At 39.2% G+C, this 470,929-nt stretch overlaps 11 protein-coding genes and 2 pseudogenes across 33 annotated transcripts; 9 read left to right on the forward strand and 4 right to left on the reverse strand.

The window, feature by feature from the left end:
* The first annotated feature begins 6,989 nt into the window (after positions 1–6,989).
* Positions 6,990–7,955, forward strand: LOC112667948 (olfactory receptor 2D3-like). Its single transcript, XM_025460007.1, has one exon. The coding sequence runs from the start codon at positions 7,011–7,013 to the stop codon at positions 7,953–7,955; it is 945 nt and encodes a 314-aa protein (XP_025315792.1). The 5' UTR covers positions 6,990–7,010.
* A 7,097-nt stretch (positions 7,956–15,052) lies between these two features.
* ZNF215 (zinc finger protein 215) lies at positions 15,053–234,815 on the forward strand. 20 transcript variants are annotated; one of them, XM_049098676.1, is made up of 7 exons: positions 15,053–15,223; positions 205,679–206,039; positions 214,819–215,392; positions 220,700–220,785; positions 222,390–222,522; positions 222,844–222,939; positions 233,222–234,815. In XM_049098676.1, exons 3-7 carry the CDS (start codon positions 214,993–214,995, stop codon positions 234,136–234,138), a joined length of 1,632 nt encoding a protein of 543 aa, XP_048954633.1. In that variant the 5' UTR covers positions 15,053–15,223; positions 205,679–206,039; positions 214,819–214,992; the 3' UTR covers positions 234,139–234,815. The 20 variants fall into 20 exon arrangements, with proteins under 20 accessions (XP_048954633.1, XP_048954635.1, XP_048954641.1 ...); XM_049098674.1 differs by lacking the exons at positions 15,053–15,223; positions 205,679–206,039 and adding exons at positions 70,112–70,291; positions 70,783–71,147; XM_049098675.1 differs by lacking the exon at positions 15,053–15,223 and adding an exon at positions 70,112–70,291.
* LOC125753262 (olfactory receptor 2D3-like) lies at positions 41,344–42,288 on the forward strand. Its single transcript, XM_049098965.1, has one exon. It carries the CDS (start codon positions 41,344–41,346, stop codon positions 42,286–42,288), a length of 945 nt encoding a protein of 314 aa, XP_048954922.1.
* LOC125753263 (olfactory receptor 2D3-like) lies at positions 62,154–63,099 on the forward strand. The gene is given in 2 exon segments (XM_049098966.1): positions 62,154–62,207; positions 62,209–63,099. Coding segments are annotated over 2 exon segments (945 nt in total).
* Positions 68,869–69,654, reverse strand: LOC125753264 (olfactory receptor 10A4). The gene is given in 6 exon segments (XM_049098967.1): positions 68,869–69,203; positions 69,206–69,367; positions 69,370–69,423; positions 69,426–69,467; positions 69,470–69,543; positions 69,545–69,654. Coding segments are annotated over 6 exon segments (777 nt in total).
* Positions 72,508–75,665, forward strand: LOC112663856 (nucleoplasmin-2-like; annotated as a pseudogene).
* LOC125752111 (olfactory receptor 2D2-like) lies at positions 104,135–161,921 on the reverse strand. Its single transcript, XM_049098687.1, has 3 exons — positions 161,853–161,921; positions 160,769–160,823; positions 104,135–105,608 (listed from the first exon to the last, which is right to left on the reverse strand). Exon 3 carries the CDS (start codon positions 105,365–105,367, stop codon positions 104,420–104,422), a length of 948 nt encoding a protein of 315 aa, XP_048954644.1. The 5' UTR covers positions 105,368–105,608; positions 160,769–160,823; positions 161,853–161,921; the 3' UTR covers positions 104,135–104,419.
* Positions 122,733–123,828, forward strand: LOC125753220 (nucleoplasmin-2-like; annotated as a pseudogene).
* LOC112667949 (olfactory receptor 2D2) lies at positions 155,528–161,921 on the reverse strand. Its single transcript, XM_025460008.3, has 3 exons — positions 161,853–161,921; positions 160,769–160,823; positions 155,528–157,454 (listed from the first exon to the last, which is right to left on the reverse strand). The coding sequence occupies exon 3, from the start codon at positions 157,211–157,213 to the stop codon at positions 156,266–156,268; it is 948 nt and encodes a 315-aa protein (XP_025315793.1). The 5' UTR covers positions 157,214–157,454; positions 160,769–160,823; positions 161,853–161,921; the 3' UTR covers positions 155,528–156,265.
* On the forward strand, positions 193,793–194,758 carry LOC112667951 (olfactory receptor 2D3). Its single transcript, XM_025460010.3, has one exon. The coding sequence runs from the start codon at positions 193,814–193,816 to the stop codon at positions 194,756–194,758; it is 945 nt and encodes a 314-aa protein (XP_025315795.1). The 5' UTR covers positions 193,793–193,813.
* A 3,392-nt stretch (positions 234,816–238,207) lies between the features above and the next one.
* Positions 238,208–261,555, reverse strand: ZNF214 (zinc finger protein 214). Of its 4 annotated transcripts, XR_004807715.2 has the most exons (7): positions 261,305–261,555; positions 260,866–260,924; positions 260,171–260,259; positions 250,141–250,302; positions 246,802–248,355; positions 239,176–239,714; positions 238,208–238,844 (listed from the first exon to the last, which is right to left on the reverse strand). XR_004807715.2 is itself a non-coding variant. In XM_025459339.3 (5 exons), exons 4-5 carry the CDS (start codon positions 250,265–250,267, stop codon positions 246,659–246,661), a joined length of 1,824 nt encoding a protein of 607 aa, XP_025315124.3. In that variant the 5' UTR covers positions 250,268–250,302; positions 260,171–260,254; positions 260,866–260,924; positions 261,305–261,555; the 3' UTR covers positions 246,259–246,658. The 4 variants fall into 4 exon arrangements, 3 of the variants coding, with proteins under 3 accessions (XP_025315124.3, XP_025315122.3, XP_025315123.3); XM_025459339.3 differs by lacking the exons at positions 238,208–238,844; positions 239,176–239,714 and having other exon boundaries at positions 246,259–248,355; positions 260,171–260,254; XM_025459337.3 differs by lacking the exons at positions 238,208–238,844; positions 239,176–239,714 and having other exon boundaries at positions 246,259–248,355.
* Positions 261,556–268,074: 6,519 nt separating this feature from the next.
* On the forward strand, positions 268,075–310,024 carry NLRP14 (NLR family pyrin domain containing 14). The gene is given in 14 exon segments (XM_025459341.3): positions 268,075–268,354; positions 277,186–277,501; positions 278,283–278,354; positions 283,144–284,737; positions 287,806–287,976; positions 290,534–290,701; positions 297,848–298,018; positions 298,620–298,671; positions 298,673–298,711; positions 298,713–298,792; positions 300,170–300,340; positions 302,903–303,073; positions 308,376–308,546; positions 309,682–310,024. Coding segments are annotated over 13 exon segments (3,285 nt in total). The 5' UTR covers positions 268,075–268,354; positions 277,186–277,209; the 3' UTR covers positions 309,815–310,024.
* A 23,569-nt stretch (positions 310,025–333,593) lies between these two features.
* On the forward strand, positions 333,594–335,231 carry RBMXL2 (RBMX like 2). Its single transcript, XM_025459342.3, has one exon. The coding sequence runs from the start codon at positions 333,769–333,771 to the stop codon at positions 334,942–334,944; it is 1,176 nt and encodes a 391-aa protein (XP_025315127.1). The 5' UTR covers positions 333,594–333,768; the 3' UTR covers positions 334,945–335,231.
* The last annotated feature ends 135,698 nt before the right edge of the window (positions 335,232–470,929 follow it).

Consider the following 470,929-nt stretch of genomic DNA (forward strand, 5'->3'; position numbering starts at 1 on the left):
TTAGCATTATTTTAATCAGTTCTGTGAAAAAAGATGTTGTTATAAAGATCGTGTTTAATCTGTAGATTGCTTTGGTTAGTACGGATATTTTAAGGATTTGTTCTTCCAATCCATGAGCATAGAATATTTTTCCGTTTGTGTTATCTTCACTTTTTTTCACCAATGTTTTACAGTTTTCAGAGTACAGGTCTTTCACCCCCTTGGTCAACTTAATTACTTGGGTCCTTATCTTATTCTAAATGGGATTGTTTCCAAATTTCTCTTTCTGCTACTTCAATTATTAGTGTATAGAAATGCAACAGAACTATGTATTGATTTTGTATCCTGTGACTTTTCTGAATTCATTCATCAGTTCTAGCAGTTTTTAGGTGGAGGCTTTATGGTTTACTACACATGGTATCATGTCATCAGCAAATAGTGAAAGTTTTACTACTTCCTTACCGGTTTGGGTGCCTTTAATTTCTTTTTTTGGATTACTGTAAGGCTAGGACTTCCAGTATCATGTCGAATAAAAGTGGTGAGTAATATCTGTTTTGCTTAGTCTTTTGCTGTGATTTAGTCCTGCTGTCTCATTCAGTATATATTCCTTTGTGTCTTCATTTTGAATGTCAGCTACACCTCCTGCTCCTAAAAGTAATGGCTTTATGGGGCACCTAGGTGGCTCAGCTCATTAAACGTCAGTCTCCAGCTCTAGTCATTCACCCTGGGGTTCTGGGATCAAGCCCTGCATTGGGCTCCTTGCTCAATGGGGAGTTCGCTTCTTTCTCTCTTTGCCTGGCACTCTGCCTGCTTGTGCCCTCCCTCTCTGTCTCTCTATCTGTCAAATAAATAAATAAAATCTTTTTAAAAAGATTTGGAAATAGAAGAAGAGGCCCTATATGTCCTGCAGTGCAGTGTTTCTTGTTCTCCAGGACCTGGTGCCTCAGGAAGTATCCTTTATCTGTTTTGCTTATGCCCTACAGTTGAGTTGTGGCCACTTTTCCCCTTCAGTCTGGTAGTCTGCAGAGGCTCTCTTTGCCTTGTGTGGGCAGTGTTTAGTCTCCAGACATTGGAGCACATTTTAACAGGGTGTGCACTGGTCTGCTTGTGAAATGAGACCTGCTGGTGCTGCTGCCAGAACTGAGGTCCTACAAAATGTGTGGGTCAGGAAATGAGGTGTTGGTGGGCTTTGTGCTGATCTTCTGGGGAGCGATCCCATGGAGCCAAGACTGAGGAAAGTGTGACTGTGAAGGAGGAACTGCCAAAATGTGGGTGTAAGCAAGTTAGGTAGTGAGTGTCAGCACTGTGCTATTTCCCACCAGTGGCCCTGTGTTTATGCTGAGTAGTGAGAAAGGAAAATAGTACCTGCCAGTTCCTTTGTTCTTAAAGGGAACCTCCCTGTGATCCCTGCCTTTCTGTGGCATGCTCTGAGATAAGTAATCACTCCACCTCCTCTCTGGCCCCAGTGTTTTTCAAACTATTATTTCCATGCTATATCTTCCCTGGCTGTTTGTTGTGCTCTTTAAGTGGTTGGGACACTGCTTCCTAACCCCACCTGGGCTCTTTTAGAGCCCAGTCTGCCAATTTTTTTTAAATTCTAGGCTGTAAGTCACACTGGTTGGGAGAACTCACAAGGTTTGGTCCCTCTCACTTTCAAGGCCAAATGTTATGTGCTTTTGTCTTTCCAGAACAAGCTCTCTGGTGTGACAGTCTGTTTTTTGCCTTTCTCTGCATCACTGGTTGCCTCCCCACTGTGGACTGCCATGGTCCATTTCATTCCCAACTGGTGTGTTCACCCTTCTTACCTCTCTCAGTGTGGCCTCTTTTCTACATGTAGTTGTGGAGTTTGTTCTGTGGTTCTTCAGGTCATTTTCTGGGTTATTTAAGGTTGTAAGTGTTGCCTAGTTGTATCCATGGGACAAGGCAAGCTTAGAATCCTCTTACTTCACCATTTAATTAGAATGTTTTATCCATTTAGTTTTAATGGAATTATGAATAAAATTGGGTTTAAGTCTACCAATTTGTTATTTGCTTTCTATTTTTCCCATGTATTCTTTGCTTTTTACCTCTTTTTGCCTTCCGTTTGAGTACTTTTATTATTCCATTTTATATATTCTATTTGATTTTTTGCCATACCTATTGTTTTATATATATATTGAAGTTTACAGCATTCATCACAGTTTTATTCTTAAAATCTGTCCTCAGAGAGGTAGCAACTCATTGCCAGGAGTTTTCAGTGAAGCTCCTCCATTCTGGATGCCTGGAATTCCCAAATCTTGCTGCTTTACGTGGCCTCCCTAAAATTGCTTTTTGGGGGGTTTGTCCTATCTTATTCCATGCCTGCCTGGCTTAATGACAGCCAAAACTTGTTCAGATTTCTAAAGCCCCTTTTCTATGCAACTGCTTATTTTTTGATGCTCTCTTTCACACTTCTAAATACTTTGGCACTATCAGTTATAGATCTTTGTCTCCTCAGCTCAGTGATGCCATCATGCTCTGCTTAGGCTCCAGTCTATGGACCATGGTTCTCAGAATGTCTCTACACATAACGTTAGTGGGACCCTGGAAACTCACCTTGTTTATATCCTGGCTGTTCAGGATTACTTTATGAACTAGCTTTAGTCCAGTCACTGAATATAGTAGTTCCATCATTTGTTTTATATTTCTTCTAGCAAGAGGGCTGGTCCTATAGAAGTTACTTTATGTCCACAATAGCCAAACTGTGGAAGGAGCCTCCGTGTCCATCGAAAGATGAATGGATAAATAAGATGTGGTTTATGTATACAATGGAATATTACTCAACCATTAGAAATGACAAATACCCACCATTTGCTTCAACATGGATGGAACTGGAGGGTATTATGCTGAGTGAAATAAGTCAATCGGAGATGGACAAACATTATATGGTCTCATTCATTTGGGGAACATAAATAATAATGAAAGGGAATAGAAGGGAAGGGAGAAGAAATGGGTAGGAAATATCAGAAAGGGAGACGGAACATAAAGACTCCTAACTCTGTGAAACGAACTAGGGGTGGTGGAAGGGGAGGAGGGCGGGGGGTGGGGGTGAATGGGTGAGGGGGCCACTTGACGGGATGAGCACTGGGTGTTATTCTGTATGTTGGCAAATTGAACACCAATAAAAAATAAATTTATTATTAAAAAAATAAAATAAAACTGAAAGCAGATGCAATAACATGACTTTATTTTAGGGCATCCTCAACTAAGTGCTGTTTAGATTTTCCCATGTTTATATTTTTCCTATATTGGCAATACATGATGACCTATTAAAGAACAAAAACGTTAAAAAGGAAATAAATAACCCACACATAATTCCAATACCCAGAGTTAAACACTCTGAACATATTGGAAATAGTTTTCTTTCAGTCTTTTCTGTGCATTTTGAAAACATATATTAACATTGGCCCCTAAGGCATTAGCAAAACCACTTTTGGTAAATACCAGTGTAAGATGATTGTTATCATTATTATTAATTATATTAATCATTATCTTTAGGTTTTAGAGGAAACAATAATGCTCAGATAACAGGTAAACAATAAATAAGGGGAAAATTAAGTTACAAACATTACATTACTGACAGTGCTGAGAGTAGTTATTACCTGTGGAATTTCAGAAATAATTGTGAGAGAGGAAGCAGTTATTTGTTGAGCTATAGGCACTGCAATACAGCTCTAGGAATTATTCATTTTACATAACTGAAACTTAGTATCCTTTGACTAATACCTAATTTGACTGATAATCACTTCCTTCCCCTAGCCCCTGAAACGACTATACATTCTCTGCTTCCAGGAGTTTGACTATTTTACATAAGTGATATATGTAGTATTTGTCATTTTGTGTGTGTGTGTGTGCATTTGCACTTCTGTATCTGGCTTAGTTCATTTAGCACAACGTCCTGCAGGTCCATCGATGTTGTCACAAATGGCAGAATTTCCTTCTTTTCTAAGGTGAGCAATATTCTATTGTGTGTATATTAAACATTTTCTTGATCCATTTTTAAATGGACATTTAAATTGCTTCAGTGTCTTGGCTATTATGAATAATGCTGCTATGAACATGGGAGTCCACATATTTCTTCCAGATCTTGATTTCAATTCCTTTGGATATATATCCAGAGGTGAAATTGCTGGAACATATATAGCTGTATCCTATATTTTTTGAGAACCTCGAAACTGTTTTTCCAGTAGTAGCCGCACCAATTTACATTTCCTCCTGCAATGTACAGGGTTTCCTATTCTCCACATCCTTGCCAACATTAGTTATCTTAGTGGTTTTTTAAAAAAACTTTTTGTAGTAACCATCCTAACAGGGTTAATGTAATATTTCATTGTTTTGATTTATACTTCCAGGATGATTAGTGATGATGCACAACTTTTCATGTACCTGTTGGCCATCTGCATATCTTCTTTGGAGAAAAGTTTATTTAGTTTTCTTGTCCATTTAAACACTGGATTATTTACTTTTTTTCAGTTGAGTTGTATGAGTTCCTCATATATTTCAGGTATTGACCTTTCATCAGATATATGGTTCGCAAATATATTCTCCTAATTCCTAGGTTGCTCATTTTGTTGATTGTTTCCTTTGCTATGCAGTAGCTTTTTAGTTAGGTGTTCGTTTGTTTATAAATCTCATATACCTTTTTTTTTTTTTTTTGCTTTTTTGGCTTGTGCTTTAAGTGTCAAATCCAAAATCCTTGCCAGGTCTAATGCCCAGAAGTTTTTCTCTTTTCCTCATTGAATTTCATAGTTTCAGGTCCTATGTTAAGTCTTTAATCCATTTGGGATTGATTTTTGTATATGATTTGAGATAAGGGTCCAATTTCATTCTTTTGCAAGTGGATATCCAGTTTTCCCAACACCAGTTTTGGAGAGGCTATCATTTCCTCATTGTATATTCTTGACACCCTTGTCAAAAATCTGCTAACTGTATATGTGTGGCTTACTTCTGGGTTCTTTATTATATTCTATTTGTCTGTATATATGTTTTTAACCATTCTTACATAACATGATAAATAAATTTTCTTGTGAATGTTTTTCTGCAGTTTATTTATTTTGAATAGATTCCTAACATTGGATTTAGAAATTGACATAATATTTTAGGATATTATATGATATTAGGCCTAGGGACTCAGAAACTCCTAATATTCTAGTCCTGGTCATTCCTCTCCTTAGAGTCCTACAAAAGAAACAAGAAATATTAAAAAATAACAGACTGCTTTTTATTAATTGCACTAGTCCTTAATGTCACTCAAGTTCAGAAACTTTGATAAGCCTGGGGTGGGGTGCTTGGTCTAGTCTAAAGTCTTTCAAAATCTCCAACCTCCCATTGCATCTTGAGTGGGGCTTTCTCTAATTTATCAGTCCAGTTTCATGAAGAAGTGAGGAAATAGAACAAGCATGACCTTTCAAAGCACAATAACCCTAGCCAGTAGTAAATAGAGTACCAAGCAACATCCTAGAATGTCACAAATAAGATTCCTCCTCATGGGCAAGAAAGGACCAATAAAAAGGAGCTCTCTCCCTCACCCATATTGCTGAGAACTGGGTCAAAGTATACAACTATTTGAATTTTAAAATATACTTGACAAATTTATTTTCCAGACAGACTGAACTAATTTTCCTACCCATTTGCATTGTACAAAAATGTTTTTTCTGCACCATCATTTTACAATTAATGAATTCTGCCTTTTATTAATTGTGTAATTTGGAGGAGGTAGCTGAACTTTTCTGTGCTTCAGTTTTTTCGTCTATAGAGTAAGAGCAATAATGTCTGCCATATAATGCTATTGGGACAATGTACTTATATGAAACGCTTCATGCCTGTCATGAGTTAAATTTCCAATCAAATACAAGTTGCTAATTTGTGATGTGGTTGTTTTGTTAAAATCCTAGCTAATTTCCCAGGTGAAAGATGTATCTCTCAGTGTTGTGTTGTAATTATTCAGTTATAATAATTGTATTTTTCCTTTATTTAATAGCTATTTGCATTTCTTCTTTGTAAATAGTCTTTGGTCCATTATTTCATGGCCTCAACAATTTTTATAGTGTTTTATATGTAATCTTAATGTAAGAAAGCCATTAACTTATTTAAATTTAAATTCAATTAGCCAACATATAATTCACCATTAGTGTCAGATGTAGTGTTCAATAATTCATCACTGGCGTATACCACCCAGTGCTCATCACATCACATGCTCTCCTTAATGTCTATCACTCAATTACTCCATTAACTTGTGTGAGATCTCCTTCAAACATTTCCTCAGTTTGTAGTTTATCTTTTAATTTTATTCATGATATCATCTCACCGAAGCCTTTCAATTAATGTTGTAAATTCTACATGTTTTCCTTCATGGTTTCTTAGACAGATTTTGTATCAACTGATCCTATCCAGATAGCGCTAGAATTTTAACTTATTTTTCCTGTTTTTATTGTTTTACTTTCAGTATTTTACTCTTTAATCCAAATAGAATAGTAGTCTATTAAATACTAAGGCTTTATTTTTAAAAGAAGAAAATGTATTCCTTTTAAGAGGTCTAATTAAGTTTGGTGCCTGAAAGTAGTTTCATATTTTTCAAGCATATGTTATAATTGAATATGTAGTATTTTGAATGGTTAGTGGTGCTGGTTTATACATGGTAATAGTGCTAACAGTATACACAGTCATTTTGTAACAATATGTGTACAGCCATTTAGTAAAATCCACAGAAATTCCAATATCCTCATAGCAGAACTAGCCAGGAAGACTTTAACAATGTCATAATCTATAAGTGGCACTGGAAAGAAGAGGTTTGGGAAAAAGTGAAGTGGATTGAAATTACAACCAAGTAATAAGAATTAATATATTCTATTTAGTATTAATTAGAATGACTTAGATAGCAAAAAGCTAGAAATATCCAATCTGGTTATAAGCTGAGCTTTATTTAAAACTCGACTCTTTTACAAGACTCGATGATACAAACCCAAAGGTTGTTCTTTTTATTTGTGCAAACAGGTAAACAGGCATAAATCTCAATGGGAAAGGAAAACCAAACCTTTGTGACTGAATTTATTTTACTGGGCCTTTCACAAGACTTGCAGACCCAGATCCTGCTGTTTGTTCTTTTCCTCATCATTTATCTTTTGACTGTGCTTGGGAACCTGCTCATCATCATTCTCATCTTCATGGACTCTCGACTTCACACTCCCATGTACTTTTTTCTTAGAAACCTCTCTTTCGCAGATCTCTGTTTCTCTACTAGCATCGTCCCTCAAGTGTTGTTCCATTTCCTGGTAAAGAGGAAAACAATTTCTTTTCTTGGGTGTATGACGCAGATTGTTGTCTTCCTTCTGGCTGGATGTACAGAGTGTGCACTGCTGGCGGTGATGTCTTATGACCGGTACGTGGCTGTCTGCAAGCCCCTGCACTACTCTAGCATCATGACCCAAAAGGTGTGTCTTCAGTTGGCCATAGGATCCTGGGCCAGTGGAGCACTCGTGTCTCTGGTGGATAACACCTTTACTTTCCAACTACCCTATCAAGGACAGAACATTATTAATCACTACTTTTGTGAACTTCCTGCCCTTCTGAAGGTGGCTTCAGCAGATACTTACAGCACAGAAATGGCCATCTTTGCAATGGGTGTAGTCATGCTCTTAGTTCCTGTCTGCCTGATTCTGGTCTCCTACTGGAATATTATCTCCACTGTGATCCAGATGCAGTCTGGGGAAGGGAGGCTAAAGGCCTTCTCTACCTGTGGCTCCCATCTCATTGTTGTTGTCCTCTTCTATGGCTCAGGAATATTCGACTACATGAGGCCAAACTCCAAGACCACAAAAGAGCAGGATAAAATGGTATCTGTGTTCTATACAGTGGTGACTCCAATGTTGAACCCCATAATATATAGCCTGAGAAACAAGGATGTTAAAGGGGCTCTCAGAAAACTAGCTGGAAGAAAGTCCTTTTCTCAGAGGCAGTGATCTCTGGGTTTAACTTTTAATTTAGTTTAGTTTTAGTTTTAGTTTTAGTTTTAGTTTTAGCTTTTAGGAGAGAGCGCATGCACATGAGGGGGTGCAGAGGGAGAGAAGGAATCCTAAGCAGGCTCCACGCCCAGTCCAGAACTGATTCAGGGCTCCAACTTACGACCCTGAAATCAGGACCTAGCCTAAATCAAGAGTTGGATGCTCAACTGATGAACCACCCAGACACTTCTCTGGGTCTTGCTTTTAGAACTATGGTAACATGCTTAAAGGGGGTACAGTATTTTAGTAGACAGTTATGAATTAGGTCAAGAAGCATAAAAGTAAAGGACATGTTCTAAAAACCATGAATCCTCACATGAGCTAGGACACAGAGGAGAAATAAAAGGATGCAAAATTAGATTTTCTTGATCATGTAGTACATCAAATGCCATTTTAGAGTTTGTGGTTAATTCAGCTAATGCAGGTATATTTTAAGCATGATCACAACTGAATCTAAGGTTTAAACTGGATTATTTTGAAATAACATCAATATGAGTTGCTTACATGATTCTAACATCAAAGACATTTCAGGTCTAGATGTCCTACTCATACAGATATAGGAGTAGGCTCTGATAGAAACAACGTATGTGGAAGAGTCTTTAATACTGAGATCGTTCATGGCTCAGAACATTTCAGCTTGTAAAATGGTACCAAAAGCAAAATATTTCCAAGTTCATGATATGCTCTCCTGAAAGCTTCCAAAAAATGAGTTTTTTATCTTATTATCTCAAATTTCAAGTAAGCATAGACTATAAAAGTAAAAAGGAACTTAACAGTCATTTAATTGAAACATAGATCTAAGGCTTTAACCAGTCCATTTTTTTTCTATTGAGTAATTATCAAGCATTTACCTAAAGAAGACTATATGCCTCCCGACTCTCTTGAATCACGACCTTTCATTTATACAGTTGACCCTTGAACAACATGTGCCAACCTCCACATATTAGAAAATCCATATATAACTTTGGACTCCTTCAAAACTATCTTCTTCTAGTAGCCCTCTGTTGACAGGAACCTTCCCAATAACAAAACAATCGATTAATGCATATTTTGTACATTATATGTATCATATACTGTATTCTTACAATAGAGTAAGCTAGAAAAGAAAATTTTATTAAGAAAATCACAAAAGAAAATACATTTACAGGACCATACTATGTTGAAAAAAATCCACATATAAATGCACTCATGCAATTAAAATCTACATTGTTCAAGGGTCAACTATAGATAGTTCTTTGCTATTACAATGATCTTCCTTATGATAAGTCAAAATCAATGTTCCTGTATCTTGGCCACTTTCTACAGTTTTAGTTTTAGAACAATTTTCATTTTCCTATACCACAGCCTACTGAAGAAATTTTCCGTATTGGCCGAAATTCAATTCTCACAGCCAACCATCTACTTGTTTCTTTAAAGTTCCTTTATCTAACATGTTTTGGCACCCTGTATTCATTCTGGTCATCCTTATTTGAACAAGCCCACTTTACCCAATGAATACCTCTTCCAAAAGCAAAAGAAAAATTAGAAATTTAGAAATGCAGTTTACTAATCTGAGGCTGATCCCTCCATAGGCTTAGATGCCTGTAACCACATCTCACTATGACTCAACTTCTCAAGAATGGCCAATTCTGGAGTCCACTTCAGGTTTCATAGATCCTTAATCAAAACAATCTAGTTGACAGCTTATTTTACCCAAACTTGAAATCAAGCACTTGTTTAGAGGAGATTTAAAGATAACCATCCTACAGTTGCCATGGATGAGTCAGGAACTACTGACTCTGCTATAGACCTCTCCAGTGAAGTAATATCTATTAGGTAAATTTCTTCTTTCTTTCACTCATGCATCCATGCTATCATTTTAAAACTATTTATTGAGTACTTATTTCATTTCATTTTATCTGATCTGACTCTAATAGCATTCAATATACCCAGAGCAGTGACTAATGCATAATGTGTTTCAATACACAATCTTGCATTTGTTACTATCTATTTTTAAAGATTATATTTATTTACTCGAGAGAGTGAGAGAGAGAGAAGGAGCAGGGGGAAGGTGCAGAAGGAGAGGAATAAGCAGATTCCTCACTTAGTCAGGAGCCTAATTAAGGGTTTTATGCCAGGACCCAGGGGTCATGACCTGAGCCTAAGGAGGACACTTAACCAACTGTTCCATCCAGGTCCCCTTGATGCTGTCCTTTGAAATTGCTGGAGCTGCACTACAATAGACAAACTCTAATCTGGGGTGTGAGGATCAGAGAAAACTCACATATAAACATGTGTTAATTGAAATGATATAGACAAGGACAAAACACTAATAGGTGAAGTTGGTGATTTGGCTGCCCATGATGATCTAAATGAGATCTATTTCACTAATGGGAGGAAAAATAAGAAAATGTAAACAGAAAATTTTGACACTAATTTAGAGAAGTCTTATCATGAAGAAGAAAGAAGATATGGATGAGAAAGTGGGATAGTGAACTTTATAAAAAATTTTACATTCCTAGGTCACTTCCCTCTTTACTTTGAAGACTTTAACCCCTGGGTAACTGCCCACACTACTTTCCACAACACACTACTCCTGTTATAGTTCTTAGGTTTTCTAATTTTCACATAAAATGAAATACTAAACTATTCTGCATTCTCAGAATTCCTCCCACGATCTCAGCCATCCATGCCATGGTCGTGTCTTTAAATATTGCCTTTACCAGTAGTTGCCATCCCCACTCCAAATTCTGAAACCATAGATCCTGGGCAAAATAAAATGGTTACAGTTTTTAGGCACTAAGTTCTGAGGTGGTTTATTATACAGCAGTGGATAACCGAAATGCTGAGAGAATTATGCTCCCATTCATTCCATCAAAATAGATATCGATGGGGTTTTTTCACTCTATGAATAAAAGCTTCCATCTCTCTCAAAACAAAACAAGACTTCCCCCCCAAAAAAAAAATCCCCAACACATGCTCTCTCCTGCTATGGAAGGAGAGAGGGAATAAACTGCCAGAAAGCTTCCAAAGAAAACATTTCCTGTATACACCCAAAAATAATAATAAAGATAACATATAGATAAAGGTTCTTAGTTGCAAGTAAGAGAGATTGACTATGTATGATTTAAGATAGAAGGAAAATTATTGAAAGAATGGTAATTCTGGTCCCGCAGCCAGAACCACAGACCAAAATCAGATAGAATGGGTGTGATGACAACGTCGCTACCACTCAGCACTAGATGGTGCACGTCACTCTGCCAACACCATCAGCCCAGGCCCTGCTGCTGGAGCTGCTGCTTCACTGAGGCTGGAAATTGGGCTGTTGGTGCTTCCTCTGCCCCTAAAAGAAAAAGACAAAGGAAATTGTGTGCTGACCAACACTAAGTCAGTCAGGTGATCCAGGTGAACAGCAATAGTGATCACCTGAGTAGTATGTGCCCTCGAGATGATGTGATGGAGATAGCACTTTATCTTTGTGACCTCCCTCCCCTAAACCCATAACCTCAGTCTAATTCGAGAAGAACACCAGACAAATTCTAATAGGTCATCTTCCTATAAAATATGTGACCAGTACTCTTTAAATCTGGAAAGGTCAGCAAAACACAAGTCTGAGAACCTGTCACAGCCAAGAGGATCTTAAGGAGAGATGCTCAGTAAATGTAATATGGCATCCTGTGTGGGATCCTGGATCAGAAAAGGGATATAAGGGAAAAGAAAAGAAAAGAAAGAAAAAAGAAAAGAAAAGAAAAGAAAAGAAAAGAAAAGAAAAAAAGAAAAGAAAAGAAAAGAAAAGAAAAAAAGAAAAGAAAAGAAAAGAAAAGAAAAGAAAAGAAAAGAAAAGAAAAGAAAAGAAAAGAAAAGAAAAGAAAAGAAAAGAAAAGAACGGGGGCACCTGAGTGGCTCAGTCAGTTAAGCATCCGCCTTTGGCTCAGGTCATGATCTCGGGGTCTGGGACCAAACCCCATGTGGGCCTCCCTGCTCAGTGGGGTGTCTGCTTCTTCCTCTACCCCTCCTGCTACACTCGTGCTGTCTCTCTCAAATGAATACATCAACTCTTTAAAGGAAAGAAAGGAATCCAAATGAAGTATGAATTTTGGTTAAGGGAGACAGAACGTAAAGACTGCTAACTCTGGGAAACGAACTAAGGGTGGTAGAAGGGGAGGAGGGCGGGGGGTGGGAGTGAATGGGTGACGGGCACTGGGGGTTATTCTGTATGTTAGTAAATTGAACACCAATAAAAAATAAATTAAAAAAAAAAGAAAAAGCAAAAAAAAAAAACATTAAAAAAATACTGTATCAGTAGGCGGCTTGGTGGCTTAGTCGTTTGGGTGTCTGACTCTTGGTTTCAGCTCAGGTCATGATCTTGGGATTTTGGAGTGGTGTGATTATTCCCCATTTGGGGCTCCACACTCAGCGTGGAGGATACTTGGGATTCTCTCTCTCCCTCCCTCTCTGCCCCTCCCCTTGCTCTCTCTTTCTCTCTCACTCTCAAATAAATAAATAAATAAAAACTTAAAATCATGAGGTACCAATGTTGGTTTCTTAAAAGTAACAAATGCCATAATAATAATAATGTAAGATGTCAGTAATAAGGGAAAGTGGGTATATGTGGACTCAGGGTACTTCTCAGTTTTTCTGTAAGCCTAAAACTGATCTAAAAAAAAGTCAATTTTTTAAAAAAGAAAAGAAACGACTTGCTGTCCTTGCTTTATCATATCACTGGAGTTTAATTCAGAGTGTAGACTGGGAATATCTGACTGACTCCACCTTACAAGCTATACCATAGCTATGGTGATGACAAGAAACTGAATTTCAGGTGTATCCAGCTTCTGTGGAGGGAGACAGGCTCTAAGTAGCCCAAGACTCACCGAAGACAATAAATGTGAAAGGGAACTCAAATGACCAGAAGCCAAAAACATGTACATATTGCATGTGTAATATGTCCATTACACATGGCCTGTGAAACCAAATCACCCTCACTAATGTGATTCCAGCCTGACCAGTGTAATTCATAATCTACACAACACAATATTCTAAGGACTTGTAGAACACAGAATGTTGAATGAAGAGATACAATAGCTTAGCATAAGGACTGCTTCTGTTAGACATTAAGATAGTCCTCATCTGATTATGTTTCCTTATATGTTACCTATTGCTAGTACAACATCTGCCACATATTAGATTCTCAATAAAAATCTGCTGAATTAATATGTGGTCTAGGAAAACTATTGGCTTAAGTCAAGTTTTCTCTTTATTTTTCTCTTAAATAAATACAGATAGGTTCTAATTCAGAAGATCTGGATTTCATGATGCTAAAAGGAAAGGGGAGTTTGTAGTAAACGATAGCATGATGTCAAGGATCAAGTCCCAGAGAGCTTCAGAGTCCTTTACCTTTACTATGAATGTCATATATTGAGAAAAACTTTACAAGATTATTGAACTAAAAATCTGGACGTTTAGTAAAGTGACCACAACCAGAAGGTTGCCCTATTTAATTAGACAGCAGCCTCAGGGATTCAGGGGGCCTTTGATGGCACATGGTCAGAAATCTCCTATCTATGAGAGTTAGGAGAGAAGGTCTGTCCTACTTTGTGCCTTTTCCATTGCACTGATCTTTAACCAGGTATAGATCATGTCTGAGCCTCTTTACTGGCAATATTACAAGATAAAATTTTAATTTTTGTCTGGCTACATTATTAAGACTTTATTAAGGCCAGCCTCATCACAAACAATTCATAGCATACACCATACCCCCAATCTTGAAAAATATCATTGAGTGAACAGCAGTGATCTGAGTAAGAAGTGATCTGAGGGATCCCTGGGTGGCACAGCAGTTTGGCGCCTGCCTTTGGCCCAGGGCACAATCCTGGAGACCCGGGATCGAATCCCACGTCGGGCTCCCAGTGCATGGAGCCTGCTTCTCCCTCTGCCTGTGTCTCTGCCCCTCTCTCTCTCTCTGTGACTATCATAAAAAAAAAAAAAAAAAAAAAAAAAAAAGAAGTGATCTGAGCTTGGAGCTTAGCTTTGCCAGATTTTAGCTACAACAAATTGGGGATGCTAATCTCTAGCTTACCTTAAGGTGTTTTGTGGTGATGAGTGAGATGCTATGTATAATGTGCTTAAGACAGTAGTGAGCACAGAGGAGGTTAGAAAAAGCTCCTAGTAACCTTTTTGTTTTACGTTGGTGAACTCATGGTCTAGATTTAAAGCTCCCTCCCTGGAGGCTCTCTGTGACTGATTCTGTGGAGTCTTCCCCTGGGCCTCAAGCCAGGACCTTCTCCTTTGAGTGTTTTCTCTTTTTCTCTTCCTTTCTGCAATGTCATTCTCCCCCATAGCCTCAACTATTATCCACCCAGAACAGACACAAAGTGTACACCTCTGGCCTCAGACCCCAATAAGCTGTGGACCCTCCCCATCCATCTGTCTATTTGATAATGCTTCTTGGATCACCCAGAATTATCTCGTACTTAACAAGCCCAAACTGAACTCATGACCTTCCGCGAGACTTTTTATTTAGATGGAAAACAGAATGAATGAATGAATGAATGAATGAATCAATCAATCAATCAATGACCACCATGTTATATACAAAGCAGCATGTTTTCAAAATTTAGCTTTGTTTGTTGGTTCCACGCAAATGAGTTGGGGGTGACATGAGGAGATGAAGAGGATTTTGGCCAGTTATCACGGATGGGATGGGGGAACCTAAGAATGTATGATACACCACTCTCCCTGCACCTCACCCTCGCCTCCACCCTCACTGTGGCCTGCTGCCGCCCACTCCCAGCCCCCTGGTTGGACAGCCTTCTACGGGTGGGTGGGGCCTAGGGAAAGGCTGGCCTGGAGATGGGGAGGGGGCGGGGCCTGGGGATAGGAGTGGGCGGGGCCTGAGACGAGGAGGGGCGTGGCCTGTTGCTTGGGGGCGGGACCTGGAGCTGGGGAGGGGCGGGGTCTTCTCAGGTGGCCTGGGGCCGCGGGGGCCGCTGGGGGCTCCTTAGCATGGTGCGCGTGCGCGCGCCCGGGGGCGGGGTCGGGGGGGCGCCTGGGCTTCTGGGACTCGCAGGACCCGGGCGGCGCGGAAGGGCGGGCTGTGCCCTGCTGCTTGGCTCGGGCGTCAGTGCCCACGCCGGCTGCCCCCGCCCGGAGCCGCACGGCCTCCGCGGCTGCCGTCGCCCCTGGCGCCCGGGCGGACGGAACGGAGCCCCTGCCGGGAGCCGCGCCCAGGGACCACCGGCTCGGTGGCGGTGAGGACGCGCTGTGCGGCGCGGGGAGCCCCGCTGCGGCGCGTCCGCGGGTTGGGGCGCGCGCCCCGCAGTGTGTGCGGGACCCCGGGGGGCGCGGGCGGCGGGGAGGCGCGGGCTGCAGGAGGAGGGGTGCGCGCCGGAGCCCGGGGAGCCGCGTGCGGCGCCGCCTCTCCGCCCTGCTGCGGGGGCGGCCTGCGGGCCTCGGGCGGCTGGAGGGGGTGCTTGGGGGCCGGGGTGACGGGGCTGGCTGCGTCGACTGCAGACGCGGTGGGAAGTCTGCATCCCACTGGCCTTCTTCCCAGTCATCCCTGACCTCCCGCCAGTGCGGACGCTTCGAGGCGTCTTTCTCGGTTTCAGACGCTCCGTGTGCACCGGGCCCTCTGCGCCCCTCTCCCTGCGCCAGGCGCGAAGGGGTTTTACCTAGGCCACTGCCTATCAGCTCTTTAGTTGACATGTAAACTTGCTCTACGAAACAACCCTCTTCACCCACAGAAAGTACCTTGCTTCTCAGAGGGAATCATGTGTGCTGCCAAACTTCTCTCTCATTATTCTGCCTTTTCAAGAGACTGAACGTCAACTTTAAGTTCATTTCTCTAATAATGACATTTATGACGAATGAAACAAGATGATCGGTTTATGGAGCCATGCATTGTCTCTTCTGACATTTCTTTTAGGAAGAAGATTCTGAGGGAGTCCATCGGAATCAAGAGAAAATACTAAATTTCAGTTCTGATTATAAAGTCTTTTGTGCTCAAAATCACGTACTCCCTATCCTCCATACCGACTTACTGTCTTCCAAGCCCAGCTCAGCAAGGCATATACATCCCCACATGGAGAATCAATATGGACTCCATGGAAGTTCTACTTATGTCCTCTCTACGTGGGGACCAAGATTCTTCTTCACAAGGAATTTGACATTGTAGTTGTTTGTTAAAGTAGATCCACTGTGGAAAACACCTTGGCTAGATCGATTAGAGAGATTTACCCCTAAGGATCTGATTGTTTGAACCAAATTAGTTGAATTTTAAAGGCCAAATTTTAGTTCACTCCCAATATATGCCAGGTTATTAGCTTTCACATTGTGCCTTCTCTTTTGATACCTTTATTTTTTTAAAACTTTTTTTTTAAAAAAAGATTTTATTTATTTATTCATGAGAGACACAGAGAGAGATAGAGAGGCAGAGACATAGCCAGAGGGAGAAGCAGGCTCCATGCAAGGAGCTCAATGTGGGATTCAGTCCCTGGACTTGATCACTCCCTGAGCTGAAGGCAGATATTCAACCACTTAGTCACTCAGACACCCATCTTTCCATCCCTTTAATAATATTACAACCATTTTTTCATCTGAGGAATGAAAAAACCATCAAATTAGCATGTTAGTGGGCAGAGGGGAGAATGCAAAAGTGTGAGCATCTTGGTATAAGTCATCTGAGTCAACCAGTTCCATAAAATCTCTGAAGCCAAGATCAAAGACAAGCCAGAAAGGGGAATCCCCACAACTCTGTTGTCCTGTTGCCTCCAAAGGTGTTATTGACGTCAAGGCATACTGTGCAACAATAGTTCCATTTAAACGAGGTCACCAGAAGGATACTTGGAGCAGTCTCTGCAGTGGGTGAAGTGCTCAGGAGAATTCTGAATCATTAGGGTGGATCTTCAGCTCTGTTTCTTCTCATAGGTTCCCAAAGGGTTATAAGTAGAATAAAAAATAGCATGCAGTTAGCACTCACATCTCCATTTATGGGCCCCATTTTCAGTTCTGCTTACTTGTCCTCTTTTTTGCGAAGTGTTGTATTGTTGGAATTAAGTACTGGGTTTCTAGGTTCTAGGTTGCAACCCCGTTGTATTACATATTCTACATACGATTATTAAGAACTTCATCATGTGTAGAATGTGAATATGATGTGCCCTAGATAATAATAGATTCTTCAATTATTAACATTTAACCCTATTTTCTTTGTCTCTCCTAATACCCATAGTTATTTTAATAACTTGATGCTAACTTGTGGACTTACTGCCCAGAATATATAAGGAACTCCTACAGGTAGGAAAAGTCAGAAAATTCCAGTTTATAAAATGGGCAAAAGACTAGAACAAGTCTTTACAGCATAGGGAACACAAATAGCTAATAAGCATATAAAAAGTTACACAACAAAATTACCAACTAGAATACATACATTAAAAGTACAGTGAAATACCACTAAGCCTCATAAGGATGGATTTAAATGTCTGAGGATTTTTAACACTTTACATTGTTGATGGGGGATTAGCTTGGCACAGTCAATTCAGAAGGTCCATTTGGCAGCATCTTTAAAACATAACCTTAAATATATGCCTTCTCTCCTGTAACCAGTGGTTTCACTCCTCTGTGGTATACATGCCTTGTGGATACAAGTGCTTATATCCACCATAACTATGTTGAGATTTTTTATTACCACCTTATTTATAATAGCTGGATTTGGAAACAGTATAAATTTCACAGATAATAGAAAGGATAATTTGTGATACAATCATGCAGTGCAAAACTATTAAAATATTTTTGAAAGAACTACTACTACATGCATCAGGTAGATGGAAAGATGTGTAGTATAAGCAGCAGACATTACAAAGTACATTCAGTTTTAAAATTTTTTATTTATTTATTTTAGAGAGAGAGAGAACATAAGCAGAGGAAGGGGCAGTGGTAGAGGGAGAAGCAGACTCCTCAATGAGCAGGAAGCCTGATGTGGGACTATATCCCAGGACCCTGGGATCATGACCTGAGCAGAAGGCAGACACTTAACTGACTCTGCCACCCAGGTGCCCCTAAAAATTATATTCTATCAGATTCCACTTCTTTGAAGTTCAGGAAGAAGAAAATTAATTTATATTTTTAGAATTCCAAGTAATGGTTACCTTTGAGAGACTTTTGATTTGGAGTTGACTGAGACCCTTTTGATGGCTGTGAGGGTCCTACATTCTGATCTATATAATAGTTATACAAATACGTACGTAAGATTTTCTTGAGCTGTATGCAGATTGGTACACATTCTATATATAAGTAATAACTCATTTAGAGAGAGGGAGAGAGAGAAGAGAAAAAATGAGACTAAGCATTTAATTGAAACTGCTGGGACAGGAGTAGAAATATCAGGGTCAATCCAAAGGCAAAAATAAATAAATAATAAAGATAAAAGAAGAAATCAATGAAATCGAAAATAAAGTATTAATATGATATATTAACAAAATCCCAAATATTTCTTTAAATGATTACAACATAGCCAAAACTCTATAAAAAAATATTTATGGGGGTCCCTGGGTGGCTCAGCGGTTTAGCGCCTGCTTCAGGCCAGGGCATGATCCTGGAGACTCGAGATCAAGTCCCGCATTGGGCTCCCTGCAGAGTCTGCTTCTCCCTCTGCCTGTGTCTTTGCCTCTCTCTCTCTCTCTTTCTCTCTCTCTCTGCATCTCTCATGAATAAATAAATAAAATCTTTTAAAAAATTTATGAGAGACAGTACTAAAGTAAATATACTAAGGGGAAGTTGGCCCTCCCTCCAAAAAAAATGCAAAAACATAACAAATACTGTCAGAATTAACTTTATCTGGTTTCTGGAAAATAGAAGTTTACAGCAGCCAATTGAATGTTTAATCAAGAAAAACACTACTGAAACCATGTTTGAGTTGTTTACCTTAGTCTCCCCATGAAAGTGAAATGACATCTCATAGAATGGGAGAAAAAGGGAACCCTGGGTGGCGCAGCGGTTTAGCGCCTGCCTTTGGCCCAGGGCGCGATCCTGGAGACCCGGGATCGAATCCCACGTCGGGCTCCCGGTGCATGGAGCCTGCTTCTCCCTCTGCCTATGTCTCTCTGCCTCTCTCTCTCTCTGTGTGTGACTATCATAAATAAATAAAAAATTACGACAAAATTAAAAAAAAAAGAATGGGAGAAAATACTTGCAAATCATATATCTGAGAAGGATCTAGTATCCAGAATATATAAAGAATTCCTGAAACTCAAAAACGAGAAAAGGAAACAACACAATTTAAAAATGGACAAAGGGCTTCAAAAGGTATGTCTCCAAGGAAAGTATACAAATGGCTGACAGGAACAGGAAAGGATGTTGCACATCATTAGATGTTTTGGAATTGCAAATTAAAACCACAGTTAGAAATAGAACCTCTCCTTTCCTCTATAATCCCTTTCACTATTTTTTATATTCCCTGTATGAGTGAAACCATATGATAAATGAGTGGGAAAAATCAGAGAGGGTGATAAAACATTAAAGACTCATAACTCTGGAAATCGAACAAGGGGTAGTGGAAAGGGAGGTGGGCAGGGGTATGGGGTGACTGGGTGATGGGCTCTGAGTGGGGCACTTGTCAGGATGAGCACTGGGTGTTATATGTTGGCAAATCGAACTCCAATAAAAAATATACATATTAAAAGAAAAAAAATAGAACTTCTTTCTTTTCTATTGGCAATATTGCTAAGTCACAAAGTAAAAGCCAAGTGGCACTGGTGGGAAAAAAAAGAGTGATAAGTGGAACAGAATTCAGAGTTCGTAGATAGACATATATGATTTTAATGTCTGACAAAGTTAATTCCAAAAATCCTTAGGAAGAGGACAAATAGTGAAGTATAAAGCATCACTAAATACTAGTTTACTACCTAGAGAAAAATAAAACTGGATTTCTACATAATATGACACAAGAAGGTAGACTCTAAATAGATTAAATAAAAGTTAAAATAAAACAATGACATTATGCAAGAAAACATAAGGGAACATCTATCTTTCTGACCTAGCGGACAGAACCTCCAAAGCACAGACCATAATGAAACAGTTGATGAATTTGATTTCCTCAACATCTGAGATTTGTCTTCAATGAAAAACATTTTATACAAGTAATTTATGAATAGGGGGCAAGATGGAGGAAGAGTAGGGTCCCCAAGTCACCTGTCCCCACCAAATTACCTAGATAACCTTGAAATCATGTGAGAATCTACGAATTTGGCCTGAGATTTATTTTATTTTATTTTATTTTATTTTATTTTATTTTATTTTATTTTATTTTATTTTTTTATTTTTTTATTTTATTTTCGGCCTGAGATTTAAAGAGAGAACAGCAGCTGGAATGCTACAGTGAGAAGAGTTCAGGCTTCTATCAAGGTAGGAAGACGGGGGAAAAAAGAAATAAAGAAACAAAAGACATCCAAGGTTGACGGGCCACGCGAGGAGCCGGGCTAAGGCAGGGCCGAGTGTCCCCAGGACAGGAAAGCTCCCTCCAGGAAAGGCAGGAGCTGCACCAATCTTCCGGGCGGAAAGGGGCTCGCAGGGAGTTAGAGCAGGACCCCAGGAGGGGAGGGGATGCCCTCGGGCTCCCTGGGACACTAACAGACACCTGTGCTCCAGGGAGAGTGCGCGAGCTCCCTAAAGGGCTGCAGCACGCAGGGCTGGACCCGGAGCAGCTCGGAGGGGCTCGAGCAGCGGCTCCACGGGGAGAGGGCTTCCCGGTGGGGAGCGCGAATCCAACAGCGCAGGCCCCACAAGCCCCGGAGCACAGGGCGCCGGGGACACAGCCCAGGATCCGGCCTCCCCCTGGGACAGGCAGAGGCCAGGAGGGCCCAGGACAGCAAGGACGCTCCTGCCGGGAGCTGAGCGGATCAGTGGCCCCGCCCAGAGCCTCCAGGCCCTGCAGACAGAGAGCTCTGTAGTTACTGTGGGAGCTGACTCCAGGGCTCCAGAGCTGGCCGCCTCCACTGGGGTTGTTCCTCCTGGGGCCTCACAAAGTAAACAACCGCCGCTGAACCTCAAAGTGGCACCACCAGATAAAGAGGATAAACATTACTCACTGAGCCCTACAGCAGGCAAGGGGGAGAGCAGCTCTCCCAAGTGCTAACACCTGAAAATCAGCACAGCGGACCCCTCCACCAGAAGACCAGGTAGACGGACAAGTTCCAGGGGAAGTCAAGGGACTTAAGTATACAGAATCAAAAGATACTCCCCCATGTTTTTGTTTTTGTTTTTGTTTTTGTTTTGTTTTGTTTTGTTTTCTTTTTTATTTATTTTCTTTTTTTTTATTGTTCAATTTACTAACATACAGAATAACACCCAGTGCCCGTCACCCATTCACTCCCACCCCCCGCCCTCCTCCCCTTCTACCACCCCTAGTTCGTTTCCCAGAGTTAGCAGTCTTTACGTTCTGTCTCCCTTTCTGATATTTCCCACCCATTTCTTCTCCCTTCCCTTATTTTCCCTTTCACTATTATTTATATTCCCCAAATGAATGAGAACATATAATGTTTGTCCTTCTCCGACTGACTTACTTCACTCAGCATAATACCCTCCAGTTCCATCCACGTTGAAGCAAATGGTGGGTATTTGTCATTTCTAATAGCTGAGTAATATTCCATTGTATACATAAACCACATCTTCTTTATCCATTCATCTTTCGTTGGACACCGAGGCTCCTTCCACAGTTTGGCTATAGTGGCCATTGCTGCTAGAAACATCGGGGTGCAGGTGTCCCGGCGTTTCATTGCATTTGTATCTTTGGGGTAAATCCCCAACAGTGCAATTGCTGGGTCGTAGGGCAGGTATATTTTTAACTGTTTGAGGAACCTCCACACAGTTTTCCAGAGTGGCTGCACCAGTTCACATTCCCACCAACAGTGTAAGAGGGTTTTGCTTTTTGATTTGTTTGCTTCCCCGACCCTTTTTTTTCCTTTCTTTCTCTTTCTCTTTTTCTTCTATTTTTTTCCTTTTTTCTTCTTTTTTTCTTTTTTATTTTTCTCTTTTCTTTCCTTCTTTCTCTCCTCTCTTTTTCTCCTTTTCCCAGTACAACTTGCTTTTGGCCCTCTGCACTGAGCAAAATGACTAGAAGGAAAACTTCACCTCAAAAGAAAGAATCAGAAACAGTCCTCTCTCCCACAGAGTTACAAAATCTGGATTACAATTCAATGTCAGAAAGCCAATTCAGAAGCACTATTATACAGCTACTGGTGGCTCTAGAAAAAAGCATAAAGGACTCAAGAGACTTCATGACTGCAGAATTTAGATCTAATCAGGAAGAAATTAAAAATCAATTAAATGAGATGCAATCCAATCTAGAGGTCCTACGGATGAGGATTAACAAGGTGGAAGAACGAGTGAGTAACATAGAAGACAAGTTGATGGCAAAGAGGGAAACTGAGGAAAAAAGAGACAAACAATTAAAAGACCATGAGGATAGATTAAGGGAAATAAATGACACCCTGAGGAAGAAAAACCTACGTTTAATTGGGGTTCCCAAGGGCGCCAAAAGGGCCAGAGGGCCAGAATATGTATTTGAACAAATCATAGCTGAAAACTTTCCTAATCTGGGAAGGGAAACAGGCATTCAGATCCAGGAAATAGAGAGATCCCCCTCTAAAATAAAAAACCGTTCAACACCTTGACATTTAATAGTTAAGCTTGCAAATTCCAAAGATAAAGAGAATATCCTTAAAGCAGCAAGAGACAAGAAATCCCTAACTTCTATGGGGAGAGATATCAGATTAACAGCAGACCTCTCCACAGAGAACTGGCAGGCCAGAAAGAGCTGGCAGGATATATTCAGGGTCCTAAATAGGAAAAACATGCAGCCAAGAATACTTTATCCTGCAAGGCTCTCATTCAGAATGGAAGGAGAGATAAATAGCTTCCAAGACAGGCAGGAACTGAAAGAATATGTGACCTCCAAACCAGCTTTGCAAGAAATTTTAAGGGGGACTCTTAAAATTCCCCTTTAAGAAGAATTCCAATGGAACAATCCACAAAAACAGGGACTGAGTAGGGATCATGATGACACTAAACTCATATCTTTCAATAGTAACTCTGAACATGAATGGGCTTAATGACCCCATCAAAAGTCCCAAAGCGTCAGACTGGATAAAAAAGCAGGACCCATCTATCTGCTGTCTACAAGAGACTCATTTTAGACGTAAGGACACCTACAGCCTGAAAATAAAAGGTTGGAGGACAATTTACCATTCAAATGGTCCTCAAAAGAAAGCAGGGGTAGCCATCCTCATATCAGATAAACTAAAATTTACCCCGAAGACTGTAGTGAGAATGGAGAGGGACACTATATCATCCTTAATGGATCTATCCAACAAGAGGACTTAACAATCCTCAATATATATGCCCCCAATGTGGGAGCTGCCAAATATATCCATGAGTTAATAACCAAAGTTAAGACATACTTAGATAATAATACACATATACTTGGTGACTTCAATCTAGCACTTTCTACACTCGATAGGTCCTCTAAGCACAACATCTCCAAAGAAACAAGAGCTTTAAATGATGCACTGGACCAGATGGATTTCACAGATATCTACAGAACTTTACGTCAAAATGCAACTGAATACACTTTCTTCTCGGGTGCACCTGGAACTTTCTCCAGAATAGACCACATACTGGGTCACAAATCAGGTCTTAACGGATACCAAAAGACTGGGATCGTCCCCTGTGTATTCTCAGACCATAATGCCTGGAAATTAGAACTAAATCACAACAAGAAGTTTGGAAGGACTTCAAACACATGGAGGTTAAGGACCATCTTGCTAAAAATGAAAGGGTCAACCAGGAAATTAAGGAAGAATTAAAACCTATCATGGAAACTAATGAGAATGAAGATACAAGGGTTCAAAATTTTGGGATACAGCAAAAGCAGTCCTGAGGGGGAAATACATCGCAATACAAGCATCCATCCAAAAAATGGAAAGAACTCAAATACAAAAGCTAACCTTACACCTAAAGGAGCTAGAGAAAAAACAGCAAATAGATCCTACACCCAGCAGAAGAAGAGAGTAAATAAAGATTCGAGCAGAACTCAACGAAATCGAGACCAGAAGAACTGTGGAACAGATCAACAAAACCAGGAGTTGGTTCTTTGAAAGAATTAATAAGATAGATAAACCATGAGCCAGCCTTATTAAAAAGAAGACAGAGAAGACTCAAATTAATAAAATCATGAATGAGAAGGGAGAGATCACTACCAACACCAAGGAAATACAAACGATTTTAAAAACGTATTATGCCAATAAATTGGGCAATCTAGAAGAAATGGACGCATTTCTGGAAAACCACAAACTACCAAAACTAGAACTGGAAGAAATGGAAAGCCTGAACAAGCCAATAACCAGGGAGGAAATTGAAGCAGTCATCAAAAACCTCCCAGGACACAAAAGTCCAGGGCCAGATGGCTTCCCAGGGGAATTCTATCAAACGTTTAAAGAAGAAACCATACTTATTCTACTAGGGCTGTTTGGAAAGATAGCAAGAGTGGAGTACTTCGAAACTCGTTCTATGAGGCCAGCATCACCTTAATTCCAAAACAGACAAAGACCCCACCAAAAAGGAGAATTACAGACCAATATCCCTGATTAACACAGATGCAAACATTCTCAACAAGATATTAGCCAAGAGGATCCAACAATACATTAAGAAGATTATTCACCATGACCAAGTAGGATTTATCCCTGAGATGCAAGGCTTGTTCAACACTCATAAACCAATCAATGTGATTCATCATATCAGCAAGAGAAAAAACAAGAACCACATGATCCTTTCAATGTATGCAGGGACAGCATTTGACAAAATACAGCATCCATTCCTCATCAAAACTCTTCAGAGTGTAGGGATAGAGGGAACATTCCTCAACATCTTAACAGCCATCTACAAAAATCCCACAGCAAATATCATTCTCAATGGGGAAGCACTGGGAGCCTTTCCCCTAACATCAGGAACAAGACAGGGATGTCCACTCTCACCACTGTTATTCAACATAGTACTGGAAGTCCTAGCCTCAGCAATCAGACAACAAAAAGACATTAAAGGCATTCAAATTGGCAAAGAAGAAGTCAAACTCTCCCTCTTCGCCAATGACATGATACTCTACATAGAAAACCCAAAAGCCTCCACCCCAAGATTGCTAGAACTCATACAGCAATTTGGTAGCGTGGCAGGATACAAAATCAATGCCCAGAAATCAATGGCATTTCTATACACTAACAATGGGACTGAAGAAAGAGAAAATAAGGAGTCGATCCCATTGACAATTGCACCCAAAAGCCTGAGATACCTAGGAATAAACCTAACCAAAGAGGTAAAGGATCTATACCCTCAAAACTATAGAACACTTCTGAAAGAAATTGAGGAAGACACAAAGAGATGGAAAAATATTCCATGCTTATGGATTGGCAGAATTAATATTGTGAAAATGTCAATGTTACCTAGGGCAATTTACATGTTTAATGCAATCCCTATCAAAATACCATGGACTTTCTTCAGAGAGTTAGAACAAATTATTTTAAGATTTGTGTGGAATCAGAATAGACCCCAAATAGTCAAGGGAATTTTAAAAAAGAAAACCATAGCTGGGGGCATCACAATGCCAGATTTCAGGTTGTACTACAAAGCTGTGGTAATCAAGACAGTGTGCTACTGGCACAAAAACAGACACATAGATCAATGGAGCCGAATAGAGAACCCAGAAGTGGACCCTGAACTTTATGGTCAATTAATATTAGATAAAGGAGGAAAGACTATCCACTGGAAGAAAGGCAGTCTCTTCAATAAATGGTGCTGGGAAAATTGGACATCCACATGCAGAAGAATGAAACTAGACCACTCTCTTGCACCATATACAAAGATAAACTCAAAATGGATGAAAGATCCAAATGTGAGACAAGATTCCATCAAAATCCTAGAGGAGAACACAGGCCACACCCTTTTTGAACTTGGCCACAGTAACTTCTTGCAAGATACATCCACGAAGGCAAAAGAAACAAAAGCAAAAATGAATTATTGGGACTTCATCAAGATAAGAAGCTTTTTCACAGCAAAGGATACAGTCAACAAAACTAAAAGGCAACCTACAGAATGGGAGAAGATATTTGCAAATGACATATCAGATAAAGGGATAGTTTCCAAGATCTATAAAGAACTTATTAAACTCAACACCAAAGAAACAACAATCCAATCATAAAATGGGCAAAAGACATGAACAGAAATCTCACAGAGGTAGACATAGGCATGGCCAACAAGCACATTCAGGAAGAAAAGGAAGAAATCTCCAATAGAAAACGTAAGTAAACAACCAGAGGATATACAAGGGAATTTACAAAAATTAACCAAAAGTCCTTCAAGAATAGAAAGCAAAACTGAAAATCATTAGTATTAATGGTCTACAAATGGAAACAAGAAAGAGATATATATTTACCTCTATTAGACAGGCAGAAATTAGAAAGTCAGATACTGTAAATTGTTGGCAAAAAGCAGAAGAGAGAGGAACACACATTTACATTTGGGAAAATGAGAGGTACAGCCATTCTGGGAAGGAAATCAGTGTTACTTGGTCACCTTATGCCTGTGTATACAGTATGATATAACAATCATTGCTAAATAGAGAGCCACATAATTTCTCACACAGAATATGATACGGTCATACGGTATATTTCTGAGATATATCTGCTGATGCTATCTGGAATGCTATTGGTGTAAGGTTTGAATGAAGGGTGCTAGTATGAGTTAGAGACTTCAACCTGTGACCTCAAATAGAACACCAAGTGCCCTAGGATGTCTCAGAGGATGGAAAGGTAATCAGGTTGAGGGCTTTTCAAGCTCCAGGGAATGCCCTGTTTACATACTCTCAGGACCTCAGCTTTAAATAGATCCTTGAAGGAAAAATGCTCTCTGTTCAGGAGTGGGACGTAGGAGAATTGGAGTTTGTACCTGGAATTCAGTAAGGCAGAAAGGCTTGGGGTGGAGTCAGACTCCTAGGATGACTGGAGTGCAGCCCCGAGAGGCATTGCTTAGGAGCCAACCCACAACCGGTGCTGTCCTTCCAGACTGGATCTGGAGGCTGCAGACATCATTCCCTCCCACACTTGATCCTTGATCCTTCACCAGGGACCCTGCAGCCCAGTTTCTGCCTCCTCTCTGCCCCCAGGTGAGAGTGGACAAGCTGGTGATGGGCCTCCGGCTGTAGGAATCTTAGTACCCGTTGGGGGTTGGGAGGTTTGCATGGCATTGGGAAAGGTAAATTTTGTCATTTACTTTCTTGCACATCAATGTTGTTCCTTGAGGATGAACATTCTTTACAGAGTCAGTCTTGGGGCATTTGCATTTCTTCTTTGAATTGTGTGTTTAACATCCTATTTGCATTATTTTCATCGGTATTCTTTTTATTCTTTTTAGAAGCTCTTTGATGTCCTAGTTTCCTATTTGTTGTTTATATGTTAAATACATATGTTCTTTATTTAACTGCTCACTTTTACATTGTTTTTTAATAGGCTATACCCACCTTAACTTAAGGATTAAGTTAAGTGCCCCCCTCAGTTTTCATGTCATCCTTAGGAGGTCCTTTCCCACAGAAAGATCACAGAAAGTATTCACTTACATTTTCTACTAGTAATAGTATGACGTCTTTGGTTTTGTTTTGTCTTACACTGAGATATTTAATCCATCTGGATTTGGGGAGGGATTAAGAATTGTTGTGAGAGTGTTTTGTTTCCAAACAGATAGCCAGATATCCTAACACCAATTTTAAGTAATACACCTGTCCCTATTAAGGTAGATGACACTTGTATCATTCATTTCCTTAAATTCTTGATTTTGATTCTTGTCTACATTATTTCATTGACATTTTGGTTTTTGAGCTAATACAATACATATAAATTAATCAGATTTAACTGTATATCTTAATGTCAAGTAGGTTAAATTTCCCACCCTCACCCTTACCACAGTGCTTTTCAGTTTCAGTTTTTCAAATATTTACTGTGAATAGTTTCACAAGTATTCTTCTGGATAAACTTCAGAATTATCTTGTTAAACTTCCCATCAGAAATGCATATGGATTTTGATTATAATTGCACTTGATTTTAGCATGTTTCTGGGGAGCGCTTCTCAAAATATGGTCCATGAAATAACCACATCAAAATCATCAAGAATACTTGTTAGAAAGGCAGATTTCTTTGTTCCACCCCCAACCTGTTGAAAATCTCCAGAGCCCAGAAACATTTATTTTTGACAAACTCTCACAGAGAGAATTAATTAGAACACTTACTTATATGTGAGAATCAAGGATTTAGGGATCCCTGGGTGGCGCAGCGGTTTGGCGCCTGCCTTTGGCCGGGGCGCGATCCTGGAGACCCAGGATCAAATCCCAAGTCGGGCTCCCTGCTTGGAGCCTGCTTCTCCCTCTGCCTGTGTCTCTGTCTCTCTCTGTGTGCCTATCATGAATAAATAGATAAAATCTTTTTAAAATCTTTTGTTATTAGTTTATTTTTGCTTTTGTTACACTCAAAAGACATTTCTAGAAAGATACTGCTATTTTTCATCATATTAACTTATGATTATTTGTATTTCTTTGGTGCTGTTTGTTATTTCTCCTCTCTCAGCTATAATTTTATTTATTTGGGTCCCTTCTATTTCCCTTTTCGTAAGTCTGGCTAGGGGTTCATCAATTTTACAATTTTTTTCAAAGAACCAGCTCCTGGGTCATTGATCTGTTCTATTGTCTTTTTAGTTTCTCTATCATTTATTTTCATACTAATCTTTATTATTTCCCTTCTTAAGCTGGCTTTAACCATAAAATGACGTGCCTGTTCTAGCTCCATAATTTGTAAGGTTAGGTTGTTTATTGGTATCTTTCTTGCTTCTTGAGGTAGGGCTATATTGCTATAAACTTCCCTCTTAGAAAAGCTTTTGCTGCATGCCAAATATTTATGACCATTGTGTTTTTATTTTTGATGATCTCCATGTGTTCTTTATTTCCTCTCTGAGGAAATTTTTTCTTTTTTTTTTTGTATTGGTTGTTTTTTTTAATAATAAATTTATTTTGTATTGGTGCGAGGGGAGGGAAGAGCCAACATACACAATAACACCCAGTGCTCATCCCGTCAAGTGCCCGCCTCAGTGCCCCCCTCAGTGCCCGTCACCCATTCACCCCCACCCCGGCCCTTCTCCCTTTCCACCACCCCTAGTTCAATTCCCAGAGTTAGGAGTCTTCATGTTCCATCTCCCTTTCTGATATTTCCTACCCATTTCTTCTCCTTTCCCTTCTATTCCCTTTCACTATTATTTATATTCCTCAAATGAATGAGACCATATAATGTTTGCCCTTCTCCGATTGACTTATTTCACTCAGCGTAATATCCTCCAGTTCCATCCACGTTGAAGCAAATGGTGAGTATTTATCATTTCTAATGGCTGAGTAATATTCCATTGTATACATAAACCACATCTTTATCCATTCATCTTTCAATGGAAACCGAGGCTCCTTCCACAGTGTGGCTATTGTGGACATTGCTGCTATAAACATCAGGGTGCAGGTGTCCCAGCGTTTCATTGCATCTGCATCTTTGGGGTAAATCCCCAACAGTGCAATTGCTGGGTTGTAGGGCAGGTCTATTTTTAACTCTTTGAGGAACCTCCACACAGTTTTCCAGAGTGGCTACAACAGTTCACATTCCCACCAACAGTGCAAGAGGGTTCCCTTTTCTCCGCATCCTATCCAACATTTGTGGTTTCCTGCCTTGTTATTTTCCCCCATTCTCACTGGTGTGAGGTGGTATCACATTGTGGTTTTGATTTGTATTTCCCTGAAGGCAAGTGATGCAGAGCATTTTCTCATGTGCGTGTTGGCCATATCTATGTCTTCCTCTGTGAGATCTCTGTTCCTGTCTTTTGCCCATTTCAAGACTGGATTGTTTGTTTCTTTGGTGTTGAGCTTAATAAGTTCTTTATAGATCTTGGAAACTAGCCCTTTATCTGATATGTCATTTGCAAATATCTTCTCCCATTCTGTAGGTTGTCTTTGAGTTTTGTTGATTGTATCCTTTGCTGTGCAAAAGCTTCTTATCTTGATGAAGTCCCAATAGTTCATTTTTGCTTTTGTTTCTTTTGCCTTCGTGGATGTATCTTGCAAGAAGTTACTGTGGCCGAGTTCAAAAAGGGTGTTGCCTGTGTTCTCCTCTAGGATTTTGATGGAATCTTGTCTCACATTTGGATCTTTCATCCATTTTGAGTTTACCTTTGTATATGGTGCAAGAGAGTGGTCTAGTTTCATTCTTCTGCATGTGGATGTCCAATTTTTCCAGCACCATTTATTGAAGAGACTGTCCTTCTTCCAATGGATGGTCTTTCCTCCTTTATCGAATATTAGTTGACCATAAAGTTCAGGGTCCACTTCTGGGTTCTCTATTCTGTTCCATTGATCTATGTGTCTGTATTTGTGCCAGTAGCACACTGTCTTGATTACCACAGCTTTGTAGTACAACCTGAAATCTGGCATTGTGATGCCCCCAGCTTTTGTTTTCTTTTTTAAAATTCTCTAGGCTATTCGGGATCTTTTCTGATTCCACACAAGTCTTCAAATAATTGGTTCTAACTCTCTGAAGAAAGTCCATGGTATTTTGATAGGGATTGCCTTAAACGTGTAAATTGCCCTGGGTAACATTGACATTTTCACAATATTAATTCTGCCAATCCATGAGCATGGAATATTTTTCCATCTCTTTGTGTCTTCCTCAATTTCTTTAAGAAGTGTTCTATAGTTTTGAGGGTATAGATCCTTTACATCTTTGGTTAGGTTTATTCCTAGGTATCTTATGCTTTTGGGTGCAATTGTACATGGGATTGACTCCTTATTTTCTCTTTCTTCAGTCTCATTGTTAGTGTATAGAAATGCCATTGATTTCTGGGCATTAATTTTGTATCCTGCCATGCTACCAAATTGCTGTATGAGTTCTAGCAATCTTGGGGTGGAGGCTTTTGGGTTTTCTATGTAGAGTATCATGTCATCGGCGAAGAGGGAGAGTTTGACTTCTTCTTTGCCAATTTGAATGCCTTTAATGTCTTTTTGTCGCCTGATTGCTGAGGCTAGGACTTCCAGTACTATGTTGAATAGCAGTGGTGAGAGTGGACAACCCTGTCTTGATCCTGATCTTAGGGGAAAGGCTCTCAGTGCTTCCCCATTGAGAATGATATTTGCTGTGGGCTTTTTGTAGATGGCTGTTAAGATGCTGAGGAATGTTCCCTCTATCCCTACGCTCTGAAGAGTTTTGATCAGGAATGGCTGCTGTATTTTGTCAAATGCTTTCTCTGCATCTAATGAGAGGATCATATGGTTCTTGGTTTTTCTCTTGCTGATATGATGAATCACATTGATTGTTTTACGAGTATTGAACCAGCCTTGTGTCCCGGGGATAAATCCTACTTGGTCATGGTGCATAATTTTCCTAATGTACTATTGGATCCTATTGGCTAGTATCTTGTTGAGAATGTTTGCATCCATGTTAATCAGGGATATTGGTCTATAATTCTCCTTTTTGGTGGGGTCTTTGTCTGTTTTGGAATGAAGTTGATGCTGGCCTCATAGAATGAATTTGGAAGTATTCCATCTCTTTCGATCTTTCCAAACAGCTTTAGTAGAATAGGTATGGTTTCTTTTTTAAACGTTTGATAGAACTCCCCAGGGAGCCATCTGGCCCTGGACTTTTGCGTCTTGGGAGGTTTTTGATGACTGCTTCAATTTCCTCCCTGGTTATTGGCCTATTCAGGTTTTCTATTTCTTCCTGTTCCATTTTGGTAATTTGTGGTTTTCCAGAAATGCGTCCATTTCTTCTAGATTGCCTAATTTATTGGTGTATAGCTGTTCATAATATGTTTTTAAATCATTTGTATTTCCTTGGTGTTGGTAGTGATCTCTCCCTTCTCATTCATGATTTTATTAATTTGAGTCTTCTCTGTCTTCTTTTTAATAAGGCTGGCTCATGGTTTATCTATTTTATTAATTCTTTCAAAGAACCAACTCCTGGTTTTGTTGATCTGTTCCACAGTTCTTCTGGTCTCGATTTCGTTGAGTTCTGCTCGAATCTTTATTAACTCTCTTCTTCTGCTGGGTGTAGGATCTATTTGCTGTTTTTTCTCTAGCTCCTTTAGGTATAAGGTTAGCTTTTGTATTTGAGTTCTTTCCATTTTTTGGATGGATGCTTGTATTGTGATGTATTTCCCCCTCAGGACTGCTTTTGCTGTATCCCAAAACTTTGAACCCTTGTATCTTCATTCTCATTATTTTCCATGAAACTTTTTAATTCTTCCTTAATTTCCTGGTTGACCCTTTCATTTTTAGCAAGATGGTCCTTAACCTCCATGTGTTTGAAGTCCTTCCAAACTTCTTGTTGTGATTTAGTTCTAATTTCCAGGCATTATGGTCTGAGAATACACAGGGGACGATCTCAGTCTTTTGGTATCCGTTAAGACCTGATTTGTGACCCAGTATGTGGTATATTCTGGAGTAAGTTCCATGTGCACTTGAGAAGAATGTTTTCATATTCTATCTGTTCTTTCTTTCTTTCTTTCTTTCTTTCTTTCTTTCATTCATTCATTCTTTCTTCTTTCGAGATCATGCACACAACTAGTTGGGGAGGGCAATTAGAGGGAGAGGAAGCGAGTCTTAAGCTGTCTCCATGCTCAGATGGAGCCCAATGTGGAGCTCAATCATGACCCTAGATCATGACCTGGGCTGAAATCAAGAGTCAGATGTTCAACTGACTGAGGTACCCAGAGCCTCCATTTCTAATTTGATTTCTTTATTCACCCAATCATTGTGTAATAGCATGATATTTAGCTTCCATGTTTTGTCCTCTTTCCAGATATCTTCTTTTGTTTGCTTTTTAGTCATCATAGTCATCATATTGTCCTCTTTCCAGATATCTTCTTTTGTTTGCTTTTTAGTCATCATATTGTGGATAGAAACATGTATGTTATGACTTCACTATTTTTTAATTTCATAAGACTTATTTTGTGGACTAATGTGTTATCTATACTGGAGATTGTTTAATGTGCACTTGAAAAGAATGTGTATTCTTCTGTTTTAGAATGGTTTGTTCTGAATATATCAGATCTATCTGGCCCAATTTGTCACTGAAAAGCACTGATTCCTTGTTGATTTTATGTTTGGATGATATATCCAAAGATCTATCATTCTTGGTCTCTTGTTTTTAAGTCTATTTTGTCTGATAGAAGTATTCCTACCATGGCTCTCTTACACTTCCAATTGTATGATAAATGTTTTCCTATCTATTCGCTTTCAATCTAATCTTCATGTATCTTTAGGTCTGAACTGAGTCTCTTGTAGGCAGCATATAGATGGGCCTAGTTTTTTTTTAATCCATTCTGTCCCCTGTGTCTTTTCATTGGAGTAATTAGTCCATTCACATTCAAAGTAGTTATTGATAGATACGTATTTATGACCATTTTGTGGTTGTTTTTGTAGTTTTTCTCTGATCTTTCTTCTATTGCCCTCTTTCATGGTTTCTTGGCTTTCTTTAGTGACACACTCAGATTCTTTCTGTTTATTCTTTGCATATCTTATTACTGGTTTTTGATTTGTGGTTACCATTTCATTTGTATGTAGCATCTCCTGCAAATAGCAGTTTATATTAAGTTGATAGTTGCTTCTGCTTGGACTAATTCTTTATTTCAATCGGTGCCCCACATGTACACACACGTTTTAGTTACATGGTATCATATTTTACAGCCTTTCATTTTGTGAATCCCTTCAATAATTTTTACAGATTTTAAAATTTGTACTGGTTTTCTGTTTCCTATTCCTTGTATTCTCACTTATGGTCTTTACTTTCCACTCAAGCAGTCTCGGTTAATGTTTCTTGTAGAGGTGGTTCAGTGATCCTGAACTCTTTCAGTTTCTATTTGTGTGAGAAACTCTTATCTCCTATTCTGAATGATAACCTTGCTGGATAGAGTATTCTTAGCTGCAGATTTTTCCCTTTCAGTACTTTGAATTTATCAGTCACTACCTCATTGCCTACAAAGTTTCTGCTGATATGCTGAAACGTTATGGGATATTCCCTGTAACTGTCTTCTTTTGTCTTACTGTTTTTTCTTTCCTTTTGCCATTTTAATTACTATGTATCTTGTTATGGAGCTCCTTCAGTTGACTTTATTGGAGGATGTCTGTGTCTCCTGAATCTAGATTTCTGTTTCTTTCCCAAGATATTGTAAGTTTTCAGCTATTACTTCTTCAGTAAATGTTCTGCCCCCTTTTCTCTCTCTTCTCCTTCTAGAATTCCAGAGTGCAACTCTTATAGGCTCAATGGAGTCACCAAGTTCTCCATGTCTATTCCTTTTTGATAATTTTTTTTTCACATTTTCTCATCTTGATTAATTTCCATTACTCTCTCTTATTGCTGATTAATTCATTCCTCTCTTCTTCTAGCCTACTATTTATTCCATCAAGTGTATTTTTATTTTCATTTATTGTATTCTTTGTCTCTGATAGATATTTTTTTTATCTCTTTCTTAAGCTTCTCACTGATGTTCTCCATTCTTTTCTCAAGTTCAGTGTCTTTATGATCATTAGTTTAATTCTCGGTGTCTATCAGATAAGTAGTACCTGTTTTGCTTAGATCTCTTGCTGTTGTTTTGTCCTGTTCTTTCACTTGGGACCTATTCCTCTATGTTTTCAGTTTGGCTTACTCTCTGTGTCTGTTTTGTGTTTTAGAAATGTAGCTGTATCTTTATATCTTTTGAAGGTAGTGACTTTATGAAGCCTGCAGTGCAGTGTCTGTCCTGCAGTTCAGTGTCTCCAGTTCTTCAGGACCTGGTGCTTCATAAAGTTCCTTTATCTGTGTTGTTTATGCCCTGCTGTTAGTCCTGGCCAATTTTCCCCTCAGTCCAGTAGTCGGCAGAGGCCTCTCTTTGGGTGTTGTGTGCAGTATTTAGTCCCCAGTCAAGTGGGGAACATTTTAACAAAGTGATATGCTGGTCTCCTTGTGAAATGAGATCTCCAGCTGCCAAAACTGAGGTCCTACAAAATGTGTGGGTCAGGAGATGAGGTGTTGGTGGGGTTCAGGTTACTCTTGGGGAGGCCTCCCATGGAGCCAAGACTGAGGCAGGTGTGACCCTAAGGATCACACTGCCACATGTGGGTGTAAGTGTCAGCACTGTGCAGGTTCCTGCAGGTGGCCTGTGTTTTTGGTGGAAGTGAGAGGGAAAATGGTACCTGTCAGCTCCTGTGTACCTAGTGGGGTCTCCCTGTGAGCCTGTCTATCTGTGGCATGCATTGAGATGAATAAATAACTCTCCAACCTGCCTGCCCCCATAGTTTTTCAAACTACTGGATACAACATACATGCTGTATCTTCCCTGGCTGTTTGTTGTGCTATCTCTTCAAAGGTGGACACTCTGCTTCTTAACCCTGCCTGGTTTATCCTAGAGCCAAGTTTGCCAATTTTATTAAATTCTAGGCTGTCGTTGGAATTTAATGGTTCTGAGAACTCAAAAGATTGGCTCCCCCCTCCTTTCAAAGCCAAATGGTACGTGGCTTCATCTTTTCCAAGTAAGCTCCCTGGTGTGACTGTTTTTTGCCCTTCTCTGCACCTCCTCACTCCCACAGTCCATTTCAAAGTGTGTCTTCACCCTTCCTACCTCCTTCAGTGTGGTTTCTTTTATACATGAGGTTTGGAATTTGTTCTGCAATCTTCAGGTCATTTTCTGGGTTATTAAATGATGTAAGTGTTATCTAGTTGTCTCCATGGGATAAGGAGAGTTTAAGGTCTCTTACTTTTAATTAGAATCTTTTATCCATTTACTTTTAATGGAATTATGAATACAATTGGGTTTAAGTCTACCATCTTATTATTCGCTTTCCATTTTTTCCCATGTATTCCTTGTTCTTTTCCTCTCTCTTGCCTTCTGTTTGAGTACTTTTTATTATTCCATTTTATATGTGCTATTTGATTTTTTGCTATACATATTTTTTTATATATTGAAGTTTAGAGTATTCATCATAATTTTATTCCTAAGACCTGTCCTCTGAGAGGTAGCAACCCATTGCCAGGTGTTTTCAATGAACCTCTTCCACTCTAGATGGCTGAAATTCCAAAATCTTGCTGCCTTACCTGGGCTTCCTAATAATTGCTTTTTGAGGGGCATACCCTGTCTTAACCTCTGCCTGCCTGTCTTAATGAACAGCAAAAACTTGTTCAGATTCCTAAAGCTCCTTTACTGTTCATTTCCTTCCTTTCTGATGCTCTCTTTCACCGTTTCCAAATGTTTTGGCCCTCATCAGTATGCATCTCTTTCTCCTCAGCTCGGGGAGGCCATTTTGCTCTGCTTAGTTTTCAGCTCCATGGACCATGGTTCTGAGAATGCCTCTAGGCATAAAGTTAGTAGGACCATGGAACTCAGCTGATTTATTGCCTTGCTGCACAGGAAATCTTTCTGAATTAGCTTTTACCCAATGTCTGAATATAGTTGTTCCATATTTCGTTTTATATTTGCTTCTAACAAGAGGCCTGGTCCTATAGCAGTTACTTTATAAAGACTGAAATCAGATGTATTGATGTAACTTTCGTTTAGGGCATCCTCAACTAAGTTTTGTGTAGAATTTTCATGTTTATATTTTTCCAATAATGACAGTGGATTGTGATCTATTAAAGAACACCATTTAAAAAAAAAAACATTAAAAAAGAAAAAAATAACCCACCCATAATTCCAATACCCCCAATCGATCACTCCCAACATTTTAGAAATTATTTTTTCAGGTCCTCTGTACATTCTGAAAACATATTAACATTGGTCCCTAAACATAGCAAAATCACGTTTGGTAAGTACCAATGGAAGTTGATTGTCATTATTGTTATTAACCATATTGATTTTATCTGTAGGATATAGAGGAAATAGTAATGCTCAGGTAACAGCTAGATGATCAAATGAGGGGAAAAAGAAGGTGACAAACATTACATTACTGACAGTGCTGAGAACAGTTGTTACCTGTGGAATTTCAGAAATAATTGTGGGATGGGTGCCTAGGTGGCTCAATTGGTTAAGTGTGTTCCTTTGACTCAGGTCATGATCCCGAGTCCTGGGATAGATCCTGGTTTTTGGCTCCTTGCTCAATAGGTAATCTGATTCTCCCTCTCTATCTCCCCCCTTCCCTTGTTCATGCTCTCTCTCCCTCCTTGTCACAAATAAATAAATAAATAAAATCTTTTTTTTTAATTTCTTTTTCCTTTTTTTAAAAATAAATTTATTTTTTATTAGTTTTCAATCTGTCAACATACAGAATAACACCCAGTGCTCATCCCATCAAGTGCCCACCTCAGTGCGCCTACCCAGTCACCCCCACCCCCGCCCACCTCCCCTTCCACCACTCCTAGTTGGTTTCCCAGAGTTAGGAGTCTTTCATGTTCTGTCTCCCTTTCTGATATTTCCCACTTATTTTTCTCCTTTCCCCTTTATTCCCTTTCACTATTTTTTATATTCCCCAAATGAATGAGATCATATAATTTTTGTCCTTCTGTGGTTGACTTATTTCACTCAGCATAATACCCTCCAGTTCCATCCACATCGAAGCAAATGGTGGGTATTTGTCATTTCTAATGGCTGAGTAATATTAATTGTGAAAGTGGCATGGTTCTTTGAATAGCTATATGCACTATGCTATACAGTACCTCTCTAGGACTTATTCATTTTACATAATTGAAACATAGTATCCTTTTACTAATACCTAATTTGATTAATAATTGCCTCCTTCTCCAAGCCCTTGGCAATGACTCTACTGTTATCTGCTTCTAGGAAATTGACTATTTTGCATAGGTGATATAATGTACTATTTTTCCTTCTGTGTCTGGCTTATTTCACTTAGCTAATGTCTCCAGGTTCATCCATGTTGTCACAAGTGGAAAAATTTCTTTCCTTTATTAAATGTGAATAATATTCTATTGTGTGTACAGTCAACATTTTCTTTTTTATTAATAATAAATTAATTTTTATTGGTGTTCAGTTTACCAACATACAGAATAACACCCAGTGCTCATCCTGTCACGTGCCCCCCTCAGTGTCCATCACCCGTTCACCCCCACCCCCCACCCACCTCCCCTTCCACCACCCCTAGTTCGTTTCCCAGAGTTAGGAATCTTTACGTTCTGTCTCCCTTTCTGGTATTTCCCACACATTTCTTCTCCCTTCCCTTATATTCCCTTTCACTATTATTTATATTCCCCAAATGAATGAGAACATACACTGTTTGTCCTTCTTCGATTGACTTACTTCACTCAGCATAATACCCTCCAGTTCCATCCACGTTGAAGCAAATGGTGGGCATTTTTTGTTTCTAATGGCTGACTAATATTCCATTGTATACATAGACCACATCTTCTTTATCCATTCATCTTTCGATGGACACCGAGGCTCCTTCCACGGTTTCTTGATCCATTTGTCAATGCACATTTAAATTGCTCCTGTGTCTTGATTGTTATGAATCATGCTGCACTGAACATGGGCGTTCAGATATTTCTTTGAGACCCTGATTTCACTTCTCTTGAATATGTACTTAGAAGTGAGATTATTATATTATGTGATAGGTCTATGCTTAATTATTGAGAAACCTCCAAATCATTTTCTGCAGTAGCTGTACCAATATACATTTCCACCAAAGATGTATGAGGGTTTCCTTGTCTCCACTTTCTTCCCAACACTAGTCACCTTCTGGGTTTTTTAAAAGACATTTTTATAATAACCATTTTAACAGGGGTAATGTAATATATGTCATTGTGGTTTTAATTTCACTTCCATGATGATTAGTGATGATGCACAACTTTTCATGTACCTGTTGGCCATCTATATGTCATCTCTAAAAAAATGATTATTCATGCATCTTGTCCATTTAAAGCATTGGATTATTTGCTCTTCTTTGTCATTGAGGTATATATGAGTACTTTTGTATATTTCAGATATTAGCTATCTATCAGATATATGGTTGGTAATAATTTACTCCTATTTCATAGCCTGCCTTTTTATTTTGTTGATTGTTTCCATTGCAGAAGGAACTAAAGCAGAAGATTTTTATTTAGTTTTTTTAATCTCACTTTTCTATTTTTTGCTTTTGTTGCGGGTACTTTAAGTGTCAAAACCAAAATTACTGCCAAATCTAGGGCCCAGAAGTATTCCCTATGTTGCCTTCATGGAGTTATACTTTCAGGTATTATGTTAAGTCTTTCATCCATTTTGGGATTGATTCTTGTATAGGATGTGAGATAAGGGTCGAATTTCATTGTTTTGCATGTGGATATCCAGTTTTCCCAACACCATTTATTGGAGAGACTGCCATTTCCTCATTGTGTATTCTTGGCACCCTCACCACAGAAACCCAGCCTTGTGTAAGTTTATTTCTGAGTTCTTTATTATATTCCTTTGGTCTATCCATTTTTAACCATTATTATATAATATGACAAATATATTTTCTTGCGAATATTTTTCTGCAATTTAAAGTACTTATCTAGAATAGATTCCTATAATTAGATTTATAAATTGGGATAATATTTGAGAATATTATATGATATTGGGCCTAGGGACTCAGAAACTCCTAATATTCTAGTCCTGGTCATTTCTCTCCTTAGAGTCCTACAAAAGAAACAAGACATATGAAAAATAACAGACTGCTTTTTATTAATGGCATTGGTCCCTATTGTCACTGAAGTTCAGAACTCTGATAAGCCTCAGTCAGGGTGGTCTACTATAAAGTCTTTCAAAATCTTCAACCTCCCTTACAGCTTGAGTGGAACATGGCTCAATGTATCAGTCCAGTTCCATGAAGAAGTGAGCAACTAGAACACGCATGACCTTTTAAAGCCCAGTAACCCTAGCCAGTAGTAAATAGGGACCAACCTACATCCTAAAATGTCACAAATCAGATTTTTCCTCATAGGGAAGAAAGGATAAGTAAAAAAGAAATCTTTTGCTCCATACTATTTAGAAAAATTGAGAACAAAATATACAAATATTTAAAGTTTAAGATATATTTGACAAGGTTATTTTCCAGACAGGTTGGACTAATTTTCCTACCCACTTGCATTGTACAAAAATGTCTTTTTTTCTGATCCTTCATTTTAAAGTTAATTCTGACATTTATTAATTGTATGATTGGGGGAAGGTAACAGAACTTTTCTGTGCCTCAAATTTTTTTTGTCTGCAGAGTGAGATTAATAATGTCTAACTTATAATGTCATTGGAACAATGTAATTATATAAAAACTTCATGCCTGGCATGTGTTAAATTTTCAATAAAATACAAGGTTACTATTTTGTGATGTGATTGTTTTGTTAAAATCCTAGTTAATTTCCCAGGGGGAAAATGTGTCTTTCATTGCTGTAGTTGTCCTTAATTAGTTATAATAATATCAAATATTCCTCTTCTATTTAGTAGCTATTCATAGTTCCTATTTGTAAGTAGTTCGTGTTTTTAGCCCATTATTTTTTGGGCTCAACAATTTTTTGGTGTCTTATATGTAATATTAATGTAATAAAGACATTAACTTTGGTCTGACATCTCAAATATTTTCCTCAATTTGTAGTTTATCTTAATTTTATTCGTGATATTATTATTTCACAAAAGCTTTTCATTTTATGATGTAAATTCTACATTTTCTTTCATAGTCTCTTTTGTTACTGACAGCTTTTGTGTCAGTCTGATCCTGTCCACATAGAACAAGAATTTTGACTTGTTTTTCCTGGGTTTTTATTGTTTTACTTTTACCATTTTACTCTTTAATCAAAACGGAACAATACTTGGCATATTAAGTGATAGGCCACTATTTCTAAGCCAAGAAAAAAATAGCTGTTTTTTAAGAGGTCAAATTAAGTTTGATGCCTGTTTCACATATTCAAGCATATGTTATAATTAAATATGTAGTATTTTGAACAGTTAGTGGTGCAGGTTTATACAAGGTAATAGTGCTAACAGTACACACAGTCATTTTGTAACAATATGTGTACAGCTATTTAGTAAAATCCACACAAATTCCAATATCCTCATAGCAGAACTAGCCCAGAAGGCTTTAACAATGTCATAATCTATAAATGGCACTGGAAAGAGGAGATTTTGAAAAAAAAAAGGAGTTGATTGAAATTACAACCACTAATAAGAATGAAGATATACTATTTAGTATTAATTAGAATGACTTGGATAGCAAAAGCTAGAAATACCCAATTTGATTATAAGCTGAGCTTTAAATGAGACTCTTCTACAAGATGTTACAAACCCAAAGGTTGGTCTTTTTATTTGTGCAAACAGGTAAACAGGCATAATCTCAATGGGAGAGGAAAACCAAACCTCTGTGGCTGAGTTTATTTTCCTGGGTCTTTCCCAGGATTTGCAGACCCAGATCCTGATGTTTGTTCTTTTTCTCATCATTTATCTTTTGACTGTACTTGGGAATCTGCTCATCATCATTCTCATCTTCATGGACTCTCGACTTCACACTCCCATGTACTTTTTTCTTAGAAACCTCTCTTTCGCAGATCTCTGTCTTTCTAGCAGCATCGTCCCTCAAGTGTTGTTCCATTTCCTGGCAAAGAGGAAAGCTATTTCTTTTCTTGGGTGTATGACACAGATAGTTGTCTCCCTTATGATTGGGTGTGCAGAGTGTGCACTGCTGGCGGTGATGTCTTATGACCGGTACGTGGCTGTCTGCAAGCCCCTGCACTACTCTAGCATCATGACCCAAAAGGTGTGTCTCCAGTTGGCCATAGGATCCTGGGCCAGTGGAGCACTCATGTCTCTGGTGGATACCACCTTTACTTTCCAACTACCCTACCAAGGACAGAAGATTATTAATCACTACTTTTGTGAACTTCCTGCCCTTCTGAAGGTGGCTTCAGGAGATACTTACAGCACAGAAATGGCCGTCTTTGCAGTGGGTGTGGTCATGCTCTTAGTTCCTGTCTGCCTGATTCTGGTCTCCTACTGGAATATTATCTCCACTGTGATCCAGATGCAGTCTGGGGAGGGGAGGCTCAAGGCTTTCTCTACCTGTGGTTCCCATCTCATTGTTGTTGTCCTCTTCTATGGATCAGCGATATTCAACTACATGAAGCCAAACTCCAAAATAGTCAATGAAAGTGATAAAGTGATCTCTACATTCTATGCAGTGGTGACTCCAATATTGAACCCCATAATTTATAGCCTGAGAAATAAGGATGTTAAAGATGGTTTCAGAAAACTAGCTGGAAGAAAGCTCTTTTCTGAGAGATGGTGACCTCAAGGTCTAACTTTTATTTTACTTTATTTTAATTTTTTGAGAGTATTGCATGTGTGCTTGCTCTAGCAGATTAGGGGAAGGGCAGAAGGAGAATTAGAGAGATAGAATCATAAGTAGTCTCCACACCCAGGCCAGAGCTGACTCAGGGCTTGATCTCACAACCCTGACATCATGACCTGAGTCAAAATCAAGAGTGATGCTCTATTGCCTGAGCCACCCAAGCACCTCTGTGGGTCTGATTTTTAGAACTATTGTAATATTCTTAAAAGATGCACAGGATTGGGGAACTGGGGTGGCTCAATAACTGAGCCACACAGGTATCTCTGGAAGAGTCTTTAGTACTTGGATCACTCATGGCTCAAAGCATTTCACCTTGTATAATAGCACAAAAGCCAAATACTTACTAGTGCATGATGTTTTCTCCTGAAAGCTTCAATAAAATGAATTTATTTTATCTTGATATCCCCAATTTCATGTAAGCATGAAGTAGCAGAGCAAAAAGGAAATTTAACAGTCATGTACACAAACATAGTTCTGAATCTTAAACTACTCTGTATCTTTCTACTGAATGATTATCCAGCATTTGCCTAAAGAAGAATATATTCCTCCATAATGCCTTGAATCATGAGATGAATGAAAGATCTACTTTCATTTATACAGCTGACCAATAAACAGCATGTGCCAACCACCACATATTTGAAAAACCTCATACCACTTTTAACTCCCCCAAAACTTAACTTCTAATAGCCTTTTGCCTGGAAACCTTACCGATAACATGAGCAGTAGTCAACTAACATGTATTTTGTATACATATTACACACTGTATTCTTACAACAAATAAGCAAGAGGAAAAAATGTTATTAAGAAGATCATAGGAAGTTTGCCTGGGTGGCTCAGTGGTTTAGCGCCGGCTTCAGCCCAGGGTGTGACCCTGGAATTCAGGATCCAGTCCCACGTCGGGCTCCTTGCATGGAACCTGCTTCTCCCTCTGCCTGTATCTGCCTCTCTCTCTCTTTCTCTGTCTCTCATGAATAAGTAAATAAAATCTTAAAAAAAAGATCATAGGAGAAAGTACATTCACAGTACTGTACTGTACCAAAAAAAATCCATGTATAAGTGGACCTATGCAGTCCAAACCTGCATTGTTCAAGGGTCAAGTATAGATAGTTTTTTGCTTTTACAAAGATCTTCCATATGGTAAGTCAAAATCAATGTTCTGGTACCTTGAACCAACCTTCTCTAGTTTTAGTCCTAGAGAAATTTCATTTTCCTCTACTATAGCCCTCTGAAGTCAGTTTCTGTATTGGCCCAAATTCAATTCTCACAGCCAATCACTCACTTGATTCTTTAAAGTTCCTAGATCTAACATGCACTGGCATCCTGTATTCATTCTGGTCATCCTCCTTTGAATGAGCTCATTTTATCCATAAATACCTCTTCCATAAGCAAAAGAGAATTTTGGATTTTAGAAATTGGAATTTGTGAACGTGAAGCTGACCCCTACTTGGGCTTAGATGCCTATAACCACATCTTACTGTGACTCAACTTCTCAAAAATTGTCGCTTCTGGGCTCCCCTTCAGGTTTCATGAACCCTTAGGACACACAATCTGCCTGACAGCCACCTATTTTATCCAAGCTTTTAATCAGTCACATGTTTAAAGGCGATTCAATGACAACTGTAAAACTTTTCTACACTTACCATGGATATGAGTCCAGGAACAACTGACGTCAGGAGTCAGGAACTACTGATTCTACTGTAGAAGACCTCCCCAGTGAAGTAACGTCTAATAGCTAAATTTCTTCTTTCTTTCATTCATGCATCCATGCATTCATTTTAAAACCATTATTGAGCTCTTTTTATATTTTCGCCTATCTGACTTAGTTGTTTCCAATATACCCAGAACAGACACCGATGTATTATGTATTTCAATACAAATTTTTGCAATCATTACTGTCCTTTTAAAATTACTGGAGCTGGACCACAATAGACAGATGCTAGTCTGGGGTGTGAGGATCAGAGCAAACTTTTATAGAAACTGCATCTGATACTTAAAGTGACATAGACAGGAGAAAGCACTAATAGGTGAAGTTGCTGATCTGGCTGCCCATGATGATCTAAATGAGATCTATTTCACTAATGGGAGGGAAAATAAGGAAATGTAAACAGAAAATTTCAACACTAATTTAGAGAATTCTTGCCATGAAGAAGAAAGAAGAAGGTATGGCTGAGAAAGTGGGATTATGAGTTTATAAAATTTTTAAATTCCTAGGTCACTTCCCTCTTTACTTTGAAGACTTTTTTTTAATTTTTATTTATTTATGATAGTCACAGAGAGAGAGAGAGAGAGAGGCGCAGAGACACAGGCAGAGGGAGAAGCAGGCTCCATGCACCGGGAGCCCGACGTGGGATTCGATCCCGGGTCTCCAGGATCGCGCCCTGGGCCAAAGGCAGGCGCCAAACCACTGCGCCACCCAGGGATCCCTACATGAGAATAAATTCTAATGAAAACAAACAATCCATTTAAAAAGTAGGGAAAAGATTTGACCAGATATTTCACGAAGGATATACAGATAGCAAATAAGCACATGGAATAATGCTCAACATCATTAATCATGAGGGAAGTGCAAATTAAAATTATATAGTTATTAAATTGGTTAAAATTAAAAGGGCTGATGATACCAAGTGTTGAGGAGGATGTAGAGAAACTGGAACATTCATACACTGCTGGCAGGAATACAAAATAGTACAACCACTTCAGAAAAGAGATAATTTTCTAAAAAGTCAAGACTGACCTACTATATGATCCAGATTCTTAGGAATTTACTCTAGAGAAATGAAAGCATATGTCCATACAAAGATTTGTACATAAATGTTTACAACAGTTTTATGTGTGATAGCCAAAAAACAAGAAACAACCCAAGTTTCCCTCAACAGATGAATGAACAAATCATGGTATGCTCATATAATGGAACACTACTCAGCAATTAAAAGGAACGAACTATTGCATAGATGAATCAAAATAATTATGCCGTGTGGAAGAAGCTAGCAAAAAAGGAGTGCATACTGTGTGAATTCCTTTATATAAAATTCTAGGAAATTCAAACTAATGTACAGCAACTGAAAGTAGATCAGTTGTTGCCCAAGGAGGCTGGAGGGGAGGTTGGAAAGGGTGGGGGTTAAGGGCCATAAAGGGGCACAAGGAAGCTTTTGGGGCAATGGTATGTTCATTATCTCGATTGTGGTAATGGTTTCATGTGTAAATATGTCAAAATTTTGCAAATGGTACACTTGAAGTGTGTCTGTTATATTATCATATGTAAATTATACCTCAATAAAGCAGAAAATACAAAAGCAGGCAAATAAAACATTTTGTCATGGGGAAAAAAAGAATAAATTCTAGACGTATCATGATGTAAATGAAGCTGAACATGTAAGCAAAACTATGGAAATCTTAGAAGACAAATAGGATGATTTTTTTTAAAAAAGATTTAATTTATTTACTCATGAGAAGAGAGAGAGAGAGGCATAGACACAGGCAGAGGGAGAAGCAGGCTCCATGCAGGGTGCCCGATGTGAGACTTGATCCCCAGACTCCAGGATCACACCCTGAGCTGAAGGCAGACACCCGACTGCTGAGCCACCCAGGTGTCCCACGGGATAATTTTTAAAAAGCATAACTTTTTATCAACAGAGACATTTCAAATTTTAACACAAAATCAAGTCATAAGGGAAAAGACTGATTAAATTATAAATGTATGATACAAAACTCCATAAATTCAGGTCACCTGAGTAGCTCAGCAGTTGAGGGCCTGCCTTTGACTCAGGTCATGATCCCAGGGGTCCTAGGATCAATTCCCACATCAGGCTTCTCACAGGGAGCCTGCTTCCTCCTCTTTTATGTCTCTGCCTCTCCTTGTGCCTCTCATGAAAAAATAAATTAAATATTTAAAGAAAACAAACCCATAAATTCAACTGGCAAAGTAGAAAAAGACTTGTTTTTTGGGATGCCTGTGTAGCTCAGCAGTTCAGCGTCCCATGTTGGGCTCCCTGCATGGAGCCAGTTTCTCCCTCTGCCTATGTCTCTGCCTCTCACTCTCTATGCTCTCATGAATAAATAAATAAAATCTTTAAAAAGAAAGACTTATTTTTTTTTATTTTTATTTATTTATGATAGTCACAGAGAGAGAGAGAGAGAGAGGCAGAGACACAGGCAGAGGGAGAAGCAGGCTCCATGCACCGGGAGCCTGATGTGGGATTCGATCCCGGGTCTCCAGGATCGCGCCCTGGGCCAAAGGCAGGCGCCAAACCACTGCGCCACCCAGGGATCCCAAGAAAGACTTATTTTTAAGACAAAATCAAACAACCCATTTTTCATAATATACATGGATTTTACACGGCAGTAACAGAAATTTGAATGGCCTAATAAAAGAAAAATAACAAAGGAAATACACAGTCATGTCACAGAACAAATAGGAAATGAAAATGATCAATAAGCATATAAAACTATGCTCATCCTCAACTGTAATTAAAGTATCATATAATAAGTTAACAGGGAGATACCATTTTTTTGACCTATGGATTAACAAAATTGAAGAGTTTCACACTATCAAATGGTAGTAAAGTTGCAACTAAATAGAAACTTTAATGCAATGTTGATGAGTGTATCATGTTGATATTAAGACCTTGCTAAACAAATAAAACTCTACCAAATAAAGGTAATCATATGGCATCAAAACAGATATAAACCAAAATGAAAGCACTAGCCCTGCAATTAAGTTTATAGGACTCAGCTAAGCATCCAAACAATCGAATACATGTTTATTTTTATTTCTATTTAATTGCCATATATGTGAAAACACAAGTTTGATGACCTGAGAACCCCGAGATATATCTGCTGATGCTATCTGGAATGCTATTGGTGTAAGGCTTGAACAAAGGGTGCTAATATGAGATAGAGACTTCGGTCTGTGACCTCAAATAAAACACCGATATCTCAGAGGATGGAAAGGTAATCAGGTTGAGGGCTTCTCAAGCTCCAGGGAATGCCCTATTTAAATATTCTCAGGACCTCAGCTTTAAATAGATCCTTGAAGGAAAAATGCTCTCTGTTCAGGAGTGGGACCTAGGAGAATTGGAGTTTGTACCTGGAATTCAGTAAGGCAGAAAGGCTTGGGGTGGAGTCAGACTCCTAGGATGACTGGAGTGCAGCTCCGGGAGGCATTGATTAGGAGCAAACCCACAACAGTGCTGTCCTTCCAGACTGGATCTGGAGGCTGCAGACATCATTCCCTCCCCCACTTGATTTTTGATCCTTCACCAGGGACCTGCAGCCCAGTTTCTGCCTCCTCTCTGCCCTCAGGTGAGAGTGGACAAGCTGGTGATGGGCCTCAGGCCGAAGGAATCTTGGTACCCGTTGGGGGTTGTGAGGTGGGCATGGCATTGGGAAAGGTAAATTTTGTCATTTGCTTTCTTGCACATCAATGTTGTTCCTTGCTAGCCACCCGGAGACAATTCTATTCCCACTCTTCTCCAGGACCCCAGCCCAAAAATGCTTTCCCAGACTTTCTTCTTCAGGGATGAGGCTCCTTCCAGAGAGATCACAGAGGATGTGCTTCTAGCTGTTGAAAAGCAACTGCCTGATTCTCCCTTTGCCTCCTTGGTCAGGCCTTCAGCATCATGTTTGCCTCAGCTTGCATTTGTCCCACCCTCTCCCATTGAACAAGCAACGGGCTAGAAGGAAACAGGAACCTTGCTTCAAGGAATCCGGTCAAGAGCTCCTTGCTCTTGCGTCTTCTCCGGGTCTAGGAGATGTGAAGGAATCAGGACTGCGTGGTACAGCCTTCTAGGAAGGCCAGCACTGCTGCCTCCAAGCCCATGGTGAGTTAGGGCAGACAGTGGTGTGAGTCCAGTTACAGGCAGTGCTGGCCTTCTAGCCCTGAAGAGGATACTAGCGCCCACTACAGGTGCCCTCCCGCAAACATCCCATAGTGTGGTATCCTTCACATAAGGTCAGGCATGTGGGTTCCCACAACACCCAGCCTTGGTCAATATCCAGTTGGCTCAGTACCCACTCTGGGACATCTTTGGGTGTTGTGAAAGATATGGTGGCCATGAGGGTATGCAAATTAGAGTATGAAATACTTCATGAGTATATCTGTGGTGATGGATGTCTGTGTGTTTATATAAGATATTGTGAAGCTGAGAGTAAGTATATGCAACATGTGGTGTGCATACGTATATGACAAGGAATAATGCCGTGTACATAATGTGAGTGTGTGAGACACAGTCCCTAAGAGAAGATGTCTGGAAAGGCCATATTAGCGACAATATTGCTAGGGCCTCAGAGGATGGAAGATGCATTCCCTTTTCCTTCGATTTGGGGGCACAGCTATACTTTCAAATCTCTTCCTGTATTTCTTCCTTCTGCTTTTTCTCCACATCTCTAGATTTCTGTCCTCTCAGCTTAGCTTCTGTTCCCTGAATTCTTCTAATTTCTATTCTCTTTATTGTTTTTCCCACTCTGATTTTTTCTTCTTCCCTTTTTCTCTAAATTCAATAACATAACATCATTGTTTAATTAATTAGTAAAGCTGACAAAGTTAAATGGATTCTTTAAGACTGTAAAACAGTAATAGTCCCTGGCCTTCTTTGGAAAGTAAAAGATACTATATTTCATCTTATTTACCTCCTTTTCCATTGATTTTTATTACGCCTCTGTTTCAAGTTTTCGCAATCCACATATATACATATTTATGTAAATGTACAAGTCCTACCTTAAGGGAGAGAGAATCATTCTTCAAATGTATTGTGCAGTCTCTACATGATGCTAAATTTTTTGGTGTGGTTAAGGGTTTATTCATTTGGTAAGGATATTCTTTAATGGAATTATCTTCAGAGGGACAAAAAGATATACAGCCCGCACATGCGCGCACGCACACACACACACACACACACAACCCCATATGTTGTTCATACCCAAACATTATTTTGCAACCCATTTTTTTAACTCAACAATCTGAACAACATCTTTCTATGGAAAATATAGATCTACTTACTTTTAATGACTTAAGGTTAGTGTATCGTGATCACAGCAGCCATTTCTTTCAATGTAGTTGTCAGGCATTGTGCGAACTAGTTTCCATTAAGTGCTAAATTTAATCTGTACATCCATACTATGAATTTGTGGTGTTATATCCATTTAACACTAGGAAATGAGAGGCATAAAGGAGCTAAATCAACTGGCCAAGGCCAAAGAGCTAAGAGATAGAGGGACATTCAAACTATGTCTGTAAAATTCACACATCTGTACTGTTACCCTTTTCTCTATATGGTATAGAGTATATTGTATAGGAAAATTATTTATTTAGCGCACCTACTGTTAGATTGTAAATTGTTTTATCCTGGTAACAATCCTATACATGAGTATCCTTTGAAGCAAAGTTTTATGCATACTTATTTTGAAAATGTAAAATACTAAAAACAGCATCGTTCAGAAACAAAAGGCAAGTCCATTTTGTAAATTTTTACTACTTTCAGATTGCCTTCCAAAGAGATTTTATGAATGATTTATTTGCCCTATTCTCAAAAATACAGTGGATGATTTCAATCTATTTCACCTTTGCAAATCTAATGTGAGAGATACAACAGCTATTATCTTATTTTTTGTTTCTCTAAGTGAAGATGAACATTCTTTACAGAGTCAGTCTTGGGGCATTTGCATTTCTTCTTTGAATTGTGTGTTTAACATCCTGTTTGCATCATTTTCATCGCTATTCTTTTTATTCTTTTTAGAAGCTCTTTGATGTCCTAGTTTCCTATTTGTTGTTTATATGTTAAATACATATGTTCTTTACTTAACTGCTCTTTTTTACATTGTTTTTTAATAGACTATACCCACCTTAACTTAAGGGTTATGGTTTTCATGTCATCCTTAGAAGGTCCTTTCCCACAGAAAGATCACAGAAAGTATTCACTTACATTTTCTACTAGTAATAGTATGACGTCTTTGGTTTTGTTTTGTCTTACACTGAGATATTTAATCCATCTGGATTTGGGGAGGGATTAAGAATTGTTGCGAGAGTGTTTTGCCAGATATCCTAACACCAATTTTAAGTAATACACCTGTCTCTATTAAGGTAGATGACACTTGTATTATTCATTTCCTTAAATTCTTGATTTTGATTCTTGTCTACATTATTTCATGGACATTTTGGTTTTTGAGTGAATACAATACATATAAATTAATCAGATTTAACCATATATCTTAATGTCAGGTAGGTTAAATTTCCCACCCTCACCCCTACCACAGTGGGTTTTTCAAATATTTACTGTTTCAGTTTTTCAAATATTTACTGTGAAGAGTTTCACAAGTATTTCTGGATAAATTTCAGAATTATTTTGTTAAATTTCCCATCAGAAATGCGTATGGATTTTGATTATAATTGCACTTGATTTCAGCATGTTTCTGAGGAGTGCTTCTCAAAATATGGTCCATGAAATAATCACATCAAAATTATCAAGAATACTTGTTAGAAAGGCAGATTTCTTTGTTCCACCACCAACCTGTTGAAAATCTCCAGAGCCCAGGAATATTTATTTTTGACAAACTCTCACAGAGAGAATTAGTGAGAACACTTGTATATGAGAATCAAGGATTTAGGAAGCATTGATAATATTTCAATTTCCCATCTGGGAATTAGGTGTCTTTCTCCATGTATTTACGTTGATGTCTATGATCCTCATTGGAGTATAATTTTCCCTTTGCTTTGATCTTGACCATGTTCTGTTAACATGACAACTGAACATTTGAAAGAGGGTGCTGTTATGAACTGGAGCTACATTTAATAAATTCTCTGATAGTTCTCATTAATATATAAAAAAGCATACATAATACTAGTTTGTTTATAGATTTCTTATTGTTTCCAGTTTTCACTATTTTATTAAGATTTCCAGGCAAAATAATATTCACTTACAAATAATGATGTTACCATTCCTTTCCAGTCCTTGCACCTCGTAATTCTAGTTTCTACTTCTAATTTCTATTGCATTAATTAACTCTTTGCAAACAGATATCTTTTCTGAACCCAGAATTTAATGTGAATATTTTAACATTTCACCATTGAGCATGATGCTAGTTTTTGTTTTCAAATAATATGTAACATCATAAAAGGCAGTATATTCAAATTCCTTTTAAAATGAGGCATACTGGGGAGCCTGTGCGGCTCAGTCGTTTGAGCATCTACCTTTGGCTCAGATCATGATCTTGGGGTCTTGGGATCTGGCCCCAAGTCAGACTCCTTGCTCCATGGGAGCTTGCTTCTCCCTTTCCCTCATCTGCTCACCCTCAATTTGCTTGTTTGAGCTCTCTCTCTCTCTTTCAAATAAATAAGTAAAATCTTTAAAAAAATAAAATGATATACACCTAAGTTCCTATTTTACTTAAAATGCTCCTTAATAATGAAAGTAAACTTTATTAAATGCCTTTTACAGCATCTACTGAGATTACTTTATCCTCATTTTGACCTGTTAATAGGAAGAAATGCTTAAATAAACTTCCTAACAATCAGTTCATCTGTGCATTCATGGGAAAAATTCAATAGATAGTGATGCATAAATAAATAAAGAATAAAGTCTTTTGGAATACTGTGGTACCCTATAGGCTTTTATTTATTTTTAATTTTAATTCAGGTATAATTAACATACAATGCTACATTAGTTTCAAGAGTGAAATATAGTGATTCAAATTTCTGTATATTACTCAGTGTTCATCATGATAAGGATACTCTTAATCGCCTTCACCTACTTCCCTCCTCCCCCCGCTCACCCCCCTTTTGTAACCATTAGTTCTCTATAATTGAATCCATTTTTTGGTCTCTTTTTCTTTATTTTTTCTGTTGATAGGCATTTGGCCTGCTTCCATAATTTGAGTACTGTAAATAATGCTGCAGTAAACACACTGGTGTATATATCTATTCAAATTAGTGTTTTTGCATTCTTTGGGTAAATATCGTGTTATGGAATTACTGGATCATATGATAATACCGGTTTTAGTTTTTGAGTCACCTCCATACTGTTTTTCACAAGTGGCTGCACAATTTGCATTCCCACCAACAGTGTATGAGGGGTTCTTTTGTTATTAGTTTATTTTTGCTTTTGCTACACTCAAGAGACATTTCTAGAAAGATACTGCTATTTTTCATCATATTAACTTATGATTATTTGTATTTCTTTGGTGCTGTTTGTTATTTCTCCTCTCTCAACTCTAATGTTATTTATTTGGGTCCTTTCTATTTTCCTTTTCATAAGTCTGGCTAGGGGTTCATCAATTTTACAAATTTTTTCAAAGAACCAGCTCCTGGGTTCATTGATCTGTTCCATTGTTTTTTTAGTTTCTCTATCATTTATTTTCATTCTAATCTTTATTATTTACCTTCTTAAGCTGGCTTTAACCTTAAAATGATGTTCCTGTTCTAGCTCCATTAGGTGTAAGGTTAGGTTGTTTATTGGTATTTTTCTTACTTCTTGAGGTAGGACTATATTGCTATAAACTTCCCTCTTAGAAAAGCTTTTGCTACATTCCAAATATTTTTGACCATTGTGTTTTTATTTTTGATGGTCTCCATGTGTTCTTTATTTCTTCTTTGAGGAAATGTTTTCATATTCTATCTGTTCTTTCTTTCTTTCTTTCTTTCTTTCTTTCTTTCTTTCTTTCATTCATTCTTCTAGATCATGCACACAACTAGCTGGGGAGGGCAGAATAGAGGGAGAGAAAGCGAGTCTTAAGCCGGCTCCATGTTCAGATGGAGCCCAATGTGGGGCTCAATCATGACCCTAGATCATGACCTGGGCTGAAATCAAAGGCAGATGTTCAACTGACTGAGGTACCCAGAGCTTCCATTTCTAATTTGATTTCTTGATTCACCCATTCATTGTGTAATAGCATGATATTTAGCTTCCATATTTTGTCCTCTTTCCAGATATCTTCTTTTGTTTGCTTTTTAGTCATTGTATTGTGGATGGAAATATGCATGTTATGACTTCACTGTTTTTTAACTTCATAACACTTATTTTGTGGGCTAATGTGTGATCTATACTGGAGATTGTTTAATGTGCACTTGAAAACAATGTGTATTCTTCTGTTTTAGGATGGTTTGTTCTGAATATATAAGTTAGATCTATCTGGTCCAATCTGTCATTGAAAAGCACTGATTCCTTGTTGATTTATATTTGGATGATCTATCCAAAGGTCTATCATTCTTGGTCTCTTGTTTTTAAGTCTATTTTGTCTGATATAAGTATTCCTACCATGGCTCTCTTAAACTTGAAATTGCATGATAAATGTTTTCCTATCTATTCATTTTCTTTTTTTAAATAAATTTATTTTTTATTAGTGTTCAATTTGTCAACATACAGAATAACACCCAGTGCTCATCCAGTCAAGTGCCCACCTCAGTGCCCACCACTGAGTCATCCCTACCCCCTGTCCACCTCCCCTCCACCACACCTAGTTCATTTCCCAGAGTTAGGAGAAAAGGGGGAAATATCAGAAAGGGAGACAGAACATGAAAGAATATCTATTCACTTTCAATCTAACCTGCATGTATCTTTAGGTCTGAAATAAGTCTCTTGTAGGCAGCACATAGATGGGTCTAGTTTTTTTTTTTATCCATTCTGTCCCCTGTGTCTTTTCATTGGAGCAATTAGTCCATTCACATTCAAAGTAGTTATTAATATATATGTATTTATGGCCATTTTGTGGTTGTTTTTGTAGTTTTTCTCTGATCCTTTCTTCTCTTGCTCTCTTTCACGGTTCATTCGCTTTCTTTAGTGATACACTCAGATTCTTTTCTCTTATTCTTTGAATATCTTATTAATGGTCTTTGATTTGTGGTTACCATTTCATTTGTATGTAGCATCTCCTGCAAATACCAGTTTATGTTAAGTTGATAGTTGCTTCTGCTTGGACCCATTCTTTATACCAATCGGCCTCACACATGTAGACACACGTTTTAGTTATGTGGTGTCATATTTTACAGCCTTTCATTTTATGAATCCTTTCACTGATTTTTACAGATTTTTAAATTTTTACTGGCATTCTGTTTCCTATTCCTTGTATTCTCACTTATGGTCTTTACTTTCAACTCAAGCAGTCTCGGTTAATGTTTCTTTTTTTTTATAGAAATATTTGAAATGCATTTATTGTAAAATTTTGTTTCTTATAACAATTTATAAAAACTTATGTTCATCTTGCTCTAAGAGTTTAAGTATATATATATATTTTTTAATTTATTTTTTATTGGTGTTCAATTTACTAACATACAGAATAACCCCCAGTGCCCGTCACCCATTCACTCCCACCCCCCGCCCTCCTCCCCTTCTACCACCCCTAGTTCGTTTCCCAGAGTTAGCAGTCTTTACGTTCTGCCTCCCTTTCTGATATTTCCCACACATTTCTTCTCCCTTCCCTTATATTCCCTTTCACTATTATTTATATTCCCCAAATGAGTGAGAACATATAATGTTTGTCCTCCGATTGACTTACTTCACTCAGCATAATACCCTCCAGTTCCATCCACATCTAAGCAAATGGTGGGTATTTGTCGTTTCTAATGGCTCAGTAATATTCCATTGTATACATAAACCACAGCTTCTTTATCCATTCATCTTTCGATGGACACCGAGGCTCCTTCCACAGTTTGACTATCGTGGCCATTGCTGCTATAAACATTGGGGTGCAGGTGTCCTGGCGTTTCATTGCATTTGTATCTTTGGGGTAAATCCCCAACAGTGCAATTGCTGGGTCGTAGGGCAGGTCTATTTTTACCTCTTTGAGGAACCTCCACACAGTTTTCCAGAGTGGCTGCACCAGTTCACATTCCCACCAACAGTGTAAGAGGGTTCCCTTTTCTCCGCATCCTCTCCAACATTTGTGGTTTCCTGCCTTGTTAATTTTCCCCATTCTCACTGGTGTGAGGTGGTATCTCATTGTGGTTTTGATTTGTATTTCCCTGATGGCAAGTGATGCAGAGCATTTTCTCATATGCATGTTGGCCGGTTAATGTTTCTTATAGAGGTGGTTCAGTGATCCTGAACTCTTTCAGTTTCTGTTTGTGTGAGAAACTCTTTATCTCCTATTCTGAATGATAACCTTGCTGGATAGAGTATTCTTAGCTGCAGATTTTTCCCTTTCAGCACTTTGAATTTATCAGTCTCTACCTCATGGCCTGCAAAGTTTCTGATGATATACTGATAACCTTACAGGATATCCCCTGTAACTGTCTTCTTTTCTCTTGATGTTTTTATCTTTCTTTTTGCCATTTTAATCACTATGTGTCTTGTCATGGAGCTCCTTCAGTTGACTTTATTGGGGGATGTCTGTGTCTCCTGAATTTAATTCTGTTTCTTTCCCAAGATATTGTAAGTTTTCAGCTATTACTTCTTCAGTAAATGTTCTGCCCCTTTTTCTCTCTCTTCTCCTTCTGGAATTCCAGAATGTAACTGTTATTAGGCTCAATGGAGTCACTAAGTTCTCCATGTCTATTCCTTTGTTTGCTAATCTTTTTCTCCCATTTGATCATTTTGATTAATTTCCATTGCTCTGTTTTATTGCTGATTAATTCATTCCTCTCCTCTTCTAGCCTGCTATTTATTCCATCAAATGTATTTTTATTTTCATTTTTTGTATTCTTTGTCTCTGATGGGTTTTTTCTTAAGCTTCTCGCTGATGTTCTCTATTCTTTTCTCAAGTTCAGTGAGTGTCTTTATGATCATTAGTTTAATTCTCGGTGTCTATCAGATAAGTAGTATCTGTTTTGCTTAGATCTCTTGCTGTTGTTTTGTCCTGTTCTTTCACTTGGGACCTATTCCTCTGTGTTTGCAGTTTGGCTTACTCTCTGTGTCTGTTTTGTGTTTTAGAAATGTCAGCTGTATCTCTATATCTTTTGAAGGTAGTGACTTTATGAAGCCTGCAGTGCAGTGTCTGTCCTGCAGTTCAGTGTCTCCAGTTCTTCAGGACCTGGTGCTTCATAAAGTTCCTTTATCTGTGTTGTTTATGCCCTGCTGTTAGTCCTGGCCATTTTCCCCCTCAGTCCAGTAGTCGGCAGAGGCCTCTCTTTGGGTGTTGTGTGCAGTCTTTAGTCCCCAGTCAAGTGGGGAACATTATAATGACGTGATATGCTGGTTTCCTTGTGAAATGAGACCTGCAGCTGCCAAAACTGAGATCCTACAAAATGTGTGGGTCAGGAGATGAGGTGTTGGTGGGGTTCAGGTTACTCTTGGGGAGGCCTCCCATGGAGCCAAGACTGAGGCAGGTGTGACCCTACGGATCACACTGCCAATGTGTGGGTATAAGTGTCAGCACTGTGCAGGTTCCTGCAGGTGACCAGTGTTTATGGTGGAAGTGAGAGAGAAAATGGTACCTGTCAGCTCCTGTGTCCCTAGAGGGGTCTCCCAGTGAGCCTGTCTATCTGTGGCATGCCTTGAAATGAATAAATAACTCTCCAACCTCCTGCCCCAATAGTTTTTCAAACTACTGGATACAACATACACACTGTATCTTCCCTGGCTGTTTGTTGTGCTATCTCTTCAAGGGCTTCCTGGTCTCTCCTAGAGCCAAGTTTGCCAATTTATTAAATTCTAGGCTGTAGTTGGAATTTAATAGTTTTGAGAACTCAAAAGATTGGCTCCCACCTCCTTTCAAAGCCAAATGACAAGTGGCTTCATCTTTCCAAAGCAAGCTCCCTGGTGTGACTGTTTTTTGCCCTTGTCTGCACCAGTGGCTACCTCCTCACTTCCACAGTCCATTTCATTCCCAAAGTATGTCTTCACCCTTCCTACCTCCTTCAGTGTGGCTCTTTTATACATGATGTTTGGAGTTTGTTCTCAATCTTCAGGTCATTTTCTGGGTTATTAAATGATGTAAGTGTTATCTAGTTGTATCCATGGGATAAGGAGAGTTTAAGGTCTCCTCCTCCTTTAATTAGAATCTTTTATCCATTTACTTTTAATGGAATTATAAATACAATTAGGTTTAATTCTACCATCTTGTTATTCACTTTCCACTTTTTCCCATGTATTCCTTGTTCTTTTCGTCTCTCTTGCCTTCTGTTTGAGTACTTTTTATTATTCCATTTTACATGTGCTATTTATTTTTTTCTATTCCTATCATTTATATATGGAGAGTTAGAATATTTATCACAGTTTTTTTCCTAAGACCTGTCCTCTGAGAGGTAGCAACTCATTGCCAGGAGTTTTCAATGAAGCCCTTCCACTCTAGATGGCTAATATTCCAAAATCTTGTAGCCTTACCTGGGCTTCCTAATAATTGCTTTTTGAGGGGCATGTCCTGTCTTACCCTCTGCCTGGCTATCTTAATGAACAGCGAAAATCTGTTCAGATTCCTAAAGCCCCTTTACTGTTCATTTCGTTCCTTTCTTATACTCTCTTTCACTGTTTCCAAATGTTTTGGCACTCATCAGTTATGGATCTCTTTCCTCTCAGCTCCACGAGGCCATCATGCTCTGCTTAGGTTTCAGCTCCATGGACCATGGTTCTGAGAATGCCTCTAGGCATAAAGTTAGTAGGACCATGGAATTCAGCTTATTTATTGCCTTGCTGTACTGGATTACTTTCTGAATTAGCTTTTGCCCAATGTCTGAATATAGTTGTTCCATATTTTGTTTTATATTTGCTTTTAGCGAGAGGCCTGGTCCTATAGCAGTTACTTTATAAAGACTGAAATCAGATGCAATAATGTACCTTTAGTTTAGGGCATCCTCAACTAAGTGCTGTTTAGATTTTTCATGTTTATATTTTTCCATATTGACAATAGATTGTGGTCTATTTTTTAAGATTTATTTATTTATTTATGATAGACATAGAGTGAGAGAGAGAGAGGCAGAGTATGTCACAGGCAGAGGGAGAAGCAGGCTCCATGCCGGGAGCCCGATGTGGGACTCGATCCCGGGACTCCAGGATCGCGCCCTGGGCCAAAGGCAGGCACTAAGCCTGCTGAGCCACCCATGGATCCCCTAGATTATTATCTATTAAAGAACAACATTAAAAAACAAAAACATTAAAAAAAGAAATAAAATAACCCACTCATAATTCCAATATCCAGAATCGATCACTCCCAACATTTTGGAAATTAATTTTTCAGTCCTTTCTGTACATTCTGAAACATATTAACATTGGTCCCTAAGGCATAGCAAAATCACGTTTGGTAAGTGCCAGTGGAAGGTGATTGTCATTATTGTTATTAACCATATTGATTTTATCTGTAGGATATAGAGGAAATAGTAATGCTCAGGTAACAGCTAGATGATCAAATGAGGGGAAAAAGAAGGTGACAAACATTACATTACTGACAGTGCTGAGAACAGTTGTTACCTGAGGAATTTCAGAAATAATTGTGGGATGGGTGCTTAGGTGGCGCAATTGGTTAAGTGTGTGCCTTTGACTCAGGCCATGATCCCGAGTCCTGGGATAGAGCCTGGTTTTCAGCTCCTTGCTCAGTTCATCTGGTTCTCCCTCTCCATCTCCCCCTCTTCATTGCTCATGCTCTCTCTCACTCTCTGTCACAAATAAATAAGTAAAATCTTTTTTAAAAAATTTATTGTGAAAGTGGACATGGTTCTTCTGTATAGAATATGCACTATGCTATACAGTACCTCTAGGACTTATTCATTTTACATAACTGAAACATAGCATCCTTTTACTAATACCTAATTTGATTAATAATTGCCTCCTTCTCCAAGCCCCTGGCTATGACTGTACTGTTATCTGCTTCTAGGAATTTGACTATTTTGCATAAGTGATATCATGTAGTTTTTTCCTTCTGTGTCTGGCTTATTTCACTTAGCTAATGTCTCCAGGTTCATCCATGTTGTCACAAGTGGAAGAATTTCCTTCTTTTTATTAAAGGTGAATAATATTCTATTGTGTGTACAGTCAACATTTTCTTGATCCATTTGTCAATGGACATTTAAATTGCTCCTATGTCCTGATTGTTATGAATCATGCTGCACTGAACATGGGTGTTCAGATATTTCTTTGAGACCCTGATTTCAGTTCCCTTGAATATCTACCTAGAAGTGAGATTATTATATTATGTGATAGGTCTATTCTTAACTTTTGAGAAACCTCCATATCATTTTCCGTAGTAGCTGTACCAATATACATTTCCACCAATGATGTATGAGGGTTTCCTTGTCTCCACTTTCTTCCCAACACTAGTCACCTTCTGAGTTTTTAAAAAGACTTTTTTTTTATTGTAACCATTTTAACAGGGGTAATGTAATATATGTCATTGTGGTTTTTATTACACTTCCATGATAATTAGTGATGATGCACAACTTTTCATGTACCTGTTGGCCATTTGTATGTATTCTTTAAAAAAATGGTTATTCATTTATCTTGTCAATTTAAAGCATTGGATTATCTGCCCTTTGTCATAGAGGTGTATGAGTACCTTGTATATTTCAGATTTAGTTCTCTATGAGATATATGGTTGGTAATATTACTTCTATTTCATGGTTTGCCTTTTTATTTTGTTGATTGTTTCCTTTGCAGAAGGAACTAAAAGCAGAAGATTTTTAGTTAGTTTTTTTTTAATCTCACTTTTCTAGTTTTTGCTCTTGTTGTGGGTGCTTTAAGTGTCAAAACCAAAATTACTGCCAAATCTAGGGCCCAGAAGTATTCCCTATGTTGCCTTTATGGAGTCATACTTCAGGTATTATGTTAAGTCTTTCATCCATTTGGGGTTGATTTTTGTTATGATGTGAGAAAGGGTCCAATTTCATTGTTTTGCATGTGGATATCCAGTTTTCCTGACACCATTTATTGGAGAGACTGCCATTTCCTCATTGTGTATTATTGGCACCCTCGCCACAGAAACCCAGCCTTGTGTAGGTTTATTTCTGAGTTCTTTATTATATTCCATTTGTCTATCCATTTTTAACCATTATTACTGTAATATGACAAACATATTTTCTTGCAAATATTTTTCTGCAATTTAAAGTACTTATTTAGAATAGATTCCTATAATTAGATTTCTAAATTGGGATAATATTTGAGAATATTATATGAAAAAGAATTTTAAAAACAGAATATTATATGATACTAGGCCTAGAGACTCAGAAACTCCTAATATTCTAGTCCTGGTCATCCTCTCCTTCGAGTCCTATAAAAGAAAGAAGACATATAAAAAATAACAGACTGCTTTTTATTAATGGCACTGGTCCCTATTGTCACTGAAGTTCAGAACTCTGATAAGCCTCAGTTGAGGTGACCTACTATAAAGTCTTTCAAAATCTTCAACCTCCCTTGCAGCTTGAGTGGGATGTGGTCCAATGTATCTGTCCAGTTCCATGATGATGTGAGGAAATAGAACATGCATGACCTTTTAAAGCCCAGTAACCCTAGCCAGTAGTAAATAGGGACCAACCTACATCCTAAAATGTCACAAATCAGATTTTTCCTCATGGAGAAGAAAGGAACAGTAAAAAGGGAATCTTTCCCGCTCCGTACTATTTAGAAAAATTGAGAACAAAATATACAAATACTTAAAGTTTAAGATACATTTGACAAGGTTATTTTCCAGACAGGCTGGACTAATTTTACTACCCACTTGCACTGTACAAAAATGTGTTTTTTTCTGATCCTTCATTTTAAAGTTAATGAATTCTGACATTTATTAATTGTATTATTGGAGGAAGGAAACTGAACTTTTCTGTGCCACAATTTTTTTTGTCTGCAGAGTGAGATTAATAATGTCTAATTTACAATGTCATTGTAACAATGTAATTATATAAAAGCATCATGCCTGGCATGTGTTAAATTTTCAGTAAAATACAAGGTTACTATTTTGTGATGTGATTGTTTTGTTAAAATCCTAGCTAATTTTCCAGGAGGAAAACCATCTTTCATGTTGTAGTTGTCCTTAATTAGTTACAATAATATCAAGTATTCTTCTTCTATTTAGTAGCTATTCATAATTCCTCTTTGTAAGTAGTCAGTTCATATTCTTAGCCCATTATTTTTGGGGCTCAACAATTTTTGTGGTGTCTTATATGTAATCTTAATGTAAAAAGGACATTAACTTTGGTCTGACATTTCAAATAATTTCCTCAGTTTGTAGTTTATCTCAATTTTATTCGTGATATTATTTCACAAAAGCTTTTCATTCAATGATGTAAATTCTACCTGTTTTCTTTCATAGTCTATTACCTTCTATGTCAGTATGATCCTGTCCAGATAGCACAAGAATTTTGACTTGTGTTACCTGGTTTTTTTTTATTGTTTTACTTTTACCATTTTACTCTTTAATCAAAAAGGAACAATACTTGGTATATTAAGTGATAAGCCTCTATTTCTAAGCCAAGAAAAAATAGCAGTTTTTTAATGGGACAATTAACTTTGACCCTGTTTCATATTTTCAAGCATATGTTATAATTAAATATGTAGCATTTTGAACAGTTAGTGGTGCAGGTTTATACATGGTAATAGTGCTAACAGTACACACAGTCATTTTGTAACAATATGTGTACAGCTATTTAGTAAAATCCACACAAATTCTGATACCCTCATCGCAGAACTAGCCCGGCAGGCTTTAACAATGTCATTATCTATAAGTGGCAGTGGAAAGAGGAGATTTGGAAAAAAATTAAGTCTATTGAAATTACAACCACTATTAAGAATTAAGATATTCTATTTAGTATTAATTAGAATGACTTGGATAGCAAAAAGCTAGAAATACCCAATTTGGTTATAAGCTGAGCTTTAAATAAGACTCTTCTACAAGATGTTACAAACCGAAAGGTTGTTCTTTTTATTTGTGCAAACAGGTAAACAGGCATAATCTCAATGGAAGAGGAAAACCAAACCACTGTGGCTGAGTTTATTTTCCTGGGCCTTTCAGCAGGACTTGCAGACTCAGATCCTGCTGTTTGTTCTTTTTCTCATCATTTATCTTTTGACTGTGCTTGGGAACCTGCTCATCATCATTCTCATCTTCATGGACTCTCGACTTCACACTCCCATGTACTTTTTTCTTAGAAACCTCTCTTTTGCAGATCTCTGTTTCTCTACCAGCATCGTCCCTCAAGTCTTGGTCCATTTCCTGGCAAAGAAGAAAATGATTTCTTTTCTTGGGTGTATGGCACAGATAGTTGTCTCCCTTCTGATTGGGTGTACAGAGTGTGCACTGCTGGCGGTGATGTCTTATGACCGGTACGTGGCTGTCTGCAAGCCCCTGCACTACTCTAGCATCATGACCCAAAAGGTGTGTCTCCAGTTGGCCATAGGATCCTGGGCCAGTGGAGCACTCGTGTCTCTGGTGGATACCACCTTTACTTTCCAACTACCCTATCAAGGGCAGAACATTATTAATCACTACTTTTGTGAACTTCCTGCCCTTCTGAAGGTGGCTTCAGCAGATACTTACAGCACAGAAATGGCCATCTTTGCAATGGGTGTGGTCATCCTCTTAGCTCCTGTCTGCCTGATTCTGGTCTCCTACTGGAATATTATCTCCACCGTGATCCCGATGCAGTCTGGGGAGGGGAGGCTCAAAGCTTTCTCTACCTGTGGCTCCCATCTCATTGTTGTTGTCCTCTTCTATGGATCAGCAATATTCAACTACATGAAGCCAAACTCCAAAATAATGAATGAAAGGGATAAAGTAGTCTCTGTGTTCTATGCAGTGGTGACTCCAATGTTGAACCCCATAATTTATAGCCTGAGAAATAAAGATGTTAAAGAGGGTCTCAGAAAACTAGCTGGAAGAAAGCCCTTTTCTCAGAGATGGTGATCTCAGGGTCTGACTTTTATTTTACTTTAAGTTTTTTTAATAAATTATTTTTTATTGGTGTTCAATTTGTCAACATACAGAATAACACCCAGTGCTCATCACATCAAGCGCCCACCTAGGTGCCTGCCACCCAGTCACCACCAACCCCCGCCCTCCTCCCCTTCCACCATCCCTAGTTCGTTTCCCAGTGTTAGGAGTCTTTAATGTTCTGTCTCCCTTTCTGATATTACCCACTCATTTTCTCTCCTTTCCCCTATAATCACTTTCACTATTTTTTATATTCTCAGAATGAATGAGACCATATAACGTTTGTCCTTCTCCGATTGGCTTACTTCACTCAGCATAATACCCTCTAGTTCCATTCACGTTGAAGCAAATGGTGGGTATTTGTCATTTCTAATGGCTGAGTAATATTCCATTGTATACATAGACCACATCTTCTTTATCCATTCATCTTTCGATGGACACCAAGGCTCCTTCCACAGTTTGGCTATTGTGGACATTGCTGCTATAAACATCGGGGTGCAGGTGTCCCGGCGTTTCATTGCATCTGAATCTTTGGGGTAAATCCCCAGCAGTGCAATTGCTGGTCGTAGGGCAGGTCTATTTTGAACTCTTTGAGGAACCTCCACACAGTTTTCCAGAGTGGTTGCACCAGTTCACATTCCCACCAACAGTGCAAGAGGGTTCCCTTTTCTCCACATCCTCTCCAACATTTGTGGTTTCCTGCCTTGTTAATTTTCCCCATTCTCACTGGTGTGAGGTGGTATCTCATTGTGGTTTTGATTTGTATTTCCCTGATGGCAAGTGATGCAGAGCATTTTCTCGTGTGCACGTTGGCCATGTCTATGTCTTCCTCTGTGAGATTTCTCTTCATGTCTTTTGCCCATTTCATGATTGGATTGTTTGTTTCTTTGGTGTTGAGTTTAATAAGTTCTTTATAGATCTTGGAAACTATCCCTTTATCTGATACGTCATTTGCAAATATCTTCTCCCATTCTGTAGGTTGTCTTTTAGTTTTGTTTACTGTATCCTTTGCTGTGCAAAAGCTTCTTATCTTGATGAAATCCCAATAGTTCATTTTTGCTTTTGTTTCTTTTCCCTTCGTGGATGTATCTTGCAAGAAGTTACTGTGGCCGAGTCCAAAAAGGGTGTTGCCTGTGTTCTCCTCTAGATTATTGATGGAATCTTCTCTCACATTTAGATCTTTCATCCATTTTGAGTTTATCATTTTTGAGAGAGTATTGCATGTGTGCTTGCTTTAGCAGGTTAGGGGAAGGGCAGAAGGAGAATTAGAGAGATTGAATCATAACCGGCTCCGCACCCAGGCCAGAGCTGACTCAGGGCTTGATCTCACAACCCTGACATCATGACCTGAGTCAAAATCAAGAGTCGGATGCTCTATTGCCCGAGCCACCCAATCACCTCTGTGGGTATGATTTTTAGAACTATTGTAATATTCTTAAAAGATGCATAGGATTGGGGACCCGGGGTGGCTCAATACCTGGGCCATCAAGGTATCCTTGGAAGAGTCTTTAATACTTGGATCACTCATGGCTCAAAGCATTTCACCTTGTATAATAGCACAAAAGCCAAATACTTACTAGTGCACAATTGTTTCTCTTAAAAGCTTCAAAAAAATGAATTTATTTTCACTTGATATCCCCAATTTTATGTAAACATAAAATAGCAGAGTAATAAGGAAATTTAAGTCAGGTACACAAATATAGTTCTGAGTCTTAAACTACTCTGTATATATCTACTGAGTGATTATCCAGCATTTGCCTAAAGAAGAATATATTCCTCCGTAACGTCTTGGATCATGAGATGAATGGTCTACTTTCATTTATACAGATGACCAATGAACAGCATATGCCAACCACCTCATATTTGAAAATCCTCATACCACTTTTGACTCCCCCAAAACTTAACTTCTAATAACCTTGTTGCCTGGAAACCTTACCAATAACATGAGCAGCATTCAACTAACATGTATTTTGTATACATATTACACACTGTATTCTTACAACAAATAAGCAAGAGAAAAAAATGTTATTAAGATCATAGGAGGGAAGCCCTGGTGGCTCAGCAGTTTAGCGCTGGCTTCAGCCCAGGGTGTGATCCTGGAATTCTGGGATCCAGTCCCACATCGGGCTCCTTGCATGGAGCCTGTTTCTCCTTCTCCCTGTGTCTCTGCCTCTCTCTCTCTCTCTGTGTCTCTCATGAATAAGTAAATAAAATCTTTAAAACAAAAAAAAGATCATAGGAGAAAATACATTCACAGTACTGTACCGTATCAAAAAAAAAAAATCCATGTATTAGTGGACCCATGCAGTCCAAACCTGCATTGTTCAAGGGTCAACTATAGATAGTTTTTTGCTTTTACAAAGATCTTCCATATCATAAGTCAAAATCAATGTTCTGGTACCTTGAACCAAACTTCTCTAGTTCTAGTCCTAGAGAAATTTCATTTTCCTCTACCATAGCCCTCTGAAGTCAGTTCCTGTATTGGCCCAAATTCAATTCTCAGAACCAATCACTCACTTGATTCTTTAAAGTTCCTAGATCTAACATGCTCAGGCACCCTGTATTCATTCTGGTCATCCTCCTTTGAATGAGCTCATTTTATCCATAAATACCTTTTCCATAAGCAAAAGAGAATTTAGGATTTTAGAAATTGGAATTTGTGAACCTGAAGCGGACCCATCCATGGGCTTAGATGCCTAGAACCACATCTTACTGTGACTCAACTTCTCAAAAATAGTTGCTTCTGGGCTCCCCTTCAGGTTTCATGAACCCTTAGGACACACAATCTGCCTGACAGCCACCTGTCTATTTTACCCAAGCTTTTAATCAATCACTTGTTTAGAGGGGATTCAATGACAACTGTAAAACTTTTCTACAGTTACCATGGATATGAGTCCAGGAACAACAGACGTCAGGAGTCAGGAACTACTGACTCCACTATAGAACACCTTCCCAGTGAAGAAATATCTAGTAGCTAAATTTCTTCTTTCTTTCATTCATGCATCCGTGCATTCACTTTAAAACCATTATTGAGCTCTTTTTATATTTTCGCTTATCTGACTCTATCTGTATCCAATATATCCAGAACAGACACAGATGTATTATGTATTTCAATACAAATTTTTGCAATCATTACTGCCCTTTTAAAATTACTGGAGCTGGACCACAATAGACAGATGCTAGTCTGGGGTGTGAGGATCAGAGAAAACTTTTATAGTAACAGCATCTGATACTTAAAGTGACATAGACAGGAGAAAGCACTAATAGGTGAATTTGCTGATCTGGCTGCCCATGATGATCTAAATGAGATCTATTTCACTAATGGGAGGGAAAATAAGGAAATGTAAACAGAAAATTTCAACACTAATTTAGAGAATTCTTGCCATGAAGAAGAAAGAAGGTATGGCTGAGAAAGTGGGATTATGAGTTTATAAAATTTTTAAATTCCTAGGTCACTTCCTTCTTTACTTTGAAGACTTTAACCCTTGGGTCACTGTCATCCCATGGCACACTCCTCCTTTTATAGATCTTGGGTTTTCTAGTCTTCACATAAAATGAAATATTTAATTATTCTGCCTTCTCAGAATTCCTTGGATGATCTCAGCCATCCATGCCTTGGTCCTATCTTTCATATTACCATTACCAAGAGTTGCCATCGCCACCTCAAATTCTGAAACCACAGAATCCTGAGCAAAATAAAATGGTTACAGTTTTCAGGCACTAATTTCCGAGACAGTTTATTATACAGCAGGGGATAACCGAAATGCTGAGAGAATTATACTCCCATTCATTCCATCAAAATAGATACTGGTGGGGTTTTTCACACTACTAATTAAAGCTGCCATCTCTCTCAAAACAAAACGAGACAAAACAAAACAAGCTCCCCAACGCATGCTCTCTCTCCTGCTATGGAAGGAGAGAGGGAATAAACTGCCAGAAAGCTTCTAAAGAAAACATTTCCTGTATACACCAAAAAATAATAATAGAGATAATGTATAGATAAGGGTTCTTAGTTGTGGGCATTATGAAAGTCCTCATCTGAGGGTTTTGAGGGGCTCGGTTGCTTAAGCATGTGCCTTCAACTCAGATTATGATCTGTAGGACTTTGGATGGAGCCTGGTGTGCACGGAGTCCGCTTCTCCTCTCCTTCTGCTCTCCTCTCTTTCCATCCCTGCCCTTCCCCCATTTCATGCTTTCTCTCTCTCAAACAAAAAATAAAATAAAATCTTAAAAATGTAGTGTCCTCTTCTGATTGTGTTTACTAATATAATCCAACTGCTAGTACACTATCTGCCACAAATTAGATTCATAATAAGAATTTGCTGAAAGAATATGAGTGTAGGAAACCTATTGGCTCAAGTCCAGTTTTTTCTGCATTTTAAAATGATTTTATTAATTTATTTTACATAGTGGCCAGAAGCAGGGGGACTGGCAGAGAGAGAGAGGGAAGAGGCTCCCCACCCCTAGGATCCCAGCCAAAGCCTAAGAAAGATACTAAATCAAGTGAGCGACCCAGGTACCCCTGTACTTTTTATTAAATATTAACAGATGGGTTCATATCAGAAGATCTGTTTTTCATGATGCTAGAAAGAAATAGAGTTTGTAGCAATCAATTGCATGCAACTCAAGGTCATGTCCCATAGACCTTCAAAGCCCTTTACCCTAACAATGAACGTCATATATTGAGGGAAACCTTACAAGATTGTTCATTTAAAAAAAATCTGGACCTTTAGTGAAGTGACTGCAACCAAAACTTATCTTGTTCTATTAGATAGCAGACTCAGGGCTTCAGGGGACCTCTGAGGGTACGTGGTCAGAAACCTCGCATCTATGATTGAGTTGGATCTATGAGAGGTAAGAGAGAAGGTCTGGGAGTTCTCCGTCTTGCTTTGTGCCTTTTCCATCTCCCTCGTCTCACTGGGTTTTGAGCCTGTTTCCTGGCAATACTTACAGGTTAAAATTTAAATTTTGCCGGGCTACGTTATTATGACTTTCATAAAGGTCAGCCTCATTACAAAGAATTCATAGCACACATTCTACCCACATCTTGAAAAATATCATTGAGTGAACAGCAGTGATCTGAGTATAAGTGATCTGAGCTTGGAGCTTAGCTTTGCCAGATTTTAGTTGCAAAAAATTGGGGATGCTAATCTCTACCTTACAGTGTTTTGTGGTGATGAGTGAGATGCTATGTATAATGTGCTTAAGACAGTAGTGAGCACAGAGGAGGTTAGAAAAAGCTCCTAGTAACCTTTTTGTTTTATGTTGGTGAACTCATGGTCTAGATTTAAAGCTCCCTCCCTGGAGGCTCTCTGTGACTGATTCTGTGGAGTCTTCCCCTGGGCCTCAAGCCAGGACCTTCTTTTAGTGTTTTCTCGTTTTCTCTTCCTTTCTGCAATGTCATCCTCCCCCATAGCCTCAAGGATCATCCACCCAGAATGGACACAAACTGTACACCTCTGGCCTCAGACACCAATAAACTGCGGACCCCCGGTCCATCTGCCTATTTGATAATGCTTCTTGGATGACCCAGAGTTATCTTGTACTTAACAAGCCCAAACTGGATTCACGAGACTTCCGTCAGACTTTTTACTTGGATGGAAACCAGAATGAATGATGAGTGAATCGATTAATCAGGGACCACCATGTTTTATACATCCCAGTATATTTTCGAAATTCTGCCCTGTTTTTTGGTCCCAGGCTAATGGGGTGGTGGTGACGTGGAGAAGTGTTAGTGTTAGGCTATCTCAGGAGAGGTGGTGGATTGAAGTACGTGAGGATGGCGGTGCTGTAGAAGAGGGAGACAACAAGGAGGTGGGAGGAATAGGTGGAAAAGGCCTTAGGTTTCCCCTCAGCTGAGGGCATCCTGAAGATAGTAGAGAGGATGTGGACATAGGACCCTAGGATCAGCAGGAAAGGGAAGAGGATAAATAAGACAGTGGCTGTCAGAGCCTCCAGTTCAAACAGAGAGGTATCAGCACAGACCAGTGCAATGACAGGGGGGCTGTCACAGAAAAAGTGGTTCACTCTGTTGGGGTCACAAAAAGGGAAGTGGAAAATCCATGTGGTTTGCACAGGGCCACAGGAAACTCTGAGAACCAAGATGTACCTGCTAGCTGGGCACAGGCTCTGCAGTTCATAATGACTGGGTAACGCAAAGGGTCACAGTTGGCCACACAGCGGTCATATGTCATTGTGGCCAGGAGGCAGCACTCAGCAGCCCCAAAGAAGAAGAAATACACTGAGTGGCATAGCCATGGAAGGAGTTGGTTGTATCTTGGATGATCAGAGTCGCTGCATCTAGGGCACAATAATCAAGTTAAAACCTACCTCCAGGTGGTAAAAAATTCCTGGGGAAGAAGCAGGTAAGACTTTGTAGAGCAGAGCAGGATGATAAGAACATTGCCCACTACGGTGCCAGTAAATAGTCCAAAAAAGGAGAAAGAGTAGAGCTTGGAGCTCAGAGGACAAGGCTGAAAAGTTCACAGAAACAAATTCACTGTCAACTGTCCAGTTTTCCCATGTCATTTTTCTGCTCAGGAATTCCCCAGGCATCATGATCCAAGAAGCAAGGTGAGGATTTGGGGCAGTTAACATGGGTGGGATGGGGGAAGCTAAGAATATATGACAGGCCTCTCCCTGCACCTCACCCTCGCCTCCACCCTCACTGTGGCCTGCTGCCGCCCACTCCCAGCCCCCTGGTTGGACAGCCTTCTACGGGTGGGTGGGGCCTAGGGAAAGGCTGGCCTGGAGATGGGGAGGGGCCTGGGGATAGGAGTGGGCGGGGCTTTATGTGGGGCGGGGCCTGAGACGAGGAGGGGCGGGGCCTGCTGTTTGGGGGCGGGACCTGGAGCTGGGGAGGGGCGGGGTCTTCTCAGGTGGCCTGGGGCCGCGGGGGCCGCTGGGGGCTCCTTCCAGGGCTGGTGCGCGTGCGCGCGCCCGGGGGCGGGGTCGGGGGGGCGCCTGGGCTTCTGGGACTCGCAGGACCCGGGCGGCGCGGAAGGGCGGGCTGTGCCCTGCTGCTTGGCTCGGGCGTCAGTGCCCACGCCGGCTGCCCCCGCCCGGAGCCGCACGGCCTCCGCGGCTGCCGTCGCCCCTGGCGCCCGGGCGGACGGAACGGAGCCCCTGCCGGGAGCCGCGCCCAGGGACCACCGGCTCGGTGGCGGTGAGGACGCGCTGTGCGGCGCGGGGAGCCCCGCTGCGGCGCGTCCGCGGGTTGGGGCGCGCGCCCCGCAGTGTGTGCGGGACCCCGGGGGGCGCGGGCGGCGGGGAGGCGCGGGCTGCAGGAGGAGGGGTGCGCGCCGGAGCCCGGGGAGCCGCGTGCGGCGCCGCCTCTCCGCCCTGCTGCGGGGGCGGCCTGCGGGCCTCGGGCGGCTGGCGGGGGTGCTTGGGGGCCGGGGTGACGGGGCTGGCTGCGTCGACTGCAGACGCGGTGGGAAGTCTGCATCCCACTGGCCTTCTTCCCAGTCATCCCTGACCTCCCGCCAGTGCGGACGCTTCGAGGCGTCTTTCTCGGTTTCAGACGCTCCGTGTGCACCGGGCCCTCTGCGCCCCTCTCCCTGCGCCAGGCGCGAAGGGGTTTTACCTAGGCCACTGCCTATCAGCTCTTTAGTTGACATGTAAACTTGCTCTACGAAACAACCTCTTCACCCACAGAAAGTACCTTGCGCATGATTGGCACCTGTTGAGTCCTCGGTGCTAGAAAATCCCTTGAACATCCCTGTGGCCCCTGGTTCAGTGCCCTGGATTCCCGCCGCCTGCGCCTGTCGCGCCCTCCGTGTCCGTGGGCCTGGCTCGCACTCGAAGCTCCCTCGCTCCTGCCACCGCCGTCCTGAGAGGCGGCCGTTCACTGCAGAGGTTAAACTCCGACCCTTCTTGGCTTTGCTCGCCCCAGTGTTCATCGCTTACACAGCGCGAGGCTGCTCGCAGTCTCAGCCGTACGCTGACCTTCTGTCGTCCAGCGGCTCCTTTTCTGGACTCTTCACTGCAAGCAGGTCCTCCTGAACGTCTCCGACCTTCAGGTTCCTTAATTATTGATACCGACTGAGTTATTAATTTATATTTTCAGCCTATCCATTCCCACTATATTCTGTTGCTTTTTCTCACTCTGAATTGGCTATTTAGCTCATCTCATTATTGCTTAATTACATATAAACGTCTTTGACATTGCCTAACAGTGGAACATGAGCTGTGCTGTATAGATGTTTCTGTGCAATGTTTTTATGGTGTTGGATTTGAGTTGTAGAGCAAAGTTTAAATTTCAAATTAGTTGAGAGTGTATCTTCTCTTTGTGTTAAATTGTAGTTTTCATTCTGATAAGTGTGGTCTCTACACAGGTAGGTGCTTTTTATTTGAGGAGGTTTTTGTGTAACCTAATATAGTAGCTTTTGGAAACCTTTTCATAAGTGCATGAGTAGAAATTATGTTTTGTCTGGTTTTCTAAATCACACTAAGCACATTTTCATCTCTATTATTACTTAAGTTATTTTCTCTGTTAAGGATTGGGACTTCACCTGAGCCAGAATACCGGAAGACCAATCTAAGTCAGGATGAGTGTGACTTGTGACCTGTCAGATGTAGGAGCTCTCACCAACTCTGGCACAATAGTAGAAGAATACACCCCTGGACTTTCCTGATTTGTTTTTAAAACCATATTATTCTCTAATGCAAATGTAGAGGAGAAAATGTTCCCCTAGGTGACCATGAACCTGCCCCCAGAGTCAGGAAGCTCCTCAAAGGGAATCGTGTGTGCTGCCAACCTTTCTCATTATTCTGCCTTTTCAAGAGATTGAATGTCAACTTTAAGTTCATTTCTCTAATAATGACATTTATGACGAATGAAACAAGATGATCAGTTCATGGAGCCATGCATTGTCTCATCTGACATTCCTTTTAGGAAGAAGATTCTGAGGGAGTCCATTGGAATCGAGAGAAAATACTAAATTTCAGTTCTGATTCCAAAATCTTTTGTGCTCAAAATCACGTACTCCCTATCCTCCATACCGACTTACTGTCTTCCAAGCCCAGCTCAGCAAGGCATATACATCCCCACATAGAGAATCAATATGGACTCCATGGAAGTTCTACTTATGCCCTCTCTATGTGGGGACCATGATTTTTTTCACAAGGAGTTTGACATTGTAGTTGTTTGTTAAAGTAGATCCACTGTGGAAAACACCTTGGCTAGATCTATTAGATTTACCCCTAAGGATCTGATTGTTTGGACCAAATTAGTTGAATTTATAGGCCAAATTCTAGTTCACTCCCAATATATGCCAAGTTATTACCTTTGTCACATTGTGCCTTCTCTTTTGATACCTTTATTTTTTTAATCTTTTTTTAAAAAAAAGATTTTATTTTATTCATGAGAGACACGGGGGGGGGGGGGGCAGAGACATAGGCAGAGGGAGAAGCAGGCTCCATGCAAGGAGCTCAATGTGGGATTCAATCCCTGGACTTCAGGATCACTCCCTGAGCTGAAGGCAGATATTCAACACTTAGTCACCCAGACTCCCATCTTTCCATCCCTTTGATAATATTACAACCATTTTTCCATCTGAGGAATGAAAAAAAACATCAAATTAGCATGTTAGTGGGCAGAGGGGAGAATGCAAAAGTGTGAGCATCTTGGTATAAGTCATCTGAGTCAACCAGTTCCATAAAATCTCTGAAGCCAAGATCAAAGACAAGGCAGAAAGGGGAATCCCCACAACTCTGTTGTCCTGTTGCCTCCAAAGGTGTTATTGACGTCAAGGCATACTGTGCAACAATAGTTCCATTTAAACGAGGTCACCAGAAGGATACTTGGAGCAATCTCTGCAGTGGGTGAAGTGCTCAGGAGAATTCTGAATCATTAGGGTGGATCTTCAGCTCTGTTTCTTCTCATAGGTTCCCAAATGGTTATAAGTATAATAAAAAATAGCATGCAGTTAGCACTCACATCTCCATTTATGGGCCCCATTTTCAGTTCTGCTTACCTGTCCTCTTCTTTGTGAAGTGTTGTATTGTTGGAATTTCTAGGTTCTAGGTTGCAACCCCGTTGTATTACATATTCTACATATGATTATTAAGAACTTCATCACGTGTAGAATGTGAATATGATGTGTGATAGATTCTTTAATTATTAACATTTAACCCTATTTTCTTTGTCTCTCCTAATACCCATAGTTATTTTAATAACTTGATGCTAACTTGTGGACTTACTGCCCAGAATATATAAGGAACTCCTACAGGTAGGAAAAGTCAGAAAATTCCAGTTTATAAAATGGACAAAAGACTAAAACAAGTCTTTACAGCATAGGGAACACAAATAGCTATAAGCATATAAAAAGTGGCACAACAGAATTAGCGACCAGAATACATAAATTAAAAGTACAGTGAAATACCACTAAGCCTCATAAGGATGGGTTTAAATGTCTGAGAATGTATAACACTTTACATTGCTGATGGAAGATTAGCTTGGCACAGTCAATTCAGAAGGTCCATTTGGCAGCATCTTTTAAACCTAACTTTAAATATATGCCTTCTCTCCTACAACCAGTGGTTTCCCTCCTCTGTCCTCCCGCACAGCCGCTGCGCCCCCCGCGCCCCCTGCGCGCCCCGGGGCATGAACCTCAGCAGCAGCAGCAGCGCTGCCGAGAAGGCGCGGCAGCCGTGCTCTGGGACTGTGAGCTAAACCAGGAAAAGCGGACCTGGACGGTCAAACCCCAGAAGGAGGGCAAGCAGGACTCGAAGCTGTTGCTCAGTACGATTTGCTTGGGGGAGAAAGCCAAAGAAGAGATGAACCTGGTGGAAATCCTGCCCCCCGGCCAGCCCGGAGGACAAACAGGCCAAGCCCATCACCATCGCCTCGCTCCAGGCCTCCGTGCTACCCATGGTTGTCGTGATGGGATTGGAGCTTTCTCCTCCAGTTACTTTCCAGCTCCGGGCTGGCTCTGGACCTGTGTTCCTCGGTGGCCAGGAATGTTACATAGACACTGCAGACGTATCCTGGGAGGAGGAGGAGGATCCCGAGGAGGAGGAGGAAGAGGAGGAGGAAAGTCACAGTGATGAGGTTGATGATGACGACGATGATTAGATGTGTCCCTAGAGGAGACCCCTGTTAAACAAGTCAAGAGGCTGGCGTCCCAGAAGCAGACAAGTGTTGCCAAGAAAAAAAGGATGGAAAAAGAAGAGGCAGTGAGACCCAGGCTTAAAGACCAGAGTCCTGTGAAAAAGGCCAAACCCACACTCAAACCTAAAAAGCCAGGATCCAAGAAATGAGCCAGGAGTGGCCTGGCTGCAGCGACCGAGGGAGAGCTGGCTAGCTGTGACCCCAGGTCTCCCCCACCCAGCCTCTCTCCACCTGAGTCTGAATGGGATGGAGCTGCTGAGGCCAACACGAGAGGCCCTCGCCCCAACTCTCAAGTGTTCAGCGGGACCTGGAGCTCCAACCTCAGGGCCATTAATAAAGTTTGCTTTGCCAGGAAAAAAAAACCAAAAACCATTCATTCTCTAATTTCTCCAAATTTGCTGAAATAGTCTCTAAGGCTATCTGGTGAGGTCTGCCAGCTTAGTCCACCAATAAACATTTTACCGGGGTCGTGCTGGGAGTTGTTGGCGCTGCCTGAGGTGCCTTGGCTCCCATTTGCCTCCATATCTGAGCCCCCCCCCACCCCCCCACCCCCGGGAAACCGAGCCCCACAGCGAGCGGAGCGGAGCGGCGGCCGGCTCCGAGCCCCGATTCTCCCGCTCCCGCTTCTTTATAATGATTACAACATTGCCAAAACTCTATTAAAAAATATTTATGGGGGTCCCTGGGTGGCTCAGCGGTTTAGCGCCTGCTTCAGGCCAGGGCATGATCCTGGAGACTCGAGATCAAGTCCCGCATTGGGCTCCCTGCATGGAGCCTGCTTCTCCCTCTGCCTGTGTCTTTGCCTCTTTCTTTCTTCTCATTCTCTCTCTGTGTGTCTCTCATGAATAAATAAATCTTTTTTAAAAATTATGAGAGACAATACTAAAGTAAATAAATTAAGGGGCAGTTGGCCCTCCCTCCAAAGAAATGCAAAAACATAACAAATACTGTCAGAATTAACTTTATCTGGTTTCTGGAAAATAGAAGTTTACAGCAGCCAATTGAATGTTTAATCAAGAAAAACACTACTGAAACCATGTTTGAGTTGTTTACCTTAGTCTCCCCATGAAAGTGAAATGACATCTCATAGAATGGGAGAAAATACTTGCAAATCATATATCTGAGAAGGATCTAGTATCCAGAATATATAAAGAATTCCTGAAACTCAAAAACGAGAAAGGGAAACAACACAATTTAAAAATGGACAAAAGGCTTCTAAAGGTATGTCTCCAAGTAAAGTATGCAAATGGCTGACAGGAACAGGAAAGGATGTTGCACATCATTAGATTTTTGGAATTGCAAATTAAAACCACAGAAATAGAACCTCTCCTTTCTTCTATAATCCCTTTTACTATTTTTTGTATTCCCCATATGAGTGAAACCATATAATAAATGAGTGGGAAAAATCAGGGTGACAAAACATGAGAGACTCATAACTCTGGGAAACGAACAAGGGGTAATGGAAGGGGAGGTGGGCAGGGGCATGGGATGACTGGGTGTTGGGCACTGGGGGGGGGGGCACTTGCCGGGATGAGCACTGGGTGTTATATGTTGGCAAATCAAACTCCAATAAAAAATATACATATTAAAAGAAAAAAGAAATAGAACCTCTTTCTTTTCTATTGGCAATATTGCTAAGTCACAAAGTAAAAGCCAGGTGGCACTGGTGGGAAAAAAGAGTGATAAGTGGAACGGAATGGAGAGTTCGTAGATAGACATATATGATTTTAATGTCTGACAAAGTTAATTCCAAAAATCCTTAGGAAGAGGACAAATAGTGAAGTATAAAGCATCACTAAATACTAGTTTACTACCTAGAGAAAAATAAAACTGGATTTCTACCTAACATGACACAAGAAGGTAGACTCTAAATAGATTAAATAACTAAAAGTTAAAATAAAACAATGACATTATGCAAGAAAACATAAGGGAACATCTATCTTTCTGACCTAGAGGACAGAACCTCCAAAGCACAGACCATAATGAAACAGTTGATGAATTTGATTTCCTCAACATCTGAGATTTGTCTTCAGTGAAAAACATTTTAAACAAAGAATTTATGAATAAAAAAGGTAAATGAAGGAGATATTCACAGTATGTAGGACAAATAAGAAATAAGAAGTTCATATCAGGAATTGATAATGAATTCTAAAATTCAGGAAGAAAAGGAAGAAACCTCCAATAGAAAACATAAACAACCAGATGATATACAAGGGAATTTACAAAAATTAACCAAAAGTCCTCCAAGAATAGAAAGCAAAACTGAAATTCATTAGTATTAATGGTCTACAAATGGAAACAAGAAAGAGATATCTATTTACCTCTATTAGGCCGGCAGAAATTAGAAAGTCATATACTGTAAATTGTCGGCAAAAGCAGAAGAGAGAGGAACACGCATTTACATTTGGGAAAAAGGAGGTAGAGCCATTCTGGGAGGGAAATTGGTATCACTTGGTCACCTTATGCCTGTGCATACACTATGATATAACAATCATGCTAAATGATTGCTTTTCTATTGGCAATATAGGCAAATAGAGAGCCACATAATTTCTCACACAGAATATGGTACGGTCATATGGTATATTTCTGTAATGTGTGTGGTTCTGTACTTTGTGTTGGCAACACGTTGTGTGATTTGGATATCCTTCACTGGAGAAGAGATATGGCTAGCTGTGACCATGAAATGAAAATGCAAGAGATGTGCACCAAGGATATTGCACAGCAGTAGGGAGAAGGATTAGATGAACCCCTGGCATTGTAAATGATCTTAAAGACTCAGGGAAGTGAAAAGGTAAACAAAGAGGCATATAACACAGTATCATATATGTAGAGTGCTCATCCTGTCAAGTGCCCACCTCAGTGAAATTTACCTTTTAAAAAATGTTTTCATTAGCTTGGGCTATAGGAGTATTTCCCTATAGCCCTTTCATTAGAGGGCTATAGGAATAATTCCATTTTTATGTGGCCAAAGTCTTAACTTAATAGTTTAAAAGTCTCATCCTTTAAGACTGTCCTTTGTGAATTATTCCCACAAAAGGAAAGCTTTGACTTTATGTCCAGTAAATTAACAATTTTAATAGAAGAGCCCACCCAGACCCCTACTATCATGTTGATATTAAGACCCTGCTAACCAAATGAACTACACCGTCGAAGGTGAACATAGGGCATTAAAACAACCAAAATGAAACTATGAGCCCTGCAATTAAGCTTGTAGTACTCAGAAAGTTGGCATCCAGACACTCCAATATGTATTTCTTTTCATTTCTTGTCATTGCCATATATGTGAAAACACAAGTTTGATGACTTGCGAACCCCTGAGATATATCTGCTGATGCTATCTGGAATACCACTGGTGTAAGGTTTGAATGAAGGGTGCTAGCATGAGTTAGAGACTTCAGTCTGTGACCTCAAATAGAACACCGAGTGCCCTAGGATGTCTCAGAGGATGGAAAGGTAATCAGGTTGAGGGCTTCTCAAGCTCCAGGGAATGCCCTGTTTACATACTCTCAGGACCTCAGCTTTAAATAGATCCTTGAAGGAAAAATGCTCTCTGTTCAGGAGTGGGACCTAGGAGAATTGGAGTTTGTACCTGGAATTCAGTAAGGCAGAAAGGCTTGGGGTGGAGTCAGACTCCTAGGATGACTGGAGTGCAGCCCCGAGAGGCATTGCTTAGGAGCCAACCCACAACCCGTGCTGTCCTTCCAGACTGGATCTGGAGGCTGCAGACATCATTCCCTCCCACACTTGATCCTTGATCCTTCACCAGGGACCTGGCAGCACAGTTTCTGCCTCCTCTCTGCCCTCAGGTGAGAGTGGACAAGCTGGTGATGGGCCTCAGGCTGAAGGAATCTTGGTACCCGTTGGGGGTTGTGAGGTGGGCATGGCATTGGGAAAGGTAAATTTTGTCATTTGCTTTCTTGCACATCAATGTTGTTCCTTGCTAGCCACCCTGAGACAATTCTATTCCCACTCTTCTCCAGGACCCCAGCCCAAAAATGCTTTCCCAGACTTTCTTCTTCAGGGATGAGGCTCCTTCCAGAGAGATCACAGAGGTTGTGCTTCTTGCTGTTGAAAAGCAACTGCCTGATTCTTTCTTTGCCTCCTTGGTCAGGCCTTCAGCAGCATTGCTTGCCTCAGCTTGCATTTGTCCCACCCTCTCCCATTGAACAAGCAAGGGGCTAGAAGGAAACAGGAATCTTGCTTCAAGGAATTCCATCAAGAGCTCCTTGCTCTTGCGTCTTCTCCGGGTCTAGGAGATGTGAAGGAATCAGGACTGCGTGGTACAGCCTTCTAGGAAGGCAGCACTGCTGCCTCCAAGCCCCTGGTGAGTTAGGGCAGACAGTGGTGTGAGTCCAGTTACAGGCAGTGCTGGCCTTCTAGCCCTGAAGAGGATACTAGCGCCCACTACAGGTGCCCTCGGGCAAACATCCCATAGTGTGGTATCCTTCACATAAGGTCCCTTCACATGTGGGTTCCTACAACACCCAGCCTTGGTGAGTATCCAGTTGGCTCAGGATCCACTCTGGGACATTTTTGGGTGTTTTGAAAGAGATAGTGGCCATGAGGGTATGCAAATTAGAGTATGAAATACTTCAGTGAGTATATCTGTGGTGATGGATGTCTGTGTGTTTATATAAGATATTGTGAAGCTGAAAGTAAGTATATGTAACATGTGGTGTGCATATATGACAAGGAATAATGCCGTGTACATAATGTGAGTGTGTGAGACACAGTCCCTAAGAGAAGATGTCTGGAAAGGCCATACTAGTGACAATATTACTAGGGCCTCAGAGGATGAAAGATGCATTCCCTGTTCCTTCGATTTGAGGGCACAGCTATACTTTCAAATCTCTTCCTGTATTTCTTCCTTCTGCTTTTTCTCCACATCTCTAGATTTCTGTCCTCTCAGCTTAGCTTCTGTTCCCTGAATTCTTCTAATTTCTATTCTCTCTATTGTTTTTCCCACTCTGATTTTTTTCTTCTTCCTTTTTTCTCTAAATTCAATAACATAGCATCATTGTTTAATGAATTAGTAAAGTTGACAAATTTAAATGAATTCTTTAAGACTATGAAACAGTAATAGTCCCTGGCCTTCTTTGGAATGTAAGATACTACGTTTCATTTTATTTACCTCCTTTTCCATTGATTTTTATACTGCTCTGTTTCAAGGTTTTCCCAATCCACATATACACATATTTATGTAAATGTACATGTCCTACTTTTAAGGGACAGAGAATCATTCTTCAAATGTATTGTACAGTCTCTACATGATGCTAAATTTTTGTTGTGGTTAAGGGTTTATTCATTTGGTAAGGATATTCTTTTTTTTCATTGAAGTTCAATTTGCCAACATATAGCATAACACCAGTGCTCATCCCATCAAGTGCTCCCCTCAGTGCCTGTCACCCAGTCACCCCCACCCCCTGCCCACCTCCCTATCCACCACCCCTTCTTCATTTCCCAGAGTTAGGAGTCTCTTACGTTCAGTCTCCCTCTCTGATATTTCCCACTCATTTTTTTCTTTGTCCTTTATTCTCTTTCACTATTTTTTATATTCCCCAAATGAATGAGACCATATAATGTTTGTCCTTCTCCGATTGACTTATTTCACTCAGCATAATACCCTCCAGTTCCATCCACATTGAAGCAAATGGTGAATATTTGTCGTTTCCAATGGCTGAGTAATATTCCATTGTAAGGATATTCTTTAATGGAATTATCTCCAGAGGGACCAAAAGATACACAGCCCGCACATGCGCGCGCGCACACACACACACACACACACACACACACACACACAAAACCCCATATGTTGTTCATACCCAAACATGTTATTTTGCAACCCATTTTTTTAACTCAACAATCTGAACAACATCTTTCTATGGAAAATATAGATCTACTTACTTTTAATGACTTAAGGTTAGTGTATCATGATCACAGCAGCCATTTCTTTCAATGTAGTTGTCAGGCATTGTGCGAGCTAGTTTCCATTAAGTGCTTAATTTAATCTGTACATCCATACTATGAATTTGTGGTGTTATATCCATTTAACACTAGGAAACAGGAGGCATACAGGAGCTAAATCAACTGGCCAAGGCCAAAGAGCTAAGAAATAGAGGGAAAGAATTCAACCTATGTCTGTAAAATTCACACATCTCTACTGTTACCCATTTCTCTATATGGTATAGTATATTGTATAGGAAAATAATTTATTTTGTGCACCTACTGTTAGACTGTAAATTGTTTTATCCTGGTAACAATCCTATACATGAATATCCTTTGAAGCAAAGTTTTATGCATACTTATTTTGAAAATGTAAAATACTAAATATAGCATTGTTCAGAAACAAAAGGCAAATCCATTTTGTAAATTTTTACTACTTTCAGATTGCCTTCCAAAGAGATTTTATAAATGATACAGGCCTACATTTTCCATATCTGCCCTATTCTCAAAAATACAGTGGGTGATTTCAATCTATTTCACCTTTGCTAATCTAATGTGAGAGATACAATAGCTATTTTATTTTTGTTTCTCTATGTGAGGATGAACATTCTTTACAGAGTCAGTCTTGGGGCATTTGCATTTCTTCTTTGAATTGTGTGTTTAACATCCTGTTTGCATCATTTTCATCGCTATTCTTTTTATTCTTTTTAGAAGCTCTTTGATGTCCTAGTTTCCTATTTGTTGTTTATATGTTAAATATACATGTTCTTTATTTAACTGCTCATTTTACATTGTTTTTTAATAGACTATACCCACCTTAACTTAAGGGTTATGGTTTTCATGTCATCCTTAGAAGGTCCTTTCCCACAGAAAGATCACAGAAAGTATTCACTTACATTTTCTACTAGTAATAGTATGACGTCTTTGCTTTTGTTTTGTCTTACACTGAGATATTTAATCCATCTGGATTTGGGGAGAGATTAAGAATTGTTGCAAGAGTGTTTTGTTTCCAAACAGATAGCCAGATATCCTAACACCATTTTTAAGTAATACACCTGTCTCTATTAAGGTAGATGACACTTGTATCATTCATTTCCTTATATTCTTGATTTTGATTCTTGTCTACATTATTTCATTGACATTTTGGTTTTTGAGTGAATACAATACATATAAATTAATCAGATTTAACCATATATCTTAATGTGTCAGGTAGGTTAAATTTCCCACCCTCACCCCTACCACAGTGCTTTTCATTTCATTTTTTTCAAATATTTACTGTGAACAGTTTCACATGTATTCTTCTGGATAAACTTCAGAATTATCTTGTTAAATTTCCCATCAGAAATGTGTATGGATTTTGATTATAATTGCACTTGATTTTAGCGTGTTTCTGGGGAGTGCTTCTCAAAATATGGTCCATGAAATAATCACATCAAAATCATCAAGAATACTTGTTAGAAAGGCAGATTTCTTTGTTCCACCACCAACCTATTGAAAATCTCCAGAGCCCAGAAATATTTATTCTTGACAAACTCTCATGTGTATTTTCTGGTTTAGGATGGTTTGTTCTGAATATATCAGTGAGATCTGTCTGGTTCAATCTGTCATTGAAAAGCACTGATTCTTTGCTGATTTTTTGTTTGGGTGATCTATCCAAAGATCTATCATTCTTGGTCTCTTGTTTTTAAGACTATTTTATCTGATAGAAGTATTGCTACCATGGCTCTCTTAAACTTCCAATTGCATGATTAATGTTTTCCTATCTATTCACTTTCAATCTAATCTTCATGTATCTTTAGGTCTGAAATGAGTCTCTTGTAGGCAGCATATAGATGGGTCTAGTTGTTTTTTTTTTAATCCATTCTGTCCCCTGTGTCTTTTCATTAGAGTAATTAGTCCATTCACACTCAACGTACTTTTTGATAAATATGTATTTATGGCCGCTTTGTGGTTGTTTTGTAGTTTTTCTCTGATCCTTTCTTCTCTTTCCGTCTTTCATGGTTTGTTGGCCTTCTTTAGTGACACACTCAGATTCTTTTCTCTTTATTCTTTGCATATCTTATTACTGGTTTTTTGATTTGTGGTAACCATTTCATTTGTATGTAGCATCTCCTGCAAATACCAGTTTATATTAAGTTGACAGTTTTTTCTGCGTGGACCCATTCTTTATTCCAATCGGCCCCCCACGTGTACACACACGTCTCAGCTATATGGCATCATATTTTACAGCCTTTCATTTTGTGAGTCCCTTCACAATGATTTTTACAGATTTTTAAATTTGTGCTAGTTTTCTGTTTCCTATTCCTTGTATTCTCACTTATGGTCTTTACTTTCCACTCAAGCAGTCTCGGTTAATGTTTCTTGTAGAAGTGGTTCAGTGATCCTGAACTCTTTCAGTTTCTGTTTGTGTGAGAAACTCTTTATCTCCTATTCTGAATGATAACCTTGCTGGATATAGTATTCTTAGCTGCAGATTTTTCCCTTTCAGTACTTTGAATTTATCAGTCACTACCTCATGACCTGCAAAGTTTCTGCTGATATGCTGATAACCTTATGGGATATTCCCTGTAACCCTCTTCTTTTCTTTTGCTGTTTTTTCTTTCCTTTTGCCATTTTAATTACTATGTCTCTTGTCGTGGAGCTCCTTCAGTTGACTTTATTGGGGGATGTCTGTGTCTCCTGAATCTAGATTTCTGTTTCTTTCCCATAATATTGTAAGTTTTCAGCTATCACTTCTTCAGTAAATGCTCTGCCCTCTTTTCTCTCTCTTCCCCTTCTGGAATTCCAGAGTGCAACTGTTATTAGGCTCAATGGAGTCACTAAGTTCTCCATGTCTATTCCACTTTTTGATAATTTTTTTTACCACTTTCTCATCTTGATTAATTGCCATTACTCTGTTTTATTGCTGATTAATTCATTCCTCTCTCTTCTAGCCTGCTATTTATTCCATCAAATGTATTTTTATTTTCATTTTTTGTATTCTTTGTCTCTGATGGGTTTTTTCTTAAGCTTCTCGCTGATGTTCTCTATTCTTTTCTCAAGTTCAGTGAGTGTCTTTATGATCATTAGTTTAATTCTCAGTATCTATCAGATAAGTAGTATCTGTTTTGCTTAGATCTCTTGCTGTTGTTTGTCCTGTTCTTTCACTTGGGACCTATTCCTCTGTGTTTTCAGTTTGGCTTACTCTCTGTGTCTGTTTTGTGTTTTAGAAATGTAGCTGTATCTCTATATCTTTTGAAGGTAGTGACTTTATGAAGCCTGCAGTGCAGTGTCTGCCCTGCAGTTCAGTGTCTCCAGTTCTTCAGGACCTGGTGCTTCAGAAAGTGTCCTTTATCTGTGTTGTGTATGCCCTGCTGTTAGTCCTGGCCACTTCTCCCCTCAGTCCAGTAGTCTGCAGAGGCCTCTCTTTGGGTGTTGTGTGCAGTCTTTAGTCCCCAGTCAAGTGGGAACATTATAACAAAGTGATATGCTGGTCTCCTTGTGAAATGAGACCTGCAGCTGCCAAAACTGAGGTCCTACAAAATGTGGGGGTCAGGAGATGTGGTGTTGGTGGGGTTCGGGCTACTCTGGGGGAGGCTTCCCATGGAGCCAAGACTGAGGCAGGTGTGACTCTAATGATCACACTGCCATGTGTGAGTGTAAGTGTCAGCACTGTGCAGGTTCCTGCAGGTGACCTGTGTTTATGGTGGAAGTGAGAGGAAAAATGGTACCTGTCAGCTGCTGTGTTCCTAGAGGGGTCTCCCTGGGAGACTGTCTGTCTGTGGCATGCTTTGAGATGAATAAATAACTCTCCAACCTGCCTGCCCCAACACTTTTTCAAACAACTGGATACAACATACATGCTGTATCTTCCCTGGCTGTTTGTTGTGCTATCTCTTCAAGGGCTTCCTGGTCTCTCCTAGAGCCAAGTTTGCCAATATATTAAATTCTAGGCTGTCGTTGGAATTTAATGGTTCTGAGAACTCAAAAGATTGGATCCCCACTCCTTTCAAATCCAAATGACAATTGGCTTCATCTTTCCCAAGGAAGCTCCCTGGTGTGACTGTTTTTTGCCCTTCTCTGTACCAGTGGCTACCTCCTCACTTCCACAGTCCATTTCATTCCCAAAGTATGTCTTCACCCTTCCTATCTACTTCAGTGTGGCTTCTTTTATACATGAGGTTTGGAGTCTGTTCTGCAATCTTCAGGTCATTTTCTGGGTTATTAAATGATGTAAGTGTTATCTAGTTGTATCCATGGGATAAGGAGAGTTTAAGGTCTCTTCCTTTTCATTAGAATCTTTTATCCATTTACTTTTAATGGAATTATGAATACAATTGTGTTTAAGTCTACCATCTTGTTATTTGCTTTCCATTTTCTCCCATGTATTCCTTGTTCTTTTCGTCTCTCTTGCCTTCTGTTTGAGTACTTTTTATTATTCATTTTACATGTGCCATTTATTTTTTTCTATTCCTATCGTTTTATATACAGAGGGTTAGAATATTCATCACAGTTTTATTCCTAAGAACTGTCCTCTGAGAGGTAGCAACTCATTGCCAGGAGTTTTCAATGAAGCCCTTCCACTCTAGATGGCTGAAATTCCAAAATCTTGCTGCCTTACCTGGGCTTCCTAATAATTGCTTTTTGAGTGGCATGCCCTGTCTTACCCTCAGCCTGCCTGTCTTAATGAACAGCGAAAACCTGTTCAGATTCCTAAAGCCCCTTTACTGTTCATTTTCTTCCTTTCTGATGCTCTCTTTCACCGTTTCCAAATGTTTTGCCACTCATCAGTATGGATCTCTTTCTTCTCAGCTCAGCGAAGCCATCATGCTCTCCTTAAGTTTCAGCTCCATGGACCGTGATTCTGAGAATGCCTCTAGGCATAAAGTTAGTAGGACCATGGAACTCAGCTTATGTATTGCCTTGCTGTACAGGAAATCTTTCTGAATTAGCTTTTACGCAATGTCGGAATATACTTGTTCCATATTTTGTTTTATATTTGCTTTTAGCGAGAGGCCTGGTCCTATAGCAGTTACTTTATAAAGACTGAAATCAGATGCAATAATGTAACTTTAGTTTAGAGCATCCTCAACTAAGTGCTGTTTAGATTTTTCATGTTTATATTTTTCCATATTGACAATAGAGTGTGATTTATTAAAGAACAATATTAAAAAAACAAAAACATTAAAAAAGAAGAAAATAACCCACTCATATTCAAATACCCAGAATTGATCACTCCCAACATTTTGGAAATTATTTTTTCAGTCCTTTCTGTACATTCTGAAACATATTAACATTGGTCCCTAAGGCATAACAAAATCACGTGTGGTAAGTACCAGTAGAAGGTGATTGTCATGATTGTTATTAACGATATTGATTTTATCTGTAGGATATAGAGGAAATAGTAACGCTCAGGTAACAGCTAGATGATCAAATGAGGGGAAAAAGAAGGTGACAAACATTACATTACTGACAGTGCTGAGAACAGTTGTTACCTGTGGAATTTCAGAAATAATTGTGGGAAGGGTGCCTAGGTGGCTCAATTGGTTAAGTGTGTGACTTTGACTCAGGTCATGATCCTGAGTCCTGGGATAGAGCCTGGTTTTCAGCTCCTTGCTCTGTAGGTAATTTGGTTCTCCCTCTCCATCTCCCCCACTTCCTTGCTCATGCTCTCTCTCACTCTCTGTCACAAATACATAAATAAAATCTTTTTTAAAAAAATAATTGTGAAAGTGGACATGGTTCTTTGAATAGCTATATGCACTATGCTATACAGTACCTCTAGGACTTATTCGTTTTACATAACTGAAACATAGTATCCTTTTACTAATACCTAATTTGATTAATAATTGCCTCGTTCTCCAAGTCCCTGGCTATGACTGTACTGTTATCTTGCTTCTAGGAATTTGACTATTTTGCATAAGTGATATCATGTAGTATTTTTCCTTCTGTGTCTGGCTTATTTCACTTAGCTAAAGTCTCCAGGTTCATCCATGTTGTCACAAGTGGAAGAATTTCCTTCTTTTTATTAAAGGTGAATAATATTCTATTATGTGTACAGTCAACATTTTCTTGATCCATTTGTCAATGGACATTTAAATTGTTCCTATGTCTTGATTGTTATGAATCATGCTGCACTGAACATGGGCGTTCACATATTTCTCTGAGACCCTGATTTCAGTTCCCTTGAATATCTACCTAGAAGTGAGATTATTATATTATGTGATAGGTCTAGTCTTAATTTTTAAGAAACCTCCAAATCATTTTCCGTCGTAGCTATACCAATATACATTTCCACCAATGATGTATGAGGGTTTCCTTGTCTCCACTTTCTTTTTTTTTTAATTTATTTTTTATTGGTGTTCAATTTACCAACATACAGAATAAACCCCAGTGCCCGTCACCCATTCACTCCCACCCCCGCCCTCCTCCCCTTCTCTCACCCCTAGTTCGTTTCCCAGAGTTAGCAGTCTTTACGTTCTGTCTCCCTTTCTGATATTTCCCACACATTTCTTCTCCCTTCCCTTATATTCCCTTTCACTATTATTTATATTCCCCACATGAATGAGAACATATAATGTTTGTCCTTCTCCGACTGACTTACTTCACTCAGCATAATACCCTCCAGTTCCATCCACGTTGAAGCAAATGGTGGGTATTTGTCATTTCTAATGGCTGAGTAATATTCCATTGTATACATAAACCACATCTTCTGTATCCATTCATCTTTCGATGGACACCGAGGCTCCTTACACAGTTTGGCTATTGTGGACATTGCTGCTAGAAACATCGGGGTGCAGGTGTCCCGGCGTTTCATTGCATCTGAATCTTTGGGGTAAATCCCCAACAGTGCAATTGCTGGGTCGTAGGGCAGGTCTATTTTAACTCTTGAGGAACCTCCACACAGTTTTCCAGAGTGGCTGCACCAGTTCACATTCCCACCAACAGTGTAAGAGGGTTCCCTTTTCTCTGCATCCTCTCCAACATTTGTTGATTCCTGCCTTGTTAATTTGCCCCATTCTCACTGGTGTGAGGTGGTATCTCATTGTGGTTTTGGTTTGTATTTCCCTGATGGCAAGTGATGCAGAGCATTTTCTCATGTGCGTGTTGGCCATGTCTATGTCTTCGTCTGTGAGATTTCTGTTCATGTCTTTTGCCCATTTCATGATTGGATTGCACCAAAGAAACAAACAATCCAATCATGAAATGGGCAAAAGACATGAACAGAATTCCACTTTCTCCCAACACTAGTTACCTTTTGGGTTTTTGAAAAGACTTTTTTATAATAGCCATTTTAACGGGGTAATATAATATATTTCATTGTGGTTTTAATTTCACTTCCACAATGATTAGTGATGATGCACAACTTTTCATGTACCTATTGGCAATTTTATGTCTTCTCTTAAAAAAAAGGTTATTCATTTATCTTGTCAATTTAAAACATTGGATTATTTGCCCTTTGTCATTGAGGTGTATGAGTACCTTGTATATTTCAGATGTTAGCTCTCTATCAGATATGTGGTTGGTAATAATATGCTCCTATTTCATAGTTTGCCTTTTTATTTTGTTGATTATTTCCTTTGCAGAAGGAACTAAAAGCAGAATATTTTTAGTTAGTTTTTTTTTTAATCTCACTTTTCTAGTTTTTGCTTTTCTTGCGGGTGCTTTAAGTGTCAAAACCAAAATTACCACCAAATCTAGGGCCCAGATGTATTTCCTATGTTGCCTTCATGGAGTCATACTTCAGGTATTATGTTAAGTCTTTCATCCGGGGTTGATAGTTGTATATGACGTGAGATACAGGTCCAATTTCATTGTTTTCAATGTGGATATCCAGTTTTCCTGACACCATTTATTGGAGAGACTGCCATTTCCTCATTGTGTATTATTGGCACCCTCGCCACAGAAACCCAGCCTTGTGTAGGTTTATTTCTGATTCTTTATTATATTCCATTTGTCTATCAATTTTTAACCATTATTATTTAACATGATGAACATATTCTCTTGCAAATATTTTTCTGCAATTTAAAGTAGTTATCTAGAATAGATTCCTGTAATTAGATTTCTAAATTGGGATAATATTTGAGAATATTATATGAAAAAAATTTTTTAAAAGAGAATATTATATGATACTAGGCCTAGGGACTCAGAAACTCCTAATATTCTAGTCCTGGTCATTCCTCTCCTTAGAGTCCTACAAAAGAAACAAGAAATATGAAAAATAACAGACTGCTTTTTATTAATGGCACTGGTCCCTATTGTCACTGAAGTTCAGAACTCTGATAAGCCTCAGTTGAGGTGGTCTACTATAAAGTCTTTCAAAATCTTCAACCTCCCTTGCAGCTTGAGTGGGACATGGTCCAATGTATCAGTCTAGTTCCATGAAGAAGTGAGGAAATAGAACATGCAGGACCTTTTAAAGCCCAGTAACCCTAGTCAGTAGTAAATAGGGACCAACCTACATCCTAAAATGTCACAGATCAGATTTTTCCTCATGGGGAAGAAAAGATTAGTAAAAAAGGGAATCTTTCCCTCTCCATACTATTTAGAAAAATTGAGAACAAAATATACAAATATTTAAAGTTTAAGATATATTTGACAAGGTTATTTTCCAGACAGGTTAGACTGATTTTCCTACCCACTTGCATTGTACAAAACTGTCTTTTTTTCTGATACTTCATTTTAAAGTAAATTCTGACATTTATTATTTGTATGATTGGGGGAAGGTAACAGAACTTTTCTGTGCCTCAATTTTTTTTTGTCTGCAGAGTGAGATTAATAATGTCTAACTTATAATGTCATTGGAACAATGTAATTATATAAAAGCTTCATGCCTGGCATGTGTTAAATTTTCAATAAAATACAAGGTTACTATTTTGTGATGTGATTGTTTTGTTAAAATCCTAGTTAATTTCCCAGGGGGAAAATGTGTCTTTCATTGTTGTAGTTGTCCTTAATTAGTTATAATAATATCAAATATTCTTCTTATATTTAGCAGCTATTCACAGTTCCTCTGTGTGAGTAGTTCATGCTTTTAGCCCATTATTTTTTGGGCTCAACAATCTTTGTGGGGTCTTATATGTAATAATAATGTAATAAAGACATTAACTTTGGTCTGACATCTCAAATATTTTCCTCAGTTTGTAGTTTATCTTAATTTTATTCGTGATATATTATTTCACAAAAGCTTTTCATTTGATAATGTAAATTCTACCTGTTTTCTTTCATTTCTTTCATAGTCTCTTAGCTATTATGTCGTCTGACCCTGTCCAGATAGCACAGGAATTTTGACTTGTTTTTCCTTTTTTTTGGTGTTTTACTTTTACAATTTTACTCTTTAATCAAAATGGAACAATAATTAGTATATTAAGTGATGTCTCTATTTCTAAGCAAAGAAAAAATAGCTGTATTTTAAGAGGTCAAATTAAGTTTGAGGCCGGTTTCAAGAGGTCAAATTAAGTTTGAGGCCGGTTTCACATATTGAAGCATATGTTATAATTAAATATGTAGTATTTTGAACAGTTAGTGGTTCAGGTTTATACCTGGTAATAGTGGTAACAGTATGCACAGTCATTTTGTAACAATATGTGTACAGCTATTTAGTAAAATCCACACAAATTCCAATATCCTCATAGCAGAACTAGCCCAGAAGGCTTTAACAATGTCATAATCTATAAATGGCACTGGGAAGGGGAGATTTTGAAAAACAAAAATGAAGTTGACGAGCTCCCTGAAGGGCTGCAGCGCGCAGGGCTGGACCCAGAGCAGTTCGGAGGGGCTCAGGCGGCGGCTCCGTGGAGGGGGCTGCGGGGCGGGAGCACGAATCCAACAGCACAGAGCGGGAGCACAGGGCGCCGGGACACAGCCCAAGATCCGGCCTCCCCACGGGACAGGCAAAGGCCAGGAGGGCCCAGGACAGCAATGACGCTCCTGCCCTGAGCTGAGCAGATCAGCGGCCCCGCCCCAGAGCCTCCAGACCCTGCAGATGGAGAGCTCCGGAGTTACTGCGGGAGCTGACTCCAGGGCTCCAGAGCTGGCCCCGCCACTGCGGTTGTTCCTCCTGGGGCCTCACCGGGTAAACAACCCCCACTGAGCCCTGCACCAGGCAGCGGGCAGAGCAGCTCCCCCAAGCGCTAACACCTGAAAATCAGCACAGCAGGCCCCTCCCCCAGAAGACCAGCTAGACCGACAAGTTCCAGGGGAAGTCAGGGGACTTAAAGTATGCAAAAGCAAAAGATACACCCCCGTGGTTTTTTTTTTGTTTTGTTTTGTTTTGTTTGTTTTGCTTTTTGATTTCTGTTTGCTTCCCCCACCCTTTTTTCTTTCTCTTTCTCTTCTCTTTTTTTTCTTCCTTTTTTCTTTTTTCTTTTTCTCTTTTCTTTTTACTCTTTTCTTTCCTTCTTTCTCTCCTCTCTTATTCACCTTTTCCCAATACAACCTATTTTTGGCCACTCTGCACTGAGCAAAATGACTAGAAGGAAAACCTCACCTCAAAAGAAAGAATCAGAAACAGTCCTCTCTCCCACAGAGTTACAAAATCTGGATTACAATTCAATGTCAGAAAGCCAATTCAGAAGCACTATTATACAGCTACTGGTGGCTCTAGAAAAAAGCATAAAGGAATCAAGAGACTTCATGACTGCAGAATTTAGATCCAATCAGGCAGAAATTAAAAATCAATTGAATGAGATGCAATCCAAACTAGAAGTCCTAACGACGAGGGTTAACGAGGTGTAAGAACGACTGAGTGACATAGAAGACAAGTTGATAGCAAAGAGGGAAACTGAGGAAAAAAGAGACAAACAATTATGACCATGAAGATAGATTAAGGGAAATAAACGAAAGCCTGAGGAAGAAAAATCTACGTTTAATTGGGGTTCCCGAGGGCGCCGAACGGGACATAAATCCAGAATATGTATTTGAACAAATCATAGCTGAAAACTTTCCTAATCTGGAAAGGGAAACAGGCATTCAGATCCAGGAAATAGAGAGATCCCCCCCTCAAAATCAATAAAAACCGTTCAACGCCTCGATATTTAATAGTTAAGTTTGCAAATTCCAAAGATAAAGAGAAGATCCTTAAAGCAGCAAGAGACAAGAAATCCCTGACTTTTATGGGGAGGAGTGTTAGGGTAACAGCAGACCTCTCCACAGAGACCTGGCAGGCCAGAAAGGGCTGGCAGGATATATTCAGGGCCCTAAATGAGAAGAACATGCAACCAAGAATACTTTATCCAGCAAGGCTCTCATTCAAAATGGAAGGAGAGATAAAGAGCTTCCAAGACAGGCAGGAACTGAAAGAATATGTGACCTCCAAACCAGCTCTGCAAGAAATTTTAAGGGGGACTCTTAAAATTCCCCTTTAAGAAGAAGTTCAGTGGAACAATCCACAAAAACAAGGACTGAATAGTTATCATGATGACACTAAACTCATATCTGTCAATAGTAACTCTGAACGTGAACAGGCTTAATGACCCCATCAAAAGGCGCAGCGGTTTCAGACTGGATAAGAAAGCAGGACCCATCTATTTGCTGTCTACAAGAGACTCATTTTAGACAGAAGGACACCTACAGCCTGAAAATAAAAGGTTGGAGAACCATTTACCATTCTAATGGTCCTCAAAAGAAAGCAGGGGTAGCCATCCTTATATCAGATAAACTAAAATTTAACCCAAAGACTGTAGTGAGAGATGAAGAGGGACATTATCTCATACTTAAAGGATCTATCCAACAAGAGGACTTAACAATCCTCAATATATATGCCCCCAATGTGGGAGCCACCAAATATATCAATCACTTAATAACCAAAGTGAAGAAATACTTAGAAAATAATACACTTATACTTGGTGACTTCAATCTAACTCTTTCTATACTCGACAGGTCTTCTAAGCACAACATCTCCAAAGAAACAAGAGCTTTAAAATATACACTGGACCAGATGGATTTCACAGATATCTACAGAACTTTACATCCAAACTCAACTGAATACACATTCTTCTCAAGTGCACATGGAACTTTCTCCGGAATAGACCACATACTGGGTCACAAATCGGGTCTGAACCGATACCAAAAGATTGGGATCATCCATCCCTGCATATTCTCAGACCATAATGCCTTGAAATTAGAACTAAATCACAACAAGAAGTTTGGAAGGACCTCAAACACGTGGAGCTTAAGGACCATCCTGCTAAAAGATGAAAGGGTCAACCAGGAAATTAAGGAAGAATTAAAAAGATTCATGGAAACTAATGAGAATGAAGATAACTGTTCAAAATCTTTGGGATGCAGCAAAAGCAGTCCTAAGGGGGAAATACTTCGCAATACAAGCATCCATTCAAAAACTGGAAAGAACTCAAATACAAAAGCTAACCTTACACATAAAGGAGCTAGAGAAAAAACAGCAAATAGATCCTACACCCAGGAGAAGAAGGGAGTTATAAAGATTCGAGCAGAACTCAACGAAATCGAGACCAGAAGAACTGTGGAACAGATCAACAGAACCAGGAGTTGGTTCTTTGAAAGAATTAATAAGATAGATAAACCATTAGCCAGCCTTATTAAAAAGAAGAGAGAGAAGACTCAAATTAATAAAATCATGAATGAGAAAGGAGAGATCACTACCAACACCAAGGAAATACAAACGATTTTAAAAACAAACTATGAACAGCTATACGCCAATAAATTAGGCAATCTAGAAGAAATGGACGCATTCCTGGAAAGCCACAAACTACTAAAACTGAAACAGGAAGAAATAGAAAACCTGAACAGGCCAATAAGCAGGGAGGAAATTGAAGCAGTCATCAAAAACCTCCCAAGACACAAGAGTCCAGGGCCAGATGGCTTCCCAGAGGAATTTTATCAAACGTTTAAAGAAGAAACCATACCTATTCTCCTAAAGCTGTTTGGAAAGATAGAAAGAGATGGAGTACTTCCAAATTCAGTCTATGAGGCCAGCATCACCTTAATTCCAAAACCAGACAAAGACCCCACCAAAAAGGAGAATTACAGATCAATATCCCTGATGAACATGGATGCAAAAATTCTCAACAAGATACTTGCCAATAGGATCCAACAGTACATTAAGAAAATTAGTCACCATGACCAAGTAGGATTTATCCCGGGACACAAGGCTGGTTCAACACCCGTAAAACAATCAATGTGATTCATCATATCAGCAAGAGAAAAACCAAGAACCATAGGATCCTCTCATTAGATGCAGAGAAAGCATTTGACAAAATACAGCATCCATTCCTGATCAAAACTCTTCAGAGTGTAGGGATAGAGGGAACATTCCTCAACATCTTAAAAGCCATCTAGGAAAAGCCCACAGCAAATATCATTCTCTATGCGGAAGCACTGGTAGACTTTCCCCTAAGATCAGGAACAAGACAGGGATGTCCACTCTCACCACTGCTATTCACCATAGTACTGGAAGTCCTAGCCTCAGCAATCAGACAACAAAAAGACATTAAAGGCATTCAAATTGGCAAAGAAGAAGTCAAACTCTCCCTCTTCGCCGATGACATGATACTCTACATAGAAAACTCAAAAGTCTCCACCCCAAGGTTGCTAGAACTCATACAGCAATTCGGTAGTATGGCAGGATACAAAAATCAATGCCCAGAAATCAGTGGCATTTCTATACACTAACAATGAGACTGAAGAAAGAGAAATGAAGGAATCAATCCCATGTACAATTGCACCCAAAAGCATAAGATACCTAGGAATAAACCTAACCAAAGTTGTAAAGGATCTATACCCTCAAAACTATTGAACACTTCTGAAAGAAATTGAGGAAGACACAAAGAGATGGAAAAATATGCCATGCTCATGGATTGGCAGAATTAATATTGTGAAAATGTCAATGTTACCCAGGGCAATTTACACGTTTAAGGCAATCCCTATCAAAATACCATGGACTTTCTTCAGAGAGTTAGAACAAATTTTTTTAAGATTTGTGTGGAATCAGAAAAGACCCCGAATAGCCAGGGGAATTTTATAAAAGAAAACCATATCTGGGGGCATGACAATGCCAGATTTCAGGTTGTACTACAAAGCTGTGGTAACCAAGACAGTGTGCTACTGGCACAAAAACAGACACATAGATCAGTGGAACAGAATAGAGAACCCAGAAGTGGACCCTGAACTTTATGGTCAACTAATATTCGATAAAGGAGGAAAGACTATCCATTCTAAGAAAGACAGTCTCTTCAATAAATGGTGCTGAGAAAATTGGACATCCACATGCAGAAGAATGAAACTAGACCACTCTCTTTCACCATACACAAAGATAAACTCAAAATGGATGAAAGATCTAAATGTGAGACAAGATTCCATCAAAATCCTAGGGAAGAACACAGGCAACACCATTTAGAACTCAGGCACAGTAACTTCTTGCAAGATACATCCACGAAGGCAAAAGAAACAAAAGCAAAAATGAACTATTGGGACTTCATCAAGATAAGAAGCTTTTGCACAGCAAAGGATACAGTCAACAAAACTAAAAGACAACCTACAGAATGGGAGAAGAGATTTGCAAATGACGTATCAGATAAAGGGCTAGTTTCCAAGATCTATAAAGAACTTCTTAAGCTCAGCACCAAAGAAACAAACAATCCAATCATGAAATGGGCAAAAGACATGAACAGAAATCTCACAGACGAAGACATAGACATGGCCAACATACATATGAGAAAATGCTCTGCATCACTTGCCATCAGGGAAATACAAATCAAAACCACAATGAGATACCACCTCACACCAGTGAGAATGGGGAAAATTAACAAGGCAGGAAACCACAAATGTTGGAGAGGATGCGGAGAAAAAGGAACCCTCTTACACTGTTGGTGGGAATGTGAACTGGTGCAGCCACTGTGGAAAACTGTGGAGGTTCCTCAAAGAATTAAAAATATACCTGCCCTATGACCCAGCAATTGCACTGTTGGGGATTTACCCCAAAGATTCAGATGCAATGAAACGCCGGGACACCTGCACCCCAATGTTTATAGCAGCAATGGCCACAATAGCCAAACTGTGGAAGGAGCCTCGGTGTCCAACGAAAGATAAATGGATACAGAAGATGTGGTTTATGTATACAATGGAATATTACTCAGCCATTAGAAATGACAAATACCCACCATTTGCTTCAACGTGGATGGAACTGGAGAGTATTATGCTGAGTGAAGTAAGTCAGTCAGAGAAGGACAAACATTATATGTTCTCATTCATGTGGGGAATATAAATAATAGTGAAAGGGAATATAAGGGAAGGGAGAAGAAATGTGTGGGAAATATCAGAAAGGGAGACAGAACGAAACTCTGGGAAACGAACTAGGGGTGGTAGAAGGGGAGGAGGGCGGGGGGTGGGAGTGAATGGGTGACGGGCACTGGGGGTTATTCTGTATGTTAGTAAATTGAACACCAATAAAAAATAAATTAAAAAAATACAAAAATGAACAATAAAAAAAATTATGAACAGTTATACACCAATAAATTAGGCAATCTAGAAGAAATGGACTGCATTCCTGGAAAGCCACAAACTACCAAAACTGGAACAGGAAGAAATAGAAAACCTGAACAGGCCAATAAGCAGGGTGGAAATTGAAGCAGTCATCAAAAACCTCCCAAGACACAAAAGTCCAGGGCCAGATGGCTTCCCAGAGGAATTCTATCAAACGTTTAAAGAAGAAACCATACCTATTCTCCTAAAGCTGTTTGGAAAGATCGAAAGAGATGGAGTACTTCCAAATTCGTTCTATGAGGCCAGCATCACCTTAATTCCAAAACCAGACAAAGACCCCACCAAAAAGGAGAATTATAGACCAATATCCCTGATGAACATGGATGCAAAAATTCTCAACAAGATACTAGCCAATAGGATCCAACAGTACATTAAGAAAATTATTCACCATGACCAAGTAGGATTTATCCCGGGACACAAGGCTGGTTCAACACTCGTAAAACAATCAATGTGATTCATCATATCAGCAAGAGAAAAACCAAGAACCATAGGATCCTCTCATTAGATGCAGAGAAAGCATTTGACAAAATACAGCATCCATTCCTGATCAAAACTCTTCAGAGTGTAGGGATAGAGGGAACATTCCTCAGCATCTTAAAAGCCATCTAGGAAAAGCCCACAGCAAATATCATTCTCTCATGGGGAAGCACTGGTAGACTTTCCCCTAAGATCAGGAACAAGACAGGGATGTCCACTCTCACCACTGCTATTCACCATAGTACTGGAAGTCCTAGCCTCAGCAATCAGACAACAAAAAGACATTAAAGGCATTCAAATTGGCAAAGAAGAAGTCAAACTCTCCCTCTTCACCGATGCCATGATACTCTATATAGAAAACCCAAATGTCTCCACCCCAAGATTGCTAGAACTCATACAGCAATTTGGTAGCATGGCAGGATACAAAATCAATGCCCAGAAATCAATGGCATTTCTATACACTAACAATGAGACTGAAGAAAGAGAAATGAAGGAATCAATCCCATGTACAATTGCACCCAAAAGCATAAGATACCTAGGAATAAACCTAACCAAAGAGGTAAAGGATCTATACCCTCAAAACTATTAAACACTTGTGAAAGAAATTGAGGAAGACACAAAGAAATGGAAAAATATTCCATGCTCATGGATTGGCAGAATTAATATTGTGAAAATGTCAATGTTACCCAGGGCAATTTACATGTTTAATGCAATCCCTATCAAAATACCATGGACTTTCTTCAGAGAGAACAAATTATTTTAAGATTTGTGTGGAATCAGAAAAGACCTCGAATAGCCAGGGGAATTTTATAAAAGAAAACCATATCTGGGGGCATCACAATGCCAGATTTCAGGTTGTACTACAAAGCTGTGGTCATCAAGACAGTGTGGAACTGGCACAAAAACAGACACATAGATCAATGGAACAGAAAAGAGAACCCAGAAGTGGACCCTGAACTTTATGGTCAACTAATATTTGATAAAGGAGGAAAGACTATCCACTGGAAGAAAGACAGTCTCTTCAATAAATGGTGCTGGGAAAATTGGACATCCACATGCAGAAGAATGAAACTAGACCACTCTCTTTCACCATACACAAAGATAAACTCAAAATGGATGAAAGATCTAAATGTGAGACAAGATTCCATCAAAATCCTAGAGGAGAACTCGGCCACAGTAACTTCTTGCAAGATACATACATGAAGGCAAAAGAAACAAAAACAAACATGAACTATTGGGACTTAATCAAGATAAAAAGCTTTTGCACAGCAAAGGATACAGTCAACAAAACTAAAAGACAACCTACAGAATGGGAGAAGAGATTTGCAAATGACGTATCAGATAAAGGGCTAGTTTCCAAGATCTATAAGAACTTCTTAAACTCAACACCAAAGAAACAAACAATCCAATCATGAAATGGGCAAAAGACATGAAGAGAAATCTCACAGAGGAAGACATAGACATGGCCAACATGCACATGAGAAAATGCTCTGCATCACTGGCCACCAGGGAAATACAAACCAAAACCACAATGAGATACCACCTCACACCAGTGAGAATGGGGAAAATTATCAAGACAGGAAACCACAAATGTTGGAGAGGATGTGGAGAAAAGGGAACCCTCTTACACTGTTGGTGGGAATGTGAACTGGTGCAGCCACTCTGGAAAACTGTGTGGAGGTTCCTCAAAGAGTTAAAAATAGACCTGCCCTACGACCCAGCAATTGCACTGCTGGGGATTTACCCCAAAGATTCAGATGCAATGAAACGCCAGGACACCTGCACCCCGATGTTTATAGCAGCAATGTCCACAATAGCCAAACTGTGGAAGGGGCCTCGGTGTCCATCGAAAGATGAATTGATAAAGAAGCTGTGGTCTATGTATACAATGGAATATTACTGAGCCATTAGAAACGACAAATACCCACCATTTGCTTCAACGTGGATGGAACTGGAGGGTATTATGCTGAGTGAAGTAATCAATCGGAGTAGGACAAACATTTTATGTTCTCATTCATGTGGGGAATATAAATAATAGTGAAAGGGAATAGAAGGGAAGGGAGAAGAAATGGGTAGGAAATATCAGAAAGGGAGACAGAACATAAAGACTCCTAACTCTGTGAAACGAACTAGGGGTGGTGGAAGGGGAGGAGGGCGGGGGGTGGGGGTGAGTGGGTGACGGGCACTGAGGGGGGCACTTCACGGGATGAGCACTGGGTGTTATTCTGTATGTTGGCAAATTGAACACCAATAAAAAATAAGTTTATTATAAAAAAATTTTAAAAAAGGAAAAGGAGAAAGAGAAAGAAGGAAAGAAAAAAAGAAAAAAGGAAGCAGAAAGAGAAAAAAGAAAAAAGGGGGAGGCATACAAATCAAAAAGAAAAAGAGTAAATAAGCACACAAGGAGAGTATCTTCTGATTCTGTATACTTTAAGTCCCTTGACTTCCCTGGAACTTGTCTGTCTAGCTGGTCTTCTGGGGGAGGGGCCTGTTGTGCTGATTTTCAGGTGTTAGCACTTGAGGGAGCTGCTGTGCCCCTGCCTGGTGCAGGGCTCAGTGGGGGCTGTTTACCCCGTGAGGCCCCAGGAGGAACAACCGCAGTGGCGGGGCCAGCTCTGGAGCCCTGGAGTCAGCCCCCGCAGTAACTCTAGAGCTCTCCGTCTGCAGGGCCTGGAGGCTCCGGGGCGGGGCCGCTGATCTGCTCAGCTGGGGCAGGAGCGTCCTCGCTGTCCTGGGCCCTCCCGGCCTCTGCCTGTCCCGGGGGAGGCCAGATCCTGGGCTGTGTCCCGGCGCCCTGTGCTCCGGGTCTGCGCTGTTGGATTTGCGCTCCTGCCCCGCAGCCCCCTCCGCAGAGCCGCGGCCCGAGCCCCTCCGAGCTGCTCCGGGTCCAGCCTGCGCGCTGCAGCCCTTTAGGGAGCTCGGCGCACTCTCCCGGGGCGCAGGTGTCTGTTATTGTCCCAGGGAGCCCGAGGGCATCCCCGCCCTCCTGGGGTCCTGCTCTAACTCCCTGCAAGAGCCTTTCCACACGGGAAGGTTGGTGCAGCTCCTGCTTCTCCGGGACGGGGCTTTCCTGTCCTGGGGACACTGCCCAGCCTCAGCCCGGCTCCTCGCGGGGGTCCTCCCCCTTGGAGGCCTTTTGTTTCCTTATTTCTCCCCCCCCACCCCACCCCCGGCTTCCTACCTTGGTAGAAGTGTGAACTCTTCTCACTGTAGCATTCCAGCTGTTCTCTCTTTAAATCTCAGGCCGAAAAAAATAAAACAAAATAAATCTCAGACCGAATTCGTAGATTTTCAGGATGATTTGAAGGTTATCTAGATAATTTGGTGGGGACAGGTGACGTGGGGACCCTACTCTTCCTCCATCTTGCCCATGCATTCATTTTAAAACCATTATTGAGCTCTTTTTATATTTTCTCTTATCTGACTCTATTTGTATCCAATATACCCAGAACAGACACCGATGTGTTATGTATTTCAATACAAATTTTTGCAATCACTACTGCCCTTTTAAAATTACTGGAGCTGGACCACAATAGACAGATGCTAGTCTGGGGTGTGAGGATCAGAGAAAACTTTTATAGTAACAGCATCTGATACTTGAAGTGACATAGACAGGAGAAAGCACTAATAGGTGAAGTTGCTGATCTGGCTGCCCATGATGATCTAAATGAGATCTATTTCACTAATGGGAGGGAAAATAAGGAAATGTAAACAGAAAATTTCAACACTAATTTAGAGAATTCTTGCCATGAAGAAGAAAGAAGGTATGGCTGAGAAAGTGGGATTATGAGTTTATAAAATTTTTAAATTCCTAGGTCACTTCCCTCTTTACTTTGAAGACTTTAACCCTTGGGTCACTGTCATCCCATGGCACACTACTATTTATAGATCTTAAGTTTTCTAGTCTTCACATAAAATGAAATATTCTATTATTCTGCCTTCTCAGAATTCCTCGGATGATCTCAGCCATCCATGCCATGGTCGTATCTTTCATATTGCCATTACCAAGAGTTGCCATCGCCACCTCAAATTCTGAAACCACAGAATCCTGAGCAAAATAAAATGGTTACAGTTTTCAGGCACTAATTTCCGAGACGGTTTATTATACAGTAGGGGATAACCGAAATGCTGAGAGTTATGCTCCCATTCATTCCATCAAAATAGATACCGGTGGGGCTTTTCACACTACTAATTAAAGCTACCATCTCTCTCAAAACAAAACAAGACAAAACAAAACAAGCTCCCCAACGCATGCTCCCTCTCCTGCTATGGAAGGAGAGAGGGAATAAACTGCCAGAAAGCTTCTAAAGAAAACATTTCCTGTATACACCAAAAAAATAATAATAAAGATAACGTATAGAGAAGGGTTCTTAGTTGTAAGCAAGAGATATTGACTATGTTTGATTTAAGCTAAAAGGAAAAATGTTGAAAGTGGTCATTCTGGTCCTGCAGCCAGAACCACAGGCCACAATCAGATAGAATGGGTGTGATGACAGCATCGCTGCCACTCAGCACTAGATGGCGCACATCGCTCTGCCAACACCATCAGCCCAGGCCCTGCTGCTGGAGCCGCTGCTTCACTGAGGCTGGAAATTGGGCTGTTGGTGCTTCCTCTGCCCCTGAAAGAAAAAGACTAAGAAAAGTGTATGCTGACCAACAGTAGGTCAGTCAGGTGATCCAGGTGAACAGCAGTAGTGATCATGTGGGTAGTATGTGCCCTTGAGATGATGTGATGGAGATAATACTTTATCTTTGTGACCTCCCTCTCCTAAACCCATAACCTCAGTCTAATTCGAGAAAAACACCAGACAAATTCTAACAGGTCATCTTCCTATAAAATATGTGACCAGTGATCCTTAAAACTGGAACAGTCAACAAAACAGAAGTCTGAGAACCTGTCACAACCAAGAGGAGCTTAAGGAGACATGACCAGTAAATGTAATATGGCATCCTGTGTGGGATCCTGGATCAGAAAAGGCATATAAGGGAAAAGAGGAGAAAAGAAAAGAACGGGGGCACCTGAGTGGCTCAGTCAGTTAAGCATCTGCCTTTGGCTCAGGTCATGATCTCGGGGTCTGAGACCAAACCTCACGTGGGTCTCCCTACTCAGGGGGGAGTCTGCTTCTCCCTCTACCCCTCCCCCCACTCCTGTAATCTCTCTCAAATGAATAGATCAACTCTTTAAAGGAAAGAAAGAAATCCAAATGAAGTATGAATTTTGGTTAATACTGTATCAGTATGGGAGAGGGCTTGGTGGCTTAGTCATTTGGGTGTCTTCCTCTTGGTTTCAGCTCAGGTCGTGATTTTGAGATGTTGGGGAGGTAGGATTATTCCCACATTTGGGGCTCCATACTCAGCATGAAGGATACTTGGGATTCTCTCTCTCCCTCCCCCTAGGCACTTCCCCCTGCTGTCTCTCTCTCAAATAAATAAATAAATAAATAAATAAATAAATAAATAAATAAATAAATCTTAAAATCATGGGATATCAATGTTGATTTTCTTAATTGTGACAAATACTATAATAATAATAATGTAAGATGTCAGTAATAAAGGAAAGTGGCATATGAACACTCAGGGTACTTCTCAGTTTTTCTATAAGCCTAAACCTGATCTAAAAAAATACATTTATTTTTAAAAAACAAAAGAAACAGCTTGTTTTCCTTGCTTTTTCATGTCACTAGAGCTTAATTCAGAATATACACTGGGAATTTCTGAATGACTCCACCTTGCTAGCTAACTACTGCCGCAGTGAAGACAAGAAACTGAATTTCAGGTGTATTCAGCTTCTAAGGAGGGAGACAGGCTCTAACTAGCCCAAGACACACAAAAGACCATAAATGTGGAAAGGCAACTCAAATGACCAGAAGCCAAAAACTGACATATGGCCATTACACATGGCCTGTGAAACCAAATCCCCTCGCTAATGTCTTGACTACCGATAGATTTCAGCCTGACCAGTGTAATTCATAATCTGCATAACACCATATTCTAAGTAGTTGTAGAGCACAGAATGTTGAGTTCAGACATACAATAGCTTAGCATATGGACTGCTTCTGTGGGCATTATGTCAGTCCTCATCTGAGGGTCTTGAGGGGCTCAGTTGGTTAAGCGTGTGCCATCAGCTCAGATCATGATCTGGGGGTCTTTGGATGGAGCCTGGTGTCAGGCTCCCTGGTCAGCAGGGAGTGCGCTTCTTCTCCGCTCTGCTCTCCTCTCTCTCCATCCTTGCCCTCTCCCCTGTTTCATGCTTTCTCTCTCTCTCAAACAAACAAACAAACAAACAATAAATAAATAAATAAAATCTTAAAAAATATAGTGTCCTATTCTGATTGTGTTTACTAATATAATCCAACTGCTAGTACACTATCTGCCGCAAATTAGATTCTCAATAAGTATTTCCTGAAAGAATATGAGTGTAGGAAACGTATTGGCTCAAGTCCAGTCTCTTTACATTTTTAAATGATTTTATTAATTTATTTTACATAGAGGCCAGAATCAGGGAGAGCGGCAGTTAGAGAGAGGGGGAAGAGGCTCCCCACCCCTAGGATTGCAGCCTGAGCCTAAGAAAGATACTAAATCAACTGAGCCACCCAGGTGCCCCTGTACTTTTTATTAAATAATAACAGATGGGTTCATATCAGAAGATCTGTTTTCATGATGCTAGAAAGAAATGGAGTTTGTAGCAATCAATTGCTTGCAAATCAAGGTCATGTCCCATAGAGCTTCAGAGTCCTTTACCTTAAAATGAACGTCATGTATTGAAAGAAACCTTACAAGATTGTTCCATTAAAAACTCTGGACCTTTATAGTGAAGTGACTGCAACCAAAACTTACCTTGTTCAATTAGATAGCAGGCTCAGGGCTTCAGGGGACTTTGAAGGCACATGGTCAGAAACCTCGCATCTATGAGAGGTAGGAGAGAAGGTCTGGGCATTCTCTGTCTTGCTTTGTGCCTTTTCCATCTCCCTCGTCTCACTGGGTTTTGAGCCTGTTTCCTGGCAATACTTACAAGTTAAAATTTAAATTTTGTCTGGCTGCATTATTATGACTTTCATAAAGGTCAGCCTCATCACAAACAATTCATAGCACACACCTACCACCCCCCTAATCTTGAAAAATACCATTGAGTGAATAGCAGTGATCTGAGTAAGAATTTGCACATTAAAAGGTAGATTATGGGGTTCTGTTTGGATGATAGCAATCAGACAACTAATTGTATTGGCACCATTATACATTTAAATCTCTGATTTTAGCCAAACTTTAATCATGCCTTCACATTCATTTTACTCGTCCTTATGTGGTAAGCAGAATAATGGTCCCCCAAAGATGTCCATGTCCTAATCCTCAGGAACTCTAAATATGTTACCTTACACCAGAATAGGACTTTATGCTTAGAATTAAAATAAATATCTTCAAATGGGAGGTTATCCTTGATTATTTATTTATTTATTTATTTTTGGAATATGGTAACAGGAAATCAGAAGATAGGTAGAGAATGAGCTTGAAAAAATTATTCCTGTGTCTTTCTCACTGCCATACAACTAAGTCCACAACTCCTGTCTCATGGCATTCTATATTCAGGTATCCTGTTCAAGTCCTAGTTGTCTTTCAGGCCCAGAGTGGTACCAACTGCTTTCTCACTTGGTAGCCCTGGGATGCCACTATGTGTTGTTAGTTTCCAAAATCCTGTCTTTACCTTTATCTGATAGATAAAATCTCCACGTACCTCATAAGAATGTGAGAAGGACAGCAGAAACCATATATACGTTTTCTTTGTAATCATGCTCTTCACTACCCACTTCAAACACACATGCATGCACATGTGCAGGGACACATACATGTGGCACCTTGCTTATAGTAAGTGATTAAGTACTGATTGTTTATTTATTGGTTATTTGATGAAATAAATTCAGAAATATCTAAAAATAAGAGTTGGAGCATGATCTGGGATAGATTCATAATAATATACCATGTATGATTTTAAACAGATGGATTTCACTGGTCCCAGGATTTATAAAATGTGCATGTTTCTTATAAGATTTCCTAACTCTTAGGAGCCAAAAGACCAACCAGAAGGAAGCAGACCCTCCTTCTGTGGGTCCATGAATTATTGTCCTTCTTCTACAAAGGAAGTACTGGATGAAGGATGGAGGGTAGGTCGACAGCAAGGTCTCAGGATGAGGATCTGACCAAATTCCAAGCTTGCTGAGGAAATTACTCAGTAGTTTGTATAGGTAAGGAGCTAAAAGGGTCTCACAGTCAGTGGCAGATTTCAAGCCTGCATGGGAAATTCCTTGTGGCCACTTTCCTCAGAGCTCCCTTCACATCCTTGTTCCTCAAGCTATAGATGAGGGGATTGAGCATGGGTGTCACCATTGCATAGAACACAGACACAAGTTTTTTCTGTTCTTTGGAAGACTTTGGTGTCATGTAAGTGACAATTCCTGACCCATAAAAGAGGATGACCACCATGAGGTGGGAACCACAGGTAGAGAATGCCTTGAGCCTCCTCACAGATGACTTCATCCTGACCACAGTCACTATGATGTGGCCATAGGATACTAGAATTAGGGAGACAGGTATGAGGAGAATTATGACACCCATGAGGAAAATGGCCATCTCTGAAGTGTGGGTGTCTGTGGATGCCAGGATCAAGAGTGCAGGGGCCTCACAAAAGAAATGAGCAATACTATTGCTCTCTCGGTAAGGCAGCCTTAGTATAAAAGTGGTATCTACCACAGACACCAGAATGCCGCTGGTCCATGATCCCGCAGCCAGCTGAACACACACCCTCCAAGTCATAATGCTAGGGTAATGCAAAGGGTTGCAGATGGCCACGTATCGATCATAGGACATCACTGCCAGCAAGGCACACTGTGTACCCCCAAAAATGAGGAAGAGTAAAAGCTGAGCTGCACAACGTGTGAATGAAATGATCTTTTTCCTGGATAGCAGATGAACCAGCGCCTGAGGAACAATGTTGGTAGAAAAACAGAGGTCAGCCAAAGATAAGTTGCAGAGGAAAAAATACATGGGTGTGTGAAGCCGAGAGTCAGCCTGAACAAGGCGCATGAGAAGCAGATTTGCAAGCACAGTAACCAGGTAGACACCCAGGAATAAAATAAATAGGAGCTTCTGAGTGTGGGGGTCATCAGAGAGTCCCAGGAGGAGGAACTCTGTCACCCGCGTCTGATTTGCTGCTCTCATACTTTGTTGTTTCAGGAAGAAGTCTACATGCTAAACATAGGTCCATAGAACCTCAGATTTGGAGGCCGTTCGAATTGCTCTCAATCACTATCAACCATTCCAAAACTCCCCTTGTTATAAAAATGATCATGCTGCTTTAGTTGGAGCATTTTCAGTGTTGTAAAACTTCGTACTTTTAAGCTGGCGCCTTCATTCTTAGTAAGTGTAGAGTAGATCAAAAGAATCTTCTTATTCTGAATATCTAATAATTAAAGAGATTTGATTAATCTGTAAGTTATGGCATAGAATTTCACTTTATTATCAACTAGAAATTTGAGTCCTATGCTGCTATTGCCACCCCTTCTCCATTTTATGCTGGCATAGATTTTTTATTTATTCTTTGGGCATATGACTGTTGTCTCTTCCCTAAAAAGACAGTCACTAAGATATAAAAAATGAAAAAGGGCCAAAGTATCTTAAAGAACTGACATTTTCTTGGACAAAATAACTTGTTTTGAAAGAGCTGGCATTTCAAGAAGTAATGGGCTAGTATGCCATCATCTCTTTGGTAATCGCACCCACGGCTTCGGATGGAACTCCCAAATATCAATCTTAACCATAGAAAACTTCCAAAATGGCAGACACACCATCACAGCATTTCCACTTGAGGCCACCAGGTTAACTAATTTTCTGTGTGCAGACTACACAGCACTAATTCACCACCTCTAGCCCATCAGCTCTCATTGCTTTGCATTATGTGTGTCTTCTTCCCAGAAAATAAAAACTCCTCTTAAAACTAAATCTTTAGGATTTTTGTGACCTTTTATAGACATGATGTGGTGATTTATTTGATCAATTATCATTAATTAATTAAATTTAAAAATTGACCTTATGGTTTAGTAGAGTTGCTTAAGAAGCCTGTCAGATTTCTGGGTCTAAGGCGGAAACATTGGTTGTTCCTGACTTTGTTCCCTCTCACAGGAAAAAGAAACAACAACTATTCCAGAATAAAACACCACGAAGAAGCAACCTGCACCACAGAGACCAAGAGAGATGGCATTAGAAAGGTAAAAGAAGCAACTACACGTTGAATGCATTGTCCTTCACCCAGGCCGGTGCAACATCATGTGGACAGGCCTCCCCTGAGCTTTCTAGTTCTCTAAATAAGAAAAGAAAACCCAGGGGAGATGATCTGCGCTGCCCCAGCATTGTGAGTGCTTTGCAGGAGCCCCTGCTCTGACCCCAAACTATAGGGACTGCAGGGGAGTCAATTGGGCTCTACCACTGGAATCTGATTGTGATAGAGAGGGGAGAGAGGCTTGCAACAATCAGCATACAGATCTTGGCAGAACAAAATTCATACCTGCTGTGCCCAAGGACTAATCCCAACCTGTAGCTTTGCTCATATGCAGGACTAGCTCAGATATGTACTCTGGCCAAGGCACAAGGTGGGGTGCAGAGCTGCTTGATTCAGATCCTCAAAGGAGTTTTGCTAACCTCAGAGACTGGTTTCCCAGATGCAGACAGGGAGCTGAATCACAACCCTGCCTGCTGTGAAGAGTGTCTGCTGGCCTCATCTGACCAGAAGGGCTGAGGATAACTCCTGAAGCAGTACAGCCGAGCAGAGCTCTAGCTGAGAGGTCAGTGGGAAGAGCTGATTGCACCCAGAGAAAAGCCAGTACCAGAGGAACATTCCTGTGCTACACACAGGCAAAGGCATTAATTCACAGCCTAGACTGAAGGTAAATCCCAGCCCCTCCTAACTGGAGAACCTGCCTGGGAAACTGAGAGTAGCCTGAAATGACTCAACTCCCACCTAGGCAAGGAAACTAGGGCATCGCCCCACCCACTGTCAAGAGGGTCTCCTGGCCTCATCTGATTGGAAAGACTGGTGGCAGCTCCTAGGGCAGTGCATCCCAGGGACATTCAAGCTAAGAGGCAGGTGCACAGAACTGAGAGTTTGCAGAGCAAAGCCAGTGGCTCTGTTCCATCAGGAAACTTAGGGTGGGTCAGGACAAGAGAACAGAGATTAGCCAGCTTTAGAGCTGCTTTCCCACTGTGCTCAGGCAAGAAATCTTGTGTAGCTCTACTCATCCATGAATACAGCCTTCAGCTTGTGCAACCACAGAACCTCACCACAGCACATTGAAACTGCCTAGCCCATCCAACGGCCCTATATACAGTGGCACTAGAGCAGAGAGCACAACTGTAGCTTCCCTCATCTGTAGAGCAAAACTGATAACATCACTTGGCCAGGGAATTCAGTAAACCTTCTGAAGGATGGATTGGGGTCCTTAAATAAGAGCTGTACAGGCTTTGGGTTCTGTCTTGCTGCCCTGCCAGAGCAGGGAGGCTCTTTCATATATTATTACTAAATATAGTACCCAGTCTTCATCCTCTAAAAAGCCTGACCAGAGAATCCAGGCAGCCACGGAGCCCATCCTACAACCTCACTTCAGTAGGGAACTAAGACAGAAGTCCTAACCCAACTGTTTTTGGCTGGTGGCACACCTCCCATCACATTAATAGAATGAAAGAAAAGAATCATATGATCATCTCAATAGGCACAGAAAAAAAAGATTTGACCAAATTCAACACCCATTTGTGATGAAAACTCAACATATCATTCATAGAAGGAACATAGTATAATAAAGGCCATGATTTGACAGCCCACAATTATTGTCATAGTTGGTGGTGAACAATTGAAAAGCTTTTCCTCTAGGATCAGGAACAAGACAAAGTTGCCCACTTTCACTACTCTAGTCAACATAATACTAGAGGTCCTGGCCAGAGCAATCAGGGAAGAAAAGTAAAAGTTATAACAATTGAAACTGTCTGTATTTGCAAATGATAAAATTTGACATGCAGAAAATCCTAAAGACTCAATCAAAAGAAGAAAACCTGTTAGATCTAATTAATGAATTCAGTAAAGTTGCAGGATCCAAAATCAACAAAATCAGTAGCATTTCTATACACCATCAACACAGTTTCTAAAAAACAAATCAATCCCATTTGTAGTATCATCAAAAACAATAAAATAATTTGGAATAAATGTAAGGAGATGTAAGTTCTCTACAATGAAAACTACAAGACATTGATGAAAGAAATCCAAGACACAAAGAAATGGAAAGCTATCTCATGTTCATATTTAGAAGAATTAACAAATGTCAGTACCACCAAAACCTAGCTATAGATTCAATGCTGTCCTTATCAAGAGTCCAATGGCAATTTACAGAAGTAAATGAAACACTCCTCAAGTTTATATGGAACCACGAAAAACTGCAAATCGCCAAAGCAATCTGAGAAAGAAGAACAAAGCAGGAGGCATCACACTTCCTGATTTCTAGCTATATTATAAACCTATCATCATCAAAACATTATGGCATTGGCATAAATACAAACAAATAAACCAATGGAACATAATGGAGAATACGTAAATAAGCTCAAACATATGGAGACAAATAACACTGGACAGGGGAACAAAGAATGCTCAATGAAGGAAAGATAGTCTGTTTGATAAATGGTGTTGGCATAATTGGATAGTCACATGCAATAGATTGAAACCAGACTCACCTCTTATACCACTCTCAAAAATTCATTTCCAATGGATTAGACTTAAGTGTAGGTCCTGAAAGAAAACAAATAAAAAAACAAAAATAGTAGAAAAGGTGATCAGACTTGTTACCAGAGGCAGAGGATATGGGGAGGACATTTTGGAGGAGGGGGACCAAAAGCTACAACTTCTAGTTATAAGATAGATGTATACTAGGGAAAGAATGTAGACCATGACGGCTACAGCTAAGACTACTTTATAGTATATTAGAAAGTTGTTAAGAGAGTACTTCTAAGTTCTCATCAGAAGAATATTTATCCTTTTCCTTTTTTTTTCTTTTCTTTTTTTCTTGTTTCTCTATAAGAGAAGATGGATATGAGTTGAACCTACTATGGTAATGGTAATCATATCACAATATATGTAAATCAGGCCATCATGCTATATTCCTTGAACTTACACAGTGATGTATGTCAATTATTTCTCAATAAAACTGAGAGGGTGGAGGGTGGATGACTGTCATTATGTGTAGAGAGATTTGCAAGACTTGGGGAGTAATAATAAAATTTCATGAAATGGTTCAAAAAGAAGGGCGAACAATCTAAAGTCTAAAGATTAAGGCCCTATACAAAGTTTAAGCTTTTGGCCCTTTATCTACTTGGTAAAGGTGTCTCAAAATAATGGTTCAAATGCATCACATAAAATGTATAGGGTTGCCAAGAAGACCAGTAATATTCACATAGAGTTTATTACAATAGTTTTAGGAAGCAAATATATAATATAATGATACATGTGCTTCTTTATTAATGAATTAAATATCAAAGTATTGTGGCAGGTCTAATAACGATCTTAATCAGAAAATTAATGAGCATAAAGGATATTTGTAGGTATCTTCAACAACTACAACATGATATAAAAATACCTGTGATTTCTGTTGGTGATAAAGTCATGGATACTGCTAATGATAGTTTGGCTTAGATACCAACATTCAAACAAGCAGGACATTTTGAATTCCAGTTAGAGTAAAGAAGAAATAAAGAAATAGCATTCACATCTTAATTGAAGAGCACTCTAAAGTTCAACTTAAGAAGTCCTAGGCTAGGGGTACCTCGGTGGTTCAGTCAGGGAAGCATCTGCCTTCAGCTCAGGTCATGATCCAGGGTCATGGGATCCAGCCCCACGTTGGACTCCCTGCTCTGCATGGAGCCTGCTTCTCTTCCCTGCCCCTGCTTTCGCTCTCGCTCTCTGTCTAGTCAAATAAATAAATAAAATCTTAAAAAAGTGTTTCCTAGGCTAAAGAAATGCCCCGTTTTCTCAAAAAGACATTATCACATTCTATGTTATCTGATAATGGGGTCTTAGGCATCTGGATAGATCTATGAGTCAAAGTGATGAAGGGTTCCAATTCATCATTGTAAGAAAGCATGAATCAATAAAACATTAATATAAGCAACCACATCTCTAGCTGACATTCTTTGAGGGTTCCCTTATCTAACCCTAGGCCACCTTTCCAGCCATTTTCCCTGCCACATAGTTAGGACAAATTGAATTTTTTTCCTCACTGATTTTTGCTGGGCATAATCCCTTTATTCAGAGGTATGCCCACTACTAGGTTTACTATCACTTTCTTGAACATTCAAGATACTTTGAATATTCAGTCAACTTCTTTGTAGATCAAAAGACATTGGCCAAGCACATTATTGGTACTGGGGATACAGAAAAAAGAACCAGGCCCTGAAGTCAAAGAACCTCAGATACAAATACCCAAACTATAGTCATATTTCATCCTCAGTATCAGTGTGGTCCCAGAAATATCATAGATTCATGGCAAATAATAGCTTAATGAATGAATATACTGGGTTAAGTGAGTCTGTATGACCTAACAGTTACTTAAATCAAACTTAAAAAGAACAGCTTATAAAGAAAAATGTAGTCTATTGCTGAAGTAGCTGACATAAAAATACATTTTGAGACCACATCCTGTTTTAAGAACGGTACTTTGGGAATTTCCTTTCATCTGGTGGAAGGTATTACTTGATTAGTTCTTAGAGTCTCCCCAAATGCTTTAGACTTTGTTACTCTCTCCACCACAGTTCATACCCGTCCCAGAGTAGAAATTATTGCATGTCTCTAATCTCAGGGAAAATTAAAGGACAAGCAAATATTCTCAGTTTTGATGAATAGAGATACCATAAAACTGAACACTTTTCCCAAAGTTTTAAGTGATGCTTATAATCAGTGGTTAACCTAACAGACGGGAAGCTGCAGGATTTTGCTGATTTCTATACCTTCATCCAACTAATAACTATAGGTTTTTAATGATTCCATTTAGGAAGCATATTACTCAGGAACACTTTTCTTTCTGACCCACACATGTTTCCCATCCCCCACTCCCACTCACTCCCAATACATGTAGACATATACAAGTCAACACATCTAGTCTAGAGACTAGATACATTAGTGTACCTTGAGCCTCGTGTACTTTTATCATGGCTGATAACTTTACATTGGATTTATTTTCTTTCTCTGTGAGTGTAATAAGTGCAAGGACCGCATCTGACTCAACTTTTTTCACAGCATAGAATAAATTGGTCCAGAATAAGTGTACAACACACGTTTTCTGAGCTGATTTCACCTGAGCCAGAATATCAGAAGACAGAGATCTATCTGAGTCAGGGATGAGTGTGACTTGTGATCTGTCAGATGTAGGAGCTCTCACCAACTCTGGCACAATAGTAGAAGACTACACCCCTGTCATGTCCAAATTTGCTTTTAAAACCATATTATTCTCTAATGCAAATGTGGAGGAGAAAATGTTCCCCCAAGTGACTGTGAACCTGCCCCCAGAGTCAGGAAGCTTCTGAAAGGAAATCATGTGTGCTGTCAACCTTTCTCTCACATCATTCTGCCTTTTCAAGAGATTGAATGTCAACTTTAAGTTCATTTCTCTAATAATGACATTTATGAGAAATCAAACAAGATGATAGGGTCACGGAGCCATGCATTTTCTCATCTGATGTTTTGTTTAAGAAGAAGATTCTGAGGGAGTCCATAGGAACCAAGAGAAAATACTAAATTTCAGTTTTGATTACAAAATCTTGTGTGCTAAAAATCACCTAGTCTCTATAATACATACTCACTTCCTGTCTTCCAAGCCCAGCTCAACAAGGCATAAACATCCCCACTCAGAGGACAAGTACTGATTCCATGGAAATTCTACTTAAGTCCTCTCTAGGTGAGGACTATGATTCTTCTTCACAAGGAATTTGGCATTGCAATTATGGTTTGATAAGGTAGACCCACTGTGGAAAACACCTTGGCTAGATCTATAAGAGAGTTCTACCCCTAAGGATCTGATTGTTTCAACAAAATTAGTTGAATTTTAAAAGCCAAATTTATGAAAAGATTGACACCAATTCTCTCACAATGTATGCCAGATTATTACCTTTGTTCACCATGTGCCTTCTCTTTCCATCTCTCTAATAATCTTACCCCCATTTTCTCATCCGAGGAAGGAAAAAAGATCACATTAGCATGTTAGTGGTCAGAGTGGAGAGCGAAAAAGAGTGTGAGCATCTAGTCATAAGTTATCTGAGTCAAAGAGTTCCATAAAATCTCTGAAGCCAAGATCAAAGACAAGGCAGAAAGGGGAATCCCCACAACTCTGCTGTCCTTCTGTTGCCACCAAATGTGTTATTGACATCAAGGCATACTGTGCAACTATAGTTCCATTTAAATGAGGTCACCAGAAGGATACTTGGAGCAGTCTCTGCAGTGGGTGAAGTCTCAGGAGAATTCTGAATCATTAGGGTGGATCTTGAGCTCTGTTTCTTTTAGAGGTTCCCAAATGATTATAAGGAAGACAGAAAATAACATGCAGTTAGCACTCACATCTCCATTTATGGGCCCCATTATTAGTTCTGCTTACCTGCCTTCTTTTTTGGGAAGCGTTGTATTGTTGCAATGAAGTAATGGGTTTCTAGGTTCTAGGTTGCAACCCCGTTGTATTATGTATTATATATATGATTTTTAAGAACTTCATAATTTGTACAATGTGAATATGATGTGCCCCAGATAATAAAAGATTCTACGATTATTAACATTTTAACCCTATTTTCTTGGTTTCTCCTTATACACATAGTTATTTTTTAGAATGGCTATTATTTTTTTATTGGAATTCAATTTGCCACAGTGCTCATCCCATTAAGTGCCCCCCTCAGTGCCCGTCACCCAGTGACCCCCATCCCCGGCCCACCTCCCTTTCCACCACCCCATAGTTATTTTAATAGCTTGATGCTAAATCATGGACATACTGCCCAGAATACATAAGGAACTCCTACAGGTAGGAAATGTCAGAAAATTCCAGTTTTTAAAATGGGGAAAAGACTAGACAAGTCTTTACAGCATAGGAAATACAAATTACTAAGAAGTATATGAAAAGGTACACAATGGAATTAGCCATGAGAACACATAAATTAAAAGCATAGTGAAATCCATTAAGGCTCAAAAGAATGGATTAAAATGTTTGAGGATGTGGAGTACTTCACATTGCTGATGGGAGTTTAACTTGGCACAATCAATTCAAAAAGCCATTTGGAAGCGTCTCTGAAAACTTACTTTAAATATATGCCCTCCCTCCTACAACCAGTAGTTTTACTCCTCTGTGGTATCCATACTTTGTGGATAGGAGTGTTTAAATCCACCATAAATATGAACGATGATTTTTATAAAAGCCTTACTTTTAATAGCTCGATGTGGAAACAATATAAATTTCATGGATAGTAGAAAGGATAAATTGTAATACAGTCATGCAGTGCAATACTTTGATATTTTTGAAAGAATAAACTACTACTACATGAAACCAGGTAGACAGAAAGATGTTTAGTAGAAGAAGCCAGACATTAGGAAATATATTCTTTTTATAAAAAGATTTTATTTATTTATTTGAGAGAGAGAATAAGCAAGAGAAGGAGCAGAGGGAGAGGGTCATATCCAAAATATATAAAGAACTACTGCAACTCAAAACTAAAAAGATAAACAACACAATTTAAAAATGGACAAAGGACTTGTCTGTAGGATAGATACACAAATAGCTGACAAGAACAGGAAAGGATGCTGCACAACATTAGGCATTTGGTAATTACTAATTAAAACCCAGTTAGAAATAGAACCTCCTCCTTTTCTATTTGCAATATTGCCAAGCCTCTAAAAGAAAAGAGTGGTGGCATTGGTGAAAAAAAAAAAAAAGGACTAATAAGTGCAACAGAATTCAGAGCTCATAGACAGACTAATGTGAAATTTAATGTTCAACAAAGATATTTCCAAAAATCCTTGAAAGAAGGCAAATAGTGTATTACAACGTATTGCTAAATACTAGTTTACTACCTAGAGAAAAATAAAACTGCATTTCTACCTACACGACACAGAAGGTAGACTCTAAATGGATTAAGTAACTAATAGTTAAAATAGAACAATGACATTATATAAGAAAACATAAGGGAACATCTATCTTTCTGACCTAGAAGACGGAATCTCCAAAGCACAGACCATAATGAAACAGTTGATGAATTTGATTTCCTCAATATCTGAGATTTGTCTTCAATGAAGAACATTATGAAGAAAGTTTAAAAGGGGAAAAAATGGATGATATATTTGTGTTATGTGAAACAAATAGAAAATAACTTCATATCAGGAATTCTTAATAAATTCTAAAATCCAGGAAGAAAATGAAGAAATGTCTAACAGGAAAAACACAAGCATACACACACACACGCACGTGCATACACACACACACACACACACACACACACACACCAGAGGATATACAAGGGAATTCACAAAAATTACCTTCAAAGGCTTACAAGAATAGAAAACAATACTGAAATTCATTAGAATTGAAAGGTCTACAAATTGAAACAACAAAGAAGCCTCTATTTTCTCCTATGAGGCATGCAGAAATTTGTCAGATACTGTAAAGTGTGGGCAAAAGGTAGAAGAGAGAAGAAAACTCATTTACATTTGGGAAAATGTAGAGAGGTGCAGCCATTCTGGGAATGAATCTGGTGTTACTGGGTCACCTTATGCCTGTGCATATTCTATGATACAAGAATTATTGCTAAATAGGGAGCCAAAGATTTTCTCACACAGAAAATTGTACCGTCATATGGTATATTCCTGTAATCTTTGTGGTTCTGTTATTTGTGTTGGAACCGTGTTGTGTGATGTGGATATCCTTCACTGGGAGAAGAGAGAAATGAAAATGCAAGAGATGTGCAGCAAGGATATTGCACAGCAGTAGGGAGAAGGATTAGATGAACACCTGGCATTGTAAATGATCTTAAAGACTCAGTTAAGTGAAAAAGGTAAACAAAGAGGCATATAACACAATATCATTTATGTAAAGTAAAAATATGTCCACAAACAAAACATTTTTTGGAAATGTGAGGAAAATAAGAGCATCACATGCATTAAACGGTTACAAAGTCAGTGGGAATGAAGTATGGGTGTATATTATGCAGACAAATTCATAATAAACAAGAAAGGGGCTTTAAAATCACTAATCATGCAAAGTATCGTATACTGAGGAATATAATTAACTCCATTCTCCACACCGGAGAACACACACCCAAAAACCAGGAGAAATAAAATTGCATGGTACTTGTACAGAAATACGAAGTCAGGAAAGGAACCATCTACAGAGTGCTAAAATAGATCAAATTTAGCAAGAGTTTAATTTCTCTAATAAAAGACACTTAACATTGATGAGAATTTTCCAGTAAATGGTGTTAAATGACCATTGAGAGGAAAAAGCTCGGATCTCTAAAGCACTCCTTACATCAGAATAAATTCTAGATATATCATGATGTAAATTAAGCTGTACATGTAAGCAAAACTATGAAAATCTTAGAAGACAAACAGGATTTTTTTTAAAGATTTATTTATTCATGAGAGACACAGAGAGAGAGAGAGAAGAGAGAGAGAGAGGCAAAGACACAGGCAGAGGGAGAAGCAGGCTCCATGCAGGGAGCCCGATGGGGGACTCGATCCCCAGACTCCAGGATCACACCCTGAGCTGAAGGCATATGCCCAACTCCTGAGGCACCCAGATGTCCCACAGAATGATTTTTAAAAAGCATAACTTGTTATCAACAGAGACATTTCAATTTTTTTTTTTTTATGATAGTCACAGAGAGAGAGAGAGAGGCAGAGACACAGGCAGAGGGAGAAGCAGGCTCCATGCCGGGAGCCCGATGTGGGATTCGATCCCGGGTCTCCAGGATCGCGCCCTGGGCCAAAGGCAGGCGCCAAACCGCTGCGCCACCCAGGGATCCCAGACATTTCAAATTTTAGCACAAAATCAAGTCATAAGGAAAACGACTGATTAAATTATAAATGTATGATACAAAAGTCCCTAAAAGCAGGTCACCTGGGTAGTTCAGTGGTTGAGGGCCTGCCTTTGACTCAGGTCATGATCCCAGGGGTCCTGGGATCAATTCCCATATCAGGCTTCTCACAGGGAACCTGTTCCCCCTCTTTTATGTCTCTGCCTCTCTTTGTGCCTCTCATGAATAAATAAATTAAATCTTTAAAGAAAAAAACTCCATAAAGTCAACTGGCAAAGTAGAAAAAGACTTGTTTTTTGGGATGCCTGTGTAGCTCAGCGGTTAAGCATCTGCCTTCAGCTCACGGTGTGATCCCAGGGTCCCGGGATCAAGTCCCACATCAGGGAGCCTGCATGGAGCCTGTTTCTCCCTCTGCCTATGTCTCTGCCTCTCTCTCTCTATGCTCTCATGAATAAATAAATAAAATCTTTAAAAATAAAGACTTGTGTTTAACACAAAATCAAACAACCCATTTTTCATAATATACAAGGATTTTACACAGCAGTAACAAAAATTTGAATGGCCTAATAAAAGAAAAGTAACAAAGGAAATACACAGTCATTTCACAGAATAAATAGAAAATGAAAATCATCAATAAGCATATAAAACTATGCTCATCCTCAACTGTAATTAAAGTATCATATAATAAATTAAGAGAGACATACCATTTTTTGACCTAATGGATTAACAAAATTGAAGAGTTTCACACTACCAAATGGTAGTAAAGTTGTAACTAAATAGAAACTTTTATGCAATGTTGATGAGTGTATCATGTTGATATTAAGACCTTGCTAAACAAATTGAACTCTACCACATAAGGTAATCATATGACATCAAAACAGATATAAACCAAAATGAAAGCACTAGCCCTACAATTAAGCTTGTAGTACTTGGCAGCCCCGGTGGTGCAGCGGTTTGGCGCCACCTGCAGCCCGGGGTGTGATCCTGGAGACCGGGGATTGAGTCCCGCGTGGGGCTCCCTGCAGTCTGCTTTTCCCTCTGCCCTTCTCATGAATAAATAAAATCTTAAAAAAAAAAAAGTTGTAGTACTCAGCTAGCATCCAAACAATTCAATATCTGTTTATTTTCATTTCTATTTAATTACCATATATGTGAAAACACAAGTTTGATGACTTGCGAACCCCTGAGATATATCTGCTGATGCTATCTGGAATACCACTGGTGTAAGGTTTGAACGAAGGGTGCTAGTATGAGTTAGAGACTTCAGTCTGTGACCTCAAATAGAACACCGAGTGCCCTAGGATGTCTCAGAGGATGGAAAGGTAATCAGGTTGAGGGCTTTTCAAGCTCCAGGGAATGCCCTATTTACATACTCTCAGGACCTCAGCTTTAAATAGATCCTTGAAGGAAAAATGCTCTCTGTTCAGGAGTGGGACCTAGGAGAATTGGAGTTTGTACCTGGAATTCAGTAAGGCAGAAAGGCTTGGGGTGGAGTCAGACTCCTAGGATGACTGGAGTGCAGCCCCGAGAGGCATTGCTTAGGGGCCAACCCACAACCGGTGCTGTCCTTCCAGACTGGATCTGGAGGCTGCAGACATCATTCCCTCCCACACTTGATCCTTGATCCTTCACCAGGGACCTGGCAGCACAGTTTCTGCCTCCTCTCTGCCTCCAGGTGAGAGTAGACAAGCTGGTGATGGGCCTCAGGCCATAGGAATCTTAGTACCCATTGGGGGTTGTGAGGTGGGCATGGCATTGGGAAAGGTAAGTTTTGTCATTTGCTTTCTTGCACATCAATGTTGCTCCTTGCTAGCCACCCAGAGACTATTGTATTCCCACTCTTCTCCAGGATCCCAGCCCAAAAATGCTTTCCCAGACTTTCTTCTTCAGGGATGAGGCTCCTTCCAGAGATCACAGAGGTTGTGCCTCTTACTGTTGAAAAGCAACTGCCTGATTCTTTCTTTGCCTCCTTGGTCAGGCCTTCAGCATCATGTTTGCCTCAGCTTGCATTTGTCCCACCCTCTCCCATTGAACAAGCAAGGGGCTAGAAGGAAACAGGAATCTTGCTTCAAGGAATCCGGTCAAGAGCTCCTTGCTCTTGCGTCTTCTCCGGGTCTAGGAGATGTGAAGGAATCAGGACTGCGTGGTACAGCCTTCTAGGAAGGCAGCACTGCTGCCTCCAAGCCCCTGGTGAGTTAGGGCAGACAGTGGTGTGAGTCCAGTTACAGGCAGTGCTGGCCTTCTAGCCCTGAAGAGGATACTAGCGCCCACTGCAGGTGCCCTCGCGCAAACATCCCATAGTGTGGTATCCTTCACATAAGGTCAGGCATGTGGGTTCCCACAACACCCAGCCTTGGTCAGTATCCAGTTGGCTCAGTACCCACTCTGGGACATCTTTGGTTGTTGTGAAAGATATGGTGGCCATGAGGGTATGCAAATTAGAGTATGAAATACTTCAGTGAGTATCTGTGGTGATGGATGTCTGTGTGTTTATAGAAGCTGAGAGTGAGTATACTAACATGTGATGTGTGTATATGACAAGGAACAATGCCATGTATGCAATGTGACTGTGTGAGACACAGTGACTAAGAGAAAATTTCTGGAAAGGCCATATTAGAAATAATGTTATTATGGCCTCAGATGATGAAAGATGCATTCCCTATCCTTTCGATTTGGGGACAGAGCCATACTTTCAAATCTCTTCCTGTATTTCTTCCTTCTGTTTTTTCTCCACATCTCCAGATTCTATCCTCTAAGTTAAGCTTCTGTTCCCTGATTTCATCTAACTTCTATTCTCTTCATTGTATTTTCCCACTCCGATTCTTTCCTCCTCATTTTTCCTACAAATTCAATAACATAACATCATTATTTAATTAATTAGCAAATTGAACAAAGTTAGATGAAATCTTTAGACTATGGAAAAATAATTATCCTTGGCTGCCTTTAGAATACAAAAGATACTACATTTCATCTTATTCACTTCCTTTTCCCCAAGTTTTATTACTCTCATGTTTGGACAGCTTCCCTATCCACCTGTACACATATGTATGTCAATCTAAAAATCCTACCTTTAAGGGATAGAGGATCAGTCTTCAAATATGCTGTACAGTGTTTACCCTGGATGCTAAGTTTTTGTTGTGGGTTAAGAGTTTATCACTGAGGGGCACCTGGGTAGCTCAGTGGTTGAGTGTATGCCTCCGCCTAGGATGTGATCATGGAGTCCCGGGATCGAGTCCCTGTGAGGGCTCCCTGTGAGGAGCCTGCTTCTCCCTCTGCCTATGTCTCTGCCCCTCTCCCTGTGTCTCTCATGAATAAATAAATAAAATCTTTTTTTAAAAGTTTATCACTGAGGTAGTAAGGGTATTATTTAATGGAATTCTCTTTAGAGGGACAGAAACATACACAACCTGCATATGCACATACACATGCAGATATACACACCACATATGTATGGTTTATACCCATACATGTTATTTTCACAACCTACTTTTTATTTTTTTAAGATTCTATTTATTTTTTCATGAAAGACACAGAGTGAGAGAGAGAGAGAGACAGAGACACAGGCAGAGGGAGAAGCAGGCTCCATGCTGGGAGCGTGACATGGGACTCGATCCCAGGACTCCAGGATCATGCCCTGGACCGAAGGCAGGCACTAAACCGCTGAGCCACCCAGGGATCCACAACCTACTTCTTAAACTCAACAGTGTGAGCAACATCTTTCTAAAGAAAATATAGGTCTACTTATGTGTTAGTAGACATAGGTCTACTAACCTTAATGGCTTAAGGTTAGTGCATCATGATCACAGCAGCCATTTCTTTCAATGTAGCTGTCAGACGTTGTGCAAACTACTTTCCATTAGGTTCTCAACTTAATCTGTACATCCATGTTATAAATTTGTGGTGTTATACCCAATTCTTTGTGGTGTTATGTCCAATTCACACTAAGCAACAGGCATAAAGGAGCTAAATCAACTGGCCAAAGCCACAGAGCTAAGAAACAGGGGAAAGGATTCAACCTGTGTCTGTAGGATGACACATCTGTACTGTTACCCATTTCTCTATAAGGTATAGATTATATTATATAGGAAAACAAGAATTTATTCAGCACATCACTTACTGCTAGACTGTAAATTGTTTTATTCTGGAAATAATCCTATATGTGAATATCCTTTGAAGCAAAGTTTCATACATACCTATAATTATTTCCAAAATGTAAGGTCCCAAAAATAGCATTGTTCAGAAACAAAAGGCAGTTCCATTTTGTAAATTTTTAATATTTTCAAATCACCTTCCAGAGAGATTTTATAAATGCTACATGTGTACATTTTTCATATCTGCTTGCCCCATTCTCAATGTACAGTGAATGATTTCAATCTATTTCACCTTTGCTAACCTACTGTGAAAGGAACAGTATTATTTATTTTCTGTTTCTCTAAGTGAAGATGAACATTCTTTACACAGGTTGGGCATTTGTATTTCTTCACTTGTAAATTGGCTGTGTAACATCCTGTTTGCATCATTTTCATTGGTATTCTTTTTACTCTTTTTAAAAGCTTAAAAGCTCTTTGATATCCTAGTTTCCTACTTGGTGTTTATATGTTAACTGTGTATGTTCTTTACTTAACCACTTATTTTTACCTTGTTTTATAATAGACTATACCCTCCCCCTAACTTAATGGTTATGGTTTTCATGGCATCCTTAGTAGGTCTTTTCCCACAGAAAGTACTCAGTTACATTTTCTACTGGTAATAGTATGGTGTCTTTGGTTTTGTTTTTTCTTACACTGAGATATTTAATCCGTGTGTATTTGGGGGAAAAATAAGAATTGTTGTGAGAGTGTTTTGTTTCCAAACCGATACCCAGATAACCTAACACCATTTTTAAGTAATACGTACACCTTTCCCTGTTAATTTAGATGACGCTTGTATCATTCATGTCCTTGTATTCTTTTTTTATATATAAATTTGTTTTTTATTGGTGTTCAATTTGCCAACATCTAGAATAACACCAGTGCTCATCCCATCAAGTGCTCCCCTCAGTGCCCGTCACCCAGTCACCCCCACCCCCCACCCACCTCCCCTTCCACCACTCCTAGTTCATTTCCCAGAGTTAGGAGCCTTTCATGTTCTGTCTCCCTTTCTGATATTTCGCACTCCTTTTTTCTCCTTTCCCCTTTATTCCCTTTCACTATTTTTTATATTCCCAAATGAATGAGACCAAATGCTGAGTAAAATAAGTCAATCGGAGAAGGACAAAGATGTCCGTATATTCTTGATTTTGATTCTTCACTAACACAGAGGCAGAGACACAGGCAGAGGGAGAAGCAGGCTCCATGCAAGGAGCTCAATGTGGGATTCCATCCCTGGACTTCAGGATCACTCCCTGAGCTGAAAGCAGATATTCAACACTTAGTCACCTAGACTCCCATCTTTCCATTCCTTTGATAATATTACAACCATTTTTCCATCTGAGGAATGAAAAAAAACATCAAATTAGCATGTTAGTGGGCAGAGGGGAGAATGCAAAAGTGTGAGCATCTTGGTATAAGTCATCTGAGTCAACCAGTTCCATAAAATCTCTGAAGCCAAGATCAAAGACAAGGCAGAAAGGGGAATCCCCACAACTCTGTTGTCCTGTTGCCTCCAAAGGTGTTATTGACGTCAAGGCATACTGTGCAACAATAGTTCCATTTAAACGAGGTCACCAGAAGGATACTTGGAGCAGTCTCTGCAGTGGGTGAAGTGCTCAGGAGAATTCTGAATCATTAGGGTGGATCTTCAGCTCTGTTTCTTCTCATAGGTTCCCAAATGGTTATAAGTAGAATAAAAAATAGCATGCAGTTAGCACTCACATCTCCATTTATGGGCCCCATTTTCAGTTCTGCTTACCTGTCCTCTTTTTTGTGAAGTGTTGTATTGTTGGAATTTCTAGGTTCTAGGTTGCAACCCCGTTGTATTACATATTCTACATATGATTATTAAGAACTTCATCATGTGTAGAATGTGAATATGATGTGTGATAGATTCTTTAATTATTAACATTTAACCCTATTTTCTGTGTCTCTCCTAATACCTATAGTTATTTTAATAACTTGATGCTAACTTGTGGACTTACTGCCCAGAATATATAAGGAACTCCTACAGGTAGGAAAAGTCAGAAAATTCCAGTTTATAAAATGGACAAAAGACTAGAACAAGTCTTTACAGCATAGGGAACACAAATAGCTATAAGCATATAAAAAGTGGCACAACAGAATTAGCGACCAGAATACATAAATTAAAAGTACAGTGAAATACCACTAAGCCTCATAAGGATGGGTTTAAATGTCTGAGAATGTATAACACTTTGCATTGCTGATGGAAGATTAGCTTGGCACAGTCAATTCAGAAGGTCCATTTGGCAGCATCTTTTAAACCTAACTTTAAATATATGCCTTCTCTCCTACAACCAGTGGTTTCCCTCCTCTGTCCTCCCGCTTCGTCCCCCGCGCCCCGCGCGCCCCGCGGCATGAACCTCAGCAGCAGCAGCAGCAGCACTGCCGAGAAGACGCGGCAGCCGTGCTCTGGGACTGTGAGCTAAACCAGGAGAAGCGGACCTGGACGGTCAAACCCCAGAAGGAGGGCAAGCAGGACTCGAAGCTGTTGCTCAGTACGATTTGCTTGGGGGAGAAAGCCAAAGAAGAGATGAACCTGGTGGAAATCCTGCCCCCGGCCAGCCCGGAGGACAAACAGGCCAAGCCCATCACCATCGCCTCGCTCCAGGCCTCCGTGCTACCCATGGTTGTCGTGATGGGATTGGAGCTTTCTCCTCCAGTTACTTTCCAGCTCCGGGCTGGCTCTGGACCTGTGTTCCTCGGTGGCCAGGAATGTTACATAGACACTGCAGACGTATCCTGGGAGGAAGAGGAGGAGGATCCCGAGGAGGAGGAGGAAGAGGAGGAGGAAAGTCACAGTGATGAGGTTGATGATGACGACGATGACGACGATGATTAGATGTGTCCCTAGAGGAGACCCCTGTTAAACAAGTCAAGAGGCTGGCGTCCCAGAAGCAGACAAGTGTTGCCAAGAAAAAAAGGATGGAAAAAGAAGAGGAGGCAGTGAGACCCAGGCTTAAAGACCAGAGTCCTGTGAAAAAGGCCAAACCCACACTCAAACCTAAAAAGCCAGGATCCAAGAAATGAGGAGCCAGGAGTGGCCTGGCTGCAGCGACCGAGGGAGAGCTGGCTAGCTGTGACCCCAGGTCTCCCCCACCCAGCCTCTCTCCACCTGAGTCTGAATGGGATGGAGCTGCTGAGGCCAACACGAGAGGCCCTCGCCCCAACTCTCAAGTGTTCAGCGGGACCTGGAGCTCCAACCTCAGGGCCATTAATAAAGTTTGCTTTGCCAGGAAAAAAAAACCAAAAACCATTCATTCTCTAATTTCTCCAAATTTGCTGAAATAGTCTCTAAGGCTATCTGGTGAGGTCTGCCAGCTTAGTCCACCAATAAACATTTTACCGGGGTCGTGCTGGGAGTTGTTGGCGCTGCCTGAGGTGCCTTGGCTCCCATTTGCCTCCATATCTGAGCCCCCCCCCCCCCCAACCCCCGGGAAACCGAGCCCCACAGCGAGCGGAGCGGAGCGGCGGCCGGCTCCGAGCCCCGATTCTCCCGCTCCCGCTTCTTTATAATGATTACAACATTGCCAAAACTCTATTATAAAATATTTATGGGGGTCCCTGGGTGGCTCAGCGGTTTAGCGCCTGCTTCAGGCCAGGGCATGATCCTGGAGACTCGAGATCAAGTCCCGCATTGGGCTCCCTGCATGGAGCCTGCTTCTCCCTCTGCCTGTGTCTTTGCCTCTTTCTTTCTTCTCATTCTCTCTCTGTGTGTCTCTCATGAATAAATAAATCTTTTTTAAAAATTATGAGAGACAATACTAAAGTAAATAAATTAAGGGGCAGTTGGCCCTCCCTCCAAAGAAATGCAAAAACATAACAAATACTGTCAGAATTAACTTTATCTGGTTTCTGGAAAATAGAAGTTTACAGCAGCCAATTGAATGTTTAATCAAGAAAAACACTACTGAAACCATGTTTGAGTTGTTTACCTTAGTCTCCCCATGAAAGTGAAATGACATCTCATAGAATGGGAGAAAATACTTGCAAATCATATATCTGAGAAGGATCTAGTATCCAGAATATATAAAGAATTCCTGAAACTCAAAAACGAGAAAGGGAAACAACACAATTTAAAAATGGACAAAAGGCTTCTAAAGGTATGTCTCCAAGTAAAGTATGCAAATGGCTGACAGGAACAGGAAAGGATGTTGCACATCATTAGATTTTTGGAATTGCAAATTAAAACCACAGAAATAGAACCTCTCCTTTCTTCTATAATCCCTTTTACTATTTTTTGTATTCCCCATATGAGTGAAACCATATAATAAATGAGTGGGAAAAATCAGAGAGGGTGACAAAACATGAGAGACTCATAACTCTGGGAAACGAACAAGGGGTAATGGAAGGGGAGGTGGGCAGGGGCATGGGATGACTGGGTGTTGGGCACTGGGGGGGGGGGCACTTGCCGGGATGAGCACTGGGTGTTATATGTTGGCAAATCAAACTCCAATAAAAAATATACATATTAAAAGAAAAAAGAAATAGAACCTCTTTCTTTTCTATTGGCAATATTGCTAAGTCACAAAGTAAAAGCCAGGTGGCACTGGTGGGAAAAAAGAGTGATAAGTGGAACGGAATGGAGAGTTCGTAGATAGACATATATGATTTTAATGTCTGACAAAGTTAATTCCAAAAATCCTTAGGAAGAGGACAAATAGTGAAGTATAAAGCATCACTAAATACTAGTTTACTACCTAGAGAAAAATAAAACTGGATTTCTACCTAACATGACACAAGAAGGTAGACTCTAAATAGATTAAATAACTAAAAGTTAAAATAAAACAATGACATTATGCAAGAAAACATAAGGGAACATCTATCTTTCTGACCTAGAGGACAGAACCTCCAAAGCACAGACCATAATGAAACAGTTGATGAATTTGATTTCCTCAACATCTGAGATTTGTCTTCAGTGAAAAACATTTTAAACAAAGAATTTATGAATAAAAAAGGTAAATGAAGGAGATATTCACAGTATGTAGGACAAATAAGAAATAAGAAGTTCATATCAGGAATTGATAATGAATTCTAAAATTCAGGAAGAAAAGGAAGAAACCTCCAATAGAAAACATAAACAACCAGATGATATACAAGGGAATTTACAAAAATTAACCAAAAGTCCTCCAAGAATAGAAAGCAAAACTGAAATTCATTAGTATTAATGGTCTACAAATGGAAACAAGAAAGAGATATCTATTTACCTCTATTAGGCCGGCAGAAATTAGAAAGTCAGATACTGTAAATTGTCGGCAAAAGCAGAAGAGAGAGGAACACGCATTTACATTTGGGAAAAAGGAGGTAGAGCCATTCTGGAAGGGAAATTGGTATCACTTGGTCACCTTATGCCTGTGCATACACTATGATATAACAATCATGCTAAATGATTGCTTTTCTATTGGCAATATAGGCAAATAGAGAGCCACATAATTTCTCACACAGAATATGGTACGGTCATATGGTATATTTCTGTAATGTGTGTGGTTCTGTACTTTGTGTTGGCAACACGTTGTGTGATTTGGATATCCTTCACTGGAGAAGAGATATGGCTAGCTGTGACCATGAAATGAAAATGCAAGAGATGTGCACCAAGGATATTGCACAGCAGTAGGGAGAAGGATTAGATGAACCCCTGGCATTGTAAATGATCTTAAAGACTCAGGGAAGTGAAAAGGTAAACAAAGAGGCATATAACACAGTATCATATATGTAGAGTGCTCATCCTGTCAAGTGCCCACCTCAGTGAAATTTACCTTTTAAAAAATGTTTTCATTAGCTTGGGCTATAGGAGTATTTCCCTATAGCCCTTTCATTAGAGGGCTATAGGAATAATTCCATTTTTATGTGGCCAAAGTCTTAACTTAATAGTTTAAAAGTCTCATCCTTTAAGACTGTCCTTTGTGAATTATTCCCACAAAAGGAAAGCTTTGACTTTATGTCCAGTAAATTAACAATTTTAATAGAAGAGCCCACCCAGACCCCTACTATCATGTTGATATTAAGACCCTGCTAACCAAATGAACTACACCGTCGAAGGTGAACATAGGGCATTAAAACAACCAAAATGAAACTATGAGCCCTGCAATTAAGCTTGTAGTACTCAGAAAGTTGGCATCCAGACACTCCAATATGTATTTCTTTTCATTTCTTGTCATTGCCATATATGTGAAAACACAAGTTTGATGACTTGCGAACCCCTGAGATATATCTGCTGATGCTATCTGGAATACCACTGGTGTAAGGTTTGAATGAAGGGTGCTAGCATGAGTTAGAGACTTCAGTCTGTGACCTCAAATAGAACACCGAGTGCCCTAGGATGTCTCAGAGGATGGAAAGGTAATCAGGTTGAGGGCTTCTCAAGCTCCAGGGAATGCCCTGTTTACATACTCTCAGGACCTCAGCTTTAAATAGATCCTTGAAGGAAAAATGCTCTCTGTTCAGGAGTGGGACCTAGGAGAATTGGAGTTTGTACCTGGAATTCAGTAAGGCAGAAAGGCTTGGGGTGGAGTCAGACTCCTAGGATGACTGGAGTGCAGCCCCGAGAGGCATTGCTTAGGAGCCAACCCACAACCCGTGCTGTCCTTCCAGACTGGATCTGGAGGCTGCAGACATCATTCCCTCCCACACTTGATCCTTGATCCTTCACCAGGGACCTGGCAGCACAGTTTCTGCCTCCTCTCTGCCCTCAGGTGAGAGTGGACAAGCTGGTGATGGGCCTCAGGCTGAAGGAATCTTGGTACCCGTTGGGGGTTGTGAGGTGGGCATGGCATTGGGAAAGGTAAATTTTGTCATTTGCTTTCTTGCACATCAATGTTGTTCCTTGCTAGCCACCCTGAGACAATTCTATTCCCACTCTTCTCCAGGACCCCAGCCCAAAAATGCTTTCCCAGACTTTCTTCTTCAGGGATGAGGCTCCTTCCAGAGAGATCACAGAGGTTGTGCTTCTTGCTGTTGAAAAGCAACTGCCTGATTCTTTCTTTGCCTCCTTGGTCAGGCCTTCAGCAGCATTGCTTGCCTCAGCTTGCATTTGTCCCACCCTCTCCCATTGAACAAGCAAGGGGCTAGAAGGAAACAGGAATCTTGCTTCAAGGAATTCCATCAAGAGCTCCTTGCTCTTGCGTCTTCTCCGGGTCTAGGAGATGTGAAGGAATCAGGACTGCGTGGTACAGCCTTCTAGGAAGGCAGCACTGCTGCCTCCAAGCCCCTGGTGAGTTAGGGCAGACAGTGGTGTGAGTCCAGTTACAGGCAGTGCTGGCCTTCTAGCCCTGAAGAGGATACTAGCGCCCACTACAGGTGCCCTCGGGCAAACATCCCATAGTGTGGTATCCTTCACATAAGGTCCCTTCACATGTGGGTTCCTACAACACCCAGCCTTGGTGAGTATCCAGTTGGCTCAGGATCCACTCTGGGACATTTTTGGGTGTTTTGAAAGAGATAGTGGCCATGAGGGTATGCAAATTAGAGTATGAAATACTTCAGTGAGTATATCTGTGGTGATGGATGTCTGTGTGTTTATATAAGATATTGTGAAGCTGAAAGTAAGTATATGTAACATGTGGTGTGCATATATGACAAGGAATAATGCCGTGTACATAATGTGAGTGTGTGAGACACAGTCCCTAAGAGAAGATGTCTGGAAAGGCCATACTAGTGACAATATTACTAGGGCCTCAGAGGATGAAAGATGCATTCCCTGTTCCTTCGATTTGAGGGCACAGCTATACTTTCAAATCTCTTCCTGTATTTCTTCCTTCTGCTTTTTCTCCACATCTCTAGATTTCTGTCCTCTCAGCTTAGCTTCTGTTCCCTGAATTCTTCTAATTTCTATTCTCTCTATTGTTTTTCCCACTCTGATTTTTTTCTTCTTCCTTTTTTTCTCTAAATTCAATAACATAGCATCATTGTTTAATGAATTAGTAAAGTTGACAAATTTAAATGAATTCTTTAAGACTATGAAACAGTAATAGTCCCTGGCCTTCTTTGGAATGTAAGATACTACGTTTCATTTTATTTACCTCCTTTTCCATTGATTTTTATACTGCTCTGTTTCAAGGTTTTCCCAATCCACATATACACATATTTATGTAAATGTACATGTCCTACTTTTAAGGGACAGAGAATCATTCTTCAAATGTATTGTACAGTCTCTACATGATGCTAAATTTTTGTTGTGGTTAAGGGTTTATTCATTTGGTAAGGATATTCTTTTTTTTCATTGAAGTTCAATTTGCCAACATATAGCATAACACCAGTGCTCATCCCATCAAGTGCTCCCCTCAGTGCCTGTCACCCAGTCACCCCCACCCCCTGCCCACCTCCCTATCCACCACCCCTTCTTCATTTCCCAGAGTTAGGAGTCTCTTACGTTCAGTCTCCCTCTCTGATATTTCCCACTCATTTTTTTCTTTGTCCTTTATTCTCTTTCACTATTTTTTATATTCCCCAAATGAATGAGACCATATAATGTTTGTCCTTCTCCGATTGACTTATTTCACTCAGCATAATACCCTCCAGTTCCATCCACATTGAAGCAAATGGTGAATATTTGTCGTTTCCAATGGCTGAGTAATATTCCATTGTAAGGATATTCTTTAATGGAATTATCTCCAGAGGGACCAAAAGATACACAGCCCGCACATGCGCGCGCGCACACACACACACACACACACACACACACACACAAAACCCCATATGTTGTTCATACCCAAACATGTTATTTTGCAACCCATTTTTTTAACTCAACAATCTGAACAACATCTTTCTATGGAAAATATAGATCTACTTACTTTTAATGACTTAAGGTTAGTGTATCATGATCACAGCAGCCATTTCTTTCAATGTAGTTGTCAGGCATTGTGCGAGCTAGTTTCCATTAAGTGCTTAATTTAATCTGTACATCCATACTATGAATTTGTGGTGTTATATCCATTTAACACTAGGAAACAGGAGGCATACAGGAGCTAAATCAACTGGCCAAGGCCAAAGAGCTAAGAAATAGAGGGAAAGAATTCAACCTATGTCTGTAAAATTCACACATCTCTACTGTTACCCATTTCTCTATATGGTATAGTATATTGTATAGGAAAATAATTTATTTTGTGCACCTACTGTTAGACTGTAAATTGTTTTATCCTGGTAACAATCCTATACATGAATATCCTTTGAAGCAAAGTTTTATGCATACTTATTTTGAAAATGTAAAATACTAAATATAGCATTGTTCAGAAACAAAAGGCAAATCCATTTTGTAAATTTTTACTACTTTCAGATTGCCTTCCAAAGAGATTTTATAAATGATACAGGCCTACATTTTCCATATCTGCCCTATTCTCAAAAATACAGTGGGTGATTTCAATCTATTTCACCTTTGCTAATCTAATGTGAGAGATACAATAGCTATTTTATTTTTGTTTCTCTATGTGAGGATGAACATTCTTTACAGAGTCAGTCTTGGGGCATTTGCATTTCTTCTTTGAATTGTGTGTTTAACATCCTGTTTGCATCATTTTCATCGCTATTCTTTTTATTCTTTTTAGAAGCTCTTTGATGTCCTAGTTTCCTATTTGTTGTTTATATGTTAAATATACATGTTCTTTATTTAACTGCTCATTTTACATTGTTTTTTAATAGACTATACCCACCTTAACTTAAGGGTTATGGTTTTCATGTCATCCTTAGAAGGTCCTTTCCCACAGAAAGATCACAGAAAGTATTCACTTACATTTTCTACTAGTAATAGTATGACGTCTTTGCTTTTGTTTTGTCTTACACTGAGATATTTAATCCATCTGGATTTGGGGAGAGATTAAGAATTGTTGCAAGAGTGTTTTGTTTCCAAACAGATAGCCAGATATCCTAACACCATTTTTAAGTAATACACCTGTCTCTATTAAGGTAGATGACACTTGTATCATTCATTTCCTTATATTCTTGATTTTGATTCTTGTCTACATTATTTCATTGACATTTTGGTTTTTGAGTGAATACAATACATATAAATTAATCAGATTTAACCATATATCTTAATGTGTCAGGTAGGTTAAATTTCCCACCCTCACCCCTACCACAGTGCTTTTCATTTCATTTTTTTCAAATATTTACTGTGAACAGTTTCACATGTATTCTTCTGGATAAACTTCAGAATTATCTTGTTAAATTTCCCATCAGAAATGTGTATGGATTTTGATTATAATTGCACTTGATTTTAGCGTGTTTCTGGGGAGTGCTTCTCAAAATATGGTCCATGAAATAATCACATCAAAATCATCAAGAATACTTGTTAGAAAGGCAGATTTCTTTGTTCCACCACCAACCTATTGAAAATCTCCAGAGCCCAGAAATATTTATTCTTGACAAACTCTCATGTGTATTTTTCTGGTTTAGGATGGTTTGTTCTGAATATATCAGTGAGATCTGTCTGGTTCAATCTGTCATTGAAAAGCACTGATTCTTTGCTGATTTTTTGTTTGGGTGATCTATCCAAAGATCTATCATTCTTGGTCTCTTGTTTTTAAGACTATTTTATCTGATAGAAGTATTGCTACCATGGCTCTCTTAAACTTCCAATTGCATGATTAATGTTTTCCTATCTATTCACTTTCAATCTAATCTTCATGTATCTTTAGGTCTGAAATGAGTCTCTTGTAGTCAGCATATAGATGGGTCTAGTTGTTTTTTTTTTAATCCATTCTGTCCCCTGTGTCTTTTCATTAGAGTAATTAGTCCATTCACACTCAACGTAGTTTTTGATAAATATGTATTTATGGCCGCTTTGTGGTTGTTTTGTAGTTTTTCTCTGATCCTTTCTTCTCTTTCCGTCTTTCATGGTTTGTTGGCCTTCTTTAGTGACACACTCAGATTCTTTTCTCTTTATTCTTTGCATATCTTATTACTGGTTTTTGATTTGTGGTAACCATTTCATTTGTATGTAGCATCTCCTGCAAATACCAGTTTATATTAAGTTGACAGTTTTTTCTGCGTGGACCCATTCTTTATTCCAGTCGGCCCCCCACGTGTACACACACGTCTCAGCTATATGGCATCATATTTTACAGCCTTTCATTTTGTGAGTCCCTTCACAATGATTTTTACAGATTTTTAAATTTGTGCTAGTTTTCTGTTTCCTATTCCTTGTATTCTCACTTATGGTCTTTACTTTCCACTCAAGCAGTCTTGGTTAATGTTTCTTGTAGAAGTGGTTCAGTGATCCTGAACTCTTTCAGTTTCTGTTGTGTGAGAAACTCTTTATCTCCTATTCTGAATGATAACCTTGCTGGATATAGTATTCTTAGCTGCAGATTTTTCCCTTTCAGTACTTTGAATTTATCAGTCACTACCTCATGACCTGCAAAGTTTCTGCTGATATGCTGATAACCTTATGGGATATTCCCTGTAACCCTCTTCTTTTCTTTTGCTGTTTTTTCTTTCCTTTTGCCATTTTAATTACTATGTCTCTTGTCGTGGAGCTCCTTCAGTTGACTTTATTGGGGGATGTCTGTGTCTCCTGAATCTAGATTTCTGTTTCTTTCCCATAATATTGTAAGTTTTCAGCTATCACTTCTTCAGTAAATGCTCTGCCCTCTTTTCTCTCTCTTCCCCTTCTGGAATTCCAGAGTGCAACTGTTATTAGGCTCAATGGAGTCACTAAGTTCTCCATGTCTATTCCACTTTTTGATAATTTTTTTTACCACTTTCTCATCTTGATTAATTGCCATTACTCTGTTTTATTGCTGATTAATTCATTCCTCTCTCTTCTAGCCTGCTATTTATTCCATCAAATGTATTTTTATTTTCATTTTTTGTATTCTTTGTCTCTGATGGGTTTTTTCTTAAGCTTCTCGCTGATGTTCTCTATTCTTTTCTCAAGTTCAGTGAGTGTCTTTATGATCATTAGTTTAATTCTCAGTATCTATCAGATAAGTAGTATCTGTTTTGCTTAGATCTCTTGCTGTTGTTTTGTCCTGTTCTTTCACTTGGGACCTATTCCTCTGTGTTTTCAGTTTGGCTTACTCTCTGTGTCTGTTTTGTGTTTTAGAAATGTAGCTGTATCTCTATATCTTTTGAAGGTAGTGACTTTATGAAGCCTGCAGTGCAGTGTCTGCCCTGCAGTTCAGTGTCTCCAGTTCTTCAGGACCTGGTGCTTCAGAAAGTGTCCTTTATCTGTGTTGTGTATGCCCTGCTGTTAGTCCTGGCCACTTCTCCCCTCAGTCCAGTAGTCTGCAGAGGCCTCTCTTTGGGTGTTGTGTGCAGTCTTTAGTCCCCAGTCAAGTGGGAACATTATAACAAAGTGATATGCTGGTCTCCTTGTGAAATGAGACCTGCAGCTGCCAAAACTGAGGTCCTACAAAATGTGGGGGTCAGGAGATGTGGTGTTGGTGGGGTTCGGGCTACTCTGGGGGAGGCTTCCCATGGAGCCAAGACTGAGGCAGGTGTGACTCTAATGATCACACTGCCATGTGTGAGTGTAAGTGTCAGCACTGTGCAGGTTCCTGCAGGTGACCTGTGTTTATGGTGGAAGTGAGAGGAAAAATGGTACCTGTCAGCTGCTGTGTTCCTAGAGGGGTCTCCCTGGGAGACTGTCTGTCTGTGGCATGCTTTGAGATGAATAAATAACTCTCCAACCTGCCTGCCCCAACACTTTTTCAAACAACTGGATACAACATACATGCTGTATCTTCCCTGGCTGTTTGTTGTGCTATCTCTTCAAGGGCTTCCTGGTCTCTCCTAGAGCCAAGTTTGCCAATATATTAAATTCTAGGCTGTCGTTGGAATTTAATGGTTCTGAGAACTCAAAAGATTGGATCCCCACTCCTTTCAAATCCAAATGACAATTGGCTTCATCTTTCCCAAGGAAGCTCCCTGGTGTGACTGTTTTTTGCCCTTCTCTGTACCAGTGGCTACCTCCTCACTTCCACAGTCCATTTCATTCCCAAAGTATGTCTTCACCCTTCCTATCTACTTCAGTGTGGCTTCTTTTATACATGAGGTTTGGAGTCTGTTCTGCAATCTTCAGGTCATTTTCTGGGTTATTAAATGATGTAAGTGTTATCTAGTTGTATCCATGGGATAAGGAGAGTTTAAGGTCTCTTCCTTTTCATTAGAATCTTTTATCCATTTACTTTTAATGGAATTATGAATACAATTGTGTTTAAGTCTACCATCTTGTTATTTGCTTTCCATTTTCTCCCATGTATTCCTTGTTCTTTTCGTCTCTCTTGCCTTCTGTTTGAGTACTTTTTATTATTCATTTTACATGTGCCATTTATTTTTTTCTATTCCTATCGTTTTATATACAGAGGGTTAGAATATTCATCACAGTTTTATTCCTAAGAACTGTCCTCTGAGAGGTAGCAACTCATTGCCAGGAGTTTTCAATGAAGCCCTTCCACTCTAGATGGCTGAAATTCCAAAATCTTGCTGCCTTACCTGGGCTTCCTAATAATTGCTTTTTGAGTGGCATGCCCTGTCTTACCCTCAGCCTGCCTGTCTTAATGAACAGCGAAAACCTGTTCAGATTCCTAAAGCCCCTTTACTGTTCATTTTCTTCCTTTCTGATGCTCTCTTTCACCGTTTCCAAATGTTTTGCCACTCATCAGTATGGATCTCTTTCTTCTCAGCTCAGCGAAGCCATCATGCTCTCCTTAAGTTTCAGCTCCATGGACCGTGATTCTGAGAATGCCTCTAGGCATAAAGTTAGTAGGACCATGGAACTCAGCTTATGTATTGCCTTGCTGTACAGGAAATCTTTCTGAATTAGCTTTTACGCAATGTCGGAATATACTTGTTCCATATTTTGTTTTATATTTGCTTTTAGCGAGAGGCCTGGTCCTATAGCAGTTACTTTATAAAGACTGAAATCAGATGCAATAATGTAACTTTAGTTTAGAGCATCCTCAACTAAGTGCTGTTTAGATTTTTCATGTTTATATTTTTCCATATTGACAATAGAGTGTGATTTATTAAAGAACAATATTAAAAAAACAAAAACATTAAAAAAGAAGAAAATAACCCACTCATATTCAAATACCCAGAATTGATCACTCCCAACATTTTGGAAATTATTTTTTCAGTCCTTTCTGTACATTCTGAAACATATTAACATTGGTCCCTAAGGCATAACAAAATCACGTGTGGTAAGTACCAGTAGAAGGTGATTGTCATGATTGTTATTAACGATATTGATTTTATCTGTAGGATATAGAGGAAATAGTAATGCTCAGGTAACAGCTAGATGATCAAATGAGGGGAAAAAGAAGGTAACAAACATTACATTACTGACAGTGCTGAGAACAGTTGTTACCTGTGGAATTTCAGAAATAATTGTGGGAAGGGTGCCTAGGTGGCTCAATTGGTTAAGTGTGTGACTTTGACTCAGGTCATGATCCTGAGTCCTGGGATAGAGCCTGGTTTTCAGCTCCTTGCTCTGTAGGTAATTTGGTTCTCCCTCTCCATCTCCCCCACTTCCTTGCTCATGCTCTCTCTCACTCTCTGTCACAAATACATAAATAAAATCTTTTTTAAAAAAATATTTGTGAAAGTGGACATGGTTCTTTGAATAGCTATATGCACTATGCTATACAGTACCTCTAGGACTTATTCGTTTTACATAACTGAAACATAGTATCCTTTTACTAATACCTAATTTGATTAATAATTGCCTCGTTCTCCAAGTCCCTGGCTATGACTGTACTGTTATCTTGCTTCTAGGAATTTGACTATTTTGCATAAGTGATATCATGTAGTATTTTTCCTTCTGTGTCTGGCTTATTTCACTTAGCTAAAGTCTCCAGGTTCATCCATGTTGTCACAAGTGGAAGAATTTCCTTCTTTTATTAAAGGTGAATAATATTCTATTATGTGTACAGTCAACATTTTCTTGATCCATTTGTCAATGGACATTTAAATTGTTCCTATGTCTTGATTGTTATGAATCATGCTGCACTGAACATGGGCGTTCACATATTTCTCTGAGACCCTGATTTCAGTTCCCTTGAATATCTACCTAGAAGTGAGATTATTATATTATGTGATAGGTCTAGTCTTAATTTTTAAGAAACCTCCAAATCATTTTCCGTCGTAGCTATACCAATATACATTTCCACCAATGATGTATGAGGGTTTCCTTGTCTCCACTTTCTTTTTTTTTTAATTTATTTTTTATTGGTGTTCAATTTACCAACATACAGAATAAACCCCAGTGCCCGTCACCCATTCACTCCCACCCCCGCCCTCCTCCCCTTCTCTCACCCCTAGTTCGTTTCCCAGAGTTAGCAGTCTTTACGTTCTGTCTCCCTTTCTGATATTTCCCACACATTTCTTCTCCCTTCCCTTATATTCCCTTTCACTATTATTTATATTCCCCACATGAATGAGAACATATAATGTTTGTCCTTCTCCGACTGACTTACTTCACTCAGCATAATACCCTCCAGTTCCATCCACGTTGAAGCAAATGGTGGGTATTTGTCATTTCTAATGGCTGAGTAATATTCCATTGTATACATAAACCACATCTTCTGTATCCATTCATCTTTCGATGGACACCGAGGCTCCTTACACAGTTTGGCTATTGTGGACATTGCTGCTAGAAACATCGGGGTGCAGGTGTCCCGGCGTTTCATTGCATCTGAATCTTTGGGGTAAATCCCCAACAGTGCAATTGCTGGGTCGTAGGGCAGGTCTATTTTTAACTCTTTGAGGAACCTCCACACAGTTTTCCAGAGTGGCTGCACCAGTTCACATTCCCACCAACAGTGTAAGAGGGTTCCCTTTTCTCTGCATCCTCTCCAACATTTGTTGATTCCTGCCTTGTTAATTTGCCCCATTCTCACTGGTGTGAGGTGGTATCTCATTGTGGTTTTGGTTTGTATTTCCCTGATGGCAAGTGATGCAGAGCATTTTCTCATGTGCGTGTTGGCCATGTCTATGTCTTCGTCTGTGAGATTTCTGTTCATGTCTTTTGCCCATTTCATGATTGGATTGCACCAAAGAAACAAACAATCCAATCATGAAATGGGCAAAAGACATGAACAGAATTCCACTTTCTCCCAACACTAGTTACCTTTTGGGTTTTTGAAAAGACTTTTTTATAATAGCCATTTTAACGGGGGTAATATAATATATTTCATTGTGGTTTTAATTTCACTTCCACAATGATTAGTGATGATGCACAACTTTTCATGTACCTATTGGCAATTTTATGTCTTCTCTTAAAAAAAAGGTTATTCATTTATCTTGTCAATTTAAAACATTGGATTATTTGCCCTTTGTCATTGAGGTGTATGAGTACCTTGTATATTTCAGATGTTAGCTCTCTATCAGATATGTGGTTGGTAATAATATGCTCCTATTTCATAGTTTGCCTTTTTATTTTGTTGATTATTTCCTTTGCAGAAGGAACTAAAAGCAGAATATTTTTAGTTAGTTTTTTTTTTAATCTCACTTTTCTAGTTTTTGCTTTTCTTGCGGGTGCTTTAAGTGTCAAAACCAAAATTACCGCCAAATCTAGGGCCCAGATGTATTTCCTATGTTGCCTTCATGGAGTCATACTTCAGGTATTATGTTAAGTCTTTCATCCGGGGTTGATAGTTGTATATGACGTGAGATACAGGTCCAATTTCATTGTTTTCAATGTGGATATCCAGTTTTCCTGACACCATTTATTGGAGAGACTGCCATTTCCTCATTGTGTATTATTGGCACCCTCGCCACAGAAACCCAGCCTTGTGTAGGTTTATTTCTGATTCTTTATTATATTCCATTTGTCTATCAATTTTTAACCATTATTATTTAACATGATGAACATATTCTCTTGCAAATATTTTTCTGCAATTTAAAGTAGTTATCTAGAATAGATTCCTGTAATTAGATTTCTAAATTGGGATAATATTTGAGAATATTATATGAAAAAAATTTTTTAAAAGAGAATATTATATGATACTAGGCCTAGGGACTCAGAAACTCCTAATATTCTAGTCCTGGTCATTCCTCTCCTTAGAGTCCTACAAAAGAAACAAGAAATATGAAAAATAACAGACTGCTTTTTATTAATGGCACTGGTCCCTATTGTCACTGAAGTTCAGAACTCTGATAAGCCTCAGTTGAGGTGGTCTACTATAAAGTCTTTCAAAATCTTCAACCTCCCTTGCAGCTTGAGTGGGACATGGTCCAATGTATCAGTCTAGTTCCATGAAGAAGTGAGGAAATAGAACATGCAGGACCTTTTAAAGCCCAGTAACCCTAGTCAGTAGTAAATAGGGACCAACCTACATCCTAAAATGTCACAGATCAGATTTTTCCTCATGGGGAAGAAAAGATTAGTAAAAAAGGGAATCTTTCCCTCTCCATACTATTTAGAAAAATTGAGAACAAAATATACAAATATTTAAAGTTTAAGATATATTTGACAAGGTTATTTTCCAGACAGGTTAGACTGATTTTCCTACCCACTTGCATTGTACAAAACTGTCTTTTTTTCTGATACTTCATTTTAAAGTAAATTCTGACATTTATTATTTGTATGATTGGGGGAAGGTAACAGAACTTTTCTGTGCCTCAATTTTTTTTTGTCTGCAGAGTGAGATTAATAATGTCTAACTTATAATGTCATTGGAACAATGTAATTATATAAAAGCTTCATGCCTGGCATGTGTTAAATTTTCAATAAAATACAAGGTTACTATTTTGTGATGTGATTGTTTTGTTAAAATCCTAGTTAATTTCCCAGGGGGAAAATGTGTCTTTCATTGTTGTAGTTGTCCTTAATTAGTTATAATAATATCAAATATTCTTCTTATATTTAGCAGCTATTCACAGTTCCTCTGTGTGAGTAGTTCATGCTTTTAGCCCATTATTTTTTGGGCTCAACAATCTTTGTGGGGTCTTATATGTAATAATAATGTAATAAAGACATTAACTTTGGTCTGACATCTCAAATATTTTCCTCAGTTTGTAGTTTATCTTAATTTTATTCGTGATATTATTATTTCACAAAAGCTTTTCATTTGATAATGTAAATTCTACCTGTTTTCTTTCATTTCTTTCATAGTCTCTTAGCTATTATGTCGTCTGACCCTGTCCAGATAGCACAGGAATTTTGACTTGTTTTTCCTTTTTTTTTGGTGTTTTACTTTTACAATTTTACTCTTTAATCAAAATGGAACAATAATTAGTATATTAAGTGATGTCTCTATTTCTAAGCAAAGAAAAAATAGCTGTATTTTAAGAGGTCAAATTAAGTTTGAGGCCGGTTTCAAGAGGTCAAATTAAGTTTGAGGCCGGTTTCACATATTGAAGCATATGTTATAATTAAATATGTAGTATTTTGAACAGTTAGTGGTTCAGGTTTATACCTGGTAATAGTGGTAACAGTATGCACAGTCATTTTGTAACAATATGTGTACAGCTATTTAGTAAAATCCACACAAATTCCAATATCCTCATAGCAGAACTAGCCCAGAAGGCTTTAACAATGTCATAATCTATAAATGGCACTGGGAAGGGGAGATTTTGAAAAACAAAAATGAAGTTGACGAGCTCCCTGAAGGGCTGCAGCGCGCAGGGCTGGACCCAGAGCAGTTCGGAGGGGCTCAGGCGGCGGCTCCGTGGAGGGGGCTGCGGGGCGGGAGCACGAATCCAACAGCACAGAGCGGGAGCACAGGGCGCCGGGACACAGCCCAGGATCCGGCCTCCCCACGGGCCAGGCAAAGGCCAGGAGGGCCCAGGACAGCAATGACGCTCCTGCCCTGAGCTGAGCAGATCAGCGGCCCCGCCCCAGAGCCTCCAGACCCTGCAGATGGAGAGCTCCGGAGTTACTGCGGGAGCTGACTCCAGGGCTCCAGAGCTGGCCCCGCCACTGCGGTTGTTCCTCCTGGGGCCTCACCGGGTAAACAACCCCCACTGAGCCCTGCACCAGGCAGGGGCACAGCAGCTCCCCCAAGCGCTAACACCTGAAAATCAGCACAGCAGGCCCCTCCCCCAGAAGACCAGCTAGACCGACAAGTTCCAGGGGAAGTCAGGGGACTTAAAGTATGCAAAAGCAAAAGATACTCCCCCGTGGTTTTTTTTTGTTTTGTTTTGTTTTGTTTGTTTTGCTTTTTGATTTCTGTTTGCATCCCCCACCCTTTTTTCTTTCTCTCTTCTCTTTTTTTTCTTCCTTTTTTCTTTTTTCTTTTTCTCTTTTCTTTTTACTCTTTTCTTTCCTTCTTTCTCTCCTCTCTTATTCACCTTTTCCCAATACAACCTGTTTTTGGCCACTCTGCACTGAGCAAAATGACTAGAAGGAAAACCTCACCTCAAAAGAAAGAATCAGAAACAGTCCTCTCTCCCACAGAGTTACAAAATCTGGATTACAATTCAATGTCAGAAAGCCAATTCAGAAGCACTATTATACAGCTACTGGTGGCTCTAGAAAAAAGCATAAAGGAATCAAGAGACTTCATGACTGCAGAATTTAGATCCAATCAGGCAGAAATTAAAAATCAATTGAATGAGATGCAATCCAAACTAGAAGTCCTAACAACGAGGGTTAACGAGGTGTAAGAACGACTGAGTGACATAGAAGACAAGTTGATAGCAAAGAGGGAAACTGAGGAAAAAAGAGACAAACAATTATGACCATGAAGATAGATTAAGGGAAATAAACGAAAGCCTGAGGAAGAAAAATCTACGTTTAATTGGGGTTCCCGAGGGCGCCGAACGGGACATAAATCCAGAATATGTATTTGAACAAATCATAGCTGAAAACTTTCCTAATCTGGGAAGGGAAACAGGCATTCAGATCCAGGAAATAGAGAGATCCCCCCCTCAAAATCAATAAAAACCGTTCAACGCCTCGATATTTAATAGTTAAGTTTGCAAATTCCAAAGATAAAGAGAAGATCCTTAAAGCAGCAAGAGACAAGAAATCCCTGACTTTTATGGGGAGGAGTGTTAGGGTAACAGCAGACCTCTCCACAGAGACCTGGCAGGCCAGAAAGGGCTGGCAGGATATATTCAGGATCCTAAATGAGAAGAACATGCAACCAAGAATACTTTATCCAGCAAGGCTCTCATTCAAAATGGAAGGAGAGATAAAGAGCTTCCAAGACAGGCAGGAACTGAAAGAATATGTGACCTCCAAACCAGCTCTGCAAGAAATTTTAAGGGGGACTCTTAAAATTCCCCTTTAAGAAGAAGTTCAGTGGAACAATCCACAAAAACAAGGACTGAATAGTTATCATGATGACACTAAACTCATATCTGTCAATAGTAACTCTGAACGTGAACAGGCTTAATGACCCCATCAAAAGGCGCAGCGGTTTCAGACTGGATAAGAAAGCAGGACCCATCTATTTGCTGTCTACAAGAGACTCATTTTAGACAGAAGGACACCTACAGCCTGAAAATAAAAGGTTGGAGAACCATTTACCATTCTAATGGTCCTCAAAAGAAAGCAGGGGTAGCCATCCTTATATCAGATAAACTAAAATTTAACCCAAAGACTGTAGTGAGAGATGAAGAGGGACATTATCTCATACTTAAAGGATCTATCCAACAAGAGGACTTAACAATCCTCAATATATATGCCCCCAATGTGGGAGCCACCAAATATATCAATCACTTAATAACCAAAGTGAAGAAATACTTAGAAAATAATACACTTATACTTGGTGACTTCAATCTAACTCTTTCTATACTCGACAGGTCTTCTAAGCACAACATCTCCAAAGAAACAAGAGCTTTAAAATATACACTGGACCAGATGGATTTCACAGATATCTACAGAACTTTACATCCAAACTCAACTGAATACACATTCTTCTCAAGTGCACATGGAACTTTCTCCGGAATAGACCACATACTGGGTCACAAATCGGGTCTGAACCGATACCAAAAGATTGGGATCATCGATCCCCTGCATATTCTCAGACCATAATGCCTTGAAATTAGAACTAAATCACAACAAGAAGTTTGGAAGGACCTCAAACACGTGGAGCTTAAGGACCATCCTGCTAAAAGATGAAAGGGTCAACCAGGAAATTAAGGAAGAATTAAAAAGATTCATGGAAACTAATGAGAATGAAGATAACTGTTCAAAATCTTTGGGATGCAGCAAAAGCAGTCCTAAGGGGGAAATACTTCGCAATACAAGCATCCATTCAAAAACTGGAAAGAACTCAAATACAAAAGCTAACCTTACACATAAAGGAGCTAGAGAAAAAACAGCAAATAGATCCTACACCCAGGAGAAGAAGGGAGTTATAAAGATTCGAGCAGAACTCAACGAAATCGAGACCAGAAGAACTGTGGAACAGATCAACAGAACCAGGAGTTGGTTCTTTGAAAGAATTAATAAGATAGATAAACCATTAGCCAGCCTTATTAAAAAGAAGAGAGAGAAGACTCAAATTAATAAAATCATGAATGAGAAAGGAGAGATCACTACCAACACCAAGGAAATACAAACGATTTTAAAAACAAACTATGAACAGCTATACGCCAATAAATTAGGCAATCTAGAAGAAATGGACGCATTCCTGGAAAGCCACAAACTACTAAAACTGAAACAGGAAGAAATAGAAAACCTGAACAGGCCAATAAGCAGGGAGGAAATTGAAGCAGTCATCAAAAACCTCCCAAGACACAAGAGTCCAGGGCCAGATGGCTTCCCAGAGGAATTTTATCAAACGTTTAAAGAAGAAACCATACCTATTCTCCTAAAGCTGTTTGGAAAGATAGAAAGAGATGGAGTACTTCCAAATTCATTCTATGAGGCCAGCATCACCTTAATTCCAAAACCAGACAAAGACCCCACCAAAAAGGAGAATTACAGATCAATATCCCTGATGAACATGGATGCAAAAATTCTCAACAAGATACTGGCCAATAGGATCCAACAGTACATTAAGAAAATTATTCACCATGACCAAGTAGGATTTATCCCGGGACACAAGGCTGGTTCAACACCCGTAAAACAATCAATGTGATTCATCATATCAGCAAGAGAAAAACCAAGAACCATAGGATCCTCTCATTAGATGCAGAGAAAGCATTTGACAAAATACAGCATCCATTCCTGATCAAAACTCTTCAGAGTGTAGGGATAGAGGGAACATTCCTCGACATCTTAAAAGCCATCTAGGAAAAGCCCACAGCAAATATCATTCTCTATGGGGAAGCACTGGTAGACTTTCCCCTAAGATCAGGAACAAGACAGGGATGTCCACTCTCACCACTGCTATTCACCATAGTACTGGAAGTCCTAGCCTCAGCAATCAGACAACAAAAAGACATTAAAGGCATTCAAATTGGCAAAGAAGAAGTCAAACTCTCCCTCTTCGCCGATGACATGATACTCTACATAGAAAACTCAAAAGTCTCCACCCCAAGGTTGCTAGAACTCATACAGCAATTCGGTAGTATGGCAGGATACAAAAATCAATGCCCAGAAATCAGTGGCATTTCTATACACTAACAATGAGACTGAAGAAAGAGAAATGAAGGAATCAATCCCATGTACAATTGCACCCAAAAGCATAAGATACCTAGGAATAAACCTAACCAAAGTTGTAAAGGATCTATACCCTCAAAACTATTGAACACTTCTGAAAGAAATTGAGGAAGACACAAAGAGATGGAAAAATATGCCATGCTCATGGATTGGCAAAATTAATATTGTGAAAATGTCAATGTTACCCAGGGCAATTTACACGTTTAAGGCAATCCCTATCAAAATACCATGGACTTTCTTCAGAGAGTTAGAACAAATTTTTTTAAGATTTGTGTGGAATCAGAAAAGACCCCGAATAGCCAGGGGAATTTTATAAAAGAAAACCATATCTGGGGGCATGACAATGCCAGATTTCAGGTTGTACTACAAAGCTGTGGTAACCAAGACAGTGTGCTACTGGCACAAAAACAGACACATAGATCAGTGGAACAGAATAGAGAACCCAGAAGTGGACCCTGAACTTTATGGTCAACTAATATTCGATAAAGGAGGAAAGACTATCCATTCTAAGAAAGACAGTCTCTTCAATAAATGGTGCTGAGAAAATTGGACATCCACATGCAGAAGAATGAAACTAGACCACTCTCTTTCACCATACACAAAGATAAACTCAAAATGGATGAAAGATCTAAATGTGAGACAAGATTCCATCAAAATCCTAGGGAAGAACACAGGCAACACCATTTAGAACTCAGGCACAGTAACTTCTTGCAAGATACATCCACGAAGGCAAAAGAAACAAAAGCAAAAATGAACTATTGGGACTTCATCAAGATAAGAAGCTTTTGCACAGCAAAGGATACAGTCAACAAAACTAAAAGACAACCTACAGAATGGGAGAAGAGATTTGCAAATGACGTATCAGATAAAGGGCTAGTTTCCAAGATCTATAAAGAACTTCTTAAGCTCAACACCAAAGAAACAAACAATCCAATCATGAAATGGGCAAAAGACATGAACAGAAATCTCACAGACGAAGACATAGACATGGCCAACATACATATGAGAAAATGCTCTGCATCACTTGCCATCAGGGAAATACAAATCAAAACCACAATGAGATACCACCTCACACCAGTGAGAATGGGGAAAATTAACAAGGCAGGAAACCACAAATGTTGGAGAGGATGCGGAGAAAAAGGAACCCTCTTACACTGTTGGTGGGAATGTGAACTGGTGCAGCCACTGTGGAAAACTGTGGAGGTTCCTCAAAGAATTAAAAATATACCTGCCCTATGACCCAGCAATTGCACTGTTGGGGATTTACCCCAAAGATTCAGATGCAATGAAACGCCGGGACACCTGCACCCCAATGTTTATAGCAGCAATGGCCACAATAGCCAAACTGTGGAAGGAGCCTCGGTGTCCATCGAAAGATGAATGGATACAGAAGATGTGGTTTATGTATACAATGGAATATTACTCAGCCATTAGAAATGACAAATACCCACCATTTGCTTCAACGTGGATGGAACTGGAGAGTATTATGCTGAGTGAAGTAAGTCAGTCAGAGAAGGACAAACATTATATGTTCTCATTCATGTGGGGAATATAAATAATAGTGAAAGGGAATATAAGGGAAGGGAGAAGAAATGTGTGGGAAATATCAGAAAGGGAGACAGAACGAAAAGACTGCTAACTCTGGGAAACGAACTAGGGGTGGTAGAAGGGGAGGAGGGCGGGGGGTGGGAGTGAATGGGTGACGGGCACTGGGGGTTATTCTGTATGTTAGTAAATTGAACACCAATAAAAAATAAATTAAAAAATACAAAAATGAACAATAAAAAATTATGAACAGTTATACACCAATAAATTAGGCAATCTAGAAGAAATGGACGCATTCCTGGAAAGCCACAAACTACCAAAACTGGAACAGGAAGAAATAGAAAACCTGAACAGGCCAATAAGCAGGGTGGAAATTGAAGCAGTCATCAAAAACCTCCCAAGACACAAAAGTCCAGGGCCAGATGGCTTCCCAGAGGAATTCTATCAAACGTTTAAAGAAGAAACCATACCTATTCTCCTAAACCTGTTTGGAAAGATCGAAAGAGATGGAGTACTTCCAAATTCGTTCTATGAGGCCAGCATCACCTTAATTCCAAAACCAGACAAAGACCCCACCAAAAAGGAGAATTATAGACCAATATCCCTGATGAACATGGATGCAAAAATTCTCAACAAGATACTAGCCAATAGGATCCAACAGTACATTAAGAAAATTATTCACCATGACCAAGTAGGATTTATCCCGGGACACAAGGCTGGTTCAACACTCGTAAAACAATCAATGTGATTCATCATATCAGCAAGAGAAAAACCAAGAACCATAGGATCCTCTCATTAGATGCAGAGAAAGCATTTGACAAAATACAGCATCCATTCCTGATCAAAACTCTTCAGAGTGTAGGGATAGAGGGAACATTCCTCAGCATCTTAAAAGCCATCTAGGAAAAGCCCACAGCAAATATCATTCTCTATGGGGAAGCACTGGTAGACTTTCCCCTAAGATCAGGAACAAGACAGGGATGTCCACTCTCACCACTGCTATTCACCATAGTACTGGAAGTCCTAGCCTCAGCAATCAGACAACAAAAAGACATTAAAGGCATTCAAATTGGCAAAGAAGAAGTCAAACTCTCCCTCTTCGCCGATGACATGATACTCTACATAGAAAACTCAAAAGTCTCCACCCCAAGGTTGCTAGAACTCATACAGCAATTCGGTAGTATGGCAGGATACAAAAATCAATGCCCAGAAATCAGTGGCATTTCTATACACTAACAATGAGACTGAAGAAAGAGAAATGAAGGAATCAATCCCATGTACAATTGCACCCAAAAGCATAAGATACCTAGGAATAAACCTAACCAAAGTTGTAAAGGATCTATACCCTCAAAACTATTGAACACTTCTGAAAGAAATTGAGGAAGACACAAAGAGATGGAAAAATATGCCATGCTCATGGATTGGCAAAATTAATATTGTGAAAATGTCAATGTTACCCAGGGCAATTTACACGTTTAAGGCAATCCCTATCAAAATACCATGGACTTTCTTCAGAGAGTTAGAACAAATTTTTTTAAGATTTGTGTGGAATCAGAAAAGACCCCGAATAGCCAGGGGAATTTTATAAAAGAAAACCATATCTGGGGGCATGACAATGCCAGATTTCAGGTTGTACTACAAAGCTGTGGTAACCAAGACAGTGTGCTACTGGCACAAAAACAGACACATAGATCAGTGGAACAGAATAGAGAACCCAGAAGTGGACCCTGAACTTTATGGTCAACTAATATTCGATAAAGGAGGAAAGACTATCCATTCTAAGAAAGACAGTCTCTTCAATAAATGGTGCTGAGAAAATTGGACATCCACATGCAGAAGAATGAAACTAGACCACTCTCTTTCACCATACACAAAGATAAACTCAAAATGGATGAAAGATCTAAATGTGAGACAAGATTCCATCAAAATCCTAGGGAAGAACACAGGCAACACCATTTAGAACTCAGGCACAGTAACTTCTTGCAAGATACATCCACGAAGGCAAAAGAAACAAAAGCAAAAATGAACTATTGGGACTTCATCAAGATAAGAAGCTTTTGCACAGCAAAGGATACAGTCAACAAAACTAAAAGACAACCTACAGAATGGGAGAAGAGATTTGCAAATGACATATCAGATAAAGGGCTAGTTTCCAAGATCTATAAAGAACTTCTTAAGCTTAACACCAAAGAAACAAACAATCCAATCATGAAATGGGCAAAAGACATGAACAGAAATCTCACAGACGAAGACATAGACATGGCCAACATACATATGAGAAAATGCTCTGCATCACTTGCCATCAGGGAAATACAAATCAAAACCACAATGAGATACCACCTCACACCAGTGAGAATGGGGAAAATTAACAAGGCAGGAAACCACAAATGTTGGAGAGGATGCGGAGAAAAAGGAACCCTCTTACACTGTTGGTGGGAATGTGAACTGGTGCAGCCACTGTGGAAAACTGTGGAGGTTCCTCAAAGAATTAAAAATATACCTGCCCTATGACCCAGCAATTGCACTGTTGGGGATTTACCCCAAAGATTCAGATGCAATGAAACGCCGGGACACCTGCACCCCAATGTTTATAGCAGCAATGGCCACAATAGCCAAACTGTGGAAGGAGCCTCGGTGTCCAACGAAAGATGAATGGATACAGAAGATGTGGTTTATGTATACAATGGAATATTACTCAGCCATTAGAAATGACAAATACCCACCATTTGCTTCAACGTGGATGGAACTGGAGAGTATTATGCTGAGTGAAGTAAGTCAGTCAGAGAAGGACAAACATTATATGTTCTCATTCATGTGGGGAATATAAATAATAGTGAAAGGGAATATAAGGGAAGGGAGAAGAAATGTGTGGGAAATATCAGAAAGGGAGACAGAACGAAAAGACTGCTAACTCTGGGAAACGAACTAGGGGTGGTAGAAGGGGAGGAGGGCGGGGGGTGGGAGTGAATGGGTGACGGGCACTGGGGGTTATTCTGTATGTTAGTAAATTGAACACCAATAAAAAATAAATTAAAAAATACAAAAATGAACAATAAAAAAATTATGAACAGTTATACACCAATAAATTAGGCAATCTAGAAGAAATGGACGCATTCCTGGAAAGCCACAAACTACCAAAACTGGAACAGGAAGAAATAGAAAACCTGAACAGGCCAATAAGCAGGGTGGAAATTGAAGCAGTCATCAAAAACCTCCCAAGACACAAAAGTCCAGGGCCAGATGGCTTCCCAGAGGAATTCTATCAAACGTTTAAAGAAGAAACCATACCTATTCTCCTAAAGCTGTTTGGAAAGATCGAAAGAGATGGAGTACTTCCAAATTCGTTCTATGAGGCCAGCATCACCTTAATTCCAAAACCAGACAAAGACCCCACCAAAAAGGAGAATTATAGACCAATATCCCTGATGAACATGGATGCAAAAATTCTCAACAAGATACTAGCCAATAGGATCCAACAGTACATTAAGAAAATTATTCACCATGACCAAGTAGGATTTATCCCGGGACACAAGGCTGGTTCAACACTCGTAAAACAATCAATGTGATTCATCATATCAGCAAGAGAAAAACCAAGAACCATAGGATCCTCTCATTGGATGCAGAGAAAGCATTTGACAAAATACAGCATCCATTCCTGATCAAAACTCTTCAGAGTGTAGGGATAGAGGGAACATTCCTCAGCATCTTAAAAGCCATCTAGGAAAAGCCCACAGCAAATATCATTCTCCATGGGGAAGCACTGGTAGACTTTCCCCTAAGATCAGGAACAAGACAGGGATGTCCACTCTCACCACTGCTATTCACCATAGTACTGGAAGTCCTAGCCTCAGCAATCAGACAACAAAAAGACATTAAAGGCATTCAAATTGGCAAAGAAGAAGTCAAACTCTCCCTCTTCACCGATGCCATGATACTCTATATAGAAAACCCAAATGTCTCCACCCCAAGATTGCTAGAACTCATACAGCAATTTGGTAGCATGGCAGGATACAAAATCAATGCCCAGAAATCAATGGCATTTCTATACACTAACAATGAGACTGAAGAAAGAGAAATGAAGGAATCAATCCCATGTACAATTGCACCCAAAAGCATAAGATACCTAGGAATAAACCTAACCAAAGAGGTAAAGGATCTATACCCTCAAAACTATTGAACACTTGTGAAAGAAATTGAGGAAGACACAAAGAGATGGAAAAATATGCCATGCTCATGGATTGGCAAAATTAATATTGTGAAAATGTCAATGTTACCCAGGGCAATTTACATGTTTAATGCAATCCCTATCAAAATACCATGGACTTTCTTCAGAGAGAACAAATTATTTTAAGATTTGTGTGGAATCAGAAAAGACCTCGAATAGCCAGGGGAATTTTATAAAAGAAAACCATATCTGGGGGCATCACAATGCCAGATTTCAGGTTGTACTACAAAGCTGTGGTCATCAAGACAGTGTGGAACTGGCACAAAAACAGACACATAGATCAATGGAACAGAAAAGAGAACCCAGAAGTGGACCCTGAACTTTATGGTCAACTAATATTTGATAAAGGAGGAAAGACTATCCACTGGAAGAAAGACAGTCTCTTCAATAAATGGTGCTGGGAAAATTGGACATCCACATGCAGAAGAATGAAACTAGACCACTCTCTTTCACCATACACAAAGATAAACTCAAAATGGATGAAAGATCTAAATGTGAGACAAGATTCCATCAAAATCCTAGAGGAGAACTCGGCCACAGTAACTTCTTGCAAGATACATACATGAAGGCAAAAGAAACAAAAACAAACATGAACTATTGGGACTTCATCAAGATAAAAAGCTTTTGCACAGCAAAGGATACAGTCAACAAAACTAAAAGACAACCTACAGAATGGGAGAAGAGATTTGCAAATGACGTATCAGATAAAGGGCTAGTTTCCAAGATCTATAAGAACTTCTTAAACTCAACACCAAAGAAACAAACAATCCAATCATGAAATGGGCAAAAGACATGAAGAGAAATCTCACAGAGGAAGACATAGACATGGCCAACATGCACATGAGAAAATGCTCTGCATCACTGGCCACCAGGGAAATACAAACCAAAACCACAATGAGATACCACCTCACACCAGTGAGAATGGGGAAAATTATCAAGACAGGAAACCACAAATGTTGGAGAGGATGTGGAGAAAAGGGAACCCTCTTACACTGTTGGTGGGAATGTGAACTGGTGCAGCCACTCTGGAAAACTGTGTGGAGGTTCCTCAAAGAGTTAAAAATAGACCTGCCCTACGACCCAGCAATTGCACTGCTGGGGATTTACCCCAAAGATTCAGATGCAATGAAACGCCAGGACACCTGCACCCCGATGTTTATAGCAGCAATGTCCACAATAGCCAAACTGTGGAAGGGGCCTCGGTGTCCATCGAAAGATGAATGGATAAAGAAGCTGTGGTCTATGTATACAATGGAATATTACTGAGCCATTAGAAACGACAAATACCCACCATTTGCTTCAACGTGGATGGAACTGGAGGGTATTATGCTGAGTGAAGTAATCAATCGGAGTAGGACAAACATTTTATGTTCTCATTCATGTGGGGAATATAAATAATAGTGAAAGGGAATAGAAGGGAAGGGAGAAGAAATGGGTAGGAAATATCAGAAAGGGAGACAGAACATAAAGACTCCTAACTCTGTGAAACGAACTAGGGGTGGTGGAAGGGGAGGAGGGCGGGGGGTGGGGGTGAGTGGGTGACGGGCACTGAGGGGGGCACTTCACGGGATGAGCACTGGGTGTTATTCTGTATGTTGGCAAATTGAACACCAATAAAAAATAAGTTTATTATAAAAAAATTTTAAAAAAGGAAAAGGAGAAAGAGAAAGAAGGAAAGAAAAAAAGAAAAAAGGAAGCAGAAAGAGAAAAAAGAAAAAAGGGGGAGGCATACAAATCAAAAAGAAAAAGAGTAAATAAGCACACAAGGAGAGTATCTTCTGATTCTGTATACTTTAAGTCCCTTGACTTCCCTGGAACTTGTCTGTCTAGCTGGTCTTCTGGGGGAGGGGCCTGTTGTGCTGATTTTCAGGTGTTAGCACTTGAGGGAGCTGCTGTGCCCCTGCCTGGTGCAGGGCTCAGTGGGGGCTGTTTACCCCGTGAGGCCCCAGGAGGAACAACCGCAGTGGCGGGGCCAGCTCTGGAGCCCTGGAGTCAGCCCCCGCAGTAACTCTAGAGCTCTCCGTCTGCAGGGCCTGGAGGCTCCGGGGCGGGGCCGCTGATCTGCTCAGCTGGGGCAGGAGCGTCCTCGCTGTCCTGGGCCCTCCCGGCCTCTGCCTGTCCCGGGGGAGGCCAGATCCTGGGCTGTGTCCCGGCGCCCTGTGCTCCGGGTCTGCGCTGTTGGATTTGCGCTCCTGCCCCGCAGCCCCCTCCGCAGAGCCGCGGCCCGAGCCCCTCCGAGCTGCTCCGGGTCCAGCCTGCGCGCTGCAGCCCTTTAGGGAGCTCGGCGCACTCTCCCGGGGCGCAGGTGTCTGTTAGTGTCCCAGGGAGCCCGAGGGCATCCCCGCCCTCCTGGGGTCCTGCTCTAACTCCCTGCAAGAGCCTTTCCACACGGGAAGGTTGGTGCAGCTCCTGCTTCTCCGGGACGGGGCTTTCCTGTCCTGGGGACACTGCCCAGCCTCAGCCCGGCTCCTCGCGGGGGTCCTCCCCCTTGGAGGCCTTTTGTTTCCTTATTTCTTCCCCCCCACCCCCACCCCCGGCTTCCTACCTTGGTAGAAGTGTGAACTCTTCTCACTGTAACATTCCAGCTGTTCTCTCTTTAAATCTCAGGCCGAAAAAAAATAAAACAAAATAAATCTCAGACCGAATTCGTAGATTTTCAGGATGATTTGAAGGTTATCTAGATAATTTGGTGGGGACAGGTGACGTGGGGACCCTACTCTTCCTCCATCTTGCCCATGCATTCATTTTAAAACCATTATTGAGCTCTTTTTATATTTTCTCTTATCTGACTCTATTTGTATCCAATATACCCAGAACAGACACCGATGTGTTATGTATTTCAATACAAATTTTTGCAATCATTACTGCCCTTTTAAAATTACTGGAGCTGGACCACAATAGACAGATGCTAGTCTCGGGTGTGAGGATCAGAGAAAACTTTTATAGTAACAGCATCTGATACTTGAAGTGACATAGACAGGAGAAAGCACTAATAGGTGAAGTTGCTGATCTGGCTGCCCATGATGATCTAAATGAGATCTATTTCACTAATGGGAGGGAAAATAAGGAAATGTAAACAGAAAATTTCAACACTAATTTAGAGAATTCTTGCCATGAAGAAGAAAGAAGGTATGGCTGAGAAAGTGGGATTATGAGTTTATAAAATTTTTAAATTCCTAGGTCACTTCCCTCTTTACTTTGAAGACTTTAACCCTTGGGTCACTGTCATCCCATGGCACACTACTATTTATAGATCTTAAGTTTTCTAGTCTTCACATAAAATGAAATATTCTATTATTCTGCCTTCTCAGAATTCCTCGGATGATCTCAGCCATCCATGCCATGGTCCTATCTTTCATATTGCCATTACCAAGAGTTGCCATCGCCACCTCAAATTCTGAAACCACAGAATCCTGAGCAAAATAAAATGGTTACAGTTTTCAGGCACTAATTTCCGAGACGGTTTATTATACAGTAGGGGATAACCGAAATGCTGAGAGTTATGCTCCCATTCATTCCATCAAAATAGATACCGGTGGGGCTTTTCACACTACTAATTAAAGCTACCATCTCTCTCAAAACAAAACAAGACAAAACAAAACAAGCTCCCCAACGCATGCTCCCTCTCCTGCTATGGAAGGAGAGAGGGAATAAACTGCCAGAAAGCTTCTAAAGAAAACATTTCCTGTATACACCAAAAAAATAATAATAAAGATAACGTATAGAGAAGGGTTCTTAGTTGTAAGCAAGAGATATTGACTATGTTTGATTTAAGCTAAAAGGAAAAATGTTGAAAGTGGTCATTCTGGTCCTGCAGCCAGAACCACAGGCCACAATCAGATAGAATGGGTGTGATGACAGCATCGCTGCCACTCAGCACTAGATGGCGCACGTCGCTCTGCCAACACCATCAGCCCAGGCCCTGCTGCTGGAGCCGCTGCTTCACTGAGGCTGGAAATTGGGCTGTTGGTGCTTCCTCTGCCCCTGAAAGAAAAAGACTGAGAAAAGTGTATGCTGACCAACAGTAGGTCAGTCAGGTGATCCAGGTGAACAGCAGTAGTGATCATGTGGGTAGTATGTGCCCTTGAGATGATGTGATGGAGATAATACTTTATCTTTGTGACCTCCCTCTCCTAAACCCATAACCTCAGTCTAATTCGAGAAAAACACCAGACAAATTCTAACAGGTCATCTTCCTATAAAATATGTGACCAGTGATCCTTAAAACTGGAACAGTCAACAAAACAGAAGTCTGAGAACCTGTCACAACCAAGAGGAGCTTAAGGAGACATGACCAGTAAATGTAATATGGCATCCTGTGTGGGATCCTGGATCAGAAAAGGCATATAAGGGAAAAGAGAAGAAAAGAAAAGAACGGGGGCACCTGAGTGGCTCAGTCAGTTAAGCATCTGCCTTTGGCTCAGGTCATGATCTCGGGGTCTGAGACCAAACCTCACGTGGGTCTCCCTACTCAGGGGGGAGTCTGCTTCTCCCTCTACCCCTACCCCCACTCCTGTAATCTCTCTCAAATGAATAGATCAACTCCTTAAAGGAAAGAAAGAAATCCAAATGAAGTATGAATTTTGGTTAATACTGTATCAGTATGGGAGAGAGCTTGGTGGCTTAGTCATTTGGGTGTCTTCCTCTTGGTTTCAGCTCAGGTCGTGATTTTGAGATGTTGGGGAGGTAGGATTATTCCCACATTTGGGGCTCCATACTCAGCATGAAGGATACTTGGGATTCTCTCTCTCCCTCCCCCTAGGCACTTCCCCCTGCTGTCTCTCTCTCAAATAAATAAATAAATAAATAAATAAATAAATAAATAAATAAATCTTAAAATCATGGGATATCAATGTTGATTTTCTTAATTGTGACAAATACTATAATAATAATAATGTAAGATGTCAGTAATAAAGGAAAGTGGCATATGAACACTCAGGGTACTTCTCAGTTTTTCTATAAGCCTAAACCTGATCTAAAAAAATACATTTATTTTTAAAAAACAAAAGAAACAGCTTGTTTTCCTTGCTTTTTCATGTCACTAGAGCTTAATTCAGAATATACACTGGGAATTTCTGAATGACTCCACCTTGCTAGCTAACTACTGCCGCAGTGAAGACAAGAAACTGAATTTCAGGTGTATTCAGCTTCTAAGGAAGGAGACAGGCTCTAACTAGCCCAAGACACACAAAAGACCATAAATGTGGAAAGGCAACTCAAATGACCAGAAGCCAAAAACTGACATATGGCCATTACACATGGCCTGTGAAACCAAATCCCCTCGCTAATGTCTTGACTACCGATAGATTTCAGCCTGACCAGTGTAATTCATAATCTGCATAACACCATATTCTAAGTAGTTGTAGAGCACAGAATGTTGAGTTCAGACATACAATAGCTTAGCATATGGACTGCTTCTGTGGGCATTATGTCAGTCCTCATCTGAGGGTCTTGAGGGGCTCAGTTGGTTAAGCGTGTGCCATCAGCTCAGATCATGATCTGGGGGTCTTTGGATGGAGCCTGGTGTCAGGCTCCCTGGTCAGCAGGGAGTGCGCTTCTTCTCCGCTCTGCTCTCCTCTCTCTCCATCCTTGCCCCCTCCCCTGTTTCATGCTTTCTCTCTCTCTCAAACAAACAAACAAACAATAAATAAATAAATAAAATCTTAAAAAATATAGTGTCCTATTCTGATTGTGTTTACTAATATAATCCAACTGCTAGTACACTATCTGCCACAAATTAGATTCTCAATAAGTATTTCCTGAAAGAATATGAGTGTAGGAAACGTATTGGCTCAAGTCCAGTCTCTTTACATTTTTAAATGATTTTATTAATTTATTTTACATAGAGGCCAGAATCAGGGAGAGCGGCAGTTAGAGAGAGGGGGAAGAGGCTCCCCACCCCTAGGATTGCAGCCTGAGCCTAAGAAAGATACTAAATCAACTGAGCCACCCAGGTGCCCCTGTACTTTTTATTAAATAATAACAGATGGGTTCATATCAGAAGATCTGTTTTCATGATGCTAGAAAGAAATGGAGTTTGTAGCAATCAATTGCTTGCAAGTCAAGGTCATGTCCCATAGAGCTTCAGAGTCCTTTACCTTACAATGAACGTCATGTATTGAAAGAAACCTTACAAGATTGTTCCATTAAAAACTCTGGACCTTTAGTGAAGTGACTGCAACCAAAACTTATCTTGTTCAATTAGATAGTAGGCTCAGGGCTTCAGGGGACCTTTGAAGGCACATGGTCAGAAACCTCGCATCTATGAGAGGTAGGAGAGAAGATCTCGGCATTCTCTGTCTTGCTTTGTGCCTTTTCCATCTCCCTGGTCTCACTGGGTTTTGAGCCTGTTTCCTGGCAATACTTACAAGTGAAAATTTAAATTTTGTCTGGCTGCATTATTATGACTTTCATAAAGGTCAGCCTCATCACAAACAATTCATAGCACACACCTACCACCCCCTCAATCTTGAAAAATACCATTGAGTGAATAGCAGTGATCTGAGTAAGAATTTGCACATTAAAAGGTAGATTATGGGGTTCTGTTTGGATGATAGCAATCAGACAACTAATTGTATTGGCACCATTATACATTTAAATCTCTGATTTTAGCCAAACTTTAATCATGCCTTCACATTCATTTTACTCGTCCTTATGTGGTAAGCAGAATAATGGTCCCCCAAAGATGTCCATGTCCAAATCCCCAGGAACTCTAAATATGTTACCTTACACCAGAATAGGACTTTATGCTTAGAATTAAAATAAATATCTTCAAGTGGGAGGTTATCCTTGATTATTTATTTATTTATTTTTGGAATACGGTAACAGGAAATCAGAAGATAGGTAGAGAATGAGCTTGAAAAAATTATTCCTGTGTCTTTCTCACTGCCATATAACTAAGTCCACAACTCCTGTCTCATGGCATTCTATATTCAGGTATCCTGTTCAAGTCCTAGTTGTCTTTCAGGCCCAGAGTGGTACCAACTGCTTTCTCACTTGGTAGCCCTGGGATGCCACTATGTGTTGTTAGTTTCCAAAATCCTGTCTTTACCTTTATCTGATAGATAAAATCTCCACGTACCTCATAAGAATGTGAGAAGGACAGCAGAAACCATATATACGTCTTCTTTGTACTCATGCTCTTCACTACCCACTTCAAACACACATGCATGCACATGTGCAGGAACACATACATGTGGCACCTTGCTTATAGTAAGTGATTAGGTACTGATTGTTTATTTATTGGTTATTTGATGAAATAAATTCAGAAATATCTAAAAATAAGAGTTGGAGCATGATCTGGGATAGATTCATAATAATATACCATGTATGATTTTAAACAGATGGATTTCACTGGTCCCAGGATTTATAAAATGTGCATGTTTCTTATAAGATTTCCTAACTCTTAGGAGCCAAAAGACCAACCAGAAGGAAGCAGACCCTCCTTCTGTGGGTCCATGAATTATTGTCCTTCTTCTACAAAGGAAGTACTGGATGAAGGATGGAGGGTAGGTCGACAGCAAGGTCCCAGGATGAGGATCTAACCAAATTCCAAGATTGCTGAGGAAATTACTCAGTAGTTTGTATAGGTAGGGAGTTAAAGGGTCTCACGTTCAGTGGGAGATTTCAAGCCTGCATGGGAAATTCCTTGTGGCCACTTTCCTCAGAGCTCCCTTCACATCCTTGTTCCTCAAGCTATAGATGAGGGGATTGAGCATGGGTGTCACCATCGCATAGAACACAGACACCAGTTTTTTCTGTTCTTTGGAAGACTTAGGTGTCATGTAAGTGACAATTCCTGACCCATAAAAGAGGATGACCACCATGAGGTGGGAACCACAGGTAGAGAATGCCTTGAGCCTCCTCACAGATGACTTCATCCTGACCACAGTCACTATGATGTGGCCATAGGATACTAGAGTTAGGGAGACAGGTATGAGGAGAATTATGACACCCATGAGGAAAATGGCCATCTCTGAAGTGTGGGTGTCTGTGGATGCCAGGATCAAGAGTGCAGGGGCCTCACAAAAAAAATGAGCAATACTATTGCTGCCTCGGTAGGGTAGCCTTAGTATAAAAGTGGTATCTACCACAGACACCAGAATGCCACTGGTCCATGATCCCGCAGCCAGCTGAACACACACCCTCCAAGTCATAATGCTAGGGTAATGCAAAGGGTTGCAGATGGCCACGTATCGATCATAGGACATCACTGCCAGCAAGGCACACTGTGTACCCCCAAAAATGAGGAAGAGTAAAAGCTGAGCTGCACAACGTGTGAATGAAATGATCTTTTTCCTGGATAGCAGATGAACCAGGGCCTGAGGAACAATGTTGGTAGAAAAACAGAGGTCAGCCAAAGATAAGTTGCAGAGGAAAAAATACATAGGTGTGTGAAGCCGAGAGTCAGCCTGAACAAGGTGCATGAGAAGCAGATTTGCAAGCACAGTAACCAGGTAGACACCCAGGAATAAAATAAATAGGAGCTTCTGAGTGTGGGGGTCATCAGAGAGTCCCAGGAGGAGGAACTCTGTCACCTGCGTCTGATTTGCTGCTCTCATACTTTGTTGTTTCAGGAAGAAGTCTACATGCTAAACATAGGTCCATAGAACCTCAGATTTGGAGGCCGTTTGAATTGCTCTCAATCACTATCAACCATTCCAAAACTCCCCTTGTTATAAAAATGATCATGCTGCTTTAGTTGGAACATTTTCAGTGTTGTAAAACTTCGTACTTTTAAGCTGGCGCCTTCATTCTTAGTAAGTGTAGAGTAGATCAAAAGAATCTTCTTATTCTGAATATCTAATAATTAAAGAGATTTGATTAATCTGTAAGTTATGGCATAGAATTTCACTTTATTATCAACTAGAAATTTGAGTCCTATGCTGTTATTGCCACACCTCCCCCATTTTATGCTGGCATAGATTTTTTATTTATTCTTTGGGCATATGACTGTTGTCTCTTCCCTGAAAAGACAGTCACTAAGATATAAAAAATGAAAAAGGGCCAAAGTATCTTAAAGAACTGACATTTTCTTGGACAAAATAACTTGTTTTGAAAGAGCTGGCAAATCAAGAAGTAATGGGCTAGTATGCCATCATCTCTTTGGTAATCGCACCCACGGCTTCGGATGGAACTCCCAAATATCAATCTTAACCATCAAAAACTTCCAAAATGGCAGACACACTATGACAGCATTTCCACTTGAAGCCACCAGGTTGACTAATTTTCTGTGTGCAGACTACACAGCACTAATGCACCACCTCTAGCCCATCAGCTCTCATTGCCTTGCATTACGTGTCTCTTCTTCCCAGAAAATAAAAACTCCTCTTAAAACTAAATCTTTAGCATTTTTGTGACCTTTTATAGACATGATGTGGTGATTTATTTGATCAATTATCATTAATTAATTAAATTTAAAACTTGACCTTATGGTTTAGTAGAGTTGCTTAAGAAGCCTGTCAGATTCTCTGTGTCTAAGGCGGAAACATTGGTTGTTCCTGACTTTGTTCCCTCTCACAGGAAAAAGAAACAACAACTATTCCAGAATAAAACACCACTAAGAAGCAACCTGCACCACAGAGACCAAGAGAGATGGCATTAGAAAGGTAAAAGAAGCAACTACACGTTGAATGCATTGTCCTTCACCCAGGCCGGTGCAACATCATGTGGACAGGCCTCCACTGAGCTTTCTAGTTCTCTAAATAAGAAAAGAAAACCCAGGGGAGATGATCTGCGCTGCCCCAGCATTGTGAGTGCTTTGCAGGAGGCCCTGCTCTGACCCCAAACTATAGGGACTGCAGGGGAGTCAATGGGGCTCTACCACTGGAATCTGATTGTGATAGAGAAGGGAGAGAGGCTTGCAACAATCAGCATACAGATCTTGGCAGAACAAAATTCATACCTGCTGTGCCCAAGGACTAATCCCAACCTGTAGCTTTGCTCATATGCAGGACTAGCTCAGATATGTACTCTGGCCAAGGAACAAGGTGGGGTGCAGAGCTGCTTGATTCAGATCCTCAAAGGAGTTTTACTAACCTCAGAGACTGGTTTCCCAGATGCAGACAGTGAGCTGAATCACAACCCTGCCTGCTGTGAAGAGTGTCTGCTGGCCTCATCTGACCAGAAGGGCTGAGGATAACTCCTGAAGCAGTACAGCCGAGCAGAGCTCTAGCTGAGAGGTCAGTGGGAAGAGCTGATTACACCCAGAGAAAAGCCAGTACCAGAGGAACATTCCTGTGCTACATACAGGCAGAGGCATTAATTCATAGCCTAGACTGAAGGTAAATCCCAGCCCCTCCTAACTGGAGAACCTGCCTGGGAAACTGAGAGTAGCCTGAAATGACTCAACTCCCACCTAGGCAAGGAAACTAGGGCATCGCCCCACTCACTGTCAAGAGGATCTCCTGGCTTCATCTGATTGGAAGGACTGGTGACAGCTCCTAGGGCAGTGCATCCCAGGGACATTCAAGCTAAGAGGCAGGTGCACAGAACTGAGAGTTTGCAGAGCAAAGCCAGTGGCTCTGTTCCATCAGGAAGCTTAGGGTGGGTCAAGACAAGAGAACAGAAATTAGCCAGCTTTAGAGCTGCTTTCCCACTGTGCTCAGGCAAGAAATCTTGTGTAGCTCTACTCATCACTGAATACAGCCTTCAGCTTGTGCAACCACAGAACCTCACCACAGCACATTGAAACTGCCTAGCCCATCCAACGGCCCTATATACAGTGGCACTAGAGAAGAGAGCACAACTGTAGCTTCCCTCATCTGTAGAGCAAAACTGATAACATCACTTGGCCAGGGAATTCAGTAAACCTTCTGAAGGACGGATTGGGGTCCTTAAATAAGAGCTGTACAGGCTTTGGGTTCTGTCTTGCTGCCCTGCCAGAGCAGGGAGGCTCTTTCATATATTATTACTAAATATAGTACCCAGTCTTCATCCTCTAAAAAGCCTGACCAGAGAATCCAGGCAGCCACGGGGCCCATCCTACAACCTCACTTCGGTAGGGAACTAAGACAGAAGTCCTAACCCAACTGTTTTTGGCCGGTGGCACACCTCCCATCACATTAATAGAATGAAAGAAAAGAATCATATGATCATCTCAATAGGCACAGAAAAAAAAGATTTGACCAAATTCAACACCCATTTGTGATGAAAACTCAACATATCATTCATAGAAGGAACATATCTCAGTATAATAAAGGCCATGATTTGACAGCCCACAATTATTGTCATAGTTGATGGTGAACAATTGAAAAGCTTTTCCTCTAGGATCAGGAACAAGACAAAGTTGCCCACTTTCACTACTCTAGTCAACATAATACTAGAGGTCCTGGCCAGAGCAATCAGGGAAGAAAAGTAAAAGGTATAACAATCGAAACTGTCTGTATTTGCAAATGATAAAATTTGACATGCAGAAAATCCTAAAGACTCAATCAAAAGAAGAAAACCTGTTAGATCTAATTAATGAATTCAGTAAAGTTGCAGGATCCAAAATCAACAAAATCAGTAGCATTTCTATACACCATCAACACAGTTTCTAAAAAACAAATCAATCCCATTTGTAGTATCATCAAAAACAATAAAATAATTTGGAATAAATGTAAGGAGATGTAAGTGCTCTATGATGAAAACTACAAGACATTGATGAAAGAAATCCAAGACAAAAAGAAATGGAAAGCTATCTCATGTTCATGTTTAGAAGAATTAACAAATGTCAGTACCACCAAAACCTAGCTATAGATTCAATGCTGTCCTTATCAAGAGTCCAATGGCAATTTACAGAAGTAAATGAAACACTCCTCAAGTTTATATGGAACCACGAAAAACTGCAAATCGCCAAAGAAATCTGAGAAAGAAGAACAAAGCAGGAGGCATCACACTTCCTGATTTCTAGCTATATTATAAACCTATCATCAAAACATTATGGCATTGGCATAAATACAAACAAATAAACCAATGGAACATAATGGAGAATACGTAAATAAACTCAAACATATGGAGACAAATAACACTGGACAGGGGAACAAAGAATGCTCAATGAAGGAATGATAGTCTGTTTGATAAATGGTGTTGGCGTAATTGGATAGTCACATGCAATAGATTGAAACCAGACTCACCTCTTATACCACTCTCAAAAATTAATTTCCAATGGATTAGACTTAAGTGTAGGTCCTGAAAGAAAACAAATAAAAAACAAAAATAGTAGAAAAGGTGATCAGACTTGTTACCAGAGGCAGAGGGTATGGGGAGGACATTTTGGAGGAGGGGGACCAAAAACTACAACTTCTAGTTATAAGATAGATATATACTAGGGAAAGAATGTAGACCATGACGGCTACAGCTAAGACTACTTTATAGTATATTAGAAAGTTGTTAAGAGAGTACTTCTAAGTTCTCATCAGAAGAATATTTTTCCTTTTCCTTTTTTTTTCTTTTCTTTTTTTCTTGTTTCTCTATAAGAGAAGATGGATATGAGTTGAACCTACTATGGTAATGGTAATCATATCACAATATATGTAAATCAGGCCATCATGCTATATTCCTTGAACTTACACAGTGATGTATGTCAATTATTTCTCAATAAAACTGAGAGGGTGGAGGGTGGAAGACTTTCATTATGTGTAGAGAGATTTGCAAGACTTGGGGAGTAATAATAAAATTTCATGAAATGGTTCAAAAAGAAGGGAGAACAATCTAAAGTCTAAAGATTAAGGCCCTATACAAAGTTTAAGCTTTTGGCCCTTTATCTACTTGGTAAAGGTGTCTCAAAATAATGGTTCAAATGCATCACATAAAATGTATAGGGTTGCCAAGAAGACCAGTAATATTCACATAGAGTTTATTACAATAGTTTTAGGAAGCAAATATATAATATAATGATACATGTGCTTCTTTATTAATGAATTAAATATCAAAGTATTGTGGCAGGTCTAATAATGATCTTAATTAGAAAATTAATGAGCATAAAGGATATTTGTAGGTATCTTCAACAACTACAACGTGATATAAAAATACCTGTGATTTCTGTTGGTGATGAAGTCATGGATACTGCTAATGATAGTTTGGCTTAGATACCAACATTCAAACAAGCAGGACATTTTGAATTCCAGTTAGAGTAAAGAAGAAATAAAGAAATAGCATTCACATCTTAATTGAAGAGCACTCTAAAGTTCAACTTAAGAAGTCCTAGGCTAGGGGTACCTCGGTGGTTCAGTCAGGGAAGCATCTGCCTTCAGCTCAGGTCATGATCCAGGGTCATGGGATCCAGCCCCACGTTGGACTCCCTGCTCTGCATGGAGCCTGCTTCTCTTCCCTGCCCCTGCTTTCGCTCTCGCTTTCTGTCTAGTCAAATAAATAAATAAAATCTTAAAAAAGCGTTTCCTAGGCTAAAGAAATGCCCCGTTTTCTCAAAAAGACATTATCACATTCTATGTTATCTGATAATGGGGTCTTAGGCATCTGGATAGATCTATGAGTCAAAGCGATGAAGGGTTCCAATTCATCATTGTAAGAAAGCATGAATCAATAAAACATTAATATAAGCAACCACATCTCTAGCTGACATTCTTTGAGGGTTCCCTTATCTAACCCTAGGCCACCTTTCCAGCCATTTTCCCTGCCACATAGTTAGGACGCATTGAATTTTTTTCCTCACTGATTTTTGCTGGGCATAATCCCTTTATTCAGAGGTATGCCCACTACTAGGTTTACTATCACTTTCTTGAACATTCATGATACTTTGAATATTCAGTCAGCTTCTTTGTAGATCAAAAGACATTGGCCAAGCACATTATTGGTACTGGGGATACAGAAAAAAGAACCAGGCCCTGAAGTCAAAGAACCTCAGATACAAATACCCAAACTATAGTCATATTTCATCCTCAGTAGCAGTGTGGTCCCAGAAATATCATAGATTCGTGGCAAATAATAGCTTAATGAATGAATATACTGGGTCAAGTGAGTCTGTATGACCTAACAGTTACTTAAATCAAACTTAAAAAGAACAGCTTCTAAAGAAAAATGTAGTCTATTGCTGAAGTAGCTGACATAAAAATACATTTTGAGACCACACCCTGTTTTAAGAACGGTACTTTGGGAATTTCCTTTCATCTGATGGAAGGTATTACTTGGTTAGTTCTTAGAGTCTCCCCAAATGCTTTAGACTTTGTTACTCTCTCCACCACAGTTCACACCCGTCCCAGAGTAGAAATTATTGCATGTCTCTAATCTCAGGGAAAATTAAAGGACAAGCAAATATTCTCAGTTTTGATGAATAGAGATACCATAAAACTGAACACTTTTCCCAAAGTTTTAAGTGATGCTTATAATCAGTGGTTAACCTAACAGACGGGCAGCTGCAGGATTTTGCTGATTTCTATACCTTCATCCAACTAATAACTATAGGTTTTTAATGATTCCATTTAGGAAGCATATTACTCAGGAACACCTTTCTTTCTGACCCACACATGTTTCCCATCCCCCACTCCCACTCACTCCCAATACATGTAGACATATACAAGTCAACACATCTAGTCTAGAGACTAGATACATTAGTGTACCTTGAGCCTCGTGTACTTTTATCATGGCTGATAACTTTACATTGGATTTATTTTCTTTCTCTGTGAGTGTAATAAGTGCAAGGACCGCATCTGACTCAACTTTTTTCACAGCATAGAATAAATTGGTCCAGAATAAGTGTACAACACACATTTTCTGAGCTGATTTCACCTGAGCCAGAATATCAGAAGACAGAGATCTATCTGAGTCAGGGATGAGTGTGACTTGTGATCTGTCAGATGTAGGAGCTCTCACCAACTCTGGCACAATAGTAGAAGACTACACCCCTGTCAAGTCCAAATTTGCTTTTAAAACCATATTATTCTCTAATGCAAATGTGGAGGAGAAAATGTTCCCCCAAGTGACTGTGAACCTGCCCCCAGAGTCAGGAAGCTTCTGAAAGGAAATCATGTGTGCTGTCAACCTTTCTCTCACATCATTCTGCCTTTTCAAGAGATTGAATGTCAACTTTAAGTTCATTTCTCTAATAATGACATTTATGAGAAATCAAACAAGATGATAGGGTCACGGAGCCATGCATTTTCTCATCTGATGTTTTGTTTAGGAAGAAGATTCTGAGGGAGTCCATAGGAACCAAGAGAAAATACTAAATTTCAGTTCTGATTACAAAATCTTGTGTGCTAAAAATCACCTAGTCTCTATAATACATACCCACTTCCTGTCTTCCAAGCCCAGCTCAACAAGGCATAAACATCCCCACTCAGAGGACAAGTACTGATTCCATGGAAGTTCTACTTAAGTCCTCTCTAGGTGAGGACTATGATTCTTCTTCACAAGGAATTTGGCATTGCAATTATGGTTTGATAAGGTAGACCCACTATGGAAAACACCTTGGCTAGATCTATAAGAGAGTTCTACCCCTAAGGATCAGATTGTTTCAACAAAATTAGTTGAATTTTAAAAGCCAAATTTATGAAAAGATTGATACCAATTCTCTCACAATGTATGCCATATTATTACCTTTGTTCACCATGTGCCTTCTCTTTCCATCTCTCTAATAATCTTACCCCCATTTTCTCATCTGAGGAAGGAAAAAAGATCACATTAGCATGTTAGTGGGCAGAGTGGAGAGCAAAAAAGAGTGTGAGCATCTAGTCATAAGTTATCTGGGTCAAAGAGTTCCATAAAATCTCTGAAGCCAAGATCAAAGACAAGGCAGAAAGGGGAATCCCCACAACTCTGCTGTCCTTCTGTTGCCACCAAATGTGTTATTGACATCAAGGCATGCTGTGCAACTATAGTTCCATTTAAATGAGGTCACCAGAAGGATACTTGGAGCAGTCTCTGCAGTGGGTGAAGTCTCAGGAGAATTCTGAATCATTAGGGTGGATCTTGAGTTCTGTTTCTTTTAGAGGTTCCCAAATGATTATAAGGAAGACAGAAAATAACATGCAGTTAGCACTCACATCTCCATTTATGGACCCCATTATTAGTTCTGCTTACCTGCCTTCTTTTTTGGGAAGTGTTGTATTGTTGCAATGAAGTAATGGGTTTCTAGGTTCTAGGTTGCAACCCCGTTGTATTATGTATTATATATATGATTTTTAAGAACTTCATAATTTGAACAATGTGAATATGATGTGCCCCAGATAATAAAAGATTCTACGATTATTAACATTTTAACCCTATTTTCTTGGTTTCTCCTTATACACATAGTTATTTTTTAGAATGGCTATTATTTTTTTATTGGAATTCAATTTGCCAACATATAGCATAACACCCAGTGCTCATCCCATCAAGTGCCCCCCTCAGTGCCCGTCACCCAGTGACCCCCATCCCCGGCTCACCTCCCTTTCCACCACCCCATAGTTATTTTAATAGCTTGATGCTAAATCATGGACGTACTGCCCAGAATACATAAGGAACTCCTACAGGTAGGAAAAGTCAGAAAATTCCAGTTTTTAAAATGGGGAAAAGACTAGACAAGTCTTTACAGCATAGGAAATACAAATTACTAAGAAGTATATGAAAAGGTACACAGTGGAATTAGCCACGAGAACACATAAATTAAAAGCATAGTGAAATCCATTAAGGCTCAAAAGAATGGATTAAAATGTTTGAGGATGTGGAGTACTTCACATTGCTGATGGGAGTTTAACTTGGCACAATCAATTCAAAAAGTCCATTTGGAAGCGTCTCTGAAAACTTACCTTAAATATATGCCCTCCCTCCTACAACCAGTAGTTTTACTCCTCTGTGGTATCCATACTTTGTGGATAGGAGTGTTTAAATCCACCATAAATATGAACGATGATTTTTATAAAAGCCTTACTTTTAATAGCTCGATGTGGAAACAATATAAATTTCATGGATAGTAGAAAGGATAAATTGTAATACAGTCATGCAGTGCAATACTTTGATATTTTTGAAAGAATAAACTACTACTACATGAAACCAGGTAGACAGAAAGATGTTTAGTAGAAGAAGCCAGACATTAGGAAATGTATTCTTTTATAAAAAGATTTTATTTATTTATTTGAGAGAGAGAATAAGCAAAAGAAGGAGCAGAGGGAGAGGGTCATATCCAAAATATATAAAGAACTACTGCAACTCAAAACTAAAAAAGATAAACAACACAATTTAAAAATGGACAAAGGACTTGTCTGTAGGATAGATACACAAATAGCTGACAAGAACAGGAAAGGATGCTGCACAACATTAGGCATTTGGTAATTACTAATTAAAACCCAGTTAGAAATAGAACCTCCTCCTTTTCTATTTGCAATATTGCCAAGCCTCTAAAAGAAAAGAGTGGTGGCATTGGTGAAAAAAAAAAAAAAGGACTAATAAGTGCAACAGAATTCAGAGCTCATAGACAGACTAATGTGAAATTTAATGTTCAACAAAGATATTTCCAAAAATCCTTGAAAGAAGGCAAATAGTGTATTACAACGTATTGCTAAATACTAGTTTACTACCTAGAGAAAAATAAAACTGCATTTCTACCTACACGACACAGAAGGTAGACTCTAAATGGATTAAGTAACTAATAGTTAAAATAGAACAATGACATTATATAAGAAAACATAAGGGAACATCTATCTTTCTGACCTAGAAGACGGAATCTCCAAAGCACAGACCATAATGAAACAGTTGATGAATTTGATTTCCTCAATATCTGAGATTTGTCTTCAATGAAGAACATTATGAAGAAAGTTTAAAAGGGGAAAAAATGGATGATATATTTGTGTTATGTAAAACAAATAGAAAATAACTTCATATCAGGAATTCTTAATAAATTCTAAAATGCAGGAAGAAAATGAAGAAATGTCTAACAGGAAAAACACAAGCATACACACACACACGCACGTGCATACACACACACACACACACACACACATACACACACCAGAGGATATATAAGGGAATTCACAAAAATTACCTTCAAAGGCTTACAAGAATAGAAAACAATACTGAAATTCATTAGAATTGAAAGGTCTACAAATTGAAACAACAAAGAAGCCTCTATTTTCTCCTATGAGGCATGCAGAAATTTGTCAGATACTGTAAAGTGTGGGCAAAAGGTAGAAGAGAGAAGAAAACTCATTTACATTTGGGAAAATGTAGAGAGGTGCAGCCATTCTGGGAATGAATCTGGTGTTACTGGGTCACCTTATGCCTGTGCATATTCTATGATACAAGAATTATTGCTAAATAGGGAGCCAAAGATTTTCTCACACAGAAAATTGTACCGTCATATGGTATATTCCTGTAATCTTTGTGGTTCTGTTATTTGTGTTGGAACCGTGTTGTGTGATGTGGATATCCTTCACTGGGAGAAGAGAGAAATGAAAATGCAAGAGATGTGCAGCAAGGATATTGCACAGCAGTAGGGAGAAGGATTAGATGAACACCTGGCATTGTAAATGATCTTAAAGACTCAATTAAGTGAAAAAGGTAAACAAAGAGGCATATAACACAATATCATTTATGTAAAGTAAAAATATGTCCACAAACAAAACATTTTTTGGAAATGTGAGGAAAATAAGAGCATCACATGCATTAAACGGTTACAAAGTCAGTGGGAATGAAGTATGGGTATATATTATGCAGACAAATTCATAATAAACAAGAAAGGGGCTTTAAAATCACTAATCATGCAAAGTATCGTATACTGAGGAATATAATTAACTCCATTCTCCACACCGGAGAACACACACCCAAAAACCAGGAGAAATAAAATTGCATGGTACTTGTACAGAAATACGAAGTCAGGAAAGGAACCATCTACAGAGTGCTAAAATAGATCAAATTTAGCAAGAGTTTAATTTCTCTAATAAAAGACACTTAACATTGATGAGAATTTTCCAGTAAATGGTGTTAAATGACCATTAAGAGGAAAAAGCTCGGATCTCTAAAGCACTCCTTACATCAGAATAAATTCTAGATATATCATGATGTAAATTAAGCTGTACATGTAAGCAAAACTATGAAAATCTTAGAAGACAAACGGGATGTTTTTTTTTTTAAAGATTTATTTATTCATGAGAGACACACAGAGAGAGAGAGAGAGGAGAGAGAGAGAGAGGCAAAGACACAGGCAGAGGGAGAAGCAGGCTCCATGCAGGGAGCCCGATGGGGGACTCGATCCCCAGACTCCAGGATCACACCCTGAGCTGAAGGCATACGCCCAACTCCTGAGGCACCCAGATGTCCCACAGAATGATTTTTAAAAAGCATAACTTGTTATCAACAGAGACATTTCAAATTTTAGCACAAAATCAAGTCATAAGGAAAACGACTGATTAAATTATAAATGTATGATACAAAAGTCCCTAAAAGCAGGTCACCTGGGTAGTTCAGTGGTTGAGGGCCTGCCTTTGACTCAGGTCATGATCCCAGGGGTCCTGGGATCAATTCCCATATCAGGCTTCTCACAGGGAACCTGTTCCCCCTCTTTTATGTCTCTGCCTCTCTTTGTGCCTCTCATGAATAAATAAATTAAATCTTTAAAGAAAAAAACTCCATAAAGTCAACTGGCAAAGTAGAAAAAGACTTGTTTTTCGGGATGCCTGTGTAGCTCAGCGGTTAAGCATCTGCCTTCAGCTCACGGTGTGATCCCAGGGTCCCGGGATCAAGTCCCACATCGGGGAGCCTGCATGGAGCCTGTTTCTCCCTCTGCCTGTGTCTCTGCCTCTCTCTCTCTATGCTCTCATGAATAAATAAATAAAATCTTTAAAAATAAAGACTTGTGTTTAACACAAAATCAAACAACCCATTTTTCATAATATACAAGGATTTTACACAGCAGTAACAAAAATTTGAATGGCCTAATAAAAGAAAAGTAACAAAGGAAATACACAGTCATTTCACAGAATAAATAGAAAATGAAAATCATCAATAAGCATATAAAACTATGCTCATCCTCAACTGTAATTAAAGTATCATATAATAAGCTAAGAGGGACATACCATTTTTTGACCTAATGGATTAACAAAATTGAAGAGTTTCACACTACCAAATGGTAGTAAAGTTGTAACTAAATAGAAACTTTTATGCAATGTTGATGAGTGTATCATGTTGATATTAAGACCTTGCTAAACAAATTGAACTCTACCACATAAGGTAATCATATGACATCAAAACAGATATAAACCAAAATGAAAGCACTAGCCCTACAATTAAGCTTGTAGTACTTGGCAGCCCCGGTGGTGCAGCGGTTTGGCGCCACCTGCAGCCCGGGGTGTGATCCTGGAGACCGGGGATTGAGTCCCGCGTGGGGCTCCCTGCAGTCTGCTTTTCCCTCTGCCCTTCTCATGAATAAATAAAATCTTAAAAAAAAAAAAGTTGTAGTACTCAGCTAGCATCCAAACAATTCAATATCTGTTTATTTTCATTTCTATTTAATTACCATATATGTGAAAACACAAGTTTGATGACTTGCGAACCCCTGAGATATATCTGCTGATGCTATCTGGAGTACCACTGGTGTAAGGTTTGAACGAAGGGTGCTAGTATGAGTTAGAGACTTCAGCCTGTGACCTCAAATAGAACACCGAGTGCCCTAGGATGTCTCAGAGGATGGAAAGGTAATCAGGTTGAGGGCTTCTCAAGCTCCAGGGAATGCCCTATTTACATACTCTCAGGACCTCAGCTTTAAATAGATCCTTGAAGGAAAAATGCTCTCTGTTCAGGAGTGGGACCTAGGAGAATTGGAGTTTGTACCTGGAATTCAGTAAGGCAGAAAGGCTTGGGGTGGAGTCAGACTCCTAGGATGACTGGAGTGCAGCCCCGAGAGGCATTGCTTAGGAGCCAACCCACAACCGGTGCTGTCCTTCCAGACTGGATCTGGAGGCTGCAGACATCATTCCCTCCCACACTTGATCCTTGATCCTTCACCAGGGACCTGGCAGCACAGTTTCTGCCTCCTCTCTGCCTCCAGGTGAGAGTGGACAAGCTGGTGATGGGCCTCAGGCCATAGGAATCTTAGTACCCATTGGGGGTTGTGAGGTGGGCATGGCATTGGGAAAGGTAAGTTTTGTCATTTGCTTTCTTGCACATCAATGTTGCTGCTTGTTAGCCACCCAGAGACTATTGTATTCCCACTCTTCTCCAGGACCCCAGCCCAAAAATGCTTTCCCAGACTTTCTTCTTCAGGGATGAGGCTCCTTCCAGAGAGATCACAGAGGTTGTGCCTCTTACTGTTGAAAAGCAACTGCCTGATTCTTTCTTTGCCTCCTTGGTCAGGCCTTCAGCAGCATTGCTTGCCTCAGCTTGCATTTGTCCCACCCTCTCCCATTGAACAAGCAAGGGGCTAGAAGGAAACAGGAATCTTGCTTCAAGGAATCCGGTCAAGAGCTCCTTGCTCTTGCGTCTTCTCCGGGTCTAGGAGATGTGAAGGAATCAGGACTGCGTGGTACAGCCTTCTAGGAAGGCAGCACTGCTGCCTCCAAGCCCCTGGTGAGTTAGGGCAGACAGTGGTGTGAGTCCAGTTACAGGCAGTGCTGGCCTTCTAGCCCTGAAGAGGATACTAGCGCCCACTACAGGTGCCCTCGCGCAAACATCCCATAGTGTGGTATCCTTCACATAAGGTCAGGCATGTGGGTTCCCACAACACCCAGCCTTGGTCAGTATCCAGTTGGCTCAGTACCCACTCTGGGACATCTTTGGTTGTTGTGAAAGATATGGTGGCCATGAGGGTATGCAAATTAGAGTATGAAATACTTCAGTGAGTATCTGTGGTGATGGATGTCTGTGTGTTTATATAAGATATTGTGAAGCTGAGAGTGAGTATACTAACATGTGATGTGTGTATATGACAAGGAACAATGCCATGTATGCAATGTGACTGTGTGAGACACAGTGACTAAGAGAAAATTTCTGGAAAGGCCATATTAGAAATAATGTTATTATGGCCTCAGATGATGAAAGATGCATTCCCTATCCTTTCGATTTGGGGACAGAGCCATACTTTCAAATCTCTTCCTGTATTTCTTCCTTCTGTTTTTTCTCCACATCTCCAGATTCTATCCTCTAAGTTAAGCTTCTGTTCCCTGATTTCATCTAACTTCTATTCTCTTCATTGTATTTTCCCATCTCCGATTCTTTCCTCCTCATTTTTCCTACAAATTCAATAACATAACATCATTATTTAATTAATTAGCAAATTGAACAAAGTTAGATGAAATCTTTAGACTATGGAAAAATAATTATCCTTGGCTGCCTTTAGAATACAAAAGATACTACATTTCATCTTATTCACTTCCTTTTCCCCAAGTTTTATTACTCTCATGTTTGGACAGCTTCCCTATCCACCTGTACACATATGTATGTCAATCTAAAAATCCTACCTTTAAGGGATAGAGGATCAGTCTTCAAATATGCTGTACAGTGTTTACCTGGATGCTAAGTTTTTGTTGTGGGTTAAGAGTTTATCACTGAGGGGCACCTGGGTAGCTCAGTGGTTGAGTGTATGCCTCCGCCTAGGATGTGATCATGGAGTCCCGGGATCGAGTCCCTGTGAGGGCTCCCTGTGAGGAGCCTGCTTCTCCCTCTGCCTATGTCTCTGCCCCTCTCCCTGTGTCTCTCATGAATAAATAAATAAAATCTTTTTTTAAAAGTTTATCACTGAGGTAGTAAGGGTATTATTTAATGGAATTCTCTTTAGAGGGACAGAAACATACACAACCTGCATATGCACATACACATGCAGATATACACACCACATATGTATGGTTTATACCCATACATGTTATTTTCACAACCTACTTTTTATTTTTTTAAGATTCTATTATTTTTTCTTTTTTTTTTTTTTTTTTTTTTTTTTTTTTTTTTTTAATTTTTATTTATTTATGATAGTCACAGAGAGAGAGAGAGAGAGAGGCAGAGACACAGGCAGAGGGAGAAGCAGGCTCCATGCTGGGAGCGTGACATGGGACTCGATCCCAGCACTCCAGGATCATGCCCTGGACCGAAGGCAGGCACTAAACCGCTGAGCCACCCAGGGATCCACAACCTACTTCTTAAACTCAACAGTGTGAGCAACATCTTTCTAAGGAAAATATAGGTCTACTTATGTGTTAGTAGACATAGGTCTACTAACCTTAATGGCTTAAGGTTAGTGCATCATGATCACAGCAGCCATTTCTTTCAATGTAGCTGTCAGACGTTGTGCAAACTACTTTCCATTAGGTTCTCAACTTAATCTGTACATCCATGTTATAAATTTGTGGTGTTATACCCAATTCTTTGTGGTGTTATGTCCAATTCACACTAAGCAACAGGCATAAAGGAGCTAAATCAACTGGCCAAAGCCACAGAGCTAAGAAACAGGGGGAAAGGATTCAACCTGTGTCTGTAGGATGACACATCTGTACTGTTACCCATTTCTCTATAAGGTATAGATTATATTATATAGGAAAACAAGAATTTATTCAGCACATCACTTACTGCTAGACTGTAAATTGTTTTATTCTGGAAATAATCCTATATGTGAATATCCTTTGAAGCAAAGTTTCATACATACCTATAATTATTTCCAAAATGTAAGGTCCCAAAAATAGCATTGTTCAGAAACAAAAGGCAGTTCCATTTTGTAAATTTTTAATATTTTCAAATCACCTTCCAGAGAGATTTTATAAATGCTACATGTGTACATTTTTCATATCTGCTTGCCCCATTCTCAAATGTACAGTGAATGATTTCAATCTATTTCACCTTTGCTAACCTACTGTGAAAGGAACAGTATTATTTATTTTCTGTTTCTCTAAGTGAAGATGAACATTCTTTACACAGGTTGGGCATTTGTATTTCTTCACTTGTAAATTGGCTGTGTAACATCCTGTTTGCATCATTTTCATTGGTATTCTTTTTACTCTTTTTAAAAGCTTAAAAGCTCTTTGATATCCTAGTTTCCTACTTGGTGTTTATATGTTAACTGTGTATGTTCTTTACTTAACCACTTATTTTTACCTTGTTTTATAATAGACTATACCCTCCCCCTAACTTAATGGTTATGGTTTTCATGGCATCCTTAGTAGGTCTTTTCCCACAGAAAGTACTCAGTTACATTTTCTACTGGTAATAGTATGGTGTCTTCGGTTTTATTTTTTCTTACACTGAGATATTTAATCCGTGTGTATTTGGGGGAAAAATAAGAATTGTTGTGAGAGTGTTTTGTTTCCAAACAGATACCCAGATATCCTAACACCATTTTTAAGTAATACGTACACCTTTCTCTGTTAATTTAGATGACGCTTGTATCATTCATGTCCTTGTATTCTTTTTATATATATATAAATTTGTTTTTTATTGGTGTTCAATTTGCCAACATCTAGAATAACACCCAGTGCTCATCCCATCAAGTGCTCCCCTCAGTGCCCGTCACCCAGTCACCCCCACCCCCCACCCACCTCCCCTTCCACCACTCCTAGTTCATTTCCCAGAGTTAGGAGCCTTTCATGTTCTGTCTCCCTTTCTGATATTTCGCACTCCTTTTTTCTCCTTTCCCCTTTATTCCCTTTCACTATTTTTTATATTCCCCAAATGAATGAGACCAAATGCTGAGTAAAATAAGTCAATCGGAGAAGGACAAAGATGTCCGTATATTCTTGATTTTGATTCTTCACTACTTTATTTCATTGAGATGTTTGTGCTTGGGCTAATACAATACATATAAATTAATCAGATTTAATTGTCTATCTTAGTATCAGGTAGGTTAAATCTTCTAACCTCACCCTACCACAGTGCTTTTCAGTTTCATTTTTTCAGATATTTACTGTGAATATTTTCACATGTATTCTTCTGGATAAACTTCAGAATTATCTTAATTTCCCATCAGGATGCTTATGGATTTTGATTATAATTGCATTTGATTTTAGCATGTTTCTGGGGAGTGTTTCTCAACATATGGTGCATGAAATAATCACATCAAAATCACAAAAAATACTTGTTAGAAAGGGGGGGTTTTTTTGTTCCACCACCAACCTACCGAAAATCTTCAGAGCCCAGAAATATTTATTTTTGACAAACTCTCACAGAGAGAATTATGAAGAACACTAATGTGTGAGAATCAAGGAAGGAAGAACTGATATCTTTATAATATTTTAATTTCCCATCTGGGAATTAGGTGTATTTCTCCTTGTATTCATGTTGATGTCTATGATTCTCACTGGAGTATAATATTCCCCTTGCATTGGTTTCGATCATATTCTGTTAACATCACAACTGAACATTTGAGAGAGCGCACTGTTATGAACTTTAAGTGCATTTATTTTTTTATGACTTTATTTACTCATAAGAGACACACAGAGAGAGGCAGAGATATAGACAGAGGGAGAAGCATGCTCCCTGTAGGGACCCCAAATGTGGTACTTGATCCCAGGACCTGGGATCATACCCTGAGCCAAAGGCAGATGCACAACCGCTGAGCCACCCAGGTGTCCCAACTATAACCACATTTAATAAATTCTCTAATTAGTTCTCAGTATATAGAAAAAGTGCATATAACACTCATTTGTTTACAGATTTCTTATTGCTTTTAATCACTTTTCAGTAGATTTAAGTTTTCCAGACAAAAAATAATATTCATTTACAAATAATAAAGTTACCATTTCCTTTCCGATAATTAGGTCTCTTCATTCTAGTTTCTATTTCTAATTTCTATTGCATTAACTAACTCTTTGCAAACAGATATCTTTTCTGAACTCAGAATGTAATGTAAATGTTTCTAATATTTCACTGTTGAGTATGATTGAGCCTTTGATTTCAAATAATGTGTAATACCATAAAAGGATATATATTCAAATTCCTTCTAAAATGAAGTATACCAGGGAGCTGTGTGGCTCAGTTGTTTGAGCATCTGCATTTGGCTCAGGTCATGATCTTGGGGTCATGGGATATGGCCCAAGTCATGCTCCACTCCATGGGGAGCCTCCTCCTCCCTCTCTCTCATCCACTCCCCCTCCTTATGCTTGTGCACATTCTCTGTCAAATAGATAAATAAAATCTTTATTTTTAAAAAGATTTTATTTATTCATTCCTGAGAGACACAGAGAAGTAGAGACAGAAAGAGGGAGAAGCAGGCTCCATGCAAGGAGCCCAATGCGGAACTCGATCCCAGGTCCCGGGATCATGCCCTGAGCCAAAGGCAGATGCTCAACCACTGATCCACCCAGGTGTCCCAATAAATAAAATCTTTAAATAACATAAAATAAAATGATATACACCTAAGCTCATTTTTTACATAGAATGTTCATTACTAATGAAAGTAAACTTTATTCAATGCCTTTTACAGCATCTACTGACATTATTTTATCCTCATTTTGATCTGTTAATATGAAGAAATGTTTTAATCAAGTTCCTAATAATCAGTTCATCTGTGCATTCATGGGAAAAATTCACTTGATCATGAAGCTTTATTCTTTTGGAATACTGTGATATCCTATAGGCTTTTATTTATTCTTAATTTTAATTCCAGTATAATTAACATGCAGTGTTATATTAGTTTCAAGTATAAAATATAGTGACTTGGGATGCATGGGTGGCTCAGTGGTTGAGCATCTTCCTTTAGCTCAGGGTGTGATCCCAGGATCCGGGTTCAAGTCCCATGTCCAGCTCCCTGCGTGGAGCCTGTTTCCCCTCTGCCTATGTCTCTGCCTTTCTCTGTGTGTCTCTCATGAATAAATAAGTAAAATCTTTTAAAAATATATAGTGATTCAACAATTCTGTTTATTACTCAGTGTTCATCATGATAAGGGTATTCTTAATCCCCTTCACTACTTCCTCCATCCCCCCACTTACCCTCCTTTTGTAACCACTAGTTCTCTATAATTGAGTCTATTTTTTGTTTATTTTTTCTTTGTGTAGTTTTTCTTAAATTCCACATATGAGCAAAATTATATGCTATTTGTCTTTCTCTGAATTATTTCACTTAGTGTTATACTCTCTAGATCCATCCATGTTGTTGCAAATGGCAAGATCATTCTTTTGTATGACTAATATTCCACTCTGTATATATGCCACTTCCTATTTTCCATTTATCTCTTGATGGGCATTTGGGCTGCTTCCATAACTTGACTATTGTAAATAATGCTGCAATAAACATAGGGGTGCATGTATCTTTTCAAATTAGTGTTTTTGCATTCTTTGGGTAAATACTTTGTAGTGGAATTATTGAATTATATGAGAATTCTAATTTTAATTTTTTGAATCACCTCCATACTATTTTCCACAGTGGCTGCACAAGTTTGCATTCCTAGAGTAGAGGACGCACGACGGATTCTTTTTCTCCACATCCTCCCCAACACTTGTTTTTTCTTGTGATTTTTATTTTAGCCTTTCTGACAGGTGTGAGGGGATATCTCATTGTGGGTTTGCTTGTATTCCCCTGATGAGTAGTGACATTGAGCATCTTTTCATGTGTCTGTCCGCCATCTGTATGTCTTCTTTGGGGGAATGTCTGTCCATGTCTTCTGCTCATTTTTTTATTGGAGTATTTGTGTTTATGGTGTTTAGTTGTACAAATTCTTTATATATTTGGATATGAACTCTTTATTGGATGTGTCATTTGCAAATATCTTCTTCCATTCGGTAGGTTTTCTTTTAGCTTTGTTGATTGTTTCCTTTGCTGTGCAGAAGATTTTTATTTTGAAGTCATGCCAATAGTTTGTTGCTTTTCTTTCCCTTGCCTCAGGAGACATTTCTAGAAAGATGTTGCTATAGTCAAAGACAGAGAAATCACTGCCTGTGCTCTCTTCTAGGATTTTTATGATTTCAGGTCTCACATTTATATCCTTAACTCATTTTGAGTTTCTTTTTGCATATGGTATAAGAAAGTGGTCTGGTTTCATTCTTTTGCATGTAGCTGTCCAATTTTCCCAGCATATTTGTGAAAAGACTGTCTGTTTCTCATTGCATGTTTTTGCCTCTTTGGTCAAAGATTAATCCACCATATAATGATTGGTTTATGTCTGGGCTCTCTGTTCTACTCTCTACATCTCTGTGTCTGTTGTTGTGCCAATGCTATATTGTTTTGATTACTAGACCTTTGCAGTGTATCGAGAAATCTGGGACTGTGGACCTGCAGTTTTTCTTCTTTCTCAGGATTGCTTTGGCTCTTCAGGTTCTTGTCTTGTCCCATAGAGATTTTTAGCATTATTTGAATCAGTTCTCTGGAAAATGCTGTTGTTATAAGGATTGTGTTTAATCTGTAGGTTGTTTTGGGTAGTGTGGATATTTTAAGGATTTGTTATTGCAATCCATGAGCATGGAATATTTTTCCATTTGTGTCATATGCACTTTCTTTCCTCAATGTTTTATAGTTTTCTGAGTACAGGTCTTTCACCCCCTTGGTTAATTCCTAGTTATCTTGTTCTTCTTGGTGAAGTTGTAAATAGGATTGTTTTCTTAATTTCTCTTTCTGCTGCTTCAATTATTACGTGTAGAAATTCAACAGAATTCTGTAGATTGGCTTTATATCCTGTTACCTTTCTACATTCGTTCATCAGTTCTAGCAGTGTTTGGGTGGAGTGTAAAGGGTAATCTATATGTGGTATTGTGTCGTCTGCAAATAGTGAAAGTTTTACTACTTCCTTACCAATTTGAGTGCCCTTTATTTCTTTTCTTGTCTGATTTCTGTAGGGCTAGGACTTCCAGTATTATGTTGAATAAAAGTGGTAAGAATGGACATACTTGTCTTGTTCCTGATCTTCGGGGGAAATCTGTCAGTTTTTGACCATCGAGTATGATGTTAGCTGTGAGTTTTTCATGTGGGGCCCTTATGATATGGATATATTCCCTCCACACCTACTTTGTTGAGGGCTTTTATTTTGAATGGTTGTTGTATTTTGTCAAATGCTTTTTTCTGCAACATTTGATTGTTGAAGATTGAAACAATCTTAGGGTTTTATTCTTTCTTGTGTTGATGTTATGTATCATGTTGATTGATCATAGTGAAAGATTTTTAAATATATTGTTGGATTCAGTTTGCTAGTATTTTATTGAGGATTTGTGCATCGATGTTCATCGGAGAGATACTGCCCTGTAGTTCCCCCTCCCTTCCTCTGTCTCTCTGTCTCTCTCTGTCTCTCTGTCTCTCTGTCTCTCTCTCTTTATAGTGTCTTTATCTGTACTGGTGGCCTCATAGAATCAATTTGGATGCTTTTCTTCCTCTTCTATTTTTTGCAATACTTTGAGAATAGAATAGAGAATATTAACTCTTCTTTAAATGTTTAATTGCATTCACCTATGAAACCATCTGGTCCTGGACTTTTGTTGTTGGGAGCTTTTTGATTTTGATTCCAACGTTATTGCTGGTAAGCAATCTGTTCACATTTTCAATTAATTCCTGCTTCAGTTTTAGGAGTTTATATGTATCGAGGAAGTTTTCCATTTCTTTGAGGTTGTGGAACTTGTTGGGTATGATTATTTGTATTTCTGTGGTGCTATTTGTTATTTCTCCTCTCTCAGTTGTAATTCTATTTATTTGGGTCTTTTCTCCTTTCCTTTTCCTAAGTCTGGCTAGGGGTCATCAATTTTAAATTTTTTTCAAAGAACCAGCTCCTGGTTTCATTGATCTGTTCTATTGGTTTTTTTAGTTTCTCTGTCATTTATTTCCATTCTAATATTTATTATTTCCCTTCTTCAGCTGGCTTTAAACTTCATTTGATGTTCTTCTTCTAGCTCCATTAGGTGTAAGATTAGGTTGTTTATTGATATTTTTCTTGCTTCTTGAGGTAGGACTATATTGCTATAAACGTTCCTCTTGGAAAAGCTTTTGCTGCATCCCAAATATTTATGACCATTGTGTTTTCATTTTCGATGGTCTCCATGTGTTTTTGTATTTCCTCTTTGAGGAAATATTTTCATATTCTATTCTTTTTTCTTTCTTTCTTTCTTTCTTTCTTTCTTTCTTTCTTTCTTTCTTTCTTTCAGGATCATGCACACAAATGAGCTGGGGAGGGTAGGGCAGAGGTAGAGGAAGGGAATCTTAAGCCAGCTCCATGCTCACATGGAGCCCAACGTGGGGCTCAATCACTACCCTAGATCATGACCTGGACTGAAATCAAGAGTCAGATGTTCAACTGACTGAGGTACCCAGAACCTCTATTTCCAATCTGATTTCTTGATTCACCCATTCATTGTTTAATAGCATGGTATTTAGCTTCCATGTATTTGTGCTCTTTCCAGATATCTTCTTTTGTTTGATTTCCAGTCATAGTATTGTGGATGGAAACATGCATGGTGTGACTTCACTGTTTGTTTGTTTTTTTAATTTCTTAAGACTTATTTTGTGGCCTCATGTGTGATCTCTTCTGGAGATTGTTTCATCTGCACTTGAAAAGAATGTGTATTTTTCTGTGTTAGGATGGATTCTGAATATATCAGTTAGATCTATCTGGTTCAATATGTCATTGAAAGGCACTGTTTCCTTGTTGATTTTGTGTTTGGATGATCTATCCAATGATCTATCTATCCTTCTTGGTCTCTTGTTGCACTCTTTGTTTTTAAGTCCATTTTGTCTGATAGAAGTATTGCTTCTGGCTTGCTTTGCACTTCTATCTGCATGATAGATGTTTTTCTTTTTTTAATTTTTAAAAAGTTTTTATTTATTTATTCACAAGAGACACACAGAGAGAGAGAGAGGCAGAGACATAGGCAGAGGGAGAAGGAGGCTCCATGCAGGGAGCCGGATGTGGGTCTGGATCCCAGAACTCCAGGATCAAGCCCTGGGCCAAAGCAGGTGCTCAACTGCTGAACCACCCAGGCGTCCTGATAAATTTTTGCTATCAGTTCACTTTCAATCTGCATGTGTCTTTAGGTCTGAAGTGAGTCTCTAGTAGGAAGCATATAGATGGGTCTTGTTTTTTATCCATTCTGTCACCCTGTGTCTTTTCACTGGAGCATTTCTCCACTTACATTCAAAGTAGTTATTGACAGATATGTATTTATGGCCATTTTGTTACTTGTTTTGTGGGTTTTGTAGTTTTTCTCTGATCCTTTCTTCTCTTGCTCTCTTTCAAAGAGAGAAGGTTTATTGGCTATCTTTAGTGATATACTCAGATTCCTTTCTCTTTAATCTTTGCATATCTATTACTGGTTTTTGATTTGTGGTCACCATTTCATTTGTAAATAGCATCTTCTGCATAAAGAGGCCTATATTAAGTTGATGGTCGCTTCAGCTTGGACCCATTTCTTTACTCCAATACCCCCAAACATATGTAAACATATGCTTTAGTTATATAGTGTCATATCTTACATCCTTTTAAGCAATTTTGGGTTGATTTTTGTATATGATGTGAGATAAGGGCCTAATTCCATTGTTTTGCATGTGGATATCCAGTTTTCCCAACACTATTTATTGGAGAGACCGTCTTTTCCTCATTGTGTATCCTTGGCATCCTTGTCACAGAAACCCAACCTTGTAAGGGTTATTTCTGAGTTCTTTATTATATTCCATTTGTGTATCTGTCCATTTTTAACCATTATTATGTAACAAGATAAACATATTTTCTTGTGAATATTTTTCTGGAGTTTATTTATTTTGAATAGATTCCTAGAATGGATTAGAAATTGGCATAATATTTGAGGATATTATATGATATTAGGCCTAGGGACTCAAAAACTCCTAATATTCTAGTCCTGGTCATTCCTCTCCTTAGAGTCCTACAAAAGAAACAAGAAATATGAAAAATAACAGACTGCTTTTTATTAGTTGTGCTAGTCCCGAATGTCACTCTAGTTCAGAACTCTGATAAGCCTGGGTTGGGGCACTTGGTCTAAAGTCTTTCAAAATCTTCAACCTTTCTTACAGTTTAGTGGGACTTGTTCCAATTTATTAGTCCAGTTCCATGAAGAAGTGAGGAAATAGAACATGCATGACCTTTTAAAGCACAGTAACCCTAGCCAGTAGTAAATAGGGACCAAGCAACATCCTAGAATGTCACAAATCAGATTCTTCTTCATGGGGAAGAAAAGACCAGTAAAAAGGAAATCTTTCCCTCCCCCCCTATTGAGAAGTCGGTCAAGGTATACAAATATTTAAAGTTTTTAGTATATTTGACAAAATTATTTTCCAGACAGATTGGACTACTTTTCCTACCCTCTTGCATTGTACACAAAAGTCTTTTTTTGTAAAACTTCACTTTACACTTAATGAATCCTGCTGTTTATTAATTGTGTAATTTGGGGAAAGTAGCTAAACTTTTCTATGCCTCAGTTTTTTCATCTGCAAACTAAGATTAATAACGTCTACCTTATAATGTCATTGAGACAATGTACTTTTAAAACCCTTCATGCTTGTCATGTGTTAAGTTTTAAATAAAATCCAAGTTACTATTTTGTGATGTGGTTGTTCTGTTAAAATCTTAGCTAATTTCCAAGGTGAAAAATGTATCCTTCATTGTTGTACTTAATTACTTGTAATAATATCAAGTATTCTTATATTTAGTAACTAATTGTATTGCATCTTTTTTTGTTGTTGTTTTTTAATTTAAATTCAATTTGCCAACATACGCTGTAACACCCAGTGGTCATCCCATCAAGTGCCCTCCTCAGTGCCCATCATCCAACTACCCCATCCCCCCATCCACCTCCCCTTAAGCACCCCTTTGTTTTCCAGAATTAGGAGTCTCTCATGTTTTGTCTCCCTTTCTAATATTTTCCACTCAGTTCCCCTTCTTCCTGCATTTCATCTTGTAAGTAGTCTGTTCATGTTCTTAGCTCATTATTTTTTGGACTCAACAATTTTCATGGTGTTTTATATGTAATCTTAGTGTATTAAAGACATTACCTCTGATCTGACATCTTTAAGTATTTTTGTCAGTATGTCTATAACTTGACTATTGTAAATAATGCTGCAAAAACATAGGGGTGCATGTATCTTTTCAAATTAGTGTTTTTGCATTCTTGGGTAAATACTTTGTAGTGGAATTATTGATTATAGAGAATTCTAATTTTAATTTTTTGAATCACCTCCATACTATTTTCCACAGTGGCTGCACAAGTTTGCATTCCTATAGAGGACGCACGACGGATTCTTTTTCCCACATCCTCCCCAACACTTGTTTTTCTTGTGATTTTTATTAGCTCTTCTGACAGGTGTGAGGGGATATCTCATAGGGTTTGCTTGATTCCCCTGATGAGTCGACATTGAGCATCTTTTCATGTGTCTGTCCGCCATCTGTATGTCTTCTTTGGGGGAATGCTGTCCATGTCTTCTGCTCATTTTTTATTGGAGATTTGTGTTTATGGTGTTTATAAATTCTTTATATATTTGAAGAACTCTTTATTGGATGTGTCATTTGCAAATATCTTCTTCCATTCGGTAGGTTTTCTTTTAGCTTTGTTGATTGTTTCTTGCTGTGCGAAGATTTTTATTTTGAAGTCATGCCAATAGTTGTGTTTTTTCTTTCCTTGCCTCAGGAGACATTTCTAGAAAGATGTTGCTATAGTCAAAGAGAGAAATCATGCCTGTGCTCTCTTCTAGGATTTTTATGATTTCAGGTCTCAATTTATATCCTTAACTCATTTTGAGTTTCTTTTTGATATGGTATAAGAAAGTGGTCTGGTTTCATTCTTGTAGCTGTCCAATTTTCCCAGCATATTTGTGAAAAGACTGTCTGTTTCTCATTGCATGTTTTTGCCCTCTTTGGTCAAAGATTAATCCACCATATAATGATTGGTTTATGTCTGGGCTCTGTTTCTACTCTCTACATCTCTGTGTCTGTTGTTGTGCCAATGCTATATGTTTTGATTACTAGAACTTTGCAGTGATCGAGAAATCTGGGACGTGGTACCTGCAGTTTTTCTTCTTTCTCAGGATTGCTTTGGCTCTTCAGGTTCTTGTCTTGTCCCATAGAGATTTTTAGATTATTTGAATCAGTTCTCTGGAAAATGTGTTGTTATAGATTGTGTTTAATCTGTAGGTTGTTTTGGGTAGTGTGGATATTTTAAGGATTTGTTATTGCAATCCATGAGCATGGAATATTTTTCCATTTGTGCTATATGCACTTTCTTTCCTCAATGTTTTATAGTTTTCTGAGTACAGGTCTTTCACCCCCTTGGTTAATTCCTAGTTATCTTGTTCTTCTTGGTGAAGTGTAAATAGGATTGTTTAATTTCTCTTTCTGCTGCTTCAATTATTACTGTAGAAATTCAACAGAATTCTGTAGATTGGCTTTAATCTGTTACCTTTCTAATCTTCACAGTTCTAGCAGTGTTTGGGTGGAGTGTAAAGGGTAATCTATATGTGGTATTGTGTCGTCTGCAAATGAAAGTTTTACTACTTCCTTACCAATTTGAGTGCCCTTTATTTCTTTTCTTGTCTGATTTCTGTAGGGCTAGGACTTCCAGTATTATGTTGAATAAAAGTGGTAAGAATGGACATACTTGCTTTTCTGATCTTCGGGGAAATCTGTCAGTTTTTGACCATCGAGTATGATGTTAGCTGTGAGTTTTTCATGTGGGGCCCTTATGATATGGATATATTCCCTCCACACCTACTTTGTTGAGGGCTTTTATTTTGAATGGTTGTTGTATTTTGTCAAATGTTTTTTTCTGCATTGAAACAATCTTAGGGTTTTATTCTTTCTTGTGTTGATGTTATGTATCATGTGATTGATCTAGTGAAAGATTTTTAAATATATTGTTGGATTCATTTGCTAGTATTTTATTGAGGATTTGTGCATCGATGTTCATCGGAGAGAACTGCCCTGTAGTTCCCCTCCCTTCCTCTGTCTCTCTGTCTCTCTCTGTCTCTCTGTCTCTCTCTGTCTCTCTCTCTTTATAGTGTCTTTATCTGTACTGGTGGCCTCATAGAATCAATTTGGATGCTTTTCTTCCTCTTCTATTTTTTGCAATACTTTGAGAATAGAATAGAGAATATTAACTCTTCTTTAAATGTTTAATTGCATTCACCTATGAAACCATCTGGTCCTGGACTTTTGTTGTTGGGAGTTTTTGATTTTGATTCCAACGTTATTGCTGGTAAGCAATCTGTTCACATTTTCAATTAATTCCTGCTTCAGTTTTAGGAGTTTATATGTATCGAGGAAGTTTCCATTTCTTTGAGGTTGTGGAACTTGTTGGGTATGATTATTTGTATTTCTGTGGTGCTATTTGTTATTTCTCCTCTCTCAGTTGTAATTCTATTTATTTGGGTCTTTTCTCCTTTCCTTTTCCTAAGTCTATCAAATTTAAATTTTTTTCAAAGAACCAGCTCCTGGTTTCATTGATCTGTTCTATTGGTTTTTTTAGTTTCTCTGTCATTTATTTCCATTCTAATATTTATTATTTCCCTTCTTCAGCTGGCTTTAAACTTCATTTGATGTTCTTCTTCTATCCATTAGGTGTAAGATTAGGTTGTTTATTGATATTTTTCTTGCTTCTTGAGGTAGGACTATATTGCTATAAACGTTCCTCTTGGAAAAGCTTTTTGCATCCCAAATATTTATGACCATTGTGTTTTCATCGGTCTCCATGTGTTTTTGTATTTCCTCTTTGAGGAAATATTTTCATATTTCTATTTTTTTCTTTCTTTCTTTCTTTCTTTCTTTCTTTCTTTCTTTCTTTCTTTCAGGATCATGCACACAAATGAGCGGGGAGGGTAGGGCAGAGGTAGAGGAAGGGATCTAAGCCAGCTCCATGCTCACATGGAGCCCAACGTGGTCCAATCACTACCCTAGACTTGACCTGGATAAATCAAGAGTCAGATGTTCAACTGACTGAGGTACCCAGAACCTCTATTTCCAATCGATTTCATTCACCCATTCATTGTTTATAGCATGGTATTTAGCTTCCATGTATTTGTGCTCTTTCCAGATATCTTCTTTTGTTTGATTTCCAGTCATAGTATTGTGGATGGAAACATGCATGTGTGACTTCACTGTTGTTTGTTTTTTTAATTTCTTAAGACTTATTTGTGGCCTCATGTGTAGTAAAATAAGTCAATCGGAGAAGGACAAAGATGTCCGTATATTCTTGATTTTGATTCTTCACTACTTTATTTCATTGAGATGTTTGTGCTTGGGCTAATACAATACATATAAATTAATCAGATTTAATTGTCTATCTTAGTATCAGGTAGGTTAAATCTTCTAACCTCACCCTACCACAGTGCTTTTCAGTTTCATTTTTCAGATATTTACTGTGAATATTTTCACATGTATTCTTCTGGATAAACTTCAGAATTATCTTAATTTCCCATCAGGATGCTTATGGATTTTGATTATAATTGCATTTGATTTTAGCATGTTTCTGGGGAGTGTTTCTCAACATATGGTGCATGAAATAATCACATCAAAATCACAAAAAAATACTTGTTAGAAAGGGGGGGTTTTTTTGTTCCACCACCAACCTACCGAAAATCTTCAGAGCCCAGAAATATTTATTTTTGACAAACTCTCACAGAGAGAATTATGAAGAACACTAATGTGTGAGAATCAAGGAAGGAAGAACTGATATCTTTATAATATTTTAATTTCCCATCTGGGAATTAGGTGTATTTCTCCTTGTATTCATGTTGATGTCTATGATTCTCACTGGAGTATAATATTCCCCTTGCATTGGTTTCTTTTTTTTTTTTCTTGCATTGGTTTCGATCATATTCTGTTAACATCACAACTGAACATTTGAGAGAGCGCACTGTTATGAACTTTAAGTGCATTTATTTTTTATGACTTTATTTACTCATAAGAGACACACAGAGAGAGGCAGAGATATAGACAGAGGGAGAAGCATGCTCCCTGTAGGGACCCCAAATGTGGTACTTGATCCCAGGACCTGGGATCATACCCTGAGCCAAAGGCAGATGCACAACCGCTGAGCCACCCAGGTGTCCCAACTATAACCACATTTAATAAATTCTCTAATTAGTTCTCAGTATATAGAAAAAGTGCATATAACACTCATTTGTTTACAGATTTCTTATTGCTTTTAATCACTTTTCAGTAGATTTAAGTTTTCCAGACAAAAAATAATATTCATTTACAAATAATAAAGTTACCATTTCCTTTCCGATAATTAGATCTCTTCATTCTAGTTTCTATTTCTAATTTCTATTGCATTAACTAACTCTTTGCAAACAGATACCTTTTCTGAACTCAGAATGTAATGTAAATGTTTCTAATATTTCACTGTTGAGTATGATTGAGCCTTTGATTTCAAATAATGTGTAATACCATAAAAGGATATATATTCAAATTCCTTCTAAAATGAAATATACCAGGGAGCTGTGTGGCTCAGTTGTTTGAGCATCTGCATTTGGCTCAGGTCATGATCTTGGGGTCATGGGATATGGCCCAAGTCATGCTCCACTCCATGGGGAGCCTCCTCCTCCCTCTCTCTCATCCACTCCCCCTCATGCTTGTGCACATTCTCTGTCAAATAGATAAATAAAATCTTTATTTTTTAAAAGATTTTATTTATTCATTCATGAGAGACACTGAGAAGTAGAGACAGAAAGAGGGAGAAGCAGGCTCCATGCAAGGAGCCCAATCGGAACTCGATCCCAGGTCCCGGGATCATGCCCTGAGCCAAAGGCAGATGCTCAACCACTGATCCACCCAGGTGTCCCAATAAATAAAATCTTTAAATAACATAAAATAAAATGATATACACCTAAGCTCATTTTTTACATAGAATGTTCATTACTAATGAAAGTAAACTTTATTCAATGCCCTTTACAGCATCTACTGACATTATTTTATCCTCATTTTGATCTGTTAATATGAAGAAATGTTTTAATCAAGTTCCTAATAATCAGTTCAACTGTGCATTCATGGGAAAAATTCACTTGATCATGAAGCTTTATTCTTTTGGAATACTGTGATATCCTATAGGCTTTTATTTATTCTTAATTTTAATTCCAGTATAATTAACATGCAGTGTTATATTAGTTTCAAGTATAAAATATAGTGACTTGGGATGCATGGGAGGCTCAGTGGTTGAGCACCTTCCTTTAGCTCAGGGTGTGATCCCAGGATCCGGGTTCAAGTCCCATGTCCAGCTCCCTGCGTGGAGCCTGTTTCCCCTCTGCCTATGTCTCTGCCTTTCTCTGTGTGTCTCTCATGAATAAATAAGTAAAATCTTTTAAAAATATATAGTGATTCAACAATTCTGTTTATTACTCAGTGTTCATCATGATAAGGGTATTCTTAATCCCCTTCACTACTTCCTCCATCCCCCCACTTACCCTCCTTTTGTAACCACTAGTTCTCTATGATTGAGTCTATTTTTTGTTTATTTTTTCTTTGTGTAGTTTTTCTTAAATTCCACATATGAGCAAAATTATATGCTATTTGTCTTTCTCTGAATTATTTCACTTAGTGTTATACTCTCTAGATCCATCCATGTTGTTGCAAATGGCAAGATCATTCTTTTGTATGACTAATATTCCACTCTGTATATATGCCACTTCCTATTTTCCATTTATCTCTTGATGGGCATTTGGGCTGCTTCCATAACTTGACTATTGTAAATAATGCTGCAATAAACATAGGGGTGCATGTATCTTTTCAAATTAGTGTTTTTGCATTCTTTGGGTAAATACTTTGTAGTGGAATTATTGGATTATATGAGAATTCTAATTTTAATTTTTTGAATCACCTCCATACTATTTTCCACAGTGGCTGCACAAGTTTGCATTCCTAGAGTAGAGCACGCACGACGGATTCTTTTTCCCCACATCCTCCCCAACACTTGTTTTTTCTTGTGATTTTTATTTTAGCCTTTCTGACAGGTGTGAGGGGATATCTCATTGTGGGTTTGCTTGTATTCCCCTGATGAGTAGCGACATTGAGCATCTTTTCATGTGTCTGTCCGCCATCTGTATGTCTTCTTTGGGGGAATGTCTGTCCATGTCTTCTGCTCATTTTTTATTGGAGTATTTGTGTTTATGGTGTTTAGTTGTACAAATTCTTTATATATTTGGATACGAACTCTTTATTGGATGTGTCATTTGCAAATATCTTCTTCCATTCGGTAGGTTTTCTTTTAGCTTTGTTGATTGTTTCCTTTGCTGTGCAGAAGATTTTTATTTTGAAGTCATGCCAATAGTTTGTTGCTTTTCTTTCCCTTGCCTCAGGAGACATTTCTAGAAAGATGTTGCTATAGTCAAAGACAGAGAAATCACTGCCTGTGCTCTCTTCTAGGATTTTTATGATTTCAGGTCTCACATTTATATCCTTAACTCATTTTGAGTTTCTTTTTGTATATGGTATAAGAAAGTGGTCTGGTTTCATTCTTTTGCATGTAGCTGTCCAATTTTCCCAGCATATTTGTGAAAAGACTGTCTGTTTCTCATTGCATGTTTTTGCCTCTTTGGTCAAAGATTAATCCACCATATAATGATTGGTTTATGTCTGGGCTCTCTGTTCTACTCTCTACATCTCTGTGTCTGTTGTTGTGCCAATGCTATATTGTTTTGATTACTAGAACTTTGCAGTGTATCGAGAAATCTGGGACTGTGGTACCTGCAGTTTTTCTTCTTTCTCAGGATTGCTTTGGCTCTTCAGGTTCTTGTCTTGTCCCATAGAGATTTTTAGCATTATTTGAATCAGTTCTCTGGAAAATGCTGTTGTTATAAGGATTGTGTTTAATCTGTAGGTTGTTTTGGGTAGTGTGGATATTTTAAGGATTTGTTATTGCAATCCATGAGCATGGAATATTTTTCCATTTGTGTCATATGCACTTTCTTTCCTCAATGTTTTATAGTTTTCTGAGTACAGGTCTTTCACCCCCTTGGTTAATTCCTAGTTATCTTGTTCTTCTTGGTGAAGTTGTAAATAGGATTGTTTTCTTAATTTCTCTTTCTGCTGCTTCAATTATTACGTGTAGAAATTCAACAGAATTCTGTAGATTGGCTTTATATCCTGTTACCTTTCTACATTCGTTCATCAGTTCTAGCAGTGTTTGGGTGGAGTGTAAAGGGTAATCTATATGTGGTATTGTGTCGTCTGCAAATAGTGAAAGTTTTACTACTTCCTTACCAATTTGAGTGCCCTTTATTTCTTTTCTTGTCTGATTTCTGTAGGGCTAGGACTTCCAGTATTATGTTGAATAAAAGTGGTAAGAATGGACATACTTGTCTTGTTCCTGATCTTCGGGGGAAATCTGTCAGTTTTTGACCATCGAGTATGATGTTAGCTGTGAGTTTTTCATGTGGGGCCCTTATGATATGGATATATTCCCTCCACACCTACTTTGTTGAGGGCTTTTATTTTGAATGGTTGTTGTATTTTGTCAAATGCTTTTTTCTGCAACATTTGATTGTTGAAGATTGAAACAATCTTAGGGTTTTATTCTTTCTTGTGTTGATGTTATGTATCATGTTGATTGATCATAGTGAAAGATTTTTAAATATATTGTTGGATTCAGTTTGCTAGTATTTTATTGAGGATTTGTGCATCGATGTTCATCGGAGAGATACTGCCCTGTAGTTCCCCCTCCCTTCCTCTGTCTCTCTGTCTCTCTCTGTCTCTCTGTCTCTCTGTCTCTCTCTCTCTTTATAGTGTCTTTATCTGTACTGGTGGCCTCATAGAATCAATTTGGATGCTTTTCTTCCTCTTCTATTTTTTGCAATACTTTGAGAATAGAATAGAGAATATTAACTCTTCTTTAAATGTTTAATTGCATTCACCTATGAAACCATCTGGTCCTGGACTTTTGTTGTTGGGAGCTTTTTGATTTTGATTCCAACGTTATTGCTGGTAAGCAATCTGTTCACATTTTCAATTAATTCCTGCTTCAGTTTTAGGAGTTTATATGTATCGAGGAAGTTTTCCATTTCTTTGAGGTTGTGGAACTTGTTGGGTATGATTATTTGTATTTCTGTGGTGCTATTTGTTATTTCTCCTCTCTCAGTTGTAATTCTATTTATTTGGGTCTTTTCTCCTTTCCTTTTCCTAAGTCTGGCTAGGGGTCATCAATTTTAAATTTTTTTCAAAGAACCAGCTCCTGGTTTCATTGATCTGTTCTATTGGTTTTTTTAGTTTCTCTGTCATTTATTTCCATTCTAATATTTATTATTTCCCTTCTTCAGCTGGCTTTAAACTTCATTTGATGTTCTTCTTCTAGCTCCATTAGGTGTAAGATTAGGTTGTTTATTGATATTTTTCTTGCTTCTTGAGGTAGGACTATATTGCTATAAACGTTCCTCTTGGAAAAGCTTTTGCTGCATCCCAAATATTTATGACCATTGTGTTTTCATTTTCGATGGTCTCCATGTGTTTTTGTATTTCCTCTTTGAGGAAATATTTTCATATTCTATTCTTTTTTCTTTCTTTCTTTCTTTCTTTCTTTCTTTCTTTCTTTCTTTCTTTCTTTCAGGATCATGCACACAAATGAGCTGGGGAGGGTAGGGCAGAGGTAGAGGAAGGGAATCTTAAGCCAGCTCCATGCTCACATGGAGCCCAACGTGGGGCTCAATCACTACCCTAGATCATGACCTGGACTGAAATCAAGAGTCAGATGTTCAACTGACTGAGGTACCCAGAACCTCTATTTCCAATCTGATTTCTTGATTCACCCATTCATTGTTTAATAGCATGGTATTTAGCTTCCATGTATTTGTGCTCTTTCCAGATATCTTCTTTTGTTTGATTTCCAGTCATAGTATTGTGGATGGAAACATGCATGGTGTGACTTCACTGTTTGTTTGTTTTTTTAATTTCTTAAGACTTATTTTGTGGCCTCATGTGTGATCTCTTCTGGAGATTGTTTCATCTGCACTTGAAAAGAATGTGTATTTTTCTGTGTTAGGATGGATTCTGAATATATCAGTTAGATCTATCTGGTTCAATATGTCATTGAAAGGCACTGTTTCCTTGTTGATTTTGTGTTTGGATGATCTATCCAATGATCTATCTATCCTTCTTGGTCTCTTGTTGCACTCTTTGTTTTTAAGTCCATTTTGTCTGATAGAAGTATTGCTTCTGGCTTGCTTTGCACTTCTATCTGCATGATAGATGTTTTTCTTTTTTTTAATTTTTAAAAAGTTTTTATTTATTTATTCACAAGAGACACACAGAGAGAGAGAGAGGCAGAGACATAGGCAGAGGGAGAAGGAGGCTCCATGCAGGGAGCCGGATGTGGGTCTGGATCCCAGAACTCCAGGATCAAGCCCTGGGCCAAAGCAGGTGCTCAACTGCTGAACCACCCAGGCGTCCTGATAAATTTTTGCTATCAGTTCACTTTCAATCTGCATGTGTCTTTAGGTCTGAAGTGAGTCTCTAGTAGGAAGCATATAGATGGGTCTTGTTTTTTATCCATTCTGTCACCCTGTGTCTTTTCACTGGAGCATTTCTCCACTTACATTCAAAGTAGTTATTGACAGATATGTATTTATGGCCATTTTGTTACTTGTTTTGTGGGTTTTGTAGTTTTTCTCTGATCCTTTCTTCTCTTGCTCTCTTTCAAAGAGAGAAGGTTTATTGGCTATCTTTAGTGATATACTCAGATTCCTTTCTCTTTAATCTTTGCATATCTATTACTGGTTTTTGATTTGTGGTCACCATTTCATTTGTAAATAGCATCTTCTGCATAAAGAGGCCTATATTAAGTTGATGGTCGCTTCAGCTTGGACCCATTTCTTTACTCCAATACCCCCAAACATATGTAAACATATGCTTTAGTTATATGGTGTCATATCTTACATCCTTTTAAGGATGGGTTGATTTTTGTATATGATGTGAGATAAGGGCCTAATTCCATTGTTTTGCATGTGGATATCCAGTTTTCCCAACACTATTTATTGGAGAGACCGTCTTTTCCTCATTGTGTATCCTTGGCATCCTTGTCACAGAAACCCAACCTTGTAAGGGTTATTTCTGAGTTCTTTATTATATTCCATTTGTGTATCTGTCCATTTTTAACCATTATTATGTAACAAGATAAACATATTTTCTTGTGAATATTTTTCTGGAGTTTATTTATTTTGAATAGATTCCTAGAATTGGATTTAGAAATTGGCATAATATTTGAGGATATTATATGATATTAGGCCTAGGGACTCAAAAACTCCTAATATTCTAGTCCTGGTCATTCCTCTCCTTAGAGTCCTACAAAAGAAACAAGAAATATGAAAAATAACAGACTGCTTTTTATTAGTTGTGCTAGTCCCGAATGTCACTCTAGTTCAGAACTCTGATAAGCCTGGGTTGGGGCACTTGGTCTAAAGTCTTTCAAAATCTTCAACCTTTCTTACAGTTTAGTGGGACTTGTTCCAATTTATTAGTCCAGTTCCATGAAGAAGTGAGGAAATAGAACATGCATGACCTTTTAAAGCACAGTAACCCTAGCCAGTAGTAAATAGGGACCAAGCAACATCCTAGAATGTCACAAATCAGATTCTTCTTCATGGGGAAGAAAAGACCAGTAAAAAGGAAATCTTTCCCTCCCCCCCTATTGAGAAGTCGGTCAAGGTATACAAATATTTAAAGTTTTTAGTATATTTGACAAAATTATTTTCCAGACAGATTGGACTACTTTTCCTACCCTCTTGCATTGTACACAAAAGTCTTTTTTTGTAAAACTTCACTTTACACTTAATGAATCCTGCTGTTTATTAATTGTGTAATTTGGGGAAAGTAGCTAAACTTTTCTATGCCTCAGTTTTTTCATCTGCAAACAGATTAATAACGTCTACCTTATAATGTCATTGAGACAATGTACTTTTAAAACCCTTCATGCTTGTCATGTGTTAAGTTTTAAATAAAATCCAAGTTACTATTTTGTGATGTGGTTGTTCTGTTAAAATCTTAGCTAATTTCCAAGGTGAAAAATGTATCCTTCATTGTTGTACTTAATTACTTGTAATAATATCAAGTATTCTTATATTTAGTAACTAATTGTATTGCATCTTTTTTTGTTGTTGTTTTTTAATTTAAATTCAATTTGCCAACATACGCTGTAACACCCAGTGGTCATCCCATCAAGTGCCCTCCTCAGTGCCCATCATCCAACTACCCCATCCCCCCATCCACCTCCCCTTAAGCACCCCTTTGTTTTCCAGAATTAGGAGTCTCTCATGTTTTGTCTCCCTTTCTAATATTTTCCACTCAGTTCCCCTTCTTCCTGCATTTCATCTTTGTAAGTAGTCTGTTCATGTTCTTAGCTCATTATTTTTTGGACTCAACAATTTTCATGGTGTTTTATATGTAATCTTAGTGTATTAAAGACATTACCTCTGATCTGACATCTTTAAGTATTTTTGTCAGTATGTAGTTCAACTTAAATTTATTCATGATATTATTATCGCACAAAAGCCTTTCATTTTATGTTATAACTTCTGCATGTTTTCCTCATGGTCTCTTGGCTTTTGTGTCAGTCTGATCCTGTCCAGATATCACAAGAATTTTGACTTGTTTTTCCTGGTTTTTTACTTTTACTTTTAGCATTTTATTCTTTAATCCAAAAAGAACAATACTTGGTATATTAAGTGATAAGCCTCTATTTCTTTTTTTTAAGATTTTATTTTTTTATTCATGAGAGACACACACAGAGAGAGAAGCAGAGACACTGGCAGAGGGAGAAGCAGGCTCCATGCAGGAAGCCTGACATGGGACTCGATCCCGGGTCCCCAGAATCACACCCTGGGCTGAGGCAGCACTAAACCGCTGAGCCATTTGGGCTGCCCAAGCTTCTATTTCTAAGCCAAGAAAAAATTGCTGTTTTTTTTAAGAAGTCAAATTAAGTTTGATGCCTGAAAGCTGTTTCACATTTTCAAGCATATGTTATAATTAAATGTGTAGTATTTTGAATAGTTAGTGGTGCAGGATTGTACATGGCAATAGTGCCAACAGTAAACAGTAATTTTGTAGGAATATGTGTATAGCCATTTAAGAAAATCCATTCAAATCCCAAATCCTCATATGAGAACTAGCCAGGAAGGCTTTAACGATGTCATAATATAGATAAATGGCACTGGGAAGAGGATATTTGGAAAAAAATTGAAATGGGTTGAAATTACAACCAAGCAATCAGAATTAATATTTAGTATTAATTAGAATGACTTGGGTAGCAAAAAGCTAGAAATATCCAATTTGGTTATAATATGAGCTTTAAATAAGACTCTTCTACAAGACTTGATGTTACAAACCAAAAGGTTGTTCTTTTTATTTGTGCAAACAGGTAAACAGGCATAAATCTCAATGGGAGAGGAAAACCAAACCTCTGTGGCTGAGTTTATTTTCCTGGGCCTTTCACAGGACTTGCAGACCCAGATCCTGCTGTTTGTTCTTTTTCTCCTCATTTATCTTTTGACTGTGCTTGGGAACCTGCTCATCATCATTCTCATCTTCATGGACTCTCGACTTCACACTCCCATGTACTTTTTTCTTAGAAACCTCTCTTTCGCAGATCTCTGTTTCTCTACTAGCATCGTCCCTCAGGTGTTGGTCCATTTCCTGGTAAAAAGGAAAACGATTTCTTTTCTTGGGTGTATGGCACAAATAGTTGTCTTCCTTCTGGCTGGGTGTACAGAGTGTGCACTGCTGGCAGTGATGTCTTATGACCGGTACGTGGCTGTCTGCAAGCCCCTGCACTACTCTAGCATCATGACCCAGCAGGTGTGTCTCCAGTTGGCCATTGGATCCTGGGCCAGTGGAGCACTCGTGTCTCTGGTGGATACCACCTTTACTTTTCAACTACCCTATCAAGGACAGAAGATTATTAATCACTACTTTTGTGAACCTCCTGCCCTCCTGAAGCTGGCTTCAGCAGATACCTACAGCACAGAAATGGCCATCTTTGCAATGGGCGTGGTCATCCTCTTAGCTCCTGTCTGCCTGATTCTGGTCTCCTACTGGAATATTATCTCCACTGTGATCCAGATGCAGTCTGGGGAGGGGAGGCTCAAGGCTTTCTCTACCTGTGGCTCCCATCTCATTGTTGTTGTCCTGTTCTATGGCTCAGGCATATTCGCCTACATGCGGCCAAACTCCAAGACCACAAAAGAGCAGGATAAAATGATCTCTGTGTTCTATACAGTGGTGACTCCAATGTTGAACCCCATAATTTATAGCCTGAGAAACAAGGATGTTAAAGGGGCTTTCAGAAAACTAGCTGGAAGAAAGTCCTTTTCTCAACAGCGGTGATCTAGGGTTTGACTTTTATATTTGTTTAGCTTAGTTTAGTATTAGTTTTTGAGAGAGAACGAGAGTAGGAGCTGGTGGATTGGCAGTAGGAGAGGGAGAGGGACAAGCAGACACCCTGCTCAGTGGATAGCCCAGGAGGGGTACCATCCCAAGATCCTGAGATCATGATCTGAGCTGAAGTCAGCTGTTGAACCGATTGAGTCACTGAGGAGGCCCTATTTAATTAATTAATTAAATGGAGAGTGTGGATGAACAGGTAGCACAAGGCGAAGAGGGAGAGAGAAAGAGAATGTTTAAGCAGGCTCCATCCCTAGCATCGAGCTGATTGAAGGCTCCATCTCATGACACTGAAATCACGACCTGAACCAAAATCAAGAATCAGATGCTTGGGATCCCTGGGTGGCTCAGTGGTTTAGCGTCTGCCTTTGGCCCAGGGAGTGATCCTGGAGTCCTGGGATCGAGTCCCACATCAGGCTCCCTGCATGGAGCCTGCTTCTCCCTCTGCCTGTGTATCTGCCTCTCTGTCTCTCTGCCTCTCATGAATAAATAAATAAAACCTTAAAAAAAAAAAGAATCAGATGCTCAACTGGTGAGCCACTATGTTACTCTGGTAACATTCTTATAAGAGGTACAGGATTTTAGTAGACAGTTATGAATTAATTCAAGAAGCATAAAAGTGAAGACATGTTCTAAAAACCATGAATATGCACACTGAGCTAGAACACAGAGGAGAGAAATAAAAGGATAAAAAGTTTATGTTTTCCTGATTATAAAACACAAGTGCTATTTTGGAATTTGTGGGTTAATTCCGCTAATGTGGATATTTTTTCAACATGATACAACTGAATCTAAGGCTTAAACTGAATTATTTTGATAAACATCTAATATGACTGGCATACATGATTCTAACACCAAAGACATTTCCGGTTTAGATGTCCCACTCATACAAATCTAGGATTAGGCTCTGATAGAAACAACCAATATATCTGGAAGAGTCTTTAATATGGGATCATTCATGACTCAAAGCATTTCATCTTGTAAAATGCCACCAAGGGCAAAATACTTCCCAGTTCATGATATTTTCTCCTGAAAACTTCAAAAACAACAAATTTTTTTATCTTGATATCCCAAATTTCATGCAAACACAAACTATAGGGTAAAAAGGATATTTAACATTTAACTGAAACAAAGTTCTGAGGCTTAAACCAGTCCATAATATTTCTATTGAGTGATTATCCAGCATTTGCTTAAGATTATATACCTCTCAAAAAAAAAAAGATTATATACCTCTCTACTATCTTGGATCATCCCTTTTCATTTATACAGCTGATAATCAAACAACATGTGCCAACCACTGCATATTGGAAAATCCATGTAACAACTTTTGAATCCCCTAAAACTTAACTGCTAATAGCATTGTTCACTGGAAACCTTACCAATAAAATGAGCAGTCGATTAACACATATTTTGTATGTGTATTATATACTGTATTCATACAATAAAGTAAGCTAGAGAAAAGAAAATGTTATAAAGAAGATCATAGGAGAAAATACATTCACAGTACTGTACTGTATAAAAAAATGTATAAGTGGACCCATGCAGTCCAAATCTGCATTGTTCAAGGGTCAACTATCGATACTTTTTTGCTTTTACAAAGATCTTCCTACGGTAAGTCAAAATCAATGTTCCTGTATCTTGAACTCACGTTCTCTAGTTTGAGTCCTTTAGTCCTATAGGAAAATTTCATTTTCCTATTCCATGACCCTCTGAAGTCAGTTTCTGTATTGGCCCAAATTCAATTCTCACAGCCAACCACTCACTTGTTTCTTTAAAGTTCCTATATCTAACATGCTCAGGCACCCTGTATTCATTCTGGTCATCCTCCTTTGAATGAGCTCATTTTATCCATTGAATCCCCTCTTCCAAAAGCAAAAGAAAATTTAGGGTTTTGGAAATTGGAATTTGCAAACCTGAGGCTGACCCCTCCATGGGCTTAGATGCCTAGAACCACATCTTAGTGTAACTCAACTTCTTTAGCATGGTCCTTCTGCATTTCACTTTAGGTTTGATGAATGCTTAGTACAAGCAATCTGCCTGACAGCCACCTGCTTATTTTCCCCAAGCTTTTAATCAGTCACATGTTTAGATGGAATTAATGTAACTGTTAATTTTTTCTACACTTACCATGGATATGAGTCCAGGAACAACAGATGTCAGGAGTCAGGAACTACTGACTCTACTGTAGTAGACCTCCCCAGTGAAGTAATATCTAGTAGCTAAATTTCTTCTTTCTTTCATTCATGCATCCATGTATTTATTTAAAAACCGTTATGAGTTCTTCTTTGCCAATTTGAATGCCTTTAATGTCTTTTTGTTGTCTGATTGCTGAGGCTAGGACTTCCAGTACTATGTTGAATAGCAGTGGAGAGAGTGGACACCCCTGTCTTGTTCCTGATCTTAGGGGAAAGGCTACCAGTGCTTCCCCATTGAGAATGATATTTGCTGTGGGCTTTTCGTAGATCGCTTTTAAGATGTCGAGGAAAGTTCCCTCTATCCCTACACCCTGAAGAGTTTTGATCAGGAATGGATGCTGTATTTTGTCAAATGCTTTCTCTGCATCTAATGAGAGGATCATATGGTTCTTGGTTTTTCTCTTGCTGATATGATGAATCACATTGATTGTTTTACGAGTATTGAACCAGCCTGGTGACCCGGGGATAAATCCTACTTGGTCATGGTGAATAATTTTCGTTTTTTTTTAATGATTTTATTTATTTATTCATGATAGTCACAGAGAGAGAGAGAGAGAGAGAGGCAGAGACACAGGCAGAGGGAGAAGCAGGCTCCATGCACCGGGAGCCCGACGTGGGATTCGATCCCGGGTCTCCAGGATCGTGCCCTGGGCCAAAGGCAGGCACCAAACCGCTGTGCCACCCAGGGATCCCCAATTTTCTTAATGTGCTGTTGGATCCTATTGGCTAGTATCTTGATGAGAATTTTTGCATCCATGTTCATCAGGGATATTGGTCTATAATTCTCCTTTTTGGTGGGGTCTTTGTCTGGTTTTGGAATTAAGGTGATGCTGGCCTCATAGAACGAATTTGGAAGTACTCCATCTCTTTCTATCTTTCCAAACAGCTTTAGTAGTATAGGTATGATTTCTTCTTTAAACGTTTGATAGAATTCCTCTGGGAAGCCATCTGGCCCTGGACACTTGTGTCTTGGGAGGTTTTTGATGACTGCTTCAATTTCCTCCCTGGTTATTGGCCTGTTCAGGTTTTCTATTTCTTCCTGTTCCAGTTTTGGTAGTTTGTGGCTTTCCAGGAATGCGTCCATTTCTTCTAGATTGCCTAATTTATTGGCGTATAGCTGTTCATAATATGTTTTTAAAATCGTTTGTATTTCCTTGCTGTTGGTAGTGATCTCTCCTTTCTCATTCATGATTTTGTTAATTGAAGTCAAACTCTCCCTCTTCGCCGATGACATGATACTCTACATAGAAAACCCAAAAGCCTCCACCCCAAGATTGCTAGAACTCATACAGCATTTTGGTAGCGTGGCAGAATACAAAATCAATGCCCAGAAATCAATGGCATTTCTATACACTAACATTGAGACTGAAGAAAGAGAAATAAAGGAGTCAATCCCATTTACAATTGCACCAAAAAGCATAAGATACCTAGGAATAAACCTAACCAAAGAGGTAAAGGATCTATACCCTCAAAACTATAGAACATTTCTGAAAGAAATTGAGGAAGACACAAAGAGATGGAAAAATATTCCATGCTCATGGATTGGCAGAATTAATATTGTGAAAATGTCCATGTTACCCAGGGCAATTTACACGTTTAAGGCAATCCCTATCAAAATACCATGGATTTTCTTCAGAGAGTTAGAACAAATTATTTGAAGATTTGTATGGAATCAGAAAAGACCCCGAATAGCCAGGGGAATTTTAAAAAAGAAAACCATAGCTGGGGGCATCACAATGCCAGATTTCAGGTTGTACTACAAAACTGTGGTCATCAAGACAGTGTGATACTGGCACAAGAACAGACACATAGATCAATGGAACAGAATAGAGAACCCAGAAGTGGATCCTGAACTTTATGGTCAACTAATATTCGATAAAGGAGGAAAGACTATTCATTGGAAGAAAGACAGTCTCTTCAATAAATGGTGCTGGGAAAATTGGACATCCACATGCAGAAGAATGAAACTAGACCACTCTCTTGCACCATACACAAAGATAAACTCAAAATGGATGAAAGATCTAAATGTGAGACAAGATTCCATCAAAATCCTAGAGGAGAACACAGGCAACACCCTTTTTGAACTTGGCCACAGTAACTTCTCGCAAGATACATACATGAAGGCAAAAGAAACAAAAGCAAAAATGAACTATTGGGAGTTGATCAAGATAAGAAACTTTTGCACAGCAAAGGATACAGTCAACAAAACTCAAAGACAACCTACAGAATGGGAGAAGATATTTGCAAATGACGTATCAGATAAAGGGATAGTTTCCAAGATCTATAAAGAACTTATTAAGCTCAACACCAAAGAAACAAACAATCCAATCATGAAATGGGCAAAAGACATGAACAGAAATCTCACAGACGAAGACATAGACATGGCCAACATGCATATGAGAAAATGCTCTGCATCACTTGCCATCAGGGAAATACAAATCAAAACCACAATGAGATACCACCTCACACCAGTGAGAATGGGGAAAATTAACAAGGCAGGAAACCACAAATGTTGGAGAGGATGTGGAGAAAAGGGAACCCTCTTACACTGTTGGTGGGAATGTGAACTGGTGCAGCCACTCTGGAAAACTGTGTGGAGGTTCCTCAAAGAGTTAAAAATAGACCTGCCCTACGACCCAGCAATTGCACTGTTGGGGATTTACCCCAAAGATACAGGTGCAATGAAACACCGGGACACCTGCACCCCGATGTTTATAGCAGCAATGTCCACAATAGCCAAACTGTGGAAGGAGCCTCGGTGTCCATCGAAAGATGAATGGATACAGAAGATGTGGTCTCTGTATACAATGGAATATTACTCAGCCATTAGAAATGACAAATACCCACCATTTGCTTCAACGTGGATGGAACTGGAGGGTATTATGCTGAGTGAAGTAAGTCAATTGGAGAAAGACAAACAGTGTATGTTTTCACTCATTTGGGGAATATAAATAATAGTGAATGGGAATATAAGGGAAGGGAGAAGAAATGTGTGGGAAATATCAGAAAGGGATAAAGAACATAAAGACTCCTAACTCTGGGAAAGGAACTAGGGGTGGTGGAAGGGGAGGAGGGCGGGGGGGTGGTGGTGAGTGGGTGACGGGCACTGAGGGGGACACTTGATGGGACGAGAACTGGGTGTTATCCTGTATGTTGGTAAATTGAACACCAATAAAAAATTAATTTATTAAAAAAAACCGTTATGAGCTCTTTTTCATTTTCTCTCATCTGACTCTAATTGTATCCAATATACCCCGAGCAATAGCTGACACATTATGTGTTTCAATACACATTTTTGCATTTGTTACTATTTTTAAATTTACTGGAGCTGGACCACAATAGACAAATTCTAATCTGGGGTGTGAAGATCAGAGAAAACTTTGATATAAGCAGCATGTGCTACTTGTGTTATAGACAAGGACAAAACACTAATAGGTGAAAATGCTGATTAGGCTGCCCATGATGATCTAAATGATACTGTTTAAGCAACAGGAAGAAAAATAAGGAAATGTAAACTGAAAATTTGGACATTAACTTAGAGAAGTCTGGCCATGAAGAAGAAAGAAGAAAGAAGGTATGGCTGAGAAAGTTGAATTGTGAACTTTATAAAAAATTTTAGATTCCTTGGTCATTTTCCCCTTTTCGTTGAAGATTTAACCCCGTAGGTCACTGTCACTTCCCCAACACACTACTCCTGTTATAGATCTTAGGTTTTCTAATTTTCACATAAAAAAATATTCAATGATTCTGCATTCACAGAATTCCTTGATCTTCATTCTTCCAATGAACTCAGCCATCCACACCATGGTCATATTTTTAATATTGCTATTACCAATAGTTGCCATCCCCACTCCAAATTCTGAAACCACAGAATCCTGAGCAAAATAAAATGGGTACAGTTTTCAGGCACTAAGTTCTGAGATGGTTTTATTATACAGCAGTGGATAACCAAAATGCTGAGAGAATTATGCTCCCATTCATTCCATCAAAATAGATGGTGTTGGGACTTTTTCACACTACTAATAAAATCTATGACCTCTCTCAAAACAAACCAAAACAAAACCCTCAACACATGTTATCTCTCTTGCTATGGAGGGAGACAAGAAATAATCTGCCAGAAAGCTTCTAAAGAAAATATTTCCTATATACACCCCAAAATAATAATAAAATAATATGTAGATAAGGGTTCTAGATTGCAAGTAGGAAAGACCCACTATGAGTGATTTAAGTTAAAAGGAAAAATATTGAAAGAATGGTAATTCTGGTCCTGCAGCCAAAACCACAGGCCAAAATCAGATAGAATGGGTGTGATGACAACGTCGCTACCACTCAGCACTAGATGGCGCACGTCGCTCTGCCAACACCATCAGCCCAGGCTCCGCTGCTGGAGCTGCTGCTTCACTGAGGCTGGAAATTGGGCTGTTGGTGCTTCCTCTGCCCCTGAAAGAAAAAGACAAAGGAAATTGTGTGCTGACCAACACTAGGTCAGTCAGGTGATCCAGGAGAACAGCAATAGTGATCACGTGGGTAGTATGTGCCCTCGAGATGATGTGATGGAGATAATACTTTATCTTTGTGACCTCCCTCTCCTAAACCCATAAACTCAGTCGAATCATGAGAACACCAGACAAATCTAATAGGTCGGCTTCCTATAAAATATGTGACCAGTACTCTTTAAATCTAGAATGGTCAGCAAAACACAAGTCTGAGAACCTGTCACAGCCAAGAGGATCTTAAGGAGAGATGCCCAGTAAATGTAATATGGCATCCTGTGTGGGATCCTGGATCAGAAAAGGGATATAAGGGAAAAGAGAAGAAAAAAAAAAAGATTGGGGACACCTGAGTGGCCCTGTCAGTTAAGCGTCTGCCTTTGGCTCAGGTCATTATCTCGGGGTCTGGGACCAAGCCCCATGTGGGCCTCCCTGCTCAGGGGGGAGTCTGCTTCTCCCTCTACCCCTCCCCCCCACACTCCTGCTGTCTCTCTCAAATGAATACATCAACTCTTTAAAGGAAAGAAAGAAATCCAAATGAAGTATGAATTTTGGTTAATACTGTATCAGTAGGGGGCTTGGTGGCTAAGTCACTTGGGTGTTTGACTCTTGGATTCAGCCCAGGTCATGATTTCAATATGTTCAGGTGGTGGGATTATTCCCCATTTGGGGTTCCACACTCAGCCAGGAGGATGCTTGGTATTTTCTCTCTCCCTCCCCCTAGGCACTTTCCCCTGCTGTCTCTCAAATAAATAAATAAATAAATAAATAAATAAATAAATAAATCTTAAAATCATGGGATATCAATGTTGATTTTCTTTTTTTTCTTTAAGATTTAATTCATTTATTCATGAGAGTGACACAGAGAGAGAGAGAGAGGCAGGGACACAGGCAGAGGGAGAAGCAGGCTCCATGGAGGGAGCCAGATGTGGGACTCCATCCCGGGTCTCCAGGATCAGGCCCTGGACTGAAGGCGGTACCAAACCATTGAGCCACCTGGGCTGCCCTCAATGTTGATTTCCTTAATTGTAACAAATACAATAATAATAATGTAAGATGTCAGTAATAAGGGAAAGTGTCATATGAACACTCAGGGTGTTCTCAGTTTCTATACGCCTAAAACTGATCTAAAAAAATAAAGTTTATTTTTAAAAAACAACAGAGACGGCTTGTTCTTGCTTTTTCATGTCACTAGAGCTACTTCAGAATGTAGACTGCGTGACTCCACCTTGCAAGCTAACCATAGCCGCAGTGAAGACAAGAAACTGAATTTCAGATGTATTCAGCTTGTAAGATGGGAGACAGGCTCCAACTAGCCCAAGACACACAGAAGACCATAAATGTGGAAAGGCAACCCAAATGACCAGAAGCCAAAAACTGACATATGGCCATTACACATGGCCTGTGAAACCAAATACCGCTTCTCCTCTCCCTCTTCTCTCCTCTCACTCCAACCTTGCCCCTCTCGTTTCATGCTTTCTCTCTCAAACAAAAAAATAAAATCTTATAAAATATAGTGTCCTCTTCTGATTGTGTTTACTAATATAATGCAACTGCTAGTACAGTATCTGCCACAAATTAGATTCTCAATAAGAATTTGCTGAAAGAATATTAGTGTAGGAAACGTATTGTCTCAAGTCTAGCTTTCTCACCATTTTTAAAAAGTTATATTAATTTATTTTACATAGAGGCCAGAAGCAGGGGGAGTGGCAGTCAGAGAGGGAAGAGGCTCTCCACCCCTAGGATCACAGCCAGAGCCCAAGAAAGATACTAATTTATTTTACATAGAGGCCAGAAGCAGGGGGAGTGGCAGTCAGAGAGGGAAGAGGCTCTCCACCCCTAGGATCACAGCCAGAGCCCAAGAAAGATACTAAATCAACTGAGCCACCCAGGTGCCCCTGTACTTTTTATTAAATAAATGCAGATGGGTCCATATTGGAAGATCTGGTTTTCATGATGCTAGAAGGAAATGGAGTTTGTAGCAATCAATTGCATGCATCTCAAGGATCAAGTCCCAGAGAGCTTGAGAGTCCTTTACCTGAACAATGAACGTCATATATTGAGGGAAACCTTACAAGATTGTTCCATTAAAAAAATCTGGACCTTTAGTGAAGTGACTGAAACCAAAAATTATCTTGTTCAATTAGATAGCGGACTCAGGGCTTCAGGGGACCTTTGAGGGCACATGGTCAGAAACCTCATATCTATGAGAAGTTGGAGAGAAGGTCTGGGTGTTCTCTGTCCTCCTTTGTGCCTCTTCCATTTCCCTGTTCTCACTGGGTTTTGAGCCTGTTTCCTGGCAATACTTACAAGTTAAAATATAAATTTTGCCTGGCTACATTATTATGACTTTCATAAAGGTCAGCCTCATTACAAACAATTCATAGCACACACCCTACCCCCAATCTTGGAAAATATCATTGAGTGAACAGCAGTGATCTGAGTAAGAAGTGATCTGAGCTTGGAGCTTAACTTTGCCAGATTTTAGTTGCAACAAATTGGGGATGCTAATCTCCACCTTACAGTGTTTTGTGGTGATGAGTGAGATGCTACGTATAATGTGCTTAAGACAGTAGTGAGCACAGAGGAGGTTAGCAAAAAGCTCCTAGTTCCCCTTTTGTTTTACCTTGATGAATTCATGGTCTAGATTTAAACTCTGTGACTGATTCTGTGGAGTCTTCCTCTGGGCCTCAAGCCAGGACCTTCTCTTTGAGTGTTTTCTCGTTTTCTCTTCCTTTCTGCAATGTCATTCTCCCCCATAGCCTCAACTATCATCCACCCAGAACAGACACAAAGTGTACACCTCTGGCCTCAGACACCAATAAGCTGCGGACCCTCCCCATCCATCTGTCTATTTGATAATGCTTCTTGGATCACCCAGAATTATCTCGTACTTAACAAGCCCAAACTGAACTCATGACCTTCCGCGAGACTTTTTATTTAGATGGAAAACAGAATGAATGAATGAATGAATGAATCAATCAATCAATCAATGACCACCATGTTATATACAAAGCAGCATGTTTCAAAATTTAGCTTTGTTTGTTGGTTCCACGCAAATGAGTTGGGGGTGACATGAGGAGATGAAGAGGATTTTGGCCAGTTATCACGGATGGGATGGGGGAACCTAAGAATGTATGATACACCACTCTCCCTGCACCTCACCCTCGCCTCCACCCTCACTGTGGCCTGCTGCCGCCCACTCCCAGCCCCCTGGTTGGACAGCCTTCTACGGGTGGGTGGGGCCTAGGGAAAGGCTGGCCTGGAGATGGGGAGGGGGCGGGGCCTGGGGATAGGAGTGGGCGGGGCTTTATGTGGGGCGGGGCCTGAGACGAGGAGGGGCGGGGCCTGTTGCTTGGGGGCGGGACCTGGAGCTGGGGAGGAGCGGGGTCTTCTCAGGTGGCCTGGGGCCGCGGGGGCCGCTGGGGGCTCCTTCCAGGGCTGGTGCGCGTGCGCGCGCCCGGGGGCGGGGTCGCGGGGGGCGCCTGGGCTTCTGGGACTCGCAGGACCCGGGCGGCGCGGAAGGGCGGGCTGTGCCCTGCTGCTTGGCTCGGGCGTCAGTGCCCACGCCGGCTGCCCCCGCCCGGAGCCGCACGGCCTCCGCGGCTGCCGTCGCCCCTGGCGCCCGGGCGGACGGAACGGAGCCCTGCCGGGAGCCGCGCCCAGGGACCACCGGCTCGGTGGCGGTGAGGACGCGCTGTGCGGCGCGGGGAGCCCCGCTGCGGCGCGTCCGCGGGTTGGGGCGCGCGCCCCGCAGTGTGTGCGGGACCCCGGGGGGCGCGGGCGGCGGGGAGGCGCGGGCTGCAGGAGGAGGGGTGCGCGCCGGAGCCCGGGGAGCCGCGTGCGGCGCCGCCTCTCCGCCCTGCTGCGGGGGCGGCCTGCGGGCCTCGGGCGGCTGGCGGGGGTGCTTGGGGGCCGGGGTGACGGGGCTGGGTGCGTCGACTGCAGACGCGGTGGGAAGTCTGCATCCCACTGGCCTTCTTCCCAGTCATCCCTGACCTCCCGCCAGTGCGGACGCTTCGAGGCGTCTTTCTCGGTTTCAGACGCTCCGTGTGCACCGGGCCCTCTGCGCCCCTCTCCCTGCGCCAGGCGCGAAGGGGTTTTACCTAGGCCACTGCCTATCAGCTCTTTAGTTGACATGTAAACTTGCTCTACGAAACAACCCTCTTCACCCACAGAAAGTACCTTGCGCATGATTGGCACCTGTTGAGTCCTCGGTGCTAGAAAATCCCTTGAACCTGTGGCCCCTGGTTCAGTGCCCTGGATTCCCGCCGCCTGCGCCTGTCGCGCCCTCCGTGTCCGTGGGCCTGGCTCGCACTCGAAGCTCCCTCGCTCCTGCCACCGCCGTCCTGAGAGGCGGCCGTTCACTGCAGAGGTTAAACTCCGACCCTTCTTGGCTTTGCTCGCCCCAGTGTTCATCGCTTACACAGCGCGAGGCTGCTCGCAGTCTCAGCCGTACGCTGACCTTCTGTCGTCCAGCGGCTCCTTTTCTGGACTCTTCACTGCAAGCAGGTCCTCCTGAACGTCTCCGACCTTCAGGTTCCTTAATTATTGATACCGACTGAGTTATTAATTTATATTTTCAGCCTATCCATTCCCACTATATTCTGTTGCTTTTTCTCACTTGCAGTTTTCTCACTTGCACTTGCAGTTGACTCATTCTTGTTTAGGAACTTAAACAAGTACGTATGTAAGGCTTTGACATCGCCTAACAGTGGAACTTGATCTGTTCTCTATAGATTCTGATGTGTGATTTTTTTTTTAAGATTTTATTTATTTATTCGTGAGAGGCAGAGAGAGAGGCAGAAGGAGAAGCAGGCTCCATGCAGGGAGCCCGACATGGGACTCATTCCCGGACTCCAGGATCACGTCCTGGGCCAAAGGCAGGAGCTAAACTGCCGAGCCATCCAGGGATTCCCCCCAATTATTTTTTTTTTTATTGGTGTTCAGTTTGCCAACGTATAGCATAACACCCAGTGCTCAGCCCATCAAGTGCCCCCCTCAGTGCCCATTACCCAGTCACCCCCACCCCCCACCCACCTCCTTTTCCACCACCCCTTGTTCATCTCCCAGAGTTAGGAGTCTCTCATGTTCTGTCTCCCTCTCTGATGTTTCCCTCTCATTTTCTCTCCTTTTCCCTTTATTACCTTTCACTATTTTATATTCCCTAAATGAATGAGACCATATGTTTCTCCTTCTCCGATTGACTTACTTCACTCATGATGTGTGATGTTTTTATTGTTTTGAATTTGAGTGGTATTTTAGAAGCAAAGTTTAAATTTCAAATTAGTTGAGAATGTTTTTTCTGTTTCTGTTAAATTCTAGTTTTCATTCTAATAATAAAGGTGGTCTCTACAACTGGTAGATACTTTTTATTTGAGGATTTTTGTAACTTAAAATATAGTAGCCTGGAGGGTATTATGCTGAGTGAAGTAAGTCAGTCGGAGAAGGACAAACATTATATGTTCTCATTCATTTGGGGAATATAAATAATAGTGAAAGGGAATATAAGGGAAGGGAGAAGAAATGTGTGGGAAATATCAGAAAGGGAGACAGAACGTAAAGACTGCTAACTCTGGGAAACAAACTAGGGGTGAGAGAAGGGGAGGAGGGTGGGGGGTGGGAGTGAATGGGTGACGGGCACTGGGGGTTATTCTGTATGTTAGTAAATTGAACACCAATAAAAAATAAATTAAAAAAATATATAGTAGCTTTTGTAAACATTTTCAAAAGTGCTTGAGTAGAACTTACATTGTAGGGCCGCTTGGGTGGCTCAGTTGGTTAAGTGCCTGCCTTAAGCTCAGGTCATGATCCCAGGGTCCTGGGATGGAGCCCCATATGTGTTTCATTGCTTTGCAGGTAGCCTCCTTCTCCCTCTCCCTCTCTGCTACTCTTTCTGCTTGTTTTTTTTTTTTTTTTAAAGATTTTATTTATTCATTAGAGACACACACACACACACACACACACACACACACAGAGGCAGAGACACAGGCAGAGGGAGAAGCAGGCTTCATGCAGGGAACCTGATGTGGGACTCAATCCTGGGTCTCCAGGATCAGGCCCTGGGCTGAAGACAGTGCTAAACCGCTGAGCCACCAGGGCTGCCCGGTGCTCTTTCTGCTTGTTCTCTTTGTCAAATAATTTAAAAAAAGAATCTTATTTTAAAAAGTGCTATCTCGTTTTATATATCACACTTAAATACATTTTGCATATCTACTATATTGTTACTTAATTTTAGTTTATCTTGCTAAGGATTTAGAAAGTTGCCATAATCTCTACTGTTTCTAGCATCTCATTGTTGATTTCATCTTTCGTTTTCTGAGGAATATGTGATAAATATATTCCAATTATGTCATTTGGCACATTTAGGAAGCCATATTTCAGCATAATTTGGTCATTTAATGTTTTATTTTTGTCTGGTATAATGCATTTGTGCTTTTTAATTCATTGTATTTCTGTGCATTGTTTATACTTGGCCTTTGGAAGATCTCCCAGAGTAGATGCCCATTAGGAAACCAATCTACTGATACAACAGAAGTAGAAATTGGTATGACCCTCTGGAATAGTCACCCTAATGCTTAAGTATGAACAGAAAACTAAGAAAACTAAACTACTTATTTATAAATAAATAAAATCTTTAAAAAATAAATATAATTAAATAAAACTCACCTCTCTGTAGTAAACCTGGGCATAGAAATGAGAGTGGGGTGGAACACTTGATTTTCATCATAAAAGTTCTCATATGCTTTTGATCATTTTTCTTTTTGCCATATGCATGGATCACTTTGAGTTGAAAAAATTTCTCTATAATTTTAATTTGCTTTATACCATAAAATGTTGTTCTCCCTTTACCTCAGCATTTCGGGAGAGACTGTTAGGTTTGTCTGTCATATCATTGGTTCAGTGAAGTGTCCCTTTTGTTCTTTACTCCTTCCAATCAAGGTTGTCAGTCTCTTAATCCATTTTGATATTTATCTTAATCTCCTCTTGTTTTACCAAATGACTCCCTAATTCTGTTCTACAAATTTACCATGCATCCTTTTGAATATGAATACATCAGGCAAGTGTCTTTAATATCTTAAATAAAATTTTTATTTTATCATTTCAGATTTACAGAAAAATTGAGAATATAGTGCAAAGGATTCCCACATACCCCACACTCATTTCCCCTATTAGTAACAAATTAGTACGGTACATTTGTTGCAGTCAGTGAAATAATATAGACATGTTAACTGAAGTCCATACTTTAATCATACTTCTTTGATTTTTACCTAATGACCTTTATCTGATCCAGGATCCCACCCAGGATGCCACATTACATTAAGTTGTCATATGTCCTTAGGCTCCTCTTGGCTGTGACAGTTTCTGAGACTTGCTTTTAATGACCTTCACAGTTTTGAGGAGTACTAGTCAGGTATAGTATGGGAAGCCCATCTATTAGCATTTGTCTGTTAGAATTTTTCTCATAATTAGACTGGGGTTATGGGTCTGGGAGAGGAAAATCACAGAGATAAAGTGCTGTTTCTACCACATCATCTCAAAGGTACATACTGCCAGCGTGACCTGTCATTATTAATATTAACTTTGATCACATGGCTGATATATATTTTTCAGCTTTCTCCACTATAAATTTACTCTTTTCCCCTCCTCCATATATACTCTTCCAAAGGGATTCACTATGCAGAGCCCAAACTCAAGGGACAGAGTTATGCTCCACTTCCTGGAAGGCTGAGTATCTACATAAATATTTGGAATTCTTCTGCATGAGAGATTGGTCTATTCTTCCCTATTTATTGATTGATTCAGTCAGTCATATATATCTATATTGCTTATGAGTATTAATTTTATGATTTAGGTTATTGCTCATATTGTTTCAGCTTTGGCCCCTGGGAGTTCTCTCACTTGACTCCTGGACGTATATGACATGATCCAGTACATGTGTTTTTGTTTTTGAGCTCTTATTTAGTTTTTTTTTTTTTTTTTAAGATTTTATTTATTTATTCATGAGAGAGAGAGAGAGAGAGAGGCAGAGACACAGGTAGAGGGAGAAGCAGGCTCCATGCAGGGAGTCTGACGTGGGACTTGATCCTGGGTCTCCAGGACCAGGCCCTGGGCTGAAGGCAGTGCTAAACTGCTGAGCCACCCGGGCTGCCCTCTTATTTAGTTTCTAATACTTCAAGATGCTCCAGCGTATATCTTTTGCTCCAGTTCTAGAATAAGCCGTTTCTCTATAGAGCCTTGGTTCCTTGTATTACATTAAAAAACGAAATCTGGGAACTAAGTGTTGTTGCTTCTGGGATGTTCTTGCTTCTAGGTCCACTCAGCTGACAGAGCAAGGAAATATATGTGTGTATACCAACCCCTGTATATACAAATATCTATAAGTACTTCTGTATGTAACCACTTTTACCTGTATTAAGCTAAATATAGGTTCATATTGATATTTCCAACTCTAATTCATTACTGCCTGGGTCATTCTTATTTCCTTCCCTTGATTATCTGTAAACTACTGAAACATGGAGAAACCTGCCTCTCATCATCTGCGATCCACTTATTGTTCAGTATAGCAGTATCAGAATTGTTAACCTATACCTCCATAGGAATTAACTTTATCAACAGAGTACAGTGCTACTGTATATTTTCCTCTGCCTTTAGTCTTACAGATTCCACTCATTTCCATACTTCTATTTTTTTCTTCAGAAAGTTGCATTCTAAAATGTTTTTTTCTGGAGATCCCTGGGTGGCGCAGCGGTTTGGCACCTGCCTTTGGCCCAGAGCGCGATCCTAGAGACACGGGATCGAATCCCATGTCGGGCTCCCGGTGCATGGAGCCTGCTTCTCCCTCTACCTATGTCTCTGCCCCCCCCCCCCCCTCTCTCTCTCTCTCTCTCTGTGTGTGACTATCATAAATAAATAAAAAATAAAATAAATATATAAAAATAAAATAAAATGTTTTTTTCCTTTGACTTTTTTGAGCATTGTGCATTTTTCCTTCTATACTGTCTTTTCATAGGTCTCCATATATTGTTCTCTCCCTCTGTCTACTAATCCATATTTGAATGTTGAGTGGTCTTTTAAGTAGACATTGCCAACAGATGAGGTCAGGAAATACTTTTGTGAACAAACTTTTGGCCAATCTGTAAGATCTGCTAATAAGCAGACCTATACATGTATAGATAATAGTCTATTGAGTGCTGTGTCTGGGTTTTTAATGGTTGTTATATGATTCCAATAAAACACAATGGAAAGTATTGAAAATTGATACTTTGCCCATTGCTTCAGGCTTTTTTTTTTCCTAAACCTTTGACGCCTTTACCCATTTCTCCACCTGCCACCCTTCTCCAGCAAGCACCAATTTGTTTTTTGAGCTTGTCTTTTTGTTTGTTTTGTAAGATTACACATATAGGAGAGATCATACAGTATTTTTTTTCTCTGACTTTAGTTCACTTATCATAATGACCTCAAAGTTCATCCATGTTGTTGCCAGTGGTAGGATTTTATTCTTTTTATGGCTGAATAATATTTCTGTGAGTGTGTGTGTGTGTGTGTGTGTGTGTAGATAAACATCTTTATCCATTCATCTCTTGATGGACACTTAGGTTGTTTTTATATCTTGGCTATTATAAATGTGCAATGAACATGAGGGTGCATATATCTTTCCCCATTAGTGTTTCCATTTTCTTTGGATAGATGCCTAGAAGTGGAGTTGCTGGATCATAGGGTAGTTCTATTTTAATTTTTTAAGGATCCTCCATTCTGTTTTCCACAGTGATTGCACCAAGTGACACCACCATCAACAGAGCACAAGGGTTCTCTTTTCTCCACACCCTCAGCAACACTTGTTATGTCTTGTCTTTTTCATAATAATCATTCTAACAGTTATGGGGTGATACCTTATTGTGGTTTGATTTGCATATGCTTGATGATTATTGATGTTGAACATCTTTTTATATATCTGTTGGCCATCTGCATATCTTCTTTGGAAAAACATTCAAATCTCTTCTCTGGAAAAATAGTCAAATCTTATGTCTTTAAAACATTGTTTTTTGTTATTGTGTGAGTTCTTTATATATTTTGGGTATTAATCTCTTATCAGATATATGATTTGCAAATATATCTGCAAATCAATCATGTGATATACCACATTAAGAAAATGAAAAAAATCCTGTCATTTCAATAGATGCAGAAAAAGCACTTGACAAAATTCAACATCCACTTATAATGATAAACTCTCAACAAAATGGATATTGAGTGCTTATTATCTGCCAAGAAGTGAATGGGTGTTCTTTTAATCCCTATAATTCAGTCAGATGGGTATTGTTATATCCACGTTACGGTTGAGAAAACTCAAGGTTTGGTAAAATAATTTGTTTAAGTTTATACATGTAGTAACTAGTACAGCTGGGATTTAACCTCAGGTCAGTAGGACTCTAAAGTATGTACTCTTAGTCACTGTATATTCTCTATAGCAGGGTTTCTTTCTTTGGAATTACTGACACTTTGGACTGGATAAGTCTATGTTTAGAGCATTGTCTTGTGTATTTTAGGATGTTTAGCAGGATTCCTGGGCTTCTCTCACTAGATGCATGTAATAGCCCCCCAGCCGTGACAGCCAAAACTGTCTCCAGACATTGTCAGATTTCCCCTGGTACCAAATGTCCCCGGAAAACCACTGGCTTAGAGATGGGTAATAAAAGTGAACCCTGAAAGTTGAATTACATCCAGACTGGGAGAATTGTAAATTGGATAGAAAGCTGTATCTGAACTTCTCTGAATGTAATGACTCTCATAATTGGGCAAGCTTTTGGGGGAATGCTGAGTACTCTGCTCTTAAAGTTTTTAAAAGATACTGGCTCTTATGGGAAGGCTTTTCAGTCAGTATGCTTTCTGCACAAGATGTGGATCTCTTCATTTGGCTATACTCTATGAGGACTCCCACAGAAGAACAGTGCTAGTTACTCTGCTAGTAAGCTGTGTTTTCTGTCCAGTGGCCTTCTGAACAAACTAGTGCCAAATACAGCCCATGTAGTCTTGTGTGTCTACATGTTTAGTTGAGCCTATAACCTCCCTGGTGGACATTGCAGATTGGCCCATAGTGAGTCCTAACAAATGAAAACTCCTAATCATTATAGTCTGGGAATGCACTTTTTTTTTAATTGAGGTAAAATTAATATACAGTATTAGTTTTAGTATTCAACATATTGATTCTACAGTTCTATACAGTACTTAAAATGACCACCATGATAAGTGTAGTCGATTGTACATATATTGTACACAAGTGACAATAACATCTGTCACCATGTGTTATTATGATATTATTACCTATATTCCCTATGCTGTACTTTTCATCTCTGTGACTTATTTTATAACTGAAGTTTTTTCACATCCCCCCACCCACCTGTACTCTGGCAGTACCAATTCTCTATAGTTGAGTCTATTTGGTTTGTTTGTTTGCTCATTTATTTTAGTTTTTAGATACCACATGTAAATGAAATTTTGTTTTTTTTTCTGTCTTATTTTCACTTAGCATAATACCCTCCAGATCCATCCATGTTGTTGCAAATACAAGATCTCATTGTTTTTTATGACTAATATTCAATTGTACATGTATACTACCTCTCCTTTATACATTCATCTTGTGTTATTTCCGTATCTTAGCTATTGTGAATAATTCAATAAACATAGGGGTACATATATCTTTTCAAATTAGTGTCTTCATTTTCTTTGGCTAAATACCCAATGGTGAAATTACTGGGTCATATGGTATTTCTATTTTTAATTTTTTGACAGACCTCCATACTGTTTTCCATAGTGGTTGCACCAGCTGACATTCCCACCAATAGTACACAAGATTCCCTTTTCTCTACATTCTTAACAACACTTGTTATTTCTTGCCTTTTTTATACTAACCATTTTCTGACAGGTATGAAATGATAGCTCATTGTGGTTTTATTTTGCATTTCCTGACGATTAGTGATGTTGAGCATCTTTTCATGTACCTGTTTGCCATCTGTATATATTTGGGAAAATGTCTATTCAGTTCCTTTTCCCATTTTTTAAAAATATTCTGTTTATTTATTCATGAAAGACACAGAGATAGAGGCAGAGACACAGGCAGAGGGAGAAACAGGCTCCATGCAGGGAGCCCAATGTGGGACTCAATCCTTGCACTCCAGGATCATGCCCTGAGCTGAAGGCAGACAGACGCTCAACCACTGAGCCACCTAGGCGTCCCTCTTCTTCCCATTTTTTAATTGAAGTGTGATGTGATATGCGTGTGTGTGTGTGTGTTGAGTTGTATAAGTTCCTTATATATTTTGGATATTAAATACTTATCAGATACGTCATTTTCAAAAATATTCTCCCATTCAGTAGGTTGCCTTTTTGTTTTGTTGATGCTTTCCTTCACTGTGCAAAAGGTCTTTATTTTGATGTAGTCCCAGTAGTTTATTTTTGCTTTTGTTTCTCTTGTCTGAGAAGATATATCCATAAATATGTTGCTAAGGTTGATGTCGAGGGATTACTGCCTATATTTCTTTTAGGAGTTTTATGGCTTCAGGTCTCATATTTAGATCTTTAAATCCATTTTGAGTTTATTTTTGTATATGGTATAAGAAAGTGGCCCATTTGCATTATTTTGCATGTAGCTGTCCAATTTTCCAGCACCATTTATTGAAAAGACTGTCCTTTCTTCATTGTGTATTCTTACCTCCTTTGTCATAGATTAATTGATCATATAGATATGGGTTTCTTCCTGGCCTATCTATCTATGTATCTATTTTTGTGTCATTGGAATATATTTTTTATTTATCCCTGACAATGAAATGATTCATATTTATTCTCTTATTTTTTAAACAATTGTTTCTTAATTTCTAGGAGTGTTTGCAATTATACTCATTTTATATAACCTTATTGATATTTTAGTGAGAATTTAGAAAGATATTTTTAGGCATCACTAGTGTAAAGCCTTAATAACTTGAGTATCTTTCTGAAGATGTATTTTGCTTAGTTTTAATGCAAAAATGTATTGTCGCCTGATGCAGGAGAAATCTAATTGTAATTATGAGGTTTGTTTTAAAAGGATTGTCACTTTTTGTGTGTTGTCTGTGTTTTCTGTCTTTTTGGTGGGTGATTAAGGGGAAGAGACAGCATATTTTCTTGTTATAAAAAAAGAAACAAGAATGGAAGGATAATCCATAATATTTATCTTATTAGACAATTTTAAGAATATTATTTGTATTATTTTATCTTTTAACACTGCTAAAACATGTTCATTATATATAGGTCATATTGGTGTCTTTTTTTTTCATTGTCTCAGGTACCTGACTGTTGACTTTGTGTCTGAAGCTCCTGGAAGTTTTCTCTTTTTGAGGTAGAACTTGGCTGAAATCACACTGCACACATATTGTATACAAGTGCTTAGCCCATGCCCAAGAATTACTATCCTCTAGTAAGACAAATTTGAACTACAGTGGGAGTTCTGTATAGGAAGATGCAGCCTCTGATCAAGTTGATGGCTATCTCAAAACCTCAAAACCTGATTCTAAATGAACAAAGTGAGGCCCTGAGATCAGATGTATCTTGGCAACAGGAATCCATCCCAGTCGTGGAAACATATGACTCTGAGGCCTCTCGTCAAAAGTTCAGACATTTCCAGTATTTGGAAGTGTCTGGGCCTCATGAAGCCCTGTGCCAACTCTGGGAGCTCTGTCTTCAGTGGCTGAGACCAGAGGTTCATACAAAGCAGCAGATTCTAGAGCTGTTAGTGCTAGAGCAATTTCTGACAATTCTCCCTGAAGACATCAGGACTTGGGTGAATTTACAACATCCAAAGAACAGCAAAGAAGTGGTGACCCTCATAGAGGATGTGATTGAAATGCTTAACGATAAAGGTGAGAATGTAGAACATTGTCAATAGAATTGTTGACCTTTATGTGGAATCTTGAAAAAAAAAGAAAAATGAGCTCATAGGTACAGAGAACAGATTGGTAGTTGCCAGAGGTGGGGATGGAGGGTGGGCAAAATGAGTGGAGGGTCACAAGGTATAGAAACTTCCAGGTATAAAGTAAATAAGTCGTGGGGATGTAATGTATAGGGTAGTGACAGTTGATAATACTGTATTTCATATTTGAAAGTAGTTAATACATTAAATCATAAGAGCTCTCATTACAAGAAAAAAAGTTTTGTAGCTATATATGGTGACAGATGTTAACTAGACTTATTGTGATGATCATTTTGCATTGTACATAAATGTTGAAGCATTACATTGTACACCTGAAGCTAATACAGTTGACCCCTGAACAACATGGGTTTGAACTGTGTATCCAATTATACGTGGGGTTTTTTTTCCCAATAAATACAGCACCGCACTGTAAGTGTATTTTCTCTTATGATTATCTTAACATTTTCTTTTCTCTAGCTCACTTTATTGTAAGAATATAATATGTAATACATTTATAAAATGTGCATTAGACTGCTTATGTTATTGGTATGGCTTCTAGGCAGTGGTAGACTATGAGTAGTTAAGTTTTTGGAGAGTCAAAAGTTATATGCAGATTTCCAACTGCTCAGGAGGTTAGTGCCTCTGACACCCGTGTTGTTCAAGGGTCAGCTGTATGATATTATGTGTGAATTATACCTCATGTAAAAAGGCAAAAAGAGCATTAAAAAAAAGTCATTGACTCTTCCCATATGAAAATAAATTATCTCTTTCTGAAGCTAGAAGATGTCAAGTCCAGATCCTGAAGGACTTTCCTATATCAGGAAGCATGGATTTTATTCTGTAGGAAATAGAAATAGAGAATGAGATCTCACAGAATGGGTAGGGGAGTAAAATTATATGATTTGCCTTTTAAAATGTCATTTTGATAACATTAGAGAGTAGTGGTTGGCAAACTATGGCCCAAAGGCCAAATATTTTTGGAAATAGTGTTTTTGGAACACAGCACATCCACTGATTTACATTTAGTCTACAGTTACTTTCATGCTATGACTGGAGTCGATTAGTTATAGCAGAGACTGTATTGCCTGCAAAACCCAAAATATTTACTATCTGAATCTTTGCAGAAGAAGTTTATCAACATCTTGTTTAAAAGATAGACCTGAGGGCTCTGAAAACAGGAAAAACAGTTAAGATAGATGAGGTGTTAAAGAATGAGGGAGTAGGGATGCCTGGGTGGCTCAGTGGTTGAGTGTCTGCCTTTGACTCAGGGCATGATCCTGTAGTTCAAGGATTGAATCCTACAGTGGGGTTCCTGCGTGGACCCTGCTTCTCCCTCTGCCTATGTCTCTGCTACTCTCTCTGTGTCTCTCATGAATAAATAAATAAATAATTTTTAAAAAGGATGAGGGAGTATTGGGAAAACAGAGGAGTTTGAGCCTGAAGGAATTATGGGCTGCATATAAGGTGTGAGTGGGATAAGATTGATGCAAATGTGCATGTTCTTGCTTTATAAGAATGGGGCATAAGTAGCAGATTTTATGGGAAGGGATTTATACAGTAATTATGTGGCTTGTTTAATTTGAGGTCTCTGTGGGTTTGGAAACTTATAGGTACGAACAGAAGTAGGAAAAAAATATATCCTCAGGGAGCATCAATATTTAAGGGCAATTGCAGATATAACTACTCATTACAGGAAATACAGAAGATGGGGGAACATGTTAAATTATACCAAGGGAATGCCATTAGTAAAATTTAAACTCTGAGAAACTACAGGACAGTCTAGTTTCTAAGACAAAATAATTTTGTTTCTGTTTTTTTTTTTTTTTTTTTAAAGATTTTACTTACTTAGAGCAAGCACATGTGCACAAGCAGGGAGGGAGGGAGAGATGGGGAGAGAGAACCTCCAGTACTCTGCACTGAGTGTGGAGCCCAGCATACAGCTTCATCCCATGACCCTATAATCTATGAGCTGAGCCAAAATCAAGAGTTGGACATTTAACCGACTGAGCCACCTAGGCACCTCTCTGAAACAAAATAATTTTAAAGGAGAAGTAGGGGTATGGAAGAGGGATTTAGAAATTAATGTAAAAGATGTATGATCAATCACATAAATGTGTGAACCTTATAAGTCATGAGGCAATTAATTGGATATTTGACAAGGAATTATTGACTGGGAACAGTGATATTGTTATTGTTCCTATGTTTAGTCCTTATTTGAAAAAGAAATAAAGGACTAAACAGAAGAAGAGAAGCTAGTTAAGCAGGCTAGAAAACTGTGACCTAGGACATCAGAGAACCAAGAAGCGTTAGTATCTTGAGCTAAGAAAGAAATCTTCAAGAAGGGAGTGTTCAAAAATGGTGTGACAAAAAGGTTTTCCTCTTAAGTATTGAAAGTAATTTCCTGAAATTGTTGATTATGAAGTAATTGTTAAACTCTGGAAAAGTTTCAGAGATTGAGTTGAAGTGGTGCTTATTTGTAGTTATATTTAGTTTTCTGTTACTGTTATAACAAATGACCACAAAGTTAGTGGCTGAAAAGAATGTGAATGTATTTTACTACACATTTGTAGATCAGTAGTCCAACATGGGTCTCCCTGGACAAAAATCAAGGCCTCGGTAGGACTGCATTCCTTTCTGAGCCTCATGATTCCCTTCGCCCATCTTCAAAGCTGGCAATGACGAGCCATGTCTTTTCCACGCTGCTTTCTCTTCTGCTCCATTCTTTGGTCACAGTACATGTACTTGCTCAGTTGAGCATGTTTGCTCTCTCTGTGTCTCTCTCTCTCCCTCTCACTATCTCTCACTGTCTCTCACTTTCACTGACCACAGCTAGGAAACTTCAGTTATTTAGAATTCATGTGATTAGATTGTGACCACCCAAATAATCCAGGGTAATTCCTCATTTCAAGGTCCTTAACTTTAATCGTTCCTGCTGAGTCCCTTTTGCCAGTATATCCAAGGATTAAGGGTGTTGGTATCTCTGGGGTCTATTATTCTCCCTATCACATTCCCCCGCCCCCCCCCCAAAAAAAAAAAAAACAGATGGATGAGGTATGAATGTGATAATGATTATAGACTATTGAAGTTCGGTTTAGGAGGAAAGGAGAGGTTGCTAGGTAATAGAGGAGGAGAAAGGTTTTTAGTTTCTTTTAATCTGTCTTGGCTCTCTGAAGAACCCACCCCAAGGACTTGCTCTTATTTTATCTGACTCAGAACTCTCCCAGGACAGAGGTAAGCCACCTACAGGGCAGGGCATTTGTCAAAGCATTTAATGGGAAATGTGTTAGCCTCTGCCACCTAAGACAGTGAATAACTGTTGAGGCAAACACAAAAAGATTGGGAGGAAAGGTTGGGGTATGAGATGCTTTGGGAATAAGGGATTTGAAAAGTTCATATGTATTCCTAGAGATCTAGAAGGCTGGGCACATGTTCAGAAAGATGTGATAAGGCCTTAACTGTCACTTTTGGCTGACCTTCAGACTTTTCATAAACAGGAACTAAAGATTAAGGTAAAATTGAAAAATTATCTAGCTAAGTGTTGAAGGCCAGCTTCAACACACACAGCCCATCTGCAGATTAGGAAATGGGTGTGTGTGTGTGTGTGTGTGTGTGTGTGTGTGTGTGGTTTTTTGGTTTCAGGTATCTAAGGAAATCTCTGTGGAATCATGAGCTGACCACTAAGCTAAGGGAACAGACTTAAGTGGACACATACAACAAAGAATATAGACTTTGCAAATCAGTTCAGAAAAGTAATTGAGCAAGAATTGGAACAATCAGGCCCCCAAAAATATGAAGCAGAAAACTGACAGAAATGAAGGGAGAAAGAGGTCAAGTTTAATAGTTGGAGACTTCACTTTAGAGGATTATACACCATGATCAAAAGGGATTTATCCCAGGAATACAGGATGGTTCAACATATGAAAGTCAACATTATATACCATACTAATATAATTAAGGGGAAAATCTCAAGGACCTCGATGCAGAAAAGCATTTGGCAAAATCCAATGCCCTTTCATGATAAAAGCACTCAACATGCTAGGGATAGAAGGGAATTTCTTCTTTCTGATAAAGGGCATCTGTGAAAAACTTACAGCAAACAACATACTTAATGGTTAAAGACTGAAAGCTTTGCCCTTAGGCTAAGGAACAAGATAAGGATGCCTACTCTCACCACTTCTGTTCAACATTATACTGCAGGTACTAGCCAGTGCAACTAAACAAGAAAAAGAAGTAAAAGGCATCCTAATTGGAAAGGAAGCAGTAAAGCTGTCTTTACTGTCATTTGATTTGTTGTTATGCAGCTCACCCTTAAACAACATGGGTTTGAACTGCGTAGGTCCATCTTTATGTGACTTTTTGTTGTTGTTTTTTAAGATTTGATGGCAAAAGCCACAGGCATTTATTTACAACTGCCCACTCATCTCCACAAGTCAAATGGAAGACAACTGGTTTAAAGGTCATAGCTACTGCCCCTGAGTACCCAGAGAGGCCTGCAGAGCCTGTCAGCAGCCCTTGGGATCCCTGAGACTGGATTACCTATCAATTTTTTTCATCAAAAAATGATTTTAGGGTGGCCCCAGTGGCTTAGCGGTTTAGCGCCGTCTTCAGCCCTGGGTGTAGTCCTGGAGACCCGGGATCCAGTCCCATGTCGAGTCCCACGTCCCACGTCGAGTCCCTGCATGGAGCCTGCTTCTCCCTCTGCCTCTCTCTCTGTGTCTCTCATGAATAAATAAATAAAATCTTTAAAAATAATAATTTTAAAAAGACAGCCTGTATTCATGTATTGGATGACTTAATATTGAGGTGATAATGCTCTCTAAAGCATCTGCAGTTGAATGAAATTTGTATCAAAATTCAGCTACCTTTTTTTGCAGAAATAGACAAGCTACTCCTAAAATTCATATGGAATTACAAAGGACTCCAAATGCTCAAAACAGCCTTGATGAAGTACAAACTTTGAGAATGCATATTTTCAATTTCAAAATTTACCTCAAAGCAATGACTTTAGTTAGGACATAATTCTAATTATCCCTAATCCCTAATCCCTCTTCTCCCTAATCAGAATCACTATTAGAGCTTTTAAAGACTATAGCGTTTGAGCTCTCAACCTTTGGAGATTCTGTTTGCTGGTAGGGGCTGACATGGCTTTTTTTCCAAAATTCTAAAGATGATTCCTATGTGCTTAAACTACTATAATCATTAAATGTTTCTCCAGGGTAAACCTTATCTCCCTAATGTTTTCCTTCATCTTCCTCAGAGATACCCTGCAAGGATTCTGTCCTGCTCCAGAAGGAGAGCATTAAGGAGAAAATGGATGCTGACTCACTAAACGTCAATTCCCAGGTGAATTAGGATCTTTACTGGAATGACCTTTTTCTTTTTGGCTTTTGAACTTTTTCTAAACATAGGTCCATCTAAGGACATAAGACTGTTACTTCTCCCATAAGACATTGGATCCATTTTGTTTTAGTTGGTGATGAACTCTCTGGAAAATATTTAATCTTTCTATTTTTCTGTGCATCTTTTCCCTCAGGTTTATAGATGATAAAGCTATAGAAATAGAGCCCACCAGAGAATGTTTAGAAGTAAAAGTGAAAGGGGATACCTGGGTGGCTCAGCGGTTGAGCATTTGCCTTTGACCCAAGGCATGATCCTGGATTCCCTGGATAGAGTCCCATGTCAGGCTTCTTGCATGGAGCCTGCTTCTCCCTCTGTCTGTGTCTCTGCCTCTCTCTTTCTCTCTGTGTCTCTCATGAATAAATAGATAAAATCTTAAAAAAAAAAATTAAAAGTGAAGGGAGCCAAGGACAGTATCCTGAGTAAGGTCATTGATTAGGCAGGAGCAGAGGAAACCTCAAATACTGAAATGAAAGCATCAAAGTGGTAGAGAAAAACCAAGAAGATAGGATGTCACCAAAAGCCAAAGATGAGAAGATTTCAAGGATAAATCCTTTAAAAATTCAGGAAAATTTAGCCTGAAGAGTACCTATTTCCTAAGCATTGTGGAGATACTGTCATACATGGGAATAAAAGCCAGGTTGCAGAGGACTGAGGAAGACAGTGAGGAGGAAGTAGGCAAAACTAATGTAGATGATTTACTCATAAAGTCATGTGATGTCTTAGAGTCATCTGGCTCTGAGGTAGAGTGAGGAAAGAGATTCGTGTATTTCATTGTGATCGAAGGTGCCCATTATGACAAGGTTGAGAATCCTGGGGAGAGAAGTGCAACAATTGCTGGTGTGAAGGCCTTCATAAGAAATATTTGTGTAGTTCCCAATATGCCACTTGTCTAAGGACTGGGAATATGATGATAAACAAAAGGAAACCCCCTGCCTTTGTGGAAATGTCAGTAGAAGTAGATAGGTGCACACATGCAAATAAGATAATTGCAGATAGTAATAATTATTACAAAGAAAAGAAATAAACATAATACAGTAGAGACCAATGAGGAGGGTGGCTACTTGGTTTGGGTAATCAGGAAAGGACTGCATGATGAGATGTCCCTGGGCCGGAAGCCCTGAATAGGAAGGAGTTAGCAGACTGCATTTCTCAATTAGAGAAAATACCCTACCTCTTCTGCTAGCAGAAGCTCCATCTTCATTACAAAGTCCCATCAAATCTACCTGAAACTCCTTCTGTTCTGAATTCCTTTTATGTCAAGTATTTTTACTCTATAGTAATGTTTTATTCCACAATTATTCCAACTGTATTTTTCTCAACCAAAATGAAAATTTGGGATTAGGACTACACTTGATTTTCCTTTTGCAGCCCTCACAAGAGTACCAGGTTGATAGACCTCTAATATAACTTCGATTTTCATCACTTAGAACCCCAAATGTTTGTCTGTTTCTTACATATTCTGGGCAGCCTATCCTTTCCAAATTCATTTCTCCTCTATTAATATTTTCGGGAGTTCCCTTTGATTAAAAAGGAATTTAATGTTTTAGGAACCAGTAACATTCAAAGATGTGATTGTGGAATTCAGCGAGGAAGAGTGGGGACAACTGGACCCTGCTGTAAAGAACCTGTACAGGGATGTGATGCTGGAGAACTATAAGAACCTGAATTCATTGCATCAAGGTGGCTTCTGTGTATTTCCCCCATCTGCCCATCAGTAGTCTCTTCATCTGCTGCTAAAAACTATAGGACTACTATGGTGGTTAAGGGCACTTGGGTTTGGGTTCAGGTTTCTTAATATCCTTTGGGCACAATAGCAGATTTTCCTGCTGTATCTGAGGGGAAGTCCTTTCTGTGGAAGAGCTAGAAATACCCAGGTCTGTGGTGACCCCTGGCCTTATATTTCAGCAGCTCTTTGACTACTACATAAGGATGCAATCTTTTCCCTGTAAAAATATCTGAAGTGTCTGCCTGTTGTTGTTTTTTCATTTTCCCCATGAATAGAACCTCTGCTTTCCAAACCAGCTGAGATTTCCAATTTGGAGAGTAAGGAAAGAAGATGGATAATGGAGCAAGAAATCCCAAGCACATCTGTTTTTGGTAAGAACCAGGCAGATACGAGGCATTTGTAAGAAGCTTCTCTTTGTTAAACACACTGTGTACTGTTAACAGCTTTTAAGAGTTGAGGAAGTAACAGCAAGACTGCTGAAGCTTTGAAGGAAAAAAAGTCATCATTCCTTCTCGTTCACAGATTCTTTTTCTTAAGTAGGGAGGCAAAAGAATGTTGAGGATCATAGAAACTAAACTTAAAGCTGTGTGCCCTGGAGCAACTTATCTGCCAGTTTCCTCATCTATAGCATTGAATTAGTAACAGTATTTTCTTCCACATTCCTGTGAAAATTAAGTGAGTTTACATGGGTAGCACACTTAGAACAGTGCCTAGCACATAGTAAGCACTATGTCAACAAACTAGCCAACGTAATATTAAATCATATTCTTTTAAAGAAAATGAAAAGCTCTGCTTTATACTAGAGTGACTTTAGTAATTTTCCATTTTTCCTTTGTTTACCATAGAACTTCTTGTGCCCTCTCTTTCTACCTTCATTGTAATCTCTTTCTTTTTTTTTTCTAAGATTTTATTTATTTGACAGAGGGATAGATAGAGCCTGAGAGCACAAGCGGGGGTGGGGAGGTAGGAGGGAGAATGGCAGGAGACGTCTCCCCACCAAGCAGGGAGCTCGATCCTAGAACCCTGAGATCATGACCTGAGCTGAAGGCAGACACTTAACCAACATAGCCACCCAGACACCCCATAATCTCTTTATTCTTATTAACATTTTGTTTGTGGGAGATTATCTATTATTGTGTGCTTAATATAAATTTTAATACATATAGAAAAATATGAAGAGGAATAGAACTCACCACATAATCTCACTACCCAGAGCTATGCAGTACTAACATTTTTTTTTTATTATTTCAGTACTAACATTTTGATATATTTTCTTTTTCTTTTTTATTTTTCTCCCACTCTTTCTTTTTTTTTTTTTATTTATGATAGTCATACAGAGAGAGAGAGGCAGAGACATAGGCAGAGTGAGAAGCAGGCTCCATGCACTGGGAGCCCGATGTGGGATTCGATCCCGGGTCTCCAGGATCGCGCCCTGGGCCAAAGGCAGGCGCCAAACCGCTGCGCCACCCAGGGATCCCATTTTGATATATTTTCTTAGGCTTTTTGTGTGTGTGTGTGATGATGTATCTTTGTGGCTTGTGAAAATTTGTTATTTTTCCAAAATTGAGTTTGTCAAGGATATGTCATTTTATATATGTCAGTCTTCTCACCTTATATAATACCATGGGCAATTACCTGGGTCACTTTAGTCTATGGAAATGTGGTTTCTAATTCACATGTAATGTTCCATCATATACATGTATCATAATATATTTGACCATTCCCCACCCCCAGCTGTTGGACATTCAGGTTTTTTTCTTTTAAGATTTTATTTATTAAAAAAAATATATTTTTTATTTATTTATTCATGAGAGAGACAGAGAGAGTGAGAGGCGGAGACATAGGCAGAGGGAGAAGCAGGCTCCATGCAGGGAGCCCAATGTGGGATTCGATCCCGAGACTCCAGGATCACACCCTGAACCAAAGGCAGACACTCAACCGCTGAGCCACCCAGGCGTCCCAAGGACATTCAGGTTGTTGCCAAGTTTTCAGGCATATCTGGCAATAGGATATACCTTATTAGAAGAGAAACTTCAGCATCAAAGGGCATGAATATATTTAACAGTCTTGTTACTTTGTGCTGTATTGTCTACAGAAAGGTTATACCAGTTTATAGGTCACTGATAATGTATTATCTATTTATTATTATCACCCTAGAACCATATTGTTTACCTGAAATCTTTGATTTGATAGGCAAATTATTTAATTTCTTCCTTTCTAAGGTAAATTCCCACCCTCTTCCAGTGGACCCCATGCCTTTTTTCCCCCTGCCTTTTTTCACTTAAGATTTTACCATTTCTGCCTCATCCTCCCATTAGCTTTTTAACATTTTCAGGTCATTAAGGATTTAAATTTTTTTTCTCTCAACCTATTACTCTCTCTTCCACCTCTTTATTGCCAAACTTCTCAAAATATATTATACTTGTCTCATTTCCTCAGCATTTATCCCTCACCCCATTCCAGTTTAACTTATTCCAGATCTCCATCTGAAACAATCCTTACTAAGATCATAGATGACTTTCTTGTAGCTAACTCCAGTGGATATTTTTTCATTCCTTGTCCCACTGACTTCTCCACAGCAAGTGCCTCTATTACCTGCTCCTCACTTTTAAAACACTTGTAGGTTCCTGTAAAACTTCCAATTTTCCTCCTCTCTTTCTGACCCTTCTCTCTGTCTGTTGGAGACTTGCTCTCTCTAGCTCTAATTTCAGAGTTTCTTATCATTTGGTCTCATTTTGTCTTCTTTTATTACTCTGTATTTTCTTCTCTAAGTTATCATATCCACAACTGCAACTTCATTTACTACACACAAGTGTAGGTGAGTTTACAAGTTTGTGTCCCCAGTCTAGGCTTCTTCTCAGAATTGAAAAATTTAGAGATATGTGACATTTCTCTTGGATGTCTGAAAGATGACCAGTTCTATAAAACCAAAGTTATAACTTTTTCCTTTTCAGTCCTCCTTCATTGTTCCCTGAGTGAATGGCACTGCTGTCCATCCAGTTACAGAGTGTAGTGTATTATCCTTGACACTTCTTCATCTCTCTAATACTTGGTATTATTTTATCTTTCTCAATATCCCCTGAATGTCTGCACTTCTCTCTGTAGTCCATGTACCGTCATCATCTCTCCTCTACACTATCCCCACAATCTTTTAATTCATCATACTGCATGATCTTGCCATGTCTCTTGGCTTTTTCCCCAGCTCCAGTGTTTGACCCACATTGCAATCAAAGAGATTGAATTCTGTCCTGTACTTGCTTAAATCATTATGTAGACTGCAGTTTTGCTTTTCCCTACCTAGTCCCTACCTACTTCTCCAACCTTGCCTTACACTGCATCCTCCCCTCACTCTTTACACCCAAACCACACTGCTCTTGTAGTCAGCACCATATAAATATTAGCATCTGTTGTGTCCTAAGCACTCTGATAGGTGAAGAAAGACTGCAGAGAAAAGAGTTCCATAGGATACACATTCCAGATGACCCTTGAGTGCGGCTGGCCCTCCAACTCAGGGCCTCTGTACATGCGGCTTCCTTACATAAAGTGCTCGTTCTCATTCTTTGCCTAGTTGACTCTTCATCTTCCTTCAGATCTCAGTTTAACATTTCCTCAGGAAAACCTGTCTTGAATAGTTTCTTCTGTTACATACTTCCATAGGATCATAATTTTCTTTTTAGCACGTATCACAGTTATATTTTACTCGTATCTGTATAGGTCTTTGTCTTCCACATTAGGCTTTATGTTCCTTGAAGGTAAGGACCATGTGTCTTTTTGCCCTACCTTTATTTCTCAAGTTTTTGCACATTTATAGGAACCAAGGAAAAAAATGGTTAGATAAATATTGGATTATGAGAAAGGTAAAAATTATTTGTTTTGGTCATTTGTCATTAGTAAATGATTTTAGGTCCTTTATCTATTAAGACCTTAGAAATTTTTAAGTAAGATCTTATGTAAATTCCCACTATTGATCACAGTTATGGCAAATGAAATATCACTGAAGTTTATTTTATTTATGGTGTCTGCTGTACATATTTTTTAAATTTATGTTATCATTATGTCTATCTTATACCCAGTGCTTTATATCTGTTATTTTTAGGCATAAGAATTTTTCCATCCCCAAACTAGAAACCTATTTCCTAATTTCTTTCTGATTCCATCTATTTCATCATTTAAATATACTTGTCAGTCAATCCAGAATTTACCTTGGTAAATGTAATTTATTTTCTGAAAGGGTTAATGGATTACAGTGGATTAAAGGTGGCTACAGAATCTTTATCTCTCTCTCCATCAAGATGTAGACTTGGTACATCTGAAACTAATGTAACATTGTGTGTTAACTATACTTCAGTTAGAAAAAAAAAAAAAAACATGCAGACTATGTTTCCCCTCCCTTTGAATCTCAGCTAGCACTAGACTGTGTTTAATCAATAAAATGCGGCAGAAGTGACACTGCCATTTCCAGGTCTAGCATGTAGACTTGAACCTGCCACTTCTTTGTCTTAGAAGTTAGTAGCCACTACTTCAACTAGCTTGACATCACTCTGTTTGTGAGAAGCCCAGTGTAGCTACATGGAATGTACATGCATATACACACATGTGCACATATATATACTTTCAAGGCTCGTCAGATGATCAGAGGCAAATCTAGATTTAAGTGCTAATGATCCAAGTTTATTATAAACAGTTTAAGGTAAATTTGGACAGAAATATAAAGTCAAATTTTGGACAGCTTAATTAGTCAAAACCTGTGAAAAAGAATCCTGTGGATTTTAATCTACTAAACACAGATAAGCCACTGGAATGATTTGAAAACTTAGGGGAGGGCAGCCCAGGTGGCTCAGTGGTTTAGTGCCGCCTTTGGCCTAGGGTGTGGTCCTGGAGACCCGGGATCGAGTCCCACGTCAGGCTGCCAGCATGAAGCCTGCTTCTCTCTCTGCCTGTGTCTCTGTCTCTCTCTCTCTGTGTCTCTCATGAATAAATAAATAAAATCTTAAAAAAAAAAAAAAAAAAAAAAAACTTAGGGGAAACTTTCAGATAGGCCAAAGAAAGGCAGAGATGGTTTGGCCTAGCGTAGGCTAGTCTCCAGGGGAGTTATGAGCAGACACCCAAGATTGGGATGATAGCTAAGGTTTAAAGTGTTCATTTTTGTTTCAAATTAGAGTTAGGGACGAAGTCTTGTAGATAAAGCATAGTTTATCAGTTTGGGATTGGTAGGAATAAGACAATGATTCAGAATCTGTTTAGGGCAAAAGGGGAACAAATCATGGGTGTAAAGATAAACTGTGGTGTTTCCACTAAAATCAATAGAAAAGAGTGTTTGTTGCTATAATTGTTTAATGTTGACCTGAAAGACATAAATGAAAAAATGAGAAAGTTAGTAGAAAAAAGGAAAAAAGGCTATTATTTGTAAATGATAGCTTTTCTACTTAGAAAATTCAAGAAACTTGTTGTCAAAACTGTTAAGAGCTTTGTTAAGATGGCCAGATATAAAATAAAAATATTGGTAGCTTTCCTATATGTTAGTACTGATTTGAAAATAACAAAATAATATGAAAGTGATTTTAAAAGGACTAAAGGAGTTATATGAAAAATGAGTTGTAGAAATATGAGAATATCAGAGATTTACTTAGAGAACACATTTAGGTATTTTCCAATCAGTAAATACTGCTGGAACAGTGTCAGTTTCAGTTACCGATTATTTCTAACAAATTGCCTCAAAACTTACTGACTTTAAACAGCCACCATTTTATTAACTATCACAATTTTGTGAATTGACTTAGGAGTTCTCAGGATTCATATGATGTGGCTGAGAATACAGTGTTCTGCTGGGATGGAATGGTCAAGATGACTTATCACATGGCTAGCAGTTGACATTGATGTTAGTGGGAACTTTTGCCCTGTGGACCATGGCACTTCCATGTGGTCTTTTCTTGAGGCACGGGTTTCTCATAGCATGTCAACAGGTTCTGGGAATATCCTGGGAATTGGAAATCGTTAGTCTCCTAAAGGCCAGGCCTGGAAGTGACATGGTATCACTTCTACATTCTTTGGCTAAGCAGTTACAGGAGTAGCCCATTTTCAAGAGAAAGAAAAATAAATTCCACTTCTCTATGAGAGAGTGTATCTATTTCTTTTTATTACTCTAGTATAATTAATATGTGGTGTTATATTAGTTTCAGGTGTACAATATGATAATTCAACAATTCTATACATTATTCAGTGTTCATCATCCTAAGTGTACTGTTAAGCCTCTTCACCCATTTCACCCAATGCCCTCACCTCCCCTCTGACAAGTGCCAGTTTGTTCATTGTATTTAAGACTCTGGTTTTTTGTTTGTCTTTTTTCCTTTGTTTTTGTTTTTTTTTTTCTTAAATTCCTCTTACGAGTGAAATCTTAAGGTATTTGTCTTTGGCTTATTTTACTTACCATGATCCCCTTTAGATCCATTCATGTTGTTGCAAATGGTGAGATTTCATTATTTTTTATGACTTAGTAAGTAGTGTATTCCATCATATGTGTATGTATGGGTGTATATATATGTATACATCTGTGTATATATAGACATATGTATACACGTGTGTGGGTATATGTATGCATATATACGTGTGTGTATATGTGTGTATACACACACACACACACACACCACATTGTCTTTATTCAGTCCTCTATAGATAAACATTTTGGTTGCCTCTATATTTTGGCTATTATAAATAATTCTGCATAAGCATAAGGGTATATATATTTTTTTGAATTAGTGTCTTCCTTTTCTTTGGCTAAATATCCAGTAGAGGAATTACTAGATCATATAGGATTTCTATTTTTAATTTTTTGAGGAAACCCCATGCTGTTTTCTATAGTGGCTATACCAGCTGGCATTCCTGTAACAGTGCACAAGGGTTCCTTTTTCTCCACATCCTTGCCAACACTTATTTTTTGTGTTTCTGATTTTAGCCATTCTGACCAGTGTGAGGTGATATCTCATTGTGGTTTTGATTTACATTTCTCTGATGTTGTGTGATGCTGAACATCTTTTCATGTGTCTGTTAGCCATCTAATGTCTGCTTTGGAAAAATATTCAGGTCCCCTGTGCATTTTAGAATTGGATTGTTGTTGGGTTTTTTTTCATGTTGAGTTGTATAAGTTCTTTATATACTTTGGATTCTAACCCTTTATTGGATTTGTGATTTGAAAATACCTTCTCAGGGCATCTGGCTAGCTCAGTTGGTTAAGTGTCTGCCTTCAGCTCAGGTCATGATCCTGGGATCAACTCCCATCTTGGGCTTCCCTGCTCACTGCATAGTCAACTTCTCCCTCTACCCTTCACCTTTGCTCATGCTCTCACTCTCTCTCTCAAATAGATAAAATCTTTAAAAAATTTTTAAAAATCAAAAATCAAAATATCTTCTCCCATCAGTCCTTAATTTTGTTGATAGTTTCCTTCACTGTACAAAATATTTTTTACTTTGGTGTAGTCTCAATAGTTTATTTTTGCTTTTGTTTTCCTTGGCAAAGGACACATATCTGGAAAAATGGTGCTATGACCAATGACAGAGAAACTACTGCCTATGTTTTCTTTTAGGAATTCTTTGGTTTCAGGTCTCACATTTTTGTCTTTAATTCATTTTTAGTTAAATTTTGTATATAGTGAGAAAGGGGTCCAGTTTAATTCTTTTTCATGTAGCTGTCCAGTTTTCCCATCACCATTTGTTGAAGAGACCATCTTTTTCCCATTGTGTATTCTTGCCTCCTTTGTCTTAGATCAATTATCATAAAGCTGTGGGTTTATTTCTGGCTCTGTATTTTGTTCTGTTAGTCTATATGTCTATTTTTTTATGCCAGTACCATTGTTTTAATTACTACAGTTTTGCTTAGTATGTCTTGATACCTTCAGGTTTGTTCTTCTTTTTCAAGATTCGTTGGCTATTTGGGGTTTTTTGTGGTTCTGTACAAATTTTACTATTCTTTGCTCTAGTTCTGTGAAAATTGCTGTTGGTATTTTTATAGGGGTTGCATTAAATCTGTAAATTGCTTTGGGTAGTATGGACATTTTAACATACTGGCTCTCCCAATCCATGAACATGGGATATCCTTCCATTTCTTAGTGTTATTATCTTCAAGTCATTTTTCAGTATCGTTTTATGCTTTCAGAGTATAGGTGTTTGACTCTTGATTAAATTTATTCCTGTATTTTTTATTCTTTTCTATTTTTATTTAAATTCAGTTTAATTAACATATACTGTATTATTAGTTTCAGCAGAAGAATTTAGTGATTCATCAGTTGCATACTTCAAGTGCCCTTCTTAATGCCCATCACCCAGTTACTCCATCCCTCCACTCACTTCCCCTATATATTTAGTTTTTTGGTGCAATTGTAAACAGGACTGTTTGCTTCCTTCCTCCATTCCTTTCCCTCTCCTCCCTTCCCCACTCCTCCCATTTGGTTTATTTTCTTAATTTCTCTTTCTGCTACTTCATTTTAAGGTATAGAAATGTAACAGATTTCTGTAATAATAATTTTGTATCCTGCAGCTGTACTAAATTATTAGTTCTGGTAGTTTTTTGTTTGAGTCTTTTATGGTTTTTTATATATAGCATCATGTCATCTGCAAATAGAGTTTTACTTCATATTTACCAATATGAATGCCTCTAATTTCTTATTCTTCTCTGATTGCTGTGGCTAGGACTTTCAGTACTATGTTGAATGAAAGTGGTGAGAGTGGACATCCTTGTCTTGATCTTAGAGGAAGAGCTCTGTTTTTCCCCCTTAGAGTGCAATGTTAACTGTGGGTTTTTATGAATGTGCAACTATTTTGATCTACTTGGTCTGTTTCTGGCCACAAATAATTTTTTTCCTCTCCCTTGTTAAATACACTTACTCTCTCCTAAGAGACCTCATCACATTATGGATCAAGCTTGAAGTCCAGGATCTCACCACCTGAATTAGGTACAGGTTTAGAAGAGGTTTCTCTCTCACTGAAGATCTATGAATTAAAATATAGATTATCTGCCCACATACCCAGTATACACTTAAGAGGCAGAAACAGGGCAGCCCTGGTGGCACAGCGGTTTGGCGCGGCTTGCAGCCTGGGGTGTGATCCTGGAGACCCGGGATCAGGTCCCGCATTGGGCTCCCTGCAGGGAGCCTGCTTCTCCCTCTGTCTGTGTCTCTGCCTCTCTCTCTGTGTCTATGAATAAGTAAATAAAATCTTTAAAAAAAAAAAAAAGAGGCAGAAACAGGGAAACTATAGTCCGTACTCTCATTATATTCCTAGACTCTGCCCTAGGAGATTGTTTTAATCCTCCAGTTTCTGGTGTATTATACAGACAATTTCTGCTAGAAATTAGGCTAAATCAGGGTGAATTAATAGGTATTCGACAAAATTGGATGTATCAGTGGGCTGCTTGAGGTAAAAGTCATTTCATAAAATAATAGTACCTCAGGGCAGATTAGATACAAGAAATAAAGAGCAATGAGTATGCAAGAAATCTTTGCAGACTCTAGTATAAATATTAGAAGAACAATGACTCACCAAACAAGTAAGGACATTGAGGGAGGTTCTTTCCACATGAAAGATGAAATTCTCAGGCTCGTTTATTGAGTTGGAAGACAGTAGTAGGATAGCCAAGTGGCATTGTCTTGGAGACAGATTTTAAAAAAAAGTGGATAATATAAGTGAGACTAGAAAGCTGAAGATGTGTTTTGGCTAGCAATAAAATGTGGAAGTAAAAGCATTAGATAAAGCTGAAGTTATATGCAGAAGGATAAAGGGAAGTCAGTGAAATTTAATTATTAAAAAATTGCTAAAAAATACAGTATATTGGACATATTTATACAGAAGCTAAATGAGAAAGGGATTTTGATGGGAAGCCGAGGTGGCTCAGTGGTTGAGCATCTGGCTTTGGCTCAGGGTGTGATCCCAGGATCCAGGAGCGAGTCCCATATCATGCTTCTTGTAGGAAGCCTGCTTCTCCCTCTGCCTGTGTCTCTGCCTCTCTCTCTCTCTGTGTCTCTCATGAATAAATAAATTAAATAAATTTTTTAAAAAAGTAAAAAATAAAGTTAGGTAGGTATAGCCCACACAGACTATTTATGAACCAGTAATAATTTGAACTGTAATAGGTGACCCCATCCCAGTTCATATGCTGGTATTTTACCAAGCCCTATGTATTCTCTCTAATATTCCTAAATAGCTGTCCTCATATTTTATGATCTCCTGACCTCCTTTTTTAAAAATATTTTTATATTTAAATATTTAATATTTAAATATTTAATATTTTTTTATTTATTTATGATAGTCACAGAGAGAGAGAGAGAGAGACAGAGACAGAGACAGAGACATAGGCAGAGGGAGAAGCAGGCTCCATGCACCGGGAGCCCAATGTGGGATTCGATCCTGGGTGTCCAGGATCACGCCCTGGGCCAAAGGCAGGCGCCAAACCGCTGCGCCACCCAGGGATCCCTCCTGACCTCCTTTTTAATACTGTTTCCCTTTTATTTTTTCTATAATTCCCCTTTTCTAATTTCACCTCACATTTCCATTCTGTATTTAAGACCTATAAAATATGCATATTCCCTTGTGTGGTTTAGCATTCCTTTCCTAATTAAACACTTGCCTTTCTTCTATTTCATGGAATTTTTAATTTCTTTTTAGACAGAGGGGTAATTTCAGAAAACCAAGATTCAGTTCCAATGCAGAAAATTTCTGGAAAAGTTTCATCTCCTGGCGTGATTATGACAAGACTGACCAAAAGTGGATCCCCTTCTTTAGATGCTTGGGTGAGCGATGATTGGCTATATAGGAAACAAGAACACTGGGACATAAATTTGTCAGAAGCTTTTGTTCATAAGACAGTCTGCTCTGAGGTGGGAAACTTTGAAAGTAGAGAGAATAAGAAAAGCTTAGATGTTAAGTCAGTTAATTCAATTTTGGGTATACAACAAGGAATTCCTATAAGAAAGGGGTCCTCAAAATGTGATAAGTTTAAAACTAACTTCAAGTTTAATATAGACTCAGGTAAGCAATATTCAAAATATGATGAATGTGGGAATGCCTTGAGCCTGGGTATAGGTGTTCAGTACCCAGAAGGTCATACCTTAGTGCATTCCTATGAATGCTATCAATGTGGAAGAGCCTTCAGCCGGAGTTCATCTCTCATTCGACATCAGATCATTCACACAGGAGAGAAACCTTATAAATGCAGTGAATGTGGGAGATTGTTCAACAGACGTACAAACCTTACTAAGCATCAAAAAATTCATACTGAAGCAAAGGTCTGTGAAGGCAATACCTGTAGAAAAGCTGTCAGTGAGAGTGAAGACAGTAATAAAAATTCAAGACTTCAGTCTGGAGATAATCCCTATGAATGTATTAGCTGTGGAAAATCCTTCAGCCGAAGCTCATCCCTTATTCGACATCAAATGATTCATACAGGAGAGAAACCATTCAAATGTCAGGAATGTGAGAAAACCTTCAACAGGAATTCAAACCTTAAAAAACACCAAAAAATTCATACTCAAGAGAAGTCCTCTAACAGGAAGCAACAAAGGATTACTTACTTACATCAATGAATTTAACTGGAAGGAATCTAGTGAATAGAGTAAATGCAAGAAAACATTTGTCAGGGATTATTCTTTAATTGATATGACGGAATTAATATTGGAGAGAAATCTGTTATTGGATAGGAATCTGAGGTGGTTTCCAGGCTCTCAAATGAAGCCAGAAGGGTTTGGAGTTAAATGTATCACCATACAAGTCTGCCTATCATTATTCTGTTATCTGTTGCCATCATTCCTGGTTCATAAATGGGAGCTATGGCATCCTATATTCACATGATTTATTGAAGTAGGTATTAGTGAGGAGCCAAGCAAAACCCTTGGAGTTGGATATTTTAATAAAACTCAAACTTTCAGTCCTTATAAGAAGGTCATAAGAAACCAGGAGCCCAGAAGAATACAGAAAGACTATACTTCTAAGGACTGAACTCTCTGAATTAATAGAGATGACAGCCATGGCAAATTACTCCATCCCTGATAGTATCCTTCACTGTCCTGGTGCTGAGTGGGGACTAGAATTGGAGGAGCGTTATCAACTGCAGTGGGAGGTGGGTTAACAAATCTATAGGTAGTCTTCATATCTGCATTTTTAAAAGTACTCTTTGGGATCTAGGCTGGAGAGAGAGCCATAGCTTCAAGGTTTATCATTTATACCAAATATTAAGAGGTCAATAAAATGTCTTAATACTCGATGCTCTAGAACTTCCTTTTCCTTCTGTAAGTTACTTCAGGATCCCTTTGGGATCCTGAGACAAAGGGATCCTGAGACAAGCTTATCTTTAATCTGCCCCAAAATACTTCTATAGGAGACATTTCCAATGAATGATGATTGGGGCTTTTTGTTAAAGCTCATATCTTATTCAAAAACCAAAAAGGTATACTGGAGTGTGAACACTTATGAGTTAATGTAGAAAATTATTCTGTATTCATTTGTTTTATGGTTTCAGGTCTTTAATCCATTTTTTATTTAATTTTTAAAAAAGATTTTATTTATTCATGAGAGACACAGAGAGAGGCAGAGACACAGGCAGAGGGAGAAGCAGGCTCCATGCAGGGAGCCCGATGTGGGACTCGATCCCAGAACCCCGGGACCACAGCCTGAGCCGAAGGCAGATGCTCAGCTGCTGAGCCACCCAGGCGTCCCTTTATTTAATTTTTGTATATGGTATAAGAGTCATCTACTTTTGTCTTTTTTTTTTTTTTTTTTTTTGTCATGTGGCTGTCCAGTTCCCCTCTACCCCGAGAGCCTACAGAAGACAAATATAGGACTCTTCTTTCAGCTTTTACAGTGAACATGTTTCTGGCATCATGTACCTGCTGTATGATCTGAGCTAGTCATCCAGCTCTTTACTGGGCATTGATGCTTACCAGAAATCCTTCTCCTTCCCCAGACAGCAGTCTTCTCTATTTCCCAAACACTATTTAGACACAATTTTTAAATGAATTATGCAGAATTATGACTTCTTACTCTCCTCACCTTCATAAATCACCACACCCATCCCTCAGAAGATCAGCTTGTTTCCATCAGAGAAGTTGTATACTGCCAGACCAAAACTATCTCCACATCCTGCCATCAAATCTTCAGAGTGCATTTCTCCTCTGTAACAATGGAAGAACTATCCTTTCATACCATGGTGCTCTGAATCTTTCCCTTTTCACTTTCTTAGAGAAATCACTCCCTTATACTATATGTTGGCAAATTGAATTTAAATTAAAAGGAAAAAAAGGAATAAATTATTTTTAATATGCAAAAAAATCCCCACTCCCATCAATCACCTCTCCTTTTATATCTTTATTTTTTAAGATTTATTTATTCATTCATTCATTCATTCATTCATTCATTCACGATAGACCTAAAGAGAGAGAGAGGCAGAGACACAGGCCAAGGGAGAAGCAGGCTCCATGCCAGGAGCCTGACGCGGGACTCGATCCTGAGACTCCAGGATCGCGCCCTGGGCCAAAGGCAGACGCCAAACCACTGAGCCACCCAGGGATCTTACCCCCCTTTTATATCTTTAAATTCACCTTCTATACTTGGCATCTTCTCATCAGCATTTAAAAGGTCACATCTACCTTGAAAAACTAGGAAAGGAACAAAGGCAAAACAAAAACCTCTCTGCTCCACTACCCATAGTAATTATACTTCTCTTTCATCTCCATGCCAGCCACACTTCCAGAAAGTGTTGTCCATACTGGCTCACTGCCCACTCCTCAACAACCTGCAATCTGGTCATAATCCTCATCACTCTAATGAAAGAGTGCTCGACAAAGTAACCAACTGCTTCTTTTTTGGAACCTAACATACTTTTTAGCCTTTATCTTCCTTCACCTTTATCTCCCTGTGGTGTTTGACTCTATCAGTGGCTCCCTTTTTCTTGAGGTATCTTTTTCCCTTGCTTTTTATATACTACACTACAGTATACTGTATTGTATACAGGATAGTACAGTATCCTGATTTTCCTCTTAAATCTTTGACAGCAGTTCCTCCTGAGTCAGAGATCTATCTCTCCATGTGATGTTGCTCCTCACTGTTCTAGTCTTCAGTTACTGAAGTAACTTCAGTTACTATCTCTGCATGGATGACCTCAAGCTAAAATATCTTCCCCAAGCTCCAGACCTATAAGACATCTCCATATGGATGGCTCATGAGCTGTTCAGCCTCAGTGCAGGGAATGGTCCAGTTGTCTAATCTCAAAAACCTGCCCCTTCTCTCTGTGCCTGTATGCCGTATCCCACGAATTACTAAGGCACTCTGCTAGTTGTTATCCATTATCGTTATTCATCCCATTTTCACTGTCAATAGAATTTTAGCCACCCAACTCTAAATTTCCCTCTGTTAGTACTGGCCAATGGGATGTGAACAGAAGTGATGTGTGTCACTTCCAGGTCTTCAAGAAGCTAGGCATTATCCTACTCTCCTGACACCTTTTCCTCTCCCTGCTGGCTGGGAAACCATGAAAACTGTAGTAACTGTAGTGAACTACAAATGGAAGCCAGTATTGGGAATGGGATCCTGGACCACCCACCTACCTCCATACTGGTAGAAATAAACTTGTCACATATAAGCTCCTGGTTTTGCTGTGTTTTGTTTTTCTTTTGTATCACAGGTTGCCCTGTACCTTAGTTAATATACTCACCAGATCTTTTAGACTCTTCCTTGTATCTATCTGCATATATCCCTCCTGATACTATATTTATATTTCTGGTTATTGTCCTCTCTCCTACCTTACTGCAACTAGTGTCTCTGCCTTAAATTTTGTAAAATGCAGGCAGAGGATCTTTTTTGAAATACAAGTTTTGATTATTGTACACAAATGCTTAAACCTTTCAAAGACTCCCTGTCAACAAAAGTTGACCTAAAAAGGTGAAATCTAAACTCTGAAATGACTCATTTGCCTTTCATGTTCTAATGTTCTCTTGCCCTACACCCTTTGGACTCCATCTATCAGCCATGCAACAGCTTCCAGTTTCCCATCCACTGTGTATGCTTAGCAGTGTGGTTTTCCATATATTTCCTGTTCTTGGAGACCTCTTCCTTCTCTTCATCTAATTTTCATTCCTTCAAGCTCAGCTGAAGAGATTTCTTCCCCTAGAAAGCCACCTCTGACAACCCAAGACTATCTATGTGCTAAATTCCACATACTTACATGTGTATAGCACCTATAGGAATCTTATTACAATTATTTATTGGACTGTATCCTGTATTTAGTATGGCTTGGGGGGGGACAAGTATTCTGTAAAAAGTATCATACTGACAGGCAACAAATAATAGTGAGTAAGAAGGAAATAGACCTACCACTTATTTTTTACATCTCATTGTTAAAACTATGTAACCAAAGACATTTTTAAAAAATATACTATTTATTGCGAGAGTGAGTAGGGGGGGAAGGAGAGAGAGAATGCCAAGCTGATTTCATGGGGATTGTGGAAACCTACAAACGTACATAGAGGTGAGCCTCTATGTCCTGACCCTGAAATCGTGACCTGAGCCAAAACCAGGAGTCCAACTTAGTGGACTAAGCAACCCAGGCACCCTTACAAAGACATCTTTAAATGAATACGAATGATCCCACTATAACGACAGTACTTTTTCAAGTTTGTGTATTTGAATATAAAAAATAATTGTTCCCACTCAATTAAGATGGAATTATGATGCGTGGCCCTGATTGGGCTCTATTTGCTATCTCCATACACGTGAGCTTTGAAGTCAGTGATTCGCGAATACCAGTTCTGCGCTCTCCATGTTCTCCAAGTACTACTTGGTATCCATGTTGTTGTCTCTTGCTTCCATTACTTCATTGTGATGTTGTAATGGCCACGCTAGGTCACTAAAAGGAAGCTCCTTAACTGTCATAGACCGTAACTATGTGCCGGTCTAGCGAGTGCGGGAAATAAAGTGACAGAATCTTCCTTTACATCTTCTGAGGCAAGACGGTAACAGCTCAGTGGGTTTGGCTTATGAATGAAAATGTGTAAGAGGGACGTGCGGGAGAAGAGCGCAAGGACGGTCCCTTTTGCAGTTTCGCGAGGTCACTTCTCGAGGCCCACCGCCTTGAGGGGTTAGACGGATTCCAAATCCCTCCCATCATTTCCAGAATGGAGTCCGCCTGGCTCGGCCCCGGTGGTCTGAGCTCACGGTCGGCAGTCCCAAGAGCTGCAGGAAGCTCCAAAGGAGCCCTGCGAGGTCTGCAGTCAGGGCGTCTACAGTACGTGGCTTCAGCCTGTCAACAAAAACAAGAAGTCCCGCCTAAATCTCTGCTTGCCTGGGAGCGCCTCCGGTGTCAGAGGGCAGGGCAGGCCGGAAGGCTCCGCAGCCCAGCCCGGCTCCCCGCCCGGCTCCCCCGCCCGGCTCGACCCCACCGCCGCGGGCCTCTCGCACCGCTGCGGCTCGGGGGTCTATCCCGGCCGGAAGGCGCCGCCCACGTGGGGCCTGGGCGGGGCAGGGGGCCGGAAGTGGGGCGGCGCGGAGCCTGCGTGGTGGCCTGCGGCCGCGTCCGTCCCTGTGCGCAAGCGCGGTGGGGGTCAGCCGGCGCGGGGTTGGTCCGCCTGTACCTGCGCGGCCGCCTCGCGGTCCTGGACTTGGCAAGCGTTCCCAGGAGAACCCGGTAACCGCTCTGACTTTTGGGCTTGTCTTCTCTTGCACGTGCTACTGGAGGTGTACCGCGACCCCCAGGCCCCAGGGCCGTGAAAGCCGGTTCCTCGCGGTTTCCGGCTGGGCGGCTCGGCGGCTCGGCTTGCGGTGGTCGCGGTCCTCTCGAGCCTTCGGGGCCGTGATCGCTCCGGGCTCCAGCGTGCCGCTCGCCAGGACCGCCCCTGGATTGCGAAACTAACAGGACGTTGAACCGTTAAGATTTTGCGGAATGAGTGTGCCGTGAAGATGGGCACTTTCTTATGTGTGATGCGCTATTCTAGAGCTCATGAGGGGACTTAAGACTTGTTAATCCAACCTCTATTAATTTACAGTTTACGATGCTTAGAAGAAGTCAAATGATGATCCCAGTGCCATGCAATCAGTAAAAGACCCTGGGTAACACGCAGACAGTCCTTCCGATCTTTCAGCCATTGTGCCTTTTCACTGTTCACCAGGAGAACTTTTTCCAAAAAAGAAAAAAAAAAAAGTTAAAATTCGAATTCATTTGGCAATTTTAATGTTTAGTGAAAGACAGCTGTACACATGACTCATAGCGGTATTATAAATTCTAGAATCTGTGAAGATGAACAAAAGCAGAAGATAGTGGATCTCCCAAGCCTGCGTAAGCCTAGTACAATATTTAGTAGGTGTTTGGTGGGCATTTCTGGCACCTCTGCCTGACTCTGACGGTTGGCCTGATGACAGTCTGCATTCCTCCTAGTTCACATTGGCCCAATGATTGTAACCTTTGGCATTAGGTAGAAATATGCCTTATTTTCATAGTAACTGATGTGAGCTCAGGCAGCCTAGCTCTTAATCACCAGGCTATACTTACTCCTGAGACTCCGTATTTTGCTCAGTCTGCTTGAAACACCCAACTCCAGGGCACCTGGGTGGCTCAGTGCTTGAGTGTCTGCCTTCAGCTCAGATGATCCCTGGAGTCCTCGATCGATCGAGTCCTGCATCAGACTCCCTGCAGGAAGCTTGGCTTCACCCTCTGCCCCTCTCTCTCTCTCTCTCACTCTTACTCTTTCTCTTCCCCCACCCTGTGTGTCTCTCATGAATAAAAATCTTTTTTTAAAAAAAGAAACACCCAACTCCCTTTTTCTGCCTTCCTCCACAACTCCTGGCCCCAGTTTATAACTGAATAAAATTTCAGTTTATTCGGACTGAGATTAGAATCACCCCCTAACTCCTACCCAAGGTTGGGCATGATTTAGTCTTATGGCACAATTTGAGCTTTATATTATCCAGATTGGAAAAAAAAAAAAAAAAAACTAGGAATAGCTCAAACTCCAAAATGAAATCATTAGATAATTTCACTCTTCCTAAAACACCATTGTGCTCAACTACAAGTTTTTACAAGCAATTCCTCCTATTTCTAAACTATTTTGGCCACCTTTTTGGCCACCACTAATATGCTATCCAAAGCCCAATTTTAAAACTGCCCGTCTGATAATCATCATACTGAGACTCCATCCAAAATTTCTCTCACTTCTCTTAAAGGCATTACTGCAGTACCTTCCAAGTGGAATCCTGGCTTTGCCTCTAGCCCCTACCTTGGGTCAATTCTCACAGCCTTCAGAGTGACCTTGTTAAAATTTAAAGTTAAATCATGTTCCTTAAAACCCTCCAATGGCTTTTCATACTATCTCTCACCTTATTTTTTTAGTGAGTGTTTTCCAAATTTATACTGGTGAGCACTCAAGGAAACAAAAAAAGAAACTACCTCCTACTGTCAAAACTCATTGATACCACCTAATGGTGTGCTAAATGGTCTTGGACCTCCATTCTTCCTCATTCTCTTCCCTCACTCTATCAATATATCCCATCCCATTTAACACTGTTGTTAAAGCCATCTTTTTTTTCAAAATGTCAGTATCACACTCTTCATGTTTCTTCACGACCAACAGAATTTTTTTAGTTAAACACAGGAAGTCCTTCATGATCTGGCCATCCTTTAACCTCTCCTTTCACTGACACTTTCTACACCAACAGTGTCAGGGTACTTGTAGCTGGCTGTCTACATCATTTAATTTCATTATTTAATTTCTTTCTTTTTTTTAAGATTTTATTTATTCGTGAGAGACACAGAAGGAGAGAGAGAGGCAGAGACACAGGCTGAAGCAGGCTCCTTGCAGGAAACCTGATGCAGTACTCAATCCTGGGACTCTGGGATCATGCCCTGAGCCAAAGGCAGACGCTCAACCACTGAGCCACCCAGGCGTCCCACTATTATTTAATTCTTTGTACAAATTACACTCTGTGACCTGTATTTCAGTAATTGAACATAGAAAATTATAAAAGTTGACAAGAATAATCGAAAACTTCATACATGACATTTATGGCAGTTAAATACATGATATAAAAATGAAAAGTCCAAATCCCTGATATAGAGATAAGCATTATGGTACAGTAACACAATGGAATATTAACCATTAACATTTTAAATAAGTTGTATGTAAAAATGTGATTTTATTTTTTATGAAAATAAAGCACTAATAAAAATATAAAAAATACAGAAAAGTATGAATAACATAAAGATAGCCACAATCCATTCTATCAAATAGATCCACTAATAACATTTTTGTGTGTATATATTTATATATATATATATATCCAATTTTTCCCCATGAGACTATCTATATAAATATATAAATAGAATCTTACCCCATATACAGTTCTTTATCTTGTACTTAACACTGTAGGTACATTATCATTACAATAGTCTTAGAAAATATAATTTTAAATGACTGCATAATAGTACACATACAGGTGCATCATAATTTATTTGACCTTTCCCCTATTTGGGGGAGGGGAGCACAGCATAAGGAATAACCTCAATAAATATCTTGAATATTTATCTTTGTGGGTCTAATGTAATTCAGAATGCTTAAACCTGCCACTTTCTGGGGAAACCTTTTGGAACATCAGCCTAAAAGGGCCGTGTTATATGCCTTATCCTATTCCTGGGCATGTCTGAAGGGACCAGAGTGAACATCTGATACAAAGCTAGCCAATCCAAAGGCTTCCCAGGAGCCTATGGTTTAGCCTGGCTTTAAAGGCTTATGTAGAGGCAGTAATGAAAATTGAGCCAATCATCTTCCCCCACTCAGAAATCTGAACAGAGACCCAGAAGGAAGTTACAAGTTAGTGGCAGGCAATAGAATTAAAAAACATATATTCATGGATATGGTGGCAATTACAGACCTGCAAAGTAAGGACCTGCAGAGTAAGTAAGGAGGTCAACAGGTAGAGAGAATAGAGACTAGTGAAAGAGAAGTTTTTGGAAGAGTGGCTTCATCTAATGGCTTTCTAGTGCAAGTTCTAAAACATGAATGTTATATAGCTCTTTTTTCAATTAGATAACTTTAGCAGGCATCTGTTTTTTGGAAATAGAAATGCTCTAAAATGTGTAATCTATTTCCAAAAGATATATGTCTAGACATGAAATCACTGTAGGAAAGAATATCAAGACTTTTGAGGCTTATGATTAGCCAAATCATAAGTCCAAAATCTATCAATTTACCCTCATTGTAAGTAGTGTGTAAGCATCGATCACTCTCTACTCACTGAAAATAGCTATTATAATTGTTAATGAAAGTGGGATTTCATTGCTTTAATCTACTGATGTTTTTTGCCAATTTTTAGTAGATATCCAGTCTTCCATTTTAATTTATAAAAGTTCTTACCTGTCCTAGCCATGGCAAATATTTTTCCTATTGTCTGATTTCCATGTTTTTACCTACAGTTTAAAAAAACCTTATGTGTCCCAAATTCTTAGGTATTTTTTCTGAGTTCTTCCATTTTATCTAATTCTCAAAAAATGCATATGTGTGTTTTCAACCATATAAAAACCAACTTTGGTGAATTTTAAACATTTATGTTAAAGCAGCACAACCCTTTTTAAAAAGAAATCTTATGCTAATCTTGAATATCAGATAAAAATGGGGTTAAATTTGTAGTGTATTTCTAATGCACCAGGCTTCATGAAACAACATGGAGGTTAATGAAATTCTGCCTGAAAACTTTAATCAGTGCTTTAATCAGTCTGTATTAGATCAATATATATATGATGTGGGTCATGAGATGAAAGTCTAATATTATTTTTCACCAGAGGTAAATCATTTTCTTAGCACCATTTACTGAATAATCCTTCTCCTACTCATGGATCTATATAATATGTAAAGTATATATGCATATATACTAAATTCATATATACATATGTAATCCATATTATGGTCTGTTTCTAAGTGACTTGCTGACTGAGCATTCTTAACATTTTTTTCATATGTATAATGAAGTTCTCCATTTTAGCTTCAATTATATCATCTTATTTTAGGGCAATCTCATTAATCTTATAAATTATCTTTGATCTTCTCCAGTGTGTTTTTCTTATAAGATTTTAGATTTTTTTTAATTTCAAATCTCATTGGGGTTTTGATGAAATTTCAAATAAACCGATAGATTAACGTAGGAACATTTCCTCTAAAAAATTTATAAGACTTCTTTATGCAAGTCCTTTTTTATTTTCCTCAGATTTTTTCATTATTTTCATTCTACATCTTTATTCTTTTTTAGAAAGAAATTTTAGTGTTATTACAAAGTATACTTTTCCCACCTATTATATTTTCTGATTACAGCAAGAATTCAGGAAACTACTGGTTTATTTTTACTCACCTTATGGGTTTAATTAGTTCATTTTAATTCACTTTTAAAGACGTATTGTAGGTACTCACTTATGTTTGTCTAATAAACCTTTGCCTAGTCTTTTAGATCAATAAAATTAATCAATAAGTCAATATTGAACAATCAGTCAATTAATAATGGATAGTTACTGACCAGTATCATTTTGCTTTAATTTTTTTCTCTCTTTGGCTAATATAGGGACCAAATATTTCTGTTTTTATTTTCTCCCCTGTTTTGAAAAGTATATTGCTTCAGTTCTATTAGTTGCAATTTCTAACTTGTAAAAATATATATGTATATATATTTTACATCTTTATTTCTTCAATTTTAACTGTTAAAGAAGATGTAGAGTCCCTGCTATTTAAGATCAGAAATGTAGCAGATTTTCTTTTGCTCTTCTTACCCCCATACGGTTGCTGGATTTCCAAATAAAAACACAGGTTGCCAAAAAAACAAAAACAAAACAAAACAAAACAAAACAAAAAAAAAAAAAAAAAAAAAAACACAGGTTGCCTAATTAAATTTGAATACCATATAAGCAAATAATTTCTTGGTGCAAGTCCCATGCAATATTTGGGATATAGTTATACTAAAAAATTATTCATTGTATATCTGAAATCTGAACGAGGTGTCCTGTATTTTATCTGACAACCCTAGTCTCCCACTCAGGCATTTATATATAATCTGCTTTTATACCCAGCATTCATATATTAAATATTTTCTTGCACAGCTATTTAAAATTTTTGACATTTTATAAACAAATTAACAATTATTCTGACTTAACTCTGTTTAAGTGATTTTAGTGTTCATTACCAGTTTTAGGCACATTTAATGGCCACATTCTTGACCTCCCTTTAAGAAAGGAACATGTATGATACTTTGTTTTCTTATTTAACTTGGTGCTTGCATAATTTAAACAATGACAATTTAATTTTAAAAAATACCAAAAGTGATAATAGGTTTTTTAATCTCACAATTCTAAAGGTGTCATTCAGCTGTCTTTTGACATTTATTGTTGGAGTTCTTTATCTATTCTCTCTTTCCACTCTCTTTGTAGAGACCAGAATTTTTCTTTCTGCATGCTTTCAATTGTTCTTTTTTCCCTGTTTCTAAGCATGATTTTTATTTGGTTTTGCCTAAAATCTAGTAAGCCATATGTACGTTTAGCGCAGGTAAAATGTCTTAATTTCTTTGATCACTGATTCTATTCTACATTCTTTTATCTTCCTTAGAAACACCTTTAATACCTACATTGCATCTCCATTCTTTACACTCCGTCTTGTCTCATTGTTTCCATCTCATTATCCTTTGTGTATGCACTGAAGATCTTCTGAAGTATATTCACTGCAGTGTTTGATATCCTGCAGTGCCAATTCTGCTCTTACTGCCTTTTACTTTGATCCATTTTAAATTTCCCTGTAGTCCTTCATTATTTCTCTTTTCATTTTAGAGGCTCTTCTGTACTTAACAGATTTCTACTCTAGTTTTACTGATTTCAGGTTTTCTGTCATGCCACTTAGGACACCAATTTTTTGAAAATTCCTTCAGGAGACTGAAATAGCTAATTTTCAGGGCTATCAGGTTTTACCTCTTCACAGTGGTGTTCTTTCTTTGGTGCTGCAATTCCTTGTTATTTCCCTGAACACGTCCACTTAATTTAGTTTCTCTTGGGTAATGATGTCTAAGCATATTTATATTACCAATAGTTAGGACTGGTGTATTCCTGCTGACTCTGCTCCATTTTACAATGGCCACATTCTCTCTCCTAACATCCTTAGCTTATTAATTCAGTTTTGCACATAGCCCTGCATTCACTTCTGCTTCCAGCAGCTATTTCTCATTACCACTCTGTTCTGCTGAGAATAAGTCAGTCTACTGCTTACATCTCTTAATTCTGAACAGTTGGACTATCTTTAGTTTCCTGAAGATTCACTTCTATCAGCTTTTGCTGACATCTTTCACACAGATATTAAATATTGTACTTCTTGTTACATGGTATCTGAACCTATGAATCAATGTGGAAACCTGGAGAGGGGGATGTGAGAATTGACCATTGTAACATAAAAGTGCAGGACCCCTGCAAAAGAATGCTTCCTGACTCTTCTGGTTGACAGAGATAACATCTCTTAAGACATCCTATCTTTAGATAAAGGGTCATGCAGTGTTTTCCTGTGTCCTAACCAATCGAATTGTACTGGCCCTATAGTTAATTCTTCCACATTTGAGCAAGAGGTTATCTACCAGTTTGAGTTTCAAGTTTTGTGTGTTTTGTCCCTGTGGCTTTCTGGAGACTTTACAAAGGAGTCAGAATGCTGTTTCATAGATAGCTAACCAATTTCGGTTCAAAACAAAATGTAAGTAAATGTTTTGAAGTCAATGAAAACACAGGGTTGAATACACAGTATGATTTCAATGTACATGAAAATGCACAAAAAAAGATTAGAATAAAACAGGATGAAGAGTTTTCTCCTTGAATCCTTCATATATTTTATAATGGACAGGTATAATAGAATAGAAAAAGTAAATACACTTTCACTTTAAATATATAGGCATCCTAAGGATTTCTTCTTGAAGTAAATGATTCTTAGTGGGAGTTAGGGGAAACTATAAATGTTGCTTGGGATTATTCGGGTTATTTATAGAATTTTCTTCCCAGCAGCATTTATTGGGCTTAAGGTTAAGCTTTGATTAAAGTGGTTAACTAGATGAATGTAATTATAAGGTTTCTCGTGGGTGATTATTGTGAATATGTGAACTGTGATCAAATCCCTTATAATACTCATGGCATTTATGAGGTTTTTCTCCTGTGTGGACTCTCTGATGAATTCGAAGAGCCGAGCTATGACTGAAACCCTTACCACACTTAGTGCATTGATAAGGCTTCTCTCCTGTGTGGACCCTCTGATGAATGTGAAGATTAGAGCTGTGACTAAAGCCCTTTCCACAGTCCTCACATTTATAGGGTTTTTCTCCTGTGTGAACTCTCTGATGAATGAGAAGGTGCGAACGCTGACTGAATCCCTTACCACACTGTTCACATTTATAGGGTTTCTCTCCAGTATGGACTCTTTGATGAGTGTGAAGCTTCGAACTCTTGCTGAAGCCCTTCCCACATTCATGACAAGTATAGGGTTTCTCCCCAGTATGGACCCTCTGATGAATACGAAGATCAGAGCTGTGACTAAAGTCCTTCCCACAGTCATCACATTTATAAGGCTTCTCTCCTGTATGTACTCTCTGATGAATCTGGAGATTTGAGCGCTGGGTAAAGCCCTTACCACAGTCATCACATTTATAGGACTTCTCTCCTGTGTGGACTAACTGATGAATTCGAAGATTTGAACTCTGACTGAAGCCCTTACCACATTCATCACACTTATATGGTTTCTCTCCTGTGTGGACTCTCTGATGAACATGAAGTACTGAACTCCGACTAAAACTCTTACCACACTGATCACATTTAAAAGGCTTCTCTCCTATGTGAAGTCTCTGGTGAATATGGAGTAAAGAATTTCGACTGAGGTCCTTATGACATTCAAATTTATAAAGTTTCTCTTCTGTATGGATTCTTTGATGATTGTGAAGACTAGAGATCTGACTGAAGCTGTTACCACACACGTGGCATATATAAGAAACCTCCCCTGGGCAGACTCTCTGATGAAATCGAACACCTAAGCTCTGAGTGAAGTTATCATCAACTTGATCACATCCATACAGCTTCTTTCCTATGTGAATTCTTGGATGTCTGGATAGATCTGATCTTGGAGAGAAACATGCTGTGCTGATAGAGCATTGATAGAACTTTTCTCCAAGTTGATTTCTTTTGTGGAGAACACACTGTGAATTCCAATAATAAATTTCTTTACATATATTACATCTACAGTATTCCTCTTCCATAGAGTTTTTCAGTAGGTCATGTTGACATAGCTCCCCAGTGTACTCCGGAAGGGCTTCCACTGTTGGGACATAAGAATGCTGAACTATGAGCTTCTGTTCTTTTTCCACAGAGAGATTTTTCCTAGATATGTCAAAATGGCATCTGCTTCCTTGAAAACCATGTGATTCATTCATGTAGATTTCTCTAGCATAGTCTTGAGGGTTATGTTTTGTTTCTAAGGACTGCCAAGGTATAAGCTTTGTATATTTTAAGTTCCTGGCACTTTTGTCTTCAAAAGTCAGTTCATAGTTCCCATACCCTGGTACTTGTGTGGAGAGTATTAACCATTCTTGATGGTGGGAAAGGTCTTGTTGCTTTAGGTCTTTGGAATTTATTCCTTGGACAGTTTCCACATAGTTTCTATTCTCATATATCTGAGTGCTGGCATTCCTCCAGCCTTGCCACCAGGGAAGATTTTCATGTTCTAAATATCTGAATTTTTCTTCTTGGAATTTGTAGCTCTCTTTCCAGTTTCCTAAAAGAATAAGCAGATAATCCACTGGTGAGGTGAAAGTGGTTTTAAAAAATTTCCAAGTATCTCAATCTGTGAATTCCAGATTTATGGGAATATATGTGTGCGTGAGAGTGGGAAAGAATTATGACTTAGGCTGCTTCGTATGTCTGAAATTCATGTGTTTGTTCATTCATTCACTTAGTCATTCCATAGATATATCTTAAGCCATCTACTACTTACCAAGTATTGTTATAAATAAACAAGTAAGGCCGACTGCTTTGTGGAAATCACCTTAAAAACTAATATTTGGGATCCCTGGGTGGCTCAGCAGTTTAGCACCTGCTTTCAGCCCAAGGCGTGATCCTGGAGTCCCGGGATTGAGTCCTGCATCAGATTACTGTATTTGGGGCATTATGATAAGAAATAACATACTGTTTCTATTTTTCTGTTCTAGCAGAGCATGACAGATTGTGTGAAAAAATGGCTGCATTAACTCTGTACCTTTGGTACCCCCTCCATGCTGACTTTAGCTTGGCTATACAGCTTACTTTGTTTACTGGGACAACAGCAAAAGTGATACCAGTAGAGACTTGAAAGTGCTTGTGTTGGGGCTTGCCCTCTCTCTTGCTAGTTTTGAAATCCTATGACCACTACCATGTAAAAAAAAGCCTGGGCTAGGCTGCTTGAAGAGGGATATATGGGGATCCCTGGGTGGCTCAGTGGTTTGGTGCCTGCCTTCGGCCTAGGGCATGATCCTGGAGTCTCGGGATTGAGTCCCACATCAGGCTTCCTGCATGAAGGCTGCTTCTCCCTCTGCCTATATCTCTGCACCTCTCTCTCTCTCTCTTTCATGAATAAATAAATGAAATCGTTAAAAAAAAAAAAAAAGAAGAAGAGGGATATATGGTCAACAACACATCCCCATTATCCCCACTGATAATGACCAACTGCCAGACATGTAAGTCACTGTCCAGCCTCATCTGAGACCATCCAGCACCAATCAGATCATTCTGTGATAGAAGATCCATCTAACCAATTAGAATCATGAAAAATAATGTTTGCTTTAAGTCACTAAGTTTGGGGTAGTTTGTTATATAGCAAATGCTAACTTGTACAAATATATGAAGAGAGAACAAATTTAGGACCACACAAAATTGATTATATATGGAGATTTGTATTTTAAGTATAATCCAGAAAATAATTAAGACTAAAAATCACAGGGGCACCTGGGTGGCTCAGTGTTTGAGGTCTGCCTTCAGCTGAGGGTATGATCCCAGGGTCCTGGGACTGAGTACTGCATTGGGCTCCTTGCAGGGAGTCTGCTTCTCCCTCTGCTCATGTCTCTGCCTCTCTCTCTCTCTCTCTGTCATGAATAAATACAATCTTTCAAAAAAATAAAAAAAAGAATAAAAATCTGGGATGCCTGGGTGGCTCAGCGGTTAAACATCTGCCTTCTGGCTCAGGACGTGATCCTGGAGTCCCGGGATCGAGTCCCACATCAGGCTCCATGCTTCTCCCTCTGCCTATGTCTCTGGCTCGCTTGCTCTCCCTCTCTCTTTCTCTCTCTCTGTGTGTCTCTCATAACAAATAAATAGAATTAAATAATAAAAATCACAAACACCTATTAATTACATAGCCTAGGTGTCTTAGGGGAGATGTCTCACTCTATCTTCTGTCCTCTATGACCCAATTTCTGAGGGTCATATTTCTATCTCAATACAATACCTAGATGAAGAACCAAAATACTCAACAAAAGTGGTCCCAAAAGAAACAAATTCTGTTACTTAAGAGCTGGGATAACTTTACCTACTGACATGACATTTGTGTAGTTCTCCCACATGACCTCTCTGTAGAGCTTTTTTTGAGAAGAATCCAGGAACTTCCACTCCTCCCAAGTAAAAATAACAGTCACATCTTCAAATGTTACTGCCATCTGGTCAAAGATCAGGTTTTCCAGGAAGAAGAGATCTAAGTGAGAAGATGGGTAAAGAAACAGCCATTTAACAGGTAATATAAGTGACAAAATCAAAAAAGAAAGAACTTCAGTAATGAAGAAAAACAAGCAGAGACATAATAATACGGTTGGATAAATAATGTATCCAGTCACTGAAGCCCATCTGTCATAAGAAACATTTATATAGAATCTTTCTGCTGACCACTAGGCTAAGGACTTTACATATATTTCAAGTAGTCCTCACAGCAACCATCTCTTGTAGACACTATTATTATCCCAATTTTAAAAATTAGTAGATAATGGTTGAAAAAGATGAAGTCAATTGACCCCTCAACCCTTTATATTCTGGAAATGTTCATATTCCTGCTTCAATCTGGGCTGGCTATTCTTTAGTGCTCTATTTTCTTTTTTATTTATTTTTTTAGTGCTCTATTTTCAAGATCATAGACTTCTTTTTGTGATTTACTCCATTAATTGGGAGGTATACACCCAAATGAGTTCAATCAAGCTATGAATGTTAACTCCATGGCCACTGGAAAAGCAAAAGGTGACAAACAGGCAAGGTTTTTTTTAGGATACCTTTGATTTAAAGGAGAATCTCCAAGCATGGTTACACTGTATGCTCGAAGTCCTTATCATCACTCACAAGTAGTTGGGTATTAAATTCTAGAGCAAAAGGAATTTTATCAGAACTGCTTCACTGTTCATAAGTCTTCATTATTGTTTCTAATTCTTCTATTGTTTCTATTTTTTTTTTTAATTTTAATTCCTTTGCAGGCAACTTTTTCTTTCCTCTTTGGAAATATTTCAGGATCCTCTTTTTTGACTGGCCCTTTGCCTCCAATGGTACGGATGCATCCTCAGCTTCCCAAAGTTCACAGGGCTCATCAAATCCTTCTTGTGCTTATTCTCCTTGGGAGCATTCCAGGATGTAATTGTCTAGCTCTGTGTGGCCCTTAACACTGTTCTTCCTGTTCCCTTCCAAGCTTTTTTAAGATTTGATTGATTGATTGATTGATTGATAAGAGCCAGCAAACATTCACGCTAGGTCCCGGGGCAGGGTAGAGGGAGACAGAGAGAGAATCCAGAGCAGACTCCGGACTGAGTATGGAGCCTGAGGTGGAACTTGATCCCAGCACCTCAAGATCATGACCTGAGCTGAAATCAAGAGCCAGACACCCAACCAACTGAGTCACCCAGGCACCTTTACCATATTTTTTGTTGAAATTTCTCATTTGCTGATGGTTCTTTCTTTACTTCGTCATTGCAGGTTCATATATTTTTTTAGTTTTTTATTATCATGCAGTTTTAGAAAGAAGAAAAATGTATGTATTCATACTGCCTAAAAATACCTTTTTTAGTGAAGAAAACAGCTCATAAGTTGATTATGTGACAAATTAATTTCATTTCTTTGATATATTCTCAATTCTAAAGTTTAATTAAAAATGTTTAGTAAATACTACGAATAAAGGAAATAGGTACTTTTCATGGAGGAAAACTAGAATATCATGACCATCAAATCATAATCATAGCAGTTAAATATTATCAAGAAGTTATGTGAAAAGGGCTGTTATTTCTATCACAACAATCCTTAAGGTATAATTATCAACACTAAAGGAATAAGGAAACCAACATTTAGCAAGATTAAGTAACTTGTACAAGGTAATGCAGTTAAAAAGTAATGGTTTTTAAACACAGGACTACCTGCTAAGTTGAAGTCAAGAGAAGTAAAAAACAACTTGGTGAAGGGTTCTAAATTAAGATTTCTTTTTTTTTAAGATTATTTATTTATTCTTAGAGACACAAAGAGAGAGAGGCAGAGACACAGAGAGAGGGAGAAGCAGGCTCCATGCAGAGCCTGATGTGGGACTAGATCCAGGGTCTCCAGGATCACACCCTAGGCTGCAGGCGGCGCTAAACCGCTGCGCCACCAGGGCTGGCCTAAATCACGATTTCCATTTACATCCTTTTTGTGTTAACAAAAGGACAAAAGGAGGATGTAATGAAATATTTAAGGATTCAAAATATACCTCCTAGGTATTGCTTTCCATATAAACCACATGAAAATCCATGCCTAAACAATGAAATATTAACCACAAGTAAGAACTCAAGAATGAGAAAATTCAGTGTTTATTTTTAAATGTTTATAAAACAAATGTTAAAAACTTAAAGTACAATAAGTCTATTTTAATACATACAAGTGAAAATATAAGAAAAAATTGGGATGCTCAGAAGCCCAGACTACAGGACTGAAAACTGCAGTCAGAAAATAAAAGAACTCATTGGTTTCTTACTTAGTAAAAAGTACAGAAAAATAAAACTCAGCCTGTTGTTATGGGCTTTGTTACTTTTTAAAATATTCAAGAATTCCTAAAAAAAAAAAAGGTAAGAATTTCTTTAAAAAATTATACTAGAGGGCTCAGTCAGTTAAGTGGCAGACTCTTAATTTCAGTTCAGGTCGTGATCTCAGGGTCCTGGGATTGAGCCCCATATCAGGCTACACACTCAGCAGGAAGTCTGCTTGAAGATTCTCTCTCTCTCTTTATCCCTCCCCTTGCTCTTGCGTGCTCTCTCATTCTAAAATAAATACATAAATCTTAAAATATATATACTAAAGATTGAGTCTAATTGCTCTTACTGAAAATAAGTCCATAAAACTTTTAAATAATTCTGAATTAATATCAATAAAAACTAAAAGCCATCCTCCCCAAATACCTTGAGAGATAATCAAGATAGTTTTTACTGTGCCCTTTCTGACATGTTTTCATGCGTACACAAAAGCATGCATACATACCCCACTGCATTTTTTCTTAACAAAGATGTGATAATTCTGGCTTGCATTTTTCACATAATATATAATGTACAGCTTCACATTTCAGTACATATAGGTCTATCTTATTTGTGGTTTTAAGATATGTCCACAAATTATTTGATTCCCTTCCCTTCAAGATGTATAGCCAGTTCCCCACCCCTTGAGCATGGGCTGGACTTAATAACTCACTTCTGATTAATATTATATAAAAAAATGTAAGGGAAAGAAGTAATGGCGTACAACTTTCAAGACTGGCGCTTTTTCTAAGATTTTATTTTGTTTATTCATGAGAGATATAGAGAGGCAGATACATAAGCAGAGGGAGCAGGGTCCCTGCGGGGAACCTGATGCAGAACTTGATCCCAGGACCCGGGGATCACGACCTGAGCCAAAGACAGACACTCAACCACTGAGCTACCGAGGCGTCCCTCAAGATTAGCTCTTAAAGGCACTGCAGCTTCCTTTCTGCCCTTTTTCTTAGATCATTCGCTCTGGGAAAAGCTACCTTCCATGTGGTGAGAATACTAAGGAGCCCTGTGAAGCTGCCGCATGGCCAGGAACTGAGGCCTTCTGTCCTCAGTGAGAAATGAGGCCTCCTGCCAACAGCCACATGAGTGAACCATCTTAGCAGAGGATCCTCCAGCCCCAGTGAAGCCTTCAAACGGCTGCAGTCCCGCTGACAGTTTGACTGTAGTCTCATGACAGACCCTGAGCCAGAACCACACACCTATGCTGCTCTGAGCTACCTGACCCTTAGAAATTGAGTGACATAATGTCTGTTATTTTAAGCTGCTATGTATAATTTACTATGCAATAAATGTTATTGTTCTAGCATACATTCTATTAGCAGTTAATTACCATTACAGTTAAACTTTTTTATAAAAAATAGAAAGTAGGGGATCCCTGGGTGGCTCATCGGTTTAGTGCCTGCCTTTGGCCCAGGGCATGATCCTGGAGTCCCGGGATTGAGTCCCACATCAGGCTCCCTGCATGGAGCCTGCTTCTCCTTCTGCCTGTGTCTCTGCTTCTCTCTCTCTCTCTCTCTCTGTATCTCTCATGAATAAATAAATAAAATATTTTAAAAAATAGAAAATAGAAAGTGAAAATTGCTAGATCATTATGTAGCTAGTGTAATCTTGACTCCCAAGACCATATAAAGACAATACAAAAACATGAAATTATAATCCCATTTGTAAATTCTATAAATCTATAAAAGTCCTAAATAAAATATTAGCTAATTGAATTCAGAAATATAGTAAAAATATACATCATGATCAAGCATGGTTTATTACAGGAAGAAAGGACAGTTAAGCATGAGAAAATCTATTCACATAATTCACAGTGTTAATAAACTACAGAAGAAAACCTTAATTCACTAATGAGAAAAATCAGACAATAAAGTTCATAATATTCACCACCTTTATATGGTCTTTAAAAATACTTTTAGCAAAGTAGGAATAAAAACAAACTTTCCTCATTCAGTAAAGTTTACATATTAGAAACCTACATAAACATTAAGCTGAATAGACAAATTTTTTGTGTTCCTTTTATTATGGTAAACAAGTTATATAAGAATGACTACCATCACCATTGCTTTCAACAATGCTGACAAATACTATAAGAAAATGAAACAAGAGGCATAAGGATTAGAAGTAAAAACAAAAAATGTAACTTTCTGCATGTTATAGCAATCTACCTAGAAAAATCAAGAGTACAGAGATAAACCATAAACTAAACATAGAGCTTAGCAAAATTACCAGATATAATAACGCATAACTGTATCAGCAATCACCTACTAGAATACAGAGGATACCATTCACAAAAAGCAAAACAGGGGTGCCTGGATGGCTCAGTGGTTGAGCGTCTGCCTTTGGCTCAGGACGTGATCCCTTGGGATTGAATCCCATATCGGGCACCCCCACAGGGATCCTGCTTCTCCGTCTGCCTATGTGTCTGCCTCTCTGTGTCTCTCATGAATAAATAAATAAAATCTTAAAAAAAAAAAACAAATATGAAAAATACTATCTTAACCAAGGATATAAAGAACTTTTTGAAGACAACTTTTAAATTCCAATAAACAGAAAGATGCAGCCTAAATAAAAGGAGAAGCATACTTCCATGTTCTTTAATGGGTTGAATTAAATTCAGTATACCTCCAGTCAAATTTCCAGCTGGATTTTTTTTTTTTTTTTTTTGAGGAACACAATATACTTTTTCCCCTAAAACTTACAGGGAAGGAAAAGAAGGATATAATATAAAAATTTAAGTAAACCAAGCAGGAAGACTTGTCCTACCAGATTGTGACATACCACCAACCACGATAAAATCAGAATTGACAAATAGACCAGTAAAACAACATGGAAGGGGGTAGCCCCAGTGGCTCAGCGGTTTAGTGCCACATTCAGCCCAGGGCATGGTCCTGGAGACCCGGGATCGGGTCCCCCATGTCAGGCTCCTTGCATGGAGCCTGCTTCTCCCTCTGCCTGTGTCTCTGCCTCTCTGTCTCTCATGAATAAATAAATAAAATCTTAAAAAAAAAAAAAAAAACAGCATGGAAAACTCAGACTGTGCTTGTTTATATATGACAACACAACAATAAAGATGGCATTACAAATAAAAGGAAAGTATGGATTATTTACTATGTGGTGCTGTGAAAAGTGATTAACTGTATAAAAAAAATAAAAACGGATTCCACTTAGTATCATACACAATGTGGACACTTCGGTGGATTAAACGCTTAAGGGCACGCCTGGGTGGCTAAGTTGGTTAAGTATCTGCCTTCTCAGGTCATGATCCTGGGGTCTGGAATGGAGCCCCACATCATCAGGCTCCCTGCTCATCCAGGAGCCTGCTTCTCCTCCCCCTCCCTCTGCCTCTCCCCCTGCTTATGCTTACTCTCTTTTTCTCAAATAATTTTTTTTTTAAAGGGGAGGTGGAAGCTATAGAGTAAGTAAAAGAAAATGGTGGAGTTGAAAACATTTACCATTGTGAACAAATCCAAGAACTGGTTTTTTGGAAGAAAAATATTAACAATAAATTAGATAAATTACCAGCTGGCTAACCAAAGGGGAAAAAAAGTAGTGAGCATGAATTGAAAAAAAGTTAGAATTGATACAGGGGAAATGGCAACAGATAAAAATTTAACTTAATGTTAGGTGAGCACTTTCCACAGCTCTTTAAAAATAAATCTTAAAAGGAAGTATATTTTTTCCTAGAAAACTATGCAATATGTCCTAAAGAGAAAAAAGTCTAAACAGATCAGTTATTATGAAAGAAATTGCTCAAGTTGTCAAAGAACTATAACCTTCAAAAATAACTGACCCAAAAGTTTTCTCACATAAATTCTTTCAAATTTTCAAGGAACAGATTTGGAGTTACTAAATTCTTCCAAACATATAGAAAAACTATGAAATTTTTAAAACATTCAGGAAAACACTGAGACAATAAAAGTCAGAAAACTATAGTTCTACACTGTTACTAATGAATACTGATATAAATTTCAAGACAAAATAAAGGAAAATATAAGGCCAATAAAATCTGGCAACACCTATATTTATAACATAACTGCCACAGAACTAATTACTCCAAAATGTACGTGGCTTCACATGACAATAATTATTATCTTTCACAACTTCTCTGGGTCAGAAATTCAGGAATGGCCAGGCTGGGCAGTTCTGGCTCAGATCTCTCACAAGATTGTTGAGTAGTGGACTAGAGAAGCAGTCATCTAAAGGCTTGATTGGGCTGGAGGATTCACTTCCAGGGTGGCTCACTCACATGGCTGGCAGACTGGTTGTGACTGTTGATGGAAGGTCTCAGTTTCTTTGCACTTGGTCATGTGGCCTGGGCTACCTCTCAATATAGAGGCAATCAAAAGCTACATCCTATCTATGACTTAGTTTGGAAGTCACATAGCATCTACTTCTACTGTACTCCACTGGTTGAGGTGATCATATGCCCCAGCCAGATTTGAGAAGAGGGTAGGCAAATCCTGCTTTTTGGAGGGAAGAGTATACATCACATTGTAAAATAAGAAGTCAGATATGTTATAGGTGTGGCCAACTTTGGAAAATGCAGATGCAATCTGCTATAATACCAAAACACATTATAGCATGATAGAATAGTGGTTTATTCCAAAACATAAATAAAGGTCCAAATAAAGAAATCTATTAACTATAAACTGTCATAATAATGTCAAATAAGAAAAGTCATATATTTTAATCACGGCCAAAAAGGTACTTCTTAAAATGCAATATGGGTCCTTCATTTAAAATTACAAACAGGGACGCCTGGGTGGCTCAGTGGTTGAGCGTCTGCCTTCAGCCCAGGGTGTGATCCTGGAGTCCCAGGATGGAGTCCCACATCGGGCTCCCTGCATGGAGCCTGCTTCTCTCTCTGCCTAGGTCTCTGCCTCTCTCTCTCTGTGTGTGTCTCTCATGAATAAATAAACAAAATCTTTTAAAAAAAAAGACTGGAACTCAACAAAGATACTTCAAATTCATTATTTTTAAACCACTGATGATAATACAAGTAGGTAATTACAGAGGGTATGATTGTATATGGGAAACCCAAGAAAATCAACTGAAAATCATTAGTAATTACAAGGAAAGTCAATGTCCCAGAAATTCCAATACTAACTAGGTTTATACCCTAGAGAAACTTACACATGCATACAGAAGATATGTACAAAAACATTTTCAGTATAACTGCTGTAAGAGCAAAAGACTGGAAGCAATACAAAAAGCCCAACAACGGTAGAATGGATAAATAAGTTGTTTGTCATTCTGTGAAACAGTACACAGCAGTGAAAAAAACTAAAGCTACATAAATCAACATGCATGCACTATAAAAATTAACATTATACTAAAGAAGCCATTCACAGGAGTATACAATGATTCCATTTATATAAAACTAGGGAATAATAAACACAACATTTAAGATAGCAGGTGCCTCTCTAGAGAAAGAGGGAATGAAATTGTGGGGTCAGCAAGGGGGCTTTTAAAAATATTTGCTGGTCTAGATAGTGGGTGTTCATGTTATTTTAAATTACACATATATATTTTAGTATATTTTTTTGCATGCACGTAATGCATCATAAGTTCAAATTAATTAACCATGTAAAATACAATTACATAATTTCGAAAGTTCAGACATGTAATCATTAAAAGGTATTTTAAAAAAATTAATGGGGGTGCCTGGGTGGCTCAGTCAGCTAAGCTGCTGCCTTCAGCTCAAGTCATGATCTCAGGGGCCTGGGATGGAGCCCTGCACAAGGCTCCAGCCTCAGTGGGGAGTCTCTCCCTTTGCCCCCACGCCTGTGTTCCCTGTCTCTGTCTCAAGTAAGTAAGACAATTTTTTTTAATGACATTTACAATAGCAATTAAATATAAATTCCTATGAACTCAATAAAAATGCTGAGAACGTAGATAAATGTAGCTTTTGAATTTAGAAAATACTCCTTAATCTTAGGTAGGAGAAATAAATATAATTTTGTTTTCAGTAAACTTATCTACGTTTTCAGTGACACTAACAGGTTTGAGGGAAGGTCTGAGAACTGATTTTAAGTACTTTCATGATTTTAAGTACTTTTGTGAGAAAAAGGAAAAGTGTTTAAAAGAGATGAGAGGTGACTAACCTAAGTGGCATATTAAAACTCTGCAACTCTGTAATTATAACACCATGAGGTTGACGCAGGAATAGAGAACATCAATAGAAAAGAACAGAAATTTGGAAATGGACTCAAAGAGAGCAGTGAATTCTTTTTCTTTTTTTAAGATTTTATTTATTTATTCATCAGAAACAGAGACAGAGACAGAGACAGAGGGAGAAGCAGGCTCACTGTGGGAAGCTGGTGTGGGACTCGACTCCAGGACCACAACCTGAGCCAAAGGTAGCCGCTCAACCACAGAGCCACCCAAGTGCCCCTATAGCAATGAATTCTAAACATGATAAAGATATTATCAAATCTGTGGGGATAAGATGGTTTATATAATTAATGATGCCGGAACATCTTGACTAGCCATTGGCCAAACCTATATACCTAGATTAAAGCCCATGTACCTAGAATGGAATGATACATACTTGGAATGGAATATTATACAGTCATTAAAACCCATACTACCAAAAAATATTTGGAAAAGTTAATTATATTTATATGTAATATATATATAACAATGAAAAATTATACATGTAACACCTATGCATACATTCAAACAAATATTCAAGGAGGGCTTAGTATATACTAGGCAGAGTTCTATGTACTGGAAATGTTCTCTGCCCTCGTAGAGCCTACTTACTGTGTTCAAATTTTTTATATATACTCATCTCTCTACATATATGTATGTTAGATTACCTATGTGCCTATATTTGTATATATGTGTATATGTAAACATATTAGTGTCTATACAGACTAGTGAATGTATATCAAATATTAGATAAAAGCCTTAAAGCAGGCAGATGTGTCAGTAATGCCTGCCTCTGGTTGATGTGCAGGGGACTGAATGGTGCACAAGAATAAGTGACCAATTAAACATGAATGGCCTCCCACAATGTGGCCTCACCTTATACTTGCACACTTACATGCTCTACAGTAATTAGCTCAGTTTTCTTATTTTTCCACTCAACTTCTGCCTGAGACAAAAGGATGGTCCTTCCTCTCTAGAAGAGTATCTTCCTATTCATGATGATTTTTCAGACCTGAGCTCCTGTTCCTGTTTTTTGAGTGTCACTCATTCTGACACTTTAATATATGATAACTTGAGGAATTATTATTCATCTCATATGGTTTATCTCCCCAATGTTAAGGAAAGACATTCTTTTATTTCCTTTCTCAGAGCATTAAGAACAGTACAAATTATACAGCAGACCTGAATAAATGAGTAAATGATGGGAAAAGACACTGGGTGGGAGGCAGGGAAATGCTGCATAGGAGGCTTGGAAGTTTCTCAGGCAAGTGAGGAACATTCTCTATTCTATCTGGTCTGTCCATCTCCACTCCCACTTCCTCTACTCCCACCACTCATAGAGAATTGAGGGGCATTTTATAAGTGAGAAAAGACAATCCTACTCACCTGGGATCAAACTATGAGGAAAATAGTGAACATTCCTTCCTCTTTTATGCTCCTCTTTTGGGGAAGGGTAGAGTTTTGAGAAATCTGAGCTGAGGGAGAACAAAGGAGGAATCAAAGACTGGACATGCCTTGCAATTCTCAAACTCACTACAGTCCCCACATACTAACTGGGTGTGACCACGAAGCCTCCTAGAGAGAGGCCAGAAAGAACCCAAGAACATTTCTATTCCCTTTCAAGGGCCAGATTGGAGAGTTATGAGAATGGCCACCCTGGACTTTATTTCTGAACCTTTAAATCTTCAAAGGTACAATTCTAGCTTGGGCATGAAAACAGAATTTGATCCCACAATCCCTGCAGGGATGCAGATGCTCTCTATGTAATTTAGCCTGAGTTTCAAGGCTTTCCTAGTTAATTATTAACAAGCATAGTAAAATAACAAAAATGAGACACTTAGCTTCTCGCTAAAAGTCCTTTCCTTATTTTGTTCAGTCAGTAAAGCAGAAAGATAATTCCATTGCTCTTCTGTACGTATTACAACAGAAATACCGGGTTTACTATCAGAGTACCTAGAATCTCATAGAAGGATCCCAGATCCAGCGTTCCCAGGACCTGATCAGTCTCAACCCCATTACCAGTTGTAGAACTTTGAAAACCGCCAAACTTCTAGACTTCCCCGGGGCCTCACTTTCCTCACCTGTAAAATGGGGGCATGAGCCTTTGCTACCCCGGTCCTGCCTTGGTGGTCACAGGTCCCTGGGGAAAATGATAGACAGTTAAGAGCCCTCCGGGGAGCAAGAGAGAGAGAGAGAGATTCGTGGACGTTTCGAGAGCAGCATGGGTTTGGGCTCCCCTCCCCGTCGCGCCACGCGCTGCCGAGTGTTTCTGGACTCGGACACACGGACGGTTCTGCAGGAGCCGGCTCCGCCCGCGTCCCGGCCGTGGCTGTGCGCGGCCTCTGCTCCCGCGGCGACGACACGCGAGGCCTCGGGTCCACGTCCAGGCCCCCGCCCCCAGCTCCGCCCCAGCACTTCCCGGCCCCGAGCACCCGGCCCCGGGCTCCAAGCTGCCGCTGTCCTCCTCTCCCCGCCCCACGTTCGGATCTCACTTGGGGAGGGCGGCCGTGAGAGACCCACCTACACTGGTGTCTTCGGGATTTCTAAGCCGGAGCCGCTTCTCGGCCCCTCACCCTCCCTTTTCTGCCACTCTTCCTTCGATCACAGCTCTCCCCGCCCTTGTCCGCTCCTGGCTCGGTGCTCCCGAGAGTCCGCGTCGCCTATGGAGCCTCGGGGGGGACCGGGACCCGCCGAGAAGGTCCGTCTACCCAAACAATGGCCGCAGCCCCGCAAGCCCGAAACGGAAGCCCGGGCCTCGCAGTAGACACTCAGCGTTTCCATGGAGACGGGGGCGGGGCGGGAAAGGCGAGCGCCGGGGAACGTGGCTCCTGATTGGCCAGAAGGTTCGGGGCGCAGTTCGGCCCTCTGCCCCCCGCCTTGGTGGCAGGAGACCTGCCTCTCCGCGCTCGACCCCGATGCTAACGAAATAGGACTATTCTAGGTGCTTTTATTTTTTATTTTTATTTATTTGGATTTTTTATATTTTTTTTAATTGGAGTTCAATTTGCCAACATATAGCATAACACCCAGTGCTCATCCCGCCAAGTGCCCCCCTCAGTGCCCATCACCCGGTCACCCCAACCCCCAGCCCACTTCCCCTTCCACTACCTCCTGGTGCTTTTAGAGCCCCTGGGAAGGGGGCAGGGCTGGGGATTCAGAGCAATAAGGGCTGCTCGGAGAATTCTGGGATCCTCAGAACCCCCGAGTGGGGACCCTCCGACCCCCCCCGTAGGAATCTGGGGAAACCCTTGCTGTCACGTCTTTGGGGACGAAGGATGCTTGCGCCCGCTGTCCCGCGCCTCCGGCGGAATAGACGCCCCGCTGGCTCCGGCCCCAGCATTGTCCCTAAACTGCAGGTTGGAGCCGCGCAGCCACGAAGAGGACCTTGCACATTCCAGGTCCCCAGGCCCCGGCTTGGCTCCTGCGGACGCTGTGGCGGCCGCGCTTTCCTCGTCCCTCGTCCCTTGCCAAGTCCCGGGCTTCTCTGGAGACTCCAGGCAGAGAGGAGAAAGACAAGGTGGGACCGAGGCGGCGCCGCGGAAAAAGCCTCAGAAAGAGATCGCGCCACCTGCTCTTCTATTATCTCGTTCAGTGTTCCCTTAGGAAAATGTTTTCATTTCTTTAAAGCACTTTTCCGCAAACTTAGGCTGGATCAGTAAGATTCAACTGTTAGGTAAGGAACGCTTTGTAGGGTGGTCTTTAGAAGCAGTGGACTCCGTCGGATCCTGTTCTGACTATACCACCCACTCGTGATGGGATCTTGGCTGAATAACACCCTTTTTGTGCCATCTTTAAAATAGGCATAATAATAGTAACTATTTTACAGGCTTGTTGTGAGAATTAACTGAGTTGGTGTCCTCGAAATTCTTAAACCGGTCCCTGGCACATAGAAAGTTATGTATGGGGATCCCTGGGTGGCACAGTGGTTTAGCCCCTGCCTTTGGCCCAGGGCGCGATCCTGGAGACCCGGGATCGAATCCCACATCGGGCTCCCGGTGCATGGAGCCTGCTTCTCCCTCTGCCTGTGTCTCTGCGCCTCTCTCTCTCTCTGTGACTATCATAAATAAATAAAAATTAAAAAAAAATTTAGAAAGTTATATATGTTAATATGTTTACAGTTCAAGGATTAGCAGAAGCAGGTGGTCAGGGCCTACCCCTCTGGCCTCCACTAGGAAATGAACACCTGGATTTCTGTGACTCCCAAGATCACATTTTGCAAATCACTGTGTGGATCCCTCCCTGACTTACACATTCAGGGGCCATAGGGCAGTGTTTAAAGTTTTGGATTTTGCTGTCTAACAGAACTGACTTTAAAACCTGCTGTGGGGGATCCCTGGGTGGCTCAGCGGTTTGGCGCCTGCCTTCGGCCCAGGGTGTGATCCTGGAGTCCCGCGATCATGTCCCGCATCGGGCTCCCGGTATGGAGCTTGCTTCTCCCTCTGCCTCTCTCTCTGTGTGTCTCATGAATAAATAAATAAAATCTTAAAAAAAAAAAAGATACATCATAAAAAATTTTTTAAAAAACCTGCTGTGTTACCCATTAGGTGATGTTGGGCAAGATATTCAATCTTTAACCCCCAGTTTTCTAATCTGTAAGATGAAGATTTTAATATGGTTAAATAGTTCTAGTTTAAATCAGAAAGGGCAAAGGGAAAGAGAATCTCTAAGACTGCTCAGGGAACGAAACTGATGGGGGCTCTGCATGCGGCTTGATCTCAGACCTTGAGATCACAACCCTGATACCATGACCTGAGCCAAACCAAGAGACAGCCCACTGCACCACCCAGAAGCCCCTATAGTCTCTTTTTTATTAATTAACTTATTATGTATTTATTTATTCATGAGAGACACAGGCAGAGAGTGAAGCAGGTTCCATGCAGGGAGCCCGATGTGGGACTCGATCCCAGGAGTCCAAGATCACAACCTGGGCCGAAGGCAGACACTCAAACCGCTGAGCCAGCCAGGCATCCCTATAGTCTCATTTTTTTTTAAGGTTTTATTTGTTTATTCGTGAGAGACACAGAGGGAGAGAGAGAGAGAGAGAGAGAGAGGCAGAGAGGCAGAGAGGCAGAGACACAGGCAGAAGGAGAAGCAGGCTCCACGCAGGAAGCCTGATGTGGGACTCGATCCTGGGACTCCAGGATCATGCCCTGGGCGGAAGGCAGGTGCCAAACCCCTGAGCCACCGAGGGATCCCTAGTCTCATTTTTTAAATGTGCTTTGAGACTAAACTATTGTGTATCAGAGGATCTCAGATGTGTGATCGGTCTCCTGCATTGTGAGCTTTTCTGAACTTATTTTGAAAGGGAAGTGGAATCCAGAGTTTTGTTTCAAACAACTGTTTTTTTTTTCTAATTAAGAACACTAATCCTTAAGACCTTTCATCTTAGACACATGTCTTCTCCATGCTAAGGTTGGCAATACTTTGAAAAAGCAGGGCTTTTTCTTATAAAAGAAAGTGAATGGATCTCCCATTTCATAAGGTCATTCACAGAAAAGAGCAGTAGCTCTCTACTAAAGTTAGATGTGGATCATGCGGGAGATGTGTAATGAGCTCTTCTATTTCCTATTCTGATGTCTGCTTCTCCTACACCAGAGAACTGGAACTTATGGAAAGGAACCTTGAGCTCAGAGCACTGGTTTAGAAACCTGATATTGGATCTCTCTCCATCTCCTTCTTTATGGGGTAGATAAGAATGTAGCAAACAATGTCAGAGCCCACGTGTGAGGACTTGAAAGTGGTTTCTTGAAAAGAGCCTAGATCTTAGGAGATCTGTATACATTTACTGAGGTTCTCTGACTCCCAAGAGACCACGAAGAAGCTGAACACGTAGGCTGCTGGTCCCCTGTGCTGAGTCTGAGAGATTATAAGGAAACTAGAAAGCCAGAGGGTTTTTTTATCTAGGGGTCATAGTAGGAAAATGGCAGGCTTCATGCTTCTACTCAACAGCCAGCTGCAGTAAAGTTCCTGGCCTCTTTTGTTTTCCCCTATCTATGGGACTGCTACCACTTAAAATAGTCCATTAACCAGACTTGAACCTCAGTGAAATGAAAAAAACAAAACAAATTTACAATATACACATACATATGTGTGTATGTATGTATGTATGCATTTATTTATGCTTTTTTTTTTTAAGATTTTATTTATTTATGCATGATAGTCACAGAGAGAGAGAGAGAGAGAGGCAGAGACACAGGCAGAGGGAGAAGCAGGCTCCATGCACCGGGAGCCTGACGTGGGATTCGATCCCGGGTCTCCAGGATCGCGCCCTGGGCCAAAGGCAGGCGCCAAACCGCTGCGCCACCCAGGGATCCCTATTTATGCTTTTAAAATAAAAGACTTTATTTATTCATGAGGGACACAGAGAGAGGCAGGATACCCTCAGGGAGCCTAATGCAGGACTCATCCCAAGATCAGGACCTGAGCCAAAGGCAGAAGCTCAACCACTGAGCCACCCAGGTTATATATATATACCTTTAAAAATAAAATTTTAATTTAAATAAAATTTTAAAAGTATATATATACTTTAAAATTTGATATTAATAAAATTTTAAAAGTATGTATATACTTTTAAAAATAAAATTCTTAATTTAGAAATCTCTAAAATTTAAATTTAAAAATGCTAAATCTGTGTCTATCTACCTATATCTTCCTAATTCATCAATTTAGCTAATGAATTGGGATAGTCACTTTTGAGAGCCAAAGTAGCCTAGCTAACTTTTAAGAAATACCCCGAAAGCATAGAAGAAAAAAAGAGATAGAAATCATAAAAAAAAAAAGATAACAGGCTTAAAGGATAGATCTATGATACCTACTATGCAGACAGAAAAGTTCCAGGAGGGAAAAAAGGACTGGATAGAGGTGAAAAAAGTAAATGAATAACAAAATAATAAAATTCTTCTGGGCTGAAAAAAAAATTTTTAATGCCTGAATCTACGGATCTAAGGAAGTCACTACATTTCAATCTGGATTAATGAGTAAAGACTCACACTAGGCATATACAGATATCATTTCTACATGCTAAGAAAAAAGAAAACCCAAGCTTTCAGGCAGAAAGGGCAAGTTATCTAAAAAGAAAAATAACATTAGACTTCTCATTTGTAATGTTGAAAGCTAGTAAACAGAGGCTATTGACTGGCAAAATAAAGAGGCTGCATCCATCAGCCAAAATAGGTCACCTGTCCTGGTGAAATAAATATTTGTAGATTTGTAAGAATTCAGAGTCCATATCATTCTTCTATCTGAAGAAACAGTTCAAGAAAGGAACAAATAACAAATAAACCAAAGATGGAGGTAAGTTAGAAAAATTATGGGAAAGCAAACAGAAAATAGTGGTATAAAATAAATAATGAACTCAAAGTAACATATAAAGAATGCAATAAATTTTCAGTCCATGTGCTAAAGGTGAATGGACTGAATTTTCTTATATAAAGGCAGAGACAGACTGGGTCAAGCAACAAAATCCAGGCATATGCTGTTTACAAGAAACACCTGTGAGGTTGGTCAAAAAGCTGCCAGGCAAACATTAAAAGCAGAAATTGCAGAAAATTGGAAGTTCAGAATCAGAGATGGATTTTATACATTGAAAAGGGGCACAATTTATGAGGAAGTATAATAGTATTAAGCCTACTAAATAAATAGGGCAAAAATTTACAAATTTAAGAACTTGATAAATACAGTTTCTATGGGAAAATTCAATACATTTGTGTCAGAATTACACCTAGAACACAAAAAATAAGGTCCTACAGAAATTGAGTACCATAAAAATCCTGATTTAAGAGTTATATAGAAGGACACCTGAGTGGCTCAGTGGTTGGGCGTCTGCTTTCGGCTCAGGGTGTGATCCTAAGGTACTGGTACCGGGATCCCCATGGAGTCCCCCATCGGGCTCCTTGCATGGGGGCTGCTTCTCCCTCTGCCTATGTCTCTGTCTCTGTCTCTCCCTCTCTCTGTCTCTCATGAGTAAATAAATAAAATATTTTTTAAAAAACAAGAAAAGTTATATAGAAACTTTTATCTCTAGAATAGAGAACATAATTTTGTGTCCATAGAAAATTAACAAAAATGAATTACAAGGTTTGCCATCCTCGTCCATGTATATTGAATGTGCTCTTAATTGCCTTTATTATCTCCCCACCTTATTTAGTTTTATGAAGAATGATGTCTCTCCTTTCAGCTGCAGGGGCATGAAGTGATATCTTAAAGTTTTTTTCCAAGATGTTTTCTTGCTAGTAGTTGTTAGATAAGAAGACTTGCATTTTTCATTATTGAGCATCTCAAGACAAAGAAGGCCTGAAAGATTAAATTTTAGCAAGATAGAGAAACAACAAAACCCAATTTTCTTTAGCGATAATGCAATAAAGGGCAAGGAATGCTCTTCCTCACAAAGGTGGCTTTCCATGGCAGGGCCAAACCAAGAGGGAAACAAAACCAACCAAACAAGAAAAAAGATCGCACTAAAATATAATATGTAGGTATGTATGTAAACTTAAATATGCCAGGTATATGTAAATTAAATGAAAAGGGGGGGGAGTCTAATTCACTTTATTAAGGCACAGCTTGAGGGGATCCTTGGGTGGCTCAGTGGTTTAGCGCCTGCCTTTGGCCCAAGATTGATCCTGGTAGTCCTGGGATCGAGTCCCACATCAGGCTCCTGCATGGAGCCTGCTTCTCCCTCTGCCTGTGTCTCTGCCTCTCTCTCTCTCCCTTTGTGTCTCTCATGAATAAATAAATAAAATTTAAAAAAAAAAAGCACAGTTTGGGATGCTCAGCTTCTAAAACCCTTACTCGAAGGGTTGCCTCAATTTATTTTTCATGGAATGAATGTGTTCTTTTTTTTTTTTAATGGTTTTACAAACATGTTAGAAATGGCTTTGGAACCCAAACTTATGACATTCATAGTTTCCCTTAAGATGTATGTACTTGTGAACTTCGGCTGTTTTATTCCCGGCTAGAAAGGGCCCAGCAGACTGCCAGGCGCGAGGCAGGTGCTCAGAAGTCACACGGCTTACCGGATGGATGAGGAAAGAGATGAAGCTTACTGGGAGTCCGCCTGTCCGGGAAAGGTCCTCGGCAGCCGGGGCCCAGCGCCCAGCCCCCCTCGTCCGCACCTGTTCTGCGTTCTCGGGAAAGCAGGTGTGCGGCGCGCGGGGCGGGAGCGCGGGGCGGGGAGCGCGGGGCGGGGAGCGCGGGGCGAGCCCGAGGACCGCGCGAGGAGCGGGAGCGCGGGCGCGGCGTCCCCGGGACCAGCCGCCAATAGGAGGAGCGGCGCCCTGGGCCGGCGGGGGGGGGCGCCAAGCTCCGCGCGCCGCGGGGATGGAGCTGGGGCATAAAAGGCCGAAGAGCGCGTTCCCGCGTCGCGTCTGGGAGCGGGCCCTGGGGGGTCGTTCCCTTCCCTCTTCGCTCCTTCCCCGGCGCGCGGCTTTGGGCGCTGGGATTTAAGCTTGGCCCCGGACGCCCTCTGGCCCGCGGGGTAGAGGACCCTCCCCCTCCCTGGGCGTGTTTTGCTCGCTCTAAACGAGAAGGTTAGGACCCTTGAGGGTCTTCCCAGCGCCCCCATTCTTATGGAAGGTAAGGAGGGGAAGGGAGACCCCGCCGGAGGTCCAAGGCGAGGAGCTGTCAGGCGTGGGCGGCCCAGGGGGGAGGTGGTTTTCCCGGGGCGAGGCCGCGCGCTTGGATAGGGACCCGTGGGGACCCGCGATAGCCTTGAACTGGCGCCCAGTACCTGCTGCTTAATTCTCCTGAGGGCAGGTGGTATGATGATCCTCACTTTCGCCAAACTTCGTAAATTCAGGCGCTCCTCTCTCCTCCCGGCCGGGGAGCAGGTGTTTAGCCTTAAATCTGAGAGTATTTCCTCCCCCTGGGCTCTGCCTTTGTTCCTCCGCTCTGCCTCCTCTCAGCCCCTCTTCCTACTGAAGAGGATACTAACAGCCAAAAACTTTACAGACCTGTGCTCCGCGCTACAAGTTTTTCTCCGAACTAGCAAAGGTCTAGAAAGAACAGCGCATGCTTGCTGTGTCAGTCACTTGTACCCATTGTAGTGAGGCTTTAAATAACTCCCACCCTTCTCCCCCAGCAGTGACCTAAAACCTAAAATTGCCCTCTCCTACAATGGTTACCAGTGAGCTCCCACCTACTAAGTTCAAGTACAGTCGACAGGCATTCATTTCTTGGTCTCTTCGGGATTTGACAAACTGATCTTGCATTCCTTTTTACCTTTTGGATTTTCCGCTTTTTAAAGGAATGTATTCTGATTAAGATTGTCACATATTTTCAAAAACCCAAAACAGGGATCCCTGGGTGGCGCAGCGGTTTGGCGCCTGCCTTTGGCCCAGGGCGCGATCCTGGAGACCCGGGATCGAATCCCACGTCGGGCTTCCGGTGCATGGAGCCTGCTTCTCCCTCTGCCTGTGTCTCTTCCTCTCTCTCTTTCTCTCTCTGTGACTATCATAAATAAACATTTAAAAAAAAAAAAAAAAAAAAAAAAAAAACCCAAAACACAACCACGGTTAATATTTTGGCTTTTTTTTTTTCTGCAGAGGTTTTAATTATCCTCATATTACCATATGCTTTTAACCCTCCACCTGTTGCTTGTCGCTGCATGAAGAGGTTATTTTAATGACCAGAAAGATCAAGCGTAGGACGTATTTCTAAATTTTTAAAGTAGGCTCCACTTCCATCGTGGAGCAAAACCCGGGGCTTGAACGTTCAACCCTGAGATTAAGACCTGAGCTTAAATTAAGAGATGGTCCTTAACCAGCTAAGCCACCCAGGTACCCCTAGTACATGCTATATTTTAATGCATTTATTTCATTATTCATAATGAATTTTAATTTGGCAGTTATTTTTTAAAATACCTTTAGGTAGAAAACCTTATTTCTATATTTGGGATTCTTTCCATTGGATAATTTCCCAGGGGGAGGTTGCTGATTGACAAGTCAAGCAGGTTTTTAAAGCTCTTCATAGGTGGGCATAAAGCTTTCCAAGAATGTAGCTATTAACATTTTCCTACAATATCTGCTCCATTCCATTCTCATTGTCCTATTGTATTTTTTAAGGCTAAATATTTTTGCCATTTTGATCAATGTGAAATGATATCATCTTGTTTGTATATTATCTCTTTCAGTTTGAACTAACCTTTCAGAAAATAGTAATAGGTTTACCCTTCTCCCTGTATGAATAGGCTATTAACAATACTTTGCTTTTAGTGTGTTTCTAATCTATAATGTGAACCTTTTTAAAACCATATTTTAGTGTGAACTATAATTCATATAGAAAACGGCATTAAACCTAAATGTGCAGCTAGTGGTTACCAAGTGATCCTCCATGTAAACCAATACAAAATCAAGGAAAAGAACATTACCAGCACCCACGCACCCCCAGGGGCATCTCCCCGAATGTAAACCCCTCCCTCCCTGCCAGGGTGGTGTTAAATCAACTTTTATAAGTAGTAATCTCCTTACCCCTAGCCCATTTAAAAAGTATGGTTTTATCACCTATACATGCATCCATAAACAGCATAGTTAAGCTTTCTTTTTTTTCAGTTTCAATGTTTTTATAAAGTTTATTTTTTAAAGTAATCTCTACACTCAACGTTGGGCTCAAACTCCTGAGATTAAGAGTTACGAGCCCTTCCAACTGAGCCAAACTGGTGCCCTAATTTTGATCATTTTATAAATGGAATTATATGGTACATAATCTTTTTGGGTCTGGTTTCTTTCACTATGTGAGATTCATCCTAGCAGGTAGCTGCATATCCTATATTTTCATTGCTGTATGAGATTTCTTGTATGAATTTTCCAGTATTTCTGGTTCTATAGGTGGGCTCTTGGGTCTTTTCCAGTACTTGGGAATGACAGATAATGCTGCTGTGGCTAGTCTTCTACATCTCTTAGCGTTTCTGCACACACTTCTCTTGAGTGTATTCTAAGGACTGTACTTGTTAGTCTATAGAGGATGCATGTCTCCAATTTAAAAAAATTATTATAAAATAGCTTTAGATTTACAGAAAGAGGGGATCCCTGGGTGGCTCAGTGGTTTGGTGCCTGCCTTTGGCCCAGGGTGTGATCCTGGAGTCCCGGGACTGAGTGCCACATCAAGCTCCCTGCATGGAGCCTTGCTTTTCCCTCTGCCTGTGTCTCTGCCTCTCTCTCTCTCTCTCTCTCTCTCTCTCTCTCTCTGGTGTCTCTCATGAATAAATAAATAAAATCTTAAAAAATATTTACAGAAAGAGTTTTTATATACTCCTTAGCCAATTTCCCCTATTTTTACGTTTTGTGTTACTATAGTATATTTGAAACCACTAAGGCAATTGAGACCACAACTAAGTCACACTTACATTTCACCAGCATTTCCTAGTGTTTTTTTTTTTCTAGGATCTTTTCCAGCATACCTATTACATTTTGTCAGTTTGATCTGTGACAGTTTTAGTCCTCCTACCCCCACCTGCCTTTTCTTTTTAAAGATTTTATTTAAATTCAAGTTAACATAAAGTTTTGTTTTTATTATTAGTTTCAGAGGCTGAAAGTAGTGATTCATCAGTTGTATTAACACCCAGTGCTCATTACATCAAGTACCTTCCTAAATCCCCATTGCCCAGTTACCCTATCCCCTCACCCACCTCCCCTTCAGCAACCCTCAGTTTGTTTTCTATAGTTAAGTCTCTTACAGTTTGCTGCCTTATTTTTCCTTTCCTCCCTACGTTCATCTGTTTTGCTTCTTAAATTCCACATGAATGAAATCATATAGTATTTGTCTTTTTTTGACTTATTTTGCTTAGCATAATACCCTCTAGTTCTAGCCACGCCCTTGCAAATGGCAAAGGTTCATTCTTTTTAATGGCTGAGTTATATTCCATTGTGTATATATACCACATGTTCTTTATTTCTTCATCGATGGACATCTGGGCTCTGCATATTTTGGCTAATGTGGACATTGCTTCTATAAATATTTGGGGTGCGCATACCCCTTTGAATCACTATTTTTGTATTCTTTGGATAAATAGTAGTTAAATTTCTGGGTCATAGGATAGTTCTATCTTTAACTTTTTGAGGAACCTCTTTATGTTAGTGAGTGGCTGTACTAGTTTGCATTCCCACCAACAGTATAAGAGGGTTCGCTTTTCTCTACATCCTCACCATCTATTGTTTCCTGAATTGTTAATTTTAGCCATTCTGACAAGTATATGGTATTTCGAGTGGTTTTTATTTGTATTTCCCTGATGAATGATGTTGAACTTTTTTTCATGTTTCAGCCATTTTTAAAAATTTATTTTTAGATAAATGCTAACGAGAGCAGGGGGAAGGGCAGAGAGGGAGAGAGAATCTGAAGCAGGCTTTGTGCTGAGGGCAGAACCCAATGCAGGGCTCAGTCTCAGGACCTGAGATTATGACATGAGCCAAAATCGAGTCGAAGGCTTAACTAAAGGAGGAACTCAGGCACCCCTCTGTTAGCCTTTTGTATGTCTTTGGAGAACTGTCTACTCCTGTCTTCTGCCCATTTCTTGTTTGGGTTTTTTGGGTGTTGAGTTCCTTACAGATTTTGGATACTAGCCCTTTATCTGATATGTCATTTGCAAATATCTTCTCCCATTCTATGGGATGTATTTTAATTTTGTCCACTGTTTCCTTTGCTGTGAAAAAGCTTTTATCTTGATAAAGTCCAATAGTTCTTTTTTGCTTTTGTCCCCCTTGCCTCTGGAAACCTATCTAGCCAGAATTTGCTGTGGCTGAAGTCCTATAGGTTGCTGCCTATGTTCTCTTCTAGGATTTTGATGGTTCCCTGTCTCACATTTAGATCTTTCATCCATTTTGAGTTTATCTTTGTGTATGGTATAAGAATGATCCAGTTTCATTCTTCTGTGTGTGGCTGTCCAATTTTCCCAGCACCATTTGTTAAAGAGATTGTCTTTTCTCCATTGGATATTCTTTCCTACTTTGTTGAAGATTAGTTAACCATATACACGAGGGTCCATTTCTGGGCTCTCTATTCTGTTCCATTGGTCCATGTGGCTGTTTTTTTGTGCCAGTACCATACTGTCTTGATCACAGCTTTGTAATACAGCTTGAAGTCTGGAATTGTGATGCCTCCAGCTTTGGTTTCCTTTTTCAACATTCCTTTGACTATTTGGGGTCTTTTCTGGTTCCATAAAAATCTCAGGATTATTTGTTCCAGCTCTGTAAAAAAAAAAAAAAAAAAGAATGCTGGTGGTATTTTGATAGGGATTGCATTCAATGTGTAGATTACTTTGAGTAGTATAGCTATTTTAACATTTCTTCTTCCAATCCATGAGCATGGAATGATTTTCCATTTCTTTGTGTCTTCCTCAATTTCATAATTGCTCTGTAGTTTTTAGAGTACAGATCTTTTACCTGTTTGGTTAGTTTTATACCTATGTATCTTAGGAGTTTGGTGCAATTGTAAATAGTATGGATTCCTTGATTTCTCTTTCTGCTTTTTTTTTTTTCTTTTTAAATATGACCCTGACAATTTTGAGAAGTACTGATCAGGTATTTTGTAGCAGATCATTTTGAGTTTGTCTGAGGTTTTCCTCATGTGTAGACTGGGATTTGAGGGAGGAATAGGACAGTGGTGATGTACCATTCTCCTCACATCATTCCAGTGTCAGTGACCTATGGCTGATACTAACCTTGATCACCAGGCTGAGACCACTGTTTATCAGGTTTCCTCACTTAGAAAATCACTAAGCACAGTCCACACTCCTGTGTAGGAGTGGGATTGGGTTAAGATATATTTCCCGGAGGAGGGAATTATCTATATAACATATTTGGATTTTTTCTGTAAGAGTGATTTGTCTTTTTCCATTTATTCATTCAGTCATTTATCTCTATCTGTATGTACTCATGGATATTTGCTTTCTGCTTTGGGTTATAATAAAGTAGTATGTTATTTTGGCCAGTGGAAGCTCTTTCCAGTTGGCTCCTGTGTCTTTTTGACCTACCCCATCCTTTTTTCCTTTCTGACCTTATAAGTTCTAGGGTCATCTTGTATATTTCTAACCCCGGCCCTAGAATCTGCAATTTCTCCAAGAAGCCCTGATTCCTCTTATTGAAGGACAGTATTTGAACCTGTCTGACCTGAATCTGAGTGCATATAATTTTAGAAATTAGTAAAAACCACTCTAGAACTGTTGACATTTATATTCCAGTTGTATTTGCCAAATTTCCTATAAAAATTTTTGCTATTTTTTTGATTTGCCATTTGTGTTTGAAATCTTATAGACAAGAGGTTTTAATTTCAACATAGTTAACCATATTTTCTAATATACATCCTGATTCTTTATTTCCCTTATTATGCCCAAGCTGGTAAGTCTCTCCTCTCCTGAGGTGTAATAAATATTCTTTATTTTTCCCTCCTCTGGTTTGAGTATTGATGACTTACTGATTTACTCGGAGATTTATTCTGTACAGATACTAATCATTTTTCCTGAATGGTTTACCAGTTGTCCTTAAATAATCTGCACTGATATGCTTCCTTTTCAATTACAGTATTTATTATACATGAAATCTTATCAGATTGTCTTTTCCTGAGTTATCTACACTGCTGCTTTGATTATGGTAGCATCATAGAGAAGGACTGATCAAGTTACATATTCAGCAGTAGGGGGGGTAAATTTTTGGAAGTGGTTTCAACCTCTGGGGCAGTTTACTGCCCTGGGACATCTGGCAATGTCTGAAAACCCTTTGCCATGACTGCAGGAGACTGAAAGTTCTAATGGCATCGAGTGGGTAGAGGCCAGCAATGCTGCTAAACATCATATAGTGCACCCGAGTGTCCTCAATTATCCAGTCAACTATGTTAGCAATAGTGAGGTTGAGAAACTGCTACCGGAGATTGCATTAGAGCAACCAAGAAAGAAAATCAGGTGAGAGTACTATGAAAAAGGTGGGAATATCATGTTTTCTAGATGAAATGTCCCTTCCCCCAGACCTTCCCATCTCTACCCTTTATAGAAAAGAATCCTGTGCTCTAGAGTTCTACTAGAGCTCAGAAGATTGCCATTATATATTTAGAGGCCCTCCTCTTCCCAAAGACCAGTGTTCAGCGCAGTATCACAGAACATGGCCACAAAGATTACATTTAACCCCGAATTCCCCATGCCTAGAATAAGTGAAACTAAAAGGTAGTGGTACCTAGTAGAAAACAAATGAGCTTTGTATTTTGATTGGCTACTTGTCAACTCTGTAACCTGGGCAAGTTTCAGGACTATTTTTAAGACTAAGAATTTTCATAAAGAACCTATACACTGTAGATCTTCAACAAATGTGGCATTATTAACATGTACTGAATATTTTGAACAAATGTGGTTTAATTAAGGGCAAACATCTACGTCAATAAATTTGCAAATTCAATCCTCCAAGACCATGGGTTCCTTTAGTTCAGAACATACTGGAATTTATGAATGTCTTCATAGAAGAGTAGCAACACCAGACAGAGCATCTTTCCCTCTTCCCCAAAATATGGTATATGGTACTTTCTGTCAGAATTTGTAGACATCATATAGTAGCAGAAACCCAGTAGGATCCAGAACTATATAGATCTTGGCTCCCAGAGACCCCCCAAAAAGCAAAAGGAAAATGAAAAGTGTGGGATTATGAAAGCAAAAGGGAAAGAGAATATCAAGAAGTAAGGCATTGTTAAAACAGCAGTTATTATGTGTATGGCACCCTGTGAGTTAGGTGCATGTATTAACTTCTAATCTTTGCAGAGGTAGGGACTGTTAGAAACTTGAATTCAAAGATCAATACCTATTAGGTTTTTGCAACAGGGTGGTAATTGCTCTAAGTTATCTCAGTGCATTTCTGATTGCAAAAGTGAGCTTGCAGTGGATGGTGGAGGAATAATAGGTTAAGTATAGAAGACTCTGAATAAGTTTGAGCATGAAGATGAGGGGGATGCAGAGTAAAGGGAACATAGATTTGGGCATGTTTAAATGTTAATGAAAAGGACTGAGGGGAAAAGCCTTTTTGTTCTGGATAAATTTCAGTCTTCCTTTGAAGTTTCCTCAAATTTACTCCTTTTTGCTGCTTTTTAATAAGTTACTATGGAACCTTATTTCCCCCATCCTTCTTTTTGAGGCCCATTAGCAAGATCAGTGGCATAAGCATTTTGGAGGCTGGAACGCTCTAGGTGGAGTTCTATCCTTACCACTTACTAGTTGTCTCTCTAGCCAGTTGCTCTAGAGGAGATAAGGCATTTGGAGACAGTTTAAGTGATCAACTCGAGGTACCTGTGCTGAATAAGAAACTGAATAAGGCTCTTACATGACTGACAAATAAGAGGAAAACAGGCCTCAAGAGAAGAGGATTTGATTGTATTTGAAGAACTGTCACAGTGGGAGGGAGAGCAAGAAATTGCTGCTATCTGGAAGGTATTCAGAGAGAATGGGTTATAGGAGCTTGCAGGTAAGTGTGAGTAGTCATTACTGATGAAGTCTGGAGTGAGAGCATCAGAATGAAATGTTGGAGTGGAATAGTCACGGGAGCTCAGGTCCGTGATGTAAGAGAATGCTGTTTGGGGTGAGCTGTAACTTGGAACACATCCAGAACATTTGCAGTGTTGGGACTCGGTGTGAAAGGAGCTCATGAGCTGGGAACACAGATCGTCACTGGCTATGTAGGGCTTGTGACAAGAAATGAGAAGACAAAAAGAGCTGGATGGTGGCATATTCCAAGTGTGTGTGCTTCAGGAGTAATGATGTGTTGGGAGCAGTGTAATAACAATGTTTTATGGACTGAGGTGTATGTTGGATGTTGGTAGAGGAGAGAAGGCATGACAAGAGTTGCCAGTACTTAGTAAGAGCCTAGACTATGCCAGGCAATAGATGAACTCCTACCTCACTTAATCCATACTGTTCTCTGAGGGTGATCCAGAGCTGCTCCTTTAGGAGAATAAACTGAGGCTCAGAGAGATGAATTGCCTTTATTTCTGACAGCTCATAAGTGGTGGGACTGGGAGTAACTCTGGAAAGGTGGAAGAAACCTACAGTGATCTGTATTAGAGGAATGTTTTTATGACAGCAAAACATATTGCAGGGGGCACCAAGTCAGTACTGAGTCTAACTGTGGGGCTTCAACATGTGTTTGTTGAATTAATCTATATTTTTATGGGTATTTCATTTTCTAATCTTTTGTCAGTCTTGTTTGTTCCTATATATTTTTTAAAGATTTATTTTTATTTTAGAGTGTGCTGGGGGGAGGGGGGAAGGACAGAGAGAGACAGCATCTTAAGCAACTCCTTGCTGAGCATGGAGCCCTACATGGGGCTGGATCTCACAACCCTGAGATCACACCACCTGAGCCAAAATCAAGAGTTGGATGCTTAACCAGACCACCAGGTGCCTCTATTCATATTCTTTTGATGTTTTTTTCCCCTCACTGAAGCCTGAGTATTGATCTGTGAACAAGATGACAGATGGGTCGTCATCTTCCTTCTTCCCTGATTTTGGGCTGCTGTTGTATTTGGAGGAGCTAAACAAAGAGGAGTTGAATAAATTCAAGTCATTTCTAAAGAATGAGACTGTGGAGCCCAGGTCCTGCCAGATACCCTGGGTTGAGGTGAAGAAGGCCAAGCGAGAGGACCTGGCTAATTTGATGAAAAAATATTATCCAGGAGAGCAAGCCTGGGATGTGGCTCTCAAAATCTTTGGCAAGATGAACCTGAAGGATCTGTGTGAGCGGGCAACAGCAGAGATCAACTGTGAGTGATGCTGGCAACCACTCTGGGGCTGGGGGAAAGATGTGCTTCTGGAGCCCCATCAGCATGATTCTATGAAAGGGACTTGGGGATTAAACCATTGTTGGATCATTTGAGAAACACTGAAGAGGCAGGAGGATTTTGAGTACTATTATTCAGTGTGGCTCCTTAATTGGTGGGGTGGGGGGTGGGGACAGAATTCATCCATTTTGTACTAATTAGAATGACTAAAGGAATTAAGTGATAAGAATTGTCCCATCTAGTTAGTGTTCCTTTGCCTGAAGGGCAAATAGTCGTAGGTTGCACTAAATTTTAAGTACCTTCAGATAGGACTTAAGATCTTCACTGAAATATGAGGAATGGGCAAAAGCGTAAGCCACGCTGATATTTCTAGTCATTCCTAAGTATAAAATATTATAGACCTCAAAAATTTCTTATGTACTTTACAAAGCTTTACAGCTACAAAATTGTATTCATTATTTCCTAGGAGCCTCACCATATCCCTGTGAGGTCAGTGTAGACAAGGAAACAGGCTTAGACTACAGCACTTGCCCTGGAGTTACAGGATGGAGAGCCTGGCAAGAGGTCCCTTCCTCGGTGCTGTTGACACCACCTCACTTCCTTAGCTAAGCTGGGGGAGTCTGAGGCTCTGTTTGCTCCAGTTTTCTTGAGCCCAGATGTCATAGAATTAGACCACTGAGGACCATTCTGGCCCCTGTTTGGCTATCACTAAAGCTCTCCTTGTGTATGGTAAATCTCACAATCCTGTTGGAACCTGTCTCAGGGACAGCCCGGACCATGGTAACAGAAGGTGCCAGGACACAAGAGGAACAAGATGATCAGGAGGCAGTGCAAAGTGAGTAGATGTTTTGTGATTTGGGAGGAGTTTGAGGGTTTGAAGTGTGCTAGAGGTTTATGCCCCAGGGGACAGTTGTTGATGATTATTCAAAGAGACTCAAGACAACTGGCTCTCTAGCCAAGGTCAAAATCGGGGCCATGTTAACTCAGGGTCTCAGTGAGAATAGTATTTGGAAAAGCCCAGTCGTGAGTTTACAGTCTGATGAAGGAGGGTATATTCATGTTTTATTTTACAGAATTAGAGTCTCTGAGTTTGGCAGGGACTACTGGGCTTATCACATCTACTCTCTTCCTTTAGAAATGATTCTGTACTGGGTGTTATTCTGTGTGTTGGCAAATTGAACACCAATAAAAAATAAATTTATTTTAAAAAATGATTATTTGAGTTGTAGGAGAGGTAACCAACTAGTCCATATAGAATGTAATTCGTAGAACCAGGTCTCCTCAGTCTTGGTTCAGTACTGTTTCCATTCCCCCGACTTTGTTTTAAATTCTATGTAGTTGAATTCTATTTTATATAAATGGAATTACAGTAGAAAGAAAATTGGACCATGTGGGAAATCCATTCTTACCCCAGCTATGGCTGCTTTCTGATGGGCCACATTATTTCATTCAAGAAGTTAATTGAGATCTACTTTATTCTAAGCACTAATAAAAATTGCTCATTGTGTTAAATGATCTCGAAGATAACTTTCTGCTTTGACTTTAATTTCTGATTCAGTATAGGGAAATTTTATTCCTGTGGTATTTATTACTGGCCATAAATTTAGGAAATCAGGATTCCACCTCATAGAAGTTGACTGTTAGAAAATTTGGAAGATAGATAAAACTCTAACAAAGAAAGTAAAAATCATCCTCATAATCCAAATTTTCTTTTAAGTACTGTACTAGATAATACCAAAAAGAGTATCTGTAATACAAACCGTCTTCTGGAGGAGATCTAAGTGATGTAATTTAGGAATATAGGTGAGGTTTGGTGGGGTGAGCCCCAGAGCTGATGACCCAGAAAGAATTCTTGAGAGTGCAAAAATGATGGTTTTATTTAAAGCACAAGGACAGGACCCGTGGGCAGAAAAGAGCTGCTACCCCAGGGTTATAAGCGGTGGCTGATTTTATATAACCTGGGAGTTGGAAGAGGTAAGGAAAATTCTTTCAAAAGCCTCAGTGTCCATCGAAAGATGAATGGATAAAGAAGATGTGGTCTATGTATACAATGGAATATTCCTCAGCCATTAGAAACGACAAATACCCACCATTTGCTTGGATGTGGATGGAACTGGAGGGTATTATGCTGAGTAAAATAAGTCAATGGAGAAGGACAAACAATATATGGTCTCATTCATTTGGGGAATATAAAAAATAGTGAAGGGGAAAGGAGAAAAAATGAGTGGGAAATATCAGAAAGGGAGACAGAACATGAAAGACTCCTAACTCTAGGAAACGAACTAGGAGTGGGAAGGGGAGGTGGGTGGGGGGTAGGGGTGGCTCGGTGATAGGCACTTGACGGGATGAGCCCTGGGTGTTATTCTATATGTTGGCAAATTGAACACCAATACAAAATAAATTTATAAAAAAATTTTTTTTGTATGCTAAACAGGACCTACAAGCTTTGGAGGCTTGCCATTGTCTAGGTTCAGTTCTTTTTTCCTCTAGCAAGCATTAAGATAGTTGGGAGTTTCCTTCTGGAAGTTAGGTTATTGATAAATAATGCTTTTTTCTTGTAAATTTCTAAGACCTTTTGTAAGCTCAGGGAGACTTGTGTCTCTAAGACTATAATTTCTATAAGTTAACTATTTCTCCTTTCACTTAGCTTTAGGACAGCCAGGAGTGCTTGAGGAATGTCCCACATAGCCCACCTGGTGGGCGGGGGTCCCTTGTGGGGTGTCAGCTTCTGTTTTGTCCTCAGCTAGCCTTCTGTTCCTCATCATAAGCATAATCTAGTGGGACTTGAACTGTTACATGTTTATACTGAATGCCCTGATAGAACAAAGAATTATTTACTTAAAAAAATAATTATAGCTTGTGAGATATGCTGTGAATGAAAATATACCATGTTTTGAGAATTATGAAAGAGAACTATTCTAGCATTGGGGTTCACAGAAGTTTCCTCTGAGATAGTGACGTTTCAGATTTAAAGAAGTAATTGAACTTAGGTGAAACTCTTTCCATTCTGGTTTGACACTTGGGAATATTTTTTAAACCTCCAGTACAGTTAACACAGAGTGTTATATTTCATATGTATAATATAGTGATTCAACAATTCTGTACATTACTTAGTGCTCATCATAACTGTATTCTTAATCTTCTTAATCCCCTTCACCTATTCCATCCATTACCCACCCCACACCCCCTGCCCTGTGACCATCAGTTTTCTATAGGTAAGGGTTTGTTTCTTGGTTTATCTTTTTTTGTCCACTTATTTTGTTTCTTAAATTCCACATGAGTGAAATCATGTGGTACTTGTCTTTTTTGGACTTATTTTACTTAGTATTATATTCTCTAGATCCTTTCATGTTGTTGCAAATGGCAAAATTTCATTTTTATGGCTAATATTCCATTATATACATCATTTATTTATCCCTTCATCTCTCAATAAAAACACTTAGACTGCTTCCACGTCTTGGCTATTGTAAGTAATGCTGCAATAAACATAGAGGAGCATATATCTTTTTGAATTAGTGTTTTCATATTCTTTGGGTAAATACCCAGTAGTGGACTTACTGATTCATATGGTACTTCTATTTTTAATTTTTGGAGGACTCTCCAACGGTCTTCCACAGTGGCTGCATCAGTTTGATTCTCAACAGTAGTGCACAAGGGTTTCTTTTTCACCATATCCTCACCAGCACTTACTTTTTGTGTTGAGTTTTAGTCTGACTGGTGTGAAGTGGTAACTCAGTATGGTTTTGATTTGCATTTCCCTAATGATGAGTGATGTTGAGCATCTTTTCTGTGTCTGTTGGCCATCTGTATGTCGTCTTCGGAGAAATGTCTGTTCATGTCTTCTATTTTTTTTACTGGATTATTTGGGGGGGTTTGGTGTTGTTTTAGAGGTGTGTGTGTTTTGTTTTGTTTTTAATATTAAGTATTCTCTACACCCAACATGGGACTTGAATTTACAACCAAGAGACAGTTGCATGCCCCACTGACTGAGCTGGCCTGGCTGGCTTTTTTTTTTTTTTTTTTTTAAAGAATTTATTCATGAGAGGCAGAGACTTAGGCAGAGGGAGAAGCAGGCTCCCTGTGGGGAGCCTGATGTTAGACTTGATCCCAGGACTCTAGGATCACAACCTTAGCCAAAGGCAGATGCTCAACCACTGAGCCACCCAGGTGCCCCTAGAAATTCTTTTTTTTTTTTTTTAAAGATTTTATTTATTTATTCATGAGAGACATAGAGAGAGAGAGAGAGAGAGGCAGAGACGCAGGCAGAGGGAGAAGCAGGCTCCGTGCAGGGAGCCTGATGTGGGACTCGATCCTGGGTCTCCAGGATCACACCCTGGGCTGAAGGCAGGTGCTAAACTGCTGAGCCACCCAGGCTGCCCCCGCCCCTAGAAATTCTTTATGTAGTTTGGGTACTAATCCTTTATCAGATCTATCCTTTGCAAGTATTTTCTCCCATTCAGTAGATTGTTTTAGTTTTGTTAATTGTTTCCTTTGCTATACAGGATTTTTATTTTCATGTGGTCCCAGTAGTTTATTATATTTTAAAGGTTTTATTTATTCATGGGGGGGTGGGCAGAGACACAGGCAGAGGGAGAAGTAGGCTCCATGCAGGGAGCCTGACATGGGACTCGATCCCGAGAGAGAGAGACAGAGACAGAGACAGACAGGGGCAGGCACAGGCACAGGGGCAGGCTCCATGCAGGGAGCCTGACGTGGGATTCCATCCCGGGTCTCCAAGTCACACCCCGGGCTGCAGGTGGTCCTAAACTGCTGTGCCACTGGGGCTGCCCCAAGTAGTTTATTTTTGCTTTTGTTACCCATGCCTGAGGAGACATATTTAGAAAAAAGATTTAGAATATTTTTCTTTAAAAAAAAAAATTCTTCAGGCTATGCCTCAATGTTCATTTCTGTTAATGTTTTACTATAAAGTGGATTATTTTGATCTGTAGATTGAGATATGTCTTCAGGTCCTTCCTCACTGTCACTGTTAATGGTGTTCTTTCATTTGGGTGATGACTCTATCCTTCATACAGTTGTCCTTTTCTCCCTGTAGAGGAAAAGTACAAAGAAGAGAACATCTTTCTTTTTTTGTTTTATTTAAATTCAAGTTAATGTACAGTGTATTGTTAGTTTCAAGGGGAGAAGTTAGTGATTCATCAGTTGCATACAACACCCAATACTCATTCCATCACGTGCCCTCCTTAATGCCCATCACCAGTTACCCCATCTCCCCCCCCACCTCTCTCCTCCAGCAACCCTCAGTTTATTTCCTAGTTTAGCATCTCTTATGGTTTGCCTCCCTCTGTTTTCATCTTATTTTTCCTTCCTTTCCCCATGTTCATCTGTTTTGTTTATTAAATTCTACATATGGTATTTGTCTAAGAGAACATATTTCTAGAATGAATCTAATTTTTACTTTCTACCCCAAATTCATTCTTCTGCATGATCAATTTTGTTTTTTCAGTTTCTTATGCAAGTTTTAAATCTATAGGAACTTTTTTTGGTTTACATTCTTAGCTAAACCAGCTGCACTTTGATTTGAGCCAAGTCCAGTGTTAACACTGCAGTTCATAGAATTTGCTTTGATTATGTGTTTTCTTTCTTCCTGCTGCATTCTGACTTAGGTGATGGAACAGAATACAGGATCCAAATAAAGGAAAAATTTCGTATCATGTGGGATAAGAAGTGTTTGTTTGGGGGACCTGAAGATTTCCATCCTGGAATTGCTCAGGAAGATCGAGAACTGTTGGAACATCTGTTTGATGTGGATGTGAAAACCGGCGAGCAGCCACAGACAGTTGTGCTCCAGGGGGCTGCTGGAGTTGGGAAGACCAGCTTGGTGAGAAAAGCAATAGTAGATTGGGCTGAGGGCAATCTCTATCAGCAGAAGTTTAGCTATGTTTTTTATCTCAATGCAAGAGAAATCAACCAGTTGAGAGAACGGAGCTTTGTTCAAATGATATCCAAGGACTGGCCCAGCACAGAAGGCCCCATCGAAAGGATAATGACCCAGCCGAGTAGTCTCCTTTTTATTATTGATAGTTTTGATGAACTGAACTTCGCATTTGAGGAACCGGACTTTGTGCTATGTGAAGACTGGACCCAGGTACACCCCGTGTCCTTCCTTATGAGTAGTCTGCTGAGGAAAGTAATGCTCCCTGAGTCCTTTTTATTGGTGACAACGAGACTCACGGCTTGTAAGAAGCTAAAGCCTTTGTTGAAGAACCAGCATTCTGTAGAGCTGCTGGGTATGTCCAAGGATGCAAGAAAAGAATACATTTACCAGTTCTTTGAAGACAAGAAGAGGGCCTCGCAAGTATTCAGTTCACTAAGAAGCAATGAGATGCTTTTTAGCATGTGTAAAGTCCCCCTGGTATGCTGGGCCATCTGTACCTGTCTGGAGCAGCAAATAGAAATGGGTGGTGATGTTTCATTAACCTGCAAAACAACAACAGCTCTGTTCACCCGCTATATTTCTAGCCTGTTCCCACCAGTAGATGGAAACTGTCCTAGTCTGCCCAATCAAACCCAACTAAAGAGCCTGTGCCACTTGGCTGCCAAAGGAGTGTGGACTATGACATCTGTGTTTTATAGGGAAGATCTCAGAAAGCATGGCTTAACTAAATCAGATGTCTCGATTTTCCTGGACATGAATATTCTTCAAAAGGACACAGAGTATGAAAATTGCTATGTGTTCACTCACCTGCATGTTCAGGAGTTTCTTGCAGCTATGTTCTATATGTTAAGAGACAATTGGGAGACCAGGAATAATTTATTTGATTCTTTTGAAGATTTGAAGCTATTGCTTGAAAGCAAGAGTTCTAAAGATCCCCATTTGATGCAGATGAAATGCTTTTTGTTTGGCCTTTTGAATGAAGATCTACTAAAGCAACTGGAGACAACTTTGAAATGTAGACTGTCACTGGAGATAAAAGGGAAGATCCTTCAGTGGCTGGAGATACTGGGAAACATCAAATGTTTTCCAGCAGAGCTAGAATTTCTGGAATTGTTTTTATGTCTGTATGAGACTCAAGATGAAGCATTTATAAGCCAGGCAATGAGATCTTTCCAAAAGGTGGTCATTGATGTGTGTGGGAAAGTCCATTTGCTTGTGTCTTCATTCTGCCTTAAGCACTGCCAATGTTTACAGACCATTAAATTATCTGTGACTGTGGTATTTGAGAAGACGTTAAACTCAAGTCCCCCAGCTGAAATGTGGTAAGTGGGGAGGTGCCCTGTCAGGGGAGTGAGGGGAAGTAAATTTCAGAGGGAGGAAAGGAGAACTGTTGAGCTGAGATTACCCTTCAGAGTTGTCCCACCTTGAGGTAGGGAGGCCAAGCACTAAAATCCCTTATTGCCTAGTCATGGCTTCTGGTGAGGAAAGGACAAAATCTTGCCTGAAGTGACTCTCCTGGCCTGAGGGCCATCCCAAGAAAGGGGTGTGGCTGAGGGCAATCCCCTGGCAACACTTTCAACAACTAGAAATAATCTTTAGTCCTCAGGGAAGGATGTGACCTAGCACAAGGTTGGATCCACTATGATACGTATATTTAACTTTTAAAAAGAATGTACTCCAGAAGAGCCAGGGACCAGGAATTTCGTGCTGAAGCTAATTTACACAGGGTATCTGGGTGATGTTCCTCTGTAAGCTACCAACCTAGCTCACCTTCTCCATTGCCTAGATGTAGGTCAGCCTTTGTAGTTCATGAAAGATCTCAGCCCTTTAACCTCAGTAGGGAAAGTCTGATTTGGGTAAGAAATAGTAGGAGCTGAATGTATATTTTGAAAGACTAAATGAATCTTTAGTGTTTGATGCCTATATTACCCTCTTCTCTTCCATGAGTTGGCTTTTCTGGCATTCTCGGTCTATGTCTAAGAGAAGGATTAAACTATGGGATTAGCTCTAGATTTAACTAAAATTGAGGGCTTACTGTATGGTATATAGTACATGGGATATTTAACCAATTATCCAGTTTGATACTGGTCAAAAGCATATCTCCACTTATTTTTGAGATTACAAAACTGTGATTCAGAGAAGTTCACCTAGAAAGTGTACCATTATTGATTCAAGCACACATCAGATAACAGCATCTGCTTGACACGTGCCTGACAGTCTTCTGAGTCCCAACTCAATTAGTCTCAACAATCCCAGGAAGATGCTGTTATTTCCATTTTCCTAGTAGAAACCCTGAGGTACCAAGAAGATCTCAACTTCACTGAGGTCACACATCTGATTAAGTCCTTGGTTTTCTAGCTGACCCCATGCTCCCTCACTGCCATTACACGCAGTTGCAGAACCATGTCTCCTATAAGGACATACGTTTTTATTTCTCTTCTGCTGTGGACATAGGAATTGTAGGCTGGGATGCTGTGACCTTTACTGTCCTTGGGGTGTTGTAAATAACCTCCTTCAGTCTGTTATCTCAATTCTGACTTCATAGTTCTTTTTAATGCTGTGATTGAACCCAGGACATTAGAACGTATTTTGTGTTTTGTGCCTAATATTAGGAAGGCATTCTGGCCATTATATTGCTGGTCCTCATGCTACCTTCCCCTCACCTATGTTGTAATGTTACCTAATATTAGAGTTGGCATTGTTGCCAAAATAAACCTGAGATATCAGTGTTTTAAGTGGCACATTATAGGCGGGTCATTGTATTCTACAACACAACAACATTATAAACCTAACAGCCTCTCTGTCTTGTTCCCCATAATATCCTATGGCATTTCCACATAGTAAGCACTTGAATGTTTGAATGATTATTGCCTAATTTTGTCAAATTTAAGACCTCAGGTGATGTAGAAACCAGAACTCTGCAATGTTATTCAATCCAAGGTAAGTAAGGTATGGGGGAATCAATATTTATGGAGTACTGAAGGAGATCAGGATATGCCACCTCAAAATATGCCACTTTTCCATAAGAAGTCTTTTGAGCTGAAGACCTAAGAGCTCCTGAAACCCCTTACCTGCCTAGAAGCAAAGCCTCTGAAAAGAACTCCACTGTCCTAAATCTCCTCCCTGGAAGGAGTTTCTCTACTTTCTTCTTGGAGACAGAAGTTGGCACCACACCCATGTAGACATAGTCACAAACTATCCTGTCTTATCTGTTCTCTGAAGGGTCCATTTATCTTCCCAACAGATCATTTGTTTTTTCACAAGTGCCTTTACTTCCTCTGCCTTTTTCCTGCTAATTTAGCTATACAAAGCCCAAATTCTACCTTTGAGTTACTCCTCACTGAACGTCACCCACAAGTATCCACAATGCACAAGCTAGTACAACTTGTATGCTTTTCTCTTGTTAACCTGACTTTTGGCATTCCAATTTACAAGTCCCTAGCTAGAAGCTGGGAGGACACAGGAAAAAGTTTTTTCCTCTCCTACAGCAGCTATTTGTATCAGGCAACATGCTAGACTTCATATATTTTAATATGAATAAGTGCAACTACCAATTGTTAGCAAGTATTTCCCATTGTAAATGCTAAACATTTTCTGTAGATTGTTTTACTAAATCTTCACAGAAATCCTAAGAAATTGTGTTATCTTCATTGTTTAAGATGAAGAAGCTGAGGCTCACATAAATTAGTGCCAGAATCACCCAAGTTAGCGAATGGCAGAGTTGGGACTCAGGACTGTTTTGTTCTAGAGTGTACGCTTATAATCATAGGGTGTTCCTCTGTCTTATTCCTTGTTAACCTTTGTTTATAATGGGTTTATTGAAAGTATGCCTCATAGTTAAATTATACAACATTTACAAAGTGCTTTTGTGTATGCACTAAACTTGACTATTAGATCCCTGCAATCCTGCAAAAGGGGATGGAATTCCCATTTCTTAGATGAAGAAAGCTTAGAGTTCTCAGAACTGATGTGATTTACCTAAAGTAATGCAGTTTAGAAAACTGGAGAACTAGAGCTCATAACCCATGGTTCTTAATCCCCACTCCGTGCCTGAATCTCTACCCACTACTCTTATTCTTCTACTTTGAGTCTTAGATTATTTTTCTCCTTGATACTGGCTCTTTGGATATTTGAAGACCTCTGTCATCCTTCCTAAGCCGCCTCATCCAAAATGAAGTCTCTCTAGTGTAATTTTGTGTGTGAGGGAATCATTGCGGAAGCATAGCCTCCTGGAGTGCCAAGAAGACGACTTTTGAGTGGACTGTGCCCATCCCAGACCTGCACTGATGCATTCGCCATTTCCAGAATATACTTTCACCCAATACCATCTTCTGAGAATTGCCTGGGCTGAAATAGATACATTGGTCTTGTCTTTTTCTCAATTATTTAGGCAAAAGGATGATGGTAGCATTATTCATTGTTGGCAAGATCTCTGTTCCGTGCTTCATACAAATGAGCACTTGAGAGAACTGGACCTATGTCATAGCAACCTTGATGAATTAGCCATGAAGACTTTTTATCAAGAACTGAGGCACCCAAACTGTAAACTACAAAGACTATTGTAAGTTTGGCATGAGAAAATTTCATGAAATTATTTCAACTTTCTTTGTCCTACCTCCCACTATTACTTATTAGGGGGAACCAATGAATACTTAAAACCCACTGTGTAAAATACCTAAGGACAGCCATAGTATAAGCCTCTGGGGATGTGGAAGCAGACCTAGTTTGTTCTGGGAAATATTGTATGGAGTGTAGCAGCTGTTGATGTGCATTTTTTTGAGGCTTGATAAGGAATTTTCTAGATGAAGAACAAAGAGCTAAGGCATTCTAGGCAGCTCAACAGAGTATTTTCAAAGATAAATTCTGGGGGCACCTGAGTGACTCAGTGGTTGAGCTTCTGCCTTTGGCTCAGGTTGTGGTCCTGGGATAGTCCTGCATCAGCCTCCCCACAGGGAGCCTGCTTCTCCCTCTGCCTATGTTTCTGCCTTTCTCTCTGTGTCTCTTATGAATAAATAAATCTTCAAAACAAAGATAAGATTTTTTAAAGATTTTTTAATATTGAATAATTGACATTTAATAAAATGCACAGATAATTGACATTTAATAAAATGCACAGACCTGGTTAAGTTTTGACAATTGCATACACCTATGTAAGCAATACCCAAAATTAGATGGAAAATATATCCCCTCTGGAAGTTTCCTTCTACCTTATTCTATTCAACTTTCTTACCTTATGCAGTCTCTGCAGCAACCACTTTCTTACCTTTTATCACTATAGATTAGGTTGTTCTGTCCTTAAAAATTGGGATTGTTTCATATAGTTAGTATGTACTTGTGTCAGTATTTTGCTCAACAAAATATTTTTGAAAATTTAGTTGCATGCTTCAATAGTTCATTGCTGATGAGCATGCCATTGTATGATATACTGCAACTCCTTCTCTTTTGAATAGACCCCTGGGCTGTTTCCAGTTTTTGGCTATTATGAATAAGGCTGCTATGACTATTCTCATATACACTTTTTGTGTGTGATTCAGGTCTTCATCTCTTAGGTTAATATTTCGGAATGGAATTGCTATTTCACAGATGGATGTTAACTTGTTAGGAAATTGCCAATGAGCTCTTTAGAGTGGTTGTACCATTTTTCAGTTGTACTAGCAATATATTAAAGTTCCTGCTGCTCCTCATCCTTGCCGACACTTGCTATTTCAGTCTTTATTACATCTTAATTTGATTCTACAGACCCTATCACTTCTTTATAGTGGCTGGTTTGCACTTCTGTCTCCTTGTCTACTGGCTCTACTAGGAGCTGGAGCTGAGCCTATTCTGTATTCAGTGCTCATCCATGTGCTCAAGGCCTAATTGGTGCTAAGTAATATGTACTGAATGCTGAACAAATGATTAGCACTGGAGATTGTTCTTTTTTTGGGGGGGAGGGTGAAGGGGTGGGAGGACAGGCTTCTTCCTAAATATGTCCCTTGGAATCTGTTTTTAGTGAGATTGACCTTCGGTTTCAAATAATCAGATTTGGCCTGGTTTTACACATAGATGTAGTAGGTGACTGCACAGATGTCAATATTAAGGGGTTCCTGGAAATCCTTTTCCTTTACTCCCAAACATCTCCCCTACATCTCCCTTTCACTGAATGTCACCAGTCTAAAGCCCTAACAATAGCTACTGCCTTCTTTTGGGCTAAAAGGCTTACTCTTTTACAATGTGAGGGCTTCTTGGGAGGACACCACAAAGGCTGAACTTAGTTTTTCCTCCACAGTGGAGTGGCCTTCCTTCAAGTCCCTCTTCCTTAACACATGAAATTGTACTTTCAATTTATATTTAGTGAGTGCATTAGGCACTTTTACCAGATGATGATGATTAATGCCATAAACCCCAGGTAAAAGCTGTTTTCTTGGGCCTGGCCAGAAGGAGGGTGAGGGTGAAGGGTAGGTGGTGGGCAAAAGGGAGGAGAGGTGATGTTACAAAGGGATGTTCCGAGCAGACGGTGAGCAGTGTAAACATGCAGAGACACTTATGGAAGAATCAGATATAGCTAACAGTCACTGAGTAGCAGATAACAACTAGGAAGAAATACGGGTGTATTTAACTTCCTTCCATATTTAGCTTTGGGCTATCTCTGTACACCTTGCCAAGTCCATGAGTTGACATATTTTGCAATAATCTGTTTTGCTAATCATTTACATCAGTTGATATTAACTATGAACTTATCTTGGGTTATTTAAAGCATGCAATATTGTGAATTAATGTTATAATTAAAGTATTTGGAATATCCTCCATTATTTGTGGTATACTGGAATTGAGTTCAAAAACTCCTCTTCTGCTTTTCCTGATACTACCTTCTCCTACTTCAAGGTCAAAAAAAGTTGAGAGTATCAGTTGTCAGGATGTAAGGGACACCTAAGTTGTAGCCCCATTGTTTTTCTAAGCAACGTCCTGAAACTGATTTATGACTACCCATGAAATATGAGAAACTAAAAGTAAGATAAGAAATGACAAGAATATTTAGATATATAAGAGTTGAGTTTGAAAAAAAAAGGGGGGGGGGAATGCTCTAACTAGGACAGAGATAATTTTGTTAATTCCTCTTGCATATTTTTCCTCTAAAGGATGAGATTTCTTTCTTTCCCGGGTGGTTGTCAGGATATTGCTAGTTCTTTGACTCACAACCAGAATCTGATGCATCTTGACCTGAAAGGGAGTGATATAGGGGACGATGGAGTAAAGTCATTATGTGAAGCCTTGAAACACCCAGAGTGTAAACTACAGAATCTGAGGTAAGTTGTGAGTTGTTTTTTGTTCTTGTTATAACTGAACAGATAGACTCTTTTATCCAGATAGATTCTTATAGCCTGGATTTGCTGTTCACAGAACCAGCTTCAGTCTATTTTCACTATATGGAATAGCAGGAATCCATGATTTCAGAGTGACTTCCTTCTGACAAGACTTTTAACTGCTCCCATCCCCCCACTGAAGACAGTCCCCACTCCATTGTACAGTTCTGTGTCTCCATTTAAAAAAAAACAAAAACCCAGGGATCCCTGGGTGGCGCAGCGGTTTAGCGCCTGCCTTTGGCCCAGGGCGCGATCCTGGAGACCCGGGATCGAATCCCACAGTCGGGCTCCTGGTGCATGGAGCCTGCTTCTCCCTCTGCCTGTGTCTCTGCCTCATTCTCTCTCTCTCTGTGAGTATCACAAATAAATAAAAATTAAAAAAAAATTTTTTTTAAAAACCCAGAATTTATAAAGATTTAAATATTTTCATATTTAAGTACAGCCATATGTATATTCATTGTATCTTTGCTTATAAGAATGCAAGAATGGTAACTGGGGGCAGAGTTAGAAGGCTCAGTTTTACTTGTTTTGATAACTAATTACTCTTAAAATTGCAACTCCCGTGACCAATACAAAAAGTTGAGGAAGAAAACAGCAGCTGTTAGTTGTCAAGGTGCTCACTTGCTCTCACACACTGGATCCTAGTAGTGGGTCTGGTTTTTTGTTTTGTTTTGTTTTGTTTTTTTTCCCCTGAAAGTGAGGGTTGTCGATCCTACTTGGTCCCCACATTGTATGACCAATTTCAAGGGAGCTCTCCTTTTCCAAATAAAGGTTTTTAATTCAGTTTCTCACAAAGTAAAACTAAAACCAAACAAGAACAAAATAAAGTCACTGTAGTAAATTTTACCTTAAAAATTTTCACAATCCATGGACTCACTTAGGGGTGGGGAAGAGCTGAGAAGGGGGGTGGAGTAGGGTGGGCAGGGGGCAAGACAGAACCTTGACGCATGAAAGGCCAAGATAGGTTTGTACTTGTCAGAAGCAAATTGTAATCTATATGTAGAAAGCACAAGTAAAATCCAGAACAAGATCTTTTGGCTAATAGGGAGATGAACTAAATTACCTTTGGGAATTCTTTAAGCCTCCCCATGTTTTGTAGGATGAAATTCACTAATAGCATGTCTGGAAAGTTGAATGCTTCTTGAACATGGGTTGAGTTCAGTTATTAGCAGGCCACGTTGGGGTATTGGCTTTACCATCTGTGAAATAGTCTTAAGACATTGTGAGGAATTTTCAGTCACCTGCAGCCTCTAGTCTAGAACGCAGGTGAGAAGTAGGTCATTGGTTCTTTCATCAAAAGTGAAACACGTTAGTAGCAAAAAGCTGTTAAATGGAGGGAAAGAGGTTTTCTTACAGTGGGAGGAGCCATGGGTCCAAGACAAAAATGCCCTGGCACTTTATAGAGCAGCAGGCCTTGGTAAGATTTTTATCAGTTGACTTTTTTTTTTTTTAAGATTTATTCATGAGAGAGAGAGGCAGAGACTTAGGCTGAGGGAACAACAGGCTCCTTGCGAGGAGCCCAGTGTGGGACCCAATCCCAGGACCCTGGGATCATGACCTAAGAAAAGGTAGATGCTCAACCACTGAGCCACCCAGGTGCCCCTATCTGTTGACATTTGAACAGTGTTTTCCACTGCTAGCCTTCATGTAGACCCAGTTACTAGGCTTTCAAATAGGAAACCATCTATCTGGGTCAAGGAGTAGGGCTCCTTTTACCAGTAAGTAAAAGGTTTTGGTGGCAGAAGTCACTAGAGCTTCATAGTAATTGAATTATGTAGGATTGGATGTTCTCCCACGATGGGTGACCCCTTATTTACACTTTGGAGAAAGTTTCAGTTTTATGTTTGCATTAGACCTCATCACAGTTATGGACAGCTGACTGGTCACAGTAGTCTGGTTTGTGCATAGATCATGCTGAGCTTAACATTGTAGAGTTGCATTTTGATATTTATTTTCCCAGTGATTCTAGATGATGTGAGCAGTGAGAGTATTGATAAATTAGTAGGTCTTTGCCAGGCTGTCTCACAAAATATCTCCAATTACCATAGGAATTTTGCAAATTTAAACTATTTAAGAAAACTTTAAATTGCTGAGAGACTCCAATTAGCTTTTATACATGAGCATACTGGAAAAGTACAATCACTTTCATGTGAATATTTCACTGTAATATTTACTAAAGATTCCCCTCTAGAAGGGGAGAAAGATCCACTCAAGATCCTTTTGCTAATAACTTTTTCTACTTCCTATGTGTGGTCCTGATAATAAAAGCCTTGGGCATATTAGTAATGCCACCTTGTGTAATTGTTGATTCCACCAAACAACCACCTGAAGAGTGCCAAAATGGTATTTTTTTTAAGATTTTATTTATTCATGAGAGACAGAGGCAGAGACACAGGGCAGAGGGAGAAGCAGGCTCCTCACAGGGAACCTAAAGTGGGACTCGATCCCAGGACTCCCAGGTCATGCCCTGGGCCAAAGGCAGACACTTAACTGTTGAGCCACCCAGGCATCCCCAAAATGGTTTTAAAGCAAAACATTCTCTACATCTTCAAAGATTTTGAATTTAGAGGACTAATATTTCAGAAAGGGTGGCATCTAAAATAGCTGCCAGGAGAAACTGATTACTGATCAAGATAAGAAGGAAGGTGCCTGAGAATGAACCACAGCTTTGACTTTATTATTAACTAGAATAAATATTTTATAAGAGGTAAATAGTATATAGACCAGTGGAAAATTTTTGCTTTCCCAGGAGTTTGGAATCCTTCTAGTTTACTACAATTGTTTATATTCATGAAGGGTTCAAAAATGAGTTATAAATATGAACAGACTTTGGAAAAGGGAGAGTATACACTTTGAAGTCAGAACTTCTGCACCTGCACAGATTATCCAGCACACAGACTGGAGTTGAAACCTGAACTATTAATGTTCTTTTCTTTATTGCAAAAATGTCTTCTACTCATTAACTTTAATAAACTTTGATATGTATACATCCACAGCTTCATAATCACACTACACAGGATTTAAATGAAATATCATTTAAAGATTTCAGCCCTAACTTCAAACATAAATAATAATGGAATATGAGAACACCTTGATTTTTGCTATCTTAATTTGAGTTGTAGGAAGAATAACAAATACATAAGAATGTGATTTATTTTCCCTTTGAAGTTTAACTTTTGTAGAGATTTTTAGAGAAACTATTTTTTAAAAAATATTACTCCAAGTTCCTAAAAATCAATGTTTGGAAACTATATTTAAATTAACATTAAAGACCGTATAACCACTGTTAAGTATACTTTTTTGGTATATTCTTCATTCAGAGGTTGATCCAGATAGTATGATATTTGCAATATTATCTGATTTTATGACTTACAAGATTACAACTTACAAAGATGTTGGTCATTTATGGTATTAGATATTAACTCATTTTAATTATATATCCCAATTTATATTTGCATGCTTTTAAATATTAATATAAGTAATAATTATGTGACCTAGAAGGGAACTAAAAGAGATATAGGAAATTCTTTCTTTTAGATTCTTTTATTAAAAATACAAAGCTGTGTATGATCTGAAAACTGTTTGCATTCTTATTTCTCATTATGGTAAATTCAGACATAAATCCCAACGACCTCTTGTAAGTCTCAAATTACATTTTATTTAAGTTTTTAAATTTATTTATTCATAGAGATGCAGAGAGGGAGACAGAGACACAGGCAGAGGGAGAAGCAGGCTCCATGCAGAGAGCTTGACGTGGGACTCGATCCCGGGTCTCCAGGATCATGCCCTGGGCTGCAGGCGGCGCTAAACCGCTGCGCCACCTGGGCTGCCCCAGTCTCAAATTACAGAACAAATTAATTTACCTTATGTCTTACCTTGATTTATAATGGGTCATGAAGCCTATCCTGTTCATCCAAAGGCTTTCCTTCTTGCAGGGAACAATTTCTATTACCATATTTTTTTAGAAACAACTCTCCTGCCTTCTTGCAATTTCTAATGCCTATCAAAAATAATAATAATCTTGTACTCAAATAACAAAAGAATTACAAAAGTCTTGGGCATCCTGGAAATGATGCAGCAGTTTTGAGAAAACATTCACACAGTTGTTCTGAGGGCCTGGAGGGAGCAGACCATCTTAGCTAAGGGAAGACTGGCCTCTCCGGCGATGCCTCTGGAATGGCAGTGTACTGATCCTGAGCTGCTAGCAGCACAGGAAAGCTTACTTCAGTGAAAAATCTGGCATCTTGCATCAGATAGAATCCTACCCCAACTATGTCTCCAACATCAGGAGACCTTTATCCTTGAAACATGGATTTCTTCTTCTGAATGCACTGTATCTAGGACCACCTGGTGGACCTGTACCCATGGACAGCTGGTTAGAGAAACAGACCGAAATCAATGAGAACAAAACTATAACTGCTTGCTTTAATTTTAAAAATTATAATTTGTCTGGAAATTGTCAGCCCTGGGCCTCACCATAGGGGCACTATTAAGAGATAATTGGTTCATCGCTGCAGCAGGACCCAAATGTAAGTTAACATGTCTCCTCTGTTTGCTGGCCCATATGCAGGGGGCCGTTTGGAATCTGCATCCTCAGCTCAGCTTTTGATTGAATCACTGGTGATTCAGGTTATATATTAATATAATGGAGATAAGATCTTCAAACTCTAGGGACAGTTATGTTTTTAAAACTTCCTTATATATGTGAGAGGGGAGTACTGGTGATCTGATTGACAAAATCTGTTCCCTATTTGTAACATTTAGAAATTAAATATCAATTTGAAATAAGAGTGACACAGTATTTAAACAAACGATCAAAATTAGACTGATGAGTACTTATGAGTTGTTTTCCCAAGGCCTAGCAAAGGTTTTAGTTCTATTGCTCTGTTTTTCAAGAGTGTCTATTAGTCACTGGTTGTAGCTCTTTTCCTATATAACTGTTACTTTTGGTCATATTAATCTTGTTTTCCCCTTCTTGAGGTATATCAAATTTATTTTCATGGATTTTTTTTTTTTTTTAATATTCATGAGAGAGACAGAGAGGCAGAGACACAGGCAGAGGAAGAAGCAGACTCCCTGCAGGGAGCCTGATGCAGGTCTGGATCCCAGAACCCTGGGATCATGACCTGAGCCAAAGGCAGAGGAACAACCACTGAGCCTCTCAGGTGCCCCTATTTTCATTGATTTTGTTTTTTATTGTCTGAAATATGGATTTCAGGTTTCCCTTGTCTTTAAACCATTGCAATTTTTTTTTTCTTTTTAAATCTTAAACCTTCCTTTTCTCAGCCTGATCTCCACTTAGGATGTATTCTTCAGAGAATTTGCATCTTCCTATACATTTAAAACCTAAAACAAGCCATTCTAAACATTTTCTTCTGTTTCTGTTTTCTCTTTTTCATATGTGTACTTATCTTCTCTCCCTTAGTTAAGCTTTAATATTTTCTCCACATTGGAATCTTTTATCCGTCTAGAAGGGCTCCATCCAAACCCAGCGTTTCTCTTGTTTCTCTGCCTGCTTGGCTGCTGACAGACTTCCCTTTTGTATCACTCTCTTTAGGCTGCTGTAACCAAGTACCCCCTTAAAACAGAAATCTATTTCTCAAAGCTTTGGAGCCTGAAAGTTCAAGATCAGGGTGCATTTCTGGTGAGGTGTCTCCCATTGGCTTGTAGGTAGCCCCCTTCTTGTGGTGTCTTCATGTGCCTTTTGCGTGTGTGTGCGTGCATGTTCTTGGTGCCCCTCTCCTAAGGGCACCAGGCCTGTTGCATCAGGGTCCCTCTTATGACCTCATGTAACCTTAATTATCTCCCTAAGGCCTGTCTCCACATACGGTCACTTGAGAGTTTGGTGTTCCCCGAAATTTGTATGTTGAAGTCAATTCAGTCCGTGACACCTTTTCAGGGCAAGTTGAAGTTTTCAGCCTTAGGCTGTGTCCTTAGTCATATGTTGAAGTCTAGTTCTGGATTGAGGAGGGAGCAGCTCTTTCCTACCTATGGACATCCTTATTTTGATGAAGAGAACCAATTCCTGAGGAATGGAGTTGATACGTGCTTGGTTCAAAGAAGGAATTAGAGCAACTCCAAGTTTTTGGAACCTGTTGTCACCTGCCTTCTCTTGGAGCTGGTATCAGGCCCAGGCTCCTCTGAGCATAAATAGGAGCCTCTAAAAATGTGGGCTCTACCGGCACTTCTTCCATTCTTCTGCTTCCCTTCTTTATTTTTAGAAATTATTTAGTTTCTGACTCACTTATTTTTACTCTTAAGGACTAGGTTCCTCAGAAAACATGAATTGACTCCTATGAATAGGTGAGCTCTTAACAGTGGGAATCACACCTTTTGTTCCCGACGTCCTGCCCCTTTGTTTCAGAAGTCAGGGTGTACACAGTATCTTAGTCCACCTTCTTCCAGGTTGTAGTTGGAGGAAATTCTTCCTGGCTTAAAAAAAGATTATCATTTAAAAATATCTTTAGGGGGGACACGGGTGGCTCAGTGGTTGAGCCTTTGCCTTCGGCTAAGGACGTGATCCTGGAATACCAGGATCGAGTCCTGGCATCAGGGTCCCTGCATGGATCCTGCTGCTCCCTCTGCCTGTGTCTCTGCCTCTCTCTCTGTCTCTGTCTCATGAATAAATAAAATATTAAAAAAAACCCTAGGGGACAGCTGGGTGGCTCAGTCAGTTAAGCATCTGACTCTTGATTTCTGCTCAGGTCATGATCTGAGGGTTGTGGGATGGAGCCTCCTATCAGGCTCTGTGCTCAGCAGGGAGTCTGCTTGAGGAGTCTCTTTCTCTGTCGCCCACACATGCTCTCACATTCTCTCTCAAATAATCTTTAAAGAATATTTTTAGTACATTCATACCTAATTTCCATAAGGAATTGGAGAGGTGGAGATGGAAGAAACAAGCTTCCTATTCCTCCCTTTTCTAATCTGCTGTTAGAGCCTTGTGCTGATTAAGGAACTCACTCCATGTAAGGAAGCTGGTCTTCAGAACTGGTCACAAAGCCTGGGAGACTATACCCTCAGGCTGGGTGAGTGGTTGTCATAGCTCTTCTCTGAGTAGGGTCATTTCTGTTCTTTTATGCTGTTTTCCAGCTTGGAATCCTGCGACCTAACTACACTTTGCTGTCTAAATATTTCCAAGGCTCTCATCAGAAGTCAGAGCCTGAGATTTCTGAATCTGTCCACCAATCACCTATTGGATGATGGAGTCAAGCTCTTGTGCGAGGCCTTAGGACATCCCAAGTGTCACCTAGAGAGACTATCGTAAGTCTTGCTCATTTGTTTTCCCTGGAATCCTTTTGTGCAGTCTTGTGTGGCTTAGTGAAGAGCTGAAAGGGCAAACTGCTTGGGCCTTGACACCACTTGGCTCATCTGTCAAGCCTGGGTGAACTCTATGTAAAGGCCTCCTTTCCTTCCTTTTTTGATATTTATTTGTTTATTTTCTTATTTTAGATTTATTTATTTATCTTTTAAATTTGTTTTATTTATTTATTTTTTTTTCATGAGAGACAGAGGCAGAGGAAGGGAGCAGGCTCCCTGTGGGAAGCCTGATGCAGGATTCAATCCCAGGACGTGGGATCATGACCTGAGCCAAAAGCAGACACTCAACCACTGAGCCACCGAGGTGTCCCTAGTTTGACTTTTAAATGCTGCTTTTCTTCATGACTGCTTATTTTTATTATTTTCCCCCTTTTCCCCTCTACTGTATATAGCTGCAGTGGCATTTGTAATTTTAGTAGATTGAAAAGGTTGATTCTATAGCAGAGGTGTAGGGGCTATAAGTTACAGCCTAGAGTCCCTGCAAAGGAGAAGAGAAACAGGAGCTTTGGTATTTGAATAATTCCTTCCTGTGTTTCTCTTTCAGCCTGGAAAGCTGTGGCCTCACGGTAGCTGGTTGTGAGGATCTTTCCTTGGCTTCTCATCAGCAACAAAAGACTGACACATTTGTGCTTGGCAGGATAACATCTTGGGAGATGATGGAGTAAAGCTTGTGAATGATGCTTTGAAACATCCACAGTGCAAACTCCAGAGCCTTGTGTAAGACTGTACTAGTTTTCATCCTTCTGATGTATATTACATTTTGAAATATATTTTAAAAAGGAAAATATGAACGTATCCTGTCCCTTTTTCCTTTGTTATCCATAATGAAAATGACAAGGATGATGCTGTTAATAACTACCACATATTGTATCTTTACTCTATGCTGGGCCCTGTGCTAAATTTGTTTAATCTGTAGAAAAGCACCTGTTGGTATCAGATTGGCCATCCGGGTTCTAAGTGCCTCATTGGACAGGTAGGAAATGTGAGGCTGAGAAAGATTATGTTGCTTGCCTTATACAAGAAAATGATGGATTCAGGACTAAAGTCTGCCTGTCCCGCTCCATTTCTGGGCTTAGAACAGATCTATATTAACACCATTAAACAGAAATGTAGCATCCCATAGTATGGCTATATCACAGTGTGATTATTCTCTTCATTGCTCTTAGACAATTTTAGATGTGGAATTAGAGGCAAAATTTTTATTTTGTCATATATGCTTAAATTTCTTCAGAGATTGTTCATATTTCCTCGGCAGTCTGGGGCCTGCATTTTAATATCCTCACTGGATATCTATTTTTTCCATCAATATTATTTGGATAATTGAAAATAACTAAAAATAATTTATTGAACATCTTCTCAAATATTTTTGGCCTTTAGTATTCTAAGCATTGCCTCTTTGTAGGCCCAATTTTCCTCTGGATGTTTTCTGTTATATATGTTATATATGATGATTATTAATAGCACATATACATTATAAACATTATTTTTTTATATATTGCAAATAGTTTACCTAGCATGTTGCTGTATTCCTAGCTTACAGTCCTTTTTAGAATATAGAAGTTCAAAATTTTTGTGAAGTCAAATTATCTTTCTCCTTATGACTTCTTCTGGAAGTTTTGTCATAATTGGAAATATATTTCTTAAAAAAAAAGACTAATGTCCTATTCCTTATGGTTTACTTTTTAAATTTAAATGTTAAATTATTCCTAATTTACTCTAATAAAGCTTAAACTTATTTCCCCCATATGTCAGGTCTGCCTTCCCAAATTATTTATGGTATAATCTTTTCCCTACTGACTGGAAATGCTACTTCTATTATGTACAAAAAGTACTTATTATGATTACTCCTGTACAGTGTGAAGAAGTTAACATTTCACTTATAGTAAGAAAAATTCTGAGAACATGGATCCAGTTTGTGCAATTTGGTACAAACCTAAGTATCCCAAGGGATACAGACAAAGAGGTAATGAGGGAAGAGAATATTTGAGATAGTGCTGGCAAATAAGGGACCAGAGCATGAAACCTTTTCAAAGATGAAAATCTCTGGCCAGTAAAGCAGTGATTCCATCTTTGCTTACATTGTCCTTCCTATAGGCTAAGGCGTTGCCACTTCACTTCACTTAGCAGTGAACATCTCTCGTCTGCTCTCCTGTGCAACAAGAGCCTGATACATCTGGATCTGGGGTCAAACTGGATACAAGATGATGGAATAAAGCTTCTGTGTGATGCCTTTCGGCATCCAAGCTGTAACCTTCAGGACTTGGAGTAGGTTTTCTGTGACCTTCCTTTATGTACTTTCACTACTGTGAGGTCAGGGGAGATGAGGAAAGGGATGAGCTGTGTATCTGTCAGAGAAAGAATAAACAGCTGATTGCCTCTCCTCCTTCCTGAGACAAGTTCGGGAAATATGTTCATCAGATTTTTCTTAAACAGTTACTACAGTAATTAAAGTCAACCTCCCTCAGGTAAGGAGGACCAGAGAGACAACAGGCTGAACATCAGCCATTTTTTTATTTTTTGGTTGTGCCCCAATGAGTTTATTGTGTGTCCTCTGCCTTATATCCATGAGGCAGAAATTATGCTTTACTTTTCTTTTCAGTTAAGCTTTTTTTTTTTTTAAGATTATTTATTCATATGAAAGACAGAAAGGCAGAGGGAGAAGCAGGATCCCTGTGAAAGAGCCTGATGTGAGACTCCATCTCAGGAACCCGGGATCATGACCCCTTTGTCCTGAGCCAAAGGCAGACACTCAACCACTGAGCCGCTACCCCAGGTGCCCCTCATTTCAGGTTTATAAATAGGTCAACTTCTAAAAAAACTAGGAAGACAATTCTTTTTTTCTTTTAGAGAGTGCATGTGCAAGCAAGGTAGCAGAGGAGGAGAGAGAGAATCTCAGGCAGACTCCATACCCTACTGGGAGCCATACTCTTGGGCTTGATCTCATGACCCTGAGATTGTGACCTGGGCTGAAATCAAGAGTCTGATGCTTAATGGACTGAGCCCACCCAGGCACCCACTAGGAAGGGAATTTTTAAAATATCCAACAAGCCAGTCATTATTAAACAATAGCTGTTCTTATTATATCCTCCCATTCTGTGAGTGGGTCTACACACACATGCATGCTGCGTGTATATGTAATTGTGAGTCCTGCATAGATAGGACTTTGAGGCTTCCTTTTCATATGATGGTATTTCAGAAATGTTTGAATACTTATATACAGTTATCTTATTGGCTATTTTAACAGATGCACTATATTTAGTGTTTAATATTTCAATATGTAAATGTTGTGGCTAGAGTGAAGCAACATAGTGGTGTTACTTAGTGGTCTTAGCTCCCTTTCCCACCAGGGCCTCCCATGGGACTAGTCACCTGGATAAGTCATTAAGTCAAACTCTAGCATTTTAGAACTATAAACTCTAGATTGTTGGTATATCCAGAGGTGTTTGGCTTGACTGGACTGACTCAGGATAGCCAAATTGCCACAAGAGTTTAATAGTTGATTGTCACATTGGTAAACAATAAGGCGATTCAACCTGTGAGTCCCGTAAATACCTGTACTTTCTTCAGGAAAACGTGTATGATGTGATTCTCTGAAGTTTCAACTGGAAGACAAAGTTTTACTTCATGGAAATTATTGTTAAATCCAATACCTTTATGTCAGCCACAATTTCTAAGTGACCTATACATGCAAGATGTTTGGTTAGTGCACTTTGTCTCCTCACCACTGCTGTAAACACATAGACAAATCTTTTGGTTTCTTAGCTACCTTCACAGCCTCTATGCAGCCCATGCCAATTCTTTTAACCAAAGTTGACAACAAATATAAGCTACATTCTGAGGGCATTAAAAGCTGTTACTAACGTGATGCTCTTGCCCTCCAGTATCTCACAAAATGCTGAGGTCAGGGAAATAAATACAAAGCCAGTTAGAACATATTCCATGTATTATAAAGATAGGACAAAAGTCCCAAGAAGCAAGTAGTGGAACAGAGGGGACTGAGTTACCTTAGCCTTGAAAGATGAGGAGGATTTTGTTGGGTGCAGATATCCTTGGCAGAAGGTAGGAAGAGAGAAGAGACATGAAGATAGAGGTGGTAGGTTTGGGGGGAAAAATGGATGTGTATGGTTGGCGACTAGGATGGGGATGAAATATGGAAAGAGAATGCTGGAAGCCAGATTGTAAATGCTCTTGACTGCCCCTACTGGAGACTGAAAGAAATATATTCATATATGCAGTCTGCTGCTGCTTGGAAAAAATGCTTTCTTAAAAAAGATTTTATTTATTCATGGGAGAGAGACACACACACAGGCAGAGGGAGAAGCAGGCTCCCTGCGGGGAGCCCGATGTGGGACTCGATCCCAGGACCCTGGGATCATGACCTGACCCAAAGGTAGACACTCAACCACTGAGCTCCCCCCCCTGCCCCCAGCCATCCTAGTAAACAACATTTTAAGATAGATTCCTGGGAAGTGTTTTTATTTCAAAAATATATTAGAAACTGAAAGCACAGAGATCTGTGGGTTCCTTGGGTAAACTCTATCCCCCCCCTCTTTTTTTAGTTTTGATAGGAAAAAGTATTTATACCTCTGATTTGGGAAGCTTGGTAGATAACGTGTTTTTGGGAGAAAGAAGCTTTATTCACTGCTTTTTCTTCTCATTAAGAAATCCTATTTGTTTCTGCTGATAATGTTAGACATTCCTATGTGCATCCTGGATTGTGGATAGAAAAGGGGTCACGGAAAAGGCTCAGATACCTGGGCCTCTCTCCTAGGAATAACTAATTAAGCTTCACAACCAAATGTCTCACTTCTTCTGTATTTCTTGCAGATTGATGGGCTGTGTTCTTACTAGTATGTGTTGTCTGGATCTGGCTTCTGCTATTCTGAACAACTCACACCTACAGAACCTGGACCTTGGGCACAATGACCTGCGGGATGATGGAGTAAAAATTCTGTGTGAGGCTTTGAGACATCCAAACTGCAATATTCAGAGGCTTGGGTGAGTTCAGTTTTCCATCAAGAAAATGCTACATATTTGGTGGCTAGTGTGGCTAGAAGAAATTTAGTAGACAAAAGAGGATGAAAAATGGAATAGAAGGTAAGTTACTCTCAGAAATGAGAATCTGAATTTCAAATATATGGATCAGTGTGTATTAAGCATTAGTATTGAAGCTGTATTTCATGTTTCTTAGTGTCCTCCTTAGTGCCTTGGCTAGAGTCTATATTAAGTAAATGGTACTAGCTTTAAGCTCTTCTATGTTCTGTCATCTTTCAGATATTCCATCGGTCTTTGAATGAACTTCTCTTATTAAATTGAAGATTTTTGGAACACCTGGGTGGCTCAGTTGGTTAAGTGCCCAACTCTTAATTTCAGCTCAGGTCATGATCTCAGGGTCAGGAGATTGAGCCCTGCATTGGACTTCACACTGGGTGCTTAAGATTTTTCTTCTCCTTCTACTGTTCTCTCCCCTCCCCTCCCCTGGCTTGTGTGAGCTCACCTGCACAGGTGTACTCTCTCTCTCTCAAAAAAAAATAAATAAATAAATAAACTGAATATTTTGCCAATTGTCTTCTATCTGGAAAAATGCTATCTATGCTCTTTTTAAAAAGATTTATTTTTGAATCTTTTAAAATCTTTAACATCTCTATTCTAAAGAGAGGTAGAGGCAGAGAGGAGAAGGGAGAGTGTGAGTAGGGGGAGCGGTGGAGGGAGAGGTGAGGGAGAGGATCCCAAGCAAACTCTGCACACTGAGCATGGAGCCCAATGTAGGGCTTGATCTCCTGACCCTGAGATCATGACCTGAGGTAAAATGAAGAATTGGACCCTTAACCGACTGAGCCACCTAGGCATCCTACTATCTATGCTCTTAAGAAGCCTGTGGTCTAATAAAATCTTATCTTCTGTTTTGAGTACTTTTTATGTTCAATCGTATATTTATTTTTTTAAATCTTGAAATGATATTGGCTAGTACATTTTTACTTGTATTGCATGAATTATTGACCTCTGGGTCAAGAATTTTGTTCTGTATGTGAGAAACACAAATATTTTGTCTCCCAGACTCTTTCAAGAAAGTGCTGTTTTATCTATGTATGCATCAACTGTTTATTGTTGTTGTGATAAAAATATATATTGTAACTATTGGATCTGAAATGTAATTTTATCCTGCTTATAACCTAATAAGTTAGCCTTGTTATCCATTACAACTCATGAGAGGGAGCAGGACCTGCTGATCTTGGTATCATTGGCAATAAAGGGAGCAAAAAATTGGCCCAAAGCAGTCCCATCTCCAATAAAGAGATACTCAGTGGCCCATACTTCCACATTTAACAAACCTCTAACCTCACTCCAGTGTGGTCTGTATTGTTCCACTGATTTGGGTCATCATGCCCAGCTTAATTCTTCCCCTTCAGTGTCCTTACTGGTTAAAAATTGTTTTTGTCTTGGAAGTCCATAGAATTGCTCTTCAGGAATAATCATTCCCGTGTAGAATTGTCCTTATTAATATTTTTCTGGGGAAATGGTGTGCTATTTTAGTCTATAGATGGTGCTCTTTATTTTGGTAGGGTTCCTACTTTAATTTCTGCTTATCTGATTTTCAGGGTCCTTAATTATCCTTGTGTTGGATCTCTTGTCTGTCTTTATAAATTTTTAAAAACTCCTTTTCTTTCACTTTTTCTCTAACCCATACTACATATTTCTGAGTGTATTTTCAGCAGTGGCAACCTCCTTTTTGCTTCTTATGTCACCTAAATTCTCTAATTTTTATTTTTCTCTCCTGATATTTTAAAGATCTTCCTATGTTCATCTCTTTTGTTTCTTAAATTCCATATGATTGAAATCATATGATTTTTCTTTCCTTATTTCCCTTAGCATAATACACTCTAGCTCCATGCATGTCATTACACCTTTTTGATGGCTGAATAATGCCACTGAATGGCAAAGGAGATTGATTGAGATATTTATATATATATAAATATATATATAATCAGTGGACACTAGGGCTTTTTCCATTATTTGGCTATTATTGATAATACTGCTATAAACGTCAAGTGCATGTATCCCTTTGAATCATTTTTGTGTCCTTTGGGTAAATACCTAGTAATGCAATTGCTGGATAGTGATAGTTAAAAAAACAAAAAAACAAACAAAACCAAAAACAAGAAAAGCAAATACAAAACAGACCCTTAACTATAGAGAACAAACCGAGAGTTAATGGAGGGAGAAGGTGGGTGGTAGATGGGCTTAGATGGGTGATGAGTATTAAGGATGGCACTTGTAATGAGCATGGGTGTTGTATGTAAGTGATAAATCACTAAATTCTATTCCTGAAATATTACACTGTATGTTAACTAACTGGGAATTTAAATAAAAACTGAAATGTTTATACACAGAAAAAAAAATCTGCCAAGTCCTATTTTAAACATTTTCACTAGGAAATATAAAATATATACAAACAAGTAAATAAACCTGTTTTTTGTTTTTGTTTTTGTTTTAAAAAAAAAAACAGGTCAGTAAATTGAATTTGCCCAGGAAACTAAAGTAACCTTTATCTTTATCTTTGTGGCCATCATTTATTTGTACAGTGACCATGAGTGTATATAGTCCTAGGCAATATATTAAATTATGCCAGGTTCTGCATTTTATGTACAGAGGATCCTACTCTGTATATTCTTTTGTGTTATGATTTTTTTGTGTGCATTGTTAGGAATTTGGCATCCAGTTGTTTCATGTAGTTAGTTTTTAAAATTATTTATTCATGAGAGATACAGAGGCAGAGGGAGAAGCAGGCTCCATGCAGAAAGCCCAATGCAGGATTTGATCCTAGGACGCCAGGATCACACCCCGAGCCAAAGGCAGACGCTCAACTGCTGAGCCACCCAGGCATCCCCATGTAGTTAGTTTTTTTAGGTCATTTTTATCGCAGTAAAGTATTCCAGTGAATGACTATACCACAAACTATGTAACCCTTCTATTATATGTGGACTTTTGTGTTTTTATTTTATAACCAGTGCTTCTGATGAATATTTCAATAATGAATTCTGAAGCACATACATATATATCCATCAAGGGTAAACAGGAGTAGATTTATTACATCATGGGGACTAGGTCCTCAAATTTATCAGATTTTGTCAAAAAAAAGATTGTACTAATTTCATCTGCCCCTGGTAGTGTGTGATGGTTCTTGTTCTCTATTCTTGCCAGTTTTGTCTGACTTAATTTTTAAAGTTTTAGTGAATCAGGTGTGTTTCAACATGTCATTGTGGTTATACGAATATTTTAATATCTTGGTTTATAAAGGAGATTAGGTTATAAATTTCTTGTGTAGTCCCCTTCAAGTTTTGGTATCCAGATGATCGTATTTTCAAAAAAAGGAGTTCAGGAGTGATCCTCTTCTCTTTTCTAGGGGAGTTTGTGTAATATTGGAATTATTTCATCCTTGAACTTCATGGAAATTTCTGGTAAAGCTATATGATCCAGAATTTCCTTTGTGTGGAGATTTGACTTCTGATTCATTTTTAAAAATAATTATACATTTATGTAAGTTTTCTAGAGTAGTCTTGGTAAGATTATTCCTACGATTTTATCCATTTCATCTGAATTTTAAAACTTATTGGCAGGTGTCTAAAATTTTATTCTCTACTCAACTTCTGATCAACTCCAGTGACTTAGACATCTAGTGATGTCTCCTGTCTTTTCCTGGTATTGGCAGTTTGAATTTTTTCTCATTTTACTTTTTCAAAGAACACAACATAGATCTTCTCTATATATTTTATTTCATTAATTATTATTTTATCTTATTTCTGCTTTTATTGAGTTTATTTTACCATTCTTAAATTTAAATTAAGTTAAAGGAGGATAAATATTTCCTCCTTTTCCAACACTTAAACATATGACTTTTCTTCAAATCATTGCATTAATTCCATCCTATATTTGATATTATATGCACCATTTGTTATTTTTGAGTCTAAAATATTTAACTTCCCTTATGATTTTTTTCTTCAATTTATGGGTTATTTTAAAGTATATTCCCTAATTTTCAAATATGAGGGGTTTCTTGTCATATTTTTATATTTAATCTCTTGCATTGTGGTCTGAGAACATACTAAGCATGATTACAGTTCTTTGAAATTTGATATTAGCCTCATGACCTAGTATATAGTCAGTTCTTCTATGTGTACCATGATGCACTTAATATGAAGAGTTATGGATTGCCATATTGTATATAAGTGAATTAATATTCTGTTATTCAGATCATCTATACATTTTTTTAAAGATTTTATTTATTCATGAGAGAGACAGAGAGGCAGAGAGACATAGGCAGAAGGAGAAGCAGGCTTCCTGCGGCAGCCTGATGCAGAACTTGATCCCAGGACCCCGGGATCAGTCTGAGTCAAAGGCAGACGCTCAACCAGTGAGCCACCAAGGCATCTTTAATTTTCTATATTGTGAAGCCATTATTAGTGACTGCAAATTTAGAATGATTATTTCCTGATGAATTCTTAACCTCTTATGTCTCCTAGTGCTTTTTACCCTATGGTTTATTTTGTGTGATATTAACCTCGTGTCATAAATAGTGAAATTGTTGGTCTATCACATTAATGGTGAGTTCCATGTGGAGGCAGCAACTTAAATGTTTTAAACTCAGCACCTATATAGGCACTCAATTATTGAATGGCTAGGTAAACATAAGATTAGTTGCTTGGGGATGTCATCAGGTGTAGAAGGCTGAGTTTAAAATACTTCAATTACTAGTAGTATCATTGGTTTATGCAAATGTCCTCTATTGACTATTGGTTAATTTATCTCCTTTAACCATTTTCCTTCCCTTGTGTAGGCAGCTGGCCTACTGTGTTTGAAATATGCCATATAATTGTATCATTGTAAAAGATATAATGTTTTTTGGTGTATGCATTTCTATTTGCATAAATGGCACAGTGCTAGAGACCTCATTCTATACCTTGCTTTTGAAATACTCAATACCATATTTCAAAAGTCTACTTACACATCTATACTTTTAATAATCAAAAATCTAACTGCTTCAGCTTTTCTTAGTGTGTTTTCCTATTTATTCCCTGGACCATAATTATGAACTTGGAATTCTTGATTTAGGAAGGGATATATTCAGTCTATAAATATCTAGTAATAATGAATATGAGAAGGACTTACATTCTTCAAATTTACTCTAATTATGCTCCCTTCATTTTAAGCTTTGGAGTCCTCCTACACTCCCAGCTCACAGATCTCTTACGTTCTTGCTCTCTGGGATAAAATTTTTATCTTTAGTCTCTCTTCCCTGCAGATTGGAATACTGTGGTTTGACCTCCCTGTGCTGTCAGGATCTCTCATATACTCTTAGAAGCAACCAAAACCTGATAAAAATAAACCTGAAACAGAATACTTTAGGGTATGAAGGAATGATGAAGTTATGTGAAGTCTTGAAGTCTCCTGAATGTAAACTGAAAGTTCTGGGGTAAGTCTTCATTAACTTCTTAAGGTGAAAGTTTCCTGTAACAGGGGATTTGGGGAACCACTTATTTACTGCAGGCCTAAGGATCAGCCTGATTGTGGATCCTTGCATATTTTTGAGGCCCGTATTTGTTTTTCTCACATAGGACATGGAATTTTGAGAGTGTAGCATAGTTGTAACAGCGAAGAACTCTAAAGCAAGACTACCTGAGTTTGAAAGCTAGCTGGAACTTACTAGACATTTGAACTTGCACTAGTCTCCAATCTCTGTGTTCTGGTTTCCTTATCTACAAATGGGTGAAATGATATCTGCCCATGTGTTATTATGAGGATTGATCAGCTGACTCGGAAGGGGGGGGTGCCTATTCTGAAGGTAGAGTGTTTCTATGAAAACTTTCATAAGCCAAAATGATGTAAAGCAGAGAAGCAATTACAATTAATTTTATATGGGAAATTTTTTTTAGCATTCCTAGACCTAAACAATAACCTCTTTCAGGCTTTTCTGATACCTTAGGACACATGCACAAAATAAATTGATATAAAGCACAGATGCCTGACAGTTTAAAGCTATGCCAGCATGGTGCTGAGAGGCAGTGTAGGTCCCAGAGAAGGGGCTTGCTAGATCCAAATGCTATTTTCGCTTTTTACCTGTCTGTGTGTGTGTGTGTGTGTGTGTGTGTGTGTGTATGTGTGTGTGAGAGAGAGAGAGAGAGAGAGAGAGAGAGATTGAGAGAGAGAGAGAAAAGTAAAAATCTTTAGACTTCCTTTGGTTATCAAAAACAGTTGCTAATGTAGGTCTCTCATAAGGGTGAAGTGGTATAGGTATGATCTTTGAACAGCCAAGGGTACCTGTAGTTAGAACCGTGCCTAGCATATAACACATAATAGTGTTATGTGTTAGCTGTTGCTATCAGTAGTACTGTTTTGTTTGAGAAGCAAAAGCCTCCTGGAGGATCCTCTTAAATTTTAGTCTATTTCTATTTCTACTCTCTATTTTCCTTCACCTCCTGCCTTCCCTCTCCTGTGTATCCCTCACACTTTCCTTGCCCCACTCCCAGCCATGTTCATTTGGGTCTACTGCAGTCTTTCTCAGAGAAACAAATCTGAGTGTGAGAAGAGGTGTTCCCTTGTTTTCTCAGGGTGTGCAAAGAAGCATTTGATGAGGAAGCTCAGAAGCTGCTGGAAGCTGTGCGAATTAGCAATCCACACCTCATCATTAAGCGCGATTATAATGATGATGATGAAGATGGTTCCTGGTGGCGGTGTCCCTGATTTGAAGAACCTGATGTTCTTTTTAAAAGTAAAATGAAGGCCTCAGAGTGACTAGGCTTGGGCCTCTTAGCTTTAGGTGCTTTATGCCCAGATTGTTTAAGGTCTGTTAGATGTAGATGAGTCACTTCTCTGTAACATATCTGTTATACTTCACATGGGAGTTGAAAGGCTATAAAATAAAATGAAAAGCATAAAGCTCTGTGAAAGGTATGACATGTTTTTAATTGGATACAGAGCTTTAGAATTCAGATGTGAGAATCCTAGAAATGACACCAGAGGACGGGGCCAGGGCAGATGACATAAGAATGTCTGTTTTCCTTTCTCTCCCTCCCATAGTTGGCTTACTTCACAGCCTCACCAGATCTGGGATATTTTACTGACTGCTTTTCTTTGTGTGCTCCTGGGACCACTGGTGTCTAAATACTTCGGGTGTTTCTTAAAATGCAGATTATTGAGCCCTGTATCAGACTTACTGAATCAGAATAACTGGATGAAAACCTTAGGAACTGGCATTTTAAATAATTTTCCAGGCAGTTTTTAGGCATGTTATGATTTGAGAATTGCCAGTCTCAATTGAAGTGGGAGTCCACTTCCTCAGTGAACATTTTCCGTAGCCTGTTGCAAAGATATAAGTGGATATAGGATTATTGGGTTTAGAGCTAAAGTCATGTGCTTTGACAGAAACCTGATTCAGTAACCTTTTCTGTGAAAGACTTTTAATTATTTATTAATATGTGAAAAACCATTCCAAAATTTAGTGACTTAAAGCAGTTACTGCTTTGTTCTATCTCATGACTTGGTAGATTAGAATTGAGAGGGGCTCAGCTAAGCATTTCTTACACTCCACACATTACTTGGGGTCCTTCAGTGATACTCAGCTCGCAGCCAGGTTGCTCTGGAGGGTCCAGGGTGACTTCACTCACATGCCTGGTACCTTAGCAAAGATGGCTGGAAGGTTGGGTTTGGCTGGATATCTCTTCCCTCTAGTCTTAGGGACTTTCCACATGGTTTCTCCAGCAGGGAAGGTAATTATCTTATGGGGGTTTAGGACTTAAAGGGTCCAAGTGGAAGCTGCCCATTCCTTGAAAGTTAGGCCCCAGACTGGCACAAAGTCACTTCTATCTTATGCTATTGGTCAGGAACAGTCCAGGGCAGCCAGCCCAGATTTGAGGGCAGTCACTTCTTGATGGGCATAGTGTCAATGAAGTTGTGGTCTTCCTTAGTCTACCAAAGACTCAATTTTTTTTCCCTCCTTGTCTGTAAGAGATAAGTCTCATAGATGGTATAATCACCCCTGTGTCAATGTGGCAGAGCTGGAGGTAAAGAGTTGACCATAGCAGTTAGAAGGAGGCGCAGGTGGCAGTCATGGGAAAATTCACAGATAATGTTATTGGAGCTAATATCTATACAGATGATGCCTAGAGAGAGTCACTAATGGGGTTCTCAGTTTTGACAGTCATGCTGGCTAAAGAAGACTAGCCTTGGGTTGTTATAACAAAGTATGCAGCAAGGAAGTGGTATTCCCTTCACATGGCAGTTTTGGGCTACAGTGAACATCTTATCCTTCATAGACAATAAAATTTCCAAGATGCCCAAGTAAAACTCCATAAAGGAGTTAATAAATGCTTATCAAGGTACTTTCTACCAAACTTTCAGGTAAGAGAAAATTCTTACGTTTTTTAAGCCATTTCAGAGCATCACTGAGGAAGGTAACTTTACCATTTTCTTTTATAAAACTACAAAACTTTAATAGTAAAATCTCAAAAAGCACTATAAGGAAATTCACAGTTGGATGTTACTTATAAATATATACACGAAGACTAAATATAAATATTTGAAATTTCCAAAATTTAATTTAAATATACCATGAATTAGGAGTGCCTGGGTGGCTCAGTCATGTACCTCCTGAGCTCAGAGTTTTTTTGTTTTTTTTTTTGTATTTTTTTTTAATTTTTATTTATTTATGATAGTCACAGAGAGAGAGAGAGAGGCAGAGACACAGGCAGAGGGAGAAGCAGGCTCCATGCACCGGGAGCCTGACGTGGGATTCGATCCCGGGTCTCCAGGATCGCGCCCTGGGCCAAAGGCAGGCGCTAAACCGCTGTGCCACCCAGGGATCCCACTGAGCTCAGAGTTTTGAATTTGAGCCCCACATTGGGTATAGAGATTACTTAAAAATAAAATCTTAAAAAAATATATATACCATGAATATTATGATTTGCATCCGAAATACGAGAGGACAAATATTAGGAGGCATGTTATAATTTAGGATATAGATTGATGTAGAAAGACCAAATGATCACTTCAGTAAATGTTGATAAGGCATTTAATAAAATTCAGTCTTGTTTTTTGGTCAGGTACTTTCATAACATAAGGAATTCTTACCCTGCACTATAACTGTATACTAGAAGCATTTCTAGTCATTTAAATCTTGGAAACACACCTGGTTTCCAGGGTGTTTCTAGGGTGAGGGGAGTGAAGTACTTACTGGAGGACTGTGGAGGCTGCTGGGGTGGATCTTGTGCCAGTGCAGAGTCAGACGCTGTCTTTAAATCTTTGGTGTTCAGTTATCATGGATGTTTTGGGTGAATTTTGATTTACAAAGTATTCCACTAAAATGTTTATCTTGATTACTGAGTTTCTCCATATCTCCTTAAGTTTTGTGCATCACCCAAATTACTCCCCTCGTCCTAAATCCAGCCCTGAAGACAGAAGGGTTTGCAATTTCAAATACTGTAGTTAAGGAGTGAAAAAAAGAGTCAAAGAATAAATAGGGTGATCAAAACAACTTTAGCTTTGTTGGTTTTTTTTTTTTTATTCTTTACATTTTTGAAAAATTTATTTTGTAAATTCTTTTTTTTTTTTTTTAATTTTTACTTATTTATGATAGTCACACAGAGAGAGAGAGGCAGAGACACAGGCAGAGGGAGAAGCAGGCTCCATGCACCAGGAGCCCGACATGGGATTTGATCCCAGGTCTCCAGGATCGCGCCCCAGGCCAAAGGCAGGTGCCAGACCGCTGCGCAACCCAGGGATCCCTATTTTGTAAATTCATATTCATTACATTTGAATTTGTTCTGTTAGTATGCTAACGTCTTAAGTTAGATTCTTACTGATTTCTAGCCTCTTTATTACAAGCATTAAGGCTATAAATTCCCCTCAGTTTCTACTTTAGCTGAATTCCCAAGCTTGAATATGGAGTAGTATTCATGTCCTAACGTTGTCTTACACTGGGATTTTTTTTTCCTGTGGCTCATATGTCAAATAGAAGTGTTCATAATTTCCAGACGTAAGAGTTTTTAAAGTTATCTTTTTGTTATTTTTAACCTAATTATCAGATAATGTGTTCTGTTGGAAAATATTTTTTGAAATCGGTTAAAACACTTTATGACCTACCATATAATCAGTTTTCTAGGTGTGCTTGAAAAGAATGTAAACTTTCCCATAACTGAGTCCCTGCACACATATATAGACACATATACATCCATTAAATTAAGCTTTTTAATTATGTAGTTCAAACCTTCCTATACTAATTTTTGCTGTTTAACCTATCAATTGAGAATATTTGCTTTAAATCTAATATGGAATTATTTTTTTCCTGTATTTAAGTTTTTGCTTTAGATATTTTGAGGCCATGGTTGTCTACTAAATATGATAGAATTATGTCACAGGCAGATTTGAACTTGCCTTTTGTCAGCTTAGCCAAGGAGAAAAGATGTCTTTTATTATACTGCTTTGGTTTAAAGTGTCTTTCAGAGACTCTAATTGGTGCAGAATGGATCCAGGGATGCAGTAAAACATAATTTTTAAGGATTTAAAATCATGGCTCTTATATAAATGCAGAATGAGTCAAAGATTCATCAAAGACTTATCAGTGCATTAGCAGGGAACTAGTGAGCTAATGCTTTAAAAAGCATTTAAGGAACAAACGTTTATATATCCATCAGAAGTGGTGTTCTTTAAAAAGTTGGAATAACATTTCAACCATTAAAAATGGTTAATGTCCAGGGTGCCTGGGTGGCTTAGTCTGTTGGGCTTCTGACTTTGGCTCCAGTCATGATCTCTGGGTCCTGGGAGTCTGCCTGTCCCCGGGCCCCTCCCCCCACTCGTATTCTCTATCAAAATCTTTAACCACCTTTTTTTTTTTTTTAATGTCCTACAAGGTAATAAGTAACCTTTGGTATTCTCTTTCAATCATATAGAAATCATTTGCACTGCTAGCTCAAAGAATTATTTATATTGCTATTAGGTTTCTACAGAATACTCTCTGCCCTTAGTTGTGAATCTCCTGATCAAATAGCAAATTGACTGAGAACTTTTAAGTTTTTTAATATGCCTCTCAGTTTATCTTTTTAAGAGTTTGAGGGAAAATCAGTTTGAATTATGCAGCACCAAACTGGAAGTGGAAAGAAGGGTTGTACCCAAAAACAGGAGAAAGTCTTTTAATAGAGAAGATATGAAAGCAAAACAAATTATTTGAATGGCTATAGGTTAAGCATTATAAGCTTTATTTGGAAAAGCCTAGTTGGGTATTTGTGATCAGTTGTCCTTAGGTTTCCATTTAACCTTGAGGCATTTACAGGTTTTTGTTTTGATTTGCTTGGATAGTGTCATTAGCACACTATGAAGGCACACACTGGAGTGTGTCTTTCCACAATGTTGGCTTTATTCAGTCATAAAGCAAAATTAATTATAAAGCAGGTTCAGCATTCCAAACTCAATGACTTCACCATGTGATTAACTGAGCTTTTCACCATGTGATTAACTGAGCTGCTTATAAGGCACACAAAGCCATGCACAAGACAAATCCTACAACAAGACAGAACAGGGGGTAGGAGGTTAACCAAATGTGAAGTCAGTCAGCATATCAGTAAGCTCTTGGCCCCCGTGTAAGTCACTTCTCAGCACTTAAATGCTTATTATGTTCAAGTGGTGAAGGATCGGTGTTCTTTTCACAGATCAATTAGAGCCTGCTGCAGCAGCTCTGAAGTGGTCAGACATAAAGGGGTCAGTATTAGTTAGACTCTCAAAACAGTTTGCTGCAAAAATCCTACCTTGTTAGAGACTTAATCCATCTTGGGCCCCTGCAGACCTCTTATCTTTCCGCTTGTTATAGGTTCTGAGTGTGTCATCAGCTGGTGTTGGCCTCGGCGATATCTGGTCTCAGCTGAAATGCCCTCGGTGCCTGTGTCACTTCTTGACATAGGCCACTGCTGGATATGAGTGATGATATCTTGCTCTCTGCAATAGGATGCTACGATATTAGAACCACCTCCATCTAATGGCCACCTGTACACCCCTGGAAAATCAGATAATCCTCTGCTTGCTAGCCAACACCTACCATTGCAATGAAAGGATACCTAGTAATCCTTTTTGCCTATTTTTAAGTTTTGGATAATTTTTCTTAATACTCCTCTCTAAGAATGGTGAGTCTCAACTGTGGTGATTTGGCCACCAAGGAGTGATTTTTGGTTGTAACTGAAGGTTTCTCTTGGTAGTCAGTGGTTTTCCATACATCAAGTGAACCTGGTGATCGACGGATTTTAGTTCTGTTACTACCAGCTGCAGCTCTGTAATGTTGGCAGGTATTTTATTTTCATACTTCAATTGAGTTATCTATAAAATGGAGGCTAAAAAATGTCTCACTAACACCCCTGAATCTTAGCCTAGGAGAAAATAAACTTTAGGGTGAGGGAAGTGTGGCAGACAGGACAACCGTCTTCCCCCAACTGTGCTATACTGTACTTTACAATATATTTCAGTCTTCAGGCTTCCTGGCTTACAGCTCTTGAAAATTTTTTAAAGATTTTGTTTATTCATGACAGACACAGAGGCAGAGACACAGGCAGAGGTAGACACAGGCTTCCTGTAAGCCCGATGTGGGACTGATGTGGGACTCGATCCTGGATCTTGGGATCACGCCCTGAGCTGAAGACAGCCGCTCAACCTCAACCACTGAGCCACCCAGGCGTCCCATTCTTGAAATTGCTTAAGAAAACTCTTGAATTTCCTAACCCATAAGAGCAATAGGAGCATCTTTTGTTATAATATTTGGTCTTTTGTCCTCAGTTCCTGAAATTGCCTCAGAGCCATAAAGGTGAAATGGCTGTCTTGTTATTCATGAGTCCTTTCCAATGATGAATTTATGTTGAGGTGACCTTCAGAATGCCCCTGAGGAGGAGGGGCTGGTTGCCAGTGGAACCAACCTTGATTTGAAGGTTGGAATTTTCAGTCACAGCCCCTGACTGGGAGGGGGGGGGGTGCTGGTGCTTGAGGTTCAATCACACATGCCTATGTAATGGAGCCTCATAAAAAACCAAGAGAGTTTGGGCAATTTCAGGATGGTGAACCTAAATGTTATCAACCTGCTAGCCCCCAAACTCCATGGGAACAGAAGTTCCTGCTCTTAGGGACCTCTCCCTATGGATCTCTTCATTTGGCTGTTTATATACTATTGTAATACATCAGTAATAGTAAGTGATGTGGAGAACAAAGGTAAAAGAAAAACTTCCTTACAGCTTACAGCCCATTGACAAGTACTTGAGACAGGTAGAATTACTTTCCTCATTGCCTAGCCGCCTCATTGTTAATACTCTGCTAGAGGCGAAAGGCAACCATAGTTTGATGTTAGCCTGACCTCCAAGACTCCATAAAAATCCCTTTGGAAACTTCCTTGTCCCCTAAACCAAGATATATATTAGCAATCTTCCTCCAAGCATATGGCCCACTTAAGTGTCTCATGACTAAAGTTTTACTAGACACAGTACGAAATGACCTTTTCCCAACAACTAGCCCTTGAGGTCCTGGAAACCTTGCTTCCAAATTCCCTTAGACACTTACACTATCCCCAAGTCCCTCCCATCATGAAAGTATCTCAGCCACTCCTCACAACCCCAGTGCAGCTCTTTCTGCCCATGGGTCCTGTCACTGTGCTTTAATAAAACCACCCTTTTTACACCAAAGACGTCTCAAGATTCATTCTTGACCATTCAGGTCCCAAATCCCAGCATTTCCTATCAGTAAGTTTTCTCGTTTCCTGAGTCTGTGCAACACTCTAGCAAGTTAATCGAACCCAAGGAGGGGGCTGAGGTGTTACCAAATAATCTATCACAGGCCAGCCCAATGCTCCCTTCCAGGGAATCCCAAGGAGGATGCACAAATCAAAAGCATAGCTCCTGACTGGGTTTGCCAACACTGTTGCCAAACTGATAAATTTGTCATGAGAGGTCAGTAACTCAAGAGACAAGGGTTTGGAGGAGGGAGAAATTTATTTTGGGTGCCAGTAGCTAAGGGAGGTGACAGGCTTATGCCTTTACAACTGGCCTCTCCAGCAGATGGACACCTAGAGTTTTGCAGAGGTTTGCAATGTGGGTGGGAGGGGTGGTATGTGCGAGAGAGCATGTGATCAGCCTTTGATCTTGGGCAGGGAGGGGGGCTTGTGGGGTGTGATCTTCTAGGCATTCCATTACTATCAGGGCTTTTCTACTCTGACCCTTGGAATGTTCCAGTTATCATCAATGCCTTAGGAAAGTGTAATAAGGAATGATTGTTGGGGTTCTATAGTTGAGGAAGAGGGGTAACTGACACTCTGATTTACATATAGCCAGTTCAAGGGACAGATGAGCAACCTGGACTTCCAATTGGCATCGTGTGGGACTCAGTACTCATCAACCTGTGGAATATGATGCTATTTCTAGGTGGGCAGTGTCTGAGTTGAGTGAATTTGTAGGATATTCAGTGTCTGGGGAGAATTAATTGGTGTGGGAAAAACACATGGTACCTTCCATTGTCAATACACTTTAAGAGTGCAAGAGAAAAATTCTAAGGGAAGACTCGATTGAAAAGATTTCTTTCCAGTGTTAGTACAGTTTATTTTAGGTCATTTCCTATCTGATCTCCCAGCTTCTCACTTATTGCATTCTACTATGTCCTTCACTCAAAGTAGTTTTCTTTAAAAGCAAAACAAAACTATATTCAAGTCTCTTTTCCCTGTCCTTCCACTTCTAATGCTTTACATTCAACTTCATCTCTTGACCCCCACAGTGTAAGCCATTGATAATGTTGTTTCAAACAGAATAATACTCTATTCAGTTTATTTTGTCCCCATTTCATTGTGCACGTATTGTTCCCAATAATATTGTCTTCATTTATTTTTTAGTCATAAGTCCCTTCCTAGAAGATAAGTAACATCTAAGTGCAGATTAAAGGGTGGACCCTAGCAGGTTCCTTTACCAATAGGAGGAAGAAAGGTGATGAACTCACATATTGTTATGTCTTTCAGATGTAATTAGTTGTTTAAACGGTCCCTGTTTTTTTTTTTTTTTTTTTTTTTTTTTTTTTTTAAGATTTTGAGAGTGCATGAGAGGGAGAAGCAGAGAGAGGCAGATGCAAACTCCCCACTGAACAGGGAGCCTGATGTGGGGCTCCATCTTAGGACCCAAGATCATGACCCGAGCTGAAGATAGATACTTGACTGAGCCACCCAGGGGCCCCCTCTTTGTCTTTACCTCAGAATCTCCAACACCTAGTATGGTGCCTGTCCTATCGTAGGTACCCAATATTTGTTGAATGAATGAAAGAGTAAGTGAATGTGAGAACTGGATAAAATTCTCCTTATTTAAAAGGCAGCATAATTTGGGCATCAGGGTGGCTCAGTTGGTTAAGTGTCTGATTCTTGGTTTCAGCTCCATTCATGATCTCAGGAGTCCTGGGATCAAGCCCCACATTGGGTTCCCTGCTGGCAAGGACTCTCCTTGAAGATTCTTTCTCTCTGACCCTCCCCCCACTCACATGCTCTCACTCTCTAAGATCTTTTTTTAACAAAAAGGCAGCATAATTTGGTTCCACTTTCCAATATGTCACTCCCCCTTCTCACTAAACACTGATTTCTTCTCAATTCCTTGAATGTTGCAATTTTTTCCACCACTGGTCCTTTGCTTGGTGATCCTCTCTGTCCACTCTGCTCTTCCAGCCTTCCACAGAGCTGACTCTTGACCATCCTTTACACTGCAGTTTAAATATCCCTTGTCAGAAAGGTTGAGCATTGTTATCTGAAATACTACTGCCCCTTTCCTAACAGAGCATAGGTGCTTCTATCCAACTTCACCAAGATTTCCTTGTTGCCTATTTTCATCAACACTGTGTAAGTTCAGTGAGGGCAGGAACCATGGTTCTTTCCTTCCCTGTTCTATTTCTAGCTCCCAGCACAATGTCTTGCCCAATGTGGGCTCTGAATGAATGAATGAAAGCAAAAATATCTCACTCTTCCTGAAGGCATCTGATGTATTACTTTCTAACTTCCTACTACCTCAGTGAAGCTGTTGATCTTGTCATGCTGAGAAAAGCCACTGACTCCCACAGCTTGGAAATGCCCAGCTTCTAGGAAACTCCTGGATTCACATCCTCTGCATCCCGCTGTGGTCCCTGGATTCCAACTTTGATGGGGAGGACGGTGCTTGTTTCCAGTTGGCTTTTTAGAATTATTAAGCAGGGTGAGTCTGCCTTCAGGTCCTGGGATGAAGCCTGGGAGGCAGGCCAGGAGTTTCTTGCGGAGTGTCCGAGGTTGTGGCAGATTGGGGAGAAGACAAGCTCAGGCTGGGGAGGCCAGAGCCAGGCGCACAGATGCATGGCTGGCGTGCCTAGCTTTCGGTGGGTCGGGGCGCAGGCCGCCCTGACTAGGCTTGTAGGGGGCGGGAGCCCAGAGTCGCAGGGTGGGTAGTCGGCTCCCGGGCCTTGTGTCCCAGAGGCAGGCACCCTCAGAACATGGCTTGCGGTGCTGTTCATGGTATGGACGTGCTTAGAAAGGAAGCAACCCCAACCCTGGCCTCCCAAGCCAGAGAACCTGGACACTAGGACCCTGGACAGCGTTTAGAGGCCAAGAAGGCTTGAGTCCCTTTGAGTTCCCAGATCTTTTCCCCTGGGGCAATTTGGCCACTCCTAATAAAGCTGAGATCCCAATTTGTGGAGCTGCTTTCCTAAAGCTGGGCAGAAATGGATTTCCAAGAAATGGACATGTGTTATCATTCACCAAAACAATATAAATATCTTTGAATCAAGAGGAACATAAAGAAGTCTTTCAGTTCATATTATTTGAATAAATGAAGGGGTCTAGTACTTAGATTGTGAAGACAGAAAGTACAGAGGTGGTGGCCAGGGGCTGGAAGGAATGTGGAGTTGTTTAATGGGTAGTCTCAGTTTTGCTGGATGAAAAGAATTCTGAGCTTGGTTTCACAATGTGAATGTACTTAATGCTACTGTAAAGGGAACCTCTTATTTTCATTTACATCAAACACAATACTCTGAATACTACACTATGTCTGATGCTTCTGGTCACCACATGTGTACACATCCAGCAATTCTCCAACACCAGCTGAGTGTCCTACAATTCAACTCAATTCTGATATTCTCCACCTGGAGAGCACCTCCCATCCCACAGGTTGAAAACTCAGCCCTGCAACACTGCCCCCTCCTCCTGGTGGCTCTTTAGGTGCCAGTCACAAGTCCAGATTGTACCTGTGCTTCTGACCCACCAGCTATGAAGCAAAGATTCCCAGGATCCCCTCTTCAGGTCTGATTAATTTGTTAGAGTGACTCGCAAAACTGAAGAAAACATTTTTAAAAACATTTTTCTTATTAGATTACCAGTTTGTTACTAAATGGCCTAACTCAGGAACAACCAGATGGAAGACATGCTTAGGACAAGGTATGGGACAGGGTGCAGAGCTTCCATGCTCTTCCTGAGAAAGAATGCCACTTTCCCAGTACCTCCTCATTCACCAGCCTGGAAGCTCTCCAAACCCAGTATTTCCAGGTTTTTATGGAGACTTCATTACATATGTGTGATTGATTAAATCATTGGTCAGAGTGATTGAACTCAATCTCCAGCCCCTCCCCCCTCCAGAGAGGTGGGAGCAGGGTGGGACTGGAAGTTCCAACCCTCTAATCATAGGCTGGTTCCCCTGGCAACCAGCTGCCCTCCTCAGGTGTTTCCAAAAGTTACTACATTAACTTAAACTTAGGTGTGGTTGTCTGGAGCCTGCTATGAATAACAAGACACTCATTTCACCTTTATGGTCCTGGAGCTACTTCAGGAATCCATGACAAAAGATTAAATATTAAAAGTTGCTCCCATTGTTCTTATTCCTCAGCAAATGCCAAGGGTTTTAGGAGCTATGAGCCAGAGACCATAGACCAACAACAAAATATATAATAAACCACAACATCACAACTATTGAACTATGTACCTAAAAATGGTTAAGATGGCAAATTTTATGTTAAGTGAATTTTATAATTTAAAAAATTTAAGTTAAAAAAAAGGCAGTGCCCAAGCTGCAGAGTGCCTGGGAAGCTCCCTCCTCACTGTCAAGGAGCTTGTGGGATAGTATAGAGCCATGAGATCACTCCATGTGTCTGGATGGTTGGACCAGAACTCAGTCTCTGAAAATACTGGAAACAGATTCAGGGTCCCAGGCCCCAGGCATTGGTGTTGCTTCCAGAGATAGTCCCTGACCTTCTTATTAGGAAGGATGGGGATCTCATTCAGTTGACTCTCATATCTGCCCTGAGGAAATGGGGAACCTCATGACTGTTCTTTTGCACTCTCCAAGTCTTCCTTGTCAGGGCATAGCCCTTTATAGAGATTATTACTGTTACTACAGAAGGGTGATTTTTTTTTTCTTGAAATGTGGATAGTGGATAGATTTCTTTTTTTCATCTTGGAGCTTCTCTACCCACTAAGTCCCTACCTCCCTGGCCCAGTTACTCTCTTGAAGGATCTGGTAGCCAGTGAGATACTCTATAGGGAATGCCCCTGCACTCCATTGCCTGGCTCTCCTTTCTTTGATGTATCCTTCCCTGTCCACTGATTTTCACAACTTGATGAATTATTAAGATCTACTACAGTTTGCTGCTGGTAGTTGCAAAAGGAGTGAAAAAATAGTATTAGCATTCTTTTTCACAATACATGGGGAACAGCTGTAGACACATAAAATATTCATTATCATTTTGCAATTTCAAGTATTGTAATTATTAAAATATTTCAAAATGAGTATGTGGGTGGTTCAGTCGGTTAAGCATCAGACTCTTGATCTCAGCTCAGGTCTTGATCTGAGGGTCATGAGTTCAAGTGGGCATAGAGCCCACTTAAAAAAAATTCAGAGTGGCCCAGACTATGAGTGTTAGAATATAAAACAACCATGTATGTTAGAACCTCTTCATCATAGAGCAGAAATTCATGTGATCTGGGGATCCCATGTGCACCTGGCCTCTGAATAAGGGCAGTTTTGTTGGGACTGAGCCCTTAGGCTGTGGAGTCTGTGCTAATTCCCAGGCATTAATGTCAGAAGAGAATGACGCCCCGTTGGTGTCAAAGAATTGAGAGTTGTTAGAAAATGACACACTGGGGCAGCCCGGGTGGCTCAGCGGTTTAGCGCCACCTTCAGTCCAAGGCCTGATCCTGAAGACCTGGATGGAGCCTGCTTCTCCCTCTGCCTGCGTCTCTGCTCTCTCTCTCTCTCTCTCTCTCTCTCTCTGTGTGTGTGTGTGTTTGTGTGTCTCATGAATAAATAAAATCTTTAAAAAGAAAAGAAGAAAATGACACACTGTCTCTCCTTGATTGCTACAATAGCCTCCTGGCCAACTACAAATTTAGGAATTCTCACAATGCCCCTAGTTTCCATAATGCACTAGAAAGACCCATAGAACTCAATAAAGTGCTATCCTTATGATTACAGTTTATTATAAAGGATGCAAATAAACAACCAAATGAAAGGACAGAAGGCAAGTTCAGGAAGTGGGTCTGTAGCTTCCACTCCCCTCGAAGCAAGCGACCTCGCAGCACATCCATGTGTTCACCCAACAGGAAGTTCCCTGAACTCTATTGTTTAGGGTTTTCTATTTTTTTAAGATTTTATTTATTTATTCATGAGAGACACAGAGAGAGAGAGAGGCAGAGACATAGGCAGAGGGAGAAATAGGCTCTATGCAGGGAGCCCGATGTGGGACTGACTGAATCCCAGGACTGCCCTGAGCCAAAGGCAGACGCTCAACCACTGAGCCACCCAGGCATCCCTGTGTAGGGTTTTCATATGGGCTTTCACTGCAGAGGCATGATTGGCTAAATCATTGGCCATTGGTGATTGAACCCAATCTTCAGGCCCTTTCCCCTTCCAGAGTCAGGTTCTAACCCTCTAATCACATGGCTGGTTCCTCTAGTGACCAGCCCTATCCTGAATCTATTTAGGGAACCCTTTAGGAGTTACTCCATTAACATAAACTTTGGTATAGTAGAAAGGGTTTATGGGTTAAAAAAAAAAAAAGACACTTGTATTTTCTAACATTCCAAGAATTTTAGACAAAGATTAAGTATGTGTTTTACTGTGTTCCTGACCCCCTCTAGTCTTTGACCATGGATCCCTTAAAGCAAAAGAAACATCATATCTGAACATAACCAATAACAGCAACATTTGGAGGAGTTCATGTGGGATAGAGATGGGAGGCTTTTAATTTAATTTCCCAATACATCTGACCATCAATATCAGTATTACAATTTTACCAATGATGTAGATATAAGACCATATTTCATTATGGTAAAAGTAATTTGAAAAATAAAAGATACTGGCCTATTACTAGAGTCCCATTGAGTCCAGGCCATCATCGTACTATCTGGAAATACCTCCCACGGTGAGGTCACTCATGTTTGCAGGCTTTCATTTGATCTTGACATGTTCCAACAGCAGGAGTAGCCTCAGCACTACATAGCTTCACTCTTTCAGGCATCAGTATCACTGCGCTAAGGGACAGTATCATCTCCTGCTTTGAGCCTCTTTCTAAGTGTTACTGAGCTAGAGCGTCTCTCATTATTTAACTCATTTATTTATTTTATCTTCTTTTTTATCCAAATTTTCTCACCTTTCGAAGGGACATTAAGTTCCCTCACGGTGCTGCTCTAGATCGCAGACAGCAATATCAATCTAGCAGGTACCCTCCCCTCAGGCCACTCCCATCTGTTTAGAATAGGATGATACAGATACAGAATTAGTGGACTGATTTTACTACTAGTCATAGTGGAACTCACTGTTAATCACTGTTTTCCCAAATGGGGTAAAGGTATACTTCATCAGGTCCTTAGGGATTCTGACAGAAGGATTTAAAATATAGTCACAGTTTCTTACTAAAGAATCATCTCTGCTTCTGGAACTTATAGCTGCAGCCTTGGTCCTGCGACCATTAGGTAAGAAAAAGAAAGTTGAGGTGGTAAGGGGAAGAAAGAAAAATTACAGTCATTAGTCATTATCCCATGAGAAGATGCATAGTCATGCTACCATCCTCTTCCAGTCCTCTTCCTCAGATCCACCAGGAAAAAAAAAAAAAAAGACTCTATTCAGTGAGGACAGTACCTTAGCCCTCCCTGTGTTGAGTGTGAGCATATACTCATAAAGGCCTTCATGCCTTTATCTCTCCCTGTTTCAGATGAACAATGTCTAACTGCCCATTCCAATTCTCTATCAAACTATTACTAAGAGGATACCTCCCTACTCATTGTTGGACATTATGGGCCATAATGTATGTTCCTTGTCATACTTCAGCCAAGTATGTTCCTTGGTCTGAAGAAATATGATTTGGTGATCCAAACTGGTACAGTCTGTTCTGTCATGGTTCTTTTACAGTACTCTGAACATTTGCATCTTCTATTGGGTAAGCAGAGTCTACTTCAAAATCCACATCTATTCTAAGACCCCTTGGCTACCAGTATCAGTTTCACTTGCCAGCTGTGTTTCCCCAGCTAATTTGCCCATACATCATCTGTAGTTTGTCTCTCTTGTTGGCAGACAGAACTGTAGCTCGTGGCATTTTGTGCTCCAGAGGTGCAAGACAAAAATGTCTAGATTCAGGCCATATCTGCATTGCTCCAGTATCCAGGCATTTCTTGCATGCAGGTAGCCTCTTCAAACAAGTACACAGGGCTGTCGACTAGTGAATTCCAATCACCTTGTGAAGCTGCAGGTTGCTTCTTCTAATGGGCATCAACATGTCCTGTAGTGCACCCCCCAAATTCTCACAGTGATTTCAATAGGGCCATGCCTCACATCTCTCTCTTATTTAAATATTTCATCTATTAAGTAATCTCTACCCCCAATATGGGGTTCGCTAATGACCCCAAGATCAAGAGCTACGTGCTCTACCTACTGAGCGAACCAGGTCCCCCATGGTTATCCACCCCTGATCAATGGACACCACCCATGAGTCAGTGAAAGCTCAAACCAAGAGGCTTTTATCATTGTTGACTTCTTCAATCACTGCTAAGAAAACAGCATGTAATTCTGCCCACCAAGCTGATTTGTTTTTACCCTCCCTCAAACAGTTTTTAGCCTTCCAAACGGGATGCTATCTGTTCACCTTGGAACTGCCATCCATGAACCAAGCAGCTCCTTGTTGGTCACTTGAGAAACTGTTTACAGGGCACTGTTCATAGAATATAACCCTACAGCTCGTCATGTGGTTCCAAAGTCAATCCAAGGGGAAAGTCTACCTGGCTTGCTTGTGAATCCACTGGGCAACTTTCTGCAGTCCTCTGATAGCATATTCCTATACAGACCATTTCTATTTTATTGTAGAAGTCTTCTGGGCACTGTTCTACCCATTAGTATGTTTCTGTGACCTCATCCAATTATCATTAATATTTCTGGTCTTAAGATTATTATTTTTCATTAAAAATTTTAATTATGTTAAATACACGTGACATGAAGTTTACCATCTTTACTGCTTTTAAGTGTACAGTTCAGCCGTGTTAAGTATATTTACATTGTTGTGCAACCAATCCCTAGAATTTTTTCATCTTGCAAAATTGAAGCTCTGTGCCAATTAAATAACAGATCATTTTCCCCTCCCTCTGGCCCCTAGCAACCGCTGCTCTGCTTTCTCTTCCTATGAACTTGACCATTCTAGGTACCTCATATAAGTGGAATCCTTGTTCAGTATTTGTCTTTCTGTGACTGGCATGTTTCATGTAGCATAATGTCCTCAAGATTCATCCGTGCATCTGTGTTGTAGCAGTAGTCAGGATTTCCTTCCTTTTTCAGGCTAATATTATATGTACATTTATACTACATTTTGTTTTTCCATTCATCTGTGCATGGACACTTGAGTTGCTTCCACCTCTTGGCTACTGTGAATAATGTTGTATGAACATGGGTGTACAAGTATCTGAGGCCTTGCTTTCAGTTCTTTAGGATATATGTCCAGAAGTAGATTGCTGGATCATAGGGTAATTCTACTTTTATTCTTTTGAAGAACCACCATACTATTTCCTATAGTGGCTGCAATATTTTACATTCCTACCAGCAGTGTGCCAGTGTTCCAGTATCCCCACATCCTTGCCAACATTTGTTATTTTCTGGGGTTTTATTTGTTTGTTTTGGTTCTTTGATAGTAACTATCTTAATGGGTGTGAGATTATACAATTATTTATATCTTTCAGGCATAAGAGCAGTTTCAATTAATGTCTAATAGCAAGCGACTATTATATGAAGTGACTGCACTTCAAATGGAAATTCTCTAGTCCAAAAAGTTCCAGTAGTCATGGCTGTAGGCCATTCACAGGCTGTTCCATAAGCTCCAGTTTATACTCCATATGGGTCTCTGGTACAGAGAATTCACTCATACCAGCACTCCAGCTTTTCTTTTACACTGCGTGGGCTTGGGCAGTCTTATCAGTTCCCAGTTAGCATGTCTAATATTGCTTGAAGGGTATATTTACATGCCGGTGTTTTACATAACAGGGAGGGGAAACATTACTCTATCAGGCACAATAGCCATCCACATAATACATGGAGATAAAAGAGATATAGGGATGCAGTCACTTCGTATAAACATTCCTGTTTTCACCCAAATCTCTACATCAGTCCTATCAACCCTTAACATTTCTATATTCTCTCCTTTTAAAAATTTTTTTTTATTTATTTATGAAGACACAGAGAGAGGCAGAGGGAGAAGCAGGCTCCATGCTGGGAGCCTGACATGGGACTCGATCCCAGGTCTCCAAGATCATGCCCAGGTGCTAAACCGCTGAGCCACCCAGGCTGCCCCTATGGTCTCTCAATCTGATTATAGCTCCCGTTAGGGATGTATCAATGGTTTTTTTTTTTTCAATGGGTTTTTTGATACCACAGTGCACAAGGTTCCCTGGTCTAAGGGTCCCAGAAACTGCTCTTCTCCATTCCTGTCCATTTATCTACTCAGAAGACTTTGTGTCCTGAGCAGGTGTCAGGTCAAGGTACCTATGCCATTTGTCAATCTTTGTCTTGATTAATCTGCATGACTATTACCCCAGGTGATTCCAGGTCAGGTGTTTCTCATTGTAGTATTTATCTTCAGGCTTTTAAAACTCTTCTAAACTGGAGTAAATAGAGCAGATTTATTTGAAGCTGTTTAACATTGAAAGACTAGCAGGAGGTCCTATTGGTTCACCCAACATTAAGACCTCCTGCTGCATTAAGATCTTTGTTACACCCCTATCAATGTCCATTCGATTTATCTTGTTGCTTAATAACCATGCAGGGATTTCTACCTTGCTGGGGCAAGTCCTCTGACTACCCTCTGCCTTTCTCCATTTTATTGTTAGTGCTTTTTTTTTTTTTTTTTTTTGGATTCATTTATTTTAGAGAGAGAGAGAGAGAGAGAGAGAGCGCGCACACGCACCTGAGGGGAAGGGACAGATGGAGAAGGAGAGAGTCTTAAGCAGACTTCATGCTGAACACAGAGCACTAAACGGGGCTCGATCTCACAACCCTCAGATCATTACCTGAAACAAAACCAAGAGTGAGACGTTTAACTGAACCACCCAGGTGCCCCTACTGATAGTATTTTTAATAGCACCTATAAGAGGGGAAGCTGAGATTAAATTCTATGAGGATTTTCAGACTGCTGCTCTATTTTGCAACTTGGGATACCCATACAAAAAGGTCCCCTAACCAACCTGTGTAACTGGCATATTCAATGGGTGGATATCTTCATTATCAAAAAGCCAGTCCCACATGGCTTGCATATGAAGCATATCAGTTGTTTCATGTTGGGTGTTCTCCTTGGCATTTATAGGGGTAGTTGAATTGTCCCCCTTCTCAGACTTCACAGTGTTATTCAGGCTGGCTGTTTTCTTGAGAATAGCTTGCTGTGTTTCTGGATCATGTATTGCCATCTGTGGATTGTTCACTAGTGAGCTGTTGGTCCTGTATCAGTGTAAACATGTGTTTCTGCTCTGCAGCATTCAGAACCAAAGATGTCCCCCTAAATTAGTCACTTTGTGAACTGTGAAGTCCCATGCAGCACAAAGGACTTACCCAGACACTGCGCTAAGAGACCTAAGTGTAGCCTGGTTTCCACCTGTACTGGGACATGTCTTTAGAGGTGACCCCAGCCCCCTGCCCATGCTCAGTCTTTTTTTTTTTTTAAGATTTTATTTATTTATTCATGATAGTCACACAGAGAGAGACACAGGCAGAGGCAGAAGCAGGCTCCATGCAGGGAGCCCGACGTGGGATTCAATCCCGGGTCTCCAGGATCGCGCCCCGGGCCAAAGGCAGGTGCCAAACTGCTGCGCCACCCAGGGATCCCCATGCTCAGTCTTTGTCTAAGAAAGCACAGAGTTGCCAAATTGCCAAATGTATATCTTCCCAGCCCCCATTCCCAAACCATGTTCAGTACTTTCCCACAACCTCCTTCTAAAGTTTTTCCATTTCTCCAGGGCCCCTTAGTCCTACTTTTTTACTTCCCCAATCACCCCTTTTTGTTCCTCTCTGTTCTTCCTTTAAAGACATATCTCCAGGACGCCTCTGTGGCTCAGTGGTTTAGTGCCTGCCTTTAAAGGGCCCACGGCGCGACCTTGGAATCCAGAGATCAGAGTCCCACTTCGGGCTCCCTGCATGGAGCCTGCTTCTCCCTCTGCCTGTGTCTCTGCCTCTCACTCTCTCTCTCTCTCTCTCTCTCTCTCTCTCTCTGTGTCTCTCATGAATAAATACATAAAATCTTTAAAAAAATAAATAAAGACATGTCTCCTTTGTCTTAGTTGGGGTTGAGCACAGTTTCTACAGTTTGAGTTTATACTTAATGTCTGTCTTGCCATCTTTAACAAGTGGCTGGTGCTGTATCTCTGTTCTGTGGTGCCCCTACCCAGATCTGCATTGAAACCACCAAAGGACTCTGGTACGCGACAACTGGACTGACTCAGCAAGCACTGAGACCTTTTGTCTCCAGTTTGCTTGCTTGTTTATCCAGTGAGGAGTCTGACTCCTGATCCAGTGCTTCGAAGCACAGTGAAGAAAGATTTTGATTGTTAGGATCCTGGGTATACTCTTGAGGTTGAGATAAAGTTCCAGGCCTCTTTGTAAGTTACTATTAGTTAAGGATATGGGAACTTCTCAGTTGACATAGTACCCTTCCCCTCCCAACTCCTCCAGACTGTATGTTTTGCAGCAATGGCCCTAATGCTGTTCACTTTCTTTTACCCTGACAAAACTTTACTAAAGACAATACTGAATTATAGTGGCCTTTTTGGGGCTCCTGGGACAAGACCAGCCTGGTTTGAAAGGAGCCCTGGAGCAAATGGGAGCAAAAATCTCAGACACACAATGGTCCTTTACTTTGCCCGGAAGGAGAAAGATCAGAAAAAACTCTCCAGCTTCTTGGTCCTCCCTAGAGGGGGGTGTAGGGGTGTGTGTGTGTGTGTGTGTGTGTGTGTATGTAAGGAGGCGGGAGCTCAAAGTTCTAACCCTGTAATCACAGGGTGGGTTCCTTAGGCTATGAGTCCCCATTGTGAAATGATCTAGGGGCCCCACTAGGAGTAACCTTATTAGCATAAATTCAGGTGTGTCAAAAGGGATATCTTTTAACAAAAGATACTGTATCCCTTAGGAAATCCCAAGGGTTTTAGGAGCTCTGTGCCAGCAACTGGGGACAAAGACCAAACATATATATATTTTATTATTCCTCAGGTGTGATAGTTTGTATGCAGTTGGTAGTAGTGCAGAAGTAGGTAAGTGAGTCTGGATGTGTTTTGGGACTGGGGACTGATTGGGTAGGGAGGGGGCACCATGGGAACTGGAGGAAACAAGAATCACTACCTCCCTCCACAAGCCCCTATATCCATCAGTAGGAAAATGGGAAAAATAAATTGTGGTATAGTCATACGGAGAATATTAGAAAATCAAAAAGAACAGACTACTGGTGCATACAAAACATGCATGAATCACAGAAATAATATGCTGAGGGAGGGGCATCTGGGTGGTGCAGTCGGTTAAGCCTCAACTCTTGGTTTTGGCTCAGGTTGTGATCTCAGGGTGGTGATCTCAGGGTCATGAGACCTGAGCCCTGCATCAGGCACTGTGCTCAGCACAGAGTCTGCTTAAGTTTCTCTGTCCAGCTCCCTCTGCCCTTCCTCTGCCCCTCCCCCATAGGCACGAATACGCTCCTGCACTCTCTCTCTCAAATAAATCTTTTAAAAAAGAAGAAATAACAAACTGAATGAAGTAAGCCAGATACAGAACAGTTTATTCTATAGATTACTTTTATATAAAGTTTAAGGACAGGCAAAACTAACTTATGGTCAATATAAGTCAGAAAAGTGGTTACCTCTGGGAAGAAGGTATTGTTTTGAAAGGGGCGCGAGGGAACTATCTGGGGTTGTGGAAATGTTATTGATCTTGACGTTGGGTCATGGTTACATGGGTATGTACATATGTAAAAATTAATCAATAAGATTCTATAAACTTATAAACTTAGTGTTTATTAGTTAGCCCTAAGTAAACACATTCAAGGTAAACATTCAAAGAATAGAAATGGAAGGCAAAACTTCCAATTAGAGGAAAAAGAAAGGAATAAAGACAAATCATTTGATACAAGAATGCAAGAAAGTTGGGGAAAAAAAGAGGCAAGAAAGGTATGGTTAACAGCTCACAAGAAGCTGGCAGAAAGAAATCTGAAAAATACTGAGCTATATAAGTATTAGATAAAATAGATTAAGATAAAAATGTTTTGGGTAATGGGGATCATTACATAATAAAGACATTTACCAGAAATGCATAGCAATTCTCAATTTTTATATATCCAACAATGTAATCTTAAATTACATGAAACAAAAACTTACATAAAAAGAGAAATTTCCAAATCCACAATTACAGGAAATTTAAAAACCATTCTCAGTGATTGATAATTCTGTCAGACAAAAATAGGATAAGGTAGATTTAAACATCGCAATAGAAGGAAAGAATTCTACCCCAGTATTTGGAGAATATACTTTCCTTTCAAGCATATATGGAACATTACACAGATACACACACACACACACACACACACACACACAGAGATCCACAGCAGGTCACAAAGCAAGTTTCAAGCAAAAACCAAAGAATGGAGATCATACAAAGTATTTTAAGAAAAAAACCCCAAATATGTATGTTCAAAAACTTGAAAACATACTTCTTTATAATTCATGAGTCAAGAATGAAAATGAGCAAATGTTAGGAACTGAGGAACAATGCAAACACCATGTTTCACAGCTCAGGACATGCTGTTAACTAGCATATAGAGAAGAAGTTTTAAACTTAGATACAGCAAGTAGAAGAAATATTTTTTAAAACTCTTAATGCACAGTCAAAAAATTAGGACAAAAATAACACAAACTGTAAATCCAAAGAATGTGGAAAGAAGAAAGACAATAGTAGCAAATAAAATAAAAACAAAGTATCAACAAAGAAAAAGGCTGCTTCTTTGAAAAGATAAAAACTTTTGGTGAGACTGGTTACAAAACAGAACACAGCTATCCATAAAATGAAATTTCAAATTAAAAAAAGATGATACACTTAGAAAAGTGTAAACTACAAAAACCAAGTCAAGAAATAAAAAAAAAATCTGAATAGCCTTAAAACTGAAAGAAATTTAGGCAAAAATCTCCCCAGCTCAGTAAGGGTATGAAAATTATAGGCCAATGCCCTTTATGCTCAGAAATGTAACATTTCTATGTAAAACATGAGCAAAGAAAAATAAATTTATTTAACAATAAATACATCATGAATTGGTAGGCTTACCTTAGAAATATAATGATTTAATAATGTGTTACTGCAACTCATGAACTGATGTGGATGCATTTAACTTCTATTCATGCACATTAAAAAATCTTAAAACTTTAAGAAAGTTCACATTAAAGTCAAACATAAAAATGCCTGCTTTTATCACCTCTTTCAACATTATGTGGCTATTGCAGTAAACCAAATTAACTCATATGTACATACATATGTACACGTTACATACACAAATATTGACTTCTCATGACTATATGTTAACTTTTCATATAGCAGCCTTTGGAAAATCTAAATTATTATTTAATTTTTTTAAAATTTTTTTTAACTTTTATTTATTTATGATAGTCACAGAGAGAGAGAGAGAGAGAGGCAGAGACATAGGTAGAGGGAGCAGCAGGCTCCATGCACCGGGAGCCCGACGTGGGACTCCATCCCGGGTCTCCAGGATCACGCCCTGGACTGAAGGCGGCGCTAAACCGCTGAGCCACTTTTTCAAACAGGAAAAAAAAAAATCCACTGAAAAATGAAATAGTGACTGAAAAGTTTAAAAACGCAGTTTGTACATAAAGTGTATTAAGAACTTTTGCACTTGTCCAAGGGCAAGAGAAGACTTGAGGGGGAGGGTTGGTTGCTAGAATAGGAAAAAGAGGGAGTCATTCTTTGGATGCATCATTTTCCCCTTCTGCACCATTTTCATCCGTTTGCCAAACTCCAAAGGGCTCATAGTTTTATGTAGTACTGCCCTTTAATATAAAGGTATTGCACAAAAAGTCCCCTTTAGGAAAAATAAAAGGAAAACATGAGAGCTGCGCCACCCAGGGATCCCTAAATTATTATTTTAAAAAGCCCTCAAACACATTATGGTTTTTTCAGACAGTAGTTTTAGATGTCACAATTTCAAGCACAGCTATGTTCACCAAGTTACTCTTCACACTTAGTTTCACTCAGAGAATATTGGAAGGAACAAATTTGAATTGTGTAACCCGTTTGAACCTAAAATGCTTTGTTTCACTGAGATGTACCTCCTTTTTGGAGAGGAAGAGGCAAGGGCTTCAGTTGGTTTTGCTTGCCTCAGGTGCTACTGTGAGGAATGTCTAAAGATGAAAGTGTCTCCGCCTCTGTGTCTCATGAATGAAAGGAAAGGGAAAGGGAAAGGGAAAGGGAGAAGAAAGAAAAAAGAAAGAAGAAAAGAAAAGAAAGAAAAGAAAAGAAAAGAAAAGAAAAGAAAGAAAGAAAAGAAAAGAAAAGAAAGAAAAGAAAAAGAAAATGGCTTGGATAACTTGGATTAGAATACTTTATAATTTTTCTCCTTAAGGGGCCCCTGGGTGGCTCAGCGGTTGAGCGTCTTCCTTTGGCTCAGGTCGTGATGGGGGCGTGGGGGGGTCTTCGGGACGCGGCCCTCCGTTGGGCTCCCCGGCACGCAGCCTGCTTCTCCCTCAGCCTGTGTGTCTGCCTCTTTCCGTGTGTCTCTTATGAATAAATAAGTAAAAATATCTTTAAAAACATTTTTTTCCTCAAGAGTGATGGGGAAAAAAATTTTTTTTTTTAACCTAACGGCTTTTCATTGCGCAACGGAGCTTCCAGGAGTGACAGCAAGCCGGGGCAGGTCAGGAACCGGAAGCTGGAAGACCTGCCTCGGAGCCCCCCCGCGCCCCCCCCCCCGCGCCCCCCGGCGCCCCCCGCGCCCGGCAGCCAATCACCAGCAGAGCCCCGCCGGGCCGCGCACCCGCCGGAGGCTCGCCTCAGCCGTCCGCCTGCGCTGCGGGGGCTCCGCCGCGACGCGCCGCCCGACCGGTAGGAGCCGCCGTCGCCGTCGCCGTCGCCGTCGCCGTCGGGGAGCGCCCCCTCGCCCCCCCGCCGCCCCCGAGCCCTCGACCGGCCGACATGGTTGAGGCGGATCGCCCCGGGAAGCTCTTCATCGGCGGCCTCAACCCCGAAACCGACGAGAAGGGCCTCGAGGCCGCGTTCGGCAAGTATGGCCACATCAGCGAGGTGCTCCTGATGAAAGATCGAGAAACCAGCAAGTCCAGGGGCTTCGCGTTCGTCACCTTCGAAAGCCCCGCGGACGCCAAGGCCGCCGCCAGAGACATGAACGGCAAGTCCCTGGATGGTAAGGCCATCAAGGTGGCCCAGGCCACCAAGCCGGCGTTTGAGAGCGGGCGGCGGGGCCGCGGCCGCCTGAGGGGCCTGCGCGGGGCCCGCGGCGGCCCGCGGCGCCCTCCGTCCCGGGGCGGGCCGGCGGACGACGGCAGCTACGCGGGGGATTTCGACCCGCGGCCCTCCAGGGCCCCGATGCCCCTGAAGCGCGGGCCGCCGCCGCCGCGCAGGCCCGGGCCGCCCCCCAAGAGGGCCGCGCCGTCGGGCCCGGCTCGCAGCGGCGGCGGCGGCGGCGGCGGCGGCGGGATGCGCGGGCGGGCCCCGGCCGCGCGGGGGCGAGACGGCTACGCGGGCCCGCCGCGCCGGGAGCCGCCGCCGCCGCGCCGCGCCGCCTACCTGGGCCCCCGGGAGGAGGGCTACTCGCCCCGAGACGGCTACTTGAGCCGAGACTACCCGGGCGCCCGCGACCCCCGCGAGTTGGCCGCCTCGCCGCGAGACTACGCCTACCGCGATTACGGCCACGCCGGGGCCCGGGACGACTGTCCGTCGAGAGGCTACGGCGACCGAGACGGCTACGCAGGGCGCGACCGCGACTACGCGGACCATCCGAGCGGAGGCTCCTACCGAGACCCCTTCGACAGCTACGCGGACCCGCGCGGCGCCGCGGCGGCGCGGGGGCCCCCGCCTTCGTACGGCGGAGGAGGCCGCTACGGCGAATACCGGGGCTGCTCGCCCGACGTGTACGGCGGCGGCCGCGACACTTACGGCGGCGGCGGCCGGAGCGACCGCTACTCGCGGGGCCGCGACCGGGTGGGCAGGGCCGACCGCGGGCTCTCCCCGTCCTTGGAGAGGGGGTGCCCCCCGCCGCGCGAGTCTTACAGCCGCTCGGGCCGCAGGGTCCCCAGGGGCGGAGGCCGCCTGGGAAGCCGCCCCGAGAGGGGGGGAGGCCGCAGCAGGTACTAGGCGCCCGCTGCCGCTGCCGACGACCCACATTCCGTTTTCCGAGAAACTAGCGGAAAGAGAAGAGGAGTCTGTGCGATGGTGAACTCTAACCCCAAGGACTCGTGCCAGGAAGAGTTGTTTTTTTTCTTTTTTTTTTACCTTTTGAGCGTTCTCTGTTAAGCTTTCTCTCCCTAACCTTGGTGCTTTTCGGGAGGAAGAAGCTAAAGCTCGTTTAATTGCTCGTTTAACGTTTTGGAATTGTTTAACGTTTCTTTCAACAAGCTCGTGTTAAAAGTATAAGACTTGAACCCGCGTACTGGTCTTCTTATATTTCCAAGTAAAAATCCTTCCAAAGGCTTCCTCCCTCCTCAATTTTCCTGATAAATGAGACAGACAGTTCTCAAACCGTTTACAAACATCTGCCCGCCAAAAACGGAAAGAAGGATCATTTCTATTAATACAGACCAACTAGATTTTTTGGGGGGGACGAGTGGGAGGGAATTGGTGTATGCCACTCTTAAGATTGCAGGGTGTCTTTCAAATCCGGGCTCAGTGCTCCCAGTATTTAAAAAAAAAAAAAAAGTGACCAGCAGCAACAGCAAAAATCACTTAGATGCGTATTTAAAGAAAGTTCTATTCACTCTATAAGTCTAAAAAAAAGCAAGTCAACAATGCTGGCCATATTTTGTTTTTTATTTTGTTTTTGCCTTTACTTTGGGAATCTGCAGGACCTCCTGTTCCCTTTCTCCCCAAAATACTGTTCATATGTGTTGAACAAGAATGGAATCCTAAGTTAAAGATTTGGCCAACCAACCACAGAGCTGCAAAAATCCCAAACATCAATTAATAGAGTTTATTTTCACCACCAACAAATTACTAAGAAACAAGTAGAAAATACGGTAGTGGATTTGGGGATCATAGGGCTTTCATTCCTAACTCTCCAAGCTACTTGCCCTTGGCTCTAGGGCTGGCTGCTGGCTCATGTGGAGAGAATTAGACTTCTACCCCTAAGGGTGGAGGAATCAAATGTGAGAAGCATCAGAGCTCAGAAGCTCAGAGAATTCTTGAGAGAGCTTGGCATTTCAACATCTGAGGATTTCATCCCGGTGTGAGGGACCTGGGTCTGTTCACAAGAGGCCGGGGATGGGTTGAGGGTTCGGTTCTATTAAGGTGGGGAGAAGGACTTGAACAGACAGAGATCAGAGAGGCTCCCTCTAGAGTGCCTCAGGAGGGAAAGTGAACAGTCTCTTCTTTCCACCCCAAGCTCAGGACAAGAAACACCTTTTCCAGTTAGCACCTGTGGAATTTCCTGGTTTATCAGAGAGAGAGAGAGAGAGGTAATTGCACCTCAAGGTGCAAGGAGCTCTAGCGGCCAGAGAAAAAAGGATCAGGTTAAAATAGTAGGATTCATGTTCTGCATAATAATTGCTGGAGGAAAACAGATGAGCACCTGAACTACAACAACAAAGTACTAGAGATCTGAATATACCACACTCACATACACAACTCTAAAAATACAGTTTTTTGACAAAAATAATAAAGTAGGGGATTTACAGGAGAGGCTGCATTAGTGGCCCAGAAGATCAAATGCAAGAAATAGCTTAAAAAAAAAAAAAAAAAGTCCAGGACTCAATCTGGCAAAAATGTGTTATAGCTTTATGGAAAAATTGTTAATGTTTATTAAAGGACCTAAAAGAAGAACTAAATAAATGGGAGGTTTGTATCATGTCATGGTTGGGAAACACTTTTTATTATAACTCTTCTCAACCTCACCAAATTAATTTGGAGATCAATACAACTTCAAATGAAGTTACAACATGATTTTTCCACACAGCTCTCTTCTCTTTCTCAATAATACCCATTTATTTGTGTGATCAACGATGGAATACTAAATAAAAGATTTGGCCAACCGGCCACAAAACAAAACAAAAGCTTCAATTCACTACAAACAAATGATGAAGAAACAGGTAAGAAAAAAACACTAATGGGAGTTTTAGTCTAATAATCCTAAATCTTATATAGTGAAATAAAGAGCAAGAAGAGCCAAAGCAATTCTGAAAAAAGCAATAATTAGGAAGGACTCACTCCACCAGATACCAAATTTGTTACAAAGTTAGAGTGATTTAAGCTGTGATTAATCGACAGACAAGGATAGACAGACCAACAGAGCCAAAATAGTGAGCCTAGGAACAGGCCCACTTGCATATGAAAACATGATACATGACAGAGGTAACTTTGAAAGTCACTGGTGACAGGATGGACTTTTTCTTGTTTTTGATGGCTATCTCTTTGCAAAAAGAGAAATGAGATTCCCTAACTCAGCATACACAAAAATACATTCTAGATGGTTTGAAGATATAAATCTGAAGAGGAGATTTTTTTAAATACTTAGAAGAAAATAAAGAAGAAATGTATCACACTGAGGTAGAGAACTTTTTAAGACATAAAACACAATCCTAGGAGGAAAATGTTAATAGAATTTTCCACGTTATTAAAATTTTTTTATGATAGGATACTTAACAGTGAAATACCTAACCATACATTGGAAGAATTTATTTGCATTGAAATAACTTCCAACAGAATGCTTAGGAACCAGTAAGAAAGAAAACACCCAAGAAAGAAAAGGGGGAGGGGGCAAAACGACTGATACCTTTCTGATAGAGGTATAAATTGACATAATCACTGGAAATAATTTTGGCAATGCCTAGCAAAGTTGGAGGGTGCATACCTTATGACCCAGAAATTCCACTTCAAGGAGAGGACCTAGAGAAACTTGCACATGTACACAGGAGATTTGCACGAGTCTGGGTCTTAACTGCACTCCTGGAATGTTAAAAAGTAGAAGGTCTACCTGGAGTGGATCAACGTGAGGTTTATTCTTATAATGAAGTTCAATGTAGAAGCTAATGAGAATCAGCCATATCCACATGCAATCTAGGTAAATATCACAATATTTGTTGGGTGAAAAAGGCAAGTTGCATAAATACAGGTGTAATAAAAAATACATGATTGGAGTGATACACCGTAAAGTTGGTAAGTTTTGCGGGAGGAAAGGAAGATGGGATGAGTGGGCTTTAGCTGAATCTGCAGTGTTCTGTTTAACAGATGGGTTTTAAGCAAAAATGACAATGTTAGCATCTTAAATTTGTGTCTGTACATTAGCTTCTCCAGTATTCTATAATTTTGATATATTTCATACTATAATCTTTAACATGAAAAGTAGAGCTTAGCACAGAGCCAGCATATAATGGCTACTCAAAAATGCTAGTTATTATACTGAAACTGTCTTTCAGATTTAACACTCTTTTGACAATAACGGTCCCTCTTGGCTTTGTTTATGGGTGATGCCTTATTCTATTTGACTCAGTTTATAGAACCTCCTGTCATAAACTGCTCACAGCTGGCTCACCATAACTTCAAGAATGGAATTTGCATATCTGAGGACCAAATCTTAGAGGAAAGTGTAGTTTTTCCCTTTACCATTCTTTCAGAAGCATAATAGCGATGAAAATTTTTTTCCAATTAACAAAAATGCCAATTTCTGGAGAGTAACCTCCTGAATATTGAACTATTAATAACTTTTATTTTTTTTAAAGATTTTATTTATTTATTCATGAGAGAGAGAGAGAGAGAGAGAGAGGCAGAGACACAGGCAGAGACAGAAGCAGACCCCAAACAGGGAGCCCAGTGTGGGACTCGATCTGGATCCTGGGTCTTCAGGATCAGGCCCTGGGCTGAAGGCGGCGCTAAACCACTGAGCCAACAGGCTGCCCCTTAATAACTTTTTAAAAGAAAACATTTAGAAAAAAAGTCTCCGGCAGAGCTTAGATGAGTTCAAGAGATCATAGCATACAAAGGTTTTGGTTTTCTCATGCACATACACAGTAGAGGAGCCCCAGTTCTTCTTTACTGGAAATTAATGCATAAAGCTGTTTTTGTAGGAAAACATGTAAGAGATCTAGCAATTGATAATTCTTGTTTATAATTGCTTTCATAATGATGAGAAAAAGATCATACCAGGTATTTCACAAGACCTACCCACTGAGGGCAGTTTAAAGAATGTGCATCTCATAACCCAAGCCTTTGTGTTTTCTATCTTGAGTTTGGCTCAGTCTACTCCTGAGACCCTCTCTCCACATTCCTTCTGTCCAAAACAGGGTTCCAGGAGCATCGAAAGTATCCATGTGGCTACTGACAGCATTACTGACTGTCCCCCACCAGGTGAGGCCTGAATGTCTTCCATCTCTGATTGCATCCTGCATCCTGTTGTGGGTCCTGGGGCTCTCTGGAGGGCTGGAGGTAGACCTCTTTCCTAGAGGGCAGTAGCTCCCCTTTTTCCCTTGCTGCAGGCCAGATAAGATGGGGAAGTATTTCCTGCTTATATTCCTTCTACCTGGAACCCCTAACATCTCTCAGCCTTTAGATCATTGGGGTTCATGCTGCCACCCTTTAGCCTTTACCTTAAAAAGGTTGTGTGATTTTCCTTCTTGTACAGAAATTTCCTTTTGGGGGACAGTTACTCTGTTCTTGACTCAAGTATATTTAAGAACTCACCAAGCAGAATCGATGGTGTTGCTTTTGCTGTGCACGTATGGAATCTAGTGGTAGTGGGAATTCTTTCAGAATTCATATGTTTGTGGTGATGTCTGAAGCTAATTTCTCTTACAGTATGGCACATCTAAGAACTCTTTAAAAATTATTCTGAGTATAAAATATTTTGAGGGTGACATTTAATATGGGAATCAAGTACAAAAAATAAACTATAGCAACTACAAAGCAGTGATGACTCTGTGGAAGGCATTCCACTATCATATTTACTAAAATGTTCCAGGAGAATGAAAAAAATATGAGGATGTATTATGAAATTCTTAGGGAAAGCATTAGGAAAGAATAAGCTTCCTTGTAATATTTGGAGGCTGCTTGTTATAGTAAAAAGGTAATCTTGGTCATATGTATGAGTCTTCATTCTGTTATTTAGGTGACTTGGACAATTTTTTTTTAAAAGATTTTATTTGAGGGATCCCTGGGTGGCGCAGCGGTTTGGCGCCTGCCTTTGGCCCAGGGCGCGATCCTGGAGACCCAGGATCGAATCCCACATCAGGCTCCCAGTGCATGGAGCCTGCTTCTCCCTCTGCCTATGTCTCTGCCTCTCTCTCTCTCTCTGTGACTATCATAAATAAATAAAAATTAAAAAAAAAAATTTAAAAAAAATAAAAAAAAAATAAAAAAAAAAAAAGATTTTATTTGAGAGACAGCACAAGTGGGGGAAGGGAGGGGGGGAGAGGGGGAGGTAAAAGCAGACTCCATGCTCAGCAGGGAGCCCCCATGTGGGCCTCCATCCCAGGACCCCTAGATCATGACCTGAGCCAAAGTCAGATGCTTAACTGACTGAGCCACCCAGGTGGTCCTGGGCAAGCTTTCTAAAATTTTTGACCTTCAGTTTTTTTCATGTGGAAATGGAGATAATATAACTATTTTGAAAGTTTAAAATAAGATAATTCATGTAAAGCATGCAGCACAGTGACTGGACTTGTAGGGGGGCTCATCCAATAGTAGTACCACAGTGCTCTGCATATAGCAGTAGCACAGACTTTCTTTTGGAATTTATCATTGCCATTGACCAGTAAAATTACTTATGTACTAGAAATCTTCAGAGAGTTCAATTTGAAGGTGTTAATGTATTTATCTTCAAGGTGTATTCACCCAGCTTGAAATCTTGGAGACATATTTGACTTTTTACAGTTCCCACTTTGCCTCTGCCTTCTGTTGTTCTTCTTCTTCTTCAAAAAAAAAAAGATTTTATTTATTTATTAATGAGAGACAGAGAGAGAGAGAGAGAGAGAGAGAGGCAGAGACACAGGCAGAGGGAGAAGCAGGCTCCCTTCCATGCAGGGAGCCTGATGTGGGACTCGATCCCCTTCGGCCCAGGATCATGCCCTGGGCCGAAGGCAGGCGCCAAACAGCTGAGCCACCCAGGGATCCCCTGTGTACTTCTTGACAGAGAGGGTGACTTTGACTGGTAGGCTCAGTGTCCCATTCCTAACCAAACCGAAGTGATAAATTTATCAAGACCTTTTTTCCTTCAAATCTAGTAGGATTTAGAATTCTTACCCTCTGGTATAATTAACTTAGACTTCACTTTATGTCATAAATAATATAGCTAATGCAGTGCCTGAATTTTAAAGCGTGTGGCTATTATTGTTATTTACAATTGACCCAGGGTCCAGTGCACCTCAGGAAGTCCCTGAGTTCCAGTAGTGTGTATTGATCTAGAATAGGCACAGAATCTGGCATACCTGAATTCAAATCCTGTATCCACCACTTACTAAACATGTGATCTTGGTCAGGCTACTTTACAGCTCTCTGCTTTGCTTCCCTTACCTATGAAACAGAGATGAGAGTGCTCATTCATGAGGTAGTTTGTCCATCTACTTACTCATTAAATCCAATGATGAGCAGATACTTATGTAATACCCACCATATGTCAAGCACCGTGTTAATCTGGGACCAAGGTAAACAACACAGTGGCACATATACTTGGCTGCCGAATTCGTGTTCATTAAGGAAGAATCACAGTGGTGGTTGCCCAGATGCAGACTAGGGGAATGTACATGTATCTAACAGGATTAGTCATTGGTTTCCTCCCACCCCCATCCTACCTGGGACTCTAGTTTTCTTTTACTTTTTTGCCCCCCCCCCCCCCAGTTTTTTTAGTATAGTTGACATATAATGTTACATTAATTTTAGGTGTACAACTTAATGATTTGACAAATTTATACATTATGTTTTGTTCACCACAAGTGTAGCTATCATCTATCACCATACAATGCTCTTGCAGTATCATTGACTATATTCCTTATGCTGTGCCTTGTTCATCCCATAATTGAAAGCCTGTATCTCCCCCTCCCCTTCACCTATTTGCCCAACAGCCTCCCACCCCTCTAGCAACCATCAGTTCTTTATTTATAGGCCTGATTCTATTTTTTGTTTATTCATTTGTGGTTTTTGTTTGTTTGCTTTTTAAGATTCCACTTATGAATGGAGTCATCTGGCAGTTGTCTTTCTCAGTCTGACTTATTTTAGTTAACATAATATCCTTTAGGTCCATCCATGTTGTTTCAAATGGCATGGTCTTACCTTTTTTTAATGGCTGTGCATTGTTCCTTTGTGCTCATGTGCATTTGTGTGTGCATTGCATGTATATCTTATGTCTGTTGATGAACACTTAGGTTGTTTCCATATCTTGGCTTTAAACATACAGGCCTGGGGGGGCACCTGGGTGGCTCAGTGGTTAAAGGACTGCTTTCAGCTCAATGCGTGATCCTAGGGGTCCTGGGATCGGGTCTTGCATAGGGTTCCCCAGCCAGGAGCCTGCTTCTCCCTCTGCCTATGTCTCTGCCTCTCTCTCTCTCTCTCTCTCTCTCTCTCTCTCTCTGTCTCTCATGAATAAATAAATAAAATCTTAGAAAAAACACACAGAGATGTGTATATCTTTTCAAATTATTGTTTTCATTTTCTTTGGGTGGTAAATACCCAATAGTGGATTTTTTGGATCATATGGTATTTCTTTCTTTTTCAGGAATTAAAAAAAATATTTTATTTATTTATTAATGAGAGACACGGAGAGGCAGAGACATAGGCAGAGGGGAAAACAGACTCCCTGCAGGGAGCCTGATGTGGGACTCGATCTCAGGACCCTGGGACCTCACCTTGAGCCGAAAGCAGATACTCAACCACTGAACCACCCAGGTGCCCCTTTTTCAGGAATCTTAATACTGTTTTCCACAGTGGCTACACCAGTTTACATTCCCACCAACAGTACACAGAGGTTCCTTTTTCTTCACATCCTCTCCAACACTTGTTATTTCTTGTCATTTTGATTTTAGCCATTCTAACTGGTATAAGGTGATATTTCATTGTGGCTTTGATATGCATTTCCCTGATGATTATGATGTTGAACATCTTTTCCTGGGTCTGTTGGCCATCTGGATGTCTTCTTTGGGAAAAAAAAATGCCTATTTAAGTCCTTTGCTATTTTTTGATCAAACTTTTTGTTTTTTTGGTATCAAGTTATATAAGTGCTCTGTATATTTTGGATATGAACCCCTTATTGAATATATTATTTGCAAATATCATCTCCCATTCAGTATGCTGTCTTTTAATTTTGTTAATGGTTTCCTTTGCTGTGCAAAAGCTCTTATTTTGATGTAGTTCTGATACTTTTGTTTTGCTTTTGTTTCCTTTGCCTTATGAGACATATCTAGAAAAGGGTGGCTATGGCTGATAGAGAAACTACTGTGCCTGTGCTCTCTTCTAGGATTTTTATGGTTTCAGGTCTCACATTTGGTCTTTAGTCCATTTTGAGTTTATTTTTGTGTGTAGTATAATAAGAAAGTAGTCCAGTTTTATTCTTTTGCATGTAGTTGTCATTTTCCCACACCATTTTTAAAATTTTATTTATTCATGAGAGACACGGAGAGAGAGGCAGAGATACAGGCAGAAGGAGAAGCAAGCTCTCCGAGGGGAACCCAATGCGGGACCTGATCCTGGGACCCTGGGATCATGACCCAAGCCAAAGGCAGACATTCTACCGCTGAGCCACCTAGGTGTCCCCTCAACACCATTTATTAAGAAATTGTCTTTCCCCCATTGTATAGAAATTAATTGACCATACATTGTGGGTGTATTTTTGGAGTCTCTATTCTGTTCCATCAGTCTAATGTCTGTTCCTGTGTCAGAACCATACTGTTTCGATTACTACAGCTTTGCAGTATATCTAGAAATCCAGGATTGTGGTACCTACCATTTTGTTCTTAGGATTGCTTTGGCTATTCAGGGTCTTCTCTAGCTCCATACAAATTTTGGTATTTTTTGTTCTAGTTTTGTGAAAAATGCATTTAATATTTTGATAGGGAATGAATTGAATATATAGATTGCTTTGGGTAATATGGACATTTTAACAATATTAATTCCTCTAATTAAACATCAGCTTTGAGAGAGAAACTTCTGCATTTGGACTCTGGGACATTTGAATTGCATAATAGAAAAAGTACCAGCTGGAATAATCTAGGATTAAGGTGTAGTAGTAATATGTCATGACAGAACTTTAGCTCTAACCCTGCCATTACTCATTACTCATGGATGGGATTTGAAGGAGTCAAGATCTTAATAATAAAACCTACCTGCCTACTTCAGACTGATTAAAAAATGGGACACAGAGATTCCTGGTAAGGGTTTTTGACTAGCCCAGATATCAAGGACTGGAGAAAGGAGGGGCAGTAGAGTATAAATGGTGGTATAATATAATGGCTGTGAAGGTATTACTCTGCATAACACCTCTTAGATATTGGGGGAATGGGACCAAAGTCTTACAATTGAAGCTGTATGATATAGCCAACTAGCAGTAGGATTCGCTACATCAGCATTCATGATTGGGAAAGGATTAGCCCTTTCCTAACATCATAGCTGTAGGGGCCACTGCAGTCCAAGCTGTGCAGCTGACCATGATTGATTGCTTTCAAAACTAGGTCTTACCCAGTTTCGTCTGATACTCTGCATAAGGCCAATCTCTGGGTGGCCAATCTGCTGGGGATTAGTTTTGGACAAATTAATCCTTATCTCTTAGCTAACCAATGGAGAGACATGGTGTTGAACAGAAGTAGACATCATTAATCCTCAGGAGATTAATGTTCAAAAGAGATAGATTTGGGTTGAAAAATGTAAAATTTTAACTGCGATAAGCATTGTGAGAGAGCTGCCTAGTGCTATGAGATACTATAGTAATAAAGGTTTGGTGTAGTACAAGATGTTGGAGAATGCATCCTTAAGGGAATGATGATTGAATTCAGATGTGAAAGAAGAGTAAGAGCTACATTGCTGGGAAAATTAAATGAGACAATATGTTAAAGCATGTAGCACATAAGTTCTCCTTAAATAGAGACTGTGGTTTTCTTATGGCTATTCTTTTTTGACACTGAGGTAGTTTTTGCTGGAAGTTTAAGCTATATGGGTAAGGGTAAAGGAACAAATCACTAACATATTAATTTAAGAAGGCATACCTTGAGGTTGATTGCCAGGAGCACACAAAAGAAGAATGCCAAAATGTGGATCAACCAAGGCAGAAAGTAGGAGATTCAGTTAGAGGTCAAACTGAGAAGAAAAACTTAACAGGGAAAATGTGGAAACTGGGAAGCAGGCATGGACTAACTTTTGGATTGATGCCCTGGAACGTAGTGCATTTGTATTAACTGCCCTTCAAAGTCTGTATCACATTCCTGGAGAAAGTCACTCTTCTTAAAGGTATCAGGGCTGTTTGGATCTGGGATGAACCAGCTCCTGTCTTTATCCTTTTTTTAAAATTTTATTTTTAAAGATTTTATTTATTTATTAATTCATCACACACACACACACACACACACACACACACACACACAGAGTGGCAGAGACACAGGCAGAGGGAGAAGCAAGGTCCATGCAGGGAGCCTGATGTGGGACTCCATTCCAGGACTCTATCCCAGGACTCCAGGATGACGCCCTGGGCGGCGCTAAACCGCTGAGCCACCCAGAGAGGAGGGATCCCTCCTGTCTTTATCCTTAAGGCACTCACAGTCTAGTGTGGTTGGCAGATTGTTCTGTGTTAAATTACCTTTAGTGCAAAGCAGAGGAATATTAAATGCTGTGAGATAGGTAAGGGCAATGTGCTAAGAGAGCAAAGGAGTTCTGAGTAGTGGAGGGCTTTCCAGAGAATGTGAATTTCAAGATTTTTCCCTGAAACAGAGAAACTCCTCTTCAGTGCTTGTATATTGTACATTTTAGAGACGGCTGGGTCCATTTTTTTCCTATTTGTACCTCATTTTAGGATTGTTACCATTTTTTATCTCCCTCTCTGCTGATTTCCATCTACTTTATTCCATTGCCAATTGGAAGCCATTGAAACTTCTGAAGACAGGAGTGGTGATCTGAGCGGCAGTTGACTGTTCTGTCCCTGGCATCTAAAAGATGGATTGAAGAGAAAGGTTGGAGACAGAGGGCCATCCTTTACATGATAAGACTTAAAGCTTTTATATTAAAATTGCCCTAGTGGATTAAGAAACTGGGGGGTGGCAAGGGTTTCTGGTCTTTGAACAGAGGTTAACCCATAAACAGTCCACTAGATGGCACCAAAAGCTTAAGGATTGTGGCTTCATGGTTCCTGGCTCCTGCCACGCAGAACCGGGGCTCCAGGGCCAGCTGCTATGTGGCTGAGTGGTGCCTGAACCTTCCTTCTGGGCATGATGAAAATGAAATAGGGACAATTGGAACTCTTTATTGACTCAGATACTGAGCATCGGTTACAGTTGGAAAGACCAGAAATACATCCACGTGTATCCAAGTATTCAAACTAGTAGGGAATGACAATGCAGTGAATAATGCTGATTTAATTGGCTAGTACTTTGGGGATAAAAACACATACTTTTATACTCCAAAATAATTTCCAGGTGGATTAGCTTTTTATTTTAGGTAAGGTTTTTTTCTATAAAAATTATTTCCAGTTTTCTTCTGTAATAATTGACCTGTATCATTGTAAATTTAAGGTATACAGCATAATGGCCTGACTTACGTGTTGAGAAATGTTCACCGAAATAAGTTTAGTTAGCATCCATCATCTTATATAGATGCAATAAAAAGAAAAAGCAAAGAAAGAGAAACCTTTTTTGTCCTTGTGATGAGGACTCTCAGGATGTACTCTCTTAGCAACTTTCCTGTATGTCACAGAGCAGTGTTAGCTGTGGTCATCAGGTGCTTCACGTCCCTAGTACTTGCTCATAACTGGAAATCTATACCGTTTGACCACTTTTCTTCAATTCCCCCACCTCTGGTAACTGCAAACCTGGTATCTTTTTCCACGGGTTTAAAATAATTTTAAATGTGGTAAAATATACATATAAGTTACCGTCTTAGCCATTTTTAAGTGTTTAGCTCAGTGGCATGAAGTACATTCACACTCTTGTGCTACCATCATCACTGCCCACCCACAGGACTCTTTTCATCTTGTGAAATGGTAAATTAACTTTTCAAGTCTAAAAAGCAGAAACTAGAAACTGGGGAACGTGGGTGGCTCAATTGTTGAGTGTCTGCCTTTGGCTCAGATCTTGATCCCGAGGTCCTGGGATCAAGTTCCACATCAGGTTCCCCACAGGAAGCCTGTTTCTCCCTCTGCCTATGTCTCTACCCCTCTCTCTGTGTCTCTCATGAATAAATCTAAACAAAACAAAACAAACAAAACTTTATAAAAAAATAAAAAGCAGAAGCTTTAGAAAGCTTAGAAGATTTGGTGTGTTTTATATAATCTTGAGTTTGGGAAGATTTTTCTATGCCCAATAGCAGAAGTATCAAAAGTTATATGTTGATACATTTGATTGCATAAAGATTAAAATTTTGTTTCCATATAAATAACCTTCAAAATTTATGAATTTATCATATATACTTATTATGTTCACAGAATTCATCTTCAAGTGGTTAGAGGGTTGTAAACCCGAGAACGTTAGTATTAATAACATCTGTATGACATCTCCATAATCAGAGTGGTGACAGCCTGTCACCTTTGACATATAATATAACCTAATCAAGGAGTCGCCCCCCCCATATATGTTTATCACATTGAGGAAACATGAAATATGAGTTTTAAGAATATACTAAAATTTTTTTGTGGGGCTTTGAGGAATGTGTGGATTACAATTCTATTTTATTTTTAATAAAGTTTAAGTCTAAATTCATATTGGAACTTATTGCTGTAAAGAAACTATACAATTAAAGAAAAGAGGTTTACATACTTGGGATAAATATCAGAATATTAATGGAAATTATGCAGTCAGTCCGTTAGCCTAATATTCTTCAAATTAAAAAGAAAAGAAATAGAGGTTAAGATAATTTTGATCTATACGATCTCTAAGTTTTCTTGCTGGCTGCAATGATAATAACTGAAATAACTAATATTTTTTGAGTGATTCCTCTGAACAGGCACTGAGATAATTTACTTCATATACTCTTCACAGTGACCCTAGGAAGTAGGGTAAAACCCATTTTACAGATGAGGAAAGCGAGGCCTAGGGATGATGGTAGGTTTCTATGATGTCAATTCAAGTGGCTCGTTTCTCAGCTTGAAGTTCTAGGAAAAGTTACTAAATGGGGAATGTTCTTTTCCCATCTAATAAGCATTCACATTTCAAAATTGCAGAAAATATTTAATGAGAAGAAATATATTAAAAATTAGCATGTAGATTACTTAACAGAGATAAAGCTCCACCAATCCCTCATTTCACCGAATATATTAGTACCTTTTAAAACTCATGCTTCATACTTCTCCAAGGATAAGATAATAAGGATAAAGCAGGAGGACACCTTGGGTGGCTGCTGTGGCATTCTGCTGGCTACTTACTACCTATTAATTATTTTGATTGTTCTTTACAATTAGCATCTTTTTTTCTTAAAAGTTTTATTTATTTACTCTTGAGAGACACAGAGAGAGAGAGGCAGAGATGTAAGCAGAGGGAGAAACAGGCTCCCTGCAGGGAACTTGATGTGGAACTCGATCCCAGGACCTTGGGATCACGACCTGAGTCAAAGGAAGATGCTCAACCACTGAGCCACCCAGGTGCCCCTATAATTAGCATTGTATCCCTCAATCATCATAGCTGTTTTGAAGTGAGAAATCTTACAATGAATCTTGAATTATAATTGATAAAGTATATATTTTTAAAGATCCTATAGTGATCTTTGGTATCAAATCTAGAGAAGCTCGGCTCTGTCAGAATCATGGGGCACACACTACGTTCAAACTGATCACTTTTAGGTGGCAGTTGTCTGGATATAACTTGAAATAAATCCTTCCTAATATTCGATTCCCTATCATGTGTAAGTTCAATCATGTCCTCACATGAGTCCTCCAGTTCCCTCTCAGGCAGTAACTCATTGATTCTTGTTTGGTTTGAGATTGTAAACTCACAGATGTCCTACTTTCCCCTACTTTCCCTATTACATTATGATACCATTTGCTTTTATTTTTCCAATAACATCAAGATACATAATAGGATTCTGTCTCCAGACTTGAATTTGTGCCAGAGAACTCAATCATTACAACATTCTTATTTTCATTTGTGTTTTATTTCATTATCGAGGCCACATGCAGCAGAGTATGGTTTTAGCCTTCATTTCCGCCTGGAAATTTAATTGTTATAAGCTTTTTTTCTGCAGACCTCATTCTGGTTTTGGGTGAGATTCTAAACCTTCTAAAGTAGATACTATGTTGGGTGTTTCTACCAAAATTACAGACCTGGAAAAACTAACCATTTGTATATTTAATTATGGAGGAAATGTTCCTGGGGTAGTAATCGGTCTGGGCATTTAGACAGGCTGGACATGCAATTCCACTTTTCATAGGCTCAGTGGCTTCCAAGAAAATGTCCAACCTGCTGGTGAGGAATTAGAGGCACAGAGCATGTAAAAGGAGCCTCTTCATGCTTGCAGCTGTCCTCAGCCTTCCATTCGTTCATTTAGTAAAGATAATTCAACACTTCAGGCTGGGCAAATGAGATTCTGAAAGGTGGACATGCAGATAATGACACCAGTGATGATCTCTTCCTTTGAATATTTATCTCTCGGTCCAGGGGAGGGGGAAGAAGAACAAACTAGCAATTGTAACCCAACTCCTGTATAAGAGTACAAATGAAAACATTTCACCTCAGTAGCAGAAAACAGATTTTGGCACTTTAGAACAGAAGGAAAATGGAAGATCAGAAATGAAGCAGGGTCTGGAGGAAGCTGTTGTGTGTTTCCTCTTTTAAGTCTAAGTGAAAGATTTTTGACACTAGAACTCCAAAAGTACTATATAACACATTGGAAAATCGCTTTCTCAAAACTTTGAGGAACCATCAATACTCTGATATAAGGGAGTCATAAAAATTATGAACATTTTAATATACTAAAATAGCAAACTAAGAAGATTAGTTTTTGCCAAATGGACTTTATGGCCTCAATAATAACACTGCTTCATTTATTTTCATTATTTCCAGTGGAGTAAACACTCCACATGTAACCAATATATTTGGATTAACTCCTCTGTGCTGCTTTTTTTTTTTCTGGGAAGGATTAACAACAAAGCTAGATTTATGAGCCTTGGGGGGAGGGATGTACTTTGTGGAACTCCTCATCTGATTTTATACGTGTTTCTAAACAGCCGTGTTCACAGGCCTCAAAGGGTGCCCAGGAGAGATGAGATTAAGCAGGCCTCCGCTCTGTAAGGGTGCAAGTGCTGGCTGACCCAGACGGCTACATAATTAGGGGTAGCTGTGGAGTAGTGCTCAGGCTAGTGCTAATCCACTGCTGCGGCAAAACACAGGATTCCCAGCCTGGTGTGTGGGCCAGGTGCTGTTCTTAATCCTTTTGGATGGTGCTTTCTCAGCCTCAGATTGTTTCCTCAGGCACATGCACCCATCAGGGCTTGCCTGAATCCCCAGGTGGGACCCCCTACAGATGTCCGGAGTTCTCGGTCTTTGTGCTGCCTGGCTCTGGTCCTCGGGCCTGCGGGTGGCGGAGGCCTTGTTCCCCTCTGGACTCCTGTCTCTGGATCCTCAACGAAGGGCCTCTTCCTTAGGCCAGGCTCTACCTGGGTTTCCTCCCTGCTCTCAGAAAAAAAATAGGCATTTCATAGAAAAATAGGAATTGTAGAAAGAGATCCAAGAATACACAGAATATGTAAGTAGGATAATAATCATGGAAGTAATCTAAAATGTGAAAGAATTCTCTAAAGCCACACTTGTTCAGATTTTAAAGAACTCTCATGTTATATAAATTTTTGAAGAGTATTTTAAAAGATAGACCATGTCTAAGTTCATTTTACAAGGCAGTATAAACTTGCTACCAAAACCTGACAAAAATATAAAAACATGAAAATTATAGGCACTTTCCCCTGTAAATATAGGTAAAACTATATTTTCAGTAATATAATAATGATTCACATAACATTAAAAGAGTAATATGCTATGAATAAATAGGAACGTAGTTTTATAAAATCTACTAATATAATATTTTATACAGTAGACCTAAAGAAAAGTCACAACTGTCTCCATAGTTTCCAATGAAGCATTAATAAAAATTTAATATCCATTTTTGATACAGGCTCTTGGGAAACCAAGAACATGATAAATGTACCTAATTTAAGGTATCCATTGACAGCATTCTTTTTTTTTTTTTTTTTTAAGATTTGTTCATTTATTTTAGAGAGAAAGAGCAGGAGAGAGCGAGCATGTGCGTGTAGGGTAGGGGCAGAGGCAGAGGGAGAAAAACAGACTCCCCTCTGAGTGGGGAGCCCAACGCAGCTTGGTCTTGGTCTGGAGACCCTGAGATCATGACCTGAGCCAAATCAAGAGTTGGAGGCTTAACCGACTGAGCCACCCAGTCACCCCTCAACTGACAGCATTCTTAATACTTAAAGCAGAAGGAATCTGACTGAAAGAAGAAATAAGACAAAGATATTGCCCTCATAATTATTTAGTATTGGTCTATGGTGTCAGCATATGAAAAAAGGCAAAAGCAATTAAATGAGATGAAATATAATGATGTGGTGATAACATGATTATTTACATTTAGCTGCTTATAAATGAGGAAAGAGCTATGCTTTCAATGTCAAGAACAAAAGTATTTTCCACACCCCCTCATTTTTCAAAAAGAGAAGATGAGAATGTTTCTACACCCTAGTTGTCTCCCATCGCCCTTTACAGTTTTGAATCATTGGGATTTTAGATATAGTTTCTGTAACTTCCTTGGCAAAAATAATTAGTGACCCGAAACTAAAACACTATATGTTAATTATACTTCAATAAAAGAAAAAATTAGTGACAGTGGTACTTAATTCCATTTGGATATTTTTAAATTATGGAATTTTGTTTGTTTTCAATACTTACTGCCAATTTTTATACTATCTTCCGTTTTATTAAGTTTAAAACAATTTTAAAGTTATAGTCTGTGAAAGTAGAATCTGGAATACCTTTCAAGGAAAAAAATGTGATTGTCAGGTTTTAAGTTCTTATATGGTTGGAAATGTTTTTCAGTGGCTTCTCAAATGAATGCTTGCAAGACCAAATAGAAAATGTTGGTGTGTTGATTGTTTTCAAGATTCTGTAGTTAATGCTAAACTGTTTTCTGGCATTTATTATTATAGAGTAGACATCTGAGGCCAACAGGATTCTATTTTTCCTTTGTGGTTCATTTTTTTCTTTATACTTGATGCTGGATTGAATTTATTTTTTCATCCAGTAGAATTATAGGTTTTATGAGATTATACCTTTTCCCCCCATTACATTTGCTGTGAGTGAAGTGAAACATTTCAACCTAAAACTTCAGCCAGTTCTTTAGTTCAAAGCAGGTTTTTCTTCTACTTGAGTTGAAACCACACAAGATATTTAAAGAATAATATGCCATGAACTACTTTTATATCAGTAGACTAGAAGAAAAAAAGATCACACGATCATACCCATAGGTCCCAATGAAGCATTAATGAAAATTCAATATCCATTTTGCTACAAGCTCTTAGCAAACCAAAAATAGAATGTGTTTCTATTTCTCTTTTAAGGATGCTTCTTATATGTGTATTTCATGTGCTTGATTTATCCTCTGTGTCTCTAATATTTTCTCCTATCAGTTCTGTCCGTTCAGAGTCATTTGTTTTGAGGTTCAAGAGTTTTTCCTGAGCATGTATTGACGTTGTTATGCCAGTGTTTTTCTCATGGCAAATCTCCCCCACTTAAAAAAATTAGCAATCATGCTTTTTCAAGCCCTGAAAAATATCTCCTAATCTCATATTGTGCTTTTCTTGTAATTTTATATTCTATTTTAATAAATCATAATGTACTCCTAAATCTTGTTAAGTAGGTAAATTGGAGGTTTTGTAATGATTTTTCTCTTTAGGGCAAGAAGTCCGTTTACTTGGGATGGCCAAGGTGTGAGACATGCTCAGACTTGTCAGCTTGGTTCCTCTTTTCCACTGCTGACTATTTCCATAGTCTAATTATCTTTGGTTTTTTTGTTGGTTTTTTTTTTTTTTTTTTTTTTTTCATTTTATCTGCGGAGGGGTGTCTCTTTTTTAGTGGAGGGGAAGCAAGGTGGCCTTAGTCAGAGACCATGTGGGTACTTGAAGCACCAACACATACAAGGAGACAGTCTCAATTTTCAGATACTTGAAGCACCAACACATACAAGGAGACAGTCTCAATTTTCTCAGGTTTTACTTTGCCATTGAGAAGATCCAGAAACCTGTCAGGAAAATTAAAACTGTAGAGCTAGAAGTGGCCAAAGCAAGAAGCATTGTCTTGGTGCCTAGAAGATAGGTTTCTGTGTTTGTCGTGACAATCAAAGTTAGAGAGTTGTGTGCCTTGCCTTCAGTTTTCCTCCTTTTCTTCCTCCTCCTCTTCTCTCATCCTCCTCCTCTCAGTTTTGTTTATTTTTGTCCTAGTTTCCTTTTTAATTTTTTTTTTAAGATTTTATTTGTTTATTCATGAGAGACACACAGAGAGGGGCAGAGACACAGGCAGGGAGAGAAGCAGGCTCCTTACAGGAGAGCCTGATGTGGGACTTGATCCTGGACCCCAGGATCACCCCCTGACCTGAAGGCAGACCCTCAACCACTGAGCCAAAAGGTGCCCTCCTTTTTAATGTTAATTGCAAAATACACCATATGTGCAGAAGAGAACGGAAATTTCCACTTACAGTTTAAAGAAAGATTATAAAGTGTATTACACTGTATGTTTTCTTTTGTGACTTTCTTCTTTCAATATTTTATTTGTGAGTTTTATCCATGTTCTTGAACAAAGTAGTATACTTTGTTAATTTTCATTGCTGTGTTAATTTTCATTACATTGTATGAGTCTACCGTAATTTATTTGCCCATTTTGTGATTGTAATTATCTGCATCTTTTCCAGCTTGGGATCATTTGGAACATTGCCCATCTCAACATCTTTGTTGTATCTCTGGGTCTAGAATATTTAGCAAATAATCTGCTTTTTCAAGTGTCGTGGCCTCAATGTATAGTATACTTAGTCATGTTTGTAATGTCAGAACACATTCATTTACCAGTCAATGTAAATTGATAGAGAAGTAGTAGGGAAGCAATCCCCGGGTATGTGCAGTAGGGAAGGCTGCTTGATGTCTGTCTTGCCCTGTCTCTGAGGGTACAGCTCTTTGGAGGGAGGCTCTCCTTCCAGAATCCTCACCTCACTGCACCCTGGATTTGGTTTATCTCCCAGGCCGAAGCCAGCCTTAGAAACTACCATGAGCGTTCAGAGGCTTTGGCAAATGTTCTCCCAGCAAAAGTTTTTTCACTTACATTCTGGTCTGATAATTTCTTTTACTATTTGGGCAGATCTTTGATGGGCAGGATTTATTTTTGTTTTATATATTTCATTCAAAAGTTTAGTTTTTAAGTTGTTTTTTTTTTTTTTCATCTCTCCAGATCAAGTGGCTCAAATAACCTTAAGTCTATACTCTTTTATAACTGGCATGATTGCCTATTTTAGATATCACCACAGCAGGCCCCTCACCTTCATTAGCTGGTAATCTGTGCTGTGGGGCTGGATTCTTTCTTTGGACAATGTCATTTTCCCTTAGGTGCCAGTAGGAAATAAATTTGCCCTCCTTTCAGCACCAAATGAAGGTGCAGTGAAGGTGACTGGGAAACTAGCTCTGATTAATTAGGGATTGACTTGGCATTACTCTCCACTTACTCCCAGATAGGCTTTTCAGCCTCTTGCAGGAAATTATAGTTTGGTATTCCTTTTTCGATCTTATATCCATTATATCTTTAAATATCATTTTGATGTAATTGACAGGTAAAATACAAACCTTCTATGGTCCCTTCACTGATTGATTACCCCCCCTTCATTATATCCTCTTAGTCCTTTCAGTGAAAATTTGAAGGGATTGGAGGTAGGATTTTAGTTAATATGTTCATGTTGCCACCCTAAGCAAGAATTCTGTTTTGTATATTCTGAAACAGTGTTACTAAGGGTCTGAACGTTCATTCTGTTATGAATTTGGGGAATGTATCATACTCCTCAGCTATTTAGGAAACTTATGCTACTATTTTTTTCAATTTCAGCTCCTCCCCCTCTACTGACTTTTCTTCATCAGCATTTAAAGCCTCTGAAAAAACTTTCTTAATCACCAAACCCTCTCTAGCTGTTACCCTTTGACTCTCCGTTCCTTTGCAGCCACGTTTGTCCCTGTTTCCTTATCCTCAGTCCTGTGGGATTCTTCCCTGACTGAGAAAATTGGAAATCAACATGCTAAGTTCCTTAAAATTTCATTTTATATTTTAATTGGGACTACACCAAAGTTATAGATAAATATAGTGTGAATTAGTATTTTTAAAATACTGAGTTTTCTCATTGAAGAATAGTTTGCTTTTCTATTTAATAAAATTTCTTTTATACCCTTGGATAAAGTGGAGTCATATTTTTTATATAGATTTCATTAGGTTCATTGCAACATATTTAACAATTTTTTTTTTCGTACAGGGAGTGCTTTTCCTTCTCAGTCAGTTGCAATTATTACTGCTGGTTGATATAAGAGGCTGTTGATCTTTGTAGACGTCTCTCATATAGAGCCAACTTACTCAATACTCCTAAGTTCAGAGAGTTATGTAATTGATTTTATTGTATATTCAGAGGAAGTAATTTGCAAGATAGCACTTTCTCTTTTTTCCTAATCTTTATATCTCTGTGTTTTTTTGTCTTAGTGAAATGGGTACAATTCTCAATAAACTTATTAGTAGCAGGGATAATGAGAATCCTCATTAACTGTGTTTTGTGGGATTCCTTCTGGTATTTACCATGAGGCATGTTATTTGCTGTGGAGTTTGTTAGAAGACCTTTATTTTTTTCCTAGTTTACTCCAAGTAGCAAGGTTTTGGTTTATTTGTTTTAAACTAAGAATAGTTGTTTAACATTAATAATTATTTATGATATATCCATCAATCAGGTCACATGTTTTCCTTTAAACTGGTAGTATAGAAGGATCTTCAGATAAACCCTATGTAGCATGTTGTCTCATTTTTTAATGCACCGATGGATTCAGTTTTCTAATATTGATTTATAATTTTCTCATCTATATTCATAAGTGAGTCTAGCCTGCAGTTTGTGTTTATGTTTGTTTTTCCTTTCTAGTTTAGGTATTAGGGTTAGGTTGGCCTCAGAGAATTTTACAATTCTACTGTAAGTCTGTGTATTACTTGTAGACAACATGATGATTTCCATACAGAGAATGGAAAGAATCAATAGATAAATTATTAGAACATTGAAGTGAGTAAACACGATTGCTAGGTGTCAACTTACAAAAATAGGTACCATTCCTCTACATGGACAGTTATTATTTCTAGAAAACAGAAAATGAGATAACAGTACAGTAATAGCAAAAAAAATATAAATTACATGGAAACTAACTTAACAAAGTCTTCACAAGATCTTTAAGTATAAAAATATTAAAAGCTGTATGAGAACATAAAACTTCATGTGCCATGTTTTAAGGCAGATTGACTTAACATTGTGGAGGTTAAAATTCTTTACATGTTAACATATAGGAGGTTAAAATTCTTTACATGTTAACATATAAATAAAACAAGATTTGAACAAATATTTTAATAGATTTTTTTGAGAAACTTGGCATATATAGTATGCATATATTATATAAATCTTTTCTCAATTTTATTTTTTTCAATTTTATTTTTTAAATAAAGTATCTTATTTATTTATTTGAGAGAGACCAGGAGTGGAGGGGAGAGGAGGGGCAGAAGCAGAGGGAGAAACGGGCTTCCCACAAAGCAGGAAGCTGGAATCAATCCTATGGTCCCAGAATCATGACCTGAGCCAAAGCCAGATACCCAATTGACTGAGCTACCCAAGCACCCCTTTTCTCAATTTTAGGTGTAAATATCTTCTTCCAGATGATAATTCATCTGTATCTCTGCTTTTAGCAGTCTTCCCCAGAAGAGAATCCTTATTTTTGATGTAGACAAAGCCATCCAATGCTCTTTTTGTCTAAAAAAGTATTTTTCCAGGTGTGCCTGGGTGGCTTAGTCAATTAAGCGTCTGCCTTTGGCTCAGGTCATGATCCTGGGGTTCTGGGATCCAGCCCCATGTCAGGCTCTCTGCTCACTGGGGAGAGAGCTTCTCCTGGCCTGCTTCTTCCTCTGCCTGCTACTCTGCCTGCTGGTGCGCTCTTTCTCTGTCAAATAATAAATAAAATCTTTAAAAATATATCTTAAAAAAGTATTTTTCTACTTCAAAGTTACAAGATATTATCCTGTATCTTTTTCTTTGTTTCTTTTTTCCTAGAGAAAGAGGCATTTGTTCTGCCCTATAAGCACATCTCTTCTACATCTTTTTCTATTAGAAAATAAAATATTGGATTATAAAATAAATGAAATAATGAAAATTCACAACCAGCTAAGAAATTTTTTTAAATGAACAAAAGAAGAGACACACCCTACCAGAATTTAAGACTTATTATGTAGTCAACTAAAGTGGAATGGCAAAAGAACAATGAAACAAGATAGGCCAGAACTAGTTATAGGTTTGTGTATGTATGACTCCATATATAGTAGAGGTAGCAGTGAGGAAAAGAAGTATTGCTTAGTAGATGTTGCTGGAAATGGATTCATTCTATTGAGAAAAATAGAATGAAATCACTGCCTTATATCCTAAACATGGATAGACTTAAGATTAGGTAAGCTAAGGCTAACACGTAAATGGTAAAGTTGTAGACCTAATGGGCAAGGGATCAGTATCTCTAAAAGAATAGCCACTGACTCTTGGCCAACTGGCATTTGTGAATATCAGCCTAGTGTTTCTAGATAGTCTCTATTTTTCAAAAAGAAGGCAGAAATACAACTGTTATGTGAAATCTACCGAATTTAAATTATTTATGATTTAATTTGTAAAGTTAAAATTATTATGTGAGTCCGTATTTGGCTCATAGACCAATGATTTAATACATCTGAACAGATGTAAAGCCTACCAGTAGCTAATTTCTACCCAATGTAGAGCTTCCAGTCAGTCTTATTCCCTTATTATTAAATATGAACAGACCACTATGAGTCATCAGATATTTAAAGAATGCCTGCAGCATAACCAAGGTAGACGTACTGAAAACTGATCCCTTGGGAAACAGAGATAATTCTGGAAACAGAAGACAAGTTAAACTGCATCACACATGGTAATCTCCCTCATAAATCCAATAAATATTTTTGAACTGTAAGTTCTAGAGGGTCAGAAATTAGTGTCCTTATTGGCTTGTGGTACTTATGGGGAATTCGATACCTATTCTAGAATGTAATCCGTATTGCGAAATCCTACTGTGTTGTGAGATTGGTCACCTCTGGCTCTTTCTCCATACTATTTGCAGAATAAGAGAAATATCATTACACTACCACAGAGTGCTCAGGTTGCTGACAGAATGATGACAAATTTAATTCGTGTGAGAAACACTACCATGTCAGTGCCATGCATCGTTCTTGAGACGCATCAGGCTCCACAGGCCTAGGATGGGATTTGATGACAGACTTTCTTTGTGGCTTTTGCATTATGTTATTCTAGGATATTTTTAGAACTATGTAAAAAGAAAGTGTCAATTCCTTTATATCTTCTTCCATTTTTTTTCTAGAGTAATAAGACAGAATAAGGCCAAGAGCAAATATTTTAGTATATTAGGCTATATGCTTTTAAGGAATAATTAGAGCAAATTACAGACTTCCTTAGTTTGAATTCCAGTCTTACCAGGGATTTGTGCTTTAAGATTGGTAAATTCTGAGCTTTTAATGGAAGAGTTGAATAGAATAATTTATTTGAATATCTTTGCCATTTATCTCTTAAATAAAATTTGGTGCCTTTTAGTGATTCTGTTAGTGACTGAAGTCTACATTTCTCCATTCAAAGGTACTTGCCACTTACTATAGAGTTCTTATTCTCTTTTTAACTAAAATATACTGAGCAATTACCAAAGCATAATGCTGGGGTGTGGTGGGGGAGGGATACAAAGATAAATCAGATATAAGCTCTGCCCTCAAGATAGTCAGGCTCACCATGCTGAAAATAGTTGGTCATTTGCATTGGGTCCAAAAAGAATGCCATATTATACTTTGCCAGAAATAGAATAATGTAGTGGTTTAAAACTGCAGGCTCTGGAGTCAGACTGCCTGAATTCAAATCAACTCCATAATTTAATAGCTATGTGACCTTGGATAAATTACTAAACCTTTCTGTATCTTTGTTTTTCTCAATTGTAAAGTTATAGTAAAAAAGAATGGTACCACATAGATTGTATGAGGATTTAATGCAATAATATTCATAAAGTTTTAGGGAGCTGTGTCCTGGAATAATAGTCTCTGAACTATAATCTCTATAATCCTCACTGCCTCTTTATGAATGACTGGGATTTTTAAGTCTCAAGCTCCAGAAAGTGTTTAGAGAAGGGGAAGTTTGAAAAAAAAGAGCAATACCTTCCTATTTTTAAAAATATTTTATTTATTTATTTGATAGAGAAAGCACAAGCAGGGGGAGTGGCAGGCAGAGGGAGAGGGAGAGGCCAGCTCCCCATGGAGCAGGGAGCTTGATGAGGGACTCCATCCTAGGACCCTGTGATTATGATCTGAGCTGAAGGCAGATGCATAAGCAACAGCCCCCCAGATGCCCCTATTTTTTTAAAAGACTACACCCAGAGTGGAGCCTAATGTGGGGCTTGAACTCATGACCCTGAGAACAAGACTTGAGCTGAGATCAAGGGCTAGACAATTACTCAACTGAGCCACCCAGGTGCCCCAGTGCCTTCCTATTTTGGAGAAAGTTCTGGGGTTTTGGAAGACCATATTCTGCTTGTATCTTTCTTTCAGCCCACAGGCCTGGTCTTGCATAGTGATGTCAGTTGGTTTGATTTAGGGAAAATCTCCTTGCACTAAACTTCTTTCTTTAGAGATTGGATGAACAGACACCCCAGAGAGACATAAATTGGCTCTCAGAAACTAACACCCTTTTATGGTTTGATTTAATCAGCTTACTATCCTAATGCAAAACTGAGCCCAGTTGAAGAAACAGATAGATGATTTGTTGCGATAAGAATAAAGTGAGGAAGACAATGGCATTGCTGAATGCCAGCATAAAAGTAATGATGCATAGTGGGGTAAGAGGAGAGGAGGAGAGAACATAGGTTGAAAGAGGCAGCAATAGGGAAATAAAAGGTATAGAGCTTGAGAAGGGTATATAGGGAGGTGTGTAATATTACAGATGGAGATAGGAGAGAAAGCATGGAGTACTCTAAACCTTGCTACTCAAAAGTGTGGTTCTCCAATCAATCAGTTGCAGCATGTCACCTGGGAGCTTATTAGAAACACAGCATCTCAGACTCCACCCACAAATAAAATCTGCACTTTATCTTCAAGTGACTTGAATATACATTCAACTTTGAGAAGGGAGCATAAAAGACACAAGTCCCCACTGTCTCATGGTGATGAGAGAAACATGCAGGTGTATAGTGGAAGGGAACAGCCTAATGGATAAGATGGAGATGCATAGATGGATCCAAAATATTCCAGAGAAAAGTGGTTATAGAGTAGTTTGTGAGTAGTTAAGCTGACAGTGAATTATATTTTAGTATCCACTCTGGCTATCAGAGCTTCAGTGGTATGAGACAAAGAGAGTTTTTAAGGATTAAAGTTACTGGAGATTCCTAAAATATTCTGATACCATTGGGTATTGGTTTTAATTTTCAGCATTTGGTGTTAAACATATATTTTTGTTCTTTTTGGTTGAGTTATTTAGTTGGGGAGGCTGTATTTTGGGGAGTGATGCAGAGGTAATTTTAGGCAGGAAGTCATTCACATCACTTGGCTTCCATTCTTGTTTCCAGACACAGCCTCATTCTCAAACCATTCCTTCAAAGGGCCTCTTACAAGTCTTACTTTTGAGCATCTCCTGGATGTTTTTGTTTCTGGGTTGTGTCATTGGTCATCTCTTCTCTTTCTTCACAGAATAAACTTCTATAGATTGTATCACTTATTATTGTGAATTCTACTCTCCCCAGCAAATTGCCACTTGAGATTTATCTTCAGTCTTGTCCAGTCTTCAGAGCTCTAGAACTACTGCTCAGTATCTTACTGAATATTCTGTAGGCAACTCAGATTCAACAGATCACAAACTGAGTTCATCTTTTCTTTAAAATGCTTTCTTTATTCTCGGGGAATGTCACCAACATGAACTCATGTGAGCCTGATGTTGGGGCAGAAAAAGTACAAGATGAGCCTAAAGTACTTTGATTTGAAGCAAGAATTTGATAAAAATTGATGAGGACTTGTCAAAAAGACACAGTAGCCAGCATGAAGAACAGCTGGGACAATTTGAGCATCAAAATAAATAATGACTGTAACCTATTATAACCTATGGATTAAAATAAGAATTAATGAGTCTACAAATGAATGAATAAATAAATGAATATAGGAAAAGGGAGAACTCTTTCTTACAGTAAAATATTAACATAGAAGAAATGGTAGAGCTAGAAAGTCATTATTAATAAACATCACAGTAATTGTTTAGTCAAGAATCATCAATAGAGTATCAAAAAAACTGTTGAGGAAAAGTTTGATGATGAATAGGATAAAAATGTAATTTCAAAGGATCACCCTACAAGTACTTCTTAATTACAAAGGGAGAACTGTAACTTTATACAGAATTTTGATAGGCACTACCTAACCCAGTGATGAAAGTTAGCCTCACTAGGAATGGTACAAATCAATATTGTGTTCTTGATAAGATACCCTGAGAAGAATATAGCATCACTTCTGTGACATTCCTGCCAAAAATATATAACCTGAATCTAATATTGGGGAGACACGAATAAAACCAAATTGAGGGGAACTCTACAAAATAACTACATTGTACTGTTCAAAAATGTCAAGATCAGGAACCAGGAAAGACTGAGGAACTGTTCCAGGCTGAAAAAAAAGTTAAAAGGCATGACAATGAGATGTAATACTTGAACCCCAGATGGATGTTGAACCAGAAGATCCTTATACTTTTCTTTGCTATGAAATACATTACTGGGGAAATTTGTGACATTTGAATCGCATTTGTGGGTTATATGGGCTCAGTGTTAATTTTCTTAGTTTTGTGGTTGTATAGGAGAGTGTCCTTTCCTCTAGGGAACAGCAGTAATGGGTCATCATGCCTGCAACCTATTCTCCACTAATTTGGAAAAGAATGTGTGTGGTTGCAGGGTGGTGGGATGGTGGGAGGAGGGGAAATAAGAGAGAGAGGGAAAGAATGATTAAGAAAAATGTATCAAATATTAACAATTGGGAAACCTGGTTGAAGGCATGCAGTTGTTAGTGTAACTTGTTATTCTTGAAGCCTTTTGTAGCTTTCGTAATTACTGAAAAACAAACCAAAACAAAAGTTGTGAAAAAAAAATCACTATTTCTCTGACACTTTCTTTACTTCATTTTTCCTAACTATAGGTTCCTTCTAATGATTCCCCAGAGCCGATGGAAGCAAATTAGTAAACCATAGGAATAAATTCATTAGATGCAGTAGTAGTAAAATATGATGGTTAAGCTTTCTGGGCTCTTCATCAGACAGCCTGAGTTCAAATCCCATACCTTCACTGACTTTTCAGACAAGCCACTTAATCCCTCCATGTCTCTTTTCTCATGTATAGAATGAGAATGATAAGAATGCTTACCTCACGATGGTTTGGAGAGGATTAAATCATTTAACGGTTACATTTAAAATACTTAGCACAGTGCCCACCATATGGTAAAAAACTGAATTAATGTGTCTTCAGGTTTTTTTTTCCCCAAAGGACTTATTGAGAGAGATTAATTCTGAAGAATAGCTGGTTTCTGTGGCATTTTGTTTATCGGATCTATATAGAACCCTTGTGTGGGTGACAGTCCTACCCACACAATATTGAATTAATTCAATTTCTCCAAGCTCCATGAAAATGCAAGGTGTTTGGTATCACAGGCTGAGGAATTCTCCCCGCCCCCCCTGCCATGTGAGATTTTTTATTAATTATAATAGTGGGGTTTGGGTGGGGTTTTTTGTTGTTGTTGTTGTTGTTGTTGTTGTTGTTAGTGTAACTTAAAAACCACTTGCTACCACTGTCCAGAATCATCAGAGGATAGGGAGGATGGAGAGAAGGATGAGGCAGCTACTTTCAGTGAGAGATTCAGAAGAACAGAACAAACTCGGTGCTGCAGGCAATGCCTGAGAATGATTCCATGAGCTATTTAGAAGCTTATTTTAAGAAATATTGGATTTTATCAGGTCAGTCAGTGAGGCAGAAAAAGCTCAGCTTGCTTGTGATGCTTCTGGAATACAAGAAATGCATCTGTACCAGAGCTTAGAGGAGCAGTGCAGGAAAGGAGATGATAAGAAAAAACAACTGGATGAGGGAAAAACAATTAAAATCCCATGCTCCTCACTTTCAGTCCAAAATAAAGTCCTGCCCAAGTGATACTCAACATAGATTGTCTTTGAAGGACATGATGGTGGTTAAGAGCACCAGTTTTAGAGCCAGGCAAGTCTGCAAGTGAATCTTGACTCTGTTATTTAATAACTCAACAGTACAATCTTTAGAAGTTATTGAACTTCTCTCAGCCTTAGATACTGCAAATATAAAACAGAGATAATATTGCTTACTTCACAGTGTTATGTAAGCATTAAATGAAGTGCTATTAGAATGTCTGTCACATAATGTGTTCAATAAATATTTCTCCTATTCTGATAGGAAGCATAAAGTAAATCACAAAGACAAAATTTGGAAGAAACATTTTGACTCATCTTTGAAAATAAAGTTCATTTTTTTCATTTTTTTAACTTTTTATTTTGAGATAAGCATAGATTCATTTGAATTTGTAAGAATTAATACAGAGAGATCCCAGTCTACAGTACCATAACTCATTTTACTCAGTTTTGAGTACACGTTCCTTGATGTCTGGTAACTACTAGACATTTTACCACTTCTGTGGTTTGGTAATTTTAGGAATGATATTTAAATGGGCTCATATAGCATGTAACCTTTTGTTATTAGCTTTTTTAATTTGCACATCATAATTTTATGGACATTTAAATTTTTGCATGTGTCAATAGTTCATTCCTTTTTATTGCTGAATAGTAGTTCAAGATATGAATGTGCCACAGTTAGTTTAAGTGTTCACCCATTGAAGGATTTGAGAATTGTTTGTAAGTGTGAATCTGGGATAAATGCCCAGGAGTGCAGTTGCTAGATCATATGGTAGTTACACATCAGTTTTTAAAAATACTGCCAAATTGTTTTCCATAGGGGCTATACTGTTTTACATTTACACCAGCAATGTATGAGTGATTTGGTTTCTCTGCGACTCTTATGTCTATTTTTAATTTTAGCCATTCTGATAGGTAATGACATCTATTTGTTGTTTTAATTTGTGTTTCCAAAATGACTAATGATGTTGAACATCTTTTCGTCTGCTTATTTGCCATCTGCTTATCCTCTTTGACTTATCCTTTATATGACCTTTCCCTTTTTTAAAAAATTTGGATTGTTGGTTTTATTACTGATGGGTTTTGAGAACTCTTTATACATTCTAAATGTGAGTACTTTGTCAAATAGGTGGTTTGCAAATATTTTCTACTACTTTGTAACTTGCCTTTTATCCTAACAGCTTTTATAGAGAAAAAGATTTAGTTTTGTTGAAGGTCCAGCTTATCAATTTTTCCTTTTATGGATCATGGTGATGGGGTTGTAATAATCCTCACCTAGACATAGTTCCCTAAGATTTTTAGGTTTTTAATAAAATACTGTAATTTTACATTTTACATTTAAGTCTGTGATCCATTTAAGTTAATTTTGTTTAATGTATCAAACTTAGGTTAAGGTTTTTGCCTATAGATATCCAATTGCTTCAGCATCATTTGTTGAAAAGGTTGTCTTTCCTGTATTGAACTATTTATATTACCTTTGAATCTTTGTCCACAGTCTATCAGGCATATCTGTTTGGGTTTCAGTGCCTTGGAACCCAGGCATTTCTGCATTCCCTATTGTTTTTCATCATTCTATTTGCCAATAATATACAGTATTGATTACTGTAGCTATATAATGTCTTAAAATTGAGTAGACTATCTGCTTCTAATTCTTGTTTTTCAAAATTATTCTAGTTTCTTTGCCTTTACATATAAATTTTAAAATACTCTTATCTGGATCTACAGAAGTCTTTCTGGGACTTTGGAAGAAGTTATATTTAACCTACATATCTATTTGGGGGACAATGGGCATCTTTACTATACTGAGTCTTAGAATCCATGAACCCAATATGTCTATTTATTTTGATCTTTGATTTCTTTCATCAGCATTTTGTAATTTTTAACATGTAAGTCCTTCATATGTTTTGTTAGATTATACTTGTGTGTCATTTTTCTAGTGATTATATATGGTGTTATATTTTAAATTTCATTGTTCATGTAATCATTGCTAGTGTAATAATATTTGTATGTTTCTTTTGTATCCAATTACCTGCTGAACCTGTTTACTAATGCTAGGAGAATTTTGTAGATTCCTTGATATTTTCTACTTAGACAATCATGTCATCTGCATATAAGGTTTTATTTTTTTGCCTTATCTCTGTCTCTATCATCTATCTATCTATCTATCTATCTATCTATCTATCTATCTTTTATTTCTTTTTCTGGCCTTATTGCATGGGCTGGAACTTATAGCACTATGTTGAACATGAGTAGTTAATGTTTCATCCCAATTTTGGGGGAAAATATTTAGGCTTTATTCCATTAATTATAGTGTCATAGTTGTTTTTTTTTTTATAAATGCTTTATCAAATTGAGGAAGCTTCCATCTGTTCCTGTGTTCCTGAGAATTTTTACCATGAATAGATGAGGAATTTTGGCAAATTCCTTTTCTGTATTATGTTCATTTGATTTTTTCCTTCAACATGTTAATATGGTGGATTACATTGATTTTTTTGAAGACTTTATTAGTTAACTTATTTATTTAAAAGTGAGAGAAGGAGGAGGGAGGGGAAGAGAGAATCTCTAGCAGACTCTGCACTGAGCAGAAAGCCTGACTCATAACCCTGAGATCATGACCTAAGCTGAAATCAAGAGTCAAAGGCTTAACCGACTGAGCCACCCAGGTGTTCCACCTTGATTGATTTTTGAATACTGAATCAGCCTTGCATCTCTGGAATAATCCTAACTTGGTTATGGTATATATAATTCTTTCTATAGATTGTTAATTGTATTTGTAAATATTTCATTACGGATTTTTTATGTGTATTCATGAGGAATGTTGGTCTTTGGCTTTATATTTAAATATACTTTCTGTTTTGTTTTGGTACAGGGATTGTATTAGCTTCATAAAATAAATTGGGAAGTGATTCATCTTCTATTTTCTTTTTTAATTTTTTTATTTTTTAAAGATTTTATTTATTTATTCATGAGAGACACAAAGAGGCAGAGACATAGGCAGAGGGAGAAGCAGCCTGCAGGGAGCGTGATGCGGGACTTGATCCAAGGACCCAGGATCACACCCTGAGCCGAAGGCAGATGCTCAACCACTAGGCCACCCAGGCATCCCTCATCTTCTGTTTTCTAGAAGAGATTATGTGTAATTGATGCTAATTATTCTTTAAATATTTGGTAGAATTCTCTGGTTAAACCATCTGAGCCTGGAGATTTCTTTTTTGGGGAGTTTGGAAAATTATGAATTCAATTTCCTTAATAGTCACAGAGTTATTAAAATTATCTTTCATATTAGGTGAGCTGTAGTAGTGTATATTCTTTGAGGAATCAAAGTGGATAAATTTATGAGTGCAGAATTATTCATAATTTTCAAAAGGTTATTCTCTTAACCATTTTTTTTAAAAGCTTACTTATTTATTTATTTTTAAAGAGTTTATTTATTTATTCATGAGACACAGGGAGAGAGAAGCATAGACACAAGCAAAGGGAGAAGTAGGTTCCATGCAGGAAGCCTGATGTGAGACTCAATTCCAGGACTCCTGGCTCACGCCCTGAGCCAGTCAGCCGCTCAACAGCTCAACTGCTGAGCCACCCGGGCATCTCTTCTATTAACCTTTTGATGTTTGCAGGATCTGATTGATATCCCTTGCTCATTCCTGATATTGGTAATTTGTGTCTTCTCTCTTTTCTCTTTTAGTATTGCTAAATTTTTGTTAATTTTATTGATTTTTTTCATTTTTCTTTCATTATTTTAATTTTTTCTGTTTCTATTTTCACTGATTTCTATTCTGTTATTTCTTCTTGCTTTGGTTTTATTTTGCTTTTCTTTTTTTAAGTTTTTGAGAGGCCAGCTTAGATTATGATTTGAGACTTTCCCTCTTTTCTAGTATATAAACCACCAAGAATATATTTATAAATATTGTATTTATCCACATTTTTGCTTATCATCTGCTTTCTTCTTTCCTAATGTTCCTTTTTTTAAAAAAATAATTTCCTTTCTTTTTAGAGAACTTCTTTTAGATATTGTTTTAGGGTATATTTGTTGGCAACAAATTCTTCATTTTCCTTCATTTGAAAATATCTTGACTTCTTTTTCATTCCTGAAAGGTATTCTGGGTTGGCGGTTCTCTTAACGCTTGAACAATGATGTGCTACTTTTGGCCCCAGTGGTTTCTGATGAGGAATCTGTCATTTAAAGTAATATTATTCCCCTTATTGGCTGCTTTTAAGAATTTTCCTTTATCTTTAGATGTAGAAATGTAGTTAATTTAAATTTGGGTGGATTTCTTTGAGTTTATCCTGTTTGGAATTTGCTCAGTGTCTTAAACCTTTAGATTAATATCTTTTGCTAAATTTGGGAAGATCTCATCCACTATTTTTTTTTTTTAAGTATTTTTTTCAGTCCCTCTTCTCTTCCGGGCCCTCTAGATTTTGTTTGTTTTTTGTTTTAATCTATTTTTAGTAGGTAGCTCCAAGTAGGTAATTACTATTGCTCTTTCTTCAAGTTTACTAATTCTTTCCTCTGTCTTCTCCAGCAGGGAGGGGGAAAAGCATCCTGTTAGTGTCAGGTGGGGGTAGAATTCCGGGATCCCCACGTGAATTATTGTGGTTTTAATGCAAAGTCACTTAGAGAGAAGTCTGACATCCTCTCTGGAAGTAAGTTGGTCATCCAGACAGATCCTTCAGATTGGCATTACCTTGGCAAATTCATGACAGGCCTGAGAATGGCTCTCAGGCCATCAACTTGAAAACCTAATTGTCAATGTGATGCGAACTAGATCTGTTTCTCAGAGTGGGCTCATATTAAATAAGCTCATGGAAGCCAATGACTGAAGAAACCTACAATGCCAATTAACTTAAAATAAGAAGCTTAACCATTATATAGGCTTAAGAATAAATGCTTTCTCTGGGGAAAAAGGAAAACATAAAGTTTAAATATTAGAAAGAAGCTTGCAACTAGAAAAAGAGCAGGTAGCTGGAGATTTTAATGTCTGTGTCGTGAAGCCCCCCCAAAATTGCTGAGTGTACCTCTCCCATAAGGTCATACCTGTTACACTGTCTGGTTGGTCGTTATATTGGGCTGGACATTCTCTTCCGTGAAATAAGACACTATCAATGTTTGACTTTCCCTTTTCTAAACTTCCTTTGCTGACTAAATCACTTAAAGACTGCCATGTTATTTGCATTAGTACATTTAATATAGTTTTGCCCAAGGGACACCTGGGTGGCTCAGCAATTGACCATCTGCCTTCGGCTCAGGTCATGATCCCAGGGTCTTGGGATCGAGTCCTGCATCCTGCAGAGAGCCTGCTTCTTCCTCTGCCTGTGTCTCTGCCTCTCTCTGTGTGTCTCTCATGAATAAATAAATAAAATCTTTAAAAAATATATATATATAGTTATAGTTATGTTCAAGTCTTAGACCTCATTCTGTCTCTGTTTTGCAACTTTACATTATCTCTGATTAAAACCATCATTTAATTGGGCACCCTGAGTGGCTCAGCGGTTTAGCGCCGCCTTCAGCTCAGGTCGTGAGGAGTCCCAGGATTAAGTCCCAGGATTAAATCCCAGGATTAAGTCCCAGGATCAAGTCCCAGGATCAAGTCCCACGTCAGGCTCCCTGCATGGAGCCTGCTTCTCCCTCTGCCTGTGTCTCTGCCTCCCCGCCCCCTCTCTCTCTGTCTCTCATGAATAAATAAATAAAATAAAATCTTTTTAAAAAATTGTTTAAAACTCCAGATGAAGCTTCTTTCCACATTCTTGAAGGGAATCTAATTGCTGTCCCTGTGAACTCTACTAAAATTGAAAATATTATTTGACAACAAAGACTACGTGCAAGTTATTCCTTTTCTTTTCCCCAAAAAAGCTTCATCATCCTCTGGGAGTTAAAAGCTGGCAAGAGTATGTTTCCTCTATAACTTCATCTTTAGGAAATAGATAAGAGATCTTAGAAGGTGGGACAGAGTAAATTTGGTTCTGTGCCGTATACCTGATTTTAAGGACTTTGGAGGAAAACCGTGGAGAAGGCAGACGTTGGACTGTGAGGTATAACCTCATTCCCCACACAAAATTTCTCCCACAGTTACTGTCTTTGGAGAATGCTGGCTGCCTTTACCAGACCTGGAAGGTTTCGTTTAGTGCTGGATGAACTGGTTTCTTTGGTCAGATAGTTATCATGCTTAGTTAGAATATAAGAAATCGATTCCTTTTTTTTTTTTCGTAAAGAAAATCATCATTTATAATAGCAATAAAAATATGAAATACTCAGGATTCAATTAACAATTATGATTACTTATTATCCAATAATTTAGCTCCAATTTAGGAATCATTTAAGGAAAGAAACTTTTCTCATGTTTGGGGATGAAATTCAAATTCTCTACTGTTCAGTTGTTCAATACAAATTGAATGACCATTTGTCGAGCTGATGATTAATCTGATAAGTCAGTTTCTGTTGTAGCAAGCAAGACTTTGAGTAAAATTTTAAAATCACCTCAAGTACGATACTCCATTGCTCACAGGAAACTGCTGATTTTAGAATCAAATTCGACCATATAAGTATGGGCAACCCAGGTGGCTCAGCGGGTTTAGCGCCACCTCCAGCCCAGGGCGTGATCCCGGAGACCCGGGATCAAGTCCCACATCAGGCTCCCTGCATGGAGCCTGTTTCTCCCTCTGCCTGTGTCTCTGCCTCTCTCTCTCTGTGTGTCTATAAATAAATAAATAAAACGTTTAAAAAAAAACATATAAGTATGATACAGTCCCCGCTTAACTTCCAAGTTCATTGCCCCCAGTTCCCCCTGCTCCTCATAGAGTTCCTGACCTTATGGAGCACGTGTTTAGTGCAAATGATAGACATTAGTCAAACAATCATGCAAATAGAAATAACACAACTGGAACAAGTGTTATAGAAGGAGAAGAGTGTGATATTATAAGAAAATAAAACAATATTTTTTATGTTATCAAGGACATAAGCAGGTCAGGAAGGACTTCTCTGAGGAAATGATGCTTGAGTTGAGATTTGAAAAAAGACATGAAGTTAAAAAAGCAAGAGGAGGAAGGGAAAATATTGATGTCATGAGGAAATGATATATTCAAAAACCTGCAGCCAGAATGCCAACTGTAGTTTGCAAAAGTTTGTAGCTTGAGTTGAGCAAGTGGTGGAGGAGCATGTTCAGTTCAGATGTTGCTAGAAAGACACGCATGGGATGAATCATGTTAAGGAATTTATCTTTACATATATATATGTATATATGTATATTTATGAAATAAACTCATTTATTTCATAAAAAGAATGAAATCTTGCCATTTGCAACAACGTGGATAGAGCTAGATATTATGCTAAGTGAAATAAATCAATCCCAGGATTTTATTGATGTGTGGAATTTAAAAAACAAAACCAAACAAAAGGAAAAAAAGGACAAACTAAAAACAGGCTCTTAATTATAGATAACAAACAAATGGTTAGCAGATGGAAGGCGGGTGGAGGGATGGAAGAAGTAGGTGAAGGGGATCAAGAGGACACTTACCAGGATGATCACTGAGAAATGTACAGAATTGTTGAACCACTATATTGTACACTTGAAACTAATATAACACTGTATGCTAACTATATTGGAATTAAAATTTAAAGAAAAGAGCAATGGGAAGACACTGACATATTTTAAACAGCAAAGTGACGTGATAAAATGTGTTTTCACAATAACACCCTGGCTTCTGTGTGTATTGCCACAGAACAAAGGTAGATTCAGAAAGATCATTTATTTATCAGACTACTGGAATAGTTTAAACAATAGATGATGTAGGGGAGGGAGAGATTTCCTTCTTTTTTTCTCAAAGTCTTCTAGCTGGCTTAGGAATTAAATTGATATGAAACAGATTAATAGGAGAAACAAACCAAAGTTTTATTATGTGTGCAAGAAGAGCCAATAATGAAATTGAAGCCCAAAGAAATGACCCAAGCAGGCAATTTTTATACATTTTAGACAAAGGGAAAATAAATTAGTGGGGAATTGACAGGATAAAGAAAACAAGTATTTGGTAGCTTTAGTTAGTAAGGAATTCTGAACAGAATTTAGGCTGAGGTAGTAAGTTAGAAAAAAAAAATAACAAGGTTTGTTTCTGGAACTTTTTCCACTTTACAGCCTTTACCTCTGGTGATAAGGATGTCTTTATACTTCTTCTGCAGGGAGGGTACCTTTCCTATGAGAGATTTATTTCCCACTTTCAGGAGGACAGAGGAGGGTCTGAGTGTCCTTCCTCTGGCTGTTTCCCAAGTAACTTGAATTCAAAATAATCAGTATACCATGTGATACATTTTGGGGAGCCTTCCCTGGGCCCCTGCAGTGATGGTAGCATGGCCCAGCCACACAGTGTGATAGGAATGAAGTTGGGATAGATCATAGAGATATTTAGAAAGCAAAATCAAAAAGAGAGGCAGAGGGGCAGCCCGGATGGCTCAGCGGTTTAGCGCCGCTTTCAGCCCAGGGCCTGATCCCTGGATCCAGTCCCGTGTGGGGCTCCCTGCGTGGAGCCTGCTTCTCCCTTTCCCTCTGCCTGTGTCTCTGCGCATCTCTCTCTCTCTCTGTCTCTCATGAATAAGTGAATAAAACAAAACAAAACAAAACACACACACACACACACACACAAAACAAACAAACAAAAAGAGAGGCAGATGAGAAGTAGGAAGTCCTTCTTGACTGGGATTGGGCTAGGAGCTCCTCCAAGGAGTATTACTCCTTGTACTTGCCACTTTCAAAGGGTTTTTAATAAAGTAGTGAAAATTGCATACCTACTCTGTATATTGTAAGCTCCATGTCTTTGCTCATTATTATATCTGTAGCACCTAGTACCACACCTAGTACACATTAGTTTTAAGAATTTATACAAAGAAAGAGTAGAAATAGGACTTTGAAGTGGAGTTCAAATGTTAACAGATTTTTCAGAAAAAGGAGTTTTAATATGAAAAGCAGTAAGATATCCTCAGTGCTTAACTCTTGGTTATGCAATATGTATTTACAAGTTCAGAAATGGAGCAAGCATACTTTTGTACTCCAGTGATATATCCAATGAAACAAAACAAATAGCAATTTTAATTGCAGTTTTGCAGGACCTCCAGGAAGGGGCTTGGAATAGAGAAGTCAGACACAGACACTAATTCTAAGACACAAGAAACCAGCATCTCTTACACTGCCTCCCAGCAGTTATGCTCAGAGCTCTAGTCAATTCTGAGAGCTGGGTCAATGGTGCCCCCATCTCCAGGCTACCTTGATATAGACAAGAGCACCTGTACATGTCTTCATCTAATCCAATGCTATTTTTGAAATCCTCTTCCTTTGTACCATCCTCCACCTTCTTTTGGCCCATCACTTCTTGCTGCTTGTAAAATATATCTACGGATACCAATCCATGTTTTTAACAACTTGTTTCTTTTATTTTGTTTTCAAATGTTCTCTCCTACAACCTAATGAGCTTATCTGGAGTCACATTTTACCTTGGATTACCTTGGTCTTTTTCTTTCATGCTGCAGGTTTTATCCATATGTCCGATAATCATTTTTTGCCTACTATGGGCAGCCAGCCTCCAAGACGGTGTCCAGTGGTACCATCTTCTGATAGTCTTGTCCTTCTGTTTCCTCTCCCACTGTATCAAGATTGGTCTGTGTGACCATTAGAATATGGTTGACATGATGGTATATAATTTTACAGGTTGGGGCCTAGAAAGCATTGTGACTTCCTGCTTCCTGCTTTGCCCTTCCTCCTGGATTACTCTCTCTGGAGGAAGCTAACTACAATAACATGAGGAGAAGTCCATGTAGGAAGAAACAGAGGCCTCCTGATAACAGCCATTCCAGTGAGCTTGGGAGAGGATCCTTCAGTCTCCATTAAGCCTTCAGATAAATAAAACCCCAGCCAAAATCTGGACTGCAAACTCATGAGAGACCCTGAGCCAGAATGACTCAGCTAAGCCACAACTGCATTCCTGATCCTCAGAAACTATGTGAGGTAAAGTATTAGTTATTTTAAGCTACTAAGTACTGGAATAACTTGTAATACAACAGTAGATAAAAACTATTGATATTTAGAATGGAGGGAATAGAAAGTGTCAAGTAGGAGTTCTATGCATGTGAGTGGGCTTATTTCCCTTAAAATGAATTATTAGAAAACTTTGTGAAAAATAGGGCCTCACTTCTGTGTTACAGCACTCTCATTAGGCACCCTATTTCTCCCCTATAGTTCAATGAACTTTTTTCCAGTGACAAATGCTGGGCTACTTCAGCTCTTCCTGTAGTAGTGAGGCTGGTATAGTCTGTTCTGTACCTAGATCTTCAATTGATCTTTTTGTTTTCTATCTTACTTCTAACCTTCACCTCATTTTTTAAACTAATTAATTACTTTTTATTTTTATTATAATTCCATTACAGTCAACATACAGTGTTATATTAGTTTCAGGTGTACGATACAGCAATTCAGCAGTTCCATACATTACTCAGTGCTCACATGCTAAGTCTATTCTTATTTCTCTTTATCTATTTCACCCATTCCCCTACCCACTGCCTCTTTGGTAACCATTTGTTCATTCTCTTAAGAGTCTGTTTTTTGGTTTGTTTTTTTTCTTTTTCATTGTTTTGATTCATAAATTCCACACATGAGTGAAATCATATGGTATTTGTCTTTCACTGACCGACTTATTTTACTTCCATTATACCCTCTAGATCCATTCAAGTCATTGCAAATGGAAAGATTTCATTATTTTTTAAAGATTCATTTATTTATTTTAGAGAGAGTAAGAGAGAAAGAGAGAGAGAGAAAGAATGTGTTGGGGGGGAGGGGCAGAGGGAGAAGGAAAGAATGAGTCTCAAGCAGACTCCCCACTGAGCATGGAGCCTAACATGGGGCTCCTTCTCATGACCCTGAGATCATGACCTGAGCCAAAATCAAAAGCTGGATGCTTAACCAACTGAGCCACTTAGGTGCCCTGGCAAGATTTCATTGTTTTGTTTTGTTTTGTTTTATGACTAATATTTCATTGTGTGTGTGTATATATATATATATATCACCTTTTCTTTATCCTTTCATCTATTGATGGACACTGGGCCTACTTCTATAGTTTGTCCATTGTAAGTAATGCTGCAATAAACATAGGGATTAATATATCTTTTTGAATTAGTGTTTTGTATTCTTTGGGTAAATACCCAGTAGTGGCCTTCCTGGATCATATAGTAATTCTATTTTTAATTATTTGAGGAACATCCATACTGCTTTCACAGTGGATATATCAGCTTGTATTCCCATCAACAATGCACAAGAGTTCCTCTTTGCATCCTCACCAATACTTGTTATTTCTTGTGTTTTGGGGTTTAGCCATTCTGACATGTATGAGGTAATATCTCATTGTGGGTTTGATTTGTATTTCCCTGATGATTAGTGATATTGAGCATCTTTTCATGTGTCTATTGGCCATCTGTAGGTCTTCTTTAGAGAAATGTCTGTTCATGTCTTCTGACAATATTTTAATTAAATGGTTTGGGTTTTTTTTTTTGGTGTTGAATTGTATAAGTTTTTAAAATATATTTTGGATACTAACCCTTTATCAGATATGTCATTTGTGAATATTTTCACTTGTTTAGCAGAACAAGAACAAGTTATGTTGAGATGTGCTCCCTCTAAACCTACTTTGTTGAGGGTTTTATTCTGAATGGATGTTGTACTTTGTGAAATGCTTTTTCTGCATCTATTGAAATGATCATACAGTGCTTATCCTTTATCTTGTTGATGTGATGCAGCATGTTGATTAATTTGCAAATATTGAACCACCCTTGTACCCCAGGAATAAATCCTACTTGATTGTGGTGAATGCTTTTTAAATGTATCATTGGATTCAGTTTGCTAATATTTTGTTAAGGATTTTTGCATCTGTATTCATCAGAGATACTGGCCTGTAGTTCTCTTTTTCTGTAATGTCTTTATCTGATTTCAGTATCTGGCTAATTCTGGCCTCTGAAGCTTGAATTTGGAAGAATTCCTTCCTTTTTTATTTTTTGTAGTAGTTTGAGAAGAATAGGTATTAACTCTTCTTTAAATGTTTGGTAGAATAGATCTATGAAGCCATCTGTCCTGGACTGTTGTTTATTGGGAGTTGTTTTGCTTACTGTTTTAATTTCATTGTTGGTAATCAGTCTGTTCAAATTTTCTATTTCTTCCTGATTCAGTTTTGGGAGGTTATATGTTTCTAAGAATTTGTCCATTTCTTTTAGGTTGTCCAGTATGTTTGCATATAATTTTTCATAATATTCTCTTACAATTGTTTCCATTTCTGTGCTGCTGGTTGTTATTTCTCCTCTTTTATTTTTGATTTTGTTTGAGTTCCCTCTCCCCCCCCCCCTTTTTTGATGATTCTGGCTAATAATTTATCAATTTTATTGATCTTTTCTAAGAACCAACTCCTGGTTTCATTTATCTATTCTGTTTTTTTTAGTTTCTATTTCATTTATTTCTGATCTAATCTTTATTATTTCTTTCCTTGTACTGGTTTGTGATTTGTTTGTCCTTTTTTTCTAGCTCCTTTAGGTGTCAGGTTAAGTTGTTTATTTGGGATTTTCCTTGCTTCTTTAGGTATGCCTGCATTGCTATAAATTTCCCTCTTAAAACAGCTTTTGGGGCAGCTCTGGTGGCTCAGCGGTATAGCACCGCCTTCAGCCTAGGGCGTGATCCTGGAGTCTTGGGATCGAGTCCCATGTCAGGCTCCCTGCATGGAGCCTGCTTCTCCCTTTGCCTGTGTCTCTGCCTCTCTCTCTGTCTGTCATGAATAAATAAATAAAATCTTAAAAAAAAAAAAACACTTTTGCTTCAGCCCTTTTTGACTTTGTGTTTTCATTTTCATTTGTATCCATATATTTTTTTTATTTCTTATTTGATTTCCTAGTTGACCCATTCGTTATTTAGTAGCATGTTATTTTACCTCCATGTATTTTTGTTCTTTCCAAAGCTTTTCTTGTGGTAGATTTTTAGTTTGATAGTGTTGTGGTCAGAAAAGAAAGATGCATAATATGTCTTTAGTGTTTTTGAATTTGTTGAGATTTGTTTTGTGGCCTAATACGTGATCTATTCTGAAGAATGTTCCCTGTGCACTTGAAAAGAATGTGTGTTATTCTCTTTTAGGATGGAATATTGTGAATATATCTCTTAGATCCATCTGGTCCCATGTGCCATTCAAAGTCACTGTTTTCTTATTGATTTTCTGTTTGGAAAATCCATCCATTGATGTAAGTTGTGTGTTAAAATTGCTTACTACTATTGTATTATTATTGATTACTTATTTTACGTTTGTTATTAGCTACTTTGTATATTTGGGTGCTCCCAATGTGCTTGCAGAAATTTTTTCAATTGTTATATGTTCTTGTTGTATTGTTCCCTTTATGATGATATAGTGTTTTGGTCTGTTTTTATAGCCTTTGTCTTAAAGCTACTTTTTAGATATAAATATTGCTACTCTGGCATTCCTTTCACTTCCATTTGCATGATAAATCCTTTTCCATCCCTCAATTTAAATCTATAGGTGTCTTTAGGTTTGGAGTGAGTTTCTTTAGACAGCACATAGATGGGTCCTGCTCTTTCATGCATTCTGTTACCCTATGTCTTTTGATTGAAACATTTAATCCACTTAAAGTAATTATTGATAGGTATGCACTTACTGCCATTTTATTACTTGTTTTGTTGTTTTTCTCTGATCCTTTCTTTTGCTTTCTTTCATGGTTTGTTGGCTTTCTTTGGTGGTATACTCAGATTCCTTTCTCTTTACTCTTTGCATATCTATTACTGGTTTTTGATTTGTGGTCACCATTTGGTTTGTATATAATAGCATCTTATGCATATAGCAGTCTATATTAAGTTGATGGTCACTTAAGCTCGAACCCATTCTTTACTCTTTTCTGCTCCACATTTTAGATATAAAGTGTCATACTTTATATCCTTTTATTTTGTGCATCCCTTAGCTGATTTTTGTAGACATACTTAATTTTACTGCTTTAGTACTTCCTAAGTTTCTTACTCCTACTTATGGTCTTTGCTTTCCACTCAAAAAGTCCCATTTAACATTTCTTGTAGGGGTGGTTTAGTGGTCATAATGAATGCCTTTAACTTGTTTGTCTGGGAAACTCTTTATCTCCACTTCTGTTCTGAATGATAGCCTTACTGAATAGAGTGTTCTTGGCTACAGGTTTTTACCTTTCAGTACTTTAAATAAATCATGCCATTGCCTTCTGGTCTACAAAGATTTTGCTGAAAAATCAGCTCATAACTTTATGGAGTTTCTTTTGTAACCGTTTTTTCTTTTCTCTTGCTGCTTTTAAAATGCTCTCTCTATCCCTGTTTTTTTTTTTTTTTTGCCATTTTAATTACTATGTGCCTCGGTGTGGACCTTCTTGGGTTGTATTATTGGGGCTTTCTACGCCTTCTGGATTTAGATTTCATTTTTCTTCTCCAGATTTGGGATGTTTTCAGCTATTGTTTCTTCAAATAATTTTCTGAACCCTTTACTGTATTTTCTCTGGGATTCCTAGAGTGTGAATGTTACTATGCTTGATGGTATCACTGAGTTCCCTAAGTCTATTTTCATTTGTTATTATTTTTCTTTCTCTTCTGTTCACCTTGATTGCTCTCCATTGCTTAACAAGTTATTGATCCACTCTTCTGCTTCTTCTAGTCCACTATTTATGCCATCTACTATACCTTTAATTTCAGTTATTGAGTTCTTCATCTCTTATTGGTTCTTTTTAATGTTTACTGTCTCTTTATTGGGGGTGTCATTGAAGTCTTCCACTCTTTTCTCAAGTCCAGTGAGTACCTTTATGACCATTGCTTTAAATTCTCCATTAGGCATATTACTTATTTCCATTTCATTCATGTCTTTTATTTTGTTCTATACTTTAATTTGAGACATATTCATCTCTCTTTATTTTGTCTAAGTCTCTGTGTCTGTTTCTATGTTTTAGGAAGGTCAGCTACATCTCCTGCTCTTCAAAGTAATGGCCTTATGAAGAAGAGGTTCTGTGGCACCTGGGTAGCTCAGTCAATTGAGTGTCTGACTCCTAACTTCAGGTCAGATATGATTTCCTGGTTGTGGGATTGAGCCCTGCTTTGGGCTCCATGCTGGATGGGGAACCTGCTTAAGATTCTCTCTCCCTCTGGCCTCTTCCCCTCACTCTCACACACATGCTTGCACATTCTCCCCCTCTCTAAAAACAATAACAGCAACAGCATGGGGCACCTGTGTGGCTCAGTCAGTTAAGCATCTGCCTTTGGCTCAGGTCATGATCTCAGGGTCCTGGGATTGAACCCTGCATTGGGCACCTTGCTCAGCAGGAAGCCTTCTTCTCCCTCTCCTGCTCCCCCTGCTTTGCTCTCTCTTTCTCTATCAAATAAATAAACCCTTAAAAACAACAACAAACCAGGAGAGTTTCTGTAGTGCCTTGCAGTGCTGTGTCCCCTGTTCACCAGAATCTGGCATTTCTGGAGTGTCCCCTATGTGTGTTGTGTGCACCCTGGTTTTGTGGGTGCTTTTGCCTTCAATCCAGTTGTCTGCAATGGCTCTCTTTGCCTGTTTGTGGGCAGGGTTTGGTCCTCGCGTTGTTAGTGCTAGTCTGAGGCCACCTTGGGTTTGATATCAGTCAGAGCAGGCACTTGCCAGAGATTCAGCACCAAACTGCAGAGTCCTTTAGTTGATGTGCAGGACCTCTAGGCAGACCAGATGTCTGACTCCAGCCCACTGCTGGGGCCATAGTTGGATTGGTGTGTGTGCGTGTGTGGTTATCTTTTCCCAGGAGTCACTTTGGAGTGGTGCTGGACCTTGTCAGGGCTGCCTGCACCCTGTTGGACTGTGGTACCACTTTGGACGGAATCCAGCCAAGGGCTTATTAGAGGGGGCAGGTGTGCAGAAGAGTGCAGTAAGGGATGAGGAGGCTGAGGCATGTGGTATTAGCAAGATTCACCTGGGTCTTCTATGGGAGGGGACCTGGAGCCAAAGCCAGGCTGGAGGGAGTGTGTCCATAGGAGGACAATGAGGTGGAACATGTGGTTAGCAGGTTAAGTGGAGAGGGTTAGCTGCTACCCTGGTTCCTATGGGTATCTATGTGTCTAGATTGGAGTATGAGTGAGGGAATTGGTGCCTGCCATCTCTGCTGTCCCTGAAGAAGTTCCCTAAAGATTCCTACTCCTCCAGTAAACGCTCTGAGATTAGTAAGTAAATCTCTCCATACGCCTCAGGCATTGTTCAAACTGCTGCTTCTAGGTAGTATCTCTGTGGGATTGTTTCTCAGGCTGTCTGTAAGGGTGAGCACTGTTTCCTGTCATCTTCCCAGCTCTCCCAGAGCCAAGCCTGCTGATTTTTAAAATTCTAGGTTCTAAGTACTGCTGGATGTAAGAACTCACAAAAATTTAGCCCCTCTTGGTTTCTGGTTTTATCATTTTAGTGGGATTTAGGGATTGGGAAAGGCAAAGTATGTTCAGTCTGTCCTCTTGAACCAGAAGCCCTCTGTGTAGAATCCTGTATTCCAGTCATTTATTACACACCACTTCACTTTTAAAGATCTAAAGCAGGTTACTGTTAGTATGGGTTTTTTTCCCCCAAAAGGTCTCTGGGACCATTGTACCTCCTTCATTTACTCTTTGTCTAGCCCTACCATTGGGGTCACTATTCCTCTCCAGATTATCTCCATTCTCTCCAACATTTCCTCTCACCCTGTCCCCCCCCCACCCCCCCGCTCCAAACAGTTACAGGTATTTTTATGAATCCCAGTCTTGTGGACAAATGATCCTCTCTTGTCTGGTGTCATATAAATGACTAGGGAAGTCCTAGTTAGGAACGATTTTGTGACACAGACCTCTAGTAAGCTACCAAATGGGGCTGGAGAGAATAGTATCTGCTAAAGTTAACAGAGAAAATGAGTATGATGAGGAAGGAAGACTCCTTCACATTTCTGCTGAACGTATCCACAATCTTCCTGAGCCACAGGATACTCCTTCCCATAGATGATTATAAACCCTGGAGTATAGAAAAGGAAAACACAGTTCTGGAATTAAAGAACCCCCTGCTTCTGCCTCCCTAAATCACAGAGAAAGGCATTTCTGGAAAAGAAACTCCTGATAGCTGTCCAAGTTCCACAACTAGCTCTGTATATTTGTTTCACACCAAGGTTTAGGAAATGACAACTGTCACTTTGATATTTTGAATTTCTTCTTTTAAAGTTTATTTATTTAAGCAATCTCTACACCCAATGTGAGGCTTGTATTCAGGACCCCGGGATCAAGAGCCATATGCTCTACCAACTGAGCCAGCCAGGCGTCCCAATATTTTGAATTTCTGATAGTGATGCTGTCCACGTGTGAACCATATGTAATTCTTTCCACGTGCAGAATATTGATAAACAACAGTGTTATAATTTAAAAGTTTGAGTCTGTGTCTTTAATTATTACAATATTGACCCAAAAAGTGTGTATTTCATGTGAGCAGCCAGGGAGAAACCCAAGAAATTGGTGCATCTTCACATGTGGACAAAGTATAGTGGGGACGAATACAATGCAAATGGTATCTTGACATGTTCTCAACATTTGGAAGGCCCAGTCACAGAGGTAGGGTCCCAAGATGAGGAATCATTTAGGAAAGTAATTCCAGTATTGAGCTTATCCAGAATGTGACAGAGCCTCAGTTCCAGAAAGGGAATGGAGGGTGGCGCAGGTCACAGGTCAGGAACTAGAGAACTGAAGGACTTCAGTTTCACTAGACACCTGGGGAAGATGCCCAAATCAGGTCATGTGAAACATGGGTGCTGTGCTTTTCTTCCTGTTTGAACTAAGTTTTAAAAACTTAACCTCATTAAATAGAACAAGATCTGGACTTAGTATGGTTTATCTCTGGAAGGGGCATTACTAGGAATTTTTCAAGATTATCCTATGTGGATCCCTAAGATGGGGCAGCTTCCTGCCCGGGGATGCGGAGACATCTGCTCACAAAGTTGGGTTTATTTATAAAGCCATGCTGATAGGTCAGCAAGGCCTTCCAGGCCTGGGCCAATAAGCATAATAGGGTGACCTCTTCACTCTCATATTTATAACCATGGCAATCTCCTATTCGGACTTGAACATTTTTACTAAATTTTCAAATCTGAGAATGCTTTCAATTCTCACTCCCATTTACTTGCTATAATTAGTCTTCTGCATTAGTCCCTGTTTAGACAATGTATAAAATAGCAGCTTAATGCTTACTTTGTGCTCAGCTTTATGTATTCTAATTTACATATATCTTCATGTAAACTTCAGAACAGTCTCGTTAGTTTTTCCACTTCACAGTTTTCACAGTTGAAAGGACCAAAGTAAGGAGAGATTAACTAATTTACCCCAAATTTTTCAAGTGCAAAGTGCATGTAAAATGAGTCTGGCTTCGAAGTCTGTGCTCTGAACCACCAAAGCCAGGCCTTGTTCTTGCCAATTGTTTCCAGAAACTTTGGTCTTGTCTCTGAACTTGAAGGCAGCCAACTCAACATGAATGACTACCTTGGGTGTAGGCAGCCTCTCTGTAGTCTTTGAGGTTCTGTCCACTATAGGCTCTCCATCACTACACTCTACCTCCTGCTGATCCGGCAGCTATTTCAGTTCTGTCTTTTGCCCCTAAACTCAGTATTGCTCAGATACCCGTAAATGTGGACATGGCTTGACAACCACCGTCAGCCAGGAGGGTCACTTAGTATCTCTCAGCTCTGTCCAGGTGGGTCAGTCTATTGCCAGGTTGTGACTTCTTTTCCTACCTACATTTATCTTGCTGTAAGTTAGCCACTAGCTTTGCCTATGAATTATAAGCCATTACAGATGTGCAAAATAATAAATAAATAAATAAATAAATAAATAAATAAATAAATAATTTGACATGAAGTGAAGAAAAATACTGCTTATATATGTATATGTGCTGCTGAAGTGAGCACTGAAATACTGTTTATATAAGAAGAAGCTATGTGCCTGCAGAAGACACAGACTGAGCATGGACCTTCTCTGCAGACCATGTGGGCAAGAAAGAAGACCTAAAAAAAAGTGCAATAATTATGGACACCTTTAGGCAACTGAGCGAGATGAAACGAGCACAGGATTCCTGACACAATGCTTGATGCATAATGAGTGATCAGTACAAAATGTTTGTTTGGGAATAAGTGACTGAACAATACACACTTCCCACAAAGTGTAAACCTGGCAGAGGCAGGACATTGTCATGAAAGGGAGTAAGAATCAACTAGTTGTCTGGAGGGAACCTCTGGCTAAAAGCAGAGTCTGAAAAGGCCTTGATTCCTCTCAGATTATTTTCTGAAAGCAGAGAAAGAATTAGAAGACCTGGCAACTAAGGGCCTGTGATAGTTAATTTTATGTGTCAGCTTCTCTGGGCCACAGGGGGCTCAGATATTTGATCAAACATTATTCTGGGTGTGTCTGTGAGGCTGTTTTGGATGAAATTAACATTTGAATCACAAATCACCAGCCTGAGTAAAGCAGATGGCCTTTCATAATGTGGGTGGGCCTCATCCAGTCAGTTGATGGCCTGAATAAACCAAAAAGCCTGACTCCCGCCCCCATTAGTAAAAAGGAATTCCTCCTGCCTGACTGCTGGAACTAGAATATTGTTATTTTTCTTCAGACTCAAACTGAACTCTCAGCTATTTATGGCTCTTGGACTGGAACTATACCATCAGCTGTCCTGGCTCTCTAGCTTGCTGATGGCCGATCTTGAAATGTCTTAGTATGCATAATCATGTGAGTTAGTTTCTTTTATAATAAATCAATCTCTTCTTCTCTCTTTATCAAATATGTATATTTGTTTCAAAAAATAAAAATATTTATCATTTGTATAATATATGTAACTTAGAGGTGCAATATTATATTCTTTTAAAAATAATAAATAGGGATCCCTGGGTGGCGCAGCGGTTTGGTGCCTACCTTTGGCCCAGGGCGCGATCCTGGAGACCTGGGATCGAATCCCACGTCGGGCTCCCGGTGCATGGAGCCTGCTTCTCCCTCTGCCTGTGTCTCTGCCTCTCTCTCTCTCTCTCTGTGTGTGACTATAATAAATAAAAAAAAAAAATTAAAAAAAAAATAAATAAAATAAAAATAATAAATATATTTACTTGTATGTGTGTATATATATTATATATATACATATATAATATATATATGATAAATAAATAGGATATTTATATTCTGTTTCTCTGGAGAATCTTGACTAGTACAGGGCCTAATTCTAACCAATAAGGAGGAATTTGTTGGTGATGGAAAAATTGAGAAAAAGAGAAAGGTCGGTATTAGATTTGAAAGTGGTAGATATTCTAAAGACAAGAAGAAAATAAGATTGTAGTTCTGCAGTGGAAGACTTTAAATGGAATGTTGGCTTTAAGAGAATTGGATAATTCTGACTTAAAAATAAAATACATTAGCTAAAACAAAGGAAGAGCCATACGAAGATACCGAGGAGACTGTAGAGGGAGCTGTCTCATCAGCTCAGATACCTAAAAACATGCCAAGAGGAATGAAGAGTACTCAACCAGACACTGCCTTGCGTGCACTATTCATGGGACAATAACTTAATAAACATTTGTATGAATAAGACTGAAATGAAAGACAAAGAGAAGACATACGAGAATTTGTGTCCAGAAAAATTTATATTCAAGTTTGCTAGAATTCAAAAAATGCTGTGGGGCAAAGAAGGAGAGGGTGGCTCTATGTTTAGACACAGGCTATGAAAGAATAGATGCTGTTCTAAGAAAGAACAGACCCCGCTTGAAGACCATACTCTAAAGTAGATGTCTCAGTCCTGATTTGGTCCTATATTATCTTTCAAGGATGAAAGATTAGGATGAGAAGAGTTACAAGGACTCTGGAAAGAAGGGACAGTACAGAATGGGATGGATATCAGACAGTTCAGCCCATCTCCAGATCCAGGACTCATCCCATCTTCCACAAGTTTGCAAAGGGAATTCTTGATATACTCACAGTTCAGTTCAACATTCATTTATCAAGCACATGTTGTGTTCTTGGCAGTAGATCAGACAGTCAAAATACAAAGATGAAGACAACACAAAATAGTCTCCTTAGAGCCTGGAGAACTCCAGAAAATGGAAGAAAATGGAACAAGTTCTGGAGATTAGGAAATGTTCCAATTCCCCCAAGGATAATATGAAGTGGAGTCCTCAAAGTACTAGTTTCCTGGTTCTGGGAAACTCAGGCTTCCAATCAGGTTGACATATTCCATATCAAGCATCTGGTGGGCTATAAAAGTGACTTTCAGGCTTTTGAACCATGGACCCTTCTGTCTTTGATTCTGCTCCAGCTCCTAGTGCTTCTGTTGTTATGTCCTCCTGGCTTCTGGTCCTTACCTTTGTCTCTTAGTTATAATTCTGTCCTTTCTTGCTGAATAAAATGCCAAATGTGGCATTCATACATTTATTTATTCAACAAATATTGATTGAATGTCTTTCATATACTAGACTCTGTTCTAGGTGGTAGGGATACATCAGTGACTAAAACAAAGTCCCTGACCTAATGGAACTTACCGCCTGATACTGGTTGTGGGGGTGGAGGCAAAATATAAACATATACATATCTATATATAAATAAATATATATGTATATGGTCATCTACACAGATATATAGATATGAAGAAAAATATATCAGCAAGAGAGAGACAAGGAGTACTAGGAGTTAGTATTTTATGTAGTGTGATCATGGAGGGCTTCTCAAATAAGGTGATGCTTGAACAGAGATTGGAAGGAACTGAGAGTGAGAATCGTGCTTTGCTGGTGGGAAGAACATCCCAGTAGAGGGAAATGCTAATGTAAAGGCTGCAACAGAGTGGGTGGAAGAAGACTGATAAGAGGTGGGGTCATAGCCGTAGTGAGGGCAAGAGGAGAATAGAATGTAGGGCCTTTCAAGCCGTGGTCAAGACTTTGGCTTTAACCTGAAACTATTACTTTTGAAATGTTTTGAGTAGGGAAGTGCAATCATCTGATATGTTTTGAAAAGATAACTTGGACTGTCATATGGAGAATTGGCTTAGGGTAGGGGAGGTAAAATCAGAAGAAAGGAGAGCAGTTGGGAGTCTATCAGACTATGTAGGAAAGAGTGAAAGTGGCCTGGATGAGGTTGCAATGGTAGAGGCAGAAAGAAGTAATGGAATTCTCAACATACTTTGAAGGTATAACTGAAAGAGTTTGCTGTTGGGTTGGATATTGGGTATGTGGAATATTGGAGATGCAATGTTCCTGGCTTTGGTCATTATTATTCTCTAAGACATGACATATTCTCATCTTCTGGCATTATCTACTTCTAGGCCCTTTGGTCTCCAACTCTTTCTACCCTCACTGAGAATGTCAGCACCCAGCTCTGGCATTGGGCTCTCCTGCCAATTGCTCCTACTGGGCTTGCTCTAACCCCCAAAGGAGGATTAGACAGGTGTTTTCCTCCCTCAGATTGAAAAACAAAAGCAAAAAAACTAATTGAAATGGCTTCTAGTGTAACTTGACATGGTTATAAATCTAAGAACAAATAGGATTAATAACTATGTATAAAAATTTAGCATTTTCTTTTCTTTTTTTTCTGATTAAAGATCAATGTTTGAATGATCATAAAATGAAAATGGGTGCATAAATCCTGACCAAAGAGGAGAATGTCCTAGGAAAATAAACTCATGTTTCTGTATCAAGTCAAAAGATAGATGATTCAGAAGAAATCTTTTCCTTCATGTTGTGGTAGTGGATTTAGCCCAGAAACTTCTGATTCTAGCAATAGTCTAAGGGCACCAGAGAAATTGTGTTTATCCACAGCTGAAGTACATCGATCTCCTCTGCCCGACTGCTACTTTCTCCCCTTTTACACTAATTGGAACCCAGGCAAGTGTCTTTGGCATAGGAGCTGATGGTGGCATTCCTGCATTCCTGGGTCAGACCAAGGGAATCCAGCTTCTCTGTTTTGGCTGTTACACAGATGGCTTGCCATTCCCACACACGAACAGGAGCTGATTAGCACTCCGGTGCCCTATTTAAGCTTTCTGGCTCCAGAGAGAAGCTATTTTGAAAGTGAAAAGATTACACTCCGATAATAGACCAGAGGCCTTACCCATGTGGATGGCTCACAGAGGATTAAAAGAGCAAACCCAGAATAAATGCGGCCTGCACCTGATAGAACAATGAGGGTGACTCGTTCTCTCACTGACTGCAGGGGCTGTTTGAAGGAAGTTCCCTGTTCAGATCATTGGAGCGTCTGTGAGCCAACACAATGGCAAGTGGTTTAGGGGGCCAATGTCTGATCCAACTGCTGTCTTCTCGAGGAACCAATTAAACCACTTCATACTCCTTTGATAGCTTGGGGATCTTAGGTCACAATTGGTAGACTTGTCCCTCCAAAATTTGTTTGATCTTTTTCCGAGTGTTCAGCATTTTCCCAGGGTTACTAATCATCTGAAGAAGTGAGTGAGTGGGGGAAATTCACACTTGTTCTAATTTATTTTAAACAAAAGATGATACAGATTGGAATTCTATTAATTTCAGGCCAAGATCCCCTAGACCTGTCTGTAAGAGGAGCCCATGGATGGAAAGGCCTTTAAGCCCTGTGATCAGATTTAAGGAGATCAAAGCTTTGGGAAGACTAACTCATTCAACTGTGTTAATACCCATATGTTAAAGTATTCATTTACCAAGATAAGTTATATGGTCCAAAGGATACAAAGTTTATCGTCATATTGGTCTCAATGCATTTTCTGTCCAGAAATTAAACAAACATATTTAATAACATTTATTAAGCACATATTGTGTGTCAAGAACTTTGCCTAGCATTGAATATTCAGTGGTGAAAGAGAATCAAGGCATTGGTTTGCTGTCTATAATCAATGAAGAGGAAACTGTTGAAATAGTACCCCTCCTCCCCAATCCTATGGTTGATAGTGGGGTCCATTATGTAATCCATGGTGTTTGTCCCAGAAATTTTTTTGGTGTCTTTCAGATCTGTTTTTGACTCAAGCATATTAATCATAGGTGAGAAATCAATCATGGACCACCAGGCCAGATTTATAGCCACAAAGCATCCCAGTATTCTATATTATCAAAAGTGGTCCACGGGGAGATGTTGTAGCAGAGTACGGTGTCTAAGTGGAAGCAGTGGCCTTCCCTGCTGTGCAGCACAGGCTCACGCTTCTTGTTCCTGCCTGACCATCTTGGTCAGTCAGAATGAGGCCAGGGAAAATTTTCCTGGGTGTGAAAACCAATTACTGTTGTTCCAGTTTTCAGGCTTGTGGTACTTGGCATCTATTTGGTGGATCTGACTTTCTTGAAGATAGAGTTTGAACCTCTTTGGGGAAACTTTCTGGTATGTCTCTTTTGCTCTAAGAATAGGTAGGCAGAACTTGCTGTCAAGAGATACATGGTCTTTTGAGGAAGTGTCTCTGTGCCTCCAAAGCGGCATACTGTCACTAGTTATTACCCACACTGGGTTTTGGTACTTATTTTAAAATATGAGGAAGTGGTAGTTAGAAATCCAGGAAAGAAATATCAGGCAGGGAGGGGTATACATCCTTCAGTTTCAGCCGTGGTTAAGCAGGAAGCCAAATAGGTCTCATGGATACAGTGAGAGCCACTGTCATAGGATCCTTTGAGTATGTTTCATTTGCCCATGCATCTGAGCATGACTTGAGCCCTTCCTAGGCAAGAGTGGCATGATTAACTTTTAAGTAGGTTTTAAAAATTTTTATACAAACTTTAAATTTTTTTTTTTTAATTTTTTTTTTTATTTATTTATGATAGTCACACACAGAGAGAGAGAGGCAGAGACACAGGCAGAGGGAGAAGCAGGCTCCATGCACTGGGAGCCCGATGTGGGATTCGATCCCCGGTCTCCAGGATCGCGCCCTGGGGCCAAAGGCAGACACTAAACCGCTGCGCCACCCAGGGATCCCCAAACTTTAAATTTTATAAGAATATTTGATTTACAGAAATGTTACAAAGATACGACAGAGAGTTTCCATATACTCCTCACCCATTTTCCCCCGTTATTAATATTTTACATTGCCATGCTACATTTGTCACAGTGGAGGAGCTAACATTGGTAAATTGGTATTAAGTAAATCCCACTCTTTGTTTGAATGTTACCTGAATTTCCTCATGTAGGAGTTTTTTTGTTTTTGTTTCTTTTTTTTAAAAAGATTTTATTTATTTATTTGAGAAAAAGAGTGAGAGACAGAGAGAGAGAGTGAGCACCAACAGGGAGAGGGGCAGAAGCAGAGGGAGAAGCAGACTCCCCACTGAGCAGGGACCCTGATGGGAGCTCAATCCCAGAATCCAGAGATCATGACCTAAGCTGAAGGCAGGCACTTAACCGACTGAGCCACCCAAGTATCCCTTTTAATTCATTTTCTAAGATTTTATTTTTAAGTAATTTCTATATCCAACATGGGGTCTGAACTTGAAACCTTGAGATCAAGAGCCACAGGCTCTACTGACTGAGCCAGCCAGGTGCCCCCTATTCAGTGTAGGGTTTTGAATCGTCATTCATACACAGCACTAGTTGGTAGCATCCTATCACCCCTATTCAGTGCAGCAATGTCTAGTTTTGATTCCAGTGTTATGTCAGCTTTATAACCTTTCTCTAAGCTGTGGAACAGTTTACAAAAGTTTGGAATTACTTGCTTATTGGTTTGAAAGAACTGACCTGTGACTAGTGTAGTTTAGTGCTATTTGGGGGATGTTACATGACCTGAGACAAAGGCTGAGAGGAGCATCAATATAGTCAGGACTTTGGCCCCACCCTCCAGTGTGATCCATAGTTGAGGTGTATGAGCACTTGGATCCAGAATTCTCACCTCGGCCAGGTTGATCTGTATGTCATGGAGAGCAGGCTGAAAGACCCACCTAGTCTCTTCCCTTTGAGCCCACTCAAGAATCTCAGGTTTTATGTCTCTTTGAGAAGGAAAGGCCATAGCAGAGCCTTGTAGTTGGTGAGAAAATGACAGAACAAAACCAGAGGAACCAGACTTTAATGTGATGCTCAGAGAGCCTACTCTTAATCCTTATATGCTCAACCCCAGAATTTTGATTCAGTCTCAAGAGGGGTTTGGGGCGTGGCACTGGGAACCAGTTCTCAGGTGATCACTGCTGGCCCAGGGACCACACTTAGGAAACACTGCCTTAAGGTGTACTTTGTACAGAAAACAACAACAACAGAATAAGTGCTTCATTATTTCTCTTCATCTTCCAGCTTTCTAAATGATAATTCAGGTCCCTTGAGCTTCCAAAGGACCAGTGATTTTTATTTCCATAACATCATGAATTCAGGCGTTGTTTCTGACATATTTAATGTGTCTCAGTTACTTGCAGATATTTTTCTTCTTGGAGCTCAAGTTGTCTCATGTTAGGCTTATGAGAGCCTCTTCACATTGGCTCCATGTTCTTTTGATAGGACTCATTTCAACAGTCTTCAAGAGCTCCCTTGTTTTTGGATACCAACAAAATGCAGCAGGCTCGTCTTATAAATCTCATACCACAACTTTGAATTCAGCCATTTCTCCAGAGTCTTGGTTCCTTTTAAGGTGTATCTGTGTTTTATATTTAATAATTTTTTAAATTATAAAAGCATTTTCTCTGTGCAGAAAGTGTAGAAATAGCATAATAGTGTAAAGAAGCAGAAAAATCAATCCTACCTGTTTAAAGGAGGTGATAGCATTTTAATCTATTCCTTCCCAGATCTTCGGCAGTGATATTTGATATAGTTGAAATCACATTGTGGATGTAAATTAATATCTTGCATTTTTAATTTAAAAAATAATTTTTTAATTTTTTAATTAAAAAATTGTTCATCATAATTTTTTCCCCCGGGTGGAATCTCCCTGCCTCTCCAGCTTTTATTTTTTATTTTTAATATATATTTTCTTTTTATTGAAGTTCCATTTGCCAACATATAGTATAACACCCAGTGCTCATCCTGTCAAGTGCCCCTCAGTGTCCATCACCCAGTCACCCCATCCTCTTCCCACCTCCCCTTCCACTACCCCTTGTTCATTTCCCAGAGTTAGGTATCTCTCATGGTTTGTCACCCTCTCTAATTTTTTCCACTCATTTTCTCTCCTTTCCCCTATAATCCCTTTCACTATTTTTTATATTCCCCATATGAGTGAAACCATATAATGATTGTCCTTCTCCGACTGACTTCACTCAGCATAATACCCTCCAGTTCCATCTACATTGAAGCAAATGGTGGGTATTCGTCATTTCTAATGGCTGAGTAATATTCCATTGTATACATAGACCACAGCTTCTTCATCCATTCATCTTTCAATGGACACCGAGGCTCCCTCCACAGTTTGGCTATTGTGGACATTGCTGCTAGAAACATCGGGTGCAGGTGTCCTGGCGTTTCATTGCCTCTGTATCTTTGGGGTAATTCCCAGTTCAATTGCTGGGTCGTAGGGCAGATCTATTTTTAACTCTTTGAGGAACCTCCACACAGTTTTCCAGGGTGGCTGTACCAGTTCACATTCCCACCAACAGTGCATTACAATTTTTCTATATCATTGAAAACTTTCACAAGCGTCATTTCAATAGCAGTACCGTGTCCTAGTGTATGGACTTTCCATAACTTCCCTAATCATTTTCCAAATATTGGTTCTTATAAATAATGCTTCCAAGGACAGCTGTGTGCTTAAATTTTTGATCCTATTTTATATTGTTTCCTTGACATCTATTCCAGAAGTAGAATTCATAGATCAGAGTATATGAACATTTTTAAAGGTCTTGAAACCTATTACCAAATTGCTATCCAGAAACCATTATACTACACCCTTGCCAGCATTGAGCATTGTCATTTTAAAATCTTCAGTGTGAAAGGTGAAAAATTCACATCATTGTTGTGATTTGCATGTTTTGAAATAATTAACACTTGGTCTGTTAGGATTTTGCAAATATTTCCTCTGGTTTATCATTTGTCTTTCTGTATTGGGTTAGTTTTTGATACATAGAAACCTTCTATACTCACCTGCTAATATCTTCTTTCATAACTTCTCCCATTGGATTTATAAGGTCTAAATTGATAACAGAAATAAAAGGGAATATCTAGTTTATTTAAATTAACTATACAACTGATTTTACTAGAGCACATATGTTCTGTAAACCAAGATATAAGAGCGAAGAGATTTTTCAGTCCTCCCTGTAGTCACACATGAGTGGAGTCTCTGGCCTCACACTGTAATCTGTGTGTGGTATGGTCCTTTCTTCCCGGCTCTGCTCTGTGCAGGGCAGTTGAGTCTCCCATATTTAGAGGGGTGATCTTTGTTGAAATAATAACTGCTGAAAACCAGTTGTGGTTGAATAATCCACATGGGCTAATAACCCTTCAAAAATGTCTCACCCTGGGCCCTGTGATGGGACAAGGGACAACAAAGTCTTCCTCTGGCTACTCTGCCAGAGCCTGGCTGTTCTCCATCAAAAAAATAGGCAGAACTATAATAACAGAAGGGAGGGATGAGGTCATCTTAGCGTAGGAGCGTGGTGTGGGGAGAACAAACTCAGAGCTCGGTCTAGTTTGTGCCACGGAAGACGTACTTGACCCTCTGCACAGATGTGCCCCAGTGGGTACTAGCTTCCACTGGCTCCTCCTTCTCTCTGCCTATGTCAGCTCCCCCTTTCCCTTCTACATCTCTCCATTCTTCCAGACCCTTCTTACACCCTTCCTCTGCCCTCATGGGACTCCCTTCATCCTTTAGGATTAAGAGTTTCATCCTTTGCATTTCGCAGACTCCAGCAGTGTCTCAAGTTTCTCTACCAGGCTCCTTGAAGTTTGCTTCTCAGGTCATTGCTAGGTTGAGAAGGGTGAGGCAAGGCTTAACTTTCATTTTCTAAGAGAAAACTGAATACCAGTTGGGTTTTTGTTTGTTTATTTGTTTGTTATTATTTCACCTAACATATATAGACACATTTCAAGTGAACATTGTCTTTGTTAAAAAAAAAAAACACCATGGTTTAATATATGCCAAGAGAAGTAATTTGTTATTGGTATGACTCTGAGCTTTGCCCATCTTGGAACAATAAACCTCATCATGATTGTGTTAAAGAGCATTTGGCAATCTCTGAGCCTGGCCTGCTTTTGCAGAAGGAACTACAGTAGCTCTAAAAGGCCTGTCCTTGCTATGCAGAATGGATGCTGCTTGCTCCAATTAATTTAAGAGTCAGTTCATCTCACCTCAAAAGGGCATGCTCCCCACCTGCCACCAAGATAAATTATGTTCCTGTTGGATTGTCAGTCTCCGTACTTGCTTTGGCTCATCTACCACTTGTATCTTTCAGAATATATTTTTACACAGTCACATTTTTTTAATGGGAGAAATATATGTTCATTAGTGTTTATATTAGTAGATGACTTTTGAGGTAGAAAATGTGGCTTTATGGTGGTCTTCTGCTTCTTTGGATGGAGATAGCAATTGGGAAGATTTCCCTCACTGTGAGCAAAACATTTGAGTGGTTAGTTATTTAAATGTGTGACCAGTAGGCCCACTTTGCTGTGGGACTAGGTTTAAAAGGGCATTTTTCCTCTTTATGTAACCAAGCAAATGCTGAGCTCAGGGGAAAACATGAGATAATTTGCATAAGGAGATTTGATGATAGGAAAGCTTTAAGAGCCCGTCTACATGGCAAACATGAGGCCCAGGGCTGAAAATGATACAGAGGACTCCAAACAGGAGCTATCCATGGGTGCATCTGGGCTGTGGCCAAGGGTCTTGAGTGGGGTTAGGAGCTTTGCTTCAATATGTGATTGAGGTTGGCAATGGCAGAGACTCAGCCACCCCAGTGGAACTGTGGGGGAAAGCCTCCGCATGTATTTGTATTTTTGTGCTGACCAAGTTATGAGTTTGAAATCCAAGGCTGAAGCAGTGCTGTGGCCATGAAGGATTTTTGTAGGATTGTTGCTGCAGCTGTACATCAGCATCCTCTGACCTGCTGAAACCAGTGTTCAAGTACTGTGAGACAGCCGTGGGAACTGTGTAGGCTAGGGGATGAATGTGCTTTCTGGGTTTCCTTCTTCATATATTTTTGGAAGCAAGATGGATTCCTTCAAACAAGCAAGCTTCTAATGCTCTTGCATTTTTGGACATGGTGGCAGCTTTAACCAGGAGAGACTGGATTTCTCAAAGTTGCCAGAAATCTTAGATTCTGTTTTTCCTTTCCTTATTTCTAATCTATTGGTAATGTTTGATGATTCTACCTCCAAAATCAAAAAGAATCCCATCTGCTGCTATGCTGCTGGTTTGGGCCACTGGTATGCTCTCCTGGTTTCTCCTGTTTCAGCCCCCCGCCCCTGTAGAATTCACTCTCTGTACAGAGTAAACTTTTGAAAATATAAATCAGTCTTGCTATTCTCCTGCCAAAACACTCCAGGGGCTGACCTTCCTGCTCATAAGAAATGCACATCTCCTTGTACTGGCTCACAGATCCTCCAAGGCCTGACCCCCTCTCTAGTCTTTTCTCTCTGTTCTTCCTCTGCCCACTGCATCCCAGCCACATGATTTTCTGTTTCTGGAATGGGATATTTATTCCCACCTCAGGGCCTGGACACCAGCTGTTACCTTTGCCTGTACCTCATTGCACTTCCCCTGACTCCTTAGCTTCCATGTCATAGCTTCAGAAGGGCCTTTCTTGGACACCCAGGTTAGGGTAGCCCCCACACTCATCACTTGGATATTTATCAACACTTAACATTTTCTTAGTTATTTTTATCTATCTATCTATCTATCTATCTATCTATCTATCTATCATCTATCAACATCTAATTCCAAGCTAGCTACTAGTTTATGGTCTAGTTTGAGGGGGTGGGAAATGAGTGGTGAAAGATGAATGAATAATTGAATGAGTGGCCAGCTATGAATTTATTCCTTTACTTATCTCTTCCAGGCTTTGACTGAAAATTTCACAGGAGCAAGAATTTTGAATGGATTCTTAGCTCCTAGAACATTGCCCAGTACATAGTAGTCATTCAATAAATGTTTATTGAATGAATGAAAGGGCCAAAGTGTATAATTGAATGAATGAAAGGGCCAAAGTGTATAATTGAAAAAATAAAGGCGTGTGCTCACTTTTTATCCCCAGCGGGGTATGAAATGCAGCTCACCTGTAACACATGACTAAAGCATTTTAGTGCTTCCTAGGAGACAGGTAATGTGCAAAGTGTTTTTTCCATGCTTCATTCAATAGTTACAACAACCTTCTGAGTATATTACTTCTATTCTATAGGTGGAGAAACTGAGGCTCAGAGAGATTAAGTAACTGATATGTAAGTCAAATAATAGTATCTGGTCATTTGATACTATTTAGTAATCTGTAAATATGGTTTCATTTCATTAAAACATGCTTGGCAGCCACAATTTTTTAAATAAGATTTTATCTGGGGCTCCTAGAGGCTCCTAGAGGCTCACTCAGTTAAGGATCCGACTCTCGATTTCTGCTCAGGTTGTGATCTCAGGGTTGTGATATCGAGCCCTGTGTTGGGCTCCACGCTCAGTGTGGAGCCTGCTTGAGATTCTCTCCCTCCTTCTCCCTTTGCCCCTTCCTGCTCATGCTCTCTCTTCCATTCTCTCCGGAAAACAAAAAAAAAAGATTTTATACATCTTAGAATAGTAGACAAAATGGCAGCATTGGTAACAATAAATGGTAAAAAGTATCCTTTCTTGCTGGTTTCCTGTTCCTGGAGGCAGTGCTACCTTATGGCAGAAACAGCTATTAGCAAATGATCAGATTATAAATGATCAAATAGGGGGACAATTTGTTACAGATTGTCTTTTCAGTTTGCAGGAAAGGAAGAAATGGAGTGAAATAATCTTGTATTAGAGGGGATGTGACAGAGACTTAAACTAAATAGTAATCTCTTCCTCTCATGTAGAGAAAAACATTCTGCTGTTTCCTTTGGAAAGTCCAGGCTTCTTTTAGAGATGCAGGTTTGCTTCCTAACTCCATGGGGTCCCTGACTCCTAGGAGCAGCCTGCTTTGGCCGGTGGCCCCCACTTCCAGCTTTAAGCAGGCCTGGCATTTGTCTCCTTGTGTCCATCCCTCTGGGCTTCATGACAGACAGATGGAGCTTGATTCCAAACTGACCTGCTGAGCTTGGGGATGATGTTTTCAGACATGAAATCTTGATTAACAGCAAATGTTAATTGAAGCAGTGAATTATTAAAGTGCTTTTCCATAAATGATAAATGGTGTTGTTGGCTGTTTTGTCTCTTGTGACATCACAGAACTTTCCAAGAAGTTGCTAGCTTTGTCCAAGGAAAACCGGAAGAGGTAGCTGCATTTGATGGCGTTCTTGATGACCCACTTATGCTCTGTGGCCAGGCCTGGCTGGGGATGACACCACCTTCTCTTCTGGAATGCTACATCACCTCAATCAAACAAGCAAAGCCTTTTCCCCTTAAATTCAGAACTGTCACCAGGTAATATCATCCAGCCTCCCAGCTTCAGTTCCCATCAAGAGCTGATAACTCCCAGTCCCTACCTAGAGTGCAGATTTTCCCCTGAGTTCCTGACTTCTCATTCCTGGACCACTCCACTGGATGTCCCAGGGGATCTCAAACTTGTATTCATCCACTTAACAAATATTTATCAGGCACCTGTCATATGTCCCCAGTACCACTTTGTCCTAGGCACCACCAGAGAAATAACAGCGAACAAAATAGATATAGTTCCTCCTGGATCGTACATTTTAGTGGGGAAGGGAGGAGGCACATGGCCTAAAGCAGGAAAGGGAAGCAGAAGCCCTGTGCATTGCAGATGGTGGCAGTCACAGGGGTTTCAGTAAGGTGCTCAGAGAATGTCCCGTTATGTGACTTTTGAGTAGAGACTCAGAAGAAATTCTGGATGGATCTAAGATTTAAGAATAAAAAAAAAAAAATTAAGCCTCCAAGTAGTACAAATTCTGTTTTTTCAAATATCCCCTTGTCCTTACTCACAATCTTGGAGAATGTTGCATTCAATCGCTAGAGCTATATGCATGAGGTTATCCTCTGTGACCTCTACATTTGTGGGAGAGAGCAACCTCTCTCCCCTCCAGAATTCCTGCCAGCCCCAAGTGGGACCTTAGAACCTCAGAGAGGCAATGGGTTGAATCCTCTGCCACCTGTCTGCTGATCCTCGGCTTCTCCGCTGGGCCAGATGAAGAGAGTCTCTCATCCACCCGTCCTGTTTCTCTGGTGTTCTCTGGTGGCACTTCTCAAACTCATGTGTGCAGGGGACAGCTGGGGCATCTCATTCAAATGCAGACCCTGATCCAGTCTGTCTTTCCTGGGGTCTGAGATTCTGTATTTCTGTTAAACTCTTGGGTAAGGCCAATGCTGCTGGTCTATGGGCCAGACCCTGGGTGACAAGGGTCTGCAGGATATGAGAAGGCTTCAGTCCTTTACACTAAAAAGCTTCTCAGCAACTCCAACATTCCTCCCCTGTAGGGCCTAATAAATGGGCTGGAGAGCACATGTTAGGAAGCCCGTTTTCACTTAAAATCCAAGCCAAATCCACCAATTCAGGCTTATCAGATCAAAGCCTATATATATTGATTTCTATTTGACATCTATCAATTGGTTCAGAAGTCAGGAGAGAGAGGAGGAAGGTATTGTTATTTTAAAGACAGGAAAATGGACACATAATGAAGCTGAACAAATGATTTCAAGGCACACGTGGAGGAAGTGCAGACTCAGATGCAAAGCCTCTCAATTTGACCCTAGCATTTACCCCATTACCTGCTGTTTTATGCTGCCCCCCTCAAAACTGCCCTGCCCCACGTGATCTGATTGCTGTGTTGCAGTGAATGACACTGCAGTCCCTGTCCCCTATTTTGTACCCCCCACACCAGTCATGGCTTCCTTATCCTTTTTTGCTTCTTGGCCATCTTCTTACCTATCAATATGCAGATCAAGGTCTGCCTTCTTTCTGAAGCTTTTCTTTGATGCTTCAGCAAGAAATAATCCCTTCCTATTTGTCTCTTGGTTTACTGTGTACAGAATCTCATCGGTTCCCTTGCAGTAGTTATTGCATTTATGTGTTACATGCCAATTTCCTCTACTTGGAAAGATAGGAATAGTGTTTGCTTCATCTTTTCTTCCCAGTGCCCTGCTCAGGGCTTGCACTTATTAAGTGCTAAATATGTACTGAATGAATGTTTAATGCCAGTTTTGGAACTAAGTGGCTGAATGCTGCTGTGCCCCATCTTCCTTTCCCTCTCTCCTCCTCTTCTATCCCTTGCATTTTGTTTGAAATGTCCATTTCCTTCTCCACCATATGAGCAGAAATAGAGAGAGAGGGCAGGGGCATTGTCTTACTTGCTCATCACTTGGTGAGGACCTTGCACAGACTTGTGACAAAATAGAAGCTTGGTAATAAAATACTTCTGTGTCCTGAGAAGAGCAAAATACAACTTTTAGCTCAAAATTAAAAGAACCAGATATCCCATTAATGAGTGGACTTGTTATCTCAATTATCTGAACTTTTTAAAAAGATTTATTTATTTATATTAGAGAGAGAAAGGGGCAAGGGGAAGGTCAGAAGGAAAGGGAGAGGATCCCAAGCAGACTTCTTATTGAACATGGAGCCTGTTGCAAGGCTCGATCGATGCTGGCTCAATGCCACAACCCTGAGATCATGACCTGAGCCAAAATCAAGAGTCTGACACTTACCCAACTGAGCTGCCTAGGTGCCCTTAAATTATCTGAACGTTTCCACCCTTATCTGTAAGATGATGGTGTTGACACCAAAGTTTAAGGATTAAATGAAATAGTGCATCTTAAAGAACAGCAGGCACTCAATCCCCTAGCTTCCTTTTAACCATCTTCACTGCCAGCATGAGGTTTAAGACCTCATCATACTTGTTTCTTTCTACTTCCCGTCCCTCCTGTTTTGGTCCATTCAACATATGTTGCCATGGCCCTCTCCCTAAACACAATATTCACCCTGATGCTCTTCTGCTTTACGATCTTGTCACTAACAAGATAAAATCCAAGCAGCCTTATTCCAAGGTGCCCCTTCAGCCTCCCACTGTGCCCTGACACCAGTTCCTGCTCCAGGCTAAGTGGGCAGCCTCTACTTCTTTGAACATACAGTTTACTTTCTTATCCCTGGGCACTTTCTCATGTGGTTCCATTTACTAATTATACTCAACTATTGAGAATCCAAATCTTATCCTCAAAATATACTGCAAACCTTAATTTCCCAGGCACCATGTATAATGTGTGCTTGCTCTTCTGACCTGTGTGTCCCAATTAAGGTAATTGGCTTTGCATTTTCCTATTGGAATAGTACTTTTCCTATTGTTTGAAAAGCCCCTTTAATCTTGCTGCACCATTTTCCCTCTTCTACCAGATGCAGAGTCCTTAGGAGCAGGGCCCATACCTTGTATTCCACCTAACTTTGTATTCCAACCACTGCCAAACATGCAGTGTTTTGTTTGTTCAGCCCCATAACAACAGTTTGCTCTATGCCAGGCACTAGTATGTGAAAATAAATATCAAGACATGGCATATGAGGATTTTAACCTAATTATGGAGAAGCAGGTGTAACACAGGGGGTATGGTAGATAAAAATGTCCATGGATTCTGTGTAACTCCTTTCATCAAGAGGTGAAGTATATCCCCCTGTTCCTTGAATCTGGCTGGTCTTGTGATGTACTTTTCCAGTAGAATGCAGCAGAAGTGACATCATGTGAGCCCTTGCAGCATATATTCTCCTTCTCTTGGGATACTGCAACTGTGAGCCACTAATGAAAGCACATACATCAAAATACAGGCTGCAAGGTGCTATGGAAGGGGACATGAATTGTCTCACTGAGCTCCAGTTTTCTTCTTTTTGGCGAGTCTTACTTTTTGCTTTTTTCAGCTTAGGCTGAAAAGCTAAAAAAAAAAAAAAAAAAAAAAGATATTTCCTAGACTCTCTTTCAGCTAGGGTTCTGGATAAATTAGATTCTACCAATTTGATGGATGCATATATGATTTGGAAGGGCAAATTCCTGCCCCTTTGGTTATTTTCTCTTGGCAAGGTCCTGTGATTAGTCTGCTCCAGCATCCCAATGCCCATTTAGCAACTTCGTGGCTGCCAAGAGGCAATTTCGGTTGAGGTATTGACAGCTTTCCAACTCTGATTTTCTGATCCCTGGATCATAGGTATCATGTGTTTTCTTATGCTAAAGTCCATTCTGTAGTGTTCTGAGTCATTTCAGAAGACCTATCCTAGAACCGTTGGAACAATTTTGTAAGCATTTAATTCTCAGTCTTAAATCTCAGTCTGCTTAAAGCACTTAGTGTGGTTTCTGTTTCCTGTACTGAACATTTACAGATGGTATAAAAGTATATAAACAAAGTAATGAGAATCCAGCCAAGTGCATGACTAATTCTGCTTCGGAGATTTGGACAAATTTCCATGGAGGAAGTGATAATATTATGTATCTTGAAGGATGAGTACTAATAATTATTCAGTAGGCAACTAAGAGAGGGAAGGGCAGTGACAGCATTGAAAAAAGAGCTCATGTAGAAACACAGAGGTGCTGAAGATACCAGTGTTCAGGGAATGAGAAATAGACCTCTGAATTTCTACTGGCATTTCCAGCCCGTTTTCTAGTATCTTCTTTTAATAATGCAATTATACCTCAGTTAGTATTTCCCCATGGAGTGCCAATTTTTTATAGAATTTTTCATGTCATAAGTACCAGTATGTATGTGTATATGTGTGTGTGGAATTAGAATATACCTTTCTCATGTCCAACCAAGCAGTAGAGAGATGTGAGGGAGTAGTATATATAGTAAGGTGATTAGGTTATATGATTGGGAATCAGATTGCCTTAATGATAACCACCCCCTCTATTTTCTCCTCCATAAAAATAGGGATAATAATAGTGTCTTCTCACCAAATAATTGTTTGGAGGACTAAGATTAACCCATGTAAAATGCTGAGACCACAGTAGACATGCAGAATGCCCTCAATAAAGTTACTATGGTAATTGCTTAAGCTTACGGTTGTACTGTCTCAGCCAGAGAGAGCTAGTGGACTAGCTTGTGCTCTTTGCAATTGGAATGACCCTCACAGGTCTGTTTGTTTGCTCTTCTGTCATAGTTCTTTTTACTGTAATTTGTTTTTGAGAACTATTTTGACCCTTTCCGGCTATTAAAAGTTATGCCAAGAAGAGTGCTTGTAGTGCCACAAAATTGCCAAGGAAGAATTCCATGCTGGTCAAAATGCAATGTTTATGATGGTTCAAGGCATTTGATGTAACGGGCAAGGCAACAGAAGATAAATATCAGTAGAAATTGGTGCAAATCTTTTGACATTTTAAAGGGTATTGTAAACAGTACTGCAGACCAATGATTGTATGACAGAACCTAGAAAGAATAATGTAAGTGGCATAGAGGCTCTGCTAAAACTTTAAAACTTAATACTCTCGCTTCCAAGAAAAGATTTACTAAACTAAAAAGGCTATGCCTGTACCTTCTTTTTAAATCTGTGCTATTTGTGTTGTCCTCCTCGCCCCCCCCCCTTTTTTTAAGATTTTATTTATTTATTCCTGAGAGACACCAAGAGAGACACAGGCAGAAGGAGAAGCAGGCTCCCTGTGCTGAGCCCTATGGGGGTGAGGGTGGGAGACTCCATTCCGGGACTCCAGGATCACTCCCTGAGCCAAAGGCAGAAGCTCAACCACTGAGCAACCCAGGTGTTCCTGTCCTCCTGTTTTTTTGTCACCTTTGCACGTTTCTGAAGATTTGGGGGACCTGACTTTTTATTGTCTATCCCACAGACTTTCCTGCGAACTCCCAGAAAAACTTCAACTGACAATTTTCGGTTCTAACCGCCGTTAGAACTACAATGTAAGCCCCTGTTGTCAGCAACTTTGACCTTCTCTTTCTATTAAGAGCTCCACTTTAGGAAATCCCTTCAGGCCACATTAGGGAAGGCATTCAGTCCCACCCCTTGGGTCTGTGTACCCTAGAGAACTTGACCTCTTGTTTTCATACCTTATCCTTAAATTTGCTCCATCACACTACACTTTTACCCTTTTATAAATTTCTGCAGTTGTTTCCTATTCTGAAGCAAAACCAAACCCTTTCCTTTATCTTTGTTATTAATCTATTTCTTCATTTTCTTTCTTTTAACATTTACTTAAGCCACTATTATGTGTGTTCTAGACCCTTGGGATTCAGAACAGGAAGACTATCCCTATTCCCAAGGAACATTCAATGTGCTGGAACAGACAAAGGAGTAAAACCTAAAACAGCTGGTGATTTAAGCAACTGCCAAATTCTGTAGGAAAACTAAGAAGGACACAGAACCAAGACTTGCTTGGGGAGCAAAACTGAAGTTAATTTTTATTAATGGTGTAAAGGAATATCCAACTTCATTCTTTTGCACTTGGTTATCAAGTTTCCCAGAACTCTTTGTTGAAAAAAAAGATTCTTTCCCCATTGGATGACGTTGACATCCTTGTAAAAAAATTAGTTATCCATGGACATACAGGCTTATTCCTAGACTCTCCATTCCATTCCATTGATCTGTATATCTGTCCTTATGCCAATACCATACTGTCTTGATTACTGTTGCTTTGTATAAGCTTTGAAATCAGAAAGAGTGAGTATTCTTACTTGTTCATCTTTTCTGAAATTGTTTTAGCTGCCTGAAAAGGCCACATACTGTATGATTCCAATTATGTGACATTTGGGAAAAGGCAAAACTAATAGAGACAGTAAGCAGATCATTAGATGCCAGAGGTTTAAGGTGGAGGAGGGTTGGATAAGTGAAACTCAGGGGATTTTTTTTTTAGGTTGATTAAACTATTCACTATTCACATGGCAGTGTAATAGTGTATACAGGACACTGTGCATTTTTCAAAACCCATAAAAATTTAGAGCAATAGAGTGAATCCTTATTGTATGCAAATTTTAAAATCATTTGGAGGTTGGAGATCTCAGGGTAGAATGCAGACTTTAGCAAAAGAATCTAATCATGTTATGATTATATTACTAAAGTGTCTATGGGACTTATAATATTCTCATTTTGTAAATGTTAGAAAATTTTCATTATTCTTTGTAAAGGTAAGTGAAATATGAAAATATATTCATGCATATATGCATGCACACACATATAAAATCTGTGGTACTGCAGATTCCAGTCACTTGAAAGCAAATGCTTAGATGGAATTTACCATGCAAGATGTTTATTAAGGAGTGTCCTTGAAATTAAAACTTGTGGAAAAGAAGCAAAGGAAGGAAGCAGGAGTGTGTAGAGGGAAAAGTCAAGCTGCAATGTAAGGCCAACTTCAAGTGGAGCTCAGGAGCAAGAATAGTCTTTTAGAGTTTTCCCTATTTGGGCCTAGCAGGCCAGGATTTTGTACTCCTGCATCAGTGAGTCACTGGATATGGGATAGCCCATGAAGGACTGTGACATCAGGCAAGGCAGCTCTCCGCAACCCCTAATGGGTCTGACAGCTAAAGGTTGTCTACTGACAACACTTCAAGCACCTAAGCTGATGCAGCAAGTCCTTCCTTGAAATGGGATCTGAGCAGTGCAACATTGGGTCCAGCACAGGTGGTAACCGGTCATATAGATGCGAGAAGTCAAGGCGAGCCAGAATCTATGCAGGAGAACACGGATGGGTTCAAGATCAAGTAAGTTTCCAGAGTTCAGGGAGGTGTGCAAGAGTATGCCATAAAAAAGCTGGGGAAAGGAGTGGTGGGAAAGCCAAAGAGCCAAGCAAGAAAGGCTTCACAAAGCCTCAGAATGAGAGGGCTTTTGAAACTGTAGCCAATTTATGACCTAGAAAGAAATTTTTCACCAAAAGGCCAGAGCCAGCAACTGACTATTGCAATGGGAAGGAGGAAACAAGGAATAGTAACTAAGTACTTTGAATGACCTGCTTAGAATTCCACAACTTGCAGAGAGATCCTATGCTCATCCTGCTTAGTGATACTTAACGGTTGCCTGATAGGAGGGAGAAAATGCTTTCATTCGTGGAAAAGTCCTACTCAATCTTTAAATCCTATTTCCAACATAAATGTTCTAAGATTCATAATCTGTTTTCTAGATCTTTTCCCATTCCCAGAATTACCTTGTTGCTAAATGTAAAGAACTCTGATCAGATTTCTTTGTTCATGGATGCTACTAGTCATTCCACATTGTATACTTAGTTTCTGAGAATCTGTGAGTCTTCTTACATTCTGCATCTTTCACTGGAACACTTTGCCTCTCACTGACAGACATCTCAGATAACCCTGTCCATCTTTGATTGAACCAATAGGCTCTGGGTCTTCACCTCTTTGTGCCACACTACCTGTTTGGATTGTCCAGCCTATTGACTTGTGGGCATTTCTAAATGGTAGGATATCTTTTCTAACATGTCTAGCGAATAGGATCATATACAAGATTAATGAAGAAAACTTCACTTATAACATAGGGGTCTTACATCCATCCCATCTAGTGTCATGAAATGTTCCTCGTTACCTGATGGTGAGGCATAGGTGTCAACTTTCTCTTCCTTGGTTCTCAGTTGGAAAAACTTTACCTAGGCTGCCCCTTCCAAATATCTATATTTGATCTTTCTGGCTACTTTACCTAGAATACCCTGCTTTGTCTTCTAAGTCCGTGGCTCAGCAATGACTTGTATTTTTTTTTTTAATGACTTGTATTTTTTAGTTTACCAACCACCTCTTCTCTTTCTTCTAATTTTTATCTGTAACTTGTTATTTTTATGAAGGAAACATTTTTTAAAATTTTTATTTATTTATGATAGTCACACACACACACACACACAGAGAGAGAGAGAGGCAGAGACATAGGCAGAGGGAGAAGCAGGCTCCATGTACCGGGAGCCCGACGTGGGATTCGATCCCGGGTCTCCAGGATCGCGCCCTGGGCCAAAGGCAGGCGCTAAACTGCTGCGCCACCCAGGGATACCCTGAAGGAAACATTTTAAAAGAAATATTCCAAAGAAATTCTTGCTGACTTCCTTAATATTTCTGTTTAGTTAATAGAGATTTGTAGAAAGATACTCTGCAGAATGCTTCTCTGCAGGAGTCTACCTCTGACTAGGAAGGTTTCCTACTTCACATTTCCCTATCTTAAGCATATAACTTACATACATACATACATACATACACACAGAGGCTGATTGATTCAAATTCACAGTCATTTATAGGAATGGAGTTTCCCTTACCTTGGGATGGATGTATTGTCATATTTCTTCCAGATTTAATGGCAGCCTTCCCTCGTGTGATTGCTTTCTGTTTTCTAAGCTATGTGACAAGTTGAAATAAGGTAGAGGCAGGTAATGTAGAGAAGGACATGTGTACACCAGGGCAGCAGAATAGAGATCCAAGTGTCTAAAGCAGCTGGGGCTGGGAGGAACTAGGAATTTAGTATGACTGGAGCATGGTGAATGAGAGAAGATTGTGGGAACTGAAGTTGGAGGGTGGGGATGTAGGCGGGGACAGGAAGTGCAGGTCTTTTGGATCCTTTGCGGCCACAGTAAGCACACTTACAGTTGTATCTGAGGAGCATGAGAAATTTTCTGTTCTCCTTATCTCTATTCAGTTTTATTTTTTCAGAAACATCTTTTAATTTTTTTCCAAAAATGTGTAACTGTGGTAAATGCACATAACATAAAACTTACTATCTTTACTATTTCAATGTATAGTTCAGCTGTATTGTATATTCATGTTGTGCAATCATCACCACCATCCATCTCCAGAATTCTTTTCATCTTGCAAAATTGAAATTCTAAAAAGTAACTCACCATGACGCCTTCTCCACAGCCCTTTGCAACCACCATTTTCCTTTCTTTTCTTTTTCTTTTTCTTTTTCTTTCTTTTTCTTTCTTTCTTTCTTTTTCTTTCTTTCTCTCTTTCTTTCTCTCTTTCTTTCTTTCTTTCTTTCTTTCTTTCTTTCTTTCTCTTTCTTTCTTTCTCTCTCTCTATTTTTAAAAGATTTATTTATTTGAGAGATAGAGCATACTAGCCCACGAGCTATGAAAGATGCAGAGGAAGAGGGAGACAAGCAGGCTCCCCGCTGAGTACAGAGCTCAATGTAGGACTTGATCCCTGGACATTGAGATCATGACCCAGGCCAAACCCTAGAGTCGAATACTTAACCAACTGAGCCACTCAGTCATCCCTCTTTTTCTCTTTTTTTAAATCTCCCCTATTCCCTAATAACCTCTGGTAACCAACATTTTACCACCTGTAGTACTATGAGTTTACTTTTTTTTCCGTTTTATTTCTGCATACAAATCATATCATGCAATATTTGTCTTTCTGAATCTGGCTTCATTCTACTTAGCATAATGCCTTCCAGTTTCATCCACATTGCCACAAATGGTAGGATCTCCTTTTTTAAGGCTGAATAATATCCCATGTTTTTCTCTAGGAGTTTTTTTGTTTCAGTCCTTAGATTGAAGTCTTGAATCCATTTTGAGTTAATTTTTGTGAGTGGCGTAAGATTGGGGTCTAATTTTATTTTTTTTGCATATGAATATCTGGTTTTTCCAACTAGAAAGATTCTCTTTTTTGCGTTCAAAGTTAAATCCTATCTAGTCTCTGTTCTTCCTTATTTTATAAATTGTATTTTTAAACATATTGACTCTTGTTACTTAATTATGATTGTATGGAAATTTAATCTTTCATATAGTCTTTAATCATGTTTTTTTACCTTAAAACCAAGATTTGCCTTGAACTCTCATGTGGTTTTGTGATTTTTAATAAGAAATACATACTGTCTTTGTCCCGTTCTGGCAAAGCTCCTAAAACCCTTGGAATTTCCTAAGTGATAAGGGGGAGGAGTAAGAGGTGTCTTTATTGTGATAACTGAAGTGACTTTTATACATCACCTAAGGATGGCTACTGGTTGCCAGGAGGACCAACCATGTGATTGGAGGGTTGGAGCTTTCAGTCCTACCCCCAGACTTTTGGGGAAGGGAGAGGAGCTAGAATTTGAATCAATTGCCATTGGCCAATGATTCAATCAATCACGCCTATGTAATGGAGCCTCCATAGAAACCCAGAAGAACTCCGTTCAGAGAGCTTCTGGAATGGTGAACTCAAGGAGGTGCTGGGCAAATTGTTCGCCTGAATGGCAGCTCCATGCCTTTTCCCCATACCTTGCCCTATGAATCTTTTCTATACGGCTATTTCTGAGTTACAGCCTTTTAAAATAAATCAGTGACCTAGTAAGTAAAATATTCCTTTGAGTTCTATGAGCAGCTCTGGCAAATTAATCAAACCCAAGGAAGAGGTTGTGGGAACTTTTGATTTATAGCCAGTTTATCAGAAGTGTAGGTGACAACCTGCTGTTGAGACTGGCATCTGAAGCCCAAGGAAGACGTAGTTCAAACCTCCTCCTTTGTTGCTGTCACATCAGAAGCACTGGTAACAATCTGGTTTGGGAGTGGCATCTGAGGGGTGTGTGTGTGTGTGTGTGTGTGTGTGTGTGTCAGTGGTGTGTGTGGGAGGCAGTTTTGTAGGACTGAGTTCTTAACCTATGGATTCTGCCCCTTCTGGGAGGATAATGTCAGAATTGAGTTGAATTCTCAGATACCCTGGTGGTGTCAGAGAATTGCTTGGTGGATTTGGCGGGGGGGATCCTTACCACCACCACATTGTAATTGGGTCCTAGAATCATTTTATCTCACTTCCCTGTCTAGCTAATATCCTATTTTGTTTTGTTCCTTTATAACTAAATTTTTAAAAAAGATTTTATTTATTCATTCATGAGAGACACAGAGAGAGAGAGAGAGAAAGGCAGAGACACAGGCAGGGAGAAGCAGGCTCTATGCAGGGAGCCCGGCGTGGAACTTGATCCCGGGTTTCCAGGATCATGCCCTGGGGTGAAGGCAGACACTAAACTGCTGAGCCACCCAGGCTGCCCCATAACTAAATTTTTTTAAAAAGATTTTATTTTTTTGTTCATGAGAGACAGAAAGAGGGGGGGTGGGCAGAAACATAGGCAGAGGTAGAAGCAAGCTCCATGCAGGAGCCTGATGTGGGACTCGATCCTGGGATCCCAGGATCACACCCTGGGCCGAAGGCAGGCCCTAAACCGCAGGCGCTAAACCTCTGAGCCACCCAGGGATCCCCCATAACTAAAATTTTAAAACAGGAGCTTACCTTCCCTTTTCTGCTTCATCTCCTATTCATGATACAAATCACAGTGGTCTGTTATTCACAGAAGTGACTCTCCAGAAATATCTATTGCTAAATGCACAAACTACCCCTAATTGGTCAAATTCAATAAAACCACTTCAGTCCTTTTCATACATGTACTTTATATTGACTAGTCATTTTACCTTGAGATTCTTTCATTTGTTGGCTTTCAAACCACTTTTTCTTTTCTTATCTCTGCTAGTGCTTTGTTAGCTCCTCTCTCCATTCAGCTCTATATTTTGGTATTAACCAGCATCATATTTTGGGGTTTATTACTTTTCTAAACACTTAAGTTGAATTATTTCATTCACACACACATTTCAGTTACTGTGTAATAACCTATCAACTTCCAAACCAGTCTCTGACCTTGACTTCTTTCTTGAGTTTATATATACTTACATGTGTTTATCTGGCATTTTTCACATTAATCTGTCACAGATGTCTGAAGCTGAACCTGTCCAAACCATAGTGTTTGCTTCTCAATTTATATTCCCAGTTCAGTCCATAACCCTATAATCTATTCATTAAGGCTAATAAAAAACACAGAAACCATCCTACTTTTTTCCACTTTCTACTCTAATATTAAACCTGTTAATTCTCTTTGTCAGTAAGTCCCAAACCTATCACCTCATCTCAATTCCCACTACCCCTGTCTTAGTTCAGGTTATTATTATTATATTGTCTAGACTACTTAAATACCTTCTTAATTCCTCCTCCTTTAAACTTCAATTGCTTGATTATTATGGAAGTCTCACTTCATGGTCTGTGATGATATTTACCCCACTTCTTGCATATCCTCCTTTCCCATTGCCCCTGCTACATAATGATTTAAGTGCTTGATGAAATAAAATTTTGAGTTATAAGAACTTAACTGTACATAGAAGAGGCTTAAAGGAGTTTGTTTAGGGCATAAAAATGCCTTTCAGAAACTCACTGGGATTAGTGCTTGGCAGTGTGCCAATTTTCCCCTGTGATCCTAATATTTTCTGGAGCTGCCTATGAATAACAATCACAGAAGTCTCTTTCTTGCTGCATGGGGAGATAGAGCCTTTTAGTTTATTTTAACAGTTATTTCTACTGACTGCCAGATGTTAAGCCAGCCAGCTATAAAACCCTTATTCAGCCAACGTGTATTCTGTACCTAGTTGGTGCCAGGCACTGAGGTAGATGTGGGCACACCATGATGGCTGAAACAGCTTCACTGCCTCCTTGTAGTTTAGAGTTTCTGTGGACAGATAAGCATGTGAACTGGTAACCTCAGTGCAATATTACAAATACTATCCCATATATAGACAGGATGCTAAGAGAGTATTGAGGATGGTACACTTAAACTTGATTTGGAAGGAAAGAAAACTTTGGGGGAAGAGTTGACACTGAGGTGAGTCTTGAAAGGGAATAGGAGAGTTTATTACATTGACAAGGCCATGCCACAAAGAGGGAACATGTTGAGTAAAGTCTTGGATTTAAGAAAGATCATACGTAGGAAAAAGGTCTCATGTTGTTTGGCTTTCTTACAATTCACATAGCCTGTTGAGAGGCAGGAAATGAGTATGGAAAGATATTCATGGCAAAGACCTTAATAGATTTTATATGTCAAGACAACAAGTTTGGTATTTTTCTTACAGATCATGAACATGAAAAACGATTTGTAATTTTCTGGCATTGGTTGCAGCTTTCTTTCTCCAGTTGGCAAAGTCAGTTACATTTGCCATTTGTTTTCCAACTCCCTGAATTTTGTTGTTGTTGCTTCTAATCACTTCTAATTCTTTGTTCCTTCCCCTTGAGAACTTTATCACTCTTCTATAATGGGGGGGGGCATGGAAAAGAGGGGAGCTAGATGCATTTAGTTAATCTGTCATTAGGAAGTCCTCATCAGCTTTTTATTTTGAAATTGCTCCCAGCTCTTTATTTTAAAAAACCTAAAAGATACATAAAAGTTGAAAGAATACTCCCATGAGCACTCATATCCCCCTTCACTCAGATTTATCAATTGTTAGCCTTTTCCCATAATTGTTTTCTATTTCTGTCTCTGGCAAGTTTTGGGCAATTAGAGTCTAAAAAACAATTATCTAATTTTGCTAATCCATTTGAAATTAAGTTGCAGATATCATGAACTACACTCCAAAATGTATGCAGAGCCTTAAGTACATGAAGAATAAAGAAATCCTTGTACATAAGCACATTACCATTTCACACCTAAAAATTTAACAATAACCCAAAGGAAATAGTCAACAAAACTAAAAGGCAACCTAAGGAATAGGAGAAGATATTTGGAAATGACATATCTGATAAAGGGTTAGTATCCAAAATATATAAAGAACTTATAACTAACACCCCAAAAAACAAATAATCCAGTTTAAAATGGGGCAAAAGACCTGAATAGACATTTTTCCAAACAAAACATACAGATGGCTAACAGACACATGAAAAGATGCCCAACATCACTCATCAATAGGTAAATGCAAGTCAAAACTACAATGAGATATCACCTCACACCAATCAGAATGGCTATATAAACAACACAAGAAACAACAGGTAATTGGTGAGGATGTGGAGAAAAGAGAACCTTTTACACTGTTGGTGGGAAGACAAACTGGTGCAGCCCCTCTGGAAAACGGTATGGAGGTTCCTCTAAAAGTTAAAAATAGAACTATCCTGATCCAGCAATTGCACTACTAGGTATTTACCCAAAGGTTACAAAAATACAAATTCGAATAGGTACATGCACCCTGATGTTTATAGCCATGTTATCTACAATTATGGAAAGAGCCCAAATGTTCATCAACTGATAAATGGATAAACATTTTATTGATTTGTTTATATCAAACTTTTGTCTCTTTTTCCTTAACATGAACATCTTGGTACCTATATATTTTCTTTATTCCACGGTATACATTAAAGTGTTTCAGAATTACATTACTGATATTACTACTAACAGTAAAATATTATAAGTTGTTCAGGATTTCTTTGCAGTTCATTTTGTCCTCAGAATAGATGCCACTAGAAATGTAAAGCTACAGTGCAGTATTCAAAAGTTATTTAAAAAAATTGTTTTCCTGTGTCTTATCATCAATTTCAAAAATAGCTAGTTTTCTCACCTTATCTTTATGTTCAGTTGTAAATGTTTTCTTTTTAAATGTTTGTTCTTTAATTTTATATATTGAATATATAAAGCATGTACATTATTCCAAAATCAAAACTATATGAAAATGTATAGTCAGATAAGGATATGTGAAAGCATGTATTCAGGTAAAGGTATACTTAGACACTAGCTCCTAACCTTACCCTCTCCACCCTTCTCCCCCACATGTTACATAACTGTAGGAGGCAATCACTCAATTTAGATAATCAGTCAGGTTCTGATCTTTCCTTCTTGTGATTCTTTTTGCAAAAGTGAGCATATATTTATATTCTTATTTTCTCTTCTTTCGTATATGAAAGGAAGCATTCTCTTTATATGCTCTTTTGTAGCCTTTTTCCTACTTAATTATGGAAATTAAAATGGAAATTACTCCCTATCAGTTTATAGAAATCTTTCTAATTATTTTTAGAAGCATAGTAGTTTATTACATAGACATTTGTTGAGCCATATTTGTGACAGGAATTTGTGTTGTCCCACATTTCAATAGACTTTACTATTATGAAAATGCTGCAATGAATAAACTTATGCATATGCTGTATTATTCTTGTACCTTCAAGGTAAGTTCTAGAACTGGAATTGGTTAAAGTGTAAATGCATAAGTATTTTTAAAGTCTTCTCCACAAGGAGCTAATCAACTTTTAAAAACATCTAAACTTAATACCTAACTACCTTCGTTAGGTAATTTTGATGCCTTTTTATAAATAACAGTTTAAAAAATCTTTGCATACACCCTTCAAACATTAACTCAAAATAGACCACAGACACAAAAGTAAAATACAAAACTATAAAACTACTGGAAGGTAACATAGGAAAAAATCTAGATGACCTTGGGTGTGGTGATGGCTTTAGGTACAACCCCAAATGTACAGTCTTTGAAAGACATAATTAATAGTCTGAATTTCAGTAAAATTAAAAGCTTCATCTCTGCAGAAGACATTGTCAAGAGAATGAGAAGACAAGCCACAGACATGGGAGTAAATATTTGCAAAAGATACATTTGATAAAGGACTGTTACCCAAAATATACAACTCACAAAATTCAGCATAAGTACTCATAAAACTCAGCAATAAGAAGACAACCTGATTAAAAATGGGTCAAAGACCTTATTAGACACCTCATCAAAAAAGGATATACAGATGGCAAATAAGCATATGAAGAATGCTCCACATCATATCTCATCAGGGAAATGCAAATTAATACAACAGTGATACCAGTACACACAGATTAGAATAGCCAAAATTTGGAACACTGACAACATCAAATGCTGGCCAGCATGTGAACAACAGGAACTGTTTTTTTAAAAAATAACTTTTATATTTATTACATGGTGGAATAACATTTTGGATATTGGCTAAATAAAATATATTATTAAATCTTTTCACCTCTCTTCTTATTTTTAATTAAGTTTTTGGTTTAATGAGAGACACCTAACTCTGGGAAATGAACAAGGGGTGGTGGAAAGGGAGGTGGGTGGGGGTTTGGGTGACTGGGTGATGGGCACTGAGGGGGGCACTTGACAGGATGAGCACTGGGTGTTATGCTATATGTTGGCATATCGAACTCCAATAAAAAAATATACAAAAAAAAGAAAAAAAGTTTTTGTTTTAATTCTAGTATAGTTAACATATATTATCATATTAGTTTCAGGTATATGATATACTGATCAACAATTCTATATGTTACTTAATGCTCATCATGTTAAGTATGTTCTTTAATACCTATCACCTGTTTCACCCATCCCTCCCACCCACATCCCTTCTAGTAAGCATGTTTGTTCTCTGTAGTTAAGAATACGTTTCTTGGATTGTCTCTCTTTTTTTCCTTTGTGCATTTTTGTTTCTTAAATTCCACATGTGACTGAAATATGGTATTTGTCTTTCTCTGACTGACTCATTTCACTTAGCATTATCCTCTCTAGCTCCATCCATGTTGTTGCAAATGGCAAGACTTCATTCTTTTTTTTTTTATAGCTGAGTAATGTTCCATTATATATATGTTCCATGTCTTCTTTATCCATTCATCTATTGATGGACACTTGGGCTGCTTCCAAAAGTTGGCTATATCAACAGAAACTCTAATTCATTGCCTAGTGGGAATGTAAAATGGTGCAGTCATTTGGAATATAGTTGGGTGGTTTCTTACAAAACGAATCATACTCTTACCCTGTGATCCAGCAATTGCATTCCTTGGTATTTTCCCAAAGGAGTTGAAAACACTCATCCACACGAAAACCTGCACATAGCTGTTTATAACAGCTTTATTCATAATTGCCAAAATTTGGAAGAAACTAAGATGTCCTTCAGTAGGTGAATGAACAAATAAACTGGTACATCCAGACAATGGAAGTGCTAAAAGCAAATGAGTAATCAAGCTATGAAAATACATGGAGGAAACTTACATGCATACTAGTAAGGGAAAGAAGCCTGTCTGAAAAGGCTCTATACTGTATGATTCCAACTAAATGCCATTCTGAAAGGGCAAAACTATGGAGACAGTAAAAAGGTGAGTAGTTGCCAAGGGTTGGAAATGAATAAGCAGAGCACAGAGGATTTGGGAGCAATGGAAATACTTTGCATGATACCATAATGTTGGATGCATGTCATTATACATTTGTCCAAACCCTTAGAATGTACAATATCGAGTCAATTGTAAAAAAAATAAAAAATAAAATAAAAAAAGAGTCAATTGTATTATTGGCAAATAGAACTTCAATAAAAAACAAACAAAAGAGTCAATTGTAACGTAAACTGTAGACTTTGGGTGACAATGATGTGCCAGTGTAGGTTTATCAGTTGTTACAGAGGTACCACTCTGGTGGAGGATTTTGACAATAGGAGGCTATGCATGAGTGGAGGCAGGGGCTATATGGCGAATCCCTGTCCTTTCCCCTCACTTTTGCTATGCATTTTAAATTGCTCTAAAGAAATAGTCTTAATTAAAAAAAAAAAAACACACCAAAATATTTGCATTACCTTTTGAAGAACTAGAATTTTGTTTTATTTTAATCTATTATTTAGCCCTTTTTCCTTTAATGCTTTGATACCCACCCACATCCAGTTTTCCTTGTAATTTCTCAATAATCTTAAAACGCTTTATGGATCCTTTCCTGGGGCCCTATAGTTATGGAAGTATATTTTGTACTTCACAATTGTCTCTTGTTAGCCCACCCATGTTAAGATGTTAGCCGCTTATCTTTTCAATGTGTACCTCTCTGTAAAACCAGCTCAATCAATCAATCACAGTATTCCTCAGCGGCATGGTATTTTCTGTTATTGTGGTTTGGGAAATGTTTTTCTTCTCCCTTCAAAGAGAATAGCAACTTAGCAAGATAATTGATCTGTGGTGAGAGAACATATCCCATAAGTGTTCTATAAGTATTATCCCAGACTCTTTGGTCCTCTAATCTTTAAGTTATGAAAGTAAATATCTTCTTTTCTTCCCACCTTTAATGTTAGGTCTCCTCTTATCCTCGCTGCATGTAGTTCAATTTCTTTGAATTTGTAATCTGAAATACTAAGAAACATATTGGTTTAATGCTGATGATGAGAGACATGTTAAAATCTCTCTCAAATTCTAGGATACGTGTTTTTTTTTATCAATTCAGGAAAATTGTTATAGATCAGTTTCTTAGTTTCATAATTGTGGTTTAATTTTTTTTCCATGTATCCTTGGGTAATGCATTTGTTCACAGAGTAGCTTACATTTATGATACACCTCAGGCTTTATTTTCAGTTCATTATGTATAGTTAACATCCATTCTAGTTGCAGTGTCCATTCTGATCGGTTAGTATCCATTCCATACAGGTGTAAAATACATTTAATAATATCTCCCTAGTGTGATATCATCACACTAAATCAGTGGACCAGTGCCAGTCCCTGATGAAATTTGCATTTATCTCTGGCTAATTGAGAAATATTAGGACAATAAAATCAGTTTGTAATAAAGATAAGGTTATTCAGTTTACAAAACAATTCATAGGCTGTGTCACTTCTAAAGTTTTGGTTACAAAATGATTGTTCTTTTGTGGGAAAAAAAAAGGAAATTTAAAAATAAAACATTCTTACTTGGCTTAATAGAAAGATGCTAACACTGTCCTCAAAAATTTAAAAAGGAGAAAAAATCAATTTGTCAAATTCAAAAGTCTGGGAAAACTATTCTTTGCCATTGCCTGTAAGTTAATGTCCAAGCCAGTTAGTTGTCTTTGAATCTGTCTATATCATTTCTCTAGGATTAAGATTTGAGATTGAGATTTAATTTTGTCTTTAGAGTTACTGAGCCTTTTTCCCTTCCTTTTTGCTATTTTCAGGAGTTTTTATAACTCTTCTTTTTTTCACTTTGATCCAAACCATTCAGTTCTTGTATATTTTCATAGTTGATGTTGTCTACTTCACATTCCTCTGGTTGCAGAGGCCAAGGGGCCTAGCAATGGTAATAAAGAGAATCTAGTAATAAATGAGATTTTTCTGGCTCTAGTCTTCACCTACCATTACACATTTCCCACTCTGCAAATTCTCCTTCTGTTGTTTCCAGAAGTCACTAGTGAGCATTTCACGTGTGTGCATTAATCAGTTTCTTGGGTCCGCTAGTTGCATGTAGCTCTGTAGCCCACATTGCTAATAAAGATGCTTTGTCATCAGTGGCACCAAAGCTCACTCTTGTGAATATGATGTCTGTCCAGTAATGCTATGTTCTCATACTCCCATAGATGAGGGCAATCAGTACTGGAAAGATTGAAACAATATTTTATTATCTGTAGTTAAAATTGTATATTAGAAACTTTCCAACAATTGGCAAAAAATAATAGCATTAGTTTTTTAATTGAGAAGGCATGTCAGTTGCCAAAAAAAATAATGCTCTAATGTATTAATAATAAATGGAAAGTCTAAACAAGAAAGGCCCTTCCTCAATACACACATACAAATACACACACACACACACACACACACACACAAACACATAAAGGCACTGGAATAAAATAATAATACATAACTACATAATGGAAATAATAAAACCTTGATAAACATAAGCAAAAGTTTTGAGCAAATATAGCAAGCCAGTTAAGAGATAGGGAGAAAAAAACATCTGTTAACTTTTGCTGCAATTCTAGGATCTAGAGTTGGACAAGGAAAACAGGAGAACTTGGCAAATAGTCTAAAATACTAGAAACAAAGTAATAGGAAAAAAACATAGCACCTTTCAGGGAACACAGGCCAGAAACCAAGTAACTGAAAAGATCTGACCAATAATAAAAAGAGAAGTAAAGGAAAAAGAACAAAGTTCAGGGCCAAAGGTCCATTAAAGCATATTTTAAAAAAGCAAGAGAATAGACTCAGGGAGGAGGGAGGGCATGCATGGGGTGTAAGGCAGAGCTTGAAGAGTTTCCCTTACAAATGGATTCAAATCAAATATGAATGGAAAATATGTAGTTAGCAGTCACATCACAGGTGTTACAAATTTCAAGCTAATCGAATAATTTTCCAAGAGTTAACTTAAAAGTTATACACAATTCTGATTAGCACTCCAATCAGATTTTAACTTAGAAAACAACAAAATGCCTCTAAATTTCACATGAAAAATGAACAGATCACACAATCACAGAACCTAAAAGGAGTAGTGAAGGCCCATTCTACTGAGTATTAGAACGTGGTAGATATTAAAACGTTCGGCTTCCGATTCTACCAAAGAATATAAGAAATATTAGGACAGATTAGAACTCTAAAAACTGTGTGATGAAGCAATCAGCATCACAGAAGAACTGAAAAAGACCATGTATTAAATGACAAGTTGATCACTGGATAATACTTTGAGAAACCAGTAATTTAAATCCAACACCTACCGAATTTATATCTCTTGCCAAAATGAACCCTTCACTGACTATTTAACACTGGCCCCACTTTCCCTTCCGTGTGATTTGTACTTGTTACCTCTCATACAAGATTCTGAGCTTCTTGAAGAATTGATATAAAATGTACCAAACACAAAACAATAAATATAAAATAAAGAAAACGTTTAAAATCAACTGTATTGTATATTTATATTTGCAAGGGAACAGAGATGTATATGCATATGTGCATAAATATGCCTTTACTTTTATATGTGTAGGGAGAAAAGGAAGATACCTAAAAAATCACAAATATGTTTATTGCTGGAGAGTAGAATTACTCTAGGATAAAGGTTTTCAATTTTTTTTTTTTTGTCTTTTGGCTCCTTTATATCCTTAAACATTATTGAGGACCCCATGGAGTTTTTTTCTATATAGAAAAATAATCATATTTTCCAAACTAAAAATATTAAGGAGAAGAGTAATATTGTTTTGCCTTTTTATAATTCTCTTTAATGTCTGGCTAAATAGAGACAGGTGGATTTTTATTCTGCTTTTGAATTTAATCTGGTGCACTGTACACTCCTGAGAGAGAGTATAAGAGAAAATAAAATCTTAGTATTATTATGAAAATAGTTTTGACCCAGATCCCCCAACACTTCAGGAACTACTTTTCTAGAAGAAGAGAGAAAGGTTTTTGTTTTCAGTGGAGATAGTTTTTGTTTTATAGTTCTCTAAGCCTTATCTATTAAATAGGAAAAATAATTCTGCTTTATTGAATATTTGTGATGAATGTATATAATGTGCTTAGAAGAGAAATAAGCATATTTCAGGCAAGTAATAAATGATAGACGTCATTATAATGGTAATTTATTATGATGATGGTTAAATGCAAAGGCAGGATGAAAACTTCTGAATTTAAATCCAGTACTTTTTTCACTGAGGCAACTTATGGCTTAGAGGCTGCATGGAGTTGCAAAGGCTTAATACAGCCTCCTTTCTCTGAGATCTCTGGAGAGAAAGGAGGCCAGAGAAAGGCAACCAAGTAATCAACTCAGAGTCTTGTGTGTCTATTGAAGGACCCACAAGAGCTTATACCCAGAACAGTATTGGGCACAACTCAAAAACGATAATGAAGCTGGTAGTCTAAGAAGTGAAGGGTGATATGATGGTGTTGAAAAGTAGAGCAGACAGGTCAGAGTACAGCCTGCACTGGCAAAGCCAGGAAGCTCGCCTAAAATTTCACCTGCTCCCCAACACTCTTGTGGTTAAGTAGGGTCAACATGGCTGGTTTTGGACAATGGAATAAAAAGGGATAAATAATTTAATATATACATTGTGAAGTGGCAGTTAAGAGGCACGAAGATTTATTTGATAGAAGTCCAAAAGAATCTAAGAGAGGAAATGAAAAAAAAAATCTCAGGAGAAGATAAAAATTGAAATTTTTACAATCAAATAAATATGGATCTTTAGACTAAATATGTACTCCTGAGAGTGCCTGGGTGGCTCAGTTGGTTAAGCGTCTGCCTTCAGTTCAGGTCATGATCTCTGTGTCCTGGGATCAAGCCCGGATTTGGGCTCCCTGCTCAGTGGGAATCCTGTTTGTCCCTCTTTCTCTGCCCCTGCTTGTGCTCTCTCTTTCCATGGCAAATAAATAAATAGATAAAATCTTTTTAAAAAGTGAAAAATAAAAAGGTACTCCTGGAACCAACAGGTACATACCATGTGCCACACCTAGACATTTTACAGTGAACCTGTAGAGCATTGGGATGAAAGGAAATCTTTATTTTTTTTAAGATTTTATTTATTTATTTGAGAGAGAGAGAGTGAGAGCACAAGGAGGGTGAGGAGCAGAGGGAGAAGCAGACTCCCCACTGAGCAGGGAGCCCAAATTGGGGCTTGATCCCATGATATGAGCAGATGCTAACCCACTGAGCCACTGAGGTGCCCCTGAAAGGAAATCTTTAATACTATTAGAAGAAAAATACAGATTACATACGAATCAACTACATTTGATAGCTGACTTCTTGGTGATAATAGATGGCAAAAGACAAAAGTAATATTGAATGATAAGCTATTAATCAAGATTAAGACAAAAATGTTTTCAGCTTTATTTTTTCTTTTTTAGGAGGGAGGGGCAGAGGGAGAGAGACTATGTTTAGCAAGCTTCACACCCAGCATGGAGCCTAACTTGGGGCTTGATCTCATGACCCTGAGATCATGACCCTGAGTTTAAGATCCCATCCTTATGTTTAACTGAGCCACCTAGAGCCTCTTAGCTTTTCCTTAATAAGACCCAAGGTTAGAGGTTAGAAATAGGAGTACATGTGTATGTGCTAAATATTGCCCGAGGCTCTACCCCCCAGGCTCTACCCCCAGATTCTATAGGTAGAAAAAGCCAGGAAACTGGGAATATATGGAAGCTACTAGGAATTCTAGAACTAAATCTGCCCCCAATATTGCAGTGGAGCAGTAAACTGAACAATCCTTAAAAGACTGGATACTAAGCTGGAGAATTGTGAGGATGCATCTGCAAAACCCTTAATAAGAAAAGGTAAACACAGAGGAAAAAATAAAAAATAAAAAGAAGAAATCTTTAACATTCAGAATTGAGCTTGCAAACCAAAACTCAAACATATTAAGAGACTTAATGTTAAGAAAACAGCCTACAAAATCAACTCCAAAATCAGGGGTGCCTGGGTGTCCCAGTCCAACTCTTGGTTTCAGCTGAGGTCATGATCTCAGAGGGTCATGATTTCAGGGTCATGGGATCAATCCCTGTGTCCACACTCAGCAGAGAGTTAGCTAGAGATTCTCTTTCCCTTTCAGTTTCCCTCTACCCCTCTCTCCCTTTCTTTCTCTCTCAAATCAATAAATAAATCTTTTTAAAAACTGAAAGTTTATTATAGATGTGATTACATTTCTAGGACAGATGGTTATAAAGTCAGTGTACTGAATGTATTTGAAGAGGTAAATGAAGACAAACATCTCATTATAAAAATAAAAATAAATTATGTTCCAAATAGGCAAGGATAAAAACAGATTTTAAAAGGACAATTAAAATACATTGGAAATGAGTACAGTCATTAAAGTAGGAAGCTAAAATAATAATATAAACTCAATATAAATTCTTAAGAGAATTGGGTATTTGGAAGAAATAAATTTGAAAGTCATCCAGAACATAGTCCAGAGAGACAAAGAGATTAGAAAGTATATTAGTGTAACTAAGAGATGAGGAGATCAGAATAGGATACCTGCTTTTGCCATTTGTATTCAATGTTACACTTGGAGGTTCTAGTCAGGGTAGTTAGGTCAGAAAAAGAAATTAAAAGCATACAGTTTGGAAAGGAAGAAGTAAAACTATCTCTTCACAGATGGCAAGATCTTGTATATTAAAAATCTTGACCACACCCCCCAAAACTATTAGAGCCAATAAATGAGTTCATCAAAGTTGTAAGATACAGTATACACAACTCAATTGTACTTCTACACACTAGCAATGAAAAATCTGAAAATGAAATTAAGAAAACAATCCCATTCACAAGAGCATCAAGAAGATACATTACTTAGGAATAAATATAACAAAAGTAGTATAAGACTTGTCCACTGAAAACTACGTAACATTGTAGGACCATGTGGTATAGGTATAGGATAGACATATAGATCAATGGAATAGAATTAGAAGTCCAGAAGTAAAGCCATACATCTATAGTCAATTGATATATTGAACAAGGGTAGGGAAAAAGTAATCTTTTCAACAATGGAGCTTGGACAACTGGATTGTCACACACAAAAGAATGAATTTGAAGCCCATCCTTTAAACCATATACAAAAAAATTAACTCAAAATCAATCAAAGACTTAAAGACCTGAAGTTGTAAGAACCAAAGCTGTAAAATTCTTAGAAGAAAACATAGCAGTAAATCTTTGTGGCCTTGGATTAGGTGACATTTTCTTAAATAGGACACCTAAGGCACAAGCAACCAAGGACAAAGTAGATAAATGAGAGTTCATTGAAATTAAAAACTTATGTGTTTCAAAGGGCACTATAAAGAATTGAAAAGACAAACCACAGAATGCGAGAAGATATTTGCAAATTGTATTTCTGGTAAGGGTTTGATATCTCAGTCATGTGAAAATAAATGAGAAATAGTATTGGCATTGGGTTTCTCTTCAGCATTACAGAAGGCAAGAAGACATCGACCTAATTGAGAATATGTTAGAAGCACTCCCTTTTAAAACAGGAACAGAAGAAATGCTATGTGTTCTCATGAAGAAGAAAAGTAATTCCAAATTCATCTATTGACTCAGTGTAATTCTAGTTAAAATAACTACAGAGCACTTTTACAGAATTTACTAAGCTAATTCTAAAATTCTTATGGAGAAATTATGGACCAAAAATAGAAAATCTATTTTACATAAAAAGATCAGGGGAAAGGTATGACTTACCATTGTGAGATTACATTGTGTCCAAATGATTTCTAGACAGAAAGAGGAATAAACATTTATAATTAGTTTGTCTCCAGTTTATGAATCTAGAATTCATTTAAATATTAATAACATCCTACTGAATATTTACATAGCTTGTACATAAACTGATAAATCAAATTTAAGCACTAAACAGATTAAATTTCCCCAAACATTTAAGTGTTGATTGGAAACTTAATCAAACACTTCTAAACCTTTAATTAGAATCCCTTTGAATATATCAGAATCTCTTAAGTGCTCTAAAATTTCAAAGAGCTGTCAGAAATAACATGCAGTATAATTATTATGCTGCTGATCAGATGTTCACCAGAAAATCACTGTATAAAAAGTTTAAACCAAGGTTTTAAAGTTATTTCTTTGTTATCTTCATCCTTATACTTATTTCTTACTGGAGTTGCCTTTAAGATGAAGTTTAGCAGTTTTTTACGTTTATACCTTCCTAAAATTTCCTTAGTTTTTCAGACCTCCAAGAAAAGAGGTACTCAGGTGAGAACTGCTGAGATTTCAGTCTGGGTTTGGGCTACCTCACTGTTGGTGAGGACACATGAAGTTGAGTCCTTCTTTATAGTAATGCTTTAGTTGTTACGTTGTGAGACTGTTTCATACACCATCTATCATATTGATATTAATTTGTGACACTTGGTATCTTTGCCAGAAACAATAATGTATTTATTATTCATTATACTTTTCCATTTTTTTGTTTCAAAAATTTTAAAAATTCAAAATGTGCAAATGTATATAAAGTAAGAAATTAGTGTCTCCTGTACAACTCATTACACTATTCCTACTCCCTAAGAGAAACTATTAATAGACTTTTTTCTATAATAAGCAACTATAACACACATGTGTACACATCCAAAAATATAAATATTAAATGCTGTATAACATAAATATAAAATTAAAGTTATATACCATATAAATGTGTCAAAATATAAAATATCTTCATTAAACAAGCAAACAATATACATATTTTCCCATAACTCAGTATCATTCCATGTAAATATACACAGAACAGCATCATTTTAATGCTTATTACATACAAATATTTCTATAAGTGTCTTAAGTACTGTCTTTCAGTTGGACATTGTGGTTACCTCTGATCTTTTAGCTCTTACAAATAATGTTCCAGTGAACAACCTTGTACATTTAATTGTATACAATTGTGTAAGTATTTCTATAATTTATACCAGTGCTGTCCAGTAAGTCTTTCATAGAAATAAGAATAAGTGTTTTAATAGAAATGTTTTATTCTCTTCGGTCTAGCATTGCAGCCTCTAGCTATGTGTGGCCATTGAATACTTGAAATGTGGTTAGAGTGACTGAGGAAGTGAATTTTGTTTTAAGATTATTTATTTATTTATTCATGAGAGACAGAGAGAGGCAGAGACACAGACAGAGGGAGAAGCAGGCTCCCCCCGGGGAGCCCAATGCAGGACTCAATCCCAGTACCCTGTGAACACACCCTGAGCCAAAGGCAGACTCTCAACCACTGAGCCATCCATGCGTCCCTGAATTATTAATTTCATGTTTAAGACACACACCGTGGGTTAAACCAAACTTCAGGGCAGATATCAAGTACTGTGGCCCTGTTAGAGTCCTCAGTTTTAAGTAAAGCATTTCCTTATGCTTTTGCTGGGTTTGAAACCCCAGTGACTCCCCACAAAAGAGGGAATTCAGACCATTCGGGCACTAGCAACAATGTGAATTCCTTGCATGAAGGCAGAAAGAAAAGCAGGACAGTGGAAGGCCATGTTTGTGGGATACCTGGGCTCTTCCATCATAATCCTAATTGTTTAGTGGTCTTCCTCTGCCACGTTTGGGGTTTACTATCATACCCAGTAGAACTACATTCTTCCCTTCCACTAATTAAGGGGAATTGTGTTTGACATTTTAATGAGAATGAAAATTAAACCAAATCAGTGATTAAGGATATATCTCCTTGTGATCAGTGAAACAATCTTAAAACTTGGGTGAGAGGGGATGAAGTGAGGCATAGTGCTGAACCACAACCCCTAAAATTACTGCTAAAAGCAGAGCAGTGCAGGAGGCACTGCCCCAGTGCCAAGGAGGTTTTAGCAGCTGGATCCCACCAGGAAACAGCCAGCTCATGTGGAGGGTTTAACTCCAGAGAGCTCCATGGAGGAGGCCAACAAGAATTGTGAAATACCACTACACCCCGTAGCAGGAAGCAGGGACAACCCCTGGATGTGAAGAGGCTAGGAGAGGATGGGGGGGGGGGGGGCGGAATCATTCAGTAAGTGTGTTTTGAAGTATTAAAAGTGTGTTATAAAGTATAAAATGGCACCCCTTTCCACCATTATTTCTTGGTTCTCAAACCCATGTATTCTCTAAAAGAGATGTTTATGTAAATGTTTATGTAAAGATTTTGTAAACATAATTATATGTAAATATAGTTATGCATACCTTAATATTTAAATACATTTTTTACTTTATATAAGGTTTTTTAAAAAGATTATTTATTTATTTATTCATGAGAGACAGAGAGAGGCAAAGACATAGGCAGAGGGAGAAACAGTCTCCCTGCAGGGAGCCTGAGCCTGATGTGGGACTCGATTCTAGGACCCTGGGATCACGCCCTGAGCCAAGGGCAGATCCTCAACCACTGAGCCACCCAGGTGCCCTACAGGTGTTTTTAAGACACATCTCTATCTATCATCTATCATCTATCTATCATCTATCTATCTATCTATCTATCTATCTATCTATCTATCTATCATCTATCATCTATATACACACACGTGTTTAAGGTATATATCACATTTTATCTTTATATCTATATCTATACACACACAAACACCTGTATTAAAGTAAAAAAAAGTATTTAAATATAAATTTATATATAAACACAGTTACATGATTATATTTACATAAGTTTATATTCCTATTTGTATAAGCATATATTTATATATCTTTAAGACATATTCCTCATCCCATTGAATAGCACCATGGTTCACAGAATATTGTCCCATATTTACTGCCCTTGTTGAGCTTCCCCAGGCTATTTGGCACTCCTGTCAGCCCAGCTGCTTCTAGGGGATTCTACAGTTAGAGCTCATTGCTACACTTCTTTTGCTGTAAAATATATTCCTTGGTTGGAAATGGTATTGTGTAGGATGACCTGGCAGTGAATAAGACAATCCAACATCCAGAAATGGCAGTGTGAGAGTATATGGGAAAAAGATCACAGGGGTGCCTGGGTGGCTCAGTGGTTGAGCATCTGCCTTTAGCTCACGTTGTGATCCCAGGGTCCTGGGATTGAGTCCCACATAGGGTTTCCCGTGGGGAGTCTGCTTCTCCCTCCGCCTGTATCCCCACCTCTCTCTGTGTGTCTCTTATGTATGGATAAATAAAATCTTTCAAAAAAAAAAAAAAAGGAAAAGGAAACCCAAATTTGAATCCCAATTTTGAGTCTGTGGCTATGAGGAGAAATCTCTGCCGACCCCATGATGGAAGGAAAATTGAAATAATCAAAAACATGTATCACTGGGGTGATAAAAAATAATGGAAAGAATATAACTCCAGTCTTGGAAGTAATGCATAAGGGGTAATTTATGTCTGTAAAGGTAGCTGTTTAAATTAGTAGGGGAAAACAAAGATTAATAAATAAAATTAAGACAGTTATCTAGCCATTAAAAAAATCTGGATTCCTACCTCATTTACTATACCAATGTAAATTCTTGCTAAAACCGTAAAATACTAAAGCACTGATGAATACTTTTATAATCTTGGGTTGGGAAAGACCTGTTTGTCTCAGTATTAGAAAACATAATAGGAAAGGTTGGTAAACTTGACTACTAAAAGTGAAACTTCTTTGTAAAATAAACACCATAAGAGTTTGAAAAGTAGAAGACAAATTGGAAACTTATTTGCAAAATGTTAGACAAAGGATCAATATCCTAGATGAATAGAGAGCTCTTAAAAATCAATAAGGAAAATATTTAATGTTTTAATGGGAAAATGGGCAAAATACACTGAGGCAAGTTACCAAAGAAACACAGAGACTTATGAAAAATGTTTAACCTCATGAATAATCAAAGAAATGCTAGTAAAATGTGAATAGTCATTTCCTCCATCAAACTAGCAAAGGTTACAATTATTGACAAACTTGAATTTGCAGTTCTGAGGGGCAGCAAGTCTTCTGCAATATTGTTGACAGTGTAGAATAGTCACATCACCTTAGGAAAGTAGTACAGCGCTGTATCTTGAAATGTAGATTATTTCTAGCTGTAGCATACTTCTGGGAATTTACCCTAAGGAGATGAATGCACATTACTGCTCTATTTACAATATTGGAAATGTGAAGCAACCTCAATGCCCATCGATAATGGACTGAGAAAGTAAATTATGATGTAGGAATTTCATACAGCTCTTAAAAGTGGACTCTATATTTATTGACTGGAAAGATCTTGTTGAATGAAAAATAAAGGATTCAGAATACAGGCCACATAAAATTATAATAGATTTGTATGCCTATTTATGAATAAAGAGGTGCTTGAAAGGATGCTAGCCCTCTCACCCTCTTTGCTCCCCCTAAAGAAAAGTAAAAATAATTAATTAATTAATTAATTAATTAATACATGTTTCATGTTTAAAAAGAAGTCTGATGACACAGAAATGTAAAAAGGAAAAGGTCAAAGTGCTTCTCTCACAGATTCCACATAACACCTGCCTCCAGGGATATAAGCAGTGTTAATCAGTTGAGTTCTATCTAACCTTAAGATCTCAAAACCCATATCTGTCCTTGTGCTAACATGGGTGGATACAGAGATATATTGATATTTACAAAATATATGTTCTGCTACTTTTAAATGTATTTCATGGCAGTATTGTTTGCATACATAAAAGTGCACAGGCCACAACTGTACATCTCAGTGAATTTTCACCAGTCGAACACACCAGAGTAGCCAGTGCCAAGGTAAAACAATGCCTCTACCACCCCAGGACATTACTGGCGCTCCAGAAGACCTCCTAGTGCCCCCTTTCCAGTCCCTACTCTGACAGTGCTGACTTCTAATAGGAGTGAATCATGTGGCTAGTTATGTATTTTAAATAAATATAACAACAGCAGGGGCAGCATCAATAATATGTGCATGTGGGGATCCCTGGGTGGCGCAGAGGTTTGGCGCCTGCCTTTGGCCCAGGGCGTGATCCTGGAGACCCGGGATCGAATCCCACATCGGGCTCCCGGTGCATGGAGCCTGCTTCTCCCTCTGCCTGTGTCTCTGCGCCTCTCTCTCTCTCTGTGACTATCATAAATAAATAAAAAAAAATTAAAAAAAAAATAATAATATGTGCATGTGTGCATTTGAGTCTGGCTTAGTTTGTTCAGTGTCCTATCACTGAGATAAGGCCACGTTGCTACATGGGATTGTAGATTGTTTATGCTCATCACCGTCTAATATTCCACCATGTAACTGTACTTCAGTGTATTTATCCATTGCACTTTCCATAGGTTTCTGGAGAGTATTCAGTTTATAGTGCTGCTGTGAACAACTAGGCATGCTTTTTGGGAATCATGCATATGCATTTCTATTGACTCTAAACTAAGGGGTAGAACTAATGGGTCAGAGAGTATAATATTCAGCTCGGGTGTACAGTTCAAAGACATTTCCCAAAGTCCACTTACATCCCTTATGATAGTTAATTTTACATATCTACTTCTCTAGGCCACAGTACCCAGATAGCTGGTGAAATTTTATTCTAGATGTTTCTTTTTTTTAAAGATTTTAGTTATTTATCTGAGAGAAAGAGAGAGAGCACAAGCAGGGGGAAGGGCAGAGGGAGAGAGAAGCAGACCCCCTGCTGAGCAGGGAGCCCAAAGGGATGTGGGGCTCGATCCTAGGACCCTGGGATCATGACCCAAGTTAAAGGTAAATGCCCAACTGACTGAGCCACCCAGTCGCCCCTATTCTAGAAGTTTCTGTGAAGGTATATTTTACATGAGATTAACATTCAAATCAGTAGACTTTGAATAAAGCAGATTGTCCTCTGTAATGTATATGGACCTCATTCAATACTTACAGGCCTGACCTACTTGGAGGAAGAGAGAATTTCGTTAGCAGGCAGCCTTCACACTGGAACTATATAGCTCTTCCTGGGTCTCCAGCCTGCTGGCCCACCCTGCAGATTCTGGACTGCCAGCCTCCACAATTCATGAGCCAATTCCTTAAAATAAATCTCTCTCTATATTTACACATCTGGTTGTTTCCATGTCTCTGGAGAACTCTGACTAATACACCCCTACCAGACAGTGTTTGAGAATTGCTTTTCCTCCTCCACATACTTCCTAAATATGGTATTTCCTGTCTTTGATTTTAGCAGGCTGGTGGGTGTAGTACCACTTGTTTTAGCAGCATACTTTGGACAACATTTCACATCAAGATATTTGGCCTTTATTTGACTTTAAAGGCTATACATCTTCCACTTTATGTCTATATCATCTTTTATTTAACTACCTCCTACTAATGGACATTTAGGTTATTGCTGGTTTTTCATTATTATAAGTAATACTGCCATGAAAAAAAATTGTGCAGAAATCTTTAAAAAATTTTGTGTTTCTTTGGCCCCTGGTTGGCTTAGTTGGTTAGAGCATGCAGCTCTTGATCTTGGGGTCTTGAATTCAAGCCCCATGTTGGGCATACAGCTTACTTTAAAAAAAACAAAAAAACAAAAAACTGTGTTTCCTGGAACTGAAAATTTGGGTCATATACACACATATCTAAAGTGATGGTGAGTATTTTCAAAGTGTTCTCCAAATGTGTGCTAGTATTGTACTCCTACCAGTAGTGAGTTGAAATACTTAATTTTCCACCCCATTGCTAGGTAAGATGTATTTTAAAAACCTCTCTGATTTTCATTTTTATTTTATTTGTATTTCTTTGGTTTTATTTTCTAGGTTGACTTTTAAAAATATGTATTAGTCATGTATATTTCTTATGGTTTTTCTGTTTATATCTTTCCCCCCCACTTTTTCTATTGACTTAATTTGTCTTTCTAAATCGTATATAAGAGTTCTATAGGCATCATAGATATTATTGTGTGGGATATTTTGTGATGCAAAGATTTTTTCAGCTTTTCATGTATTAAGGAGGCAATGTAGTACACTTGTTAAGCAAAGAGGTTTTAGAGTCAAAGTTTGTTGATAACTCAGGTTTGTTGTTAACTCATTGAATAACCTTAGGGAAGTTATTTAACCACCACCCCCCACCAAACCTCAGTTTTCATAATTTTAAGTATAGATGACAATAACTTTCTCATAATGGGATAATTGTGGAAATTAAATATTGCATGTCTAAATATAAAACACCTAGCCATTTTGTCATTGAAAAGTGCTTATTGTTATTGGAGTTGTCTTATAACTTCTTATATGATTTCTTGAGAAAGTTATAATTCTTATGTTAAATCAGCCAATTTTCATGACCTCTCAGTCTCCTGGTGTCCTCCTGTAAGATAATAAAATAGTGCTCTTTGGTTTCTTCTAGTATTTACATAATTTTATGTTCTTTGAGATTATCAAGCCACATGGAATTTGTTTTTTATATGTTATAGAGATTTACCTTCATCATCTTTCAAATAGAGAGCCAAATACCAAAAGTCATTTTTGTAATCATCAGGCATTTCCTCGCAGACTTTAAATGTCACTGTTTTAATACTAAAATAATATTTGTACTCGCATGTGTTTCTGGACTCTCTTTTATGTTCCCATTGATCTATGTCCTCAATTTTACACTGGCTGTGTGCTATTTTAGCTTTGCGGTGTTTTTTCATATCTGCTGGTCAAGCCTCTTTTTATTATTGGTCTTTCTTACACCAGTTCATTCTTATTTATTTATTTATTTATTTATTTATTTATTTATTATATTTTTCTATTGGAGTTCAATTTGCCAACATATAGCATATCACCCAGTGCTCATCCCGTCAAGTGCCTCCTCAGTGCCCATCACCCACTCACCCCAACCCCCCGCCCACCTCCCTTTCCACCACCCCTTGTTCATTTTCCGGAGTTAGGAGTCTCTCATGTTCCATCATCCTCACTGATATTTCCACTCATTTTTTCTCCTTTCCCCTTTATTCCCTTTCACTATTTTTTATATTCCCCAAATGAATGAGACCATATAATTAATGTTTGTCCTTCTCCAATTGACTTACTTCACTCAGCATAATACCCTCCAGGTCCCTCCATGTCGAAGCAAATGGTGAGTATTGGTCATTTCTAATGGCTGAGTAATATTCCATTGTATACATAGACCACATCTTCTTTATCCATTCATCTTTCAATCTTACACCGGGTTCTTGATTGTTACTGCAGATTAATGCTTTCACACAGAATGCAGAATCAAGTAGTCAAATCAACATCCTGTGGCATGATGCGATTCCTCTTCATTTTTCTTTTTAGTATTTTTCTGATCTTTTAAACTTGTCATTGATTTTTTCTTTCTTCATTGATGTTTGGATTCAAAGAATATGTGTCCTCTGTAATTGCTCCGAGAAGGAAGAGATGGTTTTGATTTCAGTGTTTTCTTTTTTGTTGTTTCTATGCTGTGTTCACGTTATTTCCTTTCTGCCAATTATTTATCCAGAATGGGGAACAGGGCCACAATCCTAGGAGGCATTGTTCACAGAGTTGCAGTACAGATCCTACAAATTTGTTGTACAGCAGGCCTAGGGATCAGTTGTATGGGAACTTCTATGGACTCAAGAATAGCATGTATTAATTCTCCTTGATGCTCCTCTCTGGTAACCTGGACACTATTTTAATTGTGGTGTTATATACTGAGCCAGAGAATCATTTGTGTCATGGTTTATCATCTCTGTGCAGCATTTCATTTACTGTTAGGGGACAGGAAGCCAGGACTGGAACAACCAGTGTACTGAGGCAAACTATTCAGAAAGGTGGTATCACGGCACTGTGGCAGATGGCCCAGCTCCCATGGTGGTTAGGTGTGGTCACATGACAAGTTCTTATCAAGGCAATGTGAGCTCAAGTCGTGGGTGTCACCACAAGGATGAAGTGATTAAGAGGCAGAGAAATCTTTTCTACTGTGATATAGTGAAAATATGTATTTTGTCTTGTATTCCTGCCCTGGAGCTCTTAAAACCCTTGGAAACTTTCATTTTATTTTATTTTTTAAAAATTTTATTTAGTTATGATAGTCACACACACACACAGAGAGAGAGAGAGAGAGAGAGGCAGAGACATAGGCAGAGGGAGAAGCAGGCTCCACGCAGGGAGCCCGATGTGGGATTCGATCCCGGGTCTCCAGGATCACACCCTGGGCCAAAGGCAGGCGCTAAACTGCTGAGCCACCCAGGGATCCCCCTTGGAAACTTTCAAGTGATAAAAATGATTTTGTATGCAGGGCTCCTGGATGACTCGGTTAAGCATCTGATTCTTGGTTTCGGTTCGGGTCATGGTCTCTCTCTCTAGGTCATGGGATGGAGCCCGACTGCAGGCTCTGTACTCGGCATGGAGTCTGCTTGAGATTCTCTTTCCCTTTTCCTCTGCCCACCTCCACTTGCACATTCTCTCCCTCTCTCTAAAATAAATAAAATCTTAAAAAAAAAAAAAGAATGTTGTTGTATGCTAGTGAGATCACGCCTGGCTGAAGGGGTGGGAGGGTCTAGAAAGCTTCTGACTGGTGGCCAGAAAAACCAAGCCATGATTAAAGGTTGGGACCTGGGCAGCCTGGGTGGCTCAGCGGTTTAGCACCGCCTTTAGCCCAGGGCGTGACCCTGGAGATCCAGGATAAGGTCTCATATCGGGCTCCCTACAAGGAGCCTGCTTCTCCTTCTGCCTGTGTCTCTGCCTCTCTCTCTCTCTCTCTCTCTCTCGAATAAATAAAATATTTTTTTAAATTTTATTTATTTATGATAGTCACATAGAGAGAGAGAGAGAGAGAGAGGCAGAGACACAGACAGAGGGAGAAGCAGGCTCCATGCACCGGGAGCCCGATGTGGGATACGATCCCGGGTCTCCAGGATCACACCCTGGGCCAAAGGCAGGCGCCAAACCGCTGCGCCACCCAGGGATCCCATAAAATACTTTAAAAAAATAAATAAAGGTTGGGACGTTAAGCCCCATCTCCTAACCTGGAGAGGAGAGAGAGGCTGGAGATTGAGTTAATCGCCAATAGTCAGTGATTTAATCAGTCATGCCTCTGTAATGAAACCTCATAAACACTCATAAATGATGAGTTCAGAGAGCTTCTGGTTTGGTGAATGCATTGAATTACTAGAAAGGTTCCATACCAAGCCATGGAAATTCTGCACTCACCTCTCTGTGTACTCCCTGCTTCACTTTGCCTCATGTATCTCTTCATTTTGGACGTTTCTGAGCTGTATCCTTTGTAATAATAAGCAAAGTGCTTTTCTGAGTTCTGTGAGTCATTCTGGTGAATTATCAAACCTGAAGAGGGGGTGTGGGAACCCCTGAATTTATAACCAGTCAGTCAGAAGTCAGGGTAGCAACCTGGGACTTCTGACTGGTATCTGACATGGGAGTGGTCTTATGGGACTGAGCCTCTAATCTGTGTGGTTTGTGTTAATTCTGCATAGTTAGTGTCAGAATTGAATTGAATTGAATTGAACTGTTGGACACCCAGTTGGTGTTGAAGTGATGTCAAAAAAAAAAAAAAAAAGGCAACACATCCACCCTTTATATTTCTGTCTTCTATATAAATACTGTGAGGCCCTAGAGAAAGGTGAAACCACAAGATAGAAGGAGCCTTTGATCCTGAATGACAGGTAGATGACAACAACCACCAACCAGGAATATTTACATTGGATAGCTATGTGAGGAAGAAATTACTTTTTATTGTATTAAACCATTCAAATTGGAAGTTGTTGTTGTTTTTTTAAGATTTTATTTATTCATGAGAGACACACAGAGGGGGGGTGCAGAGACACAGGCAGAGGGAGAAGTAGGCTCCATGCAGGGAGCCTGATGTGGGACTCAATCCTGGGTCTCCAGGATCATGCCCTGGGCTGAAGGCAGGCAGTATACTACTGAGCCACCCAGGGATCCCAGGAAGTTGGTTTGTTATAGGATATGCTTCCAAATAAAATGTAGAATAAACTAGCCACATGAATCTCCTGAGCCACAACCCCTGACCCCTTCCTTACCGGGTTTGTTTTGGTGTCTTTGTTGATATTTTGATTCAAAGAATACATTACCTCTTTAATTTCTCTGAGAATGTAGAAGATTTGATTTCAACATAGAATAACAAAAAAGGATACTGTTAGCAATATTCCAATTAATATTAATACTTACCACCAAATATAACAAGTTGTCAACCCTAAATCATGATTCCCCTCAGCAATTTTTACACCCCTTTTAAATAAGTAGGACACTGATGGTACAATGTGAAGCTCTTTTGGCTTATATTTAGGACACTTACTACATAGATCATATTTTAGTGATTTAGTTTTAATTTGTTTGATTTTTAATATCTGTTCAGTTAACTTTACAGCTGATGTCAAATCAATCTGATGGCCAAATTAATCTCCTAGAACTTTTATATTTATATTTTATTCTTATTGTCCAGGCTTGACACCTGTCACTCTTCTCAGTGTACTGTTGCATAGCCACACTTTATTCTTCTCATTCTCCAAATATATGCTCCACTTTATTTGTCCCCACCTTACTCCTGCTATGGCTTAGTCTGGGACAATTTCCTCTGTTTTCACCACTATGAAAAGCTTAATTAATCCCTCTGTAGTAAGCTCCAATACCACTTTATCCATGAGATCATCACTGTATAAATTTTTCCTTTCTTGCAATTCTTCATAGCTTTCTTTGTATCATTTATTTTATATTGCATTATAATTATTTACATGTTTATATCCACCTCCAAATTATCAAGGAAATATATTTTACTCACTATTGTATTTTCTTCATGCCTGGTATGGAGCCTAGAAAAAAGGGGACATCATGAGATGATCACTGATTTAATGTCCCATGTTAATTAACTTAATAAATATCATTTAAGCACTTACTATATACCAGGCATCTGATACAAAGAATCTAATTTCAAAGTTGCTTTGTGAGTGAAGAGCTTCCATACTACCTGACCCACAGTTTATTCTCAGTGTGAATATTGTGATTGAATGTGGTTATTAGAGGAGGCATTTGCAAATAGCCCTTCTTGGTAAATCAACATAAATTCTCCTACTTGGCCACTTCCTAACACAGATGGAAAATTTGAAACTCTCTTCTTTATGACCAGTCTAGTCGGAGCATATATATAGGCTCAGTAATTCATTCAAGAATAAATAAGTTGCTGTGCTTGGCTGTCAGAGTTCAAGTAGGGTGAGGAGGTGTTTGTGTGGAGAGGTAGTCTGGTACAGAGTATGCATTCTAGTGCAGCTTGTGGAGGGTGTTGACACAGAGGAGCTCCCTGATGGGATTCAGGGACCACGTGGAATGGGGAAGGCACCCACACAGGTGCCCTGGAGTGGGATGCTAGAATCAGAGCAAGTAGAGGAGAGTATTCACATAGGGAAGAGGATAGGCAGAGTGATGGGAGATTGGTTACATACCTTGGAGTTGGTAAAGTAGGAAATATAATAAAGATAATAGGAGTGAGATTTCTCACTATCACAGAAGAGAGTTACAGATATGGACAGAGATAAAACTAGGATGAACTGTAGTGTGTGAATTCATGGACTTCTCTAAATATAGGTAGATATAGAAATAAATGTATATATAAATATATGTGAATGCTCTGTTGACTATGAGGCCTGGAGGCCTTACCTCAATAGGAGTGAGCACATGGTACCCAGATCTTGACTTCTAAATGTCATTTTCCAATAAAAGAAACCAGTGCTTCCTGGAGAAATGGCTGATCCTAAGGCTGGGCAGAGGGATGAGCCCAGAACATCTTTTCATACCAGAAAGCAAGGAAGTGCTCAAAGAATGATGAGACATGTCCAAAAGACACACGAGCCATCTTGAAGGCCATCACATCTGAGCATCAAAATATATTGTGGGAATAAAGGATTATAACCCATTGAGTAAAATAGGAACCAATAGTCTGTTCTGATAGAAATAAGAACATTTGATGAATAATGGGATAATTACATAGTTTTAAAAAACTTCTTCACAAATCACTTCCTAATTTCAAAGGAAAAAATGTAATTTAAAGTAAAGAAGTGTGGCATAAACTACCTCATAAAAGTGAACATGATCAATAATGGGACAAACTGAAATCTTATGTTACCTGATGGGATGCAATGACAAGAGCACAGCATTATTATCTGATAAATTAATCTGATTCTGATCATGAGGAGGTATCAGACACACCAAAAAAGAGAGACATGAAGCAAAATAATTGGACCATAATCTTCAGAAGTCATAAATGCAACACATAATTCCTAACAGTTAAATGCAATATTTAATTCTAGATTGGATCTTCTTGCTATAAAGGACATTATTGGGACAACTCGAAAAATCTAATGGGGGTGTAAGACTGAGATAGTATTAATGTATCACAATGGTTTCTTGATTTTGATGTTTATGTTATGATCATTGAAACAATATCCTTGTTTGTAGGAAATACAAGTCAACAATCCACTCTCAAAGTTTTTTTGTACTGTACACACTACTTTTCTGGAAGTGCGAGATTGTTTAAAAATAGAAAACTACATGCCAAAGAAAGAATAAAATGGTTTGTGGGATATTCTATCACCTTAAAATCAGAACTTCCATTTCCAGTCCCAAATAGGTTTTCCCTGAAGTGCATGCTCACCTTCACAGCCTGGAGCAGCTTCTTTTCTCAGATGGCTCACCATGGCACTGATCACACTAGCCACTCCTGTCTCCTCTTCACTACTGTTCAGTGAACTCTTTCTGGACTTAGAGTGTACTTATTTTTAGAGCCCATATTTTAACCATTAGAAGAAAGGTGTAAACACTTTAGGTGCATTTCAGCATATCCATGTTAATCAGAACTTGAGATCAAGTTCTCAGAGTCCTTAGTTGATATGATATTAAATTTGTATTTTTTGTTCCATTGCATCATTATATTTGATTCTCGTGAAAACTTTTTTATTATGCAAACCAAATGACATTGCATTATGTATTTTCTCATACGCAGCCTATAAAAGTTTACATAGAAAATACATTTTATCTTATTTTAATAATTAAAACTTTTAAAAATTATCAATAATTTCTTTAAAGTTTCCAAATATATTTAGCTTAGAGAAGTGACAGATAAATATTGCAATGTATTGATATAAACATAGTATACTCTAAGTGTAGGAAACCAAATTATCTGTCAGGGAAAACACAATATGTTTATTGCCATCTGCCTAGATAAGTAAAAAAAAAAAAAATGTATAAATCAACTAACTGAAGGAAAATTGAAATACCAAAGATACTCCCTTATGTGTCAGGGAAAGGAATATGATTGCTCAGCTATTTAGGTATTTCCTTTTGAATGGAGGGGCTTTGTAACAACTTGAAATAAATGCACTATTATGAACACTGTGGTTTAGTATAGGGGTTAAAAGTATACATCAGTGGACCATAAAATAGGAAACTCCTTTGGCTACTTTGTCACTATGGTGGTCTAGTATGTGCCAGCCTGCTTACACCATGACAGTCCACTGACATTAACCCAATATGTTTGCCTACCTGTCCCAGGAGGGCACTACATATGTCTTATCAGCTCAAAGTATGTCAGTGTGTGTGTACCATGCCAGCTCATGACCCACTGTGACAGCCCTATATATTAATCTGCATGTGCCATGACAACCAAGTATATATGACAGCACTGAATAGGTCAGTTTGTATATACCTGGAGAGCCATTTTACGCTATGCAGGACCAGTGTCAGTCTCATTCACCATAACACTCCCATATTCGCTGAAACAGCACAGAGTATGTCAGGATGTATGTATCATGACAGCTAATATAATCTGGGACAGCACAGGATCTATGAGCTGGCATGCACTGTGACAATATTCTGCATATACCTTGGCAGCTCAGTATATATACCATGACAGCCTTACATGAACCACATTAGCCATCTTACACAAAGAGGGGTGGCATTTCATGTCAGTCTACATGTACCATGATTGCCTGGGGTAGATATCGTAACATGCTAGCAGACCAGTATGGGTCAGTCTGCCGGTACTCTAACAGTCTGTGTACACTGTGACAGCACACATCTTATCAGCCTGCATGCTCCATCACAGCCACTGCCTGTCCTAACAGCCCAGCACCAGCCATTCTGCAGATATAATGACAAATACAGACTGTGATCACCCAGTGTGTGGCAGTCTACATGGACCAGGATAGTCAGTACATAATGTGATGGCTCATAATGTGTCCAGACTTTTGCTCTGACAATGCAGCTTGGTGTGTTGTCCCTGTGTATGTGTGCTGTATATGCTTAATTTACCTACACTGGTTCTACTTGTACTTCTTTCCATTGCATTGGCTTCTATTTCAGATTACTTGCTTTCTGTTTCCACTTCCTGCAAGTGTTTGTGTCTATTTGCTTTCCTCATTCCAGAGGGCCACAACAGCCTATTGGCTAGCTATCACTTGATGTTTTTTTGAACTAGGAGCACTTGGGTGGCTCATTTGGTTAAGTATCTGACTCTTAGTTTTGGCTCAGGCTGTGATCTCAGGGTTGTGGGATTGAGCCCCACATGGAGTCCTTCACCAGGCTTCGTGCTCAGTGTGGAGTCTGCTTGAGAGATTCTCTCTCCCCCTTTCCCACTGCCCCTCCTTCTACTCATGCTCCCTCTCTCACTCTCTCAAAAATAAATAATTTTATTTATTTAGTCATGAGAGACACACAGAGAGAGAGGCAGAGACATAGGCAGAGGGAGAAGCAGGATCCATGTAGGAAGCCTGGCGCGGGACTTGATCCTGGGACTGTGGGACCATTCCCTGAGCCAAAGACAGATGCTCAACCACTGAGTCACCCAGAGGTCCTTTTTTTTTTTTTTTTTAATGTCCTTCCTTCTAATCATAGACTTCTCTGTGGAAATCCGCTTGTGTGATTTATTTATTTATTTTTATTATTTTTATTATTTTTTAAAGATTTTATTTATTTATCACAAGGAGAGAGAGACACAGGTGGAGGGAGAATCAGACTCCGTGCAGGGAACCTAATGTGGGAATAGATGTCTGGACCCGGGATCACGCCCTGAGCCAAAGGCAGATGCTCAACTTACTGAGCCACCCAGGCACCCCTCAAATTTTAGTTTAATCTCCTTTCCTCTCCTTTGATTGTCTACAACTACAACCTCACACTCTCTTCATCTCTTTCCTCTCTGTCTCTCTGCTTCTCACTCTCTCTCTCACACACATATACACAATGGCACTTACATCACATTTTTAAAAACCCTCAAAGTTTCCCATTGCTAAAGAAACAAATTAGCATCACTGCCATGACCTCCCATGCTTTTCTTCAACTTTTCATTCCAATCTATTTTTGTATTATGCTTTGCCCAATTTCATGAATGAAGCTCTGCACTTTCCCACCATTGGACCTTGATTTGCTGTGTGCCCTCTTGGTATGATGTACATCTCTGAATATTTTGTAAGTTTGAGACCTTTCACTCTTTCTGTCCAGTTTTCCCCTTTCATTGACTCAAAAAGCTGAATATTTGATGGGGGAATAGTATTTCATTAAAAGGATAGAGTTCACATTAAGCATTTGTTTTTAATTGTGAGGGATTTTAGTGGGATATTAGACCAGCACAATTTCTTCTAACAAGTGGCATCCCATCTCAAGTTCCAGTTTCAAAAAGATGATTCTACCTAAATATATCTGTTGACCAATCATTATTCTGTGAGATATGCATGATTTATTAGGATGATTTTCATTAACTTGTAATTAGAGGAAACTGGGTAGTCACATCAACTCCAAATCATTGGAACCAGTTTTTTACAACCTCCCTACCTTTTGGAAGAAAAAATTTTTTGGAAGAAATTATTATTATTCATAATTATTGTGTGTAACAGACATTTTGTTTAGGTAATGAAAAAAAATTGCCTATTGTAACCAAAGACCTATATTTTAATTGTTGGGACTATGTTAGTAATTTTTAGTGTTCTATTCAGTATACTAATAAATTTTCGTTTCAGTTTCACCAGCTAATAGTTCTTTGAATATGAACCAGATAATATATATAAGCCTCAGTTACTTCATTTGTAACATAAGAAAGTTTTTTTAACACCTACCTCATAACATTGTGAGGGGCAAATGAGATCATTTATTCGTTCAACAAATATTTATTGAATACCTGCTACATGCCAATAACTAACTGTTCTTAGTGCTCAGAATATATTGATGAGCAAAACAGGGGAAAAATTATTTACCCTCAAGAAATTTGCATTTCTAGTAAATAGTAATGGTTACAGTATATTAGAAGTACTATAGAGACACAGCGTGGGTCAAGAGAGACTGAGTTCTGGGGTGGGGATGGGGGAAGTTATCACTGAGAAAGTGACATTTCAGCAGTCTTGAAAAATGCCCTGGAATAAATGAAGCAAACATCTTGGGGAAAGAGTGCTCTAGTATATGGGGAGCAGCCAGGACAATAGCCCTACAGTTCAAAGAACCTTAAGCATATTCAAGGAATGGCAAGGAGACCAATGCAGCTGGAGCAGAGTGGGTAGGGGGAGAAGGAAGGAGATGAGACCAGAAAGGTAACAGAGACCCAGATCACATGGAGTATCGTTGGTTATTGTAAGAATCATGTGTTTACTCTGAATGAGACCAAAGACCATTGGAGATGTTTGAACAGAGGGATGACGTGAGCTTATTTACATTTTGAAAAATTTTCACTAGCCCCTGTGCTGAGAATGATAGAAGGGTAAGAATGAAAACAGGGACACCAGGATTAAGGAGTGTACTTGTGATGAGCACTGAGTAATGTATAGAATTGTTGAATCACTATATGTACGCCTGAAACTAATATAACACTGAGTATATTAACTGTACTGGAATTAAAACCAGAATGAAATTTTAAAAAGAAGAAAATAAGAAGTCCAAATCCAGGTGAGAGATGATTATAAACAGAGAAAAGTGGTCAGAGTCTAGATATATTTTGAACAGAGTTCAAAGGATTTACTGATGAATATATGTGAAATATGAGAAAAATAGAATAAATGGATAGCTGCAAAGTTTTCGGCTTAAGCAATGGAAAGGATGCCATTAGCTGGAATTTTCTAGAGTGCAGGTGAAACAGGATAGGGCTGGGTAAGAACAGCTCAAATTTGGACATGATAAATTTGAGGTGGTGATTTGACATTCAAGTATAGATGGGTTTTTTGTTTGTTTGTTTTAAGATTTTATTTATTTATTCGTGAGAGAGGCAGAGACATAGGCAGAGGGAGAAGCAGACTCCCTCCTGGGAGCCCCATGCAGAACTCCATCCCAGTACCCCAGGATCACAACCTGAACTGAAGGCAGATGCTCAAATTGAGCCACCTGGATGCCCCAGGAGTTGTCATTTCGTACATGATACTTAAAGCTATGAGACAAAGAGGGAGTATGAATAGAGAAAGGAAGTCTAGGGATCCCTCCATGGCTCAGCTGTTAAGCGTCTGCCTTCAGTTCAGGGCGTGATCCTGGAGTCTCGGGATCGAGTCCCACATCGGGTTCCCTGCATGGAGCCTGCTTCTCCCTCCGCCTATGTCTCTACCTCTCTCTGTGTCTCTCATGTATAAATGAATTAAATCTTAAAGAGAGAGAGAGAGAGAGAGAGAGAGAAAGGAAGTCTATGGACTGAGCCTTGAGATCCTCCAGCTTTAAGAAATCAGGAGTGGGGAAGAACCAACACAGGTTAGGAATGAGGATGTGAAGGAGTGGTCAGTAGGGATGAAGAGTAACCAGGAGATAAGTAGTACTGAATGCAAAGTGTCTATTACTGCTTATTAGTCAGGTAACATGAGGATGTGGAATGAAATATTGAGTCAATGGAATTTAAATATGGAATTAAACATTGGATTTTTGGATCTGGCAAAAATGGGGTCATTGTTGATCTTGAAAAAAGTAGTTTTAGTGAAGTAGTAGAAGCAAAGTCTGAGTGAGTATAAGAGAAAATGGAAAGAGAACCATATTAGTGAGTATATACAGCTCCTTAATTTTTTTTTTTTTCTGTAAGGGGAATAGAAAAACAAAATAGTAGCTGGAAACAGAAGTAAGGTTAAGAGAGTTCTCTTTCTTTATTTTTCTTTTCTTTCTTTCTTCTTTCTTTTGTGGGACAAATAATAATATGTTCACAGGTTGATAAGAAAGTTCTAGAAGAGAGGGAAATTGTTTTTTCAGGAGCAAGAAGGAAAAATTACAAGAATGATATCCTTGAGTGACAAGAAAAGGTGAGATCTCACACATCTAGTGGTGTTTCTGAGTCCTGCTCATGCAAGCTCCAAAGACCAGATTATGAACATCTCTTTCAGCTCCAAGTTCAATGACATCAGATAGGCCATCTTGGGACTCTTTACACCACAGAAATCAGTAGAGACTACAAATCTGGGCTCTTTTACCCCAGGAGAATAGGATATTAACATCTGTGAGCATACCACTGAGTCTGTCAGTGGAGGGGCTTTAGATAAGCAAGCACACAAAGTGTTCATCATTAGGAGAGAAAGGAGAGAAAGAATAAAGGTGCAGATTCTGGTGAATGGAGATATGTATGCACCATACTTGTCCCCAATGACTATCACACAGTAGTGATTAATTATTAATTTTTATCACCTCATTCAATCATAGCACATTGCCTCCAGCTACAACAAGGCTTGCAGACTATGTAGTATAACATTATGTCTTTAAAAGGAGGAAGATAAAATATTCAGTCTCTATGGACTAAGACTTTAAGCTCATTGATTCTTTAATTCATTCATTCAATAAACATTTATTGAGTGTCTATTAGGTGCTCCAAATTATGTCTTAGATTCAATTAAGTAAATCCAGTAAATATTTGATAAGAAATGATACTAGACAAAGTATTTTAGTGGGTACAGTAAAGGACCAAAGATGAATTCTGGTTAAAAAATATTTAATTTGTACATGAGTTCTAAAACATATAAGCATGTTGTGTGGTATAAGTATATAAAATAAATAAAAAATCAAAATAGCAGAACTAAATTTATTATATATAATTTGGGGAATTTTAGGCATAGGATAAGTGTCACTTATAAGTATGCATTTTATTTTTCAGTAATTCACTGATAATCTAATTCTATCCAATTTGGGAATAGGAGCCACTAAAGGAATCTTGAAACTAGAAGAAAGCTTAATACCAATTGTTTTCTAATTCTTATCCTATTGGACTTTTCTTTAACATATTTCCTTTTTTGGAAATATTTTATTCTGTTTTTGAAACTCTCCCCTCTTGGCTTCTTTAATCACATCATATTTTGGTTCTTCTATATCATTGACCTCTATTTTGAAAGAACAAAAGGTTATCTTCCTCTGCTCTCCTTCCCGTATTATTTTTATATTTCAGTCTCCCTCAAGATATCTCATAGACACCTTAAACTCAACACAGCCACCTCCTGGAAACTAAGGAATTGCCTGAGTTCCACCATTCTCTCCCTACTGCATCTGCTCAGACATCCAGTTCTATCAGTTCTTCTTTTTAAATATTCACTGTCCCTGCCAATTCCTTAGTTCAGTGATTACTATTTTTATCTCAGTCATTGCTAACAGTCTCTTTAAAAAATATTTTGTTTATTCATGAGAGACACAGAGAGAGAGAGGCAGAGACATAGGCAGAAGGAGAAGCTGGCTCCCTATGGGGAGCCTGATATGGGACTTGATCCCAGGACCCTGGGATCATGACCTGAGCCGAAGGCAGATGCTCAGCCACTGAGCCACCCAGGTGCCCCTTGCTAGAGTCTCCTATTTTGTTTCCTTATGTCTAGTTCTTTTCCCTTTTCATCCGAACTGTTTTTCTGAAGATTTGTTTTTTTATATGAGAGAATGAGAGAGAGAGAGAGAGAGAGAGAGAGAGCTCACTAGCAAGAGGAAGGGCAGAGGGAGACGGAGAGAATCTCAAGCAGACTCTCCGCTGAGTGCGGAATCCGATGCAAGACTTGATCTCACAACCCTGAGATCATGACCTGAGCCAAAATCGAGAGTCAGACGTTTAATTGACTGAGCCACCAGGTGCCCCATCAGAACTATTTTTCTGAGATACTCATATGATCAGATTAAATTCCTTCTAAAAATCTGCAACTATCTATCCTAAGGATATTGTGTAATATTTAATAGAAACACAAATGCATGTATGAAGATGTAAATCACAGTATTATATGAGTGAAAATATGGAAATGACATAAATTTTCAACAATAAGGGAATGGGTAAGTTGACTATAATGTATAATTCAAATGGACTATCCAGCCTTCAATAGTAATAATTTTACAGACAACCAGAGCAGACTGAGTCTAAGGGATGCTTATTGGAGCTAGTGCAAATTTATGTTCTTATTTTTTTCTACAGCCCACACAGATTTCTGACTTAATCCTCCCAAAAAATTGCTTCGTGCTCATGGATATCACATACAATTTCAATAGATCTCAGAAACTCTGCAAATCTTTTTTTTAAGGTTTTCTTTATTTTTTCATGAGAGACACAGAGAGAGGCAGAGACATAAGCAGAGAAGCAGGCTCCCTGCAAGGAGCCCAGTGAGGGACTGGATCCCAGGAGGACCTGGGGATCATGATGTGAGCCGAAGGCAGAGCTCAACCACTGAATTGACGTGTCCCAACTCTGCAATATTATTCCCCAAAAAACTATAAGCAGTTTCATAAAGGTGATCACCAACACTTCTGTGCCTGTGCTCTTGCTTTCTTCATCCCTGATTTTTGTCTCTTGAGCCCCGACCCCAAATTTAATATCCAATTCTAGTCCCATAGGCTTTTAACAAATTAAGACAGACAGTCTTCCATCACTCACTCAAGGCAACTGATGAGAAATGGTCACTGTGCTACCCCTGCAAAAGGGAATGCAGCATGCTTATATGAGGATGAGAAATTACAGACAGGAAACTGCTCTTGTCACATTGACAATGATGAAGTTTGAAATCATGACAGAGTATTCATAAGAATTGTGAGAAAAGGCATTCCTTGACCCAGTCTCCTTCCTAAAACTGATTTAAGGTGGTTGGGGTGGAGGGAGAGCAAGAAATGTCCATAAGAAATGCTCAGACTTTCTCCTGCATAAGCCACCTACAGTTTGTAGGGAGCCTTGAAAGAGAGGTTTTTCTTGCTGTTTGTTTATCTAAAAATGAATAATAAGTGGGTGGTCTCCATCCAAGTAGAAGGAGTCCCTTTTAATGGAATACAGAGGATTCTGGGACCCCAAGTGTCATGTAGTTAACATCCTATATCATATATATTTCTTTTATCTCCTTTATCACCTGTGTATCCTGTGTTCAGGATGTACTGAATGCTGATAAAAGTGAACATTTCTCTCTGGCAAGGTAAAGAAGTGGGAGCCTTCCTATAGCTCAGCGTTTATCTTGCTGGTTTTACATCTATAAAGAAACCTCTCCCTTTTGTGGGTTGAGGAAAGACTTCATTTCTTCATGGCTATGGCCCTTAATCCCATACGGGGGAAGGAATATGTGTTCTATTCACCACTGCTTCCCCAGAGTCCAGTGCAGCATCTAGTAAGGAGGTGTTCAATAGATATTTGTTGAATGAGTGAAGGTCTGATTGCCTCTTTGCCACATAGCCTCTGTCCTATTCCTAGAATGCCATTTCATGTGTGAAAGTTTCTACCTCTGCACAGAGACAAGTATATTCGTCCCTTAGTATAGTAATCCCCAGGTAGTGTTATTAAATTTAGCCATCTGATTTTCCATACTGCTAGAGTACCAATCACCTCTTCAGTCTGCTATGATCAAGCTTGTTCTCATCTAGTTATCAGACATCTCCTTGTGGCCAAATCAAACTATTTTATCAGACCTTTCTGCTGCATATTACCCTAATTCTTTTTGAAATCTTCGTGTACCTTAACTACATCGGTGAATTTCATTTTCAAAAATATATGTCTCTAGTCCTGATCTTGGTCTTCAGTCCCAGATATTCAATTAATTGTCAGAGAGGAAGCTCAAATTCGGTGTGGGAAAAATTTGGTTTATAATCATCCTCTCAGAAAAGCTTCTTTTCCTGTATTTATCATCGTAGTTAATAAACTGGATTGATCAAATTATGTTTGTTCCTCTTTTCATCAATTGATTTTAAAGTCCTGTAACCTATTTCAAGTTTTCTACTGCTTTCCTTACCTTAAATAGACATTTTGAAACTTTTTGTTTTTTTCTAGTGGTGTTAAGAATTAAACAGAAATTATGTTTTTGTCCTCTCAGTGATATAATAACAATAGCAGCGATGATGATGATAGGTGATGTTTATTAGGCACTTACTATACGCTGAATACTTTTCTAAGCCCTTTATATGTACTAATTTTAATATGTGTGAAATACTTTTCCAAGCTTAATATGAATACTAATTTATTTATTCTTCACAACACCCCTATGAAGCAGATGCTATTATCAAGCTCATTATACTGAGGAAGAAACCAAGGCACAAGAGGTCAAATAATTTGCTCTTGATTATAATAGCTAGAAAGTGATAGAAGTAGTGGTTAAACTTGAGGATCTGTATTCTTGAATTTATTCTTACATTGTTATTCATTTTTGCTTACATTATGTCCTTTCTATTTCAAGAAATCTTTGTTAACAATTCTCACATACCTCAGGACCATAGTACCAACTGTTATTTAGATTGAATTACCACTAGTTTCATTGATTGCTACTGTTTCTTGTATATTAAATTTTCACCATCTTGAGATCTTTATGCTAATGCAATTTTCATTTGGCTAGAGTACTTTTATGAATATCTTTTTTTTCAGAGAGGAAATATGGATGTAATACTTTCTAAGTACTTGCATGTCTAAAAATTCTTTGCCATCACAAATGAACAAAATTCGGTAGGATATGGTAATGCAGAATTACCCTCTCTTTTTTAAAAAATGCACAGATATTTCTCCATTGATACTGTATATCCAGTATTACATATGAAGATACTGGTGCCAACCTGATTAAAATTTTTTTTTAGGTAACTGCTCTTTTCTGTGTGGGAGCTTTTAGGACTTTATCTTTTGATTCTAAAATGTCACTGGATATGTCTAAGTATACATAGATATTTTTTCAGTAATCTTGGCCAGTATTTGGTTTTTCAACTCAGAGAAATTTTCTTCCAGGTTAGTTTTTATTGGCATTTCTTCTCCATCAGCTCTTTTCTCTATTTTCAGTTCTCTCATTGTTCAGATTAGAGCACCTGAATTTGTCCTCTATGAGTTTTCTCATAATTTCTTTTGATCCTCTTGCTCTGCATTCTGGGAGAATGTGTGTTTCAGTAATTAAACTACATTCAAGAATGTAGCATACATTCTTCTGTTCATTGCCTCTGTTGAATGTTTTATTTTGGCAAATATAATTTTTATATTGAAAAACACTTTTTTATTGTCAAATTGCTCTTTAGTATGGCAGCCTGCTGAGTTTTATCAATCCAATATCCTATTAACAGAGCATAGGGTTTAGGGGTGCCTGTGTGGCTCAGTCAGTTATGCATCCAACTCTTGATTTCAGCTCAGATAATGATCTCAGGGTCATGAGAGGAGCCCCAAGCCAGGCTGCATGCTCAGCTAGGAGTCTGCTTGAGATTCTCCCCCACTCAGCCCTTCCCCTTGCTCACTCACACTTGCTTGCTCTCCCTCTCGCTCTCAAATAAGTAAATAAAATAATCTTTAAAAAGAGCAGAAAAGGGTTTAGAATTCTTTAAAGTCTTCTCCTATTTTCTACATTAACTCTTTTTTTATGAAAGAAATGCTGATTTCTTTGCTCTGATTACTCTGTTTAATACTCAGTTTTGAAGTACTAGTTTTATTTTCTCCATGATTTTGTTCTGCCTTGAAGAGCTACAAAGTTTCCCTCACCTTCAAATTCTATGTAATTCTGATATCTGTATACCTAGAGAAGCAGCAATTGGGTTTATTTCCTAGAAGATCATAGATGAGAAGTGGGAAGGCCCTCTTATACAAGGTAATAGATGCATAGATCTTCACCTCAGGTGAGTCTTTTCTAAGAGGTAAATGACTATAAGACCCCCTCAGATTATTTTTGTGACTATGGGAATTCTTTCCAATTGCCATGTTATATTTTTCTGGAGGCTATATAGGTTGGAGGTGCAGAACTATGACTGCCAAGCAGACCCTCAATCTAGGCATCATCTATGGGTAGTTTGGGCTCATTTTGGCTTTATCTATTTACAGGAAAGTAAAATATCTACAGTCAGGCAGCATGGACCTCAGTTAGCCAAGAGAGCTGCCACCCAGCCAGCCACCAGTTTCATGCAGTGACTAATTACAGCCAGTGGACATGTGATTATCTTTTAAAGTCATTTTCCTTGGAACGCGTTTTATGAACCTAACATTGCAGGTATGTTGGTTTGGTCCACTTCTGTTTTCCAGTGATAATAATTTTTCTGTGCTCTACCTTCATCATTTGTTGGGTTGTCTCAATAGCAAGTTGAATTTAGAATCCTATCTTCTCAGAGTCCTAAATATCTTTTATGCCTTATTTTACCTAACTTTAATTTTGAAGTGATGGTGGTACACATTTTTATCTCTAGGAATTGTCTCCATTTATCTCCACCCCTCCAATTGTATGGGCTACAGAACATTCAGGTAAAACTTACCAACCTGTCCTCACCCGTATAGTTCTCCTTGGACGACATGGTCAGATGAGAAGTGCTATGGACACACAACTCACTTCAGCAAAATAGTCTCCAGAAGTGGGAAAGGATGGTCCAAATGAATCACCAGAAGCAAGACATGGTAGTATGAGGAGCATGAAAAATTTTGGAAATTGCAGAAGGTCTGGAGTGTCTGCAGTGGAATGTGGCAAAAGATAAGGCAACAGAGCTGGGCAAGAGCCAGATCCTGGGATTTCTTTTAATGGCATGACAAAGAATTTGAACATTATCCAGAAGGCAATCAGAAGTTGAAAGCTTTTAAGGAAGGGAGCAAAAACATTAGATGTGTGTTTTAAGCATATCGTCCTATTAGCAGTGTGGAAAATGAATTGGAGGAAGAGAGAATGGCATGAGGAACCCCATTAGGAAGCTCTCAGAGAGGTTTAGGTGAGAATTTATGAGGCTTCTACTAGAGCTATAGGCAATGGGAAGAATAGTGGAGATATTCAAAAGCTACTTAGCAAGTAGAATAAACAGACTTAGTGTTTGATTACACTTGGAATGAGAAGAAGCCAGAGCCTAGGATGGCTTGATGATGGGTATGTCTGGTGATATATTTCTTGAGGCAGGGAATGTATATTTAGAGAAAAAGAGGGCATATTGTGTATAATTTGTCTAAGATGTTTGTATGTAAATGTCCCAAGTATATCTAATATGTATACCACACATTACACATGTAACAAAATTGCTCATTAAGGATACATGCGCTAAATTTGTAGATATGCACATCGATAGCATATGGTTGATATGTAAAGAAAGAATATAATAGTGAATACAATTTCTGGGTTTTTAGTATGATCTAGATCCTATATTGGTGTTTTGAAGATAGACAGAGGAGTCTAGAATCTCAAAGATTAGAGCCAGAAGTAAACAGAATATGAAGAGAATGTGAGGTCAAAAACATGGAGGAGGGAAAGAAGGGAGTCTCAAAGTGTAAAATAAGCTCATATTCTAGAGATGTCAAATGAGTTGGGGAATAAAAAGTGTCCTTTGGAAATACAAATAAAAACCACAATGAGATACCACCTCACACCAGTGAGAATGGGGAAAATTAACAAGGCAGGAAACAACAAATGTTGGAGAGGATGCGGAGAAAGGGGAACCCTCTGGCACTGTTGGTGGGAATGTGAACTGGTGCAGCCACTCTGGAAAACTGTGTGGAGGTTCCTCAAAGAGGTAAAAATAGATCTGCCCTACGACCCAGCAATTGCACTGCTGGGGATTTACCCCAAAGATACAGAGGCAGTGAAACGCCGGGACACCTGCACCCCGATGTTTATAGCAGCAATGGCCACGATAGCCAAACTGTGGAAGGAGCCTCGGTGTCCAACGAAAGATGAATGGATAAAGAAGATGTGGTTTATGTATACAATGGAATATTACTCAGCCATTAGAAACGACAAATACCCACCATTTGCTTTGACGTGGATGGAACTGGAGGGTATTATGCTGAGTGAAATAAGTCAATCGGAGAAGGACAAACATTATATGGTCTCATTCATTTGGGGAATATAAAAAATAGTGAGAGGGAATAAAGGGGAAAGGAGAAAAAATAAGTGGGAAATATCAGAAAGGGAGACAGAACATGAAAGGCTCCTAACTCTAGGAAACGAACTAGGGGTGGTGGAAGGGGAGGTGGGCAGGGGGTGGGGGTGACTGGGTGGCGGGCACTGAGGTGGGAACTTGACGGGATGAGCACTGGGTGTTATTCTGTATGTCGACAAATTGAACACCAATAAAAAATAAATTTATTAAAAAAAGTGTCCTTTGATTTTGGTAATTAGGAAGTCATTAAAACTCTAATTAAGTTGGAAGTATAGACAAAGGATATGGAAGAGTTCCGGTTTCTTTCTTTAGAATTGCATTTGACTTTGATTATTCACCTTTTAAACAGGTTTTAGAGGAAGTACTTGAAATTAGAAGGAAGCCTCTGGGAAGAAAATTGTGGTGGTGGCTTGTTATTGGAGGGTGAACAGAGCCCACTTCCTAAAGTGGGAGAGAAGGAATAAAAAAAATCATGCTCTCAACACATTGAGGGAAATGAACAACATCACCTCAATGTTTTGAGAGGCCTACCATACTTCTGCGTAAGAAGGGATGGGCAAGGCTGGGATACCTGAACGGGCTTGAGGAGAGTGACTTGGAGGAAGGAAAGGTAAATGTGCTGCATGTGAGGCCCGTCTTCTAGATTCATCTTCAAGGAGTGAGTTTCTCATTCTTCCAGTTGTCAGGAAAGTTGACTGCTGTTTGTTTGCTCATGGCTGAGTCCTTCCACAGAAATTGTCCTTTTTCAAGGTTATGCTTCTTCCCCAGGAGCAACCTGCATTCAATGACTTGTTGATGCAGGGATATCAGAACCTAGACCCCTTGCCTCAATTCAGGATATCTGTGAAGAGCCATCTCGGTTTCAGAGCTACCATGAGATTGGCTGAAATCTCAGTGCAAGCACTTTAACCTCTCTTAGTAGAATCCAGTTTGTCCTACTCATTTACAGGTATTGTTCTCAAGGACAGTCTTCAGTGAACCTCTTGCATCAAATCTTGGTTGCAATGATTGTTTCTAGGGAACCCAACCTAACGGAGATACTATATATGTTATAATCTGCTTAATGTCTCCCAGATTTGGATCCAATTAACAGGAACAGATTTTTGATTTTGCTATTTAGTGGACTGATCAAAAGATTCCAAAATGAGAAGTTAATGTGATTCTAAAACAGTAGTTCTCATCTGGGAGCAGAAGATATCTCCCTTCCCCAAATTCTGACACACCCCATAACACCTCCTTGAGAAAACACAATTTTAATACTGTGGAACTATCTGTACTTTGGGATGGACCTGTTGAGGAAGGTGTGACACTGCAAATGGAAAGTCTATCTGTGACACAGGTAGTCCCTAGAGGAGAGAGGGAAGAGTAGAGAAGAGCAGTCTTGTTTAAGGAGATACTTTACTATATTTATATTCTAGATGAAAGAAACCACTGGAGAGAGAAAGAGCAGTTGTGAATCAGGGGAAAGAAGAAATAATTGATGGAAGGGCACTTTGCAGGTGCCTGGGCAGCTCAGTTGGTTAAGCAGCTGCCATCAGCTCAGGTCATGACCTAGGGTCCTGGAATTGAGCCCTGCATTGGGCTCCCTGCTCAACGGGCAGCCTGCTTCTCCCTCTCCACTGCTTGTGCTCTTTAGCTGTCTCTCTATCCCAAATAAATAAATAAATAAATAAAATCATAAAAAAATTTTTCAAGTAAAGAAAAAAGAGCACTTTGCTTGAAAAGACTCTATCCCACCCAAACCCACTAAATTATTCTCCAGTAGTCTCATGCCCACACTCGGAAAGCAAGAACTCTTATCTTGCATCTTTAGAATTGGAGTTTCCATCTCCAAATCCCCAATCCCTTCAGACTGAAGATTGGTGATATTTGACAGAGACTTCCAGGGCTTTATCAACTCATTTCTTTCTTTTATTTTTTTTTTTCTCAACTCATTTCTAAATGACTTGGCCATCCTGACTCTCAGCTGCTGAGGGTCATCACGAGACCAGCAAGTTTCAGTGTCTTTGGGAGATCTTATAATGACTGTGCTTCCTGCTTACAGCTCTCCTGATGGTCTAGGAAGTTTTGCAGTGGTCACCCTTCCCCTTGAACCAAAACCCAAAGGCTAATAAGTCCCTTCACATCTCACAGCTGAGATAAGCTATAATTATGATGAAACAAAACTGGGAGTCCAAGTGAATGTTCCAACCACTGCAGGAACTGTGTGCCCAGGAGTGGTCATGCGATAAGGCTTCGCTGCAATTAGAAATCTCTCCTGGATGTTGACACTTCCCTCTGAGTTTAAGTGAGAAAATAAATTGGATGAGAGGAAGGGGCAGGACATGCAAGAGGAGGTAGAAAATTTTAAAAGATGTCTGACAAATCACAGCTAAAAGGTTGAATTTGTTTAGTTTTGTTTTTTGGGTGTTTTAATTCGGTTGCTTGGTTTTGGGGTTTTGTTTTGTTTTTAACTGCTTTGGGGGATGAAAGCAAATTTCCCTGGTAAGAAATGATTGCTTTCCACGGCCAGTTTGGGGGCTATTAACCTGATATGACCTGAGTGCAGTACTCCCCACAGGTCATAGAGATGACTCTATATAAGAACTGATCATAGGGAAAATGATTGAGGCTATTATTAACGCATTACTCAATTACTTATTAATTACTTTAAAATGGATAGAAATGAGGCAATTAGGAGTTCACAATTCTAATTGATATTTGAAATCACAGAGAGTGAATTGATGAGCACCAGCTGCTCTGACATTTTGCCTGGTGATCAGCTACAGGGGAAGAGGCTATAGAGTGATACTCTACAGTCTCTCTTTTCACAGCACGGCCACACTGAGGGAGGGCAGATGGTTCTCCTGGGAGAATAAAAAAGCACTTGTACTTCCATTTGACTAGACAGCCATGAAGTCAGGATCTGGCTATGGCATGCAGTCCTCATAGAAAGTAGGAGGAAATCTGTGTGCATTGGTCTTTCCTACTGTGGACACTGGAACTAAATATGAACCCAGGAAATGAGGGATGATTACAAGTATGACTGAGTTCAAAATTAAACTTTGGGGATGAATGGGTTATTAGCTAGCCAGACACAGTATAAACCATTACTAAATCCCACAGAATCCTCCAGCTTGTTGAGAGTAGGCGGGCTAACCATTCATGACACCCTCCCTTCCTTATTCAGGTCCTCAGAAGGTCCTTGATGTCTTTTGGTCATGTGTCCACTAATTTTGTGAAAAGAAGTCAAGATGCTCAAGGAAGCATCCCATGAATTTTCTAGAGTTTTCTTTCTCCAAGGACATATTTTTATGATATTAAATATGTCCTAATATTGTTCTGTATATCTTTCTGTTCTCCTCATAGGCATCTTTAATCACATCCTTTGAAACAGGAGGAACTTGGGACGCCTGAGTGGCTCAGAGTCTGCCTTTGGCTCAGGGCGTGATCCTAGAGACCTGGGGTCGAGTCCCACATCAGGCTCCCTTCATGGAGCCTGCTTCTCTCTCTGCCTATGTCTCTGCTCTCTCTCTCTGTGTCTCTCATGAGTAAATAAATAAAAATCTTTTTAAAAAACAGAACAATTTTCATCATGTCACAGCTGTGGAGAGTTAGTTTTCTCATTTTAGTAACTGAGTCAATATGAGAACAGTCTTTCCTGAAAAGTCTGCAATTGTCTTTTTTTTTTTTACCAGAAAAGATTTTAATTTCTATAAGAAAATCTAAAATATGGGAAAAAAGCATGTCAGGAAGGAGGAGAAGAGGGCACATGAGATAAGAAGAATGAAAGACAGAATAGAATAAAAAGCCAAACAAAGAAGCAGAAGGGACTGAGAACATAGAAAATCAGGGACATCTCCCTGTCCCCTTCTGTGTGGTTAATTTTATGTATCAATTTGACCTAGGCCATGGGGGCCCAGAAATTTGTTCAAACGTTATTTTGAGTGTGTCTGGGAGAGTGTTTCAATATAAGATTAACATTTAAACTGTTAGACGGGAGTAGAGCAGATTGCTCTCCCAGTGTAGGTGGTCGTCACTTCCTGAAGGCCTGAAAAGAATAAAATGGCAAATAAGAAGGAACTCACTCTCCTTGACTACTGAACTGGTCTTCTCAGCTTTCAGACTCAGATTGAAATATTAGCCTGGATCTTGAGTCTGTTGGCTTTCAGAGTGGAACTTAAATCATTGGTTCTCTTGGTTCTCAGACCTTCAGACTCAGACTGGAACAAAACATCAACTTTCCTGGGTCTCCAGCTTGCTAACTGGGACAGTTGCTGGGACTTCTCAGCTTCCATAATTGTGTGATTAATACCTAATGATAAATATCATATCATATCATATCATATCATATCATATCATATCATATCATAGTTATCCAAAGAAACAGAACCAATAGGATATATGGTATACATATACACATACATATATTTCACTATAAAGAAGCATATCAGAATATATGTATTCTTTACCTATTGGTTCTGTTTCTCTGGGTAATCCTGACCAATATGCCATCCCAGACTTTTCTTTCTCTGTGTATTTCAGGGAAGAAGGATTTTATCCCATATCTACTTCTAGGCTACTTCATGCTGAAGTACTTCTCTATTATCATCTAGTTTCTCATATCACTTTCATAAAAGCCTTAGGTGTCGACTTTGATCTGGAGCCATTACCTGGAGCTTTGGGACTGCCATCCTCCATAATGTTGATCCAGCCACCACCATGCTGGCCTCAATAGAAGGATGATTCAGAGAAGGCTATTTTTTTTAAGTTTTTATTTAAATTCCCATTAGTTAACATACAGTTTAATATTAGTTTCAGGTGTACAATATGCTGATTCAACACTTCCACACAACACCCGGTGCTGATCACACAAGTGCACTCCTTGATCCTGATCACCTATTTAAGCCATCACCCCATCCACCTCCCCTCTGGTATCCATCAGTCTGTTCTCTATAGTTAAGAGTCTATTTCCTGGTTTGCCTCTCTTCCCCTCCCCCCCAATATGTTCATTTGTTTTGTTTCTTAAATTCCACATTTAAGATTTCCAGTGAAATCATATGGTATTTGTCTTACTCTGACTGACTTATTTCACCTAGTGTTATATTCTCTAGATCTATCCACGCTGTTGCAAATGACAAGATTTTGTTCTTTTTTATACCTGAGTAATATTCCAGTGTGTGTGTGTGTGTGTGTGTGTGTGTGTGTGTGTACACCACCTCTTCTTTATCATCAGTTGATGGACACTTGGGCTGCTTCCATAATTTGGCTATTGTAGATAATGCTGCTATAAACATTGGGGTGCATGTATTTTAGAAGGCCATTTTTCTTTAAAGTTCCATTTTAATTCTCTGTAGAACCACTAATGGAAAGATGTTACATGTAAGTTTAGAGATAAGTAGAAAGAATATCTAGTAGTCTCTTGGTACCAATTAGTTTTGCTGTCCAGCATCTCTTCCTTTTTGTCTGGTAATAGCACCATTCTTCCACTGAGGAAACTCTCCATTCCCATTCTATTTTGTTCTGGTAGGGTATCATCATGTGCCCACACCTCATGGCAACAGTAAGTGGCCCAAAGGAGTGACACTTGGCCCAAACAAGGATATCAAAACTCTTTCTTAGGATTGATATATGGACACTGAGAAAAAGTGTCTATCTTTCCACTGAAGTTACTAAACTCAAAGAGTATAAATGTGGAGCTGCAGGCAACCATCTTCCCTAAATGCATATTTAAAGCCATCTCTAGTAGGCGAAAATAGGGCCAACAAGAACAGAATAAAAAATTGAGGAGTAATATGAAAAGGAGAAGAAGGAGGAAGAGGGATCTAATGTTTAAGTTCTTGAGTCTACCTATGTCTGAAGGAACTGTTAAGCCTTGGACTTCCCAGGCATATGAGCCAATGGGCTTCAGTTTTGGTAAGGTAGTTTGATTTGAGGTTCTGTTATCTCTAAATAATACCAAAGCACATAATCCATAGTATTTTGATTAATCCTAATCATTTAAAATATCCAGATTAAAACCAAAGATGAGGGGACACCTGTGTGGCTCAGATGGTTAAGCATTTGCCTTTGGCTCAGATCACGATCCTGGGGTCCTAGGATTGAACCCTGTGTTGGGCTCCTTGCTCAATGGAGAGCCTGCTTCTCTCTCTCCCTCTGCCTCTGCCCCTCCCCCTGCTTACGCACTCTGTCTCAAATAAATAAATAAATAAAATCTTAAAAATTAAAATAAAAAATAAAGCCAAACAGTGTACAGAGGTTGGAGTATTACTACTAACAGAGTCATAGTTGTAGAGCTAGCAGAATTCGGGTATTGGTTAGTGGGGCCTCTTGCTGAGAAGTTGACAATTTGAGTTGAGTGGTTGTGAAGCAGCTGGTTAAACTTCTGTCTACTGGGTCATTAGAGTCAGATTCTGCCTACTATAAAGCTAGGACTTCAAGGGACTTGATGGGAAAATATAAGGGAGATGAAGCATTTTTGCTATTCCTGTTGCCCTTTACAAACATTGTGCAATTTAAAAAAGATAAGCTTTGTTTCAAGATGGCGCATCTGAAAACAGTAAAATAGCACAAATAAGACAGCACATGGCTTTGTAAAGGATACCCTTTAGCCCTGGAACCAACAGTCTGAACCCATGGAGGGAAGGAGGGATAGGGGTCAAATAGTCATAAATCTTTCAATAAACTTAATTATCTGCCTCTACAAAATCAGGAAAGTGGCAAAAAGTGGGAAATACAATTGGGATCTGAGACACTTACAGTATTTTGTGGGATTGATGCTTCCTTTCTTGAGATAGAGGGATTGTCTATTTTTTTTAAGGGTTGGAAAGATCCTTAGGCTCTCTTGCCTAAGAGATTATAGGTTTTTTCATAAGAAATTTTGAAGATAAGGAAATACAAGAATAATAATATAACAAATACCTAGTTTCCCACAACTCAGAATTAATGGTGGCAACTGCCTACAGACATAGGTAAGCTATATATAGCTTAAATTTTTTATTTACTGTGGAGTATTTCACGACATGATTATTAGCCTAAAAAGTTTTGTCTGTTCCCGTTGGGATTTTTTTTTGTTTGTTTCTGCTTTGTTTGTTTTTTAAAGAATTATTTATTTATTTATTTGAGAGAGAGAGAGAGACAGATCGATCATATAGGAGGAGGGGCAGAAGAAGAGGGAGACAATCTCAAGCAGACTTCCTGTGGAGCACAGAGCCCAATGCGGAGCACAAGCACGATTCCTCAACCTTGAGATCATGACCCAAGCCTAAATTAAGAGCTGGAAGTTCAACCGACTGAGCCACCTAAGTGCCTCTTGCCTGGTCCCTTTGTAATAGACATTGAGGTTGTCAGATTTAATAGATAAAAAGCAATAGATTAACTAATGTCATTATATGTTTTGTGGTGCATACATGTGAGAATTTTTTCTAGTTTATACATCCAGAGTGAATTGCTGAATCATAAATTTTACATAGCTGCTACCAATTGCTCTCTGAAGTTGTGCTAAGTTATATTCTTGCCAGTAGTGTATGACAATTCCATTGTTCCCAAATTTTTGCAAATAATTGACATTGTAGAACTTTTTAATATATGCCTATTTGATGACACAAAAATAGCACTATGCTGTGGCTTTACTTGCTTTATTTTGCAAAAACTAAATAAGGCTGAACTTTTTTTGCATATTTATTGTTAATGCAGATATCTTCTTCTATGATTTTTCTGTGTTTTTTCTTCTTGAATTGTGGGAGATCTTTATATATCCTGCATATGAATCCTTTGTTTGGGTAGTGTTTGTAGACTATAGGTTTTGACCCAATCTCTGTTTGAATTCTGGTTTGTTACTAAGCAATAAGTTACTTATCTCTTCTGTGCTTCAATGTTCTTATCTGTAAGCTAGAGAGAATGCTAGTTCCTCTCTCATGGTGCTTTCAGGAAGATTGAATTAATAGCTAGGAAAGGGATTTAGAGTAGTGCTCTATTACTGGTCAGAATGTGAAGGAGAGAAAATATGAGAAAAACGCAAAGAGCTCACATCCTTTTCAATTCTTTTACAGCAGCAGAAACAAAACAACCATTAGTAGCAATAAATTATCCTGGTTCACACTTTATAGTATTCTTGTTGGTTCCTTAACTTTTCACATGCCTCTTCTTTTCCTGCCCCTCATTTTATGTGCTATTTGAGCTTCTACATGTGTGCAAACTTAACACAAATAGTTTATGTTCATGAGAATTTATGAGATGATCTCTCCTTTGGGTCCCAAAGATTCTTGAAAATACCTTGAACATGGCTCTTACCTCTGCTCAGCTTGGTAAAGGAGTTAGGACCAAAGACTGCCTCATGCATCTAATAGCCCCAGTGGCTAGGATCATTACTGCCACTTGGAAGGGATTCTCTAGTTGACCATAAAGTTGAGGGTCCACTTCTGGATTCTCTATTCTGTTCCATTGATCTATGTGTCTGTTTTTGTGCCAGTACCACACTGTCTTGATAACCACAGCTTTGTAGTACAACCTGAAATCTGGCATTGTGATGCCCCCAGCTTTGGTTTTCTTTTTTAAAATTCCCCTGGCTATTTGGGGTCTTTTCTGATTCCACACAAATCTTAAAATAATTTGTTCTAACTCTCTGAAGAAAGTCCATGGTATTTTGATAGGGATTGCATTAAACGTGTAAATTGAAGGAGGAAAGACTATCCACTGGAAGAAAGACAGTCTCTTCAATAAATGGTGCTGGGAAAATTGGACATCCACATGCAGAAGAATGAAACTAGACCACTCTCTTTCACCATACACAAAGATAAACTCAAAATGGATGAAAGATATAAATGTGAGGCAAGATTCCATCAAAAGCCTAGAGGAGAACACAGGCAACACCCTTTTTGAACTCGGCCACAGTAACTTCTCACAAGATACATCCACGAAGGCAAAAGAAACAAAAGCAAAAATGAACTATAGGGACTTCATCAAGATAAGAAGCTTTTGCACAGCAAAGGATACAGTCAACAAAACTAAAAGACAACCTACAGAATGGGAGAAGATATTTGCAAATGACGTATCAGATAAAGGGCTAGTTTCCAAGATCTATAAAGAACTTCTTAAGCTCAACACCAAAGAAACAAACAATCCAATCATGAAATGGGCAAAAGACATGAAGAGAAATCTCACAGAGGAAGACATACACATGGCCAACATGCACATGAGAAAATGCTCTGCATCACTTGCCATCAGGGAAATACAAATCAAAACCACAATGAGATACCACCTCACACCAGTGAGAATGGGGAAAATTAACAAGACAGGAAACCACAAATGTTGGAGAGGATGCGGAGAAAAGGGAACCCTCTTACACTGTTGGTGGGAATGTGAACTGGTGCAGCCACTCTGGAAAACTGTGTGGAGGTTCCTCAAAGAGGTAAAAATAGACCTGCCCTACGACCCAGCAATTGCACTGCTGGGGATTTACCCCAAAGATACAAATGCAATGAAACGCCGGGGCACCTGCACCCCGATGTTTCTAGCAGCAATGTCCACAATAGCCAAACTGTGGAAGGAGCCTCGGTGTCCATCGAAAGATGAATGGATAAAGAAGATGTGGTTTATGTATACAATGGAATATTACTCAGCCATTAGAAACAACAAATACCCACCATTTGCTTCAACGTGGATGGAACTGGAGGGTATTATGCTGAGTGAAGTAAGTCCATTCGGAGAAGGACAAACATTATATGTTCTCATTCATTTGGGGAATATAAATAATAATGAAAGGGAATATAAGGGAAGGGAGAAGAGATGTGTGGGAAATATCAGAAAGGGAGACAGAACATAAAGACTCCTAACTCTGGGAAATGAACTAGGGATGGTGGAAGGGGAGGAGGGCGGGGGGTGGGGGTGACTGGGTGATGGGCACTGAGGGGGGCACTTGACGGGATGAGCACTGGGTGTTATTCTGTATGTTGGCAAATTGAACACCAATAAGAAATAAATTTATTATTAAAAAAAAAAGGAAGGGATTCTCTAAGTGTCCAATGACTGCCTGACAGGAGCTGTTCCCAACTGGAGGAAAAATAATGCTTTAAAAATTTGGTCCAGCCAATCAGTAAGTTCAAGGGCAGTAGCTTTACCAAATGTTAATTTTGGAATCATTTATTAAATATATTTTGAACTAATTGTTCAGTTGCACTTGGGAAATCTAGTATACATATATCATGTGTACACAGCACCTATGCACACAGGCATCGCGTGCACGCACACACACACACACTCACACTATGTTGTAGAAATATCAGCAAAACCTTGGGGGAAAATGTATCTCACTGTAGCTCTTCCTGGAGCTCATCTTACTGCTTATTTAAAAGAAACAATTCTTTCCTTTTGGGCCTCAGTACAGAACTCTGCTAAACTGAGCTCCTGGGCTGGTAACACATCAGAGAGAAAGGAAGGTGTCATTTGGCAATTTGGCTGCTGCTGATGACACAGTCATCTTTCAGGAAAAAAGTTTGCTTCAGGGAGGGCTATTAGAGCAAAAGGATAGCAAGTTAAGAGAATCGGTTGCTAGCTTTTCTTTGCAGTAAAGCAAGCTTTTTTTTTTTTTTTTTTTTTTTTTTTTTTTTTGCTGAGTATGAGAAAATGCAACCTATGTATTCTGAGGGAGATAATACCAGGAAAGGAGAGGCTAAAAACCGAACATACAAATCTTGAGAGGCACAAGAACTATATAGTCACTGGGAGAAGGAACCGTGCCTGTTTTGTTTTGTTTTTTAGCCCTTTCTATATGTACACTGAGCACCTGGCACAGTGACTGGCACCAACAGACCCTTGGTAAATATTTGTTAAATGAGTGTATGGATCAATGTCTCCTAGTTCTAGAAGTATCTCTTTATCCTTTTCCTTCAAATTCTTTAGTATAAAAATATATATTCTCAGTATTTTCAAAATTACCAAAAATAAAGAGACTAAAAGAAAACACATTCAGAATCCACCCATAAAGATAAAATTTGGTTTTGAATATTTTCCTGTAACATTTTTATGTCTGCACATGTATTAGTATTTGTTTTTATTTTTTTGGCTGCTTTAAAAAAGATTTTATTTATTTATGCATGAGAGATACAGAGAAAGGCAGAGAGACATAGGCAGAGGGAGAAACAGGCTCCCATGGGGAGCCAGATTCGGGACTCGATCCCAGGACTCTGGGATCACACCCTGAGCTGAAGGCAGACACTCAACCACTGAGCCACCCAGGTGTCCCTCGGCTGCCTACTTTTAATTTATTTCTTTTAAGACCACCTTCTTGCAGGTCACCTGGGTACCTGAGCAGTTGAGCATCTGCCTTCAGTTCAGAGCATGATGCCAGGGTCTTGGGATCGAGTCCCACATTGGGCTCCCTGCAGGGAGCCTGCGTTGCCTTCTGCCTATGTCTCTGCCTCTCTCTGTGTCTGTTATGAATAAATAAATAAACTCTTTAAAAGAAAAAAGACTACCTCCTTGCAATTTCCAGAGAGAAAATATAACACAGAAAACAGACTTCATTTCAAATATATAAACACTGTGCTGGAATTTAAAGTATTACTGTTAATGTTGTTACAGAAGAATGTCTGCTTACTCCAGGGCACTTCAGTATTCCTGAGGAATAAATATGATTTCGCTTTTCCTCCCACTGGGACATTCTCAGGTATGTCACTGCTCCTGCTCTTTGACATATTTTCTATGTAGAAGATAACAGAGCCTGGAAGTGAGGGGTGCCTGGGTGGCTCAGCAGTTCAGCATCTGCCTTCCACTCAGGGCATGATCCCTGGATCCTGGAATCAAGTCTCACATTCGGTTTCCACAGGAAGCCTGCTTCTCCCTCTGCCTATGTCTCTGCCTCTCTCTGTGTGTCTCTCATGAATAAATAAATAAAATCTTTAAAAAAAGAAAAGAAGCTAAGTGAAAAGCAAATCCTGATCCAAAAACCAGACTGCATCTGCCATGTACCCATCCCACTTCCTGCTGAGCTCTGAATCTGACATGTGTTGTTGTTTGTATATGCATGTGCATAGATATACACAGATTTATGGTCATGGTATATAAACAGGTTTTCATTCTAGTTTTTATTTGCCTTGTGAATGTTTTTGAAGGTCATAAATTTCTTTAAGAATTTGATTTATAATTGCTGAAATATTATTAATCTTTCAACATTTAATGATTCTTTTCTATTGTTAGATAATTAAACTTTTAAAATAGCAGCTATTTTAATAACATGAACTCCAATTAATAAGGTTACTTAAGTCAAAGGATATTAATATATAACTACTTTGGCATACTTTCTCAAAAGAATTTTCCAGACAGGATTTAAATGCTAGGATAACCCTTAGTAACGCTGAGCATTACAGCTTTTTAAAAGCTTTTTCAAATTTGGAATCGGGAAAACATTGCTTCATTGTTATTTTAACCAACATTTTTTCATAACTAAAAGATCATATTTTTTTCACATTGTTTGCTGCTTCTGCCTGTTTGATAAATTATCTGTCCATGTCCTTTATTCATTAGAAGCTCATGAAGTGGCAGTGTTCTTTTTGAGTTGACAGTAATTTTATTTTACTTTTTAAGTTTTTATTTAAATCCATTTAGTTAATGTACAGTGTAGTATTAGTTTCAGGTGTGCAGTATAGTGTTACAACACTTCCATACAACACCTGGTGCTCATCAGGACAAATGCACTCCTTAATCCCTATCATCTGTTTAACCCATCCCCCCCCCCCCCCCCCCCCCACACACACACACACCTCCCCTCTGGTGACCATCAGTTTGTTTTACAGTTAGGAGTCTGTTTCCTGGTTTGGCTTTCTCTCCTCCCCATCTTGTTCATCTATTTTGTTTCTTACATTCCACATATGAGTGAAATCATATGGTATTTGTCCCTGTCTGACTGACTGACTTAGCATACTACTCTCTAGCTCCATCCACGTTGTTGCAAATGGCAAGATTTCATTCTTTTTATGTCTGGGTAATATTCCATTGTATATGTATACCACATCTTAATCCATTCATTACTCGATGGACATTTGGGCTGTTTCCATAATTTGGCTATTGTAGATAATTCTGCCATAAACATTGGGGAGCAAATATCCCTTCAAATTAGTATTTTGTATTCTTTGAATAAATACCTAGTAGTGCAATTGCTGGGTTGTAAGGTAGTTCTATTTTTAACTTTTTGAGGCACCTCCATCCTCTTTTCAATAGTGACTGAACCAGTTTGCATTCCCACCAACAATCTTAGAGGGCTCTCCTTTCTCCACATCTCCACCAACACCTGTTATTTATTGCATTAATTTTAGCCATTCTAATAGGTGTGAGGTGATATGTCATTGTAGTTTTTATTTGTATTTCCCTGATGATGGGTGATGTTGTGCATCTTTTCATGTGCCTGTGGACCATCTTTATGTCTTCTTTGGAAAAACGTCTATTCATATCTTCTTCCAATTTTTAAATTGGATTATTTGGTTTTGGGGTGTTCAGTTTTATAAGTTCTTTATATATTTTGGATACTAACCCTTTATTAGATATGTCATTTGCAAATATCTTCTCCCATTCCATAGGTTGCCTTTCAGTTGTTTTTCTTTTAAGATTTTATTTATTTATTTGAGAGAGAGAGTACATGCTGGGTAGACAGTACAGGGTGGGTGAGGAGGGGCAGAGAAAGAAGGAAAGCAGATTCCCTCCTGAGCCCTGACATAGGGCTCAATCCCAGGACCCCGATACCATGACTTGAGCAGAAGGCAGACGTTTAACTGACTGAGCCACCCAGGAGCCCCTGCCTTTAGTTTTGTTGATTGTTTCCTTTGTTGTGTAAAAGATTTTTATTTTGACAGGTCCCAGTAGTTCATTTTTGCTCTTGTTTCCCTTGCCTTAGGAATCATATCTAGTAGGAAGTTGCTGTGGCCCATGATAAAGAGGTTATTGCCTATGTTTTCCTCTAACATTTTGATGATTCTGTCTCATATTTAGGTCTTTCATTCATTTTGAATTTATTTTTGTGTATGGTATAAAAAAAGTGGTCCAGTTTCATTCTTGTGCATATTACTGTCCAGTTCTCCCAACACGACGATTTTTATCATGCATGGATGTTGTACTTTGTCAAATGCTTTTCATCTGTTGAAAGGATTGTATGGTTCTTATCCTTTCTTTTATTAATGTGGTACATCATGTTGATTGATTTGTGAATATTGAACCACCCTTGCAGCCCAGGAATAAAGCCCAATTGATCATGGTGAATAATTATTTTAATGTACTGTTGAATTTGGTTTGTTAGTATTTTATTGAGAATTTTTGCATCCATGTTCATCAGGGATAGTAGCCTATAGTTCTCTTTTTCAGTGGGGTCTTTATCTAGTTTTGGTATCAGGGTAATGCTGGCTTCATAGAATGAATTTGGAATATTCCTTCCTCTTCTATTTTTTGGAATAAACTCTTCTTTCAGTGTTTGGTAGTATTCACCTGTGAGGCCATTAGGTCCTGGACTTTTGTTTTTTGGGAGGTTTTCAGTTAGTGATTCAATTTCTTTGCAGATTATCAGTCTGTTCAAGTTTTCTACTTCTTATTGTTTCAGTTTTGGTAGTTTATGTTTCTAGGATTTATTCCATTTCTCCCAGGTTATCCAATCTGTTGGCACATAGTTTTTCATAGTATTCTCTTATAATTATTATTATTATTTTTTGCTTTGGTTGGTTGTTATTTATCCTCTCTCATTTGTGATCTTATTTGTTTGGATTCTTTCTCTTTTTGATAAGTCTGGTCAGAAGTTTATCAATTTTATTGATTTTTTTTTTTCAAAGAACCAGCTCCTGGATTCATTGATCTGTTCTATTGATTTTTAAGTTTCTATATCATTTATTTATCCCCTAATCTTTATTATTTCCTTCCTTTTTGGTGGTGTTAAGCTTCGTTTGTTGTTCTTTTTCCAGTTCCTTTAGGTGTAAGGTTAAGTTATTTATTTGAGATTTTTCTTGTTTCTAACGAGAAGCCTGTATTGCTATGTCCTTCCCTGTTAGGACCACTTTTGCTGCATCCCAAAGGTTTTGGACCATTGTGTTTTCATTTTCATTGGTTTCCATATATTTTTTAAATTTCTTCTTTGATTTCCTGGTTTGACCCATTAATTATTTAGTAGCATGTTGTTTAACCTCCATGTATTTGTGATCTTTTCAATTTTTTTTTCTTGTGGTTGACTTCAAGGTTTAGTATTCTGATCAGAACAGATGCATGGTATAATCTCAATCTTTTTGTACCTGATTTTTCAGCCTGATTTGTGACCCATGATGTTATCTGTTCTGGAGAATGTCCCATGTGCACTTCTCACCCATGTGAGAAGTATAGATATTCTGCTGTTTTAAGATGGAATATTCTCAATATATCTGTTAAGGCCATCTGGTCTGAGCGTGTCATTCAAAGCCATTGTTTCCTTGTTGATTTTCTGTTTAGATTATCTGCCCATTGATATAAGCGGTGTGTTAGACTCCCCTACTATTATTGTATTAATACCAATGAAGTCTTTTATGTTTGTTATAAAGTATTTTATATATCTGGGTGCTCCCATGTTGGGTGCATAAATATTTATAATTGTTAGATCTTCTTTTTGGATTGTCCCCTTTTTTATGATATTTTGTCCTTCTTCATCTCTTATTACAGTCCTTGATTTAAAGTCTAGTTTGTTTGTTTGTTATGAGGATTGTTATTCCAGCTTTCTTTTGATGTCCGTTTGCATGATAAATGTTTCTCCACTACTTCACTTTCAGTCTGCAGGTAGCTTTAGGTTTATTTTTATATTTTTATTTTTATTTTATTTATGATAGGCACACAGTGAGAGAGAGAGAGAGAGGCAGAGACACAGGCAGAGGGAGAAGCAGGCTCCATGCACCGGGAGCCCGACGTGGGATTCGATCCCGAGTCTCCAGGATCGTGCCCTGGGCCAAAGGCAGGCGCTAAACCCCTGCGCCACCCAGGGCTTTGGGTTTAAAATGAGTCTCTCATAGGCAACATATGGGGGAGCGGTCTTGATTTTTTTGTTTTTTGTTTTTTGTTTTTTTTCCATTATGGCACCCTCTTTTGATTGGAGCATTTAGTCCATTTACATTCAGAGTAATTGTTGGTAGATATGTATTTAGTGCCATTTTGTTACTTGTTTTATCTCTTCTGAGCTTTTCTCTGTTCCTTTGTCACTTTTGGTCTTTCCACTTGATTTGACAGTAATATATTGACAGTAAAATATATTCTAAAATATTTTAAGAAGACTTAGGCTGTCTATAAATAATTTTCCAAGTTGTTAGATTTCTATTAACTTTATTTTATGGTAATTGATAAGAAACACATTTTAGATTTTTAAGTAATTAAATCTACTGTTTTTCCCCTTGTGATTTCTTCTATGTCATTCATTCTTGGAAAACATTTTCCCTTTCTGGAGTCTATAAAATACTCATTTATGGTTTATTCTTGTTTAGTTTGGTTGACTTTTGTTTAGTTTTATTTTGTCTTAATTTTAAGCACAATACTAAGTCATTTCAATCTAGCTTTATTTTCCCAGCATCATTTACTGAATATTTCTCCTTTTGCATACTGATTTACGATGGGCACTTAACTATATTTTAAATTCTTATATAGAAGAACTTTGGTTTCTAGAATCTATATTGCTCCATTGATCAAACTGTCAATTCTTGCCCTAGAGACACAGGATCTTGATAACTGAAAGTTTATTGTAGGCTTTATTATCTCATAAGACAAATCTCTCTTCATTACTCTTTCCATCTTATATTATTTCATCTTTTTGAAACTTTACTATTCAAAACTATATACTTTTAAAATGAGCTGTATTATCTCTTTGTCGAGGAAAAATCGGAAGAATTCTTTTAAAAGATTTTTATTGGAATCAGATTAAACCTTTCAACTATTTCAGAAGAATTAAATAATCACCTTTATAATATTTAGTATTCCCATTCAAGAACATGGTATATCTCTCCATTTATTCTCCTATTATATCTCTCTGTTTTCTAATTTTCTTCATAGAGATGACATACAATTTTCTAAATTGTTTTTCACTCCTTCCTTCTTTCCTTCCTTCCTTCCTTCCTTCCTTCCTTTCTTTCTTTCTTTCTTTCTTTCTTTCTTTCTTTCTTTCTTTCTTTCTTTCTTTCTTTCTTTCTTTCTTTCTTTCTTTCTTTCTTTCTCCCAACACAAGGCCTTGAACTCATGATCCTGAGATCAAGGCTTGAGCTAAGATCAACAGTCAGGCACTTAAACTAAGCCACCCAGGCACCCCTTCAGAGATTTCTTATTAGTGTTTTTTGAAAATGTGCTTTATTATTTTAAATGACATAGAATAAAATAGTTTCACCATTATAATTTTAAGTAGACTATTGCTGGTGAAAAGAAACACCTGTTATATTTGCATCTGGACATCTTCCTAACTTCTCTAATTAGTTTGAATAATTTTTAAAATTTCTTGAGTCTTTCTAGATCAACAAAGCAGTAATTTGTAAAATATTTTTCCTCTATTTTAACAGCAATACCATGTTTCCCTTTAACTCTTTTATTGTTTTGCAAATTAAAAAGTATTGTTAAGTAAAATGACATTAGAACTTTTTATTGTTGTTCCTGAATTTGAAAGGAAATATTTCTGTTGTTTAAGCATTCAGAATGTTGCCTCTAGATTTTTATATCATTGTAATGTTAAGGAAATTTTCTCCCTTGCTTATTTTCTAAGACTTTTCTCAGGAATTGATACATAATTTTATGGCATATTAGGGCATCTGTGGGAATGATCATGTTGCTCTTCTCCTTTGACCTATTACTGATGGGCAATACTAATAAATTTGCTATTATAAGTGAACTTTTTAAAAAGATTTTACTTTTTATTTGAGAGAGAGAGAGAGAGAGAGAGAGAAGAGCGCACAAGCAGTGGCGAGGGCAGAAAGAGAAGCTGACTCCCTCCTGAGCAGGGAGCCCAACACAGGGCTTGATTCCAGGACCTCAAGGTTACAACCTGAGCCAAAGGCAGAGGCTTAACCAACCACTTAGGAGCCCCTAAATAAACTTGTATTCTAAGAAAGAAGTCTGCATAATATTCTGGGCAGATTATTCTTCTAATTTAGTACTATATTATTTTCATTGACTTATTTCAGATTTTTACATCTTCTAAAATATTATGGAAATTATAACCTGGCTACCCCCTTCCCCATATTCTAGATGCCTTTTGCCAGGCGTCTCTCCTTTAAAAAAAAAATAATGGGACCACCTGGCATATTATATAATTAGAATGAAAGCTCCATAAGACTTTGTTTTATTTGTTGATGATGCATTTAAGACCTTAGAAGCATTCCTAACACACAATTGGTATTTAATGGTATTTGAATTTAATACTTCCCGAATAGATTAGTGAATTCTCTCTTGTATTGATCTTTACTTTCTTCTTCATTTATACTACAAATTACACATCCTTTTTTTTTTAGTTTAGCTGGAATAAGACATAGAAGTATATATATTGTGCACAATTTTTTTCCATATGAATATGAGCATGGTGTATTTGCTGAAGTTTTGATTATCAGAGGATTTCTTCCTGTTGCTATCAGGAATAGAAAAATAGCTGAAGAAAAAAATTCTTCTCATATACTTTTTTCTCTTCAAAATTGTACTATATTGTTTCATTATTTCCTGATACTTAGCATTGCTGAAGAGTATTATAAAGCTGGCTTTAGTTTCTTCATCTTCCAACTTTTCTTTTTGTTTCATGCCAGAATACTTCATTCTTGAATTTTAAAGAGAATGACAAAAAGAATACATTTGATTCTTTAAGAATATACAGACATATGTGTTATATAAAATGAAAATCTCTCTCACTACTTATTCCTTCTCTCATAGAATTCCTCCAAAATAACCTCACTCCTCAGCTATAACTACTCTAACTACTCTGACTTTCTTCTAGGTTTGCTTCTATATATTTATAAGATTATAGAGTTTCTGCTTTCTAAAATAAGATCATATTCTTGTAACAAGGTACCTGGAAGAGAAAAACTTTAAAAATATTTTAGCAATAGAAGCTGCCAAATTCTTCTTTGTATAGATGGACACAGAGATTCACATTGAAACAGATATTCTTGGCCTACTGCCGCTACTCGATTTTGTAAATATTAGAAGAGTAAGCACTTGCCATCCTAGGGAAAAGAGACAAGAGGGACTTTTGTATATTTGTCAAGGCTGCCTTTTCTGAGTGTCTCAAGTATGTAGACATAACTGATCTTTGAGTGTAGAAAGTGGAAAATTTTACATAGGAGCCATGAAGCTGCCCCAAACGACAGATAAATGTTTCATCCCCTTCCTGTTGAAAAGTCAACATTACTAAAATCTCAGAGATGAATTAAGATGGTCCCAACCTAGCACAAGGGTCCCAAAGTAAACAGACTAAGAAGAAATTTTGAGTCTCTAGAAGATTACAAAGAAATATGAGATGTATGACAGAGTTGGAGGTGGTGAAGAGCTCCAGGAACATGTCATGTCAGGAGGTTAAGCTAGTTCAGAGCATTCCAGCCAGTGAGAAATTTTTAAGAATGGAGAATGGCTAATATATTTCTAGGAACAATGATGTCTGTTATTAAATTTGGAGGCATTTCCTTGATTGACTACTATTACCTTCTAATATTTCTAAACTTTCAGTAGAAATCTGTTATCTAAAATAACCTAATGTTTGTGGTACTTGGTAGGTATGGAGGAAGAGGAAAAGAGTCTACACAGACCCAAAAACAAAGAAAGTCTTTCAGGAGCAGGCTGTGATGAAGCAGTGGGATTCAGGATGGAATGTAATGTCAGAACACAAGCCCTCCCTGGAAATCCAAAGGACAATACCAGTGGTAGAGGTAGGTGTACTTTGTACAGTATTAGGATGGATGCTTGAACCATCTTATTTGGATAATAGGATAAGACTTGAAAGATGGAGAATTTGGGAAGTACTAGATTGTAAATGCTTGAGTATAAATAATTCCCAGTCAGAATGACCCTGCTGTAAGGGGTGTGGTGGGTGGCCTCTAAGATGGACCTCAATGATCCCCACCTCCTGATATTCATGCCTTTGTGGAAGTCCCTCCCCTTGATTATGGGTTAGATTTAGTGATTCACTTCTAGCAAATAAAATACAGCAGCAGTGATAGGATATCTCTTTTAAGATAAAATTACAAAAAGATTACAGATTTCATCTTGGACATCCTATCTTACTCACCCTGAGAAATGCCAGCTACTGTATTGTGAGCTTCCTACTGGAGACATCCACATGTCAAAGAACTGAAGAAGGTTTCCAGCCACTAGTTAGCAAGAAACTCAGGCTCCCAGTTCGACAGCCTGCAAGGAACTGAAGTATGCACACAACCACATGCGTGAGCGTGGAGAGAGATTCTCCCCATCAGATCCTTGGATGAGACCATAGCCATGGCCCTGTGGCTTGACTACAACCTCCTAAGAAGCCTTTGAGCCAGCTAAATTGCACCCAGATTCCCGACCTACAGAGACTGTTAGAAAATGAATGTTTGTTGCTTCAAGTTCCTAAGTTTTATTTGTAATTTGTTATGCAATAAGAGATAATTAATTCAGTGGGAGAAATAATCAAGTGTATATCAGATAGTTGATAAATTTGGGTGAAGACTCTGATTTGGGATTCTGAATGGAATTAAATGTTTAATAGAGCCAGAGTATAGGAAATGCAATGATATGTTTAAGGATGCATCATTGTATAAAAGCAGCATGCCACAGGATATTATACCAAAGCATCTGTTTTCATGATTCCACTTGATTTTTGAGATATGTATGTAAATCTGTTTTAGAAGAGACAACTCAAAGACTCAGGGGGAGCCTAGCAAGGCAACCCTGACTTGTCTTCCCTTCTTTCCCAGCAATCATATCCTGAAAACACAGAAAGTTACATAGGAATACTATTCAGAAGTCTAGTAGATTCCAAGTAAAGCCAATCATCAGAGTGTAGCGAGGGCATTAAGTGAGGAGAATCCAAGAGGCCCAGGGACTTTACCCACCAAAGGCTACAGAAGAGCCACTCTCCTTGGACCTCTCTCCCACTCAAGCCATACACAACAGTGTCCACATTAATACCTCTCTTTCTGGAAGCTTTTAGAGAATTGAATTCCCAGGATTCAACCTAGCTAAGGGCATAATATAGACAGGTGGGGGAATACTGTATCCAGAGATATCAGGCTGATTGTATAAAAGAGTAGAGACAGAGAAAACACTACAGCCTCCTTACAATTATCAGTATATTTCAAAAAATTACAGTCATAGGTTGTTACAACAACTTCCTAGTGTTTCTTATTCTTGTATTTGCCTTGTTATCATCCTAAAAATCAATCAATATCTAAATATATAGTTGCCAAAGTTCTGTTCTATTTTAAATTGTGATTTTATTTAATATTAACATTACATGTCCATTTCTAGAACCTGGCTCTAAGGGGCCTGGTTAGTCAGAAGGTGTGGTGTTGCAGTTAATAAAACAGTCTCTAGACAGACTGGTTGGATTTGAACCCCAGCTTTCCTACTTACTGGCTGTGTCACCTTGGGCAAGTGACTTAATCTGTCAAGGCTTCAGGTTCCTTACTTATAAGATGGAGATAATAATAGCACCTATCTGATAGCATTATTTTGAGGATTCAGTAAGTCAATGCTTGCAAAGTGCTTAGAACAGCAACAGCTCCACAAATGGGTCTGCTTTCTGTTGGCCATTAGTTTTGTAATAGAACAGCAGATGATGGGGGAGGGGAGGGGTGTTAGTGGACAAGAAGAGAAACTTTAAGCTTGCCCAGTACAGAGTTCCTTTTGCCTCAGGAGTCATCTTGACCCAGAAACAGTATAAGTGGTGTGACATAAGGCTGTTTTGTGTTCCCTGAAAATAACAGATTAATATTAACACTCATGGGATAGTCTCTGGAGGCCCAGACTTGGACCTGCTTATGCTTTAGCCCTGCTGGGCCTTACCTCATACATATTCACTCAGACAAGTATGGTTTAAACTGGGAAAAAAGTCAGCTTTGGGGGCCTTTGTTTTTTATTTTATGGTTCTTTCTTTTGAAAACCAGATGATTTATGCTCTTGCCCCTCTGGGAACAGAGCAGGTCATAAACTGAAAACAAATGTCTACAGAAAAAAGAAGCTTCCAGACAACAGTTCTTCTAACAGACAGAACATTATCTATTCAGTAGAGAAAGCCAAGCTTGCTCGCTTACTGTTTTTTAATACTCTAAAAAAACCAAAAACCACACCCCTGAGAATGGCCACTTTACCATAGTCATCTTTATCTAAAGCTTCACAGTGAATTGAATTTCCTACAAAGAATAGGAAACGGAGGCCCAAAGACTGACAACAAGAAATATGAGCCCCTACCTCAGGTAAGAAATTCTGAGATGTTAGAATAGGAGAGAAAGATGAGTTTCACTGCATTAGCATGCATTTAGTGGATACCTACTGTGGGCCAGGCAGT

This window comes from Canis lupus, chromosome 21, assembly GCF_003254725.2.
Source record: "Canis lupus dingo isolate Sandy chromosome 21, ASM325472v2, whole genome shotgun sequence".
NCBI lineage: Eukaryota > Metazoa > Chordata > Mammalia > Carnivora > Canidae > Canis > Canis lupus.

Bases quoted from the DNA above. Each gene is read 5' to 3' on its own strand.
- ZNF214 (XM_025459337.3), bottom strand. The intron at 250,303-260,170 runs GTGAGTAGGATT...CTTCTCACTTAG, and splicing joins TCCTCATAGTTTGATCCCAG to ATCTCTTCTTCCTGGAAAAC. The intron at 248,356-250,140 runs GTAAAGTTATCC...TTATTCTTTTAG, and splicing joins CACAAATGTCATGTCAGTAG to GAAACTGGAAAGAGAGCTAC.
- LOC112667951 (XM_025460010.3), top strand. From the start codon at position 193,814: ATGGGAGAGGAAAACCAAACCTCTGTGGCTGAGTTTATTTTCCTGGGC.
- LOC112667948 (XM_025460007.1), top strand. From the start codon at position 7,011: ATGGGAAAGGAAAACCAAACCTTTGTGACTGAATTTATTTTACTGGGC.
- LOC125753262 (XM_049098965.1), top strand. From the start codon at position 41,344: ATGGGAGAGGAAAACCAAACCTCTGTGGCTGAGTTTATTTTCCTGGGT.
- LOC125752111 (XM_049098687.1), bottom strand. From the start codon at position 105,367: ATGAGAGCAGCAAATCAGACGCGGGTGACAGAGTTCCTCCTCCTGGGA.
- RBMXL2 (XM_025459342.3), top strand. From the start codon at position 333,769: ATGGTTGAGGCGGATCGCCCCGGGAAGCTCTTCATCGGCGGCCTCAAC.
- LOC112667949 (XM_025460008.3), bottom strand. From the start codon at position 157,213: ATGAGAGCAGCAAATCAGACGCAGGTGACAGAGTTCCTCCTCCTGGGA.
- ZNF215 (XM_049098676.1), top strand. From the start codon at position 214,993: ATGCAGCCTCTGATCAAGTTGATGGCTATCTCAAAACCTCAAAACCTG. The intron at 215,393-220,699 runs GTGAGAATGTAG...CATCTTCCTCAG, and splicing joins TGAAATGCTTAACGATAAAG to AGATACCCTGCAAGGATTCT. The intron at 220,786-222,389 runs GTGAATTAGGAT...TTAATGTTTTAG, and splicing joins CACTAAACGTCAATTCCCAG to GAACCAGTAACATTCAAAGA.